The following is a 576,716-nucleotide window of genomic DNA, read 5'->3' as shown; positions in this document are numbered from 1 at the left end:
TTTTGTGAAATAATGCCAAAGCAAGAACATTGTCAAGAATCCATGCTGAGAGGGTAGGGAGAGGGAAGAAGAGATGTGACGTGGGGGCATTTTCAGGACTTGGAGTTGTTCTGGGTGGTGCTGCAGGGACAGATGCTGGACGTTGTGTGTCCTGCCATGGCCCACTGGGTGGACTGGGGGAGAGTGTAAACTACAATGTAAACCATTATCCATGTGGTGCAGCAGTGCTCCAAAATGTATTCACCAAATGCAGTGACTGTGCCACGATGATGAAAGAGGTTGTTGATGTGGGAGGGGGTAGAGTGAAGGGGGTGGGGGGTATATGGGGGCCTCTTATATTTTTTTGGAATGTAACATTAAAAAAAAAATTAAAGAGAGAGAAAAAATAAATTAAGAATCCTTGATTCATTAAATGTTGATGGAGTCTCTACAGTGTACATGTACTGTGCTTGGGGTGGGACAAACAGAGAAATATACACTCGATTTCTTTCCACCCTTGAGAAGAAACAGACAAGTAACCAGCTGTGACGGGGTGATGCTAGAGGGGCCTCGATGTGGTGTAGTGTTTAGGAGTTGTGTGTACCCCAGAAAAACATTCCTGGGGGTGTGAAGCCTTTGTAAGTAGGACCTTTTTGAGGAGGTGACTTCAGTTAAGTTTTGGCCCAATTCAGTCTGGATGGGTGGTCATTCTATTACTGGAGACCTTTAGAGGCAGAGCGAAACTCAAAGCGGAAGAGAAAGCTGCAGGAATCAAGAGCTGAATTTCAGCAGAAGCCGGAAGAGAACCGAGAAGCCAGGACAGGACGCCACATGCATGGCCATGCGGTGGGAGACCCCGGACCAAGGAGGTGGGCGGGCAGCCCCAGAACGCCACAGTCTTTGGTCAGAAAGCATGGCCTTGGTGATGCCTTGGTTTGGTCTTTGTCCTGGCCTCAAAACCACGAGCCATTCAGTTCTCATTGTTTAAGCCACCCCGGTGCGTGGCATTGACTTGAGCAGCCCAGGACCTAAACCCTCTGGTCAAAGCAAAGAGGGAGTGGTGAGCTCCACACGGAGAGAAAGGGAAGACTTCCCAGTGGTGCCCACATTTGAGGTAGAAATGAGCGGGAGAGCACCAGGTAGAGAAAGGAGAGGAAGAGCATCCAGGCCCAGGGTTGTGCAGGCTGTGGGGTCCCAGCAAGGGCGACGTTAGGAGATGAGGCAAGCACATCAACTTGGGTTCTGACCTCCAGAATCGTGCAAGGCCAGCTAAGGACCACGTGGTAGAGGTCACTGGCAGCTTTGAATTTAATTTGGGTTTTAAGATGCATATGGAAGGGGACAGGATAAAAACTAAGAGTAAACTTACACTGGAGAGGAAAGCTTGCTCCATTGTCACATGTGAAAACGCAGAGCAGCCATCCTCCAGTGGCACACCCGGCTGGGGGGAGATTCTGGGGACCTCCAGCTGCAGTTGATGGCGGTTAATGTTCCTGATTAGCGCTGGCTGACGGTTAAGTTGTTGTGCTGTTAAATGAGACTGTGGGCTTTCGCTTCCACTCGCAGTGGGGCGCTCTCTTAATTAAATTGGGGAAAAGGAGGAAGGTGGAGAAGCCTGCAGACATTAATGAGCTGTGGGAAAGTTCCTCCCAACATTACTGAAACAATTACTGAAACTGTGTAAGCCTGGGAAGCCGTGACATTTTATAACACTAGAAAACAAAAACTTCCAGGTGTCTGTGCCATTAGGCATAAGAATTTCATACTCAGTGAAAAAAGAGAGAAAGCAATGCACTTGTTCTCGTTGAAAAACCCAATATCAAGAATGAGTAACAAAAAATCGCAGTAACTATCAGCTCGTCCAAGACTGTCATTGAGCACCTACTATGAAATTCATCATTAATTGTGCTTCAAGGCTCCATTTCAGGCCTGGGAGAGCCTTTTAGCTTCCACGTAGCTGTTTTATTAGAGGACAAATGGTATTCCTATGTGGTCAGCTGAGGAATGTAAAAAAAAGTACTTTTTAATATGCATTTTCCAACACAGGTTATGTAGTTTTCCAAACAAAATCATTTTCATCTCAAGTCCTAGGAGTTTTAGGTCTTTACAAGTATTTACTTCAAGTTCTCAAACTACTGCTGTGTGTGAAACGTTTATTTTACAAAGCTGTCGCTAATCCTACAGGGCTGTCAAGAAACACTATTAATAGATAGGAAAGGGGAGAAAAATTGGGAGGTGGAAGACTCCCTGTCAGAAATTTTTAAAAAATAAAATAAAATTGGCAGCAAAAGGCAATGAGGGAAGAATGTGAAATAGAGGAAAATGTTAATATGTATGATGAAGTGAAGCCACTAAAGCTAAGAACTCAACGCAGTCCGTGTATCTAAGAATTAAAATTAAGAACTAAAGTTTAAAATTATCCTTCAGCTAAATTTCATCTGGGCATCATAAGACAAAATGCTGATATATTTCCTTCTTACAAATAATCCCTTTGACTTCTCTTGGTAAAGAGGTCGATTTTGCCAAGTTCTAGTGAATAAAGGGACAGAAGATAACCATGAGATAGGAGAAAAATCTTCTGTCCCAAGACAAAAGATTTGCCATGAAGAGAGATTTAAAATGCTTTCAGTGATTGTCAGGTGCCATGGTGTTTCCATGATAATAGATAACAAAACAGCTAATAGGGAGGATTGAGCTATTGCATTATATTAGCTTTTGTGTAACTTTTGATATACTGAATATCTGAAGAGACAGTTTGAGTTTTTTATATCTCATCACTGAAGTCAGTTATCATCTGATTTTTTTCAGGTTTTGCTTTTGTGAGGCAATATAATTCCTAATATTTTGAATATTTGGTAGTGTTTATTCATAAATTTAGCAAGTATTTGTTGAAGACACAGGGGCCACACCTCACATGGCAAGCAAGTGACACAGCCATACCCTTCTCTTCAAAAAGTTTCCAGTCTTGGGGTGAATGTACATGAAAGAAAGGAAAACAGTGAAGGCAATAAAGCAGTAAAATACCAATGTCAAAGGTGTTTGTGTCGTACATTTGGAATTAACTTAGAGTACTAGAAAAAAGACCAGAGTCTCTGTACAAACTAAATCTCAGTTTCCACATGTGTGTATGTGTTTAATATCAAGTATTTCTTTTTTTGTGAAATATATCCATTTTGTGAAAAGTACAGCTGGAAAAAAATCATTTAGTCTACTGCATCCTAAATAAATTGAGAACATTTATAGTTTTCAGAGTAAGTATTTGTACAGTAAATCCATACCCTTGCATTTCCCAAAGTGTTCCACCTACCCAATTAAATCAGGTAAAAGTCAATATATTTCAAAAGATTCCTTCAAGATATACACTTAAGTATTCATTTTTTTCATAAAATAATAAAAAAAGCAGTTGTCAACAACCTATAATCAATATATTAATTTGAAAAATGAGGTAATGCAGAAGGTAACATTTTTAGGGTTGTTTTTTTACTTTATTTTTAAAGAAGCTTTAGATTACATAAATGTTACATTAAAAATAAAGGGGATTCCCATATATCCTATGCCCCCCACACACACTTTCCCATTAACAACAACTTTCTTTAGTGTAGTACATTTGTTACAATCGATGAGCACATACTGAAGCATTTTAACCAAACTTACATGCATACAAAGGAGTATTGTAGGGGTCTCTGGAAATTCACCTCCAGGATGCTGAAAAATGAAAAACCCAGGTGCCGAATTAAAAATAATGAAAGAAGGAGATTAATAGCAGATCCGAGCCTGAAGAAAGTTAATTAATGAAGGTAGAGACCAGCCACACAGATTATTCTAGAAAACAGGAAAATATGAGCACCAAGATCAGAAGACAATAAGAAAGTAGGCGTCACACCCTGTGGATAATAATCGCCTCAAGAGAGAGTAAAACAGGTGGAACCAAGAAAATGGTGGGGTGAGAACAGAATTAAAAATAGAAGAAAGTGTCCTTACTCTAAAGGTTTCCTTGGAGTTTACCGCTTCGATAAGTAGAAGTGTGTCCAAACTACATGTAGTTTATTTCCACTCTGTGTGGCAACATTGCAAGCAAAATCCTAAAGAATAGATGTTCCAGTTTCCTCACGTTCAACACATAAGAGCCAACCTGGTTCCTGGACCAGGTACGCTCCCTTCCCAGCAGTAGAGCTGTCACAGGGGAGAGGCTCAGGGCGGTAAGTTCATGGCCGCTGCATGCCTTCAGGGGGGAGGAAGGAGCACCTGATACAAGTGTGCAAAGGAATCTATTTGCGTCACTGAACTGGGACTTGGTGAAGCTGGCAAAGTGGATGACTTCTGTGGGAGGATGTTGGTGATCGGGCAGTCTGGTATAACCCGTGTCCTTCTACAGGCGCCGTTCCCCAGAGCAGAAATTTCCAGCCATGAGAACAAGGCCAGGAGAAAACTGTGAGTAAAAGGTAGAGGATAATGTAATTTTTTACCCTGGGCCACAGGGCCCAGCATGCAGGCTCTTGAACTTCATGCTCTGATCGCCCAAACTCGGCATCACGTTGAACTTTCTGGCAAACATCTATTTCCCCAGATCTTCTCAGAGTACCAGGAGGATGGATTTTCCAAACGATATGCACACTCTATTTCTACAACCATCCCTCTTGCCTTTGGCCACATTTATTACCCAAATATAGAAATCTCTTCCTCTCTCAGTCCAAAGGTATTCCCACAATTTCTGTCCTAGGTTATGGTAATTCTCTCAGGGGGATAATTTCACCTTGCCACATATGTATCTGCCTTTTCCAATCCTAAAGCATTCTTTTATTTTTTTATGTATTATATTTTATTCCCAGTGAATAGAGTATTAAGAAATATGTAATAGATATTTTATGCTTTAAAGTGTATAGCTTATCAATACATACATATTTTTCTCCAACTTAAATGAAGTGAATGTGGCTCAAGCGATTGGGCTCCCATCTACCATATGGGAGGTCCCTGGTTCAGTTTCTGGGGTCTCCTAGTGAAAGCGAGCTGGCCTGTGTATAGTGCTGATGCAACAAGATGACACAACAAAAAAGAGACACAGAGGAAAAGACAAGGAGAGACATGACAAACCAGGAATCTGAGGTGGCTCAAGCAATTGAACGCCTCTTTCCCACATTAGAAGGTCCCAGGATCAGTTCCCAGTGCCTCCTAAAGAGAAAAAAAGCAGACACAGAAGAATGTGCAGTGAATGCACACAGACAGCAGACAGCGAGCACAAGTGGCAAGGGGGGGGGCCCATGATAAATAAATTAAATAAATCTTTAAAAAATTTATATTTGTGAGGGTCATATTGGATATTGGAAAGTAGAATGTTTTTTAGTGCTTTATAATATCCCATTGTATGAACATACCCCAAAGTATGTATCCATTCTCCTCTTGATGTAATTTTAGGTTGTTTTCATTTTCTACTAAAATATTTTGTTTAAGAATCTGTTCTGTTATGCTTGTGTCCATATGTCCACCTGTAACAGTTCCTCAGGAAATAACTAAGAGGACAATTGTTGAGGCAAATAATACTCACATGTTGCATTTTCCTGATATAGCCAAATTAATTTCTAAAATTGTTATAACAATTTACAAACACAGTGTACAAGCATTTCTTTTGACTCTCCTCTTTGCCAATAGTTGGTAAGGTATTGTATTTTGTATCCAATCTAAAGGATGTAAGATGATACCTTACTGAGTTTTAATATGCATTTCCCTGATAGTGAGTTTTACATTTCATGCTTTCACATAGTCACATATATAATTTGGCGTTGTTAATTACACTCACAGTATTGTGCTACCATCACCACCACCCATTTCCAAATCTTTACAATCAACCAAAATAGAAATTCTGTACAAATTAAACATTAACTCCCCATTCCCAAACCCCAAGCCAGTCCCTGGTAACCTATATTCTAGATTTTGACTCTGTAAGTTTGCTTATTCTAGTTATTTCAAATCAATGAGATACACAATATTTGTCCTTTTGTATCTGGGTTATTTCACTTAACATGATGTTTTCAAGGTTCACCCATATTGCTGCATGAACCAGAAATTTACTCTTTTTTAATGCTAAATAATATTCCATTATATGTATATACATTTTATTTATCCATTCATCGACTAATGGACACAGGTTACTTCCATCTTTGGGCAATTGTGAATAATACCGCTATGAACATCAGTGTGCAAATGTCTGCTTGAATCCCTGCTTTCAATTGTTTTGGGTATTTACCTAGTACAGGGATTGCTGGGCCATATCGTAGTTGTATACTCAGCTTCCTGAGGAACTACCAACCTGTCTTCCACAGCAGCTGCACCATTTTGCATTCCCACCAGTAATGAGTGAGGGTTCCTATTTCTCCACATCCTTTTCAAAACTCGTAGTTTTCTGTTTTTTTTAATTAGTATCATTCTAACGGGTGTAAAATGGTATCTCATTGTGCATTTGATTTGCATTTCCTTAACTGCTACTGATGTTGAGAATCTTTTCATGTGTTTTTTAGCCATTTGTATATCCTCTTTGGAGAAATGTCTAGTCAAGTCTTTTGTTCATTTTTCAATTGAGTTGATTGTCTTTTTACTGTTGAGTTGTAGGATTTGCTTTTATTTCCTGGATATTAAATTCCTATTGGAGATGGAGTTTCCAAATATTTTCTCCCTTTGAATAGGTTGTTTTTTCATTTTCATGATAAAGTCCTTGGGTGTACAAAAGAATTTAATTTGGATGAGGTCCCATTTATCTATGTGCTTTTTTGCTTCTTGTACTTTGGGTATAAAATATAACAAACCATTGTCTAACACAAGATCCTGAAGATGCTTCCCTATATTTTCATCTAGGACCTTATATGGGAAAGAAAGACTATTCTTTTCCATTGAGTGGACTTGGCAGCTTGGTCAAAAATCAATTGACCATAGATGGGAGGGTATATTTCTGAACTCTCAATTTGATTCCACTAGTCTATGTATCTATTCTTGTGCCAGTACCATGCAGTTTTGAACACTACAGTTGTGTAGTAAGCTTTAAAGTCAGGAAGTCAGAGTCCTCCAACTTTGTTCTTTTTAAGATGACTTTGGCTATTTGGGGCAACTTATCCTTCCAAATAAATTTGTTAATTTACTTATCCATTTCTGAAAAGCAGGCTGTTGGAATTTTTATTAGGATGCATTGAATCTGTAGTAGAATTGACATCTTAACAATATTTATTCTTCCAATCCCTGAGCATAGAATATCCTTCCATTTATTTATATCTTTGATTTCTATTAGCAAAGTTTTGTAGTGTTGCATGTTTAAGTCATTCACATTCTTGGTTAGATTTATTCCTAGATATTTGATTCTTTAAGTTGCTATTGTAAAGGAAAATTTTCTTGAGGTCATGCTCAGATTGCTCATTATGATTATACAGAAATACTACTGATTTTTGCTTATAGATTGCGACGGTTTGCTCGGTGGGTAGAGGTGGGGTCTGGCTGCGGACGAGGGGTCGGTCCAGCTCTGGACGAGGGGTCGGTCCCGCTTGGGACGAGGGGTCGGTCCCACTTGGGACGAGGGGTCTGTCCGGCAGCAGACGAGGGATCGGTCTCACAAGGGGTTGCGCGGTTCGGCTGACGGGGTCGCCCGGCAAAGCCGGCGACCAGGGGGTCGCCCAGAGAAGCAGGCGACGGACTGGGGACAAGGGAGGCCAGGCCCTTGTCGGGGACTCTCAGGACTGGAGGGCGCACGGCAGAAGAACTACCGCGGAGACAAGGTAAACACGCAAGTCCACTTTATTGAGGGAGAGGCAACAGTTTTATAGGGGCTGGGGAAGGCTGATTGGTCGAAGCCACGCCCTGTTCTGATTGGTTGCCGGAGAAAGGTCAGTGGGCGGTACTGGACGGGGGAGGGGTGGTGATTAGGGATTGGCTGTTGCTGTTGCTGGGGGAAGTGGCAGGGTTTAGTGATTGGTGGCTGCTGTTGCTGGGGTAGAGGGCAGACTTGAGTTTCCCACCCACGCCTGACTGTTGCTGCTGTCGGGGAAGGGGAAAAGGGCAGACTGGAATTTTCCACCCTGTGCCTGTGCAGGGAGAAAGAAGAAGAAGGGTGCTGCCCCACAGGCATCGTGTGGCGCCATCCAGGAGGAGGGGCGGCCGCGGAAGCATGGCTGCCGAGAAGGGGAGACCCGAGGGCACTCTGCGCCCATGCCGAGCTCCCTTCAGGGGTGGCGGTGAGTCCGACCAGCCACCCTATTATGGGGGCAGCGGCTTGGCCTGCCGCGGCTGCTCCCCCGCCAGGCCAGCAAACCACACTTCAGCCCGAGGGGTGACTGCAATAGATCTTATACCCTGCCACTTTGCTGAACTCATTTATTAGCTCTAGTAGCTTTATTGTAACTTTTTTGAGACTTTCTATAGCTAGGGTCAGGCCATCTGCAAATAGTGAAAGTTTTATATCTTCCTTTCCAATTTGGACGTCTGTTATTTCTTTTTCTTGCCTCACTGCTCTGGCCAGGCCTCCTAGTACAATGTTTAATAATAGTAGTGACAATGGGAATCATGTCTTGTTCCTGATCTTAGCGGGAAAGCTTTCAGTCTTTCACTAGAGTATGATGGTAACTGTGGATTTTTCATAGATGTCCTTTATCATGTTAAGGAAATTTCCTTTCATAACTATTTTTTTAATGTTTTCGGTTTTTTTAATCAAGAAAGGATGCTGTATCTTGTCAAATGCCTTTCCTGCATCAATTGAGATGATCATGTGTTTTTTCCCTTTATCTTGTTAATGTGGTGTATTACATTAATTGATTTTCTTGTATTGAATCACCCTTGCATACCAGGGATAAAACCCACTTGAGCATGGTATATAATTCCTTTAATGTGCTGTTGTATATGATTTCAAGTATTTTGGTGAGGATTTTTGCCTCCTATATTTATAAGAGACATTGGCCTGTGATTTTCTTTTTTTGTAGTTTCTTTATCTGGCTTTGGTTTTAGGGTGCTGTTGGCCTTATAGAAAGGGTTAGGAAGTGGTCATACTATTAATTTTTGGGAAGAGTTTGAGCAGAATAGGTGCTAATTCCTCTTGGAATGATTGGTAGAATTCACCTGTGAAACCATCTGGTCCTGGCCTTTTCTATATTGGGAGTTTTTTTAATTCAAACTTTTTTTCAAATTCAAAAAATAAAATAACAAACAGAAGGCAGCTTCAGTCATGGAAGTATCACTCCAAAAAATTTCTGATTGGGTACATTTATCTCATCAAATCCCCAAAACAAACTAATTGTTCCACCTGTGTTCAGGGAGATACACAGATGAGCACAGATGGTTGAAATGACATGATCAATGTTTCCTTGCTAATGAAGAAAATGAAGAAGAGAAAAAGATGCTTCATCATATTGATGTCTCATAAAACAAAAACCTGTATTCTTTTTTTTTACCTTTAGCACCAATAAAGTACCCTCTTTACTTTTGCTACAAAAATCTTACAATATTATTGTTAATTATAGTCTACAAGTTACATTAGTTATATTTTTCCCAGGTATCAACGTCTTCTTAACCCTTGTAGTAGAATGGGGGTTCTTAACCTTTTGTGTTCCACAGACCCCTTTGCCAGACAGGTGAAATCCACAGGCCCTTTACCAAGTCCACACTACACTGTATATTATTTAATAAATATATTACACCTGCACCAACACATCCCCTCAAGAATGTTTTTTATGGGAAGCGGACTTGGCCCAGTGGTTAGGGCATCCGTCTACCACATGGGAGGTCCGCGGTTCAAACCTCGGGCCTCCTTGACCTGTGTGCAGCTGGCCCATGCGCAGTGCTAATGCGCACAAGGAGTGCCCTGCCATGCAGGGGCGTCCCCTGCGTAGGGGAGCCCCAGGCGCAAGGAGTGCGCCACGTAAGGAGAGCCGCCCAGCGAGAAAGAAAGTGCAGCCTGCCCAGGAATGGCTCTGCACACACGGAGAGCTGACACAACAAGATGATGCAACAAAAAGAAACACAGATTCCTGTGCCACTGACAACAACAGAAGTGGACTAAGAAGAAGACGCAGCAAATAGACACAGAACAGACAACCGGGGTGAGGCGTGGAAGGGGAGAGAAATAAATAAATAAATCTTTAAAAAAATAAAAATAAAAAAAATAATGTTTTTTCGAATTTCAGTTCAAACTCACAGACCTTTGTTAATAACCCTGTAGTAGAAGAACATTCTTGTATTTATATTATTGACCACAATTCTCATCTGTGTTAGCAAGTTTTTGATAACTGATTCAGTCTCTTTTCTTGTGATTGTTCTCTTGAGGTCTTCTTTTTCCTCTAGAGTCAATGTACATTGTTCACATGTTTCATCTAGGTTGTCTAATTTGTTGGTGTACAGTTGTTCATAGCGTCCTCTTATGATCCTTTTTATTTCTGTATGAACAGTTGTAATGCACCCCCCCCATATTTTAATTTACTTATTTGTCTTCCTTCTTTTTCACTTTGTCAGTCTAGCTTAGGGTTTGTCAATTTCATTGAGATTTACAACCTACTTTTGGCTTTGTTAATGCTCTCTACTGTTTTTCTATTCGTTATTTTATTTATTTATGCTCTGGTCTTTGTTATTTCTTTCCTTTTGCTTGCTTTGGGTTTGGTTTGCTATTCTTTCTCTATTTCCTCCAGGTGTACACTTAGGCCTTTGATATTAGCTCTGTCTTCTTTTTTAATTAAAGCATTTAGGGCTATAAATTTACCTGTGAGCACTGCCTTTACTACATCCCATTAGTTTTTTTAATACAGATTTTTTTAGAAGATTTTATTTTTTATTTATTTCTCTCCCTTTCTCCCCATCCCCACCCCCCCCCCCAGTTGTCTGCTTTGTCCACTTGCTGTGTGTTCTTCTGTGACTGCTTCTATCCTTACCAGTGGCACCGAGAATCTGTGTTTCTTTTTGTTGCATCATCTTGCTGTGTTAGCTCTCTGTGTGTGCAGCGCCATTCCTGGGCAGGCTGCACTTTGTTTCGTGCTGGGCGGCTCTCCTTAACAGGGCACACTCCTTGCATGTGGGGCTCCCCTATGTGAGGGACACTCCTGCGTGGCAGGGCACTCCTTGCGTGCAACAGCACTGCACGTGGGCCAGCTCCACACGGGTCAAGGAGGCCTGGGGTTTGAACCACAGACCTCCCATGTTGTAGGCAGACGCCCTGTCCACTGGGCCAAGTCCGCTTCCCCCCATTAGTTTTGATATGCTGTGTTTTCATTTTCATTTGTCTCAAGTTATTTACTGATTTCCTTAGTAATTTCTTCTTTAACTCACTGATTGTTTAAGAGAATGTTATTTAACTTCCATATAATTATGGATTTTCTAGTTCTTCACCTATTGCTTATTCCCAGTTTCATTTTGTTATGGTCAGAGAAGATGCTTTGCATAATTTCAACCTTGTTAACTTTATTGACACTTGTTTGTTGACCCAATATGTAGTCTATCCTGGAGAACAATCCATATGTACTTGAGAAAGAATATATGCCCTGCTCTTTTGGGGTGCAAAGTTCTATATATGTCTGTTATTTCTAGCTGATTTATCAGATGATTCAAGTTCCCGTTTTCCTTATTGATCTTCTATCTAGATGTTCTATCCATTGATGTGACTGGTGTATTAAAGTCTCCAACTATTATTGTGTAGACGTCTGTTTCTCCCTTCAGTTTTGCCAGTGTTTGCCTCATGTATTTTGGGGCACCATGGTTAGTGCATGAATGTTTGATTGTTTACTCTCCTCGGTGGATTGACCCTTTCATTAATTTATAGTGTCCTTCTTTGTCTCCTGTAACAGTTTTTGACTTAAAGTTTATTTTGACTGATATTGGTATAGCTCCCCACTAGCCTTTTTTTGTTATTATTTGCATGGAATATTTTTTTTCTCCTTTTACTCCCAAACTATTTGTGTCTTTGGGTCTAACATGAGTCTCTTATAAATGACATATGTTGGATCACGCTTTTAAATCCATTCTGTCAATCTGTGTTTTTGATTGGGATGTTTAATCTATTAATATTCAGTGTTAGTACTGTAAAAGCAGTACTTAATTGAGCCATTTTGTCCTTTGCTTTTTTATGTCACATCTTTTTTGACTCACTTTTCCTTTATTGAAAGCTCATTTTCTATACAGCTGATCTTCTACAATGTATCTAACTGGTCCCTTTCTCATTGTTCTGTATATCTTTAATATGCTTTCTTTATCTTTAATATGCTTTCTTTATGGTTACTCTGAGTTTTATATTACATAACCTAATCTATAGCTTACTAGTTTGATAGTATACCCATTTAGCTTAAATAGCATACATGTTCTCCGCTCCCATATCCCTTTGGCTCCACTCTTTATGTTGTTTTTGTCCCACAATACCTCTTTATATTTTGCATGTCCATTTTTAGGAAATAGAACTTTTTCTGGTTGAATTGTATTCTGACTCTTATAGGAATTAAAGAGCAGACTTGTATATTGAGAGACAGTACCATTTGTTTTTTTTTTTTGTTTTTTTTTAAAAGAGATTTTTTTTTTATTGACTTTGTAATAATATTACATTAAAAATATATATGTGAGGTCCCATTCAACCCCACCCCCCCACCCCCCCTCTCCCCCCCCAACAACACTCGTTCCCATCATCATGACACATCCATTGGATTTGGTAAGTACATCTTTGGGCACCTCTGCACCTCATAGACAATGGTCCACATCATGGCCCATACTCTCCTCTATTCCATCCAGTGGGCCCTGTGAGGATTTACAATGTCCGGTGATTACCTCTGAGGCACCATCCAGGGCAGCTCCACGTCCCAAATACGCCCCCACCTCTCATCTCTTCCTGCCCTTCCCCATACCCATCGTCCACCATGTCCACTTTTCCCAATCCAATGCCACCTCTTCTATGTGGACATTGGATTGGTTGTGTCCATTGCACCTCTATGTCAAGAGGAGGCTCAGATTCCACATGGATGCTGGCTGCCATCCTCCCATTTTCAGTTGTAATCACTCTAGGCTCCATGGTGTGGTGATTGTCCTTCTTCAACTCCATCTTAGCTGAGTGTGGTAAGTCCAATAAATCAGATTGTAGGTGCTGGAGTCTGTTGAGGCTCAGGACCTGGCTATCACATTATCAGTCCAGAGATTCAAATCCCCTAACTATATCTTAAACCCCAACGTTAACTGCACCTCCAGCAGATTAGTATGAAAGTCTTATGAAGGGAGATCCCATCTGAGTCCAGATTCATCACACATAAACACCATTTCCAGAGAGGGGCCATCTGCCCTGGTAGTAAACCCCATCGGCCATGACCATAACTCTCATGGGTCTCTTTAGCCTTCATAGGAACCAATATCTGGGGGTTGTATCTGCTTTATCTGTCTCTCTGACTCTGCTCAGTTGTGCATGAGGGCAATCCTTCTGCCAGGCTCCAGACTCTTTTTTAGAAATTCGTAGCCATATAAACTCATTTCTCCTTTCCATTTCCCCCTTACTTTAGGTCAAACAGCATTTTAAAGTCATGTTGTTTTATGTAGACATGGATATTCTGCTGATCCGCATTGAACCTTCCATATAAGGTCCTTTTCCAGTTGCATCATCAGTTGGTATTTGATAGTGGTCCCTCGTTGCCAGGGAGGCTCATCCCCGGGTGTCATGTCCCACGCTGGAGGGAAGGCATTGCATTTACATGCTGAGTTTGGCTTCGAGACTGGCCACATTTGAGTAACATGAAGGCTGACAGGAGGAAATTCCCAGGCACAATGTTGCTCTAGGCCTTGTTCTTATTTTAGGTTTATCAGCTCACAAGCATAGTCATTAGCATCAGGGGCTCACTGTTGAACCCTCACTCCCTCCCAGTCCCCGCCGCTGTACCTGGGAGACTATCGCTGCTCCCCTAGGGACCACGACAGAGCACCACTGGCCAGGAACCCAGTACCCCCCCTGCTGGGTTTTTAATTGTTGCCACTATGAGTATATCCAATCATTACCATGCACCCTGGACATATGTTCTGTACAGCTCCCTGTCAGCCATATATCACCTGTCATTGGTATCCCATACCAGTATCCCTCCATTGCCATTGTTGAAACACTCTATGATCCAGAACTCCCCGAAATTTGAAGCCCAATATAATGTCATGGTCCCTTACTAGGGAATGGCATATAGCGATGGGTTTAAAGGATAGATAAAGAACTTGGATAAAGTTAGATAAAGAACTTAGATAAAGAATGGTGACTTGAAAGAATTCCACATCCTATCCTTCCCCCCCCCCCCCCAATTATTCAGCGTTTCTTCGTAGGAGTCCTAGACCACAGCAATGCATATATATAATATACAACACTCCCATACATTCACCACAACACCTTTTTCCTTCCACAGTGATACTCTTACACCCTATTCACATCATATTTACTTAAGGTGATGTACAGAGTCTGAGATATTAGCTTTCTAACATGGTAATATCTGTGCTTACATTATGGTGCATACTTTAGGATACACAGTTCTTTACATTTTTAGTTCTCCTATGTTTTACATTATGGTTTACATTATCAGTCTGTCGTCTCCTATATGTTATGGTGTAATATTACATGTTTTATATCCATCCTTGTGTACTCTCAAGAAACTCCTCCCTTGCCCCCCATTTACTTTGGTTCCACACATTTAACGTCCATTTTCCCTTCCACCTTGGTGCCCACAGTGACAGTCAACCTCCGTTTCCTGAGGAGCCACTTCCAGAGATAGATGGAATAGTGTTTAGGGCCTAACTTGCTCATCTGCCCCAATGCCCTGGGAGCCACCCTTTCTCTCGAGGGATAGAGTTCCCTCTATTTGGTGGCATTAGTCCTCCCCAGGATGTGGGTCCACCCCCACTCTCACTACTTGGGATTCTACCCCATGGTGTCACCCACTCTGGCAGAATGAGCATTTAGACATTCCCCAGGAGCCCGTCCTGCATCAGACCCTCCCCTCCGAGCATTCTAAACAGGTAACCCTCTTTATTATATTTTGATATTATTTTCTCGGCATTTTACTTTCCACCACCTCCTAACCCTCTCCTGTGTTCGTATGCTACCCCTCCCTCCCCCCACTTTTGGGCAACATTACCCAACCGTCCCTCTCCAGCCACCCTCAAACCCGTAAAGCCCCAACCAAAGGCAACCCCTTGCCCCCATTTTATCTCTTCTTTGTGTTCATACTTACCACCATCTCGTCTTAAGTTCCACCCCTGCAGACATCGGCTCATATCCTTCCTCCACCCTCCGATTTCCTGTAAGCCTATCGTTCAGTCTCTTGCTATCTAGGGCAGCTTGTTTATTTCATATCATTGAGGTCATGTAGTATTTGTCCTTCAATGTCTGGGTTGCTTCACTCAACATAAGGTTCTCAAGATTCATCCATGTTATCACATGTGTTTGTAGTGTGTTTGTTCTTACAGCCGAGTAGTATTCCATTGTGTGTATATACCACATTTTATTGATCCACTCATCTGTTGATGGGCATTTGGGTTGATTCCAACTTTTGGCAATAGTGAACAATGCTGCTATGAACATTGGTGTACATATATCGGTTTGTGTCCTTGTTTTCAGTTCTGCTGGGTATATACCCAGCAGTGGTATTGCTGGGTCATATGGCAAATCTATGGCTAGTTTTTTGAGAAACCGCCATACTGTCCTCCAGAATGGTTGGATCCTTCTGCATTCCCACCAGCAGTGGATGAGTGTTCCCCTTCCTTCACATCCTCTCCAGCACTTGTATTCTTCTGTTTTTTTCATAGCTGCCAATCTTATGGGTGTAAGATGGTATCTCATTGTAGTTTTGATTTGCATTTCCCTGATAGCTAGAGATTTGGAACATTTTTTCATGTGCTTTCTTGCCATTTGTATTTCTTCTTCGGAGAAGTGTCTGTTTAAGTCTTTTTCCCATTTTTTAAATGGGTTGTTTATCTTTTTATTTTCAAGATATAGGAGTTCTTTATATATGCAAGTTATAAGTTTCTTATCAGATATATGATTGCCAAATATTTTCTCCCACTGTGTGGGCTCCCTTTTTACTTTCTTGACAAACTCCTTTGAGGTGCAGAAGGCTTTAATTTTGAGGAAGTCCCATTTATCTATTAGTTCTTTTGCTGCTCGTGCTTTTGGTGAGATATTCATAAATCCATTTCCTATTACAAGGTCCTGTAGATGTTTCCCTACACTGCTTTCTAAGGTTTTTATGGTCTTGGCTCTTATATTTAGGTCTTTGATCCATCTTGAGTTGATCTTTGTATAAGGTGTGAGATGGTAATCCTCTTTCATTTTTCTACATATGGCTATCCAGTTCTCCAGACACCATTTGTTGAATAGGCCACTGTCTCCCAATTGAGAGGGTTTGGTGGCTTTATCAAATATTATGTGGCTATATATGTGAGGTTCTATATCAGAGCTTTCAATTCGATTCCATTGGTCTATGTGTCTTTCCTTATGCCAATACCATGCTGTTTTCACCACCGTAGCTTTATAGTATGTTTTGAAGTCAGGTAGTGTGATTCCTCCAATTTCGTTTTTCTTTTTCAGTATGTCTTTGGCTATTCGGGGTCTCTTTCCTTTCCAAATAAATTTCATAGTTAGTTTTTCTAGTTCCTTAAAGAAGGCTGCGTTGATTTTTATTGGGATTGCATTGAATGTGTAGATCAATTTTGGTAGGATAGACATCTTAATAATGTTCAGTCTTCCTATCCATGAACAAGGAATAGTCTTCCATTTATTTAGGTCTTCTTTTATTTCCTTGAACAATCTTGTATAATTCTCGTTGTATAAGTTCTTTACCTCTTTAGTTAAATTTATTCCTAAGTATTTGATTTTTTATTTACTATTGTGAATGGTATTTGTTTCTTGATTTCCTCCTGATCTTGCTCATTATTGGTGTACAGAAATGCTACTGATTTTTGCGCATTGATCTTATAACCTGCGACTTTACTAAACTCATTTATGTGTTCTAGAATCTTCGTTGTAGATCGCTCAGGGTTTTCTATGTATAGGATCATGTCATCTGCAAATAATGAAATTTTGACTTCTTCCTTTCCAATTTGAATGCCTTTTATTTCTGGTTCTTGCCTCAGTGCTCGTGCAAGTACTTCTAAGACAATGTTAAATAGGAGCGGAGACAGTGGGCATCCTTGTCTTGTTCCTGAGTTTAGAGGGAAGGAGTCTAGGATTTCTCCATTGTAAACAATGTTGGCTTTAGGTTTTTCATATATACTCTTTATCATGTTCAAAAAATTCCCTTGTATTCCAATCTTTTGGAGAGTTTTTATCAAGAAAGGGTGCTGTATTTTGTCAAATGCTTTTTCTGCATCAATAGATATAATCATGTGATTTTTTTCCTTCAATCTGTTTATATGGTGTATTACGTTGATTGATTTTCTTATGTTGAACCATCCTTGCATACCTGGGATGAATCCCACTTGGGTGTGGTGTATAATACGTTTAATGTATTGTTGAATACGATTAGCAAGTATTTTGTTAAGTATTTTTGCGTCTAGGTTCATCAGAGAAATTGGTCTGTAATTTTCCTTTCTTGTGATGTCTTTGTTTGGCTTTGGTACTAGGGTAATGTTGGCATCATAGAAGGAGTTGGGTAATGTTCTTTCTGTTTCGATGTTTTGGAATAGTTTCAGCAGGATTGGTGTCAGTTCTTTCCGGAATGTTTTGTAGAATTCACCTGTGAAGCCATCTGGCCCTGGGCTCTTCTTAGTTGGGAGATTTTTGATAACTGATTCTATCTCTCTGCTTGTGATTGGTTTGTTAAGATCATCAATTTCTTCTTTCGTCAATATGGGCTGCTTATGTGTTTCTAGGAATTTGTCCATTTCCTCTAGATTGTCATTTTTGTTGGAATATAGTTTTTCAAAATATCCTCTTATGATAGTCTTTATTTCTGTTGGGTCAGTGGTGATATCGCCTTTCTCATTTCTTATTTTGTGTATTTGCATCTTCTCTCTTTTTTTCTTTGTTAGTGTTGCTAAAGGTTTGTCAATTTTGTTAATCTTCTCAAAAAACCAGCTCTTGGTCTTGTTTATCTGTTCAAGTGCTTTCTTATTTTCTATTTCATTTAGTTCTGCTCTTATCTTTATTATTTCCTTCCTTCTTCTTCCTGTTGGGTTACTTTGTTGTTGTTTTTCTAATTCCTTCAAATGTGCAGTTAGTTCTTCGATTTTTGCTCTTTCTTCTTTTTTGATATATGAATTTATGGCTATAAACTTCCCTCTCAGTACTGCTTTTGCTGCATCCCATAAATTTTGGTATGTTGTGTTATCATTATCATTTGTTTCAAGGTAGTCATTGATTTCTTTTGAGATTTCCTCTTTGACCCACTGTTTTTCTAAGAGTGTGCTGTTTAATTTCCAAATCATGGTGTGAAATCTGGGCTTCTGTCCCTTGCAAATCTCCAGCTTGACTCCACTGTGGTCAGAGATAATGTTTTGTATGATTTCAATCTTTCTGAATTCGTTCAGCCTTTCTTTGTGGCCTAGCATATGATCTATCTTGGAGAATGATCCATGTGCGCTTGAGAAAAATGTATATCCTGCTGTGTTTGGGTGTAGCGATCTATATATGTCTATTAGATCGAGCTCCTCTAATATACTATTCAGATGTTTTGTTTCTTTGGTGATTCTCTTTTGAGATGTTCTGTCCAGAGTTGATAGTGGTGTATTAAAATCCCCCACTATAATTGTAGATGTATCTATTCTTTCACTTAGTTTTTCCAGCGTTTGCCTGACGTATTTAGAGGCACCCTTGTTAGGGGCATAGATATTTATGATTGTTCGATCTTCTTGACAGATTTTCCCTTTCACTAAAATGTAGTATCCTTCTTTGTCTCTCACAATTGTTTCACATTTAAAGTCCATTTTGTCTGATATTAATATAGCTACTCCTGCCTTTTTTTGGTTATTGTTAGCTTGTATGATTGTTTTCCAGCCATTCACTTTCAATCTCCATGCGTCTCTGGGTCTAAGATGTGTCTCTTGTAGACAGCATATGGATGGGTTATATTTCCTTATCCAATGTCCCAGTCTGAATCTTTTGATAGGTGAGTTTAATCCGTTGACATTCAGTGTTATTACTATGAAGGAATTATTTGTGTTAGCCATATTTTGATTGGATTTGTGTTTGTCATATTTTGTTTGTATATTTTTTTGGTCTTTTTTGTTGTTGTTGTTGGTCTTATACTCTCCTCCAACTTTGCCTTTCCTGTTTTTTCCTTTCTTCCTGCAGAACTCCCTTTAGAATTTCTTGAAGGGGAGGTTTCTTGTTGGTATACTCTTTCAGTTTCTGTTTGTCTGTGAATATTTTGAACTCTCCATCATGTTTGAATGCTAGTTTAGCTGGATAGAGTATTCTTGGTTGGAAGTTTTTTTCCTTTAGTACCTTGACTATATCATACCACTGTCTTCTTGCCTCCATGGTTTCAGAAGAGAAATCAGCACTTAATCTAATTGAGCTTCCCTTGTATGTGATGGTTTTCTTTTCTCTTGCTGCTTTTAGGATTTTCTCTTTGTCTTGAGCCTTGGATAATTTGATAAGTATATGTCTTGGGGTGGGCCTGTTGGGGTTTATGACTTGTGGAGTGCGCTGTGCTTCTTGGATATGTACATCTGTCTCTTTCAGTAGATTTGGGAAGTTTTCAGCCATTATTTCCTGCAACACTCCTTCTGACCCCTTTCCCTTCTCTTCACCTTCTGGAATGCCTATAATACGTATGTTTGAGCGTTTTGCATTGTCATTCAGGTCCCTAAATCCTAATTGGATTTTTTCTATCTTCTTATTGACCCCTTCTACTATCTGTTTGATTTCTGAGGTACTGTCTTCCACATCACTAATTCTCTGCTCTGTCTCTTCTAGTCTGCTGATATTTGCTGCAAGTGTATTTTTGATTTCTTGAACTGTGGTGTTCATTCCCATCATATCTGTTATGTTTTTGCGTATGTCTGCAATTTCCCCTCCAAGTGATGTCTTCATGTTGTTAACCTCTTTCATCACTGCATCAAATTTGTCGGTGATGAATGATCTGAGTTCTTTCATTGCTTGTGCCAAGTTTTGCTCCCCTTCATGATTATTGGTTTGTTGATTGGATTCAGTCATGTTTTCCTGATTATTGGTTTGGTTTGTAGATTTTTGTTGCTTTCTGGTCATCTCTTTATTTTGACGAATTTAATCAGTTCCTTAGCTTCTTTGTCTGCTTTTGGAGGTTAATTAGTTGTTATTTTTGCATAGGTGTTATATCTTCTCTTTGTCACTTTTTTCTTCTTACTCAAGTTACTTGTTGTTGGTTAAGTTCACTTTAGAAGAAAGTATTAGTGTTGGGAAAAGGCAATTGTGTCAGCAAGGGTAAAGTGTAAAGTGGTATTGGTAATGTATGTTAACAAAGCAAGAATATGAGATCTGGGAGGATGGAGGTTAGATTCATGTAGATTGTATAGAGTTATAGCTGTAGGTAGAGTATCTTTTATGAAGTAGATGACTGAATATAGGCGGAATATGGTATGAACTACAAAGCTATTGTTTTCATGAGAGAAGGAAAAAAGAAAAGAAAGGTAATAGTTTCAAGAGTGGATAACAGACAGAAAACAGAACAAAGGTATTAGAAATTAAGAGTTAGACACTTTGTGGATCAAAGAATGGGAGGTGGGGGGTGGAATATAGGAGAGACAGTAGATGATAGTGGTTATCAAGATGCAGGGGAAGAGGGATAGTGTAGGTAGCCTAAATCAGTTCACACAGAAATGCGGCAGTGGAGGATGGGAAAACCCAGCAAATGTGAGGTGTTCCCTGTAGCACGTATTGTGTACTTGAATTAAAATAAAATAAGTGGAAAATGAGGGACAAGAGGGAAAGAGAGAACCGAAAAAAAAAAAAACACTAATTATAATAAAGAAAAAAAGAAAGACAAGAAGAAAGGAAGAAAGAAAAAGAGGATAGGCAAGCGGTGGGGAACAGATGGGGGGAGAGAGATACAGGTATACACGTGTCACAATTGCAACACTTTCTAAAACAACAACCAAAAAAACCCCTAAATATCTGTATAAAAAAAAAAAAGGACTTTGGGGGAGACACTAGGAGAAAAGACTAGGGGATAATGCAATATTAGCAATCAGGGCGTCAAAAAGAGTAAAAAATAAGATAAAGTGAAAATAAAAACAAAACAATATGAACCATTAAAGATAAAACGCAAACGTTGAGGTCCAGGGCACTCAAGGACCCCAGGTAGACCCCAGAGCGTGATGGATTCAGGGGTGGAAAGTCTGAGACACTGAAGACTCAAGAGGTGTGAGTCTGGGGTGTGGACCGCCAGAGTTCAGGGGACCCAGACCTGGCAAGCTCAAATCTGGTCCACAGAAAGCTTAGGAGCCCCGCAGTGCAACACAGCCCTCAGGGATCCCCGTAGCTGGGTGCCAGCCCTGTGGGGGAAGCCAGATCCGCGAATTTTATATTGAATTTCTGATCCCTGAAATTCACCTAACTCCTCAGGGTATCAGCCTTTGGACAGCTCCCTCCCTGTGCTCCCTCGCAACGGCCACTTGAGGGCGCCTCTACACCACGGCCAGTTCAATGACCCAGATCCCAAGCCCCGCCGGGTGGGGTGGGCTTCAGCTGGAAACGCCGAAAACAGACTCTAAGATCCGAAATCCCAAACTTCGCAAAATATCCTCCAATCAGCTTCCAGACGTGTCCTCCTCCCTCACTGCACCCTACAACAGTCTCCCAATTGTGTCCCCTTATTGTCCAAAATCCAATTCCGTTGCAGATTGGCAGCCGGACCTGTGGGGATGGGGCTCCAGGCGGAAGCACTGCCCCCCCTGTCCGGCGACCAAAAACGTCCCCCGCTTCACAAGAAAACACTGTCTGTCTCCCCAAATCAATCTGCAAAGGAGTCTTGTCCCAACAATCCCTCACCAGCCAGCCCAGTATCCGCGAATTTCTCAGCACCGCAAGGCCTCTAGTAAAAGGAAAAAAAAAAACAAAAACCCTGGCCGCCGCGGCTCCGGAGCTTCAGGAGCGCCCGCTACCGCGGCTCCGCCCACCCAAGGAGGGAACTTCCCGAGCCCAGCTGGGACCTCCGTTTATATATTATAGATGTATCCTCTCTGTTACCTTCCCACCGAATTGACGTCCAGACACCTTCCAACCAGCAAAAATCCCCGAAACAGCGCGGTCTCAAAGAGCCTTCAACGCTGCCCAGCCGCCCCCTGCAGAGACACTACCAGGCAAGCTCACGCAGCCACCATCTTGCCGAAAAGCCCGACAGTACCATTTGGGTTTTGCATCTACTCTTTTAATTACCTTTACTGAAGATCTTCTTTCTTTACACTACTCCAAGCCACTCTCTCCTCTTTGCCTTTCAACCTGCCGAACTCCCTTTAGTAATTCTTTTAGGGAAGGTCTTTTGTTGACTAACTCTCTCAGTTTCTTTTTTTTTCTGTGAATATTTTAAGCTCACCCTCAATTTGGAATAACCTAAAGCTTTCTTGAAGAAAAATTATCAACTTACTGTGAAGATGCCATGGTTGTGCTGTGATTAGTACTCTTGTGTTTTTTTTCGAGGCAGTTCACTCTCAATTCACTTGCCCTAATGTTCCTATCCACAGAAGCAGAGGGTCAGGAAATGGAGATCTTTGACTAGCACTTCAATTACCACTGGCTTCCATCTCTAAGTAAACACAAGTTCTAGCTTTCAGGCCTAGAGATTGTCTGTGGGATTATTCTAGGGTATCTTTCTTTTCTATCCAGGAAAACACATTTTGTTTTTCTCAGGAAAATAATTATACAATAGTCTTCAATTTTTCTTTTCAACATGGTCTCATCAACAATTATATTTAACAGATTTACCTCAGATTTCTGATATGTACATGATCCTCATTCTCTTTTAATTACTAAGCTATGTTCTACCTGTTTATACATTATGTTTCTGATTTATTTGGAGTTCTACATTCTTTTATTGATACCATCATCTTTTCAACTACTCTATATTTTAAGTATTTTTATTTGTATAAGATAAAGGTGCAGGTTTCTCTCATGGGAAAGGTAAGTTGCATTGTTGGATTCTAAACATGAATATTTTACAAAAATGTTGTGGATTCTAATATGAGTGTTTTAGAAAGATGTCATGGATTAAAATTAAAACAATGTTTTGAGGAAAAGCAGAGGGACAAAAAAAGAAGACATAGAAGAAAGATAATCCAAGATGATGAATTAAAACAAGAACTTTAAAGGGTCTGAGAATTTGGGGAGAGACAGAATCAAAGCCATGGGGCTGCTTCCTGATTTTGGTGGAGGAAGTAACCATATTAGAAGTAATTTCCACTGCAAGCCAAACAGGGCATCTGCGAGGTCCAAACAAGAAAATATCTTACTCTTTCAGAACTAATATTAGTAGCTTCCACTGAAACTGCGAGGTGAAAGTAAAATAAATTAGCACAAAGAACTACCACCACAAGGGTTAGGAATTAGAATAGCATCCCAGCCGAAGGTAGAATTATACTGTAAGGCAGTATTTATTATTTTCAGCAGTTGATTCTGATTAAAATGGGTTCACATAAATCCCCACACATCGTGATTTCAAATCAAGTTGTTGACAGTGATTCCAAGGCACAGAAGGTTGTTGTGAGAGAAAATCAACAGAGAAAAACTCCACTCATGTTTTTTTTTAAATAAAGAACTTTCTTATTTAATACCATTGAATGACCATATAAAAGAATGAATTCCTAATAGAATGTATCCTAATGCCCATCAAATACTGCAGATTACCCTTAAAGAACCCTACGAACACTTGCTTTTAATCATTCCCCCATAGATTATATTTCTTTTAAAATATTTATGGCTCTTCTATGAATCCTTTCCAAATACCCCAAGTTCTTGAACTGTGTAACCAGGTCTGAACACATTTCCTGGTCTGCCTTTGCTGCCTAAAATTGGAAGATTACTTCTCACAGTCAATGAAATGGCAATAAAAAAGAGAGCAAAGTCATAAATTTAAATACTCAGAAGCTAATTCCTTCACACTAAGGGAAAGAAGTCTTGAGAAGAACAAGAGAAATGGTGTTCAACTATCACTGAACTTCTCAGTAACAAATTAAGAACAGAACATTTGAAAGTCTTATAGTTACTTTTCATCACAATATGGAGAAGTATATTGCCATGGATGAAAACCAGAAGAGGAAAAACAATAGATTAAAGGAAAATGACATTTTAAAAAAACAAGAATAGAATTAAAATTTCATATCACTTTTGCTTTCATCTGCAGCTCAGACAAACATAAAAGACTATTTGAGAAGTATCTTGTTAGTCTCTGAGTTGAGAGAAGATTGAAAATGTTAAGGATAAAGAATGTTTTAAGATTCTTAATTATGCATGTACTACTGAATTTTAGTTTTAAATAAGCTATGGAACATTTTTTATAAGTCTTTTTCCTACTTTAGGCATACTTCTTTGATTATAGAGTGTTTTGACAATTTTGAAATACCATGTTAACTTAAATAAGTTTCTAAAGTACAGAAAGTCATATGATGGCTTGGAGTAATAAGATTCTGTGCAATGTAAAAAAAAAATTGTCTTAATACCAAAGAAATACACTACAGAAAATTAATTATAAGTGATTTCTTCAGAGTGGAAAATGTTCTTTAGATGTAATAAATTGTTCCAAAAGAATGCTGTACTGTAGTTAGATCTTGGAAGGAAAGATACTTACCTTCAAGAGAGAAACTCTTTAAAGATGCACTTTTCAAAATAATAGTGATTTCATTACACTTTGTTTTATTAAAGTTAATTATAATTTAATTTTTCTGTATTTATAATGTATAATTTCTAAGAAAAAAGGAGAATATACTAATATACAAACTAAAATTTCCCTCAGACAAAAAATTTGGAATTTCTGTTTTTATCAAGTCGCTTTAATAAGGACTTTCATGAGAGGTGTGCTATATACCAAAACATTACCAGTCACTTGGATTAAATTCATTTCAATATTTATTCAGTTGTTCCTCAGTATCCTGTTCTGAACAAGAGACCACTGAGTGGACTGTCACAGAAAATGAAGAAATACTTGTCTACCTTGAGGACTCCTAGATCTAGGAGAGAACTTGGCTGAATATATCCACGATGAAGCCTGGACAGCATTTATATGATTTAAGACAAATGGACAGCTCTGTACTGCAGAGATGTTACTAATTCGTAAAGTACCCTTACATTTGATCTTTAATTCCAAGATGTTATGGGCTGTTTTAAGCAAGTCTTCATGAAAGTTGTGTGCAGACAAAAGTTCTACCTGCACTTGACTTCCTGATTAGGAAAGCAAGCCTTTCATAATTCAATATTTGGAATAGTAAATGCAGTTAAAGACAGAAAATCTTCTATCATAGTTTACTGACCATAAGATGTATTTTTTTAAACTTTTTAGCAGCTATCTCTTAAAGCAGTTTGCATTTTACAATCAATTGTTGATATAGATTGAGACCACTTTAAATTAGAATTTCTTCATCAGCTTTGGGCAACATCGGGGGTTTAAATTCAGAACATAAAGCTGCTTGTGGTTCAAGTTCACAGCAGAGATATATTTGCCCCTCCCTTCTAACTAATGCCAAGATTGAGACACGTAAATTTCCTTGTTGTCTCTTCATACCATTACACTAAGAGTGTAGTTCTTCCATGTCCCAACTTTATGAGGGAGTCTCTCCAGCTTAGACATTCTTGCTTTCATTGTAACATACTGATGCATCTGACAATGGAAGATTTCTTAGATTCGGTGTAAATCAGAAACTTGTCTTAGAAGTCCTCATGGAGTCCTGGAAGATATCAATCATGACCAAATTTTAGGCAAAGAAAGAAGAGCCATTATGTGCCTCAGGAAGATGCGATCTTTTGGGGATAAAAAACTGGCCACTTCAATTGTAAATCCATTTTCTTTACAGACCGTTATGAAATATGACGAAGGCACAAAGGCAATTTCAAGTCAGTTTGAAATGTTTAAAATAATGTATATTGCAAATTGTTATATAAAGAATGAAAAGCCTAGACAATGTCATAGTACATAATATTTATAAACGCATCTGCTTTCACTGGCCAAAGTGGAAAGCAAAGAGTCATTTGGAAACAAAGCACCTTCAAAAAGTATTTTTGTTGTGGTTTGTTTCTTTTTTAAAAAAAAATAATTTTCACACTTTTTATTCTTTTTTTTACCCCCTCCCCCCCGAAATGGCTCTCATCTGTTTGCTAGTTGTTTTTGCTTGTCATTTGCACTCACTGCCTGCTCATTGTCTGCTCGTTGTTTGCTTGTTGTCTTCCTCATTATTTTTGCTCATTGTCTGCTATTGTTTTTTGCTTATTGTCTGTTGTTGTCTGAGTTGTTTTTCTTTAAGATTTATTTATTTATTTCTCTCACACACACACACACACACACACCATTGTTTGCACTCACTGTCTGCTTGTTGTGTGCTCATCTTGTTTTTAGTAAGTACTGGGAACTGAGCCTGGGGCCCCCATGTGGAAGGAAGGTGTCTAATCACTTGAGCCACCTCCTCTCTCATACAAGATGTTTTTGCTCATTGTTTTTTGGTTGTTGTCTTGCTCATTATTTTTGCTCATTGTCTGCTGTTGTTTTTTGCTCATTGTTTGTTGTTTTTGCTTGTTGTCTGCTCATTGTTTGTTTGTCTTCCTTAGGAGGCACCAGGAACCAAACCCAGGGCCTCCCATGTGGGAGGGGCATGCGCAACTGCTTGGCTACACCTGCTTCTCATGGTTGTTTTCTTTTACAATGTTTGTTGTACAGCTAACTGGTTAAAGATTAGCACCCCCACTACCATCCCCATATTACTATAACATCTTAGCTTTCCAAATCTTTGTTGTGGAATCTTCCTTCTTAAAGACTGTGAAAGAATATATTACAATGCTGTAAGAAAGAGTCATGTCATCCTTATAAAAATGCATATAATTTCTTTTTCCCTAAGGTTAGAACTCTTATTATATATACTTACTTTGATTGGACAAAAAGATCTTATATGTTCAATCAAAAAAGTAAAGCTGATTTATAAAAAGGTAAATAAAGTTCTATTAATCTAAAAATGACTTAATATATTAAGAAATATACAATAACATTTTTTAAATACCAAATAATTTTATTTTAACACAAATGTTTGTTCCATGCTCCAAATAGGCCCCTAGATAGAAAGCAACATGAAAATGAACATTTTTGTCTGTTCTATTTACACTAAGACCAGATTTAGAATGTGTGTGGCACATAATGGGCACTCAAGAAATATTTGTTGAAGAATTAATGAATGAATGAACGAGTGAAACCACATTCAGTAATGTACAGCTATTTGTATATGTTGCATATGGTACTCTGAATCATCAGGTTCCTGAGGTTTGGATGCAGGTTTCATTCTCAGAGTAATTTAATAATTAGAATACAACAGACTAAGCAAAACCACCAAACTGGGTAGCCCTGGTCCTCCAGATCTGCTCTGTGGAGGTACACTCTAGTTAAAGAGACCCCAGTTCTTTTTAGGGAAAATCAGCAGTCATGGTAACCAATATTGACCAACTAGCCATGCTCGAGTTGACTGGAAACACGACTAGATTAGCTTTTTAGTCTCTTGAAATCTAATAGAATCTTACTAAATAACATCTTACAAGAACTTCAAGAAACTTCTTCACAAGACCAATAGTCTCTCCATCTGCAAAACTGGAGAGCTTCCTGGGAAGGAAATAACAGAACTATGAATGGATGATTTTGAAAAGATGTGATGGCAGAGCAAGCTCTGGGGTGCTGAGAACTAAGTATAAACCACTTCCCTGTAGCAGCATAATTATCACGTTTTAGGAAAACTGTAAACCAATAACCATCTTTGGCACAGAAGGTAGGCCAAGCTAAATGATTTTCCCCTTTATATTCTCTTTAGTGCAGGTGAGTGAAGAAGATAACTTAACTTAATGATACTTTGAAGGACTAATTATTTGGCAATAATCAAAAGGCTTCATGATCTGAAAAGTTGTTTCAGTACAGCCCATTAAACAATCTAAAGAGCTATTATTCCATCCTGCTACCTTTCTGCCACTCAGGTGTTCATTTACCAGATGCTTTCTAATTAAGGGCATATAAAATGAGAATAACATGAATTGCACAATCACGTAAGTTTATTCAGTCCAATTTTGGTGCCAATAATAAATGTTATATTTTCTTATGATTTTTTATCAAGACATAATTTATTTTCTTAATGTTCATATTGGGACTATTCTATGCCACTGGAAAACATTTCTCTGGCCGTGGTTTATGATCTGAATCATAGAGATTAATGACTTCTCTAACTCTATGCTAGCTAAAATAACAATATATATTTTTATTCTTATGAATATATATAAAGTTATCTAAAATCATGCTAAGTAATTTGTAGTAAACTGTGTCCTGATGGAACGTTTTATTCATAATTACTCAATTGCAAAACTGACAATCTGATGGATCAAAACAGGAGTCTCCTAGGTGGCAAACCAGAAAGAGAGAGAGGAGGGAGAGAGGAAGGAAAAAAAAGGTAATTGAAGCCATCATCCAATGACATTCTTTTTATTGTCTGTTTACTATCCCCTTACTTTTGAGAAATTGGCTTTGGATTTGTTACACACTTGCTAGAAAAAAAGTAAATTCTCTTATTCCTGGCTTCTCTGAGAGAGTTGGTGACTCAGAATTATTGTTAAAAGAAGAGCATCCTTTCTGCTCGTTGTTGGACTGTACTTCTGAAGCCAGGACTCTAAAAGCATTGTACAGGTGTAAAGGTAATTTGTCAGGCGGGGAAATTGATATCAGTTCCACCATGTGCAGTAAGACTGACTGCTAAGAATTAAATGCCTCCAAACCAACTTTTTGCTGCCTTGATACAAAAAAATAGCATCTTGGTTTAAACTCAGAGTTGTCATCTAGTCAAAAGAATGCAGCTTCATTAGCCAGGGCTACTTAGATTCTTCTGGAGAAATACCTTCCTGAATTCCAAAACTGGGCATAACAAAACAATGGAGGTAACTTCAAGAGGCAGTGTAGAGGTTATGACCCAGTTTGTATTAGTTCAAATCTTGACTCTCATATCATGGGTTCATTAGTCAGCCAAAAGGGTACTGATGCAAAATACCAGAAATTGGTTGGTTTTTATAAAGGGTATTTATTTGGGGTAGGAGCTTACAGATACCAAGCCATAAAGCATAAGTTACTTCCCTCACAAAAGTCTATTTGGAACAAGATGGCTGCTGATGCCTGTGAGGGTTCAGACTTCCTGGGTACCTCTCTTCCAGGGTCTTGCTTCTTTCACCTCTGTGAGCTTACTTCCCAGGCTCCAGCTTAAGGCTTCGGCATCCAACTCCAATATCAAAACTCCAACGTTGAGAGCCCTCAACTCATGTATTCACCAAATGCAATGAATGTCTCATGATGATTGAGGAGGATGTTGTTATGGGGGGAGGAGTGGGGTGAGGGGGGTGGGGGGTACAGGGGGGCCTCATTTTTTTAAATGTAACATTAAAAAAATAAAGACAAAAAAAAAAAAGAACCCTCAACTCTGTCCTTTGCCTTTTATCTGTGAGTCCCCACCCACCGAGGGGTGGGTACTCAATGCCCTACTGACACAAGAGGTTTACTTGATTTCTTAATCAATATAATCTCATATGCCCAGAGGAAAAGACCAGTTTACAAACATAATCCAATATTTCTTTTTGGAATTCATCAATAATATCAAACTACTACAATGGGCAATCTCTTCTTCCTCCCTGTGCCTAAGTTTCTTCGTCTGTAAAATGGAAATAGTAGTTACCATCTCCACAGAATTGTAGGGATTAAATGAGTTAAGACATGTAAAGTGCTCAGAACGGGGCTTGGCATATTGTATACTAAAAAAGTTATTCTTATTTTGAAGCTTGGACAAACCAAAGCCATTGAATGTTTCTCTCCTGACCTCTAAACACTTTTCTGCTACTAAAGAGCCATTGATATTTTATAGCATTCAGGGTTCTTATGATATAACTTGCTCAGATGAAATTCGAACAAACTCATGGCCAATGATTAGATGCCCCTTAAGTGCTAGCCACACTCCACTCATTCATGCTCTACCTTCATGACTTTTTCTATAATCTGTGTTAGCATCCTAGATTATCTATTTAGCATCCTGGGGTTGCCATAACACGGTACCACAGCTTGGTGGCTTAAAACAACAGAAATGCCTTTTTCCACAGTCCTGGAGGCTAGGAGTCTGGAATCAAGTTGTTGGCAGCACCACGTTGTTTCTAAAGGCTCTGATGGAGCATCTTTCTTGCTTCTTCCTTGCTGCTTGTGGCCGCTGGTAGTCTTTGGTGTTCCTTGGTTTGCAGTGCATCACTCCGACCCCTGCCTACGTCATTATGTGGCATTCTCCCTGTGGGTATGCCTGTGCCTCTTTTCACTTCCTTTGAGGATACCATTCAGTATCCTTAGGATACCCTGTTCCTGGATGACCGCACCTTAATTAATTAATTACAGCTGCAAAAGCTGGCTCCAATTAAGGTCATATTCACAGGCACCAGGAGTTAGGACTTCAACACGATTAAACCCACACCAGTCCACCATCTGGCCCCCCCAAAATTCATGCCCTTTCCACCTGCAAAATACATTCATCCACCCTAATATCCCTCGCAGTCTTAATTCATTCTAGCATGAACTGTAAGTCCAAAATCTATCTAAATACTAAGTCAGAAAGTCCTAAATTTCATCATTTTAATTACTTAAATCAGGCAGAGGTGAGAGTCTAAGTATGGTCTAGCCTGGGGCAAAATTCCACTCCATTTACAGATCTGTAAAACCAGGGGAAAAAGTTATCTGCTTTCAAAATCCATGGTGTAAAAGGCATAGGAGAGACATTCCCTTTCCTAAAGGGGGAATTGGAAGCGGGAAGGAGGTTCCAGTCCCAAGCAAGTTTGAAGCCCAGCAGGGTAAATTCCATTAGGTTCCAAGACTTGAGAATCATCCTCTCTGACTCCATACTCTGCCCTCTGGTCCTGCTGCATGGCAGCGCCACCCTCGCAGCCCAAGGCCACTCTGTCCTTTCAGCTGAAGGTGGGAGCCCACCTCCTCTGCCGAAGGGAGTGGTGGCTCTGCAGAGGCTAACATTAATCCAGGTTCTGCTAGGAGGTTGTTGGATAACTTAAAGCTAAGCATCGTGAACACAATGATGAAAGTTTTGTCATGCCAGGGATATTTCTATAAATCCAGTGCTTTGTGAAATCTAGAAAGCATAAAATTGGGTGATAAGGCTATGAAGGCAGATACTGTAACTGCGAAAGAATGATCACTTCTAGAACTTTTGGAGAGCTCATAAACGGGGGTTAGCTACCTCATCAAAAGCTTTTATAAAAGCGAACCTGGTCCATTTAATGAAAAGATTCATAGTACAATTTATATCAGGAAGGGCAAGAAGATGCTTGGTTTTGAAGCTTTCCAAGACTTACACGCTTAACCCTCTTTTAGCCTCTGTAGGCTTCTGGGACTACTGGATTAAGAACAACCTTTCAGAATCTAACCAACTCAGAAAGAGAGGAATTTATGTGCTAACACTTAATGTCATCTGCAAAGCTGGAGTCTAAGACATTTTTTAGGATAATTTAGAAGAAATTGGACTTTTGTTCTTTTAAAGCTAAACTGATTGTTCTCTACTGAAGACCAGATTTCAGTCCCAAGTTACTTATCGTTTTGAATTCTGTTGAAAATTACCTTTTTTATTTCAAAAAGTTGGGAGGGGGCACACATAGTCTAACTTTATTTAATTGGCCCTCAGGTGCAATAATTGGCTTTAAGGTTAATTATAATCATTGTCATATGAACACACTCATCATTCGCCCAGGCATGCCTGCTTCTATTTAACAGTTTATTTTAAATAATGAATACTCACCTGTGAGCACTTTCTCCCAAACGAAAGTGAGAATCTTGAGGCTTAACCTACATTTTGCCATATGATTTCAACCCCATCTCGTTCCTCTGAATCCCTTCCCTAGAGATAGTTATCCTAAATCCCAAGTTCACCATTCCATTAATTTCTTTTTTCACATAGTTTTGACACACCTTGTTGTATTCCTTGAAAGTATGCTGTTAAATATTAAGGTTCATGGAAAGTGGACTTGGTCCAATGGATAGGGCATTCGCCTACCACATGGGAGGTCCACAGTTCAAACCCCAGGCCTCCTTGACCCGTGTGGAGCTGGCCCATGCGCAGTGCTGATGCATGCAAGGAATGCCATGCCACGCAGGGTTGTCCCCTGCATAGGGAAGCCCCACATGCAAGGAGTGTGTCCCTTAAGGAGAGCTGCCCAGTGCGAAAGAAAGTGCAGCCTGCCCAAAAATGGCACTACACACATGGAGAGCTGACACAGGAAGACGATGCAACAAAAAGAAACACAGATTCCCGTTGCCACTGATAAGGATAGAAGCAGTCACAGAAGAACACATAGTGAATGGACACAGAGAGCAGACAACTGCGGGTGGGGGGGGGGAAGGGGAGAGAAATAAATAAAAAAATGAAAAAAAATATTAAGGTTCTTTCTTAACATCTTAAAAAAATGTGTCATGCTGCAACCATCATTTGGAACTTTTGTTTTAATCAATATTATGTTACTAAGATTCATCCATAATTTGCATGCTGTAAATTATTCTCTTTTGTGACTATAAGGCTGCTTATTCATTCACTTTCCTTTGGCTGGATTTGAATCATTTTCACATTTTTGCTGTTGTGAACAATTTCTTTACACCTGTGTTATGTACATGTAAAAAGTCCTTTGGTTGCTGTGACAGTTTGAAGATGGGTACATCCCAGAATATCATGTCCTTAGGGCTAATTCACTATGTGGGTGTGGGACCCTTTGATTGGATTGGATTCAGTTGGGCACCTTTGATTGGAGTACTTTAGTTAGATGTGACCCAGGTGGGTCTTGGTCCTCTTGCTGAAAGCAGAGACACAGAAACCCTGAGAGGCTAGAAAGAGGTGAGATGAGTCATATGCCTGATTGCCCACAGCTGAGCTCAGGCAGAGACCATTCACTGATGCCTGGATTTAGGTAGAGCAGCCATTATTTCCTGCCCTGGGCTTGATCACGCACAGCTGAGCCTGGAGAGAAAGCATCTTTAGATGACTCCGCCATGCAACTGATTTCCCACAGCTGCACTTTGGTTAGACAGCATCTCTGATGATGCCTTGATTTGGCATTCACAGCTTCAGAACTGTAAGCTTTTAACCTAATAAATTCCCATTATAAAAGCAACCCATTTCTGGTATATTGCTCTTAGCAGCTTTTAGCAAGCTAAAACAGTTGCATACTCGCAGGAGTGAAATTACTTGGCATAGTTTATGTATATATTCAACTTTTGGATATAATGCTAGTTTCTATTGTTCTAAATTTAAATTTCAACCAACCATTTACAAATGATCCTGCAAATCCACCCATTCTCCAAAACTTATAAATATTGTAAGATTTTTAATTTTTCAAATTTTTTATTTTTTATTTTTTTAAGATTTATTTATTTATTTCTCTCCCCTTCCCCGCCCCCCCCCCCCCCCCCCCCGCAGTTGTCTCTTCTCTGTGTCTATTTGCTGCATCTTCTTTGTGTGCTTCTGTTGTTGTCAGCTGCACAGGAATCTGTGTTTCTTTTTTTGTTGTTGCATCATCTTGTGTCAGCTCTCCATGTGTGTGGCACCATTCCTGGGCAGGCTGCACTTTCTTTCATGCTGGGCAGCTCTCCTTACGGGGCGCACTCCATGCTCGTGGCGCTCCCCTACGCGGGGGGCACCCCTGCGTGGCACGGCACTCCTTGCATGCATCAGCACTGCGCATGGGCCAGCTCCACACGGGTCAAGGAGGCCTGGGGTTTGAACCGCGGACCTCCCATGTGGTAGACGGATGCCCTAACCACTGGGCCAAGTCCGCCACCCAGATTTTTTAAATTTTTGACTATCAAAGGCTATAAAATGGTAACTCATTGTGAGCTTTATTTGCATGTTCCTGATCCCATACCTTTATTGGCCATAATTTTTCTCTTCAGAGAAGTTATGTTTGTATTTGTTTGTACTAGTGTTAATAATTTTTAGGAGTTCCTTATATATCCTCAGTGTTAATCCTTTGTTGTTTTTCTGTATTGTATTATTGTGGAAATAAATGAAAAATACCCAAAATGAAAACAAAGGCTATTCAGAGCTTGCAATAGTAAGGAGATCAGCCATCATCACTGGCATTTTGCAGCAACTCAAAGACAGGTAGAGGAGTGGAAAAAAGAGAAGACTTCAGGTAAGGAGTGGGAAAAAGAGAAGACTTCAGGTAAGGAGTGGGAAAAAGAGAAGACTTCAGGTAAGCTCTGAGTGGAGGCTGATGTCTTAGCAACGGTGGAGGCTGATGTCTTAGCAACGGTGGAGGCTAATTAGAATTGGGGCACCACTTGGGATTGGTTAGGGAAGCATCTTTGGCTTTCCTAGTTGACCTTAAGCTAGAAGTAAGGGCAAAAGTTAGGGAACTGTTATTATTAGTCCAAGTCCTGGCTATTTTGGGTTAATTGCTATAAAGATTATACTTTAACTTCCTGGACTAAGGAAGGCAGCGGTTGTTGTAAATCAGGGGTTCTTCACAAGAAGTCTGTGAGCTTGAATTGAAATTCAAAAAAAAACATTCTTGTGGGGATGTGTTGGTGCAGGTGTGATATATTTATTAAATAATGCACAGTATAGTGTGGACTTAGTAAGGGGTCCATGGTTTTCACCTGACTGGCAAAGGGGCTCATGGAACAAAAGAGGTTAAGAGCCCTGTCGTAGATGGTGGCCGGAATCCTGGACAGATCGAGCCAGAGATTTCTGGTCTGGTTGCCGCTAATATGGGTCAGGGTTGCCTGGGACCGCCCATCAGTATATTCAGGCTCTCCGTATCTCCTATTTTGCACTTTCATGAAGGGGTTCTTAATGGATAAATGTTTTTAATTTTAGTATTACCAAATGTAACTATCTTTTCTTTTCTAGTTCACTCTTCAACTTTATTCTTTCAGATATTTATCCCATATATTTCTCTACCACAAGATCTAAAAGATAGATTTAACCTTTTTCTAAGAGTTTTAAAGTTGTTGTTGAGATTCCCTTCACTTTCTCCTCTTCCCTTCTCTTCTCCTCATCTATCTGGTTGTTTTTTGGTTTGTTTTTTTTTTAATGTGGTACGAGGTAGAAATCTAAGTTTGTCTTTATCCATACAGAGAAATCCCCCCCCCCCATTTCCCTCTTTTTCCTGCCTCTGTCTATAGCAAAGTTCCATACAGGAATAACTCTGTTTCTGGACTCGCTTTTCTATTCCGTGGACAATGTGTTTTTCTACCCAAACACCACTCTTTCTTAATTACTTTAACTTCATCATAAGTCTTGATAGCTGATTGGAAAATTTCTGCCCCCATTCTCATTCTTCTGTAGTATCCTGACTCTTCTTAACTCCTTTACATTTCACATATATTTTAGAATCATCTTTTCTTTTTTCCACTTAATTTTTCTTTTCTTCTTCGATTTCAGGGGTCATCAGGCCAGGAGGCCAGATCAGCCTGAAACCTGTTTTGTTAACACCTTCCAGTGTTTTGCTTATGTGTGTGTGTGTGTATATATATATACACACACACATAAATGTATGTATATCTATTATCTAGCCTCTATCTGTTATCTATCATCTATCCATCTATCATCTATCTTCTATTCATCTATCTATCATCTATCTAACCTATCATCTATCCATCTATCTATCTAATCTATCTATCATCTATCAATCAATCATCTACCTACCTATCTGTTATCACATATAGAGAGACAATGTGTGGCCTACAAACCCTGAAATATTTAATATCTAACATTTTACAGGAAATGTTTGCCAACTCCTATTCTAGAAGATTGATTTCTTTGTCTAATTCATTCCTCAACTTTATGTTTTCAGATATTTATCCCATATATTTTGTTCTTTCTTTCAAAAATACTTACACCAAATGTTTTTGCTTGGGTCTTTTAAAATATGTTCTTGTTGATAGATATATTGGTAATCTTTTCCTTATAACTTTTAGAATTTTACATTCTGCTAAGTTTATATTCTTGGTCTACCTTTTCTATATATCTGCATCTAATAAAAATCTGTAATCCTGTAAGTCTTTTATCCCATATTTAAAGAGTTGTACAAACCAGCTCTGCCAACTGAGCTTCAAGAATTAGGCAGACAAGTTCAATTGTTCCTTGTAGAAATTATACCTGCTTACATAATACAAAGTTAATAAGGGCTCAGTACAAGTTAGGCCAATAATTGATTGATTTTTACAAAGTAAGAGGAACACTAAAAGAAAATGAATGACTACCAGAAGAAAGTTCTATTCCTGATAAAGTACAGAATTACAACAAAAAGCTTGTTCTAATTGAATCATCAATACCTGATGGAAAATCCAGCAAGGCAAAATAGATTCCTTTAGCTAAATATAACATATGCACAACCTACAGGGTCCGCATCTCAAATAACAGTCATCCTGTTCCCAAGAACAAGTCCTCTTTATGATTTTATACAGTCCCCAGTGATTACCCCTAAGTAGAATGTTCTATGAATACATTTAAATCCTGTTTGTCTACTACTTGGCTATTCAGGAAATCCATGCATTTATGCATATGTTGAAATTTGGCCATCATAGTTAATGAAACTGCAACTGGATGGGAAAAAGAAATTTGTTAAATGCTTCATCGCAGTTGGATCAAGTAATCTGCACAAGTTGACGAGTCAAAAAGTGTGATGGAAAATCACCACTTTTTCTGGAAAGTTGCTGACAAGCTAGGCAATGAGAAACTACTTGCTATTTTTTAGTGGTGTCATAAAAGTAGGCAGGTAATACCATTTAGATGGAAATGACTATATATATATTCATGCACACACATACTTATTCAACTTACTTTTTTAACAATTAGGGAAGAAACGTGTATTGTACTCATGGTTTGGGGACATAATTAAAATCTGAAATAATGATATATAATCCTCATTACCACACTAATATGAAATCGCATGGATAGACACTTGTCAGAGACATTGCCCCAACTGCAGTTTTTTCAAGATCACATGTATCAGTTATGTGTCAGACTTTACCCACAGCAAAATGGACTGAAATGCCTGCCCATGCCTGGATCCTAAAGCCATGAGACTACCTGTATAAACATTCTATTCTAGACACTGAGTCTGGGTGCATCACTCATCAGTGTACTCCAGACCATCACTTGAAAAGAAGCAGTGCTAATACATATTGCTTTTTCTTAAGGTTTTAGAGAGTTGTAGAATTTAAATAGATATCTACAGCCGGTAGAATTAATCTGGGGGGGGGGGGGGGCGGGGATAGTTTTCACATGCACTTTGTGGCAGTTTAAAATTATTTATGAATTCAAAAAAGAGAGATTATGTTTGTAAAACCGGCCTGTTCCTTTAAGCCTGATACCCTTTGATTGTATTAGATTGAGCTGAGATATCCTTGATTAAATTATCTTAAGATTAGGGCTTTGATTTGGCCATGTCTGTAGGGTGTAATTCAGTTTAAGTCCCTGCCCCCTTGGTGGGCTATATAAATGGACACTCACTCAGGAAGACATGTAGGAAACGATACACGACAAAAGAAAAAGATTTTCACAGATGCCAGAGGAGAGAACTTTGTCATGACACAGAAGAGGAAAGAACTTTGATCCTGTGGCCCCAGGAAAAAAGATGAGCCCTCGGCCAGCCTATCGCTGAGATCAGGAGAAGCTGGGCCCGTGTAACCTTAAGTGGAAGAAGGAAGGCGAGACCAGGAGAGATCACCCACCTTCTTGCTTCAACACATGGCAACTGATTTGAGTGATAAAGTACCTCTTATGGTTGGACTCTTTAGGGCCTTGTGACTGTACACTTTTACCTTAAATAAATAGGCTTTATAAAAGCCAGCAGGCTTCTGGTACTTTGCCTCCACACTCCTTTGGCTGACTAATACACACTTGATTAAAGGTATTAGTAATCAGTTGTTCTTTGCCTTCATTAGTGGGTCTTTTCATATTGAATTTATAAGCTATCTAAGTTCCTCTTTGATCTTTACAAATGCGGTATTTAAACCAAGAACTCAAAGCATTAAACGGGTTTGGAAAGAGAGAGGAGTTTGAAGGAAGTCAGCAAAGGAAGTGTTCAATTGTTGATAAATATTTTCTTTCCTTGAAACAAAGCTGACACTTTGCCCTGCTGCCACTGTGAGTAAGCATGCATATCACAGTTCCATAGTCTAGAAACAAAGCAAAATTTTGCATTCCAAGATAAACCAAAACAAAGAAAAGCATCCCCAGGGTCTCCGTGAGCAATGTAGAACTAAGAAGCAACATGAAGGCAAAATGACAGTTTTTCCCATTTCTTTATTACTGGCAAGGAAAGTAAAAAGATTATGTGTGTATTCACACACACACACACACATACACATATTTTACCCCCATTCAAAACAGAATTATATCTCCTTGATATGGGAGGCAGCGCAGTCTCAAAAGTTAAGAGTGTAAGCTCTAGAACCAGCTTTCCTGGATGAAAATCCTGGTCGTACTGCTCAATAACCCTGTAGCTCTGGTAAATTTCCTTAACTTCTCTCTGGCTCAATTTACTGTGCTGTAAAATGGGGGTAATAGATGATAATTACTTGATGTGGTTATTGTAGAAATCGAATGCAATATCACAGTTAAAATGCTTTTCGAGGTTGTATTTGTCAGCCAAAGGGGTGCTGAGGCAAAATACCAGAAATTGGTTGGTTTTTATAAAGGGTATTTATTTGGGGTAGGAGCTTACAGATACCAGGCCATAAAGCATATGTTACTTCCCTCACCAAAGTTTTTTGCCACCATGTATTGGAGCAAAATGCCTGTCAACGTCTGCCAGGGCTCAGGCTTCCTGGGTTCCTCTCTTCCCAGGGCTTGCTTCCCTCTGGGCTCAGAGTTCCTCTTTTCTCAGTGCTTGCTTCTCTTTCCTCACAATCAGGCTCCTCTATGTGCTTACATCCTGGGGCTCCAGCTCAAGACTCCAACATCAAAACTCCAACAACAAAATTCCAACATAAAACTCCAACTCTCTTCTTTTGCTATGTCTTTTATCTGAATTCCCACCCACCAAGGGGTGGGAACTCAGTGCCCTACTGATGCATCCCAATCAAAGTTCTAATCATAATTTAATTAAATAAATGTGAAGCTTCAAACAGACCAGTTTTCAAACATAATCTAAGTTTGGAATTCATAATTACATCAAACTGCTACAGAGGTGTTTATACAGACATAGCAAGCCCACAGCAATGCCATGGTTAAATTCACATATAGCACAGTTACAGTTACCGTTAAATTTGTGTAACAGTGGCTGTGGGGGCATGTGGGAGTTGGAGGGAGTCAAGCAGTGGGGATGGTGCTATGTCCATACTTTACTCCGATCACTCCTGTGTGGACATCTATATCCTCTTGGCTGCCCATTATCTGGAAACACCTCATGCTGTGAAAGCTGAACATGCCTCATACTTGCTTCTCCAGCCGCCCTTTACTGCAAGGACACAGGCTCATTATCCAGCACCATCAACTGGATTTTGAATCAAGAGCTAGTCATGTCCAGGAAAAGAGTGTGTGGAGAATCTTCTCTGACAGCTGGAGCTCATGGCCAGGAGAGGCTGTGGTGCCAGCGTGATGTGGGGGTCACTGCCCAAAGTCAGCAAGGCGAGCTGCTCTCTCCAGACCTCGGCCTCAGACCAGCAGTGTCCTCATGGGGGGTGTAGCAGTTTGGTATAATTGATGAATTCCAAGAAGAAATATTGGATTATGCTTGTAATCTGATCTGTACCTGGGCATGATTAAGTTATGATTAGGGCGTTGAGTCCCCACCCCTTGGTGGGTCGGGACTCACAGATAAAAGGCGTGGCAAAGGACAGAGTGGAGGGCTTTGAATGTTGGAGTTTTGATGTTAGAGTTTGATGCTGAAAACTTAGGCTGGAGCCCTGGGAAGTCAGCACCCAGAGGAAAGAGAAGCCAGCCCCAAGAAGGAAGGAACCTTGAAGCCAGAGTAAAGCAAGCCCCAGGAACATAGGAACCCAGGAAGCCTGAGCCCTGGCAGACGTCGGCAGCCATCTTGCTCCAACACATGGAAATAGACTTTGGTGAGGGAAGTAACATATGCTTTATGGCCTGGTATCTGTAAGCTCCTACCCCAAATAAATACTCTTTATAAAAACCAACCAGTTTCTGGTCTTCTGCATCAGCACCCCTTTGGCTGACTAATACAGGGGGTGTTTTGGGCATTGATTCCATCTGGGAGACTCTGAACCTGCTGTCCAGGCCCCTCAAGGTTTGGTGAGCTATCCACTTTCCTTTCAGCAGTTTTATTTTCTGCTTTAAACAGTCAGCCAGAGTTAGTTTCTCTTTCTTACAATTAAGCTCTCTGATACAAGCTCTCTGTGTTTTTGATGCTTTCTCCACAAAAAAGTATTAATTGTGTACTTTAAAACAAGCATCCCTTAAGGGAAAGAAAAAAAAGGTCAGCCCCAGTGTGGTCCCAGTTCACCACATAAAGTATGTATCAAATAATGGAGAGCACCAGTTTTCTAAACCATCTTTTAATGATACTATTTATGCTCACTACGGAAGTAAAACCTGTTCCTTGTTTGAAAAGAAAAATAGAGAGAAACACACACACACAGAAACTTTAAAATTGCAATACTCACAGATAATTAATGTAAATATTTATAAATGTTCCCAGTCTTTTCTATATGTGCGGGTATATATATACATTCTTTTTTTTTTACGATTTATTTTTTATTTATTTCTCTCCCCTTCCCACCCCCCCCCCCCCATTGTCTGCTCTCTGTGATCATTCACTGCATGTTCTTCTGCATCCCCTTGCATTATCAAGTCACACTGGGAAACTGCCTCTCTTTTTGTTGCATCATCCTGCCACATCAGCTCTCCATGTGTGCGGTACCACTCCTGGGCGGGTTGCACTTTTTTCACACAGAGCGGCTCTCCTTGTGGGGATCACTCCTTGTGCGTGGGGCATCCCTACACGGGGATACCCCTGTGTGGCACGGCACTCCTTGTGTGCAGCAGCACTGCACGTGGGCCAGCTCCACACGGGTCAGGAGGCCCTGGGGATGGAACCCTGGACCCTCCATATGAGAGACGGATGCTCTATCAGTTGAGCTATGTCCACTTCCCTATACATACATTTTAGTACTACTTTTTTCCCTTTTCTTGTAATATATCAACAACTTTCCATTTCACTTAAAATGCATAAATAAAAATTTAAGAGTTGCATAATAGTCTACCTGATAGGTACAGTATTAACTAACCCTGTAATATTATTAGGCAACATATTATGTTTAGTATTTCAATATTGCAAATTGTAACACTGAAATGAACATTTATTTACATATACTATTTCACCCTCCCTACTATTTTCTTTGAATAGTAGAAAATATGAAAGACTGAGCTCATCTGTGAAACAAGAAAAGGCTCCAAAGGTGATTCTGATATATGCATTTTACTTTTTATTGATATAAATTTACCTCTGGAACAATACTGTACAATAGAATTTTCTGCTGTGATGGAAATTGTATTGCACATAACACATATAAAACAAAAGTCACCAGACATAGATGACCTGACCTTGAAATGTGGCTAGTGTGATGGAGGAACTGAACTTTTCATTTTATTTAATTTCATAAATTACATTTAAATACCCACAGGCAGGCGGCGGACTTGGCCCAGCGGTTAGGGCGTCCGTCTACCACATGGGAGGTCTGCGGTTCAAACCCCGGGCCTCCTTGACCCGTGTGCAGCTGGCCCATGCTGATGCACACAGGGAGTGCAGTGCCGTGCACAGGTGTCCCCCACATAGGGGAACCCCACATGCAGGGGATGTGCCCCGTAGGGAGAGCCGCCCAGCGTGAAGGAAGGTGCAGCCTGCCCAGGAATGGTGCCGCACACATGGAGAGCTGACACAAGAAGACCCAACAAAGAGAAACACAGATTCCCATGCCCCTCACAACAACAGAAGCAGACAAAGAAGCAGTGAGTAGGCACAGAGAGCGGACAACCGGGGTTGGGGGGAAGGGAGAGAAATAAATAAATAAATCTTTTTTTAAAAAATATCCACAGGCAGTCAGTGGGTACGATACTGGAAATCCAGCTCTATATCCTTTATGATGCTTATTTTTAATTATACTTTGTCTTCCATAAACATCATGATGCGTCGTTTTTGTACATTCTTGAATGATATCCCTTGTCCTTAGTAACATTTGTCACAAGCTGTACTAACTACAGCCCATATCTTACAGTTGGTGTATTTTCCCCAAACCTACTCAATTATTAACCCCCTGTATTAGTATTATATATTTGTTATAGATCATGAGAGAATGTTCTCATATTTGTTCTGTTAACCATATCCGTCTTCCTAGAATTGTCCCTTAGAATTGATATATCTTCTTTGTCATTACTACAAAAATGTTACAACTGTACTGTTAACTATCATCCATAAGTTGCATTAGTTATAATTAAGAATATGTAATTAAGAATACATAATAGTATCAGTGAATAGTGACAGTTTTACTTCTTCCCCTATTTGGGCACCTTTTATTTCTTTATCCTACCTTATTGCTCTGGTTAGAACTTCCAGCACAATATTGAATAACACTAATAACAGCTTTCTCTCTCACCATTGCATACAATGTGTGTTTCTCATATACGCACTTTACCACGTTGTGAAAGATGCCTTTAATTCCTATCTTTCAGAGGGATTTTTATCAAGAAAAGATGCTGTATTTTGTCAAATGGCTTTTCTGCATCCATCAAGATGATCATGTGAATTTTCATCTTCAATTTATTAATGTGGTTTATTACACTAATTAATTTTCTTGTGTTGAACCACCCTTGCATTCCTGAAATAAATCTCACTTGATTGTAGTAAATAATTTTGGAAGAGCTTGAGCAGCATTGATATAACATCCTTGAATGATTGGTAGAATTCATCTGTGAAGCCATCTGGTCCTGGGCTTTTCATCTTTGGGAGGTTTTTGATGACTGTTTGCATCTCTTCACTTATCATTGCTTTGTTGAGGTCTTCTATTTCTTCTAGGATTACTGTAGGTGGTTCATGTGTTTCTAGAAATAGGTCCATTTCATCTACATTGTCTAATTTGTTGGCATATAATTGTTCGTAGTATAATCTTATGATATATTTTATTTCTGCAGGGTTTGTGGTAACATCCCCCTCTCATTTCTGATTTTATTCATTTGCATCTTCTTTTTTTCTTTGTCAGTTTAGCTAAGGGTTTGTTGATATGCTGATATTCTCAAAGAAATAACTCTTGGTTTTGTTGATTCTGTACACTGTTTATTTTTTCTTCTCAATTTCCTTTATTTCTGCTCTGATATATAAATTATTTCTTTCCTTCAGCTTGGTTTGGGATTAGTTTGCTGGTCTTTTTCTAGTTCCTCCAGGTGTGCAGTAAGGCCTTCAATTTTTGTTCTTTCATCTTTTTAAAAATATAAACATTAAGGGTTATAAATTTCCCTCTCAGCACTGCCTTTGCTCAGTTCAATCAATTTTGATATGCCATGTTTTCATTTTCATTCATCTCAAGATATTTACTGATTTCTATTTGACTCATTGATGATTTAAGAGTGCGTTATTCAATCTCCATATATTTTGAATTTTCCCTTTTTCCACCCATTATTGATTTCTAGCTTCATTCTATTATGATCAGAGAAAGCTGTTTTGTATAATTTCAGTCTTTTTACATTTATTGAGAACTAGCTGGTGACCCAACATATGGTCTATCCTGGAGAAGGAGCCATGACCACTTACAAAGAATATATATCCTGCTTTGGGGTACAGTGGTCTATAAATGTATGTTTGGTCTAGTTCATTTATCATATTATTCAAGCTCTCTGTTTCCTTATTTATCCTCTGTCCAGATGTTTCCTTATTTATCCTCTGCCCAGATGTTGCCTTATTTATCCACTGTCCAGATGTTTTATCCAATCCTAAGAGTGGTATACTGAAGTCTCCAACTCTTATTGTAGAGACATCTATTTCTCCCTTCAGGTTTGCCAATATTTGTCTCATGTGTCTTGGGACAACCAGTTTAGGTGAATAAATATTTATTATAGTTGTTTTTTCTTGGTGAATTGTCCCTTTTATTAATTTAGAATGTCCTCCTTCATCCATAACAATTTTGCATTTAAAGTCAATTTAGTCCAATATTAATGTTGCTACTTCAGATCTTTTTTCATTACTATTTGCATGGAATGTCTTTTTCCAGTCTTTCACTTTCAACTTGATTGTGTCCTTACATTTTAAGTGAGTCTCTTGTAGACAGCATATAGATAGCTCATATTTTTTTAATCCATTCTGCCAGTTTGTGTCTTTTGATTGAGGATTCAATCCATTAATGTTCAATGTTATACATTAAAGGCATTACTTACTTTGTCCATTTTATCCTTTGGCTTTCCATGATCATATCTTACTATTACTAATAGTACTTGCCTTTGTTTTTTCCTGGAAGCCTGTAGCCCTCCTTTTAGTATCTCTTGTAAATCTGGTCTTTTTGTAACATTCTCTCTGAGTTTTTGTTTGTCTGTGAAGACTTTAAACACACCCTCATTTTTCAAGGACAATTTGCTAGATAAAATTTTCTAGGCTGGCAGTTTTTCTCTTTCAGTATCTTAAATACCATACTGCTTTCTTTTCATCTCCATTGTTTCTGATGAGATTTTATTCAATCTTGCTGAGCTCCCTTGTATGTGATGCATTGCTTTTCTCTTGCTGCTTTCAGAATCCTCTCTTCCTCTCTGATATTTGTCATTCTAAATAGTAGGTGTCTCGGAGTAGTCTATTTGGGTTTATTCTGTTCAGGATGTGTTGTTCTCCTTATATTGATATTTTTATCTTTCATAAGGGTTGGAAAGTTTTCAGTCATTATTTCCTCCAATATTCTTTCTGCCCCTTTTCCATTCTCTTCTCCTTCTGGGACACCAAAAATTCTATGTTCAGGCAGTTTGTGTTGTCACTCAATTCCCTGAGACCCTGTTCCAGTTTTTCCATTCTATAGTCTTTCTGTTCTGTCATTTCAAGTGCAGATGTTCTGTCCTCTATTTTACTAATTCTGTCCTCCATCAATTCAAATCTGCTGTTATACACATCTAATGCATTTTTTAATTTCATCCATTATGTCTTTCATTCATATAAGCTCTGTTATTTCACTTTGCAAGCTTTCAAATTGTTTTTTATGTTCATCCATGTCTTCCTAATATCCTTTGTCTCTTCAGTCCTATTTTCCTTCAAATCCTTGAATTGATTTAAGAGATTTGTATGACTATCATTGATTAACTGTCTTAAATTCTGTATCTCTTCAGGATATTTGGTTTGCTGGGTCATCTCCCTGTTTCCTTAGTGTGGTCTATAATTTTTGCTGATATCTAGGCATCTAAATATGTTGGTGTATTTATTCTGATGATCAATATCTCTTTTTTAGCTAGTGGTTTTGTTTCATGACTCTTCTTTGACTTTTGCTTTAGTTTATTCTAAGTCTTTAAAATTGCCCATCTTAAATAATCAGAATAGAGCCAAGGAGTCACTAATGGGTTTCAGAACCACTCCCAGAGACTTGGGACTAGAGACACCTAAAAGTGGTTTTGTGCCTTGCAGTTCCCTGGCTGGCCAGCCAGAGGCACTCATCAGTGAATCTTTCCACAGAGGTGTTTCTTTCAACCTTCACTTGCCAGTGATTTTGTCCTGGCCAGAACTAAGATTCAAAGTCAGCTCTGCCAGCCAAATGCACTGAAGAAAACCTGTGCTCTGCCCTCTGCTGCACCCTCCCTCTTACCATCTCCCCTCTCAATTGGCCACAGGGAGCCACAGGTTTATATCCAGGCTGTTTGCCTGGGGTAGGGGTGGGCACATGGGGTTATTCTTCTTTTTCTACTTCCTCTGAGGCGCGCAGGGGTTAGCAACTCACAGTTTTCATCTGACGGTTTTCTTTTTGTCTTCTTCATTCTCTGTCCCTCACTCTCCTTGGTAGTGCACAGCACTCTCCTGGTCTACAGAGCTGCAAAACGGCTCCCTTGGACAGCTTTCAGCTCTTCCTCTGTTGTTTTTCTGAGAAAGCTGAGCCCTGTCTACATAGTCCGATATCATCTTCCCAGAAATATACCTATCAGTCTTGTTTTTTATATTGTGAATGTTCATCCATACTATGTCTCCATGAGTATTTTAGTAAGAAAGTAAACAGAAGATCCACTGGTAACAGATAATCATATGTCGTTTTTCACCAGAACTTTACTAATTTTGTTAGAAGGCAAAAGATTGCAGTCAGTGTCATATCTCATTCATGGGGATTTAAAATAAAAGGAAAGTAATGGCACTCAGAGTTTAGGAATACATTCACAATTTTACACCAACCCTTCTAATAACTATATCTTCGTTTCCTTTATTTTACTCTTCCCTATGATTTATCAAATAAGTAAATAAATCATTTACTTTTTAAAATACTTGCTCAAGTCACTTTTAAAGAGTTTGAGATTACTCTGATAGAAATAATTAGTACAACTTAAACCTGTAAATGAAATAGAGCACAATATTATAAATTTTTTAGATAGATGGGTAATTTTCAAAATTGTAAATACATACATGTATATACGTATATATGACTTATTTCTCTCTCTCAAATATGTGTATCTGACAAAAGGAAAAAGGTAAACATGAATGGAGAAAAAATAAATCCATGAAAGAGTTAAACAACTACACCATGATAGTTTGATATCAGTTTTAGTACTAAACATTTTCCAGAAGCTGTTCCAAAAAGAAAACCTGGTCAGTTATATGAGTCAAGTGCCAAGACCAAAAAAAAAGCCATTTTCTGAAGAGAAAAACAGGTATTTTCGGGTAATAAGACTGGATGGGAATTTCTTCTGGGAATCTGTTTTCAGATCATTAAAGTAGTTATAAGATCCATCCCTGTAGTTGGCAGTTATTACAATCTCTTGACTGCTCTAATAGAGCAATCTTAGAGCAGTTGTTAGAGAAGTACAATCAACAAGCTCTAAATGATCCCACCTGCTGAGTCACCTGGTCTGAACTACACAGGGCACTTCATGAAGCTACCATTACTGCTTCACTACAGCTCCATGTTCTGATAAAGTAAGGCTCACATACTTTAAACTGAGAGAGCAGTTACACTTATTCCCACCTGAATAATTTGTTTTGGTAGACATACTTAGCAAGGAACTAGAAGAATTCTTAATATGATTAAAAAGAATCTGCCTGACAGTTGGGGGTTTGATTCCCAACATAGCCTACTATGCATTATAATGATTCTCTATTTCTATGAGTATATTTTCTGTCCATTCAATTATCTAAGTTCCAAGAATATAACTAATATTTGGGCCTACACAATTTTGGATTTGATAATTAGCAGCTTTTTATAGAAATATAAAAACAGGTCTCACTTTGATTTTTATTGCAGTATTGATTAATTAGGGCATGCGCAACATCAAACTCAAACTGGATTGAACAACAATGGGGCATTTAAAAGGATTTGGGGAAGCGGATGTGGCTCAACTGATAGAGCATCCGCCTACCATATGGAAGGGTCCAGGGTTCAATACCCAGGGCCTCCTGACCCATGCGGTGAGCTAGCCCTCGCAGAGAACTGCCACGCACAAGAAGTGCTATGTCATGCAGGGGCGCCCCTGCATGATGGTGCCCCATGCACAAGGAGTATACCCTGCAAGGAGAGCCTCCCCATGTGAAAAAAAATGCACAGTCCACCCAGGAGTGGCCTTACACACACGGAGAGATGATGCAACAAAAAAGAGACACAGTTTCCTGGTGCCACCGAGGGTGCAAGAGGACACAGAAGCACAGACAGCAAGTGGACAGAGAGAGCAGATGAGGGGGGAGGAGAGAGAAATAAATAAAAATAAATCTTTAAAAAATAAAATAAGAAGACTCGTAACCCAGAAGTAACTCTTCCCTCAAGCACAGCTAGATCCAATGACTCAAACATTATCTAAAAGTGGTTTATCACTGTCTCCTGGCATTGCTTTCTTCTGTTGGATCTATCCTCAAGCGCGAGCTCCACTTGTGGTAGAAGCTGCCAGCATCTCCAGCTTATAGCTAGTATTTCTCAACATCCAATCAAAGGTTGCCTTTCCCTTCCCAATAGTCCCTCAAAATCCCCAGAATTGGGGATCACTGCTCTGGCCAGACCTACCTCACGTAGACATACCTAGATCTAAGGTGAATCCAACTCTGCCCAAGCCATCCGGCCTTAGAATGAGGAAGATATCATTTCCTCAGGAAAAAGAGATGTCTTTCCTAGAGAAGTGCATGCTTAAAAGCACAGACTAGCGGGCATATGAAAATAGGTTCTTGGTAGCATGGTTCGAAACGGGAAAGCCATTACAAGCAATCCTTAAAGAGATGGGTAAAGAAATGGTCGTATTCCATTCTGTGAGATATCCTCATACAGACTCAATATCCTCAACAGACTCTTCACTGGTTTCTTTGAGTCCCCTCGGGTTCCTCCTGACCCATCCTCTACGCTCCATCTTCAGTGATCTTTGTTAAGATGAAAATTCAGTCGTGTCATTCCCTGCTTTAAGTATTCCAATTTCTTCCCATTGCTCTTGGAATAAATACCAGAACCCTGCGCCAACCTTCCAGGGCACTGCTCAGTTCTTCTTCTGGCCTCCTCCTTGCCCCCCTTCCGCCCTCAGCCTTCTCTTCTTTGTGTCATGCTCCCATGACCACAGGAACTTTGCACCTGCTGTCCCCACTGTCAATACATTTCTCCCGTGTACTCCCCTATTTGGCTCATTAAATCATGCTTACCACTCAGGTATCAGGTGAAGTATCACTTCCTCAGGGAAGCTGACCCTAAAAAACAAGACAAAATATGCCCTCATGCCACTGTTCCTTTTTTTCAGAGCATGTATTTCAGCTTGTAGTTGCATATACATCAGTGTGATTATTTGATAAAGCTTATTTCACAATGCCACAAGGGCGGCGACCCTATCTGCATTTACTTCTCCCTTTGGCAGGCACACAGTAGGTACTCACTATGTACTTGTTAAATAAATGAATAAATGAATGAACTCAAGTAATATCTACTGTGTTATTTCAGAAGAGCAAAGTGATGTAATGATTCAAAAGAATACTATTAATGAACTAACAGACTTCTTGGAAGTATTGGGAGGAGACAGGTTTTTATATGACAGGATAGTGCAAGACAGATGGGAAAGGCTGCACAAAAGGAGCAAACCTAGGAAGGAAATACTGGAAGAGAGATAGCATGGTATGGTTAAAAAAAGAACAAGTGTATATTCCAAAGCACATGAGGTCTGGTGAGAATTCCTGTAAGATTACGGCTTACTTCCATTTGCCCTAACTTCCATTTGGATAACTTCCATTACCCTTTTAGATCCAATGGCCCTTTACACTGTGCTCTGAAACCCATAAACACTTTTCTGAGTAAACGAAGCCAGAACAAGGATTGTATATACTCTAATCACTTTTAATAGCCTCAGAATAAACCATGAGTCCCTTTCAGGCTGATATTAGCCATAAAAATTAAGACATATACCAGATACATTAGGTAAAATAAAACCTGCTTAGAAATGTAGTGAAGAGCAGCATGTGCTGACTAGACTTAACAGCCTCAAGCTTTCATCCTCTTTTGCTTTTATCCAATGAAATGTAGTGCACATCAACTGTTAGAAGAGTTTTTCCCTTTAACCTTTGCAATGATCTACTAGGTTGGTGCAAAAGGACTTGTGATTTTGGACCATGAATTTTAAGTCATTAAAAGTAGGCTCAAACACATCTTTATTAATCAAAATAGGAGCCATTGCAATGAACACATTTTTGCCAATGAGAAATATGTTTGTTTATTCCTATTGCATAATATGCTTCAGGATTTGACTAACTTTTCGAAAGCATTTTCTGCATCCTGCTGGCTGTGGAAGCGTTTTCCCTGCAAAAAGTTGTCGAAATGCTTGAAGAAGTGGTAGTCAGTTGGCAAGAGGTCAGGTGAATACGGAGGATGAGGCAAAACTTCATAGCTCAATTCATTGAACTTTTGAAGTGTTGATTGTGTAATGTGCAGTCAGGTGTTACAGAGAATTGGGCCCGTTGAACAATGCCGGCTACAGGCATTGAAGTTTTTGGTGCATCTCATCAATTTGCTGAGCATACTTCTCAGATATGATGGTTTCACTGGGATTCAGAAAGCTGTAGTGGACCAGACCAGCAGCAGACCACCAAACAGTGACCACGACCTTCTTTTGATGCAAGTTTGGCTTTGGAAAGTGCTTTGGAACTTCTTCTCAGTCCGACCACTGAGTTGGTCATCACTGTTTGTCATATAAAATCCACTTTTTGTCACATGTCACAATTCAATCCAGAAATGCTTAGTTGTTGTTGCATAGAATAAGAGAAGATGACATTTCAAAATGATGATATTTCGTATTTTCGGTCGGCTCATGACGCATCCACTTACTGAACTTTTTCACCTTTCCAATTTGCTTCAACTCCCAAACGATGCAGAATGGTCTATGTTGAGTTCTTCGGCAACTTCTCATGTAGTTTAAGAAGATCAGCTTCAATGATTGCTTTCAATTGGTCATAGCCATCTTCCGATGGCCGGCCACTGTGCTCCTCATCTTCAAGGCACTTGTCTCCTTTGCAAAACTTCTTGAACCACCACTGCACTGTACATTCTTTAGCAGTTCCTGGACTAAATGCATTGTTGATGTTGCAAGTTGTCTCTGCTGCTTTATGACCCATTTTGAAGTCAATTAAGAAAACGACTCAAATTTGCTCTTTGTCTAACATCATTTCCATGATCTAAAATAAATATAAAATAAACAGCAAGTATTAAGTCATTAGCAAAGAACATAAAGCAAGAAATTGCACATTAAAATGATGTAGAATATAACATTTATTTAAGAACATATTCCAATATCAAACAACAAGGCAAACCACAATTACTTTTGCCCCAACCTAATACCTTCCTTGTTCATGTAAAATAATTAATACAATTAAAACAGTTCTAATGATTAATGCAATGGTTTAAGGCAAACCGAATTTTTTGGAAGAGGTAATTTAATATTTCCCCTCAAAAGGCTAATTTAATTTTCTTTAAACTGTTAAATAATAGCAACAGATTTTTTTTTAAACTTTGCCCATTTTTCTGTGTTTTTTCATCAAATTTTCTTTGAAACAATTTGGGAATTATGTAATATGATCAAATTCATCTTTGCTTAATAGAAGTAAATTTATCTGAATTAGCAACAGGATAAAAAATAACAGGAAGAAAAATACGTTGGCCTGGAAGCCAGAAGACCTGGGTTATACTTCAGGGTATGCCTCTTTCTAGTTGGGAAGTATCACTTAACCTTACTTAGTTTCCTCTTCTTATCTGGAAGCTGCTCTTGCAGTTATGAATGAAGTAAAATGTGCAAATTGTAAAACACATCATAAATACAATTTCATTTTTATTAGAATATATGTTTTTCCAAAACTTCCTGACTTTTTGCAGGTAATTACTCATTCTATTTTTATCACACAGTCAGTAATGGAACTAGAATTTGAACCTACTTGTAGCAGTTTGATACTGTTTATGAATTCCAAAATTACATATTGGGTTATGTTTGTAAACTGGTCCGTTCCCCTGGGCATATTAGATTATATTGTATTCAGAGGTTTCACTTTTACTTGATTAAATAATGACTAAGGCTTTGATTGGGCCATGTCAGTAGGACATTGAGTTTCCACCCCCTTGGTGGGCGGCGACTCACAGAGAAAATGACAAGGCAGAGGAGTTAGTTGGAGTTTTAATGTTGGAGCCCCAGGAAGTGAAAACACAGAGAAGCAGATAAATGAGGAAGGAGAGAAGGCTTCTTGAGAAACAGTAGAGGGGCCAGGAAGAGAGATGAACTGTTCACCTGACAGTCTACAACTGGAGAGAAGGCTTCTTGAGAAACAGCAGAGGGGCCAGGAAGAGAGATGAACTGTTCACCTGACAGTCTACAACTGGCCTCGTGGAGGGGCAGAGCAGCTGAGCCCAGGAAGAGAGGAACCAGAAAGCCTGAACCCTTGCAGGCAGCCCCATAGACACAACAGAAACCCTGGGAAGAGAGCCTGGTAGCGTACAGTGGACTTTGTGGAGAGAACAGAGTGGCTGAGCCCAGAGAGAAACGAACACTAGGAGAGAAATGAGATGTATCCCAGCCTACAGCTGACATTGGAAGAAGCTGGGGCATGGAGCCCTGGGAGAAAGAGGAAGCCTGAACCCTGGCAGATGTCGGCAGCCATCTTGTTTCAACATGTGGTAACAGACATTGGTGAAGGACGTAATTTATGTTTTATGGCCTGGTAACTGTAAGCTTCTACCCCAAATAAACACCCTTTGTAAAAGCCAACAGATTTTTGGTATTTTGCCTCAGCATCCTTTGGCTGACTAATACACTACTTCTAACCTAAATCACCATGCTCTATCCTTATGCTTATAGGAAGAGCTCGGAAAAATTTAATAAATTGCTCTTATCCTCATTTTCCTTTGCATAAAGAAGAGAAAATAATGTCAAGTTCATAGGATTATTTTAACAATCACTTGAGTTCACCTAAACAAAACAGCAAAGCAGAGGATAGATGCTCACTGGTGGTTGAATCTGAAATTCAGAACTGTGGCAGACTGTATTTAACAAAGGTGACTACACCAATATATATTCCAAACCACGTGCTCTCTTACAATCGGACATTGGACACAATTCCCACAGGGTGGAGGGGGCAGCAGTCTATGTCCCCTTTCCTTGAAAGTGGGCGATTTTTTTTTAACTGTCTCAACCAATAAATTGTGGTGGCAGAAGTGACCTGCTGGACTTCTGAGACTGGCCACAATAGGCAATATAGCCTCTGCCTGGCTCACTCTCTCTCTTGGACCAGGCACTCAGGGAAGCCAGCCTCCACATCCTGAGGACACCCCTGCAGCCCTGCGAGAAGCTGTGTGGGGGAAAGCTGAGCCCCCAGTCCACAGCAGCTCCAAACGGCCAGCCACGTGAGTGCACGGTCTTGAAGTGGATTCTGCAGGCTCAGTCAAGCCTTCAGATGATGGCAGTCGCAGTGGACTTATTACTGCAATTGCATAAGAGTCGCTGAATGAAAGAAAACTACCTTTTCCAAAATTCTAGCCATCAGAATCTGTGTGAAAAAATTAGTCATTAAAATCAGTGTTTGGGGGTGCTCTATTGCAATGCAGTGGATAACAAATTCAAGAACCATTGTTCCGTTTGAAGATTAACCTCTATGTGGAAATTGTAAAGTTATACCTTTGTTACAAAAAGCTGATAGTCCAAAAGCAATATAGGACAATTCAAAGTCCTTAAAATCCTTAGTTCTTACTTTATATGAAGTGAGATTTGCCCCTTCTAAATTAGACCTCTGAAAAGAGGTAGTCAATTTATGCATAAGTGCTTATAAAATCCCTCTTACTTTTTAGGTGCTAATTTCAATAAAATTGTTTCATAACATGGAAAGTGGGAAAAGTCCACTGTTTCTGAACTAGTATCTTATTTCATATAATATGCTATTTGAAATATTCATGTATAGTCAAAATTTATAAAGTAAATATTGTTTGTACACATTTGATTATTTCATCTATATTCCAAAAGTTCAAATACTCAAACTGTCAAATTTTAGAGATCTTTCTATTAGGATGTGAAAAAATGTCTTTGTAGGTTGAGCATATACAGTTCTTCAGATCAGTGAATAAACTCCTTAGTCCCATTTAAAAAGATTTAATCTTTAAAAGACATCATTAAGAAATGAAAAGCAAGTCACAATCTGAAAGAATTTGAGAAAGTTCAGTTTATAATTGCAAGAAAATATTCATAATGCATGTATCTGACAAAGGATTTGTATTCAGAATATATAAACAATACAACCCAAACAAAGGAAAGACAAACAACCAAATAGAAATGGTCAAAAGATTTAAACTACCATTTTAACAAAAATGTATGCAAATGACCAGTAAATATGCAAAAAGATGCTCATCATCATTAGTAATTAGGAAAATGCAAATTTAAACTATACTAGGATACCATTATACACCCAAAAGAATGTCTAAAATTAAGAAGGCTGATAATACCAAGGGCTAACAAAGATAGGGGATAATGGGAACCCTCACACATTGCTACTGAGAGTATAAAGTAAGCCAACCACTTTTGAGAACTGTTTGACAGTTTCTTATAAAGTTAAAATTATACTTAGCATGTGACACAGTAATTCCATGCCTTGTAATTTACCCAAGAGAAATAAAAGTAAATATATACAGAAAAACTTGCACAAAATGGTCATAGTAACTTTATTTCTAAAAGCCCCGAACTGGAAATGATCCAAATCGTTCTCCATAGATGAATAAATCTTGGTATACCCATATAGTGGACTATTAATCAGCAATAAAAAGGATCAACCTACTAAAATCCACAACATGAATAATCTTAAAAACACTTTTCTGAATAAAAGAAGCCAGACAAAAGATCATATATACTGTATAATTCCATTTTATGAAATTCTAGAAGTAGTAAAATTAATCTTCACAGAAAGTATTAATAGATAAGAGGATTGCCTGGACTGGCATGTAAGGCAGGGGGGAGGGAATTGACTGCAAAGAGGCATCAAGAGAATATTTTGGGGCAATGGGAATATTCTATATTTCCATTGCTGTGGTGGTTGTAAAATGGTGTACACTTGTCAAAACTCATTGATCTGTGTAATTAAAGTGACTCTATTCTATTCTATGAAAATTATACATCAATAAAGTTGTTCAAATGTTTTTTTAAAAAGAAGAATGTTGGAAATAGTTGACACCAAATGTGATTTCATTGGTGTCATCTCAAACTGGCCATGTTCTAATCTACCTATCAACTATGTTGTTTTTCAATATATATATGAATAAATCTCCAAAATGGAATACGACTTTTCTCTAGAATAAAATAAGTTATTCTAATACCAAAGTATCATCTTATTTTACAATTTATCATAAAAATTTGCAACTATAAAAAAAAAGCGAAAAAGGTCAACAGCATGCCAACATCTTGAGTAGGAAATTCAAGGTTAGAGTAAAATTTATTCAGTTTGAGATTGGGTCGTGAGACTTGATTTCCCAATCAGCTCCCTCTAGTCTCTGAAGAAATTATACAATCATCCTTAATTCATTTAATCTCCACAACAACAAAATTAAATGTGAATCTTATTTATTCTCATTTTATATAGGGAGGAATCAAGATTCAGCAAACTAAGGAACTCTTTTTGAGTTATTCTAGGAAATTGCATACTTAGGATTGAAACCCAAGATTATCTTATTCCTAAGGCATTCTCTTCCCCCCATATTATATTGCCTCTAAGGTTTAATTTTGTCTATCAAGCTGAGAAAGAGATATAAATTAATTTACATGAAATTTGCTTACCAGTGGTCATTCATTATAAAAATTGCTATTACTTGAATCTTCTGGCTATTTACAAACTGAAAAGCACTATAGTAAAAGAGTATATTATTATTGTTCTTGGAAGAAATTTTCTATTTTATTACTGTTAAAATTTATTCTTCACTTCACTTGTGAGATAAAATATCTTAAATTAACTAAATTTTAAGGAGAGAAGAGGACATTCACATAAAAGATTTCATGAATCATAGTATTACCCGTTTGTAACTGAATTTCTTTCCAGTTCCAGTGATTTATTATCATAATTGAATAACATAACTCTTAAGTTTCAGTGCATCCTCTGGCTATAAACACAAGAGAAAGAATAATTAAAATAGTCTATCCTGTTCAACCAAGGTAAGATGATAGCAAACACATTTTTAAAATTTCAGTGAGTGAAATATATGTAATAATTCTTACCAAGAGAAATTTTCTTTTGATGTATTTCTAATGGCAATAGCTGGGAAGAATTTTCCAAGTTAGAATTAGTCTATTTCAAATTTCATATGAGACAGCAAGGTAAAAATCTCTTAACTTATTCCCAAAACTTGACAATTTTCCCAATTTGCTTTTCTATGGTGAGCTTCCAATGTGTCTCCCTTAAAGGATTTCTGTAATTTAAATGCCTATAAGATGGTGAGAGATTTTCAGGCCAATGACAGTTGGCCACAAAAATGAGCATAATTAGCTAAAAGTTTTCCATTCACCAGGTTGTACTAAAGGTTCTGTATTACACTTAAGAAAATTTATGATATTTCTATGAATATGTCATCTTGCAGTGAATTTTGAAGGTCTGAATTTTGGCTCTGTCTAGTCATTCTTTCCATTAGGGGGAAAAGTATGTTCAAAGTAGTCAGAACTTCTCTTATTATCTTTTTTTTTTTTACTTAGGTATTCACCACATCCAAAGCTTTTAGTTCAAAATGGCATATCAAAGTGAATTTTTTTTCTGAAAGAAATCTGTTTAGTTATATCCAGGATGACTTAAGGACTTAGGCAAGTAGATAATTTGCCTGGGACTTTTCCATTGTAAACTGAAAAGGAAGTTCCTTTTACATTTTTTTTACTTAATATGGTGTCAGTTATTCACATTTCTATTTCTAACAAACAAGATCAAATCAATGATGCTTTTCATCAGTATTTCCTCAGATATTCTTTTTACCCCTTATCTATTCTCTTCCCCTTCTGGAACACTTATAATGCAGGTGTTTGTGCGTATCATATTGTCATTCAATTCCCTGAGACTCTGTTCAGTTTTTTGCATTCTTTTCTCATCTGTTCTCTTATCTTTTCAAGTTCAAATCTTCTGTCTTCAAATTCACTTATTTGTTGTTTCAACATTTCAAATCTTTTGTTAAATGCCTCTAATGTACTTTTAATCACATCCACGGTGTCTTTCACTTCCATAAACTCTGTTACTTTTTCTGCAGGCATTCAAATGTTCTTTATCCTCACACAGTGTTATTTTAATACAGTTCTATCTCTTTTGTCATATTTTCTTTCATATCTTTAAACTGATTAAGGAGGTTAAGGAAAACATCATTGATTAGTTTTCTTAAATCTTATATCTCATGTAAATTCTTGGCTTGTTCCTTTGGCTGGACCATATCTTCCCATTTCTTAGTATTGGTTGTTGACTTTTGTTGCTATCTAGTCACCTGATTGTGTTGGTGATTTTGTTCTGTTGATCAATGTCTCTTTCTAGACTAGTGATTTTATTTCATAGCTCCTCTTTGATTTTTAGTTTCATTTTTTTCTAAAACTATAAGATTGCCATGTTTAAGTAATGAAAACAGGGGCAGGAAGCCACTAATGGGGCTTGACCAGCTCCACAGTGCCTGGGACAGAAGCAGGAAAGACAAGCCTGCCTTCCTCTACTTTTCCAACTGATCAGCAGATGGTGCTCCTCATCAAGCCCTCACACAAAGAAATGAAAATTGTGAGTCACTAGCCCCTGTGGCTAGGAATAGCACCCATCACCCACCTTCAAGGCAGACCACCTGGATAAAACCCATGGCACACTGCAGCCAACTGAAAAGGAAACAGACATATTTATCCGTGGAAAGAAAGAGGGTGTAGCAGAGAGTAGAGAATGATTTCTCTTCAGTGAATTTGGGCAGCAGAGCCCACTTTGAATCTTGTCTCTGGCCAGAGCATAATCACAGGCAATTGAGGGTTGAATAAGGCACCTTCATGGTAAAATTTGCCAAAGATTACCATCTGCTGGCAGGCTAGGAAACTGCAAGGAGAAAAAACACTATTTGGAGTCTCTAATCTGAGACCTCTTGGATCTGATCTGGTCCCATTTGTGAGTTCATGGTCCTATTTTGATTACTTAAGCTTGGCAATTTTAAAGATGTAAAATATGGTGAACTAAAAGTCAAAGAAGAGCTGTGAAACAAAACCACTAGCCAAGAGAAAGTAATTGATGATCAGAGTAAACTTGTCAAATATTCAGATGTCTAGACATCAAAAAATACATAAGACATACTAAGAACCAGGAAGAGATGGCTCAGCCAAAGGAACAAAGAAAAAATTCTGATGAGACACAAGATTGAACAAAACTAATCAATGATAATCACACAAATCTAAATAAATTCCAGGAGTTGAAGGAAAATATGACTAAAGAGATAAAGGATACTAAGAACTCACTGGGTGAGCATAAAGACCAGTTTGAAAGCCTGCAAAGAAAAATAACAGAGCTTATGGGAATGAACAACACAATGGATGAAATTAAAAGTATATGAGAGGCATATAACAGCAGATTTGAAATGGCAGAAGAACAAATAAGAGAAATTGAGGACAGAACTACTGAACTTGAAAAGACAAGAGAACAGACAGAAAAAAAGAGTGGAAAAAATTGAACAGGGTTTCAGGGAATTGATGGACAACATGAAATGCAAAAACATAAGTTATCAATGGCCCAGAAGGAGAAGAGAATGAAAAAGAAGCAGAAAGAATATTTGAGGAAATGACCAAAAACACCCCGTACTTTAAGAAAGATAGAAATATCAATATCCAAAAAGGATAACAACCCCCAAACAGAATAAATCAGAATAGACCTGCTCTAAGACATCTACTATTCAATATGACAATTACCAGAGGTAAATAGAGGATTCTGAAATTAGCAAGAGAAAAGGACTGCCTCACATACAAGAGAAACTCATTAAGTCTCAGTGCCAATCTCTCATCAGAAATCATAGAGGTAAAAATAAAATGATATGGTGCATTTAAGGTACTGAAAGAGAAAAACTGCCAGCCAATAATTCTTTATCTGCCAAAATTGACCTTCAAAATTGAGGGTGAGTTTAAAGTCTTTATAGATGAACAAAAACTGAGAGAATATGTTACCAAAAGACTGATATTACAAGAGATACCAAAGGGAGTGGTGAAGTCTGAAAGGAAAAGACATGGGTGAGAGGCTTGTAGAAGAGTGTAGAAATGAAGATTATTAATAGAGGTGACTTAAAGCATAAAATGGCAGACAATAGCAAGATATGATAATGGAAAGCCAAAGGATAAAATGGATGGTGTAAGTACTGGCTTTACAGTAATAACATTGAAAGTTAATGGTTTGAACTCCCCAATCAAAAGGCACAGACTGACAGAATGGACAAAAAATATGAGACATTTATATGCTGTCCACGAGAGACACACCTTAGGCATGAATTCACAACCAGGTTGAAAGTGAATGTTTGGAAAAAGATATTCTAAGCAAATAGTAACCAAAAAAGACCTGTAGTAGTGATACAAATATCAACCAAAATAGATTTTAAGTGCAAAACTGTTATACAATTTTCCAAGAAGAAATAAATGTAAACAAAATCAAAAGTTGTTTCTTCAAGACAATCAACAAAATCAATAAACCCTTAGATAGACTGACAAAGGAAAAAAAAGAAAATGCAAATAAATAAAATCAGAAATGAGAGAAGGGACATTACCACTGACCTCACAGAAATAAGAGACATTGTGAGAGGATATTATGAACAACAGCACATCAACAAACTAGACAATGTAGACAAAACAGACAAATTTTTAGGAACTCATGAACAATCTACACTGACCATAGAAGAAATAGAGGTTCTCAACAAACCAATCATAAGTAAAGAGATTGAAATAGTCATCAAAACTTCCCAAAGGGGAGCAGATGTGGCTCAAGCAGTTGAGCACTTGCCTCCCACATGGGAGGTCCTGGATTGGTTCCTGGTGCCTCCTAAAGTAGTCAAACAAATAACAAGCAGACAAAGTGCAGACATCAAGCAAAGACAACAAGCAGACAATGAGCAAAAACAATGAGCAGACAACACGTAGAAAATGACTGCAACAAAAAGCAAAAGCAACAAGCAAAAGCAACAAGCAAAGAGGTAAGGGAGCCATCTCGGGGAGGGGTTACCCAAAAAAGTAAAATGCCAGGACCAGATGGCTTCACAGGTGATTCTACCAATCATTCAAAGATGCTCTAATACCAATCTTGCTCAAGCTCTTCCAAAAATTTGAACAGGAAAGAACCCTACCAAACTCATTCTATGAAGCCAACATCACCTTAATACCAAAACCAAGTAAGGTACTATGAAAAAAGAAAATCACAAACCAGTTTCTCTAATGAATATAAATCCAAATATCCTCAACAAAATACTTGCAACCTGAATCCAAAGGCACATTAAAAGAATTATACACCATGATCAAGGGGATTTTATGCCAGTTATGCAAGGGTGGTTCAACACAAGAAAATCAATTAGTGCAATAAACCACATTAATAAATTGAAGAAGAAAAATCAGGTGGAGGGGGCAAGATGGCATCTGAGTGAGTGCACCTCACAGTCTCTCATGCAAAGAGGCAGCTGAGTGAGGTTGGAGTCTTGCCAGAGCAGGCTATTTTGGGGGCTTGCAAGGCAGGAGGTATGTAGATGCCAATTTGGAGAGACTGTGACAGAGATAGCGCTTGCTAAAGGTAGAATTGTGGGTTGTAAGTACAGAGATCTGAGGCTGTGGGGAAGTGGACCCTTCCCCCTAGGGCTGGCTGCCACAGTGTTCCCTGAAAACTGCTGGTTTTGAGGTGGCGTTCCCAAGCCCCATGATCCCCAGATTCATGTCCCTGTAGCCCCCGTAGCCCGTGTTCCACAGACATAGATACCCTGAACCTGCAGTGTCCCAGACTTCCCTTTCAGGGCTCCCAGGGGTCCGGGATTGCCCCAGCCCTCCAGGTTTGGACTGACTCTTTGAGTAGGAGGGATTCAGTGGGGAGCGCACCAAAAGGGCCGCTGAGTGCAGGTTCAATTTTCTGTCCCCCCCTCCCCTTTTTTTTGTGCTTGTAGGAGCATACCGGTTGCTTGGGGAGAGTCTGGAAAGAGAGGAGTGGTCAATCTGTTAGAAAACCCAATTCACCTAAATACCATGGGATAGGAAGCTTGGTCTGAGAGAAGGTGGAGTCAGAAAATCAACTAGCCCTCTCATAGCACACCTAAAGGAGAGGGGCTGTAGGAGGTGCTTTCCAAGCTTCCAATAGCATACTTGGGGTTCCTGGTGAAGTGTGGGTGCTCTCTCTCTGGAAATTAAGAGTCATTGTTTTCTGTGTGGAGCTGGTTCAACAAGGACCCACTTGAATCTCCTACCGCAGCTTTCCTGCTGCCTGGGAGAGAGGGAAGTGAGGAAGGGAAAAGAGGGGAACGTCAGATCCCTAAGTGTTTTATTTAACTACAAAGAGGATTCCTTGCTTGAAACTTTTCCCTAGAATTGGGTGTGTTTCTCTTCTTGTTTTTCCTTCCTCTTTATCCCCACAAGGCCCTTTTTCTTTCTTTTTTCTTTTATTCTCTTTTTCTTTCTTACATCCCCCCTCCCTTTTGTCCCTTTTTTTTTCTCTTTCTTTCTCTCTTTTTTTATTCTTCTTATATTAGGTGCTACAAGGAGCATTTCACATTTTCTGTATTTCCTCATCCTCCATTTCCTCTTTTCTGTGTGCATTGATTCTGGCCACCAACACTATCCCCTTTCCTCTGTCATTTATTGTTTCTCTTACATTATACCTCTCTTTGTTTGCCCCCCTATTTTTCTGACTTTTTATTTCTAATACATTTGTTCTGTTTTCTGTCTATATTATTATCCTTTCTTTTCTCTTTTCCTCTCTCCTGAACACACTGGCCTTTTAATTCACACTATATTCCCCCCCCCCCCCCATATTCAGTTTACTATCTCATTATATGTACTCTACTTTTCTTACTGTTATAACTCTACATACCTTACATGAGTCTAATATCCATTCTGCTAGATCTCACATGATTCCTCTGTTAATATTTACTATCAACACTACTATTAGTCATTTTCTTTTCTTACTCCTTTTTCTTTCTCTGGCCCTAATATTTTCTTCAAGTGAACTTAGCCAACAACAAGGAAATAGAATAAGAAGAACAAAGTGACAAAGAGAAGACTTAACACACACGAAAAAACAACAAATAATTAAACTCCAAACTAGACAAAGAAGCTAAGCAACTGATTAAACCCCTCAAGATAAAATGATAACCAGACAGCAACAAAAAACTACAAACCAAACTAATAATCAGGAAAACATGCCCCAATCCAGTGAACAAACTGAAAACCAGGAAGAGGAGCAGAACATCGAACAAGTAATTAAAGCTCTCAAAACATATATGAGGGACCAATTTGATGAAGTGAAGGAAGCGATTAAGAATATGAAGAAAACACTTGGAGAGAATACAGAAGAAATTGCAATCATACACAAAAAGATAACGGATATGATGGTGATGAACAGCACAATTCAAGAAATCAAAAATACACTCTCAGGAAATAACAGCAGACTCGAAGAGGCAGAAGAGAGATTAAGTGATGTGGAAGATAGTACATCTGAAATCAAACAGGTAGTAGAACTGATTGATAAAAAGACAGAAAAAATCCAACTGGGACGGAGGGACATGAATGACAATGCAAAATGCCCAAACATACACATTATAGGCATCCCAGAAGGAGAGAAGGGAAAGGGGGCAGAAGAGGTGTTGGAGGAAATAATGGCTGGAAACTTCCCAAATCTACAGAGGGAAATGGATGTACATGTCCAGGAAGCACAACACACCCTAAATAGCATAAATTCCAACAGATTTACCCCAAGACATATACTTGCCAAATTATCCAATGCTCAAGACAAAGAGAAAATACTAAAAGCAGCAAGAGAAAAGAGAACCATCACATATACAAAGGAGGCTCCATAAGATTAAGTGCTGATTTCGCATCTGAAACCATGGAGGCAAGAAGGCAGTGGTATGACATAGTCAAGGTACTAAAAGAAAAAATTTCCAACCAAGAATACTCTATTCAGCTAAGTTAGCATTCAAAAATGATGGAGAATTCAAAATATTACAGATAAGCAGAAACTAAGAGAGTATGCCAACAGGAATCCTGCCCTTCAAGAAATACTAAAGGGAGCTCTGCAGGAAGAAAGAAAAAAATAAGAGAGACAGAGTTGGAGGACAGTGTAAGAGCAACTAAAAAAACAAAAACAGAAAAAGAAAATCAAACAAAAAATGACAAACACAAATCCAAAGAATATATGGCTAAAATAAGTTATTCTTTGAAAGTAATAACACTGAATGTCAATGGATTAAACTCACCTGTCAAGAAACTCAGACTGGAAGATTGAATAAGAAAATATGACCCATCTATATGCTGTCTACAGGAAACACATCTTAGACCCAGTGATTCAAGGAGGTAGAAAGTGAATGGCTGGAAAACAATCTTACAGGCAAACAATAACCAAAAAAGGGCAGGAGAAGTTATATTAATATCAGACAAAATATCAGACTTTAAATGCAGAAATTTTGTGAGAGACAAAGATGGACACTACTTATTAGCGAAAGGGATAATCTTTCAAGAAGAAAGAACAATCATAAACATTTATGCTCCTAACAAGGGTGCCTCCAAATATGTGAGGCAAAACCTGGAAAAACTAAGTGAAGGAATAGATGCCTCTACAATTATAATGGGGGACTTTAATACACCATTATCAATCTTGGACAGAACATCTCAAAAGAGAATCAATAAAGAAACAAAGACTTGGAACAATATATTAGAGATGCTGGACATAATAGACATATACAGAACATTACACCCAAATACAGCAGAATATACATTATTCTAAAGTGGACATGGATCATTCTCCAAGTTAGACCACATGATAGGCCACAAAAAATGCTCAATGAATTCAGAAAGATTGAAATCATACAACATAATTTCCCTGACCACAGTGGAAAGAAGCTGCAAATCTGCAAGGGCCAGAGACCTAGATTTGGCACCAAGATTTAGAAGTTAAACAACATACTCTTAGAAAAACAGTGGAGCAAGGAGGAAATCTCAAAAGAAATTAATAAGTACCTTGAAACTAATGAAAATAATAACACAACATATCCAAACTTATGGGATGCAGCAAAAGCAATACTGAGAGGGAAATTTATAGCGGTAAATTCATACATCAAAGAAGATGAAAGAGCTAAAATTGAAAAACTAACTGCATACTTGGAGGAATTAGTAAAAAAAACAACAAACTAACCCCAAAGGAAGAAGAAAGAAAGAAAGAACAAAGATAAGAGCAGAACTAAATGAAATAGAAAATAAAAAAGCACTTGAAAAAATAAACAAAATCAAGAGCTGGTTCTTTGAGAAGATCAATAAAATTGACAAACCCTTAGCTAGACTAACAAAGAAAAAAAGAGAGAAGATGCAAATAATACACAAAATAAGAAACAAGAAGGCGATATCACCACTGATCCCACAGAAATAAAGACTATCATAAAAGGATACTTTGAAAAACTATATTCCAACAAAAACAACAATTTAGAGGAAATGGACAAATTCCTAGAAACACATAAGCAGCCTACATTGACAAAAGACAAAGTTGATGATCTCAACAAACCAATCACAAGAAAAGAGATAGAATCAGTCATTAAAAACATCCCAAATAAGAAGAAGCCAGGGCCAGACAGTTTCACAGGTGAATTCTACCAAACATTCCAGAAAGAACTAACACCAATCTTGCTTAAACTCTTCCAAAAAATTGAAACAAAAGGAACATTGCCTAACTCATTCTATGATGCCAACATTACTTTAGTACCAAAGCCAAACAAAGACAACACAAGAAAGGAAAATTACAGACCAATCTTTCTAATGAACCTAGATGCAAAAATCCTCAACAATATACTCAACATATTCAACAACACATTAAATGACCAAGTGGGATTCATTCCTGATATGCAAGGATGGTTTAACATAAGATAATCAATTATGTAATACACTATATAAACAGATTGAAGGAAAAAATCACATGATCATATCTATAGATGCAGAAAAAGCATTTGACAAAATACAGCACCCTTTCTTGATAAAAACACTGCAAAAGATAGGAATAGAAGGAAACTTTTTGAACATGATAAAGAGTATATATGAAAAACTCACAGCTAACATCATTTACAATGATGAAATCCTAAAATCTCTCCCTCTAAGATCAGGAACAAGACAAGTATGCCCAATACCACACCTCCTATTTAACATAATCTTAAAAGTACTTGCTCGAGCACTGAGGCAAGAACCAGACATAAAAGGCATCCAAATTGGAAAGGAAGAAGTCAAAATTTCACTATTTGCAAATGATATGATCCTATACATAAAAAACCCTGAGATGTCTACAACAAAGCGTCTAGAACTTACAATTGAGTTCAGTAAAGTCACAGGTTACAAGATCAATGCACAAAACTAAGTAGCACTTCTGTACATCAATAATCAACAATCTGAGGAGGAAATCAGAAATCAAATACCATTCACAATAGTAAATTAAAAAATCAAATACCTAGGAATAAATTTAACTAAAGATGTAAAAGACTTATACACAGAAAACTACACAACACTGTTCAAGGAAATCAAAGAAGACCTAAATAAATGGAAGAACATTCCCTGTTCATGGCTAGAAAGACTAAATATTATTAAGATGTCTATCCTACCAAAACTGATCTACAGATTCAATGCAATCCCAATAAAAATCAACACAGCATTCTTTAATGAACTAGAGAAACTAACTTTGAAATTTATTTGGAAAGGAAAGAGGCCCCAAATAGACAAAGACATATTGAAAAAGAAAAATGGAATTGGAGGAATCAACTACCAGACTTCAAAATATACTACAAAGCTACAGTAGTGAAAATGGTATGATATTGGCACAAAGAGAGACACACTGACAAATGGAACTGAATTGAGAGTTCCGATATAGATCTTCATATATACAGCTATATGGTATTTGACAAGGCTACCAAACCCTCTTAACTGGAAGAGAATGGCCTCTTCAACAAATGGTGCCTGGAGAACTGGATATTCATATGTAAAAGAATGAAAGAGGATTAGCAACTCACACCTTATACAAAAATCAACTCAAGATGGATCAAAGGCCTAAATATAAGAGCCAAGACTGTAAAGACCTTGGAAAGCAATGTAGGGAAGCAATGTAGGCATCTACAGGACCTTGTAATAGGAAATGGCTTCATGAACTTCACACCAAAAGCACGAGCAGCAAAAGAACAAATAGATAAAAGGGACTTCCTCAAAATTAAAACCTTCCTCACTTCAAAGGAGTTTGTCAAGAAAGTGAAAAGAGAGTCTACACAATGGGAGAAAATATTTGGTAACCATATATCTGATAGGAGACTTATATCTTGTATATATAAAGAACTCCTATATCTTGAAAATAAAAAGACAAACAGCCCATTTAAAAAATGGGGAAAAGATTTGAACAGACACTTCTCCAAAGAAGATATACAAATGGCTAAAAAACACATGAAAAAATGCTCAAAATCACTACAATTAGGGAAATGCAAATCAAACAATGAGATACCATACTCCCATAAGACTGGCAGATATCAAAAAATCAGACTACAATAGTTGGAGAGGATGTGGAGAAATGGGAACACTCATCCACTGCTGGTGGGAATGCAGAAGCATCCAGCCATTCTGGAGGACAGTTTGGCAGTTTCTCAAAAAAACTAGCTGTAGATTTGCCATATGACCCAGCAATTCCACTGCTGTGTATATACCCAGTAGAACTGAAAACAAGGACACAACCTGATATATGCACACCAATATTCATAGCAGCACTATTCACTATTTCCAAAAGTTTGAATCAACCCAAATGCCCAACAATGGATGAATGGATAAATAAAATGTGGTATATACATTCAATGGAATAACTACTCAGCTATAAGAACAAATACAATACAAGCACAGTGATAACATGGATGAATCTTGAGAACCTTATGTTGAGTGAAGCAACCCAGGCATTGAAGGACAAATACTACATGACCTCTCTGATATGAAATAAGTAAACCAAGCTGTCTCAGAGAGCTAGAGACTGGATGATAAACTTAAAGGAAGTTGGGCGGTAGAGGAAGGTTGTAAGCTGACACCTACTTGGGTGAAATCTATGATAAGCTGGAGGTAAGTATTTGTACAGGGAAGGGATAAAATGGGGGCATAGGGATAACTTTGGGTGGGGCTGTATGGGCTTGAGGGGGTTAGGGATGGGAGGATTGGTAAGATGACCCAAGAAATTGGGGGGAGAATGGGGGGAACATTTGAACATAGGAGATTGTCAGATATGTGGTTGAAATTATAATGCAGAGAAAACTCTTTAGAAAACATAATACGGAAGGTTACCTGTTTAAGATGCTTAATGGGGGGCATCTGACACAGGACAAACTTCTAGGGAGTGTGTGGGTGCTCATTTTGTCACAGTGGGTTATATCATTGGATGGAGACCCATATAATGAGAGTGAAGGTATACCCACATCCTGGGGAGGACTGATGTTCCCAAACAGAGAGAATTATATCTCTCGAGAGAATTAGTGGCTACCAATGTGTTAGAGCAGTCAAGTATGTCAATCCCTCAACATTTTTGCAAGTATCTCTGAATATGGTCCTTCAAGTAATGAAGATTGATTGTCATGGTGGGCCCTGAGGGGAGGGGGAAAGAGGTGTTGAATACATGCAATCAGTTTTACTGGGGGGCAATGGAAGTGTTCCACAAGATCCTGCAATGATGGATATAGGACATGTTAAATTACACCAAAAATGTATAAAAGTCTATAGGCTAAAATGTAAACCATAACATAAAACATAAGATAACTAAAAATTTAGAAAATTGTATAGTCTAAAATATAAACCATAATGTAAACCCAAATGGAACCATATTCGAAAGCTATTGTTTCAATATCTGTACATTAGCCACAGCAAATATAATATGAACATGTAAGAAGATCATTGTTGGGGAAGGGACAAAGGGTTTGATGTGGATATGTGGGAGTACCATATATTGTATATGTGAATTACTGTGATCTAAAACTTATAGGAAGAAAAACTTAATAATTAGAAAATAAAAAAGTAAGGAGGTAGACACTGAGGATGAAATGGAAGAAATTGCCTTGCCATTGTACATATAGGGCAACACCTGTAGCAGTGATGAAAGGCAAAATGTCAAAAACAAAGCTTTTTCATTTTTTCAATATCCCAATATATTTTTCCTTTATTTAATTTTTCTAAATTACTATGTATTCTATATCTAACCTTTAAACCCATCACTATATTCCATTTTACTATTAATGGAAACTAGCAATATATTGGGCTTCCTTTTTAAAGAAGTTTTGGACTACAGAGAAGTTCAACTAAGGTGGGGGAGGAGCACTTGTGTGGGGTGTTATTGGTAGGGGGCACATGGTTGGGAGGAAGTCCTCCAGGACATGTATACAGGGTACATAAAAAGGTTGGATATTTTCATAGTGGTTTCAGTTGGAAACAACAGTTGAGAGAGTGCTGAATTCCTGAGCAGGGGAGCTCTATCACATTCCCCAATGGAAGAGCAACAATCCCCCAAGTGCAATGGCAAAGACCAACAAAGATGGATGGTCAAACAATGAGCCCTCGATACTGATGGCTCCAATTATGAGCCTTTGTGCCTGAAATATGAACTAGGCCTAGAGCTGCAGGGTGTCTAAGAGTTACCTCCCGAGAGCCTCCATATTATTTAAATGTGGCCAGTCTATAAGCCAAACTCAGCATGTAGATGCACTGCCTTCCCCCCAGCATGGGACATGACTCCCAGGGATGAGCCTCCCTGGTGCCACAGGATTACTACCAAGCACCAGTGATGATGTAACTAGAAAATGACCTTGATAAAGGGGTCAACTCAGACCAGCAGAATATCTCAGCCTACATGTAATATCAGGTGTTAAAAACTGCTTTTTGACTTTGGACAAAAGGGGGAAATGGAAAGGACAAGTGAGTTTATATGGCTATGGGACTCCAAAAAAAAGTCGGGAGGTCATCAGAGGGGCAATGCTTATGCATGCCTCAGCAGGGTACCAGAGACAGCCAAGGTAGATGGAAACCCAGGTCCTGGTTCTCTTAAGCACTGCAGAGACCACAGGTTCTGTGGTCATGGCAGATGGCTCTGAAGTTCAGGGCCATGTCTGTTGGCCCTACTTCAGAGTTTGTGTTCTTGAATGTGATGGAGTTGGACTAAGATATGACCTTTCTACACATTCCTCTTCTGTTACTTTTACTGGAACTGTGGTTGGCGTTTGGGTTGCTGTATACTCAGGAGACCTGAATCTCTGAACTGTTCATGTGATGGCCAGGCCCTGGACCTCAGAAGCCTTGTGGCTCCTACCCTCTGGTTTCTTGGACTTACCCTGGCCAGCTGACAGGGAGGTGAAGAGGGTCATCCACCACACCCGGGAGCCAAGAGTGCCTACAGCTGCAAGCAGGAGAATTGCACCCATCATCCATGTGGAATCTAAGCCCCCTCCTGATGTAGAGGGGGACTGGACATAACCATCCCAGGTCCACAGGATGGAGGAATAGAGTATGGATTAGAGTGGACTTACTGATGTTCTGCTGGGGAACTATTGTGATTAGTAAGGGAAGAAATTGTAATAGTGATGTGGAGAGGGTGGCCACAGTGGCTGCTGATGGTAGGGAGATGAAAGAAGAGATATGTTGTGAGGGTATTTTCAGGATTTGGAGTTGTCCTGGGTGGTGCTGCAGGGACGGATCCTGAACATTGTGTGTCTTGTCGTGGCCCACTGGGTGGACTGGGGGAGAGTGTGGACTACAATGTGGACCACTGTCCATGTGGTGCAGCAGTGCTCCAAAATGTATTCACCAGGTGAAGTGGATGTGCCGCGACAATGGAAGAGGTTGTTGATGTGGGAGGGATGGGGTGGGTGGGGTGGGGGATATATGGGGACCTCGTATTTTTTGAATGTAACATTTAAAAGAAAATAAAGAAGGAAAAATATGTTTGGTTAAAAAAAATCATATGATGCAGAAAAGACATTTGACAAAATACAGCATTCTTTCTTGAAAAAAAAAAAACACTCCAAAAGAAGGAATAGAAGGGAGCTTTTTCATCATGGTAAAGTACATATATGAAAAACCCACAGCTAGTATTGTACTCAATGATGAAAGACTGAAAGCTTTCCTGCTGAGATTGCTAACAAGACAAGGATGCCCACTTTCACCACTGTTATTCAGTACTGTGCTGGAAGTTCTAACTAGGGTAATTAGGAAAGAAAAAGAAATAAAAGGCATCCAAATAAAAAAGGAAGAAGTAAAACTTTCTCGATTCACTGAGAAGATCCTATATCTAGAAAATCATGAAAAATGCACAACAAAGCTACTAGAACAAATAGACGAATTCAGCAAAGTGGTGGGATACAAGGTTAACAAGCAAAAGTCAGGAGTGTTTCTAAGTGCTACTGTGGGCAATCTGAGGAGGAAGTCAGAAAAAAAATTCCATTTAAAATAGTGACTAAAAGAAGCAAATATTTAGAAATAAACATAACCAAGGACATACAGGGCCTGTATTCAGAAAACTAAAAATCATTGCTAAAAGAATACCTAAATAACACAACCAATCCAATGTCCACATAGAAAAGGTGACATTGGATTGGGAAAAGTGGACATGGTGGCTGATGGGTATGGGGAAAGGCAGGAAGAGATGAGAGGTGGAGGCGTCTTTGGGACATGGAGCTGCCCTGGATGGTGCTTCAGGGGCAATCACCGGACATTGTAAATCCTCACAGGGCCCACTGGATGGAATGGGGGAGAGTATGGGCCATGATGTGGACCATTGACCATGAGGTGCAGAGGTGCCCAAAGATGTACTTACCAAATCCAATGGATGTGTCATGATGATGGGAATGATTATTGCTGAGGGGGGGAGAGGTGGGGTGGGGGTGGTGGGGTTGAATGGGACCTCATATATATATATTTTTTTAATGTAATATTATTACAAAGTCAATTAAAAAAATAAAAATAAAATGAAGATATACCAAAAAAAAAAAGAATACCTAAATAAATGGAAGAACATTCTGAGTTCAGGGATTGGAAGACTAAATGAGATGACAATTCTACCCAAACTGATTTACAGATTCAACACTATCCCAATAAAAGTCCTTTTTATTTTTCAGAAACAGAAAAGCCAATTATCACATTTATTTACAAGGGCAAGGGGCCCCCAAATAGCCAAAAAATACCTTTAAAAAATAAGAACGAATTTGGAATACTCTCTCTTCTTGACTTTAAAGGATATTGCTTAGCTATACTGGTAAAAACAGCATGTTTACTTGCATAAAGATAGACATTTTGACCATTGGAAATGAATCAAGAGATCAGAAATAGACCCTCATATCTACCAAATGATTTTTTACAAGGCTGTCAAGCCCACCCAGCTAGGAAAGAACAGTCTATTCAACAAATGGTGCTGGAAGAACTGGATATCCATATCCAAAAGAAATAAAGAGGACCCTATCACAACTAAATTCAAAAATTAACTCAAAGTGATCAAGGACCTAAATATAAAAGCTACGACCATTAAACTTGTAGAAGAAAATGTAGGGAAACGCCTTCAAGATCTTGTGGTTGGCAGTAGTTTCTTAAAACTTACACCCAAAGCATGAACAATGAAAGAAAATGCAGACAAATGGGACCACCTCAAAATTAAACACTTTTTTTTCGAGTTACCAGAGAAGGGGATTGAAACTGGGACCTCATATGTGGGAGCTGGCACTCAACCACTGAGCCACTTTGGCTCCCCTGAGTTTGTTTTGTGTGTGTGTGTGTGTTTGTCTGTTTTGTTTGTTGCTTTTGTTTTTGTTTTTGTTTTTGTTTTTTAGGAGGCACCAGGGACTGAAACGTGGACCTCCCATGTGGGAAACTTGTGCTCAACAGCTTAAGCCACATCTGTTTCCACTTTTGTTCTTCATAAGGCTTTGTCAAGAAAGTAAAAAGGCAGTCCATCAATGGGGAAAAACATTTGGAAACCACATTTCTGACAAGGGTTTGATATCCATGTTATAAAAGAGATCATAGAATTCAGTGATAAAAAGACAAGCAGTCCAATTTTTAAAAATGGTCAAAAGACTTGACTAGATATTTTTCCAAAGAGGAAATACAAATAGCCAAAAAGCACATGAAAAAAATGTTCAATATCATTAGCACTTAGGGAAATGCAGATCAAAACTACAAGGAGATACCACTTCACACCTTATAGAATGGCCATTATTAAAAAATCAGAAAACTGAAAGTGCTGGAGAAGCTGTAGAGAAATATAAATCTCCTTCACTGTTTTTGGGAGTATAGATTGGTGCAGCCTCTTCGGAAGACAATTTGGCAGTACCTCAAGAAGCTGAATATAGATCTGCAGTACAATCCAGCAATCCCATTACTAGGAATATATTCAGAAGAACAGAAAGCATGGATACAAACTGATATATGCACACTGATGTTCACAGCAGCATTATTCACAATTGCTAAAATATGGAAACAGCTCAAGGGTCCATCAACTGATGCATAGATAAACAAAATGTAGTATATGCTTGCAAAGGAATACTACTAAGCTGTAAGAATGAAATTGAGATGTATATGACAACATGGCCAAATCTTGAGGACATTATGTTGAGTGAAATAAGCCAGACACAAAATGACAAATATTGTATGGTTTCACTATTATGAACTAAAAACGATGAGTAAACTCACAGAGGTAAATTCTAGAGATAGAATGTGGGTTGAGAGTGGGGGCTGATGCTTAATATATGTAGAATTTTTTAAAAGTTTTATTGTAAAAACATGGAAATGAATTGAGCTGGTGGTGACACATTATAGTGAGTATCCCTAACACTACTGATTTATAAATGTGATGGTGGCTGAAAGGGTAGTCTATGGGTATAAATGTCAATTGAACAGAAGCTAGAGAATAAACCAGGGTATGTATAACAAACTAATTTCTGTGATGGATGAAGATTGTAGTTAATAGTATAAATTAAGAAATTTTTCTTTTACAAAATGTTAAGATGATGGTGATACAGGGAGCAGGTGTAGCTCAGTGGTTGAGCACCTGCTTCTCAAGCACGAAGGCCTGGTACCTCCTTTAAAAAAAAAAAAAGAAATGTTTATGCTTGGTTTAATTAAATCTAAAGAATTACATTTTTAAAACATCATTTCCTAATTTCTTCTAAATTCAAAGCCATTAGCAGTTTTTTTTCCCCCTGGGTTATATAATTCAATCCACTACATTTGCTTTCAGATTTATATGCCTGAACATACAATATCTATTAGCCAGGGGTAAGAAAGCCAATCCAGAATAGCTAAAACTTGCAAAAGGAGAAAGCAAAATGTTATTGATATTCTCTTAATATGCAAATATTTTATAATCTGGAAAGGAAAGAACTGGTGAAGTGGTTTCTCCGAAAATGTCAAGAAAGGGTAAGATTATAGGCAGGCTTTACTGCCTCTATCTTAATAAAAATCCACTCTCATGTAATTTGCTTCTAATAGAGTATAAATGACATTCAGTTGATTGAAATTCTGTCCTTGCTAGGAATATTTACATTAACATAGTTTGCAAATGGTATTATTTTAAGTTTGAGATGTGAATTGTGTTAAATGGGCCCCACCTTGTGTATTTGAAATATCTTTATAACTGACCAAAACAAACATTGGCCGTTAGAGAAAGCATCGTTGAATTTCTACCACATCATTTTTTTTAAGTATGCATACTATTTTAAAACATCCTATATGGACTGCAGTAGGACTCCAATTTCTTTTCTTTTTTTCGTGCATTACCGGTTGTTTCAGCAGTTTCTTTATCCCAGTGAATTGTAGTTTCCACTCCATGATATTTAAAATTCCTCTATATGCATGAGTATATTTGGGAAATCTCTATTCTGTTACACTGATTATTTGTCTATTCTTGGGCCAAAACCTCCCTTTCTGATCATTATAGCTTTATATTATGTCCTGACATCTCTCAAGGAAGTCCCCCAACTTCACTCTTCACGACTACCATGCCTAATCTTGTACAATTGCTATACCACACAGCCTTTAGAATCAGATTGTAAAATTGAAAATTCCTTTGGATTTTTCACGAGAATTGCATTGAATCTATAGATGAATCTGGAGAGAATAAGTATCTTTAATACATGGTAGAATTACAATATTGATGATATCTCTAAATACAACCAACATTTTCTCTGCTGAACAGTGATGTATTCAGTGTTGTATGTACAGAGGAGGACTAGTAAAACCAGAGGTGGAGCTGCTTACATTTATGATGAACCTGATAAGTTAGTAATCAGGGAAGTACACACTTAGACTGTAGTGCAAGTCATTTAATACTTATTTGATGGCTGAAATTTAGAAATCTGGTAATATCAAGCGTAACTGAGAATATGATCTAGCAGGAACCTTTAGTAAACACCAGTGGCAATGTAAATTATTTAAACATTTTGCAAAATAATTGGGCAGTCTTATAAAGTTGAACATCTGAGTGCCCTACAAGCCAACAATTCCAGTCCTAGTTTCTATCCTGAAGAAACTTTTGCACGTGTATGCATGGATGAAACACACAAGTATGTCCAAACCATCCGTTTTTAAGGGCCCAAAACTGGAAATAGCTCAAATGTTCATCAGCATGAAAATAGAGAAATAAAGTGGCTGCAAATTTGCTCACTGAATTATAATACAGTACTGAAAATGAATAAACTGTAGTTCCAGGTAACATTACATATGAACATTATAAAAATGTTATTGAATATAAAAAGTGGATCACAAAAAAACTACCTGTACTATACTATGGTATTATAATACCATTTTGTAGAAATTGAAAATAAGAACTTTTTATAATGTACTATTTAGGGATGTCTATACCTAATTATATCACGTTTTAAAAGTCAGAGATTGATTATCCCTAGGTAGAAGGCAGAAGGTGGGTTAGGACAGGTACACACAAGTATATTTCTTTTAAGTGGGTTGATTAGTTATAGGTGTTTCTATTATTAGCATGCTTCATAAATTACATGTACATTGCCTATTTCTTTTCATTATATACTAGAATTAAAAAAAGAAAAAAGAACAGAATACATGTGTGCTGATTTATAACACCTTTCTGGTTTCTTCAGTTACTTTTTAAAACCAACCACTCACAACTTTGGAATTTTTAAAAACTTTTAGTTTACTAAATTTTAATTTAGACTGAGTAAAATTCACTCTTTTGGGTATATAATTCTATCAGTTGTGCATAGCATTGTGCAACCACCCCGAAGTCAGGACGCAGAAGAATTCCCAAAAAGAAATCCCGTCTGCTGCCCTTTGGAAGTCATTCTCTACCTCCACCCCCATCCCATGGCAATATTCCATCACTGTAGTTTTTCTTTCTCCTGAAAGTCTTAGAAATGTCATCTATTTCTTCTTGAGCATTGGAAGTTGGTGTACATCTTTCAAAGAATTTTCCTGTTCATCCAAGTTGTCAAATTTATGGCCATAAAGTTGTTCTCTTATTATCCCTTAAAGTCTGTTGAATCTACAGCAATATCCCCTCTTTCAGTCCTTACATTAGTAATTTGTCTTCTAATTTTTTTTGGCAGTATAACTAGGGGTGTATCAATTTTATTGATCTTTTTTAGGGAATCAGTTTGGTTTCCTTATATTCTCTATTATTTTTACTTTTCTTTTTACTAGTTTATTCTGCTAGATTTGGTGGTAATTTTGCTCCCCTAGAAAGTTTCTTAAACTAGAAGCAAGGTTATTCCTTTAATGTTTTTCTTTTCTAATATATGTAATTAATGCTTTAATTACTCTATACTGTTTTAGCTTAATCTCACAAATTTCAATGTGTTCCATTTTCATCTTTGGTTACTTCAAAAAATTTCCCTCATGGCTTCCTCTTAGCCCTGTGGATTATTTGGAAGTGTCCTTTTTATGTCTAAATTATGGGGATTTTCCAGGTATCTTTCTTTTATGGATTTCTATTTAATTCCATTTTGATCACAGAATATACATTCTATACTTCATGTGATTTCAAGTCTTTCAAAATTAGTTTTGTCTCATGACTCAGAATATGGTATTTCTTGGAGTTTGTTCCATGTGCACTTGCAGGAATAAATGCTTTTGTTGGATGGATATTTCTAGAAATGTCAGTCAGGTGAGGCTGTTTGACAGTGTTTCAGGTTTTCTAGATCCTTACTGGTTTTTGAGATAAAATCTGACAGAAGAGGGCTCTGCCTTGCACCAAGAATTGAGGCACATGAACTGGGAAAACCATAAGTAGTACCTTTACAAAGGGCCAAATATCTATTTAAAATTTTAACTCAGTAATTTAGTCTTATTAAACATAGGTTAAAACCAAAATATTCCCATCCACAGCTAACATTTAGTGTTAAAAAGAATTGTTTTTGCAAGCTGGGCACATTATTAGAAGCAGAAAACATTTATAGACATGGCCGAAGCAAGTTAGAAGTCAAACTTCACTGCACTTGATGTTGTATACTTTGTTGTACCCATGGTTAATGACAAAAAGAAATGTTAGCTAAATTGTGTTTTATTGGCAGGGCCACTCTCCAGAGAAATTAGTATACTTCTAGTTTTTGTGGCTTTAGATCAGAATAAAATTTAGTGAACATGCAAGAAACATAATAGACTTTTTTATGTATCGATTTGTTTCAGAAATTATCAATTATCTACAAAAAATGTAGAGCAAATAAATCCCACTTGCTCCTAAGCAAGTCAATAAGAACCCTTAAAAATGTTTCTAATGTAAAACTCCCCTTTAGTTGAAGCCCAGGACAAAAAAAAAACAGCCTTTCCATCCCTCTGTTCCAGAACACTTTTGCTTTTTAATTATCTGAATAATTTTCTTAGGGCTATGGATACCTAATATTAGCCCAGGGCCTTATTAAATTCCCTACCAATCATTCAGATAAGGGGATGAGAGAGGGAGAGACTGACTGAGGGAGAGAAGAGAGGGAAAACTTCATCAAAAATTTGTGCTAAGTGAAAAGATAAGTGTCAAAGTCTAGTACTTGCAAATTCTAACCTAGAGAAAATAGAGGTGCCCATTTTATAGTCCATGTTTTATTAAATCTAAATTTAGCAATGACTTTATATCATGTGTCCCTCAGAAATTCTACATTTTACATGTTTCAGTATATATGTATGTATTTACATATTTTATTTTCTTTTTCAAAATGGCATGGGCAAATACATAATTACAAAGTATTATCTTTCCTTGAAAATATTTATAAGAAGAAATAAACAGTTATTAAAACTCTAGTTTACTGGAGTAGGATTTTCATTTTGTTTCATTGCTTTTCTCTTCTCTTTTTCCTTTATTGAGGTGGTGTGGCTAGGCATGTGAACTTTCCTGAAATATTTTAATATTACACTGTAGAGGTACAAAAGGGGGAAACAGTTTCAAACTAGTCATTCAAAGTGGAGGTGATGCAGATGAGTTTGGGGAGTGGTCTTTTTGAAAGTAGTAAAGTATTACAGTACTTAGAAACCCTCACCCAGAAGGCTATGGGAAAGAAGTGACATTCATAAGTGACTGACATGTATGGCACCCCAGCAAGTCATGTCAACCTCTCTGCCAAAGCAGGTTGGTTCTCTTTGCTCTTGTACAGAGAAGTAACCAGAGCCTGACTGAGGTTAAGCTCCTTGCCCAAGATGATCTAACAAGCAAATGAAGGAAATAGGATTCAAATCCATGAACATTTGGAAATAAGGCCAAACCTGGGGTCTTTCCAGTGGATGCTGCCTTCTGGAAGTTGGATGGAAAGATTCCCTACGTGAGCCCGTGCTTCTCTTCTTTTTACTTTCCCCCAATAGGACCTAATACAGTAGCTGTTCAGTACATGCATGTATACTCACCTTCAGCTAGCATCCATTTTCAACGTGGTGAATTATCAATATTGTATTTGGAGGATGTAACATTTGCATGATTTCTAGCATAACTTGTAACTATTCGATTTTTTAAATGCTGGTGATTATTGGGGATACAAACTTGGCTTCTTACCATCCTGTTAGAAAAATAATTTCTGCTCAAGTGATCAGAAGGGAAATGTTCCATCCCATAACCTGTCCTTGATAAAAAAAAATTTTTTTTAATTGTCACTTTTACCTGAAAACACTATATAGGAAAAAAAGCTTGCTTCATCCAAATTTGCCCTTCAGGTTGAAGTCCCATTGGTACTGTCACTCAAAGCATTCATCTGGAGTTATGAATTCATTTAGAGTAAGTGGAAAACTTCAGTTTTACTCAGTAAAGTGACCCAGTTTCATTAACACATTAATTGAATCTCCCCAGAAGTAGCAAATAGAACAGATACAGGAAAAGCTGTGTGTATCCACAAATCCTGGGATTTAACTTCATTATTACAACCATTCAGAGGAGAGCATGCATAATTTTGCAGCTGGGGAGTTGGGAATGATATTTTTTAACAAGTAAATATGTGCTTCTGTTTCATCACTGTAGAAAAACTTAATTTGATTATCCAAGGAAATAAGGGAATACATTGAAAAAAATTAGTTAAGTAACTAAGAAATACACTTTAGAACCTGGATTTATTCCATAATCCTCTCATATTCTTCCTTCAATTCAGACGTTACCCATCCGGTTCCCATCCCACCCAACCCTAACCTTTTCTGCCATCCTCCAACAACCGCCATCATCAGAGTTTAAATCACTCCACGAATAAAAGAACTTTTCATCTGTCATTAAGCCTCCACCCTTCTGTGACACCTGGAGATATAGAGGTTCATTTACTTTGTTTTGCTATTATCTACTTCAATATTTTGACAATTGTGAACTGGGACAATCCAACTACCCATTCATATGTGTCCCGTTTGTCCATGATTTGCTGCTACGTGATAATAACTTATTTTATACTGAACAATTATTACATTTTCAGGCACTTTGCTAAGTCCTGAACTCTGAAATGATCCTATTTAGTCTTCCCAGTTAACCCTCAGCAGCATGTATAACTTTATATCCATTTTGAAGATGAGGCTCAAGATGTTAAGAAACTTGCCTAAGATCACAAATCTGGTGAAGGGCAGGGCTGACATCAGAATCCTGATCACTCTGCTACAAGAGTCCGAGCCACTGCTCTACAGCTTCACCAGGCCTTTTGTATGGAGCGTATACAGCCAAGAGCGTTTGAGATCATTTTCAAGAAGAATCCCCATGGATTTAGTTAACTAGTACCCATATTAATCTTCCCATCTGTCAGTTTTTTGTTTATCTCCCCACATCTTAGCCAAATCCCAAAAGTGATTACTAAATTCCCCTAGATAAACATTAAGTTCAGAGTCTGTTTCACCCTATACAGATACTTGCATTTTTATAGAGTCAAAAGTAGATGTATAAACAAATAAAATGGAAAACTGGGACTTAGAGTATTTGGGGATACAAACTATTACAATGCTAATTTCTTAAAATATAAACTAATCATTTTAGTATTATATGAAGATTATCAGCTTAAGTATGTTTTTGCCTTAGTTGAAATTGTGTGTATTAAACATAAATGCACAGTTTAAAGGAAGTAATTTCCATTTTATAAATGTAATTAGTATTACTAGGATGCATGCATTCTGAAAGTCTAGATGATATAGTTGCATCAATTCTCTTCCCCTGGTAGATTGAACTGACTCCAGAATGTATTCCTTTCTAATTAAACTGTTCTAACAAGGATAACTCGGTTTGATGAACGTTGAGAGCTCAATAGATAGAATAGGACTTCAGAAACTTTAACAGCGTAATGGGAAAGTTTTTTTGGCTTCCTGTACTTCAAGCTTTCAAAGATATCTTTAAAATTATTCCGACAATACTTGTTTGCTCCTTCTTAAAAATTTCTTCCTGAATAAAGTGAAAATTTTTTATTCCCCAAAGTACAGCATGTATCCAAGGAATGACTCAGTAACTGCGTGATTTTTTCCAAATAGGTTTTACGGTCTTATATAAGAAAAGAATCCATTTTAAAAATAAAAAAATCAGTTACTCAGTAATATTTAATTCAATATGAACACTGAGGAAAGTACAATTTTAAAAAACCCTACAATAATTCCTAGGAAATACATTTATTCATCCAACGTACATTTACTCGTCCTATTTCTTACTGTATGTTTTCCCTTTGTGTAATATTACACCTTATCCTTTTCGTATCGTTTAAGAGTTTAGAAGGTGTGCTGACTTTTACACACAAGGATCTTTTTATTAATTAAAGTATTTTACCCCTAAAGGAACGTGGTGCCTATATCACCAAAGTAGTAAATTTCCAGATACTAAGTTTTAAGATTGAACAAACTTTTATTTTATAAAGTGTCATTTACAAAGAAGTATATTATACATTGTACTTTTAAATAGGAAAACTTTCTGTTCTATTGACCAGAGGGTATATATACCTCCACCTAGCGATCTATGAAGTGATACCCTTTAAACACACACACACTTACACACCCATACACACACAGTTTTTAGAATGGAGACTCAAGAAACTTTGCCTAAAATCTAACATCGAAATTTCATTATAGAGATAGTTTAATTCTGTAAATAATTACTTGCAATCAATTAACTAACTTAGAAAATTGATCCCTCTCTTCAACAGCTTATAAGAAATAAAAATAGTGAGAACATATGCTATTTTCACACAAATTGTCAAAGAATTCTAGATCATTAAACGAGATGATCCTGGCTAAATTATCTCCTTGTTTCCTGCTTTTCTTTCTTTTCGTATTTTCCTCTTACTTGCCTGTCTACCAAATGCTCTCTGTAATGTTAAACAAATCAGGAAATATTCACAGAAACTTTCATGAATAGATGCAATACTTGAATATATTACTGTTCTGCCAAATAATCACTTTCCCTCATTCCACTTCCCTTCCCTGGGAGATTATGCATTATACATTCTTGTCCTGGAGTCCTCAGTATGGCTATGCATCTTGCTTTAGCCAATAAAATATCAGCAGAAATTTTTTAATGGTTAGCATTTTTAACAGTACAGTACTTTTTGGTTTTTTTAAATCAATTTTATTGAAATATATTCATGAAGCATACAGTCCATCCAAAGTGTACAATCAATGGTATTTGGTATAATCACAGTTGTGCATTCATCACTTCAATTAATATTAGAGTGTTTTTATTACTATAAAATAATAATTTTTGTAAAAAGCAAAAAACTCCTAGTCCTTAGTAGTTACCTCTCAATCTCTATATATTTCCTTCGCAGTATATAACTATTATTCTATTTCCATCTATATAATTTATTTGTATTAATATTTTGTGCAAATGGAGTCAAACAAAATGTAGTTTCCTTTTGTCTTACTTTCTTTCACTTTGTGTATTTCCTTTTTTTTAACCATCGATGGAAGATTATTAATGTGTTGCAAGTAACTATAAATCTTATCCTTCAAGGGGTGAAGCCTGGTGGGCCCTGAGGGGAGGGGAAGGGTGGAATAGAATAGATGGAAGAGGGGTAGTTAGGGGGCAATGGAAGTGTTCGGCATGTACTTGCAATGATGGATACAGGCCATGTTAATTTTCATGAAAAATTTATAAAAGCATATGGTCTAGAATGTAAACCACAATGTAAACCACTGATCATGGTTAATAGCCATGTTTCAATATTTGTACTCAGTTGTAACAAATGTACTATCCACATATAAAATGGTTATTAATACAGGGAAGGGGGAAGGGAAGGATGTTGGGTATATGGGAGTCCCCTATACTCTTTATGTGACTTTACAGTGACCTAAAATTTCTTCTGAGACAAAATGAAAAAAAGACACTGGGGAAGAAATGTAAGAAAATGTCACTGTACATACAGGACAACAGATCTTACAGTGAGGAAAGGCAAAATGTCAAAAAAAATTTTTTTTAATATTTTTTAATATCCCAATTTTTAAACTTTATTTTAGTTTTTCTCAATTATTACGTACTTTATTTCTTATGTTTAAACCTATCATTATTTCATTTTCCTATTAATTTTATTTGGCAATATTCTTGGCTTCATATTTGAAGAAATTTTGGACTGCAGAAGGGTTACAACTATGGCAAGGGAGGATCATTAGTGTAGGGTGTCAGTGATGGGGGATACATGGGAGAAAGTTCACCTGGGCATACATATAAGGTATATAAATGTGTTCAAATATTTATGAGGCATTGCCACAGTGTGTAGAGAGTCACACAATTCATTAATAAGAATATTGAATTCTCATCCTGGGGAGCTCTGTCACATTCTCTAATGGAAAGCAACAATCCTCCAAGTACAGGGGCAATGACTAGTGAAGAAGGATGGTCCATTGATGGGCCCTTGATATTGATGACTGTGCTTATGAGCCTCTGCACTTGAAATTGCAACTTAGCCTAGTATTATAGGGTATCTAAGGGTACCTCCTGAGAGCCTTCCTCCCAGTGTGGGACATGACTCCCAGGGATGAGCCTCCCTGGCACCAAGGGATTACTACCAAACACCAACTAGCAATGCAACTGAAAAAAGACCTTGAATAAAAGGGGGAAAAGGTAAAGACAAATGAGTTTATATGGCTAAGAGACTTTAAAGTGAGTCACTTATGCATGTCTCAGTAGAATCTCATAGACTGCCAAAGTGGATACTACCCCAAACAGTGGGGTTTCTGAGGGCTCTGGAGACACCCAGGTCTGATGGTCATGGCAAAGAGTTCTGGACCCCACTTTGGAGTTTGAACTCCTGAGTGTGACAGAGTTGGACTCGGTTGTGACTGCTCTACTCATGCCTCTTCTGTCTCTTCTATTTGAAACTATAGTAGGGACTGGAGTTGGTATGTGTACATCCAAGAGACTTGAATTTTTGGACTGTCCATGGACCAGCTGGTCCCTGAATCTCAACGGAGTTGCAACACCTACTCTCTAGTTCATTGGACTCACCCAGGACAACTAAGAACCACCATACCAAAGAATCAAGAGAGTCTACAACCTCAAACAAGAGTCCCATTCATCAGCCATTGAAGCCCCCTCTCAATTAGAGGTGGAATGGGCATCACCATCCCAGAATCCTCAGGATTTAGGAATAAAATATGGACTAGAGTGGACTTACTGGTGTTCTACTGTGAACTTATAGTCATTCTAACAATGGAAGAAATTATGTCCTTGATATGGAGACAGGGCCACTGGAGGTGTTGAAGGCAGGGAGAGGGAAAAAGAAGTGTAGTATGGGGGCATTTTCAGGACTTGGAATTGTCCTTAATGACATTACAATGACAGATACAGACCATTATATATCTTGCCATAACCTACAGTTTTGAGTCAGAGAGAGGGTAAACTACAATGTAAACTATAATACATGCTGAGTGGCAATGCTCCAAAATGTGTTCATCAATTGCGATGAATGTACCACACTAATGAAAGAAGTTGTGAATGTGGGGAAAAGTGGAAGATGTGGGGAGTGGGGCATATGGAATCTCTTATATGTTTTATGTAATATTTCATGTAATCTAAATATCTTTAATATATATATATATATATTTTTAGACCAGTTGACCATAGAGATGAGGGTCTATTAGTAAACTCTCAATTCTATTCCATTGATCAATGTGTCTATAACAAATACCATGCTGCTTTGAACACTATAGCTTTGTAATACATTTCAAGATCAGAAAGTGTGAGTCCTCCTACTTTGCTCTTCTTTTTTAGGATATGTTTGCCTATTCAGGTCCTCTTTTCATTCCAAATAAATTTGGTAATTGACTTTTCTATTTCTGTAAAGCAGACTGTTGGAATTTTGTTTCGGATAGCGTTGAATCTGTATATTGCTTTGGTGGAATTGATATCTTCACAAAGTGTAGTCATGTAATCCATGCACATGGAATGTACTTCCGTTTATGTAGGTCTTCTTTGATTTCTTTAACAAAATTTTATAAGTTTTTTGTGTAAAAGTCTTTTATATTGTTGGTTAGATTTATTCCTAGATATTTCTTTCTTTTAGTTGCTACTATAAATGGATTTTTTTCCCTTATTTCCTCCCCAGAGTGTTCAATACTAGTGATAGAATCACAACTGATATTTGCTTGTTGATCTTCTACCCTGCCAGCTTGCTAAATTCATATATTAGCTCTAGTAGCTATGTTGTAGATACCTTGGGTCTTTCTCTATATAGGGTCATATCATCTGCAAATAATGAAAGTTGTGCTTTTTCCTTTCCAATTTGGCTGTCTTATTTCTTTTTCTTGCCTAATTTTCTGGTTAGAACTTCCAGTACAATACTGCACAACAATGGTGATATTGGGCATCCTTGTCTTTTTCCAAATATTAGTGAAATTTTTCAATCTTTCACTATTGATTATGATTTTAGCAGTGAGTTTTTCATATATGCCTTTTATCATGTTGAGGAAGTCTCCTACTCCTATTTATCTGTGGCTCTTTTTTTTTAATCAAATAAGGGTGCTGGATTTAGTCAGATGCCTTTTCTGGATCAATGTAGATGATCATGTGGGGTTTTTTCCCCTTCATTCTGTTAATGTGGAGTTTTCCACTAATTAATTTTCTTATACTGAACAACCCTTGCATACCTGGGATAAATCCCATGTGACCATGATATATAGTTTTTTAATATGCTGTTGGGTTTGATTTGCTATTATTTTGTTCAGCATTTTTACATCTTTATTTATAAGAGAAGTGGTCTGTAAATTTATTTTCTTGTAGTATCTTTATCTGGCTTTGGTATTAGAATGTTCTCATTTTCATTCATCTCAAAATATTTAGTTATTTCCTGTATGATTTCCTCATTGACCCATTGGTTGAGTGTACTATTTAAATTCCATATATTTGTGGATTTTCCAGTTCTCTGCATGTTATTGATCTCCAGCTTCATTCCACTGTGGTGAGAGAAGATACAGTCTATCTTTTCTTATATGGTGAAAGAACATATGGTCTATCCTGGAGAATGAGGCATGTGCACTTGAGAAAAATGTGTGTCCTTCTGTTTTGGGATGCAGTGTCCTGTAGGTCTAATTCATTTATCATATTATTTAAGTTCTATGTTTCCTTTTTGATCTTCTGTATAGATGTTCTATCTAGTAATAAAAGTGTTGTGTTGAAGTCTCAAACTATTATTGTAGAGGTGTTTCTTTCTCCCTTCAGTTTTGCCAGTATTTGGCTCATGTAATTTATGGCATCATGGTTAGGTGCATAAATATTTGAGATTGTTATTGCTTCTCGGTAGACTGACTCTTTTATTATTATATAATATCCTTCTCTATCTCTTGCAACAGCTTTTGACTTAAAGTTTGTTTTATCCAATATTAATATAGCCACCCCAATTCTCTTTTAGCTATAATTTGCATTGATTATCTGTTTTCCATCCTTTTGCTTTTAACCTATTTGTGTCTTTGGGTCTAAGATGAGTCCCATTGTCAACAACATATAGTTGGATCATGTTTTTTATCAATTCTGCCAATCTGTGTCTTTTGATTAGGGACTTTAATCCATTAACTTTCAGTGTAATTACTGTAAAGGTAATACTTCAGCAATTTCTTCCTTTGGTTTTTATATGTCATATCATTTTGTCTCTTTTCTTTTATTGCAGATTCCTTTTCTGATAGCTGATCTTTTGTAAAGTATCCAGCTGAATACCCTTCTTGTCTCCACTTCTGTATATTTAAAAAACATTTTTGTGATTATCCTGGGGTTTGTATTACACACTCTAAGTCTATAATGTACTATTTGAAAAGATATCAACTTAATTGAATATCATACATGTTCTCTGTTCTCATATCCCTCTGTTTCCCCTCTTTATGCAGTTTTTTTTTTTTCACACATTGCCTTCTTATGTTTGGATGTCCATTTCAGGAAATACAATTATTTATTACTCAATTGTATTCTAACTCTTATAGGCATTAACAAGCATTATATGTTGAGGATAAAGTTCTGTTGCATATGCATTTGTTCACCAGCTGCGTATTTTCCACCATGGATCTCTGCAAACTTGGGTCCCTCCACCTGAATGTGCATGTTGCTCTAACTCAGTGCTTGTGAGTACTTTATAGTCTACATGCCCAGCAGGAGAGATCTGGGCTGTGCTGCCTCTGCTTGACTCTTCAGATGCATGGAACGGAATGAGAGGGAGGTGTCCAGGCTGGCAGGTCTAGGGTCTAGATCTCCTACCTTTTTTTTGTGTGTGGAGGGAGGAGTGTTTCCTGTTTCTTCAATTCAGCATTTGAGGAGTCCTTTTCCAGTCTCCATCATTCCTTAGAGTTCCAAGCAAGTGATATTTGTCCTTTTGCTAGTTGTTTCTGAAAGGAGACTTTTCCAGAGGATGTCTTATGTTACCATGGTGATGATGTCCCCTCGAGAACCTTCATTTTAAAGGAACTACCTCTTGCATTTATACTTATTCTGGGGTCATACTTCCTTTCCTCTAAATTTGGTAGATCTCTTCATTTACATCTTGCTGTGAATGTTGCTGTGAAAAGAACAGATTGGAAGTGACTTGCTGTTTTTCTCTAGAATCCTGAAGAAGTCTTTTTTATCATAGAAGTTCAGGTGTTTAGCATGGTATATATCAATAGCAACCTTTTTTTTTTTTTCTTTTTATACAGTATGTCCTTTAGAAGTGCACATTCAATTTTTCTTTCACTTCAGGAAAACTTTGCCATATCATGTGAGGCTACTCTTTTTCTCCATTTATTCAAGTGAATATATCAGAATGCCATTTTTTAAAATTTTGGGTCATTATGTTTGGTGATATCCTGCATATTCTTTGTTGTTGCTAGTTTATTAAAACTAGCTATATTCATTTTGGTTTTCAATTTGTTTCCTATCTTTGCAATCTCCCTTTCTATCTCATTCTGGTTTTTAAAATCATCTTATTCATGAACTTGTCAGTTTTAAAATTCATATTCTTATTAAGACATTCTACTGCATGAAGCACTGTAGAAAATGCCTCTTCCTTGATCTATCTTTTCAAGGTATTTTTTTTTTAATTCTCTTTACTTTTTTCCTTTTTTTTTTTTTGTTATTGTATCTATAGTTACCTGGTGTATGTGCCCCATTACCATATTATTCTATACATCTCATTCATGGTAAAATAAGGCTGCTCTGTGCAGACCTCTGCTCTGATAGACTGTGATCTCTCTTTGACACTTTTCCCATCATTAAAAGAATTAGGTATAGTCTTCTAAAAGCTACCATTTGAGGACTAAGTATTCATTGCATCCAGTTTCCTATAATGCAAACATTTTCTCCTGGCCTTTCCTCATGCAATATCTACAGCTTTCTCATCTACTTATCTTTACTCCATTTAATTAGGTACACCAATTCAATACTGGCCCTTTCAGGTCCCAGGCTAACTTGAACCAGAAACTATAACTGCAGGCTTTCTTTAAAATGACATATATATTTCCAATTAGAATGTGACTTTAAGTCAGTCTCAAAAAGTATTAGAGTTCATGATATCATTCTAATTACTGATATTCAATATCTGTTTTGTGTGGTTCTTATATGTACCTTTTATTTCCTGATAGAGTCTGGTTCTGATTTCTTAAATTGTTCTGATGTAGGTTTTGACATGCACGAGGTTATTCACTTCACTTCAAATGATCTAACTCTCTTTCATCTTTGGACTCCCAAATATTTGAGTTTTCTGGCAGATCCCTATGCTATTTTTCCATCTGTGCCTAAAGAATATCAGGCACAGGGACAGAAATAACTGCTGTCTAGGATCCTGTGCTGATATATTTCCTTCCTAAAATATAATCCTCTTTACCTTTCCAAATCCTTTGCATGACTAAATCTTAACACAAATCCCCACTTCACTCTAACCCGGATTCCCCAGGTAACCTCTTAACATCAATCTTGCCTTCTCAGAAATGAATATAATTTAGTACTTATTTTTTCTCTAGTTTCTTCATTTGTGCTCATTTAGATTTCTGATTACTTTACAAGGCCCAGGAGTACATACTTCTTTTGTTTTCTCCACACTTTTTAGTGTAATGGAGTTACACAGTAAGTACTCAATAATAGTATGTTATTTATGTGAGATAAATCTCAGCATTCAGTAAAATGAAATCTATCTTATCTACCCCTTTCTTGTTCTAGTGTAGGACATCAATGATAAGTAATATTAATAGGGAACACTTGCTCTTCACAAAAATAATTGGACAATATGCTTATTATTCTAGGTACATATATACCAGTTGCTTAATATAGACAGTTCTGCTTTGCACAGTAGTCATAGTAATGAATGAGCAAGTTGAAACCCTGCAAAGTAATCTTAGTAACCAATGGGGAAAATTTCAATTGTTCAGTGACCTTTAAATTTCTTATCAAAACACTCAAAACTCTTACTGTTGCTTATAAATGTATAGGGAAATTGAAAATAGTAAAACTAACATTTACTTAGTACACTGTAATGAAAAAGGTTAGAAACATTGAGAATTAGTGTTTTCTTTGTTTAAAAAAATACTTAGAAAGCATAGTCTGAAGAGTGCTTGCCTTTTCTTATTGTTGTATAACGTACAGTACAGAGCAAGCATCTTCCCTATGCCTTGGTGAGGTATTATACTCCTCTCTGTGTCCACATCAACTAATTTACTTATCTTTCACACTTTCGATGTCAGAAAATCTCTCCCAGGGTGCCTTGAAAATAAAGTTTTTTGTCTGATGTCACTTCCACCAGGATACCTTTATCCTTTCAGCCATGTCCACCTTCCTCACTGATGCGGATCATTTCACCTTCACTCAGTTCCTCTGGCTGCATTACTAGAGTTTTTCAAATCAGCAGCATCAACATTCCAGTGATCAGCTCTTTCTTCTGTAACTCCCCTTACGTTTGATTAGAATTTCACTTCCAACAGCATCAGTATCCATTTCTTTGCTGCACTTCCATCTTTTTTACCTCTTTAAATTATCCGTTTTTGTAAAATGCCACATGGGATTTTCACTGAGAGACAAGGAAGCAACAAAACTACATCCTTTGCAGTCTGTGTGTGAGCTGAATAATATGCACAGCACCAATCAGTAACAGACTTTGAAGGAAGCGATAGGATTGGTCAGTGATTATGATGCACCAATTACTTATGCAGTGATTGTTAATGATGTGTGGACTGAAGTGCAGCAAAGTTTGTACTGTGTGGAACTATTCACAGTCTATTTAATGGTAACTGAAACGTGAACCATGTTTTTGGGAGACTGATGTTATTTAACTAATATGGGATGGCTGAAATTTGTACAATTCTGGACTGAGCAAAGCAAGGACTGCCTGTACTTGGTATTAATATTTGTTAGATCAATCATTCTGTAATTTCCAAAAGCCATCCTTTCTTCTTCTATAATTTTCTAAGATAAATATATTGTTTTCCTTTTAATAATTTTCAGGAATGTATTCTATATTCCTTTTTTCAAAAATGAAGCTAATAGCACTGCAAAGATAACTGTGGTTTCTTAGGCTATGCCTACAACTCAGGATATGAATATATCCAGGTACTTCACATGCTTGTCTAATAACTTCTTAAATCATTCAGTTTTTTAATATTATTGGGAAACAATCCAACCAATCATCTAGCATGTAGTCTTTCCTGAAGAAGCAAGAATGTATCTATTGAAAAGTTACAGTTTTTATACTACTATACAGTATTAGTTTTCCCTTCTCTAGTGGATCACTAGAATACTATCTGTTTTTTTCTTTATTATCATCTATAGTTAAAGAATATTTTTGTGATTTGATTACATATTCAATGTTATTTTTGTGCTTTAATGTCCTCATCTTGTTTCATATATTTCTTCATTTAACGATCAAGCCTAATTTCCATTTCTTTTTATTTTTCCAATTCACCTGAAAATATTGACTTTATTTTTTTTAAAGATTTATTTTTTATTTATTTCTCCCCTTCCCACCCCAATTGTCCATTCTCTGTGTATTCTTCTGTGTCTGCTTGCGTTCTTGTCAGTGGCACCAGGAATCTGTATCTTTTTGTTGCGTCATCTTGCTGCGTCAGCTCTCTGTGTGTGTAGCGCCACTTCCGGGCAGGCTGTGATTTATTCACATGGAGTGGCTCTCCTTGTGGGGTGCACTTCTTGCGCATGGGGCTCCCCTACACAGGGGACACCCCTGCATCACACAGCACTCCTTGAGCACATCAGCACTGCGCATGGGCCAGCTCATGACACAGGAGGCCTGGGTTTGAAACCTGGAATCCTATATGATAGGAAGATGCTCTATCAGTTGAGCCAAATCTGCTTCCCTGAAAATATTGACTTTAAACATCAAATACACTTATTTTCCTAAGCTTTTGAGTATCTTTAGAACTAAAATGAGAGAAGTCTTACAATTTCCTCCAGTTGATATGGTGTTGTGTCCATGTTAAAGGTTAAAAGCCTGATTATTTTTTATCTCAGTTAATTTCTTCTCTAGCATTCATTTTGGTAATTAGAGTAACTGGCACTGAGTAGTATCTGTCTCCAAAGTTCTTTGGTGAGTATTATCTTATTTCATTTAAAGATCCACTTTTTATAGCAGGTTTACTTCTTTTTCCTGGGATGAAAAATATTGAAAAAAAATGTTAACATATGAGAAAACACTGGCTCTCTTTTTCGTTTCTCAATTTTTCAGTTAGCTCAGCACTTAAATTATAAGTGGTATGATTCCCAATCTCTTATTCCAATATCAGCACAACTTTTTCCATAAGGTAAAACATTTGTTTCCCTACTTAAATTCTATCTCCCTACATTTGCATAACATGTCCAAGTTATCATTTCTGATTTTTTTAAAATCCTATCTTATATGTTATTTTGTAGAATCTCTTAATCTTAGTACCATTACCTTAAATTTTCAAACACACCTAATTCATAACTAGTCTTAGTTAAATGTATTCATCACTAGACTAGTCAATGTATTGACAAGTATATTTTCCTATTCACAAGAAAGGAAGTATTATGGAGTAGAAGTTGTTGAAAAAGCACTCATGTGGAATTCAGGTTATTGGAATTCTAATCCTAGCTCGAATCTAAGCAGTGTTGCCTTAGAAAATCTATTTTTTTCTGAGCACCAGTTTCATTATCTGTAAAATTATTTACATTTGGTAAGGGAAGAAAGATTTAAAACAGAAATTTTCTGTTTCCTTGACTCTTTGTCCTTCCTAAATAAAGGTTTCTTTTTCCTGAGTCATCTAAAACTTTGTCTTCAGTATCAACCATGAAAAAAAATACAGATCAAATTCCCTTATGAATATAGATACAAAAATCCTCAACAACAACAAAATGCTAGCAAATCAAATCCAATGGCATATTAAAAGGATTATACACCTTGACCAAGTAGGGATTATCCTGAGAATGCAAGGGTGGCTCAAAATTTAAAAATCAATGTAATTTACCACATTAATAGAATGAGGGGAAACCCACATGGTCATCTCAGTTGATGTAGAAAAAACATTTGACAAATCTAACACACTTTTTTTAATTAGAAAAAAAAAAAACAACTCAGAAAACTAGGAATAGTAGGGAACTTCCCCAACATGATAAAGGGCATTTATGAAAAACTCACAGCTAACATTATACCCAATAATGAAAGACTGAAGGCTTTCCCTTTAAGATAAGGAACAAGAAAACAATGCCCACTTTCATCACTACTATTAAAAATTGTACTGGATTTTCTAGCCAGAACAATTAGGCAAGATATGGAAATAAAAGGCATGCAAGTTGGAAAGTATTGGTATTTGTAGATGACATGATCCTTTATATATAAAATCCCACAGAATACACAAGAAAACTAATAGAGTTAGTAACCAAATTCAGCAAAGTTACAGACTCCAAGATTGATAACACAAATCAGTTGCATTTCTATATACTGTAAACAAACAATCCAAAATGGAAATTAAGAAAACAATTCTACTTAAGTTGCATCTAGGGAAGCAGATATGGCTCAAGCAGTTGGGCACTTACATACCACACAGGAGGTCCAGGGTTCGGTTCCTGGCGCCTCCCAAAGAAGTTGAGCAAGACAGCAAACTGACAAAATGAAATGATACAATAAGGAGACACAATGAGAGACACAACAAACAGGGAGCAGAGCTGGCTCAAGTGACTGGGCACTTCCCTCCCACATGGGAGCTACTTGGTTAAGTTCCTGGTGCTTCCTAAAAAAAAGATGAGCAGGCACGGAAAGCACACAACTAACAGATACAGAGAGCAGACAGCAAGCACAAACAGCAAGGGATAGAATTAAATAAATAAATAAATAAATAAATTTATTTTAAAAATCTGAAAAGAAAATAAATTTACATCTAAAACAATAAAATATCTAGGAATAAATTTAACCAAGGAGGTGAAAGACTTATGCACTAACTAAAAAATATCACTTTAAAAAAATGAAGAAGACCTAAATAAATTGCAAGATATTCCATGTTCATGGAGTGGAAGACTTAATGTTGTTAAGATGTCAATACTACCCAAAGTGATCTACAGAGTCAATGCAATCCCTATCAAAATTTTTGCAACCTTTTTGCAGAAATGGAAAAACCAATCATCAAGTTCATATGGATCACAGGGGCTCCAAATATCCAAATCAATCTTGAAGAAAAAAAGAACTAAGTTGGAAGTCTCACACTTCTCAATTTCAGAACTTACTGTGAAATGACAGTGATCAAAACAGTGTGGAACTGGCATAAAGAAAGGCATGCAAACCAATGGCATAGAATTGAAAGTCATCCAGAAATGAACCCACACATCTATGGCTTACTGATTTTTGACATGTTTGCCAAGTGCATTAAGTGGGGAAAGAATAGTCTCTTCAATAAATGGTGCTGGGAGGATTGGATAGCCATGTGCAAAGGAATAAAGTTGGAATCATGCCTCATACCATATACAAAAATGGACTCAGAATGGGTCAGTGACCTAAACACGAGAACAAAGATTGTGGAGCTCTTGGAGAAGGGCATGAGGGAAACCCTTCACGACCTTGGATCTGGTAATAACTTCTTGGATATGACACCAAAAGCACAAGCAATAAAAGGAAAAATGGATGGGGTAGGCTTCATCAAAATGGAAAACTTTTGTACATCAGAGGATATGATTGGGAAGGTAAGAAGATAACTTACAGAATGGTAGGGGGTAGTTGCAAGTCATATCTGATAAATATCTGACTAATATCCAGAGTATATGGAGAACTTCTACAACTCAACAAGTAAACAAACAACCCCATTGAAGGATGGGCAGGGGACTTGAGTGGACATTTCTGCAGAGAAGATATACAGGTTGCCAGTGGAGCATAGAAGGATGCTCAGCGTCATTGGTGTTCAGGGAGATGTAAACCAGAAAAACAATGAGATCCCACTTCACACCCAATAGGATGATTATTATTTTTTTAATGGAAAATGGAAGATTTTGGCAAAGACGCAGAGATATTGGAACTCTTCTCTATTGTTGATGGGATTGTGAAATGTTACATCCACTGCAAAAAAAAAAAAAACACAGTTCTTTGGTAGTTCATCAAAAAGTTAAACATAGATTTATCATATGATCTGACAGTTCCACTCCTATGTATATACTCAAAAGAAATTAAAGGTGGGAAGCGGACTTGGCCCAGCAGTTAGGGCGTCCATCTACCACATGGGAGGTCTGCGGTTCAAACCCCAGGCCTCCTTGACCCATGTGGAACTGGCCCATGGGCAGTGCTGATGTGCACAGGAGTGCCATGCCAACGCAGGGTGTCCCCGCGTAGGGGAGCCCATGCGCAAGGAGTGCGCCCTGTAAGGAGAGTGGCCCAGTGCCAAAGAAAGTGCAGCCTGCCTAAGAATGGCACTGCACACACGGAGAGCTGACACAGCAAGATGACGCAACAAAGAGAAACACAGATTCCTGTGCCGCTGACAACAGCAGAAGCGGACAAAGAAGATGCAGCAAATAGACACAGAGAACAGACAACGAGGGTGGGGGGAAAGGGGAGAGAAATAAATAAATTAATTAATTAAATCTTTAAAAAATAAAAGAAATTAAAGGTGGGACTTGAACAGCTACTTGTACACCAATGTTTGCAGCACCATTGTGCATGGTGGCCAGAGGGTAGAAGCAGCCCAGATCCATTTCATACAGAAATGTTGTTCAGCCATAAAGAGGAGTGAGGCTCTGATGCATGCAACAACCTGAATGAACTTTGAAAGCATTATGTTGAATGAAACAAGCAAGACAAAGGGACAAACATTGTATAATTTCACTTAGATAAAATATCTAACAAAAGCAAATTAATAGAGACATAAAGTAGATTGGAGATTTCTAGAGGCTGGGGAGGAATGGGGAATGGAAAATTATTGCTTAATAGGTACAGAGCTTCTGTTTAGGATCACAAAAATTCTTGGTAATGGATGGTTGTGATGGTAGCATAACATTGCGATTGTAATGAATTCCACTGAAATGTACGCTTAAAAATGGTTAAAGTGGGAAAATTCCCATTATATATGCAAATTTTTAAATATGAACATGCCTTTATATCAAGAATGTTTCTGTCATAATGATAACCCCTTCCTCTCAGCTAGGAATATGAATATGTATGTTGACTTTAAGACACCTTGCTTAATCTCATTCATTTTTCCAAAGGCTTTTAGCTATTCAAACTAGATTGTACCATAATCTATTTTTCCCCCATATAAATTAAGAACTAGTAAATATTAATTCTGATATGTCTCTAAAATCATATATTTTAAATTTTTGTGGTTTTGTTGGTGATGAAATAGTCAAAAGAAAAGCCCCTTCTTCTTTGGATTAACTTTTACTAGAACACTGTATCAATGGGGCTTAATCAGAAAGACTAAGTCCTCTAAGTATTTACAACCGACGGAATTTAATACAGAGAATTTTTTATAAGGATGACAAAGGGTGAATAGCCCAGATATTAGGACCAGCAGAAAGCCATGATTATCCCTAGGCAGGGAAGACAGAGAAGAGACATTGTTATCACAGGGAAGGGACCAGAGTTACACCCAACTGCAGCTGGAATCATGGCATGAATTTCCACAGAGAATTCATGGCCCTGACAGACAGCTGCCCAAGGTGGTAGAGGAGAAAAGCCCTAGCTTTCCCCTCTCCTGCTCCTATTCACCTCAAGATAGTCTTTTTGCTGTTATCTTGGAATTCACCAGCTTGTAGGTATGTGCTGTGGGAACAAAGAGCAGGGTTGTCTCCATCCTATTTAGAGGCAGCATAAATATGAAGAGTAATAGAAAGTAACACCAACTCAGGAAGAGCCCAGACATTGACATCTTCCCCAACTCACCTATCCCTCATATCAATAATATTAATTTGTCAATTTACATTACTCTCTTAGCATTAATATTACTTCCATTGTACTATTTAAAGAGCTTGTGTACAATAGATAGTTCTCTACACAGTTCCAGAAGTCAGGAGTAGGGCCGATGAAGGGAAGGTCATGAGCATCCTAATTTGAGTTCACCTTCAAGATTAAATATTCTAACTTTAAGAGCTTCCCGAAACTACTGTTGTGAGATGATAAAAGCTCTGCTTCTTGAAGCCTTAAGACAGAAACTGGAAGTTTCTTGTCAGGAGTATTATAGATAATGTATTGAGCAGGAGCTTTGACTTGGTAACCTTCAAAATAACTTTATGTGCAAATTATGTAATTCTTTTAGAACCTAAGGTTATAACTATCACTTAATAACAATATCCATGTGAGGTTCTATCATAAAATATATATAAAAATAAGAGAGTTGATTGTCTAGTGAAGATGCTTTCAACTGGGTTTGGAAACCAAGATATAAAAATGTTCTAATATCACCCTTCTTCTTGGCTGAAGGACTGTATTGATGGTTTTCCCCCAAAAAGGACAATAAATGTGCAATAATTTCTTCAGTGTGCATGCACATAACATTTGCCCTTTGATTTACAGCTCCAGATTCTATTTGCACAACATGGTATTATTTGCAGCTTCTTCTCTGAAACTCATAACTTGCTTGAAATCTTTGTTCAAGAATAACCCCACCATACCAGCCTGCTGTTCCACCAGCTGCTCAGCGCTCTGCTGCTGCTTGTCCTCAATGTCTCTACTGAGCCAAGTTGTTTCAAGGGGTTTTTTAGTCTGCCATAAAATAGTCAATGAATTTTGAGTCCAAATTCTTGCATATGAACTTTACTTTGTAAATTGTATGAATGACATGGAGCAATGTTTTACCTAACGGGTAATACAATTATGTACTTAGGTATAAAATACCTATGCAATAATGAGCCCAATTCTAGTCCAGTGATTTCCAGCCTGCAGGCAGTGTAGACATATACTTGACTAAAGAATTATTATAAGCCTATGAATAACATAGTCAGAATAAGTAATGTCAAAAACCTATAAACACAACTATTTGCATATAGGTATGATTAAGAAAACACAAATTTAACCAAACTGCTACTGAATTTATAATCCTTTTTATCATTTTTTTTTAAATCAATGGATACTCGAAGACCTCGGTTGTAGGTTAAGCTTTCCTGTGAAACACAGACTGCAGGATATTTTTAAAGGAGTGACCTTAGGGTCAATTCCTGTGGAAGGTAAAAAAATAAAGCAAGAGGAGACAGAGAAAAGTTGAGCTCTGGCGTAGGACGAATGACAACCCCAACTAACCCCATGGGAAACTCTGGAGCTAGAAGAGCCCTTCATATTGTTAAGTCAGACCAAGATGAGTCTTTGGATGTGGCCATTCAGAAAGGGTCATTATCATGGGCAAAGGAGCTTTCAACAGTGGAGGCAATGCCTTAAGTCGCTAGATACCAAAGGCTGCCGCCACGGCATTCCCAGTAGCTCAGGTAACGAATACTTCAGTGGAGGGGGATCTGGGCCGTGCATCACGTATCAACCACAGACCTCCCCTCATGCTACTTGGAGCCACAATTCCTACACTTTCTACCAGCAGCACCTCCAAGAATCCAGTGGACCTCTCCTCCTGAGAGATACTTACAAGAGAAGGTTAGAAACAACTTCAGCCTCCACTGTTGCAGCTGGTCTCACGGCCAAAACTGATATTCATCATTGTCCTCCTCCTGATCCCTGTCCCCAAGTGAGGTCGTTCATGCACCATTGTGCCAGCACTCAGGTGGTGTTTACAGAAGCTGGCTGACATCAACTGGTCACATCTCTTCATCTGCTTAGTGCCTCTTCCCTGGTGGGAAATAGCAAGTGATACAAATCTTCATGCTTTGTCCACCCCCTTATTTCCAGCCACATGCCTCTCCCCTAGACCTTTCCCAGGCATCCACTCTTTCTCTTTCCTGGACTCTGATGAGTTAACCAAGCCATTCAACACCACCTGTAAGTGCAAATATATTTAACTTTCGAGCTACATCTCTTTCCACACCAAGTAAATGAACAAGTAAACACTGTCGTCACCACATTCTTTGGTGGAGCTTTGGTGAACTTCAACATTTACAATTTGTATCCCTTGAGCCAACCAATCAGTGAATTGAAGTCAGGCTTGGTTCCCAGATCCTCCACACACCTGTGGGTATAAGCTGAAGGAAAGATGTGGGTCCAACAATGGCAGATGACATGGGTGTCTGGGATGCCTGCTCATGCAACTTGCTTGTGCCTTCTGGTCCTGCTCATGTCACAGCCTAGTTTGCCAGTACTGTATACAGTGGACTGTTGCTGGGCCTACTTAACCTTATGACTTGCTGTGTCTGATAGAATCCAGACCATAGCAAGTAGTTGTGGTCACAGATGACCACAAAGGTGGTGCCTTAAAACAACACGCATTGTTCTCTAGTGGCCAAAAGTCTGAAATCAGTTTCACTGGACCAAAATCTAGGTGTCAGCAGGACTGCAAGAGACTGTACAGGAGGATCTACCCTTGCCTGTTCCAGGCTCTGGTGGCTGCTGCCTTTCCTTGACTCGTAACTGAATCACTCCACTCTCTGCCTCTGGTCACAGTGCCTTCCCTCTTTTGTCTTTGCAAAGTATCCCTCAACCTCCCTCTTTTAAGAATGCATGTGATTTTCCATTTGAGAGGCTAATTCAGGATAACACAGGATAATTTCGCCATCTCAAGGTCCTCAATATAATCACATCTGCACAGACTTTGCCAAATCAGGTAACATTCACAGCTTCCAGGGATTAGGAGGTGGATAGCTCTCAGGGATCATTTTTCAGCCTCCATCTCCACCAGCACCCAACTGCAGGCTTGGAGCTTGATGATAGCTTGGTTTTGCTCTATACACCTAGCAGATTACATTGTGATCTTCTCCTGGAACAGCATTTTTCCCACCATTGATATGTCTAGCATCTTAGGGTCTGCAGGGCCGTATGGCCCAACTATTTCTGGCAGTTCATACTACAGCCTAGACCTGCTACAGAACCCTTCCCTGCTCAGGCCCTTCTCAAACCTGGGAGCATTTAGAACCATCCAGATTATTATTCCCAGGTGTGGAATATGCTGCTTCCAGAGCTCAGAAGTGTTGCATGGTGGTGTGCATCCTTCATACTCGTGGGAGATGGGAGACATAATCATTTGTCCTTTAAGATGGTGAGACATGCCAGCATGCCCCAGCCACTGCATCCCTAAAAGTGTTAGTGATGTAGCAGGCCTCTAAACCCCGTAGGTTTTTCTCCCACTTTCTAACCAATCTTTCCAACATAATAGACACCTTTTCTCATCCTGCTTAATCAGCATTATGTCACAGATATAATGGATCAATATTAGGTAATGCAGAAGGTCCAGAAAGAAGACATCTCTTTGGACTATATAATGACAAAGGGTTAGATTTCAATATAGCCCTGCAGTAAAACTAGAAATATATACTGTTTTCTTTTCTATGTAAATTCAAATCGTTTCTGATTTTTTTTTGTAGGACTGGAAAAGAACTCACTCATCAAATCAGTGGCTGTATACCTTGTACCTGAAGCCATGTATCTATTTTAGCAAAGACAGAGTGTGTAGAGCATAGCAGGTGCAACTGAGGATTCTATTTGGTTGAGTTGGTGGTGGCCATTTTCTAGGACCTGTCTGGTTTTTGCATGTGTCAAACTGGTAAATTAAATGGAGGTATGATGCAAACCACTGCCTCTATATCCTTTATATGTTTAAAAGTAGCACTAATTTTTGCTCTGGGTCACAATATTGGGTTTGATTTCTCTCTTTCCTGGAATATAGAGGGGGTTACAATCATAGGTTTCAACTTGGCCTTCCAAACTCTGATGCATTTTAACCCACAGACAAAAAATGCAATATAGGTGTTTTGTCACCTATCAATTTTTAGTTTTTGATTATACATTCTAGAACCAGGCAAATTACCTTGGAATGATAGACCCACTAAGCCTTGACCTTAACTAGGATTTTATTTATTAGATGTCCCTCATAATGTTTCAACTGTAACAGTGGGCCAATGGTGATGCTTTCCCTCTCCACATATTAATGACAATTCAGTTTCTGTGTCTAGATGTCCTTAAAATGTATTCTGCTTCCCCCAGTTTACAATTCTACCCAAGAAAATGGCCATAGGTCCTTTGGAGAATGGAGGAGAACCTTTACCAATATACTTGTGATGTGTTGGAGGGTCATTCTTTTAAAGGAAGCAGGCATTTCTTTACTCATGGGGCTCCACTCCAAAAACTGGCTCATGTAGAGAATTTAGGGAATGGAATAAGGCTTTATATTGATGCAACTGCCCTCAGACTCCTGGTCACCCATTCTTGGTTTCTTTTGATGGTGCAAATTGAGTCATAGCCTTGTTTACTGTTCACCTATTTTGTCCGGAGGGTCACCATGTTCTATTAAGTTTCTTGACCTCTGGGGTGTCCCTACTTTACCTTTCAGTATGAAGATCATACCCACCTGAGTTCTGACAGTTAGCCCTACCAATTGACCTCCATTGTTCCACAGTGCTCTCAGCTCATTTGCTGTTAGGAAGTCTAGTTCTGCCATAGTGTTTCCTTGGCAACTATGACCTACACAAGATTGCTGCCACCACTAAACTTAGTGATGCTGCTGCCCCTCTCAATACACAATCTTTATAGCCTTGAAAAATGGGGGGGTCTTCCCCATCATCTGTGCATTTTCTGAACTTATATAGTATACCCACTTCAGCATGCCCACTTCTCTGAATCTCTTAAACACATTTTATTCCCTCTGCCAAAGCAATATTATATTTGGCATTTCAACCTCACTCAGTGCAGGTCATTGCTTATTCCATGCTTCTAGAGCAATCCCAATGGTGAATTTTTACCATCTCCCAGTATCCTTGCCAGAGTGTTAAGTCCAGCTAATTGGAAAGTGATCTCAAATTAATAAACTCTCCCTTTCCAACCTTTTGCACTGGCTCTTTATCAAGTATCCTCAGAGTTCAATCCCATGTACACTTTCTTGGCTTTTGCTGGCACATGCTGGCACAGTCTTCCAGGTCCTTTGGGAGAGGGACACTTGTCTCTTATTAGGCTCAGCACATTCCCAGCTGGGTGATTATGTGGCTTAATCCAAGATATATATAGGAAGTGGACTTGGCCCAGTGGATAGGGCATTGCCTACCACATGAGAGGTTCACGGTTCAAACCCCGGGCCTCCTTGACCCGTGTGGAGCTGACCCATGTGCAGTGCTGATGCGCACAAGGAGTGCCGTGCCACGCAGGGGTGTCCCCCGTGTAGGGGAGCCCCACGGGCAAGGGGTGCACCCCGGAAGGAGAGCTGCCCAGCACGAAAGAAAGTGCAGCCTGCCCAGGAATGACACCACACACATGGAGAGCTGACACAACAAGATGACACAACAAAAAGAAACAGATTCCCAAGCCGCTGACAACAACAGAAGCAGACAAAGAAGAAGATGCAGCAAATAGACACAAAGAACAGACAACTGGGCGGGGGGGGGGGGGGGGGGAGGGAATAAATAAATAAATCTTTAAAAAAAAAAAAAGAAAGAAAAGAAAGAGCAGCCTGCCCGAGAATGGCACCACACACACGGAGAGCTGACACAGCAAGATGATGGAACCAAAAGAAACACAGATTCCTGGTACTGCTGATAAGGATAGGAGCAGTCACAGAAGAACACACAGCAAGTGGACACAGAGAGCAGACAACTGGGGGGGAGGGGAGAGAAATAAATAAAATAAAATAAATTTAAAAAAAAACCCAAGATATAGACCCAGAGTCATGAGGGTAGGGTGGGGGGTTGGAGGCAAATCCTAAGGAAAACACATATTGTCTCATGTGGCTAAACCTCTGCATTGACTCCAAGAATAGGAAGTGCCAACTTTCAGTAGGCAAAGGTGGACCATCTCAGCAGAATCAGTTCACCATCCTCATAGTTACTATTTCCCCCATATTTCTGAAACTCATGAGATACCACATCAGCTGATTGTACTGGCATACTATACCAATTTACTACAGGTAAAAGTTTTAACAATTGGTCAATCATCAGTGCCAGGGGCTTTCTGTGCTCCACCTTCTAGCACTTATGTGATCCTCATTTACAGGGGACCAGTGAGGAATGCAGAGCCAAACCCATCTTAGCATCTGCTTTCTCAGGCCATTCCTGGTGTCAAGTGTCACAGGTTAGGTTGGGCTCTCTGGGAAGCAAATTCGGAGGTGGGATTTTAGCTGGCAGGTAGTTCATTAAAGAGGGTTCTTAGGACCAACCCCCATGGAAGGGAGGGGACAGAAGCAGGAATGGCAGAGGCGGAAGCTAAGTTCAATGCTGCCCCAATATCAGCCTTAGCTAACTCCAGGAGGTGCTCTGGAGCTAAAATGGCCCTTCAGAACTCTCCAGAGTTTCCCAGGTGGCCTTTTACTCCTGGATCCATCAGTCATTGAGTATGAGCATCCTGGGAATGGTTGTGACCCTGAGGAGGTGAGTCCTGGCAGCTGAGGCAATCCCTGAAGGCAGTGACAAACAAAGGCCGTCTGCTGGTGGGACTCCTAACAGCATCCTTGAAGAGGACCTAGACAGCAATGGCAGTGTCCACCACGAGTCTAGCTGGAATTTTTAAAAAATGATTTAGAGCCACCAACCCATACCATCATTTATTTCTTTAGGTCATGACCCTGCAATGATTTCAAATTTTGTCAAATGTGTACAATTTAATCCAAGAAAAATAAAAAACGCCACTGGAAAAAGACATTTGACAAGCCTTTTTCAATGTTTATATCATGTTAATTTGTAAAATTTTCTCTTTTGTTTTGAATGCATTTTCAAAACCTTGACTGACGTAAATAGGGAATTTTCATAGCAGAATTAGATGAAGTGAGTCATAGAAACCTAGGAAGAATAAAAATGAATTCACTCGTTCTTTCATTTTTTCAACAAATACTTTTGAGCACCTATTTTTTTTTAAAGATTTATTTTTTATTTATATCTTTCCCTTTCCCCATAGCACCCCCACTGAGTTGTCTGCTCTCTGTGTCTATTCACTGTGTGTTCTTCTGTGTCCGCTTGTATTCCTGTCACCGGCACCAGAAATCTCTGTGTCTCTTTTTGTTGCATCATCCTGCTGCGTCAGCTCTCCATGTGTGTGGTGCCACTACTGGGCAGGCTGCACTTTTTTTGCGCTGGCTGGCTCTCCTTACGGGATGCATTCCTTGCACATGAGGCTCCCATACGCAGGGGACACCCTGCGTGGCACAATACTCCTTGTGCGCATCAGCACTGCGCACGGGCCAGCTCATCACATGGGTCAGGAGGCCTTGGATTTGAACCCTGGACCTCCCATATCGTAGGTGGACACTCTATCCATTGAGCCAAATCTGCTTCCCACCTACTACATTTTAGCCCCTCTTTAGATACTTGGGAATTTATCATTGGACAAAATGGAAAAACATCTATCTCCAAAAAGATGAGGGAGGCAGGCAATGAAGAATAAACATAATAAATAAAAAAATAAATGATATGGAAGTGATAAGTGCTATGGGAAAAAATGAGTAACATGTTTGATAAAGAGTGTGATGATGGTAATATCCAATTAATGGGATATTCATAGTGAGCATCTTCAAGAAATGTATGTTTAAGCAGAGACTTGACGGAGAAAAGAACCATTGGTATATAGAGTGTAGCATTTGTCCCCAAGTCCCAGCTCCCACAGGGATCTGAGAAGAGGAATAGGTGATGCTTAACACATAGAGGCTGCCTTAGAGGAGGGACACCCCCAGGTTTCGGGTTCCTGACTTTTTTATAATAAGCAGTAAGCATGCCTGACTTTTGCCCCAGAGAGAAACTGTATCTTCTTATGTTGTTTGCTACATAAACATCCTTAAAAGATAGTCCAGATCAAATGGAGTCTGTACCTCTTCTCACAACTCTTACAGAAACACTAGATATCCGTGTGTGTTTTTTTTTTTTAAGTCTCCAAATGGAAAGGAAGCTTCACAACATTTCTTTGGAGTGATGTAGTTTAAAACCTAATTGGAATGAGTTTCAGAGAGAATGGGAGAAAACAATTAGTATAGACAACTCTTTTGAGAAGTTTGCTGTGGATGGCAGATAAATGGAGTAGTAGCTGGAGACGAAATGGGTTTAAGAGACTTTTTTTGTTTTTATTTTAAGATGGAAGGGACAAAAATATGCTTGTATACTGATGGGAATTACCTGTTAAAGAAGGGAAAATTGATTATTTTAGAGAGTGAATGCAGAATTGATGGAGTGGTGTCTTTGAGTCGACTAAAAGTCATGAGGTTTATTTTAAAGTTTGGTTTAAATCTAAGATCGTGCCTTCCAGAAGGACTATGTATATCTATTTAATAGTAAATGGATGTAGTAGAAAGACTGTGGAAGTTCTCTTTTGATTGTTTCAATTTTCTCAGAGAAATAGGAAGCAGGAGCAAAAGCTGAAAGTGCAAATACGAGAGAAGGTGTTGGAAATTTGAGTAGGGAGGGGCAGGTGTAAAATAGTCCTCTAGCTTTGTGGGAGAGTGCAGGGATGTGACTACAGTCGGTTGCCAGGAAGCCCACTTCAGCTTCCTTGCCATGAATTTGAAGTTTAATCACTCAGCATGGTTTTATCTATTCCCAGACTGGATTTGTTGCACCAGTACAGCGTGAATTGGTGGAGCCTTGGAAATAGCCAGTGAGGTAGATTTCCCAGCTTCTTCTCCAGATTACCTGCTTTGTCAAGGTTGGAGACAATTACAAGGAGGCAGATTCTGGTTTCTCCTCCTGTACTCCAGCTTTGCTTACTTTGCTCTGCTTCGCATCAAACTTTTCTCCCCAACCACTGACCCTGCTGACTTTCATCGACTCTTATCAGCTCCCACAATTGTTCAAGATGCAATCCATATCATCAATCCCTTTATTCCATATCATGAATCATGCTTCTGCTTCCTCGATGAAACCCCAACTGACACTGATGCTGGCTGCTTTCCTCAAAACATGATCTGTAGGACAGGTTGTTATTTACCTTGTCCCTCCTTGCTACTTCCAGACTATTCTCCCTTCTTGTCCACACTCTCTGTCCCTCCATCTCAGTTTTAATGTCCTGTCATTAGACTATGTCATCTACTATCTTTCATCATTGTTATCATCTTGAAGCTTAAATTCATATTTCACTGTCCTTCTCTCCAATGCCAAGCCAGTCTTACAATGTCCTAATGACGTGGCCCAATCAAAGCCCTAATCATAACTTAATCACACCCAGGTACAGACCAGATTACAAACATAATCAACCATCTATTTTTGGAATTCATGACCATATCAAACTGCTACAATGCCTAATGTGAATTCACAACTTAATTTACCTTCAAAGACCCTAGATCCTATAAATTATTTTTCCACAATGGTCTTCACATTTTGAAAGTTTTTTTGTTGTTGTGGTTTTTAGTAGATGAAACAACATGACCTAGCCACTGTTACCACAAAGAAAGGAAAATCAATATTTTAGTTGTTCTGAGAAAGACCACCAAAGGAAATACACAATTTTTGTTCCATTTCAAAAAACTTTGAAAACAGTAAGGCTCTAGATTGATCTTTTCTTTTCTTATTCCCTTAAAAGAAAAGGGAAAATAAACCACTGATGTTAAAGAGGTTTTTTAAAATTTATTAATCTAAAAACAAAAAGGGAATGGTAAAGGAAATATTAGTACATAAATTATTTTAACAATGTTCTGGAACTTAAAAAGTTCCTCAAAATTTATTTCTTGGTTCACATACATTAAACCTTCTGCAATTGCCAAAATGGAAGAATCCCAATTTTAGTTCAACAGGTAATAGCCACGGCCTGGTTAGCATTTTTCAAAAGCAACAAAACAAACAAAATAACTTTAACTTTTAAAAGGTATAAAATTTAAGTCTTCCAGTACAGCTAAAATTCTAAATAAGTTTCCTACCTTTCTCGCTACCTTCCTTGACCCACCCAAGTTTAAGAATTAAACTGAATCTGCCCCCCACTCACCTACCTTTATCATCTTTGGCATACCTTCACCCCTGTACCCTGAACTTCAACCACAAAATATTGCAAGGTGTTATTTACAGTGTTCCTGTTACTGTGAGGATTTAGCTTCTTTACACTACCATCTCTTATGTTTTACCTCCATCCATCCATCACAATTTTTGCTTAAAACAGTAGTTAGAGTTTAGATTGGTTTGACAACATAAACATTGTTCACAGCTAAGCCAAAGAGTAAATTATTGATTGTGTTCCCTTGGACTATTTTTTGTTTGAGTCTATAATTCCTTATTTCTTCACTTGTATGCATACATACATACTTAATTTTTTCCCAAATGCCCCAAGTAAGTTTTCAAAAACCTAAGAGAAATTGTTTTCAAAATTCAATTACATCGTATAACTTATTTGTTCTAGTCCCCCTCCTCAGCCCAGGGACCTCTTTCCAGAACCCCATCTTCTTGCTACCATCAGGATCAGTTAGGAACTTTTCCTTTGTTAGATGTCCTCAAGAATCACCATTTCCTCGATCCTATGTTTGAATCTATCTTCTCTTTATCTAATTTTTGCAGATGCATGTCTCTCAATACCTTCCCCCAAAAAGAGTGTAAAGGAGATACTATTCTTTGCATGTATGAAAATGTTTTTATTCTATTTTTCATTTGGTCGAGAATTTGGCTAGACTTACAAACTTCAGAATCTTGATGGTATTTCCCCCTTGCCTCTACTGTTGTTAGAGAAATCTGGCACCACTGAGACTCTTCTTTGCATGACACTTATTTTTCTTCCTGGAAACTTCAAGAGTCTTCCTTTCATGTCCTGTATTTTAAAATTTCACACTGCTATGCCTTAATTGGGTTTTTTAAATTTCCTGTGCTGAGACAGAGTAAATTTTGTATGTGGGGGCTCGTGGATTCACAGATGGATGCAGACCCTGTGCCACTTTTTTTTGTTATTACCACTGGGAAAGTTTTTTTTTTTTTTTGCTCTTCCACTGGAAAATTTCTCAAGTTAATGCAATTGGGACAGAAAAAGGAAACAAATTATATTTTGTACAACTGGATCTCAAGGCACAGGCTGACCTCTTATTTTGATTTTCGTTTAGCATTTTTGCGATCATGCTACATCACATAATTTTCATTTTCTCTCATAAGATTTTAAAAGAATCTTGAAGATCCTAAGCTATGTTTCTTCAATACCCCCTTATTCTTTAAGGGCCCTAGTTTCTTTGTCAATATAGATGAATGTTTCTGCAATAAAATTATGTAAGATAAATGAAACAGACAAGGTATCTTGGAATATATTAATGCAGTTGAGGTAGGCTGAGTAATGTTCCCCCAAAGATGGCCATGCCCTAATCCCTGCAACCTGTGAATATGTTACGTTATGTGGCAAAAAACACTTTGTAGATGTGATAAAGTTAAGGATTTGGAGATAGGGAGATTATCCTGGATTATCAAAGTGGACCCAAGTAATCACAAGGGTTCTGTTAGGAGGGAGGTAGGGCAGGCAGATGAGGGAAGGACAGTGGGACTGGTGGAAGCAGAGGTCAGAAAGAGAGAGGTTTATCTTTTTAAAAAAATAACTTATTTTTGAGGTACCAGGGCCAAGGATTGAACCCCGGGACCTCGTGTGTGGGAAGCCGGTGCTCAACCACTGAGCCACAGACACTACCCCCTCCGTTTTTCTCTTCATTAAAAAAATTATTGAAGCATATCACTCACACATAATAAGTGTACAGTAAGAGTTGTGACCTCCTCCCCCCCTTTTTTTAACTTTTATTATTATTATTTTTAGGAGGTACCAGGAATTGAACCTGGGACCTTGACCATACAAATCAGGCACTCTACCACTAAGCTACATCCGCCCCCCTATAAAGAGAGGGATTTGAAGATTGAGGAATAGTCCATAGCCTCAAGAATCTGGAATCCAAAGACAAGGAAACGGATTTTCCCCTAGAGCCTCCTGAAGGAACATAGCTCCAGTGACTACTGAATTTTAGCCCAGTGAGTCTTCTGGGATCCAGTACATAAAATAATAAATTTGCATTGCCTTAAGCCACTAAAATTGTGGTAATTTGTTACAGCAGCAATAGGAAGCAAACACACCAGTTTATTAGCACATCACTTTTGAACAATATTAATCTCTTGTTCACCTATAAATTATCCTGCAGTATTTGCTGACCAATTCTATAGCAATCTCTTTGGGGGATATATATCGAACTTTTACATTATAACCAAAATCCTCCCATGCCTGGTCTGCAGGACCCAAGAGATGTGGACATTACAAGAATTTCTAAAGAAAAGAACACAGAGTTTATTTGTCCCTGCCCCTGCTCAGTTCAGACTAGCGTCCAGGAAGGCGCACATCACTTCCAACAGAGGAAGCCCTGACGTCGACGGGGTGATGGTTAAGATTGTTGACCTCAAGTCAGACGGCCTGATTTAAATGCTGGCTCTACCACTTGTCTGTCAGTTTGTAACATAAGTTTCCTCAGTTGCAAATTAAGTTAGAGTACCTGCCACATCAAGGCTTTCAGAGAATTAGATAAATCAAGTCATATCAACCACTAACACAATGGTGGCACAAAGTGGATGTAGACATTCAACAATGGTAAATTAGTAGTAGTATTAATTATCATTTTTATTATTAACATCAGTTTTTTAAACTTGTTTAAAAAGAAATACCTTTCCTATCCCTGCCTTAGTAATTACTGCCCTTCCTTTAGGACTACATCACTGGTTGCCAAACAGAATTCTCCTATTAAAAGCAGCATTCCAGTGAGATTTTTAAAATTTGTTTCTTTTTGTTATGCATGTGTTTTTGTTTCAGAAGTGTTAGAGACCTTCTATACAATACTATTATAACATCTATTTAACATTAAACAAAATAGTAGGAATCACATTGCTAGGTAGAACATGTTGAGAAATACTGCCTTTGATTTTATCAAAACATGACCAATTATAGTGGAGCTGGTTGAGCAGCTGCTTTGCATGTAGGCGGTCCCAGGTTCAATCCCCAGTACCTCCTCAGTATATATGTATGTATGACAGATTGTCTTCCACTCCCCAGGCCTACAAAATATCTACCAACTCAAACAAATCATCTCTTATCATATGAGAATTGACTTTACTTCATGACTGTTTTCACAAAAGACTCAAGTCCTTTGCCACAGGTACTTTTTTTTGGTAAAATATTTTAGGAACCTCTCTTCCAAACAGGACATCCCTGTCATTAAATTAAACTGCACTGTCAATTCTGGAGGAAAAAAAAAAGCAGGATGCTTTTCGGAGAGCCAGGATTTTTATCTGTTATTGCAGCATTCTACCAGATCTAGTTGATTCCTGACATATTTTCAGTTTTGTACTTAACGTACCATGTCTGTTCCTATAGCAGACAATTTGAGTGTTAACTGCTGTTGCACAATCTTAGTGGTATTATTATTTCTGTTGGTGAAATCTCCAGCAGTAAACAACTTACACACTTGTAAGTCTCTTTCACTTCAATGGCTTCCTTTACACAGAGTTTCCCAAACTTACCTATTATAAGAATCATAGGCTAAAAATACAAATATCCTTGTCTCTCTCATGGGGAATCTGATTTAGTAGCTCTGAAGTCAGGCCAGAGAACCTGTCTTTTTAATTGATGAGTCCTATGATCAAGCCAATTGGGAGCTACTTTTGTATTTGTGAAGTTACATTCTGGTGCTTTGTTGTTGTTGTTTGTTTTATTGTGTGGGGGTATTTCTTGTTTTTTCCTTTAAATCTTTAAACCGTCCACAGTAAAGACGACTCTTCAGTAACACGTGGGAGGACTCAACAGGCTTCTGTTGTAGACTGTTTTATGTACCCTAACAAAGACGTGTTCTCAAACTTAGTCTGCACTCCTGTGGATTTGAGCTCAGTTGTAAATGGTCCCTTTTGAAGATGGTCTTTTCAGTAAAGGGGTGGTCCAGGTGATTCAGGTGGGCATGAAGCCTTTTAATGGGATCCTTTATAAGTAGAAGAAATTCGGGCACAGTCAGAGCAGAACCAGAGGCCTGAAGTCAGCAGAAAACTGGAAGAGCCAACAAGGAGAGAGAGAGAGAAGGCATGTGACCAGAAAGAGCTACAAGGCACAGGCCTCCAGGAAAGCACAGCCTTGCCGGGGCCCTGATTTTGTACTGATAGCCTCTGAAACTCCTGTTGAGAAATAAAAAGCATAACCTTACAAAAGTATCTAACGAGTCACTCCTGCCCCTGCTTCTGTAAATCAGCCTCTGAAAACACGGCCTTGCAGGAAAATATCAAGTGAATGACTCCTGCCCCCACGTCTGTAAATCAGCCTGTGAAAACATGGCCTAGCAGGAGGATATCTGACAAGTCATTCCTGCCCCCACGAATGTAAATCAGCCTGCAAAAGCACAGCCTTGCACCTGCATTCTGCTTCTGTAACCCTGCTTGCAAAATTTCGCCTAGCAACACATTAGCCAATGAGCCAAAGTTATGCCGATCCCGCTTGAAATCTTATATAAACCTATGAAAACTGAAAAACAGGGCTCAGAATTTGGAAACTGACTCTCCTCTGGGCCCGTGTGTAATAAATGAGATCCTCCACTTCTCCTGAGTGCTGGGTTTGGATTTCTCTGCAGTTCAGAACTCCTGACTCTGCTGCAGCACTACCAGTCAATCAATTGCTGTTTAAGCCAAACCATCACATGGTAGCAGAGCAGCCCTGGCAATACAATACAATAGGATGTAGTAAAGAGACTAAAGCCAATTTTAAAAAGTATACTTTACCTACTCTTGACTCCAGACCACAGCAACCCGATGTTGTCGTGACGGGCTTCCAGATGACATGGAACACCGGAAAAAATTGTGAAACAGGGCGGCGGACTTGGCCCAGTGGTTAGGGCATCCGTCTACCACATGGGAGGTCCACAGTTCAAACCCCGGGCCTCCTTGACCCGTGTGCAACTGGCCCATGCGCAGTGCTGATGCATGCAAGGAGTGCCCTGCCACGCAGGGGTGTCCCCCACATAGGGGAGCCCCACGCACGAGGAGTGCGCCCCGTAAGGAGAGCCGCCCAGCACGAAAGAAAGTGCAGCCTGCCCAGGAATGGTGCTGCCCACATGGAGAGCTGACACAACAAGGTGATGCAACAAAACGAAACAGATTCCCATGCCACTGACAACAACAGAAGCAGGCAAAGACAACGTAGCAAATAGACTCAAAGAACAGACAACCAGAGTGGGGGGGAGGGGAGAGAAATAAATAAAATAAATAAATCTTAAAAAAAAATTGTGAAACAGCCTTGAATAGAGACTATTACAGAGAGCACAGAAAAGAAAGTAACTTCCACCTCATACTGGAAGACACAGTGTATTGTCTAAACTGTAGAGTAACGATAGACACATTTTCATTGTCAACAGAAAGGTTACTTTCACTTTGCTTTGCCCTTTGAAAAGATGATTTCTCCTATTGCATATTTTAATTTCATATTGCTTAACTTAATGTCTCAGGGTCACTTTTAATTGAAAGGAGTAGATTTTGTTGGTTGGTCTTGTTTTTTAGTTTTTTGGGCTTTTTTTCTGTTATTTTCCATATATGCAAATTTAATCCCTCTATAGTTTATGCCTTATCAAAACTCTCTTAGTATAGAACTATACAGTTGTAAGTGAAATATTTGTCAAAAATCAGGCAGATGGTGGTCTGGAAAAAAACTGGGAAAGCATTCATGTTTGCACGAGTTTCAGATACCAACTACTTTTTATAGATAAAGAAAAGCAGGAGTCAGTGCTCTTTCCTGATTTTTATCAATTTTTAAAAAATGTTAAAACTCTTTAAAGACAAAGGACTCTATAAGGATATTTTTGGGTGACATTTCTCACAAAACAAAAAAGAAAATACTTGTATGATTTCTATAACCTCCCAAATACTAATTCAAGAAATAGTTCGTAAGCAGTAAGTATTGAGATCTTGGTAAGTATTGGAGATTCAAAGAATAAAACAGTTTTTGTGCTCCTGAGTTAGCAGTCTACTTGGGCAGAGAGAAAGAGCTAAGAAAAACATTATAGGTAAATGAGAAACAAGCAAAGGGAATAAAAAGAAGGAATTGCATAATCAGGAGGTGAGGCCAGAAAGGGGAGGAGTGGAAGAGATTATTCTTGAGCCAGAGTTTTGAAAAATGAGGTAAATTTTTCTCTGGACATACTGAGAGTAATTTAAAAATTTACAATAGTTCAAACTTGAGCGAAAGGACGCTTGGAGAACAAGAGGGATTTTGGCAACGTTTCAGTGAGGAAGGGAGGATTTAGGCTCTAAGAGTAGAAGGTGGGATTAGCCAAAACTAGAGATGGAATACCTCTTCCTCAGAAAGCTAACAAAATGGTTAAAACGGGATTAAATGCAAATGTAGATAAATGTCTAGGTCCAAAGGCAAAAAAAAATTAGGTAGTTTTGGGATCTAAGGCTTCCTTTGTAAGTAAAATAGGAAAAAAGAAATGCTAATAAGAAAAACAAAAGCAAAGTTTATTGATTTTACTGTACCATTCACTGTAAGAATTTCAAATACATTACCTTAATAAATTATCGCCCTCCGGGGTTGGTACTGCTATTATCTCCATATGTATCTTTCTCCAGTTTGCAGAAATCTTGACTAGTGAAATTAAAATTGAAGATGAAATCTTCACCTCAGAATAAGGACGACAGTTAGGCAAAGGGTTGAAGGACGTAAATAAACTGTCTTAGGGGATCAGACTGGAAGCTGATGCGGGAAAGAAAAAAGAAGGCTGAGGAAAACTGAGGACACATGTAAGGATGGAAGCTCTATGCCCCACTAAAAACCAAGGTTCTTATCAGATGACAGAGAAAAAACAAATGGGCACTGAAGAATAGTACATAGCAGTATTTCTTCTTTTTAATGTCTATGGCAGTTTGATATTATCTATGAATCCCCAAAAAAGAGAAGGGCTATATTTGTAAACTGGTCTGTTCCTCTGGGTGTATTTGATTATATTAAATTTTAAGGTTTTTAAGTTTACTCGATGGAAGAGCAGGTGTGGCTCAAGCTTCGCACACCGGGTTTGGTTCCTGGCACCTCCTACAAAACAAAAACAAACAACCAGGAAAACAAACAAGGAAACCAACTCAGGGGAGCCAATGTGGTTTAGTAGTTGAGTGCCATGTTCCCACATACGAGGTCCCAGGTTAAATCCCAGGTTCCCAGTACCTAAAAAAAAAAAAGTTTACTCAATTAAATCAACTTGGGGCTTTTTTTTTTTAATTAATTTATTTCTCTTCCCTTCTCCGTGCCCCCCCCCATTGTCTGCTCTCTGTGTCCATTCACTGTGCGTTATTCTGTGACCACTTCTATCCTTATCAGTGGCACAGGAATCTGTGTTTCTTTTTGTTGCGTCATCTTGTTGTGTCAGCTCTCTGTGTGTGCAGCACCATTCCTGGACAGGCTGCACTTTCTTTCGTGCTGGGGGGGCTCTCCTTATGGGGCGCACTCCTTGCACGTGGGGTTTCCCTATGTGGGGGACACCCCTGTGTGGCACGGCACTCCTTGTGCACATCTGCACTGCGCATGGGCCAGCTCCACACAGATCAAGGAGGCCTGGGGTTTGAACCTTGGACCTCCCATGTGGTAGGACACCCTATCCATTGGGCCAAGTCAGCTTCCCAACTTGGGGCTTTTGATTTGACCACATCAGTAAGACGTGACTCAGGTTGAGTCCTCGCCCCTTTCGTGGGCTGATGTAAATGGGCACTTACTCAGGAAGACACAAGAAGAGAGAGAGAACTTTGCTAGTTTTGATCCAGGAGCCCAGGAGAGAGATGAGCCATTCCTGATAGTTTGCAGCTGAGGAAGCCTGGAAAGAAATGAGCCCTATGCCAGATTGACCTAGGAATCTTTGATGCCAGTCTACAGCTGAGATGGGAAGAAGCTGGGCACACAGAGCCTTAAGAGAAGGAAGGAGAGACCAGGCAGAGATCGCCCGCCATCTTGCTTCAACATGTGGCAACTGACTATGGTGAGAAAGAACCTCTTATGGTACCTTGAGTTGGACTCTTTAGGGCCTTGTACCTGTAAGCTTTTACCCCAAATAAATACCCTTTATAAAAGCCAACAGAGTTCTGATACTTTGCATCAGAACTCCTTTGGCTAACTAATACAATGTCCTTCCTTAGTGATAAATAAAGAGCAATGCTTCCTTTTTATTTTAATCTATCTAGTCTGTGAAATTCAAAATTATGATGCTAATAGTGAAAATACAGTAGACTAAGTATTAGCAGAACTGACTGGAAATCCTAACTTTGACTTTTTAGTTTTTAATATCTGTAGGTTTTATCTCATTTTTTAAATGCAGATAATTCTGCAGTTCACATTCTACCCTTATAAATTAACTGGCCTAATAATTTGAAAGTTAGCTTAATGTGAATACATGAGGTGATGGTATTCCCATGTATTAGTCTAGTAAGAATAGATCTAACCCTGAACAGGAGATTCCAAGAAAGATTGAGAGTTTATAAATGTTATTGGTAATAAAATTAATACTTTTCCATATAAGCTTTGGATTAGCAAGTTTTGATATATCTTCTGTCTTTTTTAATATCTAATTTCTAATTTAATTCAGCAATCAGATTTAAACCAAATCTTGAGGCAAAGTGAAGTCCAATGTTTGAGTCACCAAGGAGAGGGAATGGCATTCCATTTACTAAAATTTCAACAGAGGTGAGCATCTTTAGGAAACTTTTAAGGTAAATTTCGACTTGTCTAAAATTATTCACAAGAACATTAGAACCCAGATGTTCACTTGCTTTACCCAGGAGAAACAACTCATTTAGTTTATAAACAAAAATAAAATTTTAACCAGGTCATTTTCCAACCTACAGGTTCAAAGTTTGAGTATATGCTAAAAGAGGTTAAACTACATCCTTCAATAAAGTCATTGTGAAATTCTTTCACAGAAAAGGCAATTAGGCTTAACAAATGCACTTTCAAGTAAAGTTTTTATTAAAGCATACTTAGTAAAATATGCAGAAATATGTATAAATCATAAGCATGCAGGTCAAAGAATTTGCATAACCAAGTAAGCAGTAACCAGGTCAAAAATAGAAATATAAAGTCACAAGCAGACAGAAGTTTCCTTATATCCCCTCCTACCTACTAACTGCCACCTCTACCAAGATAACAACTTTCCTGAGTCCTACACTATAGATTAGTTTTACCTCTGTTTGAATTTTATAAAAATGGAAGAATAAAATATGTACTCTTTGTGTCTGGCATCTTTGACTCAGTATTATATTTCTGAGATTCATCCAGGTTGTTGTACATAGTAAAAGTTCATTCATTTTCACTGTTGCATAGTTTTCCAGTGTATGGCCATACCACAATTTATTTATTCTACTCTTTTTGGACACTTGGGTTGTTTCCAGTTTAACAAATGTGGTTTTGATTAAATTTGGTTTTTATAAAGGCAGTAGTGGTATTTCTTAAAATGTTCTTTAAAATTTAATCTAATGATTCTTAAATCTAATATGTGAACAATAGCCATGCACTGAATTTCACATATTTAACTGAAAAAATGAAATATACTATAAACTAAAAAGCTAATGTTCTTCTGATAATTTAAATTATATAGGTATCATATTTGTATAGTATATCAAGTTATAAGTAAGGTTGTCAAAGGAGACATGATGACAATACAGGGACAATGTTGATAGAACAACAAACCAATAATTGCAAGACCTATGCCCCGTACTTTATGAACTTTGAATTATAAATGTCATTTATTTAGACGTCTCACTCCTCAACAGCCATTTTATTCTCAGGTTTATATCGTTGTTCTAAAAGTCAAGAGAGAATTTACAGTCAACAGGAACTCCTGCATCTTGAACCAAACGCCTCATCTGGAGGTCCCATCTTCCCGGGACTAGAGTGATATTAGTATAACTTTCAGTCCTTAAATGTACAAAAGCAATAACATAAACAATAATAAGAACTACAAAAATCAGAACAAAAAATAAGGAAGGAAAGTCACAGATAATTAAGACCCTAAAATGTGAAATAATTTGAACAAGTTCAAGATTGTTGGAAGACAATTCTGTACGGATCTCTTGTCCATGATATCTTTGTTCTGGAAGATCTTTTCAAGGATTTTAAAAATAGAAAACAGTCTTGGAAGGCAGAGATAATATCTCTCTCCAGGGTACAGGGCAGATATCATTTCTTGACTGTAATAAAGATAATGTCTCCTCCTAGGGCAAACACTGGACAGGTTTTCTAGCAGCTCCATTTATTAGATTAACAGTGTTTCAAGATCAGTGTTCCCACTGTGTGCAGTGTCCACCTGGGCCACTCTCTGTTTTCCCTGTGGGACCCTCAATGCAAGGGGAATCTAGGAAAACATGAGTCTCCTGTTGCCCATTGTGCCAAAAGTAATAAAGTTCTTTTTCTCTGACCCAGGAGTCTCACGTCTTCTGCCAGTATTTACAAAACTGTGGCGGGCTAACTTGTTAGCATGCAAGAACGGTAAAATCTCAGATGTTTCTTGACAAAGATACACCCCACATTTCTGTTGACATTGCAAAAGATAGCAACCAGGAAGGCACTACAAACAATTCTTAAATAGAAGACTCCTAGAAATACAGGTGGACTTTAAGTGAAATAATGAATACATTTTCACCTACAGGTCAGTGCAGAGGCTAGGCAGATGGAGAAACCACACTGTCAAATTTATTTTCTTCACACCACCTTCTCAGAAATAAAGTAGAAGATCTGATGATGATTATGATAAACGGCTAAATTTAACTGAGTGCAAAGTTCATACAAACACTGTGTGGAGTTATTTACCTGTATTATTACCTTTAAATCTCTCAACGTCACTTTGAAGAACATAATTTTAATTTGTAACTTTACAGACAAAGAAACTGAAGCATTGGCAGATTAGAAAACTAGCTTGGGGCCACATAATAAAAAAACAATGCTTGGGTAAATTTTGAAAGCAGCAATGAAAAACTACTGAGGTTATTCTTGTCAGAACTCCAAACAACTGTTCTCATTCAAATGTTGATAAAAATTCTGGCTTCCGCTCAAGATGCAGAAAGCAGGACAAAGACAGGCAATCTAAGGGAAGACCAGAAATAAGCACTTGCTTACCTGGGGCAGAAACTGCTTATCACCAGTAAGAATTTGGATGAAATTTTAAATGAATTGCTAAGGGTAGAATTTGGAGTAGTGAGACTCTACAGAACTCTTGAGAGCCATAAACACAAGGGAAATTGGCATCTATTTGCAAGCTCTTCTTAGCAAACTTCTCTAGATGCTTACATGAAAGGCTGGGGACAAGGTGAGAGTTTTGGTAAAGACTCACTCATGGTGAAGTCCTGAGGAGATGAATAGTAGCACCGGGGAAAAGGCACGTCTATTCTAGATGCACAATACCTTATACTACTGGAGTAAGGGAAAGAACGCCTTACATTGACAGGCACACGTGAAACCCATTGCAGCAAGAAAGTGCACCAGAAGTAAAACCAAAAGCCCCACTGCTCCTGTGCACAGATCTACAAATCTACTCGGGGCTGCAGCGTGGAAAATTCCCTGCCTTGCCACACAGATAACAGGCCTACCTAAGACCAAAGCATAATCAGAACAGAGGGCACCTTTTACTCACACACACACCCCCCACTAAACAGACTATAAAAGCATTGATTAATAAGTAATAAACATACACTGCTGGGAGAGGCATGTGGTCACAGAAAGAGATCATCGCTCCTGTAAAGTGCAAAGGAAGACCTCAAGATAAGGAAGAATGAGATACTGACAGAAACCCACCATAAAAACAGGAAAAGGGATATAGGCAAAAATGGAGGAGAAAGAACCTCTGAAAAATTGCTCCTCCATAAAAGGAATTAAAAAAAAAAAAACTGGCAAAAATGGCCAGAATTCACTTTTTCAGAATTTTGGACATTAGCCTAAGGCTTACAACAGCCTGTAGATATCAATTCAAGAAAAATAACTGAATCTTGATAAGAATAGAGATCTATGTAGCATTTTAAAAAAACCCTAGTCCTAAACCCCCATGCTATATAGCTCAGCATCACCCTTGAAAAATAACAGCTAGAAGCACTGGTACCAGTGGTAGATAAACAGAGCTGAAGCTCTTTCAAAGACTCATTCCCCAAGAACTGCGATTATATGGCCAATCTTGTGGCTACCTAGAAGACCCCACTCAAAAGGCTTTTCTTTATTTTATTTACTCAGTGCTTCTCCCCTAGGGGTCTTTGTTGAAATATTTATAGGCAACTGTTTCAACATCCCGGCTGCTAGAGGAAATGGATAGCATTGTGATGAACAGTAGAAGAACCAAAGAGCTCAAAGGAAGAGCTGAAGAATGAGATGTTCTTCAGGGCTTGAAAAGCACTGATATATTCATGGGACTCTAGAAGCCCAGTGCACGCAGGTGACCCTGAGAAGGAAGTGAGGTCTCACCTCCGGCTAACCTGAGGATCTGTGCAAGAAAGAATGAAAGTTAGGCAGCGCTGTCAGCAGCCTGGCTGAGTGTGGAGGGGGTGCTTATTGGTTACAGGCATTTAAGGAAACACCTGTCCAACCTTTAGCTGACCACTAAGCTAACTAGTAAAGACTTCAGTGACCACACAAAAAAAGAATACAGACTTTACAGAATCAGTTCACAAAAGTCACAAAACCAACAGTTACGACGAGCAACCATAACACCTGGCAGTTTGAAGCTGAGTGGATCCCAGAAAATCCTGTTCTTAAAGCTAATCCATTCCTGTGCATGTAAACCTATTGTAGGGAAGTGGACTTGGCCCAGTGGTTAGGGCGTCCGCCTACCACATGGGAGGTCCACGGTTCAAACCCCGGGCCTCCTTGACCTGTGTGGAGCTGGCCCATGCGCAGTACTGATGCGCACAAGGAGTGCCACGCCACGCAGCGGTGTCCCCTGCGTAGGGGAGCCCCACGGGCAAGGGGTGCACCCTTAAGGAGAGCCGCCCAGCGCGAAAGAAAGTGTAGCCTGCCCAGGAATGGCGCCACACACACGGAGAGCTGACACAGCAAGATGACGCAACAAAAAGAGACACAGATTCCCGTGCCGCTCACAACAGAAGTGGACAAAGAAGACGTAGCAAATAGACACAGAGAACAGACAACCGGGGGCGTGGGGGGAGAGGGGGGGAAGAGAAATAAATAAATAAATAAATCTTTAAAAAAATAAAACATTAACCTATTGTAGGCAGGAGCTTATGAGTAAATTACTTCAGTTGAGGCCTTTGATTAGATTGTGTGACCAAGGATGGGCCTTGATCCTCTTACTGTGGTCCTTTATAAATGGAGGTGGGTGGAAAGCCACAGACACAGGAAAAAGTGGCAGAAACAGAGAGAAGCCTCCAGAAGGTGAAATCAGGAACCGAGGAGAAAGAAAAGTCACGGACAGAACAGCCAGAAGCTGACACAACGAGTTCTGGAGGAGAGAGGAGCGAACACCTCTATGACGGAATCTCTCACAGCTGAGCTCAGGACGAAAGTAAGCAGGGGAGAAGGCAGATCCGGGAAGAGCCGCCCTGTGCTCTGTGGTGTGGCAGGAGTACAGGATCGCCAGCAGCTGAACCTCAGGGAGTCCGCGTCTCTGAGGATGCCTTGATTTGGCCATTTACACAGCCTCAGAACTGTAAGCTTTCAACCTAATAAACTCCCATTATAAAAGCCAACTTACTTTTGGTATATTGCAATAGTAGCCTTTAGCAAATTAAAACAAACCACAACAAATGCGTCCTGGAAGAGAAGAGAAGCTGATTTTCGGATGTGGCAGATTTTTATTGAAAATATTAAAAATGTCCAGTTTTCAACAAAATATTATGAGACATGCAAAGAAACAAAGAAGCATGGCCCATAATAGGGAAAAAGGCAATCAACAGAAACTCCTGAGAAACTCCAAATGATGGACCTATTAGACAAAGATTTTAAATCAACTGTTTTAAAATGCATTCAAGGAGCTAAAGGAAACCATACCTAAAGAACTAAAGGAATGTGTAGAAATGATGTCTCACCATAAAGAGAATGTTAATAAAGAGATAAAAAGCATTAAAGGAAGTGCCTTAATTTTCCAGGCTGTTAGGACAAATATCACACAACGGGTTGACTTAAACAATGTCATTGGCTTACAATTTGGAGGCTAGGAGAAGTCTGAAATTGAAGCATGAGCAAGGTGATGCTTTCTCCCCAAAGACCGGTGCCAGCAATCCTTATGTCCCTTGACTTTTCCTGTCCTATGGCAACACACATGGCAATGTCCTCTCCTTTTTCCTCTTTGGTTCCTTGGTTTCTGGCTTCCATCTCCTCCCCACGACTTTTCTGTATAAGGTATCCAGTGACAGGAATAAGACCCATCCTGATTCAGTTGGCTTTGTGTTAACGAAAAGTAACATCTTCAAAAGGCCCTATTTACAATGGGTAAACACTCATTGGAATTAAGGAATGGAATTAAGAACTGTTTTTTTCTGGGGTACAAAATTCATCCTGCCACAGGAGTTTTTTTTACATTTTTGCAGTAATTATATGGATTTATTGATATTGATATGGAATTTCCCAATTCTAAAGGATTAGCACGCACAGAACATTTGATCCGATATCTTTTTAGAATCCTAGATCTTTAATAATCTTTCTAATATCTTCTATATTTTCACTATCCAATAGGTTATCCACTAGCCACATCAGCTAACAAATTTAAATTATTTGAAAGTGTAAAATTTAAAATACAGTTTCTCAGTTCTGCTAGCTACAATTTAAGTGCTGCTCAAAACCCGTGTATAGATAGTGGCTCCCATTTGGACAGGACAGATATCAAACATTGTCATCACTACATACAATTCTATAAGATAGACAGTTCTCTAGTACATTAGTTATGGTTAGTTTCAGCAGCAGATCAGAGAAAAGCTAAAATATGTTTCAAATGTGACAAAGGGTTATAGCTCTCTCAGTCCAGCTTATCCAAGACTTCTGTGACAACTGCTAGTGTCATCAGGGTCACAGTTGTTATTTTTGTGTTTTTTTTGTCTGTTGTTCTCCCATCGTAGAACATGGTGCTGGTCTTCAGTGTCACCTCATTGGCCAAGATAGCTGCCAATGCACCGGCCGTCCCTGTAACATACAGACTGGAAGAAGTGGAAAGACAAAAAGAGGCTACTCCCCGCCTCTTTTCTTCTTGGCTATTCCACATCACACTTCTGCTAATACCTCATTGGCCAGAATGTTCCCCTACATAGTTAGCAAACGGGACTGGGAAATTCAGACATTTTATTCCAGGTGGAAGTATGCCCAGTTAAAAACAAGGTCTCATTATTAAAGAAGAAGGGAGAATAGAAACTGGTTTAAGGTCAATATATTTTTTCAAAAAATCATCATATTTCAATTACATTTTAGTATTAGTTTCCATAAATATGCAATAGCATATTCTTATGATTGTGATAATTACTAATTTCTAATTTTGTATATTTTTCCTTTCCTTTTTCTCCTTAATCAACCTTGTGAAACATTCATCTATTTTATAGGCCTTTTCAAGGTTTTCTTTTTCTTTTATCTTTCACCTTTATTAATTCCTTCTTTATTATCATATGTTAATTCTTTTCTAAATCTGAGTAAATATATTCCTTGTCATATTAGCTTTGCTATAAAATGGCTTCTTTTCAACTCTCAAATAATTCATAATTTTAGTTGTTTTACTTCTTTGACCCACAGCTATTTAGGTGTGTTTCTCTTAATTTCCCAATAGTTGATATCTGAAAGGGATCGAATTTTTATTATTTACTTTTAATTTTAATTTGATTATAATCAGAGATCATGACCTATAAAATGTCTTATTTGGGGCTACATATAGGTTAATATTTCTAAATGTCCTATCAACATATGAAAAATTATATAATTTAAAATTATATAAGATATTAGAATTTAATAACTAGATACTGACAGATAGATGGATAGATGATAGATAAGAGAGAGAGAGAGATGTCAATACTGATTCCATTGTTTCCATGTCCATAAAATGGGGATATTTATAATATCTACCTTAGAAGGTGGCTGGAAAATTAAAATAAATAATATTAATATAAGTAAAGCCCTTAAAACAGCACTTGACTGTTTTACTATTTATGCAGTAAACACTATATAAATGTTCACTATTAAAAGTTAATCAAGTTTAATTTTTAAGTTTTATTCTCTAAGCATTACTAATTTTTTCGTGCCCAGCTATGTGTGATTCTGAAAGAAGTGTATTCCTCTTGGAATTGCATTTTTTCACATTTTTCTGATTCAGTAATGATTTTGCTTTATATATTGATATATAGTTTTTTACTATTTTGTCTTTTTAAATGTCCCTTTTAATATTAGATGATGTCCCTCTTTAGGCTATTAGATTTTTAACTTAAAGTCCATCCTTTTGAGGATAGAACACCTCGCTTAGGTCATCTTTAGATTTAGATCTTGAGAATTCAAGTACTATCTTATTGACAGTAGGTTTAATGGTGGCCAAGCTACTTTAAATACTTATAGAACAAAGGCAAGTTATGAATAAAGGAGTTACCAGTACTTAGAGCAGTGTGTCCCAGATCTATGTGCAGACTCTCTTCCAGTTTACTGGGAAGGTTGGCTTTCCGGTGAGAGGGAAAGAGGCACACGTGGGTGACAGAACGTGTAAATGCCAACAGCGCCTAAATTCGAATACACTGAGCAGGTTCTCTCTCTTTCCAATCTCTCTCTTTCTTGCTCGAAGCTTTCCTCTCATTTTTCTCATCTCCACCTCATCCTCCTGCAGCCTCGGTTTCTCCTTTTTCTCTTCCTTCTCCTCCTACTTGTCTTCCTCTGCTTTCAGCTTCCTGCCTCTAACTTTTCAGGTACAGTAGCGCCCCTCTTAAAAACACAGTTTTTACTCTAAGAGAGTAGAGCTCCCTTGGACGTTCTATCACTTTCCAAATGTGCATTAACAATGAAAGTTATTTTCTGTTGGTGTTTGTAATTTACCCTGTAAAATTCAACTGCATTTAATGTGATGTCATTTAGACGCTTTACTCTAAGCCACATTACTTAAGGGAGTGCTGTGCTCTTGTAATTATGTAGGTATTCAGATCTGTTTTATTATTGCGCATTATGAGTGGATGATGAAAGAGTCATTAGATATAAGCTGACAAAATAGATGTTTTCTTCCAAACATTTATATTTTTAGTGGTAATTTATTTTTATATTATAGACATTTTCTCATAGCTGTGTGCCAAGAATGAAGTGAAGCAAGCAAATTAATACAACAGGGATTAAAAAATCGTTCATTACAAAGCATGCAAAATAAAACATAATTCTTTTGATTTTGTAATAGTTTCATCTGTATTGACAATAAGAGCCAAGAGTAGAAAATATGGAATCTGAGGTGCAGTCTCCCCTGATGATCCCTCTGAGGGCAGAACTCCATTTCCCCACAGCACAGAGCTGCATGTCTCTTGCACACTTTAGGAACACAATTACCATGTTCCAATCTGTTTGATTTTGGGTATGGGAAGCCTACCCCTTTTATTTTATTATTTTTTACTATTATGCTTGTTTGGCATTTATAATAATATTTTTTCAATGTCTATTTTATCTTATTAATTTATAAAGACATGCTGAAGTAATCACACAGGGTTCTATAATCAAATAGACCTAGGTTCAGAATTATGATTCGCTGAATTTCTAGTCAGTTGACTTAAACTCTCTCAGCTTCAGTTTTCTTAACAATAAAATGGTTATGATAAAAGCCACCTTGGCTGTGGTGAGGACTGGAAGCAAAATATGTAAATATTCTAGGTCAATGCCAGGCGTATAAGGAGTACTCAATAAGTGATTATTATTTTACTTTTCAATAAATATGCTAATAAATATGTAAATTATATAAATATGTACTTTAATTATAAGTTTTATTTGGATAGAATTCACACACCATAAAATTCAGCCTAAGTGTATAATTCAGTGGTTTTTAGTAGCTTCATAGAGTTGTGCAAAACCATCACCATTTATATAATTTTGGAACATTTCATTACCCCAAAAAAGATATCTCGTACCATTAGCAGTCACTTGTACCACACACAGCCCACTCTCCATCCGCCCATCCACCCCTCCCCTCACCCTCCATTCCAGCCCTAGGAAACCACTGACTTGTGCCTTCTCTATGGATTTTCTTAAACTGGGCATTTCATATAAATGGAATTATACAATATATGTCTTTTTCTTACCTGCATTTTTTCACTTGGCATAAAGTTTTCAAGAGTCATCCATGTTGCAAGATGAATTCTTAAGGACTTTATTCTTTTTTATTGCTGAAAATATTCTGTTTCATGACTACATCATATTTTGTTTATCCATTCATCAGTTGGTGGACATTTGGGTTGTTTCTACTTCCTTGCTACTGTGAATTATGCTGCTATAAATATTTGTGTACAAGTTTTTGTGTGGATATATGTTTTCCACTCTCTTGGATTGATACTTAGGAGTAGAATTGCTGGATTATACAGTGACTTTATGTTTAACGTTTTGAGGAACTGCCAAACAGTTTTCCCATGTGGCCATCCCAGTTTACAATCCTATTAGTATTTTATAAGGATTCCAAATTCCCTACATCCTTGTAAACACTGGTGATTTCCTGGCTTTTTTTTTTTTTTTAAAGATTTATTTATTTATTTAATTTCCCCCCCTCCCCTGGTTGTCTGTTCTTGGTGTCTTTTTGCTGCGTCTTGCTTCTTTGTCCGCTTCTGTTGTCGTCAGCGGCACGGGAAGTGTGGGCGGCGCCATTCCTGGGCAGGCTGCACTTTCTTTTCACGCTGGGCGGCTCTCCTTACGGGCGCACTCCTTGCGCGTGGGGCTCCCCCACGCGGGGGACACCCTTGCGTGGCACGGCACTCCTTGCGCGCATCAGCACTGCGCATGGCCAGCTCCACACGGGTCAAGGAGGCCCGGGGTTTGAACCGCGGACCTCCCATTTGGTAGACGGACGCCCTAACCAGTGGGCCAAAGTCCGTTTCCCTCTTAGGCTTTTTTATTTTAGCAATTCTAGTATGGTTTTGATTCACATTTCCCTAATGAGTAATGATGTTGAGCATCTTTTTCATGTGTCTATTGACCCTGTGTACATCTTTAGAGAAATCACTTTTCAAATCCTTTGCTCTCTATTTAAATTGGGTTAACTTTCTTTTTATTGTTGAGTTCTTAGATACGAGTCCCTTGATTTGATTTATGATCTGTAAATATTTTTGCCCATTCTATGGATGTCTTTTCACTTTCTTGATGGTGTCCTTTAAAGTATAAAAGTTTTTAGCTTTAATGAACTCTAGCTTATCTATTTTTTTAAATATTGTTGCTTGTGCTACTAGGGTCATATCTGCCAAAATCAACATTACGAAGATTTTCTCCTATGTTTTCTTCTATGAGTTTTATAGTTTTAGCTCTTACATTTAGATATTTGATGAAAGGTATGAAGGACTCCAAATTCATTTTTTTGTATGTGGATAGCCTTTTGTCCCAGAAACATTTGTTGGAAAGACCATACTTTTTCCTTGTGTTATCTTAGTGCCAGTATTGAATGTCAGCTGACCACAAATATAAGAGTTTAGTTCTGAACTCTCAACTCCATTTCACTCATTTATATGTCTATCCTTATGCCTCTATCACAGTCTTGATTATTTTAGCTTTATGTCAATTTTTGAAATCAGGAAGTATGAGTCCCTCCAACTTTGTTTTTTTTAAAGATTGTTTTGGTTACTTTGGGGCCCTTGCATTTCCATATGAATTTAGGAATACCTTGTCAATTTCTACGTAATGGTTTTTAAAGAACTACTGTCTTATTTTTAAGGCAACTGTCAGTTGTCAAACCTCAGTGAGATATGAGACCTGCCAAAGTTAAGCATCCTTAGATTTTTCTAATGCACTCCACTGAGGAATGAAAATATGGCGTCCACTTGATGGATTAAGTAAGTTAGCCTGATATTGTAGCCATGCAGTTTACTGAAACTCTACACCCTTGATTTTAGTAGAAACAGACATTCAGCATTTTCCTGTCTCTAGTAAATGACTAATTGTTACTTTTCTCATTGGTTCATTATCAGATGACAAATTTGAAGCCAAATTTGTAGGCTCCCCTGTTAATATCAGCCTAGAGCAAAATGACAATGAAATCTTTGTTGATCAAGAGTTTCCAGATAGAAAAATTTATACAATATGTTGTATGGGAAATTTTATTACTCAAAATTTTTTACTATATCCTTTATACTTTCTCAGAATTTTCTATTGTATAAAATTATCCTAAGTGAATTTTAGGAGACTTTGGAGGAATCACTGTTAGTGATTGTGGCAGTTTAAAATTATTTTATGAATCCCCAAAGGAGAAAGGTTATATTTCATTTGTAAACTAACCTATTCCTGTGGGTGTGATACCCTTTGATTGCATTAAATTGGTTGAGGGTCCTTTGATTAGATTTCTTGGTAAGATCACTGTAGGGTTTTTGATTGGACTATGTTAGTGAGGTATGAGCCAGTTGGGTCTGATCCCTGGCTGGGTCTAATATAAACACACAGTGACCCAGACACAGGAAAAGGAAACCACCATTTTGACCCTATCACGTGAGAGAGATAATTGCTTAGGTACAAAGTCCTCAAGAGGCTGCCCACAAAGCAGCTCAAGAGGAAACGATCCCCACTACATGCCTGACTGCTTACAGCTGATCTCTAGAAGACAGTGAGCATCTGAGAGTGATGGAGACCTGGAAAGAGGCAAACCCTATGTATGGTTGCCCTCAGCTGAGGTCCAGGAGCTGAGCTCCAAGTCCAAGAGCCAGAGGGTGAGAGCTTGGCAGAAAGCAGCCGCCATCTTGCTTTGCCACATCCCCAGACAACAGGCTCAAAAGTAGCTGACGTTAGTGAGAAAGCAACTTTGATGGTGCCTTGATTTGGCCCTGGAATTGTAAGTTTTTACCCCAAATAAATCCCCTTTATAAAAGCCAATCCATTTCTGGCACTTTGCATCGTCCAGCCCTTCGGCAAACTAAAACAGTGATTTTCATTGACTCACTTTCATCTATGGTATCAGAAATGCTTCACTGAGGTTAGAATTGATGTATATTTACTATATTCTGTCCTGGATATATTCAGCGTATGGTCAGCATTAAAACAATTAGAGAGGAATACATTACAAACCAATATAGAGAATCCATGACCTATTTCAACTTTTTAAAGCACGTTATTAAAATGTATTTCTAAAGTTCTCACTTGACCTTAATTACTGACAATTTTAATTTGTTTAGTAGCTTCCTTTGTTGCAAACTGATTACTTCAGGGCATTATTCATTTACAATACATTACACTTGGGCTCTATGTATTTCACTTGATACATCGCTAGCCTCTTGCTACTGTGGCAGGTGATCTTTTTTCCAAAAATGGTCTGGGTTTCCATTACCATACAGATTACTTTTCTTAATTAAAGTGGTTATGTTTATAAATTGGAACTGAAAGCATTTGGCTCCTCCTTGAAACTCTCCTTTCTGCCATTCATTGCTTCAAGTGTTCTCTCGTTAACATCCACACTAAAATTAACCAGAGGGCAAAAAAAGCTTCTGATTTACGCAATCTATATTTAAACAAATTAATTCTATGAAATATAAAAGGTCACTCACTATTCCCCCATGCTTGTTGACCAATGAAAATGATGAATAATAGACAACCAGACAAAATATTAAAATGTGGGCAATTCATCACAAAGATTATATTTCCAAATGATCCTATAGTTATAACAGTAGTATTTAATGTTAGAATGTTCATATTATTTAAACTTAATTTGAGGGGTGAGATGATTAATTAATTTTATGTGGTTTTCACTACAATTAGTTGAAGTGTAGGCCATTGTGTAAAAATGTCAACAAAATGTGGTAAATTTTAGAAATAGGAAGGGCCCTAATGGCCATCTAGTTTGTGGTCCCAGCATGTAGACTCTCTCTTTCCCTTGTACCTATGTCAGGTGTCACTAATCAGTAACTACACTTTCTTAAGGAGCCTGGACCTGCTTCTCAATAAAACACTCTAGCAAGCCTCTACCAGCACCTCAGAGTTGTTGCTTGAGATGAAAACTATTTCTGGTCGTTTATCTAATCCAGTGTTCTTGTACTATAGATGAGGAAATTAAGGAAGAGTTTAGGTATATAAAGTTTATGTTTAAACTCATAAAAAATTATTTCCAAGGCTAAAATGAAAACTCAAGTCTCCTATCAGTACGGTATTCGTTGTACCTTATCAAGCTAATCTCTGCCCCACTATTGTATCACCAATCACTCACACAGACTCACACAGAAGCAGATGTAGATCTATACATACCCATCTATTATAGCTAATGGTGAATAATTGTCCCCTGCTCCCACCCTGCCTTTCGCTTCCTTACACTTTGCCCGCCTGTTCCTCGTAACCTCTCTGTATTATGGCCCTTCTCAGCAGCAGTTTGTGCTGCTGCCTCCCTCTGCCCCTCCTCCCAGCCACTGTTATCTTCCCCCTCCCAGCCGATCGCTGTTCTCCCCGCCTCATTTCAACCGCCCTCATCCCGTATCCGCCCCGGCACAACCTCGGAAACAACCCCCTCTGCCATCAATGGCTCACGTCATAAACCGCAGGTCCGCCCTTGCCTCTGCAGCCAATCCTCAGCTGCCCCGCGGACATGCCCCTCCCACAACCTCCCCGCCTCCATGACACTATAAAACCTCATGTACTTCCCGAATAAAATCAGACCTGCGCATAGACCTCGTCTCCGTGGTTTTTCCTCCATCGAACCGCGCGTCCCCCAAGCCTTGAGCCGCCCGCTGCCGCCCCGGTCAGGCCGTGGCGTAGGCCCGATCCCCGGCAGCGACTCGCCTGCAGCAACCTGCCTGCAGTGCCGCAGCGGAGGCCAACAAATAATGACTTAAAATCTAAGTGATGGTGACGGCTTCCTAATATTTAGTATGAAGCAAAATTTCCATTTTCCATATGAAAAGATACCCTCAGTTTCCATAATATTTATGAACTTTATGTTTTTTTTTTCATAGAATTATAGAAAGAAATTAAACAAATCACATTTTTATAGTAATGGTTACCAATCTTGGCTACAAATTTGAACTTGGAAAAAAATGCAGAGCTAAAACAGCTTTATACCATTAAAGATTACGTGCGAGTAGATTTAGTATATGCTTAATGGATGAAGTTATCAATGGTTACAGTCCCTCATATTTTCATAAAATTAAATATAAAGAGCATACTCAAACCTTGCTGCATCTGAATAACAAGTTATAATGCCATTTTTTAATAAAAGAATGGCATCAATCTAAATTACATTATACTCTCTCCTCTATTTTAAAATGTTCATTGAACTATGCCCATGACACTACAAATTTAACCTAAAGTTGAATCAATAAATGAAATCTCTCTATGCAAATAAGTCCCAAAACAAAATTTGCCTATACGAAAGCATTATTACAACAGTGCTGTGTAGTCCTGCATTTTGGCTCATTGATTTGGCTCTCTGCTCACTCTGATATACACATCTGCTGACATAAGATTTATCACCCATCTTTTAATTAAATTGTTGGAGCATGATGGAGGAGTCATTGTTGTGAGAATAATGATTGCATTGTATTCTCTTATTTGGCTTATTTTAGGATCATTTACAAAAAAAATTTGGAGCTAAAACCCTAATTGAAACCTATTAAAGATTTTAAAGGTATTAATATATTTTAAAATATTAATTCCAGAAGTATATTTCATGTTATCAGCATTTTTCGTAGTTATAGCTAGGTAGGTTATCAACTAGCTTTTTACTCACAAATTATAGAACCTTGAAGCTATAAGAAACTTTAAGAAGTCATATTGCTCCAGGAAGGGTAATATTTACTGTCAAAGGTAACCTGATACTGTCTTATATTTAAAAAATTTTTATGCATGAAAATTCTCTGGTTTTTTAAACAGTCTGCTGCAACATGGCTTAATATGATGGCACATGGTTAGAGTCACTATAGCTCCCTTAGATGGAGCAACTGGAGATACCTATGCATAAAAGCATCGAGGGACTCTGTCCACGGGTGGCTCGTCCAGGTCCCCACTTGGCTAGTATCAGTCTTGCCACCTCCTCCACAACACACCCATGTGGATTCAGGGATCTCTGCCTTCATACTTCTGATCCAGTGCTTCATCCTCTATCATTTCTTCTCCCATTCTTCTCTCCCCACACGATTTCCTTGTTATTTACAGTTCACACGAATTCAGATTCACCAAGCGCCCACCTTCTGCAAGGCATTATGAAACACAAGGAGAGACAAAACAGAATGAGGCTCGGTCTTGGTCAGTTTCTGGTTTTGTAAGACAGATGTGTGTAAACACGTTTAACGCCAGGATGGCTGAGATTAATGCTGCACTAAAACTGGATTTTACTTCTAGCTGCACCACTTAGCGGTATGATTTGTTGTAAGATATTAAATCTCTGAAACCCTTCATCTTCTCATTTGTAAATGAAATAATTTAGGCAAATCACTTGGTCTATTGCCTGGCACCATTCAAAAAAATTGTTTTGGCCATCCTTAGCTACTGTTATTCAAATAGTAACAATCTGCATTTCTATGAAATTGAAAGTTCCTATCAGATCCTATGAAACATCCCTCCTTCTGTGTTGTTTGATACCTCTGTATTACACGATAACAAACAAAAATTTTATGGCACGTACCCAGGAATATAGAGATATATAAATGATAAAGGAGATTCATTAATCTCTCCACAATTTCACTCTGCATCACTCTTTCTATCTACCCAATTCCAGCCTGCATCCTGGAATTATTGCTCCTACCCACTGGAAATTTGAAACAAATGCAATCATTTATTCAACGAACATACAGTAAAGTTTTTACTATGTGCGAGGCCTCTGAGGTACAGAAATGAATAAGTCACAATAGCTGTCTTTAAAGTGTCATGGGGATAACATAAAGCTGCAGCACAGGGCTGCTCCGGGAGGAACAGGAAGGAGAGAACAGGGATTGAACCCGGGACCCTATTCGTGGGAAGCAGGTGCTCAACCACTGAGCTACATCTACTCCCCAGCCAGTGCAGCCAGGGGGCAGATGCTTGACTTGGGCTGGGCCAGTGGGATCCTTCACCTGTGCTTTTTAAGCCACCTGGTGATTTAAGCACATGAGGATGGCTGGAGCTTCTAGGATGCAGAGAGGTGCCAGGAAAAACCTTACCAGACAGACCTGAGCCACTACATGGTCTCCAAACTCAACCAAGTCCTTGGTGGTGTCTCTTCATATGTCTGGGCTCCCCTGTCCAGAAGGAGACAAAAGGAACATCACAGTGGAAAGTGATGCAGTCACTAGAAGGAATGAGAGCCTTTCAAATGCTTTCATGCAGCCATTACCTCCAGCTTCTCTTTGTCACACAGGAGCACAGACTCAGGGATGCCAGACCTTCCAGCATTTCAGAAGGTGGAAATGTGGATGTTTGTGTGAAAGCTCATGACTTTAAAATGCTGACATCAAAATCAAATAAAAAAGTAAACATCATGTAGGCCAAGTGAAACATGGCGTTAGGCCAGATCGAGCCTCATTTTGTGGGTCACAGACCCCTGGCCTGAGATGGCTGAAGAGACGGTGATCGGGGTCCTAGAAAGCACAGTGGTTGCGGACATGTAGAAAGGGGTAAAGAGGGTGAGATTAAGAACGGAACTGACCACCCCCCGCTCCAGTGGCACCAGCAAAGGGGGTGGCAGGATCCCAGAGGAGGTAGCTGAATGGCAGGGTCTGGATACTGGGGTTTTCAGTCTTTCAAAGACTCCGTCCCCATGTGGATTTGAGGAGAACATGCTGCTGGGACAATGGGTATCTCCTTGGCAACGCATGTCAATGGAGGGTGATGGATCAACCACAGGTTTTCCCTGGCAGAAGGCAATGAATGGTGCCCTAGCCATGTCCAAAGTCACATTTACTGCTAGGCCATCAGTATGGGTCCATAGATTATGTTTAAAGTGGATTTTTATAAAAGGAAATGGGGCAATGACTACAGAACTCTGTGATGAAAGTGAAAGCCATTGAGTGTACACTTTGGATAGAATGTACAAGGCATGGGACTGTATAACACAGTGAACCACATAATGGAAGATAGACTGTGGTTAGTAGTACAAATATGAGAGTGTTCTCTCATGAACTATAACAATGCACAATACTAATATGGTGTTAATAATAGGGGGTGTATGGAAAAAATATACCAAGTGTATGCTATGGGCCATTGTTAGTGAAAATAGTGAGATGCTCTCTTTTATAACCTGTAACAAATGTTTCACAACAATGTAAGGTGTTGGAGGAGGGGATGTATGGGAATTCTGCATGGTATGCATGATTGTTTTGTAAGCTCACAACTTCTCTAATAAAAAAAATGAAAAAAGGAAATGGTTATTTCTTGTCAAAAAAAAAGTGTCACGGGAAGAAAAAAGTAAACCAGCATTTACCATAAAATGAGGAAAGTGCTTGCTTTAACCAAAGCAGAGAGGGAAACAAAGGCTTAGGTGCAGGTAATTTATTTGGGAAATGATCACAGTGAAGGAATGTGGGGCAGTAGGAATGAAACAGGAAAGGAAATCCTTTACAAGGATGTATATCAAGTTTTTTAAATATAATTTTTTATTATTTTTTTAAAAAGATACTTAGATTACATAAATGTTACTTTAAAAATATAGGGGATTCCCATTTGCCCCACTTCCCATATCCCCCACATTTTTCCACATTGATAACATCCTATTCTTTATGGCCTGGTAACTCTAAGCTCCTACCCCTAATAAATACCCTTTATAAAACCAACCAATTTCTGGTATTTTACATCAGCACCCCTTTGGCTAACTAATACAAGTATCTTCAGAATCTACTCTAAAACAAGTGTAGTACAAACAGTAAAGTAAAACTTTAAACAAGTGATTTAAATGGATGAAATGAGATGAATTAGAAAGTAAAAATAGAGACCAGGGATTTTGTTTTACATTTTATTTATACTTTTTTTTTTCATTTTAAATTAACCCATAATCCCAACACTTTGATAGAATCACTTTTTTCTTTGCATGTTAATTGCTATGATCATATCCCATACTTAATTCTGTATTCCTGAAAATAGAATTATCAAATAGGAATTAATTAGCACTTATTAGAAAGAGTAAGCCTAATTATTCTAAATAATATTCTCAAATAAATCTACAACCATCCAGCCACACTAGGAGTGAACAGCTTAAGATAATTAATAGAGTTAGCTCTGTTACCATATCTAGTGGCAAGGAGTTGTGACTTAAATATTCTGGAGATCATTTACCTTTGAGTTTGGAATATATTATGGACTTATAACAATAATAATGTCTTACATTTACGTAAATTCAGAGGCTTCCAGGAACCAGGCAAATTCTTTCAATGATGAAGACCTGCGTGTGTGGTGAACCAGAAAGTCGGCAGGGGCAGCCCTTACTTAGCAATCATTTATTTTTGCTATCAAGAAATATAGAAACCCAGTCTAGCAAAATTAAAGGAAACACCCTAAGGAAATTTATTTCTCTTAAGAGAAAAAGCCAACAACTTCAAACTGAACAGTTGAACCTATACAGATAATCAGGTCTACTATCTCAACTCTCCCAAGTTCACAGTGTTGAGACTGTCATTTGTGCTTCATGTGGTGGTTAGATAAAATTGGGTAGCTAAATGTGTCAGTCCCTTGTGCCTCCCAAATAAAAAACAGAAAAGCACTAGTCGTTGTAAAGACTTGCAGACATGAGGTAGAAACTATCCTGCATGGTTTGTTTGCAGGTGACACTTTCCAGCCAAGCACATGCCATTCTGTTTTCTATTGATCACACTGTTATATAAAACAGAGTCCCTGAAGGGGGAAATGCTTGTTGTGCACACTTTGAATTGCTTTGCATAGTCTCATTTGAGATAATTTCTGTAAGAATCTTGACTTTTTTTTTGTATTTGGAAACATCGAAGAAAAATGGAAATTAAAAAAAGAAATGTAGGAATTTGGGCCAGTGTTGTGAGAAGTGTTGAAGTTTTCAAGAAAAACAAATTATTAGGTGGAATTCCCTGAGTTGCTAAATTTAATGCAGTACAGTTGAAAACTCTGGGTGGGCCAAAAGAAATATACCCAAATTGGGCTGGAGGGCAGCCTCCGTTTTATACTGTTAAAAGTGCTTTGCACATTGTCTAAATTGAATAATGGCAGACAGTATTACTTTAAAGTAGAGCCAGGAAGTGTTATTAGCTTTATTACATAGATAAAAAAAATACTTTTCAAAACTGTAGAACTGTTAAGTGGGAAAACCAAGTGACTTCTTAAAGAATGTAGTTTTTACTCATAGCACTTTTGTAAATTTATTCTTCGTTATATTTTGATTAAACTAATATTAAACTCTCTTGATTTTTTTCTTAAACAGAAAATAGATTCTGTGGAATTAGTATTGTCATTAAGAGGAAGTTTATTTGAGATTTAAAACAGCAAAGAGGATAGTGAGTTTTGAATAATTGCAAGCACATGTGATATACTCTTCCCTTTTTTTCCTGACAGATAAAGGTACAACGAAGGATTCATTTTTCAGATACCCAACCTAGAATTTATTTATTTTACTTATATATGTATTTTTAGGTACTGAGGCCAGGGATTGGACACGTGACCTCGTATGTGGGAACTTGGGAAGCTGGAGCTCAACCACTGAGCTACATTGGTTCCTTGACTTGTTTTTTTTTGTTTGTTTGTTGTTTGTTTTGTTTTCAGGAGGTACTAGGGATTGAACCTGGGATTTTATACGTGGGAAGCAGGCACTCAGCCGCTTGAGCTACATCTGTTCCCTAGAATTTATTCTATGGTAAACCCTTTTCACCCTCATTCTGTCCTGAGGGTACAGTGGAATTTTCCAGAAGCTATATAATATGTGATATTGCAACACAATAAATGCAGAAACAGATGTGAGACTATAGCTGTCTTCTATTAAGCCAGACATTTTAAAAATTGGCAGAAATGTAAACAATGCCACCCTCCTTACTAATTCTTTTTGGAAATATAGTATTTTAAATATAAAAAATGTTATTTATGTTAACAAGTAGTAGGGTTGCTATTTTAAAATGAATGCATGTTTGAAAACGTTTCTCACTTTTGATGCATAATATGCTAAATATTGACATAGTCCACATAATCCAAAGCTCTGTGGGTCCTCAATAATTTTCAAGAGTATAAAGATGTCCTGAGATCAAAAAGTGTGAAACCACTGCAATATGCCATTAATTCTTCAATGACTGGACTAGGAAGAAAATTCAGAAGGAGAGTTGATGGTGGGTTGGAGGAGTCTGTGAAAACTTCTTGGAGAAATAGTAACTTTCACTGAGTCATAAAGGATAAGAAGATTTGAACGTTGTGGAATGGAAAGGACCGCCTGGAGGGAGCCAGCAAAGGCAAAGAAAAGTCAGAAGCAGAGGGTGTAGGGCTGGAGATATTGATCAGTTTGGTTGTAATTGGAAAGAAAGTAGTAGCAGAGTACTTGGGAAAGTAACACGAGACAGGCTGGAATGACTAATTTAATCATATTGGCCTTAAGAAGCCAGCAAAGGCTTCTTTATATAATTTTATATAATATAATTTTGCTAGGGAGAAATTTGGCTTGGTAGTGAATTAGATTCTACACAGAGGGAACTAGAGGAAATGTTATTATAGAGGTCCACGCAGAAGACAGTAAGCGCCAGACCTGGGGTTTCTGTGATTTGAAGCCTGAGTGCCTGGGTGAGGTGGGGGAAGGAGAACAGGGTACAGTTAAGGGGACCGGGGCAGTCAGCAGGGATTAGAAGAAAAAAGAAACTCTGTTATGATGATTAATCATCACTTCTGGATCATAAATAAATGATATAGGTTTAATTTACGTATTACGTATATTCTTAATATAGAAATTTTAATTGTGTGATCCTAAGCAAAGTGTTTTGAACAACTTAAAAATTAATATGAACAACTGATAAATTACAATTTTCCATTTCCCACATTGCTGGGTAATTAGAAGTTTACTGTAATTTCCACATTGGTATACATTATTGGGTTCTGTTTCACCTGTGATAACTATGCTCTTAAGGTTTTTACTTAATATATTATTAACCTTTTTATGTGAAGCTTGAATATTCCTGAAATTTTATGAAGTTACTAAGCACCACTCCTGAGAAATAGCTACAATATTACTGGACAGAGTAAAATTGCTGACTTAAAATGTTATTCTGTCATTCTTTTAACATTTCACATACATTCCTCTCTTTCTACCCTGTATTCATTTATATAAACTTTTTAATGAGTAAGAATTTTCAGTAATAAAATTACTATATATTAAACCCTGTTAATAGATAAATTGGTATGCTTAATATTAGAGCTTCTTGGTTAAGTTCTGGTTTTAGCTCAGAAAAATATTTTGAGATATTTCTTAATAATCAATTTCACCCCTTGAACAGATGAGGAACTTTCACAAGAAACTGACTGGATTTATCATAATATTCTACCAATAAAAGTTAATGACTAATTATAATTTCAACTAAATACTGAAAAAAAAATTTTAATATGAAAAACTCCTATTTTCTTAGCTCAGCATTGGTGGTATTTTAAAAAATTATTTTTTTCCTTGAAAATGAACATTCAGTGATATAAAATTATTGGCATATGAAAAGAAGGATATAAATTACCTCATTGATGAGTTTAGGGAATAAATTAGGAAGAAAGCTATGTACTTGAAGACTCAGTATATAGCTTATTCATTAGTTTTAAAAGTCAAAGGCCCATATTATTCAAAACAAAAGATAATTGAAAGGAAGTAAAAATGAGTTAAACTAGTCACTTGCACCCAAACTAATTACAGTATTTTTAAATCATGAAAACCAGAAATCAAAATATGCTGTTAAGTATTCTGTAGCAAACTCCCATCTGTCATGCTCAGGCAATTTGTTTGGCATAACAAGGAAACAGGATCGTGAAATTATCTCTTCTGCTCACCTGGCTTCATAGTTTCACTTCCAGTGTTTTCCTGGCTCTGTCAAGTACTTCTTCAATTATTTCCAGAATCTCAAAGATACCCTGTACATACTCTGGTGATCCTTTTATATTCTTTCCTCTTTATAAAAAAATTGCTGCAAGATTGCTTGAATTAAATAGATTCAGTTATTTGTCCATATCCCAAACTTGCGTCTATGTAATTTCATTAAGATACATTGAATTTTCTTAATGAGTCTATGAAAACTCTGGATGCATTCTGCCAAAAGTCGCCAGATGACAGACTTTAACCTCACAGCATCTGATTATATCAGAATTTAAGAAAATAATGCCCCCTTTCCCTTGCTTCTTTCAGTGACTCCCCCAGATAAAAACCCACAGTTCCTTGAAAGGTTTTTCTATTCTAACTTACTTATGGTCCACTGGTCTCTGCAGACACATGGAACATGCTGAACAAATAAGTGAAATACTATTTGTTTGCAATAACAAATGTTCAACATAACCAAATCATATGCTGGTGGTTGTTTCTGAAAACATCCCAAACACAAACACAGGCTCTAAAATGTAATTGCAATTACACAGGTGTATGCTCTTTAGTATTATAATTCCAGCTGGTAAATCTTTAATTATTAAACTATTCCTTAATACTGTTTCAAAAATTTCATTTTGACTTAGATAGAATTTGTAGGGAAGAATTTAAACAATAATGAAAAGATCGTATGCAAAGGAATTTTATAAATGCTACTAAATTATAAGGAAAAAAGGAAATGTTCTAGGTTAGTACTATGGGAAGTGACATAAGGTTGATGTTCAACAAGATTGTTAAAATATTTTAATTACTGTTATTGCATAAACATAGAACTTCAAAATTTCTTGTCTTTATTAAGATACTATTATAAAATTCTTGAATGAAATTTATCATAACATATAAAATAACTTTTTTAGGAATTTCTAGAATACTCATTAGAGAAGACATGGATTTAATAGGCAATTGTGGTGAGCAGATGTAGCTCAAGTGGTTGAGCACATGCTTCCCATGTATGAGGTCCTGGGTTCAATCTCTGGTACCTCCTACAAAAAAGAATAGCCAATTGTTTGAAAAATACTAAAAATCCTTAGATACACTAAAAATAAGTATGTTTAGAAAATAAGAAAATGCAGTTACATTGAATATCAGAGCCCTAAATATTTTCAACTAATGTTTTTCAAAATGTGTTCCTTAGAATTTTAGGAGTTTTCTCCTTAAAATTGCCTCTGCATAATAGATATAGGCATCTATATGATGGTGCTGGGGAAAAATATTTTAATTTTCATATATCACATCAGATACAATATTAAGAATATGGGGTGATGTTTAAACTCACATCCTGGTCCTTTTCTCTACATAACAGGTAGAGGGAAACATTGAAACGTAGGTTTGTCACTAATTTACTTACCCCTCCAGTGGAAATGTGACAATATCTATGCATGTTTCTCAGATAAGCATTATGCTTATCACTTCTTTCTTGCCCCTACTCCCTTTTTACCTCAGTGTCTGCCACAGCAGAGGAAGTCCTGCCTGGAATTGAGTTAAATATTTATGGTGCACCTACTACCATAATGGGAGTTAACATAGATTCATAGAATTCTTAATGTGCTCACCACTGTTCTAAATCCTTTGTATGTAGTCATGGTACTGCTGTTATCCTCATTTTACAAATGAAGAAACAGAGACACAGAGAGGTGAAGCGGCCTGTCCAAGGTCACAAAGCTGGTAAGAAGTGAGGCAAGGAGACCAGTTCCAGAGCCCAGGTTCCCAGCCGCTCTTCAGTCACAGAGCAGGGAGTAGTGCACTCCCTGTCTAACATGTGTTATTCAGCAGGAATGAGCAGGAGAGAATCACACATAATGTATAGGCATTGAGTTTAACCCCTAGAAGAATCCTTTTTTTTTTCCGATGAGTCTATTAAGATAATTTTGCCCAAGGTGAGGAAGAATAGACCAGCTGCTGAGCCCTCCTTGGCTCTAAGAACGGGCCTTAGTGTTCTCCTGTTGAATATAAAAGAGCTCAAAGATTGCCAACACCAGGCAACTCTGTGACTGTGACCGTGATGGAGCTAGATGAAAACAAGTCCCCTTCATAATCTTGTTTGAAGACAGACAAAAACAAGAACCACAAAAATGACCAAACATTGCCCTCTCTCAGCCAATCCAAGTGGCTGCTCCTTTTACGGGCAGTTCTAGCTTCAGCACCTTCTAGGTAAAAATTAAGATACCCTATCATAGAATCGCCCCTGCTTCTAACAGCTGCTAATCCAGAGCAAAACGACCCTTCTCTGAATCCTCCCTGAAGCACGGAAACAAGCTGAATCCTCCACCGCCAGCTCACAGAGCCTCCCCCCGACTCCGCATGCTCTGCTGTCTCCCTCAGTTCAGTGAGCTACTAACCCCACCTTGGTTCCACCTCAGGAGTGTTCCTGGTGGGTTTGCTAGAGGCCATCGACAGAAATGGAAGTGCCACCAGAGGCTGGCCGAGACCTCTGCTTTGGACCAGGACGCTAAAGTTATTTGCACGTGGGAGGCCCCTGGGAACCTCTACCTGTTCAAGTGTTCAAAGCGTCGCCGGATCATGGCTAGGAGGTACGTTCCACTCTGAACCCAGCTTTTATCGATATATCCTTGTGATTCTTCGGTATTGGGTTTATTTTTGTTCTATTTCCTTATGAATGAGTTCCTCAGATCAGACTGATATTATTTCTTGGTGAAATTGTTTTCAGCCTTCGTAATACATGGTTTGTGTGCTATCTAGTGTCTTGATTACGTGTCTATATAAGGAAAAGTCTAGAAAGAGAGGACAGACAAAGGCCTGACGAGAACATTCTAGAATCAGTACTGAGGGGAAGGTGTCCTCTGACTTGGTCGTTTGGATAAAAGTTGTCTCCCGTCACCATTTTGAACACTTGCAGAGACTTCTCCTTCAGTCCTGTGAGAAATGATTTATTTAGTTTTGTCTGTCCTGGCCCTGATCTGTGACGATTGGCCTTGGGCCAGTTTCCAGAGCCACAGGTTGCACCAGCAGTAACTCAGGACCACCACAGCCCCAGGGGGTCTTCTCAGTCTACACTGCAGCTCTTCAGGAACACATGTTCCTTCATGTTTTCTAAATGTAAGGCGCACTCACACACTTGTCTGACTCATTTAGTTTCATCAGAGAAGATCTGACATGGAAAGACGTTAACTTGACAGTGGCTTAGAACAAACATGGAAGACAACCTCATGGGGCGATTGTTTTGTTAGTCTTCAAGAGAGGGATAATTTTATATCATGTAGGAGGAACCATTTTCATTTTGTGTCTATACTTCGGGGTTTTAAACCCTTGCTGTTCAATTGTTTAGCTTGATAAGATTGTCAAAGACTCTTTTTTGCATGGGTACATGTCAGAATGAGATTTCCTGCACCCTAAGCTTTCTTGCCTTTCCTTGCAGATTGATGACGATTGGTCCTTTACAGCAATAGTTTAATATTTGTCTGACGTTCATTTCTTTATACTTCTTTTTGTTTTTTTTTTGCTTCTGCTCCTTTCCCCATCTTTTTCTGTTACTTGGGAAATTTTAAGGAGTAACAGGTCAGAAAAATCATTTTGTTGGTATACATGTACTGTGAGATTATCTAGTGCTGATAACACTAAGAATTGTTCTAAAAAGAAAGTTGTTGTGTTTTATTTTTAAAATAATTTGTAGAGGCTTAAAAGTATACTTGTGTAATAACTTTCATTACTATACTTGTGAGATAAAAAGGAAAGGTCTTAGTGCCAAGATAAGAGATAACTTTTGGCATCATTTGAAGAGTCTGTAAAATTTAGTTTACTGTATAAAAATAAAATCAGCACAATATTTAGGTTTATACAAAACGAGGGTTAAATTTCCCATAGTTTAAATATCCTAAATTTATTATCAGTGTTTTCATTAAAAATATATTTAAAATTATGTTAAAATAATTAGAATAGTACTTGTAGCTGTTTGGCATTGTTTATGAATTCCAAAAATAGTTATTGGATTATGTTTGTAAACTGGTCTGTCAGAGATATCATTTTTAATTATGATTAGGACTTTGATTGGGCCATGTCAGTAGCGTGTTGAGTCCCCGCAGGGACTCACAGAGAAAAGACATGGCAAAGGACAGAGTTGGGAGTTTTGAGCTGGAGCCCGGGAAGTGAACACACAGGAGAACACAGAGGAATAGAGATGGCTCCTTAGACATGGCAGAAGCCTGGGGGAGAGAGACAGAGCCAGTACCTGATAGTCTACAGCTGACCTTGTGGAAAGAGCACAGCAGCTGGCCTGGAGAGAAATGGAGCCCCAGGAAGAGAGGAACCCAGGAAGCCTGAAATCTTGGCAGACATGGGCAGCCATCTTGCTCTAACACATGGCTACAGACTTTGGTGAAGGAAGTAACTTATACTTTATGGCCTGGTAACCATAAGCTTCAACCCCAAATAAATACCCTTTATAAAAGCCAACAGATTTCTGGTATTTTGCCTCAGCACCCCTTTGGCTGACTAATCAGTACTAACGGAAGTCTTTTTTAAAAGGTTTAACTTTATGGAACTTATAATGCTACCAATCACAATTACTTAATGTATTAGCTAAGTCTGAATTTTCCAGGTTCTTAATTAGCCTTAAGACCTTAGAATGTTTAATATAATAGCAACTGCTATAATAGCCACTGTGGTTATTTAAATTTAATTAAAATGAAATAAAATTAAATATTCATTCCTTATTGCACTAATCACATTTCAACAGGTCAATAGCCTCATGCAGCTGATGGCTATCATGTTGGATAGTGCAGATATAGAATATTTCCCTTATCACAGAGAGTTCTACTGCACAGGGCTACCTTAAACGTATGATTAAAGCTAATTAGTAAATGATGTTTGGGTGCTTGGGTAAACGTTAATAAGAAACAGATAAAAACATTGATCAACTTTATTTCTTGGGTTAGCTACTATATTACTCTGCCAATGAGGTGCTGATGCAAAGTACCACACATCTGTTGGCTTTATAATGAGGATTTATTTGGGTGTAAAAGCTTACAGTTCCAAGGCCAAATCAAGTCATCAGCAGAGCTGCTTTTTCACCAAAGCCAATTACTAGCCATCTGGCGTGTTACCACGTGTTGAAGCAAGATGGCCACTGATCTCTGCAAGGTTTCAGCCTTCCCCTCTGCGCTTTCTCTCTCAGGCTCAGCTTCTCTGCCTTCTTCCCAATTTCAGCTGTAAACTGGCATAAGGCTTGTCTCTTAGGGCTTCCTCTTTCTCCTGGCTTAGGACTTGTTTTTTTTCCTCCTGGTTTTCTATATCAGTCTAGGCCTTCTTCTCTCTTCCCTATTTCAACTGTAAACTTGCAGGTAAAATGGCTCATCTCTCCCTGGGGCCTCAGCTGTTTGAACCTTTCATTTCTGTCATATGGCAGGATCAAAAATGACAGATCTCTTGCTTCTGTGTGTCTGTCTGTGTGAGTCCATTTATATCAGATGCAGCAAGGAGACAGAGATTCAACCCGAGTCATGCTTTACTGATGTAGTAGGATCAAAGCCCTAAAGCAATCTTATCAAGTAATCTAATCAAAGTCCCCTCGGCTGAATTTAATGCAATCAAAGGGTATCACACCCAGAGGAAAAGATTAGTTAACACAGTCTTTCCCTTTTTGGGTTTCATAAAATAGTCTCAAACTGCCACAGCTACAGATGAAACAATATGCAAATGATATTATATATGTTTACTTTTGCTACTTTATTTTTTTTAGATTTTTTTAAATTTATTTATTTACTTCCCACACCCCACCCCACCCCCCCCCCCCCCCCCCCCGCCCCCGGTTCTCTCCTCTCTGTGTCTATTTGCTGCGTCTTGTTTCTTTGTCCGCTTCTATTGTCGTTAGTGGCACGGGAAGTGTGGGGGGCGCCATTCCTGGGCAGGCTGCACTTTCTTTCACACTGGGCGGCTCTGCTTATGGGGTGCACTCCTTGCGCGTGGGGCTCCCCTATGCGGGGGACACCCCTGCGTGGCGCGGCACTCCTTGCGCGCATCAGCACTGCACATGGGCCAGCTCCACAAGGGTCAAGGAGGCCCGGGGTTTGAACTGTGGACCTCCCATGTGGTAGACGGACGCCCTAACCACTGGGCCAAGTCCGTTTTCCCTACTTTTGCTACTTTAAAATAAAATAAGAAAATAATGTTTATGCTGAAAAAATAGCTAAACAGTTCTTTCTTTTCTGTCTTCTATTTTCCCTTTTGTCTAGAGAAAAGAAAGTTAGGTTAAAAATGTTAATACAAATGATTTACAGTACTAGGCACTATAATTATAGAGATTCACAAAGTAATGCATGTGATTATATTTGTTTATTAAGAACATTTCTATTTTTTGTCAATGTGGTACATTTATTCTTTTATATATATACATTATTTGATTTATATACTGATAAGTTATATTTCAAAGCTACAGGTAAAAGCTTTAAACTACCAATTTATGTATTTTTATATATTTGTATGCCTAAATACATACAAGGGAACATATATTAGTAGATCCTTTACTACACATATTGTTTCATGAAAATACAGAAAAAATAAAATTACAACTTTAGTCTTTTTTCTATACAGTTACCATTTTATTTTATGCCCAGATTAGCAGTTCATTTTTACCATAAGAGATTTTGTTTTTTAATATCCTCTCAAACCATTTTTCAAAAAAGATTACTTATTTTTGAAAGAAAGGTTAAGTTCCTAAAAATCATGTTTATTGCTGTGTCTTTTTACAAGATTGCCTGTGGGGAGCAGATGTGGCTCAAAGTGGTTGAGTGCCTGCTTCACCCATGGGAGGTCCCAGGTTTGGTCCCCGGAGCCTCCTAAAATTGAAAAACAAACAAACAAACAAAAAAGCAAACAAACGAAAAGACCATTTCAGGGGAGCCGATGTGGTTCCGTGGTTGAGTGCCGGCTTCCCACACACGAGGTCTGGGGTCCAATTCCTGGGTCTGGTACCTAAAAAAAAAAAAAACATTGCACGTAAATATTTTTGTCTTTTAGATACTTGAATTTTTGTCTTGAACTCTCTGGTAACTATAGGAAATGCCAAATACATGTTTTAAAATAAATAGCTACAAACACGCGAATATGGGAGCAAAGGGTAGACACTGATTACTGCTGGCTAGGAATCAAGAATAACAACAGGAGTGATAGTTAGTTGTGACCTGATGGGTGGGTGGGATTTCCAAGGACAGGTAGTGCAGGGAAGGCCATTCCACAAAGCTGTAGTGGTGACTGAGGCAGCAATGCACAGAAAGGTGGTTGAGCTGTGGTCTTCTAAGTGCCTTGATCACATCCCCCTAAAAGACTTGGGAAAACTATAGAGTCCCTTGTGCATCTTAAAGTAAACATCTAAAAGTTTTCATCATAAATTAAGAAGTAACCTGCAAGTTAAAAATATTGACATTTTAAAAATAAAGCTGTCATACCATATTTTAAAATGTTTCCAAAGGAACTGAAATGACAATCCTCATTAACTATTAAAAATGAACTATCAAATGAGGAGCTCTTCATTTTAACAAATATTTTATATTATCTCTTTATCACTTTGAACTTGTATTCCCATTCCATAGCTTCCATGGGACTTAAAAAAAAAAACCTTTTTAGGAAGTATGGCAGTTTGATACTATTTATAATTTCCACAAACAGATATTGATTATGTTTGTCAACTGGTCTGTTCCTCTGGGTGTGGTAACCTTTGATTGTGTTAAATTCAAAGTCTTTACGTTTACTTGATTAAATCAAGATTAGGGCTTTGATTCCATTAGGGCATGCAGGGATGACTCCCTGCCCCTTTGGAGGACTATATAAATGGACACTCGGTCAAGAACATGTAAGTAGACACAAGAGAGAAGATACACAGAGGGACGGAGACAGGCTTTTTTTTTTCAATTAATATATGCATGGATAAATATCAATTATTGCTAGGATGAGATAATATTCAGCATTATTCACTTCATTCTTATTTTAAATTTTTGTTTATGTTAATTATTAAGAAACTATGTTCACAAGAAGTACATGGGAATAGGAGCTTATCATAAAATCACTCAATTCTTTTAACTCCTTATGAGCTACATGTCAAAAATTACATTGCAATTTATCACAAAAGTATATATGATCTCTAGCAGATAACTGAATTATGTCCCCATTTGGTTTTTTTGAAAGCAAAAAATTAGAAGCCCCTGATTAGCAAATAGTGTTTTTTGGTCAGTCATTAAAATCAATACTTTTTTAACACCTATACTAATATTTAGAACTGTTCTCTTGTTTGGTGCCTTGAAAGCTTATTATCCCCTATCACAGTGTATTTTAGCATACTACTCAAGAAGGTTGAAAGATATTCAGTATTTTTCTTTTGTAAGGTAGGGAAAGCAATTGTGCCAAGAAAGGTAGTCAAGGACAACCAGTAACAGGCTTTTCACCTCTGACATTTTTTTCAAGATGACCAATTTTAGGAACTACACATAATAGTTGAGATTCTGGAAATTTATTCTTTTAAAACCATCTGTAACTATGTAGTTCTTGGAAAGTCCTTGTGCACACTCTAGAATTTTGCTATAAGCCATTATTAAGACTTTGGATTTCCTTTGAACCTAGCAGAAGCAACTGAAAATCTTTGGACTCAGGAGAGTGACATGATTACACTGTGCTTTAGGGAATAAACAGAACAGTTGGATTCATCCATTCACTCAACAAGTGCACTATTCTAGGTAATGTGGATTCAAAGATGAGGAAAGAAAGGCTTCCTGGAGTTTCCATTCTAATTGGGGAAAACTGACAAATAAATAGATTAGCATATTGCCAGGTAGTGATGGATGCTCTGAAAAACAGAGGGGTGTGTTTTTAAGTTTCTTACACTGTTCAAGCAAATACCACAAAACGGTTTGTGTTAAACAATGGGAATTCATTTGCTCATGGTTTGAGACTGGACAATTTCCAAATCGAGATGTCATCAAAGCAATGCTTTCTTCCTGAAGATGAAGGCACTCTGGGGCTTGTCTGCTGGTGATCCTTGATCCTTAGCTTGTCACATGGCAAGGCACCTGACACTATCTCCTGGTCTGTCCTTCTCTTCCCTTGATGTTCAGCTCTCACTTTCTGTGGCTTGCTTTTTGCCTGTCTGAATTTCATTTCACTTATAAGTCTCCACGAATAGAATTAAGACCCATCTTGATTGAGGTGGGTCACACTTTAACTGAAGTAACCTCATTAAAAGGTCCTAACTTACAGTGGGTGTAGCAGTTTGATATAGTTATGAATTCCAAAAATAGATACTGGATTATGTTTGTAAACCTGTCTGTACCTGGGCATGATTAAATTATGATTAGGGCTTTGATTGGACCATTTCAGTAGGCTACTCAGTCCTCACCTCTTCGTGGGTGGGGACTCACAGATAAAAGGCACGGAGAAGGACAGAATTGGAGGGTTGTTAATGATGGAGTTTTGATGTTGGAGTTTGATGCTGAAGTCTTAAGCTGGAGCTGCGGGAAGTAAGCACACAGAAGAGAAGCAATCCCCAGGAAGAGAGGAATCCTGAGCCTGGGGAGAAGCAAGACCTGGGAAAAGAGGAGCCCAGGAAGCCTGAAGCCTGGCAGATGTTGGCAGCCATCTTGCTCTAATACATGGAAATAGATTTTGGTGAGGGAAGTAAGCTATTCTTTATGGCCTGGTATCTGTAAGCTCCTACCCCAAATAAATACCCTTTATAAAAGCCAATAGGGGGAAGCGGACTTGGCCCAATGGATAGGGCAGCGGCCTACAACATGGGAGGTCTGTGGTTCAAACCCTGGGCCTCCTTGACCCGTGTGCAGCTGGCCCATGTGCAGTGCTGATGTGCACAAGTGCCCTGCCACGCAGGGGTGTCCCCCGTGTAGGGGAGCCCCACGTGCAAGGAGTGCGCCCCGTAAGGAGAGCCGCCCAGCGCGAAAGAAAGTGCAGCCTGCCCAGGAATGGCACCGCACACACGGAGAGCTGACACAGCAAGATGACACAACAAAAAGAAACAAAGATTCCTGGTGCCACTGATAAGGATAGAAGTGGTCACAGAAGAACACACAGCAAGTGGACACAGAGAGCAGATAACTGGGGGGGGGGGGGGGGAGGGGAGAGAAATAATAAAAAAACAAATCTTAAAAAAAAAAAAGCCAATAGGCTTCTGGTATTTTGTATCCGCACCCTTTTGGTTGACTAATACAGTGGGTTCACACCCACAGGAATGAATTATGTTTAAGAATAAAAATATTCTTATATACCTTATCCTAGACAATGTGGATGAAAAGCTTCTGCCTCTTGGAGTTTTCATCCTAATGGGGAAGAATGGAAATAAAGTCAGGTAATGATAAGTGCTATAAAAAAGTTAACAGAAAGCATAAATGGAACTACATAGACAAAATCCTGAAAAATCCACAAAGCTCCTAGAGCAAATAAACAAATTCAGTAAAGTGGTGGGGTACAAGATTAACATTCAAAAATCAGTAGTATTTCTATTCACTACTAATCAGCAATCTGAGGAGGAAATGATGAAAAAAAATTATTTACAATGGCAACTAAAAGAATTAAATATCTAGGAATGAATTTAACCAAGATGTAAAGGACTTGTACGAGAAAGCTACAAAACATTGCTAAAATATTCATGGTTGGAAGACTAAATATTGTTAAGATGTCATTTCTACCCAGAATGACTTACAGAATCAAGGCAATCACAACTAAATTCCAACAGCCTTCTTTGCAAAGGAAAAGCCAATCATCAAATTTATATGGAGTGGTAAAGGGCCCAAATTACCCAAAGCCATTTTGAAAAAGAAGAGTGAAGTTGGAGACTCACATTTCCTGATCTTAAGATTATTACAAAGCCATAGTAATCAAAACAGCATGCTACTGTCACAAGAACAGACATATAGACAAATGGAATTGAACTGAGAGTTTATTAATCAAGCCTTACCTTTATGGCCAAATGATTTTTGACAAGGTGGCAAAAACCAATCAATTGGAAGACTGGATCTCCATTTGCAAAAGAATGGAGGATGCCTACCTCCTACCTTATATAAAAATCAACTCAAAATGGATTAAAGACCTAAATATAAGAGCCACAGCTCTCAAATTCCTAGCAGAAAATGTAGGCAGCATATTCAGGACATTATGGTAGGCAACAGTCTTAGGCTTTATACCCAAAGCACAAGCAAGGAAAGAAAACAGATAAATGAAAATTAAAAACTTTTGTGCCTCGAAGAACTTTATCATGAACATGAAATGACAACCTACACAATGGGAGAAAATGTGTGGAAATACACATACAGGTTGAATATCCAGAATATATAGAGAAAATTTCAACTTAACCACAAAAAAGATAAACAATCCAATTTTAAAATGCGCAAAAGACTTGAATAGACCTCTCTCCAAAGAACATATACAAATGGACAAAAAGGACATGAGAAAATGCTCAACCTCATTATCCATCAGGGAAATACAACTCAAAACCACAATGAGGTTCAATTTCACACCCACTAGAATGGCTACTATTAAAAAAAAGGGAAAATTTAAAGTGTTGGAGCAGATGTGGAGAAATATAAACAGGCATTCATCGCTAGCAGCAATGTAAAACGCGGCAGCCCCTGTGGACCACACTTTGGCAGTTCCCCGGGAAGGTATAGATTGACCCTCTGACCTAGTAACCCACTTCTAGGTGTACACCCCAAAGAACTGAAAGCAGGAACTCAAGCAGGTATTCGCACACCATTGTTCATAGCAGCGTTATCCGTAATTGTCAAAAGATGGAAGCAGCCTAGTGTTACTTTTTAAAATGCGGACTTTCAGAGAGTAGGAATAGCATTAAGTCCTGCTCACTTTTGCGTCGGAAGTGCCTAGTACAGTGCCTGGGATGCCCAATGAACACCACAGGCACGAATGAATGGACTAAGCGGTGCCTGAGTGAGTTCCTCCAGACCCCCAGTTAGGGCTGGAAGGAACAGCTGTGAGGTTGTGGGACGGCCTCCTGGCACCCAGGGGGCTTTGGAGTAAACGTCCGAGGCCTGGGGGAGGCTCATGGTGGAGACAGAGCTGTGCCGCGCCAAATGTCCGGTGGGAGCGGAGCTTGTAGGTGTCTAGAGCAGGCAGCGCCGTACTCATCCCATCCCTCGGGGAGGGGGGCAATCGGGGCCGCCCGAGGGAGCGTGTTGGAAGAGGGGGCGTCTCGCCAGCCGGGCACCCGGCTCCGCGCAGGGGGCGGCAGGCCCGCGCCTCGCCCGCCGCGCGCCCCCCGCCGGCCGCCCGCGCTCGCCACGCCCACTTCCTGCGCCCCGGCGCGGCGGGCCCCTCGCGCGGTGACCCGGATGCGCTGCCAGCCGCCCATCCCGCGTCCTCGGCCGCCGCCCGCGTCTCCCGCCGCGCCGCCGCCGTCTCCGCGAGAGCCCGGCCGGGGGGCCCCCGGCGGCGTGCCCGGCGGCCGCGGGCGCCGCGAGGAGCTGGGCGCGCACGGCTACCGCGCGTGGAGGCGGCGCTGCCCGGCGGCCATGGCGGGCGCTCCTTCACGCCGCAGGCCGGCGGGCCGGCGGCCGTGGGCCCTGCCGGCCGGCAGCTTCCCCTTCCTGCTGCTGCTGCTGCTCCTGTGCATCCAGCTCGGCGGCGGGCAGAAGAAGAAGGAGGTAGGCCCGGCCCGCGGCCCGGCCCCGGCGGCGCGCCGCGTTGCTAGGCAGCCGGGCGCGCGGGGGCGAGGCCTGCGGCGGGCGCGGGGCCGGCCTCGCCCGGGGGTGGAGCCCGGCTGGGGGGTGGGGGGTGGGGGGTGAGCCCAGCTCGGGTAGGGGGGGGTGAGCCCATGCGTGGGGGTGGAGCCTAGCTCGGGGGGGGGGTGGGGGGTGAGCCCAGCTCGGGTAGGGGGGGGTGAGCCCATGCGTGGGGGTGGAGCCCTGCTCGGGGGGGGGGGGTGGGGGGTGAGCCCAGCTCGGGTAGGGGGGGGTGAGCCCATGCGTGGGGGTGGAGCCCTGCTCGGGGGGGGGGGGGGTGAGCCCAGCTCGGGTAGGGGGGGGTGAGCCCATGCGTGGGGGTGGAGCCCTGCTCGGGGGGGGGGGGTGTGAGCCCAGCTCGGGTAGGGGGGGGGGGTGAGCCCATGCGTGGGGGTGGAGCCCAGCTCGGGGGTGGGGGTGGGGGGTGGAGCCCAGCTCGGGGGGGGGGGTGTGAGCCCAGCTCGGGGGGTGGGGTGGGGGGTGAGCCCAGCTCGGGGGTGGGGTGGGGGGTGAGCCCAGGTCGGGTGGGGGGGGGTGAGCCCATGGGTGGGGGTGGAGCCCAGCTCGGGGTGTGGGGGGAGCCCAGCTCGCGTGGGGGTCAGCCCCGCGCTGCCTCCCCCGAGGCCGGGGCGCCCCTTGCGCGGGCCGCCGGGCGGCGGGAGCCGCGGAGGGGCGCGTGGTGTCCCCGGGCCCGGGGCGAGTACTCGCAGGCCTCCGGGAACCTTTTGTCCCGTCGGGCTGAGTGCGCGGCCCCCTGCGTGAGCCTTTTCAGGGGTAACGGCCTCGCCTTGTGTCTGAAGTTCTGTCTTCTTAGGCGTTTTGAAAGGGGCATGTTCATTTTTTTTTTCCCCCCATTATGTTGAACTCGTATAATCGCGTGCGTGAGGCAGATTCATTCGTGAAGTTCTGGTAGCTTGATGACACGCTGGTAAGTTTGTTGAGAGCAGCGTTTGAGGTCAATGACCTTGTTTAAAGTACTTGTCAGATTATTTGTGAATTTCAGGTGCCCATCGTTACCAGGGACCCAGCAGCATAAAAAAAAAATTGAACGGTTGCAGAAGTTTCTAATTGTAAATCATGTAGATACGAGTACTCAGCTTATATAATTTAAGATGGTTTAAACAGGTACACCCACACATGGTTCAGAATCTCAGTCGGGGTTAAAATATTACCGCAATTTTCTTCATAACTCGGTGGAGAGAGTGAAGGGGGGAAAATTTTGCCTTCTGATTCCTTTTCTCGTGAAACAGCCCTGTACTCAATATTAACGAACTTCTTTTTAACTTTTTAATTTTATCATGATGGCAGGGCTTACAGAATGCTTGGTGTAGTTCTGATAAGAGGTTTAGAGAAGGACTGCTATTAAATTAAAATTATACTTTCAAATATAAATTAAATATATACCTCCTGGCACTTGACCCATATCACTTTCCAGGGATTTTAGATTTCATGGTTTTTCATGAGAAAGCTGGAGATTGAAAAGTAGACAGCTTTTGTGGTTTACCCAGAGCAGAGGGCAATAAAAATTTTTTTTCAATCTTCTAGAAAGATGACTATAACCACATTTATTTAAAAGAAATAGTCTGAAAAGTGTACATGTTCATAGCATTTATGATTGTAAGACTACTTTAACACGTGAAAATGTTTGCTCATTCAGTATAATTAAATATAAATTTCAATATCTGCTATTGAAACTTGTTTTTACAAAGATACCTTGAAAGTGAAAAATTAGAAAATTATTGAGAATTATAAAAGGATGTCTTCCAAAAATACTCCATTTTCTTCAAATAATAGAGCCTAATTATATATGCTGGCAATGCCATTTATTTATGTATTACTTAAGGAAAAGAAGGGTAAAACAATAATTTAAATAGTTGAAGTTTTGACCCTTTCCTCTGGCATGTGTACCCATGAAATGTTGGCCAGTTTTATATCTGGTCCTCAATTCAAAAACAAATCTCTTGCAATGTTGGAAGAAGAACATCTTTACTGAAAGTATTGAGAAGTGACTGGTCACCATTGCACCACTTTCTAGGGGCTATTCAAGGGTTGTTCTGACCATACATATTTATTTCTTCCAACCTGGTGCTTAGTATAAGATTTTATATCATTGTACCAAAAGCTATAGCAGCTGGAACCAATTTACCACAATAAATATTACTGGCACATATACCAGAATAGTTGATTTGGCACGGCCAGTGTATACTCCTCCAGAGGAAGCCAAATTGAAGTTTTGAGTTGAGCCTGGAATCAAGAATGGACATTGGTAGCTTTTAAGGAATTCATAGTTATGGCAGTAATGTTACTCCTGTAGACTTTCAAATCAGACAGATGATCCCATTACAGCTTAGTCCCTATTTAATTGTAGGACATTGGGCAAACCACTTAATCTCCTTGAATTTTAGCATCCTCATTTAAAAACAACAGAAATGATACTTCCATCTCAGGATTAAATAAGACTATGTAACATGCTTAGTGCAGTGCCTGGAACATCACATATGCTTAGTAATTGATAGCTACACATACTTTAGTCCTCATTTACACTGTATGTATGATGAGATTCCAAAATGTGGTATGAAGTTTTTAAACATTTTTTTTTTAACTGAAATAAACTGACTTTATAATAGTAGTAAATTTCCTGGTTACTGGGATAAATTATTACTTACTGTATTATGAAACACTAAAATTTTCAGCTCTTATGTTGTTTGAGATCATGGAAGATCTCATGTTTTCGCATCATCGAAGAATCGGTGCTGTTCTGTGGATGTGTGTGTATATGTATATGTGTATATGCATACTGCTTCATGAAGACATTTGCATTCATTAAAAAGTTAGTCTCCATTTAAGAATATGTTCAAGAGAAATAGTTTAGCAAATAGGCAAAGAAGATGGATAAGATTTTAGTAATTATTTTCCTTAATTACATTGAATATAACCATTACAAATTCATTTTTGAATTCTCATATGTGAGGTGAATTTTTGGGAGACTTTGGCCTCTAGTATACAGCTCTATTTCTAGCTCATCGTATGTTTCCTTTGTCTTGATGGTTTCTCACATTGTTAGCACTAATTTGATAATCAGCCCCATTTAGAATGGTCTTAATTTATAATGACCTCTTTTGGTAATGTAAGAAGCTCAAATTCTGTAATGATGACCAACAGGCTTAAAAACTGTTATGATTATTAAATCGATATACTAAGCAAATGATTAGCTAATAAGCTATGCCATATGGGAGTGGTCACAATGCATATTTATAATTTTGGCGAAATTGTAGAAGTTTATAAATATTTAAGAGAGAAGTAATGTTTGCCTAAATGAAACATAATTCAGTGATCTCTGATAGTTTCCTTATGTGATTAATGGTTTTAAGCTTATTTTACAATGAGATGTATATATCTAATTATAGAGACTGTACGCTCTTAGCCAATGATGAAAAGGAAGATGGTGGAGGTAAACATTAGATCTTTACATCAGATAAAGAAATTAAGTAGAACCAAAAATTTGCAAACATATTACAACTTTAAGAAACATAGTAACTATACATTGACAGGTATACATACATACCCAGGTTATGCTTACAGCAGGCTTTTTTCTCTGTTAGAGTATCACCTTATATAGTGATGGGAAATGACAGACTTACCTGGAGTGGTCCAAGTTTCTTGTCAAGAATGGTGAATGTTAGTCTGCCACCATTTCACAGATGATGGCTGAAGACACGGCAGTCCAGTGTGAGAGACAAGGGATGGTTTATTACTTGCAGCAAGAGGGTTGCCAGACTTAACGTTTGTGCTGGTTTCTTGAGATTCAGTTCCCACAGGGCAACATGAAGAGAGCCAGATGTTGTCCACACCTGTAGTAAGAGCTTAACAGCTTAGGGAACCCAAGTCATCTCTAATAATGCAGGTATTAGGTTTCTTCAGAGAACCAGAACCAAAATATGTGTGTGTATATGCATAGCATGAGATTTATTATAGGAATTGGCTCATGCGACTGAGGGGATTGGCAAGGCTGAATTCTGTAGGGTAGGCCTCAAGATGGTAACTCTGATGAAAGTTTTGATAAATTCCCCATGAGAAAGGAGCTGACTGAAGTAGAGATAGAAATTCTTTTAGCATTCTGAAATCATCAGTTCTTCCTTTAAGGGCTCAACTGATTGGATGAGACTTCTCTCTCTGTTGAAGGCAATTGCCTTTGTTGATTTTAGATGTAGTTAGTGATACATGTAATCAACTGAGAACTGATTTAAATTCTTTAAATACCCTCACAGTAACAGTCAAGCCAGTTCTTATTTGACTGAAGAACTGGGCACTGTAACCTTGCCAAGTCTACACATGAACTTAATTATCACAATGTGCATTAACCTTCTCTGACCTTTGCCCTTTTGGGAGATGTTCTTTATTTAACTGGAAAGTAAACAAACTTGCTTTTGGTTCTCGAAGGGCACATTTTGTCTTCCAAGGCTGTGGTCCAGAACAAAGCCTGTCATTGCTTCAGCTCACAAGATGTATAGAAATCCATGAAGAATTGTCTCCCGATACTCCTAAGTAAGAGGTAGTAAATTTACCAAAAGATAATATTTAGGATGTTTTCCTCCTCATCTATTCACTACTCATATCTTCAGTGCTGTAAATGTGCTCTGTTCTGCATGTAAGACACAGAGAAAGGAAAAGAGCAGAAACAGGTAATCCGAGGCATTCTGAGCCCTGATTCATTAACTGTTCTTTTGCTACTTTTAATATTTTCATTCTCTCTTTAGCCCTAAGTATTCATTGATTTTGGATGTCATTTTGATCTTTCTGCCCATGTCTGATTTGGTTACCTCAGTGGTCTCTGGAATTTGTTTGGCTTATCTGACTGTCATGACTGTTTCTTTCTATAAGAATCCCTCCTGGAATGTCATTCTAATTCCTCCAAGGTAGAAAACTTGCCTTTGGTTATGTATAGATGTAACTGTGTTCCCTTGCTGGAAAATAGGAAGATGACTAACAAATGGCTGTTTGTTATATAATTGTTACATAATTGTGTATGCATGTGTGTGAAACAGGTAATATTTCTGTCTACCTTCATCGAGAACTTTTTTCTCTTTTTATATTGAAATACTTTTGAACTTACAGGGTAGTTCCAAAAATAGTATAAACCCTATACAGAGAACTCCAACATACTATCACCCCCCCTACCCAGATACACAGATCTACCAATTTTAACATTTTGCCATATTTGCTTGCTCTATGTATGTATGTATGTATGTATGTATGTATCTACCTATCTATCTATCTGACTATCTCACATCTCCATTTTCTGGATGCTTGAGTGTAGGTTTTATACATCATGCTCCTTCAATACTTAATATTGCCATTTACATTTCCTAAGAACAAGGATATTCACTTCCATAACTACCAGAAGTGCACTTATTACACTGACATTTAACATTGATGTAAAGCTTATAATCTTTGTTCCAGTTTTTCATATGTCCCTTTCAGCCTTTTATCCTCCTTAGGCCCATACAGGATCATATTGCATTTAATTCTCATTGTCCCTTTAGTTGCTCTTTTTTAAAATTTAGTTGTGGGAGTATATATACCACATGAACTTTCTCATCTCAGCCACTTCCATGCATACCATTCGGTGGGACTAAGCACATTCTTAATATTGTGAACCTCTCACCACTTTCCATAGTTAAACTTCCCCATTTCTCCAACAAGAAACCCTGCACTGCTATGTATTAACTCCCATTTCAACCTGTCCACCACCCCTGGTAACCTGTACTCTAATTTCTATCATTGTGTGCTGGCATGTTCTCTGATAGTTTCTTTGTAGATACCAGATGGCTTAAATTTAACATCCTAAATCAATGGCAATCTCATTTGCTTTCATGCCAACTTAACTTCAGTTGTATGCAAAAACTATGTTCCTATTCCCCAGTCTTTATGTAATTCTTGCCACAGATTACATATTTGTACATTGTGAGTTCCAAACCGTTGTTTTATCATTACATTTTATGCATTTGCATTTTAGATCTTGAAGAAAGTAAAATGTGTAGTTACAAGCCCAAAATATGATAATTATAATTGTACTCTTGGGAAGCGTATTTGGCTCAACGGATAGAGCATCCGCCTACCACGTGGGAGGTCCAGGGTTCAAACCCAGGGCTTCCTGATGTGTGATGAGTTAGTCCACGCTCAGTGCTAATGCGCGCAAGGAGTGCCGTGCCATGCAGGGGTGTCCCTGCGTAGGGGAGCCCCATGCGCAAGGAGTGTGCCCCGTAAGGAGAGCCGCCCAGTGTGAAAAAAGTGCACCCTGCCCAGGAGTGGTGCTGCACACATAGCTGATGCAGCAAGATGACACAACAAAAAGAGACCACATTCCCGGTGCTGCTGACAAGAATACAAGTGGACACAGAACACACAGCAAATGGACACAGAGAGCAGACAACTGGGGGGGGGGGGGGTTGGGGAAGGGGAGAGGAAAAAAATTGTACTCTTTGCTATAGTCCATTATTTATAGTCTTTTTAACTTTCTCTGGCCTTTCTTACAGGGCTGGTCTAGTGATGATGAACTACTTTAGTGTTTTGTTTTTTTTTTAAATTTGGGAATGTCTTAATCTTTCCCTTTTTAAAGTTTTGCCAGGTATAGAATTCCTTGTTGGCAGTTTCTTGCTTTCATCAATTTAAATATGTCATCCCATTGCCGTCTCTCCTCCATGGTTTCCAGTGCAATTATGGCATTTAATCTTGTTGAGGCTCCCTTGTACACGACTTGTTGTTTCTCTCTTGGGGCTTTCAGAATTCTTAATAAGCCATGAGATGGGTTTATTTGAGTTAATCCTGTTTGGAGTTCATTGAATGTATTGGATGTGTATATTCATGTCTTTCATTACATTCGAGAAGTTTTCAGCTATTATTTCTTTGAGTATTTTCTCTGACACTTTTTCTTGCCAAAATGTGTGTGTTGGTACACTTGATGGTGTCACATGGGTTCTTTAGGCTCTGTTGACTTTTCTACATTCTTCTAGTCTACTTCTCAGACTGAATGAATTCAGTTGTCTTAACTTGAAGTTCATGGATATTTTCTTCTGCCAGCTCCAATATGCTATTGAGCCCCCACAGGGGATTTTAAATTTCTGTTACTATGGTCTTCAGCTTCATTTGGTTTCTTTTCATTATTTTCAGCTCTCTATTGATATTCTTTTTGTGTTAATCTGTAATTTCCCTGATATCCTTTAGTTCTTAATCTATATTTCCTTTATGTCTTTGAGCATATTTAGGGCCTTTTTAAAAATTGGTCCTTGTCTGATACTTCTTAGGTCTAGTCCTCGTCATTGAGGCCTCTGATACTTTAATCTTTCCTTTTCCGTGGGCCACCACTTCCAGTGTCCTAGTATTTTTTTAACCGGTTGTTGAAATCTGGACATTTTGATATTTTAATGTAATATTGTTGGAAGTTAGACTCTGTGGCATCTGTTCCTTAGCTCATATCTGAGTATTGTAGTGTTATAAGAGATGTTTCCTTGAAATTTAGGAGAAAAGAAAAGGAAGAAAGAAAAACACATTCTTCTTTGCAGATTTATCTGTGCGAGCGCAGGAGTGCACTGCTTCAGGACGCAGCGAGTTTAGGGACTAGCTCGGGGTCAAGGCCTAGTGCCCTCTCGTTCCTTTCTGTAGATCCTGCTGTCTTATGCCCAAGTGGCCTTCGGTATTCCCCTGTTAGCAGGTTCTGAAGATCCCCAGTTTCCTCAGGCCCTGGGCACTGTACTATTCCTACAGCCAGCAGCCCATCATGAAGGTAGTGCCACTTGATTGCTGTCCCACAGCGTTCTGCAGGAGAGCTCTGTGTGCTGTCTTCTGCATGCTCAGCAGGTTCTGGGATGGCAAGCCCCTCAGGTCACCTCCATAGATTGGGCCAGACACGCTTGCTCTCGAATGTGCAAGAGAGTTACAATGCTCCTTCCAGAACCGGGACTAGGGATTTGCACAGCAAGCGGGGCTCAGCCCCTGCCAAGCTGGTGGGGGTAGAGAGGGACAGCCAGGCCCCACCAGATCCTACCACTCTTATGTAGCCTTTTGCCTGATTCATTGTGCTTCCTGTTGCTGTAGTCCTTTCACTGCTTTCTGGAGCTTTTAGAAAGATTTTTCTGCCAGTTCTCGCTCGTTGTTTAAAGCTTCTGTGGGGGCCGGAGCCCTGAAGCATCTTACTCTCCGCCATTTTGATCAGAGCGGCCCTTCATCCACTTTTTCTCTCTCTCTATTGGGTGAAATTTTTGGGCATCATCTCAAATTGACCATGACTAAATAAGAACTCTTAGTCCTTTTCTCTGCCCATCTGGTCCATCTGTTTTCTTACTGCTGTTAACAGTGCTGTTTTATGGGGAACATATTTTAATATCCCAGAATCTCATTTTTTTTTTTCAATGTAATCATTTACTACTATATCTTTGTAGCTCTTATCCTTAATTTTGTACATGGATTTAAGGGGAGTATTATACAAAACTATTCCTTATATTATACTAGATGTGTAAAACATATAAGTAAATATTTAAATTTTAAACTCTACTCAATACCTGAGGAAGAAAAGGTCAACAGCGAGCTTATAGAATGTTTTGAAACCTGTGATAAAAGAATTAACATAGAATGTCATTCTGAAGGCATTAAAGAACTGAACAAGTTAAGAATAAAGGGAATTCTTGACAGGCATGTTCATTATTATTAAACTTTTGGTTGATCAGGGAATCATACCTATCTAGGTTGACATTTCAAAGTAAATTTTCTTTCCTTTGCATGTTACCACAAGAACTCAAGTACCTTTAATGAAAAGGATCACTTGAGTACAGGTAAAATACTTTTAGAAATGATTTTATTAAATGGAAATATTTGTTTATTTTAGAAGTATGTATTTTTTTAGAGATGGCCTAACGTTGCCAATATGATTTGATTAAATGTTTTGAAATATTTTGGTTCAGTCTTCTCTGCTTGCAGATGGAAGCAAATTATGACAAATTGATTCATAGGAGTTTTGTAAAACTTAAGGTACAAAATTGTTTATAAATTGTGGAATATGTTTATCATAGTAAATATTACATTGCATCAGATAGCTTAGTATGATTTACTGAATTTGATACATTTGGAGGTTGAAAATAAGCCTCAAATTATATCAGGAAATGAAAAAAAGTTACAATATAGCAGATAGGATGTAAGCATTTCACTTAGATTATATATACAATCTTTACAACACCTTTGCAGGGTGGTTGTGGCAGATAGTTTGCCATACTTTTGCCTTTGCTGACAGTCCTTTGGTTTGGTGTAAGTATTGGCAGAATTTAGTCTCCCAAGTCCCAAGAAATACATTTTTATTAGTAAAAAAAAATCATCAGGATTACTTCAGCACCTTGCAGGTTATTGGTTTAGGAATGAGCACATGACCCAATTATGGGGCTTCTGTGAAAGTTTGCTCCTCCTTCATGAAGGACACTGGAAAGGGACGTTCTCTCCTGCTGGAAATGTGTATGAGAATGTGATGCTTGAGTTGCTGAGGCTGTCTTGTAATTGTGAAAGTATGGGCAAAACCAATATATATGTTCAGAATGGCAGAGTAGAAAAAGGGGTGAGGCACAGGTCCTTTATGACATGACCTAACTAGTCTTGTGATTGCCTTAACTCTAGACTTCTTGTCCTGGGATTAATCACCTTATTGTTTGAGACATTTCAAATTCTTTATTATTTTTTTAATATCTGAAAGCATTCTACCAAGGGAGGTAGCACTGTAGTAAGGGATTGCTCGGTATTGTGCAAATTAAAATTTACAACCTTACTCCAAAGACCTTGTTCTACTCTGTTTTAATAACTTAAGAATTACCTACCTATAAGACCAGATTTATGAGTTAGATTTTAAATATTAGTAGAGGACCATTTGGGTGCAGATAGCCCTCCCTGAACCTTGTGGACACTTCCCTGTACTTGATTTTTCTACAGCATTTGACATACTTGGCCACTTCTTCCTTGAAGCTTTGCCATCTCTGGCTTTTATGCCATGACCTTACGTGGTTTTAACCCAGAATGAAGGCGACCAAAGATTGTTTGAATGCCACTATCTCCTCTTCAATTTTGTTTGCTATTGATTTTGTCACTTTTCTTTGACCCCTAATTGAGACCTGTCATACTTACTGCATACAATTTGAGTTGGTCTTTCTTTGCCATTTGCTTTCTCATTCTCTTTTTCTTACTTTATTTTTGGTAGTGTTATAGAATGGAATTAGGATGTTTATCTTTCCAAATAACTTCATCTAAGAGCACATTTTCTTTAAAAAATAGGCATGGTAATACCTTGCAGAGTTGTTTTGAAGGTAAAGTGAAATAAAATGTTCACTTATAAAATGTTCTGGATCCTTTGATATTAACTTTGTGTTCTTGGGTATGCCTCTTAACCTTTTTGAGCATCAGTGTTCTCAATACAAATGAGGAGTTGTACAAGGCCAGAGTTCTAAACCTTGGGATAATAGAAGTGTCCCATGGGTCCTCTGAGATTATATATAGCATTTTTCATTTATGGCATAAATGAACATCTGTAGTTTTTAGTAGGTTCTAAAAATGGTTAAGAACCACTGGATTAGATACTTGTTTAGATCCTTTCTAGATTTTAAGATTGTGTGAAATATGGCACTAAAATGATTTATGGTGGTTTCTCAAAATAGTAAAGCTAATTTTATGTTTCCGAAGATGAGTCATAATAACAGTTCTGCTTTGATTTGATTACAATTTCCTTATCATATAGAAGCCTAAATAGCATTAATTCTCAACCAGTTAATTGAGGTATATGATCTGAAAGGAATAACTAAAACCATGGTTAAGCTATTGAAGTTCTTTTATTTGAATATCAAATAGCAATTAAATTTACACTCCCCTTTGCCTGTTTAAATATCTAATCTGCAAAGCCACAAATTAAAACATTGAGCTATTTTTGAGCAATTCTGCTGTTTTCAAAGCACTTCATATATATATCAGCTGTAGTAACTCATGATAGACAAGAAAACTTAGAGAAGTTGTAATTTGTCTAAATGTGCTCGTTACTGCTGCTCTCTTTTGCTCTGTGTACATCTTACAGAATAGAAAGAAAATATTTCACAATGTAACGGAATTATTTTGGGGAAAAAGGCGTATTATGTTTTCCTTTCCTACTTATCCATTACCTTGTAAAGTTCCTTCTGTAAAGTTTGGTTAGCCTTTGTCATTTCTGTACATAGATTACATTGCTTTTTGTTTTTTCATTTTCACAAGATTGCATTATCACACAGCAAGTAGATGATCCTGGGGAGCTTTCTGTACTATTTTTATTGATTTGTTACTAAAGTATAAACTACTTGAGTCTTTTGTGTCTTTGCTATTGCCAGTGCAGAAGGTCAAGGTAGATAAGCCTATTGGTTTATGACTGCTTATCTGGTTATTGATTTAAGTATAGTTCTAAATATTTTTCATATCATGTCCATTTTGATTATTTGAAATAAGAGTAATAAAATTGAAGTGGAAAATATATTTGAGTGTCACCTTCCTAAAATAAGGCATATGTTACTGAACAAAGAGCTAAATTATTCTAAAATGTGATCTCTTAGCAAATATTTATTGATGATTACTACATGTCAGGCACCACACTGTATTTTTTTGTCTTTATTTTTTTAATATTATATTAAAAAAATATGAGGTCCCCATATACCCCCAAGCCCCCTCACCTGACTCCTCCCCCCGTAACAACAACCTCCTCCATCATCATGAGACGTTCATTGTGCTTGGTGAATACATCTCTGAGCACCGGTGCACCTCATGGTCAGTGGTCCGCACCATAGCCCACACTCTCCCACAGTCCACCCAGTGGGCCATGGGAGGACATACAATGTCTGGTAACTGTCCCTGCAGCACCACCCAGGACAACTCCAACCCCCGAAAACGCCCCACATCACATCTCTTCCTCCCACTCCCTACCCCCAGCAGCCACCCATGGCTACTTTCTCCACACCAATGCCACATTTTCTTCGATTATTAATCACAATAGTTCATGAATAGAATATCAGTAAGTGCACTCTTTTTTTAAAATTTTTTTTATTTTTTATTTTTTTAAGATTTATTTATTTTTATTTAATTTCCCCCCCTCCCCTGGTTGTCTGTTCTTGGTGTCTATTTGCTGCGTCTTGTTTCTTTGTCTGTTTCTGTTGTCGTCAGCGGCACGGGAAGTGTGGGCGGCGCCATTCCTGGGCAGGCTGCACTTTCTTTTCACGCTGGGCGGCTTTCCTCACGGGCGCACTCCTTGCGCGTGGGCCTCCCCCACGCGGGGGACACCCTTGCGTGGCAGGGCACTCCTTGCGCGCATCAGCACTGCGCATGGCCAGCTCCACACGGGTCAAGGAGGCCCGGGGTTTGAACCGCGGTATGGTATGACGGACGCCCTAACCACTGGGCCAAAGTCCGTTTCCCAGTAAGTGCACTCTAATCCATACTCTATTCCTCCATCCTGTGGACCTTAGAGTGGTTTTGTCCACTCCACATCTATATCAAGAGGGGGCTTAGATTCCACATGGATGCTGGATGCAATTCTCCTGCTTTCAGTTGTAGGCACTCTTGGCTCCCTGGTGTGGTGGTTGACCTTCTTCACCTCCATGTTAGCTGAGTGGGGTAAGTCCAATAAACCAGAGGGTAGGAGTTTCAAGTCTGTTGAGGCTCAGGGCCTGGCTATCACGTGGTTAGTTCAGAGACGCACTGTATTTTGGAGGCAGAGTGGTGAATAAGACGGCCACTATCCCTGATATATTCTCCCGCTCATAGCTGGTGGGAGATCCAGATAGGAAAAACAGGCAATTATAGTGTGAAAAGTGCAGAACTGGGAAATATCGGCTGCTATGATAGAACATTAGGGTAAGCTAAAAACTGAAGGGATTCACATTGGAAATAACCTAATGAAGAAGTAGGGAAGGATATTTACATAGTGTTGGTAAAGGTCTGGAAATATGAATTAGCACAGCAAATTCAGGGAACCCAAAGAAGTTCGGAATGGCTTTAGAATGCCAGGATGGGGAGGAAACAAGGATTGAGGCTATAATGGAAGCAAGGGCCAAATCCTAAAGGGCTTCTTAGGCCACATTAAAGAATCTAGACTTCATCCTGAAATCTGTGGCAAAAATCTAAAGGTTTTATCTAGGAGGTTATGAGATGAGGTTTTATTTGGAAGGACTGCTCTGTCTGTGCTGTGGAGAATAGCTTAGCTGGGAATGAAAGATTGGAGGAGGGTGACGTCTACTCAAGAGGTTTCTGCAGAAATGAGGCTAAAGGTAATGATGACTTGAAATCATCTGTGCCTGTGCGAATGAAGAAGAGTACCCATATATCAGAGCTTTCTAGGAGAGAGACTCAGCAGCACTTGGTAAATGATGTGAGTGGGATGAGAGGAAAGTAGACAAGTAGAATGGCTGTATTTCCTGTGAAAGGGAAATTCTTTCTCCTCATTGGGAAACACAGGAGAAGGAAGAGATTTTGGAAGGAAGAAATGAGTTCACTGTTGAGAATGGGTCAGATGCCTATGTGAAACCTAAATTGAAATGTTTGATAGAGCTTTTTTTTTTAAGATTTATTTATTATTTTTCCCCTTTCCTCTTCTCCTGCCCTGCTGTTTTTGCTGTCTATGTTGTCTTCTTTTCTCATTTTCTCTCCTCTAGGATTCACTGGGATTTGATCCCGGGGACCTGTGATGTGGAGAGAGGTTCCCTGTCAATTGCGCCACCTCAGTTCCTGGTCTCTGCTGTGCTTCACCTTGACTCTCCCCTTGTCTCTCTTTTGCTGCGTCATCATCTTGCTGCGTGACTCACTTGCGCAGGGCACTGGCTTACCATGCAGGCACTTGTGCAGCACTGGCTCACCACGCAGGCGCTCGCGCAACACTGGCTAACCACGCAGGCACCAGCTTGCAGCGCAGGCACGTTTCTCTTCTTCTTTTTTACCAGGAGGCCCCAGGGATCGAACCTAGGTACTCTCGTATGGCAGGCGGAAGCTCTAGCACTTGAGCCACATCTGCTTCCCAGATTTAGAGCTTTGATCCGGGCTGGAGATAAAATGGATTTGGAGGTTATCGGTATCAGTAGTAATTGAATTCACCCAGCTAGAGGATGGAGAGTAAGAATAGAGGGCCTACTGCAAACCCCTCAGGGATTTCAATATTTCATTGTTGAGAGAGGTGGTCCTTAGTGGGTTCGTTCACTCAGCACAGCAGAATAGACAGACATACCAAACTAGGCTAGGGAGGAAAGGAGGATTTATTTGCTGGTGAGAGGCTAGAGATGTACAATCTCAAATCGGCCTCCCTGAACTGCAGAAATTCTATTATTTTATACCACTGTGGTGCTGAGGTATAATTGGGGTAGAATTGGACACAGGTTCCTTCATTCATAAACATGTGAAGGGATTGAGCATGGTGGGATGGGTACCAAATCAGGGTGTTACAGTCATTTTCAGAGGTCAAGGTTCTGGGATAGGAAAGTACAGGGTAGAGGTCAGTCAGGTTTTCCATATGGATAGTAAACAGGAGGGTGGCCTGGTGCCAACACAATGGCAAGTTTACACAAGGGCAAGCCTAGTTCTGAAAGAACCATAAACAATGCTAAGTTCAGTCTAGAATTACCATCAGTACAGTAAGTATACACAAGGGTGACCCTCATTCTGAAAGAATCATAAACAGGTAAGTTCAGTCCAGAATCACCATCACAGTAATAAGTATACACAGGGGAGAGGCTAAATTTTGAGTAACCATAAACTGGGATGAGACCTGTTTAGAATGGTCATCATTATAGCAGTTCTAGGCTAAATCCAGCCAGCTTCAGTGATGTCAGATATTAACCTTTGGCTGTTTTATACTTTACTGGAAGTAAAAGGCACCTATATAATGGTTTAGTAATCATAATTATTCTAAACTCTCAGTTTCAAGGGTTCTGTACAGTGCCTTAATATTTAAGGTACATGGGGTTTTTTTAGTACTACAATCTTGTGGAAGACAAGCTCCAGAAAGATACCAAGACTGAGCTGCCTGAGAGCTGCAAAGAAACCCAGGAGATTTGGTTATCACAGGAGGAGAGCTTTTCGAGTAGGAAAGAGAAGTCAATGGTGATAAGTGGTTACTGTGATAGGTCAAATAAGAATTGGACGGAGTCCTTTGGATTTAGCAAGAAAGGGGCAGTTGTTGATGCTTGCAAAAGGAATTTCACTGCAGTGAGTACTCAGTACGGAGCTACAAGATGTAAGGAATAAGTTGTGGTTTTGAAAATTTTCCATAAGCTTTTTTCCTTGATTAGGTGACAGTATTGCAGTCTTCAAATGAGAAATTCTTAGGCAGTTAATGATAACTTTCATTTCTCTCACATCATACTTCAGAGGTCTGAAAACAATTTCCTGATATCATGACATTTTTATGAATCAGATAAACCTTTTCATATTTGTAACATTTTATAGATATATAGAATTTGCTTCAGTTTAAAATGTTAGAAATTTGGCCATATTTGATCTTTTAGAACTCACAACCTTTTATTTAGAAGCTACAACCTCAGATACATTTTCTTTTTTTTTTTTAAAGTAAACTATCAGGAGACTCTATTTTTTATTTTATTTTTTTAAGATTTATTTCTCTCCCCTTCCCCCCTGCCCCAGTTGTCTGTTCTCTGTGTCTATTTGCTGCGTGTTCTTCTTTTGTCCACTTCTGTTGTTGTCAGAGGCATGGGAATCTGTATTTCTTTTTGTTGCGTCATCTTGTTTTGTCAGCTCTCTGTGTGTGTAGCACCATTTCTGGGCAGGCACTTTCTTTTGCGCTGGGCGGCTCTCCTTATGGGGTGCATTCCTTGCGCGTGGGGCTCCCCTACATGGGGACACCCCTGTGTAGCACGGCACTCTTTGCATGCATCAGCACTGCGCGTGGGCCAGCTCCACACGGGTCAAGGAGGCCGGGCCTCCCATATTGTAGATGGATGCCCTAACCATTGGGCCTAGTCTGCTTCCCAGCTACTTGTTTTTGTAGTCCCTTTCAACTGTGTATTATGTTATGAGATGTAAGCCAGTATGAATTCATAGTATTTCATAGTTCTCTGATTAAAATATGCTAATAATGTATGCTTTCTGGATATAAATTATCAAAACCATTAACAAATAGAGATAAGAATCAACTTTTAAGTAAGTCTTCATATCCAAGGAAGAACTGGAAAAATGGCAGCAATAACATCTAGGCAGGGGGCTTGTAATGCAGAGATTTTAGAGATAAAAACTTCCCAGCATTTTCTTAAAATCAGGGGTGCTGCTACAGAATTAACTGTTGGAGGTTAAGTATTGCAGTGATATATAGACCACTACTGTCTTGTAGTTTTCCTTTGAGATATTATCTGTGGTGGCCTGTACATTAAATGTCCTTTTCTAAAATAATCTTATCTCTTAGAAAGTTTAATAGAGCTAACAATAGAATTGCTTTGCTGTTTATCTTTCCATCACTCTTCCCTCCTCCTCTTAAGGCTAGACACTAGGTTATAAATACAAGCTTGGTTTGTTAAGCTTCTGTTGATGCATAACAAATTACCACACATTTTGTGGCTTAGAATAACATACATTTTTTATCCCTTAGTTTCTGTAGGTCACAAGTCTGGGCATGGTGTAGCTGGATTCTCTGTTCAGGGTCTCACAAGGCTGAATAAGGTGTGTGTGGGCTGCATTCTCATGACCTTTGGGTGCTCTTCCCACCTCGTGCAGATTGCCAGCAGAATTCAGTTCCGTGCAGTTGTAGGACCGAGTTCTTTTTTTTTTTTTCTTTTCTGTTTTTTGGGGTTGCTCTCAGCTCTTTGAGGCCACCTGCAGGTCCTACCTGCATGGCCCCTCTATTGGCAGTTCACAGCAAAGCAGTTTGCTTTCTCCCAGGCCGGCAGGAGGGCCTCTCTGGCACTTCACTTTTTTTTTTTTTAAAGATGTATTTCTCTACCCTTCCTCCGCTCCAGTTGTCTGCTCTCTGTGTCCATTTGCTGTGTGTTCTTCTGTGACTGCTTCTATCCTTAGCAGCAGCACCGGGAATCTGTTTCTTTTTGTTGCGTCATCTTGCTGTGTCAGCTCTCCGTGTGTGCGGTGCCATTCCTGGGCAGGCTGCACTTTCTTTCGCACTGGGCGGCAATCCTTGCGCATGGGACTCTCCTACGCGGGGGGGTATCCGTGCATGGCACGGCACTCTTTGCGCACGTCAGCACTGCACATGGGCCAGCTCCACACGGGTCAAGAAGGCCTGGGGTTTGAACCGTGGACCTCCCATGTGGTAGGCGGACACCCTATCCATTGTGCCAAGTTTGCTTCCCTACTTCACCTTTTTTTAAAGGCCCACCTGAATAGGTCAGACCCATCCAGGACCTTCCCCCTTTACCTTGCAGTCGGATGGTTAGGGATTTCAATTATACCTGCAGATCTTTGCCATAGAAGGTAAAATAACTACAGTAGTATTTTAAAACTAATTGGTCTGAATTGCATAGTGCTAAGAAACTAGTGATTCACAAAGATAAATAGTTGTAATGATAAGAATTATATTAAACAGCTCACTTATTTTGCAGTTTCAGAATGTCAGTTAACAGTTTATTTCCAGAGGTTTGGAAGAATAGTAGACATTTTCTTTTACACAGAGGAATCCAACAACATTGAAAAATAAAAAAACAAGTGCTTGCTCTGTGTAAATTTAATTGTTTGGTGAATATAATTTACAAAAAATTTTCTTACAGTAAGAGCTTTACCGAAATGCCTCCCCTTGCCCCTCCCCATTATAGAATATACCACTATTCTTCTATCAGGTTAATTACTTGCAGTTTCAAAATAGAAAAAGAATTTATTTGAATATTAGGCTCAGACTTATTTTCATTTTTATGACTGACACTGTATCTTTTTAAGCCTTGTAGCAGTGGACCCTGCATTTCTAAATTGAACTTATTAATGTTAAAGAGTATTAGAAAGATACCTAAATTGGGGCAACTATATTATATATTTTTTTAGTTTACATTTTTCTGTCAACCAAAATTTAAAAAAAGGGAGGGGTTTCCTGTCTTATTTGAAATATTTATACTAGCACCTTACTTTTTGGCCAGTAGTCTGGTGCTATGAAAAAGTTACTTATGGAATCCATTGTTATGAGTGATTCTGAACTTTGTATATTTTCAAGATAATGCTTTAATGAAATTGACCATTTACATGACATCATCATATACTGTTTTTGAAAGATACATACATCTTTTTTAGTAGTCACTTTTGTTTGTACATATATAATGCAGCTTTTAGTGGAGCTACTTTTCATGTTGCTTTCCTGCTGTGGCTTTCATACTTTTATCATATTTTACCATATTTTTTTTTCTAAATTTTATGATGGTGTCCCAGAGGCTGCTAGACACTCATATCAGTTTTTCTCTTCCTCTCAAGTTGGATCTGTAGATAGGGCCATGTGCCAGAAGTCTAGCCATTGGAGTGTGAATAGAATTGATTTATGTCATTTCTACCCTGGCCCATAATAATTTGTGTTGAAAGTCCCCTAGCACCCTATTCTAAGGTTTCATCTACATTGCATCCCAGCTTTCCTGTGAGCTTCTGTGTTAGTGTGCTCCTGAAATTTGGATGGTAGAGGTGGAGAGAGTCTGTTGTTCTTTAGAAATAGTTGAGGTAGGCAGATTCATGATGAGCAGATAGGAGGTTTGAGGTAACCTTTAGGGAAGGCTGGGACAACCACTGTGTCAGTTTTTTGTTGCTGCTATAACAAATTACAGGTTAGAGGCTTAAAACAGTGTAAATTTATTATATCTCTGGAGATCAAGATTCCAAAATCAGTGGGCTAAAATTAAGTTGTTGGCAGACCTTGTTTCTTCTGGAGGCTCTGAGGGGAGAAGTCATTTACTTGATTTTGAGCTTCCAGAGGCCACTTCTGTGTTCTTGTTCATGGCCCCTTCTTTGCATTACTCCTCCCACTCACTTCCATCCTCACATCCTTACTATTGATTGATCCTTTTGCCTCCTTTTTATAAGGACCCCATGATTGTATTTGGTGTACTCACCTAATGTAGGGCAGTTTCCCTCTATCAAGATCCTTAACCTAGTCATATCTGTATAGTCCCTATTACTATGTAGGCAGCACATTGACAGTTTCTAGGAAATAGGATATGGACATCTTTTGGGAAAAGGGTGTGGGGGGGCACTAATCAGCTTCCCACAACTACCCACTTAGCTGTGGAAGCCGTCAAGAAATTGAGATTTGTTTCCTTTCCAGGTGAGCTCTTAAGAATCACCTGATTTCCTCTTCAGATTGTTCAGTACTAGTATATAGAAACATTACTGACTTTTGCATGTTAATCTTGAATTCTGCCATTTTGGTGAACTCATTGATTAGCTCAAGTAGCTTTGTGGTAGACATTTCAGAATTTTCTAAGTACAGGATTATGTCATCTGTGAATAGTGAGAGTTTTACTTCTGCTTCACCTATTTGGATGCCTTTTATTTTTTATTTTTTCTTGTCTAATTGCTCTACCTAGAACTTCTAGCACCCTATTGAATAGCAGTGATGACATTGAGCACCCTTATCTTGTTCCTGATCTTAGAGGGAAAGCTTTCAACTATTTCCCATTGAGTATGATGCTGGCTGTGGGTTTTGTTTTTTGTTTTTTTTAAGATTTATTTATTTTTATTTATTCCTCCCCCCCCATTGTTTGCACTTGCTTTCCACTTGCCTTCTTTTTAGGAGGCTCTGGGAACTGAACCTGGAGCCTCCCATGTGGGAGGGAGGCGCCATTCGCTTCAGTCACCTCTGCTCCCTGTTTGTTGTGTGTCTCATTGTGTTTCCTTGCTGTATCTCTTGGTTACATCATCTCACTCATCATCTTGTTGCGTCAGCTTGTCAGCTTGCTGTCTTGCTCGTCTTCTTGAGGAAGCACCAGGAACTGAACCTGGACCTCCCATGTGGTATGCAGTAGCCCATGTGCTTGAACTACATCTTCCCTGCAGCTTTTCATATAGGCCTTATATATTCTTACAAGTCTTATCTTTCAAAGTGTTTTTATCAAGAAAAGATGTTGAATGGCAGGGAGGAATACTGGTGTGGGATGTTATTGACAGGGGACACATGGTTGGCAGGGAGTTCTCCAGGGCATATATCCAGGCTACATAAAAATGTTTGGATATTTTCATAGTGGTTACAATTAAAAACAACAACTGAAGGAGTGCTGAGTTCCTAGCCAGGGGAGCTCTATCATAGTCCCTAAAGGAATGACAAGAATCCCCCAAGTGCACTGGCAAAGACCAAAAAAGAAGGAAGGTCCAACAGTGAGCCCTTGATACTAATGACTATGCTTGTAAGCCTGTGCACCTGAAATAAGAACGAGGCCTAGAGCTGCAGGGTGCCTAAGAGTTACCTCCTGAGAGCCTCTGTGTTGCTCAAATCTGACCAGTCTTGAAGCCAAACTCAGCATGTAAATGTGTTGCCTTCCCCCCAGCATGGGACATGACTCCAGGGGATGAGCCTCCCTGACGCCGAGGGATTACTACCAAGTACCAGCTGATGATGTAACCAGGAAATGACCTTGAATACAAGGCTCAACTCAGACCAGCAGAATATCTCAGTCTACATATAATACCAGGAGTTAAAAATGCTTTTTGACCTGAATAAAAGGGGGAAATGGAAAGGACAAAATGAGTTTATATGGCTATGAGTCTCCAAAAAGAGCCAGGAGATTATCAGAGGGGTTGCCCTTAATCACACCTGAGCAGAGTCCCAGAGACAGATAAAATAGATTCAACCCCGGATATCGGTTCATCTGAAGGCTACAGAGACCCACAGGTTCTATGGTCATGGCAGATGGAGTTCAGTGCCATGTCATTTGGCCCTACTTTGGAGTTTGTGATTCTGTGTGATGGAGCTGGACTCAGATGTGATCTTTGTCCACAAGCCTCTCCTCTTACTTTTACCGGATCTATAGTTGGTACTGGGGTTTAGTGTATACCCAGGGGATCTGACTCTCTGGACTGACCATGTGATAGCCAGGCCTTGAGCCTCAACAGACTTGCAACTCCTACCCTCTGGTTTATTGGACTTACCCCACTCAGCTAACATGGAGGTGGAGAAGGTCAACCACCACACCAGGGAGCCAAGAGTGCCTACAACTGAAAGCAGGAGAATTGCATCCAGCATCCATGTGGAATTTAAGCCCCCTCTTGATATAGATGTGGAGTGGACACAACCATTCTAAGGTCCACAGGATGGAGCAATAGAGTATGGATTAGAGTGTACTTACTGATATTCTATTCATGAACTATTGTGATTAATAATCGAAGAAAATGTGGCATTGGTGTGGAGAAAGTAGCCATGGGTGGCTGCTGGGGGTAGGGAATGGGAGGAAGAGATGTGATGTGGGGCGTTTTCGGGGGTTGGAGTTGTCCTGGGTGGTGCTGCAGGGACAGTTACCAGACATTGTATGTCCTCCCATGGCCCACTGGGTGGACTGTGGGAGAGTGTGGGCTATGGTGCGGACCACTGACCATGAGGTGCACCGGTGCTCAGAGATGTATTCACCAAGCGCAATGAACGTCTCATGATGATGGAGGAGGTTGTTGTTATGAGGGGAGGAGTGGGGTGAGGGGGTTTGGGGGTATATGGGGACCTCATATTTTTTTAATATAATATTAAAAAAATAAAGACACACAAAAAAGAAAGGATGTTGAATCTTGTTGAATACCTTTTCCGCAGTGATGATTACGGTTTTTTTTTCCCCCTTTGCTTGGTTAATTTGTATAATTTTAATTGTTTTCCTTATATTGAATCATCTTGCATACCAGGAATACACCCCAGTTGTTAATAGTATATAAATCTTTTGATATGCTGTTAGATTTTATTTGCAAGTATTTTGTTGAGAATTTTTGCGTCTGCATTCATTAGTGAGATTGGTCTGTAATTTTCTTTTCTAGTAGTATCTATACTTGGCTTTTGTATAGGGTGATGTTGGCCTCATAAAATATGTTGGGTAATTTTCCGTCTTCAATTTTTGGAAGAATTTAAACAGCATTGGTATTAATTCTTTTTGAAATACTTGATAGAACTCACCTGTGAAGCCATCTTGTTTGAACTTTTCTTTGTTTAGAGATTTTTGATGACTGTTTTGATCTCTTTAAATGTGATTGGTTTGTTGAGTTCTTGCATTTCTTATAGAGCCAGTGTGGATTGTTTATGCATTTCTAGGAATTTGTCTATTTCATCTAGGTTTTCTAGTTAATTGGCATACAGTTTCTCATCATATCCTCTTAGGATTCTTTTTATTTCTGTGGGGCCAGTCATAACTTCCTTACATTTCTCATTTTATTTATTTACATCTTTTCTCTTTTTTTCTTTGTTAGTTTAGCTAAGGGTTTGTCAATTTTATTGATCTTCTCAAAGAACCCGCTTTTGGTTTTGTTACATTTTTTCCCCTTAATTTGATTTATTTCTGCTGTAAACTTTATTCTTTCTGCTTGCTTTGTGATTGGTTTGCTGTTCTTTTCTACTTCCTCCAGGTGTTCAGTTAGGTCTTTGATTTTAGTTCTTCTTTTTAAATATAGGTGTTTAGGGTTATAAATTTCCTTCTCAGAACTACCTTTGCTGCAACCCATAAGTTTTGATAAGTTATGTTCTCGTTTTCCTTCATCTCTAGATATCTACTAATTTCTCTTGCACTTTCTTCTTTGATGCACTGATTGTTTAGGAGTGTGCTGAGTAGCCTCCACGTATTTGCAAAATTTTTCTTTTCCCACTTGCTATTTTTTATTTTTTAAGATTTATTTCTCTCTCCCTGCCCCCTCATTGTTTGCACTTGCTGAGTCTGTTTATCTCCTTTGGTTCTTTAGGAGGCACCGGGGAACTGAACCTGGGACCTCCAATGTGGGAGGGAGGCACCTAATCACTTAAGCCACCTCTGTTCCCTGCTTTGTTGTGTTTCTCATTATGTTTTCTCTTCTGTCTCTTGTTGCCTCATTTTGTTGTATCAGCTTGCCACCCCTGCCCACTGTGCTAGCTTGACATCTGCTTGTCCTCTTTAGGAGGCACTGGTAACCTCTGCTTTCTGCTTTGCTGTTTCTCGTTATTTTTTTCTTGTGTCTCTTGTGTCAGCTTGTTGTGTCAGCTTGCTGTTCCTTCCTGTCACACCAGCTCGCAGTCTTTTTTAGGAGGCACTGGGAATGGAACCACAGATCTCCCATGTGGTGGGTGGGAGCCCAGTTGCTTGAGCCACATCCACTCCCCCACACTTTCTGTTGATTCTCATCTTATTTCCATTATGATCATAGAAGGTATTTTGTGTAATTGCAGTCTTCTTAAATTTATTGAGAGCTGTGTTGTGGCCTAAGAAGTGGTCTATCTTGGAGAAAGATCTGTCAACACTTGAGAAGAATGTATAACCCACTGCTTAGGATGCAATGTTCTCTATATGTCTGTTAGGTGTAGCTTGGTTATCATATTGTTCAAATTCTATTTCCTTGTTGATCTTCTGTCTAATTGTTCTGTCTAATGATGTGAGTTGTGTGTTGAAGTCTCCAGCTATTATAGAGATGTATTTTTCTCCCTTCAGCTTTGCCAGAGTTTACCTCATGTATTTTGGGGCACTGTGATTAGGTACATATATATTTATGATTGTTACTTCTTCTTGGTGGATTAATATATATTTAACACTAAATATAATACCAGATGACTGTTACTTCTTCCTCATGGATTAGTATGTAATAAATAGTAATATAATTTATTTTATTGTTAATATATACTGGCCTTCTGTATCTCATAGCTTTTTTGCATTTAGTCTATTTTGTCTGATACTAGTATAGTTACCTCTGCTCTGTTTTGGTTGTTATTTGAATGGAGTATCTTTTTTCAACCTTTCACTTTCATACAGTTTGTATCTCACAGTCTAAGGTGAGTCTCTTGTGGGCAGCATATAGATTGCTCATATTTTTTTAATCCATTCTGTCAGCTTATGTCTTTTGATTGGGGAGTTTAATTCATTCACATTCAATGCTATTACTGTAAATGCATTATTTACTCCCACTATTTTATGTCATATCTAATTTTTGTTGTCTTTTTGCTCTTTTGATTTCCTTTCTGCTGTTCTTGCCTTCTGTACTCTCCTCCAAGCCTCTCTCCCTGTCTTTTTCTTTTGGGCTGTAAGTCTCCCTTTAACGGTTCCTACAAAGGTGGATTCTTTTTTTTACAAACTCTCTTAGTTTCTGTGTGTTTGTGAATAATTTACACATAATATTTGAAAGACAAGTTTTTCCAGATAAAGAATTCTCAACTGGCAGTTTTTCTCTTTCAGTATCCTACTTATACCACTGTCTTCTTACCTCCATGGTTTCTGATGAGATGTACACACCAAGTCTTTCTGGGCCTCCCTTGTGTGTGATGGTGTGCTTCTTCCTTGAGTCTCTCAGAAATCTTTGATGTTTGACATTCTGAGCAGCATGTGTCTTGGAGTATTTCTCTTCACATTTATTCTGATTGGGGTATGCTGTGGTTCTTGGACATGTGAATCCATTTCTTTCATGCAAGTTGGGAAATTTTCAACCCCAAATACTCTTTCTGCCCGTTTTCCCTTCTCCTCTCCTTCTGAAACTCCCATGAGTTTTTTTTTTTGTTCGTGTTTTTTTAATTTTTTTTTTTTTTGGTTATTGTTGTTGTTTTTGCTTGTGCTTTTGTTGTAAAATCCAAGAATCCGTTGTCTAATGCTGGGCCCTCTGTTTTTTTCTAAGCTGTTAAATTTAGATCATTGATCCATTTTGAGTTAATTGTGTATGGTGTAAGGATGCACTTTAATTCTTTTGCATATGGATATCCAGTTTTCCCAGCACCATTTCTTGAAGAGTCTGGCCATAGGCCTTTTAACTCTAAACTCTGTAATCTTGTGAAAACCATTTAATCTTTCTGGGTCACGATACTTTTGTCTGTTAAAAATTAGAGTTGAGCCAGATCATAGATGGCTCCCAATGGTCACTTCTTATTCCTTTAAATGAAAACTTTGAAGAGTGTATCAGGGCAGTAGGAGCAGCTTTATTTTCAAAAGGATAAAGGGCCCTAAACCAGGGATTCTTAACAAGGGGTCAGTGAGCTTGAATTGAAATTCAAAAAAAACATTGTTCTTGCAGGGACGTGTTGGTGTGGGTGTGATCTATTTATTAAATAATTCGCAGTACAGTGTGGATTTCGTAAGGTGCATGTGGTTTTCACCTGACTGGCCCAGGGGTCCGTGGAGCAAAAAGTGTTAAGAACCCCTGTCCTAAACTGTTTCTTTACTCACTCACCAAGCTTTGGTCCCTCTTTTTGGTACTGTTTTGCCCAAACTAGATTGAATTTTGGCTTATGCCATTTTTAACGATAGGCATTTGGGTTAATGTGAAAGAATTTAATAACTTCTTTCAGCTTTCCTTAAGAAGAAAATCACAGATTTAAAATATTTAAATAATTTCAGATTATTTTATTGGGTAAATGCTTGTTATATATTTTTATATTATATTTTTTATAGATTTTTGGTAAATGGGGGTTATCTTAGCCTTTATTTTTCCCTCATATTCAGTTCTAGGCTTTAACCTTACGGCTGTCTGGTAAGTCCCTTTCATTGACTTTTTTATTTTTTTTGAGCCAATCAGGAAGCTGTAACTATTAGTTTAATAAATATTGCCAGTTAGCCCTGTTTTAGACTAGATAAGTTTTTGGTAAATCATTGTTAAAAAGTGTTGTGAGATTGAAATCACTATACAAACTCAATACTTTAATGTCTTTTATTAACTATTCCGCCGCAAATAAAAGACTTAAAAAGTGTGTGTAGAGCAAGTTTATAGAGAGAAAATTGCATTAAAGAAGGGGCAGTACCAAAAGTGGTTTCTGCCCAAATGGTTGAGCTGGGGGAGTGGCTTATGACTCCTTGAGACAAAGAGAAGGTATGGGGGCAATGGGAAGTGTATTAGTCAGCCAAAGGGTGCTGATGCAATGATCAGAAATCTGCTGGCTTTTATAAAGGGGTATTTATTTGGGGTAGAAGCTTATAGTTACAAGGCCCTAAAGAATCCAACTTCCTCATCAAAATCTGGTTGGCACCTGTTGGAGCAAGATGGTGGGTGGTGTCTGTGAGGGTTTAGCCTTCCTCTTTCCTTTAAGGCTTCTTGGGCCCTGCTTCTTCCCATCTCAGCTGGAGGGCTCGTTTCTTTTGGGCTCAGCTGCTCTGGTCTGTTCACAAAGTCAGCTGTAAACTGAATGGCTCATCTCTCCTCCTGGGGCGGTGGGGTCAAAGCTGATCGTTCTCTCCTCTTCCTTGTCTCTAGGGCTCTCTCTTTTCCTCTGTGTGTATCTACTTCTGTGTGTCTCCTTGATGGAATGTCCGTTTATGTAGTCCACAAAAGGGGCGGGGACTCAAACTGAGTTACACTGTACTGACGTGCAACCAGTAGAAAGTGTGCAAAACCTAAAACTATATCTGTACGTAAAGAATATGTGAAACAAAATTATTTGTCGTCTTAAACTGTAGAAATGCCTTTGTCCCAGGTGCTTTCGTATTTGGCACGGCAAGTACCAAAATATAGATAAGCAACTTAGTTCTTTTATTCACTCATCTTTGGCACTGTTCTACACTCATTTATATAGTTATTTTTTTTTGTACCTGCTGGAAAATACATGTGTAATTTATTTTCATAGAAAATATGTGCTCTTTAAATTTATACTAATTTAGGTGGAAATCAGAGAAAATGTCCTCATATAAATTTAAAATAACAAATTATAGCATAATGATAATGCAACTGCATTATCCATATGCATAGAGTTTATTTAACCAGTCTTAGAATAGCTGCACAGTTACCCTACCTGTAGACCAGGGCACAGGGATAGCTTATATGGCTACAGGAAGCCTGCCATTTTGGAGCAGGCCGGTGACCATATAATTTATACTCCAATCACGACAGTTGGGAATGAAAGAAGGTCCAATTAATAAGTTCGCTGAGATGACAGGAGTAAACCAGGACTGTCCCTGTGCTGACTGAGACATGTAGTGACCTTATTTGGAGGCAGGGTAGAGGGTTTTGAAATGGATATACAGTTAGTGTTTAATACGTTTTCGTTGATTGGTTAGAAGGATTTTATAGAAATCCCAATCCAAATTTTTTTCTCTCTGTATTCAAACATTGTTACATTCTTGCCAATGATCAGTTAGCCATTAATTGATGCATAAAGGCTTGGCATGTTGCTCTGGTTGCTTTAGTGCTATTTATTTCTCAAGAGTTTTAAATTCAGCTTTTAAAATTTTGTCCTATTTCTGTCTTTTCATCAGTCAAGAAGAAACTCATTATCATTAAAAATAAACAGGTTTATTTCCATCTAAGTATTTATAAATGATGACTTTTGGATTACATATACAAACTATTGGTGGAAAAATTTGCTCCAAATGAACCAAAAAATTAAAAAAATGGTATTCATATTATTGTTACTCATACATTGTTTTTATTTTGTCCATAACATTGTATATCTTCCTCAGTACAGTGAAACTCTGATTTTGCACAACATGTATTTTCCCTGTATGTTTATTTCACAGAACATAATGTTTTTCTAGTGTTAAAACAGTATTATAGGGAGCGGATGTAGCTCAGGTGGTTGAGCCTGCTTCTTCCCATGTACGAGGTCCCAGGTTTGATCCCCAGTAATTTATAAATCTAAACAAATGAAAAAAACCAACTCTCATTGGGGAATGGATGTAGCTCGGTGGTTGAGCATCTGCTTTCCATGTGCAAGGTACTGGGTTCAATACCTGGTACTTCCTAAAATATATATATAATAGTATGTGTGTATGTGTATGTATATTCAGTTCAAGATTGAACCTGTCACATTCTTCATTGCTGCTACCAAAAGTATACAATTCTAAAAATAAATGTGATGATATGGGAATATTAGCTTATAAAATTGTCAAGTGATATTATTTTTATCTTGTTCTTGACTTCTATGTTTTGTTGTTATCCTGCTCTCATTTACTCCCTGGGATAGCTAGAGTTCATCGGATTACTTCTTTTGCTCAGACCCTTTCTACTTCCACCTGGTAAGGGTTGAGTCTCTACAATAGGTGTGATTTAGTAAAGCAGCAACTGCCACTTAATACCACAAGAGTAATTTATATGTTGGTAATTCTTCTGGTGACTCTGCCCAATAAAGCTCACTTTAAGATTTTTACCCATAGCTGTTTATTTGCGAGCAGCTAGCGCTCATTTTGTAATTAACATTGTTTATCCCTCTTGAGAATTTGGGAAAGTTTCTACCACCCTAGAGAAATGGATCAGTCAAACATTATTTTAAGCTAGATGCTATACTATCTGCCTGTTTTAGTTTCCTGGCTGCCAAAACAAATACCATGCATTGGTTGATGGCCTCAGTGGGAGTTTATTGGCTCACAGTTTTGAAGCTAGGAGAAGTCCAAAATCAAGGCATCCCGGAGGTGATGATTTCTCCCAGAAGACTGTGGCGCTCTAGGGCCCCTGCCCGCCCTCTGTGGTCCTTGGCTTTTCTGTCACATGGCAGTGTGCATGGCGGCCTCTTCTGGCTTCTCCCTTTTTTCCCAGATTCTGTTGACTTTAAGCTACTGGCTGCTGCTTATGGCTTTCTCTCTTTCTGTGACCTTCCCTAAAGTGCCGTTAGTAATAGATCCTAATTCAGTTGGGCCACACTTTAACTGTTCATACCATAGGATTGGATTAAGATTAAGAGTATGTTTTCCTGGCGTACAGAGCTCTAAGCCACCACAGTGTCCAAATGAGTTTTCATCTAGGTGTAAACGTCTTGGAGAGAACATTTAGCAGGATCAACCACTTAGAAACTAATAAGCATGCTCAACTTTATGCTTTCAATTATAAGGAATGCCTCCTGCTGTGAAATTAACTATCCTAGTGTTATATTTTAAGGTTATTTTGAAGGAGAAAAGATAGTTTGACTTTTCAGATGGTTCTTTGAACTTTTTGGAAGGTTCTTTTTCTGTGGAGCATTTACTTTTTATTTAAGTTTTTCTTGAATTTGTTATTCAGAAAAATATTTATCTACTGGAAGCTTATTCATACAAAAACAATTAGTGATTTTTTATTTTATTTTATTTTATTTTATTTTTTTATTCATTTTTAAAAAAATATTACATTTAAAAAATATGAAGTTCCATAATGCACTGTCATTGAAAATGTGCAGCTTATGGGACATGGTCAATTGAATAGATGTTTATGTAGAAATAGAAGACTTTGAAAATAGACAGCTTTTGTAAAGTTCTTTTGTGTGTGTTTGATTCCCAACACTGCTTTATTTTAAAAAGGATTAAGGTTGCCTATAAAGTGGCTTTTAAAAGATTTTTGAACTGAAATAATTTGATTTTTTTTGCAGTGATTACTCAGACCTAGATTTTGCGGTGATTTTTCAAGGTGAATATAATTTTATGGCAACTAATTGAAATATTAAAGAAGTTAAATGTTGAATGTATGTGTACATATTTTCTTTCATTAAGAGGAACATAGATTTTATTTCAAAAATTCTTTTGAGGTATACTTCTTTTATATATATAGTTCGTATAATTTTGATGGAAATAATACCTTTCAGACTCTTTAAACATACAGTTTGCGTTTTAAATGGCAATTAAAATTAAAGATGAAAGAAACTAAAGAAATAAAGGTGCTATAAAAAATGTAAGATATGTATTTCTAGGTGATCATATAATTGGTTATCCAAACTGGAGTACATTGGTGAATGAAAAGAAATGCTCGGGAAGTGGAACTGGCTGAATGGATAGAGCATCCACCTACCACATGGGAGGTCCAGGTTTGGCCTCCTGACCCATGTGGTGAGCTGGTCCATGCATAGTGCTGATGCACGTAAAGAGTGCCAGCCCATGTAGGGTGCTCCTGTGTAGGGGAGCTCCATGTGCAAGGGGTGTGCTGTGTAAGGAGAGCCACCCCATGTGAGAAAAGCACAGCTTGCCCAGGAGTGGCGCCACACACACAGAGAGCTGATGCAGCAAGATGACGCAACAAAAAGAAGCACAGATTCCCAGTGCCGCTGACAAGAATGCAGGCAGACACAGAAGAACACACAGCAAATGGACACAGAGAGCAGACAACTGGGGGGGTGGAGTGGGGGAAGGGAAGAGAAATAAAGGAATGCTCATAATGATCACCCTAAGGTAATAGGAATAAGCTGGTTCTTTCCTAAGCAAATCTGTCTAGTGAAAATAAGTTCAGTGATATTTTTTCCTAAAGACTAAAGTAAATGGTATATTTTGGTTTAGATACCTTTTTAAAAAATTATTTTTAAAATTGTGGTAACTTGTAGATTTAAAACAAAGTTTGTTTTAACCATTTTTAAGTGTGTAATTCAGTGGCATTAATTGCATTCACAGTGTTGTGCTGCCATCACCACCACCCATTGTCAAAACGTTTTTATTACTCCAACCAGAAACTCTGTACCCACTGAGTCATCATTCCCCATTCCTCCTCCCACAGCCCCTGGTAATCACTAATCTACTTTCTGTTCTATGAATTTACTTATTTTTTGTTTTTTTTTTAAAGATTTATTTTTTATTTCTCTTCCCTTCTCCCCCACCCCCCAGTTGTCTGCTCTCTGTGTCCATTCACTGTGTGTTCTGTGACTGCTTCTATCCTTAGCAGCAGCACTGGGAATCTGTGTCTCTTTTTGTTGTGTCATCTTGCTCTGTCAGCTCTGTGTGTGTGTGGCGCCATTCCTGGGCAGGCTGCACTTATTTTGTGCTGGGTGGATCTCCTTAGAGGGTACACTCCTTGCACGTGGGGCTCCCCTATGCGAGGGGACACCCCTGCGTGGCAGGACACTCCTTGTGGGCATCAGCACTGCACATGAGCCAGCTCCACATGGGTCAAGGAGGCCCAGGTTTGAACTGCAGACCTTCCATGTGGTAGGTGGACACCCTATCCATTGGGCCAAGTCCGCTTCCCCTGAATTTACTTATTCTTGATATTTCATATAAGTGAACTCATAAAATATTTTTTCTTTTGTTTTTGCTCATTTCACTTAACATGTTTTCAAGGTTGATCCATGTTGTAGTATATTTTCAAAAATCATTCCTTTTTTTGGCTGAATGATGTTCCTTTAGATGTATATATCACATTTTGTTCATATCTCTATCAGTAGACACTTGGGTTGTTTCCATGTTTTGGCTTTTGTGAATAATGCCGTCATGATTATTGGTGTAAAGGTGTCGTATTTGAGTCCCTCCTTTCAGTTCTTTTGGGTATATACTTATGAATGGAAATGGTGGGTCATGTGGTAATTCATGCTTAACTTTATATTTCTACTAGCAATTCACAAGAGCTCCAGTTTCTCCACGTCCTTGACAGGACTTGTTATTTTCCCTTTTTGAAATAATAGCCATGTTAGTGAGTGTAAAGTAATAAATATCTTTTAATAGCAATTTACCATCTTACACAATGGATCTTAGAGTTAAAAATCAAAGTCCTATCTTTCCTTATGTTAACCAGGTCAGGACAGTTTACTCCTCCTTAGCATTTTGAGGTAGATAGCATGTTTTCAATGCCAGAATTTCCATTTGGTTATGTTTTATAATTTGTCTCTTCATTTATTCTTACTTGATCAATCACTGCCATTACACTTTTTATCGTGTAGATTTTTAAGCATGTTTTCCTTTTGTTCTCCAAACGTATATGTAACAGCTACTTTGAAGCCTTTGTCTGGTAAGACCAACATCTGGGTCCTCTCAAAGCAGGTTTTCCCTTATCTGCTTCCCTCCATGTATGGTTCATAATTTTCTTTTTCTATGTATGTCTTTGTTTCTCTTTATTTTTGTTGTAAACTGCTCCTTTTAGATTATATATTTAATAATTCTGGATTCTGACAGTTCCTTCATCCTGTCATGGTGGTGGTGGTGTTTTTTGTTTAGTGGCTTGACTGGATTAATTTTATGGAGCTGATTTCCTCTGCAGTGTGTCCCCTCTGATTTCAGTGTTTGAAAACCACATCTTTCATTTCACAGCTTATTTTTTGTAGCTCCAGAGGGCAGCAGTAGGACTAACGGATGGCTATTACATGGGTAAATGTATGCACTCATTATAAGGAGGAAGTTTTGAAATGTTGTCCCTATTTTCAAGTGGAATTTGCTGCCTAGTGAGCTAGAAAGGTAATTTAATCTAGATGTGTTCACTTTTGCTGATCAACTGTCAGGATATTGTACATGCCATGTTTTGTGGGAGGTTTAATTAAATTTATTCTGTTCCAAAGCCATTTATATTCTTATGTGAAGGAGCATGGTAATGGATAATAAGGAAATGGAAATGTTTTGTTTTTTTATTTTCACGACTCTTGAAATGGTACAGTATAAGAAGCATGAGCCACCCATATGTCCTAAACCAAAAAAAAACTTCTTTTATCTGGAAAGACTTCTGTTAAATGAGGACACAGTTTTAGGAAGGAAAAATCAGGAATGGGAAGAGGGAAAGGGAATATTACGTTAGTTAACAGATGTGCTAAATCAAATCTCATGATAGCTGGTATCGCTATATTGCCCTCTTTACTAAAAAGGCAGTATTTTTCAGTAATATGTTTAAAAAAAACTAATGGGAATTTAAAATATATAGATGATTGATACTAAACTCGTTTAGCATTTAACGTATTCTCAGTTGTGAACCTTATAAAAGCATTGTTATGGTTAATTTGAGTAACTAGAATACACAAATACTGATGTGTTAGTGAGCGATAAAAAACAATTTTCTTAATCTTAACGAAATATTGACCTAAAGAAAATTTATTAAGGAGGATAGGAAGATATATAGATTTTTCTTTTTGTACTATTATTGTAAAAGAAAAGATTCCACTTACATATAAAAAATTTCCTCGTAATTCTCTTTATCTGTTTCATTAATTCATTGTTCATTAAATGTGTACTAAACATTCTTATATGTTCAGGGGCAATCTAGAGATGAAGAAAGTACATTCTCTCCAGAGACTGTTCAGTGAGGGAGACATAAATATAATCTAACAACAGCAGTGCTATGGTAGAGAAACTTTATTAGTTGCTAAGAGGAAGTCCATCTCAATGTGAAAACTGGAAAGGCTTCAAAGTTAAGTAGTTGACTTTGTATTTAGTCTTGAATCAGGACGTGGTGTTTGACTTGTTAATGGAGGCTGCATATTTGATTTGGAGTTGTGTGTGGGGAGTGAAAGGGTGTGAATGGAGAATCCAGATGGTGGAGACAGGATTCACAAAGGTATAGCAATCTGAAATTATGGTGAGTCCTGGGAATTTCTAATACAGCATTTTCCATGTTTTAGAGTGATCTGTCAGGATAAATAATAGGTGAGCCTAGAGACCAGGTCTTGAAGGATCTAGAATGTTATTCAAAGTGTTTGAAATTTCTATTGTAGGACATGTGAAGATGTTAAAGGGTGTTATGAAGATATGTGAGATCCTGCAGATCTGCATTTTAGAAAGATTACTCTTGCTGTAGTGTAGAAGGAATTTGGGATAGGAGGTGCTCTAAAATAAGACTTGACTCGTAATGAAGACTATTCGAGACTGAAAGTACTAATTTGGGAGAGATAATGAAAGACTGCTTGGATTATGCCAGAAGGAATGGAGAGAAGGGGGATAGAGTCAAACATTTTTGGAAAGTGAAATAGCTGATACGTTATAAGGAATGATGAAGACAGCTGTAGAATGGATTTTAGGTTTCTTGCTTAGGCAACTGGTGAATTCATTGGCATTAGGAATACAGGTATGGGAGTCAAAATAGGACATGCATGAGTTTAACTTTAGACATGTGGAGTCTGAGATCTTTGGCAGTTCTATTTAAAGTTCATGAGAGGTATAGATTTGAGATAGATAATCTGTCACAAATGTGTAAGTTGATAATTGAAGCCGTTAAAAGTAGAGATCACCCAGGGAGTTCATCTAGAGTGAAGAGAGCAAATGGCCAAAGAAAATAGAAGGAAATGAGCATTTAAAGGAAAAGTGAGAGAACACCTCCCAGTGAAGAAGGCTGAGTTAGAGGTATGGGAGAAGCAGGAGTATATGGTGTCTCTGATACCAGGAAAAACGTTTTAAAAAGGGAGTGATTAACAGTATCAGCTGTTTTGTCCACAAGGAAAAATCAGAAAAGTGTCTATCAAATTTCCTAGTTAGGAAGTCCTTTTTAGTTTGTTACAGTAGAGCAAATGAGTGGTAAGTATGGACGATTGGGTATTGTAAAATAGGGGGTGAATTCAAAGGTAAAAACATATGGACAGGTTACCCTTTAAAGAATCTTTCAAGAATAGGGGTCTGGGGAAGAGCACTGTTAACTAGAATGAAATAAATAGTAGGTTCAAAGGATTTTTTTTTAATTAATTTTTATGGAAGAGATTAGAGCTTGTCAATTGAAGGAACATCAGAAAAATGAATATATGAGGGTGGGATGATGGAGGGCTAAATTATTGATCAGGCCGTAAATGATTGGATTCCCAGAACACAGAGAGATTTTCAGATACCCATGTAGGACACTGATCCTTCTGGACCAGGAGGACTAGAGGTAATTAGTATGATTAGAGGCAAGAAGTTGAGGAAGTTTATGCAACATGGCTTTTCTCTATGAAGTTGGAGGCAAGTCAGCTGGATGCTGTCCATAAATTGTATTCCTTTGAAGACTGAACATGTCTGTTGCTGTGCACCAATAAGACTGACATGGATGCATAGCTGAGGAGTGAGGTCAGTAGGTGTTTAAGAGACAGCAGCATTAGTGTAATGCAGTGGTTCTCAAGGTTTAGTTCTTAAACCAGAAACTTCAGCACTACCAGGGAACTTGTTAGAATGAACATTCTCAGTCCCTACTCACCTACTGAATAGGACCATGTAAGTACTCAGAATGTTTACTTTCCATTTATCTCTGTCAACAAAAAAATTAGACCTACTTTAGCTCACTGGAATTGAATAAAAATAGCATAAAATTTGACAAAAGATAGAATTATGTCAAATATTGATAGGTAGAGTACAAATGGAAAAATACTTGACAAAAAGGACATTAAAGTATTTTTTAAAACATAAGAGCATATAAACATATGTTCCAAACATGCTAACAGTGATTACTTCAGACTAGTGGTTGTTACTTAATTTCCTTTATATTTAAAATAAACACCCGTTTTTATAATGGAAACAATCAACGAATTACTACCATTGAGCATATTATATGTTCTCAATATATCTTTGTTTTTAATTGGCCATGATTTTGAGTGGATTTGCTGATAATCCTTAATTATAACATGCCAGTCCTACCCAATAGACTATTGCTGTACTACTATTTATTTTGGTTTTTCCCTTCTTCTTTTGAGTGATATTCTTGCACAGAATGAGCTTTCTACTCATTAATTCCACTGTATAAGATCAACATGGTGATTGTTTTTTCTTTTTAGATACAAATTTGCTCCATTGCATCTCTTCATTTTTCTTTTCCATAAATCAAAATATTACCAATTCTGAGGACCTAGTAAAAGTGACCTACTCGAAAAGATCAAGACCAGTATTGATCTTTTTCCCTTTATCATTCAATATTGCTAATTTTGACACTTACGAATCCCATATTATGAGATGTTCTACACATGTATGCCTTTTCTCCTCAACTTGTATGGTTCCTGAGGTCAGAGGACATATCAGATTTTCTTTGCTCTCAGTTTGGCCTGGTGTTGTGTATAACTGAAAGAATTCACCAAAGAACTTTTGACTGTTGAAATGACTTCTGACAGTCTAAAGATTGTTGACTGCATGTAATTAACTTCCTGAGTCCATGTATGCTTGGTTGAGAGAAACCTTTTTAAATTCCAGAAGGTCAAGACCCCTGTTGAATTTCCAGTCCAATCATGCACTGTGATAATAGGAAGAAGCCAAGGGATCAAAGTTCTAATAGCTATGCTTGCATCTTTGAAGTTTTTGGTATACTTGAGTGGTATTAGTGTTAATGTATACTATTTTGTGCTAATGAAATTTAATTCAGAATCAGAGTTGATCTGTGTTTGTTTCATTCGTGTAATGTTGAAAATAAGTCCAAGGATAAGGAAAACAAACCTGAAAACTTAAAAAAAAAATTTTTTTTTATGTACGGTGAGCTGCATTTTAGAACCATAAGTTTCCTGATTTGAATCAGGTGCAAAGGCTTTAGGATTTATTATAAGATTCATATATAAGATATATATAATATAAACATACCGTGGGGTGAATATACTTGTTTCACTACTTTAAAGTACTCTGCTTACTTCTTGCTGGCATCATTTCCAATTAGAAATTGCTATCATTTTTAGCTTTATTTCTCTAAATGGGACGTTTCTTTTCTTCTCTGGCTGATTTTAAGATTTTCTCTTTAATACTGGTTTTGAGCAGTTTTATTTTGTGCATTGGTGTAATTTTCTTCATGTTTCTTGTGCTTTGGATTTATTGAGCGTTTTGGCTCTGTGGGTGTATAATTTTATCAGTTGGATACATTTTGCCATTTTTCTTAAGATATTTTTCTTATTTCCTCTTGCCTGTCTTCATTGAAGACTGTAATTACACATTAATTAGGTTATATGAACCTTATTGCACACCTCGTTGATACTCTGTACAATTTTAAAATTTTATTTCCTTTGTTCTGCTTCATTTTGGATAGCTTTTACTGATGTCTTCATGTTCATTTATTTGTATTCTTCTCCAATGTCTTGTCTTCTGTTAATACCACTCATTGTATTCTTCTCAGATATTGTTGTGTTCTTCTCTAGAAGTTCAATTTATGTCTTTTTTATATGTTCCAAGTCTTTACCTACATTTTGAAAAAATAGAATCAGTTTAATGTCTTTCTCTGCTAATTTTAACATATGTGTCAGTTCTGGGTTGGTTTGAATTGACTGATTTGTCTTTATAAATGTATTTTCTTGCATTTTTGCATTCCTGGTAATATTGGATTGGATGCTAGACATTGTGAATTTTACCTTGTTGGTTGCTGTATATTTTTATAGTCTGTAAATATCATTGAGCTTTATTCTGGAATACAGTGAAGTTACTTGGAAACATTTTAAAAAATCTTTTTATTATCATTTTAATTTGCCTTTCTTTAAAATCATGAACTCTGAAGTACTGCGGGTTAAGGTGCAATCCATATATATTGACAGTAGTTCAAGCCCTGTTTAATTGTATACTAAGAATTTAATAAAAATTGAAACCAGTTTCTAACCCTGTGTTCAAATGACAGAACTTGCTTGGGGTGTTAGAACTTTTAACCTTAAATAGTCCCATAGGTTAAGGGTTAAACCCCCTCGCTCCAGAAGGAACTCTGGGAATATCAGGGAACTTCTGGTTGGGAAATCCTTAGTTGATCATATATTAGTAATTAATTGATCATATATTAGTAATTAATGTGTGACTTAAAAACAGACTTTAAATACATAGAGAATAGTTCATGCATGCAGTGATAAAATACCTAATGGTAATTTTGCATCAACTCTGCCCTGAAATTTCTGTCATTTAAAATGTCTGGAATGCAGGATACCACAAAGTATTGCAGAAGCAAAGTGCTTCACTGAAAACTGCATGTTTTACTCAAAACATGACTTGGAAACATTTTAATTCTTTCAGGTCTTGCTTTTTCAATTTGATAGGCAGGACCAGAGTGGAGTTCAGTCTAGCAGTCTAGGAATAATTTTTCCCCACTACTGAGTCACAACTCATTGAGCACTCCACTTTGTGCCTATGAACTATGATTTTTCCATTCTGGTGGTGGGGACAGGCACTATTCCTGGCACAGTGTGAGCGTTAGATACTTTCCTCATTAATCCCTTCAGATAGACACCACCTCCCTCCCCTCCCCCCAGGTAGTTTTCTCAGAAACTCAGTGCTAACTTTTTCAAGGCAGGAAGGAAGAATTTTTTTAGAGCTCTGTTTGTTGCCTGCCTTGTAGGCATCTCTCTGTTGCATTTTCTGATGTCCGGTGTCCTGAAAACTGTTGCTTCTTGTATTTGTTTGCTTATTTTTGAGATGGTTTTAGGAAGGTGGGTAAATCCAGTCCCTATTGCTTGCTCCATCTTGGCCAGAAATGGAGGTATTATGCTTGTTACTTTTTGAAAAGGATTGTGTTATTGACAAGAGGAATTCTTAGGGAGGAAGTTATTTTTAAACCCAGTGTAATTTAATGTAGAAATAATTTTAGCTTTATATTTCTTTAAATTTGTTTTGAAAATAAGTAAGGTTCTGTTCTAGTATATGTATGGGAATCAAAGTAGACTTACTATTTTTTTTGCCTATACACTGATATTTAGCTCTCTTTACTGTAAGAAAACGACAATCTTAATAAGTTCAAGGTATGCTATAGAGAATTAGTGGTTTTTAATTAGTGACTTTAAATTGACCAATTGAATAATAAAGGTCCCAACATATATCTCCAGGACTTTATAATTAAGGTTATGTATAAAATAGTTCCAAAATGTTAGCCAGTATTCCCTAGGCTTAGCTTGTCAGTTTTCTAATTTCTCACCTAAATTAATGTAATAAATATTTCATTAGTGAGTTTACAAGAGGCATTAAAAATATCCAAGTATTCTTTCCCATTTTATAGCCACATTTTCTGATTGAGATTATAAGTTCTATCTGTAATAATAAAATTGTTTCTGAAAGGGATGCCTTATTTTTAAAGTTGATTTTATTTGCATAATTGCTCATGAAAGAATCATACATTAAACCATGATTTTAGGAGTGTTTTGTTGCAAATTAATTGAAACTACAGTTAATATGGCTTATAAAAGTAGTAATTGTAGGTTAATTGTAGGACTCACTGTTTAAGTTATAGCCTTAATTTTCATACACTGTATTAATTACTTTATGATCCTCATATCTCACTCATAGTTACGTTTTTTCCTTGTAAATTCCCAAATGCCACTGACATGTAAAGGTTTTGAAAGTGGAGTAAATGATGTGGGTCTTGGGATAATTTACCTTACTTAAGTGAATGGAATAGTTTTTTGGTGGGGGTCAAACACAGTTTTATTAGCGATGACTCTTTTTCCTATCTTCCCTGAATCTGAATGTTACACAAAATAAAAGTATTCTGAATATACTCAATTATCATTTCAAATAGAGAAGTTCTTTCTTAATTTAATATACTAGACTGACCTCCATACAGACTGTGATGTGCCAGCATTAATAGATCCAGTTTAAAGCTTGGCCAAGTAGTAGTAGTGGAAAGTAAATGATTAGTTGTGAAAGGCTAGAAGAAATTGGATCATTTTGGAAGAAATAAGAATACTTGCTGAGAATATCAACAGAGCCAGCACAGTAGGAAGAAGTTAGTGATAAAACGAAAAGCATTTTCATTTTATGGCCATTAGGTGCTGGATCCTAGAGCGTTAGGGGACATTACTGATTTTGAAAAGTAATGCATTTCTCTTCTCTTTTCTTCTTTGTCTTCAAATTATTTTCTTCAGCACAGTGAACTTTAAAGCTCTTTGCAAATAATTTCTTAAATGATCAAGCCTATTAAATACCAAAAATATAACATTTAAAAAGTTTCACAAACCTATGACATTGGGAATATATAACAAACTAAATACACATTGAGATTAGCTTGACACTGGTTAGATAAACATTCATGGATATGTTCTTGGAAAATGACCAGATAAATTACACTGAAATAATAAACTGAAAGCATATGACTAAGTCTTAATTTTTTGCCCTCTTTTCCATATTTTATTATTTGCCAGAAATCAGTACAGCCCAGACTACAAGGCAGTTGGAATTTTACATCGATAATATGGAACCCCCCCAAATTTCATTTATTACTGTGTACTGTTTTTAAATAATAGTAATGTTTGTTCACCTATCATCTTTTTATCCATTTATCATCTACCTAACTACATCCATCCATCCATCCATCCATCCATGTATCCACCCACCCGTCTGCCTGCCTGCCTGCTTAATCCATCCATCCGTCCGTCCATCCGTCCATGCATCTAATCTCAGTGACCCAGCAGTGATAATTTTTTTTTTTTAAAGATTTATTTTTATTTATTTAATTCCCTTCCCCTCCCCCGGTTGTCTGTTTTCTGTGTCTTTTTGCTGGGTCTTGTTTCTTTGCTTCTGTTGTCGTCAGCGGCACGGGAAGTGTGGGCGGCGCCATTCCTCGGCAGGCTGCTCCCTCCTTCGCGCTGGGCGGCTCTCCTTATGGGTGCACTCCTTGCGCGTGGGGCTCCCCTACGCGGGGGACACCCCTGTGTGGCACGGCACTCCTTGCATGCATCAGCACTGCGCATGGGCCAGCTCCACACGGGTCAAGGAGGCCCGGGGCTTGAACCACGGGCCTCCCATGTGGTAGACGGACGCCCTAACCACTGGGCCAAAGTCTGTTTCCCCCAGCAGTGATAATTTTGAAGTGCTCCAGGTAAAGTAATATCTGTGAGCACCAGGCTATTTCTAAGAGCTTCAAGGGTTTCTGGTTGAATAAATCTAATTGAAGTCAGAGTTTGCAGTGTATATTGTAAATTGTGACTGTATATGTTACTTGGTGTTAACCTATCTCCTTCCATACCCAATGTTTGTTAATACTTTAAAAGTTTTAAACATTCTGTAGTTTCACATCACTTCTTACTGAAATTTTGATTGGATTAGATGAACTTTGGTCATTACAACCTAGAAATGTGGTGTTTTGTTATAAGTTTTCCCTATTTTATAGTTGATTGAAAGGAGTATATTTTCTTTTGTTCCATTAAAATTTGGACTGTAAGTAGAGGTGCTGAAATATATTTTCCATCCTCTTTTATTTCTGCAGTTTAAAATAGGGCTCCATAAAGTTTTTAAAAGGCAAATAATTTAAAGCAAAAAAAAAAAAATCCTTCTTTCAACCAACATAAATATAACTAAAGTTTTACTATTGATCTAATTTTTAAACTATGTGGTAAGATTTGGAACATCTTTTCATGTTGATGAAAAAATCAGTATTTTCTGTTTTTATATTATGACTTTCCTTCTATAATTTGAGCATGGTAGGGCAAAATTGCATCAAATTACATAGAATATGCATATGTCACAAATAGTTTTGTTTTGAGAAATATTTGATAAGTTTAACCTATAAAGTTTTATTTTCTTGTCTAAAGATATACTTTATTAGAAAACTATAGTTAGTCCAGAGAGGACTATTTAATTGGCTTTAAGGGATATGCTGATATTTATAATGAAAGTAACAGAAAATAATATTGTAGTAGCAACAGTAATTAAGAAAAACGTTGACCATTGAATTAGAAAAAATTATATGAGAATGCTTGAACTTAACAGCAAGATGGTTAGGGTGTAGGTAGGCTTAGAGACTCTGGAAAGAAGGTTAGTTTACTTTAAGGAGAAATAAGGATTGTTAGGGATCTTACAATTTGTTTTTTTGTTCCTGGAAGGTTGCTTCAATAGAGTATTGGTGAAAAATTGTGTAATAACAATAATGTCTAACCTGGATTCCTTAGTAATAGTAATTATACATATTGCATAGTGTATATGTGCCAGTTCTGTTAAATACTTTGTTTTGTGGAAATATTTTTTTTCCCATTTTAGTAATGAAAATAGGTTAACTGAAATAAGTGAACTAACTACAGGGCCAAGTCTCTGTTACTATAGGACTCCAGAATGTGATTTAACTTTGTAAAAGGCTCTCACTGGATTTGTCTTCACAGTATCAGGCCTAAAGTGGGCCTGTTACTGAAACAATGCGTGTAATGATGAAGTTCTACCCTACTTCAGAGTACTTTTATTTTAATAAGTAGTATGTGTACTTACTCATTCTGTAGAATGGCTGTTTTACATTTGTATTTGGCAGTATACAAAAAGCATTTTCCATCCCAAAACATTTGCCCAAACTATTCCACGATCGTGTGCGGTCAGAGTAGGGATGGAAGGTGTACGTGCTTATGCAGGAGCTTGTGAGTCCTGTGGATCTGGGTGGAGGACTGGAGGGAGCCTGGTCCTGGGAGCAAGGACAGCCGAGCGGTGGGACTCTGCCTGGTGGCAGCACCCAGCAGCCCAGAACCACGCAAAGCTGAGCCTGGGTTCTATGGAGGATCTTGTTTTCAGTAGAAGTAAGAAGCCCCCCTGGGAAACAGACCTGGCCAGAGGTGGAACTTGGAATACTTCAAAACAGTTTATACTTAAATTTGTTACTTTTCCTTAAGGTTATTATTGCCCATTTATAAAGTCCACAGTGTGTAACAGTGGGCCATTGCTTTAATATTGGGTTCAAGCTAAATCTTGGATATTTTATGAAGAAAATAGAAGGCTGTAAAGAGGCACTTGAAAATAGTGACCATTATAATGTAGGGAATGCTACTTACTAAGAGATTGGCTGGGTTTCTGAGGGATTGTTGAATTTTGAGACCTTGGAAATGATGATTTTCCAGGTTTGAGGACAAAAACCTATTTGAAATATATTTTATATCTGCTGCTATTTTTGTAATTATGTTTGTCATTAAATATTTTTATTAGAATTAATTTATTTTTCTCGATTGTGATACACATTTAAGTGTGGCCCACAAATGGGCAAAATATTTGATTTTACTACATATTTGAAAATAATTTTGGAATACCTTCTATTATGTTGCAATCTTTGAGCCATTTTTTTCCCCCACTGAAATATTTGTATTTCCACATGTGCTATGGCTGTCTATAGCTGTAGGAATTGATGTACATTCACTGCATTTTGTTGTTGGTGTTGGCCCAGTTTGTATTCATTAAGACTTATTTTATGTTTGGTTATTTATGGTTATTTTATATTGTGGCTATATGTAGTATGGTGTTGTTTTGTTTTTTTTAATTTTCCATAATTAACTGAAATAACAGTGCCAGCAGTTATCATATTACAACCTGTATTGTATGGACTTCTTTTATTAATAAATTTATTACTAAATTTATTTCCTGTTATTCATGCAGAACTACTTATTTCTTGTGGATTATAGTATAGAATATATGATACTTTAACAAAATTTGGTTCCTTTGGATAGTAACTATATTAAATGAATTTTAATGCAGGCTTGATAAAACTATTTTAACAGGTTTTATTTTCCCAGTTTGTCAAATGGGTTGGTACCTTTTACATTTTCACACTTTATACCTGATTGTGAAAAGTGTCGACATTCTCATTTAGAGGTAATTTCCCACAGTGAAATAAGAAAGTAATACTGGTGGTCTGAGAAAAGTAGCATAGGGTTTACAGGCAGAGGGCCACAAGTGTCTGTCTTTGTGATCTTGGACAGATGTCCAAGTTTTCTGAATGGGGTAGTATTAGCCCTTCTCTTTTTGGGTTGTTGTGAAAATTCAATTTTTATGTGTGTGTGTATATGCGTGTATATATAAATGTGTATATGTACATTGTATGCACACACATACATACCCAAAATGTTAGTGCGTACGTTACCTTTTACTGTTATTGTTATTACTATAAGTGCTTGTTACTGTTATTACTTTTCTATGTTCTGTACATAGAAAAAAGGGAATAAAAATGACCCATGGAAAAATCAAATTAAATTCTTACCTCAAGCTATATTTGAAAATAACAACCCAGAGCCACCCAAATGTAAATAAAATGAAATACCATTGGTTAAAAATGCTGGAGAATATTTTATGACCTCAGGGTAGGGAGGGTCTTTTAAAATAAGGCACAAATAATCACAGATTGTAAAGGAACAGAATGAATTTTACAACATTAAAAAAAAAAGGTTGTGTGACTGAGGCACTGAACTTTATTTAGAGATATTTATAAATATTTACTTTATTCACCATGAATAAAACTATATGTCAGCTCTTAGAAGATACTGCCACATATATAAATGATTAACATTAATTACTAATACATTACCAAATGATAACCAAAAAAAAAACTACAAATTAGTAAAGCAACTCAATTGAAAAACAGATGAAGGATCTGACTAGGCAGTTCATAGAGGAAACTTGAGTGACTGAAAAACATTAAAATGTTTATAATCTCACTGATCAGGGATATGAAAATTACAAGAATATGGAGATGTCATTTTTTATGTGTCAGCCTGGCAAAAATTAAAAAGTCAGACAATGCTAGTGTGATAAGGATGTGGGAAATGAGAGCTTCTACACTGCTGTGGTGGGAGTGTAAATTGGAATGACTGCTTTGGAAAGGCAGTTTGGCAATATCTTATGATTGGCTATTAACTTTTTGTTGCTGTGGGCAATTTTGACAGTTTTTTGAAGCCTATGAAGTCCTTCAGAGAATAATGTTTTTTTCCCCCTCCATCTATACAAAATATAAATACAAATAAATTATAGAAATGGGAATAGATTAGCAGTTATGTATGGCAGGAGAAGGATAGAGAGATTAAAGAGGTGGTTACTAAGGGGTAGGGACGTTGCTTTTTGACCGAAGTGATGCTCACCTCTGAGATTCATTGATTGTACACTTCAGTTGGATTGTATGGTTTATGAAGACATTTCAGTAATACTGATGAAAAGAATAATGTTTCTAAATGCATAAAATAAGATATAAAGGAATACAGAGGATGTTAAACAACGAGAAATAGTTATCAAAATATTTAAAATTGTGGCATAGAAATATGTTTTCCTTATGAAGTTATTAAATAGCAAGACTAATGATATAGGCCTGATAGCTATTCCATTTCAAAGTAGTGATAAATGTAACTAATATTTTGAGCTAGCAGCAACAAATCAATGGGATAGGAAAATATCTATGATTTCTGTTGGCTACAACGTTATAGATACTGCTAATACTATTGTGTTTTGTTGTCTTTGTTTATAATTGGAATACTAAATTTCATTTAGAGATCTCTGAGAATAAAAATGTTTTTTCTTCCTTTTCAAATTCAGTCCATGAATTTTTTTCACGGAGCTAAGGAGACTGAGTTTAAGAATGCTTGTACAGATTTTATTGTTCATGGACAGTGGTAATGATTGTAGCATTATTTATAAGAATTTTTTAAAAAGGTGAAACTTTAAGTGTTCATTAAGAGAAATGGCTATAAATGTGATATAGTAATTTGAGAGAATGTTTTACAGCAATGTAAATAAATGAATTAGATCTGTATGTATCCACATGTATAGGTTTGTGAAACAGAATTTTCACTTAAAGTTTCAGTATGATATAGGCAGAGAACAGTAAATAAATTAAAAGCCATACAAAATCTTATGTATTATTCATGATTTTATGTACCTGTTCACATGTGTATACAGATAGATTTGAAAGAATACTTTTATCTAAGGAGTAGAGAGGAGAATAAGATAGGTAAGGTGGGGTAAAATGAAGTTCAGATATACCTGTAATGTTTTAATTAAGTTTATTTTATTTATTTTGAAAAGGTCTCAAGCAGGTTTTTGGATTCAGTGATAATTGTCATTTCTGGATAATGGCCCATCAGTGTTTGTTCTCTTCCTTTTTTTCTGAACTAAAACAGTTCTCAAAGTTCTCAAACTAATGAGTATGATAGGTTATTTTATCATAGTTATAAGTAAATGTTGCAATAAAAAAGAAGTGGTCTAGAGATAGGTTACTCATTGAAAAAGAGATTAACTTCTGTATTTACTTTAGGTACATATGGGCTACCCATGCACATAATTACAGAACTTATATTTTGTAATTAATACAAGGATTCGTTTGCTTTTTTATTTAGAATGTTAAAGTAAGCCTTTGATAGTTGTTGGTGTGTATGGTAGCAGAATGTAAACATGAGTATAGTTAGGACTGCGGCACTCTGGAGTAATTTAATAGTCCTAAATTTCTCTGTTTCTGGAATCTTTATCACCAGAAAAGCACAAAACTTTGCCTCACTAAACCCAAGAAAATTATTTTATTTGTTGGCTTAAAAATGAGAGTAAAAAATCACTAAAATTAATTGTCATTAACATTAGACAAATTTAATTTTTCTCTAACGTTTTATAATGAATATTTTCAAACATCTGGAAAAGTTGAAAGATTTTACTGTGAGTACTCATTCTCACCACCTAGATTCTACAGTTAACATTTTACTGTACTTGTTTTATTGCATATCTCCTCATCTGGTCTTGTCATCCATAAGAACATCTTTTTTTTTTAAATGACTTTTAAAGTAAATTGCAGACACCAGTATTCCTTCCTTCTATATTAATCTCCTAGGGTTGCTGTAAAAAAGTACCACAAACTGAATGGCTTAAAAAACAACAGAAATCTATACAGTTCTGGAGACTAGATGTCCAAAATCAGTGTTAGCAGGGTCACGTTTCCTCTGAAGACGCTAAGGAAGAGTCCATGCCCCTTCCTGGCTTCTGTGGCGCAGGTGTGTGGTGGCTGCGGCAGCCCCCAGCGCTAGCCTTCCACCTTGGTCCTCGGTCCTCATCTAGCTGTCTTCTCTGTGTGTCTTACAAGGTTAGGGCCTACCCTCATTCAGTATGACCTCATCTTACTACATCTGCAAAGACCCCACTTCCAAAGGGGGTCACATTTACAAGCACAGGGGTTAGAACTTCAACATACTTTTCTGGGGGGAACACAGTTCAAATACATAAGAGCCCGGTCAATATACATATCATTAACTGTACTTTAAGCAATGCAGTGCTTTACATAAATACTGTATTGATTGGCTGTAGGCTATAAAAGATGTGGACATTTTCTACTCTTCCTCTAATTCTCTTCCCCAGTTCTGCACATTTTATAAATTGCTCTATTTTATTGTGGAACATGATATTAGCTCTTCAAAGTAGGATGATTTTGAGAGTGAAAGGGGATGCTATTAATAATTATACAGGAAAAAAGTGCAATTTAGGGCTTCTAAGATGAACCAGGTGAATAGTTAGACTGTCAGTAAGCACAAACCAGTCTGTTTAGGCTTAGTTTTATATTTAACTATAAAATTTTAAATATTATATTCAACACTTAGTGTTATACCATAACTTCTCCTTTACTGAGTTCTTTATTTTTATTTATCTCTTGATTGAATTTTATCTTCAGATAGTTTTCTCCCTTTCCAGAGGGTCTATTTGTACTGAATTCCTCAGCTTTTTATTTGCCTGCTTTTTTAAACTTACATTAGTTTTCCTTATTTTATAAGTAATACATTTTAATAAAGTATGCTAAGTGACATCATAGGGATAAATGGAACAAGAGTAAGGGCATGTCAGTATTTTAGAGAGAGCACGAGGTTAGATTATCATAACATATTGCTCAATGTCTTCTACATAAAGCTCCATGTAAGAAATTTTGTTGGAAGATTTTAGTGCCCCCAAATTCTGTGAGTCCATATCCAGATTACAGTTAGTAGGTAGCTGTGATACTTTTAATAGTATACCTTTTATGTAAAATCTTTGCTTTGCAAAGAAAATCTTTTAATCTACCTGAAAAACTTCACTTGTTCTTGCTAGAACAAATCCTCTTTAAGTTTGATGGAAAGGGTTTTGGAAAACCTTTTAAGTATATTTAAAGCATGGTCTTGGTTTATTTTCTGTTGGAGTATATCTGATTTTTCTTTGTTTCAATAATTTAACCATCACTTATTCTATTGATTAATTTATTTGTCCCAAGAATAAACTTGCTGAAGAATCTCTGTTTTGCAGTTTATGATTAGTTTATACTTTTGTTTTTCCATATTGTAGTAAACTTTTTTTCAGCTGCTGCACATAGTATGTTGTCATTAATGGGTTGTTTATGGCGACTTACAGAACAGTGCTGGTTATGGTGTGGTACAATGTGTTGTTCTAGTGGGGCCCCTGCTGCACTTGCTAGGCTGGAATGACATCTTGCCTGGGTCCACATTCCCTCCCGAGGGAGTGGCCAGATGCTGTGGGCAGCCGCGTCCAGACAGCTACTATGATTTCTTTATATGGTACCTGTTTTAAAAGCAGATAATTATCTATGCAATAATAAATATCCAATAGACGGTTATCCAGCAGTTTGGGAAAGATGGTGACAGAAACTAATACAGTGGTGGTACTAAAATAAGATATTCATTTAGTCCCGTTTTGTGACTATCCTTTATTGATATGAACTTATATCTTGATCCTTCAGATATAATGTAATGGTCCCAAGCTAATATTGTTTTCCGTTGGCAGGTGGCTATTGCACTAAAATAGTGTTTTGATGAAAGCAGTCATGAAGAAAGCCCACCCAAATAAAAAAAAGCAAACAAAAAATTAAGAATAGTTTTACATTATTGTGAAAAATAAACAGAATAACTCCCAGTATTAAAAAATATATTTTCAACTATTTACTTGGCTTTATGATCTGCCTTTATCAATACTTTTGTATTCTAATTAGTATAAGCATTGTACCTTTTATCTTCTCACTTAATGTTACAATAGTTTTTCTGCTAGCCACAGACCACAGATATGTCTTTCAATCTCTGATATTTCATGGTATTAATATATTCCTTATTCCATAACTATTTTATTTTTATTGCTGTTAAAACCACATAATTATGGGAAATGGATGTGGCTCAACCAACTGCACTCCTGTCCACCATATAGGAGGTCCAGGGTTCAGTGCCCAGGGCCTCCTGGTGAGGGTGAGCTCTGGCCCACATGGAATTCCGGCCCACGCGGGAATGCTGTCCCACACAAGAGTGTCCCCGTACGTGGGAATGCTGCCCAGCATGGGAAAGGTGCCCCACGCAGGAGTGCCAGCTGACCCAGAGAGCTGGTGCATCAAAATGATGCAACAAGAGAGACAGAGGAGAGAAAATAAGAAAATGCAGCAGGACAGGGAGCAGAGGTGGCGCAAGAGAGTAATTGCCTTTCTCCCACTCCAGGAGGTTCCAGGATTGGTTCCCAGAGCTGCCTAATGAGAATACAAGCAGACACAGAAGTACAGTGAATGGACACAGAGAGCAGACAGTGGAGGGGGGGGGGAATTAAAAACCAAAAAACCCCCCGTAATTATCTAGATCTTTTTCTTTAGAATTATTTTCTTGGATTATATTCTAATGGTTGTGATTAATTAATTACTATAATCAGTTCATTGCTTTTTGTTTTGTATCCTTTCCAGGATGTTCCTTACATTTTGGGGATTACGTCTATTTCATGGCATATCTGAATTTATATAATTCCATATATTCATTAATCTAATTTTGTTCTTACCACTGGTATCAAATATAAAAATATAAAAACCCTGCATGATGTTTTCTGATGTGTTTTCTTGGATAAAATTAAAGTATAACAGCATCAAGCATTAGTATAGTTAAAATTTATCTCTACTGTGGGACAATTAAGTGTCTCATGGAACAAAACCTAATGTTTTTCATTATAGAATTTATATTGATGTGTTTTTATAAATGTGCTGCTGCTTTTATTTTATTTTTGTGAAAAGGGCCTAGCAAAAATAAAGGTGATATTAAATCTTTGATTCTTATTCAAATTTTTGATCTTATGGTTGTGTCAGTTATAAATATAAATGAGATAAGTATGCAGGGAAACAGTTGCTTCTTCAATATTATCTTTGCTTGTAAACCAGAGAGTAAATACGGCAAAGAAACTGTGATAAACTAGAAGTGAGAACCCCTTCTAAAAAATTGTTTGGAAAGGGCTAATAAATAATTCCTAGATAATACCTTAAAATTTTTACAAATTGTACATTCTTTCGATATATATGTGTATATGTTTATAGAATTCGGAGCCTAGCTGGAGCTAGCCATGTTCAGGATGTTTTGAGGAATACGAAGATAACCAAGATGTGCATCTTTCCTCAGGGAAAATTTCTGAGAAGAGTTCAGGTTGATAAAACCATTGATTAAAAGTTTCTAGAAATATTTTTACCGAGTGTGTAGAAAAAGTTCATTTAATTGCCTATCGTACCACCATCAGTTGAAAACGTCCTTCTGAAAAAAGCATGAGCATCTGAATAAATGTTTTCTAAAATAACTTACTTTCTTGGTTTCTCATTCACGTCTGAATTGAATTGGTACTACTATCTTTTGACATGTTGAGCTTGAAAACTAATATAAAACTATACCTACATAAAAATTTTCTGAGACTGCTGTACCTGTCATAGTTGAATTTCCTTTTTATGTACTTACACAGATCAATTATCTTTAGAGTCTCCTCTGAGGTGGAATTGGTCTGGGGTTTTCCAGTATTCGTTTCTTTAATTTTAAAGTGCTTGCTTTTTTCTGCATCAAAGAACTTTCAGCATGATTTGTTTTTGAAGTATTTTGAATCTCTTACCTTTTCACCTTTGAACATATTAATAGTTGAGGTTTTCTGAGAGCGTGCACATTATATTTCCCGTAGAGGTTATACAATTTGAGTTCTTTGTTTTTCATCTTCCAGTGCCCTTTAATCAGAAGTCCATCGTCAATGTTCTTGTGACATACGATGTTATGATGGGAATGTCAACTAAGTCCAACAAATGGCATTTCCACAGATTTGCACTTCAAACATGTACGAAAAATAAAATATATAATATTTAAGGTTTATAAATTTCCCCGTGTAATTACTCTATCTGTAAAATAAATTACTACCTCTGTCCAATATATTAAGCAATCTGGAGTCACAAAGCAAGTATCAACCAAATGATATCCATTAAAAAAAAAAAAAGCGCTAGGGAAAATACTTACAGAGCCGGTCAAATGCTCACAGGGATCAACGTGAATTAAAAACGAGCACATTCTGCACAGTGGGAAGAAACATCAAAAATGGGAGCCTTCTAGTGGCTGTTCTTTTCCCTGGGGAAAAAATAAATCCCCAAAGCCTATGGAATGGTTGTAAAACTGCAGCTGAACTTTTGGCACAGTTGAGAGGCCTTTCAAAGTCAAGCCAGGGATGACTCCTTTAAAGTAAGGTCTGAGCAAGAGATGACAGAGAGGGAGGGGATGGCTGCTCAGGGCCCTGCTGTCCCGCCTCTCCACCCCTTTCTAGAATCATGCACCCCCTCCTCCCTCAAAGCAGGCGGGGCCTGGTCTGGGTAGCTCGCCTTCCTCTGCCAGCTCAAGAGTTGCGCAGCAGGCAGGATTCACGATGTGAAGAACACTAAGCAAGGCCCTTCTGTACAGCCCGGGGAGGAGATGCTTTGCTTCGTGCTGGGTCGACAGCAGGGATGCACTCGAGACACGGGACAGGCCACTCCAGCAGGACGGCTGCACTGCCTTCATGAGGGACAATTTGAGTTCTTAACAATTAATTTCTTCTTTGACTCATTGTTCTCTTTATGGCAGTTTGATAAAAAGTGTATTTGTATTTGACTGTAGTCTTAAGCTATTGGTGATCTTTAGTGAACAATCAGTTTGTAATGTAGATGGGGTGAAGCTTAGATGATGCTCTGATATTTTGGTTTCTAGAAGCATTAGTCGTCCTTCATATTTGATAAAAATTTCTACGATAAAATAATTGAAAATATGGCTGCTGTGATGATAGCAAGTACCTGTAATAAAATATTAAGTAATACTGGTATATGAAGAGCCAGTCCTCTGGCAGATATATGTGTGTGTGTATATATATATTTTAAACATGAGGCCATGGTATCTTTGCTTTAGTGCATCTGATCATCATTAAAATGTACCTTGAGACCAAATGCTGGAAGCAAACAAACAAAATGGGTATAAAAGTATTAGATTAGTGAGATCTCTTTCCTATTTAAAGTTTCACTGTTGAATTGAATTATCTCTTTACATTTTATTTAGTGAAATATTTTTCATATTTTTGGTGTGAATTGGTGTGTTATTTAAACAATTGAGAGCAAAATGGATTAATGCCATATATTGGTGACTGCCATATAGATTACTCCAGTTCCTTTATTATAGTAACTTGTCTTCAAATATGGTTTTCATCAATATTGTGATAAAAATATAAGAAAGAGATCTGGTGATCTGTAGTTAGTATGGCTGAATAAATTAACTGTTACTGTGTAGCACCTGATAGCTCTTGCTTTTTACAAGGTAACAAAGGACTTTTTCCTTGAAGATTTTGAATTTTCAAGTTCCTGTCCCTTTTCTGATATGACAGATTATGACACCTATTGTCAGTTTCCTAGTCTTGTGTTGGTGGCAGTCAAAGCCCAACTGCTCACATATTCCTTACTAATGGGACCTGTCTGGATTCCACAGTTCTCTGCACTGAAGGTAAAGTAGCCACTGTCAGTAAGTGTTTACAGAAATAAGATCTTACATGCCCTCCTTTCCTGAGTCAGCCCTATGCCATATACTTAATAGGAGAGCCACAACCACCTCATATCAATAGAAGCAATATATATTTTTAATACCAGAGTTGATTGGTTATAAGGCCTTGAGAGTAGGATCTGCCTTACTCATCTCTCATTTTCCATAAATGTAGCCTTGTCAATAGAGATGGACCAGAAGAGAAGGGAACAGTGAGTACCTGTGATTTGCAAGATGCTGTGCTAGTTTTCCATTCGTCAGCTCATTTGAGTCTTTGTGAAGTTACTGTTCCAATTTTACAGATAAAGAAACTGACTCAGTTTCTCTCTCTACAGTCTGCCTTTCCCATACATTTCATATAAGTGTACTCAAACAACATGTGGTGTTCTGTGCCTACCTTCTTTTACTGTGTCTAATGATTTTGAGGTTCGCCCACATTGTAGCATTTGTTGTTACTGTATTCCTGTTTATTGCCCAATAGCCCTGTATTGTATAGCTACCACATATTGCATATCCATTTGGCAATTGAGAGACATTTAGGTTTTCATGATACTTAAATTTAAAATCATGCTTTCACAAAAATGTAAATTGTTTTGGATATGATGTCATTTTTTGAATTGCCAGATCCTTTTTTGCCAAAAGTATGTGCTACCTAACAGTTGATACATGAAACAGACTCTTTGGGGTTAATTGCAATTCTCATTTTAGTCTTGATTTGTAATGAAAGTTCAGAAGTACAGCTTATCAGATCTCTTCTGAGCATTACCTCTAAGGAATTTTACACTGATTCTCCTTAACCATGTGCTCTGAATTCATTTTTTTTTTTTAAAGATTTATTTTGTCCTTGTCCCTCACCGTCCCCCGTTGTGTGTTCTCTGTGTTCATTTGTTGTGTGTTCTTCTGTGTCTGCTTGTATTCTCATTAGACATCTCTGGGAACTGATCCTGGGACCTTCCGGTTGGGAGACAGGCGATTACTCTCTTGTGCCACCTCCGCTCCCTGTTCTGCTACGTCTTCTTATTTTCTCTCCTCTGTGTCTCTTGTTGCGTCATCTTGCTGCGCCAGCTGGCACTCCTGTGTGGGGCAGCTTTCCCACATGGAGCGCCATTCCCACACAGGGCAGCACTCCTGGGCGTGGTAGTATTCCTGTGTGGGCTGGCAGTCTGTGTGGGCCGACTTGCCCTCACCAGGAGGCCCTGGGTATTAAACTCTGGACCCGCTAATGGTAGACGGAGGCCCAATTGCTTGAGCCACATCTCTTTCCCTGAATTCATTTTTAATTGTCAGTATTTTTGCTATTATGTTCTTCAAGTGTGTTTTAATATATTGTCACTTTTTACATACTTTTTTTTTTTACTTATCTTACCTTAAAACCTTTAAGTAACTGGAAACTATAAGTTAATTTGTTTGATTTATTTTTTGCCATAAATGATGCTTGTTTATGAATCTTTCTAGGCTGAGTCAAGAAATTGAATTAGAGGAACTTTTATAACAAACTTTCTCCCTTTTTTCAAATGTTCTCTCTTTTTTAATGTATGTATGTGTATGTATAATACAAAATATAAAAAATGGAAGTTATATTTATGTATACACACATAGTGAAAATAGTATAGGAGTTAGCAGTAGAAAAACTGAGTTCAAATACTTCCTGATTAACTACTTATTAATGTGATCTTTAGTATAAGTACCTTAGGTTCCCTGAGCCTGTACTTTGACATGCCTTTCTTTGACTACTATTTTCCTTTTTGGCATCACAGGATATTCCAAGTTCATCTCGTGCTTTTCCTTCCTCCACCACTTCTCCAAGGAACCCTGGTTTCTTGTACTGGAGATTGGTATTTAAAAACAAACGTCTTAGTGCTAGGTGTGCTCAGTGCTTTCGGGGTGCCACTGCTCCTTGGTCCTCCCAGTGAACAGAGCTAGGAATATATGTATCCTAATGCAGCCATCTGTCCAGAGCCATATTTTATTTCTGTATCTATCTCTTTATAAAATACAGATATTTTAAAACCACAAGTTAGTATGGATTCTTGCAACTCTTATCCTATACCTCAGGGTTCATTCTAGCCTTCTGCCTTTCCTATTTGTAACTCTTTTCTGGAAGTGATAAATCTAACTTTTGTTATCTATTGTTCACTTATTTGTTCAACACTAGGATACTCACAAAATAACAGAAATGTTAATCCATACCCCTTTGAGAAAAAAGTTTAGCTAGAGTACAGCATTTCTGTATAGAACGTTTTCTCTAGCTTTAAGAGTATTCAAAATATTGTTTCCCAGAGTTATGGTGATGTTATTCATTTGTAATACAAGGTTCTTTTGTTAAAGTTTGTCTTTCATTTTGGAATTCTCTTATCCTGGTTGATCTATTTTTAAATTTACATGAAGTAAAGTTCAATAATGCATGGTGAATTTCTCTGCATGTTGGCAAATGCATAGTCGTGGCTCTCCCATCAGTCATGGAACAGACCACTTCCATTACTCCATATGCTTATGTTTGAGAATTGAATGTTAAAAGTTGTTTGATATTTAAGATTCATGGGAAAATTTTTGTGCAGTATTGTGTCATGTGGATTTTACTGGCATTCTAGCCTGGTTTAAATAGTCAAGAGAAACATTTGAATAATTAAGCAATAGGTATACCAAAGGAGAATAAGTAAGAGACTTCACTTTTTAATGTCACCATTATTTGATATTTATTGTGGTGTCAGAATGTGTATATTACTTTTTTTTTTCAAGCTTTAGAGTGTTGAGATTTTATATAGTAAATTGAGACTTTTTAAACAAAAGGAATTAAAAAAATATAATCAAATATATACTTTAAAAATATTATTTTTTTCCTCACTTATTATTCTCTGTCTTCCTTGTTTACCCTCTGTACTAGTCAGCCAAAGGGGTGCCGATGCAAAATACCAGAAAATGGTTGGTTTTTATAAAGGGCATTTATTTGGGGTAGGAGCTTACAGATACCAGGCCATAAAGCATAAATTCCTTCTCTCACCGAAGTCTATTTCCATTGTGTTGGAGCAAGAAGGCTGCCAGTGTCTGTGAGGGCTCAGGTTTCCTGGGTTCTTCCCTTCCAGGGTCTTGCTTCTCTCTGGGTTCAGGGTTCCTCTCTTCCCAGGGCTTGCTTTTTCCTGGTCTCAGGGTTCCTCTCTTCCTTGCGCTGGCTTCTCTTTCCTCTGTGTGCTTATTCTCTGTATGTCTAGATTAAGGCTTCAGCATCGAACTCCAACATCAAAACTTCAACATCAAAACCCCTCAACTCTGTCCTTTGCCATGTCTTTTATCAAGCTCTAATGATGTGACCTAATCAAAGCCTTAATTATAACTTAATCATGCCCAGGTACAGACCAGATTACAAATATAATCCAGTATCTGCTTTTAGAATTCATAACCATATCAAACTGCTACACCCTGTAAGTAAAAAGTGGATAATTTAGAAGAGAGAGTATTTTTATAAACAAATCAATTTCATTGATACATATTAATAAAACATACAATTCATCCAAAGTGTCCAAATTTGTATGCTCATCACTTAAATTATAAGAGCATTTTCATTATTTCAATCATTATAATAATAATAAAGATAAAACAGACAAAGAAAATTCCTCACTTCTTAATCTCTCTCCGTTTACCTTGCTGTACATAGAGATTATTTCTGGCTGTTTGTGCACAATTATTTATTTGTTTATTAAGCAGTTTTATTGATATATACTAACATACCATACCATCTACTGAAAGTGTATAATCTCTTTTGTACATTCATCATCTCAGATACTTTAGAACAATTTCATTACTCCAAAAAGGCAATCTCCACACCCTTTAGTGGTCCTTCCCCAGTTCTTCATAAGCACTAATCTAATTTCATCTTTATAAAGTGACTTATGTTTACATTTTATATAAATGAAATCATACAATATGTAGTACTCTATGTCTCGTCTGCTTCACTTAGTATAATTTTTTTTTTTTGGTCAGACATTAGCATGTAGTATTAACCTACATTTGTTGAACTTCAAAGAAAAATGATCTAATGCAGTTGTACCTGTATTCATATTTCACACAATGTATTTATATTTCACATAATATATTTAGTTCATAATAGTGCAATCATACAGTATTTGAGAAGTGACAAAATATTCTGGTTCTGTTTTAGTTTTGATTATGTAGAGAGAGTTTTATTGCGTATATTTCCATCTCTTCTATAAATAAGACATTTACAGAACAAATTATTTTTATAAGTAGATCAAGGGTAAAGGACATGGGATAACTGATAAGAGATAACTAGGAAGCAAAATTGTAGAAAACTGTTCAATTTTGTTAGGAAATAATGCAAATTAAAATAACAAGATTAAAATTTAACCTATTAAGTAATATTAAAAGACAGAATCCTCACATTTGAAAAGGGTTTAGTGAAGCACACTCCCATGCATTGTAGGTAGTACTGTACGCTGCTGATACAGTGCTTTTAGGAAGAACAGTGAGAACAAAAATACCTGTAGTGGATCTGTTAGACTGATGGGACTATAGAGTCTTTTCTTTTTAAAGGACTTCTTATCCAGATTGCCTGAAGTGGGAAGTATACATATAGTTGAAATGTTACCCTTTACAAGGCAAGATTGTTTAAATACTATATTTTTTCTTTGAATTTCGGTATTAAACATGACCGTGTACTCTAAAATCTGTAGCATTGTGATTTTCAACTTCTAGGATCTCAATTAGAAAAAGGAAACATTTATTTTTTTCTTAATTCTGAAACAGTATAGTAACTACAGAGTAATTTAAGTGTTCAAAAAGAGTTCAGTTAAGACAAGTTACGACTAGGCATTTTTTTTAAAAGGACAGATGTAATTTATCTAGTCTCTGGTATTAATAATAGAAGTTTTTTTTTTCTACTAATGAATTTTCTTTGGTGGTTATGTCAGTAAATTAGCTTAATGTCATCTTGAAGGTGAAAGGTACTTGGGAAATATGAATACCATCCTTGTTTACCTGCTTCTTTTATTTAATACAGGTTTTGTGGAAGGAAAGCATAGTTAGAGTATTTGTTATAATATGTGGATATTTTGGTAGGAAGTGATTGATGGATTTAGCCTTTGAAGTCTGGTGCCTTAAACACACACACACACACATAATGTAATCCCACCAAAGATATTTTCGAGTAGGTGGTTGAGTTTGTCTTAGCTAACCCATAAGTCCTGTTAGAATCCAGATAGGAGAGTGTCAGGGCTACCCACATCCACCACTCAGAGGTTAATCTTTGTTGACATTTTGTTGTATATTTTCATACTGTCTTTTGAGCACTTATATTTTAAACCCTAGGCCAGTCATCAGCCTACATTCAGTGTTTGACTTAGGCTTTTTTTATAGCATATGTATTAACTTAGTATTTTTAGAAATGCACTGATCGATAATGTTGGGAGACAGTTCTCCGTGGGTCTCTCAGCTGTCTGCACCTCTTCCGAGCAGACGTTAACCACCTTTGTTCTGGACTGTCTTTTAAGGATATTTTATTTATTTTTTTAAGATTTATTTATTTATTTCTCTCCCCTCCCCCACCCCCCACCCCGGTTGTCTGTTCTCTGTGTCTGTTTGCTGCGTCATCTTCTTTGTCCACTTCTGTTGTTGTCAGCGGCACGGGAATCTGTGTTTCTTTTTGTTGTGTCATCTTGCTGTGTCAGCTCTCCATGTGTGCGGGGCCATTCCTGGACAGGCTGAAGTTTCTTTTGCGCTGGGCGGCTCTCCTTACGGGGTGTACTCCTTGCACATGGGGCTCCCCTATGCGGGGACACCCCTGCAGGGCACTCCTTGCGCACATCAGCACTGCTCATGGGCCAGCTCCACACGGGTCAAGGAGGCCCTGGGTTTGAACCTCGGACCTCCCGTAGACGGACACTGTAACCACTGGGCCAAGTCTACCGCCTTAAGGATATTTTAATACCTAGAGCCTGGAGGAGAGAAATAATATCTCTCTCTCCACATCAGCAGTAGAGTTTCCTGTGTGGGATAATAAAGATGATTTTTCCCTCCAGGGGACGGGTTGGGCAGGTTTGCTAACAGTCTCTATCAAAGATAGGGATTTCCAAAGTTCTGGGTTCCTCAGCTGTGATAAAAATCCACTGTGTATGCATCCTCTGCCTGGGCTGCTCAACACCTCCCGCTTGGGAAGTGGTTGACCTGAAGCTTACGTTGCTTGATGTGCTCTAAGTATTATAGTCCTTTTTTCTATTGAGGAGTCTCCTTTCTGCTAGCATCCATGAAACAGTGGCTAGATAACTTAATGGCTTGCAGGTAGGGTAAAATCTTTGACCCTTCACAGTTATTTAATGTTTTGATAGATATATATTGATGGAATTATATGAGTATTTAAACAAGAAAAAATGGAATAAAATTACTATAGAAATTCAATGAATAGTAAAAGGAAAGAGTATATATGTGTGTGTATTTAATGAGACAAGTATACTAAGATACCCTAGTAACCCATGAATAAGTAACTGTTTCTTAGACCAGTTCTCTTCTGCCCTCATTAGAGGATTGTACTACTTGATTTCCAGTCTGGATGTTCTCTCTGCATAGACGGTCATAGTTACTATAAATAAAATATTTTATTTATATGGTAGTTATCTTATTATTTAAATATTTTTTCCAAGGCACAAAGAAGTTACAGAAACTAAATTGGTTCACTAAATGTTATAGGATACTGGAGCAATTGAACACACATTTGAAGACTTATAAATGAATCTTATTAAATACATGGAACAGTTTCCTATAAAGCAAACACTAGTAAAGTACATGAAACCTAGAAAATGCCCTCACTCTACTTCTCAGAATTAAAACCAAGAAGAGTTAATAAAGATGTTTCTGCTTGATTTTCAGTGATTTTGGGTGTATTGATGAGAAAGAGAATAGTTTCTAAAATAAATTTTATTTAACTTTCAGCTTAATGACATTATTATTTTAATTGTATGGCAAGTGTTCTCATAGTGTATTTGAAATCAGAGTTAAAACCCTAAAAGTTAAATATAATCAAGTCTAAATATTGTTTGTTTTGAGGTTAGGATCAGTTTAGTTGCTAACTTTTTGATATGGCAAAATCATGTCGTGTTTCCTGCACCCCCGCCCACCCCCCACTCTCGCTTTTTAACGCTAACAGTTATCCCAGTAATGAGGACACAGTTTTTCTCTCTACAATTAATATGCTGCATGTGTGCTGTCCTAAATGTTCTCTGCCAGATGACTAATTCAAGGTTCTGCTTTTTAGCCCGCTTCGTCTCCATTCCGTTTCTTTCTATTTGTCGTTTCCTAGCTCAGGTGGGTGCAGAGCCCTAACAGGGTAAGATGCTTGTCACCTTCTCTCCCCTTCTCAGACATTTCCCATCTATGAGTGATTCGCTGGGACCACCCTCACATTTTTAGTTGGGGAGGGGGGAATTACATTTCTCAGAGTTCTAGAGTAGAGCTGGCTTAAACAGCACAGTGCAAGCCTTTTTCCCTTGACAGCCGATACTTGGTTTTGCAGGGGACAAGGACTTTCTTTTTCTTGTACAGCTCCATAGAGTTCTTAGACTTTTTCAGGTAGAAAGAGTGATCCAAAGACTAGGTGTGTTATATTCAGAAGCTAAAGTGTTCTTTTCCCACTCCCCACCTCCTCCCAGGAACAGAGTGGCACCAGGAAACTGTCACTTTTTTTTGTTGTTGCGGCATCTTGCTGCGTCAGCTCTCCATGTGTTCAGTGCCACTCCTGGGCGGGCTGTGCTTTTTTTGTGTGGGGTAGCTCTTCTTGTGGGGTGCACTCCTTGTGAGTTGGGCACCCCTACACGAGGAACACCCCTGCCTGGCATGGCACTGCTTGTGCGCGGCAGCACTACATGTGGGCCAGCTCACCACACAGGTCAGGAGGCCCTGGGTTTCAACCCTGGATCCTTCATATGGTAGGCGGACACTCTATCCGTTGAGTCACAACTCCTTCCCGTAATTGTTTTCCTTTTTAAAGGATTTTAAACATCCTTGCCAGATAATTCTGGTATTTGTGTTGTCTTGGTGTTGGTGTCTGCTGATTATTTTTACCCCTATTCAAGTTGAAAGTGATTTTCAGTGGAATCCTGGTCATTTTGGGTATGGTGTTCTGAGCCCCTGGGATCTCATGTAAATTCCCTGCCACGGCTCCACAGGGGAGTGGAGAGGTGGCCTCCTTACTGCAAGGTGGAGATGGAAGGCCAGATTCCCTTCTTGGCTTCCTTTGACACCTGTGGGGGGGTGTCACATAACTGCTGGAAAGAAGTGGGATTTTGGGTTCTCCACTCGGCTCTGCTTGGTGCTCCCTCGTGGATACAGGTAGAGGTGCCACATTATTAGTTCCACTGACGTCCACTGACTTGCCAGGGTGAGAGGGGTGGCCTCTTTACTTTGGGGTGGCGGTGAAAGTTCTAGCTCTCCACTGCTCTTCTGACATCACCCCAGAAGGGACGGGATGTGGAAGTCGGTCTCCACTCACAGCGCGTTGGGTGGGGGAGAAGTGCTGGCTCCCTTAGACCTCCTCTGACAGCACCTGGGGATCTGGAGAGCGAAGCCCTGATCCACCCAGCCTTATTAGTCAGGTGGTGCAGGTTTTCTTCTATGGTGCTTGGCTGGAGCAGAGTGGTTATTGTCTAAATGCTTTTTCCAGGCGTCCCTTTCCTTGTCCTTTGAGTAGAGAGAGAAGAATTTCCTTGGAGCTTTTTTTTTTGGCTGCCGCCTTTGGTTATCCTTGGATTGTTGGGTCTCCGGCAGCCAGTCTGGGATGTAGTAGAGAAAAAGAAAATCCGGGAAACTTACCACTGTGTTGTTCTTCAGGCCCAAGGCCCTAGCCAGGCTGCCTTCTTCCCTCTGCCCTCAGTCTTCTTAGGCTTTTGTTTTATATGATGACTAGCGTTTTTAGCTGTTTTCAGTGGGTGGTTTGGGGGAAAGTATGTCACTTTAATATTTCTGGATGCAGAAACCTGATACTTTTATATATAATGTCTGTTATAAATCTTTGAAAACATTAGGAAAAAGAAAATGAAATAAATTTTGTATATATGGTCAGTGTCAGTTAATAATGAATATATTCACCAAAACAAAGACAAATTAATTTGGGGAAAAATATAATCTTATATAATTCTGTTCATATGAAATAGAAACTAAAGAACTTTAACCCTAAGTGAATTAAATTCCTATGTTTAATTGCAGAATCTTTTAGCTGAAAAAGTAGAACAGCTAATGGAATGGAGTTCCAGGCGCTCAATCTTCCGAATGAATGGTGACAAATTCCGGAAATTTATAAAGGCACCACCTCGAAACTATTCTATGATTGTTATGTTCACTGCTCTTCAGCCTCAACGGCAGTGTTCTGTGTGCAGGTAAGTTATGTATTTTTAACTATTAAAAATTATCTCAGGCTTATATATTTTATTATAAGATGAATATATATGAGATAATTAAACAGTTGTTCAATGCTTTGTTAAATAAAACTGAGCATTTATTAGTAAGCTCAAGTTAATGTATTCTAGCATATGACCTTGGTAGGCTACTATTCTTTTATTGTGGGCATGTGAAATATTTTTGACCAGTGCACATGTGATCATAAAAGAGATTTGTTACCTTTAAGTCCTACATAAGGGTAAATAAGTGAATATGATTTCAGTATTGCCTTGTAGATTACCTAATTACATTTTATGGCAATAAAGTACTGCCAAATATCCTGTATTTTAACAGCTTAATAGAGTGGACTCACTTCTACACAGGGAAGTCAGTATTCTTTCTAATGTTTCTAGTAATAAGAAATTTCTTCTTATATAGTAGTAAACCATTTGAAATGAATTAAATATTTAACAGTAGTAGAATATTAGAGAAAATTATAGACATGTGTAAATATACATATGTAACACATAACTACTTTTTAATTAAACTTTTGAGATAATTCAAGATTAACATGCAATTATAAGAAATAATATAGAGAGATCTGTTATACTTTTTACCTAATTTCCCCCAATGGCAATCTTATATACAGCTATAGTACAGTATCACAACCAAGATACAGACATTGATATAATCAAGATAAAAAACACTTCACTACTCAAAGATCTGTTCTGGTGTCCTTTTATAGCTATATACACCCCCATTCCTCTTCCCACCACCCAAACTTGATGCTGACAATCACTAATCAGTTCTCCATTTCTATAATTTTATCATTTCAATAATGTTATATAAGTGAAATCATACATTATATGACATTTTGGGTTGACTTTTTGTTTTTGCTTACTATAATTCCCTTACAATCTATCCAAGTTGTTGTGTGTATCAGTAGTTCTTTCTTTATGTCCTGAGTTAGTAGTTAATAGTATGGATGTGTGATAGTTTGTTTAACATAGACTAGTAAACGACACCTGGTTGTATTGAATTTGGGCTATTATGATTAAAGCTACTGTGAATATTTGTGTACAGATTTTCATGAGAACATACGTTTTCATTTCTCTGGGATAAATGCCAGAAGGTATGATGGCTGGGTTGTTTGGTAGTTGTATGTTTAGTTTTATAAGAAACTGCTGGCAGAATGCAGAGTAGGAAGTTTTACCGATAATTAGAGAAATGAAAACACTGGAAAGAGAGACTGGAATTAAGTGGGTGGTAACATTGGCACCACAAAGGACATACATGACAACTGCAAAAGTGCCAGAGGACGTGAGAGGCTGGTAAGAGTTCAGCTTTTGTAAGTAATGGTCAGCCAATTGCTCGGACCACGTTAGCCAGCAGCTGCAGAAATAGCTGCAGATACACAGTGTGGCCTGGATCCTGGGAGCGCTGACTGAGCCAGGGCTGGCAGAGGAAACCTCTTCTTCTAGGTGTTGGGGTTCAGGGTGGAGATCACGCTGGAAAATCGGTGAGGGACCAGGTCTAAAGCTGGCTTCAGTTTTGATCCTCTGGGAAGCTAAACTTCCAGCCTTCCGACATCATCCACCTGGATATAAAGAGCTTGCTAAAAGATCTTCTTCCTTCTCTGTGTGGGTTTTCTGGTCTGGCAGATTCCAAAGGGAATGGCGTAGACTCTGGCTTTGGTTTTAGCCCTCTCTGCAGCAGTGGCTTCTGGACCTGAGCAGTGCCTTTAGGACCCAGTGCACTTTTCATTGGTTGATTTTTTTTCTCTTTTGTTCCTGTATTGTTTATTCTCATAATTCCCTGAGGGCCCAGCGTAGATACTGGTCTCGCTTTCTCAGAAGCAGCATTTTCTGGCCTTATACCAGCATAAAGAGCGGGTGTACCTCTTTTTCTTTTTACTTGTTGGTTGGTAGTTTTTTTCCTTTTACTGTTTTGATCCCTGGGAGACAAGTAGGGATACTGGCCTGCGTTTCACCTTGAAAGCAACAGCTGCTGGCTTCATACAACCACATACCAAGAGTCTTGGAGAGTTACTGTACTTCTTTTGTGTGTGTTTGTGTGTGGGTGTGTGGGTGTGAGTGTTTTGTCTATCAGTATATTTTTCCCCTTTCTCTGTCTCTTTGTCTCTTTCTCTCATTCCCATTTTTCTTTTTTCTTTTTCTTCTTCTTAATCTGGCAGACTGAAGAGTAGAATAGATTTCCATAGTGACCATAACATAACATTCAGAATGCTCAGTTCTCAACCAAAAAATGAAAAAACATATAAGGACGCAGTCCCAGTCACAGGAAAAAAACAAATTCAACAGAAAATATTGCAGAGAAAATGTAGTCTCTGAAAGTACTAATAAAAGATCTTAGGACAATTTTCATAAATAGGAGCAATGAACTAAAGGAAATCATAGACAAAAGAATTAAAGGAGACTAGGACAATAACACATGAAAATGAGAATTTCAGGAATGAGGTAGAAATTACAAAGACGATCCAAATGGAAATTTTGGAACTCAAAATTATGATAGCTGAAGTGAAAAATTCAGTAGAGGTGTTCAAGAGCAGATTGGAAGAGGTAGAAGGGAGGGATAAGTGAACTCAAAAAGACATGACAATTGAAATTGTCCAGCTTGAAGGGCAGAAAGAAAACAGAATGAAAAACACAGCTGAACAGAGCCTGAGGAACCTGTGGGACACCGTTAAGTGTACCAATACACGCATCATAAGAGTCCCAGAAAAAGAAGAGAAAAAGTGACAAAAAATATTTGAAGAAATAATTGCAGGAAGTATCCCAAATTTTATGATAGATATAAATATACAAATCTGAGATGCTCAATGAACGGTAAGCAGGATGAACCCAAACAGATCTATAATGAGACATATTATAATCAAACTGTCCAAAGCCAAGGACAAAGACAGAATATTAAAAACAGCAAGGGAGAAGCGAAATGTCCCATATAAGGGATCCACTTATTACCATCTGATTTCTCAATAGAAACCATGGAGACCAGAATGCAGTGGGAGGACAAAATTTTGCTGAAAGAAACAAACAGAACTCCTATATGAAAATAACATAAGCAGCAAAGCTGTCCTTCAGGAAGAAAGACATTTCTGGATGAATGAACACCGAGGGAGTTCATTACCAACAAGAGCTGTCTTACAGAAAGTGCCAAAGGGAATACTCCATGTTGAAAGGAAAGGACAGAGGCAGTAGTATCTCAATGTTGGATGAAGAAATAAAGATTTCCAATATAAGTAACTATGGGTAGATATATGTGCCAGTGTTATTTCACTTCTCATTTGTAATGCTGTCTTTTACTTTTTATAAGGATGAAAGTTCAAATGCATAAAAAACAAGCATAAATCTTTGTTACTGGGCACACAGTGTGTAGAAGTGTAATTTGTAATTTTTGACATGAATGGTATAAAAGGGAGGAATGGAGAGATATAGGTACTGTGTATGTATAGGCTAATGAAGTCAAGTAGGAGTCAGCACAAACTGTAATAGATTTAGTCTGTTAAATGTAACCCCCATGGTAACCATAAAGAAAATGTCTAAAAAAATACACAAAAGGATAAGTGATTCAGAATGGCTCATTAGAGAAGATCATCTAAAAAAGAATTAAGGCAGTAATGGAGGAAAGGAGGGCCAAAAAAGATATGACTTGAAAAAAAATTAGAAATTGTCAGGAGTAAATCTTGCCTCATCAGTAATTCTTCTTATTATAAATGAATTAAACTTCTCAATCAAAATGTAAAGATTGGCAGAATGAATAAAGCAATATGACCCGACCAAATGCTGTTTATACAAGAGACAACTTATTTGAAAGTAAAAGGGTAGAAAAAAAATTTCATATTAGTAATGTGAAATATGCAAATAGTAATCAAAAGAGAGTGGGGTGACTCTACTGATGTGGATGAAATAGACTTTAAGAACTATTACAAGAGGCAGTGAAGGGCCTTATATATTAATAACAGGGTCAATTCAACAAGAAGATTCAACAGTTTTAGGCATATATGTACCTAACAGGAGAACACCAAAATATATAAAGTAAACACTAACAGAATTGAAGGGAAAAATAGAAAGTTCTACAGTAATAGTAGGATATTTCAGTACCACATTTTCATCACTGGAAGGAACATTTAAACAGAAGATCAGTAAGGAAATAGAGGACCTGAACAACAGTATAAACCAACTAGATCTAATTGACAAATATAGAGAACTCTTCACCCAGCAATAGCAGAATATACATTCTTTTCAGGTTCAAGTGAATCATTCTCTAGGATAGACCATTTGTTAGGGTACAAACAAGTTTGAATAAATTAAAAGATACTGAAATCATAAAAAAGTAACCTCTCTGACTTCAGTGGAATAGAACTAAAAATCAGTAACAGAAGGGAAACAAATTTACAAAAATGTGAAAGTCAGATAGCATGCTCTTAATCAGTGGGTTAAAGAAGAAATTACAAGGGAAATTAGAAAACAAGTAGAGACAAATTAAACCAAAGAAATTACATACCAAATTTATAGAATGCAGCAAAGGACTTGATCACAGGGAAATTTTTAACTGTTACTGCCTATACTGAAAGGAAGAATGATGTCAAGTTAATGACTTAACTTTACATCTTGAGGAACTAGGCAAACAAGTAGGAAGTAAAAACAAAATTAGCAGAAGAAAGGAGATAAGTAAGATTAGAGCAAATTGAGTCCTTGGCAATTAGATGAATTTGTTGTTGGAATTAGATGAGATCAAAGTGCCTGGACAGAATTTTTTAGTAGTGCTTCCATAGCTTGTTGTGCTGCCTTTTGTCTATAATTTTATTTTTTTAATTTGAAATAAAGTTTGGATAAAATAAAAAAAAGATTAGAGCATTGATAACTGAAATAGAGAATAGAAAAACATTTTAGGAGATAAGAAAACAAAGAATTGATCTTTAAAAAAAAATAGAATTGACACACATTAGGCTAGACTAATAAAAAAGAGAAAATAAGCCAAATGAATAAAACAATGCAGGAAAATAGCAATTATCACTACTGACCTTACAAAAGTATAAAGGATTGTAAGAGAATATTATGAATAAGTATACACCAACAAACTTGATAAACTGGTAGAATTTGAAAAACTCCTAGAAATATGTCAATTACCCAAACTAACTCAAGAACTAGAAAACATTAACAAACCTATAGCAAGTACAGAAATTGAATAAAATATCCAAAAACTTTTCACTAAAGAAAAGTCTAGGGCCAGACATTTTCACTTTTGAATTCTAGCAAACATTTAAAGAAGAATGTTTTAGTTTGCTAAGAGCTACCAGGAGTATACCAGAAATGAGTTGACTTTTATAGTGAGATTTATTAAGTTAAAAGCTTACAGGTCCGAGGTTGAGAAAAATGTCCAAATCAGGGTATCAGGTGACGCTCTCTCCCTGAAGGTCAGCTGCCAGTTTTAACAGAAGTAATCTAATCAAAAGATCCCTTCTACAATAAGTTTACATACATAGGAATGGATTAGCTGTAAGGACATGATCTTCTGGGATCCACCCAGCTTCAAACTGTCATAAAGAATTAATACATGTCCTCAGACTCTTCCAGAGGATTCAAGAGGAGGGAACACTTCCTAATTAATTCTGAGGCCAGCATTCCTCTAATACTAAAGCCTGATAAAGACATCACAAGAAAATTAAATTATAGACCAATTTCTCATGTGACTATAGATGTAAAAATCCTTAACACAATAATAGCAAACTTAATCCAAGGTCATATTGAAAAGATCATACACCATGACCAAGTGACATTCATCCCAGGAATGCAAGAGTGGCTTAACATAAAAAATCAATGAATGTAATGCACTATATAAATAGAATGATGGAAAAATGATTTCCTCAACTGGTGCAGAAAAGATATTTGACAAAATCTGGCCTAATTTCTTGATAAAAACACTCAGATAAGTAGGAATAGAAGGGAACTTTTTTAGCATAGTAAAGAGAATTTATGAAAAACCCACAACAAACATCATATTCAGTTGTGAAAGACAAAACGTCCCTTCTGAGATAAGGATGCTCGCTTTCATCACTGATATTTACTATTTTACTAGAATTTCTTGACAAAGCCAGTAGGCAAGAAAAATAAAAGACATCCATACTGGAAAATATCTCTTTGTGGATGATATTAATCTTATATAAGAACACGCACACATGAAGGAATCCACAGGAAAACCTTTTAGAGCTAATAAATGAATTCAGCAGAGACAGAGTACAAGACCAACACACAAAAACAGTTGTGTTTTAATGTGCTAACAGTGAACAATACAAAGAGGAAATTAAAGACAGCATTCTGTTATATATGTCATTAAAATAGTAAAATATGTAGTCATATATTTAGCAAAGGATACAAAAGACTTGTATAAGAAAAACTTAAAAACACTGATGAAGGAAATTAAAGAAGAACATGACAAGACATCCCATGTTCATGGATAAGAAGAGTTAACATTCTTAGTGTGCTAAGCTTACCCTGAGCACTATACAAATTCAATGCTAGCTCTGTTAAATTCACAGCAGCCTTTTCTGCAGAAATGGAAAAATCAATTCTCAAGTTTATATGAATGCAAGGGGCCCCAAATAGCCAAACAATCTTGAAAAAGAATAATAGAGTGGGAGGACTTACCCTTCCTGACTTCATATTGTATTGCAAAGTGATGCTGAGCAAAACAGCATGATACTAACACAAAGACAGACAAATCAGTAAATTAGAATTGAAAGACTAGAAATAAACAAATACATCTATGGCTAATTGATTTTTTAACAAGGGTGCTAAATACAGGCAGTGGGAAACAATAGTCTCAACAAATGGTTTTGGGAAAACTGGATATCCACATGCAGAAGAATGAAGTTTGACTCTTATCTCATGCCATATACAAAAATCACCTTAAAATGAATGAGGGCCCTAACTATAAGAGCTAACACTATAAAACATAGGAACAAATCTTCATCACTTGAGATTTGGTAATGGATTCATGTAAGTGAAACTAAAAGACACAAGCAACAAAACAAATAAATTTGATTTCATCAAAATTATAAATTTCATCCATTGAAGAAAATTATCAAGGAAGTAAAAGACACCATATAGAATAGGATAACATAATTTCAAACCGTATATTGGATAAGGGTTTAATACCCGGAATATATAAAGAACTCCTAAAACTCAACTAACAAAAATACAATCCAATTTAAAAATGGACAGCGAACTTAAATATACATTTCTCCAGTGAAGATATGCAAATGGCTGATAAGCATATGAACAGATATGTATCATTAGTTATTAGGCAAATGTAGATTAAAACCATAATGAGATAGCACTTCACACAGACAAGAATGACTATTACTAAAAAATGGAAAATAAGTGTTGGAGAGGATGTGGAGAAATTGTACTTGTGTATTGTTGATGGGAATGTAAAATTGGCAGTTGCTGTGGAAAGTGGTATGGTGGTTCCTCAAAAAGTTAAAAATAGAATTGCCATTTGACCCAGCAATCCCTCTTCTAGACATATACCCAAAGAAAGTGAAAATGGTACAATAGATACCTTTATACCGCTGTTAAAGCAGCAGCATTTATTTATTTATTTATTTAATTCATTTAAAAAAAAATATTACATTAAAAAAAATGAGGTCCCCATTCACCCCCACCGCCCTCACCCCACCACTCCCCCCACAGCCACACTCTCCCCCATCATCATGACACATCCATTGCATTTGGTGAGTACATCTCTGGGCATCGCTGCACCTCATGGTCAATGGTCCACATCATAGCCCATACCCTCTCACGTTCCATCCAGTGGGCCATGGGAGGATCTACAATGTCCAGTAATTGTCCTTGCAGCACCACCCTGGACAACTGCAAGTCCCGAAAATGCCTCTACATCTCATCTCTTCCTCCCATTCCCTGCACCCAGCAGCCACCATGGCCACTTTTTCCACACCAATGCTACATTTTCTCGATTACTAACCACAATAGTTCATGAATAGAATATCAGTAAGTCTACTGTAATCCTTACTGTATTCCTCCTTCCTGTGGACCTTGGCTTGGTTGTGTCCATTCCACATCTTTGTCAAGAGGGGGCTTAGATTACACATGGATACTGGATGCAATCCTCCTGCTTTCAGTTGTAGGCACTCTAGGCTCCATGGTGTGGTGATTGACATTCTTCAACTCCATGTTAGCTGAGTGGGGTAAGTCCAATAAACCAGAGTGTAGGAGCTGAAGTCTGTTGAGGCTCAGGGCCTGGCTATCATAATGTCAGTCCAGGGATTCAGATCCCCTAGATATATCTTAACCCCAGCATCATCTACAATTCCAGTAAAGTAACAGGAAAGGCTTGTGAAAAGAGATCACATCTGAGTTCCGCTCCATCACGCAGAGACACCAACTCCAAAGAAGGGCCAACTGACATGGCAGTGAACTCCATCTGCCATGACCATAAAACCTGTGGGTCTCTTTAGCCCTCAGAAGAACCCATACCTGGGGTTGTATCTACTTTATTTGTCTCTGAGACTCTGCTCAGGTGTGCATAAGGGCAATCCTTCTGACAATGTCCATACTCTTTTTTAGAGACTCATAGCCATATAAACTCATTTGTCCTTTCCATTTCCCCCTTGATTTAGGTCAAAAAGCGTTTTTAACTCCTGTTTTTATATGTAGACAGGGATATTCTGCTGGTCCGCGTTGAACCTTTTATTCAAGGTCATTTTCTAGTTACGTCATCAGCTGGTACTTGGTAGTGATCCCTCAGCGCCAGGGAGGCTCTTCCCCGGGTGTCATGTCCCACGCTGGGGGGAAGGCAGTGCACTTACATGCTGAGTTTGGCTTTGAGACTGGCCACATTTGAGTAACACGGAGGCTGTCAGGAGGGAACCCTTAGGCACAGTGCTGCTCTAGGCTTTGTTCTTATTTCAGGTGTGTAGGCTCACAAGGATAGTCATTAGTATCAGGGACTCACTGTTGGACCCTCATTCCTTCCTGGTCTTTGCCGTTGCACCCGGGGGAAGCAGCATTCTTAATAGCCAAAAGCTGGAAACAGTCCAAATGTCCATCAAAAAAATCAATGAATAAACAAAATGTGATATGTACAATGGAATATTATTCAGTCATAAGAATAAATGGTTAGAGGTTAGGGAACTGGGTCGTTCCGGGAGAGGGGAATAAGACTATTTGTTAAAAAAAAAAGGAAGAAGCAGGATCTGTGACTTTAGCCTTATTATAAGATAAAAATAGATGTACCACGTTGCTCCTAATATGGAAGGCTAGGCTCCTGAAATGCAATTTAAGAGAAATGAGTTGACTTTTTACAATGGGTGTTTATTAACTTGCAAGCTTACCAGTTTACAAGCCATGAAAGTGTCCAGATCACAGTACCATCAGGCATTGCTTTCTCCCCTAAGACTGGATTCCAGCAATCCTAAGCTCCTGTCCTATGGCAAGGCACATGGCAACATCTGCTGGTCTGTCATCTCTCTGGATGTTGTTGCTTTCAGCTTCTGGCTTCAGTGGCTTTGTCTCAGCTCCTGTGTCTTTCTCTCTCTATTCATCCCATTTATAAAGGACTTGAGGAGACCCATTGTGGGTCAGGCCTTATTGGAGTAATCAAATCAAAAGCCCTTTAACTGAAGTAATCTAATCAGAAAGTCATACCTACAATGGGTTCCCACCCATAGGAATGGATTAGCTCTATGGACATGTTCTTTCTGAGGTCCATAAAAGCATCATACTTTTATGGACCCCAGGAAAAGTGTCAGTAAGATTAAAACAAAACAAAACAGTATCTTCCAAACTTTCTTCCAGAGTGACTGTACATTTACATTCCCATCAGCAGTGTTTGAGTGATCCGATTTTTATGGATCCTCATCAGCATTTTGTGTTCTCAGTATTTTTTATCTTAACCATTCTAATAGGTGTGTAGTGATATCACATTGTGATTTTAATTTGCATTTCCCTAATTCCTAATGATGTTGAGCATCTTTTCATGTTCATCTGCATATCTGCTTTGGTGAAATAACTTCTTTTGTACATTTTGGTATATATCTACTGTTAATTATTTCTACTCTACCTTGCTGGCTAACTTCTAGTTTATCTTAGACCTAGAGTGAATCTTGGAAAGCTTTGGTCGACTCTGCCTTTTCATAATGAAGTACCATATTTCTCTGGATTTATGATACTACCAATTTTAAGACTTTTCTTTTCTAAGCTTTAATAATAGTTCCCTACTTCCTAGTGGAAAATACCGTGTTAATGTTTATATTGATTAATAAGATACACCCTGAAATAAAAAAGAATAAAAATTGAAAAAAAGTGCATCTTAGAATGAACAAATCTATACCAAAAGAAGCCATTCTTTTTCTTTTCTTTTGGGGAAAAAGTTAATTCTTTTAGTTATGGTTAGGGGAACAACTTTTTAGATATTATGTCTTTTGATTGAGTCCTATGAGATGAGTAGAATTTTTCTAGACAGAGAAGTCATGGTGGATGGGGATGATTAAGATGAGAAGTTGTGAAAGTACTTGATGGAGGAAAAATCAAGAACCCTAATATGGTGTTTGGGTTGTATTTTGAGAGAAATACTGTTGAAAATGTAGGTTGGGCCAAAATATTAGGCTTTTATTATGTTGGAAATTAAAATTGATCGTAATTGAGTCTGTATTTTGGAAAAAAAATGCAGTGTCCGTTTGAAGAGTAATTGGTAACAAAGGAGTCAATAGTAGGTTATTATAAGAGTGAAAGAATTACCAATATGAAGGCTTGGGTAATAGAAACAGAAATCAGGGAAAAGCTTTTTCATACTTCAGAATTATTTGCTGGGACCTAGCTACATTTAGTGTGTGGGTGTAGTACCATATACCACAGTACTTGGGCCATTCTGAGGGGAAAATGGAGTTTGAGAGAAAGGAGAGAGTCAGGAGGAATAACTCTTAAGTTTTTGGCTTGTTCAACTTGATGAAGGATGATGGTGGTAAAAGAAGGTTAGGGTAGGAATGAGAGAGTTTAAAATTTTTTGCACAATGATTCTGTAATGCCTTTGAACCTTCAATGCAGAAATACTCAACAGTTGCTTAAAACTGTTGGTCTGGACTTCTGAAAAGATCACAGGACAAGAACTTAAAATACAAGACTTGAAAAGTTCAAACAAGGGGTGAAGATGTGATTTTTTTAGAAAAAGTTTTTAAGAGAAGACCTTCTATTTAAGGGTAAATGAAGGTGATTAAGGGTGATGAGAGAAGAACTATTACATAAATTTGGATGAGATCATAAGAATAAAGGAGTACTTGATTATGGCCCATGGTCAAGAGAACTCAACTAAAAATTGGAACTACTAAGAGGGCTATCAAGAATGATCACCTTCAAAAGTGGGTTTAGAAGCTAAGACTGCTAAATTTAAAAAGTAAGAAGAAGTGAAGAAATGGAGGGGGTGATTATCGACTAGATGCTAGATGATGAGTAGATACCACAGTTTTGGCCATTTTCTTTGAAGAGGGAGAAGAATATTCACCCCAGATGAAGCTTTGTGGTGAATGTTTGGTGTTTTTGATATGTAGAACAGAACATGTTGTGCTACTGAAGTGTAGGAATCTGTAGAGAGAAATAGTGAAGATATTAGTGAAAGTTAAGGTAATTCATGGATCAAGGTTTTGTAGTCATCAAAGTTGGGGCTGGATTGATGGAACTGGAAACACAAATGGGATTCTTAGGGAAGAAAGGAAGAACAGGTGAAGGTATAGACGCAAATAAAAAGTATAGAACAGGTTTATGGGCCCCATACGTAGTAATCTAGTTTAATTGTTTTGGATTGGGACCATGGCACTGCCTTTAAAAAAATATGATAAAGATAATTCTACTGTGCAACCAATATAAAGAAAGGTAAGCTAAGAAGCAGGTTCACGACTCATAGACTTAATTAATTAATTAATGTATTTCTTTAGTTTCCTTGAGCAGCAATGAGAATAAGGCTTAACTAATTTGATGACAGTAGAGCATTGAGGATCCTGTTTGAAACCAGAATACCCAACTTAGCGAAGAATTGATGTAATTGAGTGATTTTCTTCACCAGTGCTCTGCAGTTAGGAGCAGGAACATCTTCCTAGGGAATTATGTGTTGGTTAGGGTGTGAAGTGGCAAGGAGAGATATTTGAGAGAACTGATGCGAGTACGTTTGAAATGGGTAGCTCTGGGTTCAGAGTTGGATAGGGGTCAGGGGGAAGCCAGGGGAAAATTAGGCAAGATGAAATTAAACTAGATTTTCACAGGGATTAAAATCAGATTTTGTATAAAAATATGAGGAACTTAAAATTTGGAGGTGGTTGTAAAAGCTTTATTATTTAATAAATGAATGAATGCTTAAATATAATATAGATAAAAATTGGTAGATTAGAGAAGTTTGAGGAACTGTGAGGTTTTAGTACTGTCTAAATCATACACATAGTTGTTGAAATAACTCAGGATTGTTTTGGAACTGGAGAGGAACAATTTTAGTGAGCTGATAGAAGGATGCCTTGGTGTTTGTTGGATGAGGATGGTAAATTTATATTACAGGATGATAAAAATATGTATCATATTTCAAAAAATTTTACAGAGAAATTAAAAATCTATTCATGTGTTATAAATTAAGCCTCAAGGAGTTGTAAATGTTCTGGGAAAGGTACTCTATCAGCAGCCACGTTTTTTTAAAACATGAATTAACTGCTCCTTTGTCCGTCTGCATCAAAATGATTTTCGATCATTTCTATAATTCCGTAATCTTGTATAATTCTATAGAACTATTGAAAATATCACAGCTAAAATTTAAAAATCGTAGTGCTTTCCTTTTTGAGACTTTGCTGCTTTTGTAAGAAAAATTGAAGTTTTTTTCAAGAGTTAACTCATACTTAGATTGTCCAGTTGCTTTTCTTTGCTGGGAGACTGATGAATGAGCTATTGGCTTCCTTGTAAGCCCTCTTAGTAAATCATTCCACTCTTTATTCACACAGTCAGTTTATTCACAATTTTTAGAATTCAATTCTCACCTCCCTCAGTGCTAACATCAAACTCCTTGGCCAAATAAAGTTGTTAATTAAGAGCACTCAGTATAATTCTCACTTCCCTTAAGTGTTATCTCCAAATTTCCTTTATCAAGTTGTCCTGTAGGGAATATTCCACAATTATAATAACTCTTTTAGATATGTTCTCCTTCAAAGTTACTCATCTCTTCCAGGATTCACTAAAAATTCTTAAATATCTTCTTGTAAGGCTGTTCTTATGGATCAGTAGATTTGAGGGCAAAAAATCTAGGTGAAGGTGACTAAAAAACTATATAAAATCTAGCAGAGTACATGTATACTCAAAGTTTTGGGGATGTGTTAGAGAGTAATATATTATTGAACTCAAAAAAAAAAAGATACTCTGAAGAGGATGGTAAATAAAGTATTACTTTGACAGATGCTAACTGGCTAACATCGTTTCCTCCCCCAAACAAACAAATTCATTGTTCACTATACATAAATTATTAGGGGTCTTATATTAAGTTTTATTTGTATCTAATCTCATGAAATTCTAATTACTCAGAAAGCTAGACCTGAAAAAAAAAAAAAACCCATTTTACAGGTGAGAAAATGTAAGTTGGGAGGTTAAATAATTGGTCCATAGTCACATAGCTAATACCAGTCAGAGTTGGAATATGTGACTACAGAGCCATTAAGGGCTAAATGCCTTTCTTAAGTACATAATTTCATCATTGCTCTTACCCTGTAAATTGTAATTTACATTTTGCTTTTGTTCCCAACTCAGATTATTTGTCTTTTAGGGTAGGGATCCACCCAGCCAGCTTTTCCTAAACTTTTTAGACTGTGAAAATCTTTTATTCAGGATAGCATCTCATGGTAACAGACACTGGTCAATTGGAGATAGTTGTCCAGACCATGCAGAAAATAGCTCATCAGCCTTTCGTTTCATTACAGTGGAGCTACATCTCTCAGGAATTAGATTCTAGAGTTATCATGTAAGGTGAACATGTGTATAGGTAAAATTACCCTTGTATACCACTTAATTAAAGTACCTGTACTATAACTGCTTTCAGAAGTACAACCCTTATCTTCCTCTGTTCCTAGGAAATATTTCTCTGTGGTCCTTCTCCTTCGATTTCTCTCATTTACTTGGCTTCCTGAACAAGGTGTTAATATGTTTAACTAAGATTGGGAAACATATCATTCACACTTTTTGCCTGGCTGGGATAATATGCAAGAACCATCTTAAGCTTGATTGAACCCATTGACTGTTTAATATAAAGGATTCCCTGGGGCTGTTGCTACCCTCTTGTCTAGTCTAATTTCTCTTTGTTGAAGGCATATAATATAACTTCACTGTATTACATTTATTCCTTGGTGTCTCTTCCTTATACTGGATAATCCCACCTCTTTTATTGTATTAGTGATTTTTCATTACTTGTGTGACATTGTAGCATTCTGTGGTAGCCTGAATTATATATTCCAGAAAAGACATGTTCTTAATCTTAGTCCTTTTCTGTGCATGTGAACTCACTGAGGAATAAAACCTTTTGAAGATTTAATTTCAGTTAGGGTGTGGTCTAACTGGAATGAGGCTGGGCCTTAATCCTATTAATGGAAGCTTTTCTTTTTAAGATTTATTTTTATTTCTCTCCCCTCCCCCCCCCCATTGTCTGCTCTCTGTGTCCATTCGCTGTGTTCTTCTGTGTCAGCTTGCATTCTTGTCAGGCGGCACCAGGACTCTGTTTCTTTTTGTTGCATCATATTGCTGCGTCAACTCTCCCATGTGTGGCGTCACTCCTGGGTGGGCTGCACTTTTTTTTTTTCATGCAGGGCGGCTCTCCTTGCGATGTACACTCCTTGCATGTGGGGCACCCCTACGCAGGGGGCAACCTTGCGTGGCACGACACTCCTTGTGCACAACAGCACTGTGCGTGGGCCAGCTCACCACAAGGGCCCAGAGGCCCTGGGTACCAAACCCTGGACCTCCTATATGGTAGGCAGATGCTTTATCAGTTGAACTGTGTCCATTTCCCAGTGGAGGCTTTATGAAGAGAAATCCAGGTGTAGGAGCAAGAAATTGGAAGGTAAGTGACCCTGGAAGAAATGTAGACTTACTGGTATTCTATTATAGACTTACTGTGATTCTAGCAATATGAGAACTTATATCATTGATGTGGAGGCACTTACATCACTGGAGCGTTTGAAGGCAGGGAGAGAGAAAAACAGGTGTAATATGGGGACATTTTCGGGACTTGGGAATTGTCTTGAGCAACATTGCAATGATAGATGCAGACCATTATATATCTTCGCAGAGCCTACAAATTTGTGTGGGAGAGAGTGTAAATTATAATGTCAACTATAGTCCATGCTTAGTGGCAGTGCTCCAATATGTGTTCATCAGTTGTAATGAATGTACCATACTAATGAAGTATGTTATTAATGTGGGAAAATGTGGGAGGTGTAAGGAATGGGACATAGGGAAATCCCCTATATTTTTTATGTATCATTTGTGAAATATAAGTATCTTTTTAAAAATTAAAAAATATGTTAAAAAAAGAAAAAAAAGGAAACCTGGAAGAGAAAGGAAAGGACATTGCCACGTGTGTTGCCATGTAAGGAAAAAGCCAAGGATCGCCAGGAGCCATCTTTAGCACACCATAGTCTTTCGGGAGAAACTATCACTTTTCGGACTTCTGGATTTGGACATCTAGCCTCAAAACTGCAGGCCAATAAATTTCTGTCATTTAAGCCAACCCACTGTATGGCATTTGTCTTAGCAGCCAGGAAACTAAGTCACATTATCTGAGCTTAATTTTTTGTAATCCTCCCATTTGAAATTCACTTTTGGTTCCCCCATCTTTTTACTTTGTAAAAAGTTGTAGACATCGTGAATACTTAGTATGCATCTTTAAACAATAAGGGCATTTTTACAGAATCAGATTGTCATTATTACTTTTAAGTGAATTAACTTTAGTTCAATAACATCTTATTATGCAGCCCATATTTAGATCTCACAGTTGTCACCAAAATGCCTTTTATAGTTTATCCTATCAAGGTTCATCCATTGCATTTATCATTATGACGCCTTGGTTTCTGTTAATCTTGAACATTTCCATACTTTAAAATTTGTTTTGGCTTTAATCATTTCAATGGTTTCTTTTTTTTCTTTTGTTTTAAGAATACAGGACAATTACTTTGTGTAGTGTCCCATGATCTAGATTTGTCTGTGCCCTCATGATTAGATTCGGGTATTTACTTTGAACCAGAGTGCTATAGGCGTTATGTTGTGTACTTCTTTTTTTTTTTTCCTTTTTAAAATATTTATTTATTTCTCTCCCCTTCTCCCCCACCCCACACCCTGCTCTGGTTGTCTGTTCTCTGTGTCTATTTGCTGCATCGACTTCTTTGTCCACTTCTGTTGTCAATGGCACGGGAATCTGAGTTTCTGTGTTTCTTTTGTTGCATCATCTTGTTGTGTCAGCTCTCCGTGTATGTGGCGCCACTTCTGGGTAGGCTGCACTTTCTTTTGCACTGGGCGGCTCTCCTTATGGGGCGCACTCCTTGCACGTGGGGCTCCCCTACATGGGGACACCCCTGCGTGGCAGGGCACTCCCTGTGCGCATCAGCACTGTGCATGGGCCAGCTCCACACGGGTCAAGGAGACCTGGGGTTTGAACCGCAGACCTCCCATGTTGTAGGTGGGTGCCGTAACCACTGGGCCAAGTCTGCTTCCCTGTTGTGTACTTTTTATCACATCATATCAGGAGGCATATAATGATAGGTTGTTTGGATACCACTGCTACGATTGATAACTGATTAAGGTGGTAGTCTTCATGTCTCTCCATTGCAGTGGTATATTTTCCCCTTGTACTGTTTTTAAGGGAGGAGGAAGATTTGGATTGGGATGGAGAATTCTTTAAGATCATCTTATTCCTCAGTAATTTTTACCCAGTGATTGCAGTATCCATTGAAAACCCTTGCCTGAATTTGATATTACATCGATGATTATGAAATGTTGATTTTTAATTTCTGCCATTCTAACATTAATTAGTTGTCATTCTTTAAAAGAGCTTTTCCTATTATTTTAAGTATCTCAACTGAAGGATACTTTTTTAGTATGTTAAAATGTACTACGATTATTCTTTCTGATGTTCAGATTGTCCTGAATTTGACAAGTATGAACCAACTCCTGTGTCATTTTGACATATCCCCATTAGTCTTTGATGTTAACTTGCTTTCTGACACAAAATATTCTAAACTTGTACTGTATTGAACCTACAATCAATTTTTTTTTTAAAAGAAGTATTCCTTCCTTTTAAAGGGAAATGGCATTTACAAAATAAAATCTAGGCTAGAGTTCTTTTTTAAAATATTTTAAAAAGGTACTTTAGATTACATAAATATTACATAAAAAATGTAGGAGATTCCCATATGCCCCACTTCCTATCCCTCCCACACTTTCCCATATTAATAACATCCTTCATTAATGTGGTACATTGGTTACAGTTAGTAAGCAGATATTAAAGCATTGCTATTAGCTGTGGTTTATAGTTTACATTATTGTTTACAGTCTGTCCACAGATTTGTAAGTTATGACAAAACATATAATGGCCTCTATCCATCATTGCAAGGTCATGCAAGACAATTCAATTGTCCTAAAATGCCCCTATATTGCACCTGTTTTTTCTCTCCCTCCCCTCAGAACCTCCAGTGGCACTGCCTCCACATCAATGATAAAAATTCTTCCATTGCTGGAAAAGCAATAAGTCTATAGTAGAATAATAAGTCTACTTTAGTCCATTGTTCATTCACCTATTATGAGTATTTTGGCCCACTCTGCCTCCAATTGAGGGGGGGCTTAGTTTCCATGGGACAGATGGATGGGAGTAATTTGCTTGTAGTTGCAGACTCTCTTCCTTGGGATGGGCATTGTCCATCATCATCTCCTTGTTAGTTGTCCTGGGTGAGTCCAGTGAACTGGACCAAAGGTGTTGCAACTCTCCTGTGATTCAGAGCCTGACTGGCATATGAAAGAACCAAAGATTTAAGTCTCTTGGACATACACCTATCAAGTATAGCACTAACTGTAGGTTAAAATAGAAGAGGCAGAAGACCCATGTGTAGGGAAATCATAAATGAGTCCAAATCTGTCACACTAGGGAGCATAAATTCTAAGGGAAGAGCCACTGGCAGGGTGCCAAACTCCTGAACTGTTTGACCTGCCTCTAGTGTCTGGATGTCTCTAGAGCCTTAGGAGCCCTGCTATTTGAGGCGGTATTTACTGTGGCAGTCAATGAGATCCTGCTGAGATGTATGTAAGCATAACCTCTGGGATGACCTCCTGACTCACTTTGAAATTGTTTAGCCATAAAAAATTTGTATTTAATATTTTCCCCTTTTGGTCAAGGCCTTTTTCCAGCTACATTACTAGTTGGTGCTTGTTAATAATCCCTTGGTGCCAGGGAGGCTCATCCCCTGGAGTCATGTCCCATGTTGGGGGAGTGTATTGTGTTTATATGCTAAGTTTGGTTTAGAGAGAGGCCATATTTGAGCATCAGAAAGGCCCTCAGTATGTAACTTAGGCAACATATAATACAAGGCTAAGTTTCAATTTCAAAAGAAAAGGTTCACAGGTACAATCATCATATCAAGGGCATGTAGCAATGGTCCATCCTCCTTTACTGTCACTGCCCCTGTACGTGGGGGATTCTTGCTATCCCATTAGAGAAAATAGCAGAACTTCCCAGGATGGGAGTTCAGTATTTTTTTGGTTATTGTGTGGATTGCCATCTACTGTGGCAGTGCCTCATAAACACTTGAACACATTCATGTACCTTAGAGGTATGCCCCAGGTGAACACCCCCCCATGCGTGTCCTAATCACCAACACACCACACCAGTGATCCTCCCCTGCCACAGTGGGGACCCTTCTGTGATCCAAAACCTCTCCAAAAATGAAGCCAACAAAATAACCAAATAAAATTAAGGGGAGAATGAAATAATAATGATAGTTTTAAAAAATAAAATAAAAATCCAAAAAAAATTTTTTTAAATTGAAATAATTAAAAAAATTTTAGACTTTATGTCTTTCATCACTGTTGTTTTGTGTGTACAGTGACGTTTTCTTCGGTATATTCCCGCAGTGTCTTGTTGTTTTTTTTTTTTTTTTTCCATTTTATCTTCAAAGAAGCTTTAGGGTAAAGAAAAGTCATGTACATACAGAACGTAGGGGATTCCCGTATACCTGACACCCTCCCCCTTTTCCCCTCTCCCTATTCGTAACATTTTACATGCAGATGGCACATTTGTTACAATTGATGTACGAATGTTGAAGCACTGCTACTAACTATGGTTAATGGTTTACATTATAATTTACATTTTGGACTGTACACTTTTATAAATTTTGATGAAATTTAAAATGGCTTGTATCCATTATTGCAAAATCATGCAAAACAGTTCTAATGCCCTAAAAATACCCTGTGGTGTCATCTATTCTAGTCTTCCTTCCCCTCCCCTCAAGACCTACAGTAACCACTAAGTTTCACTTTGTGAAGAATAAGCTTCATAGTTACATACAATATTGAGGGCTTGACATATTGTTCTGTTTTCTTGTATTAGGTCCTGCCTATGTTCTCGAGAGACTCTTGCCCCTCTATTTGAGAACATAGCAAGACTCCTCAGGATGGAAATTTAATATTTTTTGGTTTATTGTGTGGGTCTCCACTCACTAATAAAACACACTATGACAAGACGAACACTTACATATTCCATAGAACTTGCCCCAGGTGTGCCCTGTCATGTATGCCCCCCCCCGCCATCTGACACCATATACCTTGTCATATTTACTGAAAGAACATTCTCAACATTGTAGTTTTAACCACAGACTTGCAAATCCTCAGAGTTCACTTGCTCCTTCCCCTGACCCTCCCCCCAGTTCCATAGAGAGGCCAGCCCAACTCCCCCACCCTTTCCCCCTGGCAGACCAGCACCACCGAACCCAATAGTGTCACTGCACTGGTGTCATGCCCACCCACTGCAGAACTACCCCCTTCCACCCTATCATAGATTTTGTTGATATGGGCATTGACTCACAACCCTCTACTCCCCTTCTGTCTCCTGTAAACCTATCTTCCAGATTTTAGCTTTGTGAGTCTGCTTAATACATACCAGTGAGATCGTGTAATATTTGTCCTTCAGTGCCTAGCTTATTTCACTGAACATATGGTTTCAGGATTCATCCATGTTATCCCATGTGTTAATACTGCATTCCTTCTTACAGCTGACTAATACTCCATTGTAGTATATACCAGTTTGTTTATCCATTCATTTGTCTTTGGGCATTTGAGTTTCTTCCAACTTTTCGTAATAGTGAATAATGCCGCTGTGAACATTGGTGTGCATATATCTGTCCGTGTACCTGCTTTCAGTTCTTCTGGATATATACCCAGCAGTGGGATTGCTGGATCATATAGCAGTCCTGTAGTTAGCTTCCTGAGGAACTGCCAAACTGTCCTCCACAGTGGCTGCACCAATCTACATTCCCAGCAGCAATGGATAAGGTTCCCTTTCCACCACATTGCCAACACTTGTAATCCTCTGTTTTTTTAATAGCCACCAGTCTAATGGGTGTAAGGTGATATCTCATTGTGGTTTTGATTTGCATTTCCCTAATAGATAGTGATGTTGAGCATCTTTTCATGTGTTTATTAGCCATTTGTATTTCCTCTTTTGAGAAGTGTCTGTTCAAACCACTTGCCCATTTTCTCGGTTCTTTTTTGTGAGACAGTTGGGTTCTGCCTATGTATTTTGATACCATTTTCCCAGAAGTCCTTTAGAATTTGTTCCTTTTTTTTTTTTTTTTAAGGATTTTTTTTCCTTTCCCTCTCCCTCCCCTGCCCTGCTGTTTTTGCTGTCTGTGTCCATTTATGATGTGATCTTCTGTATCTATTTCTCTTTTTGTCTTCTCTTCTCATCTTCCCTAGGATTCACTGGGATTTGATCCTGGGGACCTCGGAAGTCAAGAGAGGTTCCCTGTCACTTGCACTACCTCATTTTCTGGTCTCTGCTGCACTTCACCTTGACTCTCCCCATTGTCTCTCTTTTGTTGTGTCATCATCTTGCTGCATGACTCACTTGCACGGGCTCACTGCGCAGGCATCTGGCTCACCACATGGGTGCTCAGCTCACCACCTGGGCACCCACATGGGCATTTGGCTGACCACGTGGGCACTCAGCTTGCCACGCAGACTCTGGCACACCATGGAGGCATGTTTTCTCTTCTTTTTCACCAGGAGGCCCCAGGGATCCAACCTGTGTCCTCCCATATGGTAGGGGGAGGCTTTATCACTTGAGTCATATCCGCTTCCCTAGAATTTGTTCTTTACTGCTCAGTAGTATCATTGCTTTCAGGCATTTTTAGTAAACAGAACCATTATCACTCTTAAGTGAATTAACATTAGTTGAATGATACCCTCTTACACAGTCCATATGTGTGTGTATTTATACGTATATACGTATATGTTTGTATTTAATTATGCGTTCAATGTGGTATCTCTAATTCCAACCTCGAACTACAAGGTTCTTCTACTCTCTCTTCAGTTTATCTCTTTTCTCCCAGAATGAAAGCTCTAAAAGCAAGCAAGCATCATTGGTACATTTGCTCATTTCATGCCTCTAAAATAGTGTCAGATTATAGCTTTAGTTGACCCCAAATCTATTATCTAAAATTCCAGATTTCTGTACACTTTTTATTTTTACCCTAGAAAAGAAGAATGTATACTAGAGTATTACATTTAAAACTTAAATGGAATCAATCCTTTTCTCTGTTGGTTGTTTTCATTTTGATGTATAGTTTATTTGTTTCTGTCCATATTCTTTTTAGGGACTGTATTTATACTTGATTTAGTTTTACCTATTGAACATGCAGAATGTGTGTGTGTGTGTGTGTGTGTGTCTACACACACAAATGTGTAGGCATATGTGAATCAGAAATATAAAAATAAATACTTAGGGAAATGTCACTGAATACTTAAAGAAAAGTCACTCTCATCCCTATATCTTCCACCCCGTTTCCACTCACCCCCTATTGTTAATCATTTAATTAACATCTGTTTTACGCATTCTGGATATATTGTAGTTTATCACTTTCCAATGGGTGGACAGTTAGACTTTTTAAAATAGTTTGCCTTTATAAAAATATGACAGCAAATAACCGTATGCATTATGTATTTTTATATTTATTGGGATTTAGATTCCTAGAATGTGTTAGTTGGGTCATAGGGTGAATACATGTATAGTTTTATTAGATATTGTCAGTTTCCCTGTGAGAAGGGTTGTACCATTTTACACCCCACTAGCAATGTATGAAATTGTTTATTTTCCACAGCTTTGTCAGCAGAGGTGTGGTGAAGGTATTGAATTTTTTGCTAATGTGACAGGTGAGAAATATTACTCAGTGTAGTTCCATTTTGCATTTCCTAGGAAACTGAGCATCTTTTCTATGTTTATGGACCATGCGTATGTAGTTCTCTGGTTAACTGTTAAAATCTTTTCATCATTTTAGAATTGTTTTTCCCCTTAGCTGTCAAGATCTTTTTTATATATTAAATATACCTGTCTGTTGCCTGTAGTGTACGTTGCAAATGTTTTTTCCCAGTGTATTATTTTCCTTTTGAATTTGCTTATGATGCTTTTTGTTTTGTGTTTTTGTTTTGTTTTGTTAATCAGTAGTTTTTTTAAAAGTGAGTTTGAGTCAATTTTTATTTTGTTGTGTCTGTATATTGAATTGTAGTTGGCAGATAGTTCCTACAATTATAGAGGATTTTAAATAGTTAATATAAAAATCACCACAAAATGTCACGTTAATAATTTTATGTTAACACATATTGAAAAATATTTTGGATATATTGGGTTAAATATATTGTTAAAATTAATTTCACTTTTTTTTTTTCTCATGTGTCTATGAGAAAATTAAAAATTACATATGTGGCGATTGGTACAAGATACATCTGTACTTTTGTAGAAGATTGTATTAGTCAGCCAAAGGGGTGCTGATGCAAAATACCAGAAATTGGTTGGTTTTTATAAAGGTTATTTATGTGGGGTAGGAACTTACAGATACTAGGCCATAAAGCATAAGTTACTTCCCTTACCTGTCTGTTTTCATATATTGGAGCAAGATGGCTGCCAACATCTGCGAGGGTTCAGGCTTCCTGGGTTTCTCCCTTCCAGGGTCTTGCTTCTCTTTGGGTTCAAGGTTCCTTTCTTCCCAGGGCTTACTTCTTCCTGGGCTCAGTTTACTTCCCAGGGCTCCAGCTTAAGGCTTCAACATCAAAACTCTAATATCAAAACCCTCACATCAAAAGCTCCAACTCTGTTCTTTGCCATGCCTTTCATCTGCAAATCCCCACCCACCAAGGGGTAGGGACTTAAAGCCCTAATGATGTGGCCAAAGTCCTAATCATAATTCAATCATGCCTAATAATAGTCCTGATTACAAACATCCAAAATCTGTTTTTGGAATTCATAACTATATCAAACTGCTACAAGGATATATCCAATTTTCTTACAGTGTTTATTAGTTCTTTATGGCTGCTTGAACAAATGACCTCAATCTTAGTGGCTTAAAACAATACAAATTCATTATCATACAGTTCTGGAAGAAGTACAAGATCTGTCTAAATGTGCTAACATGACGCTGTAGGCAGAACTGTGTTCCTTTCCTTTCCTAGCTGCCTGCGTTCCTTGACTTTGACCATCGCCGTCTTTAGAGCCAGCAGTGAGCATCTTCACGTCTTTGTCTCTCCCTGTCTCTCCCTGTCTCTCCCTGTCTCTCCAGCAATTGCATTTGTTGTCATGCCTTCTCTTTGACTCTCATCCTCCTGCCTCCCTTTTCTAAGGGCCTTCATGATTACTTTGGGCCTATCCAGATAATCTAGGATCATCTTTTCATCTCAGCATCCTAGCTTCATCACACCTGCATCTCTTGCCATATAAGGTATCTCATTCATAGGTCCAGGAATTAGGACATAGCCATCTTTGAATGTCCATTATTTAGCCTACCATAGTTTTTAAGGTTAAATTTTATATATTTTTACATTTATATTCTTTATTTCATTTGGAAATTATTCTTGTTCATGATGTAAAGAAAGGATCATATATTTTTTTCCTCCCTGGCTATGCAATTCTTCTAATACTGTTTATTGAAAGAACATACTTTCTCCAGTGTTCTGTAATACCACCTTTTTCATGTACTAAATTTCTATTTATGTGCTTGGATTTATCTTTTTTATTTTAATGGTTTTGTCTTTCTGTTCATTCACCAGTACTACATTGTTTTAATTATAGAGGCTTTATAGTTTGTTTTATTATTTAAATATTTTATATATACTGAGGCTTTATAGTTTGTTTTATTATTTAAATATTTTATATATACTTGCATCATATATTCAAATATCTTTGAAAGTATCTGTTCTTTTGAGTTGATTTTTAAAATTTTTAATTGGAAATGATTAATTAATTTGTCAAAGATTTTAAAAAAATATCTTTGGAAATTACATATTTTTTCCCCTTAGCATTTTAATTAGAAATGAATATTGAATTTTATTGAAGGGTTTTTCAGCACCTTTGGATATAATCACAATTCCCCTTGCATTAACTCTATTAATACAAGTGTTATTAATGGGTTTTCTTATATAGATCCTTTCTTAAATTCCCAAATTAAATCCCACTTGGTCATAATGTACTGTTTTACATCTCGATTTATGAGATTGTTTTGTAGTGTTTTTTTGGTATAATGGTTACTATATTTAAGTATAGATATTATACCTGCTACTTAAAAATAAGGTGACTTTTTCTTTTTATGGTTTGAAATTATTTAAGCAGTATTGAGTTTATATTGTCTTTGAAGGTTGATAGATTTCACTACCATCTGGCCCTGGTCCATTTTGGTAGGGAACGTCTTTGGCATGTTCTCTATTCTCTTTGGAAATTAGACTGTTTTGGTTATTTTTTCTGTGTAATTTTGATAGATTTTATTTTCTTAGGAAATTATCCATTTTATTGAAGTTTCCAAATATGTTTGATGAGTATGAAGTTATGAAAATAGCCTCAGGGTTTAATTTTTTTTTCTCTCTTTCAGTGATTATTTCCCCTTTTTTAGTATTTTAATTTTATTTGGACTTCTACCTTTTTTTTAACTTTCTCTTGTTTTGTGGATGTTTTTTACAAAGAATCAGCCTTTTGCTTATTAGTTTAACTGTTTTTCTAATTACTCCATTTATTTCTGTTTCTTTAATTTTCTTCTGTTTTATCTGGTTTACTTTGTTCTTCTAGCTTTCAAAATTGTGAGTTTAATTTGTTTTCATTTTTTTCAGTTTATTGAAATTAAGTATTTAAGGCTCTGTATCCTCATGTCACTGCTTAATTGAATCCTGTAGATTCTGATATATAGTGTTTTCCTCATTATTATTACTTCCAGCCTCTGCCTTGATCTAGAAGGAGGAAATCTAGGGCTGAATTGACCCCTTAATATTTATTCTTCCAATCCATGAACATGGAATGTCCTTTCATTTATTTAGGTCTTCTCTGATTTCTTTTTGCAATGTGTTGTGGTTTCCTGTGTATATGTTTGCTTCATTCTTGGTTAGATTTATTTCTAGATATTTGATTCTTTTAATAGAAGAATTTACTAAATTGTAAGTGGATTTTTAAAATTTCTTTTTCAGATTATTCATTACTACTGTGTAGAAACACTACTTTTTTTTTGTTTGTTTTGTTTTTCAGGTTGATCTTGTACCTTGCTACTTTGCTGAATTTATTCATTAGTTGTAGTAGCTTGTTCTTGACTTTTTAGGATTTTCTTTCATATAGGATCATGTTATCTGCAAATGAGGAAAGTTTTACTTCTCACTTTCTGACTTGGATGCCTTTTATTTCTGTTTCTTACCTTATTGCTCTGATTAGAACTTCCAGTACAATGTTGAATAATAATGGTGACAGCAGGAATCCGTGTCTTGTTCCTGATCTTAGAAAGAAAGCCTTCAGTCTTTCACCATGGAGCGTATGATGTTAGCTGTAAACTTTTCATATATACCCTCTATCCTACTGAGGAAATCTTTTTCTAGCCCTGGTTTTCTCATTGTTTTTATCAAGATGTAGTGCTGGATTTTATCAGATGTTTTTTCTGCATCAGTTGAGACCATCGTGGTTTTTTTTTTCTCTTTCTGTTAATTTGACGAACAGTATTAGTTGATTTTCTTGTCTTGGACCCACTCTTGTATACCTGGGGTAAATCTTACTTGATCATGGTGTATAATTATTTTTAATATGCTTTGGGATTTGGTTTCCTAGTGTCGTGTTGGAACTTTTCCATCTGTATTCATGAGATAGTGGTTTATTATTTTCTTTTCTTGTACTTTATGTGTCTTTGGTATGATGATTATGTTGGCCTTATAAAATGAATTAGGGAGTGCTCCCTCCTCTTTAGTTTTTTTGGCAAAACTTTGAGCAGGATTTGTGTTCATTCTTGTAATGTTTAGCATAATTGCTTGTGAAGTTATCTGGTCCTGGGCTTTTCTTTGTTGGGAGGTTTTATGATTTCTGTGTCAATCTCTTTATTAGTTATAGGTTCTTTGTGATCTTGTTTTTCTTGAATGAGTATAGGTACTTTGTGTGTTTGTAGGAATTTGTTTCTTTCATCTAGGTTATCTGTGGCATACAGTTTTCATACTGTCCTCCTACAATCCTTTTTATTACCCTGTGTTTGATATTAATGTCCTTTTTATTTCTGATTTTAGTTGTTCGTGTTCTCATTTTTATTCAGTAACTAGCTAAAGGTTTGTTGATTTTATTGATGTCCTCAGAGAATCAACTTTTGGAATTTTGATTCTCTTTTTATTCTCTATTTCATTTGTCTCTGCTTTAATCTTTGTCATTTCCTTCTTTCTGCGCACTTTGGGTTTAGTTATCTTATTCTAGGTCTTAGCTTTGAGGTTAGGTCAATGATTTGATATCTTCTTTTTTGATGTAAACATTTAGGCTATATATCTCCTTTCCACAATGCCTCTGCTACATCCCATACATTTTAGTATGCTGTGTTTTCATTTTCATTGGCCTCAAGATAATTCCTAGTTTCCCTTATGATTTCTTCTTTGACCTGTTAATTAAGAGTTTGTTGTTTAGCTTCTGCATATTTGGAATTTCCCATTTTTCCTTTTGTTATTGATTTCTATCTTCACTCCATAGTGGTTAGACAAGATACATTGTATGAATGCAGTATTTTTGAATTTATTGAGACTTGTTTTGTGACCAAACATATGGCCTATCCTGGAGACTGATTCCCATGCACTAGAGAAGCATGTGTAATCTGCTGCTGTTTGGTGTAGTATTCTCTATACGTCTGTTAGGTCTAATTGGTTTAGAGTATCATTCAATTCTTGTTTTTCCCTATTGACATTCTGTCTAGATGTTCTATTCATTATTGAAAATGGTGTATTAAAATCTCCTATTATTAGTATAGAACTGTCTGTTTCTCCCTTTGTATTTGTCAGTATTTGCTTCATATATTTTGTGCTCTGCTCTTATATGCATATAAATTGGTAATAGTTATGTCTTCTTGTTGAATTGACCATTTATCATTTTTTAATTCATCTATTCTTTATCATTGGTTCCACAAATATTTATTAAACAAAACTATAATCCTCATATGTTTAATATTTTTATATAGTAGGCAAGAAAAATTATTAAATGAATAATGGATGAATCAGTTTGTTTCTTTACTACCTAGTATATCACTCTTCCTGGACATATATTTGATAATTCATGTGTTACTCTTATTCGGCTTTTTTGTTTTTCTTGAGTCCTATTCTATTGTAAGGTACTAGGGATGTTTAGCACAACCAAAGAGAATCACTCTGTCTTTGAGCTGGCTTTGGTTAACCAGTTGTTTTCTATTCAGGGCACCAGAATCTTAAGTAATACAGGGGTCTCCTCATTCCAGATGTCCATATATAATGCTTTCTGTTGGAATAAATAGGTAAGATATATTTATATAATTAATCACAAATTCTGACTATAAAAGACATGCATTGGGATTTTGACCTGGAATTTTGCCTTATAGAAATTTTGATTAACATTAAAGAAAGAAACCATATTATTAAAAATAATCCTTTATAGGACATTAAGATAAAAATTATATTGATCTTGGAAAATATTATATATATAAAACTAAAGATGAGTTCATAATCCTTTTTAGTTTTGCATAACCTTTTCTAGGGGAATATAAAAAATTATAGTATTGGATGAAGTGTTTTTTTTCCCCTTGATAAAATATGGAGATTTAATGTAGCAGATTTAACAGAACAGTGCTCTGCAGTTATGCTAAGCCTTCTTGAATGCTTTTGATGCAACTTTACTGCCCTCTGCAGGATGCGTTTGATACATTAGAACAATTTACAGTATTCCCTAATTCATAAATTTAGGCCTCTAATGTTCCTATGAATTACTAAAAAGAGAAAGCTTTTTAAATTAACAGTGATTTAAATTTAGTTCTTTGAGCATTTGCTATTTTGAACTGTCAGTTTCAAATGTTAGTTAACTGACTTTTGGAAGCAGTAGTGATGTATTACTTTGTTCTTTAGTCCAGGCTGACATAAGCATATGCAGCAGTCTACTTCTTTTCTTTACTTGTCGTTTGTTGGGATTCCCAGCTCTGTCTTTTAGCATTAAGAAGTTAGACTCTTGGGAGAGAAAGGATGGATAATGGTGATGGGGCGGGGGGTAAGAATTGACAATAGAGTCTGTGTTATTGGGGTATATTCCTTTTACTGAGGCTTTTGTACTCCAAGTGGACTTCATTAATATTAAAATATTTATTTTCAGTTTCATTGAAATATGTTTAATGACTTGCAGATCTGTTCACTGATCCTCTTGCTATTGAGTTATACCAAACAGAAGAAAGCCCCCATTTACCTTGCCAGTGTTGAATTTTCTAAGTATTGCAGTTGTGCTTAAAAAAAGGTCATTTGCTTTGGCTTCTTTGGAATTTTCTGTTCGAGTTAGATATATTTCTAAGAAACAGCTCATGTAGGAAGTTCTGCTGGTTGGTTTGGCCATCTAGATGCCTAAGGACAATCTTTATGAAATAGGCCATATTTTCATTTATATATTATATATATATTTTCATATTTATTTTTATTTATCCCCCCTCCGTGGCTTGTTTGCTGTCTGCTCTCTGTGTCCATTTGCTGTGCATTCTTCTGTGTTTTTGCTTTTCTCCCTTTTTTTTTTTGTTGTTGCGTCACCTTGCTGAGTTGGCTCTCCACGGTGCTTGCGGGTTGGCGACTCTCCGTAGCATGGCCCCGGGACGTGAATCCAGGGTGTCCCATGTGGTAGATGGGAGCCCAATTGATTGATCCACAGCCGCTTCCCTGTATGTTATATTTTAGTAGTCTTATATGTTTTCTCAACTAGACCACTATAGTAACATTCCCAGTGGATTCCACACACCCATTTTCTCCTCCTTAATATATTAAGTACACTGTTTCAGGTATAGCTTTCTTAATTAATATTCTGCATAATCTACCTCTTTAAAAAGTACCCCAAATTGTCCACTGCTTACAGAATAAAGTCAAGATTCTATTTATCTTTCTACCTCTTCCATTCTTTTCATTCCTTATTTTCCAAATAAGCTTGCATTGCATTCCTTGCACAGGTAATATTTATTTCAAATTGGATTGTCTTTGTTTATACTGTTCCTGCTATCTTAACATTCTCCCTTCATCCTTTCTTGCTTTTTTATACTTTCAGTCCTTCCAGACATATCTCCAGTCCTTCCCAGAATGTTTCATGTTTACATTTTGTCCAATTGTTCCAGCCCTCTGTGATCTCACCCTCTTCCAAACTGCTGTATAGGACCTGTAATGCATGTTCTTTTTAAAAATATGCGTCTTATTTATGTATTAGAAAAGGCATTTATGCCTTACTTTTAACAAGCCTCATAAAGGTGGTACCTATAAGATCTACTTCTTTATTGGAGAACACATTAAAATGCTGGGTAAATTTTGTTGATGATTCAGATGTGGATTCTACATTTGCATATGAAATTGACATTACATGATGCCAGATGATGCTTTAGTCATTATAACCTTTAGAATCATGAACAGTATTCCTTTGACAGACAGCATGTGCTTGCAATAGTCCACAGATTTAAATTTTCTTTTTCTTTTTTCTTTTCCTTCCCAAAGAGCATAAATAGAGTAAAGCTAAGTGGCTTTAAAAGAGACATTAATTAACCTGCATTATGAGTCTGACCAAGTGGGCTTTTAGTCAAACGTTCAAAAATTCAGAATCCCTAATGTAGTAATAAATTAGTTTTAGAGTATATTGACTGGTTAGGAATGTTTATTACTCATTTTCATTTGCAGACCTTTATTAAGTACCTATTTTGTACTAGGTCCTAGTCAATGAAAACAGAAAAGATATGTGCATAAAAACAAATAGTGCTACAAAGTAACAGAAAATTTCAGTTTTGCATGGTTGCGTCAACAAATCAACAAGTTCTATAGGTATAGATGTTTAAACTGATTCTAATAGATTTCAGCTAGACTTTGAAAGAAGGGAGGGCATTCTAAACCAAGAATTTAATGCATGAGGTAAGAATGCTCGTGGTATGTTCATGAAACAGTGACCCTTTCAAGTGAGGTATGTTCACAGAGACATAGATTCTAAATATCAGGTGTCTGATGTTTAGATCTTCTCTAGAGGATATGGACTTCCGTTTTGCCCATTGTTTTCCTTATGTGGACAGTGGGAAACTTTTTAGAATTTTGGAAGAGGGAATAGAATCTACAAATAATTATTGGGAAATTAAATCTGAAAAAATGGAAAGGAGTACAACATTTGAAGTCAAAATTCCTGGTCTTTGATTTCTCATCATTCTTTATCACATTTCTTATTTTCTTCACTTATTTTCATTGCATATGACAAAACTCAAATCAGGTTTTAGGAACAGACCAATATGTCAGGCCGTCAAGTAGCTATGAATCTTATTCTTCAAAAATTGAAACATAGTGGTTGCCATAGGTTCTTAAGGGAGGGAAGAAAATAATAGGTGGAATTGCTCTGCATGATCTTGCAATAACAGATACAGGCCATTTTAAATTCAAAACCCGTAAAAGTGTAAGGTGCATAAAGGTAAGCCATAATGTAAACCCTTGGCCATGGTTAGTAGCAATACTTCAATATTTGTACATCAGTTGTAATAAATGAACCAGCCAGTGTAAAATGTTATTAACAGAGGAGAGTGGAAGAGGGGGTGGGCATTGGGTATATGGGGCTCATATTGATTTTAACTGTTTTTATTGTAGAATTGGGAGAGGATCAGTGAGGCATTGCTTTGGATAAGGGAGAGCCCAAGTTGTGTATTCTTAGTAAACAAAGCACATGTTCTCACCCATAACAAACCTTCGTTTCCCAGCATCTTGTTCTTCCTCTCTTTAGGCTGGTGTGATTGCTGTACCTGCTGCTTGAAATATTCATTCTCTACCTCAGAGGTGACCCTTTCTAATCTTTGGGATTTGAGCCTTAGTGACACTTCATCTGAGAAGCCAGTTATAACTGTACAATTTAAGAAGGCCCACCAGTTATTTTCTGTAATATTGTCCTGTGTATTTTTTCCCTTGGCACATATTTTAGCCCTTAGTTTGTTTTTTTAAAGATTTATTTATTTTTTATTTCTCTCCCCTTACCCCCCGCCTACCCCCTCCAGTTGTCTGCTCTCTGTGTCCATTCACTGTGTGTTCTTCTGTGTCCCCCTGTATTCTTGTCAGCGGCTCCTGGAATCTGTCTCTTTTTGTTGCATCATCTTGCTGAGTCAGCTCTCTGTGTGTGCGGCGCCATTCCTGGGCAGGCTACACTTTTTTCCTGCTGGGCGGCTCTCTTTACGGGGCGCACTCCTTGTGCATGGGCCTCCCCTACGTGGGGGACATCCCTGCGTGGCAGGGCACTCCTTGTGCGCATCAGCACTGCACATGGGCCAGCTCATTACAGGGGTCAGGAGGCCCTGGGTTTGAACCTTGGACCTCCCATGTGGTAGGCGAATGCCCTATCTTTTGGGCCAAATCCTCTTCCCTTTCATTTCTTTCTTTAGTTGTCTGTTATCTGATTTCCCACTGAAACATCACCTCCCTGAGTGTAGAGACCATTGAGACTAGTTCAATTCATGCAGTACAATAAAATCATCAGTAAATAGTTTTTTGGTGATTGAGACTAAAGTAAATCTTATCTTAAAATATATATTTTAATTAGAGAAGTTACAGATTTACAAAAATGCAGAAAATTCAAAATTCCTGTATACACCCCATACACATGCAGGTGTGCAGTTTTCCCTATTATTAATTACTTTGCATTAGTGTGATACCTTTGTTATATTGATGAAAGAATATTATTTTAATTTACTACTACCTATAGTCCATAATTTATATTAGGGTTCACTGTGTTGTACAGCCCTATGGTTTCTTTTTAAAAATTTTATTATAACATATAAACAACCTAAAATTTTCCCCATTCAGTTTGTCCCACATTCAAATTTATAATCAGTGGTATTAATTACATTCACAATATTGTACTACCATCATCCACCATTCCTTGCCAAAAAATTTTCATCAGCCCAAAGGAAAACTTTATACAAATAAAGCATTAAAACTCATTCCTTACATCTCCGCTACTAGTAAACCTGTATTCCAGTTTCAGACTCCATTAATTTGATAATTCTAATTATTTCATATCACTGAGCTCATACATATTTGCCCTTTGATGTCTGACTTATTTTACACAACGTGATGTCATCAGAGTTCATTCACATTGCTGCACGTTGGAATTTTATTCATTTTTATGGCTGAATAATTTTTTATTCTATGCATATACTGCATTTTATTTATCCATTCAACTATTGACAGATACTTGAGTTGGAACCATCTTTTGGCAATTATGAGTAATGCTGCTATGAACGTTGGTGTGCAAATATGTTTTAGTTCCTGCTTTCAGTTCCTTTAAGTATATACCTAGATATGGGATTGCTAGGTCAAATCATGATTCTATACTTAAAATTTCTGAGGAACCTCTGAACTGCTTTCCACAATGACTGCACATTTTACGTTCTCATCAACAATGAATGAATGCTCCTATTTCTCCATATCCTTTCCAACACTATTTCTTTTTCTTTTTTTTAATAGTAGCCATTCTAGTGGTTTTGACGTGGTATCTCATTGTGGTTTTAATTAGCATTTTCCTAATGGTTAATGTTGAGCATCTTGTGCATTTGGCCATTTGTATATCTCCATTGGAGTAATGTCTATTCAAGTCTTTCACCAATTTTAAAGAAAATATACTTTTATTATAGAAGTTGTGAACTTACGAAACAGCCATGCACGTGTAGAATTCCCATACAACAACCCTTCACCAACACACCACACCATTGTGGAACACTTGTTACAGATTATGAAATAATATCATCAGACTATTGCCACTGACTCTGGTCCATAGCATACATTTGATGTATCTTTTCCATACCCACTATTATTAACTACATCTTTGGCATTGATGCAAGAATATTACAGTATTACTGTTAACTATATTCCATAGCTTACATTAGTTATGTTTTTCCCATGCTTCTCCACGTTCCCACCACCCTATATTAGTGACATACATCTGTTTCAGTTCTCAGAATGACATTCTTTCATTTATACTATCTGCAGCTATCATCCACTTCTGAGTTCCCTGTACTATTCAGTCCCTAGGTTATTTTCTAGCTCTTTCAATTGATATTTACATCCCTAAACTACTCTTTCCAGCCGCAATCCAAATTATAAACAAGCTGCTACTCACTATAATGTGTTACCATCAACTCTGCCCATTTCTACCTTTTATAGTCAAGTTAATTAAAACTTCTACATATATTAAGCATCAACTCCTTTGCAGCCCTCTTCTTTTTTCCTGATAACCTGTACTCTAGGTTTTAACCCTATGTATTTATTCTTTATTTAGTTCTTATTAATGAGACCATGCAATATTTGTCCTTTTGTTTCAAAGTTCATCTGTGTTATCACGTGTGCCCCAATTTCATTTCTTCTTACTGCAGCATAGTATTCCATCATATGTATATGTCACACTTTGTTTATCCATTCATTGGTTGATGGGCTCTTGGGTTGTTTTCATCTTCTGGCAATTGCGAATAGTGCTGCTATGAACATTGGTATGCAAATATCTGTTTACATCACAGTTTTCATTTCTTCTGGATATATTCCTAGTAGAGGAATTGCTGGATTTTATGGCATTTTTATATTAAGCTTTTTGAGGAACGGCCAAACTACCTTCCACAGAGGCTGCACCATTTTACAATCCCACCATTTCTCCACATTCTCTCTAGTACTTACTGTTTTCTCTTTATAGAATATTGGCCATTCTGTGTGGTGTAAGATGATATCTCATTGTAGTTTTGCTTTGCCTTTCCTTAATAGCTACTGATATTGAACATTTTTTCATGTGCTTTTTGTCCATTTGGATTTCCTCTTTGGAGGAATGTGTCTTTAAGTCTTTGACCCATTTTAAAATTGGAATGCTTGCTTTTTTATTGTTGTGTTGTATGCTCTCTTTACATAGCATGGAAATCCAACCCTTATTGGGTATGTTGTTTCCAAATATTTTTTTCCCATTGAATGGGCTGCCATTTCACCTTCTTCACAAAGTCCTTTGAATCACAAAAGTGTTTAAGTTTGAGGAGGTCCCATTTATCCATGTTTTCTTTTTTTGCTTGTGATTTCAGTATAATGTTTAAGAATGCACTACCTACCATCAGGTCTTGAAGGATGTTTACCTACATTTTCTTCTAGGACCTTTATTGTTCTAGCTTTTATATTTAGGTTTTTGATCCATTTTGACTTAATTTTTGTATATGGCTTGAGATAGGGGTCCTCTTTCTTTCTTTTGGCTATGGATATCCAGTTCTTCTAGGACCATTTGTTGCATAGACTGTTCTGCCCGAGCTGGGTGGGTGTGACAGGCTTGTCAAAAATCACTTGACCACAGATAAGAAGGTCTATTTCTGAACCACCAATTCAGTTCTATTTGTCTGTGTGTCTGTTTTTATGCCACTGTATACCACTGTAGCTAGGTAATATGATTGAAAGTCCAGAAGTGAGAGTCTTCCAACTTTGCTTTTCCCTTTTAAAATGTTTCTGACTATTTGGGGTCCCTTACTCTTCCAAATAAATAAATTTGATAATTGTTTTTTCCATTTGTAGAAAAAATGATGTGGCATTTCTGTAGAAATTCCATTGAATCTGTTTATCAATTTGGGTAAAAATGACATCTTAATTGTGGTCAGTCTATTTCATGCCTGTACCATGCTTTTTTTTTTTTTTAAACCACTGTATCTAAGTAATTATGCTTTAAAGTCAGGAAGTGAGAGTCCTTCATCTTTGTTGGAAAGGAAGAAGTAAAATTTCTGCTCTTTGCTCTTACGTTCCTATATCTAGAAAGTCCTGAAAAATGTACAATCAAGCTACTAGAACTAATAGACAAGTTCAGTAAAGTGGCAAGATACAAGATTACTGTGTAAAATCAATGGCGTTTCTACACAACTAATGTGCAGCCTGGGGAGGAGTCAGTAAAAAATTCCATTTACAATAGCAACTAAAAGATTCAAATATTTAGGAATAAATTTTATCAAGGACATAAAGGACCTGAATCAGAAAGCAAGAATACATTGCTTAAAAGAAAACAAGAAGACTTAAATAAATGGAAGGATATTCCATTCATACATTGGAAGACTAAGTATTGTTAAGATGTCTGTTTTCCCCAAACTGATTTACAGATTCAACACAATCCCAATAAAAATTCAGACAGGGGAAGTGGATATAGCTCAAGCGATTGGGCTTCCACCTACCACATGGGATGTTCTGGATTCAATTCCCCGTGCCTCCTAGAGAAGGTGAGCTGGTGTGGTAGGCAGGCGCAGCAAGCTCACGCAACAAGATGATGCAACAAAAGAGACATAAAGAGAAAAGACAGTGAGAAACACAACAAACCAGGGAGCTGAGGTGACTTAGGTGACTGAGTGCCTCTTTTCCATATGGTGGTCCCAGGTTTGGTTCTCAGTGCCTCCTAAAGAGAAGACAAGCACACAGCAAATGAACACAGAAAGCAGACAGTGACCACAGACATCGGGGGTTGGGGGTGGGGGGGGGTGGGCTAAATAAATAAAATCTTAGGAAAAAAATCCCAACAGCCTTACTTTCAGAAATGGGAAAGCCAGTTATCAAATTTATTGGGAAGGTGAAGGACCCCTAATAGCCAAAAATATCTTGAAAAAGAACAACAAATTTGGAGGCCTCTTGATACCAGACTTTAAAACATATTACTTAGCTACAGTAGTAAAAGCAGCATGGTACTGGCATAAAGACAGACATATTGACCTATGGAACTGAATTGAGGACTCAGAAATAGACCCTCTGTTTCTTTATTGATTCTCTGCCCAGGTGTTCTATACAGTGCTAGAGTGGTGTTCTATACAATGCTAGAGCAGTTGAAGTTTCCAACTGTTATTGTAGAGACATCTTTTTCTCCCTTCTGTACATAGGCACGGTGACCATCCACTGGTAGTACTGCCACGTGGAGCCAAGGTCTGTGCACGACAGGTTGGTGGCGTAGAACCTCCAGGCAGACTGAATGAGGCCAGCCGCGGGGTTCCGCTGCTTCTCAAAGTGCTTCTGCCGGTGCTGCTCCTGGACTTTGAGGGCAAAGCCGGACCCCAGGATGCCTGTGGGAAGAGCGAAGAACGAGATGCCGATGAGCGTGAAGGTGGCCGCCAGGAGCCTCCCGTTACTTGTCCCCGTAACTGATGGTCGTCAGGGTGATCAGGCCCCACCAGAGGGCATCCGCAAAGGTGTGGAAGTGGTCGTTCTCGCCTTTCTCGGCCAAGTACACCAGGAACGAGGCGAGGATGAGGCAGTGGAAGCCGATGTACCAGGCGGTGACCAACTCCTTGCTGTGGACGTAATTCGGAACATCCTGGTTAGGTGCATGTACTTTTATGATATTTCTTCCTGGTGAATCACCCCTTTTATTAATATATAGTGTCCTTCCTCATTTCTAATAAAAAGTTTTGCTTTTAAAGTCTTTTTGATCTGATACAAGTTTAGCTGCTCCACCCGTTTTTGGTTACAGCAGGTGTGGAAAATCTTTTTTCTAACCTTTCACTTCCAATCTGTTAGTATCCTTGGGTCTAAGGTGAGTTTCTTATAGACAGCATATAGATAGCTGATATTTTCTTTACCATTCTTCTGATCTGTGTCTTTTATTTGGTAGTTTAATCCATTAACATGCATTGTTTTTACTGTAAATGTAGTTCTTATTTCACCCATTTTGACCTTTGGGTTTTATCTTATTTTATTTTCACCACTCTTTTTACACTTTTAGTTACTTTCACTGATATACTATTCATTTCTAGACTCTCTTCCAAGCCTCTCTGTCCTGTCTTTATTTTCAGGATGTAGCACAGTTTCTGTTTATCTGTGAATATTCTAAACTCACCCTCATTTTTGAAAGATAATCTTGTTGGATATGAGACTCTTGGCTGGCATTTTTTCTCTTGCAGTATCTTAAAGATATATCACTGCCTTCTTGCCTCCATGGTTTCTGATGAGAAATCAGCATTTGATCTTATAGGGAATCCCTAGCATGCTAGGAATTGCTTTTCTCCTGCAGCTCTCAGAATTCTTTGTCTTTGACATTTGACATTCTAATTAGTATGTGTCTCACACTTGGTCTTTTCATATTTATTCAGATGTGTGTATGTTGAACTTCTTGGACACAGATATCTATGTCCTTCAGTAGGGTTGGGAAATTTTCTACCATTATTTGTTAAAATATTCTTTCTGCCCCTTTTCCATTCTCTTCTCCTTCTGGGACACCCATGACAAGCTTGCATGTCTCTTGCCATCATTTAGTTCCCTGGGACCCTGCTCAGTTTTTTCCATTCTCTTCTTTTGTATGTTTGCTTTCAGAGGCCATGTCTTCAAGCTCACCGATCCTTTCTTCTGCCTCCTCAAATTTCCTGTTACCTGCCTTCAGTATATTTTTTATTTCATATTGTGCCTTTCATTCCCATTAGAGTAGCTAGTTTTCTTTGTATGCTTTCCAGTTCTTCTCTGTGTTCACACAGTGTCTACTTAATAACCTTATTCTCTTTAGCCATCTTACAGAATTTATTAAGAAGATTTTTTGAACATCTATGATTAGTTGTCTCTCCTTCTTTTTGTCATTTTGAGGCTTACTTTGTTCCTTTGACTGGCCATATGTTCCTGTTTTTTGGTATGTATTGCAGTTTTTTGTTGGTGTCTTGGCATCTTGCTTATTAGATGTCTCCTGGGGACTGTCAAACACGTCCTTTAGATAGTTTTGGGTGATTCCTAACTGCTCTGTAGGACGAGCTGACTCTTCCATCTCCTTACTCAGCCACCATCTTGGCCCTCCTCCTTGCCCATTTTTTAAAATTGGGTTGTTTGTCTTTCTGTTGTTAAATTGCAGCAGTTCATTAAATATTTTTGTATTGTTATTGAATATATGGTTTCCAAATGTTTTTCTCCCATTCTACAGCCTGTCTTTTTTACATTCATGATGAAGTGCTCTGATTTTAATTTAGATGAAGTCCCATTGATTTATTTTTTCTTTTGTTGCTTGTGATTTTGGAGTAAATTCTAAGAAACCATTGCCTAATACAATGCTTCCTTGTTTTCATCCACGAGCTTTATAGTTTTGATTCTCCTTTTTAGGCCTTTGATCAATTTTGAGTTAATTTTTATGTATAATGTGAGGTGTAGGGTTCCACTTTTGTTGTTTTGCATATGGATATCCAGTTTTCCCAGCACCATTATGTATCAAGTATTCATTTTCCATTGAGAGGCCTTGGCACATTAGTCAAAATCCAATTGACCATATATGTGAAGATATATTTGTGATCTCTCAATTTGATTTCATTGGTCTATATATCTGCCCTTGTGCCAATACCACACTGTTTTGATTACTGTAGCTTTATAAATTTGGGAAGTGTGAGATCTCCAACTTCATTCTTCTTTTTAAAGGTGAAAATTTGGCTATTTGGGGACCCTTATGCGTCCATAGAAATTTGATGATTGGCTTTTCAACTTCTGCAAAGAAGGCCATTGGAATTTTGATTGGAATTACATTGAATCTTTAAATTGCTTTGTGTAGAATTGACATCTTAACAATATTTAGTCTTCCAATCCATGAACATGGAATGTCCTTCAATTTATTTGTCTTGTTTTCTTTCAGAAATGTTTTGTAGTTTTTCATATACAAGTCCCTTAATCCTAGTTCAATTTATTCTTAGCTTTTGCTTCTTTCTGTTGCGGTTGTAAATGGAATTTTTCTGTCCTCTTTAGATTGTGTAGAATCAGAACTAATTTTTGCATGTTGATCATGTACCCTAAGACTTTGCTGAATGGATTTATTAACTCTAGTAGCTTTGTTGTGTATTAGTTAAGTGTTTTTATATTTCAGATCATCTGGAAGTAAGGATAGATTTACGTCTTCCTTTCCAGTTTGGATGCTTTTTATTTTGTTTTATTGTCTAATTTCTCTGACTAGAACTTCCATTACAATGTCGAATAGCACTTGTGACAGATAGTATCCTTGTTCTGTTCCTGATCTTAGGAGGGAAAGCTTTCAAGAATTTTAACATTGAGTATGATGTTAGCTGTTGGGTTTTCATATATGCCTTTGATATGCTGAGGAAATTCCCTTCTCTTCCTAGTTTTCTAAGTGTTTTTATCAAGAAGTAGTGCTGGGTTTTGTTAAATTTCTTTTCTGTGTCAATTGAGACCATCATGTTTTTCCCCCTTTGTTCTGTTAATGTGGTGTGTTACACTAATTTATCTTATGTTGAACCTCCCTTGCATTCTTCTAATGTGCTGTTGGATTTGGTTTGCTAGTTATTTGTTGAGGATTTTTACATCTCTATTCATAGGGATATTGGTCTGTAATTATGGTATCTTTATTGGGCTTCAGTATTAGGATGATGTTGGCCTCAAGAATGAGTTAGGGGAATTACCTTCCCCTCACTGTGATACATGACTCCCAGGGATGAGCCTCCCTGGCACCGTGGGATTACTACCAATCACTAACTGATGATGCAACTAGAAAAAGATGTTGACTGAAAGGGGGAAATGGTAAAGACAAATGAGTATATATGACTAAGAGTCTTCAAAAAAGAATCAAGAGGTCATCAGAGGGGTTGTGCTTATGCACTCCTTAGCAGGATCCCAGAGACAGCCAAAGTAGATGCAACCCAGGTACTGGTGCTCCTGAGGGCTATGGAAACATACAGGTTCTACGATCATGGCAGTTGACTCTGGAGTTCAGTGCCTAGTCAGTGGGCCCTACTTTGGAATTTGTGTTCCCAAGTGTGATGGAGTTGGACTCAGATGTGAACTTTTTACACATCCCTCTTCTGTCACTTTTACTGACCTGTGGTTGGCACTGGGGTTGGTGTATACTCAGGAGGCTTCACCTCTGGACTGGCCATGAGCCAACTGGACCCTGAGCCCCAGCAGATTGCAGCTCCGATTCTTTTGTTTGTTGGACTTGAAGAAGAGATGAGATGTGGGGGTATTTTTGGGACTTGGAGTTGTCCTAAATGATATTGCAGGGACAGATACTGGACATTATATCCTGCCATGATCTACTGAATAAACTGGGGGAGAGTGTAAACTACAATGTAAACTATAATCCATGCGGTGCAGCAGTGCTTCAAAATGTATTCACCAAATGCAGTGAATGCACCACAGTGATGAAAGCGGTTGTTGATGTGGGAGGTGTGGGGGTGTGGTGTGGTGTATATGGGGACCTCTTATTTTTTTTAATGTAACTTTTTTTGTGATCTATGTACCTTAAAAAAAGACAATTTAATTTAAAAAAAAAAAGGATGTTTAAAAAAAGCCAAAAAAAAAAAAAAAAAGGGAATGCGTTAGGAGTTAATCCCTGCTCTTCAATTTTAGGAAGAGCTTGGGCAGGATTGTTAATTCTTTTTGGAATGTTTGGTAAACCTCACCAGTGCAGCTGCCAGTCCTGCGCTTTTCTTTAGTTTGGGGATTTTTGATGACTAATTCATCTCTATTTGTTATTAGTTTGTTGAGATCTCTTTTTTCAGACATTGTAGGTAGTTTGTGTGCTTGTAGGATGTTGTCTTTTTCATCCAGGTTATCTAACATATTGGTGTCCAGTTATTCAGTGTCCTCCTGTAATCCTTTTTAATTTTACTGGAGTCAGTAAAAATGTCACCCCTTTCATTTCTGATTATAGTTATTTGCATTTTTTCTGCTTTTTGTTTCTTTAAAGATTTGCCAACTTTATTGATACTCTTAACAAACCAACTTCTGATTTTGTTGATTTGGGTTTTTTCCTCTTCATTCCTATTTCATTTATCTCCCTATTTTTTGTTATTTCCTTTCTTCTTTCTCTGGGTTTAGTTTGTTCTTTTTCTAGATTCTCCGGTTGTGAGGTTAGGTATCTGATTGGGGATCTTCTTTTTTAGGCATTTAGAGCTATAAATTTCCTCTCAGTACTGCTTTTGCAGTATCCCAGTTGTTTTGGTAACTTGTGGTTTTGTTTTTGTTTGCTCAAGATATTTCCTAATTTCCCCTGTGATTTCTTCTTTAATCTGTTTGTTGTTTAACAGTACCTGTTTAAATCACATTTGTGAATTTTCCATTTGTCCTTCTGTTAATTATTTTTAGTTCATTCCATGGTGGTGGGAGAAGATACATAGTGTGACTTCAGTATCTGAGTTTATTGAGATTTGTTTTTTTAATCTAATGTACCATCTATCCTAGGAATGATGCATGCACGCTGTGTAGTTTCTTGCCTTCTGAGTACAATGTAGTCTTACTGTGCTGACCATTAAAATTATTTGTTGTGTGCTATGGGGAATAAAATGATTCTCTTAAGTTCTTTATGCTAAATAACCTCAGATTGTAGTGCTATTTATGTTTAGCCCTCTTAAAAATGCATTTTTTAAAATCACAGCTGTAATGTGTTCTCCTTGTTAATAAAAAGTGCTTAAAATGCTGAGTCACTGTTTTTAACCTTTGTACCCACCTTTTTACAGACTTGTGTCTCAGAGGCAGCATTGATTATTCCTCTGTGTTTATCCACAGTTGACTTGATCTTTACCTTCCTTGATGTGTGGTGAAAACTTAACTTTCTCCTCCCTTAGCATTTCCATCACTTTTAATTTTCTCCTTTGTGTATCTTGATAACAGGAAATGACATCCCTCTATTCCTTTTTCATTACCTAAAGAAAATGTCACTTGATTTCCAATTTGTAACATGAAGATTAACAACACACCCTTCCCCTTCACCTCTTTTCCTTTTACCAACCATCTAAAATTAATTGTACCTCTCTACTGTCATAGTTGATAGCTTTTATATTCTAAACCTAGCCATCATTACATCTGTGTTCTGTGGGTTGATTTTGAAAGCTGAAAGCTAATAAACAGCAATTATCCTGTTATTTCCACATAAATATCATCCACTCAAAAGGAGTAGGTTATGATTTTGGTTCCTTCCTTCCAGTACTGTTGATGTGACTCTTGTATCACTCAAAAGAAAATGTTCAAAATAATTAAGCTTTCTCAACACCAACAGATCAAAATTATGATACTTTTTAATATGCATCTTTTCAGACCTTGCCTTTCATGTTCATTTTTTATGTTTCACATTGTGAGAACAAATATGTTGTACTTACAATGTTTATAATATATTCCAACTGTTTCTGATTCTAACCATTGCCTAGAATTTATTCTCTTCATCTTGGAGTCTAACTAGATTCCTGTTCTGCTTCATCTTCATTGCTTCATAGCTTCATAATTGGTCCGGTTTTCTCATGTATCTTCTCTTTCCCATCTCATTAGATTTCTAGTTGTCGTTTTCCTTCTGTTATAGTGCCTCTATCATAGCCTCAGGTTTCCTATTCTATCCTTAGATGATGTGGGCTATGGGTGGGAGGCTCTTTATCTCTTCAGAGATAACCTAAGCTGTCTGTCTGTGACTTGTGGGTGTGAGATGGTAAGAAGCTGCAGTCCTGCCCTTGGTGACCATGGCAACGACTCCAGTCCTGGAAACAGTTTAACAATGCAAGGTCTGTAAACTTTAAATGTTCAGGGGAAATGCAAACCAAATGTACTTATTTAGAATGTATGAAGTCCATGCTAAAAGCTTCCCTAAGATGTGGAAGATATATATGCTAATTCAAGCCTATTGAGAACTGAAATAAAAGGACCATTTAACCTTTCCTCTCTGTATAAAAGAAACTCGAAAGTCTTGTTTGAGGCTCTGGTTTGCAACAGGAAGCTCCCAAGTCCGGCCGGCTGTCAGTAAACCATTTTTCCTTCTCAAAATCATTCCTGAGTCCTGGCCCCTCTATACGCAAATAATTGAACCTCTCTCAAATTCTACAACATAGATAGTTTCCTAAGAATGTGTAGATGGTAAAATTTCAGGTGCCTTGTATTTCTGAAAACATGTTCATTTTCTCTCAAATTCTACAACATAGATAGTTTCCTAAGAATGTGTAGATGGTAAAATTTCAGGTGCCTTGTATTTCTGAAAACATGTTCATTTCAAACTTGATTTTTTTGGCTAAATATGGAATTCTAGATCAAACATAATATTCCTTTGGATCTTTATTTTTTAAATTTTTTAAATTTTTTTGACTAGTTATATTTTTGTATTAGAAATAATGGAATTTTGTCAAGCACTGGAGATACAGTAAATATATAAAAGTCAATTACATTTCTATTTCTATTCAGTAACTGAAAACAGTTTAAACTTTTTTTTTTTTTTTTTTTAGTGTGGTACATTTATTGCATTTTCCCTTGGATCTTAAGTGAATTAATTGTTCTAGCTTCTAGTATCTAGTGCTGCTAATGAGCTAATGACCAGTCCATTAACATTCTCATTGTTTGCCCAGGTTAAGTAATTCTTTTTCTTCTGGAAAAATCACTGTCTACGGTGTTCTGAAATATCGCTGTATGTCTAGGTGTTGGTCTTTTTTCATTCCTCAATTGAAAAATTGGGAAATAATTTTAATGTGAAGACTTAGTCTTCTTTGTGTTATTTCTTTAGAAATATCTTTTTTTTTTCTTCTAATTTTCTCTCTCTTCTCTTTCTGGGACTCTGCTGCTGAAAATTAGATTTCTTGGATTATTTCTCCAGGTCCCTTTCTCCCCACTACCCTAATAAATTTCACCTATGTCTCTCTTCCCCTTAAATTTTATTTACCTTTATCTTCTGATAATAGTGTTTAATATAGGAAATCACAGTGCTATTTTAAATTTCTAAGTGCCCTCTCTCTCTTACTTTCTTCATTCTTTTTTCTGAATATTGTTGGGAGCAGTCTGGTGTGGGCCATGAGGTCCCTGGGTCTCCTAGCTGGGTGTGCCAGGACTGCACGGGCAGAATGCACTTTCCAAGGCATGGGTGCACCGAGCAGCCTGAAGGGACAGGCTCCCCTGTACCCAGTCCACTGTGTGCAGCTGTAGAGAAGGGTCCTCTGGTGACTGAGAGACTTGGTGGCGTGGAGTGCTTGGCGCAGGATCTTTACGTCATGTGCCAGCGTTCCTGAAACAGTCACCGCCAGTTTCTTAGCGTGTTAGGGTAAAATCTCAGGTCCTGCATAGTTCTTGACAAATACATTATCTTTTTTAAGTATATTAGTTAAGGTTTCTTTTTAATTCTTTTGCTATATCTTTGAATAATCTGTTTCTGTTTGTTTTGGAAGTTTTTTAGTTGTCACATTTTTGTTAATTTGAAACAATTCCCAACTTACAGGTCAGTTGCTACCAGTGAAAGCCCAATCATTAAATAATGGAAAGATTAGCTTTGGGACTGGGTATTAGGGGACCAGGGCAGAAGTTGAGTTGACTGTTGCTTATAAGGAAGGTTAATTATGACCCCCATTTATAGCTTCATTTTTCATCATGAGACACTGCTGCTTCGGGATCCATGTTTTTCTAGCTTTTTCCTGCACTTTATTCTCCTTCGATATTGTAGTTTCATTTATCAAAACTCTTCCCACAGCTTTCGGTTTTCCAGAAATTTTTTGAAATCTTTCTTCTACTGCTGACTCTGCTCCGTCTTTTCATTATTGTGGAGTTATACCTTCTTAATTTTTTACTGCTATTTTTGGAAGAAGGAGGAGACAGACTCCTTTGAATAGTCAACTATATGTAAGAAGCACTCTCACTTTGTGAGTGTGCATTTTAATGTTTTAAAAACCATCACTGTTCTTTTATTTCTATTCTGCTTTCCTTCTTCCGGCAATATCAGTTCTCCATCTCTGCTCTGTTCCTACATTTAAGTATAAAAAGCGTTATGATCTGAAAAATCTGGAAAAATGTCTGTTGTAAATGGATGCAAAGTACTAGTAAATATTCTGTTAGAGAAGGGCTAGTTGGTCCTGCCAGTAGGTATAATGTGTGATCTCAGATAGATTTTGTGGCATCTGGTTTAGCAATTCAGAAATTTTACTTACCTAAAGGTTTGAATGTAGGTATATTTATACAAATGGCATTTATAAAGGTGAAATATGGCTGTCTTTACAATTTTATAACTAAAATTTCCTCAGGATTTTTGTTTTTCTGTTAAAACTAAAGTGCAAATATTCTTAAAAATTACTCTGTGTCTTTTACTAAAACTCACTAAAGGATTTAAGTTGTATGAAGTACCGTAAGAGATGCTCCTAGAACAAGAGCTGGCAAACTTTTTATTTAAAGGGCAGACTGTGGGTCTTGCAGTGTCTATTGCAGTGAATCTGCTCTGGCCTTTTGGCATAGAAGTAGCCACAGACAATACGTAAATGAACCACTGTAGCTGTGTTGCTGTTAAACTTTATTATGAACACCAAAATTTGAATTTCTTGTGATTTTCTCGTGTCACAGAATATTATTATTTTGATTTACAACCATTGTTGTGTAAAGAATATTCTTAGATTGCAGTCCACATAAAAACTGTTGGTAAGCCAAATTTGGCCCCAAAGCTATATTTGACTGACTCCTGCACTAGAAGTACATGTTCTGTTAACAGCTTTATTGATGCTTGACTATTGATATATTTCTACTCTGCCCCATTATCCTTATCAGGCAAGCTAATGAAGAATATCAAATACTGGCTAACTCCTGGCGCTATTCATCTGCTTTTTGTAACAAACTCTTCTTCAGTATGGTGGACTATGATGAGGGGACAGATGTTTTTCAACAGGTAAAAGTTATATTTCATTTTGGTAATATATTTAACAGAGTTAGTTATGGTTGATACATTTTGTTCTGCCAAGGAAAATACAATTCATCGAATAATAAATAGAGTGCTAACAGTAAATTCTGATGGATAAAATAATTATAGCTAATGTTAGCTTTATCATTGCTAGCACATTTTTGCCATTAGTGAGTATAGTAAGCACATTTTGTCTTTTTCATTGTGGAGGAAATATGTTTTTTCAGCATGCAGTGGGAGTTGACAGGCATTAACCTTACTTTGGTATCGTATGTGGTTTAGGTGGCATTTTACATTATAAAACATTATGTAAAATTCTATGCACATTTTTCTTCTATTTCATCTGATGCAATATATAGAGAGAATTTTACATGTAAAGTATTAAAGTGTTTGTTTAAAAGTGCTTGTGCTCATTTACACAGTCTTCTCTACAGAGCGAGGTAATGGCTTATGGCTTGGAAATGCTGGTCGCCATTGATATTGTCCTGGTTGTATCATCATCGTGGTATCATGGAATGCTTCTGTGCCAGGCACTGTGCATTTTTCTTTCAATTTATTTTCACTGTAATTCAGTGAGTGGGATACTGTTTTGTCCCCATTCCACAGATAAGGGAAACCAAGGTGTGAGAGGTTACCGAGTTAGTAGAAAATAGAGCTGGAATTTGAACTTGGCAGTCTCGTTCCCAGAGCTGCAGCTCTTAACCTTGCTGTTAACATGCTTTTATTCACTTTTAATATTTATCAGTATAAATGCAAAATTTATTGCATTACTTGGGACTGGTTGGTTTGGGTATCTTGTAGTATTTTATTTTTCTCACGTTTTGACACTGTGGGGCACAAGGCTGCACCGGGTTATGGAAAAACATTTAGTTCTGAAAAGAATCTAGCTTGCTAATTGTAAATGCTCCATTAGTAGGGATTTTTGTTCATTTGCTTCCAGATTGATTATTCATTCATCTTTGCCAGTTTCTAGTTAAATAAGAGAAATTTTCTTTTTCCCTTCAGTGACTTTACCGTTAGTCTTTCCTATTACTATTTTCACTTATTTCTTCCCCCAGAAACTTATTTTGCCTTTTCAGTATGTTTCTTTGTATTGATCCACTCAGCAAATGTTATTGAGTCCTTACTCTGCAGGAGCAATAAATAAAATGAGAAAAAAAGACACTGTTCTTCCCTATAACGAGCTTGGAGACTAGGGAACCTAATAATAATAACAAAAATACTGCTAGTAATACAATAAAGAAAACATGTTAATAAATATGTAATCTCAAATAACCTTATAAAGAAAAATTATGGTGCTCTAAGAATCAAATATTCTTTCTTATAATTTATAGGTCTTCATAGATGCTCTGGAGAAGTGGTGTAGCAGTTTGATATGGTTATAAATTCCAAAAATATATATCAGATTATGCTTGTAATCTGGTCTGTACCTGGGCATGATTAAGTTACGATTAGGGCTTTGATTAGGCCACATCATTAGGACCTTGAATCCCCACCCCTTGGTGGGTGGGGACTCACAGATAAAAGGCATGGCAAAGGACAGAGGTGAGGGTTTTTGATGTTGGGAATTTTGATGTTTGAGTTTGAGGCTGAAGCCTTAAGCTGAAGCCCCAGGAAGTAAGCTCATAGAGGAAAGAGAAGCAAGCCCTGGGAAAAGAGGATCCCTAAATCCAGAGAAAAGGAAGACCCTGGAAGGGAGGAACCCAGGAAGCCTGAACTCTTGCAGATGTCAGCAGCCATCTTGCTCCAACACATGAAAATAGACTTTGGTGAGGGAAGTAACTTATGCTTTATGGCCTAATATCTATAAGCTCCTACCCCAAATAAATACCCTTTATAAAAATCAACCAGTTTCTGGTATTTTGTATCAGCACCCCTTTGTCTGATTTACACAAGTGGCCTTAAAGATCATCTAATGGAAGTGCTATTTGTTATATAATTGAAGCCTCTCTAACATATTAACAAATTGTCATCTTGCGCCAACCTGATAACCACAGCAGAGACTTTAAACTCAAATGTTTACTCTAGTTAGATCTGTAAACTAGATGAGGAAAGCAGTTGGATTAGTTTCATTATGGCATCTTTGTTTACATACATACTTAGTATATTAAACACATTAGTTCTTCATTTGCACAAGTAAATAAAATACATTGTCTTCATTTTTATTTACATAAAGTCTGTCTTGAGCTAACGTTTTAATCTTTTACAGAAACACTCATGTTTCCCTTTTTTCTTAACTGCTGTGAGATAAAAAAGCAGCAAAGCACCATGCCAATAGATACTTGGTTTTGTTGAAGAAATGATAAGGTATGGGTGGGGACTTTGGCAAACTGGAGAGGACATGCTTGTCCTCAGTGGGAGACATGCACCTCAGCTCTAGCTCTTTTGGGGCAATAAAAGCCACATATAACTCTGTTTGTCTGCCTGCCTGCCTGCCTCTTTATCTGTCTATTTGTCTGTCTGTCTGTCTGTCTATCATCTGTATCTATCTATCTCTCTATCATCTATCTATCATATTGCTCCCTTCCTCCCTTCCTCCTTCCTTCTTTCTATCCATCTAATTTTATAGATGTGTTCTGGTATCTCATTTGTTCTTTTCAAATCAGTTTTATTGATACATATTAATAAAGCATACAGTCCATCCAAAGTGTACAGTTCATGCAAAGTATATAATCAGTGGTATTTGTTGTAATCACATAGCTGTGTGTCACTTCAATCTTTATTAGAGCATTTTCATTTTCATCATTAGAAGGATGGAAACAGAATAGCAGCTACATATGGCAGAGGATGCATAGGGCACCTGAGAAGTAGTTATTAAGGGGTAGAGCTTTTTTTGTGTGTTTTTAAAAAATTATTATTGGAATAATGAAAATGATGTCATTTGTTTTTTTTAACAGATCAGTTTTATTGACACATATAAAGCATAAAACCATCCAAAGTGTTCAATCACTGGTGTTCATTATAATCATATAATTGTACATTCATCACTTCAATCATTTTTTGTTTATTATTATTATTATTGGGATAATGATAGTGCTCTGTCTGTGTTTTTAGAAAGTATACAGACCCATATTTCTATATGAGATGTCTCTGTCTCACGTGAGAATACTGATCTTACCTTTGGACTGACTACTGACTTTATTCACTATAGGCTGCTTCTGTATAACCATATAGATAGGTAGTTATAAATATTGAATCCCTTTACATCCTTTAGTCATAAAATTTTTTAAAAAGTTTGGCCTCAGTATGAGAGTAAGAAATTGAAATTGTTTTTAATTGAAAAATTTCCTCAGGTTAATTTTAATTCAGCAGAATTACAGATTTAGAACTACTTTGTCTTTTCCAAAACCTAGCCTCTGCCTTAGCAGTAAGGTTTCTGATCTTTAAAATGCACAAAATTATAACAGTTAATGACTTTTATGGTAAATTATAATCTACAAAAATAGGGAAATATATATTTTGCTTTACTCGAGAACCACTAAAATATTTATAATGCTTAGGGTTTTTTCCACTAACAATTGAATCCCATTTTGTTGAAGTACTCTTTCTAAATTGATGTTTTAAAGCACTGTTAGTAGTAGTGTGGTGTCTGACTATAATTTAATAATAACAAGTGCAGAGACTTTGTAATTTCTGGCTTGTTGAGGGCTTTTTGGGTTCCTGTTGCGTAACTGAGGCTAAAGTTTGAGGCAGGCGGAGGGGTTAACGAATAGGGTGTGTTAGGAGGAGCTCAGGGCTATGCGTTGTTAGCTTTGGGGAAAATGTGGCATGTTTTAATTATTAAGAAGAGGGCTTCGAATTAGAGTTTTTGAAATTCCACCATCCTGGGATGTTAAGACTTAGTGTGGATTTTCGAATTGTTCCCTTACAGGAAGTGTCGAAGAGGGTGACATCCTCCTTTGTAATATTAGGTTGACATATTGGCTTTAGCTCTTATGCATTGAGCAGGGAGACACATGAACAAAGTCCGGAGTGGTAGAATCACGGAACAGAAAGGAATTGTGTGTTTTGTTCAATTTAACCAAAATTTGTAAATGTTTGTAATATGCAGTCCCATGGCTGGGAAATGGAATAAGGTAGACTCCTATTGTACGGAGACATATGATGCTATAGTCTATGGGGATTTTAAAATCATACTGCAGAAATTTAGATTTCTAAGAAGCTCATTCTAGAGTTTTGTAAAAAATTGTTTATGAAAAAATTGTTAAATCTTTATTCAAGGAGGTAGAATTCAGGAAGCATTAAGATACAGTGGTAATGAAGTGTCTAGAGTCAAATGACCTGAGTTCACATTCTAGCTTTATCTCCTCAGAGATGTGACTTTTAGTATATGGTTTAATCTTTTTATGCTTCCAAATAGCACCTTTCTCATAGGATTGTTGGGAAAGTTAAATGAGATGTTAATATATGTAAAATGCTTGTCTATATCTGATGCTTAAATGTTTATTAAATATTATTTTTATTATGTAACATTAATATAAATACTGGCGGGCAGTCCACAGTTGCCTTCCTTTTGCTGAAGTTGGTTAAGTTGAAGTTCTGTAGGAATAAGGAAAAGTTAGAAAAAAGAAGAGCAAGAAAAGAAATGGGGTAAAGGTATTCCTTTGGAGTGAATAATTGCTTAAACACAGACCAACTGTTGGTCTTTCCTTACACTGTTTAGAGAGTACTAATGTAGATAACCTAAGTGAATAATGGAAATTTGATTGTATTTCCAATACTGAAAAATGATAGATTTTTTTTTATAGACACTTTTCTAAATATGACAATTATGTCAGAGTTCATTTGTAAAGCAGGGGCAGTTTTGGTCTTGACTGTAATACTTTGTTATTACTGGTAGCTAAGTTTTTACTGCTGTATCATTACTTTGATGTTATTTGTCATCTGATATAGTGTTATTTAATGTGTTTTGGTTTTTTTTCAAAGTTAACATTCTTATTGAACTGAAATTTGTATAGAACAATAGGCCCATGTGATTTTTTACCTTCAAGAGTCCTGACATGGTTTGGGTGGAACAACTACAAAATAGCATATATATATATACATTTTTTTTTTTCTTTTTCCCCTTAACACTTCAGAATTTATGGTAATGATCCTCAGAGACTGGTTCAGTTTTCAGGTTACAATGAACATTGATAACATCTTTTGCCTTCCTTTAGTAGTGTCAGTTAATATCCTTCCCCTCAATGTTCCCATCTCTACACATAAGAATAGGCTTTAGTAACACTTAGGCAAGTAATAAACTCTAAGAACTTTAAAAGTAGTGCAGGCACATGCCACGCGTATATGACTCCACAGTTACTCTGCCAGAAAGACACTGAGCTCGCTAAGAGTTTGTCAAGTTCTACAAGCAAGGAATGCTCTGCTGGGAAGGATAAGGTGATCAAGTCGAGAGCTCGAGAGCATGAACCAATGGATCGTTTGTGTGTACTTCATTTCAAAACCTTGCTTCCAATATGCAAGTAAACATTGGTTTTACACAATAAGGTGAGACACTTCAAACCTAAAGAAAACACCTATAGAAGTTATAAGATCAATCAGAGATAAAGGAACATTACTGCTGAATTTGTGTAACTGATGCATGTGACAGTGTTATAAACTGACCCACAGCAGTTACTTTTGAAAGCACATGTACCGAACAGTCTTAAAACAACGGTTGTAAGAAGTGAAATAGTCATATATGCCAAGTTACAGTATTTCCATTTTACACTCTCAGCTGCTTGGTTCTTTACTCCAATTACAGAAGAAGAATGAAATGGTTGATAAAATACAGAGAATACAGCTGAGAATATGAATGATGTATGTTAAAATGTGAGAATTCAGAGAACGTAGCCAAATTCACAGCTTTTTGTCATTTAAGATGAATAAAACAATAACAAAAATATGTAAAACCACTTGGATTTTCATAATAAACACTGTCATTCCAAAACTCATGAAAATAAATATGAAATGTTAATGATATAGAAAGAACGATACCATATTTAGTACTTTCTATTTCATGTTTTACAGCTCAACATGAACTCCGCTCCTACATTCATGCATTTTCCTCCAAAAGGCAGACCGAAGAGAGCTGATACTTTTGACCTTCAAAGAATCGGATTTGCAGCTGAACAACTAGCAAAGTGGATTGCTGACAGAACAGATGTTCATGTATGTTTTTATTTCCCGCGGTTTTAATATTAAGCTGATTAGCTTAGGTTGTTTAGAACAGAGGAATAGGGACTCAGGTATATATTTTCATTTCTTTATGGACCATTTCTTTATGCTTAGAGAAAACTGTTTGACAGCTATAAGCTGAACTTTGAATTAGGTGAATTCAAATGTTTTTTAGAATAATAGTCCTTGAATTTCTATAAACTGTTGAAAAGTACATGAGTTAAGGAAAAAGTAGTATCAGAGACTAATAAATATATTAAAATTGCTCAATGGTGTTAGTAGTCAAAGGAATTCTAATTATAAAGTAAGTTGTATAATTTTTATCCTTATTTTGGGCAAAGAATAAAAAGATCATACCCATTCTTTAGGAGCCTTATGGGAAAATACCTACCCACATATATATTGGTCTTGGGTAAAACCATTCTAACAGTATGTGGTTTATGTCTTTATTATATATACTTTGACTTAATAATTCAAATTCTTAGAATTTAAACTATCACTATAATTAGGGATGATGAAAATTCTTAACTGGAGTTTTTTTTTTTTAATAATAGCATTCATATTAGTGGTTAAACTTGGAAACAAATCAAATGTCTAAAAAATAGAACACTAATTAAAAGTATTATGGCATAGCCAGACAATGATTTGCAAGAATATTTGACATAGAAGGTCAAAGGTATACCAAGTGGGAATTTAGGTTAGAAAAGTAGTATTTATAGTTTTTCCTAAAATTTTGTTTTAAAGCCTAAATATGAGTAAGCTACATCGATAGTTTCATTAGTAAGGAAGTGAACCAAAATGTTTATGAAAGCTAATCTGTATATGGAAGGCTTATGGCCATTTCCCCCCCCCCGATCTCACCAGTCGTAACCAGTTATATTAAAGGTAAATTCTAGAGGTAATACAAAAGCAATAATTTTTACCATAAAGTATTACTACATTTATTCACAGTCAGAGGAATGTCTCTCATTAGTGCTTTCATCATTGTAAATAGAGTAACATCATATGTTTTAATGATACTTTGGTGACTAAATTTTCTTAATCTTGTTTTTTGGAAAGATTTTAGCAAATATTCTAGGCAATGTATCATTTAGTTGGTGCTAATATTAAGGATAATTTTCAAACATTACTATTGATTCTTCATAAGAAATAGTCAATTTTAATCAGAAGTGATTCTGACCTATATATCACAATTAAGTGTTCAGTTTAGTCGATTTACAAACACACTTGCTCACGGCCTTTTTTTCTGAACCCATTTGAGGATGAATACATTTCCTGAGAAATATATAAACACAGTATGGTTATCAGTTTTACAGATTTACATTGTTCAACACTTTTGAGCTACCATCTGTAGTCAGATTTAGTCCATTTACCTAATAGAGTCCTTTATAGTATTTTCCCACATTCAGTACAAGAACCATTTTAGAGTTAGGTTTTTGCATATACTTTTCATACCTTTTTAGCTTCTATTATTTTGGAAGGTTTCAGTAGTTTTTATCCTTTAAAAACATTGACTTTTTAAAGAATGTAGTCCTCTTCCCCGTTTAAAATACAGTGTTCCCCTTTTGGTTTGCCTGATGTTTGCTTGTGAGTAGTTTCTGCTGATGTATTCTTTTTTCTTTTTTAAAGATTTATTTTTATTTTATGTCTCTCCCCTCCCCACCCCTCCAGTTGTCTGTTTTCTGTGTCCATTTGCTGCGTATTCTTGTTTTTGTCCTGCTGATGCATTCTTGATCAGAATACTGCACGTCAGGTTTGGTGTTTTTTTATTTTTTTTATTTTGAGTAGTATGGATTTACAGAACATTCATGAATAAAATATAGGATTCTGAAACACCACCCCACCATCAATATGTTGTATTGGTATGGAACATTTGTTATAGTTGATGATAGTACTCTTTGTAATTCTATTAATTGTTTTCAACAGTTTACCTTTGTTAAAATTGTTGAAAGAGTATTAAAATAGTACTATTAACTATCATCCATAGTTTACATTAGGTGTATTTTTCCCAATATACCATACTGTTGTTATTTCCTTTTATTAGTATAGTGTATTTGTTATAATTCATGAAAAAACATTCTTGTACTATTAACTATAGTCTGTCATCTATAATAGGATTCACTGTGTTATACAGTCCTATGTTTTGTCATTTAACTTTTATTCCAGTAAAATATACAACCTAAGGTTTCCCCTTTTAACCACATTCAAATATATAATTATCAATTCCACATTCTCTAATGCTAGTCTATCCCCTGGTAACTTATAATTTATATTCTAACTCTTGTGAGCTGGCTTATAATTAGTTCATATCAGCGATATCATACAATGTCCTTTTGTGTCTGGCTTATTTCACTCAGCATCATTGTCAAAAATTATTTGGTCATAGATGCAAAGGAATATTTATGAACTCTGAACTCAATTCATTGGTCAATATATCTTTCCTTGTGCCAAAACAATGCTATTTTGACCAGTGTAGCTTTGTAATACATTTAAAGTCAGGAAATGTGAGTCGTTCTTATTTTTCATTCTTAATTTTCAAGAGGTTTTGTCTATTTGGGGCCCTTTACCTTTACAAATAAATTTGATGATTTAGTTTTCCATTTCTGCAAAGTAGACTGCTGGAATATTGATTGGGGTTGCGTTGAATCTGTAAATCATTTTGCATAGAATTAGCATCTTAGCAATATTTAGTCTTCTAGTCCATTAACATGAATATTCTTCCATTTATTTAGATCTTTGATTTCTTTTAGTGATATTTGATTCTTTTAGTTGCTATTATAAATGGAAAATTTTTCTTGATTTCCTCATATATGTTAAACTACTGTATAAAAACACTACTGATTTTTTGTTTGTCAATCTAAGTGTTTTCATCAAGAAACAATGCTGGATTTTATCAAATGCCTTTTCTGCATCAATGGAGATGATCATAAAGATTTCCCCCCTTTTTTTTTAATGTGGTATATTACATTAATTGATTTTCTTAAGTTAAATCACTCTTGGATACCTGGGATAAAACCCACTTGATCACGGTGTATTATTATTATTATTATTTTTAAAAAGATTTATTTATTTCTCCCCACCCTGGTTGTCTGTTCTCTGTGTCTGTTTGCTGCGTCATCTTTGTCCGCTTCTGTTGTCAGTGGCACGGGAATCTGTGTTTCTTTTCGTTGCATCATCTTGTTATGTCAGCTCTCCATGTGTGGGGCGCCATTCTCGGGCAGGCTACACTTTCTTTTGCGCTGGGTGGCTGTCCTTATGGGGCGCACTCCTTGTGTGTGGGGCTCCCCTACGCGTGGGACAGCCCTGTGTGGCAGGGCACTCCTTGTGCGCATCAGCACTGCGCATGGGCTAGCTCCACACAGGTCAAGAAGGCCCGGAGTTTGAACTGCAGACTTCCCATGTGGTAGATGGGCGCCCTAACCGGTGGGCCAAGTTCACCGCCCTATTATTTTTTTAATATGCTGTTGGATTTGATTTGCAAGTGTTTTGTTGAGGACTTTTGCATCTATATTCATAAGAGAAATTGGTCTGTAATTTTCTTGTAATGTCTTTATCTGGCGTTGGCATTAGGCCTCAGATTGAACTACATAGTGTTCCCTCCTCTAAAGGTTTTGGAAAGAGTTTGGGCAGGATTGATATTAATTCTTGGAATGATTGGTAGAATTTCCCTGTGAAGCCATCTGGTCCTGGTTTTCTTTGTTGGGGGGTTTTCATGACTGATTCAGTCTCTTTACTTGTAATTGGCCTGTTATGATCTTCTGTTTCTTCTAAAGTCAGTGTAGATTGTTCATATGTTTCTAGGAATTTGTCCATTTCACCTAGGTTTTCTAATTTGTTGGCATGTACTTGTTCATAGTATCCTCTTATGATTGTATTTATTTCTCTGAGGTCAGATTTTATTTTTATTTTATTTGAGTCTTCTCTCTCTCTGTCTGTATATTTGGCTTTTAAAATTACATCCTTTAATGGCAGGAATACAATTATGAAATTAAGAGACCATGGGAGCGCGGGCAGGTATTGTTTCTGCAAGACAGTTATTGAGTACAAAGAGGAAGTAATAGTCATGCATCGATCAAATAAAAATACAGCACATTATATTTGTATTTGCACCATCAACATTCAACTCTTAAGTAGTACTGCACTTTTGTTACAATCCTGGTTAGAGAGCAGGTTTTCTTTAAAAGCTCTGACCTGTTGACAAATGAAAATTATGGGTGAATTCATAGTCTTCTCTATTTTTTTGTCAGTCTATCTCAGGGTATGTCAATTTTATTGATCTTCTCAAACAGCCAGCTTTTGGTTTTGTTAATTCTCACTAATTTTTTTTTGTTCTCAATTTCGTTTATTTCTGCTCTAGTCTTTGTGATTTCTTTCTTTCTTCTTGCTTTGGGATTAATGGTTATTTTTCTAGTTACTCCGGGTGTTTAAGTTAGGTCTTTGATTTTTAGCACTTTGATTTTTCCCTTCTCAGTACCGTCCTCACTCCATCCCATAAGTTTTGTTTTTTGTGTGTGTTTTTTAGCAAATCAATTTTATTGATACATACTGATAAAGCATAAATCCTCCCAAAGTGTATACAATCAGTGGTATTTCTGTAAGATATATAGTGTTCTCAGTTTCATTGTCTCAAGGTATTTACTGATTTTCCTTAAAATTTCTTTTTTAACCCACTGATTGTTTAAGAGAGTGTTATTTAACTTCCATTTATCTGTGGATTTTCCAATTCTACACCTGTTACTGATTCATAGCTTCATTTCATTATTATTGGAGGATGCTTTGTATAATTTCAATCTTTTAAATTTATACATGTTTTGTCCCACCACATGGTCTATTCTGGAGAATGGTCCATGTGCATTTGAGAAGAATGTATTTCCTGCTGTTTTGGGGTACAGTGTTCTGTATATATTAGGTCTGATTTATTTATTGTATTATTCCAGTTCTCTCCTTCCTTATTGATATTCCATCCAGCTGTTCTATTGATGAGAGTGGTGTTTTGAAGATTCTAGCTATTATTGTAAAAGTGTATTACTGCCTTCATTTTTGCCAGTGTTTGCCTCATGTATTTTGGGCCACCTTACTTAGGTGCATAAATATTTATAATTGTTCTTTCTTGTTGGTGGATTGCCCCTTTTAGTAATATAGTGCCATTCTTTTTCTCTTATAACAAATTTTGACTTAAAGTTTATTTTATTTATGTTTTTTTTTTAAATTTTTTGAAGTACCCAGGCTGGGGATTGAAACTAGGACCTCATATGAGGTAAGCCAGTACTCAACCCCTGAGCTACCCTGACTCCCCTTAAAGTTTATTTTGACCAGTATTAGTATAGCTACCCCTGCTCTTTTTTGGTAAGTATTTGCATGGAATATCTTTTTATAACTTTTTACTTTAAACCTATTAGTGTCTTTTGATCTAATGTGAGTCTTTTGTAAACAAGATTTAGTTGGGTCATGGTTTTTTTACCCATTCTGCCAATCTGTGTCTCTTTATTTGGGGATGGAACCCATTAACATTAAGGGTTATTGCTGTATGCCTGTGATCTATTTTTAATCTCTACTAGTGTGTCTTTGATTAGCATAATTTGTGTTATGTTTCTTTTTATATTTTAAAATTCTTCTTTATGCTCACACATTATCTTCTTAATAATCCTTTATCTCTATGCATATTTTCCTTCACCTCCTTTAATTGATCTAGGAGATTTGTTTGAACTTGTTCAATTATTTGTTCCAAATTCTTTATCTCCCCTGAAGTTTTAGTTCCGTTGATGAGCCCTATCTTTCTGTTTCTTAGTAATTTTTTGCTGATGTCTGGGCATTTGATTATTTTGAAGAGTTCACTTTGAAAGTCTTTCCCCCCCTGGTCTTGTGATTGTTGACTGGCTTTGTGTTAATGCTCTTCTTTGATGCTGTGTCCATCTTTTTCTAGACCTTTAGAGTAACCTCTGTTTACCTGGGCAGATTTTCTTAGCTCTTCTTCCTCTGATTCTTGCCTTGAATATGTGGTACGATTTTTAGGCTTGTACATTTTGTATAATTTTTTTTTTCCTTAAGGAGAAAGCTTTTTTCCTTCTTTCTCTTCTCTGAGAATCTTGATCTGTTCCAGTTATTTTTGTTCAGAATTTTCTCCCTAGCTTCTATGATTTGTTTAAATTCTCCCCTCATACAGTGTACTGTTTCCTTACACTTTTTAGTTCTGGGATCATCCTGTCTCACAGCAGTTCTTTTTTACTGCCACCCTCCTCCCCTTCTTTGGGTTTTCTCTGTGAGGTTTTTCTGCATCCAGGTTCTTCCCTGGCCTGCCCCAGGGAGCCAGCTGGGTCAATCCAGAGAGGTGGGTCACTCCAGCACAGTCCGTTTTGCTTTTAGGTGGTCCAGCCTACAGAACCTTGATTGAGTGAGCATACCCCTTGCCTTCACAGTTCTCTTTCTCTCTCTCCCTGTCTCTCTTGCTTTTTAAAAATTTTTTTATCTTAGGAGCCCTTTCCTGTGCAGCACACCTCAGTGGCTTGCGTTCTGCCCTGGGTCTCCGTGGACTTGCGTCTCTAAGCTGCATATGCAAAGTGTTCTGACTTGCTCCCTTTGGATCAGGAGTCCACAGTGGAATTTTCCTGCCTGATATTTTTCCTTTTCTTTGATCCACCATTTTTGGAGTCATTCTCTAGTCTCTGCCCGCCTCCAGAGTTCTAAGCAAGTGGGATTGGTCCTTTTATTCTTCCCAGTAAATAATAAACAGCCTTGTGAAGACACCCTAGGAACATACAAATATCGTATCCTCCTCATCACTTTTCCTCAAGATTTAATATCTATTGATGATTCTTGGCCAGTTTTTCTTTTTCCGCTTCATTAGAGAAGTTGTGTGTTTACAGAACAATCATACATAAAGTACAGGGTTCCCAAATACCACCCTATTATTAACACCTTTTCCTAGTGTGAAACTTTTGTTAAAATTGGTGATTATTGTAATTGTACTATTAACTATGGTACATGGTTTAATTTTGGGTTCACTGTGTAATAGTTCCATGGATTTTTAATTTTTTAAAATTTTGTTACCATATATACAATCTTAACATTTCCCTTTTATTTTTAAAGATTTATTTATTTATTTATTTCTCTCCCCTTCCCCACCCCTCCCTCCCCCAGTTGTCTACTCTCTGTGTCCATTCGCTGTGTGCTTATATTCTTGTCAGCAGCACTGGGAATCTGTGTCTCTTTTTGTTGTGTCATCTTGCTGTGTCAGCCCTCCGTGTGTGCGGCGCCATTCCTGGGCAAGCTGCACTTTTTTCACGCTGGGCGCCTCTCCTAATGGGATGCACTCCTCGCGCATGGGGCTTCCCTGTGTGGGGGGGCACCCTTCCGTGACTCGGTGCTCCTTGCGTGTATCAGCACTGCATGTGGCCCAGCTCATCACACAGGTCAGGAGGCCCTGAGTTTGAGCCCTGGACCTCCCATGTGGTAGGCGGATTCTCTATCTGTTGAGCCAAATCTGCTTCCCAACATTTCCCTTTTTAATCACATTCAGGTATATATTTCAGTGCTATTAATTATCTTCAAAATGTTGTTTTACCGTCAACACCGTCCATTATGAAAATATCTCCATTATTTCAAATAGATCCTCTTAGATTTTAAGCCTTAACTTCCCATGCCTAAAACCTTCTTCACTCCCTGGTAACCTCTTTTAGATTCTGATTATATGATTTTGTTTATTCTGATTATTTGAAATCACCGAGTTGATACAATGTTTCTTTTCTGTGTTGGTTGCAAGATGATGATGTTCCAGCTTTAGCACTCCCTCCACAATTTTAGTTAGCCCTCAGTATTCTACTGTAAGAAAGAGCCCCTCCCTCCCTCCTTCCTTCATCTATCCATCCTTCCATCCATCCACCTATCATTGATATGGAGTCATGAATTGTTTTTTAAAAATTTTTTAAATGGTTTATAGTTCAATATTGTGTTTAATTATTTCGGTGTTGAAATTGTGCAAGATTTGATCAGAGGGAGCCCCTTCTTGCTGGCTCCTCTGTCCTTATAACATGCCTTTATCATTTTCTTAAAAGCACTCACTCACTAGTGTAACAGTTCTGTCCTCATCTTGTATCTACCCTGCCCCAGCCCTCAAGCATTTCTCCTAGGCATCCTGGTTCCTTTTAGTGGAGAGCATTATTAGAAACCAAGGCTTACCATACTTTAGAAATCATTAGTTTATACCAATTAACTGTATATTTAGATATAGCCTTTCAAAACGTTCCAATTTGAAATAATATAAATATTACACTCTTCTTTCAGCCCTATTCTTTTCTAGATGGGTGAACCAGTGCAGCTCTGGGTTAACTTACAGACGTACGGTTTGAAGGTGCTTAAGTGTATTCACCTAAAATGAAGAGCAAGCCTTTTTATACAGTGTTAATGCTTAAGGCATTTATTTTTGACTCTTTAAAGAGAGTTAATGAAGTGTGCAGGCAATCAGAGGTAGGATGGCACAATCCTGAATTCTTTGTGTTGGAAGATTGGAAGGACTGGAATATAATCAAGAGAAAAATTTAATACTGATTTTATTTCACTTTAAAATTTTCATTACATTACAGATTCGGGTCTTCAGACCACCGAATTACTCTGGCACCATTGCTTTGGCCCTGTTGGTGTCACTTGTTGGTGGTTTGCTTTATTTAAGAAGGAACAACTTAGAATTCATCTACAACAAGACTGGTTGGGCCATGGTGTCTCTGGTAAGTTATCACATTATACTTGTTTTTTTCTTATTTCTTTGTGTAATACTATAAGTCGTATAATATTATGAAAATAACCCAGATTATTAATGGAAATCAAATCTTAAAGGAAAGAATGATTTTTTTGGGAAGTTAGATGGTATAGATTGAGTCACTGTCAGTCTAAACTGTGCTATCTTCCTTTTCCCTTTTAAAATATAATGTCCTTATGTACTTGGCACATTACAAGTGGTAAATGTGAATATTAAACATATTTAGAAATGTAGTAGAACAAATTTCAAAACCATTAGGCCAGTTGGAAGAAACCAGAGACACAAGAGACTATATTATGTTTCCAAATATATTAAATTTTACAAAGCCAAAACTATACTGACAGAAAACAGATCAGTGGTTACCTGGGGATTAGAAAAACGGATTCATTGGCTGCAGAAGAATGAATGCTATAAGGGTTGTTTTTGGGGGGTGATGAAAATGTTCTGTATTGTACTTACGAATGTTTTTAAACTTGACAAATTTTATATTTAAAGTTAATTCTATTATCTGTAGGTAATACCTTCATATAAAAAATGTAAATGGTGTTTTAGTTTTTTAGGTTGCTGAAAGCAGACACCATAAAATGGGTTGGCTTAAACAACAAGAATTTATTAGTTTATAGTTTGAGACTGAGAAAATGTCCAAATCAAGGCATCATTAGGCAATGCTTTCTTCCCAAAGATCAGTTGCCAGTGGCTCTTCTGTCACATGGCAAGGCACATGGTGGTATCTGCTGAATCTCTCCCTTCTCTTCTGGGTTTCAGTGATTTCAGGTTTTTGCCTCCATGGTTTTCTGTCTCTCTTTCTCTCTCTCTTTCTATTCATTCTGTTTATAAAGGACTCCCAAGATTAGGATTGAGCCATCCTGAATGAGGTGGATCACACCTTAACTGAAATAGCCTCATCAAAAGGTCCTACTTAAAATGGGTCCAAACCCATTTTAAGGAATAGATTTAAGAGCATGTTTTTCTTGGGGTACATCCAGTTTCATACCACCACAGATGGATAAAGATGTACCACAAACTGCCAGATGTCAAGGTGACCAATTAGGACAATGAGTCAAACTGAAAGTAAGAATCAAGACCTTACTGCTACAGTGTAAGTATGAAAAAAGGCACCATTTCCTTAGTGTTCCTTTTTTTTAATTCACAATGGTACCAGGTGATGGTCAGGTAATACATAGTATAGGTGGTGGTGGTGGTGGGGTCATCTTATTGTTAAGGACCCCAAACAAAAGGCCTTTGCCTTTTTATATACCCAGGGGAGCTAGTTGGAAGACAAGAGGGAAGAGCTAGGAGTGGAAAAGTTGTGAGTCAGAGTGGAGGAAAGTGCCTCAGCTGGGGCTCCCAATAAGGAGGTCTCTTGGTAAGGAGGTCTGGGCTTTGGGTGTAAGTGTGTGTGAGCGTGGTTTGGGAAGGGGTGTATGGGGCTGAGGCCCTGCCTGCAGCTCCCTCCAGAAAACTATAATGTCCTGGTATTGCACCACGTCTGGTATGGGTAGGACAGTTCTCCCTAACTTCTCCTTTCCAAGAGGCCTGTTGTACATTGCCTAGAGCTGGATTTCTTAATTCCATCCCTGGATCCCTCATGGCCTAAGTGGGAAGCAGGCTACCCAATCACAGACACAAGTGAGCCAGACATTGAAGTGCTCTGACCCTAACTGGTCAATCAGTCTGAGAGCACAGTGGATCAGCACCACAATCAAAATTGTTACCAGCAGGATGGCCAGTCCTGCCTGAAGGAGTGAATATGGCCATGAACCCCAACCATTGTTAAGTCAGAAAAAGATGTTTCCTAACTACTTTAGAGAGACAGGAGGTCTTCCTTTTAGGCCTCATGATAGAATGTTTTACTTTGCTAGTTTCATTGACCCAGGTATAACATACTGGACTGGCAGTCCGTAGACCTCTCCTTGGCTGCCCAAGAAGTTGTAGAAGGCCGTGCAGTTCCTAATATTTCTCAGGCCAAGGAGTTAAAGCTGGTCTAGTTTCCCTCCAGAGCTGAGGCAGTATCATAATGACCTCAATGAGCTTCAAGCACAAACTTCTGATAATAGGTGGCCCTGGCAGGTATCTGTGGGTGGTGGGAGCCAGTGTAGGAATGGACAGGGCTGCCACCATTCCAGCCAAACAGCCCCAACAGTGGACGCCACTTTCTTCCCCAGATTTTCTGGCTGGCCCCATCTCTGATAAAAGCAAGTTGACATTTAGGGAGGCTTTGTACTGCTAAGTCCAGTTGTGCAACACAGTCAGTTCAGATCGGTAAGTTTGGGGTATTTGCGATTCCAGAGAGATCCATGGTTAGAGAAGTGTCTGTGTTATTGAGCAGCATAGCAGTCAGGTGTTTATCTGTGAAATTGGGTGCTGGGTGACATTCAACAGCTTGTCAGATTCAGGGCAGTGGCAACTGTCTGGGACAGTAGTCCCACAGGCTACGCTGTGAGGCGGAGAGAAGAGGTCCCTTCCCCTTCCCCTCCCCCTTCCTTATCCTTCCTCCTGGTTCTAGGGTGCTGCTCATAACCTGTCAGCTGAGGGGGGAGGGGGAGGCGAGGATTGTGCCCTTGACTTCGCCACCAGGAGGGGTTGAACCCGAATCTCCTAGCTTGGATTCTCTTGTGGCCCAATACAGTTTCCTGTTTTATATACTGAGATATATATCTTGGGGCCATCCAGGGCCACCTTAAGGAAAATGTTGAACTAGAGAGCTCAAATTATACTCATTATTTTTGAGATCTTTATAAGCAAAAATCTATGCTCTTCACCTAGTGGATAAATGGAGTAGGAGGTTACTTCTCCATATTATCCCCCTGCTGGTCACAGGGATAGAATAAGACCCTTGCCGGATCCCCCGTCGAGACTGAAGGGTCAGTAACTATAAAAGAAGGTATATAATGAAAGGGAGTGGGCAGACAGCCTAGTTAAACATGCAGTGCAAATGAGGAGTACATTTTTTGGGAATTGTGGCATTAAGATACTGAGATTTACAGTCCAGGCTAGAGTTACATTGTCCCCTTCCATCATCTTGTTAAGCCTGTCCTTTAACTGTCTGCTAAAACACTCAGTCATCCCTGTGACTTGGGGCTGATATGGAGCATGGAGAGTCCATCATATGCCCTTTGGTTTGGTTCATTGATATGCAGCTGTGGTCACCACTCTGAGGTTATCAGATGCAGTGTGCTCAAAGAGCCCAGATGGGAAACAAATATGGTCTTGTATGACCTGATAGCATGGGCCAAGTCAGTTAAACATATTAGGATGGCTAGACCAAACCTGGAGAAATTGTCGCCTGTAGTCAGAGTCCAGTTGACCTCAGGATGGGACAAGAGGCCCAGTGTAATCTCTCTGCCAAGAATGCCCTTGCCCATTGGCTTGTGGAATACACCACAAGCCTTTATAAGAATAGGGGCCTTTCAGTTGAGTTTCTGCATGGGTAACCAAAAGCTTTTTAAGAGCAGAGCCAATTTTTACCTCATCCCCATAGTGGGGCTTGCCTCATATGCTGTTCTAAGGCTTGCCACTGGCCCAACCAAATGACCAGGCCAGGACCCGCATCCCGTGAGTCAGGTAGGTTCACAGTTACTCACATGCCTTGGTGAGGTAGCGTTTCCCACCAGGCCTTAGATATGAAAGGAGTGTGAGTGCATACAAACAATGTATTTATTCTAATACTATATTAAATCCTGGGGCCATAGCTATGGAGGATTATAGTGACCCAAAGAGACCCACCCATAAGTGGACTTAAGCAGGAGTCCTGGTGATGGTAGCATTATTCCCCAAACCAGATAAATTGTCTGTTTCTCCTTCATTCTGATATCCAGGATTGCAGGGATCACAGTCACCTGTGCACTGGTTTGACCTTTCTTGATTGAACTTTGACATTAGCATCGGGCCTTTAGTTCTCCCTGAGAACAGAGAGATTTTTGCCTAATCCCTTCTAGTTTTGGTTATTTTTGAGATGGAGAGGTCTGGGAACAGGTTGGCAGGCCTCTCTGACTCATCTCCAAGCTTATTGGGAATGGTGGAAGGAATGGCACTTGTTTCAGTCACAGGACTTATGAGCATGCACATCCTAGCACAGCCACCTGTCTGTCTTCCCATGCCCATGAGTTTTTTGTGAGGGAGAATGGAGAGTCAGGTGGAACAGGGAGCCCAAGACAGGAAATTGTGTCCTTCCAGGACTCCTGGGGTGGCTCAGGGTGGGGGCAAAACTGGATCCCAGTGAGGTGGACTGGCTGCACCCGGAAGGTAGAGTTGGCCAGGGGATCCACACCCTTATGCTGCTTTTTCTGCTGATCAGTCTTTGAGGTCGGAAGTGCTGGGAACTTTGTAATGAACTGCCACTGGTGAGGCATGAAACCTAAGTGAATGCAATGCTGCCTGAGTTCCTGGCAGTGGATGCTGCCAGGGCATTCTGAAAGAGGGTGTGATGGTTTGAAGGTGTATGGACTGAAAAGAAATCATGTTCTTAAAGCTGATTCATTCCTGAGGGTGTAAACCTGTTTAAGTTAAAGCCTGTTGAATAGGTTACTTCAGTTGGGGCCTGACTCAGGTGGGTCTTAATCTTCTTACTGGAGTCCTTTATAAACAGGATGAATAGGGAGAGAGAGCACGGCAGGGAAGGCAGAAGCTGAAAGCAACAAAACCAGGAAGAGAAGGGAGAGACCAGCAGATGCCACCGTGTGCCTAGCCATGTGACAGAGGAGCCGAGGATCATGGCCAGCCAGTTTTCGGGGATGAGGCCTTCATCTGGATGTGTTCGTGGCCTCAGAATGCTTGTAAGCTAATAAATCCCCATTGTAAAAGCTGACCCATTTCTGGTATATTGCTTTCAGAACCTAGCAGACTAGGGCAGAGGGGGTCTGCAGTAATGCACCCCTCACTGCACCCCTCTCCCTTACTGAGACTAACGGTGATTACCCCTTTTCTCGTGGAGGGGACTAATTAAGTTGCTAAGGTCTCTTCAGGCCACTGTGTGAGGTGATTCTAAAGGGCTCTACGTTTTTTTCTCAGAAGTCTCAGTAACGTGCTGCGTTGTGGGACACTTATTGGTGCCAGGGAGCCGCTTTCAAACATACATATAAAGAACAGTTTTCTTCAGATATATGAATAGGGAAAAGTATTTCAGGAAGAAATATAAAACCATAACAAACCAGTAAGCATTAAATGCATTTAATCAGTGATTGCAAATTGTCCTTGAAAAAGCCAACAGCCTCAGTGGTTTTTAGTCTTTTTTAAAAATAGACATCTGAAGGGCTATCCCTCTCAGTCAAGCTCTCAGAAAATAGTAAAAGTGTGAAAACTCCCCAACATCTTTTACAGGGCTGTTTATAGCGTTCATACTGAAGTTTTTCTTTAGAACATGGTTGTAGTTTAGTTCTGGAAATAAAGTGTAAGATAAAGAGCAACAATAAAACCTCTTAGTAAAGTTAATATCCAAATAACTGAAAGACAGAAAAAACAGATATACTCCAAATTATGTGTAAATTTTTCCAACTTCCACTGCAACCAGCAGCGCCAATGTAGGGAGCCCCCTTTTGGAAGGGAAAAGAACAAAGTGTCAGTGGAGGGTCTCAGAAAATGGTAGGAAATGAGGACCCTTCCCCGAGACGGAACAGCTTTAAGCTGGACCTTGTTTACATAGGGAAGGATTCCACTAAGAAAAGAAGTTAGTGCTGAAGAGCCCAGACATAGCAGAACTCAGAAAGTAAAAGTAATGATGAATCTATTAAAACGAGTGGCTGATCTTGGAAGGTGGTGACTGTGTCTCTTAGTGGCAGTGACTCATGAAGAAATCAGGAGAGTGCATATTTAGTGAGAGAAGCCTGCCTGAATTAGGTTAAGTTCTGAGAGACAAATTAGGCATGGCTACACAGAGTTACTATTTTTAAGGAAATGCCAGTTTCTGTAATAATGAAAAGGGAACCAATGAGATGTAAAATCTGTTCCTATTACACAGCAACCTTTTGCTAATAGCCAGTCCAGGATAAATGGATCTGATTCAAATATGAGCAACAAGGACCATGTCCACAAAATGATATAGCATAATATCAGCATTTTGTGATTGTAAGAAAGTAATTAGCAAACAAGTGCAGTATTTAAACATTAATATCATACCAAATCTTGTCACTGAATATTTCAGGCTACCAGAAAACTGATGTAATCGCCTCTCTAAATTAGACTCAAATGACATTTTACATACTGTTTTAGTTTGCAGAAGGACTGCTGATGCCAAGAATCAGAAATCTGCTGACTTTTAGAAAGGATTTATTTCGGGTGAAAGCCCACAGTTCCAAGGTCATGAAAAGTCCAACTCAAAGCACCATAAGAGATGCTTTCTCACCAGAGTCCGCTATATCTAGATCCTGGCATTGTTGCCACGTGGTGAAGCAAGATGGCCACCGATCCCTGCAGAGGTCTCTGCCTTCCCTCCAGAATCTCTGTCTCTTGGAGCTCATCTTGTCTCTTTCCCGGCCTCCTATATCAGCCTCTGCTGGTCCGCTCTCTTCCCAAGTTCAACTGTGAGCTATCAGGCATGTAGCAGGCCTGGTCTCCTCTTGAGCTGCTCCATGGGTCCCACAAAGTCTTGGGGGCTTTGTGCTTAAGGGATGCTCTCTCATATTGCAGAACTAAATATACCGGCTCCCTTTTTCCTCTCTCTGAGTGTCCGGTTCTATGAGGCCCAGCATAGTGCTGGGGACTCAGCCTTAATCATGCCTCACTGACACTTATCAAGTAATCTAATAAAAGGGCCAACTGAGTTTAATGTAATCAAAGGGCATCACATCCAGAGGGAATTGATTAGTTTATAAACTTAATCTCTCTTTGGGATTCATTAAAAAATCTTAAGCTGCCATACATACCTTTCATTATTGTCACTCTTCGAGAAGAGTCCTAGAATTACTTTATTGAAACCTAGTAATAATTAGCATTACTATTTATCGAGTCTCTTTCTTTGCATATGTTTTTATGTATTTTTTACAATAGTTGTGCAAAGGAACTTGTTTTATGCCCATTTTTCAAGGAAGGAAGCTGAAGTTAAGTAAACTTGATATATAGAAGTTCAGTTCACACAGCTCAAAAGTGATTGAACTGGGATTTGATCTCACATTGTCTGATTGCAAGTTCTGTATTCTTTTCAGAATGCTGAGTTTCTTGGAAGTTTAACCCAGTGGATGCAGTGAACCATTTTAACTGCTGATAAATGACTGTATGTTTATTTATACAAATGCCATAGATGTTAAATACTTCAGTGGATCAATATTTTTACACCCTCTGCTACATCATGCAGATTTCATTTTTCTCTACTTTGAATCCTTGAAAACTAATTAACTTGGCCTGGCAAAGATACTTTAGCATTCACAAACATATTTGAGAAGGGAATCTTGGCAGGTATATCTGCTTCCCATTGGCAGCCTTTTAGGAATTAATAACAGGCTGCAGAGAACAGACATGTTTTCAGACAATATGTTTTAAAGTTTTACTCTGATGATAAAATGTTGAATTAAACACATGCACAAATACTTTTCTGCATCTTTCCCTGCAATTCTCATTAATAAGGAGATATACAAATGTATGCTTTCCTTTATTTGTCTTCTGATGGCCCATGGAAACTACTTTACATCATTTTTCAAGATAAGGTCCAAGATACAATTTTTATTTTTCCCTGCCATTTTCTGTCCTATACCTCCACCATCAGTACCACCATAGGTTTTGTTTGCTAGGCTGCTGAAATGCAGTATACCAGAAATGGGATGACTTTTACAATGGGGTTTTATTAATCCTTCAGGAATGCAAATAATGGTATACAAAAGGAAGAATAATGAATGAGAAAATGTCTGGTGCAGAGTCTATGCCTTTTTATCATTCCTATGGGGATTACTTAGTGTTAGGAGAATTTTGAGTGTGTTATTCCCTTAGTTCCCAGTAGACTGTATTCTAAGTTTGGTGATCTTTTTTTCTTTTGCATTTAGTATTATATATGATTTGTAGCTAGGATAAGAATAAAGTGTATGCTGGGGAGGGGAAGCCATTAATAGCTTTTTGGGGTGTGGAATACAGACAGGTTCCTGATAACAAAGGAAGTCATTTCGTTAACACAAATATTAAAACATACAAAAATGTCAGAGCAACCTGGGTCTGAGTTAAAAAAAAAAAAATGGATAAAGGAAGTACTCATAAGTAGATCCTCCTGGTCTTGTGCCTCCTAAGGCAGGAAATGCTTGATAGCAACTATTTATAGATGCTGATGCGTGTCTAAGGAGCTGAATACGCGTCATCAGTTGATCCTGGTTTCAACCCCCCCTCAGTCTCCCCACACAGAACATGGGTGTTGATGGTCAGTAAGCACCCACGTGACCTACTTTATCATGAGTTAAAACCAAATGCTCACTCCTGGGCCACATGGTACATGATTTCAAGCAGTATGAGAGAAATAGTATAGTTTGGGTTTCAGAAAGCATGTTGGATTGGAATATCAAAAAGAGTTGTCGTTTATTTTGTAGCACATAAATAAATTCAGGTCTTTATGGCAACTTAAGGCTCTTCATAGATGCCTTTCATTTCTAACCAGAAAACATTACTGTGATAAGTAGTAACATATATTTCAAATACAAAGGAAAACATCCTGAGAATCTGTTACTAAAAATATGATAGATAAAACATTTTTTAAAAATCTAATAACCTAGACTTTATCATCACAGTAACTCGCAGTAGGATACAAGTTTTCTGCCTTTTAACAGTGATGATTTTATTGTAGGATGGTTCATATACCCTCATACTGCTTCTGATGCTAATCAATTATAAATTAAGCTTGATAGTAGTATACATTATTACAAAATTTTCACATTCATGAAAGGTTCTTTGGTATATACACATGTCAGTTTATCAGTAGCAATGTATTTCTTAGGACCATTCAAAATTACAAGACAGCTCTGACTGAGTAGAAACAACTCTTTTCCTCTTCCAAATTTATTTGAATAAAAGTATAATTTATCTTACAGATACCATCTCTAGTTTATTTTGGTCTTTAAAAGTGAGAACTAAGTAATTACTAATAATATATTTTCCAATGAAATAACTTGTTTTTAGTTGACCCTTAATAGTTTTTCCCATCAAGCAACTGAGTCAATCAGTTGAAGACAGTTATATCTATTTATATATAGGTAACTTCCATATATGGCCGAAAGTATATTTTTGTTTGCATCAGGAGTTATGGCAACAGTGTAATGAAATGAAATAGTATATTTTTTCCAGATATACTTTTCTTAAAAAAATTAGCTTTTAAGTTTCTGTATTTAGAGGGAAGCAACGGCCTAAATAATTAAAAAAAAAAATTTAAAACTTGATGTGTATAGATAGACGGCTTTCTTTTTAAGCAATTGAATGCAGTTGTCTGAGTCTTCATTATAAAGTCTCTATTAAATAAGCCTTGCTGTGATGATCTGGTACATGTAATAACTACCTAGCTTCCACCCTCCATGTCACGGCTAATTTTTAAAATCAAACTCAGTGGTGGCTAAAAAGACCATAAAGGTGCTTCCCTTCTTTGTTTCTTACAAATGCAGAATATAGATCGAATGATATAAGAATATTCCTGTGTAATATTAAAACTTGAGTTTTAAAAAATCTGCAAGTAATTCACTTGTGGATAATAAGCAATAGTGTATAAATTCATGAAATTCTTGTCTGCTGGTACTCTGTTCACTTATACCACTTGTTTACTAAGTAAAGGAATAAATGATTAAAATATTTATAATTTATTGTAAGCATTATATTTTAAAAACATGGAATGTTTTAAAAGGAATATATAAAATGTATTTAGAAGAGTAAATATTTTTCTGAAAGTATTTAATTTTTCACTTTCACTAAAGGTTTATTTAGCACTCAACTAGTTGATAATATCTTAACGAAATTAATTCATAATCTTATTTAAATTTTTTGTTCTGCAGAAGACCAAAGCTTGCAATTTTCAAAGCTACACCAAGTGCAGAATATTGCATAATTTCACTGTATGAATCAAATACAAATTCTAACAAGTTGAAAGCATGTAAATTTTTTTAATAAGAATACACTATTTTACCCCTAAATAAATCTCCCTTGAAACCTCGATGTATAGAATAGTTAAAAGCTTGGTTGCTGTAGTTGAAGTGGGCATGAAACACATTAACCCTCTGGAGAACTGTCTCAGGAGCTCATTTTGAAAAATTAGCAAGATAGATACTTAGAAGACATCTTCAGCCCAGTAGATTTCTTAGTTCACTACAGGGCAATGAAAAGCTCTAGAGGTAGGAAAGATTATTATAGCTATATTCAGTTCAATTTTTATTGAATGCCTGAATGTTATATAAATGTTGGAAGTAAATATTTTCCCACTATAACATAAAATCCGTGAGGTAGGGATTTGTATCTATTTTTCTTTTTCTTTTATTTTTTAATTTAAAAAGTTGGTTAATTTTAAAGAAGATTTAGGTTACATAATTGTTACATAAAAATATAGGGGATTCCCATATGCCCCACCCTCTCCCACACTTTGCCATATTAACAACATTCTTCGTTAGAGTGGTATGTTTGTTACAATTGATGAACACATATTGAAGCATTGCTACTAATAATAACTGTGAACTATAGTTTACATTATAGTTTACACTTTGTCTCTCACAATTTTTTAGGTTATGACAAAATATATAATGGCTTATATCTGTCGTTGCAATGTCATGCAGAACAATTCCAATGTCTTCAAAATGCCCCTATGTTACACCTGTTCTTCCTTTTCCCTCCTCTCAGAACCTCTGGTGAGCACTGCCTTTATATCAATGATAAAAGTTCTTCCATTGCTAGAAAAATAAGAAGTCTATAATAGAATAATAATAAATCAACTTTAGTCGTTTGTTCATTCCCCAATCTTGAGGATTTGGGGATGGTGATGCCCACTCTTTCTAATTGAGAAGGGGCTTAGATCCCATGGGGCAGATGGAACTATCTTGCTTGCAGTTCTCTGTTCTTTGGGATGGGCATTGTCCACAATCATCTCCTTGTTAGTTCTGGGTGAGTCCAATGAACTGGAAAGTAAGTATTGCAACTCTGGTGAGATTCACGGCTCAACTGGCACATGAACAGACCAAAGGTTTAATTCTCTGGGACATGTATTTAAGAAGTATAATGCTAATTATAGGTTCAAATAAAAGGGACAGAAGAGCCATGTGTAGGGAAACTATAAATGCATCTAACTCTGTTACACTGGGGAGCATAAATTGCAGCATAAGGCTCTCTGACAGGGTGCTGAATTCCTGAGATTGTCTGCCCTGAGATTGTCTAGATGTCTCTAGAGCCCTCAGGAGCCCCACTGTTTGAGGCATTGTTTACCATGCCAGTCAGTGAGGTCCTGCTGAGACGTGCATACGTGTAACCTCGGAATGATTTCCTGACTCACTTTGAAAAATCTTTTAGCCATAAAAACTCATTTGCATTTAATATTTCCCCTTTTTGGTCAAGGTCTTTATCCAGATGCATTGCTAGTTCGCACTTGGTAATAATCCCTTGGTGCCAGGGAGGCTCATCCCCAGGAGTCATGTCCCACACTGGAAGGAAGGTAGTGTGCACTTATATGCTGAGTTTGGATTAGAGAGGGGCCACATTGAACAACAAGGAGGCTTTCAGGAGATAACTCAGGCAAAAACAGTGCTTCTGCTTATAATAATTGGAAAAGATAATGAAAATACACAAACCATCTGTTTGAACAATGTTAGAGATAGAGGTAATGAGAATTAAAAGGACTTGGACCCATGGCCCCTCTTTGGAAATGGTGTTTATGTGTGATGAATCTGGACTCAGATGGGATCTCCCTCCATAAGACTTTCATGCTAATGTGCTGGAGGTGCAGTTAATGTTGGGGTTCAAGATATATTTAGGGGATTTGAATCTCTGGACTGACAATGTGATAGCCAGGTCCTGAGCCTCAACAGACTCCAGCACCTACAATCTGTTTTACGGACTTACCACACTCAGCTAAGATGGAGTTGAAGAAGGACAACCACCACACCATGGAGCCTAGAGTGATTACAACTGAAAGTGGGAGGATTGCATCCAGCATCCATGTGGAATCTGAGCCTCCTCTTGACATAGAGGTGCAATGGACACAACCAATCCAATGTCCACATAGAAGAGGTGGCATTGGATTGGGAAAAGTGGACATGGTGGCTGATGGGTATGGGGAAAGGCAGGAAGAGATGAGAGGTGGAGGCGTCTTTGAGACATGGAGCTGCCCTGGATGGTGCTTCAGAGGCAATCACCAGTCATTGTATATCCTCACAGGGCCCACTGGATGGAATGGGGGAGAGTATGGGCCATGATGTGGACCATTGACTATGAGGTGCAGAGGTGCCCAAAGATGTACTTACCAAATCCAATGGATGTGTCATGATGATGGGAGGGAGTGTTGCTGGGGGGGGGAGAGGTGGGGTGGGGGGGTGGGGATGAATGGGACCTCACATATGTATTTTTAATGTAATATTATTACAAAGTCAATAAAATTAAAAAAATTAAAAAAAAAAAAAAGGACTTGGACCTTGGTAAAGGAAGAAACTAAGGAATTAGTTGTCTTCTATAGACACTTTTTTTTTTTTTAAAGGAAGCAATGGGTTTATTGATGGAGTCCAGTGACAAAGACATAAGTGGCATCAGCTGTCCCTTTGACCTCTTCCTCCAAGGTTCCCTAGTTCACCCTCAGGACAGACATAGCTGTGAAACAGTGCATGATTAATGACTTCTCATACATTACTTGCTGAGACACCTCCATAGTCTTGTTATAGGGAAGCTGAAAGGGCCAGACTGGTTCTCAGAACATCCTCCAGCAGAAAGACTTAGTGCGTGGTTCAGTCCTTACGGGGCTTCCTTCTTTTCCTAATCCTCACTATTTTTGCTCCTCTAAGACTGCTAATCAGAAATATGAAGATAATTTCAAGAATAGTGGGGGTTACTTTTTTCTTAATAGAGAAGTTGGAGGTATACAGAAAAATCATGCAGAAAATAGTTTTGGTAAACCCCTCCACACACAAGTTTTTCCTACTGTTGCCACTTCACATTAGCATGGTGCCTTTGTTACAGTTGATGAAAAAGTATTATTATAATTGTACTATTAACTGTAGCCCATACTTAATATTAGGATTCACTGTTTATGTTATATAACTCTATGGTTTTTGTTTTAAATTTTTATTCTAGTGACATATATACAATCTAAAAATTACCCTTTTAATCATGTTCAAATATAATTCAGTGGTGTTAATTTGTATTTGAAAAATGTCTATTCAGGTGTTTTACCCATTTTGTAATTGGGTTGTTTGTCTTTTCATTATTGAGTTGTAGGAATTCTTTTTGCATTCTAGATCTTAAACCTTATAAGATAGGTGTTTTTCAAGTATTTTCTCTCATTCTATAGGTTGTCTTCTTTCTTTTTTTCATGATGAAGTCTGTTCATGCACAAAATTTACAATTTTGATGGATCCCATTTATTATTTTCTGGTTGTTGCTTGTATTAGGGTTCTCTAGAGAAACAGAATCAACAAGAGATATCTGTCAATAGTATGCGATTCTATAAGAGTCTCTCATGCAGTGGTAGGGATGCACAAATCCAGGTTCCGCAGGCAGGCTGCAACCATGGGCTGCAGTGAAAGTCCATTGAAACTTCTTGATGAGTTCTGGAAGATGTTGGCTGTCCAAAGGTGAGCTTGGAAATTCTCTGTTAATGCTGGAATCACTTCCCCTTTTAAGGGTTAAGTGTCATTGGGTTAAGTGTTACTCATTGCTGATGGCAGTCTCCCAGATTGATGTAATTATAACCAGGTATCTATGATTTACCACAGCAGTAAAGTCAGTGGTGCTTAAAGTTCCTAAGTGCCCTTGTATTATAGTTAGCCCAGTGCTTGCTTGACCAAACACCTGGGCACAGGTACCTGGTCGAGTTGATACAATAGCTTAACTATCACATTGCTTATGCTTTTTATGTGAAGTCTAGGACACAACTGCCTAAAACTAGGTTCTGAAGATGCTTTCCTATGTTTTCTTCTAGGGAATTTATAATTTTGGTTTTTCTGTTTAGGCCTTTGATCTCTTTCAACCTGATTTTTGTCTATGGTGTGTGGCAAGGTTCACCTTCATTCTCTTGCTTTTGGATAATCAATTTTCCCAGGACCATTTGTTGAAGAGACTGTTCTTTCTCTTGAGTGGACTTGACACTCTAGTCAAAAACCAGTTGGCCTAGAAGTGAGAATTTATTTCTTTACTCTCAGTTCTATTTGATTAGCCTCTATATCTTTCCTTGTGCCAATACCATGCTGTTAGGTTACTGCCCATTCATGGTACGTTTTAGAATGGGAAGTGTGAGTCCTCCAACTTTGTATATTTTTCAGTGGATTTGGCTATTCAGAGCCTTTTACTCTTACATATAAATTGAATGATTGGCTTTTCCGTTTCTGCAAAGAAGGTTCACATTTTGATTAGAATTGCTTTGACTCTGTAAATCCCTTTGGGTAGAATTAACGTCTTAATAATATTTAGTCTTCCAATCCATGAATGTGGAATGTTTTTCCTTCCTTTGATTTCTTTTAGCAATGTTCCGTAGTTTTCTGCATATAAGTCATTTGTATCCTTGGTTATTAAATTTATTCCTAGTTATTTGATTCTTTTAGTTGCTGTTTTAAATTGAGTTTTTTTAAACATTGATTTCTTTATCCACTTATTCATTACTAGTGTCTAGAAACACCACTGATTTTGGGGTGTTGATCTTGTACCTGGTTTCTCTTGGACAGTGTATAATTTCTAGGAGTCCTGTGGATTTTTCAGCATTTTCTGTATGTAGGATAATGTCGTCTGCAGATAGGGGAAATTTTACTTCCTTCTTTCTAATATGTATGCCTTTTATTTATTTTAATTGCCTAATTGTTCTGGCTAGAACTAACTGTGCAATGTTGAATTATGGTGTTGACAGTGAGCATCCTTGTCTTGTTCCTAATCTTGGAAAGGTAACTAGTTTTCATCGGTGGGTCTTTCATATATGCCATTTATCATGTTGAGGAAGTTTCCTTCTATTCCTCATTTTCTAAGTATTTTTTTATCAAGAAGTCTTTTCTTGAATATTGTACTGGGCACCCTGACCAGTACATTAAGGTATATATGTATAATAAAATAAAGTAAAACTGAAAAAATCAAGCTGCCATTATTTTCAGATGACTTGATTATGTATTAGAAAATATTAGCTGTAACTCAATTCAGTAAGATTGATGAATGCTCTGTCCATATGCAAAAAATCAATTGTATTTCTGTATAACCTTCAACAAACCAAAAGAAAATGAAGCTTACAGATTATCCACTGCTATTGCATCGGTAACACTCAGACACGTGCATGTGTAACAAAAGATTTGCAAAACCTCTACACTGAAAACTTTGTTATTGGAAAAAATTTTAAGAGTTCTAAATAAATGGAAGTTTTAGCACATTTGTGTAATGGAAGCTCAACAATTTAAAGATGTCATTTTTACTTTAAAAAAATCTTCATAGATTTTTTATGGAATATAACAAGGCAATTTAAAAATATTTATAAACGTTCAGTTGAAAAGAACAGAATAGTCAAGACTATTTTGAAGAACAATGTTAGAGAATTTACTGTCTCAGATACCAAGAGTTATTATAGATCATTAATAATTAAGATTTAATGGTATTCATTTCATAATTAGGCATGTAAACTATATATATATATAGAACTGATAATCCTGAAACAGACTCAAACTTATGCAATTCTTGATTTGTGATAAAAGTAGCCTTGCAGTATAGTCATTAAGTATGGTGTGTTTAATAGATGGTGCTAAACCAACTGTAGATCAATGTTTGAGAAGAAAAGGAATTTCACTTTTTTCCTACCATATACAAAATATTGATTCCAGATGAATTGCTCTAAGTGTGAATTGTAAGCATTGATGCCTTTAAAAGAAAATAACACTGATTGTTGGATGACAAGGATTTCTTAAACAGAATATCAGATGTGGTAACCATAGTAGATTAAATAATTTGTAAGCTGAACTTCATTAAAATTAAGAACTTCTGTTTTCCAAAAGACAACATTAAAAATGAAAAATCAAGCCACAGATGAGGTAAAGATATTTACTGTGCATATATTTAATAAACAGCTTGTTAGTCCAAAAATATAAAGAACTTTTATAGGATAATTTTTTTAAAAAAGGATCTAGATTTTTATCATCTCCTTCAGTCTATCAAGCTAGTCTCTTGACTGGCTCTGGTTGTCATGTACTATTCAGTTGTCTATCACCATACCAGTTACTTTACATATCTTATCCAATTTGCAGTTTAATCATCAGCAGATCTCTTCAGCAGAGCTGGTATCCCCATTCTACAGGTATGAAGTTTGAGATACAGGAAGAATAAGTAACTTACCTAAGGTCCCATAGTTAATAAATAAAAATTCCTTTCAATGGTGAGTTAGATATATATATGGTTTTTAAAAGGAAGTTTCATGAGTATTATTTTTGAAAAATGCAATATTCAGCAGGGCTTTTTGGGTTACATACTGTAACATTGCACCTTGTTTTTCAGTGTATTGTCTTTGCCATGACTTCTGGCCAGATGTGGAATCATATCCGTGGGCCTCCATATGCTCATAAGAACCCTCACAATGGACAGGTGGTGAGTGCATGTTCTAAGCATCCATCCATATACTGAACTTCTTTCTGTTATCTGTGAGAATCAGAAACTATGCTTAGTGTTCAGTAAGAAGGATTTCTATTGGTAATTCAAAGTTTATGTTCTCTTCTCATTTACTATCCTTTCCACATATACACAATATAATGAGTTCTTTAAGGATTAGGGCTACTTTCAGTGTTGATTTAAAAAAAACAGTCTACCTGTAACATCAGATGTCATAAACTATTTTTTCAACTGTGTAGTGGTAATATTTAATGCCATAAGAGGTATATGGAAACAGTTTGTAGCCATTGTCCCATCAATGGTAAATTTAATTTACTTCAGAAGAGGTTAATTACAATATTGTTAAGAACCCAGTGAGCCATTGTATTAGAACATTAGGAACTCTTTGCCACAAAATTAAAAGTGAAATTGATAGGGTATTAATAGCAGAGTTCACATTAGTAACATCACTGAATTCATACAATTTAGTTTGTTTCCTTTCCTTTCCTATTTTTTATTAGAGAAATTGTGAGCATACAAAACAATCATGCATAATGTGCAGAATTCACATGCATGCACATTTGTTAGAGGCTATGAAAGAACATCATCAGATTACTACCACTAACTATGGTCCATAGCATATACCTGGTATATTTTTTCTATACACCCCCTATTATTAACACTATGTACTGGAATTGTACATTTGTTGTACTTCATGAGAGAACACTCACATGTTTGTGTTGTTAATCACAGTCCATCTTCCACCACATGGTCCACTATGTTGTATAGTTCCAAGCTTTGTACAGTCCATCCAAAGTATACACTCATTGGCTCTCACTTTTATCACAGATTTGTGCTTTCATCACCCCAGTAAACCTTTGAACATTTTCCTCACTCCAAAAGAAAAAATCCCATACCTTTGACATTGATAGAGTATTTCTTTGACACTGATGGAAGAATATTACAAATTTTGCTGTTAACTATAGTCCATAGGTTACATTGATTGTACTTTTCCCATGGCTCACTGCATTCTTACCAACCTGTCATAGTGATGTACATTTGTTCTGGTTCGTAGAAGAAGAGTCTGTACTGTTAGCCACAGTCCTCATCCACCTCCAGGGTCACTATGTTATTCAGTCCCTAGGTTTTCTCTAACTTTCTTTCAATTTCTTTTAGTTGATATTTATATCCCTAGACTACCCCTTTCAGCTACAATCCGATTTATAAACCAGCCATGTCAGTTGTACTCAGTATAATGTGTAACCTTCAACTCTATCCATTTCCACACACTTTTCCAGTGAAGCTTATTGAAAATTCTACATACATTAAACATCAGCACTTTTTCTCTGTCGTCATCCTATCTACTAGTAACCTAAAGTCTAGTTTTTAATTCCATGTGTTTATTCTTTGTACTTAGTTCATATTAGTGAGACCGTATAGTATTTGTCCTTTTCTGTCTGGCTTATTTTATTTAGCATAATATCATCAAGGTTCATCCATGTTAGCATGTGTGTCCCAATTTCATTTCTTCTTACATCAGCATATTATTCCATCATATGTATACACCACTTTTTATTTATCCATTCATTGGTCGATGGACACTTGGGTTGTTTTCTGTCTTTTGGCAATTGTGAATAACATAATTTCAGAATGTCTTTAATAATCAAAATTGAATTATTACAAATAAAAATAGAAGTATTTAGAGAGTAAAAAACTGCTCCCTGACCTTCATATCTTCATATAAATGCAGTTGCCTAAATCGGTTCTTTCCTGAGCCCCCTATTTAAAATTGAAGTCCTTTCCTTTCATCCTCTTCTCCACTCCCATATTATCTATCTCCCTTTCCTGTTTCATTTTTTCTCCATAGACCTTTATATTGGGTTTTTATCTCCTTTTCTCACTAATGTATTCCTATTACATAGAGAATGGCCTGATGTATATAGCAGTCACATAGTAAAGACTTGTCTAATGAACCAATAACAGTGAGTTATTTTATTGTATTGATAATGGGAAGTTCATATTTGGGCAAGTAGACATGGTCAAAAATTTGATCACTGTTATGTGAATGATACTTAAAAGTCAGTAAATCTCAACTTTTTCATTACTGCCTTTTAATATCCTTCTAAAAGAGTATTCCTGGGTTAAAAAAAAACATTAAAATACTGCCTTTATTATTGTTTATATTAAAGTATATGAAAAATTAATCATCCTTACAGAATGTTTTCTCTTACCATTTCTACCACCCTTACTAATTCATGGGCTCTCATTCTTTCACGTTTGGTTTATTGGAGTATGGTCCAAAGAAGTTTGTGCTGATAATAACAACAAAACAACAACAATAGCAGTTGATTACTAAACACACGCCAGGAATTTGGATTCTTGAATGATTATTTTAGTTTACTAGATGAATATTCCTGAAGCATACCTTGATTACAGCTATAATACTGATCTGGGTGTGGAGACCTATTACCAGTAAGTTGGAAATCTAAGTGGCTCCCTGTGTCTTGCCTATTGGAATCTCCTTTTTCTACCTTATTTCTCAACTACTTCGCAAAGACAAGTTAATGTTAGCCTATTTTTGCTGTTTCTTATTCAGCGAAACTGTTGGTGTTCCTGGAATGTCCTTTACTTCTCTCCAGTCATAGCCATCCTTTGTATCACAGGAAATCTGTCAGCCTTTTAAGATGCCATCTCTTATTACTTGCATTGGACGTTCTCCCTCCTTCCTTTTAAGTATTTATAAACATATAGACTGTTTATGTATCATATGCTTTCTTTTAGTGTACCAATTTTTTAATGTTTTATATATTCCACATTAAGAGGAATTTGCTATGTGCAAGGATTTAAGCATATGTGTCGTTTTTACAATTTACATAAAGCAGGTCTTCAATAAATGTTTATTAAATGATATTAATGAAGTTGTATTAAGAGATTCTTTTTAGGTTGGATTATCTTAATTCTCTTTTTTTAAACATTTATTTATTTTTTATTTCAACCCCTGACCCATTCCCCCCTTTGTCTGCTCTCTGTGTCCATTCGCTTTGTGTTCTTCTGTGTCAGCTTGTATACTCATTAGGCAGCTCAGGGAACTGGCCCTGGGACCTTCCAGAGTGGGAGAGAGGTGATTACTCTCTTGTGCCACCTCAACTCCCTGTTCTCTATATCTTCTTATTTTCTCTCCTCTGTATCTCTTATTGAAGCATCTTGCTGTGCCAGCTCTCTGCATCGGCCAGCACTCCTGTGCCGGGTGGCTTTCCTGCGCTGGGGAGCGTTCCTGTGCAGGGCGGCACTCCTGTGCAGGGCCGCATTCCCATGTGGGCTGGCACTCTGCATGGGCCAGCTTGCCACATGGTCCACCTTGCCCTTACCAGGAGGCTGTGAGCATTGAACCCTGGACCTTTTATTTGGTAGACGGAAGCCCAGTTGGTTGATCCACATCTGTTTCCCTTAACTTTTAAAAATTTTTTCTCACTAGTCATAAAAATAATAGGATCAATATGTCATTGTTTAATTCAACATAAAGCAGTTAGTAACCTTAATGTGATATGATAGCAATATTTATTTTTAAGGTACAGATTCGATTAGAGAGACATTTTTTTTAATGCTTTAGAAATTTTTTATTCCCAACCTGTTTTTATGGTACTATTTTGCAGGTAGAGATTGATATGACCCTTGGTAAAAGGTACTTCGATGGCACAGAGGAACACATTAATAGCATTTTCTGTATTTCTAAAAGAAAAAAAAAATCCCCACATACATATGTCTGATATTCAAAATATATTCATCTTAACTTACAAACACCGTAATCACAAGCTGATATAAATGATGATAATTAGCTCATATGAATCAAGATATTTAAAAGATTAATTTTGACCCAAACTCTGTATCCACTTATATTTTATTATAACATAAAATTTTCTTATGTATGAATAAATTAGTAGGATTGAAGGCAGAAATCACAAAGCTCTGGAAATACAGGAACTCCTTGCTGAAAAGAAAATTGCAGTAGTGTACTTTTGGCCAAAGAGATGTGGATCAAGTTTTAGGTTTATGTGAGATAAAGCTGTAGAGATGAGGCTTTAGCCTTTCTACGGCATTGGGGAGGGCTGGAAGAACTCTGCCCACTAGTACATAGCTCCTTTCCTTTCCATTTTTGTATATTTTAGCAAAACTTCCTTTCGTACTTTTTTTTTTTTTAAAGATTTATTTATTTATTTAATTCCCCCCCTCCCCCAGTTGTCTGTTCTATGTGTCTATTTGTTGCGTCTTGTTTCTTTGTCCGCTTCTGTTGTCGTCAGTGGCACGGAAGTGTGGGTGGCACCATTCCTGGGCAGGCTGCACTTTCGCGCTGGGCGGCTTTCCCTACGGGGCGCACTCCTTGCGCGTGGGGCTCCCCTACGCGGGGGACACCCCTGCGTGGCTGTCAGGATGGCCAAGTGGTCTAAGGCACCAGACTCAAGCGTCACTTCCTACTTTTTTATATGCACAATGTCAGCATACATGGAAACAGAAATTACGGTTTAGGTTTTGTTTTATTGAATTGATTTGCATAATACATGTGTATTCATGTTATGGGAACAAAATAGGTTCCTTTGCTGTCATTATAAAATGAATGGACAGTAACAGAATTTTACTTTGAATAGTGATTTTCCTTTAGAATAGTAGTAAATTTTTTTTTTAAATAAATTTCAAGGTGTGGTTTGAAAATTACATCAAGCAGGTACCACATATATAAACCTTCCAAATAAATGAAATGCTGTCACCAGATGTATGAAGTAAAGCTAAACCCAAATGTCAGTGTGCGGGAGAACTTCCATTAACACCAGAATCTATTTAAAATCCTATTTAAAATGGACATGGGTGCACAATTTCTTTGGGCTTATGAATTTCCTCAAAGGTCATTTTGCGTTTTCTCTAATATGCTGACCTCATTTTACTTATTCCCCAGAAACAGTGTAGCACTTCCTGTGCTGCTGCTCTTTATCTTACTGGAGTGTTGTGTGTACTGTGTTGCTTCTACCTCATGTCTTCCTGGCCTGTCCTGAGCTGCTGGTGCTGGGATAATAAACTTAGAAACAAGCTGATAACAGACTCCACTACTGGGCTAAAACTCAAAAACCATGGCTCTTGCTGTGTAGCACCAATAAATTATGTTTCAAAATGTGAGCTTCATACTTGCTGTTATTTCTTACATATATGCCATCTTCAGAACCCTGAAACATTAGATAAACGTTGTCAGGACTTCAACTTTTCCTCGTTTGTACAATTTCAAAGAAGGCATTTAAGTGGTTTTGTGCCAGTGCTACATTAAGCTTAACTGACCCTATGGATTGGCTGTATTTTGTGAAGTAGTGAAGGGACATTTGGGCTGTAAAACCGATGTTACGCAACCAGGGATGACCCACCGCCTTTCCCTGGACATTTGGCATTGCTGAGATCCACTTTTTTTGTCACAATTGTCGGTCACCTACCCACTATTGTCAGCCAGTGATGCTGCTAAAGATCCTACAGTGCACAGGACAGCCCTTGTGTTGATGCTGATAAATCCTATTTTAGAGCTATAGAAAAAGCTTAGATGTAATCTTGTCTTCTTAGATATTTTGCAACCAAAAAAACTATACCAACTAGCTGTATACTACAGCATGACTTCTGAAAAATCATAAAGCACAGTTTAACTATTGAAATAACCAGTGCTTAGCATCACACTGACTTAGAGTTTAATGTGTAGGATGGTCATATATTTTGAATGCCACCAATAAATATGATTGACATGTAAATGATTTTGACATATTTTTAACATACCTTAGTAAACATGATTTAATGATATGACAATTTTATATGTTTAAAAACATGTTTACATAAAAAAGAGCTTGAAGATGACTTTGTGGTCCATGGAGACATTTTTATACCTTTCGCCTGAATTGTAGAGGAAAAGAGAAAAAGATGTAAAGAAAACAGGGTTGAGTTCTTCTCCAAGGTCTGCCTCTTACCAGATGTGTCATTTGGGAAAGTTATTGAGTCTTCTATAAAAATGAGCCTAATACTGCTTTTCTTACCTTGTAGTTCTTTATGAGATAAAATCTGATAATAGATGAACACTTCTTAAGATTTGGGAGCATTTCCATTTTAGTTTGGGTCATCCCCAAAGCGAACAGTGATTGATGTGAAAGCAGTTCATGCTGGAGGTGAAGGAATGGGAGGGGAGTGGGGCAGCCAGCAAAGGCGTGTTAACCAACTCGTTAGTGCAGTCGGCCTCGGAAGGGAAGGGTAATTCTGCAGGGGCAGTGTGGAGCACTTCCATCCTATTTAAAAATCCTATTTTGCCCACCCAGTGGGGAGGGCGCTGAGATATTTATGCACCAGCTCCATCAACTGTTTGTTGAATGCTTCTTCCTTTGGGAAGGCATTATTCCCTGATGCTGACTGGCTTCAGCTGCCAAAGGCCGAGCAGGTGAAGAAATTCAGGTGCTGCTGGCGCACGGTCAGGCTGGAGTCCTCTGAGGTGCCAAGACAGGGAAATGGGCAATATGCCATAGGCTGTGTCTACTATAGCTTCACCTGTCGTGCTGTTTTCACTCTTTCTTATGGATTACATGCAGAGAAAAGTCACGAAGAAACACATTTTTGTATTGGTGATTTTTAAAGATATGCTCTGTAAGAAGAGTAACAAATAATATTCAAAATTCCACACCAATTTTGGATTATTTTTTAAGCCAGTATACTATATGTCTTGTAAACAACCTTGTGGAAGAATATGAAAAATGTCTTGTCTGTTTAAGCGCTTCTATCTGTAGATCTTTTTATCATTGGAAATCATTTTATCATCATCATTCATTTTGACAATTCTTATATACATGGATTTTGTCTCCTCCTAGAAGGCCTAATATTGATGCCTTGTCAGCAGGGCTTGCATTTTGGCTTCTGTTTTCCAGAAGTGGTCTGCTCTACAGACCTTTGAGTCATTCATCACTACTGTTTCATTCACCTCATAATCAGTGTAACACATACACATAATTTGCAGCCATCAATAGAATTTATATATTACAGACCTGTGTCAGCTCTGAACTTCTGATTTTAGCCCTACTACTTTAATTTCCTAACTGGGGCCACACAAGCTTAATAAAAACTGGAATATGTTGTTGGGTCTTTATTTAGCTATTAGTTTTTATTTTATTTTTTTAATGAAAGGTATTTGTAAGGTTGGTAAGTCAATTCACATTTTCATATATTGACTGTAATAAAACGTTTCTCGAAGAACCTGAGAATGTTAATGCACTAAGTTTCACTGCATTGAACATAAATGTAAATGAATACAGAGGATGTAAAGAAAATTAATCGTGCAGGCAGTGTGATACTGTGCTGATTTGCAAGTTTATTTGTTTGTCACTATTAAGATACTATGTAATGGCACAAGTCAGGTACACTTAACAGCATGGAAGTCATCACAAAAACAATTACTGTGGCTAAAGGGAAACTATACAACTGTATGGTTACATGGGACATAACTTTTTCTGTTGTTAAGAAAACAATCATCTCGAATCAACTGCCTTTAGCAAAACAAAGCTTATATTTAGGTTCTAACTCCCACCCTAAATAAGTTATTGTTCTTTTTTTTTCCTCAAGAATTAGCCTTTAGCTGCTACCTGCAGAATGCTATGGGTTTGCCATGTATTATCTGAAAAAAAAATTACTGAATTATAGTTTAATTGTGAATGAGGCAAAGAACTGTTTATCTGTGTGCACGTGCAAAAGCATTTTATTGCAAAATGATATACTGCTGATTTAATCTAGAATTTACCATTAATGAGGCACTTTTTCTGTGTTTCGGATAGCCATAATGATTTTATACCTTCTCCAGTGTATTATATTTCCATGCCTTCAGGGATTTTGCCCATCCTAAAGATCTTTGGTACATTGGGGAGGAAAATTGGCCGTCCCAGATAAAGGGATGTATTGCTTGCTAACATGTTTGTATTGTTTATGGGAATTTATTTTGTTAATTGGAAAAATTAAAGTATTAAGGAGACTCTTTGATTTTTAAAAATGGAGATTATTTGCATTCTGTCAATAAAAGTAGGTACAATTATAATAAACATTCATAGCAAGCATATGCATTCTAATTTGAAAAAAGCATTTAAAAATTTCTTCAAAATAATAACTCAGAATATTTTTGCTATACTATTTTTATGTGCAGAAATATCTTTTTGTCCAAAAAGTATGTTTATCAAGTATCATATATTTCACTCATATAATAGCTAATCAATGATTTTAATACAAGGAGTTTTTTTATAAAACTTAAATGAAAGAAGTGCTCAAAAACAATCACTTCAATATTCATCTTATTTACCTCAGTTTTATTTAGGTAAAAAGATAAGGAGTTATGAGAAATTTTGTGTAAAATTTTACATATGAGTTTATATTGAAATCTTTTTATCATTTCTTTATGTTTAAGAAAGCTTTTCTTTTTCCCATAAAGTCATAAAAACCATATGTCATCTATTATATGTTGTCAAAACAGAACCAAAATAAACTGTGCCCCTCTTCTGTGAAAAATGCCAAAGTATGATTTGGCAAAAAGTAGAACAAATCATTTTCTAGTTTATAGATGAGTCTTAAAATTTCAGAATAATCAAATAACCCTATTGGAAGAAGCAGTATCTGTGCACTGGGGAAATTACACATTCTTTTGCATGAGTCATGCTGAAGATTTAAAAATAATAGATCTCTCTCTCTTTCCCCCTAAGTATTGGTAAACTAAATAAAGTAACCTAAAACATGCATGGGAATGGGATACAGGTAGAAGACTGAGTCATATGTATTGTGTTTTATTTTAATTGTTGTTTACAATGAGCAAATACATTTTCTTTTATTATAAATTTTATACTATTGGGAATGCTATTCCTCCTTTATGTATATTTCCAAATCCCTCCTTCATATGTCCTAATTCAGGTATATCTTTTTTTGATAACTATTTTCATTAATGTCCTTGGGTGAATATAAAATTCTCCTATTCTGAATGGCTGTGATAAGTACCTGTTTTATTTATTGCTTTTAATTTTATTTCTTGTCTTTTTTACATGATTTATGTCTACTAAATAAAATGAAAGTATCTTGACCACAGAAAGAAAATATTACTGACCTTTGAAATCCTTTCTACAAGACTGTAAATACTTGTTGAATAAATGAATGAATGAGCCATTGAACATACACTTAAATTTACCAGACCTAATGGATAATGTACATATTATTCCATATTTAGGCTGATAATACTGCCTATGCTTTTTTGTTTTTGGAGTAATCTGAGAAAGTAAGTGCTTTGAACATGGTTTTTTGTTTATTATGTTTGATATTTTACTCACTAATTAGAAAACCATTGATTAGATGCAATGCACAAATTATTAATGAAATTATTTCTGGCTACATAGTAATACCTGTATTTAGTGTTCTTAGTCATTTACTTTATATAGGTTGTATTAATAATTGTTTATTCCTTGTATATGTTAAAGCTCTATAGTTTTAGACTTATCCAAAAGATCTTTAATTTGGACTTACCCCAAACCGTATTTTGAAATAGAGTTATTATATATCATAATGTTTAAAAACAATTTTTAATATTGCTTGCCTCTACTATAACTTATAATCTTTTATTTTACCCCTAACAAAAAAGAAAACTTTTGAAATTTATGCCTCTGTCTTAAAATGAAATTTATAATAGGTGTATTAGCAGAGAGCTGCTATGTTAATAATGCAGAAATACTTTAATTCTCTCCAAAAGAAGCAATTACTGTGAACAACAATAAAATTATTGTGTTCTACATCAAATCCTGCAGGAATCTGTCAGAAGCTGAAAGTTAGGTAACTTACAGTTTTCTTTATTAAAAGAATGAGCACATTGATTTTTGTAATAAAGGGAACTTTATGAAATAGTAGGAATTAACCATATATTATGCCTGAGATTTGATATGCATATATACTTATTAAGTCTCTAAGTTATAGCTTCAGATTCAAAATGTAAACATTAAATCTTCAGGAACACTTTTCACATTATATAAAAATGGCATTCTACCACTGAGCTCTTTTCTAGGGACGTATCAGGTTCAGTTTAATTGGATATGCAAATGATTAGGTACAGTTTCTTTTCATTCAAAATTATATAAGACACAAAATGGTCCCTACTTTTAAAAATGTTAGTTGTATCCCCAGATTGAGATTGTCCATGTTGTGCAATCCCACTTTCTATTGTTCTTAAGGGATCCTATAACTGTTTACTTCATACAAGCTACCTCCAGCTTCACTTATGAAGAAGAAACACCTGCATTATTATCATGGAAATCTCTATGTTTCCTAAATTGTTTGAAACTATTACATCTCAGCAAATATATCATTTGCTATTTGGAAATTATAGTTTAATATCTGACAGGATGTTTAGATATTTAAGATGATACTGCCTCGGGAAGCATATGTGGATCAACTGATAGAGCGTCCATATGGAGAGCGTCCAGGGTTCAAACCCAGGGCCTCCTGACCTGTGTGGTGAGCTGGCCCATGCACAGCGCTGTTGCGTGCAAGGAGTGCCATGCTACTCAGGAGTGTCCCCCACGTAGGGGTGTCCCCTGTGTAGGGGAGCCCCATGTGCAAGGACTGTGCCCTGCATTGAGCCACCCCACACAAAAAAAGCAGAGCCTCCCCAGAAGTGGTGCTGCATATACAGAGAGCTGATGCGGCTAGATGATGCAACAAAAAGAGACACAAATTTTCAGTGCCACTGAGAATGCAAGCAGACACAGAAGAACACACAGCGAATGGACTCAGAGAACAGACAGTGGAGGGGAGGGGAGGGGAAAGGGAGAGAAATAAAATAAATCTTTAAAAAAAAATGATAATGCATCATTATTAAATGCCTTTCATTTTGATAAATTTTCACTGTGTTCTTGTGTTACTCATACTTGAAGGTTTAAAAAATTTTTTTCTCTACATCCATGCAACTCAGAATTCCCCGGTTTAACCACTTTCAAGTGTACAATTCAGCGGTATTAGTTAGATTTCCAGTATTTTGCTACCATCACCATCATCTATTACCCATATTTTTTCACCATCTTGAACAGAAATCCTGCCCCCACTAAGCAGTAACTGCATTACTCTCATACCCTGATCCCTGGTAACTTGTAACCTATTTTCTGACTCTATGAATTTGCTTATTTACAGTATTTCATTTAAGTGAAGTCTTAACAATGCTTGTCTTTTTGTGTCTGACTTACTTTACTCAAAACGATATATTTAAGGTTCATCCATATTACAGCATGTATCAGAAGATTATTCCCTCTTACAGCTGAATATTTTCCATTGTATTCGTGGTCTGCATTTTATTTATGCATTCATCTTATGATGATACTTGTGTTGCTTCCATCTTTTGACTATTGTGAATAATGCTGCTATGAACATCTGTACAGATACCCGCTTGAGTCTCTATTCTCAGTTCTTTTGGATATATCAAGTTTTATGACATAGGAATATGACCAAGCATTTTTCATTTTTTTCATTAACAAGGAGACCTTTCTCATGTCATTTGACCAATCTGTGCTCATTTGTTCATTTTTCAGAACAATGGAGAAACAGTTGAGTTAGGTTTGGTATTGGATAGTATAAATGTGCCTGGACAGGACTTTTTAAGGTGATGCTTCTATGGTTTGTTGAGCTGCCTTTTGTCTGTTATTTTTTGAAGTTGAAATAAAGTTTATAATTTAAAAAGTCAGATTGTGCAGTCATATGGTAATTCTATGTTCAACTTCCTGAGGAACTGCCAAACTGTTCATCAGGTTGTACCATTTTATGGTCACATTGGGAAATTAGAGTGGTTATACTTCTTCTTTTCTAATTTGGATACCTTTATTTTCTTTTGCTTATTGCTCTGGCAAGTACTTCCAATAAAATGTTGAATAATACTGGTGACAGTGGGCATCCTTGTCTTGTTCCTGGTCTGTAGGAAAGCTTTCACTTGTTCATCATTTAAGTAGGATGTTAACTGTAGGCTTTTCATATGCCCTTTATCATGTTAAGGAAGTTTCCTTTTACTCCTGTTTTTCTTAGTGTTTTTATCCTGAAGGGGTGTTGGATTTTGTCATGCCTTTCCTGTATCAGTTGAGATGATCTTATATGTTTTTCTTTTCATTCCATTAATGTGGTGCCTTACATTAATTGATTTTATAATGTTGAACCAATCTTGCATACCAGGGATAAATCCCACTGCGATTGTGTAATTGTTTTAATATGCTCTTGGATTTAGTTTGCTAGTATTTTGTTGAGGGATTTGTGTATCAGTATTCATAAGAGTTATTGGTGAGTAGTTTTCTTGTGGTTTCTTTTATCTGGCTTAGGTATGAGGGAGATGTTGACCTCATAGAATGAATAAGAATTGTTCCCTCCTCTTCAGTTTGTGGAAGAGTTTGAGCAGAATTAGAGTTAAGTCTTCTTGGAATGTTTGGTAGAATTCCCCTGTGAGAAGCCATCTGATCCTGGTCTTTTTTGTTGAGAAGTTTTTGATTATTGATTCAATCTTTTTGCTGGTGATTATTGAGATTTTTCTATTTCTTTTTGAGTCAATGTAGGTAGATTGTATGTTTCTAAGAATTTGTCTATTTTATCTAGGTTATCTAATTTATTGGCATATTCTTGTTCACATCTTATAGTCCTTTTTATTTCAGTGGGGTCAGTAGTAATAGTCTCCCTTTTCATTTCTGATATTAGTGATTTATATCTTTTTTTGTTAGTCTAATTAAAGGTTCATCAATATTATTGAAAACCAATTTTTATTTTGTTCTATTGTTTTGTTTTCTATGTCATTTATCTCTGTTCTTTTTTGTTTTTTCCCCCCTTCTCACTTTGGGTTTAGTTCACTCTTATTTTTCTAGTCCTTCCAGTTTCCTGTTTTGAGTATTCTGTTTTCATTGGTTCAGTGTTCTACATATGTCTGTTAGGTCTTGTTTAAAAATCATTAGGTCTTATATATTCATATTGATCTTCTGACTAGATACTCTGTCCATTATTGGAAGTGGTATGTTAAAGTCTCCTACTGTAAATGCAGAACAAGCAATTCCTCCCTTCAAATTTGTTAGTATTTGCTTCATATATTTTGGGGCTCTGGTTATAGATGCATGTATGTTTATATTGTTACATCTTCCTATTGAACTGTCCCCTTTATCAATAACTGTTTAATAACTACCTTTGTTTCACTTTTTTTTTTCACATAGTCTGTTTTATATGATATTACTGTAGCTACCACAGCACACTTTTAATTACTACTTGCATGGTATATTTTTTTCCATCCTTTCACCCTCAGTCAAATTATATCTTTTAAGGTGAGTTTCTTGCATAAAGCATATAGGTAGTCATGCTTTTTTAAATTCATTCTTCCAATCTCTGCCTTTTGATTTGGGAGTCTAATCCATTTACATTTAAAGTCACTATGAAGAATGTAGGACTTTCTTCTGTCTTTTTGTTATTGAGCTTTGTATGTATACCTTCTTTGTTCATTTCTGTTAATGCCTATTTTATATTTATTTGATTTTTTTGTGTTGTAACATTGAGTGCCTTTGCATTTCTATGTGGATACATTTTTCATCTCTTTTCTTTGTGATTACCATGGGGTTAAAATTTAACATCCTAAATACTTAATGCATAACAGTTTGGTTTCGTACCAACTTCAATAGCATGCACACATGCTTTTATTATACCCTTCTTCCCCCATCCCCACCATTTTTTTGGTACTTGTTACCACTTCCAAAAACATAGATTTATCATTACTTTTACTTTCTAGGCATTTGATTTTAGCACCTGTAGGAAGAAGTGGAATTACGTATCAAACAATACACTGCAATAATACCAGCATTTTAATTTACCAAATAGTTACCTTTACTGCTGGTCTTTATTTCTTTATGCTTCTTTGAACCACTGTGTAGTGTCCTTTCCTTTCAGTCTGAAGAATTCCCTTTATCATTGTTTGTGGGGCAGGTGTAGTGGTGATAAACTCCCACAGCATCTGTTTATCAGAGAATGTCTTTATTTTTCCCTCATTTTTGAAAGAGAGTTTTGACACTTTTAAGTATTTCAACCCACTGTCTTTTTTCCCATCATTGTTTCTAATGAGAAATCAGCATTCAATCTAATTGGAACTCCTTTGAATGTAAGACATTGCTTTTCTCTTGCAGCTTTCAGAACTCTCTCTTTGTCCTTTGCATACAATAGTGTGATCAGTATATGACAGGGTGTACTTTTCCTCATGTTTATCCTGTTTAGTGTTCTCTTGCCTTCTTGGATATTCATATTCATGTCTTTTGCTAAGTTTGGGAAGTTCTTTGTCATCATTTCTTTGACTAGTCTTTCTGCCCCTTTCTGGCTTCTTCTGGGTCTCCTGTAATGCATTGTTACCAGTGGTCTGGCTGATGTTCCAGAGGTGCCTTAGGCTATTTCCACTTTTAATATTTCTGTTTTCTTTCTGCTACTCAGCCTGACTCATTTTAATTATCTTAAGTTCACTGATTCTTTTCCATCGGGTCCAATGGGCTCTTGAAAGCCTCCTAGGTATTTTTCATTTCAGTTATTTTGATCTTCACCTCAGTAGTGCTGTTTGGTTCCTCTTAAAAATTTCTGTTTACTGTGACTCATATTGCTGATTCATTGTTTTCTTCATATGCTTTAGTTCTTTCTCTGTGTTTTCCTTCATCTCAGCATTTTTAAGAAATTTTTTCACAGACTTTGGTATGTCTATAGTTTCGTCTTCTTCATTGGTGTTTTCTGGATTTTTAATCCTCTTGCTCTGAAAGGACCAGTATTTCCTGTTTCTTTGTCTTACTTTTTTTTGCAGACTGTATATTTTAATATTTTAAAATGTTAATTTTGGGATTTATTCCCTGAGATGTCGGTTTCTTGGTTTTGTAGCCAGCTGGTGATAAGGCAGAAGTTTCCTCAACCTTCAGCCCTCCTGTGAGGAAGGTCTAAGCAGGGCAAGTGCAGTGTACAGAGCGTGTACTCCCTGTCTTCCTGGGCTTGGCCTGGGATTTTGGAGTCTCCTGTTGATAGGAGCTTGGTTGTCCCTTGTTTCCAGGAGACAGACCTCCCTCTCCCAGGTGCTTAAAGTCAGCAGGCCTTTGTCCCAAACTGCCTCTATAGTGTGTGTACATGTTTTTCCTTGTCTAAGCTGCCTTTGCCTAGAGGGCAGATGCTGGGAGGTGTGCACACTGGGCTTTCCCACCTGGGACCCACCCTGGGGGTGCGGACCCCCCCTCAGCAAGGGCTCCAAGAGCGTCTCTCATGGCTCCCCAGACCTGAGCTTTCCTGGCCAGCCCAGCAAATGCTGCCTTTCTGCTAACTGTCCCCTACAGCCCTGAGGAAGTACAGTGTCTTTAAGTCTTCATGGCCCCTGCCCAGGGCAGACTGAAAAATGACTGGCCTCAGGGCAGACCCCCAGCTATCTGAATTTGCTGATAATCGGTGATCAGTCATGGCCACCTCTCTTCTTGGGGAAGAGGATTTTTATGCCCTCTTCTGTCTCCAGTGAGCTGGCTGGTAGCCACTGTGGGGAGAGCGTAATTTGCTGTTCTTCCCTGTTATTTATCAGTCTCTTCCTCCACTCTTTCCTGGTTGCTGTATGAGTGTTGTTTCACACAGTCCTGCCTGGAGCTCCCTGCTTTGCCATCTTCCCACCATCCTCCTCAGACCCGTTTAAAGAATTTTTTTAAAGTCCATTTTATTTATTTTTTCTTTTATCGTTTCAAATGATTTGAAATCAATGCCAAAGCCAACAATATGAAGGCTTCCCTTTATGTTCTCTCCTAAGAGTTTTATGGTTTTTGCTCTTATGTTATGTCCTTCATCCATTTAAGGTTTATTTTTGTATGTAGTGCCAGGTCCACCTTCATTCTTGTCTGTGTGGATATACAGTTTTTCCAACACCATTTGTTGGAGAAAGCATCGTTCCCCAGTTAATGTTCTTGGCACACTTGTTGACAATCAGTTGGTCATAGATGTGTGAGTTACTTTTGAACTCTGAAGTCTGTAGTATTGGTCTATATCTCTCTCTCTATGGCAGTTCCACAGTGTTTTGATTACTGTGACTTTGTAATAAATTTTGAAGTCATGAAGTTAGAGACCTGAGACTTTGTTTTATTTCAATATTGATTTGGACATTCTGGGCCAGTTGTAATTCCATGTGAATTTGAGAATCAGCCTTTCCATTTCTGTAAAGAAAAAAAGGCTGCTGGGATTTTGATAGGGGTTGCTTTGAATCTGTAGATGACTTAGGGTGGCATGGACTCCTCCCTTGGCGTGGGTAACAGGTGTCATATTCCCTGACAGATAATAAGTTTTTGCTATTCAGTTCCCAAATACTAATATTCGATCACACTATCCATGACATGGGTATCTTGCCATTTATTTAGATCTTCTTTAATTTCTTTTAGTGGTTTGTCGTTTTCAGTATTCAAATCCTTGACCTCCTTGGTCAAATTTATTTCTAGATATTTTATTCTTCTAGATACTACTGTGAGTGGAATTGTTTTTTTAAATTTCCATTTCAGATTTTTCTTTGCTGTTGTACAGAAGAACAAATGATTTTTATTTTTGATGTTCTTATTGAATTCATTCATCAGTTCTAGTAATTTTCATGTGGATTCTTTGGGATTTTCCATATAAATGATAAAAAGGATCATGTTGTGCAATAGAGGTAGTTTTACCTCTTCCTTTCCAATTTGAATGCCTTTTCTTTTTCTTGCCTGTTTTCTCTATGTTGAATAGCAGTGGTGGAAGTACGCATCCTTACCTTGTTCCTGATCTCAGGGGGAAGGCTTCTAGATTTCCTCTGTTAGGTATGATGTTATCTGTGGGCTTTCATATATGCTTTTGATCATGTCGAAGAGGTTTCTTTCGAGTCCTAGTTCTCTAAGTGTTTTTATCAAGAAGGGTTGATGGATCTTGTGAAATGCCATTATTTGAAATGATCGCGTTTTTCCCTTCACTCTATTAATGTAGTGTATTATATTGATCTTTTAAATGTTGAACCGTTCTTGCATTCCTGGGACAAATCCCACTTGATCATGATGTATAATGCTCTAAATATGCTGTTGGAATCTATTTGCTAGTATTTTGTTGAGGAGTTTGCATCTGTGTTTGAAAAGGATATTGATTTATAGTTGTCATGTCTTTATCTGGCTTTGGTATCAGAGTAATGCAAGCCTCATAGAATGTGTTAGGAAGAGTTCCTTGTCTTTGATTTTTTTTGAAGGTGTTGAGAAGGACTGGTGTTAATTTGTCTTTAAATGTTTGGTAGAATTCACCAGTGAAGCCATATGAATCTGGGCTTTTTTGGGGGGGTTGCTTTTTGATTACTGATTCATTGTTTTACTTGTTATAGGCCTCTTGAGATCTTCTGTTTCTTCTTGAGTCAGTTTAGGCAAATTGTGTTTCTAAGAAACTTTTTCCTCTAGGTTATCTAATTTTTTGGCAGACAAGTAGTCATGGTATTCTCTTAACATCCTTTTTATTTCTGCAAGATGAATAGTATTGGCCCCACTTTAATTTTGGATTTTAGTTATTTGTCTTCTCCCTTTTTCCCTTTGTTAGTCTAGCTAAATTTTATTGATCTTTTTAAAGAACCAAATTTTGGTTTCATTGATTTTTCTCAATTATTTTCCTATTCTCTCTTTCCTTTATCTCGAATCTATTCTTTATTATTTCCTTCCTTCTACTCATCTTATGTTAATTTGCTCCTCTTTTCCCTAGTTCCTCAAGATGTGAAGTTAGGTTATTGATTTGAGATGTTTCTTCTTTGTTAATGTAGGCATTTACAGCTATAAATTTCCCTCTGAACACTGCTTTTTCTGCATCCCACATATTTTGTTAGCTTGTGTTTTCCTTTTTGCTCATCTCAGAATTTTCTGATCCCCCAAGTGATCTCTTCTTTGATCCATTGGTTGTTTCTTAATTTCTGCATATTCCAATTCTCGTATGCTGTTGATGTCTGGTTTGATTAATTGAGGTCAAAGAAGATACTTTGTATGATTTCAGTCTTTTTAAACTTTAAGTTTTGTTAACTGTAAATCATAGTTTTCCCAAGTTTTCTTTATTGGTAATAGAGTAAGGTGTGAAAGCATGGATTACCCTCATCATATTTTAAACAACTAACAAGTTGAACTGGCAATCAAAGAACTATAATAACTTTTCAATGAGTTGCAATTTACACTTCACTGCCGATTACTGTCATTACTAATGTCATTCTCATTTAGAGAAAGTTTCGTTCCCTCATTTTTCTCCTAGCACTTCCACTCATCCTAGTTGTAGGAACTTTCAAACCTACTTACCTCTTCCCTTACTTCCTCTCTTTAAATTCTTTCATCGATGCTAGTAAAATCCAAGCCTACTTGGACTTTTGTTAATGTGTCAAGATGTCAGTCGTTACGATTGGTAATAAAACCTAGTGTTAACAAGAGTAGTATAGTCTGAAATAATTAAAGTGGCTTTGAAAGGTGCTAGGTTGCTCCAGAAAGCAGTGAAAAATGCATTATGAAACTTGCTTCCTTATTAAGTAAGGGCTGCATTTTCTAATCAACTTTAGATCCAGATAGAACATGACTTTTCCTCTTGGTTAAAAGTGTTTAAAGATGAGAAAGTTGGGTATCAAGTGTAAAAAACCATTTGTAGTACCTTTTTGGCTTATTAGACTTAGTGCAGTTTCTACCAGCCAGTAACCAAGGTACTGGAAATACCTAATGCAATGTTTTGTAAAGCACTTAGAGGCAAAACAAACTTTTAAAATACTTTTTTGGCCAAGTGGCTGTCCTTTTAACAAATGCCGTAGAAGCAGGAATTGTACAAGCAACAACAAAACATTTAAAATATCTTGGTAGCTCATTCTTTTTAAGCAAGGTTTAGGTCAGCACAAAGGACTTTCCAATATCACAATCTCCTTATAGTATATGCTTGAATAGAGTCCATTATTAACGTAGAGGTTGAATACCTTGTCCTTTGCATGTTCCTTAGGTTGAAAAAAGATGGATTGCAGAGATGGCAGTGAGTTTAGGTGGTCAAATTATGAATCCAAATACTGTACAAACCCAAATAATCTAAGAGTCCAGGAAGCCAGAGGCACCAACTCAGAAACAGTGCAGTTCATCCTGTTTTACCATCAGAAGTGTTCACATCTAAGTCACTCACGTCAGTTAAAGTCATGAATAACTGCTGTGTGTGCTGTGTGCCTTTCACTCTGTGTTGCACAGGGAATCGAACAATATTCTGAGCTCAGTTACTGCATTCAAGAAGGTCATTATACCTGCTAATTATGATACAATATGATAAGAGCAAAGTGCTAAGTGAGCAAAGGCTCAGGGGGACTGAGAGACATTTCCCCTTAGGTGAGCACTATAGCAAAAATTAAATTTCATCAGCTAAGGATCATGTGGAAAGCATATTCAAGATATGAACAGAGGCACACAGATTTGTGACTTGTGCATACAGGTATTGAGAAATTATGAAGGACCTTGAAAGCCTGTGGGAATTTGCTCTTGATCATGTCGTCAGTACAGAGTCATAAATTGATTTAAAGAAACAATAGAATGGGTGACCTGAGAGGGTGTATGTCTTAAAAGTCTGTCTTACTGAGGCAGGCTGGTTTAGGGAATGAGGAGATGAATCTGGGACCTGGTAGAAAACCACAGCATGAAACTCGTGGCCATGGAATCCCACCTGGAAATCCTGTGATAGAAGGACCCCCAGAAAAGCTGCTGGAGGAACCCACGAGGATTTCCCTTGATCGTCCTGGATCAAGGAAAAGCCTTGGATATTCTCAAAGGGTTTTATCAATTCCACCTGGGAATTGACAGGTGGGGTAATCAATCAAAACAGCAAACAACCGGGATCCCTCCCCCAAACGTTAGCAAGTGGGAGGAATATTAATGGTTTAAAAACAAGCACAGAGGCTAAATGATCCTTTTTTTACCTGCTCTGCTTGGATCAGCCTGCAAGTATACCTGGGAACCTGTAATTGATTATTTTCTCCTCTTCTCTCATTTCCTTAATAAATTACTGGCCTAACTAAACTGGTATGTTCTTAAATTCTTTTATGTAGCATAGCCAAGAATCTCGAGGAAATCCAGCAACATTACCAGGTACTGTTTTCCTGATCCTTTGCTGGAGAGCAGGCTTTTGTTGGGCTTGTTATGCCAGTGCCCACTGGCATTTCTGGTTTGCTGGCTTCTCTAGCGTCATCCAGGCCAGGATATACCAAGTAGAAAGAAAACCCAAGGAACTCACTGCTGTGTTATTTTTTGGTCCCAAGGTTCCTAGCAAGTATGCTTTCTCTTCTCTACCTTTTGGAATCTTGCTTTATATATAACATCTAGGGTTTTAGCAGTACTTAGGAGGAGTAACAGGGAGAACTGTATCTACTCTATCTTGTTCTGGAAGTCTTAAATTGGATTTAAAAAAAAAAGTGAAATAATACAAGCAGTGTAATCCACACAATTTCATAATTTTTGATAAATGTATAAATCCATGTAACAGTCAAGGTACAGAGACGATTTCCACCCCCCAGAAAGCTTTGTCAGCCCTCTTGCAGTCACACCCCCACCTTCTTAGGTATCCACTGTTGAGGTTTCTGTCACCACAGATTAGCTCACCTGTGCTTCAGCTTCCCATGGAAAGAATCATGTAGTATGTGTCTGGATTTTTTTTACCCAACCTGATATTTTTGAGATGGAAGATGATCTGGAAAATGCTTTTTGAGTATGTATTGTTTACTATTGGAATTCTTAAGCCAGAGGACAAGATGTTAAAAGTAGTGTTTACGAAGGAGGTTGATTTTGCGCAGTAGGTGTAGTTGATGTTTTGGGGTAAGCAGGACAATTGATGATTCATTGTATAGGTAGATGCATAGGAATACTGAGCCCTGGCATTGTCACCAGGTGCAGTGTTAATAAAGCAAAGCTAAATGTATTAGAACTTATTGCAGCAATGAAGTCCTGCAGTGCTTCAGAAGTGGGAACTTTTTAGGGCTTTAGGATCTTGACTTCAGTGATGTAAGGTGGGTTTTTCAAGGCAGAAAACTAATTTGGCTAGGCAGAGTTTGTGACAGTAGTTTAGGTTTGGACACTGAAAGGCAAGAGTATTAAAGCAAGTCTTACTAAGTAGGCTGTTTGTCTAGGTTTGTGGACCTCCAAATAATTGACCTGTATGAAGTCCATGAAGCAAACAGTGAGGCTATTACTACTATTATTATTATTTTGGTTTGTAGTCTTATCTTTACCAGGCAAAGATTGCCTTGAATAAATTACTAAGCCATGCTGAAGCAGAGAGGAAAGGATAAGATAGGAGGTTGTTGATGAGTCACAAATTATTAAGGCTGCAGCCAAGGTAATGGAATATGATGAGACTAGAAGAGCCTTTGTATCAGGAATCAATCGGGTCTTGTGGAGTAAAACTAAAGGGATTCTGTTTTCAAGGCCTGGTGGGGTTTACTTTTATAGATTTGACTTTAGTATTTACTTTTCAGAGGCCCCTTATGCATCTTATAGATCTTACAAGTTATCAAAGCCAGCCAGTATCCTCTGTTTAAATAAGAATCTGTTTTGCAATGCCCCTATCAAGTAATAGTTGTTGAGCCTCTTTTAAATATTTTGGTAATGGGGAACTTGCTTTCCACAGCAAATTTTAGCTTTAGAAAGCTTTATTTGTTGGGGATATGTTTCTTTGAAATGCCTACCTGTAACCTGGAATTTCATGTGAATAAGTTCTTCTAAGTTCCACATGACAGTTCAACAAATATTTGAGGTTCGTTGTCATTACTGGAGTCTTTTCCAGACAACCGCTTACCAGTACCTGCAGTTGTTGTAATGTTGCAGATTTCTTACCCTCACCATTCTTGTACTGTCTTATGTTTTGCTCTTTACTTTGTCATTGTTACTCTTAGAGAATGCAGTATTCAAGTTTGAATATACTACTCTCAGATGCATACTGAACATGGAGGAATAGGAATATCACTTTTCTTTCTGAATAACAGACTTATATTACTTAAAACAGTCAAAATAAAAACCCTAAACGAACTTTTTCATAGATTTTATGATAGCTACATCAGACCATAAACTTGTTTCATTTGGTTTCAGCATGAATAGGCATGGCTGAAGATAATAGATGGTGGAGTTCCAGAGAGATGAGTTGAAACTAGCTGTTTGCATGATACTGTTAGGAACACAAGAAGGGGATTCTCTGCTGGATGTGCTCCAGTGAGCAATTCCTGAGCCACCAGGATTTCAAAGAGAGGAACAGTTTATTGCTAAGTGAAAGCAGGTGCTCAGAAGGCCTGTAGACCTAAGGAGTCTAAGGAATTTAGGGTTTTTATGGATTCAAACAAGGGAAGATAGAAGGGTTACTATTACAATAGCAAGAATAACCATCACAATAAAGTATAAACAAGGGCTGAGACTTAGTCTAGGAAGTTTCAGTAATTTTAGATATTAACTTTTGGGTATTCTGTAATATACTGAAAAGTATGAAAAGGCAACTCTACAATGATTCCATATTCAAAATCATTTGTTAATGATTACATTAACATGTAATGTAACTTGTCAGTTACATTACAAGGAAGTATATTGTCCCTTTCCATTAATTTAGAAAAGAACAGTTGTTGACTATTTCATATCTTTATTGTCTTAAAAGTGAATGGTATAAGAAAGTGTTTTTAAGAAAGTGTTTGTAATGAGTTTGTATGGGTAAAACCACGCTTGAAGTTAAAAGAGAAAATTCAGTTGTATTCCTGAAATAATTCCCCCCCTCAAAGAGTGAGTTACTGGATGGGGTGGGGGCGGTGGGGTTGAATGGGACCTCATATTTTTTTAATGTAATATTTTTTAAAAATGAATAATAATAATAAAAAAAAGAGATTAGAAAATATTGTCAGCAGAAGCCCAAATGAATAGATGTCTTTTAAATTTCTCATTTAGTTAAATAATTCTCTCTTTTGGTAATGCACTCTTAGCAGGGGAGAAATACAACAGAAAAGGATGACCACATTTGACTCTACTAGTCCCCCTTTTTTGAAATTGAGAATTCGTCAATGTACAAAGACGGCAAAATCGAGGATATATTCTTTGTTTAATGTACACCTAAGTGCAGTGAAGAACTGCTAAGATTCTTGTGTGATTCCCCAAATGTTTACAGTCTTATTTTAGTTATATAGCTTGATATTTTTAGGGAAGGAAGCTTCTTTCTAATAAATTCTTAATTGAAGGATTTATAGAAAAATATAGCTATAAACTTTAAAGATATATGTGATTGAACCTAATTAATTATAGAATTAATATTATAGAATTGGAAGTGAAACAAATGATACATCCTAACCACCCTATTTTTTTTTTTTTTTGAACTTGTTCAAAGTAGGCATTTCTTCAAATTCAGTTTGCTTTGGGTTGCAATTGAATTTTCAGTCTTGTTTTTTAATATATGTATTTTATATTTATTATTAATACTAAAAAATAACGTGAGGTTTTGGCAGGTTGTATTCATTCTCTCGTTCATTCATTCATAAATTCAACAGAAGGTTGAAGAGTACCTACTGTGTGGCATCCTTCTAGTCCGTCTGCTGTGTGGTCTTGGCTTGGCGTTGCAGTGTAAGCAGTGGACAAGAGAGATTAAGCTCCCAACCTCCAACAGCTTCAGTTTTAGTGGAGATAAATATGATAATGAACAATGAGTATATCAGGTAGTTACTGCTTAGAGAAAGATAAAGCAGAGTGATGGAGATGGGGAAATGCCTTTTGTATAGGCATTCTGGAAAGGCGTATCTGAAGAGGAGACAGGAACCTAAAGGAAATTGAGAGTGATACCTGTTAATATCTGGAAGAAGGAACAGCAAGTGCTTGGGCCCTGAGGTGGGAGCATTCCTGCCATTTCTGAGGACAAGCAAGAAGGCCAATATGGTTGTAGAAATGAGTGAAGGAGGAAGTGGCGGGTGAGATTAAAGTTAGCAGAGTTCCAGCGGGGGCAGGGCGGGTGGGAGTGGGGCCTGTAGAGCCTTGTAAGCAGTGGTTAGAACTTTGGATTTTACTCCAAGTGGAGTGAAGGCCATTGGGGAATACCAAGCAGAGGGGCAAGATTATCTGATTGCATTTTTTAAAGATAGCCACATGTCTTCATTGACTTTTTTTTTTGATTTATTTTTTATTTATTTTTCTCCCTTTCCTCCCCATCCCCCCCAGTTGTCTGTTCTCTCTGTCCATTTGCTGTGTGTTCTTTTGTGACCGTTTCTGTCCTTATTAGCAGCACGGGAATCTGTGTTTCTTTTCCTTGTGTCATCTTGCTGTGTCAGCTCTCCTTGTGTGCTGCACCATTCCTGGGCAGGCTGCACTTTCTTTTGCGCTGGGCATCTCTCCTTATGGCACGTACTCCTTGTGGGTGGGGCTCCCCTAGCGGGGGACACCCCTGCGTGGCAGGGCACTTCTTGCACGCATCAGCACTGCTCACGGGCCAGCTCCACACGGGTCAAGGAGGCCCGGGGTTTGAACTGTGGACCTCCCATGTGGTAGGCGGACGTCCTGTCCCTTGGGCCAGGTCCTCTTCCCTTTATTGACTCTATATTCCTCATTTAGCTCATGCAGCTAGTAAAGTAGATTCTAACAGTGGTTATTCACAGGGCGCGCGTTGTTCCCCCTCTTCCCCAGAAAATGCATTCTGGACATGCATTTCACCTAGGTGCAGAATGGGCTGTCACGTGTAGAACAGTCACTCCTAATGAGAATGGCCCCATGCTGAACATTAGCTGTACCCAGCACCAAGAAGGGCAGGGATACCTTTGAAGGAATTGTCTTTTTTTTCCTTTCCTTTTCTCTTTTCTCTTTCTGTCTCTGTCCCTCTCTCTCAGCAGCAGATTTATGACTGCTTCTGTGTGATTATATTTGAAAGAGAGTTTTCCTTTAGTATTATCAGCTTGTCAGCAGGATGCAGTTCTGTAATTTCACTACAGGGAGGGAGCTAGTCTAAAAACTTTTGACCAAATTCAAGCATAAAATGATGAGATTAGGTTCTACTAGAGTCGTTTTATTTTGTATATTTTGGCTATTTCATGTTTCCAAGTTTTCCTTTGGCATATTCATCTTTCTTTGAATGTGTATTTGATTCTGTCTTCAATTTTTTTTCCTCCTGTGTTACCTAACTTCATTTTCCCCATCATAATTTAGCTCTAGGCAAAACTTAAGTAAGCCATCTAAATACAGAATATCTAAGAGCACAGGAAAGGCCTAAGAGATGTAGAAGTGTACATGACGACAGTGAGAAGATGGCAAATTGCCCCAGGTGTTTTAGGAACTTTACGTGAAACCATCACTATTATGCCCCATTGCAGGTGAGGAAACTGTGACACAGAGAAGTATAATAGTTTGATCAAAGTTGATAGACCCCAGATCTATTTGCAGTTCACAGTCACTGTAACATAGCATTCTAGCCCACCTCCATTTTTCTCTTATAGTTCTTTAGACTGATGGCTCCCAGATTCAGCTTCCTAATGTGATCTAAAATCACGTATTCTGACTGCTCAAAAGTTTTGTCTGGCTTCCTTTTGCCTACAAAAGTAGGTCGTTGTGTCTGCCTTTTATGTAAGGCCAGTCAAAGGTGGGTGACAGCTTGCATTTCTAGTCTCAACTCCCCCTGCTCCCTCCTGGTGCCCTGTTTTAACTCTGCTCTGCCTCCCCCTCTTGCCCTCCGCTGCCTCCTCTGCTTCTAGCTGTTGGTTTTCCTTTTAGGCTGCAGTCATCCAGGGACCATGTCTTCTAAGAAACCTGCCTGCTTCTCCACTTCCTCTTAGGTTTTGGTTGCTCTAATTTATGCTATTTGCTGTTGTTCTGTATGTTAAGTAATGTGTACTTAAACGGTATTATATACTTCTTGAGGTAGGAATCTGATTTACTCATTTTTATCTTGTGTAGTATAGGGCCTGGCACTTTTGCAGCCTAGATGAAGAGCAAGAGTGGAAATGAATCTTGACTACAAGGAGTCCTCATTCTAAAGTGATGGACAAGTAAACCACAAGGGTTTAAAATCAGTAACATTCATTGAATAGCCCTGAAATGCCTATGGCAAGAAAAAAAACATTACCAAGATAAATTATTTTTGAACCACTCAACTGTTGTTTTTCCAGTTACTTTCTGAAGATTGGCTGCATTCAACACCCCAGGGTGCCTATTAAAAGGCAGATTTCAGAAAATAGGATCTAGGAATGTGTCTTTGTAGCAAGAATCCCCAGGTTATTTGTTAATTTTTCCAGTGAAATTTCTGTGGAAACATTACATCCATGTAGAAAAGTGCACAAATCCTAGGTGTGCAGCTCAGTTAAATCCCTGAACTGAACACAACTATGTAGCCATCACCAAATCAAGAAGCAGAATAGGAACTGTGCTCCAGAGCCACCCCATCCTCCTCACAGTCACTGTCTAATCCACTTCCTCAGCCTACCTCTCAAGGCTTTCTTGATTCTTAGGTCTAGTAAATTTGAAAACTCTGCTCTAAATCTAGGCTTGCCTCTGAAAATGCAGACGTAGTGAACATTATTTCCAAAACCACTACGTTCTCTTTTCTCTTCCTCATTTCCTCTCCTCTCGTCTCCATACCAGCTTTCTCCTTGGCAATAAAAATCATGCAAGTTTTCTACCGAATTCTCTTAAGTTTCTCTGCAGTGTTGAGCTCCTTAAACTGAGGTTACAGATTAGGGGATCTCTTCTTTCTCTTGTAAGATTCCCAGAGTTACACCGTTTGGCATAGAAAACTCTTACTTTTTTCTCAAACATTATTTGGAAGATTGAGGGGATAAACATAATTTCAGTTGAATCTGTATCATTGATCATTTATTTCACTTTTTCTAAACCAAAAGCTTTGCTCAGAAAAGAGCAAATTAGAGTTATTGTACTATTTGAGAATGCGTTTTAAAATATTTACATTTCTTCTTTCCCCAGTTTAATGTAGTCAGGTTTTTACTACATTTTTAGGAACTGAACAGAAATCATAAATAAAAAACTAACTTTACAAATGCTTTTTAAAAATTTTTAAATTTTTGTCTTTTTTTTTTAAAAACATACCTAAATCACAAAAAAATGTTACATTATAAAAGAGGTTCCCATATACCCCAGACTCCACCCCCCATTCCTCCCACTCCTCCCACATCAACAACCTCCTCCATCATTGTGGCACATTCATTGCGTTTGGTGAATACATTTTGGAGCACTGCTGCCCCACATGGATTATAGTTTATATTGTAGTTCACACTCTCCCCCAGTCCGTTCAGTGGGTTATGGCCAGATATATAATAGCCTGATCTGTCCCTGCAATATCATTCGAGACAACTCCAAGTCCTGAAAATGCACCCATATCACACCTCTTCTTCCCTCTCCCTGCCCTTGGCAACTCCTGTGGCATTCTAGTATAGAACTATTGTGACTCTAGCAATGGAAGAAATTGTATCATTGATGTGGAGACAGTGGCCACAGATACTTATTTTTATGATTTGTTAAAGTAAAACATTGCAGTAGCAGGCAGATGATATATTAACTCCAATTAAGAAGGATAAATTATAATTGCCCAGCTCTTCTTTGTTAATCTTTTCTCTTTAAAGGAAAAAAAAAACACATTAAGTTGATATGCAGCTTTGTTGAGTGATCTTTTTTATTTCTTAGGATTAAATATTCTTTCATTTTAAAAAGTGTCTTTTTTTTTTTTTTTACAGTACTGAAGACAATCATGCAGTAATGTACTCAAAAAAATAAAAAGGCCTTAAAGGACTTTTAAAAGCTATCAAATTCATTCTTCTGTCTTTAGACATGATAAAACCCCTTCCTTCCTTTCTTCCTCTCTTCTTCCAGTCCTCTTTCTCGTCTCTTTATTCTGAGTACCCATACTGTTGATTCTTTGTAGCATGCTGCCTTCATATTACCGTTTTCCTGCTCGAATTCTATCACCTACATATCCTTTCTTAAACCACTCATTTGGGAACTTCTTGAAAACTCGTCAAAACTTTTAACAGTTCCAAAACCAGGATCTACATCACTGAATTCACGTTCAGTTTCCTTTGTTCTTTTTTATTCCTGCGTATTCTGGTTTTCATTCCTTATCCATTTTGTCAGAACTTTCCTAGTTCTCTGTCAGTTAAGGGTGGTCTCCCAGGGACTCTTAAGATCAGCCTTTCTGCAGAATCACCACTTAACGTTCTCTTTACCAATCTCCAGTCCTATTAAGTTCTACTGTCTACTCTGCTGCTACTTGAAAAATATTGTAGAAAGTCAGAAATAAGGCTTTAATATATTCCACTGTCCTTATCTTTCTCACCAGTATACCTCTATCCTAGTCGTCACACTCCTTGGAAGATCTTATTTCCTACATGAGCTACTAACAGAAATTTCTGTACTCAAGTTTCAGGTCCTGCTTACTCCCATTTTGGCTGTCATACCCAGCACTCCATTGAAAACCACATTCACTCAGGTCACCAGGTATTTCTATGTGGAAGTCAGATGGCCATTTTTCAGTCATTGTTTTAAATGTGGTTTGTCTACAGCATTTGTGAGCAGTTCTTTTTTTTCTAGAATATTATCGATTCTTTGATGGCAAAAGTAAATATTTCTGGTTTTCTTTAAAAGAACATGTTGATCTTCAAATAATCCATACTCTTTCTTGTAAAAGTTGTAAAAGATTCAAATAATACAGAACTATATAAAAGAAAATATAAAATTCTCCCTTTCATTACTGTCTTCCCAATTTGCAAATCCTTCCACAGGTAATGTTGTCTTACAGTTTTCTGTGGATCTTCTAGAATTTTTTCCCATGTTTTCCACACACAAGTCTACTTGTAAATACATATGTGTATATGTGATTTTCATGTATGTAAGCTTTAATATTACATTTTAAAGTAAATTCTAAACAATGTTGTAATTTGTGTTTGAAAGGAAGCTGATGAGAAGTTTAATCATAAGTGTCATCAGTTTAAATATTCTAAGAAAACTAAATGAATTTTGTCAGTTGAAGCATTATTGTTCAATTGAGATGTGTTAAAAGCACTTTTCACAAAACAATTGGTCACTTGTTCGTGCTCTTGGCCTCATTTGAAAAGGGCTTAATTGAGTACAGATTGCATATTAATGTCTTACTGATTAACATTTCTTTTAGTCAAAATGCACTGAGGGAAATTATCTCATTGAAGCTACAGCAGTTGTTCACAATTAAAAATGACTGTCCGTACCTTCCTTTTAGCTTGTGCAAATGAGATATCTTATTGGTTGTATAAGATATTTTGAAGCTAGTGCATGAATTGCATGTACATCAACGCATTCAGATTCTGGGTGATGATATTATTACTAAAACTGCTCCATTTGGGGGAATATGAGGATAGAGTTGTTTTTCATAGCCTTTGTCCAAAATATATTCATAAGGAATTTAGATGATTAACCTAGAAAATAAATTTATATAAATAACAAGAAAAGCAATATATATGAAATTATTTTATTTTGAAATTTTCATTTTTGAAATTCCAAGTTTATTGAAGTTATTATGCCATCATCTATAGAAAGAGGGGTGAAAGAAATTGCTTCTCATAGCTTTTTCCAGCTACCAAATGTTTAATTACCTCAAATTTCTAATTTATAATACAAATACTACGTTTTATAAAGTAGTTATATTTAGTAAACTATGACTGCTGGAATTATCAAAGACTTTAGATTTGGTAGCAACATGGTTCTGAAGTAATTATACCAATCGAGAGTTATGTGATCAGTCTCAGAGCATCTGGATTTAATTCTAATCCGATATTTCAATACTGAACAAATACATTCTGAGTTTACATTTCTGTCTTAGCATGAATAATATGCAATTTCTTGTTCTCTATCCACTAGTTGAACTTTTCTTTCAATTTATTTAGTTTTACTAAGAATCAGTAAAATTTTTTTAACTTGATTTAGCACAATTCTGTTTTAGAAAAAACAAAACAAAACTTATTGTACCTTGAACATGTTTCTGCCTTAATGCCTTTGAATTAAGGATTGTTTCCTCTGCCTTGTATATGGTTCCCCCAAAACCAGTATGGCTTGACAGCTTCCTTCACTTGATTCTTTGCTTAAATGCCACCTTCTTTATGGTGTTATGACTATACCCACCTGCCATTTAAATTGCAACCTGCCCCCAGCTGTCAACACTGCTGATTCCCTCTACTCTGCTCATTTGCTTTTCTCATGGCACTTAGCTCTTTATAATTTACTGTGCACTTTATTTTATATTATTTTCAGTATGTTTCCTCCCAGTCCTTAACACACACACACACAGTAGAATGAAAGCCCCTTTAGGCCAGGGATATTTGATCTATTCAGTCTTTTATATCAAGTGTCTAGGAAGGTACCTATTACATGTTGCACACTCAGTAAATATTTGTGAAATAAATATAATAATAACAGAAATAGTAATAGCTTATACTTACTGAAGGCTTACTCTGTGTCTCACTTTTCTAAGAACTTTAATACTAATGAAAACCTTACAAAACAGATTCTCTATTATCCTCATTTTGTAGATGGGGAGTGTGAACCAGAGGTTGGTTAAATAACATATCCAAACTCAGCAACATGGTTTGGAACCAGAGTTCCTCACCATCAGAGTACAGTACTTCTATTGAGGAGGATTGTATTCAGTGCTGTAAAGTTCTTACAGTAGAACCAGATGTTCTCTGTCAGACTTCTTATATGCCTGGATTAACATCGATAGTATATTGACTAAATATACTTTGTAGTCCTCAAATAGTAAATTTAAAGAAACAGAAGATTACACCAAAAATTTGGTGTCATTTGAAAGGTTAGGTCGGATCAGCCAGTAGCATCCATCGTTAGTCAAACTCATTCAGAAGACTGCAAAGCTGTGGCACTGGGCCTAATATCTGAATCCCTCTCAGTGCCATTTTCATTCCTTAGACAGCTTTCCTTCATGGCACTGGCGTACTGTATTTTACACCAAATGTCAAGAGAAAATCTCTGATGTCAAGGTTTGGAGACAGTGACTTCCCAGGCTTGTTCATGAGAACAGAGTAGTCTTGGGCGTAAGGAGAAAAGGGATGACACTGGACTTGTAAAGCATTTGGCATTAGGTTAACTTTAAGGGAAGCACCATTCTTGAGACAACATAAGAGAAGATTCAATATGTAATCTAAAGCCATGCAAAGTATTGGAATAGGAAAACTCTTATAGCAGAAAACCCAGAATGATGTAACAGGATTTATGATGTAATGGGATTCAGTGGTGTTTTGCTGGAATTACAATCAGTGAACTAGTGACCATGAATAAATACAATTTAACAGAATGCTAAAAGATGCATTATTCAGGAATAATTGGTTGCATCCACATGAATCTGCTTATATATAGATAGATAGAACTGAAGGCTTGATCCTGTGAGAACAGAATATTGTGGACAGGCACTTAGAAAAAAGAAATTTTTAAAGACTATACTTCAAGGAATACAGTGGTTCTTGTTTATTTTTGTTTAAACACCCTTTATAGGCTTTGCTTCATAATAACAGCTTATTTATTTCCTAATAGCCCCATAAGTAAGGAAAAAATTATCTGTACCAGGAAAATGAATTACAGAGAAGTTAAATGACTTATCTGGGGGGAAGTCATTCAATTTATTGGCAAGCAAGATTAAGGCACAGAGATACTAATCCTAATGCATTTCTTAGACTTATTCACAGGTATGAAATATTTGGTTATATAAAATTATCAACTTTATTTTCAACACAGAATGATACAAATTTTAAGCTACATTCATTTTTTCCTTTTTTATTTAAACTTATTATAATAACTTGAGAATGTTAATCTTCCTTTATAGTTGCTTTTTCCCCAGGATAAAAAGTAAACACACACATTTTGATGATACTCTTTGTATATATCTGATGTGACAGAGTACAAAAGCATTTGCACTGTAGAAGGAGATATTCAGTATATCTTACATTAAAAGCTCTTCAGTTGGATTTTAAAATGGTAAAAAATATAACAAATAATTTTTCACTTTGAACTTTTTATTACTTTAGGTTACAGAAGAATTCTATGAGAATAATTATACTATGCATTTCAATATTTTTTCTGTTACTAAGAAATGAAAGCAATAATAGGTCTAGAAAATGTCAACAAAATACTAATTACTAAAATTACTTAGGTGAGTCACAGAACAACTTATTAAACTTTTGCTTTACACTTAGAAGAAATTTTCTTTGTCTTATTATGTTGTCTTTTATTAACATTTATTTCCTTTATTTTTCTCTCATCTGTCTGCTCATTGTTTGCTTGCCTTCTCCAGGGGGCACTGGAAACTGAACCCAGGACCTCCCACACGGGAGGCAAGTGCAGAACAGCCTGAGCCGCATCCGCTCCCGCAGGCTGAGGCGTCTGCTGGTCTATGGCATCTTCTTCTGTAGTGGGGATGGCATCCACTCATCATCTTTTAGGAGGCACAGGACCTCCCATGTGGTCGGGAGGTGCCCAGCTGGTTGAGCCACATTTGCTTTCCTAACATTTATTTTTAAAACATAGTAGATAAAAGCAGCTCTGTCATTGATCTTGTTATTGGTTTTGTTAAAAAAGCAAAAAGTACTTCTCTAAACAAAGTTTATCCGCAGTAGCTCTCACTAACTGTCAGGTCTAGGGTGGTTTTCTATGATCCTAGATGTTTTCCAGCTCTGCACTCTATGTTTTTACTTGCTCACTTAGAAAGGGGCAGCTGTTTCAGCATATACTGCTTAGGGTATTGATTGTTTTTCAGGGTTGCCTTTTGTGGTTTTCTGTTTTGTTTTGTTTTTTTGTTTTTGTTTTTCCTATACCACCACATTCTATTATAGGTATTTATTATATTAGTTAGGACTGCATTTGGCTTCACGTAACAGAAACCTGACAGAGGCTTAAATAAACAGGTGTTTATTCTTCCCACGGATCGAGAGACCGAGTGTCCAAAACTGGTCACTAGCTCTGGGAGGCATGCAATCAGGGATCCAAGGAAGCTGCTTGAGTCTTTCCCCGCCCCACCAGAGGAAGGGGCTATCTTTCTTATGCCTCAGAGTGGTTCTAGTACTCCCAGGGTTCTCATCTGTGCTCCAAGCAGGATGAAGGAAGAAGGGCAAGTCCGTGCCGCCAAGTCTGTCCTTTGGTGTCAAGAAGCCCAGAAGCTCTCTCGAGGTGACTTCACTTTCTGTCTATGAACTTGCCGTCGCTGAGCACAGGATCACCTATTGCAGGAACAAGGGAGCCATTGTTTTAGTTTGCTAAAAGCTGCTGGTAGCAGTCCCCCAGGAGTGGACTGGCTTTTATAACAGGAAAAGCTTATGTGTCTGAGGCTGTGAAAATGTCCCCATCAAGGCATCCTCACAGCTGCTCTCTGAACTCCTGGCATCCTGCGCTCCTGCCACGTGGCATGGCGCGGCGCATGGCAGCTCTGCAGTCTGCTTTCTCCAGGCTCACCTTCTGCTGAGCTCAGCTGGGGGCCCTTAGTCTAGGCAGGAGCCACTCTCCCCTGGCATTGCTTGGTTTGGGATCAGCTGCTTCATCAGCGACTTTTCTCTCTCTCAGATCATTAACACCTGGGGGCTTCTCTCTGTCACTGCAGCTTTTTTCCTGTGTCTGTAGCTTTTTATTCCTCCATTTATAAAGGGCTCCAGTAAGAGGATTAAGACCCACCCTGGGTCCCACGCTCTCATCAGAGGCCCTTAGCCGAAGTGATCTGATCAAAAGGTCCCTTTGCAGTGGCTTATAGGTACAGGAATGGACTCGTTTTAAAAACAGGATTTTTCTGGGGTCTGAGAACAAGACTCAGACCAGCATGGGCACTTTTAACTAGGCGCATTATCTCTCCCACCGCAAGTGGGGTTCTGTTAATGATAAAGATGCGACAAGGGCTCCATTTAATTATGAAGCCCCAGTAGCTATTACTGTTAGTTTTGAATTTTGTGGACCTGGAAAAATGCTCACAACATAATGGCATGTGAGAAGTAAGACACAGACTACAATCTCAGTTTTATTTAAAATATATATATGTAACTTACATACACACCCCCACACGTGAGAAATAAAATGTAATCATAGTTAACTTCTGCATAGTTGTTGCTGCGATCCCCATCTTCATCTGGGAGTTCAGGCTGAATTCTCTTGGTCTCAACCGTGGGCCTTTCCCGGTAGCCAACCCACTCCTTGAAGTGGTCCAGGAACTCTGGCTCGGCAGGTGCACAGACACCTGGTGCAGCTTGTTCTCTGTTCTGATTTCCTTCTCCTTTTTCTTTCACTTACAGTACGTGGACTGCCAGTCTATTGACCCTGCAGTTCAGGGATGCTCATAAGGAGATGTCTCTTCTTCTCTAACAGAGCACACACCTTTTTTGTGGAGGCAGGTCTAAATAAGACCAAGCGTGCCCTTCCTAGCCCATAGTCACAATTGCCAAAAAACTTTGGACTGTTTCAAGTTCCTGAGGAGAAGTTACAGGCTACCATTTTGTTCTCTTTCCAGTAGTCTCAGTTTCTGTCTCCTTGTACCTTTCACCATGTTTCTTAAAGTATTCTGGAAAACCTCCCAGAATACTGGGCAGGGCAACTCAGTTCTGCCTTTACAGAGCTGTGGTTCTGGTGGTGGTTGTGGCTCACTTGATCCACCTCAGCTTGTTTCTTCTGCTGCTTGGGCCCAGTTTGCTGCCAGATCTCTAGTACAGACTTGCCCCTGACGAGCTGTAAACCACTGCAGTTGTTGACATTAGCAGCTCATTAACTGGGAAAAACAACTCAGTTCACTACCAGTAAGATGTTTTCTCTGAATATGTAGCCTTTCTGACAGCATTTACAGTATTACACATTTCCCCTCTTCCATTCAACCTCCCACCAAATGTAGGCATGGCTTGCAGATCATAAACAGTGCAAACTTCTGGTCTTACCACAGACCTATTGAATTCCCATTTGGATGTAGAGAGTTTGAAAATCTGTTTTTTAAACAAGTCATCCCAGATGAATTTCAGGCACACACAGTTTTGAGAATTCTTTTGATAACCAGTGACCTAGGTTGGGAGATCAACTGTTTTGGTCCTCAAATAGGGTAATAAAAACCGAGGAAGCCCTGTTTGATGCATTGCTGGGGCAGATAAGAGTTTCACACTCACCAACAGATCATGCAATAAGTTCACCTTTAGCAGGGCTTGAAAGACATCTGTAGATTTCAGGTAAAAAGTGAGCAGTGGCTTATTACTAATAGCTGACAGGAGTAATCAAGGTGAAGAATTGCTTTATTTTATATCTCAGTGGTAATCATTTTTGAATTTAAGCCAAATATTTAATAAAGAGCTTAGGGATTTCAAACAGTGATGTCCCTTACCTCCAGCATATAGAGAGCACTTATTTATATCTCTTCTTTCCAGCAAATCCAGCTGGACTTGGCCTAGCTCTGTGTTATCTAATCACATATGTCCTTTGGTCTGAAACCTAGGCAATATGCTGCCTCAGAGAAGCTGAAATGTGTAACTGTTAAGAAATAAGGGAACCTTTTATTTTGGTGTAAGAGTGCTAAGTATCTTGGAATTTCAGTTTGTTCTGTGCAGTAACAGTGGTTATCCACTATACTTCCCTCTGCCACTTTTTCAGAAGTAGGCTTGCTTCCTTCCTTGCTTGCTTCTCTCCTTCTCTCCCTGATCTCCCTTCCTTCTTTCCTACCTTACTTCACTCTTTTTTTTTTGGTAGTTTGTTTTTAGTAAAGACCAGGTAATTGGTCTATCCTAACCAGCATTATAGTCGAGTGGCAAGTACATAGAATACCTTTAAGTGTTTCTATTAATTTTATAACACATGTAGTAGTATATCTTGTCTTAACAATTCAAAAGTATCCTTTCCTGGACACTAGTATTCCAAAAAAGAAACTGTAAAGGAAATAATAAAGATTATTTCATTTTGTATTCTGGATACCCTAGTACACAAAAGAAACTGGGACCAGTGTCCTGTGTCTACATTCCTGTTAGTGGATATATTTTGAAATGCCATCTCATTTACCAAGAATTACATAGTAGCAGTGATTGATTCTGTGTCATACACAGGAAAATGGATCCCTCATTTTATATAGGTTTTGATCAGGACAGCTATCACTCTTCTACTGGCAGATATTCAACGCCAAGATGAATTTCAAAGACAAGTTTATTTAAAGCAGTGAGGCAACACTTCGGACTTCTTGAAGTGCTGTCAAAGAAAATACAGTATTTTCATCCTGTATTCTACTTTGATGTTAACAGTGAATTATTGTCTTTCCTTTTTTTGCTATTGCAATAATTCTATCACAAAGAACACAGAGCCATGATGGATAATTGAGTGATGACCATTTAGAGGACTTTCCTAGATTTCAACTCTCTGTTGTCCTTGTACTGGGAGGTAGTGAATGAGGGACTGAAACAAACTAAAATGATTTGACACTGGTACTTTTTCATGTTGTATGCAAGGAGGGGGAAAGAAAATAGACCAAAAGAATTCATGTACATAGTGAAAGATAATCATAGCATTGATTTCTCTGGCTGTTTGTTCATTTTGCAATAATGTGCTTTAAAATGAAAGAAAGGGACCACAAGGGCTTTGGGACATTTTACCTTGAACTGAGACACTTGGCATTTGGATAATACCCAACAATATCAAATTGTAGTTTCATTTACCATTTTAATGATGTTACAAATGATCCTTTTTAAAGAAACGGCATTTTTAAAAATAATAAAAATTTAAAATCCCTCTGTGTTTGGGCCAAGCCCATTTTTATTTTACTTCTTCTAAGTATGGAACTTAATGCCAAAAACAAATACATACCGGTATATATTTTATCAAATAACATGGAACACATGACAATTGATTTGAACCCCTCCATGTATTATTGTCTTCAAAAGTGTTGTATCTTGGCTGATGGATATTACTGAGCAATTTTTTGTACTCTCCTTATGTCAATATTTGGTTTTGCAGCAAAGCGCATTTATCTGAAGTAGTCTTTATTAGCGCTTATCAAACAGGCTGGTTGGTTTTTTTGCTCTTTTGCTCTCAAGGTTGATAATTTTAATATCAGTTTGATAGGTAAAGGACTTTATAAAAGAAGTTTAAGGAAAGTGGGCCTGGCCCAGTGGATTAGGGCGTCCGTCTACCACATGGGAGGTCCGCGGTTCAAACTCCGGGCCTCCTTGACCCGTGTGCCGCTGGCCCACGCGCAGTGCTGATGCGTGCATGGGGAGTGCGTGCCACACAGGGTGTCCCCGTGCAGGGGAGCCCCACGTGCAAGGAGTACTCCTGTAAGGAGAGCTGCCCAGCACGAAAGAAAGTGCAGCCTGCCCAAGAATGGCACCGCCCACACGGAGAGCTGACACAGCAAGATGACACAACAAAAAAGAAATGCAGATTCCCGGTGCTGCTGATAAGGATAGAAGTGGTCACAGAAGAACACACAGCGAATGGACACGGGGGGGGGTGGGACGACAGTGGAAAGGGGAGAGAGATAAAATAAAAACTTAAAAAAAAAGATTCCAAAATACTCATTGTAGGACAGAGAGATGACCATATTAAAAAAAAAAAAAAGTTTAAAATGTACGCACACACACAAATTGTTACTGACAGGAGAATTTAACCCAGACCTAGTCTTAACTCTTGTTATTTACTAATAGTAGGCAAAAGTCAATGGCCATTATTTTTACCACCTATGAATCTGATGGCTGAGTGAAAATTTAAAGCTTGTTCGAAAACTCTTAGATGAATTAGTAATAATAATATTGATAGGTACCAATTATTGATACTTAATGGGTTTTAGACCTGATGCTAAATATTTGCATGCTCATCTAATTCACTTTCCATATTATTATTCCTAGTATGCAGCTCAGCAATTTGAGTCGCGTTTATTTTTTTTTAAGATTTATTTTTATTTATTTCTCTCCCCTTCCCCCACCCCGCCCCACCCTGCCCCAATTTTCTGCTCTCTCTGTCCATTCCTGTGTGTTCTTCTGTGTCCGCTGAATTCTTGTCAGCGGCACTGGGAATCTGTGTTTCTTTTTGTTGCATCATCTTGCTTCATCAGCTCGCCATATGTGTGGTGCCGCTCCTGGGCAGGTTGAACTTTTTTTTGCGCTGGGCAGCTCTCCTTATGGGGCACACTCCTTGCATGTGGGTCTCCCCTACGCAGGGGACACCACTGTGTGGCATGGCACTCCTCGCACGCATCAACATTGTAGGTGGGCCAGCTCCACGTGGGTAAAGGAAACCCTGGGTTTGCACTGTGGACCTCCCATGTGGTAGGCGGATACTCTTTCTGTTGAGCCAAGTCCACTTCCTGTAATTTATTCTTGGTTATACTTGTAGCGCACTGCAAAACTAGTACTCTATACTGCTTCCTTGATACAATCAATTTCAGTTTCTTTATTTGACAGACTAAGTAACTGAAATGACCAAGATAAACATCTAGTTTCTTAAATTGAAAGGATAATATTGGCATTAAAAATGAAGACTCCTTACTCACATTCAATATGCTTTTCATTGTAATAGCTGCCTTCTCAGACAGCAGCCTTTAATAAAACACTGGCATTATTGTTTGCAGAGCATGAAGTACTTCAAAAGAACTCCTTAATGATAACTCACTACCAATGCAATTTTTTAACAATATTGAAAAAGCAAAGTATCATGGGTGGTATAATTTCTCTAAGAATTTAGATATAAGGTAAATGGAATGAAATTTTTTCTATTGAGACATGTTTAGCTTAGTTTCCATTTCTTTCTGATACTGTTATGTAAGAGGTATTAGAACCACTTTATTAAACAAAATATATTAATTTTTATTCTTAAGTATGTTACTTGAAATTAAGAAAATAGTATTTTTGTGTATCACATTTGCAAACTTCAAATCAAAAATTCTAATTTTTCTTCAAAAATGAATTAGGCTGTAAACCAATCATGATATTTTATGATAAATTGATTTTTATGAAACATTCTTTTCATTTGATTTTGCTTCATATGCTCTAGGAAATATTCAATGGACTGAATAAATGAACATTTAATATATTGATGGTTTGTAAAAGCATTTATATCTGTGGAAATAACAGACCCCTATCCAGTATCAAAGACATGTACATTTTCTCCTAGAGTATTATTCATCTGATGTGCGATTACATTGTCCATAATTTATAAATGCATGTTGAATATATACTGGGGTAAATTACCATTAGTTACTGATATTTCCCCTACTGATCAGAGTTAGTAAAAATCAGAGAGGGAGGGAAGCGGACTTGGCCCAGTGGTTAGGGCATCTACCTACCACATGGGAGATCCACGATTCAAACCCCAGGCCTCCTTAACCCATGTGGAGCTGGCCCATGCGCAGCGCTGATGCGCACAAGGAGTGCCCTGCCATGCAGGGGTGTCCCCACATAGGGGAGCCCCATGTGCAAGGAGTGCGCCCTGTAAGGAGAGCCGCCCAGCGTAAAAGAAAGTGCAGCCTGCCCAGGAATTGGTGCTACCCACATGGAGAGCTGACACAACAAGATGACGCAACAAAAAGAAATACAGATTCCCGTGCCGCTGACAACAGAAGCGGACAAAGAAGAACACACAGCAAAATGGACATGGAGAGCAGACAATGGGGGGGGGGGAGGTTGAAGGGGAAGGGGAGAGAGAGAGGAAGAAAAATCAGAGAGGGAAAAGAGGTATCAACATCATTCCAAAGGTGTAAATAAATTCATTACCCAGTGTTTCCTCTTTCAAAGGATTTTGAAAGTAGACGCATCAGTTAATATGGATTTTTTAGGAAAAGTTTAAAATTATGGACCTTAGTTGAATATTACGGACCTTAGTTGAATATTACTTGAGTGAAGTCTTTGCTTTACTGGTGTCCTCATAAAGGGAAAGTAACGAAGTTCAATAATTAAGACCTCTGGAGTACCTTTCTGTGTCATTGCTCGTTTTTGTTCTTCTGGCTTTAGTGTGTTCCAGTAAGGTCTCTGTAGGATTTTAGTAGGCAAAGTGTGCTCTTGTAATTTAGGATTTGAGTGTGTAAGCTCCTTGAGAACATAGGCTTTATTTTCTGTTTTGTTTACTGCTGGATCCCTACTGCCTGCGTCCATGTCTAATGCAAAATAATTGTTCAGTAATCGTGCCTTGAGTGAGTCTTAGTTTATTAAATTCTGAAGACCCTTGGACTGTCTGGTCTTGAGTTGTAATTATGATGACCAAAGAAGATGGACAAAAGTCAAATGTTTGCACCGGCTCCTGAATACCATCTTTTAAAAATGTCAATTCAATTTCGTAAATTCACCTGGGGGAAAAAATCTCTGAATGACATTTAGGCTTGCTTATTTAATATTTAGAAGATACAAACAATTTGTTAGGAATAGAGATTTTTAAATAATTTGTCTATTTTTTATTATTTACTACAGAGAAACCCAGGTGCTGTGCTTGCTTATTACTTAATATGGCATTTTACTTGATTTTTAGAAAATTATTTTGAGGAACATTTACTTATTCATCTTTTAAAGGTGAGGTAATTTTTTTGTTCAGGTTAGCACAGTTAGTAAGTGGCAGATTCAAGACTGTTTCAAAAGCCTTTATGTACTCTGCCTAATATACACAAGAAACAAGCAACAAGTGCATAGATTGGTTATAAAGAAATAAGTCTGTAAGTGTGAAAAAAAATTTTTTAACTTAATTATAATTCTAAATTGTATTGAGATATATAGGTCCTTTGATGTTTGGACTGGAAAATTGATTTCTTGATCTTATATTTTTCTCACACTTTTGAAACGCACTGAAGGGTACTGAGCAGGGTAAACCTAGGATCTGACTTGTTTTAACAGGACCATTTGATGGGCAAATAGACTGTTGAATAGAGGAAAGGAGACTAAAGGAGGCTATTGCAGTAATCTGTGCAAGAGATGATGTCCATTTGGATGAGGCAGTTAATCCTTGGCCACTTCCTCCTGGAGGTGCTGACAAGTGTGTGATTTTGGGGTGGATATTGAAAGTGGAACCAACAGTATTTTCTGAATGATTGGCTGTATGGTATAAATGGGAAGAAAGAAGGGATGGCAGGGGTGGGAACGGGGTTGTTCATAACTTACAAAGTTGCTATATATTTATGGCTAAATTACCATTAGTTAGTGATATTTCCCCCCACTGATCAGAATTAGTAAAATTCAGAGAGGAAGGAAAGAGCAGGAATACTTCCAAAGTTTTGGTCTAAACAACTGGAAAAAATAAGTTGCTGTTTACTGAGGTAGGGAAGAATGAGAGAGAATCAAATTCTGGGATAGAAAGGGAGACTGATCAAGAGTTTGGATTTGACCATTTGAATTTTAGATTCCTTTTAGAATTCCAAGTGGAGATGGATGTATCTTCCATGATGGAGATGTATACCCTGAATATACAAGTCTGAAATGGGACAGAACTGGGCTGGAGATAACAAAGTTTTAAGTCATTAGTATAGAGGTGATGTTTAAAGCCATGGGATTGCATGAGAACACTGGAAGGTTAGGGAGGATAGAGAAGAGGCTTAATTAAGCTGGAGTTCTTACACTCTCCAGGAGTTAGAGTTAGAATGATGAGAATAAACATCCAGTAGGAGAGGAACCATTGAAATAGAAGAATCAAGAGTGATATCCTTGAGTCAAGTGAAGGAAATACATGAAAAAAAGACTCAGTAGTTTCTTCAGGTAGATAGAACAAGGTAAAATTGAGATACAACCTTAGGATTTGGCAATGTGCAAGTCTACTAGTGGCCTTGACAAAAGTTTGATTTTTTTAAAAAGTCCTGCTTTAAAAATGTCTGAGATTTCGTTTCTCTACATCTGTGATTTTAAGACAGGGAAACTACCTCCTAGGTGTTATATGAAATGTGGCATACTATCCTGCACTGTGTATTAATACATTTATAAATAACTGTCAACACTTCAGTTAGCCATGTATAAAATGACAATAATAAAAATGCGCACCTTGTAGGACTGTTAGAATTAACTGAGATACTGCATGTAATGCTTGTAAGTGTCTTACATAAAATGAGTGCATGTCAAGCTTGTCAAGTTCTTGTTATTGTTCGGGTTGTATTTGTTATGATTCTTGTGTTTATAATTTTTTGACTAATAAAACTTTAGTTTCTTAGGTCTTAGCACTTCAGTTTCTATTCAGACTTGAAGTGATGTCAAATGTTACATTTTTTGAATTTGTTTTGCTCCATGTTTTTTATTTTGTTGTCACAAAAATCACATTAACAGTGTTACAAATCTTAAATGGTTAGCTACCAACTAGAGTATTCACTTCAAAGGTATACTTTTTTCCATGTAGGGACATCTAGATGGAGAGAGAAAAATGGATAGAAGAAAACAATGTTAGAGAATTCCGCAGCAGCTATAGTGTGTGTCAACCAGAAATGGCTATTTGTTAGCCAGTTTGCCTGAAACTGTGCTTGAAGGATACATTGAAGCACATCTCTGAAATGAGAGGAGGAAACTCTCAGTTTAGACCAGGCTATAGAGAACAGCCTGTTCATGCAAATACCAAGACAGGATTGATGTCCAAACAAAGACTCTCTACTTCCACAAAGACCTTAGAATCATCTAATTCATTTCCTACTTTTATACTGAATTTCTGAGAGATTAAGTGGTTTGTCCAGGGTTAAGGGCAGGAACAAATAATTTTATGATTCTTAGTTATATTTCATTCTAATAAAACACACATGGTTTCATCCAACCTACTATCAGAAATAAAGACAGAAAAATGCTGAACAAATCACATCAAGCCACTTTGGTCCTTTTAAATGATGTGTTTATGCTTTATAAGCAATATAAACTTGAGGGTATTGATTTATAATTTAAGGTAAAATATTTTTCTCAGTATTTTTTGTACAAATTGAAAACGTAGAAAAGGACCGTTTTAAAATCATAAAAGAAATTAACAACAGAAATACTGTGTGAATCAGTTTTTAGAAGTAATAGTCTAGATGGAGATTAGTGTCAGATAGTCTGTAATTGACTTACCAATTAGTATAGTTCATCCTAGGTATAGAAAAGTTATATACATATCTCCTTGGGGTAAAAACAATGATAATTATTTTGGGGGAAAAATCAACTTAAATGCTATAATAAAATGAATGCATTTATAAAGCTAATACCATATTTTAAGAACTTTGATAACATGGTATTTTAGTCTGCTAAGCTGCTGAAATGCAGTGCAGTGGGGATTTATTAATTTGTAAGCTTACAGTTCTGAGGCCATGAAAATGTCTGAATCAAGGCTTCGTCAGGTGATACTTTCTCCCCAGCTGCCCACAGAGTTGGACTCCTCTCTCACACGGCAGGGCATATGGCAGTTTCTGCAAGGCTCTCTTCTCTTCTGGGTTTCATTGCTTCTGGGTTCCTGTGGCTTTCTCTCTCCTTCTGTGGCTTTTTTCCCTCTCCATGTTCATCCCCTTTATAAAGGACTCCAGTAATAGGATTAAGACTCTCCCTGGGTCATGCCTTATTGAAGTAATGGAAACAAAAGGCCATTTACTGAAGCCATCTAATCAAATGGTGCCGCCTACAATAGGTCCACACCCACAGAAATGGATTAACTCTAAGGACATGGTTTTTCTGGAATCCATAAAAGCCTCAAACCACCACACAAAGTAATGTTTTGACATTTGACAGTTTCTTTGTGGCTTATTTTAAAGGATAAAGAATTTTAAAAAAACACATTTGTTCTAATTTTAATCTTAAACTGTCAAGTGCATTTTTCAGTAACTCTGGAAGAATCATTATGTTGTGTATATCTGTGATAAATCCTTTAATTACTGTCATTAAGTTTACTTTTGATATTAAGTTGCTTTCTACAGCACAATATACAGTTTAATACAATAATATCAACTGACATTTTTCATCTATTTCCAGTTAACTAATAATTTTTCAAAAGAATTACAACTAGGAGCTTAATCAGTAGATTTGTCTATTGTTTATCTTCATGACTTAAAGCTACAAAATAAGTATGCCTTTTTCCCAGATTGTAATTTTTGTTTCTTTGTCTTGTTTTGTAGAGCTACATTCATGGGAGCAGCCAGGCTCAATTTGTGGCAGAGTCACATATTATTCTCGTCCTGAGTATCCTTTAAAATACCGATGGCTTGAAAAGTGCAAACTGAAGTTACATTTTATCAAATTGATTTTTTTTCCAGACAGTAAATATCAAGACTTTTGAAAGACCTTACATTTTAAACTGTACTATATGATTGATTTCCAAAATAGTATGCTAATTATTTATTACAGTATAATTTTTGTTGTTCTTCTAAATCATCAGCACATTGTAACTTTCTTTCCTTTTTTTTGATTACTGAACATCTTTGTATACCTTTTATTCTGCTTTGACGATCTCTGACAAAGTTTTTTGTGAAGTGTGTACAGTTTTCCCTAAGACCTTAATGTAGAGAAAAAGTAGAACAATTTAAAATGTAGTTATCTTAACCTTGGTTCACTTAATAATTGAAGTATGAGGAAATAGGATAGACGTCTTTTTTTTTTTTTAACATATAAAACAAATTGTTTTGATTCAGATAACAGTGAAAATTGTGCATTGGAGTTAGAAGGATAACAGGATAAGCTACCGGTAAGATTCAAGTGTCTAATTAAAAACAATAAAATCTGAATATTTTTAGAATGAAGTAAAGTTAGAGATAAACTGCTGTACTGTGGGTAACAGATGTTTGTGTGAATTTTGTGAAAATGTCCCAAAGTTAAATTTATAGTGTTTTTTTGAATGTATTCAGTCATTATCAGGATTTAAAGTATGCCTATAATACAATTGATAAAATTTGATTACTATTTTTAATTGCTAAGATTAATATTCAAATGAAGCAGTCTGTACCAAATTTGCCAGTATTTTATATAACCATAGATTTTAAGCCTTTAAGAATATTAGAAAACAGAGAAGTACTAAAGGGTATCAAGAAAACAAGGAAAAACAATATGATAATCTCAAGAAAGAGAGATTTTAAAAAGAAAGAAAACAAAATTATTGAAAATGCCCATGAGGGTTTCAATAGCAGATTGGAGCTGGCAAAAGAAGGAATCCGTGAACTCAAGACAGGATAGTTGAAATGAGTGAGGCTGAAGAGTATAAAGTAAAAAAGAATTATAAAAAGCAAAGAAAGCTTAGGAGACCTATGGGACACCATCATGTGCCCATGTACACATTATGGAAAGCTGAGAAAGAGAAGAAAGAGAGTTAGGGACAAAAGAAATATTCAAAGAAATAATGACAGAAAACTCCCCAGACTTAACAAAAGACATAAATATGCACATCCAAGAAGCCTACAAAACAGCAACTTGAAGAGAAATACACCCTGTCACATACTGATCAAATGTCAAATGAAAAGGAAAAGCAGAGAGTTCTGAAAGCTGCAAGAGCAAAGCAACATATTATGTATAAGGGAGTCCCAATTAGATTAAATGCCGATTTCTCACCAGAAACAATGGAAGCAAAAAAGCAGGGGGTTGAAATATCCATGGTTTCTGATGAGAGATCCACACTAAGTCTTCCTGGGCATCCCTTGTATGTGATGGTGTGCTTCTCCCTTTCTGCTCTCAGGATTTTCTCTTTATCTTTGACGTTTGACATTTCTGAGCAGTATGTGTCTTGGAATAGGCCTATTCAGATTTATTCTGATTGGAGTACACTGTTCTTCTTGGACATGTAAATTCATTTCTCTCATGAGAGTTGGGAAATGTTCAGCTATTATTTCCTCAAATACTTTTTCTGCCCCTTTTTCCTTCTCTTCTCTTTCTGGAACTCCCATGATAGGTATGTTACTGTGCTTCATGTTCCCATTCAACTCCCTATGTTCCTGCTCAGTTTTTTCCATTCCTTTCTGTTTTTTTCTTTCTTCAGTATCGCTGTTCCATCTTTGGTGTTTCTTCTTCTTTCTTCTATCATTTCAAGTCTGCTGTTGTATGCTTCTAATGCAGGGGTTCTTAACCAGGATCCATGAACTTGAATTGAAATTCAGAAAAAGACATTATTCTTGTGCAGATGTGTTGGTGATAAATATATCACGGTAGAGTGTGGACTTAGTAAGGGGTCCATGGTTTTCACCTGACTGACAGATGGGTCCGTGGAACAAAAAAGGTTCCTTGCTCTAATGTGTTTTTTATTTCACCTATTGTGTCTTTCATTCCCATAAGCTCTGTTATTTTTCTATTCAGGTTTTCAAATTCTTGTGTTTGCTCACTGTCTTCTTGATGTCCTTTATCTCTTTAGCCATATTCTCTTTCAACTCATTAACTTGATTTTAGAAATTTGTATCTATCTTGTTGATTAGTTTTCTCAAATCCTGTGCCTTATTTGGAGCTTTGATATATTCCTTTTCATGGGCCGTGAAAGGCCTTGCATTTGTATTGCTCATAATTTTTGCTGACTTATAGGATCTGATTATAATGGTGAGTTTGTTCTGATGTTCATTTTTACTCTATCTTTCGGGGATTTAGTGGCAGGAGGCTGTGTGTGTTACTGCTGGTCTCTGATTCTTGGTTCAACCTGGGTCTTTAGGATTGTTCCCATTAGTTGCTCAAACTTGGGCTCTGGACCCAGTAAGGGGTTGCAGACCCACTTGCTAGGGCCTTGGGGAGGGAGGCTGTAAAGGAAAATCCTCTCCTACTTATTTACTTTTAATTTCCTCACGTGCGTTTCCTTGGTGAGCTGCAGATGGCACTCTTTGATAGGCCTCTCAGTTCAAAGCCTAGTCCAGTGTGTTTGCTGCAACATGGACCAGATTATTGTGATAGAGAATCCTGCCTGGAGGCTAAGAGCCTCGCAATTCAAACTTCTTTGAGGCTGTTCTTTCTGCAGCCTTTGCTGGCAGCCGCCTCCCCTTTTCCAAGTGGGAAATAATTCCACTCTGCTCTAAGTCTTCAACAAACAGCCCTGGTCAGTAGGGAGAGGGGACTGAGAGGGTGGGATCTCTTTAGCCCCACACCAGCTCCCAAGGCAAGCCATGGCGTGACCCTGCCCAGCCTGGGGGGCTCGGACACAGCAGACCAAATTTGTGGGTCAAAAGTTGAATCGACTGTAAGCTACCTCCCTCTCTCTCCTGTTTTCGGGGGAGGTGGATCCCTGGGTCCCCGGTTGTCCAGAGCTGCCGGCCGAGGTTGAGAGTTCCAAGGTGTGGTGTCTGCTCAGAGCATGGGGCAGAAGCACCTGCTGCAGCTCCCATGCACATCTGCCCGCCAGTTCTTTTCCCATGTACCTCCCTCTGCTGTCAGTGTCCAGCCTTCCCTTCATGTCCTAAATCTCAGTTTTTCCCCAGGCTGTGTCTGCCTGTCCTCTAGCTATTTTTCTGAGAGAGGAGACTGTGCATGTCTTTCTAGTCCGCTATCTTCCCGGAAGTCCAGGGTGTTAATGTTTAAAATGGAGAGTTTCTATTAGGGAGGATGGAAAGCTGTGGTAATGGATGGTGGTGAAGGTAGCACAGCAGCGAGTGTAATTAACAGCCCTGAATTATTTATGTGCATGTGGTTAAAAGGTTAAATTTTAGGTTTATGTTCGTAGAATAATATTTTTAAAAATCCATGGAAATGTACAAACATTGAACCCCAAGTCAAACCATGGACCATAGTTAATAGTCTAAATATACAAATGTGCTTTCATCAATTGTAACAAAAATGTTCCACACCAAGGTAAGGTATTAATAGGGAGGTATTCAGGAACCCCATATTTTATGCATGCGTTTTCTGTAAACCCACAATTTCTTTGTCAAAAAAATGCATTACTTTTTGAGAGAGCTGGAAATTTGAACACTAAATCTAAATTTTTGATATATTAGGGAATATTTTTAATTATTTTTAATAGTCTTTTAAAGTTATCCTATAGAGATACATACTAAAATATCTGTGATCGAAATGATACTGTCTGACATGTGTTTCAAAATAACATAGAGGGAAGAAATGGGTGGGAGATAGAAATCAAGACTGATCAAGAGTTAATAATTTTCAACTCTAAATAATTGATAAATTAATGTTCCTTTTTCTATTCTGTCTACATTGGTAAATGTTTGAAATTTTCTATAATAAGGTCTTTTTAAAAAATATGATTTTACTCTGCATTGTTTCCAATCAGTGATAGAGTGCAAATGTTTCCTTTATTTTAATGTGTTATATCATGGGGGAAACCTATAGAAAAAAATAATTATGGATGCAAGTTAAAGATGAGTTTAGATTTATATCCCTTTAAGTCATCTATAATGTTCTAATGTTTTTTTCAGCATCTGTTCTCATTTATCTTTCAATTGACAAAATCCTGATTCTCTTCCCAGGAGCAAAAGTAGTAATAGCATGTTGAATTGACAGTGGGTTATAATGTAATATAAACATATTTGTGACTAGTTCAGGAGGATGCTTAGTGCCTCTGGGTATTGTATTTAATTTACACAAGTAGTAGATTCTGTTTTATATGAAATCATATCAATAGTTTTGCCTTTTAAGCACTCAGCACAGAAACTGGAAAGTGCATAGTAGTTGAAGTATATTTTCCTATGATATTAATACAAATGTGCATAGGAGTACATGAAACAAGACAGTTTATGATGGATATATATATATATATATATCACAGAACAAGGGGAAAAAGTAATAAAAAGTCTCAGAAACGTTGTAGTATATGCAATATATTTACATCTATTCTCTCAATTTTGGAACACTGATGGCTATACATATCAGCTTAATGGCAGAAAATAAGCTGTTATTCCAGATTTAGATATAAAATCTCCTCAGATTTGGAAGGGCCTTCAATAGCCATTTAGCCTTCAGCCAGATGAAGGAAGTGCTTACACATTAACCCTGACAGATAACCATCTTGCTTCTTTCTCTATCTAAAAATTAAGATGTATTTGTTAAAAATGTAAATTTTTCATCGTCCACTGATAAGTACCATGCAGGCTCTTTTCAGAGTGTTATTTTACTATTTATTTAGGCTAAGTCATTCTCAACTCTTTAAGAACCTTAAGTTTAAAGGTTAACTTTAAAATAAAAGAGAGACAAGGGTAGCACATTTAAAGCCATCTTAATTTAATTCATATATCTTAATTACAGCCATTATGTTTAATGTAGATTCACAGTTCATTTCTTGTTAAAGCCTAGAAAAAAAAAATTACTTTTGCAGAATGCCTTCTGAGGAAAAGATGCTTGTTTACAAATCCTACTGATTCCTTAATAACAAGGCAACATAATTTTGTTATAATGCCAAATGAAAATAATATATATTTAATGTGAAGTGTATACTCTCATATCTTTAAAAATAAATGCAGAGAAATTACTACAAGGAAAAAGATAAAAAGTTAATGGCAACTGTTTTTGAGGTAATTGGAGGGGCTTTTTATTTTTTTTATTGACCACATCCTACAAAGCAGGAATTGCCAAACATTATGCATAAAGGCCAGTATAGTTCTAAATAATGGGTGTCTGATAACCTATGCTTCAAAATTCGTACTCTGAGGTGATATACATAATGGTTTATGAAATGCAATCACTCCCTTATTTTGAAGTAAAAATAAATTCCTGCCAGATAGAGCAATATATAGTATTTTGGGGGCACCATCTTAGATCTCTGAAGCAGGCATTAGCAAACTATGGTTGGCAGGGGTCGAAATCTAGCCCTCCTCTTTTTTTTTAAGATTTATTTCTCCACCCCCACCCCCCAGGCCTCGTTCCCCCTGTTGTCTTCTCTCTGTGTCCATTCGTTGTGTGTTGTTCTGTGTCTGCTTTTATTCTCATTAGGTGGCTCCGGGAACTGATCCTGGGACCTTCCGGAGTGGGAGAGAGGCAGTTACTCTCTTGCGCCACCTCAGCTCCCCTGCTCTGCTACATCGTCTTATTCTCTCTCCTCTGTGTCTCTTGCTGTGCCAGCTCTCCACGTCAGCCAGCACTCCTGCACGGGGCGGCTTTCCTGTGTGGAACGGCACTCCACGTGGGCCAGCTCACCGTGTGGGCCAGCTCGCCCTCACCAGGAGGCCCTGGGCATTGAACCCTGGGCCTCCTATATGGTAGATGGGGGCTCAGATTGCTTGAGCATCTGTTTCCCCACCTTGTTTTTTGTAAATAAAGCTTTATTGAAACGACACTTAAATATTGTCTGACTGCTTTCATACTACAACAGTGACAGTATACTCACATAGCCAAAAATAGTTACTGTATTGATCTTCATGGGAAAAGTTTGCCAGCTCCTGCTTTGTAGGGTATGATCAATAAAACAAAAACTCATCCTGTTACCTCAACAACAGTTGCTATTAACTTTTTACCTTTTTTTCCTTGTAATAATTTCTGTGCATTCATTTTAAAGAGATGAGCACATACATTCTAAATATTTTTGTTTTCATTTGGCATTATAACAATTTTTTTTTTTTTTTTTTTTTTTTTTTTTTGCTTTTGGGTAAGTTAAGAACCTTTTGTCAGCTTCACTTTATATGCAGTTGGGGATTGCGTCATGTCCCCCACAAAAGCCCTGTGCAGGCCCAGCCCCTGCCCTGTGGGTGAGACCCCATTTGTGAGTAGGACCTCAGAAGAGGTTATTTTGAAGTGTACCCACACTGGATGAGAGAGGGTCTTAGTCCAAAATGGCTGAGGTGCTAATAAGCCAAGGAAGTTGTACACGGGGAGAGTAGCCGCAGGGAGCAGCCGAAGGTAGAAGCCACATAGCCCCACAGGGAAAGAAGATGCCGCATGGGCACTGCCATGTGATGGGAGGAAACAAGGAGCCCCAGAGATTGCCAGGCAGCCTGAGGATCCCGCCCTGAGGAAGCACGGCTCCTGGCCTCTGACGGCGTGAGCCAGCGAGTTCCTGATGCTCTGCCCACCGGGGTGTGGTACTGGTGTGAGCAGCCAGGAGGCTAAAGCGTATGGCTACTTAGATCACATACGTCTATCATATGTCATTAGACTTCCTCTAGTTGGACATACAGGTTTTCATTTTTAACTCTCATGAATTATTATATGATAAACATTTTTATATGTCTGTTAGACTTTTTATTTTGTACTTTGGCTTATTTCTTTACAAGTAGCTTCATGGGAATAGAGATCCTGAATATATCCCTTTATATCTACTTGTACATACAATGAAAATTAAAGATCTTTTGAGATTTCTAACCACTACCTGTAAAAAGATATTCTTTGCAGGAATATATGTAATAGCAAACATTTGGAAACAACTTACATGCCCACCAGTGAGATTAAGCAATAAACAATGTGGAAATCTTATACATAGTTTTCTGTCATTGTTTAAAACTGTGAAATTTAGAAACAATTTGAGAAGCATTTTACTCACACAGGTTTCAACATTTTAGTAATCCACAGAGGCAGAATCATAAGGTGCATTCATATAGATGTTATCCTTGGGTGGCCATAGTTAATGTCCAAATATTCTTTTGCCTGAGATCATCTCTATGTACATTTGTGTGTATATAAAATTTGCCCCTGAGAATATTTTAATATATGACTCATTAAAATTTTAATGCATTTAACGTTTGTAATTTTTATTTTCCCTACAAAGAAAAATGCCATTTTTCCTAGGATTTTATTAATGAAATTGAGGAATATTCTTAGCAGGTGAAATCATAAAAAAAATTGGTTTTGTGTTTAATTACCCAACTTAATCATTTTAAGTCATTTATATTTTGAATATTTGTAAACTGTATTTGTCATAGTTAAAATAATCTGGAACTTTATGAATTTTCAGTAAATCAAATATGTATATTTAAATGTATATATTAAAATTTATACATGGCTATGAAAGGGTGATGCCAGAGACATATTATGATAAAGCAGGAACCTAATTCAACTCCTTATTAAGGAGCCCCATCAGTCTGCTCCAGAGAACTAATTTGGGGATTGAGCAGTAGAAATTCCCTGTATATTGATAATGTGATAAGTTTTTATTTTTTCCATCATTTTATTATTGGCACCATCCTACAAATACTGACTCTGAGAAATTCATACAAGTAGGTTGCCAAAATACTCTAAATTAAGAATATTGAATACTTATAACCCACAGACTATTCCACTGGTTCCACAAAACGCTTGTGCTCCTTTAGGCCACGGCTGTGTGACTAAAACCAAGTAATATAGTAATTATCTAAATTTCCGTGGTTTTCAAACTGTTTATCATGGATCCCGAAAAAGTTGGTAGTGGACAGTGAGGGGTGGGCAGATTGCATAGCTGGCCGAGGCTTCCTCTCTTGTTTACATTAGGCTATGAGTAAATAGAGCAGTTTGAACACCCTTCAATACAGAAGCCAGTGTCAAACTGGAAATATGGATTATGGGAAAAGAGATGCAGTAGGGAATATTTCCTCTGAAGGATTCCCTCTGGCCTCTTCCAGTTATTTTATAGACATAACCAGGGGAATGTCCTTTGCACATCCCATTAGGAATAGAAGGCACTTAGAGACACCCCGCACGCTAGGCATGTTGGGCTGGCTGTAACATGTAGCAGTGCGAGTTAATTCAAGGATATCACAGCTGAGCACACTGAGGACTCGATGGGCCAAAGTAGTTTTTAGCTTTTTATTTTTAATCTGTTAGTCATTTGTGCAGAATAAATAATAAATTTATTTCCATAACTAATGGGTTATAAAATCTAAATGTAGTTCATGTCAAAAAATGCCCTTATAAAGCTCCCATAATCTTAAGCTTTCTTAAAAATTTTCTTAAATCTTTAAGCATGTAGATGTTAAGTACAGAAAGTAATTATGTTCTCATTCTTACAGTTTCAGACTTTTAACTGAATAATCAAGAACCTGCTAAATTCATTAGATTGTCTTATTATGTGCTTGTTTGCCTTAGTAAGGCTTATAACTGATAGTAAAAAATTTCCAAGTGACACAATGCCTGATCTGTATTTCTTTAAACAAAATTACCTATGAAACAACACATTTAGGAGGAAAGAAAAAGAAAGGTATAAGAAAGCTATGCACACACAGTTATACATAATGTAAAATGAAAAAAGAATCCTATTGAATACATTCTAATTTTCTGTGATTACCAAAGAAATATGTCACTGTGTCTATATACCAAGTGTATATCTTTAAAATATGAATTTCAGTAATTGCTTTTGAAAGTCTGTATAATTTATATGTGCTATGAAAGTCTTGGAATTTTAAGAGCATTTGAAATTAGACTCTCAAAATCTCACTAATTGAAGTTACAGAATAAGTTTTAAAAATTAGAGCATATTTACATACACAAAGCATGGTTATTTTATGTAATATAAAAATAATAAATTGTATTTACCTGTATGTGCATTTGTGACTTAACCATTCTGGAATAGAACACATTGTGTTCAGATCCAGAAAAATTAATAAATTTTATTTGCATCTATTCCTACTGTTTCCTTGACAACGACTGTAGATGCTGCTATCACCATGGGAATGGTTCTTCTAAATGAAGCTGCAACTTCCAAAGGAGATGTTGGAAAAAGACGAAGTAAGTCACTGTGTTCGTATTTTTGTAATTAGGTATAGTCTTAGGAATCATTTAAATCAAATGAGAAATACATGAAAACCCTTTGTAAACATGCACTGAAGAAATGTTCTATTTTTCGGAAGGTTACGGTTTTTTGGTTTGTTTTCCATTTCTTGGATGTATGTGTGCGTATTCTTGAAAATTTATTTCTTCCAAATGAGATTGAGTGATTTTTCCTGGACTTGCATGTAAAGAGAACTGCCGTTCCCCTTTTTCTTGGTGCTTGGACCCCTTCCCTGAAGCTGCAGCCTCTGGGGTAACATCCGAGCCACCGGAAGACAGAGGTTTTATTGGCACATGGTAATGATCCCCAGGGCAGGAGGAGCAGGTGCACAGTCAAAGCCTGATTCAGACAGAGACTCTTTCACATAGGTTTTTTACACTGAAGTACTAAAAAACATTAAAAAGATTTAAAAAGAAGGCAGTTCTTGATGTTTCCTGGAGTTTTGCCTTTTCCATGGGTACTCCAAAACTTACAACTCTGTCACGTGTTTCTAGTATTACGCTGTCTAAGCAAGTTAACGAGGTTTTATCCTTTGGACTAAACTTCTCAGGGAGTTGTAGAATAAAACATGTATTTTTCTAAAGTAACATATTTTGTCAGGGAAAAGGGAAAAACACAAGGGAAAACTCTTCTGCTGAGGAGCAAATGTTATCAGTGGGTAGACGGCCTGAGTCCGTGTTTCCTGCCACAGACCTTTTTTATAATCAGTACCAAGACACTATATGATTTTATGCCTGTTTTCCACAAACCTGTAGTTTACAGGTTTTCTTATTATACTTTAAAAAACCCAGAACTTATGTTCAGGGAGCTAAGTGTCTAAAAAAAAAAAAAAAACTAGTACTCAGCTAACATGGAGTTGAAGAAGGTCAACCACCACACCATGGAGCCAAGAGTGCCTACAACTGAAAGCAGGAGAACTGCATCCAGCATCCATGTGGAATCTAAGCTCCCTCTTGATATAGATGTGGAGTGGACACAACCATTCCAAGGTCCACAGGATGGAGAAATAGAGTATGGATTAGAGTGGACTTATTGATATTCTATTCATGAACTATTGTGATTAGTAATAGAAGAAAATGTGGCATTGGTGTGGAGAAAGTGGCCATGGTGGCTGCTGGGTGTGGGGAGTGGGAGGAAGAGATGAGATGTGGAGGCGTTTTTGGGACTTGGAGTTGTCCTGGGTGATGCTGCAGGGACCGTTACTGGACATTGTATGTCCTCCCATGGCCCACTGGATGGAACGTGGGAGAGTGTGAGCTATGATGTGGACCACTGACCATGAGGTGCAGTGGTGCTCAGAGATGTATTCACCAAATGCAATGAATGTCTCATGATGATGGAAGAGATTGTTGCTATGGGGGGAGGAGTGGGGTGAAGGGGGTGGGGGATATATGGGGACCTCATTTTTTTAAGTAATATTAAAAAAATAAAGACAAAAAATAAAATAAAAAACCTAGTAATTAAGGTATTTAAAAATCTAGAATGATTTTCTTTACATGATTTTTAGCCAGGGTCGCATGTGTTTAAATGGGTCATAATGATTTCTAAATATTAAGGTGTCCAAGTATTGAAATATTTTGGATGTAATTTCCAGTTTAGTTTGCCCTATTTTCCCATAATGCTCTTTGTATACCACTGTAAAGAAACTACAGAAGAAATGAATGCATTACTTTGTTTAGTTAAGCATTTTTGAATATCATTTTATGATATATCTTTGAATAAACATTGCGATGTTCTCGGGATTGATAAGTCATATTTATGAGGACAAACTCCTACACGATTATATATTAATCATATGCCCTATCATACTAAGGTGAACAATAGTACTAGTAAGGAATATGTACTAATTTTTTAAATCTCACAATGTCTATGAGAATGAATATATAAAATCATTACTTCCAACTTCTGACTTGGTAGATATTTCTATTTGTAACTCTTATCACCATCGCCCTAAATACATATATGTGTATAACTGAGCACTGAGAAAAATAGTTTTTAATTTTTCCTTTTTTATTCTATGATTTTTATTTTGATACAACTACTATGATGGGTATTGCTGCGATCAGAAAGCTTTCGTGCGGTCATGGCTTTTTCTTCTTACGGATAAGTTTTCTCATATCGGCTACTGTGGTTCATTTAGTAATTATGAACCCCTCACTACTCACTCGATCCCTCTGCCTTCTCCATATACAAGAACTTGAGTACCATTATTTTTTGTTCCACCACACAGAATGAAGTAAATTTATTCTTTTATACCTGATCACATATATTGGGCTCATTTCCCAGGAGCCAAACCGAGTGAGGCTGAAGAGAATGGCAAAGGGAGTGAAGAGTGTTTAAAGTTAAAAACCGAGATATTAAAAGAAAGGAAAATGTGTTTGCTTAAATACCAAATTTGGGAAAATATAAAATAAGGCATTGTTTAATTAAGTCTACGTTTAGTTTGCTTAAATGATTGTTGTGAGCATCATTATTATTATTTTACATTTTGTACCTACTGTGTGCCATACTAGATATTCTACAGTATTTTTTATAAAGTGGTTTTCATTTTGTGATACTCAGCAGCCTCATTTTTGGCCTTATTTTTTGCCAATGTTCATTTGAAGTTCAACTGCATGAGTATTGTCTGAAAAGAAATATCACAGAGGCTGCAATTGGATGCTGTTAAAAGCTTAGGGCTGTTGACAATTTGTATTCAAACCTGAATGAATGGTATTCCTAGAGAGTTTAAATGAAAGCTGCTGACTGACTTCTGAACCATATTTTGGCAGTGCCATCTATGGCTTATCCACTGCCTGCTTTGCAGGATTGTAACTCAACCTGGTTTCATTTATATGCTAGAAGATTTTAAAAATCATATTTCATTATTATAGAAGCATATATGACTGTTTGGTTTCCTTTTCTTCTGCCTTTGTGTTTTTAATCTCGTCTTCTCCTTCCTTTTATAGTCTGTTACTTCAGACTTTTTTCATTGTTTTTTAGAGTTCCCTGAAACTAATGAAAGTATACAAGTATTATGCAAAAATGTTTTATTCTAAGAGATGTTTAAATATTTCTTATGACAAGATAACTAATTTCTGCTTATTCATAGAACAAATGTTTATGTTTTCTTTTTTTCTGAACATACCTCCATTTAGTTGGCTTCGATTTTTTCCAAGAATTTAATTTTATAAGCATGTTTAGACTTATTTTGCTAATAATGGCAATGAACTTTCTTTAAAAATCCAAAGTCTCTCTTATTATTCCTCTACTTTTTGAAGTAAAATCTTCCTAACCATAATAGAAAGAAAAAAAGTAATTTCCTTATTGTCTACTTGCCTGGGATAAAGTAATGTTGAAAACCTTGACCACAGCACACTCTACTGTAATGTCTGCCCTCTGTTCCTTTGTAAAACAAGCAAGCAGACAGCAACCACCACACTTTGAAACTTTACCTGGTACCTAGAAGGATAGCCCTCTTTCGCCTCTCAGTGAGATGGTATCTCACTCTCCAAGTTCTTATTCACAGCCTTCTCTACTCTAGGATAAACTAATTCTAGTAGCACACTTCCATTGAGGCAATAGTCTAGTTAGTAATTACATTTTTATAAAGTTTGCATGGCATCTAAAAAGAATAAAGTTATATTTAGCATTCTGATAATGCAAATGTCTCTAATACTTGCCACTGCTTTGTAATGCAGGGCCAATGATCTTTATGTTTTACCACATTTTGTTTGGTTTGGGTTAATCCTTTTGGGGCATTTTAGTACTTGTAGGAATAAAAGAGAAGAAGACCACAAGAGGAATTAGATCAATCAATTTTGTTGTTTTAAGCCCCACATAGTTCATTTTCCTTGAGAAGAAGGTGGAAAGTAGTGAATGCATGGGATTGTAGATTGTCTGGTTTGTTGTGCCTGAATGTGCCACGAACTAGTAAATGTAAATAAGTTAGAAGTAACTGAATGTACCTAAAAATATCAACTTTGGGCTGTCCTTTTCTTGTTTCTAGACACTAAGGGTGTTTTCTTTCTCTTTCCAGTAATTTGCCTAGTGGGGTTAGGCCTGGTGGTCTTTTTCTTCAGTTTCCTGCTTTCGATATTTCGTTCCAAGTACCACGGCTATCCTTACAGGTAATCTCTTTATGCTCATGTGAACAATGTCATTTTAACCGATCGAATAAACAAAATATTAGTGGTTAGTAAGTTATTTGAATTAACTTAGAGTAGTGCTAATTCATTTTCCAAGTGACTTTTAATTCATTTGAGCAAGTTTTTGAGCACCTGCCATGTGTTCAGCATAGTGGAGCATGCATAAAAGCTAGAAGGTCTGGTTGTTGTTCCAAAGCAGAACAGTTTCATTTTAGAGCTACATATGCATATATATTATTATAGTCTATATAGAGAGACATAAAACCAGTTTGAAGCCTTATGGAATTTATGGAATTTTTTTCTTCTCTGGGTTTGTCTATCCATCACTTGAATTTGCTTTCTCTATATAAATGACAATTTCATATGATTTTTACTTCACTTGCAATATATTTTCCCCATAAAATCAATTGTTGAGTAATAAACTTCACATCATCTTTTGAATTTTGCAAAATTTTAGCTTTTTTGAATAAAGAAGAAAAGCCAACTTGAAAGGAAAAAATAATGATAAAATAACCTCTGGTCACTAGAAGTCATCATTAATGCATATCTGGTAAGATTTCCATTCACACATAACCACGACTGAGGAGGAGAGAAGACGTTGAACATGCCTTCTGAGACCACATTACCACCACCACACCAGGCCTCCACGAAACACAGCACTGCTGTCATACTCAGGGTCAAGTGCACGCTCTGAGCTAGCCGTACCCTCACTTCTTGAAGGAATAAATCAAGTGGTCTTTCTCTAGGGAGTCCATCCAGCACCTTCACCCATCTTCTTTGTAGTGAAGAAGTACGGCCCCATATTTCCTTTCTCAGAGTCTGCTGAGAGAGAAGAACCAACGATATGTTGACAGGAAATAAAAAGCTCCTTATACCCTGCCATATGTGAACAATGCAGTCATTTTCAGACTTTTTACACATTTAATGACTTTGTATATATATGGCTTGCACTCTCTCCTTTCCATATATATATTGGGAGGACAAAATTAATCACCTAACAAGGAGATCTGATTATGGGGCCATAATGGAAGAAGAAGACTCTTCAACCCCACCTCTCTGTTTTCTCCTATAATATGAAACAGAGACACACTGGCCATTTGTTTTCTTCCCACACCCACTAAAAATAAATTTATTAAGGCAATGGAAGAAATGTGGATATCCGATCTGAGCTCCATGATCATCTGCCTGAAATCCTGCCTTCAGCTTAAATGAATTTTTAAAAATATCAGTCCTGAGGGCAACAAGATTATTAAGAAAAGCTATCACATCTCCAGTTTGTTCAGGCTTCTTCTTGAAGTTAGATAGCCGCCAAACTTGGTTTTGAAAATGTGAAATAATCAAACTATTCAGACCCAAGATTAAATAATACACAAGAAAGATTAAGTTATTTGCTTTTTCTCCCCTTATCCTAGGATTGAAAAACTTCATTCTATTGAAGAAATAGAACTACTCTAGTTTAAAAGACTTTGAAATCAAGGACACCAAAAATACTTCATAACACTTATATGTCAAAGGAAAGGTTGTATTTTTATTTTTATAAATAGGTAAACTGTAGTGAGAGATGATGTGAGACCCTGTTTAGTTGACATTCAGGATGTAGGGGAAGGTAAGAGGTAAATTTCAGATTTCCTTGTACAACAGCGTGCTGAGGCATACCAGAATATCATTCCCTATCTAGGTTACAGCAAAAAAAAGACTAGGAAAAGGAGAGAAAAATGAGGTTTTTATTAGTTTCTTATAGTAATATTACATTCTGACAACACTATTTTTGTTATGATATGAAAAGTTTTCAAGTGTGAACTTTTTTGTAAGGAGCAGTTTCACTCACTTTGTGCAATAGCCTGTTTCTTTACCAGAAGTGGACATATATATCACCTGGGAAACTTTTAAAAATACATATCCTAAGTGCCACACTATATATAGTAAGTGTTCTGAATCAGAGTACATTCGTACTTAGTTTATTTCTGTATGAACATGGCATTTGAAAACCCTTATTTTCTAACCAGCCCTCCCAGCTGAACAAGTATGGCTTTGCCATCAGCTGTCCTCCTCGGGCTGAAAATTAGTTGAAATCTCATTAGGCACCAAAGTTGGGGATAGAAATTAAACCTGAGAGTGGATTGTGAGTATAAAATTCCATAGAGTTTAGATGACAGCCTCTGAGAAGAAGCTGCCAAGATACAGAACCAGAACAGAGTCCTGCAAAGAGGCTTGGAAAATCAGGGGTGCTAAAGATTGCAGCATGGCCATGCAGAGAAATGGGAGCAGGCATTGAGCTTCTTGCTGCTGCAGTAGCACTTCGACTACTGCTTGTGTGGGTTTACCAGATTGATTCAAGCTCAATAGAGTTTGTCTGCTGTGTTAAGCTGTTTGGGATTCAAAGGGCCGAGGAGCAGTGAGGGTATTTTGGGTAATGGGAGGTTTATTGTAAAGTTATACTGAGAAGGGAAGATGAGAAATATAATTCTAGCTTCCACATGCCCAGATACAGATTTTTGGAAGTTCAGAAATAAGTCATTCAGAAACATGATTCCATTGTCTCAACCCATACTCGATAGGTAACTAACCTGCTTATGACCTGACTCTAATTCTGTCATTACTGAATAATTTCTTTTTTATTCTCCTCCCCTTTCGCTAATTGGTGCCTTTTTTGTATGTTTGGCTGCCACCCTTGCTACCAGTGTCACTCTCAGTGTATTTTTGTCAGCCCCTTCTCTCAGGTGGTTCAGTTTGTCACTATGCAGTATGGACATCCAAGTTAGCCAACTTTCATACCAATGTGTACCTCATATCGCATGGTCTACCCTCTAGACTCTGCGCAACTATTTTTCTGGTTCATCAGTGTTATCAGTATATGCCAAATGTCTAATTTTCTGGTGCTCTTCAGAGAGCCTACTGAATGTAAACTAGTCATCTGTTTCTTATGTGCCTTCAAGAGAAGTCACATAGAGTGACAGAGACCTATAAAAGACAAAAGCAATAAGTAAGTGCAGAAGGTAGTAGTTAATGTACCTCATCTGTTGTTAAAAGGGGTGTGCAAGATAGATCTTTGGTGCTCCTTAGAGATAGTTCTTGAAATTCTGTCACTTTCCAAATATATATAACTCCATCATGTGTGGTTAAAAAAAATTGAGTATTTTAAATGAACTTTAGAATTTAATGATTTCTTGTCTATGTGAAGACAATATGTTAGTACAAAACTTCATTGAAATTGAAGTGATTTGTGCAGTTTATCATCTGGCTTCTATACAGTTAAAATGAAAACTGCAAAAAAGCAAATATAATTTTGGTATACTATGCAGCAAAATTTACTCAATAAATGTTGGTTCAGCAATTACTATGTGCCAGCTGCTCTTTTAGGTTCTAAGGATATGAACATTAACCAAACAGACCAAAATCTCTGTCCTCACAGAGCTTACGTTCAAGGGAGGAGTCAGAAAATAAGTATATAGTATGTTTAAGTCATGATAGGCAAAAAGAGAGGCAGGTGCTTGAAATCTAGTCAGCATCTTCAGAAGCCCTGGCATTTTTGTAAAGCCATAAAGTCACTGACAGGAGTGAGCCCTTTGGGCGTCTGGGGGAAGGACGTCCTGGGAACCAGAACGGCAAGTGTTGGGGCACTGGGGGTCAGGGGGAGCTATCAGAAATACGACGCCTGCCGGGCAGGGAGGAGGAGAAAGGGCGCCTGAGGTCAGAGTGAGGGGAATGGAGTCCCATGGAACCTGGGGAGACTAGCTTTCATCTGGGTAAGAGAGGGGTCATCAGAGGGTCTTGAGAAGGAGTGACAAAAATCGGTCTTCCGTGTATATGGAACTTTGTGGTCCTTCATAAACAGCTCCTATTATCGTCCTTAAATCTGGCTGCCAAGAGACGAATCTTCCTAATTGGAATAAAGTCAGGAATTTTGTCCTGGTAATGTATTCCAGAGATGACAGGAAAAGTGGTTTTTATACTTCAAGATCGTGAGTGCTAGTGAAGACTTGACTCTTCTACTTATTTTCTTAAAGTTTTCTTATTTAAAAAAATCAGAAAATAATGTTATTTTCCTTTTGCTCTTCATTTTGCACTATTTTTACCTGATGTAAAAAAAAAATACTATTTTGCTTAGCAGTAAACTCATTTGGTTCAACTTTTAAAAAATGAGCTTGGAGTTATAAGTTACTGAAATTTCTTCCTTTGAATAAAACAAAAGCTTTCCGAGAAGCAAATAAGAATTTTGGCAGTATAGAGTGTAAACAAATAATTGTATGATTAGTTGTTTAAAGTTTGTTTCCCCCATGGATATAAACTCATTGTGAGTAGGGAGCAAGTATTTTATACTCTTTTATCGAGATTCTGAAACAGCATAGTACATAGTAGGCAATAAGTATTTAATGAATGAACGTTACGTGTGTCTTAATTTGGAACTAAAGATTTGATTTATAAATGGGAAATATGCATATAAAGAGTTTTTTTTCCCATGAGAGTGATGCTATCTGTAAATTTACAGAAGAGTATTACTTAGGTAGGTATCAGAGCATGGCCTGGAGTCTAATGAAATTAAGACAGTCACCTTTTCCATCTCCTGAATTTGTCTTTCTCACATTTGCATGCATATTAATATTGTGCACATACACATATTGCCCACAGTTTTCTTGAAGTTGTAAGAGTAATATTTTATTAGATTGATGAACAAAGTAACAAAACTATGGATATGGCTGAGCTTTAATATAAGAGAAGATGAGAACATTTAAAACTTAATAGTTAGAATTGTTACCACAGACCTGGCATGGAGGTTATCGTTACAGTACTAAATGTAGCTATAGATATAGCACACTCCAGATTGTCAGAAGGTTTTACTTTCAGTTCTTACTACTTGTAAATATAGAATCTTACACTTTTGTTTTTAAATGTGCAGTAGCTAATACCACTCCACTGTTTATACGCTGTAAGTGTTCTGTTGACCAATTCTCTGATGAATCCTACTTTCAGTAATAATATCCTTCAGTGGAATTTTCTTGACTGGCAGTCTCATCATAGGAATCTCTAATATTCCTTTCATTGTGTGTAGATGAGCGTAGTCATACTGACTTAAAATATAGAACTCGCCTTCCAAAACAATTATGAGGTGTTTAGTCAGATATTCTACTGTGGAATTCAGGTAGAATTCTGTTGTTACTGGGGCTAGTCAGGAAAATCTTGGAATTTAGTAAAGGCTTTTTGTTAATACCAGCTTAGGCTTTTTACTACTCTCATTTAATTCCTTAATGATTAAATGATTGAGCAACTGAAACTGGGCAAATAAAAGTTCACCTGTGTACTCCATTGTTCCCTGAATAATCCAAATCTTCTTCTGTCTGGACTGTCTTTCCTATCAAAGCAAACACCTTTTAGAACCAGCTCCAGTGACCTCCTCTGGAAAACCTTCCCTAACTCCCCACCCTGCCTCAGTGCCCTGAAGGGAAGGTGTTACTTATCCTATTGTAGGTTAAGACTCTAAGCAGGTTCTCTATTGCCTTTGCTAGATTGAGTTCCTTTGGGTTTCATCTCTTAAACCTTTAGGAGCTTAACAGTTTACGTGGCACAAAGTAATTATAATAAAAGTTTGGCTACAAGATTTGGAAGAGTGAGAGGTAGATAAAGGGAGGTGCCTTGGTTATAGCTTTGCTAAACAGGTAAGGACATTTTCTGTCTAAGGGAATTTTATACTGTGTCTTAACACCTAGCAGCTTTAAAGTTGAATATGAGTAACTGAAATTTGGCAATACAGTATTCTGTTAGCCAGAGGGGTGCCGACCCAAGTACCAGAAATCTGTTGGCTTTTATGAAGGGTATTTATTTGGGGTAGAAGCTTACAGGTTCATGGCCCTAAAGAATCCCAACTCTAGGTTGCTTTCTCACCAAACTCAGTTGCCACATGTTGAAGCAAGATAGCAGACGATCTCCCCTGGTCTCTCCTTCCTTCTTACTCTTAAGGCTCCTTGGGCCCATCTTCTTCCTATCTCAGCTGTAGGCTGGCAGAGGGCTCCTCTCAAGGGCTTCCTCTATCAGTCTGGCATAGGCTTATTTCTTTCCAGGCCTTACCAGCTGCTCATCTCAAACTATCAGGCGAATGGCTCATCTCTCCCAGGAGCTTTAGCTGTTTGAGCCGTCTCTCCTCTGGCATCTATGGAGTGCTCTCTTCCTGTGTCGTCTTCTGTGAGTGACCATTTATATAGCCCACCTGGGGAGCAGGGACTCAACCCTGAGTCATGCTCTACTGACATGGTGGAATCAGAGCCCTAATCTTAACATAATTTAATCAAAGACATCTCAACTGAATCTTATACAATCAAAGAGTATCACATCCCAGAGGAATAGATTATTTTAAAAACATACCCTTCTCTTTTTGGGGTTCATAAATAATATCAAATTGTCTAAACTTTTTTTTTTTTAAATTTATGAAGTTTGGTTTGACACTCCTGATCCTCAGCCAGACCATTTTAACATTTGTCTCAGTCTTGAACCAGAGTAGCTGTGGGAAAAGTCATTGTAGTTGGGAGGAAGAGCTATGTTATCCAAATGTGGATGTCCTTGCATAGTTCTTTCATGATAAACTAGGAATGCTGTCAGGACTTGGTTCAGCATCAGCATCCATAGTTAGATGGAGGGAGAGACTTCAGAGCTGCTTCATTTTCATTGGATGACTAGGTTCTCATCCTCTCTCTCCCTGACCTTAACCAGCTATGTGCTGCGGCAAGCCACTTAACTTCCTGGGCCCAATATCCATATTTAATGAAGTAATAAGGTGGCCTACATCTGATTTCTTACCTGGTTGGTCATCTGAATCTCCAAGGAAATTTTTGAAACATAAAATTTCTTGGGTCCTATATACCTGAATTAGAATCTCCAAGAGTGGATCTTAAAAATGGTAATTCTGATATCACCATTTTCATCAACCAGTCTTAAGTTAATATGACTTCATAATTACCATCCAGCTTCAAAATTTTTATGTCCTTGAGTCACTCAGTGAGTGCTTTATATACATCTTGTGAGGCTTACTTGCTATGAAATACTTTTACTCTGGTTGGTGAAGAAAAATATGTCTGTGAAGCAGCAGATAACAATATAATAAAATTATCAAAAACTAAATGGCAAATCTGTTGTATGGAAATAGTGTATATCTGGGAAAGGCCACTGGGTTTGAAGACTCCAGAAGGCTGGGATTAGCTTTGAGTTTAAGGTAGTGTTTAGATAAAATAGAGAAGAGCAGTTAAGTATATTTCATGGACAGAAAATCATAAGATGAGTGGATACAATGAAAGGAAGAAACATGCATGGTATCTTGGGGAGATTATGAGTGTATTCCTATGGTTTAGCAGCCTTTAATATGGACTCGTACTAACGTGCTTCTAGCCTAAAATGCCCTGATCAGATAAAAAGAGAATACACCTCCTGTTTTGGATGAATTTTAAGATAATTCACCAATTCAAAATCTAGATATTTGTAAAACTTACGATTGTTTTTCCAGAAGAACTTTTTTCATCAGAGCATCAGTGCCCTGGATTTTTAGCACTGGAAACAACCATACAGAGCATCTTATCAGTTCAAACCCATTTTTATAGATGAGCTTAATAGAGTTCATCTACATAAGGATAGAGGTGGAACTTCTGGTTCCTAGCTTGGTTCTTCCTCTACTAATTTTTTAGGTCCTCTAATTCTTACATTCCCATAAGTAGAAAATTGTCCCAGAATCAAAGTTGGAAAAATGTGAGGTCAGTTGTATGATGGTATCTAAGAAAAATGTTGAGAATTAGATGCACAGCACCAAGGTATTACCTTCCAACTCTGCTCTCTTGAACTCCTTTGTGAGCTTGAGTAGATCAGGAGGAAGTTGTGTGTTTCTCCTAATTTTCCCTTATGTTAACTTTCACAAGTATAAATGCATGAAATGAGACAAAAGGAGATATATAGGACTAAGGATCACTTACTCGTTTAGATTGTTAATTAAAATAAAAATATAAATTTATATCCTTTACTGAATGAAAGCCATTATCGTTTACATAGTAGTAGATGGGTTTCCTCTTTTATTTTCCTTCCAATTCTGCCCTTTCAAACTATCCTGTGAGAGAAGCTTGGTCAGTTACAAGCATAATAGCATATTCTTAAGGAACAGAGTACAGTCCCAGAAGCATTTGTCTCTAGCAACAGCATTACATCACTTGATTTAAAACAACAACAACTTCTTCATGTCAAATGAAGAAAAACCACCAAAATATATTCCAGAAGGTATTGACCAAGTAGTCTGAAAAGACATTTGTACGTGCCTGTCTTCAAAGAGAGGAAAGCTCGACGTTATTGAACTATAAACCATGCAGACCAAGAGATGAACCAAATCCAGCATCTCAGGACACACACTCAATTACTCTTGCACAAAGGAAGGACATAAGACCATATCCTTGACTTTCCCAATCTGGATATATGTACATATTAAAGAGAAGGTGAACTATGAAAAACAGATACTCATTCTTCTTCAAAAGAATTCTCAGGAAAACCTTCCACTTCTGCCTACTCTAGATAACTAGAGTTTATGCTTTGTGCTTTGGATAACACTGTACATTTGAACACACATCTCCCCATTTAAAAGTCACTTTAGCCATGGTCTTAATTCCGCCACCAAAGTACTTCGTGTGGTGCCTCTGCCTTTTGCAGTCCAAGTCTTCTATGAATTACGACCTTTGTACTAAAAAAATGCCACTGGTATAGAGAACTATGTCCAGACTTATTCTTAAACGCATTTCCTCATTTTTTCCTCATAATTTTTAATCCTGTTTAATCTACAACGTTTAATTTCTTCTATATATAGTGATCCTTTTCAATTTTTTAAATTGATTTTCATTTTTATTTTAATCTTAAATCTAGCAAGACTGATACATAGGTCATTCATGCCCTACTTCATTTTCTAGGTACTTGATGCTAACATCAGAATTTGTTTTTTCTTTTTTGATCTTCTGACAGGGATGAAAGTCCATTTTAAAATGTTTATCCCATTTCCTTAAATATTCCTTAAGTTTTAGTCTTTAGGATTTATTTTATATCATCAACCTGTATCATACCATTACTACTCCCAAATTGTCTTTTAATTTTTAAATAAGCAAACTTCCCAAATTTGAATCCCCAGTGTGCTTGATACTAGCTTGTAATCTTGAGCAAGTTACTTAACTTTTCTAAATTTCAGTTTTCTCATTTTTAAATGGGAAGATTGTACATACCTCATTCAACTGTTGTGAAGGATTGCATGAGAGAATGCATGAAAATCACTTAGCACATTGCCTGGGACATAGTAAATGGCACAGAGTATTAATGTGTGATGTTTATTATTACCATCATTATAATTCTTCTACACATATATTAAACTCAAATTTCTATGTAATCAACTTTTGTTCCATATTTACATGAGTCATTCAATGAAGGATAGATTTTCCCTGAATCTTTCAGAGAACTTAATTGGGCTCCTGAGTCCCTTGAAACTATAAGTGAAATAAAGATTATTTGAATTTGATCTAATTACCACTGAGCACTAGTTCAGAGGAAAGTTTTATTCCATTGGCAGGAGTGAATTTATTTTATGTATTAAATAAAAAACTTTTTATCTATTTATATTTATTTAATATAAAAAATGAATTCACTCCTGTCTTCTCTTAAGGATAATTACCTTCCCAATATTTTCCACTGACACACTTTGACTCACAAAAACTTTCTTCAGAGGATTTCTATAAAAGCATTTATGACACATCTGTGATTAGTAGGAAGTGAACATGAAACATTCTCTAAGAAGTTATCACTTTGCTTCCTGACCACCCATAAAACCGCAGCTGTCTTAGAAAGGTGGTGTTGTATAATTGGAAAATAACTATTTACAATCAGCAGACCTGAACTGTGGTTTACTTTTTTTATATTAGTTAAGAGATATGGCTCTAGAATCATACAAATCTGGGTTTATATCTTAGATCCTCTCAACCAACTTCAAGATTTGCTGTTAACTACATCTCTTAAGTCTGATTTCGCTCAACTCAAAAATAGTGTTTTTGTGGAGTGGGAGACAGGTGCAGTTGTTAAATTTGTCTTGTCTTTCTATATCTTTTGCCAAGATATTTAACTCTTTTAAGCCTATTTTTCATGGGCAAACTTAGGATAATATCTTCTACAGAATTTTTTGGGGATAAATGATAATCAAGCTTTAGTTCCTGAAATATAGTAGGTTCTCAAGAAATATTTATTATTTCACCTACCTCCCTTCCTCAGTATTAGCATTTTAGTACTTGCATTTTGACTAGCACTTTATTACATTTTTCATTGTGGTCGTATATAATTGTTTCATGTATTTAAATCTTTTTTCCTTCTATGAGATTGGAAAGGAACGGGAAGGTTTCTTGGCAAATACCTTTCTATATCTCCACATTGTTACGCACATAGTAGGTGCTCATTATTTACTTGTTAATTGAATATACTTACTTATTTCTTCATCTACTTCGAATAAGTGCAACAGGAACAACTAAAATAGAAACGCAGTGAGGTGAAAAGATGAGTACTGTGCTGCCACATTGCACAGCTCCAAAAGGTGCAGGTCATGGAATGACACACCCTGGAATTGCTTAACCTAGCCGTCCTGAGGGGATGTGTGGAAGGGAATTATCCCAGAAACCTGACACCTAAAAATAACCATTACAACCCCAAATTGATTTTGAACTTTCTGGCATCGAGTAAAGTATAGAAGATAAAAGTATATATTATTAAAGCATACAATGGTATCTTCCAGAAAAGTATCTTCCAGTATCTTAAAAAGATACTTAAAATGTACGATGTTCTTGGGTATTTTGAGAAATGGTGAACAGAAAAATGGAATGACATCAGTAAGAGAAAGTACAGAATAGAAGCTAGAAATGAAAGGAACTCAAATTTTGAGAGATGTGTAATAGAGAACAGGCACAGCAAGGCAAAGATATCCCAGGATGCACAGAGTATAGCAGTATTACATTCATTTGTACATCTTAGGTGTGCATCTTTCATCTGTAGGGAAAATATAAAACACAGTCTTGGTCTGTAGAAATAGAAGAGTAATATAGAAAGATTGTGGTGATCAGTCCACGGTACCTATCATTGATAAGAATGTCACAGGGATTGCCTTTTTTGGACTGATAGCCAGCTGTGAAGAATGACATAAGGTCATTTGGAAATGAGTCAAAGAAGAGCTGGAATGTTATAAAGGCACCACTGTCTATCCCAGATCTGATCTATATAAAGAATGCAGTGCTAAATCTTGTTATAACATTGTTCAAAGACAAATGAATCTTAAGGATTATTTTTTCCATATTGTTGTATTTCATTGTGGTGTATTGGAAAGTGATCTGGACTTTGAGTGAGAAGATGTGATTTGGACCATGGCACTTAATTACTCTAAAATATCAGGCAAGTCTTTTAATCTTTTCTGAGCCTCAGTTTTCCTCTTCTTTCAAATAAGGACCATAATATTTATCTCATAAGTATAATAAATGTGTATGAAGTTATAGCAAAGTATTAAGTATTTTGCAAATGTAAGATAACTCTTAACTGTGTTGTTTATTGGAATCGATCCCAAGTTCAGCCTATTCTGTTATACTTAGCTGCTACTGGGTCAAGTATTCAGATAAAAGTTACCAGCAATAGACTTTGACTAATGAAATGGAATTTAACCATTTGAAAAACTATACTTTTTCAAATACTCATTCACATATTTGCATAAACCTCAGCTGCCCCAAACAAAACAAAATTTCATTTTGTTATTTCTCTTTTTTTAGTCACTTTAAGGAGAAAAAGCAGAACTAAAATAATCAAGAGAAATACATTTAATTTTGCCTAGGAAAAATGTTTTCAAATCCGTTTTCCCATTAACAGTATTAACCATAATATTCAAAATTAATAGGGAAAAAAAGCCTTCCAAATAGTTAACTTACTGAAAATTTAAAAAATTTTTATTTGATATGTTTTCATAAGCAGGTATAGGATTCTCTACAGAAATCTAGTGATTTTTTTGTATAAAACAGCAGATTCCAGTTACTTGATTCTGCACTGCGGGGCCCACCCCCTTAAACCCAAAGAGCACAGTCTGTACAGACACACACCACAGGTGGCTAAAGGGCCTGCCGTTCGCAGTGTTACAGTTTCTCACCATGGCAGAACCTCCATACCACTCAGCACCCTGAAAGCCAGGAAAGAGTGGAGGCTCATGTGGTCCAGCAGCGCTGGGCTCGCTGTCTTTCTCAACCTTACCCCACATTGTAGCTTTTCTGCTCTTTGGGATCCATATTTCTGATCATTCCTAATTATTACTAAACAAGTCATCATAATTTTGCTATATGTTCTTTTCTGTGCATGCTGTATAGAGAATTGGCCTTAGCCAGAAAATAGACTGTAGCTATCTACAAATACAGAAAAGTTTCCACCCCACCCCCCCTCCCCGCAAAGAGTTCTTTCCCTATTCCTAATAAAGGCCTAAATTTCTTTAGGTCTTTTTTTAGGCCATTTGTTTCAAAATTGAAGACTTTCTGGGTTCAGTAATCTTCTATTAAGAGGAAGAGAGTCCCAGGGCTTTTGGTGGGTAATAGACATAATGTACTTCTCAGTATTTTTACAACCCTTATGAACATAGAGTAAAAATTTAAGAATCGTAGCAGTTAATCAGTGAGTTCTAACCACAAGGCCAATGAAATAGTGAAAATTCATCCAGTGGCCTGCCTGTTCTATGAATGGTACTAAAGCGAACTCTGAGCAGCCGCTCTTCAGTCACATGGGGTTTCTGTGATACTGAGGGCATTATAACAATTAGATCTCTGACACCTTCTCCAGTTTGGAAACAGGAAGTAAGGACAGCATACAACAAAATCCTTCTGACTGAAGATCTCAGTAGAGGATTTTACTAATTCCCAAGTGGATGTAGTTCATTCTTTTAAGCACACTTGTCTCTGTTTTGTGGTTTGCAAACATCAGAAACAGATGGAGGAATTCAATCAACATGAGTAAAAAGTAAAACACAAGGAAAGAGCACTGCTTGGTGCCTGTTCAGAGTATTTCACAAGAAGGGAAAGGAACAAATATATTGTAGATATATTTATGGGTCTTCAGCAACCTCATTCACCAAATCCAGAGGTCACTTATTCTTCAACCCCGTGACCGCACGTCCTAGTTGACCGTCCCCTCTTTGAAACTTTGTGCCATAGCTTTTGTAACGTAGCACTCTCACACCTTCCTTTTCCTTTTTAGATTACTTCTCATTCCCAGATACACATCTTCAATCCTAACCTTTCTCCTGAGATCTAGAACCAGACTTGAATGAACACCTCACCATCAACATGACCAAAATCAACTTCATTTCTGCCTCCATTTTCTCCTCATCTTCTCCCTGTTCTCCTAAGATGCTGCTATTTCCACAATCCTATCGTCATTTGCCCATGTCCCCTCATCCTTGTCCTCTGTTCGAATGTCTGTCCTTTCCATTCCCACTGCTTCTGTCTTAATTCACATACTCAGTATCTTCTCAGACTATCAGCTAGCCTCCTCACTTCTCTCCCTTCCATAATTCATCCCTTACTCTAGAGTAATGCCACAATTACCATTTTAAGATATGGACCTGGTTATGTTGCTCCTTCATCAACACCCATTAATAGCTAACAAGAAAGATGAAGGGGAGTTAATACATGTTTCTCCTAGATGATATTAAAAAACAAATTGAAGAAAATAAAATTATCAATAATCCCTACACCCAGATTTTCAAATGTTAACAGTTTATCTTATATTCATTTTTAAACCAGGATAGGGCTATACTATGTTTTGTAAGTGGCTTCCTTTTTCTTTTATATATTATGATCTTATTTCAGAAGATTATCTAATCTTCTATAATATGATTTTACTAGTGATATAATAATTCCATTGTATGAATCACCTTAAAAATCCTTTTACATTTGGTGTCATCTGTCTCATTTTGTTTTTTGTTTTTTTTAAGATTTATTTTATTTCCCCCTCCCTATTCCCCCCATTGTCTGCTGTCTCTATCCATTTGCTGTTTTTTCTTTGTCTGCTTGTATTCTTATTTGGCAGCTCCGGGAACTGATCCTGGGACCTTCTGGAGTGGGAGAGAGGCAATTACTCTCTTGTACCACCTTAACCCCTGTTCTGCTACATCTTATTTTCTCTCCTGTGTCTCATTGCATCATCTTGCTGTGCCAGCTCTCTGCATCGGCTGGCACTCCTAACGCAGGGCAGCTTTCCCACGTGGTCCAGCTCACCCTCACCAGGAGGCCCTGGCCATTGAACCCTGGACCTCCTATATGGTAGATGGGAGCCCAGTTGGTTGAGCCACATCCGTTTTCCTCATTTCTTCTTATAGTACAGCCTTCAGGGTACCCAATGGTTGCAGGGGTTGGAAAACTGCTGCTTTAGGAGGTAAGTCCAGTCTGCTGGCCACTTTTGTGGCCCACAAACTAAGAATGGCTTTTACTGTTTGAAATCATTTGCAAATTAAATTTCAGTGTCCCTAAATAAAGCTTTATTGGAGCACAGCCAGGCTTGTTTGTTTTTAAGTATTATGTATGGCTGTTTTCACACTGCAACAGCTTAGTGGAGTAGTTTCAACAGAGACTTATGGTCTGTAAGTTTAAAACGCTTGTTCTGGCCCTCTGTAGAAAAGGTGTGCTGATTCCTGGTTTAGCCATACTGAACTCAACACTGAGATTTATTTTCTTTCTTTAATGCTTTTCTTCATGCAACTCCTTTAGCCTAGGCTGCCATCTCTTCATTTGACTTGTTCTCAAAGTCAGAGTTTTGCTTTGCTTTTGAATTCCTGCACACTTTGACTTGCCATCATTCAGGTATACTGCTCTGTTATAATTAATTGTACCCAGATCTTTCTCTCCTCTAGAGAAAAACACAGGGTCCGTGGCTGTCAATCATTCCATTTCCTGCAGTACCTTTTTAAGCTTTCTATATGTAAGAGATGGTCAGTAAATTTGTTGAATCCTGATGGACTTTTTTGTCTAAATGTGAGATAGTAGCTATCACTTTGAATATTTTTTCTTTAGAAAAAAATCTATTTTGAGTTTCAAATATAAACTTACTAATGAACCTTTGGAACATCACTCCTAAGTCAAGAAACTACATTTTCATCCAAATGCTTGATGTTTGCTAATATGAGGAATTAACAAGGACTGAGCCAACCTTAAAGAGAAATGCTTTGAGATTGAATTCCATTCCTGTCTGTATTCAAAGGGCCCCTCTGCATCTCCAGTGTACTTCAATATACTTCAAATAATAAAATGTTCTTCAAACAATAATCAAGTAATCTGGCTTACTGCACAATGCCCTGTGTAAAGTCACCACCTGCCACTTGACCTCTATCTTATATTCTACCTGAGTTAAAACTGAACAGGCCTGTCACAGCAGCCAGTACGCTGCATGAGTAGGCCACTGTTAGCACAGCGAGATTCATGACAGTGGACAGCAGGCCAGAGGAAGCCAACGGTAGCAGCCACGACAGCTTCTTCTGCTCCTAGGACGTGGACTACAACAGTGAAAAGCACATGCCAAATAAAGAATGTTTCCAGTGTTCTTGACAGTTTTTTAGTCCAAAGCCTTTCCTACATCTTTATGATAAACTCTATTAAGAAAAATAATATCCAAACACTACTAAAAAGCATAAATCTAGGAGAATAACTAGATGTTAGATTTGACATCGATACTAATACACAGGTAGACGTGAAGAGAGAAAAACTCTATGTCTGACCCTGAGGGACAGAAACGAGGACTAGCCCCTTGAGTGAGAATGTCAGTATAAAACGTTCATGTGGAAAACCTTGGACATTTAAGATTAATGAACATAAAACCAAACATGAAATATTTGAACAGTTAATACCTTTCTAAGAAATACTTTAAACAAAATATTTTTGTGTATCAAATTTTTCCAGTGTCTTGAACAATTTTAGAATGGTTTGTATAACTTTTAACTAAGGATCATTTTAAATATAATACAATAGGATTTATCCTTTATTGTGGCACAGTTAATAGAATGACCAGTTCAAGATGAAATATAAATCTGTAATTTCATAAAATATTAGCATAAGATATAAATTGCATAATTTTAAGCAAGAGTTGTAACAATTTTTAAAATAATTAAATATGTCCATTTGGAAAAATCTCTCTAGCATGAACCAATAGCATGGTAACTAAAGATTCTTAGTATATTTTTATATACATTTTAAGAGAGTGTTCACAAAGATGCTTTTACTCAGAATGTAGAAACATCTAAAACATAGAACCATCTTAGCCTTTCTCTCTCCAAATAGGAGATATAAAAGGATCTTAAAAGGTCATAGTATGGTGATATTTTTCACAATAATAAAAGGTGATCTTTAGCGTTACCTTGCTTAAAATTTTCAGATCAGTCTTTAAATTTGAGAAACTAAAACAGGATTTGCAGGTTTTTTGTTGTTTGTTTTTTAATTACAGTTTAAGGTACTTTATGGTCAAGTTTTCATTTTTCTTTAACTGTCATTTTTCAATTCTCTTCACCTTCAGTGCAAGCTTATAATTAAGGAAGGAAAATGCGGAGTTCACTGAGTGACTCTGCTTTGCCGTCGGTTCTGTTGAGCATTATGTGGACTGAGCGCAGCTGTAACTTACAGCCATGGCGCGTTCACTGCTGTCTTCGCGAACATGGTTACTTCTGTAGTACTTCAGTTGTAACTATAACTGGGATGTCTGATTGTGTTTAGAAATCAGCACGTGATACCCAGAGTAATTATTGCATAATTCATTAATATTTTAATTTTCACTATAATGTATAATTTATATATTTAAAATATATTATGTACATTTTGTATTTTATGTAATGTTCTATAATAAAAATATGCTATATATTTACTTGTATCACAGTGTCAACAGAATCATAAAATATTAGCCCTAGAAAGAACTTTAGGGTCATCCAAAACAAATCTTTTCACTAATGAGGAAACCGAGGTTCAGAAAGGCAAAGCAATATATGCCTAGGATATAATTTAAACACTCAGATATTAAACTCATTTGAAAACTTTTCCAACTGCATGACTTTTAAATTACAGTTATATTAGTTTCATTTTTGCTTTAATATTTAGTTAAAAATTGGTTTATCTCTGGTTGTCTTATATTGTCAATTTGCAAGAGATATCAATAGAAAGATTCAGTAATCAAACAAAAAGCTTAATAGGGAAGTGGGTGTAGCTCAGTGGTTGCATGCCTGCTTCCCATGTATGAGGTCCCAGGTTCAATCCCCCATACCTCCTTAAAAAAAACTTAATGTTTTTTAAATTGACTTACCATTTTAAAAGTTTTTAAAAAGTCATTTCATAATATTAAAGCTTTTTATTAGGTATTAGGGAAGTTAAAAACAAAATACCATGGTTTTTCTTTTGTTCTATATGTACAAGCATCTTTATGTTGATGTTTCATTACAATCTATAACAATTTTATTATGTTTTATGTATACACTTCCCCAATATGACTGTTCAAGATAATTAAAATAAAAATTACATTAACCAAAGATCAAGGATTTAAATAATCACTTTATGTAATTAATTATAGATTCAGTGATGAGGAAAAAATATCTTCTTCAGGACATTTGAATGTCCAACGTCAAATACTGATTTCAATACATTCCCTTTATTTCTCCCAGATTGTCATTTTAAATGCTGATTTAACTATTGCTGTAGTCAGCAATGAGAAAAGCTTATAAAAATGTGTAATTTTATGCAAACTTAAATACCATAAATGCAAGTCTCATCAGCATCTTCTCTTACCCTGACCCTGTAAAAATTACAATGAGGTGACAAAATAATTATGACATTTTTATGTTATATTTACATGGACTAATGTAGAATGGAATAAAAAGTATATTATGTTTTCCATATTTTCATCATATAATTTTCTTTCTTTTTCAGCTTTTTAATTAAGTGAAGCCAAGTGGGATTTGCATAAAGTGAATGTTTACCATGAAGATAAACTTCCTGACATTATACTGTTTTTGAATTCCTGAGTTCATTTCTCTTACCTATTGTGACTGCCCATCCTTGCACAATTTTTTAAAATGTGGTTTTCATTAGTAAATTTAATTTATGAATAACCTACAAAGGAAACATGAAAGTGTTTTTTCAAGCATATTATATTCAGTGTGTGCTACAGGATTGAAATAAATATGAATGTAATTATGACTTCATGTTTTAGAATTGTTCCCTCATTAGTAAAGAAACCTGCAATGTTAGTTAAGGAAACCTATGGAATGTATGTGAAAAAATTCTAAGGATTGTACAGGGACTAGTCATATGCATGAAACTATGTCATGTACTAAAAAAATTGTACTTTTGCAGTTTCTGTTATAAAGGATGTGCACTGTTAAAAATACTGTTTTGTTCTTATTAACCATAATTATATGGGATGGGGGCTGGATGAATGGTACCTACAATTTGGATGCCTAACCAACATATAGAAGGTTCTTCTAGGGATAGAAATATAAAGTAAATATGCGCTAAATCAACATTCCTCAAAGGCATTGGGTGATGGGAGCCACACACTAGAATTAGTTTCCTCTCCAACTTTGAAAGTGTCATCCAGGAATAGAGAGTTATAACAAACATAACTCACTGTGGTCTTTTCCACTTGTGTTCTATGGAGAAAGCTTGCCATCAAAACCTTGTTCCTTCATTCTCCAAATTCAGATAAAAGGTCAATTAACCTGAGATGATTGACTCAATGAATCTTTCTTGAAAACCAAATATAGGAGTGTATCCACTACAATGTTAGTATTCCACTTTCGTTTATAAAGCACTTTCATGTACATCATGCTATGTGTTCCTCCTCAACAACCCTGTAAATTAGACAGAAAATGGAAACTGTATCTGACTTGTAGAAGTAAAGGCAGCTGAAAACCAAAAATAATAAGAGATAGCGATCATAACCAAATTTCCAAACTCAAAGATGAATTTTTATTTTCTGTGATGTTACCCTAAGACAGATTTAGGAGCATAGTTTTTTAATCAGTTCAGTAAGGTTCTTTCTCTTTTTTTAGGCTTATCTAATTTTCATTACATTCTGTATAACAGACCTTGGGGAATTTTGTTCACTGGGAATTCTAGCTATGCGGGCTCAAATAAGAACACAATGTACAACCACTGAATTTACTTCTTTTGTACCTATGTATTTCAGGTTATATCCCAAGGCTGTATGTGTTCTAACAAGATGAATGCTATCTTGTCAAAATATAATGATATTCAGTGAAAACTACATAATAATTCAAACTGTATTAAACTTATCACATATTCCCAAATCTATTATTAAAAGTATATTAAGTCTGTAGATCCTGTTCAAAGATGAAGAAATTTAGTACTGAGACGGCACTTGGGGAAAAGCAGTAAGAGAGTAATCATTTGGTGGGTGCTTATCCCTGGGTCACCTTCAACACGTACCTCCTAGTCCTTTGAGTACTTTTACCTTCCCTGAGGTTAATTTAGGACAGACATTACAATATGGAGTTTGAAGCCAAATATTACTACAAATCATAAATATTTCTTAACTACAAATACTTTTGTCCCTTAAATCTGAAATTTAATCTTCTACTTAGTATAAAATTGATAAAGTTATATTGACGAAAGACTTCTAATCTCTCTATAAAGTTTAATAATGTTTAATCATTACCAAAGTCAAGTAGTTCTCAGACACTGACCAAGGTAAGAAGTATTTCCCTGTCCTGTACTCATAAATGTTTTCTAGCCTGTAGTATGTAATTTCCTCTGAACATTAAAAACCGTTCTAACTTCTAAATTTTTTTCAGAATCTCAGTTTAAGGAGATGTGACTTCTTTATAGGCAATTGTTGCACATTAGGGAAGTGTCTCTCAAGGTCACAGTAGAGGGAAAAAAATTGCCTCATGATAAGTCATTATTGGAAATTTCTATAGGCAAAACTACAAAGAGTGGCTCAAATATAGTTTGCTTTCAGAATGTAGTATTTGCAAAATTACATAATACAATAATAACTTTTTACCTTTGATAAATAATTAGGTCTTAGGAATTTTTATTTAGTATATTCTCCAATGTCATTTTTCAACTGAATTCACTGTATTGAAGATCATAAAAATTATATTTAACAATATACTGTTGGAATAAAAGGGATTACATTTCTGCTCAGTTGGAGAGAAAAATCCTAATATAAAATTCCATCTAACGGAGTTTCATTTTACAATGACAGCTGATGAATTACTTGTTGCATTTTGCTCAGCATACTGTTTCTTGAATTAGGTATTCACATGAGTAAGACCAATAGTGTTATGTGCTTACTGTAATTTTATTTTGCACATAAAGTAATATCCCTTGTCAACTACAATTCAACAGGCATGGTGATTCGTGGAGATTAGATCTTTGTAGCCCTAGAGCTTGACAAGTATTCCCTTTCTTGTATTGTCTGAGACATTCCTAGGGGAACATGAGGGAGTGGTTATTCTAAATAAGGCATAATATATCATTTTCAGATCAGTGTAGTTCAACGTGTTTTATGAAGAAGGACTAGTGACAGGCAAATACATTAGCTAGAGCATACAGGGATAAGATATGTAAATGGGCTTTATTAGATAATGTTCCTCAGAATACACAAAGCTTATTAACATTAAGCTTAATATATTAAAACAAGGTGCCTTTCATAGTTCAACAAGATGCTATACTGGGTCAGAACAATAATGTATTAAAAAGTATTGTTGTCTAATACTGGACCCAGGGTGACATGGTAGATAATCATGTTCAAATGTTACAAGTATGCAACAGCTCCTAAATTTCCTTACATAGTTCAAGGGCAATCTATCATTTATGAATTTTTCCATGCTCCTTTTTTATCTTCTTATATACCTGAAATACATGTAAATGTTTATAGTGTATTAAACTTGAGGGTCTGAGTATTTCTATTGCTATTAAAGTTTTAATAAAGTGCCATGTTCAAAGTATAATAGAAAATAAGCCACATTCACCAAAACGTTGATGTGTTTACTTCCATTAAAAATTCTGCATAGATGTCAGCAAAAATGACAGAGTAGGAAATACCAGAAACACTGGAAAAAACTAGGAAGAATTATCAAATTTGTTGGAACTCAAAAGTTTACAACCACCAAATGCATATTTAATCAAGAAAAAGATGACAATCATGGTAGGAGAACTTTGTGGCATTTTACCTTAGTCTTACCCTACTGCTCACTAGATAAGCATCAGTCTTGAAAATGGAGCCCATGTTCCCAATGCCAGTTCCCGTTTCCCAGAGGGTAAGAGTGGACCTTGTTCTCAAGGAATTGTACCTGTCTTAAAGCTCCCTGAAGGACTGATGTAAGGGCTTATTTTACTTTTTCTAATTCAGAAGTCTTTCTGCAGAGTCGGCTACATGGAGGGTGTTCTCAAACACTGAAAGGAAAATGACAAGCTAATGTCCTTGGGGCAAAAGACAACAGTTGGGACAAGCAACAACAAGAAGCCTGGGAGGAAAAGCTGGGGTGTGAGTTACTTTGGGGAATAAGGACTTTTAAAATCTCTCATATATTCAGGGATTCTAGAAGGCTATGCACATTTTCAGAAGAGGATACCTGCTCAGAGAAAACCCAAGAAACCCCCAAGCTTTCACCTCTCCAATCTTTAGGTTCAGCACAAGCAGGAATGAATGCTAAACCAGTTTTGAAAAAGCACTGAAGGAGTGCTCCAACACAGAGCCAATTTATAAACATTTGGAAAGTTTTTTTTCTTTTTCATTTTTTTCCCGCATGTGTATATGTCTCCAGGCATTTATTTAAGGAAAGCTTTTTTAAACCACAAACTACCACTATACTAACAAGAGAAACTTCAGTGGCAACACACAACAAAGAATACAGTTTATATGAAAAAATAGTAAAGTGTTCAAATAACTAAAATCCACAGCAACAATTAACATTGGGTGAGGGAAGAGAATCTAATTTACAGTTACCACATTAAAATATTGAAAATGTCCAGTTTTCAAGAAAAAAATGTGGCATGCAAAGAAACAAAGTATGGTCTCTTCTCAGGAAATCCAAGTTGGCTGCATTTAATATGCACAAATAAATAAGGGATCAAATCAGCAACATGGCAAAGTAAGCTCCAAAATCCCATTCCCCCACAACAGCAATGAAAAACAAGTAGAAAATGGCAGGACCAGCATTCTCAGAACTCCTGAAATAGTGCAAGATTTACAGCAACCAAGTGAACCCTGTTTCAAGAAAAAGAGATTTAAAAAATTGTAGTGGAACTTCATGGCACTTTTGCTACCCCTTCCCTTTTCCCCTCCCTGCCTTGGCATTGTGGAAGCTCATTCTCCAGTATGGGTTACTGGCCCCAGTTCCTGGAGGGAGCCGAGCACACTATAATCACAGAATGCCATGTATGTATGTCCTTTCCAACCTGTTCTAGTTTGCCAGGCTGCCATGGCAAACTGGTTGGCTCGGACAAAAGGAATTTATTAGCTCACATTTTCCAGACTAGTAAAAGTCCAAGGTGATGCTTTCTTCCCCAAGTCTGGAGCATGCTGGTACTGGCTGCCATCAATTCTTGGGATTCCTTGGCTTATTTCTGCCTCACATCGCATAGTGTTGTCCTCTCCTTTCTTGATTCTGCAGCTTCTGGGTCCTCTTTATAAAGCCTTTAATTCAGATTAAAACCCACTATCATTTAGTTGGCCCACTAAAAATAACATCTTCAAGCGGTCCTATTTACAATGGGTTCACACCCACAGGAATGCGGCTTAAAATTATAATGTTTTTTCAGGGGTATATAACTCAGTCTACCATAGTCCACTCTCTGGACCCCATAAAGACATGTTATTCCCGCACACAAAATACATTCAAGCATCACAATGTACCAAAAGCCTTAAGTCATTCAAGATTAGTTATGGATGTGGACCATCCTGGGGCAAAGTTCTCTGTTGACCTGTGAAAGCTAGAACACAAGTTCTGTTTCCAAAGTTCAATGGTAGGACAGGCATAGGATAGACATTCACATTCCAGAAGGTATTAATTACAAAGAAAACAGTGGTCATGTGTCCCAAGCAATTTCAAAACTCAGTTGGGCAAACTCCATTTGCGTCATCTGTTAATTGATGCTTTATTCTCTGGGGCTGCTGGAGTGGCAACCCCACACTTTCCAAGTGCTTGTACAGCAGCCAGGCTCTCTACAAATGCCAGGGCATGGACTCCAAGCTCTCTCCAAGGGCTTGGGATGGTGGCAGTTCTCTCCCTAAGCATCAGGATAGAACCCACTCCTCCTAAGTCTTGGGGCCAATGGCCTGCCGCCTTGAAGTGCAGGGTTGGACCCCCCTTTTCCACATGCATGTGTGGGCCCTCTCTTGTCATGCAGGGAGATCTCTTCAGTCCAGACCTTTTCCATCATTCTGTCCTTGAAGTCACTTTTCCTTCAGTTTATACCTTCTCTGTCCATTCAGTCCAGAATGGCAGTAGTCCTCATACAATTTTCATAAAGTCTTGTCAGCTTTGCATGCTGCTCAAGTGGTTCCAAACCACCAGATGAAAGGATTTTGACAGAGCCTTCCTAGACAAATATATTTCCAATCCTGACTTCCTCTGAGATGGCTGACTGGATCCATAAGGTGGAGGCCTAGTATCCTTAGCAAAGGCTGGTGCAGTTACAGCCTCACCTAGGGCCATGCTTTCCTCGGACCTCACCAGGGAGGGCCCTGATAGAGCCACTCATCTCAGAGCATGCTAACTGGATAGACTGAGTATTTTCCATAACATAATAACTGCTTCCCTTGTGCTTAAGAGTCCAGTCCACAATTGCCCCCTTTCTTTTCCAATTTTACTGTATGTAGAAATGAGAAACCAGGCTGTACCTTACCCACTTGGCTTGGAAATTCCTTCAGGTAAATATTCAAGTTCATTGCTTACAAGTTCTGCCTTCCATCCCTACATCAGAACACAATTTTGACAAGTTCTGTGCCAGTTTCTAAGAACTAAGTTTCTTTCATGGTCTCACCAGAAGCACTTCTAAAATCCGTATTTCTGCCAAAAGTCTCTTCAAGGTAACCAAGGTTTCTTCTACCCAGTGCCTCATAATTTTCCCATCATCTACCCATTACCCAATTCCAAAGGTGCTTCCACATTTTTAGTTTTTTGTAATACCACTCCATTTTTTGGCACCAAAAACTCTCCTAGGTTGCTATGACAAATACCATACAATGGGTTAGCTTGAACAAAAAGAACTTATTGGCTAACAGTTTTGAGGCTAGAAGTCCAAAAGCAAGGTATCAGCAGGGAGGTGCTTTCTTCCCAGAGTCTGCAGTGTTCTGGTTCTGGCAATCCTTGGGTTCCTTGGCTTCTGCCTCCCATCACATTCCTTACTGTTATTGCCTCTGTGACTTTCATTCCTCTTTATAAGGCCTGCAATAATCTAGTTTAAGATCACTCTCATTCAGTCAGGATACGCCTTAGCTAAAAATGACATCTTTAAGTGGTCCTATTTACATGGGTTCACACCCACAGGACTACAGATTAAAAGCTGTCTTTTCCTGGAGTAAATAACTCAGTCTATCATACAGCCTATCTTATAGCAGCCTGAAGGACTGATCCTAATCACGCATCGATCACCTAACCCAGAACTCTTGACATAGAAGCAACTGGCATGGCCCCTAAAACAATATAAAAACTCTCAAGTCCAGCTCCCTGGAGGAAAAGACTACAGTTGAGGCATACAATTGAGACCTACAGGTGCATTAAACCTGGGAGGAAAGGCTGTAGAGAATTTCCTGGGGAAAGAGGGACATTCAGAGTGTTTGTGTATATGTGGGATTTTATAATGCTACTTGCATGCTCAGGGTTAATACTGTGCTCAGAAAAAACCTGAGAGGAACTGAAGTTTTCATTTTGGCTGTACATTCCACTCACTGCAAAACTGGCTAAGCACTGAAGAAGAGCCCAGGACAAAGCCAGTTTACAAAGACTGGGAGAGAGTTGTTTTTTCCTTTGTTTGTATTAGATCCTCGCATGAAAGGAAATCTTTGTCATAGCACTAGTTGAATACAAGCTAAAAGAATAGATGTCAGTAACTACACAATCAAGGAATAGTCTGTATATAAATAGTTTGGAGAAATCACAACAAATAGACCACTACAGCCTTCATCAATAAGAAAAAAATGATACCCTGGGGGAAGGGGAGAATCTGATTTCCAGTGTTAACACATAAAAAAAATTCAAATGTAAAAATCTCAATAAAAAGTCACAAAGCATACACAGGAACAGGAAAAATGACCTATTCAAAGGAATGAAATAAAGTGACAGAAACCATCCCTGAAAAAAAAAAAAAAAAGAATTGGAATTATTAATGTAAGACATTAAACTCTCTTAAATGAGTTCAGTGAATTAAAGGAAAACATGGAAAAAGACCTATGGAAGATCATGAAAATGACATGAACAAAAGGAGAAATTCAATATAGAGGTAGAATTTTAGAAAGGCTTCAAATTCTGGAGCTGAAAAAGTAGAATAACTGAAATTAAAAAGTTCCCTAGAGGGGTTCAACATCAGATTTGAGCTGGCAGAAGAAAGAATCAGTAAACTTGAAGATAGGAAAATTGTAGTTATTTAGTCTGAGGAAAAGAAAAAAAAATTGAACAGGGCCTAAGGGACTTGTGAAACACCATCAATTGCATAAATAAACATAAACAGAAGTAGAAGAGAAAGGAGCTAAAAGAACATTTTAAGAAATATCTGAAAATCTTTGAAATTTTTTGAAAGACCTTGATATACATGTCCAAGGTGCCAAAGGAACTCCAAATTGGATCAACTCAAAGAGATCCACACCAAAACACATCATAAACATAATCATAATCAAAACACGTCAAGTGCCAAACTTAAAGAATTCTAAAACCACCAACAGTGAAACAACTTACCATATACATGGAATCCTTAATAAGATTACATGTTAATTTCTCATCAGAAACCATGGAAGTCAGAAGGCAGTGGGATGACATTTAATGTTCCTAAAGGAAAGTCTGTCAACCAAGAATTATGTATCCCCAAATGATATTTTATCCTTATAAAATGAGGAAGAAGTTAAGACAGTTAAAAGCTTAGCAAATTTGATACCACTAGATTTGTCCTTCAGTTAATGCTAAAGGAGGTACTTCAGGATGAAAGGAAAGGACACAAGACAATAACTTAAGGAATAATTGCATGGGGAAAAATTAATGTCAATACTACTGTATTTTTAGTTTATAACATGACTTTAATTACAAATTATGGTGGTTTGAAGCTGTATGTGCCTCAGAAAAACATTCTTTAATCTCTTCCTATGGGTGCAAACCTAGTGGAAGTAGGTTCTTTTGATGACTTTACTTCAGTTAAGGCGTTCCCTACCTCAACCAGGATGGGTCTTAATCATATTACTGGAGTCCTGTATAAATAGAATGAATACAGAAAATGAGAGAGAAAGCCACAGAAGCAAGAAGCTGAAATCAGCAAAACCTGGAAGAGAAGGGAGAGACCAGCAGACTCTTCCATGTGCCTTGCCACATGGCCAAAGAACCAAGGATAGCCAGCAGTCAGTCTTCAGGAAAAAAAAATCGTCTTATGATCCCTTGATTTGGACATTTTGTCAGCCTCAAAACTGTACAATACTGTACAAAGAGCTCAAGGATATCAAGAAGGAGACTGGCTTTTCCCATAATCAAATTACTCACTTCGATAGCCGGTTCACCAGATTGGACAAAGGAGAGAATGGTAGTCTAAGCCAGGAAAATTGCCAGCAGATTCTAGAATTTACCATCCACCCATTGGGAGACCAGATCATCACTGCCTCCTTTCCAGAGGAAGAGGACCAGGTAAATTCATGAGAACGTTGGCTCATTTCCAACCAAGAATAAGGAAAAAAGCAAAGATATGAATGGACCAGAACTACTCAGCAGCCAAAGCAACCAACTACACTTTGATTTTCAACTGTAATATGGATAATGGTGACAAGATCTCCTGCAATGAGCTGTTACAGGTGTTATACATGATGGTGGGAGGGAGTATCTCAGAGCAGCCAGCAGCATTGCAGACAGGACCATCCAGAAAGCTGGTCAGGTTGGGGACAGTGCCGTATCTTTCACAGATTTTGTTAAGGTGTTGGTGAAACTCAAGAACAGAAAAGGAGCATCCAATTTATTCACCAAAGAAAGAGACCAAACCCTCTAATGCTTTCCAGTATTTTAGAATTGGAATTTGAGGGTCCTTCCACCAGCCTGACCTCCACCCCAGGGTACTACAGCTGTTGCATGACAACCCCAGATATGTTCTTTCAACACAAACATGCTTTTGGTGTAAACAGGACATTGCAGAATGGTATACTCAGTCTATTTTTTTACAGTATCCATTCAGTCATTCTCATTTCCCTGTTCTGCTGAAAGCTACACACCCATTCAGTCTGAAAATGTGAGAGAGGGGATCATGCCCAAAATCAGCCAGCCAAGTTCTTTTACTGGATGTAGGCTGTAGCCATGCTATCTTCCCTCCAGCTAGGTTTTGGCATATTCCTTAAACCTTTTTTATATGTCCTTTGCTTCCAATTTCTCTGTCACCCAACATACCAATCACTTGGTCTTTCAACTTCCTGCTTTTTATTGAGTCTCAAAAATCCCCTTCTTTTCTACTAGGTGCCCTAAGTTATGCCTGTTAAATAAATTCTGACTTGGCAGGATAGTTCAGAGGTCTGGCAGTTTTTATCTACCTGCAGTCTTAAATGGGTGTCCAGGGTGTTGCCTTTCTAGGAGCTTTTTGGTAACTAACACTTGTCCCAGAAAAATGTGACTGTCTCTTTGTTCCCTGCATTCTGCTCTATCACCAAAGGGCTGCTGGATGGAGATGTTCTTGAAAGGTGGTAGCCTTGGTGAGAGGTATAGTCTTTTAAGTGGCTTGTTCCGGTTACTCTACCTCTGTCCTCTACTCTGTTCCTACATGGGTACTCTTAGTGCAATGTTGACTCTTTAGAAAGTAGCCATATATCTGGAAGTTTCTTAGGTTGGGGGCACCTTCACCACCAGAATGGCTGCTCTAATAATATGTGCTTTAATTCACTACAGGCTACCAAGGCCGTATACCAGAAATAGGTTGGTTTTTACAGTGGGAATTAACTTATAAGCTTACAGTTCTGAAGCCTTGAAAAGTCCAAATCAAAGCACCATCAAAGATGCTTCCTTCCTGAGCTGCAGCTATGGGCAGCCAGGAACATGGCAACATCTGCTCATCTCTCCCCTCTCCTCTGAGTGTCACTGCTTACAGCCTCTGGCTTCTCAGTGGTTCCTCTCAGCTTCTGGCTTCCAGGGCCTTCTCTCTGTTTCTGCATCCTCCTCTTTCCCATTTATCAAGGACTCCAGCAAGAGGACCAAGACCCACCCTGAGCTATGCCCCATTGAAACAATGCAATCAAATAGCCCTCAACTAAATCCAATCCAATCAAAGGGTCCCACACACACAGGAATGGGTGAGTTTAAGAACATAATTTTCTGGGGTCCACAAAAGACTCACAGTACCACAATGTGCTTGAAGACTTTCTCATGGCTTTTGAACAGCGGGGCTGGGCAAGCTGTAAAGCCTCCTGAATCACTCCTCTGCAGCATGGTTTAAGCCTCAGTGTTACGTGCATTGGAATGTTTTCCACTTCACTGTACCAAGTAGAAAGATTAGTGTTACAGAAGAACCTAACTTATCCTAGTTCAAGAGATTTAAAGATCACCCTTGTGTCTTCAGGTTTTGCACAAATTTATCTGTGAACTTTACACTTGGCAACTGATTATCCTAGAATCCATAGTCAGCTCCTAGTACAGGTCCAGAGCATTGAGTGTATTGTAACATTAGCTGCCTGATTATACTCACTTCCTAGCTCCTTGTGTAGGCCTCTGCTAATCCCTTAGGAACTAGGGCTCTGCCACTGGTGGCACAACCTGAGTGGCATTACAGGCCTTTGAACAAGCCAGAACAATTTATCTGCCAAAGTCTGTTTCATTGAGGCCTCATTAAATCAGGCTGTTGCCATCCTCTTGTCTGTCCATATGAATATCCATTCATATACTGGGCTCAGCTGACTTTCTCTGATTAACTGCTTGCTTCCTAGCTTCCTCCTTCCTTGCTTGCTTTGGATGGTTATCCAAGCAGTTCACACAATTCTTAAGGAAAGGAATTACTGAAGAATACCACTGGCAAAGGGACAGGGAAGAGGTAGGGCATGGCAGAGGGGCCAGGCTGGATGGCTCAAGTATAAATGAATGATGAATTCTTTATGAAGTATCAGTTTGACTTGGTGGTTAAGTGATGTAATATAGGAATTGTATAAAAGAGAAGAATTGTCTGATACTGATCTATTAGAGAGATACTTCAGAGACTCCTTGACTTGCATATTTAAAGTTCCTAAGATTATGGCTTCCCTCCCCGCCTTTTGGCTGTATAGCAAACTGATTTAATCCATGGTTGTGCCTTATTGTCCATTAGAATTGTTTTCCTTGATCCATCAAATATTTATCGTTAAAACAGATATAATAATGCCTGAAAGCTAATAAATTCCCATTGTTCAAGCAGAACCATTTCATGGTATTTGCTTTAAGCAGCCTAGGGAACTAAAACAGAAATGTATAAAAAATAATTTAAAAATCTATGGTTTTGGACCAAATGTATAAAACTATAATCTGCAGCAACAGCAAAGGGGGGATGATGTAGAAGAGCATGTTTTGTGTATGCTATTGAAGTTGCTGATATCAATTCAAATGAGATTTTTATAAATTTAGGATGTTAAATTTAACATCCATGGTAAACACAAAATATCTAAACACAAAAGGAAATGAGAAAGGATTCATAATGGTTTATTACAAATAGTCAACTAAATAAAAAGTAGATAGTAATGGAAGAAATGAAGGACAAAAAAGGTGTAAGATTGACAAAAGACAAAATGGCGAAAGTCCCACGTTATCAGTAAGTACTTGAAAAGTATATGGATTAAACTCTTCAGTCTTTAGGCAGAAATGGGCAGAATGGATGCAAAATATAATCCAACTATAGGTTGTTTACAAGAGACTCACTTTAAGCCCAGAGATGCAAATAAGTTGAATGGAAAAGGATGGAAAAAGATATTACATGGAATAGTAATCAAAAAAGAACTAAAGTGGCTATACTAACATCAGAAAAAATTAGACTTTAAGTAGAAAGTATGTGCAAGAGAATAGATATTATATATTGATAAAAGGTCAGTCCTTCAAGAGGATTTAACATTTATAAACATACACATACCTAATAAAGCCTCAAAATATATTAAACAAAAATTGACAAAATCGAAGGGAAAAATTGACAGTTTTATAATAATAGTTGGATATTTGAAAACTCCATATTCAATAATGTATAGAATAACTAGACAGAAAATAAAGGAGGATATAGAGGATGTAAATGCATTGTAATAAGACCTTACAGATATATCCAGAATACTCCACCAGCAACTACAGAATACACATTCTTCTTCAATGCACATGGAACACTCTCTAATATAGACCATATGTTAGGCAAACAAATCTCAATAAATTTCAAAAGACTGATGTCATACAAGGTATCCTCTCTGACCACAATGGAATAAGAATAGAAAACTCACAAATATGTCAAATTTGAATAGCAAACTCTTAACAGTTTTCTTCACTGACAAAACAAATACCATGCAATAATTGGCTTAAACAACAAAAATTTATTGGCTCATGTCTTTGAGGCTAGAAATCCAAAGTCAAGGAAGCAATGCTTTCTCTGAGAAGACTAGGGCATTCTTTGCTGGCTGCTGGTGATCCTTAGTCCTTGGCTTTTCTGTCACATGGCAATGCACATGGCGGCCTCTTTGGCTTCTCTTTTCTCTTCATGTTCTGTTGGCTTCCTGCTTCTGATTGCTTGCTGTGTCTTTCTTTATAAGGCCTTCAGTAAAATTATTAATATCCATCCTATTCAACTGGACCACACCCTAACTGAAGTAACCTCTTCAAATATCCTATTTATAATGGAATCACACCCATTGGAATAGATTAAGTTTAAAAAGATGTTTTTCTGGGGTAATAGTTCCAAGCCACCATAATAATCAATGGATCAAAAAGTACACCATATGGGAAACTGGAAAGTGCTTTGAGCCAAATGAAAATGTAAATACAACATGCCAATGCTTAGGGATGCAGTGAAAATAGTACTCAGAGTAAAATATATAGCTGTAAACACCTGCATTAAAAAAGAAAGATCTCAAATCAACACCCGAACTTAATACTTAATGGAATTAGTAAAACAAGAGCAACCTAAACAAAAAACTAGCAAGAGGGTATGTAATAATAAAGATTAGAATGGATATAAATGAAATGGAGAATAGAGTAATAGAATAGAGAAAATCAACAAAACCAAAAGTTGGCTTTAAAAAATGAACAAAATTGACAAATCTTTAGCCAGACTTACAAAGAGAAAGGAAAGAAGGCTCAAATTACTAAAACCCAAAAGTAAAGTGGGAACATGACTACTAACCTTCCAGAAGTAAACAGGATTCTAAGAGAATATTAGGAACAGTTGTACACCAACAAATTAGATAACCTAGATGCTTAGAAACACATAAACTTAGAAAATTGACTCAGGAAGAAGTATAGAGCCTGAACAGACTATAACAAGTAAAGAGTTGGAATCAGTTCAGGCATATCTTGTTTTACTGTTGTATTAGTCAGCCAAAGGGATACTGATAAAAAATACCAGAAGCCTGTTAGCTTTTATAAAGGGTATTTATCTGGAGTGGAAGCTTACAGTTAGCCATAAAGCATAAGTTACTTCCTTCACCAAAGTCTGTAGCCATGTGTTAGAGCAAGATGGCTGCCTACATCTACCAAGAGTTCAGGCTTCCTGGGTTCCTCTCTTCCTGGGGCTCCATTTCTCTCTGGGCTCAGCCCCTCTGCTAGTTCTACAAGGCCAGCTGTAGACTATCAGGCTCTTTCTCTTCTCAGGGCCTCTGCCATGTCTAAGGAGCCATCTCTGTTCCTCTGTGTTCTTCTGTGTTTTCACTTCCCAGGCTCTAGCTCAAAACTCCCAACTTTGCCATGTCTTTTCTCTGTAAGTTCCCACCCACCAAGGGAGTGGGGACTCAACATCCTATGGATGTGGCCCAATCAAAATCCTGATCATAATTTAATCAATTAAAATTGACACCTCTGACAGACCAGTTTATAAACATAATCCAGTAACTATTTTTGGAATTTATAAACAACCAAACTGCTACAAGTGTGCTTTGTTTTATTGCACTAAGCAGATATTGTGTTTATTTACAAATTGAAGGTTTGTGGCAACCCTGCATCAAATAAGTCTATGGTACCATCTTTCCAACACCATGTGCTCATGCCATGTCTCTTTCACATTTTAGTGAAGATATGTACATTGTCTTTAGAAATAATGCTATTGCACATTTAATACACTACAGTGTAATATAAGCATAACTTTTATATTCACCGGGAAATCAAAACAAGCTGTGTGACTCATTTTATTGTGATATTCACATTATTGCATACATCTCCAAGGAAGGCCTATAAGGAAAATCCTCAAAACTAAAAGCCCAGGGCCATATGACTACACTGGTAAATTCTACCAACATTTAAAGAAAAATTGACACCAATTCTTCACAAACTCTTCCAAGGACAGAAAAGGAGAGAACACTTCCTAATCATTCTCTGAGTCCAGTTTTACCCTAATACGAAAGCCAGATAGATACAAGAAAAGAAAAATACAGACCAAGATTCCTTATGAATATAGATGCAAAAGTCCTCTAACTACCAGCAAACCAAATCCAAAGTCCACTAAAATAATTACACTCCAGAATTCCGGGAAGAAGGAGCATTAGAGAGGCAAAGGGAACACTTCTTTCCCAGAAAAAAACAGCCAGACGACAGGGGAGACTGTGTGGAGGGCTGCTCTGGGGCTCAGGACACCAGAGGAAGGTAAGGCACCACCCAGAGGAGAGAGGGGAGAAGGGAAAGCACCTCCGCTGGCTGTAAAATCCTGATAGAGCTGCAGAAGCAGCAGTGAGCACCAGTTAACAGTCTGCAGACTGCAGTGGCTGTAAACTAAGGGGGTTGCAGGGTCCTCTTCCCAAAGGAAGGGGAGAGGGAGGGACACAGCGTACAGCAAATTCAGATTTTGGCCAGCAGACTTGGTCTGAATTGGAGGGGGTCGCACACGTCAAGGGTGGGGCAGTGACTTTGTTTGCACTGAGCCTGTAGGGAGCTAAAGACAGTCTGCCTTCTCAAACACCCTCCCTACTGCCCTGGACTAGTTGAGGAGGAGGCAGAGGGAGTGAGGGTGCAGCAAGCCAAGGGAAAAGAGCAGCCTCTGGGAAACTTTGCCAGCCTGAGGACATTGCTTCTGCACCGTGCACCACAGAGTTAGACTGAATGCATTCCCCCCAGCAACTGGGGTCTGGGCTGAGAGGTCTGCCAAAGTGTGCCATCCTCTGGCTAGAACAGAAAAGTGCATGAAAAGGGGAAAATAATAATAAAACAAGAAACAGGTGCCTTTATTGCCCCCCTCGCCAAGGTCCTTGGAAATTGACCTGCACTCTATTACTGGGTCCTTAGCTGGTTTAAGCAGTTAAAGAGGGATCATTCAAAATATCTACAACAAGTTGAAACAGCCAAAGAACAGTGGTAGCACACAGCTACTACTAATGTTAAGAGAGAGACTGAACATCAGAATAAACTCAGCCTCAGAATCAGATGCCCAAGCATCAGCAAAAACTTACAGCCATACAAAGCAAAAGGAAGATATGACTAAGGCAAATGAACAAATCAAAGCTCCAGATGAGACACAGGACTTGAAATTGCTAATCAATGAGTATCATATAAATCTCCTAAATCAAAGCATGGGGTTAAAGGACAACATGGCTAAAGAAATAAAAGACATAAGATGACACTGGGTGAGCATTAACAAAAATTTGAAATCTTGGATGGAAAATTAGAGCTTATGGGATGGAAAAACACAATAAGTGAGATTAAAAATACAATGGGGCAGACAATAGCAGATTTGAAATCATGGAAAAATTAGTGATATAGAGGAAAGAACACTGAAATTGAAAAGAGACAAGAATAGAGAGAAAAGAATGAAGAAAATTGAGCAGGGGCTCAGGGACTTGAATGATCGTATGAAGTGCTTCAACATGTATGATGGAAGAAGAGAAGGGAAAAGGGGCCGAAAGAGTATTTGAGGACATAATGGCTGAAAATTTCCCAACTCTTATGAAAGACATGAATATATGTGTCCAGGAAGCACAGCATATTCCAATTAGAATATATCCAAATTAGATCTACCCCCAAACACATAATATTCAGAATGCCAAATGTCAAAGATTAAGAGAAAATGCTGAAAGTAACAAAAGAATAGCAAAATATCACAAGGGACATCCAATAAGACTTAATGTGGATTTCTCTTCAGAAATCATGGAGGCAAGAAGGTAGTGGTATAATATAATTAAGGCACTGAAAGAGAAAAACTGCCAGCCAAGAGTTCTTTATCCATCAAAACTGTCCTTAATTATGACAGTGAGTTTTAAATAGTCAACAATACACAGAATCTAAGAGAGTTCATAAACTAGAATCCAGCTCTGCAGTAAACTCTAAAGGAAGTTCTGTAACCAGAAAAGACAAGATGAGAGAGAAGCTTGGAGGAGAGTTTAGAAGTGAAGACTATCAGAAAGGGTGACCAAAATGTAAAAAGGCAGACAAAAACAAGATATAACATATGAATGCCAAAGGATAAAATGGTTGAAGTACTGCTTTTACAGTAATAACATTGAACATTAGTGGGTTAAAGTCCACAATCAAAAAGCATAGGCTAACAGAATGAATAGGAAAACACGAGCCATCCATATACTGTCTGCAGGAGACTCATCCCAGATGCAAGAATGCAAATAGACTTGAAAGTGAAGGGTTGGAAAAAGATATTTCACACAAATAGTAACTAAATAGGACAGGGATAGCTATACTGGTTTCAGAAGAAAAAAAAAAAGACTTTAAATGCAAAAAATTGATAAGTGATGCAGAAGGCCATTACATATTAATAAAAGGCACAATCCGCCAGGAAGGAGTAACAGTCACAAATATCTATGCCTCTTAACAGGGTGCTCCAAAATACATGAGGCAAACTCTGACAAAACTGAAAGGAAATATACACCTCTACAATATAGTTGGAAACTTCAATACACCACTGAGATCAATAGCTAGAACAACTACACAGATCAAAAAGGAAACAGAACTTGAACAATATGATAAATTAGCTGGACCTGACTTATACACAACATTGTACCCTAAATCAGCAGTTTAAATGTTCTTCTCAAGTGTTTATGAATCTTTCTCCAGGATAGACCACATGTTGGGCCACAACACAGCTCTGAATAAATTTAAGATGGTTGAAATTACACAAAGCACCTTCTCTGAGCATAATGTAATGAAGCTGGAAATAGGCAGGAAAGGGGAATATTTGCATATATACAATGGCTAAACAACATAATCCTAAACAATTGGTGTGGCAAAGAAGAAACTATAAAGAGGCATTAGTGGATATCTTGAGATGAGGTAAAATGAGAACACAACATATCAAAGCTTATAGGATACAGTGAAGGCAGTGCTGAGAGGCAAATTTATAGCCCTAAATGCCTATATTAAAAAAAGAAGAGAGAGCTATTAATAAAATCAAATCTCTTACTGAACAACTGGAAAAAGTAGAAAAAGAAGAGCAATGTAATTCCAAAGTAAGCAGAAAGAAAGATATAACAAAGATTACAGCAGACATAAATGAAAGTGAGAACAACAACAACAACAAACAGAAAAATCAACAAAACCAAAAGACGGTTCTTAGAGAAAATCAATAAAACTGATGTTCCTTAGCAAGACTAACAAAGAAAAAAAAAAAAAAGACTGCAAATAAATAGAATCAGGAATGAAAGGGGGGACATTAAGACTGATCCCACAGAAATAAAAGGATAAGAAGATATGAGAAATTATATGCTAACAAATTAGACAACCTAGATGAAATGAACAAATTCCTAGAAATGCACAGACAACTTACATTGACTCTACAAGAAATATAGGAACTCAATAAACCAGTTACAAGTAAAGAGATTGAATCAGTCATCAAAAATCTTTCAACAAAAAAGAAGTCCAGGACCAGAAAGCTTCACAGGTGAACTCTTCCAAACATTCTGAGGAGAATTAATAACAATCCTGTTTAAACTTTTCCAAAAAACTTTAAAGGTGCAAAACTTCTCAACAAAATACTTGCAAATCAAATCCAACAGTATATTAAAACAATTATACATCATGATCAAGTGGGTTTTATTCCTGGTATACAAGGTTGGTTCAACATGAAAATCAATGAATACACCACATTAACAAATTGAAGGGGGAAAAAACCACATAATCATCTTGACGGATGCAGAAAAGGCTTTTAACAAAATACAGCCTCCTTTCTTGATAAAAACACATCAAAAGATAGGTATAGAAGAAGAATTCTTCAACATAATAAAGGGCATATATGAAAATCCCACAGCCAACATCATGTTCAATGGGGAAAGGTTGAAAGCTTTCCTTCTAAGATCAGGAAAAAGACAAGGATACCTACTGTCACCACAGCTAATCAACATTGTGCTAGAAGTTACAGCTAGAGCAATTAGGCAAGAAAAAGAGTCAAAGGCATCCAAACTGGAAAAGAGGACGTTAAACTCTCACTATTCAGATTACCTGATCCTAGATTTAGAAAATCCTGAAATATCTACAACAAAGCTATTAGAGATAATAAATGAGTTCAGCAAATTGGCAGAATGCAAGATCAACATACAAAAATCAGTAGCCTTTCTATACACTAGTAATGAGCAAGATGAGGAAAACAAGAAAAAAAATCCATTTAAAACAGGAATTAAAAAAAAAGGGACTCAAATATCTAGGAATTCATTTAACCAGGAATGATGTAAAGGATTTGTATTCAGAAAACTACAAAACACTGCTAAAAGAAATCAAAGAAGACCCAAACAAATGGAAGGACATTCTGTGTCCATGGATTAGAAGAATAAACATTGTGAAGATGTCAATTCTATCTAGGTTGTTTTATAGATTAATGCAATACCAATAAAATTCCAACAACCAACTTTATAGAAATAGAAATGTCAATTACCAAATTCATTTTGAAGAGAATGGGGTCCCAAATAGCCAAAAACATCCTTAAAAAGGAAGAGTAGTCAGAGAACTCATGCTTCCTAACCTTTAAGTATATTACGAAGCTACAGTGGTTGAGACAGCATGGTATTGGCATAAAGACAGACACATTGATTGATGGAGTTTTAGCGCAGGTCCATCTCACAGTGGGTCCCTGGACCTATTCTATGGTGATTTCCCCAGTTCCAGAATGCATAACTGGAATAGACATACTCAGTAACTGGCAGAATCAGTTTGTATTCCTGACTTGTGGAGTGAGGGCTATTTTGGTTGGAAAGGCCAAGTGGAGGCCACTAGAAGTTCCCCTACCTAGGAAAATAGTAAGTCAAAAGCAATTAATGGATTCCTGGAAGGATTGCAGAGATCAGTGCCACCATCAAGGCTTTGAAGGATGAAGGAGTTCTGATTCCCACCACATTCCCATTCAACTCAACTTGTTGGCCTATGCAGAAAACAGATCTTGGAGGATGACAGTAATTATTGTAAACTTAGCCAGTGGTGACTCCAATTGCAGCTACTGTTCCAGATGTGGTATCATTGTTTGAGCAAATCAACACATCCCCTCACAACTGGTATGCAACTATTGATCTGGCGAATCCTTTTTTCTTAATTGCCATTAGTAAGTATCACCAGAAACAGTTTGCTTTCAGCTGGCAAGGCCAGCAATATACCTTTGCTGTTCTGCCTCAAGGGTATATCAACTCTGCAGCCCTATGACTGCAAGTCTGCAGGGATCTTGATCATCTCTCCCTCCCACAATATATCACACCTGTCCATTATATTGATGACATCATGCTGATTGGACCTAGTGAGCAAGAAGTAGAAATTACTCTAGACTTTTTGGTAAGGCATTTATATGACAGAGGATGGGAGATAAATCCAACAAAAAATACAGGCGCCTTCCACCTCAGTGAAATTTCTAGATGTCCAGTGGTGTGGGCACCTTCTAAGGTGAGGGATAAGCTGTTACATCTGGCCTCTTCTACAACCAAAAAAGAAGCACGTTTAGTTGGCCTCTTTGGATTTTGGAGACAACACATTCCTCATTTGGGTATGCTGCTCCAGCTCATTTACCAACTGACCAGAAAAGCTGCTAGTTTTGAGTGGGGACCAGAACAAGAGGAAGTTCTGCCACAGGTGCAGGTTGCTGTGCAAACTGCACTGCCACTTGGGCCATATGATTCAGCAGATCCAATAATGCTGCAAGTGTCAGTGGCAAATAGAGATGCTGTCTGGAGCATTTGGCAGGCCCCAACAGGAGAATCACAATGTAGGACCCTTAGGAATTTGGAAGCAAAACCTTGCCACCTCTACAGATAACTACTTTCCTTTTGAGGAACAGCTTTTGGCCTGCTACTGGGACTTATTAGAGACTGAATGCTTAACCACGGACCACCAAGTTACCATGAGACCTCAATTACCTATCATGAGCTAGGTATTGTCTGACCCACTAAACCATAAAGTTGGGGATGCACATCAGCACTCCATCATAAGGTTGAAGTGGTATATATGAGATAGGGCTTGAGTGGGTCCCGAAGGCACAAGTTACATGAGGAAGTGGCCCAAATGTCCATGGCCACCACTCCTGCCACAGTAACTTTTCTTTTCCAGCTCATAGTTATGGCTTCTTGGGGAGTCCCTTACAATCAGTTGACTGAAGGAAAAGAAAACTCAGGCCTGGTTTACAGATGGTTCTGCACAATATGCAGGTACCACCTCAAAATGGACAGCTACAGCACTGTAGCCCCTTTCTGGACGCCCCTGAAGGACAGTGGTGAGGGGAATTCCTCTCAGTGGGTGGAACTTGGAGCAGTGCACCTGGTTGTTCATTTTGCTTAGAAGGAGAAATGGCCATAGGTGTGTTCGCTCACTGATTTCATGGATTGTTGCTAATGGTTTGATTGGATAGTCAGGGACTTGGAAGGGACATGATTGAAAAATTGGTGACAAAGGTCTGGGGGAGAGATATGTGGATAGACATTTCTTACTAGGCAAAAAAACAACAGCAACATGAAAATACTTGTGTCCCAGGTGAATGCTCGCCAGAGGGTGATTTCAGCAGAGGAAGATTTTAATAATCAAGTGGATAAGATGACCCACTGTCTATCTAATACTCAGCCTCTTTTCCCAGCCACTACTGTCATGAACAAAGTGGCCATGGAGGCAGGAATGGTTATGCATGGGCTCAGCAACACGGACTTCCCCTCGCCAAGCCCAACTTGGCTCCAGCCACTACTGAGTGCCTAATCTGCCAGCAGCAGAGACCCATACTTAGCCCTCGATATGGCAACTTCCTCAAGGTGATCAGCCTGCTACATGGTTGATTATATTGAACCACTTCCATCATGGAAGGGGCAGCAATTTGTTCTTACTAGAATAGCCACATTGTCTATATATGGGTTTCCCTTCCCTGCATGCATTGCTTCTTCCAAAACTACCATCTGTGAACTTATTGAATTGTCTTATCCACTATGGTATTTCACACAGCATTGCTGTTTATCAAGGAACCCACCTTACACCAAATGATGTGTGGCAATGGGCATTCTCATGGAATTCACTGGTCTTACTATGTTCTCCATTATCCTGAAGCAGCTGGATTGACAGAATGATGGAATGGCTTTTGAAGACTTAATTATGATGCCAAGTAGGTGGCAATACCTTGCAGGGCTGGGGCAGTGTTCTTCAGGAGGTTGTGTATGCTCTAAATCAGCAACTACTCTATGATGCTATTTCTCCCATATCCAGGATTCATGGGTCCAGGAATCAAGGGGTGGAAATGGGAGTGTCACCACTCACTATTACCCGTAGTGATGTGCTAGGAAAATTTTTGCTTCCTTTCCCTGCAACTTTAAGCTTTGCTGCTGTACAAGTCTTAGTTACAAAAGGAGGAGTGCTAGCCACCAGGGAACACAAAGATACCTTTGAACTGGAACTTAAGATAACACCTTGCTATTTTGGTCTCCTTGTGCCTCTGAAGCAACAGGCAAAGAAGAGACTTACTGTACTGCCTGGGATGATTGATCCTATCAAGGAGAAATAGGACTGCACCTACACAATGAAGGTAAAGAAGAGTTTGCCTGGAATACAGGAGATTTTTAGGGTGTCTTTTAGTACTACCATGTGATTTAAGTCAATGGAAAACTGCAACAACCCAATCTGGCCAGGACTCACAATGGCCCAGAAACCTCAGGAATGAAGTCTTGTGTTGTGTCACTCCACCCAGCAAAGAACCACAGCCAGCTGAAGTGCCTGCTGAAGGTAAAGAGAATATGGAATGGGTAGTGGAAGAAGGTAGTTATAAATATGAGCAACGACTATGTGAAATGAGGACTGTAACAGTCATGAATATTTCTTCCTCGTTTTCTTATGAGTATGTATGTACATATCTTTGTTTTCTTCCCTAACCTTTCCCCTTGTCATATGGCATAAGTTGTAATAGTTTCATGCTGTTGTATTTAATGATGCCAAATTTAAGAGTGAATATTACCCAAGGACTTACACCTTATTCTGGGGGGATTTTGTGCATTTCTGGTCATATGCTGGACAGTTGAGTATTGTTAGGCAGAAATAAGATTAAATAAAAACAATAGGATACATATATACAGAGAGACTAAGTATAGTTTAAGGCGATGTGTATGGCTGACAAGTTTTCAAAGGGTGGATGGTGATGGTTAGGCTAATGTGTCAACTTGGCCAAACTGGCCAGGTAATGGTGCCCAGTTTGGTCAAGCAAGCACTGGGGTAAATGTCATACAAAGGTATTCATGGACTTAATCATCACTGAGTTATTTGCATAGATGGCTGGTTACATCTACAATCAACTGAGGAGACTGCTGTCAGCAGTGAGTGATGTCTCATTCAATCAGTTGAAGGCCTTAAAAGGGGAAGGGATTTCAGCATTCACAGAGAGAACTCCCATCTCCACTTCAGATAGCCAGTAACTCCTGGGGAGCCCATCAAGGACCTTCTTCAGAGCCTCTGGTTTGCAGCCTGCCCTACGCAATTTCAACTTTGCATCCCCACACTTGCATGAGACAATTTTTATAAAATCTCGTACTACTTACAGATATCTCCTGTTGGTTCTGTTTCCCTAGAGAACCTGACTAACATATTAAGAAAGTTAAATATAGATCTACCTGTGACCTGGCAATACTGCTACTAGGGATATTCCCAGAAGAATTTGGAGCACTGACATGAACAAACATCTGCAAACTGATGTTCATAGTGACATTATTCACAGCTGCAAAAAGATGGAAATTTTTAAGACCTGCAGTATATACACATGATAGAATATTATTCAGCTGTAAGAAGAAAGGAAGTTGTGAAGCTTATGACAATGTAGATGGACCTAGAGGACCTTATGTTGAGAGAAGCAAGAGAGGCACAAAAAGGACAAATATAATATGATTTCACTATTATGAACTAAATATGATGAGAAAATTCATGGAGTTAATAGCTACAATATAAATCAGAATAGAATGTGGTTAGAAAATGGAAAGCTGAGGTTTAATTTGTGCAGAATTGGTAAAAAGTTGCTTGTAAACACTTGGAAATGAATAGAAATGGTGAAAGCACATCATTAGGATTTATAATTAGTGGGTTTTTGGTTTTTTTTGTTTTGGAATGAAAATGCTCCAATTTGATTGAAGTAATGAATGTGCAACTCCTTGATTATACCAAATGCCACTGATTGTACACTTCAGATAAATTATATAGTTTATAAACAAAAAAAATAATAGGATGAGTTGGGGGAAAAATACACCAGATGTAAGATATGGACCATAGTTAGTAGTAACACTTTCACAATGTTCTTTCCTAATTTGTTACAAATGTTTCACAACAATACAAAGTATTTGTGGTGGGGTAAGTATGGGGGCCCTGTAATATATTTTGCATGTTTGTTTTGCAAGTTCACAACTCTTACTATACACTTATTGTTTATATATGCTGATGTATGAATGATGTACTTCTATAAATTGTTTTTAAAATGAAAAAAAAAAAAAAGAATTACATTCCAAGATCCTGTGGAATTTATCCAGGTATGGACAGGTGGTTTAACTAACATGAGAAAATTAATTATGTGCAATACCACATTAATATAATGAAGAAAAAAACCACATTATCTCAATTCATGTAAAAAAAAAGTAGTTGGCAAAACCCAGTATGGCAAAACCCAGCATGGCAAAATCCAGCACCCCTTCTTGATAAAAAACAGTAAGAAAACTAGGAATAAAAGGAAACATCCTCAATCTGCTAAGAAGCATTATGAAAATCCCATAGCTAACATCATACTCAGTCATAATCAGTGCTGAAAGACTGAAAGCTTTCCCCACAAACTCAGAATAAGATGAGGATACCCACTTTTACCACTTGTATTGAAGGTCCTAGTCAGGTCAGTCAGGTAAGAAAAAGAAATGAAAAGTATCAAGATTGGAAAGGGAAAAGTAAACATATCTATTTGCACATGACATGATCTTGTACATAGAAAACCTAAAGACATTAGGATAAATGTCCTGCATCTGTCCCTGTAATATCATTGAGGACAACCCCAAGTCCCCAAAATGCCCCAATATCACACCTCTTTTTCCCTCTCCCTCCCTTCAGCAACTCCCTTGAACACTGTCTGCACATCAATGATATAATTTCTTCCATTGCTAGAGTCTATAGTAGAATACCAGTAAGTCCACTCCAATCCATATTTTATTCCTTCATCCTGAGGACTCTGGGATGGTCATGTCTACTCCACCTCTAAATCAAGAAGGGGCTTAGATCCTCATTCAGCAAAGTTGCATGAGACAGGATCGACATGAAAAAATCATTTGCATTTCTAAATACTAGTGATGAGCAATCTGAAAAGGAAATTAATACAACAATTCTATTTACAACAGCATCTGTCTTTGTTATAGCAGCCCTGGCAAACTAAGTACCACAGACTAGTTGGAGCAAACAACAGAAATTTATCGCCTCACAGTTCTGAAGATTAGAGGTCACAAATGAAGGTGTCAGCAGGACCATGCATCTTCTCTCTTGAGGTCTGGTAAGTGGCCAGCAATCCATGGTGTGTTTTGACTTGTGGCAGGATCTATCTTTCTCTCTGACTCTGTTTGTGTCCAAATTTCCTCTCTTCTAAGGATTCCAGTCATACTGAATTAGGGCCCACCTTAATCCCATTTGGCCTCATCTCAACCTTTAAAGATCCCATTTACAAATAAATACACTCACAGAATCAGGGCTAGGACTTTAACACACCTCTTGAGGAAACACAATTCAATCCATAACATCATCCTAAAAGAATAAAAACCCTAGGAATAAATTTAACCAAGGAGGTGAAAGGTTTCTACATTGAAAACCACAAAACTTGATGAAAGGAATTTAGGTCCCAAATAAATGGTGTCCATACATTAGAAGACTTAATATTGTTAACATAGCAATATTCTCCCAAATAATCCCTACCAAGATCTCAAAGCTTTTTTTTTTCCAGAAAGAGAAAGGCAATCCTCAAATTCATATGGAGTTGAGGATATTCCATATTTAGCCTTGAAAAACTGAAACAATCTTGGAAAAAGAACAAAGTTGAAGAACACATACATTCCAATTTCAAAACTTACTCTACAGCTACAATAATCAAAACAGTGTTGTACTGGCATAAGTATAGACAAATACATTAATGAAATAAAACAGAGTCAAAAGGAAACTCGCACATCTCTGACAAATTGATTTTTAACAAACATTGCAAGACCACTCAATGGGAAGTAAGTAATTGCTTCAACAAATGCTTCTGAGACAAAGGGATATCTACTTCCAAAACAATGAAGTTGGGGGGAGAAGACATAGCTCAAGTTGTTGAGAGCCTGCTTCCCAAATATGAGATCCTAGTTTCAAGCCACAATACCTCCTAAAAAACAAATGAAAAAACAAACTCTCATTGGGGAGTGGATGTAGCTCAGTGATTATGCACCTGCTTCTCATGTACAATATCCTATGTTTAAGCCCTGGTACCTCCTAAAAATTAAAAAAAAAAAATGAAGTTGGACCCCTACCTCACACCATATATAAAATACAACTCAAACTGCATGAACATCTTAAATATAAACGTTAAAATTATAAACTCTTAGGAGGAAATATAGGCATAAATCTTCATGACTTCAGATTTGACAATGGTTTCTTACATATGATACCAAAAGCACAAGCAACACAAGAAAAAAAAATTATTTTAACTTTTGTACATGATAGGACACTATCAAGAGAATGAAACAATAGCCTACAGAATGAGAGAAAATATTTGCAAATTATATATCCTATAAGGTTTAGTATCCAGAATGTATAAAGAATCCTTATAACTCCACAACCTAAAGACAAATTTAAAAAATGGGCAAAGGATACAAATAGACATTTCTCCAAAGAAGATATACAAAGGGTCAACAATGATAAGGTGCTCAACATCATTAGTTATTAAAGAAATGCAAATCAAAAGGACAATGAAATAACACTTCACACCCACTAGGATCACCATATATATATATTTAAATGCAAAATAACAGGTGTTGGCAAGGATGTAGATAAATTGGAACCCTCATACATTGCTGGTAAGAAAGCAAAATGGTATAGCCAATGTGAGAAAAAGTTTGACAGTTCCTCAAAGATTTAAACATAGAAGTATCATATGACCCAGTGTATTAGTTGGAGTTCTCTAAGGAAACAGAGCATCTGTGGGAATGCGCAAGTCCAAATTCCATAGGGCAGGCCATAAGCTGGGAACTCAAATGAAGGAGAAACTGGTTAGCTGAAGTAGAGATGGAAATTCTTTTCTGACAGCGGAAATCATCACTTCTTCTTTTAAAGTCATCAACTGATAGAATGAGGTGTCTGTCATTGTTGATGACAATCTCTTTTGTTGACTGTCCTTGTAATCAGCCATAGATAATGATTGCTAAATTAGAAATCAACTTACTAATGATTTAAGTCCATGAAATACCCTCACAGTAACAATCAGGCCTGTGTTTGTTTGATCAAGCAACTGACACCAGAATCTGGCCAAGCTGACACAGGAACTTAACCATCACACCCAGCAATTCCACTCCTAGGTATATACCCAAAAGTATTGAAAACAGCTACTCAAGCAAGTACTTGTATATGATGTTTATAGCAGCACTATTCATAATAGCTAAAAAGTGAAAAAAATGCAGATGTCTATCACATGATGAATAACTAACCAAATATGGTATATCTGTACAAAGGGATATTTCCAGCCATTAAAATGAAGGAATAATGCTATAACAAGATCATACATGCTACAATTATGTATGTATAACATGGATGAAACTTGAGACCATATGCTAAGTGAAAGAAGCCAGACACACAAAAATGCCCCATATTGCATGATTCCATTCCTAGGAGATGCCCAGAATTGGCAAATCCATAGAGACAGAAAGCAGATTAATGGTTACCAGGCACTGAAGAGGGGTAGAAAAAGGCAGAGTCTGCTTAATGGGTATTGGATTTCTGTTGGGGTGCTGAAAATGGTCTGGAGCAAGATAGTGGTGGTGAAGGTTGTAAAACATGATGAATTCACTGAATGTCACTAAAGTGTATACTTTAAAAATTATTAAAATGATAAATTTTACATGAATTTTACCACAACATAAAAAATACTATGCGTATAGCTAGATAATGATGCTTTGGTGATCAATAACTGATGGCATTCAAGAAGATGGCCCGTTCATCTGAACTTTTAGTGTCTATATTAGGTACACTATACCAGTTACATATGATGGCCATATTGTGAAAAAGAAACGTTTATTTCTTCTAAAGGAAGGAGGCATTGCTCCTAAACTGCCTCTTTTTCCTATTTCATTGTGCTTTACTGACAGTAAAGAGGTTGGTTAGGGTTGAAAGTCAGATAATCAAGCCAATGCAGAAAAAGGGAAGCAAATTAAATGATGGTATATGAGGTTAATAACTGTGTTTTTCAGTTTTCCTAAAAGTTTTACTGTATATTTTTAGGTATAGAAAAATTGTATTTATATAATTCATTTCTCTTCAAATTCTCAATAGATTCTGCCTTATGTAATACTTTTAGCTTGTCACTATGGAAACGGAGATAACCTTGTAGAATTCAAACTGGGGAATGTTTTTACAGGAGCAGCTTTTCAGCTGATTATGAAACAAGATTCAACCTCATTTTAAAGTTTTTTGTTTTTTTTTTTAATTCATGGTGTCTTATTTCCACCTATGGTCATGTTGCCACACTTTCTTTTTTTCTTTCCAATCATCCCTCAGGCATTTCCCTCTTCAACCTATATTTTTAGTTTCCTTTATGAAGTGGTAAATATCTTTTTTTTAAATGTGATCACATGACTTACCATTCCTCTGGGAGAGAAGGGCATTTCTAAATACATAGAAAATATTTTTTGGAAGGCATCCTTGCAGTACTTGATGTGTCAGTGTGCTGTTTTCACAGTTCAATCCTTCCATGCTTAAAAATGCATGATTTAGAATTCTCAGTTGCCCATGTATATTTAGTTATTCCTATTTGTAAGTTTCAACACAGCTAGTTTTTAAAATTTCTCCATATTTTCATCTAGTTTTTAAGAAGTATTAAAATCTAGCATCACTGTTCTAGATTTTCAAATCAATTTTAATATTCTGCTGGTATTTGCACTAATATTTTTGGCTCATCCCTACAATATACAATTGGCAATAACCTATAGTATCATGTAAAATAAAGTTTGCTATCAGAAAAGGTTTTACTTTCTACCATTACAAAATACATTTTATTTTAAAGCCTTCTTTGGATATTATAATTTTAAAGAGTCTCTTCCAAAAGGATTCTATAAATCGCTACAAGATTAACGCTATTACTATTACGGGAAAAAGGCAAATAACATGATGGCCAAAAATTGAGTAAGAAAACTCAGTTTCAACTATGATACTTTTATACTCATTGACAAGTGATTTAAATTTTCTCTGTGTTGCTATCTCTTTAAAGTAGTAGCCCAGGACCCACCTCCAGCAGGCTGTGAAGCCTAAAATATATATTTCACATATTTCTTTGTTTTTTTTTTAAGTTTCACAAAGTTTTTGTTTTGTTTTCTCTTTTGTCTCAGCGAGTCTTCCGTTAAAGAACAGAAGACACCAAGGGAGGCCCTGCTATAGAATCTGAAGTAGACCTACAGCTACTTGAGAACTCCAACTTCCAACTACATCAAGAAAAATAGCTCAGAGAGAGTGTGCCTGCACCACAGGAAATTCACCATTATCACAATCTCCCTTCTTCTGGTGTTGAGGGGATCTGGGTAGGTGTTACCAAGGTGACCCATAAAATGAAGAGAAAAGGCAGACTTTGTCTCCACAACATTCCTGTTGTCCACATTTCCTTAACCTCAGTCCTTGTTGCCCATGAAAAGAGAAAGAATTTCATTTTACCTTGGCATCAGTTCTCAAAAGCTAGTGGGTGGATGAAATCCATCTCTTTGTGTGCTGCTTAAATGTAAACCTGGGGAAACGGACTTTGGCCCAGTGGTTGGGGCGTCCGTCTACCATGTGGGAGGTCCGCGGTTCAAGCCCCGGGCCTCCTTGACCCGTGTGGAGCTGGCCATGCGCAGTGCTGATGCATGCAAAGAGTGCCGTGCCACACAGGGGTGTCCCCCGCGTGGCGCAAGGAGTGCGCCCGTGAGGAAAAGCCGCCCAGCGTGAAAAGAAAGAGCAGCCTGCCCAGGAATGGCGCCGCCCACACTTCCCGTGCCGCTGCCGACAACAGAAGCAGACAAAGAAACAAGACGCAGCAAATAGACACCAAGAACAGACAACCAGGGGAGGGGGGGAAATTAAATTAAAAAAAAAAAATGTAAACCTGAAAATACAATTGCACTACTGATGCTAGCATGGGTGAAGAGTAAGCCACAGGCCCTGCACCCAAGCAGGTACAAAGAATAAGGGCACCTACGCTTTTTCAAAGTTGTACACATAAATTACTTCATTTGTTCCTTACAAATTCATATGCTTCTAAAGGATGTGCAACCTTATATTTTATAGTTGTATAAAGCCTACGAATTACGAAGGTAAAGGAAAAGGCTCAAAGGCTGATGGACTGTCTTGCCAGTCAGCTGGTTCCTGGCTCAGCCTCTTTTCTTCTCTTTGAAATTCCCCTTTAAAATAGGACACACAGGGAAGCGGATGTGGCTCAATGGATAGAGCATCCGCCTACCACACCGGAGGTCGAGGGTTCAAACCCAGGGCCTCCTGACCCGCTGGTGAGCTGCGCACACACAGTGCTGATGCCCGCATGGAGTGCCGTGCCACGCAGGGGTGCCCCACGCGCAAGGAGTGCGCTGTGCAAGGAGCACCGCCCAGCCGGGGAGTGGCCCCGCACGCTGGAGAGCTGAGCAACCAAAAAAGCCACGGTTTCCTGGTACTGCATGACAAGAATGCAAGTGGACACAGAGAACAGACAACAGGGGGAAAGGGGAGATAAATCTTTAAAAAAAAACCAAACCACACACATACCCAGGCAAAAAGTGCAAATTCATAAAAGTTCTTAAAATTCAGGCTAACGATACAGCTTTCCAGTCTCTGGAAGGAATTAGTGTAACTTCAGTCCGGATGGGTCGGATTAGACATAAGCAGATAATGGGGGTCTCCGTCTCTGGCACGGAGAGGGCGCTGAAGGCAGCTCGTCTCCCCTTGCCCCGTGGGGCCCGCGGAGCCGCCGCGCAGAGACCCGGGACCGCCCCAGGGAAACCCGCGGCCGCGCGCTCCCGCCCCTTCCACGCGGCGAATCTCCCACGCCATTTCCCCAAAGACCTGATTCACGACTTTGCTTCAGGAAACGCGAGGGCCCACGGGGGAAGCTGGCGTGAGGCGAGAGAGAAACTGTGTCCCCAGAAACCTTTCGCCGCGGCCGGCCGTGCCCTGTGGGGTCCCGGCGCCCCCGGCGAGCCGCGCCCGCGCCTTCAGAGGCTGCCCAGGGTGCGGGAGACAGGCCCACGGAGCACATTTCACACAAAACCGCGAATGCTTCCCGTGGCCTGCGGGCAGACAGTGCCGGAGAGACTCCTGCAGCGCCTTCAAGGACCTTCAAGGGGGAGTCACGTGCCATTAAAAAGTGGTTAAAGGCCTCCGTCTCCAGCCGGTGTCTTCCCGTTTTGTTCTCAATAGGGAGAGAAACACAATCGACCGTTCTTTTGTTAAACAGGAAAGCGATCGACCTGACCCGGAGGGAGCAAAGGAATTTACCTCAACCTGACGGTGGAGGCCGGCGGCGGGGGCACGGGGCCTGGGGCGCTGGGCGCGGGGTGGGGGGAGGCCGGCGGCCCCTGACCCCCGCACCCCGCGGCGCGCCCCTCACGCACAAAACGCCCCCGCAGCGCCGGCGATCCTCCGCGGCCGGAAGAAGGTTCCCGAGCGCGAGGGAGTGCGAGGGCCGCAAGGGGTGCAAGGCGTGCGGGGACGGCTGCGCCGCCCGGGGCTTGGGACCGGCGGGGAAGACAGCAGCCGGGGCGGGGGTGAGGCGGAGCAGGCCCGCGTGGGGGGCCCCGAGGGGACAGGCGGGGGGGCGGGGACGTGGTGGGGGGAGGGCAGGCGAGCCCGGGACACGCCACGAGGGGAGACAGGCGAGGCGGAGGAGCGTCATGGGGGGGACAGGCGAGGCCGGGGACGCGCCCAGGGCACGCTAGGTGGGGACAGGCGGGGGTGGGGACAGGCGAGGCCGGGGACGCGCCACGAGGAGACAGGCGAGGCCGGGGACGCGCCACGGGGGGACAGGCGAGGCCGGGGACGCGCCACGAGGGGACAGGCGAGGCCGGGGACGCGCCACGAGGGGACAGGCGAGGCCGGGGACGCGCCACGAGGGGACAGGCGAGGCCGGGGACGCGCCACGAGGGGACAGGCGAGGCCGCGCCACGAGGGGACAGGCGAGGCGGAGGAGCGTCACGGGGGGACAGGCGAGGCGGAGGAGCGTCACGGGGGGACAGGCGCGGCCGGGGACGCTCCCGGGTGAGAAGGCCCCCGCCCTGCGCACGTGGCCCGGGCTTGGGCCCCCTGCCTGCTGGTCCGCACTTAGTAAAGGAACGGAATTTCCCTCACACCTAACGTGCTGGAACTGATGGAGGCACGTGGGCACAATGGCTGCTTTCATGCTTGGTAATTTTTAAAGAAGTCACTGGCTTCTGTAAAATTTCTCCCAAGGGACCCTGAGTCTGTGAAGCGGGGCGCTGCCACCCAGGAGCCTCGCAGCTCCTGACAACCGTGCCCACGGCGGGCGGCCCGGCCGCGGGGCAGGCTCGGCGGCGCAGTTCTCGGGGTGTCGGGAGGGGAGCCCGAGGCATTTCCGTGACTCTCAGAGCTCGGCTCTGACGTCAGAAGTGCTCCGGGAGCCGCCGCCCAAGGTCGGCACCGCCGCCCCAGGTCTGTGCCCGCGTGCACGCAGCCGGGTGAGCCGGAGCCACCCCACCCAGGCCGGCTCGAGCCTCAGCCTCTCCTCCAGGGCCTCACCGCTTCCTCCACCTCCTCAGACGCCCCGGCCCTCGCTCAGCTTCCTCCCCAGCGCAGAATGCCCCCTTTCAGGGTTTGCTAACTCCCTGCAGGTCAGGGTCAGTCAGAGTCCACACCGGCTGGAGGAAACCCACGCGCAAGTGCTGCAGGGGGAGGTGCTGGCAGCGACCGTCGGCGAGGGTGTGCTCCTGGAAAGTGGACTCCAGGAAAAAAATAAGAACGAGGCTTGTTGGCATCCTTGCTGTCCCCCAAGGCTAGCGGGAACGGGTCTGCACCCCACTAGTAGGTCCCTGGCCCTGTTCTGATCAGTTAAACAGGGGCACTTTTAAAAGACCTTGAAAAGTTGAACAAAGAACAGAAGAACCTTAACAAAGGCTTTCAAGTATTAACTACTAGGCAAGAGAGAGAACCTGACCAGAGTAAATTCACCATTATAAGATAGACATCAGCAAAAAATTATAACCCTAAGAAACAGGAAGATATACCAGTTAATGGAACAAATCAAAATGCCAGAAAAGACACAAGAGTTGAAACAACTAATCCATGATGTTCAAACAAATCTCCTAAGCCAATTCAAGGGGTTGAAGGAAAATATGGGTAAAGAGATAAAGGTCATGCAATGATGCACGCAAGGAATGCCGTGCCATGCAGGGGTGTCCCCCATGTAGGGGAGCCCCATGTGCAAGTAGCACGCCCCACAAGGAGAGCTGCCCAGTGCAAAAGAAAGTACAGCCTGCCCAAGAATGGCACCACAACGTGGAGAGATGACGCAGCAAGATGACGCAACAAAAAGAAACACAGATTCCTGGTGCCGCTGATGAGGATTGAAGCAGTCACAGAAGAACACACAGCGAATGGACACAGAGAGCAGACAACAGACAACGGGGCTGGGGGGGGGGAGGTATGGCGAAGGGGAGAGAAATAAAAAATAAAAACAAAAAAAGAAGAGACTGGATGATCACAAAAATGAAGACGCTTTCTCCCTGAACTGCAGCGGTGGGTGATCAGGCAAATGGCAGGGCTCAAACGTGGGTCTAAATTCCTTTACTGGAGTCCTTTATAAACTGGAATTAGTGGAGCCACAGAAGCAGAGAAACACTCCTAGAAGCCGAGAGAGAAAGTCACAGGTGATGCAGCTGGAAGCTGTTAGGAATAGAGCCTGGAGAAGACAGACCAGCAGATACTGCCATAGAGCCCTGCCCTGGGCGGGTGGCCCACAAGCACATCTCCTAAGCTTGCCTTGTTTGGGGCACGTTCACAGCTTCAGAACTATATGCTCATAAGTCAATAAATCCCCATTGTAAAAGCCAACCCATTTCTGGTGTATTGCCTTGGCAACCTTTAGCAAACTGAAGCACAGAACAAATCTGAATAGACCAATCCAAGACACATACTTATCAGAATGTCAAATGCCAAAGATAAGGAGAGAATTCTGAAAGCAGCAAGAGAAAAGTGATCCATCACACACAAGGGAAGTTTAATTAAAAGACTTAGTGCGATATGGGGGCATTTTCAGGACTTGGAATCACCCTGAATGATATTGCAGGGTCAGATGCAGAACATTATGTATCCTGCCATAACCCATTGGACTGGAGACAGTGTAAACTACAATGTAAACTATAATCTATGCTGTGTAGCAGTGCTCCAAAATGTATTCATCAAATGCAATGAATGTACCAAACTAATGAAAGAAGTTGATGAGGGAAAAATGGGAGGATGGGAAGTGGGGTATATGGGAAACTCCTATAATTTTTAAAGTAACATTTTGTGTGATCTATGTATCCTTTAAAAATAAATGAAAAATATATTTTAAAAAAAGACGGTATGGATTTCTCATCAGAAACCATGAGGTGAAAAGATAGTAGTATAATATTAATATATTTAAAATACTGAAAGAGAAAAACTTACATCCAAGAGTTGTTTGTTTGGCAAAATTGTCCTGCAAAAATGAGGGTGAGTTTAAAATATTCAGTGATAAACAGAAACTAAGAGAGGTCATAAAAAAGAGGGTACTCTTCAAGAAATATTAAAGAGAGTTCTGCAACCTGAAAGGAAAAAACAGGAGAGAGAGGCATAGAGGAGAGTGTAGAAATGAAGATTATAGAAAAGATAATCAAAAAGGGTAGATAGACAGATGGAAATAAGGTATGACACATGAATACCAAAGATAAAATGGTGGAGTAAATAATGCATTTACAGTAGTAACATTGTATGTGAATGGATTCAATTCCCCAATCAAAAGCGTAGGCTGACAGAATGGATAAAAAATATGAGCCATCCATATGATGTCTATGGGAGACTCACCTTAGACCCAGGGTATAAATGGGATGAAAGTGGAAGGCTGGAAAAAGATACTCCAAGAAAACAGTAACCAAAAAAGGGTAGAGGTAGTTATACTAATATCAGACAAAAATTTTAAATGCAAAAATGTTATACAGAATGCCATGATATGTTAATAAAAGGGCAATCCACTAGGAAGAAATCACAATCATAAATATCTATGCCCATAACCAAAGTGTCTCAAAATACATAAAGCAAACATTGGAAAAATCGAGGGGAGAAATAGATGTTGCTTTAATAAGAGATGGAGATTGCAATTCTCCGCTCACATCAATAGATAGGACAACTAGACAGAAGATCAACAAGGAAACAGAACTTGAACAATATGATAAATCTGCCAAAGCTAACAAACATATACAGAACACTGTACCCCAAATCTGCAGTATATACATTTTCTCAAGTGCTCATAGGTCTTTTCCAGGATAGACCATATGTTGGGTCACAAAACAGGTCTCCATAAATTTTAAAAGACTGAAATTATACAAAGTACCTTCTCTGATTATAATGGAATTAAGCTGAAATCAATAATAGGTGGGGAATGGGAAAATTCACAAATATATGGAGGCTAAAAACACACTCTTAAACAATCAGTGGGTCAAAGAAGAAATTGCAAAAGAAATTAATAAATATATTGAGACAAAATGAGAACACAACATATCAAAACTTATAGTATGCAAAATGGCAGTGTTAAGAGGGAAATTGATAGCTCTAAATGCCTATATTTAAATGGAATAAAGAGCTAAAATCAAAGACTTAAATGCACACCTGGAGGAACTAGAAAAAGAACAGTAAACTAATTTCAAAGGAAGCAAAATGAAAGAAATAAATATTAGATATATTTGAAATTGAGAACAGAAAAACAATAGAGTGTATCACGAAACCCAAAAGCTGGTTCTTTGAGAAAAACAAGAAAATTGACAAACCTTTAACCAGATTAACAAGGAAAAAAAAAAAAGATGTAAATAAAGTCATGAATAAAAGGAGGTACATTACTTTTAACCCCACAGAAATAGAAAGGAACATAAAAGGATAGCAAGAAAAACTATACCAACAAATTAGACCACCTACATGAAAGAGGCAAAATCCTAGAGACCCTTATCTCACACCTTATATAAAAATTGACTCAAAATGGATTGAACACTTAAATATATAAAAACAAAGATCATAAATCTCCTGAATGAAAATGTAGGAAAGCATTTTAAAAATCTTATATTAAGAGTTGGTTTCTTAGACCTTATATCCAAAGCACAAGCAACAAAAGAAAACATAGATAAAAGGGAACTTTTCAAAATTAAGTACTTTTGTGCTTCAGTGGACTTTGTCAAGAAGGAGAAAAGGCAGCCTATTCAATGAGAGAAACTATTTGGAAACCACATTTCCACTAAGAGTTTAATATATAAAGAAATCCTTTAACTCAGCAATAAAAAGACAAGCAACCCAATTTGAAAATGGGCTAAAGACAAATAAACATTTTTCCTAAAAGGGAATTCAAATGGCTAAAAGGCATATGAAAAGATGCTCAATGTGACTGGCTAGTAGGGAAGGCAAATCAAAACCACAATGCGATATCATTTCACACCCACTAGAATGACCACTATTAAAGAAAACTCCTCCCCCTTCTGCATGCTGGGGAGGAACCACAGCTGTTTGTTCTCCTGATTGGTCGCCTTTCTGTCCTCACCCATCAGCTCTCAGGGGACCAATAGGAAGGCCTCTCTGCATGGGGTTATCTGGGACTTCCTTCTGAGCCTGGGGATTTCAAATGGGACCTCATGGCCAGGCTCTTGTCAGCCCACAAGGTCTCACCTCAGGGCCGTGTTCTCTGCAGGGTCCCAGCTGTGACCACCACCTTCCCTCATTCCATATACTAACCTGCCTCAAAACCATCTGTGTTCAGAGAAGACACATTTGTCCATGTAGTATATCTGATTGAGCCTACCAAAAAAAAAAAAAAAACTTATTAGAACTAATACTAGAATTTTGCAAGATCAATATACAAAAAAGTCAGTTGTACTTCTATATATTAGCAATGAAACCAGAATTTGAAAATAACCTAATAGCATCAAAAACATGAAATACTTAGGAAGAAATTTGATAAAGGAATGCAAGATGAAAACATTGATGAGAAAGAAAACTTAAAAAAAGGTCCATCACGTTCATGAATTGGAAGACTCGATATTAATATTTCTACTTTTCTCAGCTGTATCTATAGATTGAATACAATCTCAAAAATCCCAGCAGTCTTCCTTTTTAATTTTTTGGTTGAAATTACAAGCTGATTCTAGAATTCATATGGCAATGCAAAGGACCTAAAATAGCCAAAACTATTTTTAAAAAGAATAAAGGAGGAGGAATTACATTACCTGATTTCAAGACAATAAAAAAACCACAGTAACCAAAATCATAAAAATGGGATCTTCAGGATTCCCCTACTTCAGGCCCTCTCAGTAGCGAGTAGAACAAAACAAAAACTTCCTAATAGTCCCCAGTGCCTTTTAAGGCCTACCCTTTGTTTCCAGGATAAAATCCATACTTCTCACAATCTGGCCTCAACTGGTCTTTCTAGCTCTACCTTTGCAATTTACTATGATAAGGCTATTCCCCAGACACCCAAATTGCTCATTGTTCCCCCTGGAAATAATGCTTTTTCACTCTTTCTGCCTTGATTTCCACCTGGAGGACCTCTTCTTTCTGCCCCATCCTCACCAACCCCAAATGTGGCTTTAAGACACGGCTCGAAAGGTGGCTTCTGTGGAAAGCTTTCCTGCCATTTTTATTTTATCTCCCCATGTAGCTGTTTGGTTATTGTACTTATTATTATTATTTTTTATGTTTTACTCTGACCATCTAAGGAGAGATCAGGTATTATTCATCTTTATATATCTGATACCTAGTAGAACCAACATCTAATGGACTAATTCATAGTAGTCGCTTTATAAATATTTGTTGAATAAGTCACTTCTAAATTTAAGACAAAATAACCGATAAAATTAATACTTCTCCATTGCTTGCCGGCCTAGATCAGTGAGCTGTCACCTGGATTTCTGCATTATCTTCCTACTGTTACAGCTTATTAACCCATTTCCACTCTTTAATCAATTCTACTCAATGCAGCAAGATTTATCTTAAAATACTCAGATTATGTCACTTATTTATTTAAAACTTTCCATGGTCCCCATTGCATTACTATAAGATCTGATATGGCCCCTTACCTCTATTTCCAAAAATGTTTTTATGTACTGTTGTATGCCCAGTACATCTCCTGTACCTGGAATATAGTAGGTACTTAATATTTGTTCAGTGGCTAAACTAGATGACTAAGTTAACACTTCCAGAATCCAAGTTACTTGATTTTATTATCTACCATGATTTTAACATTATAATAATAGAATAAAGGATTAGATGAAAAGTTGCTACTAAAATACGATGAACTGAATATTTAAGAATGTCTTCTTTTAAATAGAATTCATTCTTCTGCATGACTTACCTAATAAAAATTCTGATCATTTTTACTGTAAACTTCAATCACTCTTCTACCAGAGGAGTTTGATTAAAAATGATTGTGTATATGGAATTTCCCTTTAATGATACTCATTTTTATCCTATCATCAAAAAATGCATTCTCAAGTGGCATAAGCAAAATGAAAACTAAGTATTGATCAATAAACCTAATTAGGGTATTTTTCCATAAAGAATATAAAATTTTATAAAAATTTACAATTTTAATTAATGTTAATTCTGACTATCATTGTCAGGAGCGTAGCTTCCACATTCTCTGGAGTGAATATGAGACATTTAGGGAGTATTATTATTAGAGTGTAAATCTAGATTTTCTAAACAAAAACAAAAACAAACCCAAAACATAACTGTAAAAATAAACATTACTTGAATTCTACAGTCCTTCCTCACACCAAATTAACAATACTTTAGCCCATTCGAAGAAATGGTAATGTGATGTTACTCTATTTCTAACACTAATAGCTAAAATATTTTAATTTACTAAATGTCTAGCAATTTAACTTCAATGGGGATTGATTATTAATTCTTCATACATCTTGAGATGCTTTAGAAATTAATTCTGTGTTATTGATTATTTCTGTACCCATACTGCCCACTAGAGTTAATAACTTTTGTGCACAATTATTAAAATTTTAAAAAACAATATTGCACTCTAGTTTAAGATGGTGGAAAAAGCATGTGTTTTTCACACCTCCCAAGAGACAATGGAAACCTCATTATATTCAAAAAATAAATCTGAAATCGCCTAAAAAACCACAAATCATACCATCAACGGCAGAGATTTTAAAAAATTGATTTCCATAAGGCAGAAAACTGCTGGCATCTTTTCAGCTGATTAACATGAGCACAGGCAATTGGGAGGGAAGGGATGTGATTCTGTTGATACTGCCTCAGATTGATCCATCAAAATATAGAAAATATAATACTCATTTAGAAATATGGTAGTAACCGGAAAAACAATTAAAAAGCAATGAGTAAATGTGCTTATCTCTAGGGAAGACACTAGGGCACAGGTTGGAGGTTAACAGAGGAAGAGGTGTAGGCAAAACTATATTTTTATTTTATACCATTATACATTTTTGAATGTTTTTGCCATTTACTCATATTACTTTCCATTAAAATTCAAGTTTTTACTGAAATATTTTTTGAAAGTATAGAAATATATATGCCTAGCAGGTAGTTGATAGTGGTTAGTTTTGTGTATTGTTATGAGGAGAAAAATTTTCTCTATCAAGCATGACCTATTTGCAAATATAGTCTGTTTTCTTATAGAGTCCAGTCAATGCAGAAGAACATGGAGTGGGAAGCGAAAGTTCTCTTCCTTGTTACTTCCCTTTCCTAAGTAGCCTCCTTTGCTAGTTCAGTAGTTATTCTACCTTGTTTTACTCAATGCACATTCATATTACTGTTTGTAGGTATAATTCCAATAAAAATCTTTTTATTAGAAAAAACTTAAAAACCCACAATGCCATAAAGATGTGAAATATTTTAATGAAATTTTGAATGAGCAATGATTTAAAGAAATGTCTTATACATTATTATAACCAAGTAAATAGAATATTATCTCTATGAAAATAAAAACTATAAGGAAAATACTCCAAAATGCAAGCTATATCCCATTGGGTAAATATCATTAAAATAAAACATATGACCTGGGAAAATTTTTATAACCATATATGATATTGTTGTTTTCTTCTATAAATGAAAGACTTCATTTAATGATTCCTGAGGTCCCTTCTTTGCTCTTTCATATGATTCAAAATAAAACTTTCCAGAAATTTTAATTTTAAATGGGACCAGAAGATGACATATGATCCATCTCAATTTTGGAAAAAACGATATTCTATTTGATGTTAAAACCTCTCAGTGGTAATTCCACAGCAAGTTTTTCCAGTACCTTCCAAGCTATTCCCATAGACTACTATCTAACTTAAATCCTGAATAGAAAAATACCTCTCTCTGCATTCCATATCTGAAATCTTTCCTCATGCGTATCATTTATTTTGAGCTGGATTTTAATAGGTCCTCCCCAGGTCCTGATAAGAGTACACTACTTTGGGGAACATACTAAAATGTTTTTGGACCATATGACACTCAATATAGTAGTCAATTACTGTTATCCAGAATATGAACATGAACTGAAAACACTTATCTTAAAGGCACAATCTGTCCCTGTACAGAAAGACCACTTTCCGGGAAAAATATTTTAGTGTGTCTTTAAAATCAAAGATAAAAGAATGTGGAAACTAGCAGAAAAAAAAAAAACAAAAAGCAAAAAAAACAGAAAAAAGTACTCAAAGATACAATAAGAAAAATGGTGATTGTTTCATCACCAGGATTCACAACAAATTTTTCTATTTTGTGACTCTAGAATTGGTCAGAGTGGTAGAAGAGAGAAAAAGAATACATGTCCAATTTCTTTAGTTTTCACAAACAGAAATGTACACACAGACATTTTCACACACTCCAAACATACTAAAAATCCATCCAGAAAGAGTGGGAGTGGGATCAGGAGAAGGTGGGTGGTAGGGGAGTCAGGAAGCTTATTGGCTTATGGTCCACATTGTTGTTGGCTACATTCTTATGGTTTTACTTGTCTTCTTTTTATTCATCCACTTCCACCACACTGCATCTCAAGATTTAAAACTTGGGCATTGTATTTCAGATATAGACATACATGTCATTTTCGTATTTTCATTTCATCCTTCTGTGAATTAATTTATAATTTTCATGTGGCTAAAATTGAGCTACCAATTATGTCTTTTTTTCTGAAAAACAGATATAAAATTACCTTAGAAACTAAATACTGTTTTGTACAAATGGTATAAAATTCTGGGATACTCTGTCAACATGGTTTCAAAAATAATTCTTAAAGGAAAACAAGCTGTTTTTCTGATCAGAATCACTCACCTTAATTATAGGAGAAATAATGGAAATAGCAGTGTGCTGGTTAATAATGGACTGGAAAAAATGGATTAGAACCAATGCTTGACAATGAAACTGTTTGTATAATATGGAATGCAATAGGTGACTAGCGTAGATGATGATGTGGCCTGGGTGAAACATCCAACAGTATATCTTTATGATTGGTTATATTCCCTGCAATGTTTGGGTCAAAGTCTTATCAAAGTCTTGTAATGTATGTGAAGAACATATTTTAAAGAATTTTGTGTTGCCAATAAAACCTTTCTTAGAATAATGAGAATAATGAGACCAATGTACACCTTGGTACAATTAAGAAGTCACTCTAAGAAACTGAAAATCAATCTGATGATAAACTGAAAATTTTCTCAGTACCACTAACCACTTCTTATGATACATATTTCAAAAGGATTAGAAATCCATGCTTTGACCTCCTAAGATCTGCTCCCTGTAGTGGATCTTAATACAAACAAAATCAGCCTGACCATGAGATGTCCATGGCTGGTCCGTTTACCCTCCTACGTGGAGGGTGTCTTTTGAAAACAGAACGCACTGCCCAGGTTAATATTAAAAACACAGTGCACACAATTTTCTTCTCATTCTTCAATTAATACTCGGTGGGCTGAACTTAGGTAACAAGCCCTTGCATTTGTTAAGGAGTGTCATCACTTACCTTTCAGAGAAAGGGAGTCTGTAGTCAGAACAGGTAAGCTATTGTTCTTAAATGTTTCCTTTTCTCTCTCCTTGGTATAAGGACTAATTCACGAGGGGCATGTAACTCTCAGGTGTTTCCAAACTCCCTTTTCCCCACCACCCTTTTTATAGCTCTCACCATGGCATGATCAGAGCTTTAACCCCCCACACCTGTGGAGACCTTTGAACCCCACCCAAGAGGACAAGGGAGAAAACTCTGATTTCAAAGACACGTTTAGACGTTGGTCATTAACTAAATTAAACTTCTACATTAGAATACAGGCATTCCCCCCATTCTTGCAGGGGCCAAGGGAAGTACTTCCCTGAAAATCAAATTTGAAAGCTGGCTAAAGGAAAGCAGGAAGTCGAAGAAAAGCAGCTGCCTAACTGGGAACGGATGGAAACGTTAAGTGAAGAGTACTAGCAGGTGGCAGGTTGAATGGTCATTTAAGCAGTCCTTCATTTCAAGCCGGGTGTGCCAAGGATGCTGCCGGCACTCGGAAACAGGCCTGAGAGGCCGTGATGACGTTGCCTCATCACTTTAGACTCAACAGTAGGCTGGAAAGCCCCTCTCCCAGCGGTGAGGGTGAGAGTTAGGGACTTGGAAGAAGTCGTCGCTGGTGTTTCTACCCTTCCCAGCCATTTTGGGAGACCAGAGTCTCACTGGCAGGTGTCAGATGATTAGGAAAATGAAGCAGATGGCAGTGGCAAACTGCGCCTCCCTCTTTCCTCAGCTGCCAGGAATTTCAACCCTCAGGCTTGGCTTCACATATGCTTGTTTGATAAAGTTCCTGCCATTTTAAGGAAAAAGAATTGGGATCATCATTTAAGCAAGCCGGGAACAATGAGCAAGCAGCCTCATCCACCTTTCCCCAGAGTGTCAGGCAAAAACCTTTGTATTTTTTCCAGGGTCACTCACAACCTGCCCTGTGGATTCCACCGAGGTGGCTCATGTCCCTGGCTCAAAAGAGGAAAGCGGTCATTTGCGGCGTTCAGCACACTGTAAAATGCATCTCCTACCCTGTCACCACATGCGCAAGGACAGCCGAGCCTCAGTTCTTTGCAGAATAAAATAATAGAAAATATCATTTCCAAGAATATCATTTCCTATCGCCTGCTCCCAGCCCACTTCAGTAACATGTGCTTTTTAATCCTAGGCTCTTTTATCAGCCAGTCTCAAGAGACAACTCACAAGTTTATTGTCAGAGGATCTCACTCAGATGTCTAATGAAGGCCATTAACATAATGAAGAGCCATGGAATTTTATGAATAAAAAATATTCTGAAAAGTCAAATCATCCTAACAAAAATAAACTAAATGAAGATCACCTGCAACTCTATATCAATGATATATGTGTATATGCACAATTAAAATACAATCAATTTAAAATCCATTGCAAAGTGCGAAATTGTATTTATTCAACGAAGCAAAGTTGAACATTTCCCATCGAGTCCAGCACTGTAAAATGCATTGAGGCTACAGGAAGGAGCAAGACAGAGACACAGCCTGCTCTCGGAGCTTGCACATGACAAGGAGAGAGAAAGAGCGTCCTGACGTAAGTAAACAGGAAGGACACCCAACCTCCAGAGGGGAAGAGATTCGTGGAAACGTCAGGGATGCCAGAGGGGCGGGAGGAGCTCGCCAGGCACAGCAGACAAATGATTGGAGGCCTCCCGCCAGAAACCAAACTTGAGGAAACCAAGGGGCCACTAAACCACTTCAGTGTGGCTGGGCTGCCATGAACGAGAAGAGGGGACAGAGCCATGGTGGCCCCTGGAGACACCGGGGGGCTCATGTCACGAAGGAGCCTGACAACTCTCTTAAAGCGTTGATACCCAGGACAGTGGGAACCCCCAGGAAGGTGTTAGGCAGGGAGTGACATGGTTAGGCTGGCTCTTTAGGACAGTGCTGTGACTACCAGACTGAGCCTGGATTAATCGCGGCAGGAATAAAGGCAGTTGCGATACTCAAGGCAAAAAGCTAACCTCCTGGTAAATTAAAACCACAGTGGCGGAAGCAAGGATGGAAAGAACAGAGATCTTAATATTAGAGAAAAATTCACAACCATCCTCCAAACAAATGTTTTATGAGAACTGCCAGTAGAATTACCCTCACCTCACCCTTTTTTGTCCACAGGTGCTAATGTAATGCTAAAAAGAAAGGAAAAGAATAAGCCAAAGGCAAAGGTAACATATAAAATGGATAACCAGCCCCATCTCAGTCCATTTTGTTTGGCTACGTACCTGTACACACACACTGTTTGCCTTTAAATATATGATTATGTGTGGTAAACAGAGGTAATCCTATCATTTCATACGAAAAAAAGTTGCTTTTACAATACATTGGTATTAATACATATGCACCATCTACCCAACCTGAATGCCTGGCATAGATTTAACTGTAAACCGGGGTGAGAGATTATCTATTCTGGTCCATGTTTGGATGACATTTCTGAGACCAGGGAGTGCACTATTTTGAGAAATGGTCTTCCATTACTATTTCTCAAAAATACTAAAAAGGAATCTTTTTCCTCTTATAGTTGGCCTAATATTTCTCCCAATAACCCACACCATTACTAACGCTGAAATAAAGCATTTCATTTTCTTATCTTACTCAAGAAAAACACAACTGAGGGTGTGAAATCAAGGAAGACTATTTAAGCTTTCCATTTGTATTATCCCCACTATGTGGAAGAGAAAATAAGATTTCTGGATTTGGGGAGGTATGTTGGCCAGCTTGGATGGATGGTTCTGAAAACAAGGGAGTCTCCCATCAGCCAAGTTCTGTAACACACACACATCCAACTTTAAAAGGAGTCAGCATTCTTTCAATATTTATCCAGCACGTAATATATGGCAAGCAAGGCTTTAAAACTCAGCAGTGAAATGAAATAGAAAGTATGTCTCCTCTCACATTACCATGTGAGAAAGCAGGTAGAAGCCAGACACTAAATAAATAAACAATGGGAAGCGGATTTGGCCCAACAGATAGGGCATCCACCTACCACATGGGAGGTCCAGGGTTCAAACCCAGGTCCTCCTGACTCGTGCGATGAGCTGGTCCATGCACAGTGCTGATGCACACAAGGAGTGCCGTGCCACACAGGGGTGCCCCCTGCATAGGGGAGCCCCATGCGCAAGGAGTGCACCCATAAAGAGAGCCGCCCAGCACGAAAAACTGCAGCCTGCCCAGGAGTGGCGTTGCACACATAGAGAGCTGCTGCAGCAAGATGATGCAACAAAAAGAGACTCAGAATCCCAGTGCCACTGACAAGGATAAAGGCGGACACAGAAGAACATGCAGCGAATGGACAGAGAGAGCATACTACTGGGGGGGGGGTGGTGAGGTGGAAAAGGGGAGAGAAATAAATAAAAAATAAATCTATAAAAAAATAAAAATAAACAAGATCACAGCACAGTGGTGCATGCTATGCAGAGAGCTGAAATAGGCTGATGCTATGAGTGGCCACTTCACGGGAGGAGAGACTTCTCTAGGAGAGAACAGCTAAGCCGAGAGCCCAGGGAGGCCACTGGGTTCAGGTGAGTCCTGCGGAGGAGCCTGCTGGGAAACGCGTGACCGAGGCTCTCTCCAGGCCCTTGACATGGCAGCACTCATCTTACCTTCTACCTCTCCAGTTCATACTTTCCATTTCTTCAAACCTCCAATGCCTCCTTTTCTTACTCTCATTTCCAATTTCATTGAAATAAAGAATAGTCACAACCAGAAGAGCAGTCCCCAGGCAGCTGCTACTCCAGCCACCCTCTCGCTGCCATTTCCCCTCTGCCTCCGAATGACCATCTGGGCTCCTGTTTGCCCATTCCTGGCACTTCTGCACTCGCTCCTCTGCCCCTGGACTGCCCCAGGACAAGGCTTCAGCTCTACCCTGCAGCCTCTCCTCCATCTTCACTCTTTCCTTCACTAGCTGATGAATCCAGGATCTTTCCAACCTGCCTGAATGTGGAGATCCTGCTCCCTTTGTACACGGCATCCCGCCAGCAGGATCTGGCCTCAGGTCCTCTCTGACTCAGCCCTTCCTTCTCCCCCTCTCCCTCTGCTCCAGCCATGCTAGACGCTGCTTCTCCTTGACCATGACGTCGCACACTTCTCCCTCAGGGCCTTTGCACTTGACCTGCTTCCTCCAGGTGTCTACAAGGCTCACTCCCTTGTTCCAACGTGAGATGATCCCACACCATTCCCCTTCATTCCTATCACCCTTGCCTGCTTTGTTTCTCTCTGTATCATTTACCATCATCTGACATACATAAAACTGTATGTTTTCTTTATTGGCATTGTTTACACTCTCCCCTCCTCTATTCCACTAGAATTTAAGTTCTACAAAGGGAGGAATTTTTATGTTTTTTAAAAATCCTTAAGCTATTTGTTTTTTGTTTAGTTTTGTTTTATTATCACTTATCCCCAGAGGTAGAATACAATCAGGCATGTAGACATTCCTCGAGTGAAATGGAATGTGTGAAGGATGGTGCTAGTCTTGCGAAGATCATGAGAAGGAGCATCCTAGGCAGAAATGACAGCTTATACAAAGGGTCATGAAAAAAAGACAAAGCTCGATGTGTTTGATAAAACCGAAGAAGGCCAGCGCAGCTCAAGCAGAGGAGATGCGGAGAGTGGTCCAGTATACTTCCTGCTGAGGAAGAAAGCATGAAAAACCTAGCAGCACTCTTTCCTGTCCCTGCATTGCTTGCCATGTCCCCTTGCTTTTCTTAAGTTCAATATTGATCGAACTGCACATTTCCGGAACACTATACATTCTAATACGCAGTAGCCCTTACAGAATGTGCTACCTTGACCCTTGAGAATCACTCTCTTTTGTCCTGGTTTTTCCCTCTCATTGCCCACCCCATTTTTTCTGATGCCTCAGCATTTTGTGAGGGTAAATCTCACTACAGTGACTGAGCCAGTCTAAAACTCTTTTATTTTCTCAAATATTTTCTTAAGAGAGGTCACCACTGGGATCTTGCATCTGTTCCCCTAACTTGAAAATCAGATTCCATTTTTACCCCACAAAATTGATGGTTCCTCTCAAGTAGAGGAATAGAGCTACCATAAAATGTATAACCCACTGGAACTTATTGTCAAAAACTGTGAAGAGCTTAAAATTTTACCCTACTTGCAAGGCAACAAGTTAGCCTGCTATGGTTTCATGAATACAGACATCAAATTCTTATTCAGAGATGAAGGACAGTGCATTATTCAAAGCAACTCCTGTAGTCAGAGTATCTGAATTTTGGTGCTAGTTTCCTGAGCTCCAGTTCCTCAGGGCAATACAACGAGGACTGATGAGCCTGCATATGCAGTCGGTAGAATTATAGGAGAAGGACCCTGAACCTTAGGAAACTGAATTTTTTATAATGGGAAGTAAGCATGCTTGCCCTTTGCTCCAGAGAGACAAACTATATCTTTCAAAAATAAAAGCTGTGACAGTTTGAAGTCTTTCTGTAGATCCCAGAAAAGATTAATCCATTCCTGTGGGTATGGGACCCTTTGATTGCATTAAATTTACTTAAGGGATCTTTTGATTAGATCACTTGATTAGATAGCTTTAGGGCCTTTGATTAGACTACATCAGTGAGGTGTGACCCAGGGTACATCTCTGCCCTCTTGCTGGTCTTATACAAATGAGAACTGAAAGTAGACACACATAAAGAAAGAAAACTACCATTCTGACCCTGCCATGTGAAAGAGAGGATTCCAGAAATTGGCTGTCATCTTGTCTTGCCACATGCAGGAGTCCAGGATCTGCCAGCAGCTGACCTTGGTGAAAAAGCATCTCTGATGATACCTTAATTTGACATTTTTGCCACCTTGGAACTGTAAGCTTAATAAATTCCCTTTATAAAAGCCAACATATTGTAGGTATTTTTGCATTGGCAGGATTTGCTCTGTAGGGAGACACTATTTCTATCTCCTATAGCTGTTTTCTGTAAAAACATATTTTAAAAGACAATCTAGACAAAGGGCATCCTGTGCCTCATTTGCAAGATGTGCAAAAATGTTAAAGACCCATGAAGAGTTATCGACCAACAATATCCATCTCTCATTTCTATACCATCTGGCTTCTGGTGAATTTCCCCATGAGTATGCCACTCCAGCAGCCACTCTGATTAATCTGACTGATGGAGACTGGGACAAAAATCCTTCCAGTAGATGACATTTTATTGAGGCTATTCCCAGCAGGACTCCAAGCAGCAGTAAAGACCACAACTGGCCCCCTGGGAACCGGATCCAACCAGCTGAACAAATCCCATCCACCATCAGGGATTACCTTGGAAAGGTAGTGGCTTTTTCTTTAAGTTCTACATTGACCTTTTCACTCAGCCCAAGGCATTAATCCAACCACAGCAGGTTGTATTTGCATTTGCCTTGACTAGCTGAAATACCGGACAATTCTTCATCTAAAAGAACCCTAGTCAGTGAAGCAAAACGGATCTGATTATCTTTGAGTCAAGGTGGTGTCAGTGATCAAATTTCTTACCACATTTCCTAATTGGAGGGCTCTCAGTATATGAATAGCTGTCTGCAGGCCACACACAAAGTGTCAGTTATCTCTCCAGGTTAACCAACTCTTTTTTTTTTTTAACTTTTATTTATTTATTTCTCTCCCTCCCTCACCCCCCCCCCAGTTGTCTGTTCTCTGTGTCTATTTGCTGCGTGTTCTTCTTTGTCCACTTCTGTTATTGTCAGCAGCAAGGGAATCTGTGTCTCCCTTTGTTGTATCATCTTGCTGTGTCAGCTCTCCGTGTGTGTGGCGCCATTCCTGGGCAGGCTGCACTTTCATTCGCGCTGGGCAGCTCTCCTTACGGGGCACACTCCCTGCACGTGGGGCTCCTCTGTGCAGGGACACCCCTCTGTGGCAGGGCACTCCCTGCGCACACCAGCACTGCACACGGGCCAGCCCCACATGGGTCAAGGAGGCCCAGGGTTTGAACCACAGACCTCCCATGTGGTAGACGGATGCCCTAACTGCTGGGCCAAGTCCACTTCCCAACCAACTCTTGCTTAACCCACCTTAGCTTCATTTTGAAGAGATCTCTGCAGTTATGACCAGCCCTAAGGGGTGACTTCCAGTGATTTCAGGAGAAAAGTAAGAAATGCCTGGTTTCTACCACAGTCCCAGGGGTGCACGTGGTGCCCCCAGAAAGAAAGTGATTTTTATAATTGTTGGGGTGGCCCAAGTAGAACCTACATCAGTTTTTGGGCGAAGGTCGATGGTTCCTCCCAAGGGGCCTCCCAGATCCTTCGGGTCTCCAGTTGAGTTTGAATAATAAGTGCTTGCTGTCTTCCTTTTGAAGGGATTGCTTGAGGAAGAATCAGTCCAACCTGCCCTTTATATCCATGCCACCATGGGGTGGCACTTGTCAGCTCTAAAGAATGACCGAGAAATAATATGGGAATGGGTGTGGATAAGACATCAATGAAGTGTCAGCACAAATTTTGCATGGGATGTGTAAGAGCTGTGGCCATTCTATGCTATTTCCAATAGATTTCTTGGTAGGGTTTCAGGAATGGTAATCTAACTGTAGTTAAAAATGTCTGGTAGGGGAAGGAAGACCCAGGAGTCAGTTAAATTTAAGGCATTTTTAACAGTTTGAGAGAACTACATTTTCTTGTGTGAGAGTTGTTCCAACAGTAGTTCTAAAAGTCAAAGATCAAGAAAATCAGATTGAAGCAGGATGTTTTAGTCTTCTGGGCTGCCAAAAGCGAAATACCAGAAATGGGTTGACTTTTACAATGGGGCTTTATTAGCTTACACGCTTACATTAAGTCACCTAGTCGAAGGCCCTTGATGAAGGAACCTGATCAATATGTCCCACCCACAATAGGTTTTAACCCACCTGAATGGATTAGCTTTAAGAATGTGATTTTTCTGGGGGTCATATAGCTGCAAACCATCACATGGGATAAGGATATTTTTATAAAACTTAAGAACAATTATTCCTACTTTGACCCACATTGACCACTCAAGAGGACTTGGGTAGCAGTGCAATTTACCAAGGACCATGTCAGTTCAACCAAAGAATGCAGGTGGCCGAACCAGAATTAAGTCTGAATTTCCTTAGTCGCCTTTTGTATGGGCTGCCACCCAGAGGGCATACCAACAAGCTGTCTTGGGGTTTCTGTTATGAAAAAGAAAGCATCATATCCAAAAATGGTCAGGGCAGAAACCTGAATTTTCAAAGTAGTCCCATGTAGCTCCCAACCATTTTGTACTAATCACTCTCTACCCAGGAAGCAGCTAAGAGGAGCTGATCCCTCTTCAGTGCATTCAGTAACCAAACTGCCTTACAGGTAGATCAGGAGAAGGCTAGAAATATTTCTGAGTCAGTGTTTTAGGAGGCCATTGCAATGCTCAACAGAAACAGATCATTGGTAGGGAGCAGGGATGGTCCATCAAATACTCTATCAACCCATTGCTGAATGGCTTTTTCAATAAAAGAAACATACTTGCCAAGCTACAAATTATTTAGTTAGCTGAAAACACTGTACACGTTAGTTTCAAGGGCTGCACAGTATTGTTGGAGTCAGCCGATCTGACTGGACAACAATGCAACCTGAAAAGTATCAACATGGTGAAGTGCCACCAATGGCCCTGAGAGAGGGTCAAAAGTCTAAAGTATTCTCTTTTCCACGAGTGGATTTGGGTGACACCCCATGCACCATGGCCTCCCTTACCTCTAGACGAAATTTACAAATTTTGGCAGTGGTGGCAGCTGCATCAGACACAGCGTCCTTTACTTTGTGCTCAGTCTATGTTGGTGAATGTGTTATCTTACCTGGTATAATGATGGATCCAGGTGGTACAGATTCAATCCTCAGCTTAATTCCAGTCAGTCTCATCAGAGATCAGCCTCTTGTGTCTACATCAGGGATTCTTTTTTTTTCCCCAAAGATTTATTAATTAATTTATTTCTCTCCCCTTCCCCCCCACGCCGGTTGTCTGTTCTCTGTGTCTATTTGCTGCATCTTCTTTGTCTGCTTCTGTTGTTGTCAGTGGCATGGGAATCTGTGTCTCTTTTTGTTGTGTCATCTTGTTGTGTCAGCTCTCTGTGTGTGCGGTGCCATTCCTGGGCAGGCTGAACTTTCTTTTGCACTGGGTGGCTCTCCTTATGGGGTGCACTCCTTGCGCGTGGGGCACCCCTACGCGGGGACACCCCTGCATGGCAGGGCACTCCTTGCGTGCATCAGCACTGCACATGGGCCAGCTGCGCACAGGTCAAGGAGGCCCGGGGTTTGAACCGCGGACCTCCCATGTGGTAGACGGACGCCCTAACCACTGGGCCAAGTCCGCCACCTACATCAGGGATGCTTAACCTTTGTTCCATGGACCCCTTTGCCAGTCAGGTGAAAACCACAGATCCTTTATTAAGTCCACACTATTATTTAATAAATACATCACACCTGCACCCACACGTCCCCACAAGAATGTTTTTTTTTAATTTCAGTTCAAGCTCAGGGACCCCTTCTTAAGAGCCCCTGGTCTACACGAATGACCTGGATGTTTTGATCAGCACGGTGAATTGTTGCCCACTTCATACTCCCAAGGAGAGCTGTCTTTAATCTTCAGTCTGTGGTTTTCCAAGTGGAAAAATGGCTCTACCACTGGGAAGAGCCCACGAGTCAGTACAAATGTACATGGTACGTCAAGAATATTGGCCAGAGCCACGGGAATGGCTGTGCTATGCTCCCTGACCAGACCAAACCATGCTCATTTGATGCACAGCTGGTCCTGAGGTTGACCAGCTGCAGCAGCTAACCCGTGAACCAGGCCCACGCATTCAGGTGAACCTCTGTGACTGGCGGGTCACCCTGAGTGAGCAGCTTAGGCTCAGATGGCAGAAAGGGATGATGTTTCTAACAAAGGGACAACTCCCACTGACTTATGTAAAGCTAAGATGCGGCTAGCCGGCTGTCTTCTTGGATGTGCTGTTTCTACTTGACAAATGAAGCTTGTTGGCCCTTCCCACCTTGCCAGTCCTTGATTCTGAGTTGATTCCTCCCAAAATGGTGAGTGACTTTCAGGACAGAAGGTCAAAAGACCTCCATGGGTTCTTTTCATTTCAACAAGAGCTATCAAACAATCCAATAGCTGCTTGTCAAAACGTCAGACCTGGTAGCCTTGTCAGGAAGGTGACATGTCCAAAACCCCAAGGGACACATCTGGATGAATTGCCTTCTCTTTATCAGAGGCTCTAAGTGGCAAATCCATTGGCCGCAGAGGCTTGTAGCTCAAAGAGGTCATTAGGGTTATGGGGCCCCAAAGATGGACAGCATGCCCCAGCTTGCTGGAAGGCTTCCAATGGAGATTGTTGGTTTAGGCCTCACTTGAAGGATGCTGATTTGTAGGTAAGTCGATATAAAAGGCCAAACAGAATGTCCACAAGTGCACATACCTTCTCCAATTTCTGAAGAGTCCAGTAAGGTGTTCAGCCTCCTTTTGGTGCTGGGACTAAGAAACGGCATTTTTTCTGTGACCACAAGAGGGATTGCACATTGTGACTCCATCCACAGCTTTCCATGAACATTACTTGACAAGTGGTCCCCTACACTTTTTTTTTCAAGGATTATCAGCCACTTCTGTTGGAGGAAGTGTGATATACCACAGTCAGGGCCACTGAGCCTGAGTGTGCTGATTTGCCAAGTAGCAGGACTTCAAGCAGAGAGTGAAAAGTTTGGATCTCAGAGAGTAGAAGCACTTGTGCTAAATCCTGACCCACTCACTAGAGGCAAATGGCAGGGGAGTTTAGGTACCCATGGAAGACTTCTGCAAACACTGGTTGGAGCCTTTAACATGTGACTGAGAACTGATCCTCATCCTCAAGTGCCAGTGGTATGGCGAAGGAGGTGCTGACCATGTCCAAGACAGCTCACCAAGTGACATCGGCCTGTTTAACGGATTCAGTTACATTCACAATGTCTGCAACCACCGAGGCTATGAGAGCAGTCACTGAATTTAGTTGGTAGTAATCCATGGCGAGTCTCCAGCTCCTGTTAGCTGTTTTCACTGGCCATCTAGAGCTGTTGTGTTGAGAAAGTGCAACTCTCACTACCCCTCCGGCCTTTAAGTCTGTGGTGAAACTTTGGTTTTCCTCTCTCTTCCTGAATTGCTATGCTATTTCTGTTTGACAAGCTGGGCGAGGACAAGGAGTCAGGCTGGGGGACAATTTACATGTCTCACCAGCTGTACTCTACCTATGCCCTTTCCAAGCAGGGGAATCCCCCTGGTACTTATGGGACGAGACAGTAAAGCATTATCATATCAGTCCTACTAGGTGTTCCCACGTGGAAGCATCAGCATCAGTACACTGTGTAGGCCAAGAGGGCCATCCACATGGTCACAGGAACTTTGCTTCCCTGCTGGAACCTTCCCAAACTCCACTAGCTGGATCTGGGCTCCTTTCCTTCCACGCACTGGGTAGGCTCGTGATCTGAGTGTCCATATACCAAAAGCAAACAAAACCTTCACTTTATGAGTTACTTTCATGTTTCCCCTGTCCACTGCCTTCATTGTAATGCTGTGACCTTTTCAGACTCAATTTCAGCCTCTTCACATTACTGCCTTCTCCTGGGTCACAGAGAATACGTTATATTTAACCTGTGCTAAGTCCCCTACATATTTCAGCATCCTTAATTCTCACAAATGTGCTATGAGGTAGATAGAATGATCACAATTCCCACTCCATTCACAAAAACCAAAACAGATAAGCAAACAAACAAACAAAAAAACCCAAAAAACCCTGAGGCTGAGAGAGTTGCACTCATGTCATCAGGTTGTAGCATCTGGATTTGAACGCAGGTCCCTCTGACTGAAAATCTATGCTGCACCACCAGTCTTTCCAAAACGCTAGTATTAATAACAGCGTAGACTTAGGGCATGGCTTAATTTGAGGAGCACCTCAATATGGTGTTTCTGACTCTTCTATATGCATCTAGTCTGATTTTAATATACATTCACAGTTGTGTCCTGATAGTAAAGATGAGGGCAGACTTTCACGTTGCTAATAAAACTGAATTTGCTTCTGCTTGCCAGAAAACTCCTCCTTCAGCGCCTCCTCCCCCAAATTTACTTCCACTCCCACTTAAGCCCCAGCGCCCAAAGGATGTTGAAGATATGTCATTCACATGTGCAGGACGTCACCTGGAGAGCTCAGCTGGGGTGTTTGGAGGATCACACGAGAGAAGAGGCCAGACAGGGAATGAGCAGCTTTAGAACTTGCCAGATTCATGGATCTGGAATGCACCATACTGCAAGTGCTCATTTTCAGTAAGAAAGTTCCTGTCTGCCCAAGTTTTGTTCCCTGTGTGAGGGAAATAAAAACTTAAATGAACGTAAATATTTGCATTGAAGGGTGAAACTAAGTAAATACTGTTAAGTCTGCTGGGAAGATCCTAGAGGCAGGGATATCATGCATTTTCCATAAATAACGTCTAGCAGACTGGCATGGACTCAGTAATGCGCTATGGCAAGGGTGTGCCCTGAGCTCATTTCCTAAATTAAGATGTTGAGAAGTCGACAGCAGAGTTGCCTGAAGATGAAGATGGAAGGAAACATAACTATATCCCCCAGCCACTAATAAAACCATAGCTACAATTATTCCCTGATGGTTCACAAAACAGTCATAAAATCCCAGATCACTACAGAGAGAGGCATTATCCAATAAATAATTAGAGGATATCCAATAAATCTCTCTGTCCTTTAACCCTTTCCAGTGAGTCTGAAGCCTGATGCATTTCTGAACTTTTCAGGGATAAATATGTACTCTTTCGCTTAGCGCTAAATCCCGAACCCATGTTTGGAGATCGCTGGAGTGGAGTTCAGGACACAATCGAGGTGGGTGCCGAGAGCATGTTTGCTGATGCAAGGATAGTTTTGCCAGGAAACAGCCTCACTCATTCTGTTGCAGAAATCGCTGAGCTCTGCCACTCTTTCTTGTTAAATCCTTTTAATTGGAATTCGGGAAAAGATGAAACAAAATGACCAGCCCCTGTGGGCACGGTGGTGTTTTTACTAAACATGATAGCTTGGGGCCAGGAGACTGCGGGTAACTTGATCACAAACCCAGAGAACCGAGGACAAGGCCTTCCAGCCACGGTGCAGGTTGTAAAGGCGGGGTCTGGTCGCCCTCTAACGTCATCCATGAGGGAGTGCCCTCTCTGTGCCTCAGAGGGCTCGGGAAGCAAAAGAAACCCCCGGACGAAAGGTGGGGTGCTATGTGCCCCAGGAGCTGCTGAGGCCGTGGGAGGCGTCTCCTCTCAGCGGGATGCTGTTCAAGGACGTGAACCACGGGGCCCCGAGGAGGGCCATGCTGGGGTGTGAAGGGCGAGGAAGGACTCGAGGTCCGGGAAAAGACAGCGGAGGTCAACTCCAATTTGCTTTTGGTCGCTTAGCTCTTCCCATCTGCCCCGAGCCGTGGCCCTGGATCAGGGCCTTTCACCTTAGGAAGGAATCTTGGATAAACCCAGAGGGTCGAGAGCCCGAAAACCGCAGGCTCTTACACGTGGCCCGCACGACCCCTTCTGAAGAGCCTCACGCAGGGCAGAGCAGGGAGGCTTGACGCCCCCAAGGCGGGACGTTCGCCAGGTCCATTGCAACTGGGTGCTGATCCTCCGCTGAGAAGGGCAGGGTGTCACGGGAGACGCTGGGTGCAATCCCACGCTGTGGGCCCCCAGAGCCCCGACACCCACCGTAACACCCTTCTTTTTTCTTGTAGAAAACACACGGGGGTAATTGCACCACGGATTGTCCGTGGTTCTCGCATCAATTGGTACCAGGCTTCAGGTACCCATTCCCAGAGAGTAATCATGCAGATTGTAACAGGGGAAGAAATGAAGAGTTGCAAAGCTCCTATGAAAGGTTTTTTTGCTCGTCCAGAAATTAAGCTTGTTTATCTGATATTTAATATCACTGCTAGATTATTAAGAGGAACCTGCCTTTGTGCTTCAAGTGAAATTTAAAAAAAAATGCTTGGGATGGGGCTTCACCACTGAATTTCAAGTATGTTAAGAGAGTTATGCTTGGATGGCACCCGGGGCCCGTGATTTCTTACCAGCGGAGGTTAATCCACTTTGAAGCAGTTGCCAAATCCTGAGCTGTACCCTGTGCCCACTGCTGAGGCCACTGCTGAGGCCGGGTCAGCCGGGTCAGCTGTGTGGGCTGAAGAACGCCCCAAAGATGCCCCCACGCTCAGCCCTGGACCTCGAGTTGGCGAAGAGACTTTGCAGGTGTGATTCCGTGGAGGCTCGTGAGGCGGGGACGTTACCCCGCGTCATCCGTGTGGCCCAGTTGGCCACGGTGTCCTCGTCAGAGGGAGAGAGGGGCCTCAGCCAGAGAGGGCAGCGGTGGCTCGGACTGGAGTGAGGGGCCCGAGCCGGGCAAGCAGGAGCCTCGGGAAGCCGGGGGGCAAGAAAGCGGATTCTCCGCGGAGCCTGCACAAGGGTCGTCATCTGGTGCGGCTCGTCTTAGCCTGCTGGGGCTGATTTTGGACTTCTGGCCGCCACGACTGAAAGAGCATACATTTCTGTTGTTTAGGGAAGCGGCTGTAGCTCAACTGATAGAGTGTCTGTCTACTACATGGAGGGTCCAGGGTTCAAACCCAGGGCCTGCTGGCCCACGCGCAGTGCTGATGGGCGCAAGGAGTGCTGTGCCACGCAGGGGTGTCCCCCGCATAAGGGAGCCCCACACACAAGGAGTGTGCCCCGTAAGGAGAGTCGCCCTGTGGGAAAAAAGCACAGCCCACCCAGGAGTGGTGCCGCACACACAGGGAGCTGACACAGCAAGATGATGCAACAAAAAAAAGTGGCGCAGTTTCCTGGTGCCCCATGACAAGAATGCAAGCAGACACAGAAGAACACACAGCAAATTGATGCAGAGAGCAGACAACTGGGGGGGTGGGAAGGGGAGAGAAATAAATAAATTTTTAAAAAATTTCTGTTCTTTGAAGCCACTAAGTATGAGGGAATTTGTTACAGCAGCAATAGGAAAGTAGCTCAAATTTTGGTACCTAGAAGTAGGGAGCTGCTGTCCCTGATATGTAACATTGTGTGGAAGCGGCTTTGGAACGGGGCAGTGGGCAGAGCCTGGCAGAACTTTGAGGAGCATGACAGGAAAAGCCTAAACGATCACGCCAGGCTGAGCTAACAGCGAGGGCAAAGATCGGGGACTCTGAGTGTGTCTGGCATAGTTAAGGGAATGGCGAGCTTTAGGGGTCAGGTGCTGTCAGCAGACAAGTGGGAAGTCACAGATGCGGTGGTGATGAAAAGAAAGGGAGTGCCCCATGGAGGAAGCACACAAACTGGAGGAGTGCTTTACCCACGCGAGGAAGGGGACAGGGCAGCCTCTGCCTGGGGGGTTCCACTATTTGTAGACCTACATGGAAACACTAAATTTCCTCCCAACAGACATGGCTCTAAGTACATCTACTTAATAAACACAGGCATAATCACTTTTTTTTGGTCCAGAAATAATCCATCCTGGTCATTATAATCAGACTGTTATCTTCTTAGGGAAGACAACAAGCAGAATTCTTAGGTAGCTTGGATGAAGCACATCTTCCCCCAAGAAAAGCTACTTGCATGACCAAGTACCCAGGGTTTGAGTAAATGTGGCAGAAAATTGTTACAGTCATGCTCAAGTGGTCATCCCAGCACTAAGGAAAACTAATAAGAATATGTGATTATTCTTTGTGTACTATGTTACCAACAAATAATTGCAGGATAAAAACAGTATTCACTTTATCCGTAATTAAATGTGCAATTATTTAAAAAAAAAACACATGAAAATATTGGCTGGAAAGAAAAAAAAAATGAAATGCAAGAGCCAGATCATTGTTGATGTCCACTCTTCTATTCTAAAAGTTTATCCTCCTTAAGTTATCATAATCATGAGAGCAAGGGTACAATGAACAGCATTGTACCAATTGTAGCAATTGCCAAAAAAGTGCTTTTCTTTTAAAAATAGAAGCTATCTTTCAGGGAGTGTATGTTTATGGCTACTTTTGATGCCTTTTTTTCCAGGAAAGAGAAGTAAGGCCTAATGAGAAATATTGCATTGAAATGGTGATATGTCATAGTAAATTAGACACCTCAAGGCAGTTTAAACCACTATGAAATCTGTTATCGTCATTAGGCTGTAAAATAACTTCATAAGCCTATATGTGGCTGTTAAATTCTATAACTTCTTTCAACATTCTTAAGCTTTCTGAAATCAAAGAAAACATTTCTAATTAACAATAGGAAAGGTTATATAATAAGCAATGAGAGCTGAAGAATTTAATATGACAACCAAATAAATTTTCCTTATAGCTGCTTGACAAAAAGTTTCCTAATAGCAGGTTGCCAAAAACTAATCAAATAGTTCTGGGATGAACACGGAGATTCTGAATTTCCCACTGCTCCAAGGTGAGCCTGTGCTGTGCTGTGGATCACGCGGTCAGTGGCAAGCCTTAGAACAGGGGTTCTTTAAGCTTGTTCCTTGGGCCACCAGCAGTTGTATTGTCTAGGAATTTGTTAGAAATGCAAATTCTCAGGTCTGGCCCCAGACAGACTGAATCAGAAATGCTAAAGAAGGAGTACAGCCACCTGCGGTGCTCAGGTCCTCCAGCTGATTATGAGGCACACTAAATTTTGAGAACCCCTCCGGGTAGAGTCTTGTATGTTAAAATATTTCTTTCATACCAAATTACTATGCACAGGATGACAAATATCATGGTAAAAATCAGTTTTCACAATGTGAAATGGAAATGTGCCTCGTTTTCAACTAGGAGGCTACCAGGAGAGAGCAGCTCAATATAACCTGCAGTGCTTACCTTTTCCATAGACAGGAGCTACCTGAATATTGACTTTGCCCCCCAGAGCTCATGAGAACAGACTGAGGCATTCTGGAGCATCTTATACGATGCTCATGGGTCACGTAAAGCATTCTGGACCATCTTACATAACGCACAAAGGTTGTGTCAGGTGTTCTGGATGCACATAGGTTCTAGAAGGTTCTGGGCGAACTTACACGATGCACGTGGATCAGGTGAGGCGTTCTGGACAATCTGACACGATGCACAAAAGTTACATAAGGTCCCACAGACATGTAGTGCCCAGAGATTATCAGAAGCTTTAATTCCACTGTGTTAACCAGAGAGGTATGATGTTAAAACAGGCAAAACTGCCTTGTCTTGCGACCGTTTTATTTAGGGTGTGCAGACATTAAAAAAATAAATAAGTTGTATAGTATGCTAAAAGCTGATAAATATCAGCAAAAGAGTGGGAAGGGGACAGAGAATGCCGAGAATGCTATGTTAAATGTAGGAAGGTCTCACTGAGAAAGTACCTTCTGAGGCACAACATAAAGGAAAGAAGGAATTAACTAGGGAAGGCGAGAGGCCAGCAGGAAAAGGAGTGAGTCTTTGGTAGTTTGGGGTGTTGCTGAAGATTTCATGCAAAGACTGTGGCCATGTGAATGAAGACTGACAAGGATCAATGCCTGATGTGACTGGATGAGGCACTTCAGGGCATTTCACCTGATGATCTTAAAGATGACCGACCTGAGGACAACGGCTCTTCATTGTGCATAGTTATACCTATCAACACGATGAGGGAAGAGTTGCATATCCTTTGTGCTTTGTTTTCCCCATTCCTGTTGGATTTAAGCCCAAACAACAGATGATGTATGCTGGGAGTAAGAATAAACTAGTACCAACAGCTGAACTAACCAAGGCATTTGAAGTTAAAAATACTATAGACCTAACTGGAGAATGGTTATGTGAGAAACTTGGATTTTTCCACTAATATGAACTTCTGTGTCATTAAAGTAGTTAAGTATTAACCTGACCCTACTGGGACCAGAAACAAATACTTATTTATGCTTAAAAATGCACTGTTATTTACAGCTTTGTTTCCTGCAGTAAAGAAAAGTTCTTCATTTGTGCAAAGTTTGAAGGAAAAGGAAATTATCTTCATGGTAGTGACATTTGTAAAGTGTATCCTTATAGTTGTAACTGTTAGTGGCTACTTCTCCCAGGGGCTTTTTGCACACTTGTGACTAGTTTCTATAATGTGTGGTTCAGAACTTACTATTTACAGACACCACTGGAAAGTGTGTATTCAATTGTGATAGACAACAATTGCCTCCTTTGAACAAATATTGGATGGCAGTTTATTTATGAAAATAGTGTATTATCACTTGTCGAATCTTTGAAATTAGTTTGGGGTTTAAGATTTGAGTGATCCAATTTTGAATCATGAATAATAATTTACTGTTTTGTAATCTGTATTACAAGTACATTTTTTTTTAAAGATTTATTTATTTATTTATTTCTCTTCCCTTCCCCCCCACCCCAGTTGTCTGTTCTCTGTGTCTGTTTGCTGCATCTTCTTTGTCCCCTTCTGTTGTTGTCAGCGGCATGGGAATCTGTGTTTCTTTTTGTTGCGTCATCTTGTTGTGTCAGCTCTGTGTGTGTGCAGCACCATTCCTGGGCAGGCTGTACTTTCTTTCACACTGGGAGGCTCTCCTTATGGGGTGCACTCCTTGTGCATGGGGCTCCCCTACATGGGGGACACCCCTGTGTGGCAGGGCACTCCTTGCGTGCATCAGCACTGCGCATGGGCCAGTTCCACATGGGTCAAGGAGGTCCGGGGTTTGAACCGTGGACCTCCCATGTGGTAGATGGACACCCTAACCACTGGGCCAAGTCCGTCGCCCTACAAGTACATTTTTAATCAATTCCATCCCTTCTTTGGTTCCCTGCAACTTTTTTTGTCTTTCCAAAATTTTAATTGTATTCATTTATAGAAAACACAAGATTTTCTCTGTTACTTAGTCAATTAATCCAAAGGAAAAAAGTAAAATACCACTGTGGAGGCTTGAGATTATTTTATGAATTCCAAAAAAGAGAAAGATTATGTTTGTAACTTATTCCTCTGGGTGTGATGCCCTTTGGTTGTATTAAATTCAGTTGAGGGGCCTTTGATTAGATTACCTGTTAAGATTGCTTTCAGGACTTTTTGATTCGACTAAGTCAGTAAGGTGTGACTCAAAAGAGTCCCTGCCCCCTTGCTGGGTCCGATGTAAATGGACACTCACAAAGGCACCCAGGAAGAGTGCTCTGTCATTTTTGATCCTGCCATGGGACAGCAGGGGGAAGGCTCAAACAGCTGAGGCCCTGGGAGAGATGTGCCATATGCCTGAGAGCGACAGCGGAAATAGGGAAGAGAGCAGAGCGGCGGAGAATGACATGGAAGGCCAGGAGAGAAACAAGCCCTATGCCAGGAGAGGGAGGACTACAGGATCACTTAAGCACAAAACCTCTAGAGGCGGGGCCCGCGGAGCTGAACAGGAAGAGGAAGCCAGAGGGGAAGGCTCAGACCTCGCGGCGGCCATCTTGCTTCAGACCTCGCGGCGGCCATCTTGCTTCATCAGAGGGCAACACACCGGGATCAACTGTGGCTGACCTTGGTGAGAAAGCGGCTCTGATGGTGCCTTGATTTGGCCTTAGAACTGTAAACACCCATTATAAAAACCAAAAGCTTTCTGGTACTTTGCATTGGCACCCCTTTTGAAGCAGGCTAGTAAGATAGGAATTAATAGATGGATCTGGAACCTGGCAGGGAGTCCACATGGACATCAGGAACCCCAAGATGGCTGCTGGAAGACCCCCACCCCCAGGATTCTGCCACCCAGAACAAAGACTTCTTCCTGGGAGCAAGGAAAAGCCCTGGATGTTCCCTAGGGACTTTGTCGTTGACTCCTCACTAAGGGATTAATAGGTGGTGTAATTAATCAAAAGAGCAAACAGCTGAACCCTCCCCTGCCATTTAGCAAAGGGGTGGAATAATTAACAGTTTAAAACCCAGGCACAGGCCTGCTCTCCTGCCTCTGGACCTGTTCCCTGCCCTCTGTGCGCCGCCCTCCCATTTTCCCTCTGCCACGTGGCCACGCAAGTAAACCTGGGGATTTATAATCTATAATGGGGAGTTGTAGCTTGTAAATCAGCCCTCTTTATCCCTTTCACCCCCTTCCTCTCTACCTGGGACCTCTGCTCTGTTATTTTCGGTTATTTTCTCCCATTTCTCTTCCCTCCCTACCTGAATAAATTACTGGCCTAACTCACCCAACATGCTTTTGAAATTCATTTCTGCAGCACAGCCAAGAACCTAGATAAAATCCGGTAACACTTTGACAGACTAATACAACCATGATTACAAGAGTGTTAATAAAAGAAACTGTAGACATAAGAAATAATATTGCAACAGCTTTGAAAAGAATCTTGTATAAAACAAAGGTAAATATAACATTTCAGAAATGACAACATCAGTTTACCTAACGTGCGTTCCTTTGAAGAGACATTTGTGCTTCTCATCCTGGCTTATGAACAAAACTTTAATTTATTCATTTTCATCCAAATCAATTTACCATATTAGCTAAACAGCATAAAGTCCATGAGGGTACATTTCAATAAAAGCAATAAATGCAAAACTAAGGCAAACCCATGTTGGTATCAGGTAAATATCACATCTAAAAGGACCTTCATTAATAAAATGCATTAAATGTACAAGGACCTATATGTTTCAAACAGCACCTTTGTACCCCTGCACATCTGATCCTCACAGCATTCTAGAAGGTAGAAAGACGAGGAGATTCCCATTTTACTGAAGAGAAAATGAAGGCACTGAGAGGTAACTCATTCAAGATCCTAGAGCTTGATGGGTGGCACAAGCACTTATACCCGGCCTTGGACTACAGGCAGGGGTTCCTGTTGGGAGATTTACCTTCTTAACTGCACTTAGATAGGACCCAAGCTTTAAGACAGGGGGGCTCTTTGAAGAGCTGGAGAGGCTCCAGCCCTAACAGTGGTCAGGCGAGGCACCTCGAGACGGAGCACATGCAGTGCCATTTATGGTACAAACTGGAAAGGAGAGGCAGATGATGCTAGGCAAGGGGAAAATGACTTGAAAGATTATTATATGGCAAAGTTCCACCAAAACCTAGCATCAACTGGAACAAAGGAAAGATGGTTTTCATTGGAAAGCCAATATTCAGACGAGGGGGAGAAATAGAACTGTATAAATAGAAAGATAGGAAAGTATTCATCTCACTATCTCGAAGTGTCTGGCATACATCTCCACAAAAATAATTCTGATCCTTGAGATAGACAAGTTCATGTTAAAAAAAAAAAAAAAAGAAAGAAAGAAATGGTGAGGAGAGGCCCTATTTTCAATGCTACCCACAAAAACGTTCAAATTATCTGGAAGAATCCCACTCAATAAAGTGCTTATATGACATTTTATTCCTCCATTTAAAGGTTGATATTAAGTGTCTTAGAGCTGAAGGACAAAAGACAAGTTGGGGTTTTATTTTTTTAAAAAACTACCAAAGTGCACAGCAAGTTTACATTTTATAATATCTCTCCCAGGACCATGTTTCCCTCTTCATTTCTTGGCAAGCTCTCCTCAGTTGTTCATCTTGGCTCAAAAGGACGCCCCTGCAAAGCCCTGGCTCATTCCTGTCAGATGGAGCATGTCCTCCTGCTGGAGGCAACATGTTGTCTCCCTCGGGACTACAAGCCACTCAACAGGCAGTAGAACCTGCCTGTCAGGTTTTCAACCCCAGGACCTGGCTCTTGGTGGGTAGGGGAATTAGTAAATAGCACATCCTACTCAGAGTCTCCCAAGCAATTCATTTTATGTAAGGTGAAGAAACTTTGAAGTTTGCTGTTCTTCACATGAAGGCAATCCAATATTCTAAACCTCTTTTTGTTCCATTTTTCCCAAGAAGAATTTCTTTACCAGGAAATTAATGAGGTAAGTACCTCTTTCCAATCTCGTTCTTTTTTCAGATTTACATTTAGTTCATCAAAATATCCTTATGCATCTACAAGTAAAACTGAGTCCTAAGAAGGGCAATCAAACCTATGACTCTTAATGATATTTTTTTTAAAAGCTCTTTCTGATACAAGAACAAGTAAAAATAAAGGAATACATTCCTGTACTTAAGGAGTTTTTAACCTTTTCTGTTCCACAGACCCCTTTGCCAGTCAGGTGAAAACCATAGACCCCTTACTAAGCCCACACTATACTGTGTATTCTTTAATAAATAAATCACACCAACAAGTCCCCACAAGAATAATGTTTTTTTGAATTTCAATTCCAACTCATGGACCCTTTGCTAAGAATATTTGCTGTATTTAAATTTCATTTTTACGAACTTAACAATGAATCTGAGACTTTAAAACTTTAAAAAAAAAATGCATATGGGTCTTTAATAATGTAATAAAGGTTAAAAGAACTATCTGGGATAAATTATGCTTTAAAGTTTCATGGACCGCTGTCACATTTGCCTGCGTAGCAAAAGCCTACATAAAATGGTAGCTCCAGTTCTCCAGTCACTGATGTCTGCAACATTAAAAATAGAAAAGGAGAAAAAAGAGTAATAGGTATTTGAAGAATAGAAGATTTTATGTTCTCTTTGATGATGATCCATTAAAATATTTCCCCCGTGGTTTCTCATTGACTTAATTTGCATTCCTTTTATTCTCCAAAGAAATAGGACACAGGCTGCAGGTCTAATTTTATTGGTTTTCTTGTCAAGGTTTTGGGGACATCCAACTTAGATGAGAATTTTTAATTGTGCTGTCAGCAGGCATTAAAGTGCATCTTAATATGAAACATATTTGTTGTCATGAATATAAAGTTTATAAACAAGTAAGTACTCAATGTAAAATTATCTGAGTTTCTCCAGCTAGAGGACTGTTGACTAAAAGGTTAAAAAAAAAAGAAACCAGCAAACATTTTGAAGGAGTTGTGGAGAAGAACAACATTCAGAAAACTTTATGTGTGGTTTAACTATTTCTACAGGAATCAGAATTTGAAGGAATCAATGGTGTACACATTGATTCAACTACTAGTGAGACAACTTGGAAAACTGAATTTTCTTTCTAATATACTAATTTTCCTGTTAAAGGAAGAAATAGTCTCAGAGACAACAATAAGTAGATATGGATTTGTGCCTTCAAATAATATAATCATGGCGGCAACTAATTAGGTCAAAGGTCAAAGGCTTCATCGGCCTCAGCTAGTTTTTTACTGAGAAAATACATGTGTTCCTGGCCATCTGCTTCTCAGTGGCTGCCACTGGTCCCAAAAAGGGCATTTTGTTGGGGTTGAGTGGTGGGGACAGTGTATATTCAAATCACTCTCAATAACAGGAAACCAACAAGAACCTATCTCTAGCAGAATATGACTTAAACAAGTCATACCTTATTTCATTGATTCTAACATGCTTTGGATAGAAGAGTCACCAATATTTTATGTAACACTATGAAAGAAAAAGAATGCTGGTATTTATCCTGGACACAATACTTTCATGATACTTTTATAATACTTAAATATGTATAATACTTATATAATACTTTTATCACTGTGGATTTATATTTTATACTGGCTGAAGAGCTCAGTTAGATTTAGGTATTGTGTGTTCAATCAAAGGAAACTGTAATGGAACTAGATTGGTGAAAGTGTTCCTAAAAGTTCTTCCAATTTGGAATCAGGAATAGTTTTCAACTCAAGATGGCTGAATCCTCTGTACCACAGAGAGTACTGGTGATGGTGCATCTCTTAAAAGAAATACATCACTCCTGTCTCTGGGGTTTTCTTCTGAGCCTCTGAAAGTTCTGATGCTGGTTCTTTCTAGAACTTACCAGAAAGTCTCAGGAAATAGCATCCACCTCACAACTGTTCTTTCATGGGCAGTAATTAGAAGATACTATAATTTTAAGGCACATGTAGCAGTTTGATATGGTTATGAATTCCAAAAACAGGATTATGTTTGTAATCTGATCTGTACCTGGGCATGATTGAGTTATGATTAGGGCTTTAATTGGGCCACGTTATTAGGGTGTTGAGTCTCCGCCCCTTGATTGGTGGGGGTTCACAGATAAAAGGCAAAGGACAGAGGTGCAGGTTTCTGATGTTGGAGTTTTGATGTTGGAGTTTGATGCTGAGGACTTAATCTGGAGCCCTGTGAAGTCAGCATGTAAAGGAAAGAGAAGCCAGCCCCAGGAAGGAAGGAAGCTTGAACCCAGAGAAAAGCAAGCCCCAGGAACGAAGGAACCCAGGAAGCCTGAACCCTTGCAGACGTCAGCAGCCGTCTTGCTCCAAATAGACTTTGGTGAGGGAAGTAACTTGTGCTTTATGGCCTGGTATCTGTAAGCTCCTACCCCAAATAAATAACCCTTTAAAAAGACCAACCAATTTCTGGTATTTTGCATCAGCTCCCCTTTGGCTAATACAGCACATTTTAATTTTAGAGCTAATATAAAATAAATGGTTCTTGGAATTATTTTAACTCATCACATTTTTATTGAGCACCTACTATCTACACACTCCTAGAACAGAGCAATTATCAAGATAGCTGATTCCCTGATATGAGTGGGCTTGCATTTCAGTCAACCAATGTTGACATGAGAGAGACTACATTTTAGTCATTCAATATTATTTTTTGATCATTCAATATTTTTTGTTGAGAATCAAAGTATTATGTTGTCGGTAGAATGAAGTATTGAAGAACACTGTCTTCAGAGCCAGGCCACCTGAGTCTAAATTCCAGCTCTGCCAATGCTAGCCTTGCAGCTTTGAGCAAAGTCACGACCTCCTAACCCCTCAGTGCTTCTGTTTTCTCATAATATTGTAATAGTATCTATCTAATTGCCTTGCTGTTAGGAGTAAATAAACTAATATATATATTAGTGAGGAGTAAATAAATATATAATACTTAGAACAGTGCCTAGATAGAAGAATTTTTAAATTATCCAATTCCTATATTAGAAAACCATGCTCATTTTATCTGTACCATTGGGGAATTTTAAAAGAATTTACTAATTATTGATATTTAGTCCAATATAGGAGTGCAGATTTCTCTTGCCAGAATTAAGAGATTAAAAACTCAATTTAATTTTTGGCTTACTTGTAGCTAGGCTTCTTCTTTCTGTAACCGTGTGTATTTGTGTGTGTGGGTGCACGCACACACTTGCAATAATAGTCCTAGTAAGTTCCACAATAAAAACAACAGCATCTTTCTTCTGGAAGGATAAAGACACAAGCACACATAAATAAATTAATATTTTTGTACAACATCATCCTTGGCAGGAGCAAGTTTGCATTTCAATCTGAGTAACAAATTAGTGAAGTGAGGGAGACGCACTTTGCAATCTACTAAGATGTAAATATAGATACCTTATTTTTAGCCACCCCATGCAATGCATTGCTAATAACTGTGCCTTTTAATCAAACTGTGGCTGAGGCCGATTTCCAGGTTCTTGGGTGCATCATAAGAATTCAGAGACACACCACAGTTATGAGAAAGTTAAAAGGAGTTTAATAAAGGACAAATACACACTCAGGCATGAGGTGGTGACACGCCCACGCTCTCTAGGGGGTTCTGGTTTTACTGGCTATAGTTGGGGATTAGGGCCTCTGCTGACTGATGCATTAAAGATAAAGCGGGAAAAATTCACTGGGTGGTTTGGTTTCTTGGAGTTGCTGTCTTGTGGTAACTGGCTACTAGTTGCTGTCCATGTGCTCTGCGGGGAGTATTGACTGGCGATGATACCATCATCCTCCATGAGCCTTGCTGGGTGGTGTCCAGTGGAGACAGGCTTCTGGCCACTGTCCTTGAGCCCTGCTGATGTGTGGCGTAGGTGGATGATGGTAAGTGGGGCCCTTCCTGTTTTCCTCTCTCTCTGCTGTGTGATGCTGCTGCGAGTTGCATTCTGGTAATGCACCTGCTGGGTGGACGTTACAAGCTGCCTTCTGAGAACTTGTTTGTGTGAGTCAGCAGGCTGCAGGCTGTGCCTCAGTACTTCCTTCCAGGTGGTGTTTGCAAAACTCATTGGGTTTTCTGTCCCTCCTCCTTTAAGTCCCTTTTCTACCCTGCCTCAAACTGTTAGTAATAGTTTATTTACTCCGAATTTTGGTGCTGATGAAATTTAAATGATTGGACTGTTTTCAAGTCCACAGATATATATATCCATTTGCCCCCAAATTAAATGGAAAAATTACATGTTCATGTTCACACATGACCACCACACAATACCAGTCCTTTCTTAAAATTATTATTACTATTTTTAAGGAGTACTAAGGATTGAAATTAGGACCATGTACATGCGAAGCAGTCGCTCCACCACTCCACATACCAGTCCCTTTGCATTTCGCCTATCTAAAGAATTGCCTCATCCAAATATTCCCCTTGAGCAAATAAAAAATACTGACTTGGCCCAGTGGTTAGGGCGTCCGTCTACCACATGTGGGGTCCGCGGTTCAAACCCTGGGCCTCCTTGACCTGTGTGGAGCTGGCCCAAGCACAGTGCTTATGCGTGCAGGGAGTGCCATGCCACGCAGGGGGGTCCCCCGCGTAGGGGAGCAAGGAGTGAACCCCGTAAGGAGAGCTGCCCAGTGCGAAAGAAAGTGCAGCCTGCCCAGGAGTGGCACCGCACACATGGAGAGCTGACACAACAAAATGATGCAACAAAAAGAAACGCAGATTCCTGTGTCTCTGACAACAACAGAAGCGGACAAAGAAGAGCAGCAAATAGACACAGAGAACAGACAAACCGGGGGGAGGGGGAGGGAAGAGAAATAAATAAATAAATAAATCTTAAAAAACAACAACAACAATGATACCAAATGACAAATGGACTCACAGATATATCAACATTATGTAGTAAAGATGGAGAATTTTGTCAAAAAGCTAATGCACAGAAATAGTCATGAATGAGTGGCAGAGAGTAGTGTCAGCAAGGTGGTGGAGTGGGAAACTCCTAGCTTCCTTCTCCCCCCTCAGCACTGTAAAACTAGTAGACACTGGCAGACCACAGAGCTCTGGAAAATAATAAGGTTGCAATAACTGGGCAAGGGCCAAATCAGGAAAAGGGCAACTTAAAACCAGCAGGGAACTGTGAGATGCCTCTCGTGGCATCCCCTCTCCTCCCGCCCTCCTGCGTGGGGCCAGCCTGTGCTCCCAGTGTGCCCCTGGCCCTGCATTCTGGACCTTGTTTGCATTTGGGTGTGCACAGGAGTCTGTACCGGTCCTTGAGTGGAAACCGAAGGGGTGGTGCTGGACACTTGATTCTGGCTCACTGGTGTCCGAGATTGCTCAGAACAGTAGAACAGTAGAAGTGGCTCCTAAAACCCCTGAAGAAAGCAATCATCACAGCTCCCCGGGGCAAAGGAGTATCCACTGAGACAAACAATAGTGCCTGAGAACAGGAAGAAAAGAAAAGCTGCAGATCTCTGGGGGAAGTTGGACACATTCAGAGTATCCATATATGGGGGAAGAAAGGAGGGATGAGGTCATGTCCACATGCCCAGGACAAGATGGTTGCTCTGACAAGGCTTGAGAAAGTCCTACAGTTTCACCCAGGCTATCCTTTAGGCTCAGTGTACAGCTGGTTAAACAGTGAAGAACACCAGCACAGAGCCAATCTGCAAAGACTGGGAAAGGTCCGTCCTTCCCTGTTTCCCTCCCTCATTCCTCCCTCCCTCACTCCTCCCTCCCTCACTTCCTCCCTTCCTTTTTTGTGTGTGCTCTTGTTGTTACTTCCTGGCATTCAAGGAAATATCTCTCATAACACTAGGTGAATACAAGCTAAGTAACTGTAATAGCCAGCCAAAGGGGTGCTGACAACAGAACTCTGTTGGTTTTTATTTGGGGTAGAAGCTTACAGCTACCAGACCCTAAAGAGTCCAACTCAAGGTACCACAAGAAGTATTTTCTCACTCAAAGTCTGTTGCCACTTGTTGATACAAGATGGTGGGTGATGTGTGCAAGGGTTCAGCCTTCCTCCTTCCTCTTAAAGCAATGAGGTCCCAGCTTCTCAGCTGTAGACTGACATAGACTCTTCTTTCTCCCCAGAGCTCATTTCTTTCTGGGTTCAGCTGCTCTGTTCTTTCCACAAAGTCAGCTGTAGAATATCAGGCTCAACTCTCTTCCTGTGTATCTGCTCCTATGTTCTCTTTCTCTGTGTATTTACTTCTCTGTGAGCATCTGTTTTATCCCCAAGGGAGTTGGGACTTAACACTGAGCCACACTCTAATGATACGGTTAGATCAGAGCCCTAATCTTAATATAATTTAATCAGACATCTCAGCTGAATCTAATACAATCAAAGGGTTATGCCAGAGGACGCAACCAGTTTACAAACATAATCTATATTTCTTTTTGGAATTCATAAATAATAACAAACGGCTACACTCCACCCTCTGAATTCCAAAAAGACATTACAATATTAAAAAGAAAAAACCCTTAAATCAGTAACAATGCTAAAATCACATCACAATTGGTTTAAAGAACTACAATTTGCCTTGGGGCCAAGTCCTATCTGGATGTAGACCTTTGAAACTTACAAAACCATTTACCTGCTTCCGACAGAAAAAGGATGAACATTTGCATTACCATAAGGAGAAATTGGGAGGGAAACATGAGTCACGGGGTCCCCTAAAGTTCCATAAACCTGCAGGGCATCTTCCATTAGATTTCAAAGTCTGAGAGTCATTCTCAAGATGATGTTTTTTCTCCCTGGGGTCTCATAGGGACCCATGCTTTCAACAGGCTTGCCCAATGGCCATTTTCTTGGTTTTACCCTCATCAAGCATCTGGGTGGCCACTGGGCTCTAGACCTCACCCTCTAAGAGCATTGGGGTGATGGCCACACTTTACTCCATCGTTGGGGTAGAGTCACAGCCTGTTAGTGCAGTGAGGTGAGAGCAACAGTCTCCCTAATCTCTGGCCTACAGGGCCAGTCCTTTCAGAGCAATGAATCTCTATGGGGGCCTTCCCTAATCTATGGGGGCAGGCCCACCCCTCTCAAATCTATGGGGTGTCAGCTTTACTCTCCCCAACCCTTGGAAAATGTGTTCCACCCTCTCTGTAGCCCAGGACAGAAAAACTCTCCCTGAACATTGGGTGAGAACATCCACACTCTTCAACTGCTGGGGCAAACTCACCCTCTCTTTACACACAGGTGGGGTTCCTTCTCTTGGCCCAAGGAGATGTCTTAATTCCAGATCTCATCTTCCATGGTTTTCCTCTTAAAGCTGTTTCCCCTTCCATCTCTCCCTTCCATGTCCATTTTAGTGCAGGCTGACAGTGGATTTGTTCATATAGCTCTCTCAAAGAGCCTGCTGATATAGCATGCACTAAGCAGGGATCCAAACCATCGACAGTAAGACTTTCTACAAGTCTTTCCTAGATAACTGCATCTTTAATTCTGATTTACAAGTTCCAAGTTTGGTTAAGTCCTTAAATAGGGCACTATTATCTGGGGGCTTGATTTACAGAGACTTGAATTTCCAGAATCAGTTTCTGGTTTCTCTGTGCCCAACAATTCAATTTTCAGCTTATCTCTCTCATCTAGCTCTTTACTTTAAGCTGCAAGGAGAAGTCAAGCCACACTCTCTGAGTTTATTTTGGAAAGTTCTTCAGCTAAATGCCCAGGCTTGCCATTTTCAAATTCTGCCTTCCATATAACATCAGGAGTCCATCTTGCTAAGTTCTCTGCAACTTTAAAACATGGATCACCTTTCCTCCAGTTTCCAATAATAGTTTCATCATTTACTTCTAAGGCCTCATAAAAAGTATGCTTAGCATCCATATTCGTATCATCAGTTTCTTCAAAGAAATCTAGGCCTTTGGTATCAAGAATCTCACAACTATTTATAAAACCATTCCAGCATTTTGGTAATTGCAAAAGAATGACCTCATTCTCCAGTACCAAATTCTGTATTAGTCAGCCAAAGGGGTGCTGATCAAAGTACCAGAACTCCGTTGGCTTTTATAAAGGGTAGAAGCTTACAGTTACCAGGCCCCTAAGAGTCCAACCCAAGGTACCACAAGAGGTACATTCTCACACAAAGTCTGTTGCTACTTGTTGATGCAAGATGGTGGGCAATGTCTGCCAGGGTTAAGTCTTCCTCCTTCCTCTTAAGGCTTTATGGTCCCAGCTTCTTCCTATCTCAGCTGAAGGCTGGCATAAAGCTTGTCTCTCTCCCCAGGGTCCATTTCTTTCTGGGCTCAGCTCTGTTCTTTCCACAAGGTCAGTTGTAGAATATCAGGCTCATCTCTCTTCCCTGGGTTGAATCTATGGAGCACTCTCTCTTCCTGCATATCTGCTTTTGTGTTCTCCTTCTCCATGTATTTACTTCCATGTGAGTGTCTGTTTCATTCCCAAGTGGGCTGGGATTCAATGCTGAGTCACACTTTAATGACTTAGTTGAGTCAGAGCCCTAATCTTAGTATAATTTAATCAGATATGTCAGCTGAATCTAATACAATCAAAGGGTTATTATGGCAGAGGAACCAACCAGTTTACAAATACAATCTGTATTTCTTTTTGAAATTCATAAATACTATCAAACTGCTATTGTAACAGAGATCTCAGAATTAAATATCAAGGAATAAAGTCTTTGCACAAAAAGTTTGGAAAAACCATTAAAGAAAGAGACTACAAAAGTTTTCAACAATAAGAAGGAAAAAAAAATAAAAACCACTATTTACTGGGAAAGGGAAATAACCTGATTTCCAGAGTTAATAGAGTAAAATAATCAAATGTCCATATTTTAACAAAAATTCACAAGGCATAAAATAAATATGAAATATGGCCCATTTTAAGGAATAAAATAAAGTGACATAAACTGTCAATTAGGGAAACAGACATTGGATATAATAGACCAAAAGACCTTAAAAAATTGTCTTAAATATGCCCAAGGAGTGAAAGGAAATAATCAACAAAGACCTAAAAAGTATTAGGAAAATGATATATGAACAAAGTGAGAATTTCAATAAGCAGATAGGAAATTTAAAAGGAATCAAAGAGAAAATCTGAAGCTGAAGACCACAAAATTGAAATAAAATTCCCTAGAGGGATTCAACAGCAGATTGGAGATGGCTGAAAGAAAAGAATCAGTGAACATGAAAATAGGAAAATTGAAGTTATCCAGTCTGAGGAACAGAAAGAAAAATGAATGAAGAAAAGTTAACAGAATTTAAGAGAACAGTGGGATACCATAAAGTATACCAACATATTCATTATGGGAGTCCCAGAATAAAAAAGAAGAAAGAACAGGGCAGAAAGAATATTTGAAGAAATGACAGAAAAGTTCACAAATTTGTGAAAGACATGACGCTCAAAGAACTTCAAATATAACTTCAAGATATCTGCACCAAGACAAGTTATCTGCACCAAGATAAGTTATCTACACCAAGACAAGTTATAGTAAACCTGTCCAAGGCCAAACACAAAGAGAAAATCCTGAAAGCAGCAAGAGAGAAACAACATGTCTAATACAAAGGAACCTTAATAAGACCAAGTGTCAATTTCTCCTCAGAATAAATGGAGATAGGAAGATAGTGGGATGACATATTTAGAGTGCCAACAGGAAAAAAAAATTGTCAACCAAGAATTCTGTATCAGGCAAAACTCTATTTTGTCCTTCAAAATGAGCGATGGATTAAAATATTCCCAGACAAATAAAAGCCAAAGGAGTTGGTCACCACTAGACTGACCTTATAAGAAATGCTAAAGGGAGATCATCAGGTTGAAAGAAAAAGTGACTAGGCACTAGTTCAAAGCAATATGAAGAAATTAAGATCTCTTGCAGGAATAACTATGTAAGTAAATGTAAAGGCTAGTATTAACATCCTAAATTTTGGGGATTTTAACTCCACCTTTAACTTCTTACATTATCTAAAACTCAAATACATAAGAAGTTAGTATAAATCTATGATGTTGGGCGCAAAATTAATAAAGATACAATCTATGATGAGAAACTATATGTGGGGATGGATGGATATAGGAACATAATTTGTCTATGCCATTGAAATTAAGTTGGTATTAAATCAAATGAGATTGCTATAGACATAGGATGTTAAATTTAAGACACATAGCAACCACAAAGAAAATATCTAAAAATATACACAAAAGGAAATGAGAAGGAATTTTAAAGGGTTCATCACAAAAGATCAACTCAACACAAAGGCAGCAGTGGAATAGTTGAGGGACTAAAATAATACTTACAAAAAGCAAAGAGGAGAATGGCAGAATTAAGTTCTGCATTATCATTAAGGGCTTTAAATGTAATGGATTAAACTCTTCAATCAAAAGACAGAGATTGGCAGAATGGTAAAGAAAAAAAAGCATGACATAACTATATGCTGTGTATAAGATACCTTAAATTCAGAGACATAAATAGGTTTAAAGTGGAAGGATAGAAAAAAAAATCCATGCAAACAGCAAAGAAAAGAGAAATTGGTAATGATCTGAATATCAGATAAGATAAAGTTTAAATAAAAAACTGTCACAAGGAACAGAGAAGGACACCATATATTGATAAAAGGGTTAATTTTATCAACAGAGGCCAAGAATATATGAAGCAAATGTTGACAAAACTGAAGGGAGAAATAAATGGTTGTATATTAATAGTAGGAGACATCAGTGCATCATTTTCAATAATGGATAGAACATCTAGACAGAAGATCAGTAAGGAAATAGAGGACTTGAGTAGTTTAAAAACCAACTAAACCTAAAATATAGAATATATAAAATACCCAATTGCAATAGAATAAGTATCTTCTCAAATGCACATGGATCATTCTTCAGGATACACCATATATTAGCTAACAAAATAAGTCTCAATAAACACAAAAAGACTGAAATTATACAAACTATCTTCTCCGATTTCAGTGGAATGAAGTTAGAAATCAATAACAGAAAGAATATTGGAAAACTCATAAATATCTCAAAATTAAACAATTTATTCATAAACTGACAGCTCAAAGAAAAAAATCAGTATCATAATCAATTATCAGTAACATAATCTCACATCTACATGAACTAGAAAAACAAGAGCAAATGAAGCCCAAAGTGAACAAAAGGAGGTAAATAATAATCATTAGAATGGAAATATTTGAAATAGAGAATTTAAAAAGATAATGAAGAATATTAACAAAACAAAAAGTTGATTCTTTGAAAAGGTCAATAATATTGACAAACCTTTAACCAGATTGACCAAAAAGGGGGGAGAGGAGAAGATGAAAATAACTAAAATCATAAGTAAAAGGAGGTACATTACTACCAACAATACAGATACAAAAACAGATTATAAGAAGATAGAATAAACAGTGGTGGGCCAACAAATTAGTTAACCTAGATGAAATGGATAAATTCCCTGAAACACACAAATTAGCTAAATTGATTCAAGATGAAATAGAAGATCTCAACAGATAAATAACAAGGAGACTGGATCAGTAATAAAAAATTTCACAACAAAAGAAAGTTCCAGGACCAGAGGGTCTCACTGGTGAATTTTACCAAACATTCAAAGAATTGAGACCAATCTTTTTTACTTCCAAAAAGTCAAAGAGAATGAGACACTTCCTAACTTATTCTATGAGGCTATAACTACCCAAATAAGAAAGCCAGATAAAGACATCACAAGAAAAAAATAACAGACCAATATCCCTTATGAATATAGATGCAAAAATCTTCCATAAAACACTAGCAAACTGAGACCATCAGTACATAAAAGATTATATATACCGTGACCAAGTGGAATTTATCCCAGGTATACAAGGGTAGCTCAACCTAAGAATATCAATCAATATAATACTATACCACTTTAATAGAATGAAGGAAGAAAAAAACTAGATCATCTCCTTAAACCCAGAAAAGGCATTTAGATAACTGCAGCACCCTTTTTAGATTAAAAACAAACAAACACAAAACTACAAACACTTGAAAAACTAGAAATAGAAGGGCCCTACAACATAATGGGTATTGTCTTAGTTTGCCTGACCTGCAATGACAAAAACCACACAATGTGCTGGCTTAATAATTGGAATTTGACTCATGGTTTGGGAGACAAGATGTACAAAATCAAGGTGTTGGCAAGGCCATGCTTTGTTCTGGAGTCTGTAGCCTTCTGGTGTTGGCTTGCTACAATCCTTGGAGTTCCTTGATTATGTCTCTACTTCCCTCACATGGCAATGTCCTTGGTCTCCTCCAGTGACTTTCTCTGGTTTCTTGCTTCTACTGACTGATTACACCCAGATTTTCTCTGTTTATAATAAGCATTAAGATTAAGAACATGTCTTTTGTGAGTACATGATTCAATTCCCAACAGACGTATATGAAAAGCTCATGGCTAACATTAAAATCAATGGTGAAAGATTAAATGCTTTACCCCTAAGATCAAGAACAAGACAAAAATGTCCACTTTCACCAGTTATTAAAAAATTTTACTGTAAGCTTTAGCCACAAAAACTAGTCAAGAAAAATAAGTTAAAGGCATCCAAATTCAAAAGGAAGAAGTACTACCATCTCTATTCACAGTTGACATGATCCTATATATAGAATCTAAAGAATCCACAAGATAGTTACTAGAAGTAGTAAATGAATTCAGCAAAGTTGCAAGATACAAGATCAACACAAAAGAATCAGTTATGTTTCTATACACCATCAATGAACAATACAAAAAGGAAATCAAGAAAATAATTCCACATAGAATAGCATCCAAAAGAATCAAATATCTAGAAATAAATTTAACCAAGGATGTGAAAGACTTTTACACTGAAAACTATAAAATATTGCTGAAATAAATTAAAGAAGTCCTTAATAAATGTTCATAAGTTGGAAGGCTTAATATTGTTGATATGGGGAAGCAGATGAGGCTCAATGATTGAGCTCCTGCCTACCACATGGGAGGTCATGGATTCGGTTCCCAGTGCCTCCTAAAGAAGATGAGCAAGACAGCAAGCTGACACGATTGGTTGGCATAGGAAGGTGATGCAACAAGATGACACAAGAGACAGGAGGAAAACATAATGAGAAACACAAAAAAGCAGGTAGTGGAGGTGGCTCAAGTGATTAGGCACCTCCCTCCCACATCAGAAGCCCTTTGGTTCCCAGTGCTTCCTAAAAAGAAAACCAGCACACAACAAACAGACATAGCAAATGCAAACAATGAAGGCTAGGGAGAAATAAATTAATAAAATAAATTTTAAAAAATATTGTTAGTATGTTAATCCTACCCAAAGTGATTTACAGATTCAATGTAATCCCAATAAAAATTCCAACAGTTGTTTTTTTTTTGGGGGGGGGGAATATGCAAAAGTGAATAATCAAATTCGTATGAAATTCAGGCAGCCCAAATCATCCTGACAAAAAACAAAGTTGGAAGACGCACATTTCCTGATTTCAAAACTTCCTACAAAGCTACAGCAATCAAAACAGTTTGATGCTGGCATCAAATATGGACAGAAAATGGAATAGAATAAGAGTTCAGAAATAAACCCACTTTCTGGGGCCAACTGATTTTTGACAAGGAGTCAAATCCACTTAATGGGGAAAAATAGTCTCTTTAATCAGTGATGCTGGGAAAACTAGGCATTCACATGATACTGGGCCCTACCTCACACCATATACAAAATTAACTGGAAATGGATTGACAACTTTAATATAATGGCTAAAATCATGAAACTTTCAAATGAAAACAGGGAAAAATCTTCAGGACCTTCTATTAGGTAATGGACTCCTAGATATGACACCAAAAGCATAAACAGGAAAAGAAAAAATTGATAAATTTTACTTCATCAAAATTAACAACTTTTGTACATTAAAGGACATTATTGAGAAAGTGATAGACAGCCTACAGAATGGGGGAAAATATTTGGAAATCATATATCCAACAAGGGTTTAATATCCAAAATATATAAAGAACTCCTATAACTCAACAACAAAAAGACAATCAACACAATTAAAAAATGGGCAAAACCCATGGGATCTAAGCCACCTCTCAATTAGAGGTGGAGTGGGCATCACCATCCCAGAATCCTCAGGAGTGCAGAATGAAAAATTGACTAGAGTAGACTTACTGGTATTTTACTGTAGACTTACTGTGATTTTAGCAATGGAAGAACTTTTATCATCAATGTGGAGGCAGTGGCCAGTGGAGGCCCTTAGGGGAGGGAGAGGGAAAAATAGGTGTAATATGGGGACATTTTAAAGACTTGGGAATTGTCCTGAATAACACTGCAATGACAGATACAAGTCATTATATATCTTGTCGTAACTTACAAAATAGTGCAGGAGACAGTGTAAGCTACAATGTAAACTATAATCCATGCTTAGTGGCAATGCTCCAAAATATGCTCATCAATTTTTATAAATGTACCACATTAAAGAAGGATGTTGTTAATGTGGGGAAATGTGGGAGGGGTTGGGAGCAGGTCATATGGGAATCCCCTACATTTTTAAAGAAATGTTTATGTAATCTAGTATCTTTTTTAAAAAAATTAAAATGTATATTTTAAAAAATGGGCAAAAGACTTGAATAAATGTTTCTCCAAAGAAGATGCTTAGCATCTTTAGCCACTAGGAAAACACAAATCAAAACCACAAGGATGGCTATTATTTAAAAGATGTTGGGAAGTGGATATGGCACAACGGACACAGCTTCCGCCTATCATATAGGAGATCCAGGATTCCATACCCAGGGCCTCCTGGCCCATGTGGTGAGCTGGCCCACGTGGAGTGTTGCCATGTGCAAGGAGAGTCGCCCCACCCAGGGGTGTCCCCTGTGCAAGGAGTGGCCCCCGTGCATGGAGTGCAGCCCTGCGCAGGAGGGCAGACCACCCAGGAGTGGTGCAGCCCACATGGAGAAGCTGATGCAGCAAGATGACGCAAGGAAAGAGAGACACAGAGAAGAGACAATATGAGACATGTGAACTAGGGAGCTGAGGTAGAGCAAGAGAATGGTCACTTCTCTCCCACTCTGGAAGGTTCCAGGATGGGTTCCTGGAGCCACCTAATGAGAATACAACGGACACAGAACACACAGCAAATGGACACAGAGAGCAGACGAGGGGGGTGGGAGAGAAAGAAAATAAATAAGTACATTTTTAAAAATTTAAAAAAAGATATTAAGTAACAAGCGTTGGCAGGATGCAGAGAAATAGGAACCCTCATACATTGTTGGTGGGAATGTAAAATGGTGCAGTTGCTGTGGAAAATATTTTGGTGGCTCCTCAGAAATTTAAAAATATACTTATTGTGTGACCTGGCAATTCCTGTTCTAGGTAGATATCCAAAAGAACTGAAAACAAAGACTAGAGCATGAATTTGTATGCCATTGTTTATAGCAGCATTGCTTTCAATAGCCAAAAGGTGGAAACCACTCAAATGTCCATCAACAAATGAAATGATAAACCAAGGGGGAATTATTGCTTAATGGGTACAGAGTTTCAGTTTGGGTTGTTGAAAAAGTTTTAGTAATGATTGGTCGTGTTGGTAGCAGAACTTGTGAATATAAGTAATTGTACACATGAAAGTGGTTAAAATGGGAAATTTTGTGCTGTATAATGTTACCAAAATAAAATTTTAAAAAAAGTCATGGATGTACTGAAAACCCAATGGCTCAGAACTCCAGTAGATATTAAATGCACACTATATTTAATGGTAATAGCAAAGTTAAGATTCTCCTAATTGTTCTTGAGAGAAATATAAGACATGCTGGCTATCTGCAAATTGTTTATGCTTCAGTTGAGAAGAAAATAACAACCTCAAACAAATAAATACAACACACACAAATACACACGAACAAAATGCTGCAATAATTAGATTGGTATTGATACAGATTATGAGACAATAATGTGGTATAAGACATACTAATTGAGTGATAATCCATCAGTAAATGCCTGGTACATAAAAACTTCAGGAGGAACGTGATTTTGAGCCTTAATGGAAGGCATCACCCAGATGGTAAAACTGAAGGATTAAAATAATGTTAATAAATAGAAAGAAAGTAGAAGGGAATTCTAGTGGGGAGGAAAGGAGGAATAAATTTAAGGTCATAATTATGGAAGTCCTCTGGGGATAGGCTAGGAAGTGAGAGTAAGGAATTTAGTATCCAGAATTAGGCAGTTTCTGGGGGAAATGATAAATGATATTGAATATTAAAGACTGAGTTAAATTTTAGAGGCCCTTGAAACAGACAAATGTTCACTGAATACAGTAGACTATTAGGAGCTATTGTACATTTTTGAATGGGGTAGTTTGTTATGAATAGTCTGAAGCTCAAACCAACAGCAGTATATAAGAGAAAATCAAGAAAGTAAAGCAGGGACACAGAGAGAGCAATCAGAACTGAGGAACAGGAGTACTGCTGATAAACTCTGCAGGAAAAATCTTTACCTATTTCCAGCCAAACATTTGACAGGGTTGCACCCTTCTTCTAATGTTCAGTAGCTCTCATTTCTTTTGGTACTCTGCCTCTTTCTTTCTTTTTCCTTGTACAGTAAGTTCAAATCTCTTGATTCAGATAAAGTAAATCTCAATCTCTTAATTAAAAACTCACAGATAGCATCACTGAATGTTGTATAATGAAAAATTATGTCAAAAGTCCCAATTTTTTAGAGTTGAACACTATACATCATAGAATAGAAAATTGTGGCATTGTTTCCAGGGAAAATTCCACGAAAAAAAAGAAGTATCTTACAGGGCACCTGAGATGGAAGAAGTGCTCTTTACGACTTAACATGAACCCAGAAATTGCTAGTAATTGGACAAACCCCAATGTGTTGGCTGATGGGGTTGTCAGAGGAAGGAGGAAGAGGGATTTGATGCACTGTATTCAAACTTTGGTCAGGTGGTTTGCCCAGTGATCTTACCAACTTTCAACCTGTGATGGCACTGCCAGGGTGGGGGCTGTATCACCCCACTCAACAGCCATCTCTGGGCAAATGTAACCGAGGGGAATTCTTTAGGAGTCTCTGTTGGTCTTTGGCATACTCTAGTTAATGAATAAAATTCCTAACCTAGCTCCAAAGATTTAGATAGTGAAAAGAATTGAAGAAGGTGCAGTTTAAGAGGAAATGATATCAAGTCTCAGTTTTTTAAAAATAATGACAAGTACATGCTAGGAATACTCTAATGCCCCATGGACAAGTACAGGCTGGGAATATTCTAATACCAAGGAAATAATGGGAGAGATAACAAAATGCATATTTTAAATGATTCTCCTGAGAAAAATGCCTATTTTATGTCATTTTGCATAATTAGCAAGGGAGCTCTCATGGGACACGATCAATTAAGCACCCTGGCATAGGGAGCTAGCTACCAGCAACGAGTACGGCAGGGCTGACTCATTGCTCCCAGGAGGCTTTAAGGAGACTTAATTCATATTTTGTTTTTCCCCAAACAACCAATTCATTCATTTCAACTCTTTTCCACATTTTCTTATCCACATTTTGTCTTTGGTGCCTGGAACCTAACCCACTTGCCCCTTAGAGCTTTCCCAATAACTTAAAGAGAAGTTTCATCTTTTGACACTTAGCATAATTCAGTGTCATTCAAATGATGTGATGTAAGTTACTATCAGAGTTTAGATTATGTCTGTACTTACAGCAAAATTAGAGATTTATAGCATCTAGGAGCATCATCTCTCCTTTGTTATACATGAAAGGGAAAAAGTAAATCCATTTTATTTTTCTTTTTGCTGCTCCAAAATGTCCTTCTATCATTATTTTATTGGAAAGGGATGTCTAGAATGTGGGAGCCAGAAACTGAAATTACTAAATGATTACTTGGAACTTGCTGTTATAAGAAACATATGAAGTCTAACAGTATTTCCCATAAAATCTTGTCATCATCTAAAAGGGCCCTCAGGCATGGCAGATTACTGTATTAATGAAAGCATCTGTTTTCATTTTCTTAGCTGCTCAAGCAAATACTCTGCAATGGGTTGGCATAACTTTTGGGAGTTTATTGGCCCACAGTGTTGAGGTTAGAAGTAGGTGAGATCAAGGCATCATCAAGGTGGTGCTTTCTTCCTGAAGACTGGCGTTCTGGACTGGCTGCTGTTGATCTTTGGTTCTTGGTTCCTCTGTCAAATGGCAATGCACATGGCAGCCCCAGCCTCTCCCTTCTCTTCTGGGTCCGGTGGACTTTCAGCTTCTTGCCTCCAGGGGATCTCTGGGTCTGAATTTCATTCTGCTTAGAAAGGATTAAGACCCATCCTGATTGAGTTGGGCCACAGCTCGACTGAAGTAACATATCAATAGGTTCTATTTAGAATGGGCTCTCATCCATAGGAATGGATTAAATTTAACATGTTTTTCTAGGGTATGTAGCTCCAAAACACAACAGCACCAATGGTGTTTCTCTCTTTTAAAAATCCAATTGGACTTTTTTCTGTTATTTGGAAGCATGAAATAGAGGAACACAACATATGAGGACATTAATTAATGTTTTGGTTTTTCATTGTAATCAGTCTCCACCACACTTAGCACTTGGCTTTTGAGCAACCAGAGAACAAGAAAATTAAGACTTGAAATCTACATGCTCAAAGATAACAATACTTACTAAACACACAAAATGGGCCAGAAAGAGATCACAAGCTGAAAAGGTACTCAGCTAATGTTCACAACAGCTTGTAGGTAATTTGTCAACATTCACTGAGCACTGCCCATGTGGAAAAACACTGTCTTAAGCCTGATTAAATACAAATGGAACAAAATATAACTATGAACCAAAGCATGGAAAACCAAACATTACAAAATGATTTTGTCTGTGCCTATGCCATCAAGAGATATGCTTTGCTTTTCAGTTTGTTGATATATATTAATATTTTGGGGGCGATTTATTCTCATCCATTTCAATCGAATGTGGTATTGATTTTTTAACAGTTCTTGATAAGATGAATTATTCCCTTCAATTACTCACTAAATATTTACAGAGCAACTTCTATAGTACTGTTTATTGTTATTAATAGTAACAGTAAACAAAAAAATCATAGTGAAAATTTTTCAAAATCTTTCTATATTCCAGACACTGGCTAAGTACTTTACATACATTATCTCCATTATTCCTGACATGGTATTATTGTTGCATTTTATAGATGAAGAAAGGGGGCCAGAGGAGAGGTGAAATAATTTGCCCAATATTTTGTAGCTGCATTGCTGTACTTGAGATCTCTTAGAGATCAAAGCCCTAGCTCCTAACCTCTACACTATGCTTTTCTTCTATTGGTAGCATATATATATATATATATGCTACCAATACTAAATATATATTATGTGATTTCTGAAATAATAGGAAGAATGCATATAGTACACATGTATACTACCTCCAAAAGAAAATGCTGCTATATTAAATCATAAACATGTGTCAAAGTAAATAACAGTCATTGTTTTTCAGCATTCTCTCTGTCATAATGTATAAACTTATGAAAAAGTATTTTAACCCAAATCACAATTATTTTAAAGTATTATAAAAAGAAACCATTAATTCATTTATTTAGGAAGGTACTGACTAAAAACATGTATAAAACCAGTCCTATACCCTCAAAGAGTACAAAATACACCAAAGAAGCAAAGTAGCAAACTTTCTACGGTTGAAAATAGACAAGCTGCAAAGAGAAGACCCTAACTTTAATAGCACAACTCTGAATATAGGAGAGTAATGTTCTTTCTGAAAATATGTTCTACCTCTTTTATTTTTTGCTTTGGCATTTTTCCAAAATTGCTCTGTGACATCATTCAACTAGGAAAGAATTTGGCCCTGTATCTGGATTTCTCATTTCTTAGATCAGTGTTTTCAAAGTGTGGTCTCAGAAGGAGCAGCTACAGCAACTTCTGTGACCCTGTTAGACATGCAGACTCTTAGGCCCCGTCCAGACCTACTGAATGAAAACCTCTGGGCTGGGATCCAGTGATCTGTGTTTTATCAAGTATTCCTATTGACTTTGATAGACACTAAAATTTGAGAACTATTGTCTTAGAATATGAAGAAATTAAGAAACCAGAAAATTTAAAATATGCCAATTCCCAACAACATAAACCAAAATTTGAGATGAATCCCAAACCCATAAAACTATTATTGGAGAATATATGAGATAAAATTTTTAATCATATCCTGATTTCTAGTGTAACTAACTATATAAAGATACTCATGAATATCTTGGAATATGCTGCAAACCCAATTCCCAGGACTCAAGTGTTTCTTGTGTGCCTACTGTATATCCAGTGATAATAATAAAGTTATGTCTACACTAAAAACTACTTAGCTTGAGAGACATATGTAAAATTTTGGCTACCCACATACAAGATGCTTACAAGTTGGTTGATGATAAAGTGCATACAAGAAACAAATAAATACATACATATAAATACTTTAAATGCTGCTATAATTGAAAGACTACTGAGTAGACTATGGGATAACCCCGTGGCATACGAAAAGGTATTAGTTATATGGCAAATTGTCAGTAGATTCTTAATACAAAAAGTGCAGGAAGCGGATGTGGCTCTAGTCATAGAGCTTCCACCTGCCATGTAGGAAGACCGGGGTTCGATCCCTGGGGCCTCCAAGTGAAAAGGAAGAAGAGAAAGCATGCCTGTGTGGCTAGGCAGTGCCCGCATGTGAGTACCAGCGTGGGGAGTCAGTGCCCGCGCAAGTGAGTCACGCAGCAAGATGACGACGCATCAAAAGAGAGACAAGGGGAGAGTCAAGGTGAAGCGTAGCAAAGACTAGGAACTGAGGTGGCACAACTGACAGGGAACCTCTTTCCACATCAGAGGTCTCCAGGATCGAATCCTGGTGAATCCTGGAGGAGAGAAAATGAGAAGAGAAGACAACACAGACCAGCAGGGTGGGAGGAGGAGAAGGGGAAAAAAAAACCTTTAAAATAAAATAAAACGTGCTTACTTGGACAGATTTATGTAGACTGAGCCATCAACAAAATATCACACAGGAGATAGAACTAGCACTGGATTTTTTAGGTTGGGTAGAAACTGATGAATGGAGAGAAGGTGGAAGGGAATTTTAACGGAATGAATAGTAAAGTACATCCCTGGACAAGATCATGGAGGATTTGTGGCGGTGGGCTCTGGAGAGGCAGTAAGAAAGCCAGCGGCTGAGTGAGATGCTTCTTATGGGGGAAATCACCACAAATGTATTGTATGATTAGAACAGACCCAAAGTTTAGAGATCCTTAGAAAAGTAGAGGTATTTTCTCTAGTTGCAGTAGGGTATCAGCACCTAGGGTGAACTCTTGAATGGGGTGATAATGAGATGAAGTTCATACCAACGTCGATGTGTAGGATAGATTCAAGCTAGGCAAGAGATGACACAGGAACAACAAAGAAGCGACTGTTAGGGTCCTGGGCTACAGTCATGTCAGTGATCTCCCTTCTTCCAGACAAGACAGATTTGGAGGGACGGGACCAGAAAACCAGAGAAATTCTCAGTGTTAGACATAGTTGGACACCAAGGGTCACTGGTCTGGAGATGGGCAGGCAAGAATGCAGGTCCAATAATAATGAGCCTGAAAAACCAACCAATCTAAGAGAATATGATCCAAGATAACAAATACATTCTTGTAGAGAAATGGCTTGACATACCTCTAAGAACGTAGGGAATTGGTTACTATCCAATAGACAATGGAGTTTGAAAGGACAAATGTGGATAAAAATTCATGAAGATCATAACATTTATGCACAAGAAATTCACTGAAGATGAACTAGAAAGAGTGGTTGACCTAGAGACACACCCATGACCATATTAAAATAGTGGAGCATGGTAGTTGATGACCTAATTCAAGGTATCCCTATAACTTGCATATCTCGCAGGTCAAGAGATAGAAAACACCGAAAATTAGCACGTCCAGGAGACTTTCTTGAGCTTGAGTCTAGATAGAGCATGCTATAAACTATGTGAGGAAAACTGGCTTCACATTCTCTTTTTCTTTCTGTCTACTTGATTAGTTCCTATCCATTAACACATTTTTAAAAAATCCTTTTGCTTTCTAGCCCTTTGGCAGTTACTCTCTTCATTACTTCTAAAGCTGTTTCATCATAAAAGTAAAGTTCTCTGAGCCATCAATATTTAAACAAAGTCACTATCCTAGTAAAGGTATACGAGACTGAAGCTAAGGGCTGAGGGTTTACTTTAGCAGGAAAATTGAAATTCACATCCAAACACAGAAGAATTAAACAGATAAGAAAGAGAAACCTGGGCAGCTTCTCAGCACCTTTTCAATGTCATTCAATCTTCATATTGTGGCTTTATTAGTTATTTTATTTTTTAAATATCAGATTTTTCATATTTAAGTATAAATACAAAATTTTTTTTTCAAGAATACCTTTATTAAGTTAGACTATCAACTCTTCTATTTCTTTCTATTAATGTTACTGATTAATATTATTCACTGAGAGAACCATTTGCCATTAACGGAAAGAGCACATTAGAGATAAAAATTATAAATTAACTGTGTCAGGTGATGTCTTCCCTCATGTAAATACCCAATGGAATTAGATAAAATATGGAGTTAGAAGTTAAAATAATTTGTGCTAGAGATAGTCATGTGAGAACCACCTGGAAAAAGGCAATTGCTGGAACTTTTAGCTTGAATGGGACTGGAGATCATTACCCTCATCAGCATTTTCCTAATGATGCTATATATTACTTACAGATCTCCTTTTATGTGCTTGGTGCTATGATAGATACTCCACATATTTTTTATAGTCTTTAATTTAAATATTATACTAAGTTTACCAATAAGGGAAATGAAGTACAGAAAAGTTAAGTCACTTTCCCAAGACCCCCCAGATGTCAGAGTAGAGGTTGCAGCTGAGTTTTATCTGGCTACAAATCCCAAGGTCCTCTTACCTTGCCAACTGTCACACAAGACAGAAAACAGTAGAGGAAAAGAGAGATGAGTTGAAGAGAGAACCGTCGTGAGCAGGAGGAAATGGGTGAGAAGGGCAATGGAGAAGAATTTGTTGAAGGGAACAAAAAAAGTACAATATCATGAAAAATCATGAGATTGTAATGTTTTTAGAAAGCGGGGGTAGTGAACAATACTGAATGTTTCAGGATAGCCGAGAAGGACGAGCCTTCAGTGAAGTCCTACTGTCAGCACTGTTCTAAGAAATCTGCATACCCAACCTCATCTATTCCTCCTAACAAGCCAAGCTACCACTCTGACAGATGAGAAGGTGGCTTGAAGCAGTTAAGTGTATCCTCCAGTAAATGGAATATCTGTGGACTTACATTCATACTTGTCTTTCTGCCTCCAAAGTCCATGCTATAAAAGTCACCAATTTTTTAAAGATATTTTTAGGAAACTAATACAGCTAACGTGTCTAAGAGGAGTGTTGTCCCCTGTGGGGAGTGCAGCCACCAGTCAGCCTTACCGCCTCGCCCTTTCATGGAAAGCTGTCCTCCGGAGGACATGCCCCCTCCAGGGAAGGCTCTTGATGGAGTGGGGAGAGGGTGCAGGGGGGAATCACGGCCCTGCAGGCATTCTCAGAGGCAGCACTGGCTCCCGAGCTCCCACGGGGCTGGCTGAGGCTTCATGCGTCTTTTTCCCTCCCCAGGACTGCATTCCTGCCTCCTTCCTTTCACAAGTGCTCGTCTCTACTAAAAATCTTGTCCCAAGCTCAGTCTAAAGTAAAGGGAGAAGAGAGACTGGAGAAACCCAGGAGACTAGAATCGGGGAAAAGCCACTGACCCACTGTGAGTCCAGGAATGGAAAGGAGGAGGCAGCTGGCGAGGGTTTTCAAGGAGAAAGAGGAACAGGTTGTGGTCGAGGGGCCTAAAAGTGCAGGTCTAAATTCTAGACCCCTGGGGGCAAGCGGAGACTGGATTAGCCAGGTTAAATCAGCACCGGGGGACTGAAATTATGACATCCTGTCAAGGGAGGAGCTGTCAAGACAAACTTTTAAAAAGGTGTTTTGGTTTTTTCCCCCTCAATTGATATTCTGAGAAAAAAAATTGGCACATGCCGTTCATTCTTCTTTTCACTGATTGTGAGAGCACGTATTCAGAGGCAAACATCGTGGAAAAACTTCACAGTTCATTGTTCTCCTTCCATAGAAATTCTTTCAAATAGCTCTTCAGGCTGTTCTTTAAAACTGACTTACCTGTTCAAATTATGACTGTACTTTCATTTGCCTCCTTCAAATACCTTCAAATATACCGTTTTTTAATTTCACAAAAATTGGCAAATTGAATGTCCTTAGATCCGTTGATTGTACAGCTTGAATCTAATCGTTTTCCCCATTCTCACCACTCAGACTTTGCATTTGACAGGTGATTAAAAATGAGCTTCTAAAGAGTATAGAAATCTGTCATTTCCAAAATCCTCTGTAACTGGCACTGAAGATCAGAAAAGCAAATGTAAGCATAATGCATAAATGAGGCTATTTCTCCTTTGAAATTTGCAGCTATGCAGAGCAGCCACGATTATCTTCCTTAACCAGGACACATATTTCAAACTGCTTATGCTTTTGTTTTTCTTTTTTTCAGTTAACATTCCCACACTCTTTTTTTCACTTCTTTATTTTTAAAAAAAATGTTATATTAAAAAAATATGAGGTCCCCAAATGCCCCCTCCCCCCTCACCCCACTCCTCCCTCATCAACAACCTCTTTCATCATCATGGCACATTCATTGCATTTGGTGAATACATTTTGGAGCTCTGCTGCACCACATGGGCAGTGGTTTACATTGTAGTTTACACTCTCCCCCAGTCCACCCAGTGGGCCATGGCAGGACACACAATGTCCAGCATTTGTCCTTGCAGCACCACCCAGGACAACTCCAGGTCCTGAAAATGCCCCCACCTCATCTCTTCTTCCCTCTCCCTACCCTCAGCAGCTATCATGGCCACTTTCTCCACCTTAATGCTACAATTTCTTCCATTACTACTCACAATAGTTCCGTAGTAGAATATCAGTAAGTCCACTCTAGTCCATACTCTATTCCTTCATCCTGTGGACCCTGGGATGGTTATGTCCACTCCACCTCTATATCGAGAGGGGGCTTAGATTCCACATGGATGCTGGATGCAATTCTCCTGCTTGCAGTTGTAGGCACTCTTGGCTCCCTGGTGTGCTGGATGACCTTCTTTACCTCCCTGTTAGCTGGCTGGGGTAAGTTCAATAAACCAGAGGGTAGGAGTTGCAAGTCTGAATATTGTTCTGTCTGCTTCTATTATAAATATGAATTGAGTCATTTCTGTCCCAACTCTGTCCAATCACATAATTGATATTCTGGTTCTTGTGTCATTACTGAATTAATGATGAAGTCTTTACATAAACATGCAGCTTGCTCACCAAAACTATCTTAATAAGAAACGCAAGTCAATATGGACAAAACAATTTCCTTTATCTGGTGATAATTCCAGACATTCTTGAATCTGGAGCTTATTTCCTCATCATCCATCATCAAAATTTCTTGATACTCTCTGGAAGTTTATGTGTAAATGTAATTTAAGCATTCTCCTGGATGTAATATCAGTGGACTGGGCATCAACCAACTGTTATCTTTAATTCATCTTTTTTCATTTAAAATTTTTATTGAAGTATATCATTCATACATGAACATACATAAATAATACATGTACAGTAAAAGTTGCAACTTAAAACAAACATGCATGTCATCATACAGGGCTCTCATACATCATCCCACCACCAATGCTTACATTGCTGTGAAACATTTGTAACAAATTATAAAAGAGCATTATCAAAGTATTACTGGTAACTGTAGTTCATTTCTTACATTTGGAGTATTTGACCTCCAACCCACCTAAGTATTATTTTAAAATTTATTTTTATTACAGAAGTTGTGAACTTACAAAACAATCATGCACATGTGTAAAATTCTCATACAAAACTCCTTCATACCTTGTTGGAACATTTGTTACAGATTATGATATAATAAGCCCCTTTTCCATTCTGCAACATTTGATATATTTGCTACTCCTTCCTATGCTTTAATTTCATTTGTTCTCGTTTTCCTCCTTCTTTATTTTCTCCTTGTGGCCATTTCTAAACTTTTTTTAAAAAAAAGATTTATTTATTTCTCTCCTCTTCCCCCCCTCCGCCTTGCCCCGGTTGTCTGTTTTCTGTGTCTATTTTGCTGTGTCTTCTTCTTTGTCCCCTTCTGTTGTTGTCAGCGGCACGGGAATCTGTGTTTCTTCTTGTTGCATCATCTTGTTGTGTCAGCTCTCCGTGTGGGTGGTGCCATTCTTAGGCAGGCTGCACTTTCTTTCAAGCTGGGTGGCGCACTCCTTGCGCATGGGACTCCCCTATGCGGGGGACACCCCTGCGTGGCAGGGCACTCTTTGTGTGCATCAGCACTGCACATGGGCCAGCTCCATACAGGTCAAGGAGGCCCGGGGTTTGAACCGCGGACCTCCCATGTGGTAGACTGGTGCTCTAACCACTGGACCAAGTTTGCTTCCCCAACCTTTTTTTAGTTCTAGCAAATTCTCAGTAACTAATTCTCTTCATCATCTCATCTTCCTCCACTCTTAATTCTAGGAAGATCATTCCCAATTTATATTTACACCTCAACATTTTCCTGAGTGTTAGATATTGCCCTTTTTTTTTTTAACAGACTTTATTTAAAAATTTTTTAATAGAGAAGTTTTAGGTTGCAGAAAAATCAGGCATAGACTTCAGTTTTAACTGTCACAGCCAGATCTCCTTGACTATTCCATCAAATTTTTATAATAAGATGAATGCATCAACTCTTGATTTCCATGCTAGTAAGTATGGAAATGATTATTAGAGGATGGTAACTAGGTGTTTCTCATATTTATATGTCTTTCAGTGCTTTGCTGTTAGTGTATAGAAATGGAATTCAATAAAACTTTGCTTAAGTGAATTCAACTGAATCATTTTTTCCCATAAAATCCAATATTGATTTAACATGATAATCTAATTCACAGTTTATATTTGAATTTCATCAGCTGTCCCTACAATGTCCTTTGTATATTTTTTTCTTGATCAGAATCCCATCGAGGGTTACCCTTTGCAATGAGTTATTATGTCCCTTCAGTTTCTTTTAATCTGGAAGAGATTCTTGGCCTTCCCTTGCTTTTATGATATCGATACTTTTAAAGGAGACAGGTTAGTTGATTTATGGACTGTCTCTCAGTTTGTGCTTTTTTGAAGTTTTGTCACCGTGGGCTTTTGCAAGTTAGGCAGAAATACCGAGTGATTTTGCTGTGTCTTTCTTAGAGCATCTCATCAAGAGTCACATGACATAGGTTGTCACAGTAATCGTGATGTTCACTTTGACCACGTGGCTCAGATGACTTCCACTAGGTTTCTCCATATAAGGGTATCAGTATTCCCTTTGTAATTAATATGTGATCTATGGAGAAATCCTCTGAGACAGTGCGATCATCTGTTTTCCAGACTCTCAGTAGTTTTAGCATTCCTTGATGAGTCTTGCCTGAGTTAATTATCAGTGTGGTAATTGCACAATGGTAACTTTTCCTCCAAGTCTTTCATTCAATCTACACTTAGGATCTAACATGCTATAGTAAAAAGGAGTTTTTATCATCTCTCCCTTTTATTTAGTTGGGATCAGTAGGAGCCCCTAAATCTTATTTTATTCCATGGGCATCATCCGTTACTGTTATATTTGTGTTGATGAGTAGATTGTTCTAGATTTTGCCGTGGAGACATGTTCAAGTTGGTCCATGTGTCCTTTTTTACATGTCTCTATTACTCTTATTTTTATTTGAGAATTTGTGAGTTAACAAAGCAATCATGCATTCCATACAGGATTCCCGTACATTGCCTGACTACCAACACCTTACATTGATGCGATATATTTGTTACCACAAACGAGGCATGAACATCCACAAATACTGCTGCTATCTAGAGTCCATAGCTTACATTTGGTATATTTTCCCACAAATCACCCTATTATTAACACCATGTATTAGTATTGAATATTTGTTATAGTTCATGAGAGGACTTTCTCATATTTTATTGTTAATCACAGTCCATCATCCACCACATGGCTCACTGTGTTATGCGGTCCCCTGCCTTGTACAACCCATCCAAAGGGTACACTCCGCGGTGCTCAGTTTCATCTAAGACTTATGCTGTCATCAGTTCCATCCATTTCAGAACATTTTCATTACTTTAAAAGGACAAATCTCATACCCTTTACACTCCCTATTATTGACTCTTAGCATTTATATAGTACCTTCTTTGCCATTGCTGTAAAAATATTACAGTCTTACTGTTAACTATAATCTATATGTTACATTAGTTATATTTCTCCCAGGTGTCACCATATTAATACCTTGTAATAGAAGAACATTCTTGTATTTGTGCTGTCAACCACAATCCTCATCCACCAAAGAAATCACTGTTATACAGTCCCTAGATTACTTTTAGCTTTCTTTCAATTGACATTAACCTCCCTAGATGACCCCTTTCAGCCAAAATCACATTTATAAATTAGCAGTGTTGATTATCCTCACTATAATGTCTCCATAAACTCTAACCCATTTCCTCACATTTATATTCTCCCTTATTTCATATATTCAGCATCAGCTCCCCTTCTCAACCCACATTCTATCTCCTAGTAACTATACTCTAGAATTTAACTCCATGAATTTAATCATTGTATTTAGTTCATATTAGAGATCACACAAGAATCATCCTTTTGGGTCTGGCTTATTTCATGCAACATAATGTCCACAAGGTTCATCCATGTTGTCATATGCATCCCAAGTTCATTTCTTCTTTCAGCTGAATAGTGTACCATTGTATGTATATACCACATTTTGTTTAAGCACTCATGGGTTGATGGACACTTGAGTTGTTTTCATCTTTTAGCAATTGTGAATTATGCCACTATAAAAAACTATTTGCAAATAACTGTTTGTGCCCTGCTTTCAGTTCTTCTGAATATATTGCTAATAGTTGGATTGCTGAATCATGTGGCAGTTCTATATTTAGCTTCCTGAGGAACCACCAAACTGTCCTCCACAGAGACTGCACCATTTTACCTTCCAACAGTGAAGAAGGGTTCCCATTTCTTCACATCCTTTCCAGCACTTGTAGTTTTCTGACTATTTAAAAATACCCACTCTAAGTTGTGAAACGGTATCTCACTGTAGTTATGATCTGCATTTCCCTAAAGCTAGTGATGTTGAGAATCTTTTTATGTGCTTTTTGGCCATTTGTATTTTTTCTTTGGAAACATTTCTGTTCATGCTTTTTGCCCATTTTTCAATTGGGTTGCTTGATTTTATCATTGAGTTGTATGATCTCTTTATATAACAGAGATCAAACCCTTATTGGATTTGGTTATGTGGTTTCCAAGAATTTTCTCCCAATGAGTAGGCTGACTTGTCGTCTTCTTAATGAAGTCATTTGAGGCACAAAAGTTTTTAATTTTGAGGAGGTCCCATTTATCTATTTTCTTTCATTGCTCATGCTTTAGGTGTAAGGTTTAAGATCTTGAAGGTATTTCTCTACATTTTCTTCTAGGAGTTTTATGGTTCTAGCTTTTATATATTTAGGTCCTTGATCCATTTTGAACAACTGAATCTTGTAATGTTGCTTCTGACCACAATCTAAACGTCAGTATCTTTAAGGTGATAGGCAGTGTTGTTTAGATCATCTATATCTTTACTGATTTGTTTGTTTGTTTGTTTGACCTGTTGTATCAATTGCTGAGAGGGCAGGTAAAAATCTCCCACTATAGTTGTAGAATTGTCTCGCACTTTTCTTCAATTTCTGCTTTGTTTATCTTGGGGCATATACACATTAATAATCGTTACATTTTCTTGATGAATTGTCTCTTTTATCTTAATAAAATCTCTCTCTTAACTCTGGTAATATTTTTGTGTTATCTTATATTAAAATAGCTTTCTTATGCTTGAGTTTCCATGGTATGTTGTTTTTGATCCATTTACCTTATATTTTCTATGTATTATATTTAAAGCATGTCTCTTTTAGACAGTATAGCAGTTTGATATGGTTTGTGAATTCCAAAAATAGTTATTGGACTTTATTTGTAAAGTGGTCTGTACCTGGACATGATTGAATTATGATTAAGGCTTTGATTAGGCCATGTCAGTAGCCTACTTCTTGCCATTTTTATTATTCTTACATCATTCCTGAATATCCACATTTCCCTCTAATATAATTTCCCTTTAACTCAAGGAGTTTCTTTAGTGTTTTTTTTTGTTGTTGTTATTTTGGTTCTGTAGAGCACATCTGCTGGTAATGAAGTCTCTAGTTTCATCTGAAAATACCTTTCTTTTGCCTTCATTCCAGAAGGATATTTTCAATGGCTATAGAATTTTGGGCTGATAATTCATTTCTTTTAGCACTTTAAAAAGTGCTCCACTGTTGTCTGAACTCAACGATAACTTGATGAGAAATTTCAGTCATTCATATCATTGTTCCCCTGAATATAAAGGGTCTCTTTTCTCCAGAAGCCTTTAAGATATTTTCTTTGTCTTTGCTTTTAGCAGTGTTTTCTTTCAGTTTTATCATTTTTGTGATTGAGGAACTGGAATCAAAGTTTGGCCATTAACTCAAATTGAAAATATTACAGGCAGAAGAGATTTGGAGTCATGTTAGAAGTTTAGCTTTGGACAACTACTGATGGAAATGCATATTATATATTTGAGCAGAGAGATTGAATTAGCAGTGGATATGTTAGCCTGAAGTTCAGAAGGTTGACTCTAGGCCACAGATAATTTACATGTGGTATTAATGACATCAGATTGCATAATAGTCCCTAGTGATCGATCGGTCTAAGATCCTCTAGGGAAACATTTTATAACTTGAACATGCAAGAGGTCACATTTGGATTGCTGGGTCCCCACCCCAGAGCTGCTGAGTCAATAGGTCTTTAGAAAATTTGCATTTCAGCAGGTTCCCAGGTCGTGCTGGTGCTGCTGGCCTAAGGAGAGTTCTTGGAGAGCCACTTCCCTGGGGTGTCAACGCAGATACAGAAGAGAGGAGGTTTAACACTGCGGTCTTGGGAAGGTCAGTGTTAAGACGTCAGAGAGAGATGAGAGACCTGCAAAGCCGACCTGGAAGGAGCAGCCAGGGAAGGGAAAGCAGGAGGACGGTGGCCTGAAACGGCCGTACCAGCGAGGAGAGGGGATCAGCTCTGAGGTTTGCCGCTGCTACCGGATTTCGTCTAGGTTCTTGGCTGTGCTGCAGAAATGAAATTCAAGAGCACAGCGGGTGAGTTAGGCCAGTAATTTGTTCAGGCAGGGAGGGAAGCGAAATGGGACATGAGGGTTCCCAAGTAGAGAGGAAGGGGCTGAAAAGTGATAAAGCGGGCTGGTTTACAGACTACAATTTCCCTTTATAGATTCTAAATGCCCAGGTTTTGCTTGTGTGGGCCATCATGGCAGAGGAAAAATGGCGAGAACAAGGTGCAGAGGGCAGGGACAGGCACCGGGGCATGGAGAAGGCCAGAGTGGGGGTCCAAAGGCAAGAGCATGAGTTCCGGCCTTGCACTTGCTCTTTTGAACTGTTAAGTATTCCACCTCTTTGCTAATGGCCTAGGAGGAGTCCCAACTGTTTACTGTTTTGATTGATTACCCCACCCATCAACCTCCCCTCCCCCAAGGGTCCAATGATAAAGCCCTTGGGGAATAGCCAGGGCTTCTGGCTTCCGGAGGAAATCTTGCTCTGAATAGCAGAATCTTGGGGAGGGTCTTCCAGCAGCCAGCTTGGGGCTTTTGGTGTCCATGTGGACTCTTTGCCAGGTTCCAGGTCCCTCTGCTGATTCCCCATCTTACTAGCTGGCTTCACTACTGATAGAGCAGTAAAGTAAGAGCTGTATCTGTCAATGGGATGATTATTGGTGACCCAAATGATACCACTTTAGTTGGAGTGTTGGGTCAGAAGGCTGACTGCAGTGGATTTAAGGAATGTACCTCACAGGGCAACACCAGTCCTGTAATTACCCTCTGCTCTGGTGTAATGCTCAACACGTAGGGTTCCTTGCAGATTTTCTAAAAGGAGGATTAGCAATTTAGCCAATGTGATTTTCCTGTTTACTTTACGGTTAAATCATTTAAATCAAATTAGTAAATTGGTTTTCTGCTTGTGATGTTGATCTCTTAATATTTAGATAAGCCTGTCCCAGCACCTCTAATCCTGATTAACTCTAGCTCTGTCAACTGAACGGGAATTTTGGAGTCTTACCTAAAGACCAGACTGAAGAGTTGAGATTCCCATATATGTCCTGCTCTCCTTGTGAAGTCATGTTTCATCTTAAAAAAAAGAAATTGTTCATTTAAAGTAGCCATAAACTCAGTTTTATCATATGTGATGTAAAATCATTGTCATCTCTAAAATTCTATGATTATAGGGCTCTATGTAAAGCAATCAGGCAACATTTCTTTCCATTTCTACATTTTCATATTGTTGTATTTAGACATAAATCTTACTCATTTATAACTGTGAATTCAACCAAATAAAAAAGACACTATGTTGCATTTGAAGTATTTGATTGATGAAAATCTGAATTTGTAGAATATTTAAGTAGATACCTAGAGAATAAATAAAGGCAGACTTTGATAGGTAAGATTTCTTCTCATAAAATGTTTGTGCTTAATTGCAAAACTGAAGCATAACTTCTATTATCTAGAGAGAAGCTACAATAGGATCTGAAATAGCAGTTTGGAAATCAGGTTTCTAATCTTGTAGCCAAATCAGAAGGAAACCAGCAAATTCATCCATTGTTTAATATTGTGGTTTGCATAAAAGTGCAGAATGATCTAAAACTGAATATGATGCCCTTCCTGTAATGACTAAAGCATTAAGAAAAAGTAGATATAAAAGGAATTTGTTCTATAAATTCATAAAGTTTTGGTTATTGAATAAAGAATTTAGAAATTCAGAGCAAGAAAATGCCTTAGAAAATGCCTTGTTACCCTATGTCTCAGAAAAAGACGGGTGAGTCTAACTCATGGCAGAGATGAATTTAGAACCATTCTGTTGTCTCATACAAATTACCCTGGAAATGGAAGGAATCTTACATTATTATTAGTGCCCAATTACTACCTGGTGCATGAATTTCCCACAATCTCCCTATAAGGTACTTTCAAACTTCTGCTTCTACATAGAGTTCAAGTGAATTTATTCAACACCTAGTAAAGTTTTCCTGAAGAAGTTAGATCTACTGACAAGGCATAATTATCAATCAATAGACCTAATATGTATACAGTTTGTCCTGGGGCCTATTAAAATCTATGGACATGATCACCATTCTAGAGCTTTCTTATGTAATCATCATAGAATTCCCATTACAAATAGAAGCCAGTAGGTGTGGCATTCCCTGCCTCTCGTGAATTGGGATGAAAGGCTTCACTGCTTGTCAGTGAACTCCAAAGTTCCCTTAGACTATCATTCCCACCATGCTTGACAAGTTTGACCCTCTCTATTTGAACTAGATATTTGATGTAAAAAGCGAACCTCTCTGTGGTTGAGTCACTAAAAGTGTCAATTCACTTGAAGGGTCAAGTGTAGTTGATTCACTAGAATAGTGACTCAGCTTTTGACCAAAACCTATGACTATACTACTGAGTCATCTTAGGCACCCTTCATATCTACTGCCAGAAATTATAGTCCTTGACAAAGAGGGAAGGATAGATAATGTTGAGTAATTTCATTCATTCATTTATTAACTCATTCCACATTTATTAGGTACCTACTATGTTTTAGGTCTAAAACAAGGTTCTGGGATGCTCCAGCTGGGATGACAGTAGCCTTACTCTTTAGAAAATTAAGCCGGAGGGCAGACTTACATACAAATAAGTGCCCTGAAGAATTGCAGAGGGTGTTAGAGATGTAGGGGATGTGGTTACAGAGCAAAGGAAAACTCCTACACATCTTTGCCCAATTGGTAAGGACTTAGCTATTTTCCTTAAAGCTCATTCTCTTTAATGGATAACTGTTCTGGTGAAATAATTCATAGCTATCAATTACTAAATCATTCAATAGTTTTTTTATTTATGTGGTACCATGGATTGAACTGGAGAACTGTACAGGGGAAGTAGGCGCTCAACCACTGAGCGATACCCATTCTCCTTAATAGATTTTTTTAACTCTTCAAAAAGGATATGGCACACAAAGAATATCTTTGCCTGGAAAATTCTCGTATGAACTTGAATGCATTAAAATGAAAATTTCCTGGTATGGCCCAGTGTTTAGCTTTTAATAAAATGCCAACAGCCATAACATTTTCCGCATCACATTGCATTTCCGGATTCAGTCGGTTCATGAGCAGAACTCAGAATTTATAGTGCATAAATGTGGTATGCGATTATTATCAGTTTGAACATAGGGTTCACGCACCTTTGTAAAATTTTAGGGATCATTTAAGAATTCAATTCTAGAAGATGACATTTTTGGCTGCAGTGACCATTTGGGAATTTATGGACCTGCTCTGGGTCACTGGATTATTTTGAGCATTAACAGGATTTGTCCTACCACAGCTCAACCATAATGCTTTTTGTCTTTCAAACAGCATAATGGCATAACTGAATAGTAATTAGAAAACTGCTTTTACTTGCTTTTCTTTTTTTGTATGTTCTGCCTTGAAAACACAGACAAAGTCAGTCCTCTAGCTTGATAATGGTGCACAAGATATGTATTTCTGCACTCAGCAGTTAGAGAGTTGTTTAGACTTTTTGTGCAGAGTACTTGTGACCTCCTGCATGCGGGAATAAATGGTCCAGGGTTTTGATTTTTTGTCAGGGCCATTTCCCTGCTTTTAACTTAAAGCATTGCTACCTTTTGTGGAACTAAATGAAGGCCACACAAATGAGAGCAAACAGAGGTTATTTATTCAGAACTTGCTATAGCAAGGGAATCACTGACCATCACTGGCATTTGACAAAGTCGAAGGCAGGCAGGGGAGTGGGACAGCTGTCCGGTGAATGAAGGGACTGCTCAGCTTGGAGAGTGTTGGCACGGGGAAGCTAGAGGCTGGCTAAGCAGAAGCGGGGCCTCTGACGTGATTGGTTTGCAGAGCATACCGGGATTTCTTTGGTTGGTCCTGAGTTAGAAGCAGGGGCCAAAACTAGGGAAGGTGACAGTCCTTGACCAAATCGTGACCCTTTGGGTCAGTGGCCACAGGCGTGGTTTGGCTTCTTGGGCTGTTTGCTGCAGAGACCGTGGGTCAGAGCTCTGCTGTCTTTTAGGGTCTAGCCATTGCTCATTTGTATATTCATCCTTCCATTTGGGATCCCCCCTTTTTCTGACTTTAGCCTCCTCCTCTAGGTTCTCCTGTCCCTAAAGTTTGCGCTACTGGTGTGGAGGCCCCCAGGGGCCGTGAGGGCAGCCCTCGCCTGTCCCGCGTCCTGATGGCACACCAAGGGGCTCTGGGCTGAGCGTGTGCAAAGCGATCTCTTGGGTAACACTGTCATTCTTTGATTCTAATGCATGTAAGACTGAAAAGATTACATTTATGGAGGAAGAATGCCTTCTATGAGATATATTAGAAAAGCATTTCTCAAATTACGGTCCACCAAACTCTAGTATCATACATGGTGTTCATGGATATTCTGTTAAAGAAATAAAAGAAGGAAAAAAAAAGAAATCCCATGCAGCTAAGCTCGAAGACAACTGGGCATAAACTCGGAAGAGCTCAGACGAGTGGACTAAGGGTAGACCTCGTACTGAGGCCCAGCGAGCAGTGATGGCAGCTTGGATTGGGTCTGGTTATGTCATACCGTGGCAGACTGAAACGTTCTAGTTGATTGTAAGATAGATGAAACCTTATTTCTATGTAAATATAAGTGAAATGGCTTCAGAAATCTAGAAAATGGTAGACATTCCTCTCTAGAGCTTAGAGTTGAACGGGCTGCTTATTAGTTTTTACCAACGCAACACTTAAACATTGTTTTATCCCCAGTTTTTCTAATTTGTACCTTTAGTCTCTGGACTTAAGCCAGAATTGCCTTCATAAGCATGGCCATTTAGCTCTTTTCTGAATAGTCCATTTGTGGCATTGGTTTTTATACGATATGTAGGTATCTCTATACTTCCCCAGCTTTCACCTGAGGTCTCAAATCCTTTTTACCACTTAATGGGATGGTACTTGACTTTAGGAGACCCTGCCTGGATTCCTCTGAGCACAAGCTACTCTTGCAACCTTTCTAATGGTGAAGTGGCTACCAAGTTTTCATTCTGTTAAATAGCGAACTAATGAGAATTGTAATTTCTTCAAATCTCTGTTCATTATTATTGAATTACAAAGCGATGCACTGGCTATTATTGCATTCGGATCAAGAAAAAAATAAGACCACAGCAAAAAGGAAATAATATTATTTTTCTTAGAAAAATATACTTCTAAAACATAATGTCAGAGAAAAACTGATATTTGACAGTTAAATTATGATACCAGCGCCAGAAGGCTGGAACAAATGCTTGCCAATTTTTTATATCTTGGAAGAACCCATGCTAGATGCTGGCTGACCAACAAACTCACTAAGGATGAAAACAGTCTCTTTTGTTTTTCTTTCTTTGTGTGTTAAATCTTATTATGAGTTTGTTTTGTCACTCGAGTAGGAGGGGAAGCCAAGCAAAGCAAAGGTTGGAGTGAAAGAAAAACACATTATAAATCCATTAAATATTTAAATGTCAGTTTCTCATGTTGACAAAAAGGCAAGATGCAGTGATTTCTGGCAGAATTCCTGCCAATCTCTTGTGCTCCTTTTATAAATTTTCCTCAAATTTTCATTTATGTATTATTCTATCTACAATCTCCCCAACTTATGTTCCTATATTTTTATTATTGCATAGCATTCTATTATGTATGTATTATTATTCCACTGTGCATACATTAAAATTTATTTAGGCAGGTCGCTATTAAAGAGAAATTATGTTGTTTCTGATCATTTGCTGTTAGAAACCCTGTTGACAAGGACCTATGTCATTTCATGTATGTTTGAACATATGTGGGGTAGAGTTCTTGGAGTGGAATTGCTGGATTAAGGTTAGTTTGGGAACGTATGCCACATTGTCCTCCACGGAGGCTGAGTGAGACTGTTTCCTTTACCACTACTCGAACACATGTTACAAAACCTTTTATTCTTTGCCAGTCGAATGGGGGGAAAATGACATCTCAGTCTAAGTTTTTTGCATTTCTCTTATTATGGGTGACATTAAACATCTTTTTATATTGTTATTTATCCTCTTTGATACGAGTAGCAAATGTGTTTGTTTGCCATTTATCTTATCATTTTAGTGAATTTTACTATACAAATATTTGCTTTTGCTAATTTATTAGTTTTTTCTTTCATAATCCTGGATTTTGCATCATACTTAAAAATGCCATTCACCCACTTTGAGATAATGAAGATATTTTCCAAGAATTTCTTCTAATATTTTTCTGGTTTGCATATTTTAAATTTAAGTTTTAAATGCATCTAGAAGTTATTTTGGTAGTGTGTGTGAGGTATGAATCCAACTTTTTTTTTCTGGCTGGCTACCAAGAGTCTCAACAATATTTATTGATTGGTACATTTTTCTTCTCTGTAGTTTGAAAAGGCCCATTTATCAAATCCATACCTATAGGATTTGGATTTATTTCTGCACTTTCTTTTCAACTCATGTGTCTGTTGTACTATTCACCAGACAGTACCACATTGCTTTCTTTTTATGGTTTTATAATATTTTTCATTTCTAGTACTGTTCTCTCCCACCCTCCTCCTTACTGTCTTTTTCAAATTGTCACCCCAAAATACAGTTGAAATCACTATGATTTTGAGATTACTTATTCTAGTACTTCATAAAGGTGTCCAGTATTTCAAGTCTTCATTTTTATTTCTTACGAGAATTTTTTTTTATTTTCTTCATATTGATGTTGCACATTTCCTATTAAATTTATTCCTAGATTTTCCAAGCATAGAAAAATAATTATAGGTTTAACTCTTCCTTTTGAGTTGGTGTGTCTTCAAATTCTTTCTCTTGTCTTGCTATGTTGAGTAGTTTTTCCAGAACAAATTTAACAGTGATCATGATGCTCACCTTTGTCTTGATATTACCTCCAGTGGGAATGTTTCTACCACTTGCCAGTTAAGCACAATCCTGGGTTTTAGGTTGGAAAGAGATATTTTCTCATGCTTTTAATGAAGAGTTTCATTAAGAATAATGTTAAGTTTATTCATGCCTTTTTAGCATCTTGGGAAATCATTGAATTTTCACTTTTTTCTATGAATATAGTGAATTAATATATTTCACAATATTGAACCAACTCATTCCTGGCTCTAGTATACCAGTTTTTAAATATACTGTTGGCTTTTCTTTCTAGTAATTTATTTACAAAATGTGAATCAATGAGTCAACATAGGGTTGACCTGTAGTTTGCTTTTCCTGTGTGCTATCATTATGTAGTACCATATTATATATGATTGTATAGCACAATAACTGTATTAGTCAGTCAAAGGGATGCTGCTGCAAAATACCAGAAATTGGGTGGTTTTATAAAGGGTATTTATTTAGGGTGGGAACTTACAGATACCAGGCCATAAAGCATAAGTTACTTTCCTCACCAAAGTCTATTTGGAGCAAGATGGCTGCCGATGTCTGTGAGGGTTCAGGCTTCCTGGATTCCTTTGTTCCTAGGGCTTGCTTTTCTCTGGGTTCAAGGTTCCTTTCTTCCTGGGACTGGCTTCTCTTTCCTCTGTGAGTTTCCTTCCCAGGGCTCCAGCTTAAGTCTTCAGCATCAATCTCCAACATCAAATCTCCAGCATCAGAAACACTCAACTTTGTTCGTCGTCATGCCTTTTATCTGTGAGTCCCCACCCCTTGCGGTGAGTTAATCATAACTCAATCATACTCAGGTACAGATCAGATTACAAGCATAATCCAATATTTCTTTTTGGAATTCATCAATTATATCAAACCGTTACAGTAACTTTCTTTTCATAAAGTGCTTTTGGACATTTTTGCTTTTTCTGTGCTTTGGAATAGCATTGGAATTATAGATTACTTATATATTTGGTAAAATTCACATGTGAAACATTCTAGGCCTTATATAAATTGTTTGAAGCCAGAAACTTCTTTAATAATTTTAATTTTCTTGTATAGACTTGTCCTTTTTAAAATAATTTATGTTAGTAATATTTCTCTAGAAAATTATCCATTATATTCAGGTTTACAAATTTATTTATATAGAGTTGACAGAGTAACTTTTTATGATTCTTAGAATTTTCTCCATATCTCCATAATTTTCCCTGCATCATTTATTTTAGCATTTATGCTCTCCTTCCTTTGTTATTTTATTTGGACAAAGGGTCATTCTACTGATTTTTAAGAAAATGATTGAATTTCCTTATTAGTAAACAATATTTTGGTTTTCTAATTCACTAATTCATGTCTTTATAATGACTCACTATTTTTTCAACTATCATTTTATCTTTTCACTGTCTTCTTGACTTGGTTGCCTAATTTTTATTTTCTTTTCATTAATATTCAAGATTATGAATTTTCCTTTGAGCATTGCTTTATATGTGCCCCCGTATATTGTTAGTAATTTCAAGTTTTATGCTATTAAGGGCAGGTACTGTGGTTTTCAATAATTGTAATTTATGGATGTTTTCTTTGTACAAAGAATGGTACAATAGTATTGAAATGCTCCACAGACTCTAGAATAAAGATATGGTCTCTATTTTCTGTGTATGTGTATGAGTGTATTAATTATGCTTTATTAATTATGCTGTTTAGGTTTTCTATATCCTTCCTTATTTTTTGGTTATAATTTTTATTTTGTGAAGCCTTGTGGTATATCACTTGGTGTGTGTATGTATATATAAATCTGCTATATTTTCATGTGATCCCACTCTTTAGCTATGTAAAGGTCCTTCCTTTCTTATTTCTTTTTTATATTTTTTCTTTAGAGAAGCTATGGGTTGACAGAAAAAATGCATAAATTACAGGGTTCCCATATACTACCCTATTATTAATACCTTGCAGTAATGTGATATATTTGTTACAATTGATGAAAGCACATTTTTATAATTCTACCATTAACTGTAATTCATGGGTTACTATAGGGTTCACTATATTGTACAGCCACATGGCTTTAAAAAAAATTATTCCAGTAACATTTGTACAACCTATAATTTTCCCTTTGACACATTCAAATATATACATTCAGTGCTGTTCATTATGTTTACCCTGTTGTGTTACCATCACCACAAGCATTACCAATTTCAATGGAAACTATACAATTTAAGCATTGAGTCCCTATTCCTTATCACTAATCTATCCCCTGATAATCTATATACTAGATTCTGAATTATGAGTTTGCTTATTCTAATTATTTCATATCAGCGCATTCATATAATATTTGTCCTTTTGTGTCTGGATTATTTCATTCAATATGGTGTCTTCAAGTTTCATTCATGTTTAATGTATCAGAACTCCATTCTCTTTTATGGCTGAATAATACTCCATTGTTGTATATACTACAATACTTTTCTCCATTCATCAGTTGATGAATTCTTGGGTTGCTTCCATTTTTTGGCATTTATGAATAATGCTGCTATGAAACTGGTGTGTAGATATCTGTTTGAGTCCCTTCTTTCAATTCTTTTCAGTATATACCAAGAAGTGGGATTTCCATGGTAATTCCTTACCTAACTTTGTGAGGCACTGTTAAAATATCTTCCACAGTGGTACACCATTTTATATTCCCACCAGCAATGAATGAATGTTCCTATTTTTCCACATCCACTTCAACAGTTGGAATTTTTGTTTTTTAAAAATAGTAACCATTGTAGTGGTATGAAATGATCTCTCATTTTGGTTTTGATTTGCAATTTCCTAATGGCTAATGATGTGATGCCTATATTCATGTGTTTTCAGGCCATTTGTATATCTTTTTGGAGAATTATTTATTCTTTCCCCCATTTTTTAACTGGGTTGTCTTTATGTTGTTGAGTTATATAGGATTTCTTTATAATGATGTTAAGCTCTTTTCACATATGTGGTTTCCAGATATTTTCCCCTATATGTTGCCATTTTTTTTCATGATAAAGTCCTTGATGCAGAAAAGTTTTTAAAAAATTTGCTCAAGTCCCATTTATCTCTTTTTTCTTTTGTTGTTTCTGCTTTGGTTGTAAAGTCTGAAAAACCATTTCCAAAAATGAGGCCCTGAATAAGCTTTCTTACATTTTCCTCTAGGGGTTTTATAAGTTTGGTTCTTATATTTATGTCTCTGACCCATTATGCGTGATTTTTGTATATGGTGTATGGTTGGGGTCCAACTTTATTCTTTACATAGGGTTATCCATTTTCCCAGCACCATTTATTGAAGAGACTATTCTTTTCCAAATGAATGGTCTTCACTCCCAAACACTCGTTTGGCCATAAATATGAGGGTTGATTTCAGAACTATCAATTCAGTTACTTTTATCTATATGCCTATCCTTGTGGCAGTACCATCCTTTTTTAATTACTGTGGGTTATAATAAGGTTTAAGTTGAAGACTACGAAATTGCAACTTAAGCACTGCATGAATGATGTGAAAATTTCAATGTGTGTCCTAAAAGAAAAATCTTTTGTGTTGGATGCAGACTTGAGATCTCTGAAATCCAAACTCAGAGTCTCATTGCATGAGTAGCAGTTACAAGGGAAATGAAAAGTTCAACCTTACAGCCATTAAAGTGAGGGCATTGACTGGACAGAATAGAATCCTGAAAATGGGATGGAGACACATGGGTTGATGATGGCACTGGGGACACTGGAACCCTAAATTCTGCTGAGTCCTTGCCAGGTAAACCTGTAATGGTCTGCCCTGAGGAGACACATTCCTAACCTCCAGTCTTCCATGAGAAAATAGCCACCCAACCTCCAGTCTGCCTCATGGAGTCTGCCATCCAACCTCCACCTGAAGAGATTAATCCTGTGTCACCAGATGAAACTGCAATGGAATGCCCTGAGGCGCTTGCCCGACATATCTAATCCTTCTCATTACCTACCCCCACCACACCTCTTTTCTTCCAGGCCTATAACTAGACAAAGATTCCAACATTCCCACCAAAGGTGAAGTACAAATTTGTGACCATGAGGAATTATGCTATTTTCCAAAAGAACTGCCTAAGTATTCCAATTGGTATAGACAGAAATCAGGGGAATGTGTGTGGGAATGAATATTAAGGGTGTGGGATACTGGTGGAAGGAAGATACAGTTAGATTAGGCTGAATTTATTGATATGGGTCAACTAAGTAGAGATTCTGGGTTCAGTATTGTAGCTCGAGGGGTTGGAAGCGGTTCTAACAGTTATTTTGGGGGGTGTGGCTGGCTGAAACATGCATCAAATGATGGCCTACAATGCCTGAGGTTGAGATGCCCAATTTACCCTGGTGTACTGTAGATGAGGGGATGCAAATCCTGGAGAGATTGGAATGCTAAGAATGGATTCACCATTTATGACCTGCCCACCCACCCCAGGAAGGCCCAGAGGACACACCTTTCACCAGGACTGTGAGGAATACATTTGTGAGACTAACTCCTTCTTCCCTGAAGAGCTCCATTGGTCTTCTCTGTAGGTCACATATTACCTTGGCAACTGTCACTGAATTGGGATTCTTTAACCTATGACAATGATTGGATCCAGGTTGACAGAAGTCAAGTGGCAGCACTTCATTACCAAAGACAAGGTGGGCGAGTCTACCACGATAAACAGACTCAAAGCAGCAACAAAAATAGTCTGATTCACAGGGGAACTGGTGTAGCTCAGTGGTTGAGCACTGGCTTCCCTTATATGAGGTCCTGGGTTCAATCCCTGGCCTTCATACCTCCAAAAAAAAAAAGTCTGATGCACAGAGATCATGGGTACCTATAAGTAAAATACATGGGTCACCTACTAAATTCCTACTTGATCTGTATTAGCAGAAGAGTTCTAGATTTAAAAAGCCAAAGTCTGACATGAATTACAGAAGCAGGGAATCATGGCCACTTTATCAAATCCCAGACGTGAGACAGTTTACAGAACCCCTTGAATGAGGGGAAAGCCAGGTTCCCTTGGGGAAGGACCCTGTTACACTGCCAGACATTTAAATTGTTAATCTTCCTCCCTGTCTTCCCCAAAGGGACCTCTGGCCTTTTACCAGGGCAACTGTGCATTGAGGAAAAGAAAATGATCAGACATTTCAGGCACTATTAGACACTGAATCAGTTGTGGCATTAAGTCCAGAAGATCCAAAAAGTCACTTTTGTCCACCAGTCAGATTAGGAGCTAATAGAGGTCAGGTCATCAATGGAGTTGTAGCTGAGGTCCACCTCACAGTGGGTCCAGTGGGTGCCTTGGACCCATTAGGAGCTAATAGAGGTCAGGTCATCAATGGAGTTGTAGCTGAGGTCCACCTCACAGTGGGTCCAGTGGGTGCCTTGGACCCATTCTGTGATTATTTCCCCAGCCCAGTTTCCTGAAGAATAATCGGAATAGACATTCTAAGCAACTGAAAAATCCCTACTTGTGGAGTAAAAGCAGTTATGGTTGGAAAGGCCAAGTGGAAGCCACTAGAACTGCTCCTACCTAGAAAAATAGTAAATCAAAACCAATAACAGATTATAGAGGTCAGTACCACCATCAAGGACTTGAAGGATGCAGGATGGTGATTACCTCCACATCCCCATTCAGCTCTCCTATTTGGGCTGTGCACAAAACAGATGGATCTTGGAGGATGACCATGAGTTATCATAAACATAATCAGGTGGTGACTCCAATTGAAGCTGGGTGGTATCATTGCTTGAGAAAATCAACACTTTCTTGGCACCTCATATATGCAGCTATTGATCTGAAAAATGCTTTTTTTTTTTCAATTGCTGTTAGTAAGGACCACCAGAAACAGTTTGCTTTCAGATGGCAAGGCCAACATTATCCCTTCACTTTCCTGCCTCAGGGGTATATCAGCTCTCCAGCCCTATGTCATAATCTAGTCCACAAGGACCTTGATTATCTCTCCCTCCCTTAAGACATCACATAAGTCCTTTATATTGATGATATCATGTTGACTGGACCTAGTGAGAAAGAAATAACAATTACTCTAGACCAATGGGTAAAGCATTTGTGTCAGGTGGTGGGAGATAAATCCAACAAAAATACAGGAGTCTTCCATCTTGGTGAAATTTCTAGGTGTCCAATGGTGTGGCATGTTGAGATATCCCTTTTAAAGGGAAGTTATGATAAGCTGTTGCATCTGGCCCTCCTATGATCAAAAAAGAGAGATGACAATTAGTCGGCCTCTTTGGATAGTGGAGACAACACATTCCTCATTTGGGTGTGCAGCTGTGGCCCATTTACCGAGGACCTGAAAAGCTGCTAGATTTGAGTAGGGACTAGAACAAGAGGAGGTTCTATGACAGACCCAGCCTGATGTGCAAGCTGCTCTGCCACTTGGGCCATAGGAACCAGTAGATCCAATGGTACTGGAAATGTCAGTGGCAAATAGAGCTGCCATCTGGCATTTTTGGCAGGCCCTTATGGGAGAATCACAATGCAGACCCTTAGGATTTTGGAGCAAAGCTCTGACATCTTCTTCAGATAACTACTCTCCTTTTGAGAAATAGCTTTTGGCCTGCTATTGGGCCTTAGTAGAGACCGAACACTTAATCATGGGCTATGAAGTTACCACAAGACTTGACTTGCAAGTCATGAGCTGGGTGTGGTCCAAAATGCCAACCATAAAGTTGGGCATGCACAGCAGCACTCCATCATAAAAATGGAGGTAGTATACATGAAATAGGGCTCAAGCAGGTCTTGAAGACACAAGTAAGTTAGATGAGAAAATGGCCCAAATCACCCTGCCACATCATCTTCTTTTTCCCAGCCCACAGCTATGGCCTGTAGGGGAGTTCCTTACAATCAGTTGTCTGAGGAAGAGAAAACTTGCCTGGTTTACAAATGGTTCTCTACAATTTGCAGGTACCACCTGAAAGTGGACAGCTTAAGCACTGCAGTCCCTTTCTGGAACATCTCTGGAGGACAATTGTGAGGGCTATTCGTTCCAGTGGGCAGAAGTTCAGCACTGTACCTGGCTGTTCATTTTACTTGGATGATGAAATGACCAAAGGTTTATTAGTACAATGATGTTGGAGAATTGGACCTGAAGGGTATCGGGAATGAAAGAAAGAGAAGAGGGGGAAGGAAACAAAGACCAAGAATGAGTGAGAGAGCTGGGATCAGCGGGTCTGCGAGTAATAACTCCTCAGACAACTTTATTGTTTACAAGGGGCTCTATATACTCCAGTGTACGTGACAATAAGCAGTAACATGTAGCCTACGCAGCCTACTGTGACATCAAGCTGCATTACCCATAGTCTAAGAAATTTAAAAAAATCTTATCTCAAGGTACAAAGTCTAAGTGTTCTATTCACTACAAAAGGTATGTGTTCATCTTTTCTTTCAGCCTTTAACAGCTTCATCCCATTTGCTGGGAACTCTTAATTACCACATTCTGTAGGGTGCAAGCGTAGCCATGGAGACAGCACTAGCATGGAGACAGCACGTCTCTCCTTGTGAGGCCACTGTGTCTCAGTTTCCAACAACCACCTGAAAGTGGACAGCTTAAGCTCTGCAGTCCCTTTCTGGGACATCTCTGGAGGACAGTGGTGAGGGGTATTCCTCCCAGTGGGCAGAAGCTCAGCACTGTACCTGGCTGTTCATTTCACTTGGAAGATGAAATGACCAAAGGTTTATTAGTACAATGATTCATGGGTTATTGTCAATAGTTTGGCGTGATGGTCAGGGACTTGGAAGGAGTATGACTGGAAAATTGGTGACAAAGAGAACTAGGAAAGAGGTATGTGGCTAGACATTTCTGAGCGGGCAAAAAACATGGAGATATTTGTGCCTCACATGAATGTTCACCTGAGTGATTTCAGCAGAGGAAGAGTTAATAATCAAATAGATAAGATACCTGCTCTGTGGCTAGCATCAGCCTCTTTCTCCAGCCACTCCTGTCTTTGCCCAATGGGCTCATGAACAATATAGCCATGGTGGTGGGGATGGAGATTATGCATGGGCTCAGCAATATGGACTTCCCTTCACCAAGGCTGACTTGGCTACAGCCACTGCTGAGTGCCCAATCTGCCAACAGCAGAGACCCACACTCAGCCCCTAATATGGCACCATTCCCCCAGGTGATCAGACTGTACCTGGTGGTAGGCTGATTACGAAGGACCACTTCCATCATAGAAGGGGCAGCAATTTGTTCTAACTGGAATAGACACATACTCCAGATATGGGTTTGCCTTCCCTTTATGCAATGCTTCTAACATCCACAGACTTACAGAATGCCTTATCTACCATTGTGGAATTCCATACAATGTTGCTGCTGATCAAGGAACCCACTTCACAGCAAATGATGTGTAGGAATGTGTGCATGCTCATAGAATTCACTGATCTTACCTTGTTTCCCATCATCCTGAAGCAGCCAGATTGACAGGACCGTGAAATGGCCTTTTGAGGACTCAATTATATTGCCAAGTAGGTAGCAATACCTTGCAGGGATGTGACATCGTTCTCCAGGAGATTGTGTATGTTCTAATCAGCATCCACTCCATGACACTGATTCCATCCATATGGGTGGAAATGGGAGTGGTACCACTCACTATTATCCTTTGTGGTCCACTAGGAAAATTTTTGCTTCCTGTCCCCACAACCTTAAACTCTGCTGTTCTACAGGTCTTAGTTCCAAAAGGAGGCATGCTTCCACCAGGAGACACAACAATGATTCCACTGAACTGGAAATTAAGAATGCCACCTGGCCACTTTGGACTACTCATGCCTGTGAAACAACAGGCAAAGTTGGGGTGACTGATCCTGACTATCACAGTAAAATAGGACTGCCCTGCACAGTGGACGTAAAAAAGAGTTTGCCTGGGATAGAGAAGATCCACTAGGGCATTTCTTATTACTACCATGCCCTGTAATTAAAGTCAATGGAAAACTGCAACAACCCAATCCAGGCAGGACTCCCAATGGCCCAGAAACCTCAGGAATGAAGTGTTGTGTCACTCCACCCAGCAAAGAACCACAGCCAGCTGAAGTGCTTGTTGAAGGTAAAGAGAATATGGAATGGGTAGTGGAAGAAGGTAGTTATAAATATGAGCTACAACCATGTGACCAGTTACAGAAATGAGGACTATAATGGATATGAGTATTTCTTTCTTGTTTTGAGTATATTTGTATATGCACATAAAATGAATATCTTTATTTTCTTCTTTATCTTATCCCCATAACATGTAACATAAGTTGTATTAGTTTCATGTCATAGTATTTAAGTTATAACATGTCAAGTTTAAGAGTGAATGTTACCCTAGGACTTACACCCTATTCTGCAGGGATTTACTGTGTTTAGAGTTGTACTCAGACAGTTGAGTATTGTTAGGCAAAAAACATGTCTATTACTATTTTTATTAGAGATTAAGTATATATTTTTTGGTTCTGTTTTGTTTTGGTTTTCTTTGCTCAGGGTTTAGATGTCTTTATTTTGGGTCAATAGTCTAAAATTCCAGAACTGTAAAAGCTGTAGCAAATAATTTACACTGAGGTCTCCAACAGTCTTAATCTGCATGCAAGCACTGGTTATTATCACCGAAAGACATAAACCCTAGGAAACCTGACTCCATTTCTGGCCTTCAGGATTTACCAATTTTCTCCACTAGAGTAAAAAAAAATTACAATCACAACTATTAATTCTACATTCTAGTTAAAATTAAAAAGGTTTAGTCCAAAATAAGGGACCCAGGAAGAAACCCTTAGGATCAGGAATTTAGCCCTATAGAACTGCCTCAACTCTGTCACTCTGTAGATAAAGGTGACCCATCCTCTCTTTTGAGATTGGAAGAGGTACGTGTTCATTCCCCCACCCACTGTAAACAATGCAAACAGGTATTCAACTAAAATTAACAAGTTACCATCCTTATAGATGAAAATAAGGCTCAAGGTTGCTGATCGGCTAAGGCCTCCATATTCTTTGTCCTAGGACCTGGTCATGGTGGATTCCTGATGCTGAGTATGCTCGGCATTAGCTGCACAGATTGGGATGTAGAGGTGCCAAAGAGTCTACACTCAGGCCACAAGGGAAAAGCATGTTAGCATTTAATGAACCTTCCTCCATAAGGCTTCAAGCCTCCAGGACACAGGCTCCCCCGAACACCCTTAATCTTCTCCTCAGCTCTTCTGCTGAAGAATCTGGCCTTCCCAATGATGGGCTGTTTTGGAAGCTTTCCCTTCCCCTCTTCTCCTCAGCTCTTCTGCTGAAGAATATGGCCTTCCCAATGATGGGCTGTTTTGGAAGCTTTCCCTTCCCCAGAACTTTGTAGTAGCCCAGTCGCACCACATCAATGATGTGGTCTTGTTTTTGGCAGCATTTACCCATGTCTGCTCACTGACCAAGGTTCACAGTTTATCAAGGTTTACAGCTGGACAGAAACTCTGATTCCTCTTCAAGTGATAATGTCTCATACCAGCCTTCCCTAAATAACCTGGGTGATATTTGTCGAAGTTGATCCTGTGGTGATGCACACCACCGGCGTTACCCCAGCCTCCTGGATGCTTCCAGTGTTTGCCGATATGGACATGGCCATTGCTCACATGGCCCCAGAGTTTCCGGGTCTTTCTCAATCTAGATGGAATGTCAGTGGCTGAGATGAAAGGGAGACGAGATAAAGTATGGCTTAAGGTGAGAAGTGTGGCTGCCAAGTTAAGGGAAAGACTTTGATGGCTAGGCTCATGTGTGAACTTGGCTAAGTAATGGTGCCCAGTTTGTTCAAGAACATTGTTATTCTGAACATTTTGTGGACTTAGATCCTCAGTGATTTGATTGCATCTATGGTTAAATACATCTAAAATCAACTAAGGAGATTGCCTTTAGCAATGAGAGATGTCTCATCTAATCAGTCAAAAGCCTTAAAAGGAGAAGTGATTTCAGCATTCAGAGAGAGAATTCCCATCTCTACTTCAGATAGGCAGCTTCTCCTGGGGAATTAATCGGAGGACCTTCATCAGAGCTCCTGGCTTGCAGCCTGCCCTACAGAATTTGGACTCATGCATCCCCACTGTCATGTGAGACAATTTTATAAAATCTCAAAATTATTTACAGATATCTCCTGTTGGTTCTGTTTTCCTAGAGAACCCTGAATAATACATTGTTTCATTTCATCAAGACTACTAAAAATAGTTTTATGACCTAGAGGACAAATAGTCATCTATATGTAATGAATAACCCCCAAATTTAGCAGCTTACAAAAACAACAAATATTTATTATCTCACAGTTTCTGAGGGCCATGAATCCAGGGACAGCTTAGCTGATGAGTGTGACCAAAACAGAAGACACACATATTTGCTGTTATCATTTTGTGTGTGTGTTTTTAAAAATACCTGGTATTAGTAACACAGCATCACTTATGCCATATCTATTGGTCACACATACCAGTCCTGGGTCAAAATGAAAGGAGACCACACAAGGGGGTGAGTAAAGGAGGCAGGGATCATTGGGGGCTATCTTACCAGTTATTAATTCCTTGTTTTCTCCACTTCACATTCTACATTGTATTTGTCTTCAGTCAGCATCTCAGCCAATATTTTTTTTCACAGTGGCTCAAATTTATTTCTAAAAGATGCGACCACCCGGATGACTTGATTGCATAGGATTGTTATAATTTTTCATATCCTAAGCATGGCAAAATTAGAAAGTGGCCCAAAGATCCACTGACCTAGACAGACATCTCCTTTCTCTCTGTTATATATAAACAAGGCTGTTTCTTCCTGCTAATCAGGATTATACTGATGTCGTCTTGTCATTCATTCAGTTGGTGCCTGAGGAACATTGAATGGCATAAGAGTGGTCAGCATCCAATTCACTGGGTCACTTTTGTGCAGCCTGGAGAAAGTATCCTTTCTTGGGAATAAGGACATATAAAGAGTACAGGGTTGCAGGGAGAGGTAACAGAAAATTTTCAATTAGATTATTTTTTGTAAAGTGAAAGATACCCATTCCTGTTTTTATCCCCTGTGATAGAACATAGACAACCTCCCTTAAGATAGCTCCTTAGCCTCACAAGATGTTGAGCCCTAGGTAGTGCCATAGCTAAGCTGTCCAGTACCCAATTCACAACGTTCTGGGACTATCTGATTCTAGATGGTGAAGTACACACATTAAGATTAGTAAATACCATGAAATCAGCACATGGCTTTGTTTCTCTTATACAAAATTTCATTCCTCTCATATAAAATTGGTTTAGGAGGTACTTGGGATTGAACCCTGGACCTTTGACATGGGAAGAGTGCTATACTTGCTCCGTGGTAGGTGATTTTGTTGGGGCCGTTGGGTCCTCCAACCTGGGCCAGAACAGTCTGTTCAGTGGATGGTGCTGGGAGAGCTGGATATCCGTGTACGGGGAGTAAAGGAGAACTCCTGTTTCATACCTTGTGCAAAAGTTGACTCAAGATAGGTCAGGGACCTAAACATAAAAGTGACAACCATAAAAATCCTAGAGGAAAGTTTGGGAAAACATCTTCATGATCTTGTGGGAGGTGGTGGTTTCTTGAACTTTGCACACAAGTCATAAGCAGCAGGGAAATAATAGATGGATAGACCTGCTCAAAATTGGACACTTTTCGCAGGATGCTGTATTTTGTCAAATGCCTCTTCTGAATCATGTGATTTTTATTCTTCAATTTATGAATGTGTTTTTTCCCACTAATAAATAATTGCCCTTGAAAAGAACATATATCCTGTTGTTGAGGTGTAATGCTGTATAAATGTCTGTTAGGTCTAGTTCATTTATTATATTATTCAAACTTTCTGTTTCTTTCTTTATTCTCTGCCCAGATTTTCTATCCAGTGCTAAGAATGGTGTATTAAGTCTATTTTGTCTGATGTTAGTATAACTATTCCAATTCTTTTTTGGTTGTTATTTGCATGGAATATCTTTTTTCCAACATTTCTCTTTCAACCTGGTTGTGTCCTTACATCTGAGGTGAGTCTCTTGTAGACAGCATATAGGTGACTCAATTTTAAAAAATCCATTCTATCAGTATATGTCTTTTGATTGAGGAGTTCAAGCCAGTAACATTCAGTGTTATTACTGTAAAGTTTTTACTTACTTCATTTTATCCTTTGGCTTTCTGTTGTCATATCATACTATTGTTTGTCTTTTTACATTTAATTACTCTTTCTAATAATTTTCCTTTCTATACTCTTCTCCAGGTTTCTTATCCATGTTTTTTCCTTTCAGGCTGCAGCACTCCCTTTAGTATCTCTTTTAATTCTTTTTTTTTTTTTTATTGATTTTGTAAAAATATTACATTAAAAAAATATGATGTCCCATTCGACCCCACCACCCCCACCGCACCCCTCCCCCCCCCAGCAACACTCACTCCCATCATCATGACACATCCATTGCATTTGGTAAGTACATCTCTGGGTATCTCTGCACCTCATGGTCATTGGTCCACATCAAGGCCCACACTCACCCCCATTCCATCCAGTGAGCCCTGGGAGGATTAACAATGTCCGGTGATGCCCCTGAAGCACCATCCAGGGCAACTCCAAGTCCCAAAGGCGCCTCCACATCTCATCTCTTCCTGCCATTCCCCATACCCATCAGCCACCATGTCCACTTTTCCCACTCCAATGCCACCTTTTCTCTGAGGTCCTTGGATTGGTTGTGTCCGTTGCACCTCTATGTCAAGAGGAGGCTCAGATTCCACATGGTTACTGGATGCAATCCTCCTGCTTTCAGTTGTAGGCACTCTAGGCTCCATGGTGCGGTGGTTGTCCTTCTTCAACTCCATCTTAGCTGAGTGAGGTGAGTCCAATAAATCAGATTGTAGGAGCTGGAGTCTGTTGAGGCTCAGGGCCTGGTTATCATATTGTCAGTAAAAAGATTCAATCCCCTAAATATATCTGAAACCCCAGTACCAACTACAATTCCAGTAAAGTAGCATGATAGTCTTATGAAAAGAGATCCCCTCTGGGTCCAGTTTCATCACACAGAAACACCAGCTCCAAAGAAGGGCCATCTGTCATTGCAATGAACCCTATCTGCCATGACCATAGAACCCGTGGGTCCCTTTAGCCCTCAAAGGAACCAATACCTGGGGATTGTATCTACTTCATCTGTCTCTTAGATTCTGCTCAGTTGTGCATAAGGGCAATCCTTCTGACAGCCTCCAGACTCTTTTTTAGAGACTTGTAGCCATATAAACTCATTTCTCCTTTCCATTTCCCCCTTACATTAGGTCAAACAGCATTTTAAAGTCATGTTATTATATGTAGACAGGGATATTCTGCTAGATCCGCATTGAACCTTCAATTCAAGGTCATTTTCCAGTTGCATCATCAGTTGGTACTTGATAGTGATCCCTCGGTGCCAGGGAGGCTCATCCCCGGGTGTCATGTCCCACGCTGGGGGGAAGGCATTGCATTTAGATGCTGAGTTAGGCTTCGAGACTGGCTATATTTGAGTAACATAAAGGCTGTCAGGAGGAAATTCCCAGGCACAGTGCTACTCTAGGCCTTGTTCTTATTTCAGGCACATAGGCTCACAAGCATAGTCATTAGTATCAGGGGCTCACTGTTGGACCCTCATTCCTTCTCAGTCCTTGCCGCTGCACTTGGGGGACTGCCGCTGCTCCCCTAGGGACCACGGCACAGCACCCCCGGCCAGGGACCCAGTACCCCCCCAGCTTTAGTTTTTAATTGTTGCCATTATGAGTATATCCAAACATTACCATGCACCCTGGACATATGCCCTGTATAGCTCCCTGTCAGCCATATATCCCCTGTCAATAGTATCCTATACCAGTATTCCTCCGCTGCCATTGTTGGACCACTTTGGGATCCAGAACTTCCTGAATATTGAAGCCCCAATATCATGTCAGGATCTCTTACTAGCAAAATGGGATATAGCGATGGGTTTAAAGGTTAGATATAGAATACGTGTTGACTTGGAAAAATTCTACATCCTATCTTTTTCTTTTCCTTTTTTTTTTCCCCTAATTATTGATCTTCTCTTCACAAGAGCCCTAGACCACAGCAATTCATGTATGCAATATACAGCACTCCCACACATCCACCACAAAACCTTTTCCCTTCCACAACGATACTCTAACAGCCTATTCACAACATATTTACTTAAAGTGATGTACAGAGTCTGAGACAATAGCTTTCAAACCAGGTGACATCTGTGCTTACATTGTGGTGCATACTTTAGGACATGCAGTTTTCTAACATTTTTAGTTATCCTATGTTTTACATTATGGTTTATATTATCATTCTGTCGTCCCCTATATGTTTATGATGTAATATTACATATTTTATATCCATCCTTGTGTACTCTCACGAAACTCCTCTCTTACCCCACATTTACCTTGGTTACACACATTTAACATCCGTTTTCCCATCCCCTTGGTGCCCACAGTGACAGCCAACCTCCGTTTCCCTAGGAGCCATGTCCAGAGATACTTGCAACAGTGTTCAGGTCCTAAATTGCTCAGCTGCCCCAATGCCCTGGGAGCCACCCTTTCTCTCGAGAGATATAGTTCCCTCTATTTGATGGCATTAGTCCTCCCCAGGATGTGGGTCCACCCCCACTCTCACTACTTGGGTCTCTACCCAATGGTATCACCCACTCTGGCAAAATGAGCATTCAGACATTCCCCAGGAGCCCGTCCTGTATCGGACCATCCCTTCCGAGCATCCTAAACAGGTAACCCTCTTAATTATATTTTGATACGATTTTCTCAGCATTTTACTCCCAATCAACACCTAACACTCTCCTGTGTTCGTATGCTACCCCTCCCTCCCCCCACTTTTTGGGCAATATTACCCATCCGCCCATCCCCAGCCCCCCTCAAACCTGCAAAGCCCCACCCAAAGGCAACCCCTTGCCGCCATTTTATCTCTTCTTTGTGTTCATACTTACCGCCAGCTCATCATAAATTCCACCCCTGCAGACGTCAGCTCACATCCTTCCTCCATCCCCCGATTTCCTGTAAGCCTATCGTTCAGTCTCTAGCTCTCTGAGGCAGCTTGTTTATTTCATATCATTGAGGTCATGTATTATTTAATTCTTGTCTTTTCATCACATACTTTCTCAGTTTTCATTTGTCTGTGAAGACTTAAATTCACCCTCATTTTCGAAGGACAAGTTTTGCCAGATACAGCATTCTTGGCTAGCATTATTTTCCCCTTCAGTACCTTAAATACATCATACCACTTTCTTCTTGCTTCCATGGTTTCTGATGAGAGGTTAGCACATAATCTTATTGAGATTCCCTTGTATGTGATATTTGCTTTTCTCTTGATGCTTTCAGAATATTTTTATCCCTGATATTTGTCATTCTGAATAGTAGATGTCTCAGAGTAGGTATATTTGGATTGATTCTGTTTGGGGTGCATTGTCCTTCTTGGACAGTGATATTTATGTCTTGCATAAGGGTTGGGAAGTTTTCAGTCATTATTCCCTCAAATATTCTTTCTACCCCCTTTCTGTTCTCTTCTCCTTTGGGACACCAACAATGTGTATGTTTGTGCATTTCATGTTGTTATGAGACCCTGTTCCATTTTTTCCATTTTCTTCTCTTTCTGTTTTCCTATCTTTTCCAATTCAGATATTCTGTCTTCAAAATCATTAATAATTCTGTCTTTGAGCAATTCAAAGCTGTTCTTATGTGCCTCTAATATATTTTAAATCTCATCCATCATCTTTCATTCCCATAAAACTCTAACTTTTCTTTGCAGGGTCAAATTATTCTTTATTTTCATCCAGTGTCTTAATAGCTTTTATTTCTTTAGTTATATTTTCTTTCAATTCTTTGAATTGACTTGGGAGATTTGTGTAATTATCATTGATTAATGTTCTTAAATCATGTATCTCTTCAGGATACTTTTTTTCCCCCTTTAGCTGCTGCCATTGCTTCTTTTTTTAAAAAAAATATTTTAATTTATTTATTTCTCTCTCCACCCCCCATTGTCTGCTCTCTGTGTCCATTTGCTATGTGTTCTTTCTGTGTCTGCTTGTATTCTCATTTGGTGGCTCTGGGAACTGATCCTGGGACCTTCCAGAATGGGAGGGAGGTGATCATTCTTTTGCACCACCTGAGGTCCCTGTTCTGCTACATTTCTTATTGTCTTTCCTCTCTGTCTCTTTGTCATCTTGCTGTACTAGCTCTCCATGTTGGCCCACACTCCTGCATGGGGTGGCACTCCTGCATGGGGTGGCATTCCCACATGGGGTGACGCTCACATGTGGGCCAGAATTCCATGTGGTCCAGCTCACCATGTGGGCCAGCTTGTCTTCACCAGGAGGCCCTGGGCATCAAACCCTCGACCCCCTATATGGCAAATGGGAGCCTAACTGCTTGAGTCACATCTGTTTCCCTGTCATTGCTTCTTGTTTCCCAGTGTGGCTCATAATTTTTGCTAATCTCCTAGCATCTGAATATATTGGTGAATTTACTCTAATAGCCAATTTCTCTCTCTTTTGCCTAGTGTTCTGTTTCATAGCTCTTTTTGATTTTTGGTTCAACTTACTTTTTCTTTAAAATTTCCTAGCTTAAGTTATCAAAATTGGGCCTGGGATTCACTAATGAGGCACACATTTTCTCCCAGGAATTGGGACTAAAGAGAGACCTAAAAGCAGTTTTTCTTCTTGCAGTTTCCTGGCCAGTCAGCAGATGGCGCTCATCAGTGCGCTTTTTCAGTGAGGTGTTTCTTTCAACTTCTGCTTTCCCATGTCTGGCCAGAGGCAAAATTCAAAGTGAGCTTTGCTGGCTGAATTCACTGAAAAGAAACCATTCTCTCCCTCCAATATACCCTGTTTTTCTTGAAATGGCTCACAGGGAGGAAGATGTCTGTTCCTTTCTCATTTAGCTGCAATAGCCATTTGTCTTAATGTTTTGAGGGTGGGTAATGGAGCACTTCCAGGATGCCACAAGGGTTTAGAAACTCACAGTTGTTGCTTTGGGTACTTTGTCTCTCTGTCCCTCACCCTCCTGGGGGTTGCATGGCACTGTTCTGCTCTGCTGAATTCCAACGCAGGTCCCTCAGCTTTTGGCCCTTTCCTTACTGTATTTGTGAAAGAGTTTAGCCCTGCCTGTTTACTCCAATGCCATCTTCCTGGTGCTTCATATTTATCTTATTTAATTCTAAGAGCAAACTCAATTATTTCTCCAGTGTTTCAAAAGATGAATAAATGAGTACAGGTTGGTTAAATGACATGACCAAGGTCTCCTTGTTAATGAAGAAAATGAAAAAAAAAAAAGCTTGATCGTGTTCATAAAAGTAAACCCCAGATTCTTTTTTTTACCTTTCTCATTGATATATTACTTATTTTGCCTTTGCTACAAAATATTATTACTGTTAACTGTAATCTATAAAAATGAAGATCATTTTTAAAAAGTTGTTATGTTTGCAGTCTCCTTTGTTGATATTTTCTGGATTTTTAACCTCTCCCTTTGGATTGGTCATTTCCTATTTCTTTGTTTGCCTTGTAATCCTTTTTGCACACAGTACATTTTAATATTTTAAAATGTTATCTCTGGAATTTTATTTCTGGATTGTCTATTTCTTGACTTTGTATCCAGTTAGTGATATGACAGATTTTCTTGTGTGTCAAGAGTTAACAAAACCAAGAAAACCCAAGTAAAAAACTTTTTTACAGTTTTTGCTTACTGGCTTTATGTGACTGGTGTTCTCCAGAGTTCACCACTCCTATCAAGAACATCAACCCAAATTGAATGCAAAGTGTACAGTGCTCTCTGTCCTTTTTGTGCCATTGTCTTGTCCTATGATTGTGCTTGCTAGTGGCCTTAGGAGTTTCCTGTTTACAGGAATTTGAAAGTCCCTCTTACTCCTCAGGAAACAGCTCTCCTCTTTCTCCTGGGTGTTGCACAGGAGGACTTAAAACAGGTGAGAATTTGCCCTATACCACCAGTCTTTGTTGTTTCTTAATCTGCTTTTGCTGTCAAGTTGCTTTTGTCTGGAGTGCAAATCTGGGGAGGGGGCATGCTGGAATGGCATTTCCCCAGCCAGTCTTTCCCACTGGTCCAAGGCTTGGACCCTCAGAGGGAATGCTGTCAGGCCAGGAATGTGCCAAGACCTTCTCTTTGGCTTCCCAAAACTGTGCTTTCTTGACTCAAAACCTGCCCAGCAAATGCAACTCCTCAGTGATCCTCCACAGCTCTGACCATGCAATGAAACAATGGCTTCCCCCAGGGCCAGGCCCCTAGTGACCTGAAATAGTGATTGGTGGTGGGACCATACATCCCCAGATGGTGTCCCACCCTGGCGCCAGCTCACTGCTCTAGGGGCGGGGGTGGAGTCCCTTACTGATGCCAGTTATAAGACTTGGGATGGGCTAAGTTAGCCACCCAAGGAGAGTACCATCCACCATTTTTACTGCAATTTACCAGCCCCTCCCTCCTCCTCTTCCCTGGATACTGCGTAGTATTCTGCTGGACTCTGGAGTTTCAAACTAATTGATTCAGACAGAGCCTGCCTGTTTAATAATGGTTCTGGTGATGAGACTAATTTCTGAAGCTTCTACTCTGCCATCTTCCCACAATCCTCTAGGGCCTTGTTTGTTTCATTTAATTCTTTGTAACTGAATTTGACTCTGACTTTTATTAAGATCAAAACTATTTTCTTTTTGTTTTCATTTCTTGGTTTATTATATTGTTGTTTTATTTTCATTATAAAATTATCTTTTGTTTTATAAAAATGATATAGCAAACAGTTTATAGTTACAGTTCATAGTTTATATAGGTTTAGTTTATATAGGTTAAAAGTAACCCAAGTTTCCGTAGTAAATATAGTTTCCAGGTAATCCAAGAGCGAGAGCATAAAACAAAATATAGTGGTTCCCTGCTCCACTATTCCCATTCCTTCTGGTCCAGATTCTTTCCCAGAAGAATAATTATTTCCTTTAAAACTCTTTTGGCCAGATATAGAGCTGCCATATCATCTGGCTATCCTCCTTCTAGAAATATATTCAGAAGAACTGAAAGTAAGGACACTAATTAAACAAGATATGTAAACTCATGGAGTTACACTATAGAGTACTAGGAGATAGAATATGGGTTGAGAAGGGGGAGCTGATGCTGAATGTATGTAGAATGTTTAATACAGGGGATTATAAATGTGAGGAAATGGGTTAGAGTTATGGTAAGACATTATAGTCAGGACAATCAACACTACTGAATTATAAACGCGATTGTCTAGGGAGATTAATGTCAATTGAAAGAAAGCTAGAGAATAATCTAGGGACTGGATAACATAGTAATTTTGGTGGTGGATGATGATTGAGGTGTTAGGAATACGGAAATACATGGGAAAATACAACTACTGTAATGTATAGACTATAGTTAGTAACATTGTAGTATTTTTACAGCAATGGCAAAAAGGCACTATATCAATGCTAAGGGTCAATAATGGAGGAGTCGAAGGGGATATGGGATTTTCCCTTTTGGAGTAATGAAAACATTTTGAAATGGACTGGACTGATAACAAAACAATTGTGCGATGAAACTGAGATACTGAGTGTATACTCTGGATGGATTTTACAAGGTAGGAGAATGTATAACAAAGTGAACCCTGTGGTGAATGATGGACTGTGGTTAATACAAATCCAAGAATGTTCTCTCATGAATTATAACAAATACATAATACTAATACATGAGGTTAGTAATGGGATGATTTATGGGAAAATACACCAAATATAAGGTATGGATATAGGTAGCAGTAATATTATGATGATGTTCTTTCATCATTTGTAACAAATGTGTCACAATAATGTGAGGTGCTGGTGGTAGGGTGAAGTATGGGAGTCCTGTATGGTGTGCAGGATTGCTTTGTAAACTCACAACTACTCAAATAAAAAAAATTAAAAAAAACTTTTTTGGTTGATTCCCTAGTATATGTTAATGTATTTACTCTTCCTTCCCTTCTACTATTTCAATAATCACATTTTAGTTGATTTTATATTCTCAAGGACTTATCCTTTTATTTGTACACATACTTTCACATCTACTACTTTATTCACTAACTTTAAATGATAATTTAAAAATTCTAGTTATAAAGACATTAGTATATTTATACTGACCTCCACTGTCTTTCTCTATATATTACTGGATTGCGAGGGTTTTTGAAATACGCACTGAAATAATTTCAATGCCCACCTTTATTTGACTCACAGCTGAATTGATTTATTACTAACAGCCTGGGGAGTGGGTGTAGCTCAGTGGTTTGAGTGCCTGCTTCCCATGTGTGGTCCCTGGCCCCTCCTTAAAAAAATACACACATGCACACACACACACAAACACACACACACACACACACTAACAGCCACTGTTTTCCCACAGTTTTCCCATTCATTTTTGGTTGGACGGAGTTCATTATCTAATAGAGTCTGTAAGAAGGGTACACAGACACAATATTTTTAATGTTCAATAATATAGGTCTGATTTCTTCATTATTTTTTGTCTGAGTGTATAATTCTAAAATTACTGCTTATTTTCTTAAGAAATATTTAGTAGTCATTACTCTACTGCCTTCTAACATTGAATGTTGTTATTGAAAACCTGAGGCTAACAATCCATCTTTCCTATTATAAGTCATTTTGATATTTGTTGAGATTTGAAAAGGATTATATCTTTATTTTTCAAATCAAGTAACTTACCAGAATATTTATTATTTTTATAATTAATTTTTTTTTCTTAAGGCACAATGTATTCTTCCAAACTGTAAGTTTAAATCATCTCTTTTCTTTTTTTTTAAAAAAAAGATTTATTTATTTGTTTATTTCTCACCTGCCTCATTGTTTATGCTCACTGTCTGCTCATCTTCTTTTTAGGAGGCACCAGAAACTGAACCCGGGATCTCCCATGTGGGAGGGAGGTGCCCAGTTGCTTAAGCCGTATCTGCTCCCTGCTTGTTGTATCTCTCATTGTGTCTTGTGTTTCCTCATTGTGTCATCTTGTGGCATCATCTTTTTGCATCATCTCACCACACCAGTCCATCATGTCAGCTCTCTTTCTTGCTCATCTTCTTTAGGAGGCACCAGGAACCGAACGTGTGACCTGCCATGTCGTAGACAGGTGCCCAACTGCTTGAGTCACATCTACTTTCCAAATCATCTTTTACTTCTGGGAAATTTTATGGTATTATATATTTAAATATCTATTCTTTATTATTGTCATTTCTTTTACTTTTGTCCAATATTATACATATTGGATTTAATTTGCCTGTCTTCCATATCTATCATTTTCTCTTTTATCCTTTTAAATTCTTTATGAAATTCCATTTCATCTTTCTTGATTCTCTCCTTTGTGTTCATTACAATTTTTTCCTTAGTTTTGTAATTTTTTTCCCTTTTACTTCTTTTCTGGGATTGTCCAGTCTAGTTCATATTTAATCTTTTTCTGTTGCCTTATCACTTATCCAATTTCTTTGTGTTTATATCAATTGCTTCAAATTTTTTAAATTAAAAAAAAAACATTCGATTATAATTTTTATCTGTTCTATGACAGCCATTTTCTGGTGAGTGTCTTTCCCTGCACTTGTTTCTGCTTTTCCCATCCTCCTTTAATATCTTTGTTTATATCTTGGATTTTTTTTTCATTATTCATTGTACAAGTTTGTTATTATTGATGAATTCCCAAAAGAAATATTGGATTATGTTTGTAATCTGATCTGTATCTGGGCATGATTGAGTTATTATTAGGGTGTTGAGTCCCCACCCACCAAGGGGTGGGGACACACAGATAAAAGGCATGGCAAATGACAGAGTTGGGGGTTTCTGATGTTGGAGTTTTTATGTTGGAGTTTGATGTTGAAGACTTCAGCTGGAGTCCTGGAAAGTCAGCACACAGAGGAAAGAGAAGCCAACACCAGGAAGAAAGGAACCTTGAACCCAGAGTAAAGCAAGCCCCAGGAACGTAGGAACTCAGGATGCCTGAACCCTCACAGACATCAGCAGCCATCTTGCTTCAAATAAACTTTGGTGAGGAAAGTAACTTATGCTTTATGGCCTGGTATCTGTAAGCTCCTACCCCAAATAAATACCCTTTATAAAAACCAACCAATTTCTGGTATTTTGCATTAGCACCCCTTTGGCTAATACATTCATCTTTGAAAAAAATCAGATTCTTCTCCAATCCAGTCTTTAATGGATGTTTGTTTGAGGGAAGAGCTCAGGACTGTGTTCCAAATGAGCAGGAATTTTAATCGTGGCTTACTGTGATTTCTTAGGCTTATTTATCTCTTCTCCAGCAGTCAATGAGAGTTGCTTGTAACTTGAAGTCCCTCCTTCTGCTCTTGCCTCATCTGTTGAGATCACCTACTGAAAATGTGGCTTGTCTAAAAGAACCCGTTCGTGTTCTGAAGAGGTGGTAGTAGCATTTGCACCTCATTTATACTGTTTAAAGCAAAGCATGTTGGTTTAGCACCCCAGGACGTGTCTCCTACCTTTGAGACCTATACTTTTATGCACTTTTAGAGATGTACAATCTACACATCCTCTGATATATTTTGCTCCTCAAATACTTATCAGTGTTTCACAGCCACTGTAGATTGTAGCAGTTCAGAGTCTTAAATCATTTATTGTTTAATCAAACCACAGCAATACTGCGAGGGTGCCTCAGTTTCCACACTCAGCCATATCCCATGAGCATGAGCAGACCTAATCCATTATAGGTTTTTGAGTGGCTTCGATGTCTCCTTCACACTCAAAACAAATCTTGACTCATTTCTAGCTCTGAGAAGTTGATGCGTCTTCCAAGAGAAATCTTTACTTTAAAAAAAGCAGGAGAACAGAAGCAAAGAATGAAACATCTAAGAGAGAGGTGGTAAGAGAATAAACTAAGTGTTGGTGTGAAGAGCATGGAAATGACATAGATGACCTTATTTTAAAATGTGGGAAAGCAGAAGATGGTAAGAGAATAGGGAAGAGAAGAAGAGAAGAAAGATGTGTGGGATGATAATTCTGGAAATCTCTAAGTGTTAATTTCAGGTTGTATGCTCAATAGCTTTTAAAAACTGGAATGAATAGAAAGATAGATTCCTGCTAAAAAACAATCAGAATAAAGGTGATAAAATTTTATCTAGAGCAAATCTCATCATGCCCATGATTTACACTATTTGAAAGAAATAATAGGACTCCTTCCAAATTAACTGCAGGTCCACCTGGAAGCAAATGCCAATGTGATAACTACAAATGGATGTAGGTCCCTGAGCTCCGAGACTGGCAGAGTTTAATAAACAGGAAGCAAAGTAACTACTGTAACAGCAAATGCACTACTCACATACGGATTAGGCTTGAATAAAACAATTCTTCTTGGTTCACTGTTGCATTGAAGGCAGTTGCTAGAGGACATTTGTTTTGTGAGTGCCTAACTCCATCATTCACATCAGTAGGAGTCCCTTTACTCCATTTATTACCTGTGTTTATATTTTCCATTAGCTGAAGTTGTTCCCTGGTTTGGCATTAATTAAAACAGTCATGCATCTAGTATCCAAATATATTGTTCATCTGTTCTTCAGCTGCTGTAAATTTTTAAATTGCATAGAGCTATTTCCTATAATTCAAATATTTTAAAAAATATGTCAGTTTGTTTTAGTTTCTGTATTTCCAGAGTAACAGCTGTAAACTTGGAATTCTCTAGGTTGGCCAGAGTTGGAATTCAATTTCAGATTTTAACACAATTCACAGTAGTAATAATGGATTTAATGGAAATATTCAGTAAATAAATTTACTACTAAGGCAAAAAAAATCCTCCATTCTATTTGTATGAAAACTTGATTCAGGTACATTTTTTTCTGATATAATCAACTAAAGTGAACTAATCCTACTACTTTCTTAGGAAACTGTTAACACTGATCACAATGCAAAGAAGTTAATCTTTTCTCCACTCTATTATGAGACAATAATGTTCTTCATTTGTTGTATAATCACAAAAGCTTTTCATTCACTTGATTTGGATTATCAGTTTACACATAAGCCATATCTACTAAATCTGAGTGTTTTCTACCAGTGCCTTATGTTAAAGACTTAAATATTTCGGTCAGTTTGTTCTTTAATTTGTAAAATATCGCTGATTGAATTAAATCATTACACCATTGGATGACTCTGTTGTGACTAGTCTGAAATGTAACTCCCAAGAATGTTACCCTCATTCCTAACTCCTGATAGCCATGATGCAAATGTTTATTGAGTGCCTAACAGTGCACATCAATGAACAGAACTGACACAATTCCTGCTCTCCTGAGCTACGTCCTAGCAGAGTCCTGTGATCTTGGTACAAGTTCATCCCAGCTGAGCCAAGCAGTGCTCTCCGGCAGTTTACTGACCCTCTTCTTTGCAGGCTCCATCTGTAAGGCCAACTCTACTACCTCCCTCACCTGGTTCTTGTGAAGAGTAGATGCGACATTGCACATGGAGCACTTAGCACAGTACCTGGAATATAATAAAAACTAGGCGATTTTGACGTTTTCATTTCTTGATTTTTCCCTGACAGTAAAAGGATATACAGCATTTCTAGATCAGAAGCAGATTGCCCTAATCACAAACAGGATGATGTGGGAATGGCAGATAATACCTGGGTTTGAAAGAGGGGTTTGTACCACAGGAGAGGAATCCTAAACTGTGAGCCCTGGGGCTTCCATAGGCGATAGCTGCCCCTCCTTTCATGTTTGTTTCTTTCTTTCTGGAAAGAGAGGGGGGAAGTCCTTAGGTTTATTTTATTTATTTTTTACTAGAGCTGTGGTAGGTTTACAGAAAAATCAAGCAGAAAATACATGTATTGGGTGTAAAACTCATTGCCTAACAGAAGATACTTCCCTGCATTTTCTACCAGGAGTTTTATAGTGTTGTTTCTTATATTTATGTCTTTGATCCATTTTGAGATCATTTTTGTTTATGGTGTGAGATAGAGGTTCACCATCATTCTTTTGCATGCGGAGACCCAGTTTTCCCAGCACCATTTGCTGAACAGACAGTCCCTTTCCCATTGAGTGGACTTGGCATACTTGGCAAAAATTTAGCTGTCAAACTCAGGGTTTGTTTCTGAATTCCCCATTTGATTTCATTGGTCTATATGTCTGTCCTGGTACCAGTAATATGTTTTGATTTCTTTAACAAGTTTTAAACTCAGGAAATGTGAGTCCTCCAACTTCATGCTTCTTTTTCAAGATGGTTTTGGCTATTTGGGGCTCTTACCCTTCTATATAAATATGATGATTAGATTTTCCATTTTCTACAAAGAAGGCTGTTGGAATTTATCACGTTGAGGAAATTTCTTTCTATTCCTAGTTTTCTAAGTGACTTTATTAAGAAGGGATGCTGGATTTTGTTAAATGCCTTTTCTGTGTGAATTGAAATGATCATGTGTTTTTTCCTTCATTCCACCAATGTGATGTATTATATTAATTGATTTTCTTATATTGAACCAAGCTTCCCTACCTGGAATAGATCCCACTGGATCATGGTGATAATTCTTTTAATGTGCTTTTAAATTCAGTCTGTACTATGATGTTGTGGATTTTTGCCTCAACAACATAACAGAGATTCTGTTGGGGAACGGCACCCTGGAGTTTTATGCTACCATCTTGTCAACCAGAAACTGTTGCTTTGGTTTTTACAACCCTTTGCAATCTAAACAAATGGCTCCAGGGGCGATATACCTGTGTACCTCTCCAGGGTATTTCAATAGCTTTAACTTTCAAGACTTTTCCATTCACTTACCCTTTAAACTATGCTACCAATTTTTGCCCAGAAAGCCCAGACCATGCAGAAACATGAAAATATTCCCAATGTTTTCTGACAACGCTCAGTGATGATTAATGATTATTGTTATCTCTTTCAGCAGCAGCTAAAGCATAGGAACGTGGGAGAGGAGAATTCTTGAGAAAGTGAAAGGGTTTTGGGAAAATGACTGGACCCATCCTTTGCAAAATGATGGCATTTATCCTCAGGACCCTTCACTTTTCCTTTTTCTTTTGTTCTTTTTTCACCACTTTAAGTGCCTTCTCATGGGTGTTTATAACACACTCACCACCCCCCAGACCTTGTATATGGCAAGAAAATCATAATCTACTCATATGAATTAGTTCACCACATCAGTTTACAATAGGTGTTCTGTGAATTCCTAGTTAAATAAGTTTCTTGATAAAAGAGTTCTGGGTCAAATAAATTTGGGGAACTCTGTGACATGTATCTTCCTTCATGAACAGTCATGATGCACCAAGGCATGCTATGTCCTTCAAGAAATTCTGCCAAATTTTTGTTTAACTCATTATTTTAAAAAAACTCCAAGTAGTAGAGCAAGAAAAAGTTAAAGGACTGGCAAAGCAGTAGGATCTCAGATTTTTGGATAGAAGAGACCCCTTCAACATTGGTACCTTCTGAGTGGCCCAGATATAATATGACATCAGTGAACCCTAATTCAACAAAATGTAAGATATATCATAGTTTAAACTTTAATATGTATGTATTTGTGTGTAATATAATCTCCAACTATGTGCCAATATTGGGGCTACAAAGATGTCTCGAGGGACATGGCTTTGTCATTGACTATCTCATTATCCATACCCTCTGTCCTGGATTATTAATTGAACCTCCTATAAACTCTCAGGAGAATCCTATCTCAAGCCTTACTTAATGGCGTTTGTGTTTAGTATATCAACCTATTTGGTTTATTGGAGGAGAGAGGTGACATCTTATTTCTGGAAAATCCATTAGCTCTCCCTTCTCAAATTTCCTTCCATTTCAGTGACTCTGTTAAGTCCATCGTCTTCCCAATCTGATTTATCTCTAAAGAAGCAATGGTGATGTTGTCAGTGTAGCAGAACTCACGGTGACAACAAAGCGTTTTCAAGAAAGCATGGCAAGAGCTTGTCTCTGGGCTGCTAATTCTTTTTCACTCGTGCTTGAATGTGCTGGTTGCATTACTTGTGAAACCCTGATGTGATTGCTTGGCTAGCCCTCTAGTTTATGGAGTGTGCTGAACACGAACTTATTTCCTCCCCTCAGTCACTTAATCATTCACTCAACAGGTATTTATTTAGCATTTGGTGTGTTTCAGACACTGTGCTAGGAGCTGTGCTTTCCAAGTTGAGTCAGATGAATCTCAGCTCTTAACAAGCGAATTGTCCATTTGGGAGGCAGACATAGAAACCTAACGGGACCACGTTCAAGGCAGAGGGGAGAACGGAGGAGGGTGAGATGAACACAATGCTGCTGAGAAGAGTGGAAGGACCTCAGAGAAAGACCGCACATCCACAACTCAGAACTAGGTGGTTCACTTTTTTCCCTATCCTTGATGTTGCTGAAAAAAAAAACAAGATAATGGTTATGCATAATTATTTAGATAATTTCCATTATTGCCATCATACGTAGCTTGATAACCTTTCATTTTCTATTGGTCCTAGGAAAGTCATTGAGTCTGTGCATTAAAGTAAAATGCTTACTTCATCAGAAAACCTGACAATACCTACTTTAGATTACCATCCTATGAGTTTCAAAAGAAGTGAATCTGATTCTGAGATTTTAAAGCTTATTTATTCTAGAATCTCACTTGACCTTAGAGCCCTTTAATGGATATTCTGAGAATCATCCTAGGGATGATCATGAGTGGCCTTACATTTTTTCTACCACCCTTAAAGAGATTTAATACCCTGACATTTCAAACTAACAAGAAAAAAAATGAAAATAAAATGCAAAGGAAACAGAAGATCAGAAAATCAGATGGAAACAGTACAACCTAATTACCAGCCTCTTTTAATCTGATCCCATCTGGAAAGTTACTAATGGTGTTGGATAAGGCATAATCATGAATTACAACAATAAGAAAAAGCCTGATGATTCACTTACTGTATAACTGAGGTCCCTCAGATAACCAGGTGCTGCAGTTTGGGTGTGAACTTTAATCAGAGGTAGGCTAAGTACTGGGATACCCAGCCCTTGTTTGTTTCAACACCATTTAGCTATGTGACTGCGCAAGGGACCCGAGCTCTGAAAAATGAGGAGTTTGGATTTAATGGAGGGTTCTACTGGCTCAGGAGGGCTTAAGCTGGCCAAGGGGCCAAAGAAATCCTGGAACACCCAAAAATTGTACGCAAATGTTTACATTAATATGCAGAAGGACATTTTTCCAGAGAGAGTCCCAAACTTCTCTCAACTTCCTTTCACCCACAAAAAAGGTTAATAACCACTGAACCAGATGAGCTCTAACATTGCCTTTAGTCTAAAAGACTTTAGGGTTCTGTGATCTTTATAGTTTAATGATTTGGTTGCATTTTCTCAGGGCTTAGGAAGCAGTTGGAGTGAATTGGGTCTCTTGAAACAACTGACCCATTTGAAGCCTTAGGTAATCATTTTTTAAGGGGCATGCAGTATTTTGTTCTGCTCTAGGAGCCTGGAAATATAAACACAATGGTCACAAGCCCTTTACTCATTTCCAAACTATGATTATTTCACAAAGTTACGTGTATATTCAAACATTATAGGCCAGTGTTAGTATTACTCACCCACAAAAGAGTGATAAAACTGCTTTCAGGACAACTTTACTTTCTCATGGTGGCTGTCTTGATATAAACAGAGATTCTTGTGGTTACACGTTCAACACAAGTTCACTAGTCTCAATGTTTATTTTTTTAAAGTTACTTTACTTAAGAGTGGTAAACCCCAGCCAGAGAGCCTCGAAACCCACAAATTTAAGCTAGAGCAAAAAGAGTCCATGATTTGTGCTTCCTATTCTTTTGGGTACACTTAGCTCACTTCTCTTTAATGCCCTTTGGTCTGTTTCTAATTTTGAATTCTTCTCTCTGGGTGCAAATCTCCTTTAAGAGATGCGTGGGAGGTCTGAACTCATCTAAACACGCGCCACCGATGTGCTCACCCAGACACGATGTGTGGCCGGGTCTATCCTCTTCCTCTCTGCTCTGCACTTGTATCTCAGTTGATTTCTGACCTTCTAACATTTTCTAACCCAAATCAGTTCTATCTAGAGGATAATATTTCCTCTGCTTCTTACATGGCTGTGAGGCATAATGGAAAGAGCATGAATTTTAAAGCAGTAAAGAAAAGACAACTCTTAGGTGGAAAATTAGTGTTATCATTTTTAAACTTTGTGATCTTGCAAATGTAACTTCTCTGAGTGCATGGGAATAAAGTTTAAAAGCAGAGTGAACCTTTGGACACTGGATTTTCGTCTTCCATGTGTCTACTTTCTGGTAGAGTAGGGACGAGGGGTGGCTTTGTGCCCCTTTGGCTAATACGAGATCTGACTCCCAAGAGGTTATAAATGAACATTTGCTGCTGACTGAATAAACCTGTTTCCTTTTTGAAACTGGGAATAATCACACCTTGCACAATTTTTGTGAGAAATAAATGAGCTCATTCACCAAAGTCAGTCACTGATCTGTAGGCCTGTAACGGGGTGGACAGGCATTGCCAGGCCCCGACTCACCCTTGGAAGGAGCGGGGAGGCTTCCCCTTACCTTCCAGAGCTAATTCTGGTCCATCACCCTCAGCTTCTCCACAGGTGAGCTACATGTCCTCTGTCTGGGTCAGCCAAGGAAGCCAACTTGCCTGGCACTCACTGCGGTGGGCAAGGGCCCGCCTTAAGCCTTGCCTGCTGCTGTAGTAGAGCAATCGGGAGGCTGCGGTGAAGCGTCTTCAAATGGGAGTTTATACAGTGGTTTGAGGAGGTGCTGAGTTCGTTTGGGGAGAATGCCTCTGGGATGATCTTATATCCCCCTCACAGGTGAATGAAATAGTGGATCTCTGCAGGGTTTCCTGTCTCGTAAATATGAGCACCTTGTTGTATTTCTTTTTTTTTCAGGTCTTACTTGCTCACCTCAGTTGAAAGCTTTTTACAGGCCGACAGTATTTCAGATATTTCTCTGTCCCTCTCATGGCCAGGACACTGTAATGAAGAAAGAGCTCAAATCCTTATTCTTTAACCAGTAAGAGAGTTTTTCAGATGTGTGCAACAGTCTCCAGGGCCTACAAATCGAAAGCTATTCCTTCAGGGTCCAAATTGAACATCCAGAGCATTTTATCTTTATTTATTTATTTATTTTTAAGATTTATTTTTTATTTATTTCTCTCCCTTTCCCTCTCCCCCACCCCCCAGTTGTCTGCTTTCTGTGTCCATTCGCTGTGTGTTCTTCTGTGTCTGCTTATATTCTTGTCAGTGGCACCCAGAATTTGTGTCTTGTTTTGTTGCGTCACCTTGCTGTGTCAGCTCTCCGTGTGTGCGGTGCCACTCCTGGTCAGGCTGTACTTTTTTTGTGTGGGGTCGCTTTCCTTACGGGGTGCACTCCTTGTGCGTGGGGCTCCCCTACGTTTGGGACACCCCTGCGTGGCACGGTACTCTTTGCATGTATCAGCACTGCGCATGGGCCAGCTCATCACATGGGTCAGGAGGCCCTGGGTTTGAACCTTGGACCTCCCATGTGGTAGGTGGACACCCCATCCATTGGTCCAAATCCGCTTTTCCCAGAGCATTTTAAAAACCATAATAAATGTTCCACTCCTCAAAATATTTGAGGGCAATTATATATGTTCACCTTATATCTAAAATCACACATTAGGAATAACATTTATTTCACAGAAGAGATTTGTAAAGGCATAAACTTTATCATTCATTTTAAGAAAGACATATACCTTTCTTATAAAAGTCCATCAATTTCCTCACAAGAAATTTTCCACATGGAGAACCAGAAAATTAAGTATGCTCGACTCTGGCAAAAGCATTATGTTAAATCTATAGGAGACAAAAAAAAGTAAATTTCAAAAAAAGAAGGAAAAGAAATGTAAAAAAGAGAAAAGTAAAAATAAAGCCCAAATCAAATAATTCTCCCAGGAGGCACCTTTCCCCTTCAGCATAGAGTCCCTGCCCCACTCTGCCCTGGCCTTCACCTCCCCCGGCCTCACTCCCAGCTCCCGGTGGGAACCCAGAAGCCAAGACATGCAGAGCTGGGCCTGCCTGCTGAGGGCTCCGTGGCTACCTGCTCCCACTCCACTATTGAGATTCTGTTGGCCCTCCCGTGGGCTGGTGGCTACAAGAGGAAAACACAGTGTCTGGAAAAGAGACTTTGCATGGCTTGCCATGGCACTGGGCTTCCAAGAGGCTCCAGATGCTTCCATACGCTGGTAGAGTGGTGAAGGAGAGCAAGGTGAGAGTTCGAAGGAAGCTGCAGTAAGAGGGAAGGATGCTGTGGCAGTTTGATATAATTGATGAATTCCAAAAAGAAATATTGGATTATGCTTGTAATCTGATCTGAATCTGGGCATGATTGAGTTATGATTAGGGCTTTGATTGGGCCACGTCATGGGGGCATTGATTCACCACCCCTTGGTGGGTGGGGACTAACAGATAAAAGGCATGGCAAGGAACAGAGTTGGAGCTTTTGATGCGAGGGTTTTTGATGTTGGAGTTTTGAGGTTGGAGTTTGATTCTGAAGACTTAAGATGGAGCCCCAGGAGGTAAGGCAGGAGAGAAAAGAGAAGCCAGCACCAGGAAGAAAGGAACCTTGAACCCAGAGGAAAGCAAGTCCAGGAACGTAGGAACCCAGGAAGCCTGAACCCTGGCAGATGTCGGCAGCCATCTTGCTCCAAATGGACTTTTGTGAGGGAAGTCACTTACGCTTTATGGCCTAGTATCTGTACGCTCCTACCCCAAATAAATACCCTTTGTAATGCCCAGCAGATTTCTGGTGTTTTGCATCAGCACCCCTTTGGCTGACTCATACAGATGCTTGGGGCATTTCTGTCCCCATTGTTTTCCATTTAAAAAGTAACCTTCAATGCCACCCAGCACCTACTTCCCTATCTCCTCGGGGCCTCTACTTCCACATCTGATACCTTTGTCCTGCCATAGCTGTGACAGTGATTTATACTCTTGGACCTTGTTTATCCTTTTTGTGCCATAGCTTGTATTTCAAACTTTATTTATTTTTTATATTTTTAAATTTATTGAAGCATATCCACTCATACATAAACATACATGAACAATAAGTGTATACGAATAGTTGTGAATTTACAAAACAAATGTATAACATCATACGGAGCTCTCACACCTCACCCTACCACCAATACCTTGCACTGTAGTGAAACATTTTTAACTAATGATTAAAGAGCATTCTCAAAATATTACTACTAACCAAAGTATCTTACATTTAGTGTATTTTCCCCCAACCACCCTATTATTATTATTTCATATCATTTATACAGGAACATACACAAACAATAAGTATATAGTAGAAGTTGTGAACTTACAAAACAGAAATGCGTAACATCATACAGGGGTCCCATACGTCAACCCTCCACCAGCACCTTCCTTTGTTGTGAGATGTGTGTTACAAATTATGGAAGAATATTGTCAAACTCTTACTACTAACTATAGTCCTTTAAATCTCTAAAATGTCCAATTTACCCTGCCTCTCTCAGTAAGGTTTATATACTTCGAAACTATAGAATTAAACATTCAATCCGTTATTATTAGTTGTAATGTTATACAAAACATGTTATTTCACTCAGAATAACACCAAAGTGAGTATTATTTGATCTTAGCAAAAGTTTCCATTTTAAGATTTTTCTTTTTTTTAAGATTTATTTATTTATTTATCTCCCCTTCTCCCCCCACCCCCAAGTTGTATGTTCTCTGTGTCCATTTGCTGCGTATTCTTGTTTTTGTCCCCTTATGTTGTCAGCAGCATGGGAATCTGTGTTTCTTTTTGTTGCGTCATCTTGCTACATCATCTCTCCGTGTGTGTGGCACCATTCCTGGGCAGGCTGCACTTTCTTTCGTGCTGGGTGGCTCTCTTTACGGGGTGCACTCCTTGCATGTGGGGCTCCCCTACCCGGGGGACACCCCTCCGTGGCAGGGCACTCCTTGAGCGCATCAGCAGTGCACATGGGCCAGCTCCACATGGGTCAAGGAGGCCCGGGGTTTGAACCGCGGACCTCCCATGTGGTAGGCAGACACCCTATCCACTGAGCCAAGTCTGCTTCCCTTAAGGTTTTTCATTCATAATTCTATGACTATTCCAATGAAATATTATTCATTATATTATAAAATTTACTTGCTGACATATATAATTATTTCCAGAATATCACTCACTAGTGATATTATTCTAGTAACACACTCGTTGCTCTAATGTTAGTATGATTAGCTCATTTCTCACATCTTATATTCAGCCTTATCACTGTATGAAAAGATTGTCTCTTTCCAACTATTTCAATTTAGTACCTATGAATTCTTGCTGACTTTTTAAAAACTCTATTTGCCTGTCCTAAATTGTCAACCAAAATTAATTGAAAGAATGAATGAAATGATTTAGGAAGAAATGTGAGGATGATACCAATGAATTTTAAACAAATACCCTAAGGAGATTTTAATAAAAGTCTTGAGATAATATTGAGGTAGAAATAGACTTTTGTATATATTGTGAACAATAGAAAGGCCCAGATAATCTTCAGAAATAGGCCACTTCCATTCTAGCTTCTATGACTCAAAATCCCAGAATTCCCATTCTCTCTGTTTCCATTGTTACAAAACATTGCTCTCATACACCAAGAAAGCTCTCTTTCCCCCAAACACTGAGAGCCCATAAGCATATTCTTTGTTACAATCTAAGTGTTTTAGTGATAATGCTAGGTCACTGATTGTGTCTGGTAAACAAGATAAAGAGCAGGTGTACTATGTGTAAGACAACGGATGGTTCTTGCTGGACGGTAGCACTTGAATGACAGTTCAAAATCAATTATCTAAAAATATGTTTCATTATCTAGCCTCCAAAATAGTTTCTCATTCTGCATTCTCCGTTTTGATCAAAGCCCTGCTACCATCCCGGTTAGCAAATACTGAAGTAACAACACTGATGTATTCAGCAAATTATTGATTGAACATCTACTATGTGCTAGGTGCTGCAGATAAGTCAATTAACAAAACAAAGCAAAATCCCTGTTCTTATGGATCTTATATTCTAGAGAAAAGAGAAAGACAGTATATAGAAGATAATCATGATTATTTTAGTGAAAATGATAATTTGGTGATAGCAAGTATGACACTTTGAAGCTGGGTGGACCCTGGAAGATCATGTCCTTAGAACTAATCCATTTCTTTGCCTGGAAACCTACTGTGGGTGGGACCCTTTGATTAAATACCTTCAGTTAAGGGCCATTGATTAGACTGCATAGCCAGGGTAGGTCTTAATCCTCTTACTGGAATCCTTTATAAACAGAAGATTAAAAAGCCACTGATATAGGACAAAAGCTGCATAGGCAGAGAAAACCTCCAGAAGTTGAAATCAACAAATCTAGGAGAGAGAAAATCCGCAGATGGAGAAGCCCGAAGCTGAATGCAACAAGGCCTGGAAGAGAGGGGAGAGATGAGCAGATGCTGCCACGTGCCTGATCACCCCTGCTGCAGCTACAGCTCAGAAAAAAAGCATCTCCTGATGATGTCTTTATTTGGTTGGCCTCCAAACTGTGAGCTTTTAACCTAATAAATTCCCACTGTAAAAATCCATCCATTTCTGATATTTTGATCCCTGCAGCTTTTAGCAAACTAAAACAGCAAGTATCTATCGAGCAATTTACTATGATTAGAGATTATGGTGAATTATTTATGTATTTTATTTCTTTAATCATCATTTAAAATGCATAAGAAAAAATAACCAACAGTGAGGGACATGTTCTTATTATCACTTTACAGACAAAAATCCATGCATCTAGAGGCTTAAATAACTTGTTCGAGGACAAAGGACAAGTGAGTGACCTGACCAGAGAATGAACCTCAATCATTGACTTCCATCTTAGAGCATAACCATGTAATCCATTGTCTGCCAGGTTAGAATGAACACACTTCTCCTTTTCTCCATTTCTCTGACACCTTTTGATGAATCATTGACCATTCCTTCCCACTCATTGCTTGTAAAATTTCTCCATTGGCTCTCCTCCATTTTTACCACTAGTATTCCATTATTAGCTTGCTGGCTGGTTCCTTGTTACATGTGTTTCTAGCAACTCCTGTCACTTATTTAGCCTCCCCATTATGAGAGTAAAAGTATAAGGCAACAAACTTATGATTTCTTCACATTTCATCAGTAACTTGTCACTGTGCATACATTGCCTACTGAACCCGTCATCTTGACATTCAAAGGACTCTTCGATATCACCCCAATTTACCTTTCCCATCTTATCTTCAACAACCACACTATTAAGAATTCCCACTCAAGATTTGCTATTCTTAATTCTCCCTCTTAATCAACATGCAAATTCTATCTGTTGAGTCTGGAAAGGTTTTCACAAATATAACTCTTTAATTAAAAATCTAGTATAAGGGACGCAGATGTGGCTCAAGCAATTAACCTACCACATGGAGGTCCTGAGTGTGTTGTGCTGAAACTACAAGATGATGTAACAAAAGAGACACAAAGAGGAGAGACAATGAGAGACACAACAAACCAGGGAGATGAGGTGGCTCAGGTGATTGAGCACTTCTCCCCAACAAGGGAGGTCCCAGGTTCAGTTCCTGGTGCCTCCTAAAGAGAAAATGAGCAGGTGCCTCCTAATGAGAAAATGAGCAAAGAATATACAACAAATGGTCACAGAGAGCAGACAGCGACCACAAACAATAAGGTGGGGGGAGGGGATAAATAAAATAAATCTTGAAGAATAACATTTTAAAAAGCTAGCATAAATGCCATCACATCTGGTTCACATTGACTCTTGCCTCCTCTCTTCTCCCATAGAGCTTGATGTTACCCATTTTATATTGTGACTTGTTCTGTAAGATGTCATTTTTGGAAAATTCCATTCCAAAATTTTATAAGCCAAACTTATATACAATTCTTGTGAATAAAAGGCCAACTTGAAATAACAGCTAGCCATAAGATTGTTCTCTTTCCTCATCACCATACCCGCTATTCAAATTTCTTTGCCTTTGAGTAGGTGTTCTCTTCTAGCTCCCTTCACTTTTATTTTTAAATGTGTGACTCTTTGATGCCTCCCTTCCACTCCTACTTTACTTTGCCTTGTTTCCACTTCCCATCTTACCCCAGGACTGTTCCAAGGAAGGTGTGCTCTGGCAGTGTCCATGGTGATAAGGAATAAGGGAAGGGAAAAGTCAAGCCCTCATTTAGTCAGTCCATATCCTATACCCGTGACATTGGGTTTTCTTTTTCAGTCCCATCCTACCTACTCTCTCTTTCTTTCCTTTCTTCAGGCCCCCTTGAATTTTGTCTCATTGCACAAAACTTGCCGGTACTCTAGCCCAGCTCTTATTTGCTTGCCACTTAAGAGTACAATGAAAATTCACATTTAAAAATCCACATATGACCTTGTTTTTATCTAGCATGTCCAAATGAAAAACAAAAAAGAAATCCTTGGTATTGTTTGAGTCATGGGATTTAGAACATAAAAACGCTTCCTGAGTGCTAACAATATTTTAAGCATTTAACAGGAAGGATTCACTCAATCATCACAATAACCTGAAAAAGCAGGTGTTATTAACGTTCTTATTTTACAGATGTGTATACTGAAGCACAGAGGGATCAAGAGACGTATTATCCAGATCAAATTATCCAGATGTTAAGTATTAAACCTTTATTTTATGACAGGCTAAAACTCTGACTCTATGGCCCCAGAGACAGTTCTCGGATCTTCTGACTCTACAACCACCAGCAGAAAGGAAGGAAGGGAAGCCCACTGCTGGAGCCTCATGAGAACAGAAATAACGGGTCCAAGGACTTGTTAGGATGAAACTCCTTACCCGTGTACTTCCGACGGGTCCATCTCGGGACCTCATCACGCTGGAGCTCTCATCTCAGGCCACGGGAGCCATCACCACATCTGGGAGGGACAGAGCTCCACCTCTGCGGGGTGACAGGGAGATGCTTGCAACGTTGGAGAAAATGCTCCCATGTGTTACCGATAACAGGTTGAGTCTGCAGTGCTCTTTGTCTAGTCCCTTTATTTCAGGCTATTTATGAATCAAATAAGCTTTTTTTTTGTTTTGTTACAAGAAATCTATGACATTAAATGTCTTTTGTGTTCCAAACAAGCCTTTGGAAAATAAAGTTGGCAATGCTTGTATTTCCTACATTACATTACTCTAAACACAGCTGACCCTCAGTAAACCTTGCTGGTTACTTACTGGAATTGATTGTGAACGCCTCCTTAGTTACCTTCTCTTTGTCCAACTACCTTGGCCAAAATCTCATAAATGGATGCTACAGATACTAAGGGGTCAAGTGAGAGCCTGTCCTCACCATTACCGAAGAAAGATGAATCACAAATATACACATAAAAGATTCTGAATCCTCCCTCAAGCTCATGCACAGCAAAACACTCTTCTTTTTGAGGTTTCAAGCTCACTCCAATCCATTGTGGCCTCTTTTCATTTAGTGCTTACCATGTTCAAGACTGTTAGAAGGAAGAGGGAAACAAGTAAAACACAGTCTTCTCAGAACAATTATACTTGGTTACCCCTTCATTTTAGGATATAAAAGCATACATTCATCTAAAATATTTTCACAGCCTTTTTCTCAAGTTCATAATAAGCAATTAAGTTGTCACCTAACACAGATGTTTTAGTAAGAAAATAAAGATGAGATAATGGAACTTGAAACAAACAATGGTGCAGCCACCCCTCTATTTCAGAGGAAATAATAAGTTTTCCAGACATATTCATAGCTGAATAAAATTTTTACATTTTCATAAATATAACAGTGAGAATTAGAGAACATCAAATACCTTCCTTGGAATTTGCATAAGAAAAGATGTATAACATAGTCCTACTCCTGAACAAAATGCCCCTCATTAACAGAATAATAGATCATATTAATGTTGCTTTATAAAGTTGACATACACATGGGTGAGTTTAGCACAAATTTTCCCATGATCAAAAAGGACAAAATAACAGCAATTTTTCCCATTTATTGCTATACATGATCTTCATTGAAAGAAATCACACCCTTATAAAGGGAAAAATTAGCAGAACTATCATCTTGGAACAAATGATACAGCTTTAAACTTCAATATATGACTAGCCTGTGTACTTGCCTACATCTCTGTTTTACACAGTACGATACAAACTCTGGCATTTTCAGACAGATTAAAAGAAAAACTCTTCTGGGATCTACCTCTGCTTGACCCTGGCTATACTTTCAACTTTGTATTGAGGACATAGTTTGCATTAATGGGGGGGGGGGGTGAGTGAATTTGTAATTTGAAACTACCTACATGCCCATTTGCTTTGCTCCACGAGAAAAGATTTCTTGGACATCCTCAGCTTTGGTTCTTGAATCCCACCGAATTGAACTGGCTCAAGGAAATCCTCCGGAACCATCTTAAACGATACATTATTTGAAAAGGAAGGAAGTTTCTGAACTGCTTCAGTTTCCCTAATGTTATATGAGAACCCAAAGGCAAAAAATTTTCAGAAGGATCCACAGATTGATTTATGTGCAAGAGTTATGTCCCTACTCGGGCTTGAAGAAGGCTCCCAAGTAGGCTGAAAGCCAGGGAACAGCAGGTGCTGGGAAGCTCCCGTTCTTCTCCTTGACAGACCACTTCATCAGTAAACAGGGGAAACCACTGTTCCTACCAAATGCCCTTCGGTGTGGCAAAGCCGGTTCATGGATCAAGTCTTCCTTTTATGTATGTCTCTGAATCCCTGATTGTTAACTTTTGAAGGTTCTCTATAAATTTTGCATCCATTCTTGTACTTCTGGTTCCCACCAAAGTTGGTGATAAGCACAAAACAAACAACAAATGGGACCATCATGAATAAACTACAGATCATTATAAAAGAAGGGAAATTAGAGGATGATTCAAATTAGTCCTGGTAACTGGATTAATTAATGATTTGCAGAACGTTTGCTGTGAGGTCATATAATGTAGTTGAAAGTATACACAGACTTTGAAATGCAACATATGGGGGTTCTGCCACGTCAGAGGCAGTTAAAGTTGAACAAGCTTCTTAATCTTCCCAAACTTTATCTCAGCCACCTGGAAGAGTCTGGCAACCCATTATCCTTTGTTAGATTACGAAGGCGTATTGGAGTCAGGTACTTGAGGATGACACTGATTGGCAGATATCTGTGGATAGTCAGCTGGCTTGACTACGAGAAATGGATGCCTCTGAAATAAAGTCTATTCAGCAGAGCTTTTCTTCAGGCAGGTACGTCGAAACTTAGAAGGCTGGTGATGGGAGCTACAAAGGAGAGTCCATCTGTCATCAGATTTCACAACTTCACCACAGAACTGGTTTCTTCACATGGCTATACTGCCATTTTGGAGACAATGAGGTGCAAAGGTCATGGGAAGAGGCTTTTCATTTGGTCTCCACCGCTTGCAGTTCTGATTTGCTCTTGCCGTTTATTTAATGTGTCACTTTCACATTATTTTTTTGTTTAAACAATGCCTTTCTCACTGTAGCATTGTGATGATAATACAAAATTAGCATGGACATTGTGGGGTTTAAAAACAGAAATGGGGGAAACGGACTTGGCCCAGTGGTTAGGGCATCCGTCTACCACATGGGAGGTCCGCAGTTCAAACCCCGGGCCTCCCTGACCCGTGTGGAGCTGGCCCATGCGCAGTGCTGATGCACGCAAGGAGTGCCCTGCCACGCAGGGGTGTCCCCCGCGTAGGGGAGCCCCACGCGCAAGGAGTGTGCCCGTAAGGAGAGCCACCCAGCGCGAAAAGAAAGTGCAGCCTGCCCAGGAATGGCGCCGCCCACACTTCCCCTGCCGCTGACAACAGAAGCGGACAAAGAAACAAGACACAGCAAATAGACACAGAGAACAGACAAACGGGGGGGGGGGGGGGGAGGGGATTAAATAAATAAATAAATCTTTAAAAAAAACAAAAAAAACAAAAATGTGTGTGTAGTGCCTGTTTTGGTCTCACTTCTCCCTCTCCTCTCTGTTTGATGGCCAGGAGAAAGCTGGATCTGTGACAAAGGTGAGGACAAAAAAAAATCTCACTCCTGGCTATTATGGGCATTTTGCCCTTATCAGTTTGCCCTCCTTATCAGTTGTACTGACCCTTACGAATTGAGAGACTTCATGCAAAGCTTGTGTGCTCATTTATAGATAGGGCAATGAATAAAATCCATGGGATTTGAGAAATTATTCATTCATAACATTTGTATGCATGAGATGAGAGTTTTGTGGGAAAATACAGAAACTATAAGGATATATGCCTTATTATCTCAAAAAATATATAGAGAGATTTCAATATTGCCCACAGAGGATGGTTTTTCATAATTTGTTATATCTGGAATATCTTCCTAATGATTTGACTTTCAGAAATCAATTTACACAGGGGTTAGAATTAGATGCTAATGGTAAAACAGCACAGCATGAGTTTGTGAAGGTAATACTTTCTCCAGTGTTCTCGCCCCCACCCAGGAGGAGCCAGCCCCTTCCTTCTGGATATTTCTTGTATAAATGGGTGTCCTCCTCAGTGCATGCTCTAGAATTATGCACTCTGCTGGTTTTGTTCACTCGCCTGATTCAGGCCAGGAGACCGTCAGCTACTTGAGGTCAGCGTCCATGATACTTTCCTAGGGCTGTGATAAAAATTGCTACAAACTATGTCTCCAACATGGTTCTGAAGGCTGTGCTCCCTCTGAAATCCCCAGGGGAGGCTCTGCCGCTGGCCCGTCTCCCACTCCTGGGTGGCTGCCCTCCAGGGCCCCACGGGCTGCAGGTGCCTAACTCCTGGCTCTGCCCTGACGTCACATGCCTTGTCCCGCTTCTATCCCTGTCTCTTCTCTTCTTACAAAGCTCCATCTCAGGACTGGGTTAGGGACACACCCTGCAACGCTAGGACCTGACCTTTGCCCATTCCATCTGCAAGGACCCTGGATCCATCCAAGGTCACAGTCTGAAGTGCTGGGCGTTGGGCTTCAGTATACCTTCTGGGGGGACACAAGTCAACTGATTACAGTGTCTCCTTCCTTTCTGGGTTCTCAAGGCCCAGCACAGTGCCCACGCAGAGATTTTAGGACAAAATGGGTGGATGGATGTCCAGGAAGCCTGCCCATGTGGGAAGCGCAGTTTAGGGAATTATCATTATTGGTCAGGGCATTGAGAGCCATATATTTGGAGGTCAGGAGAGAAGGGGTAACATTTAAATAGCATCTCTTTGAAGAACAAACTGTTACCTTAAAAGAGATTAAAATAATGGGACTTGGTGTCGCCAAGCCTCATTTTCTTTTTCCATGGGTGGTCTGTTAACCTGAGGAGCAATTAGGAATTTGTTTTACTCTATCATCTAGCTCTTATTTGCTGTCCTCTGCCATTTTTCTTCATTCTCACATCCGCATGAAGACTTGCCTGTGGTAAACATCACCTTCAAGTCTCTTCATCAATCTCTTAATTCTTTTCTTTGAATAAACCCCAGACCTTTCTCCAAGAGTAGGTTTTGTCCCCAAAGATCCTTTTGTGTTGACTAAGAATGTAAGCTCAGGAGTTTACTGCTACAATAATCATACCTCACAAAACAAGACTTACTTTTTTGGAGACAGTCTAAATGCAGATTGAATAAAGAATATTTTTCCTGTTAGCCTATCTCTGACTCATCTTCTTAGGAAAAATAACTGTTATCCACCATCATCGGCACTCCATTTTTAGTTGGCAATTTTTCCTGCTTCATCAAGTTTTCTAGCTGATCATACTAGCTGTTAATCAGGTCAGTTTCTGCAACCACTCTTTTGATTCACCTTGCTAGAAAGGGGTGTTGGGTGGAGATGAAGCGATTTGGGGTTAATTTACCTGGCCACCAAGATACTATGTCTTTTCAAGCACTGGGATATAAACTTGTTGTAAATGACATTCATTCCTTTATTTTAAAAACATCATAATAAGCCTAAATAACATGTCTAAAGTTTGTTGTTTTAACTTTTTTATCATTAAAAAATTATTAAATTATAAATTCCATCATTCTTTCCCCACTTCAAATCCCTGTATTTCAATTGCTTCAATTGTTATTTGTAGAAAACTATGAACTACCATAAAAAACTAGACATAATTTTTGTTACTCGGATTTTTTTTTTTTTGGAGTTACTGGGGATTGAACCCGGGACCTTGTACATGGGAAGCAGGTGCTCAACCACTGAGCTACATAGGCTCCCACTCGTTGAGTTTTTAAGAATATTGATGGCACTTCTTTACGAGCCATTATTCATATTCAATCAAATTGGTATATTTGTTAAGGTGTATCACATCATATCATATATGAAAATGTAGAATTTTCTGCCTTCAGTAAACATTATCTAGGCTATATTAATTAGGGCAGAGCAACTAGGCAAACAACTCCCAAACTTCAGTGGGTTCAAAGCAACAAAGTATATTTCGAGTTCACATACATCCTATCTGATCAAGAAAGAGCTATGAGATAGAAAAAGTAAATATGTTTTCAGACTATAGAATATTTAAATAGCAAAAATAAGAATATATTAATGTTTTAATGTTTTTATGGTGTTAGCATATCAAAATTAAAGTCACCTATATCCTTACTGAAATTTATCCCATTCTCTAAGCTTAGGGCTCAGAAGGGAATCTGTACTTAGTTTTCTTTTTACAGATGTATGTAGCATCCATTTTCATGTTTCTTTCTTGGGAAGATAATTTGCCATTTGAAACTGAGCATCTGGCCCATGCAAAACTGACTTGCAGAAAGATTTCAATAGTCAAAATAGTTTTCTTGTACTTAAGTCTAGAATACGTAAAAATCTTCCAATTTTATCTTCTCAAATTTAAATATCAGAATCTGACTTCTCTGGAAAGCGGTGCAGCACAACCAATGGATTTTTGTGGCAATGTATCAGTTACAAACTTTCTAAGCAAATGGTAGGAGTGGTGGGAGGAGTTGTTGGCAGAAGGGATACACAATTACAAATACACTCAGAATAAAATATTGCTTTGAAAATGTGGGTAGAAAAATGTTGAATGCTTATCACTGAACTTTCACTGATAGAAGGACACCACTGTGTCAATGCAAATAAATCACTATTAAGCCTGAAATTAGCTGTGGAGGATTTTTTCAATTTCCTATTTTAAAAAGCCCCAGATAAACAAACAAAAAACAGAATGGTACAGAAAGCTGTTGGTTTGACTCCAATTTATATATTGACTTATCTTGATTTTTTTTAAAAGTAGATTATGAAATCTAGGAAAATTAATGACTATCTAAAGGTCAGGTAAATAACTCATTCTTTTTCATCTTTTTCAATTATTTAAATTGTTCAAAATGTAGTTGGTAGAAAGAATAATTGTCATGTTTAACCAAAGAAGATAGTATTTTTAGGATTATCAGCTAAAATCAAGTTGATTTGCAATGATCTGTGTAAGCTTGATTAATTTTAGAATTAAAAATATCTACTTAATAAGATTTAGCTGTATTTAACTTAGTTGATGTTAATAAAGATCAGAGGTATCTATGACCTTCATTTATAGGCCTCTATGTCTGAAAATTAATAAATCTTGCTCAATTTCCTTGTTTTTAGTTTTTTTATAAACACATCTTTATTAAGGGAAAATTTCCAGACTGTCAACAGCAAAAACAAATCATAAGTGAGCAGACCAATGAATTTTGACAAATGCATGTTTGTAGCCATTACCAGGATCAAGATGTAAAACATTTCCATTGCAAAGTTCTTTTCTTCCCCTTTCCAGAAATTCCTTCCCTGCAAGAAGCAAACGCCCTTCTGACTTTTGTCAGCATAGAGTATTTTTCCTGTCTTGAATCCTTTAAATAAAGTTCAGATTAATGAGAATCAAACAGTATGTACATCTTTATGCCTGACTTCTCTGGTTCAGCTGGATGTTTTCTGAGATTGATCCATAAGGTTCTACTAATGAGTAGTGTGTTTCTTTTATTTCTGAGCAGTATTTCATTGTATGAATATATCACAGTTTTATTATCTACTCTCATATTGATGGACGTTGGGGTTGTTTCCAATTTTTGGCAATTATACCCGGAGAAGCCGTGAATATTCTTGTACCAGTCTTTACATGAACACATTTTTTGATGTGAGAGTAAATCGTGTTACTGTTTCAGTTTTATTTCCTGGATGCTGTTCTTAGTGTGTTGACACACATTAATTTTGAAGATTGGCCTTGTACCTAACAGACTTGCTAAACTCAAGGGCTAGTTCAAATATTTTGTAGGTTGATTTTGATTTCCTATGTATAACATGTTTGCTATGAATAAAGAAAGCTTTATGGCTTCTGTTTCAATACATATTCCTCTTATACATACAATATCACACGGGCTGGGATCTCTACTAAAATGTAGAACAGAACTAAGAATAGCTGTCTATCCCCTTTTCCTTACCTTAGGGAGAAAGTGTTTAAGAAATCCCTATTAAGTCTGAAATTAGCTGTGGAGGATTTTTTAGAATCAAGTGATTCTTCTAAATTTATTGAAATGACTACATAATTTTTCTTTACTATGTTAATACGATAAATTACACTAATTTACTTCTTAAAAAACAACTTTATTGAGTTGTAATTCATATAACATAAAGTTTACCCTTTTAAAGTACACAATGCAGTGATTTTTATTCACAAAGCTGTGCCACTCCGCCACTAAATTTAGACCATCTCATGTCACCAAAAGAAATCCCGTAACCTTTAGTTGTCATTCCCCACTGCCTCTCCCCTTACCCCTGGAAGCCCCTAATTTAAGTTCTGTCTCTATGGATTCGCTTATTCTGCATATTTTATATAAATGGGATCACACAACATGTGACCTTCTGTGACTGATTTATTTCACTTAGCATAACATTTCCAAGGTTCAGCCTTGTTGTAGCACGAATCAGGACTTCACATTGATTTACTTTTGAAGGCTAAACAAACTCTGCCTTACTGAGACTCTTCTTGATCAGTACGTATTACCATTTTTATTTATTGCTGGATTTGATTAATTAATAATTGATTGTGGAGTTTTGCTTCTGAGTCCTGAGGGACATTAGTCTATAATTTTCTTTTCTTGTAATATTCTAGTCCGATTTTGGTAGCAGAATTACACTTCCATCATAAGTCAAGCTGGAAATTGCTCCTTTTCCTTTATTGCTGGAAAGAGGTTGTGTAGAATTGATGACATTTCTTCCTCAAATGTTGGATAGAATTCACCAGTAAAAATATCTAGGCTTCGGATTTTCTTTGTAGGAAGGTTTATATTATACACTCAATTTCTTTAACAGTGCTGACTACTCAAATTTTCTAATTTTCTTGTATCAGTTTCAGTAAGTTGTTTTGTGATGAACCTGTGTCTTTAAAGTTGTCAGTTTTTAATGTTGTTTGTAATATTTTATTATTTTCATTTTTAACATCTGCAGTGTTAACGGTGAGGCTTTTCTTTGTGCTAATATTGGTAATTTGTGTTTTCTCTTTTTTCCTTATTGGTCTTGCTAGAGGTTAACCAATTTAATTATTTCTATGTGCTCAAATCCTGTTGTTATTTTCATTGTTTTACTTCTGTGAACTTTATTTGCTCTTTTTTCAGTCGTTTGAGGTGGAGCTGATGTCATGTTCGAGTGGGTGTGGTTTCGGTCCCTCGGGGTAAGGTGGGGAGACAGTTTTGGTTACTGGAACTTGGGGGTGTGCGTTGCTACCGCCACCTAGAGGCAGAGGCCAGCACTGTTGCTGAACACCCCCCAACACACAGGACAGTCTCCCTGTGAGGTTGTTCAGTCTAAAACACGGGCGAGGCCGCGCTTGAGAAACCCTTGCTTAGAGCCCTGAAACTGAGCCTTGCTTCTTTTTCTTATTTTCTAATGCATAGGTCAGAGGCTCTAAAATTCTGAAAACTCCAAGAACTGCTTTCGCTGCAGGTCAGGGTCCACCCAGAGAAGGACCACCAGGAGGACGTACAGGGAGATCTGCTGCCAAGATGTGACCTGAGCGATGGGGCTGTGCTGTAGTCTGTAAAGTGCTTTTTATCGTCGAGGAAGACTTTGCATGCTGTAAAAACCTCACCCTGAAATGACTTAAGCAGTACAGAAGGAGACCCTTCCACCCTGGAGAGTGTCAGCCGCTCGGGCAGCTGCACAAGGACTTACCTCTCTGCTGCAGGATGGCTGCTCCCTGCTGGGAATCCCATGTGGACAAGAAACTGCCCAGTGAGAGAAAGACTGACTGACTGCCAGTGTGCCTCGTTTGCTCACGGAGATCAACCTCTGAGCCCTTCAAGAGACTTCTCTCAGGTCTTTTCTTGGCCAGAAATGTCATTCACTCAGGCTTACACAGACCCACGCCAAGAAGAGCAGAGCAGATGTGATGGAATTAAACAATCATGTGGCCACTGCCAAATACATGACTGTAGAGTGTAAAGGTTGATAAAGATCACAGCAAAAGGGTCTGAGGGTGAGTGGTTGGTGGTCAGAGTGGTGATGTGTGGGTAAAAGAGTTTAGATTGTATTTGAACTTTGTATGACCTGATCCTTATTGTAAATGTTACACCCGTTCTATTGTAGCTGATGCAGTTGTTCCTTATTGTAGATGATGTTGCAGTTCTGATAGCAAAGAGCTTCTTGGTAGTTTCCAATAAATAGGAGGTGGAAACTAGGGTTGAGGCTCTCAGTTCTGGAAGCTGTGAGTCCCCTGGCCCCATATTTATCTCCTCTCTTGTGTCTTTCTCTCTGGTCCTTTATTTCATAAAGTTCTGCATTGCCTTCCCTTCAACCCGACCTATCGCTGAGCTGATCTCAGCAACTGGTGCCCAATGTGGGGCCCAAAGGGAAGTGGCTGTGATGGTGACTGAGATATGCCAGCAGAAGGCAAAGGGGACAACTTCTTTTAACGTGGGTAGAGAATGCACCTTACCAAGCACAGGAGACAAGGCGGTGATGCTGGCTGGACAAGCAGCCTGCTCTGGCCTTCCTGGCCTCAGGAAGTACCTAGAAGACAATGACATTTATTGCCTTAGCCAGGTAAAGATCAACTTAGGTCTTTTGAGAAATTCTTTTCACTATTCTCACAGGGTTATTAAATGCCCTCTGTATCCTTCCCTAAACTTTGGAGACTCTGGCTACAATCCTGCTAGGCTACCAGATATAACTGGCAAGTGGCAACCCCCACATCTTACTTCCTGAAAAAATGGGTGAATTGAGCCCTTTCTGCCTACAGGGACACCAGCACCACATCTTGGTGTGTATTTCTGTCTTTCTCTCTCATTTCTCAGCAAGCTCTGTTCTTTCCCCCATTTCCCAAATAAATTATTTTTATTGGCCTAACTAAAAAAAAAAAAAAAAAAAATTGGGGGAAGGGTGAATTGAAAGACAATTTTTCAAGTTTACTGTTCCCTGGCATAGAGGTCCTCATTCTTGCCTTCCTATTAGAATCAACTTAAGATCTTTCTAAAAATTCCAATGCCCAGGTTCCACTCTAGATAAATTAAATTAGAATCTCCAGGCATGAGACCCAAGCTCTCAAGGCGATGCCAATGTTCAAACACAACATCCCTAACAGGACTGGAATATAGGCTCTCTGAAAATCCATTCTGCCAAGAGTCAAACAAACACGAATAGATGACAGTTGGGAAAAATGGGCAAAATCGAACATTACCAGGAAGGAATATTAGTTGGTTTATTCTCATTTTAATCTCAAAATGCATTTAAATATGGATGTTGCAGACATTAACATTTAATATCTGTTTGCTATTATGACTTTATGTCAATTATGATGATAACGTTCTTGATGGTAAAACTTATGAAAGAGCAAATTTGATATAATTTAATAAGAAATCAAAGAATCTAACCACAAGAAACAGATAGTGGGATGGTTTATTTTTTAAAAAGTAAATAATTGGTTTCCTTCCACAGTAGTCTCTCAATTGATACTGCTTAGTTTCTTAGTGATCCATTTTAATTTTTCCCCTACCTATTTTATATTTTAATGTATTTATCCTTTAAATTCTCCATGGGGTGGAGTGGCATGGAAAGTGGCAGGAAGACAGTTCATTTAAAAGTAGTTTTTAATTTTCAAGCCTGCTAATATTGGTATTTGCTAAGACTATAATCTATATTTTATTTTCTAAAGTAGGTAAATAAAGGGAAATTAAAATATAATTTAATAGACACATTTTTCAGAATATTATGAAAACATGGAAAAATCAAACTTTGTTAAAACTTCTTGTTTTTTATTACTTGGGAGAAGTAATTAAATTGGTTATACCAGAACAAAGGAAATCTCTTCACAAATACACCACATTTCTTTGTTTTCACTTCCTTTTTGACTAAACCAACTATTTAGCCCATAGATTGCAAAATAATGAAGCAGCAGGAAATGGAACTAAAGAAGAATGGAACTAAAGGAGGACTAATTAAAGGAGACTTCACTTAGAAATCATGTACTCTGAGGAAAATTGTTCAATAAAATCATCTCTATATGAAGTAAATGAATGGCTTTCGCTGCCTTTCATTGGGAAGGAGGTGGAAGTGTACATTTGGATTTGTACATGGGAGAGAAGCATGGTGGTATGTGGGTGCATCTTTGGAAGTGCATGTGGGAAAAGAAGAACTCATGTTTTTGGACATGCAAGAAGTGTATTGTACAAGATAATTTTTGAGGTGTCTGTCTAGCTCACAACTCTTCTCTGAAAAATCCTACTCCATCAAGCAAAAGTGGATATCATAGCATTGTTTGTGCTATTATAATACTAATCACTTTCCCAATACTCTCTGGAACAGAGGTAGACACAAGATGAGTAAATCAGATTTTTTAATCAGGAGACTTTGAATTGAGAGATAAAGAGATTGAAAACGAGAAGTCAAGTTATTAGGAGAACAATAATGAAACATTCATAGGCTTTTCCCTGAGGGTCCTGCATGGCCTGGGTCCCATCCTTCCTGTGTCCTGTTTTACATATCACAGTATACCATTAATAAAATATCTTTTTGTTGGTTTGACCTACTTTGATATAGTTTTTTGTTACATGCAGTCAAGAGAACCATGACAAAGATTCTCAATTCATGAACATTTTGAAATCCTCCTGAGTATCCTTTCCATTCTTAGATAAATGAAATGAGATTTGAGGGAATTTACTCAATTGCACAGTTACAAAACTATCTGGAAAACATATCTCAGACTTGAAGCTTCTTATAATACCCATCATACATTTCCAAGTTAATGTCTTTATATAGTTAAAGAAAAAAAGAAAGCATTTTCTTCATAAAAAGATCCCCCAAAATGAGGCAATAGAGGAACTTAATACCACTTAAAATAGAAACTTGAATTAATTAGATATGTGCCACTTGTTAATTGCATTGTATATGTTATTCTGTTAAGGTAAAAACATAAAGCTTTAGCCTCTACAAATTAGGAAACTGAGGAAAGCAATATTAATTTGTTCAGAGTCTTCTGCTGGTAAATGGCAATGGATTTAGAACATTATTCCAGCTCTTCTTGACTCCAGTGTTTATGCTCTATTTTTCTACTGCCTATGAAGTAAATGGAATCTTAGGAAACAAAGTCTGAAAAAAACCCTCAAAGTTTACTTACCAATTAACCATTTCTAATATTTGTTTATCAGTTCATTTTTAAGGTAACTCTAAGTATCCACAGATTCCATCCAAGTGTGTCTAACAATCTTCATTAATAGAAATGTCTCCTTTTATAGAAGTTAAGCATTTCTAATGACAACAAATGATTTAACAAAGAACAGAGAGCCAAGAGTGGGTGGAAAATGAAAAAACTAAAAATCGTTTTAAAATGAAATGGAACATATGAAAAAACACACCATATGTAAGCTCTAGACCATAGTAAGTAGTAATATGTTGACGATGTTCTTTACTAATCTGTAACAAATGTTCTATAACAATGCAAGGTGGTGGAGGGGTGATGTATGGGAATTCCGCACATTATGCATGATTGTTTTATAAGCTCACAATTTCTCTAATTAAAAATATGTTAGTAAAAGGAAACTGAACAGCAAACTCAGATTCTAGACATAATGAAAGTATTTCTGCTTTTTCCTTCTTGAGAGCTTTTATTGCAGCTTTTACTGACATTGACATTTTTTCTACTGCACTGGAATGCTATCATTTAAAATAAATGATTGATATTCTCATCTAATTGTCCAAGGTCCAGATCCAATATTAACTCCTTAAAGAATGTTCACCTTCCAGCCTGTACTGTGCCTTTACAGTGATCTCAGCTAGGGTATCTTTTGAATTCCCGACATTCATTTACTATCAAAGCAGTTTCAAATTTAGAAGGGATGGATTACGGGAGTTGGGAAAGAAACAGGAATTTACTGGATGTAGATTGTCCATGGAAGCAGCCAACCTCAAAGTTGCAAATTTATTTGCTGTGGTGATGGCGCCATTAACATTTATCTTTGTTTTGGGGTCTTAGAGATTTTCACTAAAATCAAGAGCCCTAGAACCGACTGGGAGCAAGGACAGACTGTCTCTCTGGCGCTAGGTGGTAAAGTCGTCTAGAAACAGCAATATCCTAATTTGTGTTTTGCTCATAACACTGTATTTTATCTATTATCTTTAAAATAAATTTCAGCCCTAAGTTGTGTAAAACATATTACTTTTTATTGTAACTGACTATATCTGGTAAATGATTTTGGTCTCTTCATACATGTTACCATCATTCTAAGCATACGTAAGTATGCGGAAGCTGTGGAAAAAGCAGCCTAGAAGATACTGGATGGGGTAGAATGGGTTTGGAGCTCCCTTGCTTCCTCCAACTACATCTCTGCAGATTTGTCACTATTTGAAATGTCTGGAAACTAGGAAAAGCTCAATTTTTAGTTTCTCTTTATTTGATATGACTCAGATCTTGTCCTCCTCAGGGCATTTGTTGAATAAATAAACCTTAGTGGCAATTGGTTAATATTGTAGTTGCATAAGGTAACAACCATTGTGAGGAGACCAGAGGCTAACCAAAAACTTAAAATGAAAAGCTGGAGAACGACATGTCCATAGAGGACTTTGAAAGTCCAACTAGAAGACCACACACATGTGCAGGGCTGTGCACATGCTTAGGAACAACTGAGGAGGCCTTAACTTCTAAACTCTGACTGACCATCAAAGTCTGCACATAAAGAAGTGAAGTCCTAGGCCGAGTTGTAAATTGCCTGTGGGAGCATTGAAGTTGTACCCCACATACACACACAGAGCACTGTGGTAAAAGCTAAAAGTCTTATTGGCGTAAGGTTTTTAAGCCAAAGATTTAAGGTTTTTAAATCTCTGTCCAATCATTAGCTGACTACTAAACTAACCAAAGACTGAGTGGCTGCATGTGAAAAAGAGTGCGGACTTCACAGAATTAGTGCAGTAAAATCACTAAACAAACAAATAGTAATGATAACAACAAACAGTAACAATAACAAATACTGGGGGGAGGGGTGGAGTAATTTGATTTCCAGAATTACACAATATAACTTTCAACAAAACCATTTACAACAAAATTGTGAGACAACCAGCAAGATGTTGGCAGAGTAAGGATCTCCTGGAGTCAGCTCCTGCTACAGGGCAGTTAGTAACCACCCAGAGCTATCTAAAGCACCTGTTTGCGAGCTCCAGGAGACCAGAAGAGCATCCTGCAACGTCATTGAAGGAATGGAAGGAGGAGGCTGCCCATCTGCAGAGAAGACTCTTAAGTAGAGCACTCTACGCCATGGAGGCTGGTGCCCATCCTACACTGGTGGCACAAGCTGCCTTGGAATCTATTCTGCTGTGGGAACTGGAAGCTCCACTTCCCAAAAAAGAGGGAGGAAGAGTAGGTTGGGGACCAATTTCAGCTACTGATTAGTAAACTCAGTTGACTAAAGTATAGCCCTAAGAACAGTTAATGTTTGAAACTATCCAACTCAGAAAAAGGACAGTAGCTGCCATTTTTTTTTCCTAAAGATTTATTTATTTATTTAATTTCCCCCCCTCTCCTGGTTGTCTGTTCTTGGTGTCTATTTGATGCGTCTTGTTTCTTTGTCTGCTTCTGTTGTCGTCAGCGGCACGGGAAGTGTGGGTGGCGCCATTCCTGGGCAGGCTGCTCTTTCTTTTCACACTGGGCGGCTTTCCTCACAGGCACACTCCTTGTGCGTGGGGCTCCCCCACGCGGGGGACACCCTTGCGTGGCACGGCACTCCTTGCGTGCATCAGCGCTGTGCATGGCCAGCTCCACATGGGTCAAGGAGGCCCAGGGTTTGAACCACGGACCTCCCATGTGGTAGACGGATGCCCTAACCACTGGGCCAAAGTCCGTTTCCCAGTAGCTGCCATTTTAACTCTGCCCCTGGCATGAGGGGAAGTGGGACAGACTGAAAATCACAGTGCTGATAGGGACCGCCTTCTTTCCATCCAGATCAGATTGCAGCTCTAGCCTAAGCCCCAGCCCCACCTCCAGCAGGAAGAAACCTGGGGGAACCTGCATCAGCCTCTCCAGGACAATACAGGCCATGCCACAGAGGCTGGTGATCATTTTATTCTGGTGGCACAAGCCATCTCAGGAGCTATTCTGTGGCTAGAGCTGGAAGTTCCATTTCACAAAAACAGGGGTCCTGACTTCAGTTACCAATAAATAAACTCAACTGGCTAAAATATAACCCTAAGAACAGTTAAAGTTTGAACTTGTCCAAATTGGAAAGAGGCTGGTGGCCACCATTTGACTCTGTCTCTGGCATGAGGGGAAACTGGGCTGGCTGAACATCGCAGTGACAGTAGGGACTGGCTTCTTTCACCCAGATTGGCCTGCAACCCTAGGATAGGCTTCAGCCCTGCCTTTGGCAGGGAGGAGGCCTGCGGGCCCTGCACCAGCCTATCCAGGTACCTGCAGGTACCTTTGGCTGGCACAGACTGGATAATTGGAAGTCTACCGGGGCAACTGTGGTCATTTGGATCCTGCAAGGCATAGATCGCTGCCCACACCTACAGCACCATCCCCACCCAAGGCAGGGGAGGAAGAGACATGAAGCTTCATCAGTCTCTCTATGCAACTACAATCTAGGCCTGCACAACTTGGATTATTACACATGGCTGTGGTTCTGTCCCTACCCCTGGCAAAGGAGAAAGTTGGGAGGAGATTCATTGGTTCCTAGAGCAATGCGGCAGCTTATAGCACCAACTACATCCTTGGCTCCTACAACACAGCCAGCAAGGAAGAAAGGGCAAGAAAACCCTAAACTAAAGAGAGAAACTGCACCCAGAATAAATATATATGGTATTTATGACCAAGATGCCAACAAAAAATTACAATCCATACCAAGAAACAGGAAGATATAGCCCAGTTAAAGGAACAGGATAAGCCTCCCAATGACATAAAGGAGTTGAGACAACTAATCATAGATGTTCAAACAAATCCCCTTAAAAAATTAAATGAGATGGTTAAAGAGATTAAAGATATTAAGAAGACATTGGGGGAAATGGACTTTGGCCCAGTGGTTAGGGCGTCCGTCTACCATACGGGAGGTCCGCGGTTCAAACCCTGGGCCTCCTTGACCCGTGTGGAGCTGGCCATGCGCAGTGCTGATGCGTGCAAGGAGTGCCGTGCCACGCAAGGGTGTTCCCCGCATGGGGGAGCCCCACGCACAAGGAGTGCACTCATGAGGAAAGCCGCCCAGCGTGAAAAGAAAGAGCAGCCTGCCCAGGAATGGCGCCGCCCACACTTCCCGTGCTGCTGACAACAACAGAAGCGGACAAAGAAACAAGACGCAGCAAACAGACACCAAGAACAGACAACCAGGAGAGGGGGGAAATTAAATAAATAAATAAATCTTTAAAAAAAAAAAAAAGAAGACATTGGATGAGCACAAAGAAGAATTTGAAAGCATACAGAGAAAAATAGCAGATCTTATGGGAATAAAAGGTACAATAAATGAAATTAAAAATACATTGGAATCATATAATAGTAGATTTGAGGAGGCAGAAGAAATGATTGGTAAGCTTGAAGAAATGGCTTCCAAAAGTGAATACACAAAGGAACAGATGAAGAAACGAATGGAAAAAATGGAATAAGTTCTCAGGGAACTAAATGACAGCAAAAGACTTGTAAACATATTTGTCATGGGTTTCCCTACCCAGAGAAGGGAAAAGAGATAGAGGGAATATTTGAAGAAACAATGGTAGAAAAATTCCCAACCCTATAAGCAGAACATATTCCCATCCAAATAAGTCTGAATAGATGAACTCCGAAACACATACTAATTAGAATGTCAAATGCGAAAGATAAAGAGAGAACTCTGAGAGCAGCAAGAAAAAAGCAATGCATAAGTGATACCCAATTAGATTAAGTGCCAATTTCTTATTAGAAACCATGGAGGCAAGAAGACAGAGGTATATATACTTAAAATACTGTAAGAGAAAAACTTCCAGCCAAGAATCTTATTTCCAGCATGACTGTCTCTCAGAAATGACAGTGAATATAGAACATTCACTGATAAACAGAAACTGAGAGAGTTTTAAACTAAGAGAATGGATTTTCAGGAAATACTAAAGGGTGTGCTACACTCTGGAAGGAAAAGACAGGAGAGAGAGACTTGGAAGAGAGTCTAGAAATGAAGATTATATTAGTAAAAGTAACTGAAAGTCTCAAAAGAGTGGTAAAAATAAAATATGACAGAACCTGAAGGTCAAATTGAGTGATTAAGAACTGCCTTTACAGTAATAACATTGAATGTTAATGGATTAAACTCCCCAATCAAAAGACACAGACTGGCAGAATGGATAAGAAAATATGAGCCACCTAAATGCTGGCTGCAAGAGGTTCACCTTAGACCCAACGATACCAGTAAATTGTAAATGAAAGGCTGGAAAAAGATATTCTATACATTCAGCAGCAACAACAAAAAGTCAGAGTACCTATACTTATATTAGATTAAATAGAATTTAAAAGACAAGAGTAATGCACAATCTGAGGTAGAAGTCAGGAAAAAGAATTCCACTTACAATAGCAACTAAAAGAATAAAATATTTAGGAATAAACCTAACCAATGATGTAAAGCATTTGTAGTCAGAAAACTACAGCTCATTGTTAAAAGAAATGTAAAAAAAGACCTAAATAATTAGAAGAACATCCCATTCTCATGGACTGGAAGACTATGTATCATTAAGATGTCAATTCTACCCAAATTGATGTACAGATTCAAGCAATCCCAATAAAAATTCCCACTAGCATATATAAATAAGTGGAAAACATGATTACCAATTTATTTGGAAGGGTAAGAGGTCTCAAATAGCCAGAAACAACTTAAAAAGGAAAAGTGAAGTCACTTCTGGGTTTTAAAGCATATTACCTAGCTACAGCAGTAAAAACAGCATGGTACTGGCATAAAGACAGACAAATAGACCAATGGAACCAAACTGATGGTTGAGAAACAGACCCTCACTTTTATGGTCAAGTGATATTTGACAAGCCTGTCAAACCCACCCAACTCAGGCAGAACAGTCCATTCAACAAATGGTGCTGGGAGAACTGAATATCCATAGCCAAAAGAAGGAAAGAGGACTCCTATTTCACACCTTATACAAAAATTAACTCAAAATGGATCCAAAACCTAAATATAAAAGCAAGAATCATAAAGTTTCTAGAAGAAAATGTAGAAAAATATCCTCAAGACATGATGGTAGGTGGTGGATTCTTAAAGGATATAAGAGGAGGACTGAGATGGACTACTGATGTTTAATGTATGTAGAAGTTTTAATTAACTTTGTTGTGAAAGTGTTGTAATGTATAGAGTTGATGGTAACACATTATACTGAGTAACAGCTGGTTTATAAATCAGAATGTGACTTAAAAGGGTAGTCTAGGGTTGTAAATGCCAATTGAAAGAAACCTAGAGAATAATCTAGGGACTGACTAACACAGTAAATCCAGAAGTGGATGAGAATTGTGGTTGATGGTATATATGCAAGAGTGTCCTTTGTGAGCTAAAGCAAATGTACATCACTATTGCAAGGTGGTGGGAATGTGGAAAAGCATGGGAAAAATACAACTGGAGTGACCTATGGACTGTGATTAACAGTAGTAATGTAATATTCATGCATCTATGCCAAAGATGTACTGTGTTGATAATGGCAGAGTATGAAAAAGTATGCCAGATGTATGACATGGACCTAGTAATAGTCTGATATTATCTCGTAACAAATGTTCTGTAACAAATGTTCCACCACAGCATGGTGTGTTGATAAAGGGGTGTTGTATGGGAATCCTGAACATGTGCATGATTGTTTTGTATGTTTAAAACTTCTGTCATAAAAAATATATTTAAAAAATAATAATAGAGTGGATTGGGGAAAAATACACCAAATGTAAGATAAGGACTATAGTTAGTAGTAAGAGTTTGGTGATATTCTTTCATCATTTGTAACAAATGTCTCACAACAATGCAAAGTTTTGGTACTGGGTTGATGTATGGGATCCCTGTATGATGTTATGCAGTTTGCTTTGTAAGTTCACACATTTTATTATACATTTGTTTATGTATGTACATATATAAATGAGTTTAAAAATAAAAATAATAGTGTGGGTTGGGGGGAAATATACCCAATGTAAATACTTTGGTTGGTAGTAATATTTTGATGATGCTCTTTAACAATTAACAACAATGCAAGTTATTGTTGATAATGATTGACAAATGTAAATACTTTGGTTGGTAGTAACATTTTGATGATACCCTTTAATCATTAACAACAATGCAACGTATTGCTGGTTAAGATGAGGTATGATGTTCCTGTATGATGTTATACATGTATATTTTATAAGTTCACAACTATTATTATACACTTATTGTTTATGTGTGTTTATGTATGTGATATATTTCAATAATTTTTTTAAATGCCAAAAATTGTGAGAGTCACAAAGAAACAGTAAGTATGGCCCATAAATGGGGAGTGAGGGGGTTAGGAGGTGGGCACAGTTAATAGAAAATATCTTGAGAAATCAGAATTGTTGGACTTACGAGACAAAGTCTTTAAATCAGTTTTTATAAATATGGTCAAACTAAACCACATCTAAAGAATTAAAGAAGATGAGAATGATGTCTTACCAAGTAGAGAATGTCAATACATAGATAGAAATTATAAAAAGGGACCAAATAGAAATTCTGGAGTTGTAAAGTATAATACCTGAAATGAAAATTTCATGGGAGGAGCTCAACAGCAGATTTTAACTGGTGAAAGAAATAATCAGCAAATCTGAAAGTGGGCCAGTTGATATTATCCAGAGGAGATTTAGAAAGAAACAAGGATGAAGTAAAGTGAAGAGAACTTTATTATTTTTATTTTATTTTTTTAAAAGATTTATTTATTTATTTAATTCCTCCCCTCCCCCGGTTGTCTGTTCTCTGTGTCTATTTGCTGCGTCTTCTTTGTCCGCTTCTGTTGTCGTCAGCGGCACAGGAAGTGTGGGCGGCGCCATTCCTGGGCAGGCTGCACTTTCTTTCGCGCTGGGCAGCTCTCCTTACGGGGCGCACTCCTTGCACGTGGGGCTCCCCTACACGGGGGACACCCCTGCGTGGCAGGGCACTCCTTGTGCGCATCAGCACTGCGCATGGGCCAGCTCCACACGGGTCAAGGAGGCCTGGGGTTTGAACCATGGACCTCCCATGTGGTAGATGGATGCCCTAACCACTGGGCCAAGTCTGTTTCCCTGAAGAACTTTAGAGACCTGTGGGGCATCATCAAGCATACCAACGTCCATATAATGGACCAAGTGACAGAAAGAATAACTGAAAGAAGAGTGGCCAAAACCCTCCAAATTTGATGAAAAGCATTGGTCTATGCATTCAAGAAGTTCATGAACTCCAAATAGGATAAATTTAAATATATCCACAACTATACACATCTGAGTAAAACTGCCAAAAGACCAAGAAAATGGGTGACTCAAAAGCAACTAGAGAAAAGTGACTTATTGTATACAAAGAATTGTAGGTAAGATTAATAACAAACCCATCATCGGAAACCATGAAGCAAGATGGCAGAAGGATGACAAAAGCAAAATGCTGAAGGAAAAAAAAACCTGTCAACCAAGAATTCTATATCCAACAAAACTGTCCTTCATAAATAAAGGAGAGAATAAGACATTTCTGGTTTAAAACAAAACCAAACACACAGAGAATTCATTGCTGCTGCTATACCCACCCTACAAGAAATATTAAAGCGAGTCCTGGCTCTCTCTGCCTAGAGGAGCCCACATCAAATCTCAGTACATATTTTTGTCCTTCTTTTCCATTTCTCAGTAAGCTCTAGTCTTTCCCCCCATTTCCAAATAAATTATTTTTACTGGTTTAAACTGAAAAAAGAGGGGGAGAGTCCTTCAGGCTACAGTAAACAGATACCAGACAGTCACTCAAATACACATAAAGAAATAAAGAGCACCCATAAAGATGACTACAAAGGTATATATAAAATCTGTATAAATGTGTTTTTGTTTGTAACTCTTCTCTTATCCTATCTGATTTAAAGAAGAACTTCATTAAGTAACAATTATAAAACTGTATTGAGGGACTTATAATTGCATAAAGATGAAATTTATTTAACAATGCTAGCACAAAAGATAGGGGAGGTAATGGCATTATATAGAACTAAAGTTTTTGTATGCTAGTGAAATTAAATTGTTATTTGAATTAGATTATTTTAAGATAAAATTTCAATTGTAAAAGCATAGTAAGAGGAAGAACAAGAGCATTGAAATAGCATACCAATATATATATATATATTTAACACACATCCAAAATGCAGTGATTGATGACTAGAAGAACCCAAAAATTGTGACAAAAAGAAGGCAAATACTAAATGGCAGATATAAAGCTATACTATTAGTAATTATTTTAAATATAAATATAAATAAAAACACCCCAATCCAAGGGCAGAGAGTGGCAGAATGATAAAAAACATGATTTCAGTATAAACTGACAAAAGAGACATACTCTAGATGCAAATACGTTGAAAGTAAAAGATGGAAAAAGATACGCATTGCAAATAGTAACTGAAAGAGAGCTGGAGTGGCTATGCTAGTATCAGAAAAAAATAGATTTTAGGACAAACATTGTTATTAGAGACAGAAAGGATATTTTTGTAAAGATAAAATTGTCAATCCATCAAGGAAATATGAAAATATAAATATATATATCCCTATTAACATCACTCCAAATTACACGAAGTAAAAAGGGAAAATACTTGAAAGGTAAAATAGACAATTCAACAATAATAGCTGTGAGGCAGGGCACGCAGCCGTTTGGTTAACACAATTGGCAAACTCTGTGCCTTGAGATGTCTCGTCTCACACTGAGTGAGTACATGGAGCGGGTAGTCTTTCGCCCCCCTGTCGCTCCTGCCTCCCACAGCTGCCTCCCTTCTCACTTCCCCTGTTCTGCAAGGCCGCAGAGGTTTCGGTTCCCCTCCTCCCACGGCTTGCTCACACGCGCAGCACCAGACCCCCTCCCCCTTCAGCTTGCACGCACAACCCCCGACCTCCCCCTGGTCCCCCATAACCAATCAGCAACCTTCCTCCCGTTCACTGCCTTATATGGTAAAACCCTGTACCAGCTATCACCTTAGCCTATATAAGCTCTTGTAACCCTGAATAAATTGGACTTGCGCCATCCGCCTTGCTCTCCGCGGTCGTCCTTCGCGTCGCCGTGCGTCCTCAGCTCCTGCTCCGCCACTCCGCGGACCCTCCGCGCCGGGAGATTTCCACCCGCATTTCTGGCGCCCAACGTGGGGCAGGTAAGGACCCCCGTCCGTCCCTTGAGCTCCTAACCGCTCGGGGCAGGACTCTTGCTGTCCGACCCCCTCAGGCCGGACTCCCGTCCCCCTCTTTTTGAGGTGCGGACTCCCGCCGTCCGATTTTACAAACCGGACTCCCCACGTCTGCCTTCTAGGCTAGGCTGCGGCACGTCTCCTTTCCCCTAACGCTTACTAATCCTTGCTCCCGTCATGGGGGCCTTCCTTTCCCGTAAGCAAACCCCCCAAGTACGGGCCCTGCCCCCCGCTGCCGCTACTCCTCCCGCCACCGCCTTCGCTTGCGAAGGAGGTAGCCCCGCACGTGGCGCCGACGATAACATTTCCCTCGTCTACATGTTAGGGAGTGCACCGCCTGCCCCGCTGCCCCCAGGAGCCCCACCTAACCTGCCTTTCGCACCGCCTCCACCCGCGGCTCAAGATGGCAAGCTTCCGCCTTCTTCTCGGCCAGAAAAGGGGAAGCCGCCGGCATACCTGGAACTTCCCGAATATGACGCAGTGTTCACCCCCCCACCGCTGTGAATAGGAAAGTCCCAAAAACGAAAGTCGCTCCTAGCGACCCATTTGCTCAGGCAGCCGCCGCATGCCTAGGGACCCCAGCCCTATCTGACCCCTCCGTTGCCGCCTGCCCCCACCCCTGGCAACCGCCAGGCCCCTCTGCGCCCACCTCCTTCCCCTCCGCACGTTTCCAAATGCTGTGCTACCAGCTGCCGGCTAACGACCCCCCGCCTGGCCCCCAGCTCTACCCCCTCAATCTCACACGTACTCAACAGCGCCCCCTCTCTTGGTACCCACATGACCATGACGATATTAAATGCCTTAGACGGGCCGTTAAAGAGGACGGTCTCCATAGTCCATATGCCCGGCAATTGCTGGATGACCTCTCCCTCCATCTGAATCTGCCCTATGATTGGATTTCTGTTGCTTGTGCTGTCCTAAACCCCGGTCAATTTGTTGACTGGCGAGCCCATTTCCAAGATCAGGCCGAGCAGCAGGCGGCCGCCAACCGGCGCAACAACGTCCCCTTTCCCCTCGAGGCTTTCTTGGGCACCGGCCCTTTTTCCAACCCTGCGGTTTACGTCCACTCACCTGCTCAATTCTGGGACCAAATCTGCACGGTCGCCCTGTGAGCTTTCCAAAATTGTTCCACCAGCAAGGCCGACAGCCTTGCCAAACTTATTCAAAAGGGGGATGAGGACTTCGCCTCCTTTGTCTCGCGGGTCCAAGAGGCTTGCGAGCGCAAGGTCGAGGATAGCCAGGCCCGTCGCACCCTAGCAAGAGAGCTCATCCTCGAGGGGACAAGCTCTGCCTGCAAACAGGCCCTGCTGCCCATCCGAGACAAAGACCTCCATGATTGGATACTAGCCTGTAAGGACTTAAACCCCTCTGCCCAGGCCCTGGCCACCTCTTTGGCGCAAGCCCTTGCCCTTAACAGCGGCTGCTTTAAGTGCGGCGAGTTGGGACATTTTGCACGTGACTGCACCCAGAACCCTCCGCCCTCTAGGGGAGGCTGCAAACCGGATAGACCCGCCACGCCTTGCCCCAGGTGTGGGCGTGGCTATCATTGGGCCAGGGATTGTTGCGCACACCGACAAAACCAGGAAGCCTTTAAACTCCTCCAGGGGCAAGCCTCAGCCCCGCGCCCAAGAGGCTACCCGGGGCCACCCAAAGCCTTGATGTGGTCCCTCTCCATAACCCGAGGTAAGCCCTCCCTCGCCCTAAGAGTCGACGGTCACTGGTTCCACGGCATAGTTGACTCTGGGGCAGAGCTGTCTTGCTTCCCCATTTGCTATGCAAAGAACTGGGAAGTCTGCAACGGGCTGCCCGTCCAGGGGGCCACCGGGGAGGCGTCTTCGCACCAGGCATGCCGCCCGCTTTCGTGGCAAGATGAGGACGGACGCTCGGGCTCCTTCCGGCCTCTCTTTATACCGGCCCTCACCACCATTCTTTGGGGGCGAGACATCCTTGCACAGAGTGGAGCCTCCATTACTACGGGGCCCCCCCAATAGATTACGCCACTGCTCGCATTACACCCCCCGTGCCCACTCCTCTGCAATGGGACACCGAGGAGCCTATCTGGGCAGAGCAGTGGCCCCTGCCCTCCCACAAGCTTGCTGCCCTCCAAGCGCTCGTCCACGAGCAGCTTGAGGCAGGGCATATAGAGCCATCCACCAGCCCTTACAACTCATATTGGGCTGCACGTCAAACCAGAAAAGGTGCAACACGTCCCCCCCTTTACCTTCCTTGGCTTCCGTATTACATCCCATGTACAGCCGATCACCCCACAGCTGCAGGTTCCTAAGCGCCTCACGCTCACCGAGCTTCAACAGCTCTGCGGCAACATTAATTGGATAAGGTCAGCCATCCCTATCACCACGGCACAGCTCCAACCACTCTTTACCTTGCTCCAAACGCCAGATGGCCCTGCCGCCGCAGCCGCCAGCACCGTCACTATTACGCCTCAGGCGCAGGCTGCCATCAAAACTGTTAATGACTATCTTAAAAAGTGTTCTCTGCAGCGCCACGACCCAGCTCTACCCATCCAGGCTCTCGTCCTGGCCACGCCAGGCACTCCTACCGGGGTGCTCTGGCAAGGAGGGCCACTCCAATGGCTACACCCCTCCAAAAGCAGGCTCCCAAAGATCTGCCCCGCCATACACTTATGGATCCAGCTGGCCTCAGATTTACTCACTCTGAGCCTGCACACATACAACACCTCGCCCGAGGTCACTGTCTGGCCGCTCCCCGCCAAGGACACCAGCCTCCTCATACAGGAGAACTGCTCCATGCAAGTTCTCATGGAACGCTTTCACGGGTCCTTTGATAACCACTATCCTTCCCACGCACTGCTTCAGGGCCTCATCCGGCTCCCCCTTGCCAGCCAGCACCACCCCTTCCCAAACTCCACCCCGTTCCCTAACTGCACCACCATCTTCACAGATGCGTCCAAGAGGAAGTTCGCGTACGTAGCCTACCAGCCAGGTTGCAAGCAGCCTCTTCCAGTCACTCACATCAACCCATACTCCGTCCAGACGGGGGAGCTCCTGGCAGTCTACACTGCCATACAAGCTTTCCCGGATGAGCCCATTAATATCTTCACTGACAGCCACTATACCCTACAGGTATGCGCTGTCCTAGCTCATGCCACATTTTTCCCCCGGGAGACGCCCCTCGATCAGGCGCTACGTGCCCTCAAAAAACTGCTGGAGGGCCGGGCTGCCCCATGGTACATTACACACATCCGCAGCCATATGGCACTGCCCGGGCCCCTTGCCATGGGCAACGCTCGCGCCAATCAGGCAGTCTCCGCTCATGCCTTAACCATCGCGGGGGACATTATTAATCAGGCCAAATCACTCCATTCCAGGTTCCACTTCTCGGCAGCCTCGCTCAAGCACCTGCTGCCTGATCTTCCCATTGAGACCTGCAAGCACCTAGTGCGCGCCTGTAAGACTTGCGCGCCGTTCCTGCCCCTGGGCCCGCTCCAACCCCAGGGGGTTAACCCCCGCGGGCTCAGGCCCAACTCCAGATGGCAGGCCGATATCACGCACATCTCTTCCTTTGGCCGGTTCAAGTATGTGCATGTCTTTGCAGACACATTTTCCAGTCTCTGCTACGCTGTCCCTCTCGCCGGAGAGACCGCCAAGCATTGCATCAAGGCGCTGCGACAGGCCATCCTCTTCATGGGGGTCCCGTGGGACCTAAAAACCAATAACGGGCCGGCCTATCGCAGCGCCTCCTTCAGCCAATTTCTTCGCTTTTATTTGGCATCCCATATAACCCTCAGGGCCAAAGCATGGTCGAGAGCCTGCACCGCCGCCTAAAGGTTTGGGTGCAAAAGGAGCGGGCCCTCTGCCCCTCGAGCACCCCTGGTGATGTCATCACCTCCTGCCTCATTCATCTCAACATCCTCACCTTTGACAAGGACGGCCTCTTGCCCATTCACAGACACTGGGGGCCTTCCCCAGGGCCCACACCTGCGCCCCTAGTATACTGGAAAGATCCTGAAAACAATCAATGGAAGGGGCCCTCCCCCCTCTTCACCCAAGGGAGAGGATTTGCTTGTGTCTTTCCAGATGATGTCCCCCAGCCCATCTGGATCCCAGGCCGGAAGATCAGGCCAGCCACCGGGACAACCGAGGATGACGCGGAGAGAGCGCCGCCGCTTGAGAGCCCTGCGGCATCAGATGAGCCAACTCTCCCTGACCGCGGACAATCCTGAGGAAATACAGAACCTGCTACGCCTATACCGCTCCGCAAAACGCGACCATCCCAATGCTTTTCCATCTACTACTGCTATGCTCCTCGCCATGCTCACCCTAGCCACCACCACGCACTCTGCCAAAGTGTGGGGGGCTATCTGCTACGCCTATACCGCTCCGCAAAACGCGACCATCCCAATGCTTTTCCATCTACTACTGCTATGCTCCTCGCCATGCTCACCCTAGCCACCACCACGCACTCTGCCAAAGTGTGGGGGGCTATCTGCTACGCCTATACCGCTCCACAAAACGCGACCATCCCAATGCTTTTCCATCTACTACTGCTATGCTCCTCGCCATGCTCACCCTAGCCACCACCACGCACTCTGCCAAAGTGTGGGGGGCTATCTGCTACGCCTATACCGCTCCACAAAACGCGACCATCCCAATGCTTTTCCATCTACTACTGCTATGCTCCTCGCCATGCTCACCCTAGCCACCACCACGCACTCTGCCAAAGTGTGGGGGGCTATCTGCTACGCCTATACCGCTCCACAAAACGCGACCATCCCAATGCTTTTCCATCTACTACTGCTATGCTCCTCGCCATGCTCACCCTAGCCACCACCACGCACTCTGCCAAAGTGTGGGGGGCTATCTGCTACGCCTATACCGCTCCACAAAACGCGACCATCCCAATGCTTTTCCATCTACTACTGCTATGCTCCTCGCCATGCTCACCCTAGCCACCACCACGCACTCTGCCAAAGTGTGGGGGGCTATCTGCTACGCCTATACCGCTCCACAAAACGCGACCATCCCAATGCTTTTCCATCTACTACTGCTATGCTCCTCGCCATGCTCACCCTAGCCACCACCACGCACTCTGCCAAAGTGTGGGGGGCTATCTGCTACGCCTATACCGCTCCACAAAACGCGACCATCCCAATGCTTTTCCATCTACTACTGCTATGCTCCTCGCCATGCTCACCCTAGCCACCACCGCGCACTCCGCCGAAGTGTGGGGGGCTGTTCGCCACCCCCCAGGCTTCCTCTACCTCACCCTTGAGAGCCCTATCTATCCCCACATGTACGTCTCCAACTGCTCACTTGCCTTACCCTGCTTACCCTCCTTCCCAAACACCCTCATAATCACCCCCTCCCCGCAAGGCAACTTTTACCCCCTGCGAGATTCAGCCCACAACAACCACTCGGGCACATTCATTATTCGACCTGCACCACAAACAAGCTCTCATGGCCACTGCCACCCTTGCCTTAAATAAAAAACAAGGGGGAGATGAGGCAGGGCACGCGGCCGTTTGGTTAACACAATTGGCAAACTCTGTGCCTTGAGATGTCTCGTCTCACACTGAGTGAGTACATGGAGCGGGTAGTCTTTTGCCCCCCTGTCGCTCCCGCCTCCCACGGCTGCCTCCCTTCTCACTTCCCCTGTTCTGCAAGGCCGCAGAGGTTCCAGTTCCCCTCCTCCCACGGCTCGCTCGCACACGCAGCACCAGATCCCCTCCCCCTTCAGCTCGCACGCACAACCCCCGACCTCCCCCTGGTCCCCCATAACCAATCAGCAACCTTCCTCCCGTTCACTGCCTTATATGGTAAAACCCTGTACCAGCTATCACCTTAGCCTATATAAGCTCTTGTAACCCTGAATAAATTGGACTTGCGCCATCCGCCTTGCTCTCCGCGGTCGTCCTTCGCGTTGCCGTGCGTCCTTAGCTCCTGCTCCGCTACTCCGCGGACCCTCCACACCGGGAGATTTCCACCCGCATAGCTGGAAACTTCAGTGCCCTTTCAAGAATGGATAGAACTGGGGAGTAAACGTGGCTCAAACGATTGGGCTCCTGTCTATCATATAGGAGGTCCAGGGTTCGATTCCTGGAGCCTCCTGCTGTAGGCAAAGCTTGCCCATGCAGCAAGCTGGCCCAAGCAGGAATGCTGGCCCAGCCAGAAAGCTGATGCAGCAAGATGATGCAACAAAAAGAGACACAGAGAACAGACAGTAAGCGACACAGCAAACCAGCGAGCTGAGATGGCGCAAGAGATTGAGCCCCTCCACTCCACTCCACTCCACTCCAGAAGGTCCCAGGATCAGTTCCTGGTGCCGTCTAAAGACAGGCCAAGCAGACACAGCAGAACACACAGCGAATGGACACAGAAGGCAGACAGAGAGCACAAAACAATGAGGGATGGGGGGAGAAATAAACAAATAAAAATAATGGATAGAACTAAGCAGAAAACCAACAATGAAATAGAAGACATAAACATTATAACATGACTAGAGCTAACAGATGTCTATAGACTACTCCATCCAACAACAGCAGAATACATATTCTTCTTGGGTTCTCATGGGACATTCTCCAGGACAGATCATATGTTAGGCCACGTATGATTGAAATTATATGAAGTATCTTCTCTCAGACCACAATGGAATGAAACTAGAAATCAATAGCAGAAGAATCCTGGAAAATTACACAACACACTCTTAAATAACCAACAGGTAAAGGAAAAAATCAGAAGATAAATTAGGAAATACTTGCTCATGAAAATGAAAAATAAAAGCAAAATGAACGGGGTTGCTGCTAGAGCAATGTAAGAAGTTCAGAGCACAAAAGACCTATATAAAAATGAAGACCTCAATTCAATTACCTATCCTTTGACCTAAGAAACCAAAAAAAAAAAAAAAGAGTAAACTAAACCCAAAGCAAGAAAAAGAAAGGAAACAATAAAAAATAGAGTGAAAAAATGAAAAGACAAAAGCAATAGAGAAAATCAACAAAATGGGAAGACAAGTCTTTGCAAAGTTTACAAAACTGACATCTTTTGCTAGAATGACCAAGGAAAAAAGAGTGAAGACTCAATTACAAAATTAAAGAATGAAAGATGGGATATCACTACTGACCTTACAGAAATAAAGATTATAAGGGAATACTATTAACAGAATGCAAAAATTAGATAATCTATATGAAATGGACAAATTCCTTGAAAGACTCAAACCCCGGAGACTGACTCAAGAACAAATAGAGGGAAGCGGATTTGGCTCAAATGACAGAGCATCTGCCTACCACATGGGAGGTCCAGGGTTCAAACCCAGGGCCTCCTGACCCGTGTGGTGAGCTGGCCCATGCGCAGTGCTGATGTGCACAAGGAGTGCCGTGCCATGCAGGGGTGTCCCCAATGTAGGGGAGCCCCACGCGCAAGGAGTGCACCCTGGAAGGAGAGCCGCCCTGCTTGAAAAAAACCGCAACCTGCCCAGGATTGGCATCACACCTATGGAGAGCTGATGCAGCAAGATGACGCAACAAAAAGAGACACAGATTTCCGGTGCTGCTGACAAGAATCCAAGGGGACACAGAGGAACACACAGTGAATGGACACAGAGAGCAGACAATGGGGGAAGGGAAGGGGAGAGAAATAAATAAAAAATAAATCTTTTAAAAAACCCTGCTCAAGAACAAATAGAAAATCTGAATAAATCTTTAACAAGTAAAAATATTGAATTATTAATCAATAACTCACTCTAAAGGAAATTCATGCCCATATAGCTTCACTAGATTCTTTCAAATGACTGCAGAAGAATTAGCATCAATCTTTCACAAACTCTTCCGAAAATTTGAAGAGGAGGGAATACCTCCCCACACATTTTATACCTTGATACGAAAAAAGAGGCAAAGGAATGACCACAAAATAAAAAATAAAATTACAGGCTAATATCCATTATAAATATAGGTGCACAAAATTCTCAGCAAAATACTAGCAAGCCAAATACAGCAGCATATAAAAGAATTATATTTTATGACCAAGTGGGTTTTATCCCAGGAATGAGGATTAGTTCAATATAATTCATTAATGTAATATACCATATTAATGGCATAAGGACAAAAACAACATGAATACCTTATTAGAGGCAGAAAAAGCATTTGACAAAACCCAACATCCTTTCATGATAAAAACTGCTCGACAAACTAGGAATAGAAAGGAACTTCCTCAACCTGATAAAGAATATCGATGAAAACTTACAGCTAACATCACTGTTGATGCTGAAGCTAAATGCTCTCTCCCTGAAATCAGGAACAAGACAGGAATATCTGCTCACACCATTTTTATTCAACACTTATGGGAGGATCCTGCCAGGGCAATTAAACAAGAAAAACAAAAGACACCCTGATTGGAAAGGAAGAAGTAAAATTCTACTTGCAAATAAACATGATCTTGTATATAGAAAATCAAAAGGAATCCACAAGTAAACTACTGGAACTATTAATAAAAAAGGAGTCCAGCAAGGTTTCAATATATAAAAATATCAATATATAAATCAATATATAAAAATAAACTGTGCTTCTATACACTAACAATGGATAATCTGAAAATGGAAATAAGGAAACAATTCCCTTTATTATTTCATCAAAATGGATGAAATATTTAGGATTAATAAAAGAAGTACAAGAGTCTACAGATCATATGCAATCTCTTTCAAAACCCTAGTTATATTTTTGCAGTAATTGACAAGCTGATCAAAACATTCATATGGAGATTCAAGGGACCTAAAAGAACCAAAATAATCTTAAAAAAGAAGAAGGAGGATACAATGCTTCTTGATTTTGAAACTTGCTACGAGCCTACAGTAATTATAAGTGTGGTGCTCACACAGAGATAAACATATAGATGAATAGAATAGAATTGAGAGTTCAGAAATAAATTCTTATCTTATGATCAATTGGTTCTGAACAACGATGCCAAGACAATTCAGTGAAGGAAAGAAGTCTTTTAAACAAATGGTGCTAGGACAATGGGATATCCACATAGGAAGGAATGAAATTGGACCCTTACTTCATACCATTGACAAAAATTAACTGAAAATGGATCAAAGACCCATATGTGAAAAGTAAAACAATAAAACCCTTAGCAGACAACATAGGTGTAAATTTTAGATACAACACCAAAAGCAAAAGCAACGTAAGGAAAAAAAGAATAAGTCCAAATAAATTGGACTTCATCAAAATGTAAAACTGTTACACATCAAAGTACACTATCATGACAGTGAAAGGACAGAACAGGAGTAGGTACTTGTAAATCATATGTCTGATAAGTCTAATAATGTCATTATTTTTTTCCCAATATTTTGGCTGGATTTTTCTGGCAGTTTGGGATTTAAGCTGAAAGAGGAGCCCTATTTGGCAGATAGGTTACACAAGAAACACATATTATGCATCAGTTTTAATTTTTAATATATATAAGAACTTAAGGGATTAAAATCTAATTATCTCAGAACAATATTATATGGATTATAATGAAAGTTATCAATATATTTAACACAAAATATCACTCAACATATGCTTAAAATAGTGAATTTAATTCCTTAAGGAGAAAAACTTTATGCTTTATGTAAGAAGTATGAAATGTTTACATTTACTATTTAAACTTTGTTTTACAATAATATAAATGTCATCACATATGTCTACTTTAAGAATTTTATAACTAAAGATGAGAATATTGAAAAATGGAATTGCCATTTTTTCTTGCATTCATTCATTACGTAATGAGGTACTGAATCATCTAGGTGCCCAGACCTATGTAAGGTGCTATAAATATACCATCATTCTTTGGGTTATTGATATTCCTGGGGTGTACCTTTATTAATGCAAATTTTCTTTCACAGAAGAAGAAACCACAGTGTAATGATAGCATAATTCTCTCTCATCTATCCATCCTAGAATTATGTCTTGATATACACATACATGTGCTGAATGATTATTTCTTACAATGTCTTCTTCATCCAGCACCTAATTTTCATTTCAGTGTCTACAACTCTAGCTCAAATTCTGAAAAACTCAATAACTTCCTTTACTGGTCCCTTGGGTTCAGATTTTTTGCCAGCTATTTAAAAAATAGCAGTCTTGTTATTCTACAGTAAACTAGACATGTGCTAGGTTACAAACCACGTAAGACTAATTAGACCATTTCTGTTTTCAGAAAACTTACAATGGAGGTTGAGAAGACAACTACTTACACAAAAAAACCATAATCAAAGCTATGAGAAAGCCGATTTGGCTCAACGGATAGAGCGTCTGCCTACCACATGGGAGATCCAGGGTTCAAACCCAGGGTCCCCTGACCCATGTGGTGAGCTGGCCCATGTGCAGTGCTGATGCGCACAAGGAGTGCTGTGCCACGCAGGGGTGTCACCTGCGTAAGGGAGCCCCACGTGCAAGGAGTGCGACCCGCAAGGAGAGCTGCCAGTGCGAAAAAAAGCACAGCATACCCAGGAGTGGCACCACACACACGGAGAGCTGACGCAGCAAGATGACACAACAAAAAGAAACACAGATTCCCAGTGCCGTCGAGAATACAGGTGGACACAGAAGAACACACAGCGAATGGACACAGGGAGCAGACAACACGGTGGGCGGGGGGGGGAAGGGGAGAGAAATACATTAAAAAAATATGATTTTTAAGATTCATAAGAGAAACAAGCATGTTTGTAGTATTAAAAAAAACTAAAAGAATTGTGTCAGTTCCATTAAAAAACTTAAATTACTTCCCATAGGAAAAATTACTTCCCATAAAAAACTTAAATTACTTCCCATATGTCTAGCTGACATATTTCTTTCATATATGTTCCCAGTTTACCATAGCAATCACCTAGATTAAATATATGCTCTAACAAACCCAATCTTTTATTGAACTCAAAGAATATTTGTTCTTTTCTGCCTTCATGGCTTTGACGATCTCTGTCTTACAGATCCAATAAAAATCTCATTTCTTCCACTAATCCTCTCTGCTTACCTCAGATCAGTCCTAGTGAACTTTCTGTCTTTCATCTTTAAATGGAATAATTACCTTTGGCTTCTGTGGTGATTACATGCACACTCTCTCCCTCCACCGCACCCTGTTGTGGGAAACTGGCTTACCTGTTTGTTATTGTAAATGTTACACCTGTTAAATGTTGCAGTTGTTAGATGTTGCAGTTGCTCCCTGTTGTTGTAAATGATGTTGCAGTTCAGATAGCAAACAGCTGCTTAGGAGTTTCCCAATAAAAGTGATGGGAAAACTAGGGGTGAGGCTCTCAGTTCCAGAAGCTGTGAGTCCCCTGGTCCCAGGTTTGTCTCCCTCTTGTGTCTCTACCTTTATTTCTGCGTTGCCTTCCCTTCAAACCAACCTATTGTGAGCTGAATGCAGCAAGTTGCTCCCAGCGTGGGGCCCATTGGGAGGCTTGCAACAGCACCCCATGTAATATCTCCCTCTGTCTGTTAGCATTTAGTTCAGTGCCCTGCAGGGAGCAGGTGCTTGAAAATAGTTTCTTGACATACATTTTGCTTCACAAGTTTTTCTGAATTTGTCTTCTGAACACCCTTTAAAAAGAATATTGCCATGCCCCCTCAGTTTGGGATCTCAACCTGGATGTGGCTGAAAGTGTCCATCAAATTCAGCATTCCTGTTCCTTTGAATGCCTTCAGTGACTGGATGACTGTTTTCCCCCTTTCCTTTTTTCTTTCCAAAGTGAAACCAGCTTTGACTTCACATTTTCATGGTTTTTTATTTGCATTCAGGACTCACAAAGTAAGTTGGCACTCACTCAAGGGATCGGCCTTCAGTATTAGAAATGTGCACGGAATCTGTTCTCTAAGTTAAAATCCCGACTGCTCCTTTCTTTACATCAATTACTTTAACGTGTAACACTTGCTGAGATCAAATCTAACATTTGCTTTACCGGTATGAATAAGTCTCAATTTTACTCCACTATGGTGAGGCACATTTGTTGGTCCTTCATTAAACTTTCAGCTAATTGATTATACACTTTCTCACAAACAGTTGCATTATTTCCACCACATTACTCCAAGTCAATTTCCCACTCCTAAATTCTTGATCAAAATATAAAGAAAAGATCTGTTCAACTACAGAATTTTTTGGCTAACCATTCACGCACAGGTATGTGTGTGTGTATACAATAGCTCACCTACAGAAGAATATTACAAAACAGAAATGCACAGCTCAGTGATTTACCACAAAGCAAAGATTTCTGTTACAACTGTAAGTCAAGAAAGAATGTTGCTGGCACCAAAGAATCCCTCTTCAAGCACTCTTCCTATCATGACTCACCTCCAGGCTCAACTATGGTAGCCACGGCCTGATTTTCTTTCTTTATAGCTTTATCTTGCAAACATCTATTTCCAAATACATGGAAACACATGATATGTCATCTTTTGTTTCAGGCTTCTTTTGCTCCATATTAAAATTGTGTATAGAAGTTCATTCATATTCAAGTTTCTTCTATAGTATTTTAGTGATAAATATAAAACAAATTATTAACCCATTCTACTCTTGAGGGGCATCTTGTCTGTTTTCTGTTTTTAGATTATAAAGAATATCATTATGAAAATTTTTACTAATCTCAGGCACATGCAATTTGTTGGGTAAATACATAGGTATAGAATTGTTGGATTATAGAATACACATATTCAGCTTTTGTAGATACTGAGAAAAGGATTTTTGTAAAATATTTCTGCCAATATACAATCCCACCAACAGTGGAGGAGTTCCACTTGTCCCAGATCTTTGACAATATTTTGTGTTGTTATTCCTTTTATTTTAGCACTTTTGGGTGTGGGGATGTTTGTGATAGTACTTATACTTTTAATGTTCATTTCTCCGGTGAACAAATGAAACTGAGCATCATTCATGCATCTCCTGATTGGATATTCTCTTTTGTTACGTGACTGAGTCTCTTGCTCACTTTTCTATTGGATTGTCTGTCTTTCCCTGATTTGTAGTTGTTTATTTTTTAAAAATATTCTGGATTTAGATCATTTGTCAGTTAAATGTGGCTTACCCTTTCACTCAATTTGTTTTTTGGTGAGTAGAAAGTGTTAATTTTAATGCTACCATTCTAAAAACATTTTACATTCTATTTAATGATTTTTATATTTGAGAAGGAGCATGCTGATTTCATGAAGATATTCTCTTTATGATTTGCGTTTTTCACTTAGATCAACCATTCACCTGGAATTGATTTTGTGCATAGTGTGAGATATACTTCTGTTTAAAATTTCCCTATTAGGAATATCCATTTATTCCAGGTCTATTCTGCAGTGCCTCCTTTATTATAAATAAATTAATACATTTGTGGGTCTGTTTTTGATCACTATTAAATTGGCCTGAAGTCTATCCTTCCATCAGTGCTAACATGCATTAATTCCTGTAACTTTGTGCTTTAAAAAATTTTTTTTATTAGAGAAGTATTAGGTTTACAGACCAATCATGCATAAAATACAAGATTCCCATATACCACTCCACCAACAAGTTGCGTTCGTGTGGAACATTTGTTACAATTGATGATAGCACTCTTTTGTAATTCTTTTAATTGTTTTTAACAATAGATACCTTTGTTACAATTGATGAAAAACTATTAAAATAGTACTATTAACTAATATCCATAGTTTATATTGGTGTGATTTTCTCTATATTCCACCCTATTAACAACTGGTATTAATGTCATACATTTGTTATAATTAGTAAAAGAACATTCTTATACCGCGCTATTAATTATTGTCCATCATTTAAAATAGGGTTCACTGAGCTATACAGTCCTATGTTTTATGGTTTAATTCTTTTAAATTATTATTTATTTATTTCTACCCCTTGCAACTTTCTTGCTGTCTGCTCTCTGGGTCCTTTCACAGTGCGTTCTTCTGTGTCTGCTTGTCTCCCTTTGTTGCATCATCTTGTTGTGCCAGCTCTCCATGGGCGCGGCCATCAGCTCTCTGTGGGCGCGGCCATCAGCTGTCCATGGGCGCGGCCATCAGCTGTCCATGGGCGCGGCCATCAGCTGTCCGTGGGCGCGGCCATCAGCTGTCCATGGGCGCGGCCATCAGCTCTCCATGGGCGCGGCCATCAGCTCTCCGTGGGCGCGGCCATCAGCTGTCCATGGGCGCGGCCATCAGCTGTCCATGGGCGCGGCCATCAGCTCTCCGTGGGCGTGGCCTTCAGCTGTCCATGGGCGTGGCGAGCCTGCCTTCACAAGGAGTCTCCAGGACACAAACCCAGGGCCTCTGACATGGTAGATGGGAACCCAATCAATTGAGCCACAGCCGTTTCCCTTTATTGTTTAATTTTTATTGTAATAACATACATGATCCAAAGTATCCCTTTTTAACCACATTCACTTATATAATTCAGTGCTATTAATTACAGTCAGGATAATGTGCTAAATCAACACTGTCCATTTCCAAACCTTTATAACTAACCTAAATAGAAATTCTGTACAAATTAACTATAAACTCCTCTTATTTTAACACCAGTCTATCCCCTGGTTACCAATATTCTAGATTATAACTCTATGAGGTTGCTTATTATAATTTGTTCATATCAGTGAGATCATACAATATTTGTCCTTTTGTGTCTGGCTTATTTCATTTAGCACAATGTGCATGTTACCACATGCATCAGGACTTCAATTCTTTTTATGGCTGAGTAGTATTCCATTGTATGTATATGCCTCATTTTGTTTATCCTTTCATCAGTTGATGGGCACTTGGGATGCTTCCATCTTTTGGCAATTGTGAATAATGGCCAATAAACATCAATGTGCAAATATCTGTTCAAGACCCTGCTTTCAATTCTTTTGGGCATAAACCTAGTGAGATTGCCAGGTCATACGGCAGTGCTATACTCAGCTTCCTGAGGACCTGCCAAACTGTCTTCCACTGTGGCTGCACCATTTAACATTCCCACCAGCAAGGAATGGGTGTTCCTGTTTTTCCACATTCTCTCCAACACGTGTAGTTTTTTTTTTTTTAATAGTAGTCATTCTAGTGGGTATGAGGTGATATATCATTGTGATTTTGATTTGCTTTTCTCTGCAGGCTAGTGATGCTGGGAATTGTTTCATGTGCTTTTTAGCCATTTGTATATCCTCATTGGAAAAATTCCTCTTCTAGTCTTTTGGGTTGTCTTTTTATTGTTGAGTTGAGGATTTCTTTATATATTATGGATATTAAACCTTTATCAGATATGGGTGGTTTTCACATATTTTCTTCCATTGAGTAGGTTGTCTTTTTACGTTCATGACAAAGTCTTCTGATGCACAAAAGTTTTTAATTTCAAGGAGGCTCTATTTGTATACTTTTTCTTTCATTTTCTGTGCTCTGGGTGTAAAGTCTAAGAAACTATTGCCCAAAACAACATCGTGAAGATGCTGCTCTACATTTCTTTTAGGATTTTTATAGTCCTGGTTCTTGTATTTCGGTGTCTGATCCATTTCAAGTTAATTTTTGTATATTGTGTGAGATAGAGGTCCTCTTTCAATCTTTTGCATAGGGATATCTAATTCTCTCAGTACCAAATGTTGAAGAAATTTTTCTTTTTCAATTGACTGGACTTGGCAGCCTTGTAAAAAATCAGTTGCTCATAAACGTGAGGGTCTACTTCTGAACTTTCAATTCGATTCCATTGGTCAATATGTCTGTCCTTGTGCCAATACTACGCTTTTTGACCTGTGGTTTTCCACCTGCTAAAACAGCTTTAAAGTCAGGAGGTGTGTGTCCTCCAACTTTGTTCTTTTTTTTCAAGATGTTTTTGGCTATTTGGAACCCCTTACCCTTCCAAATAAATCTGATAATTGGCTTTTCCATTTCTGCAATGAAGACTATTGGAATTTTTCATTGGGGTTGCAGTGAATCTGTAAATCAGTTTGGGTACAGTTGATGTCTTAAAAATATTTATCCTTCCAATCTTTGAACATGGAATGTCCTTCCATTTATTTAGGTCTTTGATTTCTTTTAACAATGTTTTGTAGTTTTCTGTATACAAGACCTTTATATCCTTGGTTAAGTTGACTCTTAGATATTTGATTCTTTTGCTTGCTATTGCACATGGATTTATTTTCTTGATTTCCCCCTCAGATTGCTTATTGCTAGTATATAGAAACACTATTGATTTTTGCACAGTGATCTCATACTCAGCCACTCTGCTGAATTTGTTTATTAGCTCTAATGGCTTTGTTGCAGACTTTTCAGGACTTTCTATATATAGGATAATGTCATCAGCAAATATTGTTTTACTTTTTCCTTTCGAATTTGAATAACTTTATTTATTTAATTTTTCCCCAAATGTTCTGGCTAGAACTTCCAGTACAATGTTGAACAACAATGTTGACAGTGGGCATCCTTTTAGAGGGAAAGCTATCAGATTTTCACCACTGCGTATACTTTTAGCTGTGTGTTTTTCATATATGCCTTTTATCATGCTGAGGAAATTTCCTATTTTTCTAAGTTTTTTTTTTCAAGGAAAGGGGCTGGATTTTGTCAAGTGCCTTTTCTTCGTCAATGGAGATGATCAAGTAGTTTTTTCCTTTCATTTTGTTAATGTGGTGTATTACATTCATTCATTTTCTTATGTTGAACCAACCTTGCATATTTGGGATAAAACCTACTTGATCATGGTGTATAATTATTTGTTATGTTGTTTTATTTGATTTGCAAATATTTTGTTGAGGATCTTTGCATTTATACTCATTAGAGAAATTGGTCTCTGATTTTCTTTTCTTACAGTATCTTTATCTGGCTTGGGTATTAGGGTGGTTTTGGCTTCCCACTTTCTTAGAAATCTGAAGGATGGTAGGGACTAGAAGGACTCCCAAAATGCTAAATTGAAGAAAGAGAGAAACATCAGGAAACTTCTGCCCTGGACCCACCAGTCCACTCGCTCTCCCTTACCTGGTCCCATGCAGCCTGGGGAGTTGCTCAGAGGCTGTGGCTCGGACCCCTGCTGCCACCCACTGGGGACAACTATAAATCCCACACACATCCAGGCACATCTCCAAGGTGCTCCAAAACTATGGTGTCACTTTCACTGAGCAAGAATGGTTTCAGGAGAGGTGCCACAGAGAGAGAGGTCACGAGGTAACCCTGTGCTGGGCTCTCGGAGTGGAGTGGGGGTGGGGGCTGAGAGTGAGGCAATGGTCCTCCCAGATGGGGAAAGCAGCTTGGGGCTAGGAGACCCCACACGGGGTCAGAGGAGTGGACCACTAAGTCAGGAGCTATATGGAGAGTGTGGCTGAGTTATAGGGTCCCGGAACCAGTAAGTGGTATGACCAGCTGAGCTGCTTGGAAGCATCCAGCACAACCTCCTGAGAAAAGACAATGAGCCTTACTAGGAGCAGAAGACAAGAAGGAACGAGCCAACACCGTGGAAACCAGAAGGGGCCAGAGGACATGGCGGACACCCATGGTGTTACATAAACTTCCACTTTGTACCCAGAAGCTGACCTGGGAGAGGCAGAGGAGAGGGTCAGAAGAACCTTTAAGCAGGGTCAGCCCCTCTGGTTGGGAGCTCAGCCTAGAAAATACAACATTTAGGAAGTACAATTTAAAGGATAAAGGATTCATGTGTTCTCCCAAGTAACCTGGACAAGCCGCACAGATTTATAAGGCCTCTGTTAAATTATCTTTGCTGACTTCTAATTTTGTGTGATGTCATCCACTCTAATTGAAAAATGCTATGATATATTTCTAAGAAATTCATCACTGCTTCTTCTGAGAGGAGGCCGTTATGGACATTTGTTTTCTTACTGCATTTCCCAATGTCCCTTTAGGAGAACTCTTGGGAATGATTTCTACCTGGCCTTGTGACCAAGAATAATTCTGAAAGTTTTCTCTTTTTTATTTCTTTATTGATATTTTGAATTCTGTCATTGACTAGATTTTGTTTTTGGATTTGCTTCTGGAAATTTAGAGCTAATTTTGTGACCTACCTATAGCAAGTGTATTAACTGTTTAGAGTATCCATTTTTTAGAGCTTTTTATTATGCAAAATATATTCAAATATCTACAAAAGTAGAAAGAATAGAGTAGACATCCATTTACCTAACATCCAGTTCAACAATGGTAAAGCCGTGGTCACAATCCTTTCATTTACACCCCAGCCACCTCCTCCTGCCCCACTGGACTCTTGAGGCAATTCCCAGTCATGTCATTTCATTGGATTTGTTTCAGTACGCATCATTAAAAGATAAACACTTAACCAGGGAACTTCTGCTTGCACCTCAGGTGTAAAAGTTTCCAAGACAATGTGGCTACCACTCCAAAAAGAACAAGCCAGGTAATCTACAAAATTGTTATTTTAAAAATTCTAGCTGAGCAAACAACATTGTAATGTTTTTATAGCAAAAGCAAAGTTGGTGCTACATTAATTCTAAAGGTAAAAAGGGAATATGGGGTTTGGTTTTGTGAGATATGAATACAATCAAGCATTATTTTCTCATTTTTTCATTAATAAGGAGACCTTGACTGTGTTGTTTAACTAATCTGTGTTCTTCTGTGTATCTTTCTGGACACTAGAGGAATAACTGAGTTCACAGAAGTAGATGAGACAAAAGTGCCTGAAAATGAACCTTTTTGGAGTAATGTTTTGATAGCTTATTGATCTGCCTTTTTCTGTGCATCTATTTTTGTGAAGTTGAAATAAACTTGTTAATAAAAAAAAAAATTAAATAAACTAAAATCCAGAACATGGCGAGCACTTTTTAGGAGAGAAGGGACCCAAAGTACATTCGTTCTTGGCAGAGCAGTGGGAGGAGGAAATAAACCCACAGGGAAGAAGCCAGCTGATCAGTTAGCTAATTTTTAAAAAGCTGACTTGGGGGGGGGGGGTCTTGCTCTATGGTTTAGTGTTTTTAGAAGTTCCTGCTAAGAGCCGGACGCACAGCTCTTTCCTGTGCTCTTCCTTAAGTTCTCACACAGAAGATTGCCGGGGGGAAGCCTGGGGAGCTGGGAGAAGGTACCTGAGGACTGAGGGGCGGGTGCCACAGCTAGCGGAGGAGCCCGAGTCCTGGGGTCCCTCTGAAAGCCCCGGGGACCTGTGGAAGGCTGGGGACAGGGCGACATTGAGGACAGCCTCCAGACCCCCACTGAGCTCAGCTCCTGGGGAGCCTGCAGCACTGAGACACCTTCCCGCCCCACCTGCGCCCTGCCGAGAGCCCCTCAAGAGAGCTGGGCCACCTCCCTGGGCATCAGGTGTCCAGTCCTGCTGAAGGCAGGTACATCGCTGTCCTCCAGCCCTCGGATGTCAGTGACGACTGAGTGGACTCTAACCAAGGAGCACCGTGTCTGCAGAGGAGAGCCATTCAGCTACCCTGCAGCCCTCTCACCCACCACCGGCCGGCCAGCAGAAGGCCCTTCTTGGAGCGTGTTTACCACAGGTTTACTGGTTTTACATGCAGCCTCAGGCCCACAAAAACACTGTGAGACACTGGGATGCAGCAATAAAACGAGGCCAAGCAGACCCAGCCGGGGCCCAGATGTTGGAACCATCAGACAGGGGTGTTAAAACAGCTGTGATAAGCAGGTTAAGGGATCCAGCGGAAAGGGTGTCCAACACGTGTACACCGATGTGTGGTTTTCAGAAAAGATGAAAACATCGGGGAAGCTGATGAGGCTCCAGGGATAGGGCCTCTGCCTACCATATGGGAGGGCCTGGGTTCCATCCCTGGGGCCTCCTGGTGACAAAGAAGAAGAGAAAGCTTGACTGTGTGGGGAGCCAGTGCCCACACGAATGCCCACGTGGCAAGCCAGTGCCTGCATGGCGAACCCAGTGCCCATGCAGGGAGCCTCGTGCCCATGTGGTGAGCCAGCACCCGCACCAGTGAGTCACTCAGCAGGATGATGACGCAACAAAAGAGAGACGAAGGGGAGAGTCAAGGTAAAGCACGGCAGAGACCAGGAACGGAGGTGGCGCAATAGACAGGGAACCTCTCTCCACATCAGAGGTCCCGGGGGTAGAATCTCAATGGATCCTAGAGGAGAAAGATAAGAAGACCGAAAGAAAAACAGATACAGAAGATCACACAGCAAATGGACAAGGACAGCAAAAACAGCAGGGCGGGGCAGGGGGGTGGGAGAAAAAAAAGATTAAAACATTAAACCAAAAAAATCAACCAAGTGGAAATGTTACAAATGAAAAATGCTCTGTCAGAGGAAAAAAGAAAACAACATAGCCAAGAAAAGCATTTCATGATAAAACACTAACAATTCCTTCAGAGCATCAAATATCTAGTCAGCATTCGAATGTCCCAAATGCCTTATGAGAATTTTTGAACAGATAGCTGAAATAAGGCCCATTCATTAAAACTGCTTGGTCTAGTCCCTAAGGATCTTTTAATTAAGAGTTTTCCTCTTCATCTTTTTTTCTGCGCTTGCAATTTAACATTTAAAGAAACTGGGCTGTTTGTCCAAGTGTGTGCTAATTCATCTCTAGGCTCTCATTCAACTTGCTTCTCTACCCTTTGTATTTCCTGTAAACTGGTGGTTCTAGATACTTGATCAGATGCCATTTCAATATTTTTGATAAGAGTGTTTTATAAGTAGTGTCATGTTGTCATCCTGACTCTTCCAATTCGTTATTTTTCTAGTAGAATATTTTGTTTTTTTGCTATTAAGACAATGTATACAGGTCCCCAACGAAACTAATTGAAAAGTTAAATATTTGAGTTAACCATTTCCAGTTGGTGGGTGCTGACAATTTTTTAAAAATTAGGCCAGATCCTTTCTGTGTTATTTTTCCCTGGCTTACTGAGTTTGAATGATGAGGTGAGATGAACTCGTGGCTTTTCCACTGTGCAGTTTCCTGTTTAAGTTTCTAGATTATAGATCCCATTCCTTTTACATTTTCTATTGCATTTTCACAGGGAAATGATTGAGCACAAGCCATTCATCCTGCTGACTGAACGGTCCCTTTGGGCTCACAAAGTCTATACTAAAGAGACGTCTGCTGAAGTTCAGGGCCACTGCTGAGGGGGCGGGGCCTGGGCCCGCTGCTCCTGGCTAGTGCTTCCATCTGACTGCCTCAGCTCCCAGCCTGAGGGCGGAGGCCTCTCTGTGGCGTGACCACCTCCTGGAGAGCACCGGCTGACCAGGGCTTGCTCTAACAGGGTAGTGGCGCCAATAAAACACATTCGTCCTCTTTAGCCTCAGAGGAAAAGGAGAAAAATAATAGAAAATATTATTTCGACTTGAAAATAATTAACTTTAATATCCCCACTGCCTTGAGTCCCCAAAACAAGACAAAACAAACTTGAGGGAAATCTGTGATTCTGAATTCTGGCAAACAGACGCTCTGTGATTAATCTCTGTGTGTGTTTGAACATATCAGTGCGACCCTTTTCTGGCAGACTGGCATTTAGAGGAGATGACAACATTCTAGTCCAGAAAGATGAGCAGAGGAGAAAGAAGGGGATTCAAATAGCTACCTGTTTCCAGGGATGGCTATTTTGATAACACCTCAGAATAATTTATTTGATCCAGTGGTCTTAAATCATGAATAGCTGTACACTTGCTGACAATCCAGCCCCTCCCAGCTTTGAAGCACCTCTGATCTGCACACAGTACTGATAAGGCTTAGGAGCCAGTCCTTCTGGTCTGTGGGCTAGTGACTTTTTAAAAAAAATTAAAGTTAATAGATCATAAGGAATGTTATATTAAAAAACATAAAAAAAACCAAAAAACATAAGAGGTTCCAATATAACCCCCTCCCCACCCCCCACCACATCATTTTCGTAAATTGTATTTTTTTGAAGATATATACATCACAAAAAAAATGTTACACTAAAAAATAGAAGAGGTTCCTGTATACCCCCCACCCCGCCACCCCACTCCTCCCATACCAACAACCTCACTCATCATTGTGGCACACTCATCGCACTTGGTGAACACATTTTGGGGCACTGCTGCACTACACAGATAATAGTTTACCCTGTCGCTCACACTCTCCCCCAGTACATTCAGTGGGTTATGGTAGGATATATAACGTCCAGCATCTGACCCTGCAATATCATTAAGGGCAACGCAAAATCCCCAAAATGCCCCCACATCACATCTCTTCTACTCTCTCCCAGCCCTCAGCAACTACTGTGGCCACTTTCTCCACCTTGATGCTATAATTTCTTCTATTACTCACCACAATAGTTTTATAGTGGAATATCAGTAAGTCCACTCTAGTCCATATTTTATTCTTCCATTCTGTGGACCCTGGAATGGCGATGTCCCCTCCATCTCTCAATCAAGAGGGGCTTAGATTCCACATGGATGAGGGATGCAATTCCTCTGCTTACAGTTATAGGCACTCTTGATTCCCTGGTGTGGTGGTTGACCTTCTTCACCTCCCTGTTAGCTGACCTGGGTAAGTCCAACGAACCAGAGAGTAGGAGTCGCAACTCTGCTGAGGCTCAGGGCCCAGCTGGCACATGCGCAGTCTAGAGATTCAAGTCTCCTGAGTATGGACCATCCCTAGAGCCAACCACAGGTTTAGTAGTAGTGACAGAAGAGGCATATGTAGAAAAGTCACATCTGAGTCCAGCTCTGTCACACTCAGGAGCACAAATTCCAAAGTAGTGTGGGCCAGTGACTTTTAAAATCCCTTCCAAAGCCTCATATCCATCAGGGCTTGTAGGCTGGCATGTCTACTTAGAATAAAAGTATCAGAGCAGAAGAAGGAAAATTAAAAGGATGTACACAAAGGTAGGACTGGAGAGGGTCAAGCAGCCTAACAAGAAAGTTTCACTTACTGTGATGATTGTGATATCAGCTTATTTCATTAAAAATCTGATGTTTGCTAGAATAGACATATTCCTATAACATACATATAAATGTCTACCTATAAGATATTGAATTAAACAGAACCATTTTTTTTCAAAGACCAACTGCTTTTAAGAAACTGCTCCATGTGGTCCAGAGTTTCTTTTATTTCTATCACTGGCATCTGCGTTCAGAGGCAGGGAGCGCCATTTGAGAGTGGCTCTCAAGTCAGACTGCCTGGTTCCAAAACCTGACTCCACCACTCTGGGCTGGTGTACTTGGGCAGCTTATTAACTCTTGTGAGTTTTCTTATCATTAAACCGGGAAAGAAATAGACACATTGCATGAGGTCTGACAATCAATTAAACTTACATAAATACATATATTTATCATCTCTAATTTAGGGAAAGTTTAATAGCTGCCAGAGATAATAATTTATATAATTAAAATTAGACAAATTGCATATGAACTATTTTATTCTAGTATCTAGAGTAGACTAGAACAGGGGTTCTTAACAAGGGGTCCATGAGCTTGAATTGAAATTCCAAAAAAAAGTTATTCATGTGGGGACGTGTTGGTGCGGGTGTGACGTATATTTATTAAATAACACACAGTAGTGTGTGGACTTAGTAAGGGGTGCGTGGTTTTCACCTGACTGGCACAGGGTCCTGGAACACAAAAGTTTAAGAATCCCTGGACTAGATCGTGAGCTGTGTGGGTTCCCAATATAATAAATAAAATGCAGTTCATTGGCGTTCCATTAATTTGTGGTTGAATTGAAAACTAAGTCCTGGAGTCTGATGGGGCCTCAGTTTCCTTATCCACAAAATAGGGACAATATTTTCTATTATAGAAAGTGACTGTGAATATTGAACTAGTTTGTAAAGTCCCTGCAATACAACAGGTACTCAAAAAATATTAGGTTCTTTCTTGTCCCTTTTCCTTAGCAATCGATCATTGGTAATTCCCAAATCTCTGAGAGCTTCCTAATCCTCTTGGGTTTTCATTTCACAGTTTTCCCCAAGGATTTATAGTATTTTAGTCTTCACATTCTAGGGCTCATTCTTTGTCAACACAAATGGAAAGCTAGCATAGCTGCTTGTCACATGATTCCTGTGAGAGTCCTTCAAAACCAATTTTTCCTTTTTGGTCACAATTATGCCCCAAGTTCCTCTTAGTCCCTAGTTATTCAATTAATTACTATTGCCTCAAATCCTTTGCCTGTGAGTTTTCTCAATTTTAAACTTTCACATATTTTGTCCTATTCTGAAATCTTTTGTTCTTGCTTGCTAAATAAGAAGCAAAATAATGCAGACTTTGAGTCATTTGTGAAAACTCTATTGCTCTCTGAATAGCTGCATTTTTTTTTTACTGGTTTGGGAGAAAATGGGAAATTCCTTCCATTAGCATTTATCAACAGTACCAGTTTTTTGTCAGTTTATTTCCATGGGAATTGTGTTCATTAGTTTTTGATCAATATTCTTTCAAGTATATGTATATGCTAGTACTCTAGCATAAAACTGAGATTATTTAGTGTCTAGTTTTGTATTAAACATACTTGTCATTGAAATGAGGAATATGGATCTTAAGAGGAAAATGTACACTATTCATTATGACATAAATTAAGAAAGGTACTTGGTAAAATATTAATTTGCATAATAATACAAGAGACTTATAAAATTATTAAATTTTCCTAAAAATAATTTCCCAAAGTTATTATAATTGCTCAGTATTGAAAATTACTTTGCATGGTGATATTGCAAGTTTGGTCAGGATTTTATATTATGAATCCTTATCAGCACTTACTGAAGGTTAAACAGACTTAATTAAAAGGTATACATGGGGGAAGCGACTGTGGCTCAATCAGCTGAGCTCCTGTCTACCATATGGGACGCCCTGGGTTCGTGTCCCGGGGTCTCCTTGTGAAGGCAGGTTCACCCACATGCACCGTGGAGTGCCAACTCAGCAAGGGGGAGATAAGCAAAAATGCAGAAGAGCGCGCAGTGAATGGACACAGAGAGTAGACAGCAAGTAAGCCGCAAGTGGGGGAGGGAAATAAATAAAAATAAATATAGACACAGAAGAACACACAGCAAATGGACACAGAGAGCAGACAGCATGCAAATGTACATTATATAGATATGAGATATTGCAAAGAATATCATTTTCTCTCTCTCCCTCTATATACATATGTATACATATATATCTTTCACAAACATAAAGATATATTGTTTATCATGAGATTGTAACACAGTACTCCATTGAAAATATGTGTATGATGTAACAGTATATATATATATTCAAAAACAACAGTCATTTAACGGAAGTTTGTCAGTGATCAATGGAGTTAATGATCATTGAGGAAATGTCTCATAATACCGGCCTTTTGGGTTGATTAAATCAATCAGATAATGTAGCCACATTTATCCAGACAATTTTGGGAGCCACTTTGTAACTGAATTAACTTATGTTTTTATCCCACTGGTAGAGTTTTGTTATGTCTGAAAGTTAGGAATGCTTTCCCAGGTTTGCATCTCTGAGACCAGTTTTCCACTCCTAACAGATATGGAGTTATTAAAACTCGTTAATCTTCTCCAATTCTGATTGTGGCTTTCATTGCATCTATATCCTAAAGCGACTGGGAGAAGTCAGAGTTTCAGAGGGAGAAGATGTTAAAAATGTACTGTGCTCATTCCAGTGACGGCTCCAGGCTACATAACCTGTCTCTCTAACCTCCCTTTGTCTCCAACGTGAGTTCAATCTTCCTGCTGGCATCAAGAAACGTTTTATATGTAAGTGAGTAAATCATGTCACCAGGGTTCAGGTCCTACTGCTTGGTAGCAGAGACTTTTGTGAGTAAGCATGAGTAAAAAGGGATTTTCCTGTAGCTCCATCATTTAAAGGTAACCTGCCTTAGATCTCCTTTCTGTTGGTGCCTAATTTCTGAACCATGTCATGTAGAATAACGAGAATTTTTGCTTTGTTAGAAAATAAAACACCTAGTTCTGGAGGTTAGGTTATCTCAGTGTAATTTAACGTTAGTAGAAAGATGCTTGCATTTAGTTTTATCCTAGGCTATTTCTGATAATGAAAGCAAATGGAAATATATATTATGTTTAGTTCAAAGTACATGAAATAATTTATCTGGCAGACGTATTTTCAAAACTTATGCCTCAAGAAAGAAAATTATAAACCAAATAGTCTTGGAAGGTCTTATAAAACAGCACATCCAACAAAAGTACAGATCTGAAGGCAACAGAACCCAATTTGAGAGAAACCTGAGGACTCTGGCTGGAGGTTGCAGCGTGGCGGTGTATCCTCTGGAGTAGACGGGTGCACAGGCTCTGGACCCCGACTATCTGGCTTGTTACTCTGCTGCTCGTTTTAGGAGCTGCCAAAACTAGGGCTGGCTCTGACGCCTCTTTCTCTCTCAACTCCCTCCTATGTCAAACTGGGCTAATGTCTGCGGTGAGGGTTAAATGTGATAATGCACCTAAAGAGCACAGTGCAGGAGCTGGCATCTGGTAATCACCCAGTAAACGTTGGCTACGATTAAGCAGGTTTTCACACGTCAGGCTCCAAGCCGTTCTGAGGATTCCATGGAGTTCTGAGAAAGCCACCCAGGCAGGCCTGGCGAGCTGCTCTCAGCTCACTGCCGTACTCCCACCCTCCCTGGCCCTCATCTCACCTGGGTGCCTCATCCTCTTCCATCGTAGTCTTGGTCCATTCATCCTGATCCCTCTGAACTCAGACAAACATTTCACAATCTCGGTCAACTCAGTTTGCTTTGAAATAAATGAAAAAATTAAAAGGAAAAGAGGTCACTGTCAATCTCCCCAGTGCTCTTGACTCAATTCCATAGATATTCCTTTGCTAAAAATCTCCAGTTACTGCTGAGGTCGTGCCACGATGCAGCAGGTAGAGGTTTGTAGATAAAATGATTAAGCCAGGAGTCGGCCCGCTGTCAGTACCCTTGGCGATATTTTGCTTGCTCTTCTGAAACATTTTCCCACACATTTTCAAATTCTGTCCAAAGAGCCTCTTACTGATCACCCAAGTTTGGGGATGGAGAGCAGCTGCACCTAACACGGGATTCAAAGGCCAGGCGGCTGGGGGAAAGGGTCATGAGTGGCTCAGTGCCCTATCGCCCAGGGAAAACGGGGCAAGCTGGGACGGAGGGGGAAGGGGACAGCGTGGAGACAGGGGGTGCCTCTTCCCAGCCCAGGACCAAGGCGTCCACTGCAACCGGGCCGTAGGGTGGAATTTCTTATGGTCTGGATCTCTCTACATTTCTCATGAAAAAGCCCATTCAACTTCAACTGCTATCACTTCTCTTTCTTTTCCACAGAATGTGCAGCCTGAATGTCATACCTAGAACATCATGTTTTAAGTAGATACTTTCTCACAGGTGTTCTAATGCCTGTTATGACCAGATTTACACTACTTTAGGTATTTATCCCACAGATCAAATCACCCCACAGCCAGACCCTGAGCCTCAGCAGGCTTGCAACTCCTACCCTCTGGTATATTGGACTTTCCCTGTCCAGCTGACAGGGAGGTGAAGAAGGTCAACCACCACACCAGGGAGCCAAGTGTGCCTACAACTGCAAGCAGGAGAATGGCATCCATCAGCCATGTGGAATCTAAGCCCCCTCTCGATATAGAGGTGGAGTGGACATCACCATCCCAGGGTCCACAGGATGGAGGAATAAAATATGGATTAGAGTGGACTTAGTTATATTCTACTATGGAACTATTGTGATTAGTAATGGAAGAAACTGTAGCATTGATGTGGAGAAAGTGGCCATGTAGCTCTGAGGGTAGGGAGAGGGAAGAAGAGATATGACGTGGGGGCATTTTCAGGACTTGGAGTTGTCCTGGGAGGTACTGCAGGGACAGATGCTGGACATTGTATGTCCCGCCATGGCCCACTGGGTGGACTTGGGGAGAGTGTAAACTACAATGTAGACCACTGTCCATGTGGTGCAGCAGTGCTCTGAAATGTATTCACCAAACGCAATGAATGTCCCACGATGATGAAAGAGGTTGTCGATGTGGGAGGAGTGGGGTGAGGGGGTGGGGGATGTATGGGAACCTCTTATATTTTTTGAATCTAAGATTTAAAAAAATACATAAAGAGAGAGAAAAAAACCACCGCACATTGAGTGACTTAGAACAACCCCGGCCCGTCGCTTCACAGCTGCTGTGGGTCCAGCTGACTCTGCCAGGCCGTTGGCTGAGGCCGGAATCACGGTGGAGCCTGGGGCCGAGTCCTCAGTGGGAGCTCAACCGGGGAGGCAGGTGCGTCCTGCTCACCTGCCGCTGGCAGCTCCTGTTCCTCCTAGGATCATGGCAGCTTCTCCACAGGTACGGAGTCTGCTGGCGAGTCACCATCACAGAAGGCAGCTGTCCCGAGAAGGCAGGACAGATCCTCCTGGGCAGTGGGTCCCAGCCCGGCTCCCACTCGGGCAGGGTCTGTACAGGGCAAGAAGCCGGCAGGGGGCTGTGGGGGCCACGCTCAGTCCAGCAGCCCCGTCCACTGCCAGGGCCCCACACGCTGCCTCGCAGACGTCCTGTCCACCTTCATCCAGGCCAGCCTCTCGGCTGGGACCTGTAGGGCATATTGAAATGACGGTCTCTTTAGTATTAGACATTCTGATGAGGTTAAAAGAGCTTTCACATTGTTGCTTGGTGGACTGATGTTCTCCAGAGATAAATTTCTTAAAGTTCTTTTGCTGTTATTTCATAAGGAGTCCCAAGATAGTTATGTTTTCCTATGCTTGCTGTTTCAAACGTTAAATACTACTAATTTTTATATGTGCTATCTTGTTGCTATTATATCTCAAAACAGTGGCAACAGAATAAACAAATCCATTTAATCATAAAATAACTTCCAAAATTCCATCACAGTTGTCAGAATGAAATTTCTTAGTAGTTTTCATCACTTCCATTTCCTTCAGAATGGGCAAGTGGCCTCATCTTTCTAAATACTGTTTTTTTCCTTCACTGTGAATACTTTGCCAGTGTATCCCTTCTGGTTTGAAAAATAAATTGTTGCTTTCTTGGGTCTTTGAGGCAGAACACGAAGAAAAGTAGACTTTTTTTTTTGGTCTGGCTTACCAATAATGCTGTCACTGCTCTGCTTTGCTTCAGTTCCGGCAGTCTAAGCTAGGAGAAAGGCTTTCACCTATTTTTCTTTCACCCACCAAATCTGCCACTGAGGTGAGACAAGACATCTAATCCTGTGGCTCTTCAGAAGCCTTGGAAGTGAGTTTTCCCTGCATTTGGTTTCACCAGTTCACAGGAAAGGCAAATGATACTTGCTATGTTCAGGAAAAGAATGAGTTTCAAAATAAACGTTCATGTAAAATTTAGAAAAGCACAACTTAAATCTATATAACCATACACAACTTCTGGAATTAGTCACCCTTGAATGTGAGTTCATTTCTCTTGTGACATGCCAGAGTTCCTGGTTACCCACAGCCAGAGGGAATGCTCCGTCTCCACACTGACGTCAGCAAGAGTTTTACCCTGCGCCCCCTGAGAGTATTTTTATGTTTTCATGGTATCCCAGAAACTCCCACACAGGGAGGATATGGAGGGCGTCAAATTAAGTTTATTGAATCCACTCACGACAGATTTAATGAATAAGTATTCTGATTTCTGAATACCGATTTTATATTTATGGGTATCTGAATAGAGATGATAGATGGATAGGTGTGAAGGTATTCTCTACCGTTTCACCTTGTGTGAGTTTTATTAGGTTTGGCACTCAGGGACTGTAACACAAACATAGCGATGGGCAAGACACTCAGGAAGAGGCACCAGAAATAAACAGTCATAACCTGCCTTACGCGTCATCATGAGTTTTTCCCAGAATAACGAAGAATTTCAGGAAAGTACTGTTAACAAGACCTGAGGTTTCAGATGGAGAGCTTTATACCATGAAAATGAATGATAGTGCATTCCATTTTTTAACGCTTTTTGGTATGTATCAAGCTGTATGTTACCAGGACCTAAAGGACTGAGTAAGAGAAAGATTTTGAGATATGGCATGATAAGGACTAGTTTTGAATTTTGACTCTACCCTTAGGGTAGAGGTTTCTCTTGTACTTACCTGTCAACTGTAAAAATGGGATAATAACAGCTTCCTTTCCTGCTTCCCGGAACTGCTGTGTACGTAAAAATGCATGTTCCAGTGCTTTGGTCAACACTACACGCGAGGTACAGCAAGATCTTATTAGGAATAACCTCTTGAGATAATCACTGTCTTGGAAATGAGATTACCCATGAAAACTATAGCAATAAAAGGCATGATGTGGCAATATTAAATCTGGCTCAGCTGATAGAGCCCATTAGGAGGTTAAAAGAATCGAGGAGCTATGAGAAAAGCAAGTACCTATGAGGAAAAGAATTTTTCCAGTTGCAGTAAAGTTAATAATGAGCATCCAGATCCAGAGAAGCCTTTTGCCGGGTCACGCTGTGTCTAGGTTGCCGGGTGAGGAGGCAGGAGTGCGTGACAGGTCAGAAGAGGGAGCGATGCTGTCAGAAATACTACTCCGGTTATAAATGAAAGTATTAGGAAACTTCCTCGGAGAGGGCTGAGTTGTAAGAAACTGAAAATGGGAAATATTTGCCCTAGAGAATCATTTTTCACACAGTATTTAGTTTGCCTCCTCAGAGACGAATCCCTTCAATTTTAGAACACCACTGCTCATGGAAACTGTGCATTTACATAATTTTTCTCTGGCCAATTGTGGACTCCAGTCTAAGAAAAAGCAAAAGCAGCACAGCCATTTGTAGAAAAAACATGCTGCCTGACTCGAAGTACTGTTCTTGGTTCCTATAACCTAGGTTTAAAGCATGCTTGATATATAAAGTATGTTGTTTTTTTAATTTTAACACACACTCTAAACCCTCCTTACATTTACCAACTTGCTGAAAGGGCATTGATTCATATTTCTAGCATGTTTCCAGGAAACGTCTATGAATTTCTTTAGACACTACAAAGAAAGCAAACATTGACTGTCAGACTACCTGCAGTTTTAAAGGACAAAATGAATAACACCTTTAAACATCTCTCTCTCCACACACACATAGACACACGATGGGATGCTGAAACCCTCACTCCGAGTGTAATGAACAGAGTCATCATGAAATGTGCAAATACATAGCAGTCTCTCTTATATTCCATAATCAGAAGTAACGGATCTCCTTCATAAAGTAGGTACAATAAATCACCAGAATGGTACAGTCACAGCACGCTTCTCCTAAACTTCATGTACTGAAAACTTCAAAAGGTAGAAAAGCCTCTCTATAATCTTTATGTTACTGTTTTGCAGTATTTCCGAAATCCGGATAATAAATAAATGGAGTCCACATTCCTTTTGCAAGGGTTTTTGCCAGGCTATGTCTTTGAGTGCAAAAATGATGAAGGCTTGAAATGGCTGAAGGGAAAGTAGCACAGCTTCAGGTGGCTTGATGAGCAGGAAGCTTCTTTTCATCTCATCTCTGTAGTTTAGCAGATGTCAGTAAAGGAACAACTGCCATTGTTTTATTCTAGGATGACAGACTCTTTTATGAGGGAGAAAATCCATGAATAGTTGTTTGTGAGTTCTTTAGTTAACGTTCCAAGCTCTTAAAGACCTGGAGGGTAATACACTTCCAAAAGTATTTCAACAAAGTTGCACGCTGATTCTATCAAATTAATCTGCTTGAATTAGTAATGAAACAAGTCAGAAGCCCATAGATTGATTTTAGCTCAAACCAATAATTCATCCAACATAGCATGCAGTTCTTGAAATGCATTTGATAATAAATTTACTTGACTTTCCCTGGACTACAACACTTATTTTATTTTCTTGTCGATTGAACATATTTGCTTAAAAAATGAAATTTGTAAGTAGATGTATAAATCTTTAATTGGGGAAAACTTGATGGGCCATAAGATTTCAGAGGAAAGCCTCTCTGGTATGTTTGAGATGAAGGTTCTAATTCCTTATCTCTAAATATACAGGAAAGGAGTGTTCAGTAATACACAGATGGACAAAAATATTTGATTCTGCTAAGGTTTGTCCTTCCCTTTAAAAGTTTATATTTACCAAAATAAAGAGCTACTTTTTTCCCCTTCTTTATTTTCTTTTAAATGTTACATTAAAAAAATATGAGGTTCCCATATACCCCCCACCCCCCTCACCCCACTCCTCCCATATCAACAAGAGCTACTTAAATTGAGGATTTAGAAACAAGCTATTAATTTTATCTTAATGATGAATCTTCCCTGAAAATAAATGCTGTGAATAACTCTGGTCAGCTGGGATTGTCTTCTAAGAGATAACGGTGCACATGTTTGGTTATGGTTTCATGGTTATCCTGTCACAGAGAGAGTAAAACGTTAGAATATCATTCAGTGATTTGCCTTTACCCAACCGACTGATTCCCTGAGTCTTCTTGCAGGCATTTGTTTTTCTTTCCTTAGAATTAACTTACTTTGAAAAATTGTAAATAAAAATAAATCTTGGCTCAAATGTCGTGTTTTCATGAGGACTCCCCTGCCCACTCAGTCAGGCACTGCGACCTCCCCGCCCTGCAGTCCCGGTTCCTCTTAATTGGCCCATCTTTTCCTTTTTCCATAGTTTCCACCTTCTAAAATACTTTTAAAAATCCTACTATATTTACCATCCTTTGTAAAATGTAAGTGTATGGCCTATATTGTGTATGTGAGTCAAGTAAGTTAGACATGACTAACAGAAATCCCACCATACGGAAAAAAAGAAAAACAAAACAAAATCCAAATAAATGAAAGGAGCGCACCCTGGCTCTGACCTCCCCACAGGCGCGCTGCCTGGCTCTGACCTCCCCACAGGCGCGCTGCCTGGCTCTGACCTCCACCACAGGCGCGCTGCCTGGCTCTGACCTCCACCACAGACGCGCTGCCTGGCTCTGACCTCCACCACAGGCGCGCTGCCTGGCTCTGACCTCCACCACAGACGCGCTGCCTGGCTCTGACCTCCCCACAGACACGCTGCCTGGCTCTGACCTCCACCACAGGCGCGCTGCCTGGCTCTGACCTCCACCACAGACGCGCTGCCTGGCTCTGACCTCCACCACAGACGCGCTGCCTGGCTCTGACCTCCCCACAGACGCGCTGCCTGGCTCTGACCTCCACCACAGACGCGCTGCCTGGCTCTGACCTCCCCACAGGCGCGCTGCCTGGCTCTGACCTCCACCACAGGCGCGCTGCCTGGCTCTGACCTCCACCACAGGCGCGCTGCCTGGCTCTGACCTCCACCACAGGCGCGCTGCCTGGCTCTGACCTCCCCACAGACACGCTGCCTGGCTCTGACCTCCACCACAGGCGCGCTGCCTGGCTCTGACCTCCACCACAGGCGCGCTGCCTGGCTCTGACCTCCACCACAGGCGCGCTGCCTGGCTCTGACCTCCACCACAGACGCGCTGCCTGGCTCTGACCTCCCCACAGACGTGCTGCCTGGCTCTGACCTCCCCACAGACACGCTGCCTGGCTCTGACCTCCACCACAGGCGCGCTGCCTGGCTCTGACCTCCCCACTGGCGCGCTGCCTGGCTCTGACCTCCACCACAGGCGCGCTGCCTGGCTCTGACCTCCCCACAGGCGCGCTGCCTGGCTCTGACCTCCACCACTGGCGCGCTGCCTGGCTCTGACCTCCACCACAGACGCGCTGCCTGGCTCTGACCTCCACCACTGGCGCGCTGCCTGGCTCTGACCTCCCCACAGGCGCGCTGCCTGGCTCTGACCTCCACCACTGGCGCGCTGCCTGGCTCTGACCTCCACCACTGGCGTGCTGCCTGGCTCTGACCTCCACCACAGGCGCGCTGCCTGGCTCTGACCTCCACCACAGGCGCGCTGCTTGGCTCTGACCTCCACCACTGTCGCGCTGCCTGGCTCTGACCTCCCCACAGGCGCGCTGCCTGGCTCTGACCTCCCCACAGGCGCGCTGCCTGGCTCTGGAGCCTCCACCACAGGCGCGCTGCCTGGCTCTGACCTCCACCACAGACGCGCTGCCTGGCTCTGACCTCCCCACAGGCGCGCTGCCTGGCTCTGACCTCCACCACAGACGCGCTGCCTGGCTCTGACCTCCACCACTGGCGTGCTGCTTGGCTCTGACCTCCACCACAGACGCGCTGCCTGGCTCTGACCTCCACCACTGGCGCGCTGCCTGGCTCTGACCTCCACCACAGGCGCGCTGCCTGGCTCTGACCTCCACCACAGACGCGCTGCCTGGCTCTGACCTCCACCACTGGCGTGCTGCTTGGCTCTGACCTCCACCACAGACGCGCTGCCTGGCTCTGACCTCCACCACTGGCGCGCTGCCTGGCTCTGACCTCCACCACAGGCGCGCTGCCTGGCTCTGACCTCCACCACAGGCGCGCTGCCTGGCTCTGACCTCCTCACAGACGCGCTGCCTGGCTCTGACCTCCACCACAGGCGCGCTGCCTGGCTCTGACCTCCCCACAGACGTGCTGCCTGGCTCTGACCTCCACCACAGACGTGCTGCTTGGCTCTGGAGCCTCTAGGACCTCCGTCCAGGAGGTGTTTGCAACACGGCGAAGCGGGAGTCAAGGGAGGGTTAGGAAAGCGCACAGTCAGACCACTTCTGCAGTGGCTGCGCTCTCTCCACGGGCCATTCGGTTACTCCAATTGCAGCCTTAGAACTTGAAATAATAGAAAAAAAGAAAGAAGGGGCTCCCTCCTCACAGGACCCTGAAATTAAAGGCAAGCTTGTCTATGTGAGCTGAACATTTAAAAGAGGGAAAAAAAATTAAGTTTGAAGGTTTTTCCTATCTGGGAAGGAATTTATCAAAAATTCCCGTGCATTTATAAAACATCACAGAACATGTTGACATAGTCTTTTAGAGAGAATATATTACGTGGATATATAAAAATTCTGGATCTTAAGAAACAGTAATTTATTTATTTATTTATTTTTTAAGAAACAGTGATTCAAAATAGAATGATATTAAATGGCTTTATTTCCTCCATCACACTTTGTTAGCATTTAGCAGTTGGAGGGCTCTAGTAATTTATACACAAAGTAATACAAATTGCTACGTTTTTTTTCTTTTGGAATATGGAAATTATCAGGAAATTTTCATGACAATTTCTGAAATTTACTGTTCTGATAAATATTTAGCTGTTATTGTCCTCAGAATACATGTGAAAGCATGCAAGTATAATACAGGAATTTAAAAGCCCTATGGTTGTCCCCACAAGGGAAAAAGTTAAAATAAAAATAAAAATCCATTCAAAATACAGGTAAAATGGACATTAAAGTATTTCTTTTTAATTTGTATAAACTGGTATGTGAAAAAAATCCCATGAATATTACTATGTTACATTTGAATTCAACAGAATTCTTTTCCTCTTTGGGGATCTTTAGTTGTACACAGGGATCATGTGTGAATGTCATTGGCACACACTGGTTGCACAGAAAAATGTAGGTTGCCAACTGTGGTAGCTTGAGTTATGTATCCCACATTTAGACATGCTCTGGGTCTTAATCATAGAAGAAGGGATGCTGTCTTAGTTTCCTGGCTGCTAGGACAAATGCCACAGAATGGGTGGCTTAATCAACAGAGATTTGTTGTCTCCTGGTTTCAGAGGCTAGAAACTTACTTCTTCTTGGAGTCTGCAGAGTTCTGGCTGGAGATCCTTGGCTTTCTTGGCTTTTCCATCACAGGGTGATGTCCTCTCCTTTCTCTTTCATTGACTTCTAGTTTCCAGATCCTACCTGTGGCTTGCTCTCTACTTCTGGATTTCTTTAGCTTACAAAGGACTCTAGTAATTCAGCTTAAGCACCAACCACATTCAGTTGGCCACACCTTAGCCAAAAATAATGTCTTCAAGAGGTCTTTTTGAGCAATGGGTTCATACCATAGGAGTGCAGATTAAGGCCAAGAACATGTCTAAATTTGGGGTACATAACTCGACCTATCACAGTAGACAATCTAAATTTTGAATATACCTGCACCTGTCTAGGGAGAGTTTGAGTGATTGAAAATGTTTCGAGCTAATTTGTGGGAAGCTGATGCAATGTGTCCATTGCTACCTTACTAGCACTACTCTATATATGATATAATTGCATTCAGACTACCAGGTATGGAAAAATGTGTCAGACTTAATAGTTATAAGATTAAAACCTGGAATAAAAATATCCTTAGGAAAATGGGTCTATTTTCCTTAATATATACTGAGTGGGGAAGCGTGGGTGAAGAGAAAAGTTTATTGAAAAGAGGGCAAGTTTGTATGTATCATGAGAAAGCAGAATTTTAAGTTGTCTAAAAAGTTTTATTTAAAAACTTGACTTCAAATACAACCCACTCCATTCCACGGGAAGATGAGGTGATGTTTCAAATATAAAAGGTAGATCACTTCTGACATATTTGGGCCAGGTGTGCAATTAGAGTATTTACACTCTCAGGGACTCTTTCCAATTGTTAAAAAGTCCTTCTACCATCTGTGTCGTAAGGGGCTTCCCTCCACATTTCATTTGCCTGGTATAGCTTAAGGAATCAGTTTGTGATTTTTTTTCTGGAATATAATGAAGACTTAGTCATTTTACCTTCCTCCTAATTTGCTCACTTATGAGCCAAAAATAAAAGGATATGGCTTTGACACATAGAAAAAGAACCACCCACGTAGTAGAGGCAACTGCAAATATAATTTCTGGCTGACAGCGGGAAACCAGTTGTTACGGTTCAACAGGGAGGAGAAGATTTGCAAGAGAGAAATTTACCCAGCATTCTAATTAAAAATAATAGACGTTTTAAAAGATAAATGCAGTCTATTCTTTTTATAACAGAAGACATTTTTTCAGTCTACAGAAAAATAATAAGAATCTCATATTTTCCATTTTAGGTGGCTGGGAAAAATATAGCTGCTTCAGCACACTATGCAGGGTCATTTTGTGTCAAGGCCCTACTTCATCTGACTTATGTTTGGTCACTCTCTGTTTCAAAGATGAAAAGTCATTGTATTTTATTGACACCTTGGGGACTTCAGTGTTTTTAAGGGCTCCAATGTACCTCTATACCCCTAAAGGGCATCTGTAGTTAATGATTATATTCAAACCTTATCCATTTTCTCTTGAATTCTGATAAGCAGTGGACAAACCGGAGGTTTCTGAACATCCTTTGAATGTACAACGTAAAGAAAATGCTGCTTATGATTGTCTGGCAAGACTATCAGTCAGTGCTGACCAGGGGTCAACAGAGTCACTGCGCTGGGCAAGACTGGCAATGGCAATGCTGGAGCAAGATTCACGGCTCAAAGAGCCACAAATTCAACAACCGAAGGCCCAGATCCCTTCCAGATGTACTTAGGAACAAAGCCAATGTATGTGTAATAAACTGATGCGTGCATTTTGTAAGACATGCTTTCTTCTTCTGTCAGTTATTTCTCTGAGTAGAAAAAATGGGAGAACATGCAATCATTATTGCTCTTTTCTTGAGCGAGGAACTAATCTGCAGATTACCTATACTCACCGAAACTCTTTAGCAACAGACTAAAGCTACCCCCTGGAAGGAGATTTCGCTCTCTCTCACTTTTCTACTAGTGCCCTGGGAATATCTATCTAGCTTTCTCCAAAGGAATCAAAGAGAATTTTGGCCAAATATGACCTACCCACCTGTAGGTCATTTCCTCAGGTCTAATTAGAGATAAATAAGTAAATGCCTATTTTTGTTCATGAGTAAGAAGTAAAAATTTTTGTATTTTTAGATACTAATTGAGGATGAACCCGTCTTTGCTCATTACGAGGGCAGCTGCTTGATGAGGAGACAGAAGGGGAAGCTGATGATTGTCAGGTTTCCTTTTTCTTTCTGTAATGCATTTTTTTATTCTCCCCTCCCTCCCTTGTGGCTTGCTTGCTGTCTGCTCTCTGTCCATTCACGGTGTGTTCTTCTGTGTGTCTGTATTTATTTTTATTTGTTCCCTCCCCCTTAGGGCTTGCTTGTTGTCTGCTCTCTGTGTCCACTTGCTGCGTGCTCTTCTGTGCTTTTACTTGTCTCCCTTTTTTTTGTTGTGTCACCTTGTTGAATCGGTTTTCCATGGCACTTATGGGCAGGCAGCTCTCTGTGGCATGAGGGCAAGCCTGCCTGCACAAGGAGGCCCCGGGACATGAACCCATAGCCTCCCATATGGTAGGCGGGAGCCCAACTGATTGAGCCATAGCTGCTTCCCAGCAGGTTTCCTTTTCTCCCCACCAAGTCCCTGGCCCCATGACCATCAGTAAGTCCATGAAATGAAGAGAAGTGTATTAAAAAGTGTATTAAAAAGCTTAAGAAAAAGTTTAACAAGCTATTTTGAGCCCTTTTTAAAGAGTTGACATAGGGCGAGTGGTTAACCTAACTTCCAGCGATTAGAGATGATTACCAAACGAGTGGCATTTATTGTTAGAAATACCCTCAATTCTGGATGAAACAATACATATAGCAATTCCATCTTGTTTCCAACCTCAACGTAGTGGAATGATCCCCTGGGATCAAAAGTGCCCACAGGAGGAAGTGATCTGTTTACAGGCAAGCATGTTCAAAAGGCACAGGCTGGTGGCCTGAAAAGGAAAGGCATGCCTGTTTAAGGGACTCCTGCCATGAGACTGACACTGTGCTCGAGCTCATACACTTATCTCATTCAAGAGCGACCTGAAAAGAAAAAACAAGCCCTCCACAATGTCTTCCAAGGTGTCTGTGCAGCAAGATCGTATGGTGGTTAGCAGTACGAGACGCTGGAGGCAGGGTTCCTCAGTCTGAAGTCTGACACCTGCTTTCCAGTTGGATAACCTGGGCAAGTTACCTAACCCCGTGTGCCTCAGTTGGCTCACAGGTGTAACGGGATGATGATCGTACCCATCACATCCGGTGTCTATGGAAATAAACTAGATATAAAAGTACTTCTACAGGCTGCATCTTATTTGCTTCTCTCTTTCTCTTTTACCCATGCACCCATACACGTGCTCACACACATTCACTCCCGTATTTGTCATGGGTCAAATGGTCAAAATGATCATTCTCTGCTCTGTGCGACTGAGAGCTTAGCCTGGTTTTGCCTGGCCTACAGGGGTCAGGTGTGGACAGAAGCATTTGACTTCCAATGCTCTTTCCATTATAACCTTCTGCCTTAGGGAAATCACTTGAATGACTGACAACTTGATTAATATGGACAGCCAATCTAGATAAGACTGACCTAATTATTTAGTTAAATAAGAGGCTTGATTCAAGCCTTAAAGAGAATTGCGTTCACTGTTGTTTAACCATGGGAATATACCCCTTTCTGAAAGATAAAAACGTCACGAGAGAAAATGCTCTGGTGGGCTTATAAAGTACCTGTGACTCTATTAGGTCAGAGAACTTGTCAGACCCTGGAGCCCACAGCGTTCTGCAGTGTGAGATAAGATGGGATGGTCTGTGTGTTGCTCTGCAATTTTCTTTTGTAACTTTATGTTAAACTATCCGCATACTGTATAAAACACATTTGCTTCAGATGGAGACTCTCTTTATTGCTGCATTTTGCCTAATGATGATGATGTTCTATGATAATATTATCAAAGCAGCAGGCTACAAAATTTCAGACAACAAATGTCCATTCACTCATCCAAACAAATAGTTACTGAGCCATCACTACGTACCAGGTATTTTCTGGTCACTGAGCATACAACAGGGAATAAGACATTTTTCCTGCCCTTGTGAAACTTCCATTTTGGTTAAGGAGACTGAAAATAATAAGTAGACAAATAATTAAATTATATATTCCAGGTTGTATTAAGTGCCATGAAGAAAAATAAAGTAGGTATTGAAATAAAGGAATTGAGAGTGGTGGCTAGTGGTGGGAGAAAGGATTTAGGGTGGTGAGTGAATGAGTAAACTAGGTTTAGCCTCCTTGAAGAGATAACATTGGAGCAGGGATCTGAATGAGGGGAGAGAAAAACATGATGGAGGACATTTCAAGCAGTGGAAACACTACGAAGTTGTCAGTCAGGATCAGTGGTGTGGACTGAGCAGAAGTCAAAGTGATAAGAGGGAAGGTTAGACAACCGGCAGGGTCCAAAACCCCCAGAGTTGAGATATCAGCCTCTCTTGGCTTTATAGAGATTTGTCCTTGCTGCCCTCTGGTGAATAGACTGTAAGACATCAAACTGGGGAGACAAGAGAGCGGTTATGAGGAGGCTGACAAAACCCAGGCGAGAGAAGTTGGTGACTAGGATAAAAGTGGAAAGTTACTGGTTTCTAAATAACATTTTGAAGGTAAACCAAAAGGATATCTAAGTCACCTCCTCTACCCCCACAGAGCCAGATGACTCTACTAGTCCTCTTCAGTGGAGTTGTGGGGGGTGTTCTCTGGTGAAATGAGAGCAGAGAAGCTCTTAACACAGGGACTTCAGGCACAGGGGAAGGCATTGGACAGAAAACAGGACCAAGCAAAAGACTCACACTAAAGAGCCAGAGCCACAGAACCTGTTCTGGTTTGCTAAGCTGCTCAAAACAGATACCATAAAATGTGTTGACTTTAACAATCAGAATTTATCTGCTCATAAGCTTACAGTTTTGAGGCTGAGAAAAAGGTCCAAAGGAAGGCATCATCAGGACAATGATTTTTCCCAAAGCCCAGCTGCCGGTGATCCTGGCCTCCTCTGTCCCATGGCAAGGCACGTGGTGGTGGCCGCTGGTCTCTTTCTTCTCTTCTGGGTTTTGCTGCTTTCAGCTTCCTGCTTCCATGGCTTTCTCTCTCTGTCTGAATTTCACTCTCTTCTAAAGGACTCCAGGAAGAGGATTAAGACCCACCCTGGGTCATGCCTTAACTGAAGTCACCTCATCAAAACGCTCTATTTACAAGAGTTTTACACACACAGGAATGGGTTAGCTTTAAGAACATGATTTTCTGGGGTCCATACAGTTTCAAACTATCATATCACTTTCCCTCAATGATCTCCAGAAGGTTCAAAAGGAAGCCACTGACCCTCCCATTTGAAGGAGAGGCAACAAATTTTCTCTAATTAGACTTAACTTTTCCACCTAGTTGAGTCTCACCCATTTAAAGGAGAGTGAAATCCACCGTTTATTCTACAAAACCTGTTGTGTACGCAGAGTTGCCAATTAGCTCTTTACCGACTCATTCTAGAGTCCAACCACAACATAAAAGATAGGTCCAACAGGAATGGGAGATGTTTGCTTGCAGCCATGTCACAGAAAGAGGTATAAAATTAAACCTTCCACTGTAAACAATTACCAAAGACGAAATGGATAAAATAAATGGTTTAGACACTGACAACAGACCATGCAGGACTGAGATCTCTATGAGAAGGGAAACAAATGAAATAAGCACCACAATAGCCCTGACTTTTAGATCAAGGAATTTTCTGGGCTATTGCACAAAACTCAGGGAGGTCAAACTGAGTACCATGTCCTTGCTGAGCTGAAGAGATGAAGACATAGCAAAAAGTGGGGGTGGAGACCAAAAATGCCATAGGCCAACCCCCTTCTTTCCCACCCAGGAAACAATGAATCCCTCCCTGTGGGTCTTGGTCAGGGTCCCCCACTTCTGTTGTTCTGCCCCCTCCTCTTCTGCTTATTCTCTCTCTCACCAAATTGATCACAATTTTCTCATGAACTAGACTAGAAATAAGCAAAAGTTACTTCCAGTCAATAATGAATATTAAACTGGAAATGGCTAAAAATGAAAATTCTAAAACTCCTTAGCAATAAAAACCAGAGGAAGCAAATCATCTAGATAACATTTAAATGGCCAAATGTGACCTGGAAGATTAAGATTTGCTAGGTAAAAATGGCCTTAAAAGAAAAGGCATATTAGCAGAAATTATGCCATTTATTTATTATTTTTTATATTCAAATTTTCCATTTTATTTATTTATTAAATTGTCTTTTTTTTTTAAAGATACATAGATCACAAAAAATGTTACATTAAAAAATATGAGGTTCCCACATACCCCATCCCCCACCCCCTAACTCCTCCCACATCAACAACCTTTTTCATTACGGAGGCACATTCATTTGGTGAATACATCTTGGAGCACTGCTGCACAGCCTGGATTATAGTTTACATTGTAGTTTACACTCTTTCATTCCAATCAGTGGGTTTTGGCAGGATATATAATGTCCTACGTCTGTCCCTGCAATATCATTCAGGACAACACCAAGTCCTGAAAATGCTACCATATCACACCTCTTCTTCCCTCTCCCTACCCTCAGCAACTCCCATGGCCCTGTCTCCACATCAATGATATAATTTTTTCCATTGCTAGAGTCACAATAATTCTATAGTAGAATACCAGTAAATCCACTCTAGTCCATATTTTATTCCTCCACCCTGTGGACCCTGGAATGGTGATGCCCATTCCACCTCTAAATTGAGAGGTGGCTTAGATTCCACATGGCTGATGGAAGTGATTCTCCAGCTTGCAGTTGTAGACTCTCTGTTTCCTGGTGTGGTCGTTGACTATCCTCGCCTCCCTGTTAGCTGACCTGGGTAAGTCCAATGAACTGGAGAGTAGGAATTACAACTCTGCTGAGGCTCAGGGCCCAGATGGCACATGGACTGTTCAGAGATTCAAGTCTTCTGGATATACACCAACCCCAGTGCCAACAGTTCAGAGATTCAAATCTCCTGGGTATACACCAACCCCAGTGCCAACCATAGGTTCAGTAAAAATGACAGAAGAGGCATGTGTAGAAAGTTCACATCTGAGTTCAACTCCATCATACCCAGGAACACAAATTCCAAAGTAGGGCCCACTGACAAGGCACTGAACCCCAGACCCAACTGCCATGATGGAGAACCTGTGTGTCTCCGTAGCCCTCAGTATCACCAGCACCTGGGGTTGTATCTACTTTGGCTGTCTCTGGGATCCTGCTGAGGCTTGCATAAGTGCGACCCCTCTGATGACCTCCTAACTCTTTTTGGAAGACTCTTAGCCATATAAACTCATTTGTCTTTACCATTTCCCCCTTTTATTCAAGGTCTTTCTCTAGTTGCATAAACATTTGATATGAGGCAAACAATTTTGAAAGATCAATTAACTCTTAGTTCCTGCTCTGGTAGATGTTAAAGACTTGGGGAATAAACAAATCAACACCCATAAAGAATTTCAAAATGCGAAGTGCTATACAGTCTTGCTCTATAAAATAACAGAGTGACTATGGTGGGACAGTTAGAAAGGATCATCAAAAAGGCCTGGGGTTTGATGTGGCATCAAAGGGGGGAAAGGCATTCTTGTTGAGCTCAGGGTTTAGCACGAGTGAAATGTGCTGGGAGGGCAAGTGCGGGCCGTCTTAGCACTGATATCTAGCACAGCTCAAGCCTGGTTGTGCGATAAGCATTAGTGGTAAATAAGGCTAAAACCACAGTAATGAGTTAGACTTCATTCTCTGGACAGTAGGGAATCATTGAAAGGGCTGTACTTTAGGGAGGTGGTGGAGGCAGTAGTTTAGAGAGAATTGGAAGGAAGTGATTCAGAGGAGGAGGTCATTTAGACAAAAGAGCTTTAACTAGAGGGGTGGTAGAGGAAATGAAAAGGGGCAAATAAACTCCGGAGACGCTGTGAAGGCAAAATAAATAGTTTAGGCATGAATAATGTGCAGGGTGTAAGGGGTGGACTGGACCTGAGTCTGTGGGGCACATTGATGCCTTTTATAGAAACTGAATGCAATGTTTGTGTGTTAATAGCCAGGGCTTTAAGAAAGATCTAAAATGTGTTTTAAAGTTGAAAGTATGAATAGAAACTATGGTCTTTAAGAACTTAAAAGGTAATTTCCCTAGGGAAAATATAGTAGGGCAAGTCTAGACATTCTTATTTTAACTCTAGAAAGACTAATAGGAATTAGGATCTCTGTCAGAACCTGTAAGTCCACATCTCATTTCTAATTAGTTCTCTAAACAAATAACCATGGAGTTGGAGTTTATTCGATCATATATAAAGTGATTTTTTACAAGTTAAAATTGATTTTCTATATTTTCCCCTTACTAATGAAATGATCCAATCCATAAAGATATCATTACTATAAATATATTAAAATTATAGACCTGATTTGTTGAGATGATTGTATCATTTTTTTTGGTTGGATTTATATCAAATATTGTGCTATCAAAATGTGGTAGAAAATTGAGTCACAAGTTGTTGAACGACCTGATAATTTGACCACGTATTGAAGAGTATTTTTTAAAAATCTGTTGGTTTTTTTTCTAATAAACTTTCATATATTTTTGATTGATATTTTGTAACTGGACCGAGTTATCCTTTCAGGAGTAAATGATGTGGCAATCTGAAATATCTGGGGTTGCTTAATTTCTACAAACTTTATTCTGTAATAAAAAAGATATGCTTTCCACTTTCTTTAGAGGAGAAATTGATAAAGTTAGTGTAGCAGTTATGAATTCCAAAACTAGATATTGGATTATGTTTGTTATCTGGTCTATTACTAGGCATGACTGAGTTATAATTAGGGCTTTGATTGGGCCATGTCATTAGGACATTGATGACTCACAGATAAAAGTCATGGCCAAGGACAGAGCTGGAGCTTTTGATGTGAGGGTTTTTGATGCAGGAGTTTGATGTTGAAGCCTTAAGCTGGAGCCCTGGGAAGTAAGCTAACAGAGGAAAGAGAAGCCAGCTCCAGGAAGAGAGGATCCCTGAGCCAAGGAAGAAGCAAGCCCTGGGAAGAAAGTAACCTCAAACCCAGAGAGAAGCAAGACCCTGGAAGGGAGGCACCCAGGAAGCCTGAACCCTTGTAGCCTTCGGCAGTCATCTTGCTCCAACACATGAAAGTAGACTTTGGTGAGGGAAGTCACTTATGCCTTATGGCCTGGTATCTGCAGGCTCCTACCTCAAATAAGTACCCTTTATAAAAATCAACCAATTTCTGGTGTTTTGCATCAGCACTTCTTTGGCTGACTAATAAATACTTTGGTACCAAGAAGTGGGAAGTGATTTTGCAATTACCAAAATGCTGAAATGGTTTTATAAATGGATAAGGGATATTTTTTTGAGGAATGGTGACATGCTTGATGGAAAAGGCCTATATTGCTTTGAAGAGACTGTTGATAGCATTATGGATGCTAAAGAGACTTTTTATGATGCCTTAGAAGTAAATGATGAAACTATTATTGGAAATTGGAGGAAAGGTGATCCATGTTTTAAAATCACTGAGAACTTAGCAAGATTAACTGCTGGTGTTGTATGGAAGGCAATATTTGAAAATAACAAGCCTGGGAATTTAGTTGAAGAAATTTCCAAAGTAAACTTGGAGAATGCAGATTGGCTTCTGTTTGCAGCTTATAGCAAAATGCTAGATAAAAGAGATGCTGAGGACTGAACTGTCAGGTACAAAGAAAACGAAACTGATTCTGGAAATTGCAAGCTTCTGGAAACCAAGATCCCAGCTGAAAATACCCCATTGGAGGACTTAACTAAACTTGGAACTGGTAAATTAAGATTGAAGATGCAGTTATCTAGGAAAGACTTGTGGAAAGTCTTACTGTCTGATGGCTTGGGCCAACAAAGGAACCCCACCCATGTGTACTGAGAGGGTGAGTTTGCCCCAGCACTTGAAGAGGGTGGATGTTCCTGCCCGATGTTCTGAGAGAGTTTTGCTACTCCAGGGTACAGAGAGGGTGGAACACATTCCCCACAGATTAGGGCAGTTAAGGTCAGCACCCCACAGTTCTGAGAGGGGTGGACCTGTCCCCCATGGATTAAGGAAAATCACATGGTCAACTTGTTGCTCTGAGAGGGTTGAGCCTGTATGCCAAAGGTTAAGGAAGGCCAGGTGGTCAACTCATTGCTCTGAGTGGGTTGAGCCTGTGTGCCAAAGGTTAGGGGGAATGTTGTCTTCACATCACTGTACTAGGAGGGTTCAGACTCTAACCCAAAGATTGGATAAGGTGTGGCAGTCACCCCAATATTCTTGGACGGTGAGGTCTGGAGCTTGGTTGACATCCAGATGCTTGATGAGGGTAGAACCAAGAAAATGGCTGTTGGGCAAGCCAGTGGAAATGGTGGGTTCCCTTAAGGCACCAAGGAGAAGAAACCATCTTCTTAAGAATGACTCTCAGACTGAAATCGAATGAAGGATTCCCTGCAGGTTTACTGAACTGTAGAAGACCCATGACTCATGTTTCCCTACCAGTTTCTCTGTATTGTAATGAAAATATGTATCCTTTGTCCATTTGTGTATTGGAAATATACAAATTGTTTTGTAAATTTCAGAGATCTATAGCAGATGAGGTTTTGTCCCCAAGACAAACAGTATTTTTTTAAATTGATTGTGATATGATTTAGCATTTGCATTGTTACTGATTAAGGTTTATTTGAATATTGTAATGTCTTTTTGGAATTCAGAGGGTGGAGCATAGCAGCTTGATATAGTTATGAATTCCAAAAGTAGATATTGGATTATGTTTGTAATCTGGTCTATTACTGGGCATGATTGAGTTATATTTAGGGCTTTGATTGGGCCACATCATCAGGGCATTGGGGTGGGGACTCACAGATAAAAGTCATGGCCAAGGACAGAGTTGGAGCTTTTGATGTGAGGGTTTTGGATGTTGGAGTTTGGATATTGGAGTTTGATGCTAAAGCCTTAAGCTGGAGCCCTGGGAAATAAACTCACAGAGGAAAGAGAAGCCAGCCCTAGGAAGAGAGGAACTCTGAGCCCAGGAAGAAGCAAGCCCTGGGAAGGAAGGAACCTTGAACCCAGAGAGAAGCAAGACCCTGGAAGCCTGAACCCTTGTAGCCATTGGCAGCCATCTTGCTCCAACACGTGAAAATAGACTTTGGTGAGGGAAGTCCCTTATGCCTTACAGCCTGGTATCTGTAAGCTCCTACCCCAAATAAATACCCTTTATAAAAACTAACCAATTTCTGGTATTTTGCATCAGCATCCCTTTGCCTAATACAGTTAGCAAAACATTTTAGAACACTTTCAGCTACTTCAGATGAAAGTGGTTTCTTCTGTAAATTGTACAATGACATTTGTAGTGAAAAGTTTCTTTTTTTCTGCTCAGGATGCAAACAATCTTGTTACAATTGTGAAGCTAATATTTAATCATGAAACAAGCAGTATGTGTGCTATTAGGTATGCAACCTCTTTAATTCAATATTTTCTGTGACAATTGCCAGACCATATTGGAATTTTAGCTTACTAATCACATCATCCATAATAATAACTGAGTTATTAATACGGGTTTGCTCAGGTGGTCTGCTAAATGCTTATACTCATTAGGTTATTTGATCATCATATCTATTTTGTTTTACAGATGAGAAAACTGAGACTCAGAATTTACACAGCTTTCTCAAGGCCATGTATGAGTAAGTGGTAGAGCTAGGAATGGACTTTCTGACTTTGAGTTTTCTTATTATGATATACCTTCTCTTGGTTTATTCATCATTCCTGCTAGACTGCTAGGGATTTTAAGATGAAGGACTTTATAGTAGCAAGGTCTATTCCATGGAGACATTTTGTTGGGATTTAAGGCATCTTTGCACAATTTACTATTACCTTGACACATGAAACAAATTAAGAAACTCTGTTTAGTGGTACTATTTATATCCTGAAATTTAAAATGATTGAAGTTACAAAGGAAGAGATAAATAATTTATGTATAATGAATAATTATGTATCAATGGGCAGAAAATTAATATTGGTTAGAGAACAATTTTGAAACAGTAAAATTTACCTTTTCACAAATTAATAAAAAAAAAATGAAAATGACCAAATACAGACCTTGTTTCTTCCCATTAATGATCTTAGGAACACTCACTCAGCCAGTGCATTAGTAAGTATTTATTGAGCACCCAAAGGGACACAAGTTAGTTTTAGGATTTTGAGACTTTGATCCTGTGTTTAAAAAGTTTCAAAATCTAATTAAGGAACAGAATTGCAAGTATTTAAGCAATGACTATATAAGCGAGCTGAAGGTAAGGCAGGATGAGGGATACTTTCTATATGGGTTGGTAATCATCACCAGAAGAAACGGGGAATGTGGTTTAGGGGAAAGTAAGTCAATGTTCAAGCAACCTCATTCCAATGCACAGATATCATTTACATCATGGCAATTTCCTTGACAATTAATTGCTGCTTGGTCTTACCCATCTCATTGAGTGTTGTCTTCTCTGCACTTTCATAAGAATGGGTATTTGCCTCTGTTAGCTCATATTTTGTTTTAACTCTGAGTTTGTCTATGGGAGGGGCTAAAACTTGCTCATATTAGTAACCCAGGTACTTAGCGCAATGTGTGGCATAGAGTGGGTGCTTAGTAATGAACAAATAATGAATGAATCAACATAGTTGTAGGGAACTGGAAAGAATTTGGGTTGGAAGGATTAGATATTCTTTCTGCTATTTTTTTTTTCATAAGTCTTTTTCCTCTACATCCTTCATCGATCATATGTAGTTCACATTTCAAACTCTAAATAGGCTACACAAGGAGAATACTGAAAATCAACATGATCACAAACATTACAGAGGCGTGTTTCTTATATTAATCTTGGATTTCTCTGTGGAAAAGGGAACAAACACCCAAAGTAAACACTGGTATCTCTGATCCTTCTTTGCTCCTAACTAGACACACATATGGGGTAATTCAGTTGCTGCTTTGAACAAATTTGTTTTCATTCTATAAGTAATCTTAGGATGCCTATTATGTGCCAATCACTATATTTGACACCATGAATATTGAGTTGAAAAGCAAGAAATTAACTGTCTATTGGAAGAGAAAGCATTACAGTAAAGCTTAAATATTCTTTTAGACATTACAGGGTGCTGTAGAAGAGCAGAGGACATCACCTCAGGCAAGCTCATAGGTCAGTGAGGGTACTTGGGAGAGGCAACTCCTGAGCTGAATCTCTACTTTGCAAATAAGAAAAGGATGAAAGGACAGACTGCCAGAGGATACAGTGTTGGTAACATAAGAGAACACAGGGGCAGTGGACTTGGCCCAGTGGTTAGGGCGTCTGCCTACCACATGGGAGGTCCGCGGTTCAAACCCCGGGGCCTCCTTGACCCACATGGAGCTGGCCCATGCGCAGTGCTGATGTGTGCAAGGAGTGCCATGCCACACAGGGGTGTCCCCCATGTAGGGGAGCCCTATGCGAAGGGAGTGTGCCCCATAAGGAGAGCCGCCCAGAACGAAAGAAAGTGCAGCCTGCCCAGGAATGGTGCCACACACATGGAGAGCTGACACAACAAGGTGACGCAACAAAAGGAAACACAGATTCCCGTGCCACTGACAACAAAAGCGGACTAAAAAGATGCAGCAAATAGACACAGAGAACAAGACAACCGGGGTGGCAGGGGGCAAGGGGAGAGAAATTAAAAAAAAAACTTTATATATTAAAAAAACAGAACACAGGACATGACCCCTTAGAGGGCCTGCAAGGAGTTCTGCATGATTCGACACTGGATCTGTGTATTGGAGAGAGGCAGGGCTGAAGAGTGAGAATGGGGGTGTGTGGAGCGACATGGGGCAAGAGATGTGCTGGGCAGGCTGGAGCGTGAGCCTCTAGAAGGTCAGCTTCTTCCCACGCACTCTGTGGTAACCAGGATGAGCATGACCTCATCAGATTTATGGATTAGGAAAGTTACAAGGACGGAAGAGTGGGCAATTGATTAGAGAGGTGTAAAACGAAATCATGAAGGAACTTAGTAAAGTGATGCAATGTGAGGGCATGGATGGGGTGGTATGGTAAGGGAGAGAAGCAGGTGAGGAATATTTAGGAAATTGAAAGAGCAAAACATCTGAGTAGACTTGGGAGGGAAGTAAAGGGACTATGTGAGCCAGGAGTAATGCCAGGATATTTTTTTAAAACTCTTTCGGTGTTTGAGCATAGTAAACTCACTGAGATGGAAGACTGAG

The 576,716-nt window shown here is 38.7% G+C and overlaps 2 protein-coding genes, 1 long non-coding RNA gene and 2 pseudogenes across 7 annotated transcripts; 2 read left to right on the top strand and 3 right to left on the bottom strand.

The window, feature by feature from the left end:
- Positions 1-49,894: 49,894 nt before the first annotated feature.
- LOC139437833 (histone-lysine N-methyltransferase SETMAR-like) lies at positions 49,895-50,908 on the bottom strand (annotated as a pseudogene).
- Positions 50,909-142,655: 91,747 nt separating this feature from the next.
- On the bottom strand, positions 142,656-148,608 carry LOC131276580 (uncharacterized). Its single transcript, XR_009184038.2, has 3 exons — positions 148,195-148,608; positions 146,604-146,654; positions 142,656-143,307 (listed from the first exon to the last, which is right to left on the bottom strand). It is a non-coding gene; the product is annotated as an uncharacterized lncRNA (long non-coding RNA).
- A 62-nt stretch (positions 148,609-148,670) lies between these two features.
- TUSC3 (tumor suppressor candidate 3) lies at positions 148,671-393,882 on the top strand. Of its 5 annotated transcripts, none has more exons than XR_011647748.1 (11): positions 148,671-148,991; positions 210,406-210,575; positions 256,821-256,938; positions 262,960-263,100; positions 271,686-271,826; positions 288,458-288,547; positions 332,618-332,681; positions 341,967-342,041; positions 346,103-346,193; positions 389,403-389,533; positions 393,603-393,882. XR_011647748.1 is itself a non-coding variant. In XM_058289933.1 (11 exons), exons 1-10 carry the CDS (start codon positions 148,680-148,682, stop codon positions 357,590-357,592), a joined length of 1,221 nt encoding a protein of 406 aa, XP_058145916.1. In that variant the 5' UTR covers positions 148,671-148,679; the 3' UTR covers positions 357,593-357,638; positions 364,172-364,629. The 5 variants fall into 5 exon arrangements, 4 of the variants coding, with proteins under 4 accessions (XP_058145916.1, XP_071068726.1, XP_058145917.1 ...); XM_058289933.1 differs by lacking the exons at positions 389,403-389,533; positions 393,603-393,882 and adding exons at positions 357,574-357,638; positions 364,172-364,629; XM_071212625.1 differs by lacking the exon at positions 393,603-393,882 and having other exon boundaries at positions 389,406-389,516.
- LOC139437817 (potassium voltage-gated channel subfamily KQT member 2-like) lies at positions 247,203-249,105 on the bottom strand. Its single transcript, XM_071212555.1, is given in 3 exon segments — positions 247,203-247,485; positions 247,487-247,706; positions 248,937-249,105. Coding segments are annotated over 3 exon segments (672 nt in total).
- Positions 372,685-374,417, top strand: LOC101415916 (calcineurin B homologous protein 1 pseudogene; annotated as a pseudogene).
- Positions 393,883-576,716: the final 182,834 nt, after the last annotated feature.

This window comes from Dasypus novemcinctus, chromosome 29 (assembly GCF_030445035.2).
Source record: "Dasypus novemcinctus isolate mDasNov1 chromosome 29, mDasNov1.1.hap2, whole genome shotgun sequence".
NCBI lineage: Eukaryota > Metazoa > Chordata > Mammalia > Cingulata > Dasypodidae > Dasypus > Dasypus novemcinctus.
Note: the sequence above shows the minus strand (reverse complement) of the source record. Positions and strands in the feature narration are given on the sequence as shown.

Coding starts and splice junctions, on each gene's coding strand:
- TUSC3 (XM_071212625.1), top strand. CDS start 148,680: ATGCGCTGCCAGCCGCCCATCCCGCGTCCTCGGCCGCCGCCCGCGTCT. Junction 210,576..256,820: donor CGGCAGTGTTCTGTGTGCAG/GTAAGTTATGTA, acceptor TATCCTTATCAG/GCAAGCTAATGAAGAATATC. Junction 256,939..262,959: donor GGACAGATGTTTTTCAACAG/GTAAAAGTTATA, acceptor CATGTTTTACAG/CTCAACATGAACTCCGCTCC.